Source organism: Podarcis vaucheri (assembly GCF_965113315.1).
Source record: "Podarcis vaucheri genome assembly, chromosome: 17".
In the NCBI taxonomy this organism is placed as follows: Eukaryota; Metazoa; Chordata; class Lepidosauria; order Squamata; family Lacertidae; genus Podarcis; species Podarcis vaucheri.
Genome location: NC_138755.1, coordinates 20,946,163 through 21,522,878, shown reverse-complemented (window position 1 = coordinate 21,522,878; position 576,716 = coordinate 20,946,163). Strand labels below are relative to the sequence as shown.

Sequence of the window (576,716 nt, the reverse complement as noted above, 5' to 3'; positions counted from 1 at the left end):
TTATTTGCATAACTATCTACAGTATCGCCCTGCTGGCCCAGGGTGAGAACTTCAGTACATAACAGATGACACCAGCAAGTTGGTCATCTCATTTGTATGCACTTTCTTCTATTATGATTTTAGAACGGGAGTTCTTTCGTAAGCAACGGAGTTGTCAGAGAAGATGGCTCCCATTTCCTTGCTTGCCTTCTTACTTCTCCCTGTTTCTCCCTGTTTCTCAAAAAAAAAAAAGGCGGGAGGACAAGGGATGGAGAAAAAACTAATGCAATCTTTTCTGCAGTCAGCCAAAAAAACTGTTTGAAGAACTGTGAACCAATCCATTCATCTCACTAATGGCCGTTGGCAGCCCGATTTCATAGTCATGGAAAGTGGGTCCTTTCCAGGATATTAAGAAATTTAGATTAATAACCTGGCCTATCTCCAAAACTTTACATTTTAAAAAAGGTTATAGTGAAAAAGATGTAGATCTTTGTCTCTAATATGCTTATAATCTTATTCAGCGTCTACATGAGGGGTGGATTGAGTGAATTTGAATTATCTTAGCAGAAACGGGGCATAGTGAATGAGGCCTACTTGAATCCTACAGCCTTTCTCAACCTTGGGTCCCCAGATGTTATTGGACTACAACTCCTATCATCCCTGACCACTGGTTCTGCTAGGCTGGGTTGATGAGAGCTGTAGTCTAACAACATCTGGGGACCCAAGGTTGAGAAAGGCTGCTTAGGAAGTGCTGAATCTGGTCTAGTTTGCAGGGAACCTGGTGTTCTAAATAAAATCTGGACTGGAAAGTATGCTAGAACTACTTTGAAAAATATTCTTATGAGTATGTGGGTGCCAGACCCCTCAAATCCCTGGATCTAGCAAGTGTTAAAATATAAACGGGGCTTCTAGTAGCCAGGCTAGCCCCCTGCTGAGGTGAAAGGAAAACAAAGAAAAGAGCTCTATGGGAGACAGCAAATTCAACTCGCAGGTAGTGAAAAGGACAAATGTAAGAGCTGAGAGTTGACAGTGATAAGACCTAGAAGCAAAGCAGTGGAGAAAGAGAGAGAGAGCCATGCCAGATCTCTGCTTGGATCCAAGGCTGTAGCTAAGGGAGAAATAAAACCTGCTCTTTAATGATAAATCGGAACAAACAGCAATGCGCAGAAAACTCTATTGCTGTTTGTTCAGATTAAAAAAAGCTGTGGGGCAATCGGAAATTATCCAAGGGCACGTTAAAATTATTATTATTATTATTATTATTTGCTTATATCCCACCAATCTGGCCGGGTCTCCCCAGCCACTCTGGGCGGCATCCAACAGAATATTAAAAACACAATAAAACATCAAACATTAAAAACTTCCCTAAACAGGGCTGCCCTCAGATGTCTTCTAAAAGTCAGATAGTTGTTTATTTCCTTGACATCTGATGGGAGGGTGGGCGCCACTACTGAGAAGGCCCTCTGCCTGGTTCCCTGTAACTTAGCTTCTCGCAGTGAGGGAACCACCAGAAGGCCCTCGACGCTGGACCTCAGTGTCCGGCAGAATGATGGGGGTGGAGATGCTCCTTCAGGTATACTGAGATATATTCAATTTAGGGTGTACAAAATTTCTAACCAGTACTCCACGCTGCATCATTTTAATTTATGGAATTTTTGATGTCAAACAGGTACGCCATTGTTTGTTTCTGTATCTCTCAAACATTATATTGTTATATGTAATATAGATGTAATAAAACATACCTATGTAATAAAATAAAATTTGGGGGGGTATTGCTGAATGCAAAGATATTAAGGCTAGAAAGAACTATTCTTTCGTTCACTTTGGATATATATATATCCAAAGAATGAGAGAGGGGGAGACTGGCATTTGTATAACTCTCCATTTGGCAAATAGACTCATGGCCTTTACATTCTCTTGTTATGGAAGTGATGTAATGAAATGGGGGTATATTGGAAATGGAAAGGTGTCAGAGTTATATTGTCTAGCGAAATGACCTTTGGGTTTATAACTCTCCATCAGGAGTAGTCGAAGAGCCAAACCCTGCTCTTTATGAATAAACCACAGTGAAAGAAAATATATGACCCTCTCAGTAGGACGCCATGCTTCAGTTCTGTTTTGGATCCAATGTGTGTAGGCTGGCCTCACACCTAGAAAATAGAAATTTGAAAACAACCCTGTCTGTAAAGCTGAAATAGTTCAAAAGAATCCTTTGGAGAATATTTATAGGGATGCACATATTTGAAGAACTGGTGTGACATGATTTGTTTTCCTGTCTCAATAATGAAAAACAAGGTGCAGAAAAGAGCAGCTAAATCAGAATTTCCCAAACTTGGGTCTTCAGCTGTTTTTGCACTATTGTCCCCACCATTCCTGACTAGCTAGGGATGATGGGAGTTGTGATCGAAATACAGCTGGAGACCCAAGTTTGAGAAACACTGAGCTAAAGTGACCAAGGGGTTGGAGCAACTCCCCTATGAGGAAAGCTTACAATATTTGGGTTTTCTTAATTTAGGAGAAAAGGCAAGGAGAGGCATGAGAGATGTGCATAGAGAGAAGTTTCTCTCACATAATAGTGGTACCTCAGTTTACGAACTTAATCCGTTCAGGAAGTCTGTTCTTAAACCAAGGTGCACTTTACCTAATGAGGCCTCCCACCACTCTTAGACAGAGATAAAGTTTGCAAACCGGGACACTACTTCCGGTTTTGCGGAGTTCGTAAACCGAATCGTTCGTAAACAGGGCTGTTCTTAAACCGAGGTACCACTGTACTAGAACCTTCAAAGAACCTGGATGTTGGACAGTTCGGGACAGACAAAAAGAAGTACTTATTCACACAGCTCATACTTAAACTATGGGATTTGCTCCCCGAAAAGGTAGTGGTTGTCCCAAACATGGGAGGGTTTAAAAGGGGATTAGCCAAATGATGGAGGAAGAAGCCACCAATGGCTAGCAGCAATGATGGCTGCGTCCTTTTTCCATTACTGAAGGTGGTATGCATCTGAGTACTAGTTCCTAGGAAGTACAAGTGGGGAGAATGCTGTTCTGCTCATGCCCTGTTTATAGGCTTCACACAGGTATCTTGGTCGCCACAGTGATAACAAGATATTGTACTAAATGGCTGGCACCCAGAAGGGCTGGGTGGAGAATATAGGGGTGCCATTTAAATATAGCTCTTCAACCCATCATCGCAGGTGCTTTATTTTCAAGCTATAATTACCAGCTATGATGATTTTATGAAGCACTAATAAACTTTAAGCACTCTGACAGGAAAGCAAAGCATACAAATATGTTACCTTTCAAAAACCATAATCCTAGCATGCCATTTCTGAGGGTGCAGCACTGTCAGGCAATGGAAGAGAAAAACACACCCCTAAAATCAGGGAGTGATGAGTGCACATACACAATATGTGATGTGTGAACGTACACAGTTGATTCCATTGCAGTTTGAGAATAAGATGAATTACCTAGGTATCTATTTCACATTCAAAAATTAAACTGTTAGTTCTGGATCAGTTACAAATGGGTTAGGAGCTTTCATGTGCCTGGTACCTTCATGTACGCAATGATCTGTTCAAGATATTAATAATGTGCAGTTTATAGTGACTGGAAGCATAAAAACTGACACCTTTTGGAAGAAATAATTGTCCAGGCCCATAAAAATAATATTCAAACTTTTACTGGCATAATTCTACAGAACAAAATGTAGGGATCAAAGATACAACAAAAAATATCCATACAATGTCATGTGCTGCCCGGCATAGGCTCAGCATCTTAGAAAATATCAAATAATCCTAACAGACCTAGAAGCAGAGGTCTGTCTCTCTCCACAGTCTGCTTTTCAGCTTCCATTGGCCTTAGGCTGTTTACTCTGCCTTCAGGAGAGCTTCATTTACATCCTTACTTCATGGAGTTTAGGAGACAAAAGACTAAAGCCAACTCCCTTTAAAAATGGAGATTTGCAACTCAATACCTTTATCGCATGATCAAAGTTTCACTCTCAGCACAGAATAGAAAACAGTCAGCAAGTAATCACTAACTACTATCCTTTATTAAGTTACAAACTTAACGGAGGTCCGTTCTTTTTTTTTCCAAATTCTTTTTATTTTTATTCCATACAGACCAAACACACACAGAAAATCAACGAAAAAACACACACATATAAAGAGAAAAACAAAAACAAGAAGTCTCAATCACAGCGAAAAAACACACAAAATTCTTATTTTCATAGTTTTTTTTCATAACATATTTCTTTCTTTTGGGACTTCCTTCAGCCTGGCCGCAAATCATACGAAGTAAATAAGTAGAGTCACACGTTTCATCCCTTATATTGTCATTATGTCCAATTTTGTTCTCTATTTTCCTTATACAATAACCTTAGTCTGTCACAGTACATCTCTAAAGCCCCTTAACGTTATTTGTCCATCACTGATGTTTTCCAGATAGTTTACATATTTTCCCCAGTCCCTGACGAACACTTGATCTTTTATATATCTGATCTTTCCCGTTAACTTGTCTAACTCTGCATATTCTGTTAATTTACATCTCCACTCCTCTACTGTTGGAGTTTCTTCCTGTTTCCATCTTTGAGCTATTAAGATCCTTGCTGCCGTAGCCGCATAGTATACCAATTTGCAATCCTCCTTTCTTATCTCTCGTTGTAATATTCCTAATAGAAAAGTTTCTGATTTTTTTGTAAACGTGTACTTCAAAATCTTTTTCAGTTCTGTATATACCTTTTCCCAGAACTGTTTTACTTTTCCACACTCCCACCACATATGGTAGAAGGTGCCCTCTACGTCTTTACATCTCCAACACTTATTATTCACTTTGTACATTTTTGAGAGTTTTACAGGTGTCAAATGCCACCTGTAAAACATCTTCATAACGTTTTCTTTTAACGCCGTACACGCTGTGAAATTCAATCCATCTCTCCATAATCTTTCCCAGTCCTCATATTGTATACTGTGGCCTACGTCTTTTGCCCAACGGATCATCACTGATTTCACCTCCTCGTCTCCCAGATTCCAGTCTAGTAGCATCCTATACGCTTTAGATATGTTTTTCTCCTTGTTGTTTATTATTTCCGTCTGGAATTTTGAGTCTTTGTCTACATACCCTCTTTCTTTAATATCTCTACTAAGCATCTGGTTAATCTGTTGGTGACTAAACCAATCGTACACATATTCTCTAATCATCTCGTAGGGTTTAATTCTCCATTTCCCATCCACTTTAGTTACTAGTTGGTTGTATGTTGCCCAGTTACTTTCCATGTTGATAGTTTTCCTGTTTATTATTTCGAGTGGTGCCAACCAGTGAGGTGTTTTTGGTTCCAATATATTTTTGTATTTTTCCCACACTTCTATTATCGGTCCTCTGAAGATGTGGTTGCTAAATCCCCTGTGTGCTTTCGTTTTATTTTTCCACAGGTAGGCATGCCAGCCGAAGTGGTTATCAAAACCCTCCAAATCAAGTAGCTCCGTGTTTTCTAATTTGACCCAGTCTTTTAGCCAACCTAAGCATGTCGCCTCATAATATAACATAAGATCTGGCAGCGCAAATCCCCCCCTTTCTTTTATATCTGTGAGTAATTTAAATTTGATTCTGGGTTTTTTGCCCTGCCATATGAACCTCGAAACTACCCTCTGCCATTCTTTTAGAGTCTTACTCCCTTTTATTATAGGTATAGACTGAAACAAAAACATCAATCTTGGTAAAACATTCATCTTTATCATGTTTATTCTTCCCCATAATGATAATTTTAATCGTCCCCATTTCTCTAAGTCTTTCCTTATTTCCCTCCATACTGGTTCATAATTATTTTTATAAAGGTCCATATTTTTAGATGTTATCCAGATACCAAGGTATTTAACTTTCTTTACCGTCCCTATCTGCCATTGCTGTTGGATTAATTCTATTGTCTTTGGGTCCACATTCTTATATATCATTTTTGTTTTTGTCCTGTTTAATTTAAATCCAGCCACCTTTCCAAATGATTCTATTTCTTTCATTATCTCTCCTATTGATGTTAATGGGTCTTCCGTCATCACCACTAAGTCATCGGCAAAAGCCTTGGTTTTATATATGTTTTGGCCTAAAGTCACACCTTTTATATTTCCATTTTTCCTTATAGTGTTTAGGAGGGTTTCTAGCACTGTTATAAATAGTAACGGGGAGAGTGGGCATCCTTGCCTTGTACCCTTCCTTATCTTAATCTCTTCCGTTACTGTGCCATTTACAATCAGCTTGGCCTTCTGATCCGTATATATTGCTTTCACCCCGTTATAAAAATCACTGCCTACTCCCATGTGCTCTAGGTTTGTTAACATAAAGTTCCATATCACATTATCGAACGCCTTTTCAACGGAGGTCCGTTCTTAACCCAAAACCATTCTTAACCTGAGGCGTGTTTTCGCTAATGGGGCTTCCCGCTGCCACTGGCACGTGATTTCCATTCTCATCCTGGAGCAAAGTTCGTATCCCAAGGTACTACTTCCGGGTTAGCGGAGTTTGTAACCCGAAACGTTTGTAACCCGTGGTACTGCTGTACTTGGTAAGAACTCTTCCTGCTTCTTGGCATCCCACCGTGGGAGGGTTAGGCTTTCCTGAAGCCTTGACATTCTGCCATCAACACCCACTCGTCTGTTGGAAAGGTTCCTGCGGGGCTTTTTTGGAGCACCTGCCCCATCCCTGTGCTTCCCTTTCCTGGGAACAGAGCTTTTCTTCGGAGCAAGGCCCTTGCAAGCAACTTTGCTAGAAATTCTGTTTAAAATGAGTTAAAAGGTTAACATGGCAATTTTAAAACAGAACTTCCAGCCACTGCAACAAAGTGGAGGCAGAGCCATCACTTTTTCAGGCCACCTCATCCGCAGTGACTCACTCTGAGGAAGGACCGCCATTGTCAGAGGAGGACCACTCCAGCGCCTGAGAAAGCATCACTGGTAGGAAGAAGCTTTAAGCTGCAGTTCTGACGTGCGGGGCAACTGCGCTCATAACCACAAGTTCCTGACAGTTGCAAACCATCTCTTAAAAAATTAAAACCAGAAGCTGAGAGAAACAAAGGGGGGAAAGATATCTAAAACCATGGGTAGGCAAACTAAGGCCTGGGGTCCGGATCCAGCCCAATCGCCTTCTAAATCTGGCCCACGGACGGTACAGGAATCAGCGTGTTTTTACCTGAGTAGAATGTGTTCTTTTATTTGAAATACATCTCTGGGTTATTTGTGGGGCATAGGAATTTGTTCATTTTATTATTATTTTTCAGAATATAGTCCAGCCCCCCACAAGGTCTGAGGGACAGTGGACTGGCCCTCTGCTGAAAAAGTTTGCTGTCCCCTGCCTAAAATGAAAGGTTGTTGTTTTTTATTAATCGTAATAAAAACCAGAACTAACAAGCAGCACCATTTATTTAGTATGCAGTTCTCTGTAAAATGCATTCTAATGAGTGCAAAGGTCTTCACATCCACTGACAACAGTGAAAATTATAAAACCATTTTGCATCGTTTTGGCTCCAACGCCACTCCCTCGTGGGCGAATTTTGCAAAGTACCGTTCTTCTGCTTTATAGCCGCATAAACCTCTGCCTTCTTTCCATCTTCTTTCTCATCCGTCACCTCTGATAAATAAGAGTGATGCGGGGCTGTGTTATCAGGTTATAGATGTGTTTGATTTCAAGCCTCCTCTTGGGAAAAGTAAAAGGTAAAGGTAAAGGTACCCCTGCCCAAACGGGCCAGTCTTGCCAGACTCTGGGGTTTGTGCGCCCATCTCACATTTAGTGGCCGGGGGCCAGCGCTGTCCGGAGACACTTCCGGGTCACGTGGCCAGCGTGACAACGCTGCTCTGGCGAGCCAGAGCCGCACACGGAACGCCGTTTACCTTCCCGCTGGTAAGCGGTACCTATTTATCTACTTGCCCCCGGGGGTGCTTTCGAACTGCTAGGTTGGCAGGCGCTGGGACCGAGCAGCGGGAGCGCACCCCGCCGCGGGGATTCGAACCGCCGACCTTTCGATCGGCAAGCCCTAGGCGCTGAGGCTTTAGCCCACAGCGCCACCCGCGTCCCTCTCTTGGGAAAAGTAGTTATAGCCAAGTTAACAAGCAGAATTTCATTAAGAACTGCAGGAAATGTGAGTGGGTGTGAGCCAATAGGAAAAGCAGAATGCCTAAAAGCGGAGGTACTTAAGGGCAGAGGTCACTGGGGAGCAACCTGTGCAATGGATCCATTTTCATGATCTTTGCCAGTTTTCTGAGAGTGTTCTTGTTATGTACTGAAGTTCTCACCCTGGGCCAGCAGGGGGATACTGTAGATAGTTTTCACTCAGGTCCATATATGCAAGTAAGGGATTGAAAGTGACGTTCAGTGATTGGATAGTTACAGAAAATGGTTACTGTTACGTTCTAGTGGAGCTCTATATAAGCAGGCTGGCTGAACCCTTCTGTTTAGTTCTGTTCTGGCCTGTGAATAAACAAGAGCTGTTTGAAGAATCGCTGTGTCATCTGATATGTTCACCCACAACTTAACAGTCCTGACTTCTTTTTAAGATGGAACTCAAACACTGTTGGATATTTTTAACTAGCAAAATGCACACCCTCATGACGCAGAAGGGAGTAGCTATGCTGGCACCACTTGGCCTTCACCCAACAGCTTTCAGCCATAGAAGTGATGGGCACCTGTGCTCACTTTGCAGAAAGTAAAAGCTTCGAAGGATGAAACCACAATTCTAGTGGTGACCAATAGGGATAAGGAAGAAATGGGATACAGTACATATTTAAAGGTGAACACACTTTCTGAAGCAGTACCTGGACTGAAGCACTGCCTTCTTTTAAAAATGTGTTTGGAAATGCAGATAAAGTGTGTATAAAAATGCGTATGTTATAGTGACAGTAACATACAAAAATACATTATATTAGGGTAACTAGAGACCTTCCCATGTGTTATGATGAACAAAGAGAGCCCTCCCTCACAGGTGTGGGTAGTGATGGCCCAGGAGATGGAAGCTGCTAAGTTGCTGAATTCCCTCTCCACACAGGTGTGTCTGGCTTTTTACCTATTTACCCTGGCCTTTGACACCTGGGACCTGCTGATAAATGGCAAGTAAGAAATTTGAAGATCATGGTAAATTGTTTTGCAAAAATGTGTATATTCGGCAAGGTTGCATATAAAACTGTGTATTGGGAGAAATTCACACTTAAATGCTGGTGAATTTTCACGAGGACCTTTCAAAAACCACTACTACAGACTGATATGGAAATGCGGGGAGCTGCGTTTAAGATTGGGAAAAAATGCAAAACTGAAATGGACAGATTCACACATTCCTAGAGGCCAACTAGCATTTCATCCCTGGTATCTGGTGAGTCTGATATCAGGATCAGTTAGGCATTTCCTCCACAATCCTAATCGTACAGTTGACACCAGCTATTTCTATTATGTATGGAAGTGAGAGCTGGACCATAAAGAAGGCTGATCGCCGAAGAATTGATGCTTTTGAATTATGGTGCTGGAGGAGACTCTTGAGAGTCCCGTGGACTGCAAGAAGATCAAACCTATCCATTCTTAAGGAAATCAGCCCTGAGTGCTCACTGGAAGGACAGATCCTGAAGCTGAGACTCCAATACTTTGGCCACCTTATGAGAAGAGAAGATTTGACTTCTCTTCTGATGTTGGGAAAGATGGAGGGCACAAGGAGAAGGGGACGACAGAGGACGAGATGGTTGGATAGTGTTCTCGAAGCTACCAGTATGAATTTGACTAAACTGCAGGAGGCAGTGGAAGACAGAAGTGCCTGGCGTGCTCTGGTCCATGGGATCAGGAAGAGTCGGACACGACTAAACAACAACAACATTTCTATTGTGCCATGAATGTAAATGATGACTTTTACAGAACAGGTGCGATATGTTTTTGGCAGAAAGCAACTTGCAGTTTGCATGCACAGGACATTGAGACAAATAAAACAAAGAACTAGATGATTCCTGGTAACTAGAATAATCAGATCTTGACCCAAAGATAGCACCTGTCCCTTGAGCATCTCCAAGGAACTGAACATGTATGCCTCTGCATCCCCATTGTTCGTCACCAAACCCTTTTGCTCACTTTCCTGTCCCACCTGTTTGCCACAGCAAGAAAAAGGTGAGTGTAAGTGCAGGCATAACGCTTCTATTGAAACAGACTGTGCTGGTCCCGTGGGTTACCTGAGAGGCGAGGTCCAAGTCCGGTCCGTGGTCAAAGGTGCAATGTGGAGGCAGTCCGTAGTAGCAGAAGCTGGGTGCAAGGCAGGGAGCCGGGTGAAGTCAGGAACAGGCTTGCAAACAGGGAGCCAGGGTGGGTCAGGAGCTCAGGCAGGAAAGCAGGACAGGGTGCAGGCGGGAACAGGCTACCAACAACATTGCTCCTGCAACCTGGGACTGGGGCTGGCTGGCTTTTATTTGGCCTGAGGCATAGGCCGGCCCTGGTCCTCTGGTCACCTGCCTCTCCTGACCTGGAGGCGAGCACTCCTCCTGCGAGAACTTAGTTCCCTCCGCCTCTCTGCCCTGAGCCTCTGCAGCTCAGGAGAGGCTGGAGGGTTACCGGACCCAGAGGCAACCTCAGCTTTCTCTGACGGGGCTGAGAGTGAAGCACCTGTAGGCAATGGGTCCTCTATCACCTCAGGAGCCAGAGCAGACTCAGCTGGTGCCTGCACCTGAGGATCCAGCACAGGTGAGGACCCTTCATGCTCAGGCCCCAGCCTCGGCTCAGCTGGTTCTGGAGGCGGGGGATCCTGTGCAGGCTGGGATTCCTCAGGTTCAGCCTCTGAATTGGATTCCCAGGCCATCACACAGACATAATATCTGGAAACACAAAACGTCCAGGTCTCTGCTGGGCAACTCAGGAGTTTTAGTTCAGTCAAGAGTTCTATATTTTCAAAAAAGTCTCAGAACAGAAATTAGTTTTGGATTCAGAGTGTTTTCTGTATTAACTGTGAATATCAGCTAACAGAGTACATATAAACAGAGTTAAGAAGCCTAAGAAGGTACAAATAATAAAATTATTATTATTAAGAAGGAATTGAAACCTACCCCAAATTGGTTTTTCACCTCCTACTGAAAGAGAGAAGAGAAACTTGCCAGTAGACCATTCAAACATTCTTTCCTCAATTTTAAGTCCTATGTTTTATTTTCTGGCATATAACGATCTTGGTAACAGTTGCATCCTTGCCAACTAATAAAGAAAACATAACTTCATAATACCCATGATAGCTACTGCAGGGGGATTTTACTGGGCCTGACTTGAAAAGTTGAAGAAGTCCAGCTGGAGGCAAATGGGCAAATACCAAAAATCAGGCAGGAATGGGAACCCATAAGTTTGCACAGCTGTGGCTTCTCTAGTAGCTTATAACATGTCTGCTAAATTTTAAGTTCCAACATATGGGCCTTATTTGAAAGTTTCAATTAGGACATGACACATGAAATGAATGGCTAAGGAACCAAAAGGGGGGGCACCCAGAGCTGCCCTGCTGAAATCCAAAATGTATCTTTTAGGTTTCTCTCAGACAATGCAACATCATTTAACCACTCCCCCCCCTCTCTCTCTCTCTCTCTCTGTGTGTGTGTGTGTGTGTGTGTGTGTGTGTGAGAGAGAGAGAGAGAGAGAGAGCATGGGGTTGCTATTATTGATGTTAATTTTGTGGAAATTTTTCAATTTGGTTCCCTAATTTTAAAGTTTTATTTATTGTTTTCGACTACATTGGTTATGTTTGTAATTATGTAATTTTTTCATGCTTAAAGCCACACTGGGCATGGTTTTGGCTATGGAAAGGTGGGATACTGACAAAAAAAAATTGTGTGTGTGTGTGTGTGTGTGTGTGTGTGTGTGTGTGTGTGTGTGTGTGGACACAGTGCTATGCACAGCTATAGACGTGGTACATTTGTTCCCCTTGAAATTCTGGGTTGCTATTTCTTTTTAGGTATCACACCAAGATCACCAGGAGTGTCAACAGAATTGGAACTAAGGAAACAAGAGGGAGGTACCAGGGTGCATGGGAGGTTTGCAGAAGTACAAAATATTTTTTACACAAAGACCCAAGGGAGCAGCCACTTCCCAGAAGACCCCATAAAGGCTGAACATCTCAGCAGCCACACAGTGTTGAGTGCTGGGCAGAGAAAACAGAAAACCGTTGGAGGAGAGGAACAACAAAAATGCACCACCCAGTGTCATTGTGATGTCAGGTGATTGGTACATGGGTGGCCCCACTCAGGGGTCACCCTTAGCCCATGAACTGTGTGGCGGAGATCGGGATCCATTTTTGAATCACTTTCTTTGCCCTTGAAGTAGGAGGGATGACAGCCTTTCAAAACAGAGGACTGTGTTATGAAGATGGCATGCAGCGCGAAGAAGGAAGGAAGGAAGGAAGGAAGGAAGGAAGGAAGGAAGGAAGGTGTGTCTCCTATATGCGGAAAGGTGGTAAATAGTTCTTTATAAAGAAAATAAAAAATAGCTTCAGCAATTTGTTGCAGCTATAAGTAATTGAGAATGATGACAGTACAGTTTCCTAAGGTTCCCCGGGGTTTTTCTCTTGTCCCTCCCCACTTTTTCTCCCTGTTCTCTTACGCCTCTTCGCCATGGGTTATTTGTAGCTTTGTTGGGAAAGGAACCTTTATTACAGCATGCAGGATGATTTTTCAAGATGTCTGTGCTCTCCCTTTGCTTTTCTCCCCTCTTCTACACACAGCAGCATCTCCTGAATGATAAATGTGCTTGCGTGCTGAGGTCCCCCAAAACCCCTACCCCAATAACTCACACATCACACATAATTTTTGTTTAAGGTTTTTGGCATACTTTTGGCCACAACTTTATTTTCATACAAATTGAGAGTGGTTGCTTAGGCATTGGTTATGACTATCTGTCCCCCCCGCCTTGGGGACAGCGCTGACTCCCGTGAGTCAGCGTGTGGAGGAACAAGACCAGGGACAGCTGGGACTGCGACACAGACCCTCAGCTATTCCCTGCTTGTTCCTTGGGAACTTACACGGCCCGCACCCTGCTCCAAGGGTTTGGACGAAGGGATGGTAAGCCCCAGAATTCCTTTAACGGAATACCCGTCAGCAGCAGCATTGGAGGGGCAGGCACAGCCAATCCATACCCCTCCACCAACCAATTTAACCAATGCCTAACCGCCAACCTTACAAGTTGTGACGATTTGCTAAGCAGTAGGCAAAACCCAAAAGGCACACACTAATCAGCCAATTGGAAAAATTCCTACTGGGCCCCCGCACCAAGGCGAACGACCCCATGACAGGCAGAGCAAGGTCAAGGCGCAAGCCCAAGCAAGGGTGGGCGGGCGGGAGATCCGATGTCCACAGCGAAAGAGAAAGAGAAAGCTGTGGACCTTGCTTAAATAACCACTGATCCCACCCCTAAATTGGCAACATCAAATTTACCCCAGGAACACCATCCTCCAATCTGCTCCAGGCCCCTTGAATCTAATACTGCCTGGCAACCAAGTGGAGTTTTGTTCGGCCCCATCCGCAACACGTGCTCTCTTTTAGTGAGAACACGCTTTGCGTGCTGAGGTCCCCCAAAACCCCTACCCCAATAACTCACACATCACACATAATTTTTGTTTAAGGTTTTTGGCATACTTTTGGCCACAACTTTATTTTCATACAAATTGAGAGTGGTTGCTTAGGCATTGGTTATGACTATCTGTCCCCCCCGCCTTGGGGACAGCGCTGACTCCCGTGAGTCAGCGTGTGGAGGAACAAGACCAGGGACAGCTGGGACTGCGACACAGACCCTCAGCTATTCCCTGCTTGTTCCTTGGGAACTTACACGGCCCGCACCCTGCTCCAAGGGTTTGGACGAAGGGATGGTAAGCCCCAGAATTCCTTTAACGGAATACCCGTCAGCAGCAGCATTGGAGGGGCAGGCACAGCCAATCCATACCCCTCCACCAACCAATTTAACCAATGCCTAACCGCCACAGAGCCTTAGCTCACCGCCAAACCACTCACAAATGCAACCCTTCCTTCAATCCCAAAGCAACCATAGCCAACCAGGTGTCGTTCCCTATAGGGGAAATATTCACCCTAAAGCTGGCAGCAGCCTTGAAGGTAATCACAGGGTGCAAAATCATGGAACCACCTGAAGCAAAGCCTATTTTACTTTATTATTTTTATTTTATTTTATTATTATTTTATTATTATTTTATTTTATTTTACACTTCCTTATTAACATGCTTCCCGGCCTCTTTGGTGGTAGTTTGTCTAGGCACTGGTTCCTGACTAGCTGCACCTGACCTCAGCAGGGCAGCACTGACGACTGGGCCCCACCATATCGTCAGTACCAGCAACATTGTGGGGGACAAATGAATCCCAAGGCAATTGCATCCCGCCAGGTGTCGTTCCCCATAGGGGAAAGATGCACCCCCCATCTGCCCCAAAGAGGGGAACAGTCTTGAAGAAAATAGCAGGGTGCAATATCACAGAACCACCTAAAGCAAGGACCTATTTTATTTTATTTGTTATTTTATTTTATATGTTATTTTATTTTATTTGATTTACTTTATTTATTTTATTTTCCACCGCCATATTAACATGCTTTCTGGCCTGCTCGGTGGTAGTTTGTCTAGGCATTGGTTCCCGACTAGCTGCACCTCACCTCAGCAGGGCAGCACTGACGACTGGGCCCCACCATATCGTCAGTACAAGTAAACAGCGTGGGGGAGCAATGAACCAGGATCAGACTCAAGCTCACCCCAAATGCTCCCAGGGACTCTTGCGTGGCCCTACCCCTCGAAAGGGGTTGACAAAGCATGGCAAATCCTTGGTTTCCTTTAATGGAATATCTTTGCGCATTGGAGGGGACAGGTGCTCCAACCCCCCCTCCAGACCACCTTGAACCAAATGCCTTAAATTATTTTGAGTCCAGGGAGAGCTGCCATCAACTCAATCCAAGCCCTCTTGCATGCAGGAATGCAGACTTATGCTGGAGGAAGACAGCAAACATTCTCGCCCAGCTGTACCACCAGCCCTGCGGGAGGACCTGCACAGGTCACACTCGACCGCACCAAAGGAAGGATCTCCTCCCAAAGCATTCCCCATCTGGACATCCAGTATATGTCCACATGGGCAGGAAGACTGAGATGGCGCCCCAGTCCAGACTTGTCAGCGCGCTTGCCAGCCCAGTGTACAATGCTGTGGCCCAAATGTGCACCACTGCTCCTATGAGAAAAGGAAATAACAGACAAGCATCAGCACAGACATCATTGTGACACTTCCTGATATAGCCCTTGTCAGTGTCAGACTTCCAATGACCCGTATTCACAATCCTGTCTACAGACAGGCCCCCAGTGTGCAGCCGTTGCAGCAGCCCTATTCGGAAGGAATGAGGCGTGTTCAGTGGTAGGCAAGCCGCAGGCCGTAATAACTGGTGCACGGCGTAAGCACATTAATGCCTGGCTAACGGGAACCCATTTTCATGCACTAGGAGTGGGCCAGCCCCCAGGGGAATGAAAAGCCAATTTTTTCTGGTATCCATAACCGTGCAAGGGCCCTCCTCATCTGTAATGGGAAGCCTGATTGTGGCACTCCTGCCCACTAAGTCTGTTTTAGAGTTCCCAACTCTAATGACAAGCTCCAAAGCAGATAAGGAAAAGTCCTGAAGCAATAAGCCTCCAGACTCTCAGCCCTGTGCTGGCTCCAACAACCATTTCCCCAACCCTCAGTGCCCAAAATGCAATGGAATACTGAAAGGAGTCTCGCCTTGATCTTTTACCAGCAGACAAGTTTTAACTTGTTGCAGATCCTGCCTAGGTAAAATTGACCGACTTCCTGCCCACTGTCCTATGAGGTTGGAGCCTATTCCAACCTTCCAAGGCCCTGCACATTACAAACTTTATGCAAGGGTCTCTGAAAAATAAAGCTTCAGTATAACAGACATTGCAGCGGACTGAATTCTTATAGTTATAGCCGCATGCCCAATCTGCGGCAGGTGGACCAAATACTGCAGGATCTGCTCAGAGGATGGGGGCCAGTTCATCTGAATGGCCGAGGACTGCCAGCTTAAGGCTAAGAAATCCATCCAGGCCTTCCCATAAGAGCTAAAAGCAGAAGGGGAAATGGAAGCTGCTGCTCTCTGTAATTACTAATTGTTGTCAAAATGCCACAGGTGGTCTGGAAAAGTCTGGCAATAGCTGAGTCTGGAGCCCAGGATCTGAAGCGCTCCATCTGAAAATGGGATAGAGTGTCAGAGACATCATTAGAGGATCCCGTAATCAGGAGAGCAGAAAGCACAATATTAAACCTTAAGCGGTGCAGCTCAAAAGCATGAGCGGAGGGGCGGAGACTCTGCTGGAGCGTGAGAACTGTTTAGCCAAGACGCTCACCACTACCTGGTTATCAGACCAAAAGCAGATCCGATGGTCACTGAACTCCTCGGGCCACATGTGAACGGCTACTACAATGGGGAAAACTCAAAAGTTAGGTCACATGATTGCCTCACCATACCGGGCTTGAGGCCATGGCTTTGCACACCAGCAGCCCCTGAAATAAAAAACCAAAGGGCAAAGATCCAGCAGCATCAGCATGAACCTGAAAAATCCCTGTGCAAGTATCCTGCCATGGCCAACTACTATTGCATACATATAGGAATTGCAACCATTGCATGAGATCCCATTGCATGAGAAAGGTAAGGGGACCTCAGGCCGCAGGCAGCCTGGCCTAGTGGGAAGGGAAGGGGCGGCCTGGGGCAACCACTCTGCATGCAAGATTAATTAAGTGACCCAGCAAGATCGGATCTGATGAAGCATCACTTGCTACAGAGGAAGTATTACAAAATAACTTCCTTCAAGGCAGACAGCTTCTCCATAGGCAAGTGGTATGTTTTAGCAACGATATCCAACTGGATCCCTAAATAAAATGGGAATATGGGCAAAAAGTATTGAGGTATTGCTTGCCAGCTTCCAGCCCTGCTTGGGCAGGGGGCATCTTGTGCTGCCATCATAATACGTAAATTTACAGGGCCGACGCTGGCCAGAACCGCTAAAAAAGTCCCGACAAAACTGCCGCCGTGCCAGCTTCCTTTTCAGACACACACTGTGCAATGCAAAAACACACTCCGTGCAGTGCTCACACAATCCATGCAATGCAACTATACTCCGTGCGATGCAGCTACACACTCCGTTCAATGCAACTACACACTCAGTGCAAAAAAGCACTCCGTGCAATGCAAAAACGCACTCCATGCAATGCAACTACCCTCCATGCAATGCAACTACCCACTCTGTGCAATGCAACTACACAGTCCATGCAATGCAACTACACACTTCATGCAATGCAACTACACACTCCGTGCAATGCAAAAACGCACTCCGTGCAATGCAACTACCCTCCATGCAATGCAACTACACACTCCGTGCACTGCACACACCCTCTGTTCAATGCAACTACACACTCCGTGCAATGCACTCTCTGTGCAATGCAAAAAAACAAAAAAAACAACAAAAACCAAACCACACACACTCTGTGCAAATGCCACTACACCCTCCGTGCAATGCACACACACTCTGTGCAATGCACACATACCCTCTGTGCAATGCACTCACACCCTCTGTGCAATGCACACAACATCTGTGCAATGCAAATGCAAATCTCTCACGCAATGCAATGCAAATGCAGCCCGTGCAGCGCTGTGTCCTGCAACGCACAGAGCAAACTGCAGTGCGGGCACACAAAGGTGCTTTCTCCCGCTTGCATATTGCAAACGTGGCGCCTGTTACATCCCTCGCAGTGAGGGAACCACCAAAAGGCCCTCGACACTGGACCTAAGTGTCCAGGTAGAGCAATGGGGGAGCATGCAGCTGTCCCATATAGGGACCAATCCTGCAACCTAGGCATTACCGGCACTATGCGCTGCCCAGCTGAGTTATCCAGGATGATCCCTAAAGACCCGGGACAGCCTCACCCTGACCCCTGTAGAGGTCCAAGGTGATGTCTGAATCATGATCCCTGCTCCTCTTTGCCCTCCTCCTGGATTGCAGCCTTCGAAGATGCTTCCTTCTGGAAGAAGACACCTGGGGCGTCCACAAGTCATCCCCTGCAGGAGAGGCAAGCTCTTGAGGCATTTGCAAAAGCCCAGTCATAGTCCGCAAAAACTAAACAATGTAAGGAACTGGTGAAGCCAATGCTTCATGGACCACATGGGGACACTATTCAGGCCGGAAACACTTCCAGGCCATCGAATTCTAGGGCAAAGCCCTAGGGTCACCTGCTAGGCCAGGTATAAATGTTTCCAGTGAAATAGCAGAGTTGAGGCAGCCCACAGCTTGTCCAGGTACCCCTGCTTGCCCTTTTAGAGGGAAGCACCCCTTCAAGAAACCCAAAGTTCTTTTATCACAAATGGGCCGAACTACCCAGCAACAGAATAGCCCAAAAGGAGCAGTTTGTTTTGTTTTGTTATAACAATGGCTAAGAGGGGGATATGAACCCTGTCTCCCAGGTCCTAGTCCTACACTTTAGCCACTAAACCACAATGGCTCGCCTCTAAAATGGCAGTCGCCACTATCAGGGCAAAACAAACTTAAAGAAAATAAACTTGTTCAGAAACAGCATAGTTCAAGAGCATATACAGAGTGCTCATAGTCATTGGAGGCACAGACAGCCTCTGCCGCCCTCCGTCTGCCTCAGATATACATTAGCAGCAACTGAGCCTGCAAGCAGGTACATTCTTATAGAGAGGTCAGAGACTTAACAATTAACTGCTACCTGTAGCATACTTAGGCTCGGAAGTTATGCACAGGCCGAATAGGGCTCCATGCCTCTGCTCTTGAGAATCTTAGTCTCATAGCGATATTAAAGGAACTCAAAATAGTGCTCCCGCCCAAGGCTAGATTAAAATTTGGCCAACAGCGCTGCACACACTCAAATAAAGCCAACCTTCGGGGGTGCTATAAACGAAAGTGATTCCAGCTAAGCTGGGAACAGCCCTAACTAGCCCCACAATTTACAACAGGAGAAATGGGGTAAACCTTTTTGCGAAAGAAAGGCAAGCCACAGATACAGGGAGAATCTTCCCACAGGGCAGGGTAAGGGGTGGGGTGGGAAATTGAACAGGAAAAAGGGGAATTAAATTATTTAAGGGACTAAAGAGGATTAAAAGAAGGGAGAAATAAAGAAATGTAACCAGACAATGAGAAGTTTGCATCACTGTCCTCCAGACAGTCCAAGTGCTCCATGTGATCCGATGTCCACAGCGAAAGAGAAAGAGAAAGCTGTGGACCTTGCTTAAATAACCACTGATCCCACCCCTAAATTGGCAACATCAAATTTACCCCAGGAACACCATCCTCCAATCTGCTCCAGGCCCCTTGAATCTAATACTGCCTGGCAACCAAGTGGAGTTTTGTTCGGCCCCATCCGCAACACGTGCTCTCTTTTAGTGAGAACACGCTTTGTGATCATCTTGGGCTAACTAGCAACGGCTTTGTCTTTATTGCAATATTTATGAAAGCTTTTAAAAACATGATTAAGTGAAAGCCTTCCAGTGGTTGTGGTCATTATTTCTTCAGCATCCAGATATTAAAAAGCTACCTAATATTTTGTCTACATAACTTGCCATTTCCTCTTTTTCTTTCCTTTTGCTGTGCTGAGTCTGATCCACTTAGTCCTAACTCTGGAAAAGCCACTGTTGCATTACTTCTTCTATCAATCGTCTCTTGAGTATGTTGCTCACTTCATGCGCACCAGACCAGCTGTACGTGTTAGAATTCCTGCTCCACGATTGCAGTCATGGGATTGTTGTCTATCACATGACGGTATATGTTTTGACTCCACAAAGTGGGAAGTGACAAAGACAGGATGTTTGTGTTACTGTGTTCCGGAAAATGGGACTATTGTCCTTTGTTCTTTTTCTCTTTGCTGTCTGATGCTAGAGAGAGACAGCGCCATGTTGCAGTGCTCTGTGTATGTTTATATGTAAATAAAGTAGGTTAGCCAAAATGCTGAGTTGCTGAGGTCTTTTATGCAAGATGTGCAACTCTTTGGATACCTAAGTATGCCAGTGTCGGTTGGCATCGGTCGCTGTGCTGTTCGAGCTGAAGAAAGTTTTTGAAGCTCCCGAACGATTGACCAGGAGGGAGAGAACATGCCAGTTGGGCTTGTGTCTCTACCAGGGTTCTACTCGAGTGTAGGCTGAGCTCCTGACAGTACATCCATTGAGTCTTCTTGTCCTCTGCTGTCGGTTCTGGATTGTGGAACCTCTTCACCAGGGATGTTTTGCTAGCTCTGGAGGCTTATGCAGGTCCTGCCACTGTTTCATAGAGGTCTTCTGCATCGATGTGGCCTGATGTCTCACTTCATGCCATGTGAATGCCACAGAAGTACCAGACCCGTGGCAGAATGAAAACATATCTCAATATGTTCCCATTCTACTCACACCAGAAGCATAGATTTGCCACCAAATTCACAAGCAACTCAGAATGGTGACTGCCAACCACAGATGAAACAATCTATCTTTTTGCCACAACCTTGGTGATGAATCCCTCATGAAAACATGAGAAGAAGAACTCTGCTGGATCAGGCCACAGATCCATCTAGGCCAGAATCAACCAGAAACCTGTGGGGTGTTCACAAGCTCTAGGATGCTTCTCCCAGCTTGAGACTCCCTGTAAGTGGAACACCAAACATTTTTACACATCACCTGGGAGGAGAGGCAAACTAATGCCAGTGCACTGGAAGAAGCAAAGATCACCAGTGTCGAAGCGATGATTTTTCAACATCAACTTCGTTGGACTGGTCATGTTGTGTGGATGCCTGATGATTGTCTTCCAAAGCAACTACTCTATTCCGAACTTCAAAATGGGAAATGTAATGCTGGTTGTCAACAAAAGAGGTTCAAAGACTCTCTCAAAGCAAATCTTTAAAAATGTAGTATAAACACCAACAACTGGGAAACATTGGCCTGAGAGCGCTACAGTTGGAGAACAGCCTTTACCAAAGGTGCCTTGAGTTCAGAGCCATAGCTATGTGATCTTGCGCCCCTGGCAGAACCGTCCAGATTGCACCGCCTAGCGACAAATTAGCTCTTCTTTCCACCTCTCCTCCAATCCCCCCGTTCAATTCACCCTCTATTTTTTAAAATAATTTTTTATTACATTTTACACTTTGATATTCAACACATTTATCATATATTAAAAAATAAGAAAAGAAAAAAACAACACAAACCCCAACTCAAGTTGACTTCCCTCAACTTCCACTTCTGGTTTTTTAATAATTTGGTACTTCTGCTTAATTTTTTATCTTACTTTTCATCTTTTCGCTAAATGCTCTTATATTCTTATCATTTTTATATCAGATTTTCTTCATATCACATCTTACATTTCATTAATTTCCATATTGTTATCTCTTAACCTTTACTCTTGTTTCCCTAGTTATAAGTGTTCCTTCAAACCCTGCTAGTGAGTCCATTTCTTTACAGTATTTCTGCAAATTCACCCTCTATTTAAAACCATTTCTTATGAGGCAATAATCAATATTTATATTTATGGACATGTTTTATTATCCGATTTTGCACCCTTCCCCCATCACCTATGTCCCTGGCGGGGGCCCACCTCACCACCCCCTAGCTATAGTCTTGCTTGGGTTTTGAAGATACTTGAGCTCAGGACAAAAGGGAGAAACGTGCTAAGAGGAAGGCATGCTTGGCAAACCCTCACCGTGATCAACTCCCGCCCGGAAACCAATGTCCCCACTGTGGAAGGACGTGTGGATCCAGAATTGGCCTCCACAGTCACTTATGGACACACTTTAAAAACCGAGTTTGTGGAAGACAATCTTACTCGGCTATGAGTGATCACCAAAGAAGAAGAAGAAGTGGAACACCTATAATGTTTGGCCAATACCTGAGGCTTATCCTATCTGCATTTGCCATTGCTTTCACCTCTATAAAAGAATTCCTAGCTGTAGGAAAAAGGGGCATAGGAGCTATGCTTGCTCTCTTTTTATGTGTTTTGCATTTGACTGTAAAAGATAAACAATCAGGCAAAGGAGCAGGGCCAAGAAACCTGAGTCACAACAATAATTATCATTTCCAGACTGCTGTTATGTGTTTCCCATTAAATCTGTATAGCAGTTATTAGGAGTGTTTTACAATGGCTGCGAGAATTGCTATTTGACCCTGTCTAATTGCCATTCTGACTCTTTTAAAAACTAGTTTGTAAACATTTTCAGTCATGAAAAATTGGTTTGTGGTTGCCGTAGGAGGACTGTTTTGAAAGGCTTTATTCTCTTGATAGAAAGTGGCCGTGGGAAATATGCCTTCTCATGGAGGGCGTGAGGAGGGACAGCAGGGGGTTGAAAAAATTACTGATACGGCAATAATGCCTATTTTAAAATAATGATTTAAATATATATTTTTAAAGTTAAATGGTTGAATTTCTGGTTAAATGTCAAGCGCTCTACAAAGGCTAGTTTAATAAATGCTCTCAGTACTAGGATGAAATTAATTGAGTCTCAGTCCTAATGCTGACTCTGATTGATCTCCTTTGGTGCTGGATTCACACATTCTGGAACAGCTGCAGAACATGCTCTGAAAGTTCACAATTAATATAATTTTAATTAAATTTTCTGTTTTACAATTTCAAATAAACATTTTACATGCTTAAGCTATCAATGACTTCCCTTCTTCCCTTTCCATGGTTTGTTTTACATATCCCTGCACATTTTACAAAAAAAAACCCTATATCAATCGGTTTTCCATTATTGCATCCATCAAAACTTATTTTCACTGTTAAATTTATCTTAAAACTGCCAGCGTTTTCAGCTGTAAACAATTATTTTCCATATATTCAGTAAACTTTTTCCAGTCTTCTTTAAACGTATGTTCTTCTTGTTCTCTTATTCCAGGCACAACCAACTCCCAAGAGACTGGGATCTACTCCCAGTATTAAAAAAGCAGGCAGTAATCTACCCACTGTCAGAGTTGTCGAGCTTTTCTTGGGGAGGATTGCCCAGAGTTGTTGAGCTTTATGGGGGGGGCTGGCAGAAGTAGTTGAGCTTGGGGTGGGGGATGGCAAGACTTGTTGAGTTTTTCTGGGGGAGGGTTGCCAAAAACCACACAAACATGAGTACACATGTACACAAATTTACCTAATAGTCAGATTTTGCAAGCAAATTCCCCACATATGATGTATTTTTGGATTTTGCTACTATATCCATTTTTGTGCAGGCCTTGGGTTGTGGAACCACATCGCACAATTCAGAGAAGTGTGAATTTTAAAGGATGGCTCTATTTTGTTTCACTTACCCATTTGGGAATTATGAATAAGGATAGGTTCTCATTAGAATGCAAAGTGAGCGAATTTCTCTCCCATCCCTGAATGTAGGTTCTCTGCTTGCATGCACAACACTGCAGCATGCTTGAAAATGGCAGGTAAGTAGTAGTAAAAAGTATGTTGTGGATTACGATGAAATAAAAAGATATGCAGTTGGAGAAGATGGATCTATTTTAATGCCCAATGAAATCATTGAAAATGCAAGTGATAATTCAAATATTATATTACTGATATGAGTAAAGAATGAGATAACTGGACTGCTGAAAAAGATAGCAACTAGCTCATATTCTGAGGATATTACAAAGCCGACCTTTCTCTCTCTCTCTCTCTCCCCCTCTCCCTCTTTCCCAAAGGGATGTAGAAAGTGAAACCAACCAACCAACTCATGAGGTTAAGAGCCTCAGAAAAGTAACTCAAATGGCCGTTCATAACATCTCCCTGGTGTGGTGATTAAAATGGCTTTGTTTCTCTTGGCAATAGACGTAGGGGATTTCTAAATGCAACCCTAACAGAGAACGGTAGAAATAGCTGTCGGCCGTTATCGATCACCCCTGATCAGGTACTTTAACCCTGTCATAAGGACCTGCCATTTTAAGGAAGGCTGTCTTAGCATCAAAGGCTACGCTGTAACTACAGCATCTCATCAGTCCCCTGAGTGTCCTTCCCATCCACAGTTCCCATCCACTTAATTAATATAAATAAAAGGCGGGAGGCAAGGTAAGTCTGAAAGAATCAAACACCTTGTTAGTAAAACAGCGATTTCCAGAACCAGTGGCTTCAGGCTGCTTGTTGAATTACATTACGTTGCGTTACAGCACACTGGAGCCCACTTAAGCAGCACCTGTTGAAGAAACAGTCCCAGTTAAAGAATTAATTTCTCCAATTCGCACCAAAGAGCAATGAAAACCACAGTCAGGCCTTTCCTTGTGACTGAATGGCTATCAAAGGAATAACCATGTTGAAAGAGCTGACGGTCAATGGATCAAAAGCTAAAAGCAAGAGAGGAAACCAAGTCGCTGAACGAGTGCACCTTTCCTTGTTGCCCAGACACCAGGCTGCATAATTCATCGCCAAAACACATCCAGTTCTGCTAAATATTTTATAGGGAAACATAATTGTTAGAACATGCTTTTTTAATGGGCATTAAGGTTAAGCATTTAACATTTGCGCATAATGCTGGAATGCAGAGCAAACGGCTTTGGTTCAGGTCATTGCACATGGAGTTCTACAGAAAAGACCAATAAAAGACAACAGAGGATATGGTTGCAATTATTGGAATTATGAGTAAGATTTAGACTCCAGGGCAATGAAGGTTGTTTGTCTCTAGCCTGATAGCAATGTTGGGAGATATTTTATATGTTGTATTATTTCTGCACTGAATTGCATCACTGGGCTACGAGAAAGAGACTCGTAACAGTTACCCTTTCTGTCCTGTCCTTCCATCATTGTACATGGGAGGTGTGAAGACATCACTGCCAGATGTGATTTCATAAGGCAGAAGAAACACGGCTCTTTCCCTCAGTAGACCCATCTCATCTGTGCAGGAACCTGGGCAATACGTGATTTATACATTATTTTGAATTTGCCTGTAAGCTACTTTGAATTTATTTTGGGGGAAAGTGTCAGGAGCTCACCCTACACTCAAGTAGGACCCTGGCAGAGACACATGCCCGACTGGCATGTTCTCTCCCTCCTGGTCTATCATTCGAAAACCTCAAAAGCTTTCTTCTGTCCAAACATCACAGCGACCGATGCCAACAGACATCAGCACACTTAGGGATCCGCAGAGTTTTCGCAGCTTGCGTAACAGACCTCAGCAAATCAGCATTTTGGCTAATCTACTTTATTTACATATAAACACACATGGAGCACTGCAACATGGCTCCCCCTCTCTCTAGCATCAGACAGCAAAGAGAAAGAACAAAGGACAATAGTCCCACTTCATGGAACACAGTAACATAAACATCCTGTCTCCGTCAATTCCCACTCTGTGGAGTCAAAACATACACCGTCATGTGATAGACAACAATCCCATGACTGCAATCATGGAGCAGGAATTCTAACATTATTTTTTGAAAATAAAACAAAAAGCAAAACACATGGCGCAAGCTTCCCTTGCAAGGATAGCTTTCTCCACTTAAATGCGTGCATCCCTTCCCATAACTAACACTGCCCTTCCCAGTCTGAAGTGAATGAGGAGATTCACTGATGAAGAAGCTCAGTATGCGCATCAGAGTGAACCCAGATCATTGTGTTGTAGCCCAGTAAGACAGCCATGTGCCTCTAAGTGCACATAAAGGCTGTTGGCATCCTTCTGTCTCAAGAGACAATGGCGTGCACCTCTGAGGGTGAAGTCCAACTGCTGCATTTAGTGGCATTAAAGTGGCCTTTCATGGTGAGCAAGTCTGGGCAGTGTGTATGGGGGTCCTGGGCTTCCCAGATAGCATGACTCCCCTGTTGACCTCACTGAGGTGGTCCAAAGGAAAGCAGAGCAAGACTTTTGGCACCACTTTTGCTGCAGGAGTTTCTGGATGTTAGTTGTTGTTTCTCACTGTGCAGCTGCTTGGAGTCACAGGACTGTGTTTACATTCCAGAGACAGTCCAGGCTATTGGAAGTCTCACGGGAGACAAGAGAAGGATGTGATGTTACTGGTTTCCTGTTTCCTTTGTTCCTTTGTTTCAGTTGCTCTGTTTTCATAGAGAGAGGATGTCTTTTCTGTTCTACGTAGTTTAGAAATAAAACTCTTTTACAATGTAGCTCATACGGTCTCATCCTTCCCTGTGCTGGGAACCCTGCTGGATAGAATGTGCTTGGAGCCTTATCAAAGGCTCAGGTCATTAAACACGTCGGAGGCGATTTCAAAGGCTCGGTCAAACAGAGCTCCCGATGCAGGGACACAAGGCACCACCCAACCGTCTTGGGGACTCCGGATTTGAGTAGGGTTTACTCCTTAATCTTTTCTTCTCCCAAAGATATCCCACAAGGCAGTGGAGGTTTAGGATCAGATGTTTCCTAGATGGGCTACCTTCCCAGGTTGGCGAGTCCCATCTGCCCCTACGGCACATGAAGAAATCACCTTCTTGACTGTTGGACCCACTCTCTGGTCTCATCTGCTCAACCTATATGATAAAGAAAACATGAAGAACTGAAGAAATGTTTTGGCTACAGCAGAAGGAAGAACATCTGAGCCTTTTTATCATCATAGTCCTTTTCTAAAAAAACAAAAACTAGCATTTTAGAATAAAATAGCATTATTCCAGTCAGAAATTGTAATGTTTAAATTATACTAGAGGCTAGTCATTTTAGGACAAACAGCTTTGATCATAATATGTACTTATTCATGGCCTGCCATGTTGTATTGATAAAGTAGGTTATTTTCCCCTTGTTAGGATGAAATTGTAGTTCAAAGATTGGGAGGGGGGATCTATTGTAGGAAAGTGGAAACACCCAGTGCGCAGTGCATTTCAGCATCTAGACAGTGATCCCTCTTTCATGTTCCAGAAGAGGAACGGTGTTATGAAAATGAATGCAAAATTGCTTGGAGTCTTGTAGAACATGCACAAATATCTGGGAGGAAACACATAACTGGGGACCAAATGAGAGTCTATGATTCTCACCCAATATCTCACAGCAATGGCACAGACTTGGCTCCTCACTCCTGTATCACATTACTGTAGAAGACTGTGGCCCTCCAGACATTGAAGGTGTATAATTCCCATCATCCATGAGGCTGATGGAGGTAAACAACAGTGGGAGGCCTGCATGTTTCCTCACCCCTGCTGTAAATAGTCAGTACCGAGTTTATCCAAAAGAATGAGACAACGTTGAGGCTCTGTTTCCAGGGCCAGCTCCAGCTTTGTGTAGAGGAGAGCTATGAAATCTTTTAAGGTACAGTATCCTTTCATACGGCAAGCTAGAGAGATGGTGCAAGTCCAACTGATAGTGTCTCATAGTGTCTGTGGTCTGAGCTGCCATGAAGGAAGGGGAGAGAATGAAGATTTCCCCACCCAATGCCCCACAGTTGTGAAGGATCCATTACAAGCTCGGGAAAGAATATGCTGTTATAGACTTGAGCTGTGCCAGGCACTTCTGATTTAGTCTGGAGCCTGGTTCAGTGCTCTTGATTTCTCACCTCCATCATTTCCTCCCCACCCCTCCTCCTACACTTTTAATCAGAGTTTTAAAACCTAATTAAATATGTGGTTGGCAATGGGAGAGGGAAGGAGGAGAAATGTAGGCAGAGACTCTTGCCTGCATCATCTTCTTTTCCCCTTATCCTGCTCACCCACCTGACTGCTCCCCATTTGACTGCTCCGGATTACCCCATGTGGGCCCTTTCACATGTCCTACTAGTGAGCCAGGTGTCACCCCATCTGATATCTGTGCATCTGGTTCTTCCTTCCTAAGTCCAGAACCTTTGTTAGCTTGGAACCAGTTATCCAATCTGTTAAGGTCATTCTGAATTCCATCTTCTGCAGCATCAGCTACCCTTCCCAGGTTGGTGTCATCTGCAAATTTGATGAGCATCCCCTCAATTCCTTCATCCAATTCATTTATAAAGACATATATACAGGTATGATCACCTGGTGCAGAATACCAAGAGAGGGAGTAGAAAAATGCCTAAGCGCAGCTGTTGTATATAGAGATAGCCAGTCCGGGTTGATGCTGTTGCTGTGCATTTGTTGCTGTTGATTTTTCCATCTGTCTTTTGTCCTGGAAGCACAACGCAGTCTTTTCCTACTCCAGCTCACAGCAGAGAAAGCTTTTTGAGAAGGTGAGTGGTACGCAGTGAAAACGTCCGTTGCAGTCCCTGACATCCACTGATAAACCTCATACAAATTATTTTGCTCCCAAAAAGAAAGTTCCCATGCTTGTTTTTACGAATAAAGGGAAGTTAAAACTCCTTCTTGGCCTACATAAAAGATGGATTGTGGATGTTTTATACAAAAGACTGCTGTATATTTTAAATGACCGCTTTCATCCAAAAGATCTAGAGAGAGCAATTGAGATTGTGCTAAGTGTTAAAATAGTAATGTCAGCTGCACATTCCAAAGAAAAGATCTCACCACCTACTGAAAATATGAATACTCTATTCTTAGACTGCCAAGCTCATAACACAACTTTTCCAGTTCACAAGACGTGGTCCCAACGTGAGCTCTGCTCCTTGGCCACATAGTTAATAGCCCATCCTTCTGCAACACACAGCGGATTTCAAGGACAATTGTCTTGTGCATGGAAATTGTCTTTCCACGCTTTCAGGTATTGCATGAAGGGGAACATGCACAAGTCTGCCACTCAGAGGTGTGTGGGTTTTGTATGATGTGGGTGTGCCTACAGGGAAGACACACAAGCAACTCATGTGCTTGATACCTGTAAATGTGGAACAAGGGTGCATGAGTCATGCACTCATCTGGTATGACTGCTTTTCCCCAAAGTGCAACGTGCTGTGGTTCTTCAGTTTCTCATAGCAGCCAGCAGGGCTGAACTTAGAAATAAGAGAAAACGAATCACTGGTTGTTACTGGCTTAGCTTCAAACCACATTTTCACCTGTACACCCGTAGCATCATGTGTTAATCATGTGCTGCTAGGGGGCCTGATATGTGCCAATGCACATGTGTGTGTTGGTAATGTAGACCACTGGGGGGGGAGAGACAGGTGCTCTTCCTTCCTACCAAGTGATGGATTGATTCCCTTTACTTATATGCCACTTTCCCACAATGAGCTTACAGCAAACACACAAAAATAAAAATAAAAAATAGAGAACATTGTAATTGCAAATGTACAAGATGCAGAGCATGTCAGTAAATTCAAAATGACCATAATCAACCATTTAGAAAAAACAGAATAAATTCAACATTTTAAAAAAAAACCAACCTGGGCTTAAGTGCATAAATGCGAAGCAAAAATGAAAGTTAACCAACAATAACATTACTGGCACTGGTCAGTGACCTTCTGGAGGAATGATGGGTAGTTCTTGCCAGAAATCTGAAGCAATTGCTTGCAGAGGGCTTTCCTCCATGCCCCCACATTGTCTTGCCAGAAAAAGACAAAAATGAACCTCGCCCCATTACACTGCAATCTCTGTAAAACAGGGAAAGGATTCTGAATGAATCACTTCCATTTCAGAAATAGGTCCAGGTAACTGAGAACTAGAACATTCAGAGGAGAATTTTCAGAAGAATCCATTCTCTCTCCCTCCCACCCAACAGACATATAATATTTTAGTCAAGTGTGCTACATGATTGATTGAAAACAGACTCACAGCCATGAAAGAGAAGCTCAGAAGAGATGAGCTATGCTGACATTTTATAGCAGGAGCTGAAGAGTGACTGTTAAACTGTCTCATATTCAAATCAAAATGAATCCCTTCACTCCAATGATGAAATGATGTTGGTATTGAAAATAGTAAAGTATCATTTCCTCCATACTTACCTTCATACATACCGGAAAAGGAAGAACTAAAACCAATTTGTAGAAGAAGATAAGCTATCAAGTGCCTAATTTGGAGTTATGAGTTTGCTTAATATTCAGACTGACTTAGGTCTTTCAGTTGCAAATGCAGAATCCGAACTGGGCAAACTGACATTTAATTTTTGGGGAGCGGGGACCTGTTTTTGTTGGGTGGATGCTGCATGTTTAGACCCAACCTTGAGTTTCACTAAGATCTCCAAATTAGGAAATCTCTTCAGACTTCCATTCCAAGCCTCTTTGGCCCTAATCCTAGGCATACCTAGCAGATATTCTGGGTTTGATTCCAGACCACCACAATAAAGTGAATAATTCAATAAAGCAAGTCAAACAATTCTTTTGGTTTACCGGTGCATATATAAGTAATGTTTACACTATTCCTTCCCCTGGAAGTGGCTGGGTTGCCTGCAGCGGTAAAGGTAAAGGGACCCCTGACCATTACATCCAGTTGCGGATGACTCTGGGGTTGCGGTGCTCATCTCGCTTTACTGACCAAGGGAGCCAGCGTACAGCTTCTGGGTCATGTGGCTAGCATGACTAAGCCACTTCTGGAAAGCACACAGAAATGCAGTTTACCTTCCCGCCGGAGCGGTACCTATTTATCTACTTGCACTTTGATGTGCTTTCGAACTGCTGGGTTGGCAGGAGCTGGGGCCGAGCAATGGGAGCTCACCCCGTCGCGGGGATTCAAACCCCGACCTTCTGATTGGCAAGCCCTAGGCTCTGTGGTTTAGACCACAGCTCCACCTGCGTCCATACCCATGTCCTATTAAGGAGCAGTATCTGTGAATCGCAAAAAAAAGAGGTATGCCTGTAGTTAGTTGGGTTTCCAACGCAATACCAATTGAGTTAATACTCCTGATTAACTTGTCAGCTTCGATGGGGCTTAGGCCAAAAATACATGTTAAGCACAGTTCCGTGATTCTTGCTAGGGCCCTTTAGATATCCCATTGCATTTTCACCAGCAAAGAGAGGCACACGTAACAGTGAGTATTCTGTCAGAAGCGAGCCAGCAGTAAATCACACTGAGCAAGTTGGAGTTAACTCTTTATCAGCAAAAAACATGATGGGCACAGCCTAATGAGCAGCAGCTCATCTCTGGTAGGTCTTGCCCCACATGAAGGCCTTGCTGAGACTGAAGGCCTCCCTCACAGCTGCCTAAGCCCCCTCCTCTCAGGGGCATTTTCTAAGCAATTGGAGACTCTATCTGTCTGTCTTTGCTCCTTCTGCTGGGTTGCCATACGTCCAGAATTTCCTGGACATAACCGTAAACAGTGTCTGTGCAGAAATCACTGAAATGTCTGTGGAGCTCATCAGAAGTGTAGTTTTTGTCACATTTCATAGCTAAAAACTCATTTATTTTGAGCTTTTGCAAAAAAAAAAAAAGCTCAATAACTTTGGAGGGGGAGACATCTGTGACAGTCCTTTCTTTTATCCTTTTATTGCATTAGCCGTGTGGCCATAGCATGATATACATTGAGATAACAACATAAAATAGGGGTGGGGAGGTAAAGGTAGATATCGTCCTGGGCGATTACTTAAACAAAGAAAAGAAAAAGAAAAAGAAACTGCTGAGGCTGGAGGAAGACCGTTAAAGGGTCCTTCATCTCCTCAGATATGTCCTAGCTCGATTGTCCTTGTACAATAAGGCTGCTTGGAACTTCGTTCTGTTGTGCGGCGTATCGACTGCAGCTGTGGTGTTAAAGAAGAAGTTGGTGCCGCTTTCCTCTTCATCACACTAAGCAGGACGTTTGCTGTCATCTCGGTAATCCAACAATCAGAATCCTGCAGAAAGAGGGACACTATCCAAGGCTGGATTGGGAGATGAAGCTTATTCACGAGGGGAGTTAAAAACCGAGATCTTTCATCTGTCCAGTTGGGACAGTCTTCAAGCCTGACTCATCTCTGCCTCTTGGCCTGTCTCCACCAACCCTCCTACTTCAGCCTCTGCCTCCGATTCTGGACTTCTCTCTGCTGCAGACTCTCCCAGCTCACTAAGCCCTGTTCTCCCTTCACCTTCTCCCTCTAGCCACTCATCATTGTCCCACCACCACTCCCCTTGCTCTGAGCCTTTTCCCCTTGGTGGTTCCCCTGCTGGTTCCTCCCACTGTTCCTCAACATCCAACCAGTCCAAGACACAGGACAGTGGATGTGTGACCTGGTGATCATGCCCAAGGTAGTTGTTTTGCCAGACTGTGCCTCTCTACAAATCTCACAGCCAAGACCTTCATTCTGATGGTTGCATCGCAATTCTATGTCCTATATAAGACATGTCACATCAGAGAGCTATGTTTGCTTCCTGGATTAGTATCATTATTCCCCAAGCGCTGGCAACTACAAATGCCACAGGAAGCACATAATATACAATTGTTTTAAAGGCAGGATACAGGTAGTCAGATATGCACATTAGTGTATCATAATGAGACCACCAAAAAGCAGATTTTAATTTTTGCTTTCAAGCACAGAAGCACACACAGAGAGAGATAGAGAGAGAGTTATGTATTTTTGTCACTAATTGCAAGGCAAGGAAATCAAAAGATGTTTGGAAGAAAGGAAGATAGCAGCTAATTCAAGGATCTGATCGGGATTGTTCTACAACAATCCCTCTTGTTTTTATCATAATAGAATGTATTATTCTCTCCATCTCCAGCCTGAACTACAACATGCCAGGAGATTCTGTCCCTCTCAGCCCTGCTTAGAGGTAAGAGTGCCACCTACAGTGTCCCTAGAACCATTCATCATTCTCTAGCGAAGCTTAGGGACACAGGGGAAATTTCCTTATGAAAGGTACCACAGACGGCAACATTTCTAGAAAAACAAAAATGGCTAAGTAAATAGAGGCAAAGAGGAACCCAAAATGCTCTCTGGCTTGGCAATAAACGGTTTGCTTTTGTAAAAGGTCAAACTCCCACGAAGAGCCAGCCCTGCAATTCAAACAGCATTTGTTTAAGACAAAATGAGAAATCAGTTCACTTAGAGTTCAGGATATGTGGAGGGTTTTTTTAACCCCCCCCTCCCCTGACCTGACCCATAAAGAGGTTTCTTTTCTTTCTTTCTTTCTCTCTTTTCCCCTCTCCCCTTTCCACCCATCATCTTGGCTGCCCATTAGACTAATTAAAGACTTCGCTGTGCCAGGGTGTGCTGGATGTCACCTTGGAACCACTTCAGACAGCGCGAAGGAATGTGAAAGCAAAATATAAGGCAGCCACATTATGGGGTCATATTACTGAGTGAACCAGCTTTTCAATTTTTGGCAGGGAAATTGCGACGACGGTGCATATTTTTATGAAACGCTGGAGTCTCTCAAAAGGAAAAAGAAACAAAAAAAGAGAGAGGAGCTGTTATAAAAAGTAATGATGCTTTCTCCCATTTTTATTACACTTGGGTAAAGAATGCGTTTCCCCCCTGTCATCCGAAGCAATGGCAACCTATTAGATGTAGGAAAATTCTTTTAGTACCAGCAGTATGATTGTTGATCTGCGGCATATACCATTTAATAATCTGAAGTCCAGCCCAGGATCTATAGCTCAACAACACATATTTGCTAGGCAAACAGTCATTTCCTGAAATGTGCAGTAAAAGAATTGGACAAGAGAATTATCCGACATTCCATCCTAGTGCATATAAACGATTTCCTCACCCCAGGGAATGAATGAGCTCGTGTCCCATTTTATATTGCTCTGTATTTGCTCTTCTGTTTTTTCCCCTCTTTTCTGAGCCACAACATTGTTTTATTTACAGTTGCCCCTCTCCGGTGATGATGTATGCTGCTTGAGCTAGTGCCCGTGCCAAAATCTGTCCTGCTATTTGCCTCCACAGCCGGAATGGAGACTCGAGAGACCAAGTCGGTATAGTGTTTATGTTTGCTAAATATAGCTTAAGTATCTGTGTCAATAGCACAACTTAACAAGTGTGTGCAGGCAGGTATGAGCAATACAGATGCAGTGTGGGGAAATCTCTTCCCCGCCGCCCAAGGGCAAAGCCTTCCTAGGTGTGTTCCATCATGCAAAATGGCATATTCAGGGCTGTCTTAAGCATATGCGGCACTGGGTGCAAAGAAATGCCTGGCAGCTCCCCCCTCCAGATTGCCCAGAGTTGTCAACCTTTCTTTAGGAGGGAACCCCAAAGTTGTCGACCTTTTTTAAGGAAAGGTTCCCTAGAGTTGTTGGGCGCCTGGTTGACAAAAAGAGGTGAAGCCGCTTTCTTTCTTTCTCTCTCTCTCTCAGGGAGCTGCCGCCGGGGAACTTTGAGTCCCAAAGTTGAACCGAAGTGGAGAAACGCGCAGGAAAGGCGAACAGTGGCAACTCTTTGGCCCACCTGTCCCTTCTGCCTGTTAGTTTCTGTTCTTATCACTGTGCAGCTGCTTGGAGTCACAGGACTGTGTTTACATTCCAGAGACAGTCCAGGCTATTGGAAGTCTCACAGGAGACTAGAGACGGATGTGACGTTACTGGTTTCCTGTTTCCTTTGTTCCTTTGTTCTGTTGCTCTCTGCTTCCATAGAGAGAGGATGTCTTTTCTGTTCTGCGTAGTTTAGAAATAAAACTCTTTTACAATGTAGCTCATACGGTCTCATCCTTCCCTGTGCTGGGAACTCTGCTATTGAAGAATGTGCCTTCAAGCCTTATCAAAGGCTCGGGGTCATTAAATACGTCGGAGGTGATTTCAAAGGCTTGGTCGAACGGAGCTCCCGACACCGCCACCCTGGGCAGCGTGAGGAGGGGCTGCTTGCCTGCTGGTGCTGCTGCTGCCGCTGCTGCTTCCACCATCAGAGGAGGAGCGAAGGGACACTGCCGAAGCCAAAGGAGAGGCGTGGAAGGTGCGCCGAGGAGGCAGCTTGCTTGTGGCCCTGCCGCGCTCTGAGAGGACGCCGCTAGCTGCCTTTTCTGCTTGCTGCTGTTGCCACCGCCTCTTGTCCTCCTCCCCCTCACTGGGCGCATGCCTGTCTGCCTGCCCACCCACTCGCTCGCTTGCTTTCTGGCTCCAGCGATTCCTTCCTTCCAAGGGGGGCACCGGTTGCTGCTCTTTGCCACTGCTGTGATCACTGGCACCCGAGGAGGGGGGCCTGGCAGCCTTCTCCGGGCTCAACGCTCAGGCCTTGAACTCTCAGCCTGGCGCCCCTGAGAGCCCGGCGCCCAGGTGCCCCGCACCCCTAGCGTTTATGGGTAAGACGGCCCTGGGAATAATTGAAAGTCAAGATTTCAATTTTCCCCTTCTGATGGATGCCTTCCAACCATGAGGTTTGAGGAAGAGGAGTTCCTACCTAACACAGAGATTACTCCTCTGCTCATCCCGCCCTTCCAAGCAGATTGGCTGAAGCAGATCGTATGAATTTCTCCCCTTGCCTTCAAAAGGGAGTACCTTGAAAATTCTTCCCTCATGAGATGAGGTACTTATCCCGTGTCAGAGTGCCAAACATGGCATTCTCAAACAATAGTAATAATAAATTCTCCCCTGTGAAAGAAGCTTCCACTTGTCTGCTCCAGTCTCTCATTTTTTTGAAATAATTTTTATTTGATGTTAAAAGTATAACATTACAACCATACAACCATATACATTAGGAGATTCCTCTGAATCTTTGGACTTCCCATCTTCCCCTCCGTAGGTCCTATTATTAAACCTTTTCTACTGCATCTTTTCCAATAGGCCATATTTTATATAAATCCATGGTCTCCATAGTACTTGCTACATTACAAGTGCTAGTGCAATCCTGTTAATATTTTCTCATATATATATATATATATATATATATATATATATATATAATTTTAAACATTTTTTTTCAATTCATTATATATCATTTCCCATAATGCTTTTATTACTTTACACATCCACCACATATGATAAAAGGTACCTTCTTTTTCTTTACATTTCCAGCAGATATTTGTACCTTTCTTATACATTTTTGCTAATTTATTGGGAGTCAAATACCACTGGTGCATCATTTTCATATAATTTTCTTTCAACGTACAGCATGCCGTGAAATTCAAATCGGTTTTCCATAACCTTTTCCAATCTGCTTCATTCTCAGAGCACTTCAGAATGTCTTTCTGAGCTTATTCTGAGGTGGCTGCAGCTGGTGTCCCCGTGTGTGTTTTCATCCCACTAAACATTTATTCAGTATTCTGCAGCCTCCCCAGTTGTCTATACTACCTGATCTAAACAGTCCCATGGAAGGACTTACCACATGATGTCTTCTCCTGGGCTTTAACCAAAGCACAGGAAGCCTGGAAGGCTGCAGAGGGCAGATGACAGGTGAGATGATTTTGGAAAATGAAGGAAAGCACACTTACAAACATCCCTCAGCCACATCATAAGTAAGGTAAGGGTTTTTTTAATAAAAATTTAAAAAATCATGCACATGCTTAAGAAAGTTTTTTTTTGTATTTCTCCCTCCCCTTTGATAATTTTGGGATGCGATTTCTAATCTCATTAATTGATGGAGAACAGGGGTTTTTTTAACGCAGTCAACATTTTTAATAATAGCGTTAATCTCAGTACATCCTGATGAAGTACGGAATCAGGATACACCACCAGGAGAAGCAGTCAAATTCTTGACTTCTCTTTTCAGGATCCCTCTCTCTGTGCGTTTATGGATAGTTAATAGTCTTTACAGCTGAAAAATAAACATGAAATCCAGCAAGCACTGTGGTAACTACACAATAAACAGATATTGGAGAGGAAAGCTTTCGAGGGAGCAGGAAGAGGCTGGGATAGTTGTACATCTAATTACTGCACCCAAATGACTGCAGCATTGATTTGATTGCTCTGCAGTAAGCAAGCGAAATATAATGGCTGTCGTGGAATTCCAAGCTTGAAATATCAGGATGGAGATGCACATTTTCTCTTACATCTAAAAGAGGGGGTGGGGAGGAATGCTTGTTTGTTTTCATTGAGTTAAAGCAGCTTAAGGCTTATGGTAATTGAAATCATGGGCCAGAATGTTTTAAACAGATATATACAAAGCACAAAAAGACAGTGTGTTGTAAGAAATGATTGTAAGGAGAGAGGGGGGAATGGGGGCGTTATATCGTTAGGGTTTTCAGACAGCTATTAATATACCCAAGTTTGTTATCTGCAGATTGTAAAGCTGGAATTTCTAAGATGACACAGATGTGCCAGCAGAATACCCAAATGCACAGACCCCATCCATCACCACCTTGCAGAAACCTTATACATTATCAGCAGAAAACCAGACTGGACACCCCAATGTTTGTGTTTGCTGTTGATTCTTTCAGTGAGGAACAAAGGGAAAAATCAGTGCCACTAATACTAATACTAGGGGACGCGGGTAGCACTGTGGGCAAAACCTCAGTGCCTAGGGCTTGCCGATCGTATGGTCGGCGGTTCAAATCCCCGTGGCGGGGTGAGCTCCCGTCATTCGGTCCCAGCTCCTGCCCACCTAGCAGTTCGAAAACACCCCTAAGCGCAAGTAGATAAATAGGTACCACTTTATAGCGGGAAGGTAACGGCGTTTCTGTGTGCTGCGCTGGTGCTGGCTCACCAGAGCAGCTTCGTCACGCTGGCCACGTGACCCGGAAGTGTCTTCGGACAACGCTGGCTCCCGGCCTCTTAAGCGAAATGAGCACGCAACCCCAGAGTCAGTCATGACTGGCCTGTACGGGCAGGGGTACCTTTACCTTTGTTGTTTAGTCGTTTAGTCGTGTCCGACTCTTCGTGACCCCATGGACCAGAGCACGCCAGGCACTCCTGTCCTCCACTGCCTCCCGCAGTTTGATCAAACTCATGCTGGTAGCTTCAAGAACACCATCCAACCATCTCATTCTCTGTCGTCCCCTTCTCCTTGTGCCCTCCATCTTTCCCAACATCAGGGTCTTTTCCAGGGAGTCTTCTCTTCTCATGAGGTGGCCAAAGTATTGGAGCCTCAGCTTCACGATCTGTCCTTCCAGTGAGCGCTCAGGGCTGATTTCCTTCAGAATGGAGAGGTTTGATCTCCTTGCAGTCCATGGGACTCTCAAGAGTCTCCTCCAGCACCATAATTCAAAAGCATCAATTCTTCGGCGATCAGCCTTCTTTATGGTCCAGCTCTCACTTCCCTTTACCTTTACTTTAATACTAATACTACTACTATTAGTACTTTGATGATGCAAACTTTCTGCTTCATCTGATTGTAAATTTAAAGCGAGCTCTGTCCCGGGTTAGCCCCTATTTCATCTCCCATCTATTATTACAGGCTGGGGACCACTTTGTCCATTGCAAGCATAAACAAACAAAAACAAACAAACAAATAAATATATAAGAATAAATGCTAGTGGGAGCCAGATCAAGTCTGTGGTGTCACTGGAATGACCGCTCCCCACATTAAATGGGGGGCGCCCTTTGCATGGTCGTGCGCAGCCCCCTTGACCCTATGTGGTGCCATTAGCACAGGCTTGGCTTTACCTCCCCCCAGGTGGGATACCTGGAGGTCTCCGCCTACCTCAGTCAGTTACCCAATCCTGCCTGGGGAGGCATTGCCAAGGTGATGAGGCCAGGTAGGTGGAGGGACTACCTGCCCACACAATAGAGGGAGGATCTTACTTGGGAATCGTCAGTTGGCTCCAGAGCTTCTCCCATCTTGCACTCCCTTAGTTAAGTCTTCTTTTGCAGGTTAACCTTTTCTCCACAGGTACGCGGGGCGCTGCTACATCAAAGTCGCTGTTGAAGGGCCGGAAAGGAATTCTCCTGCATTGGCAAGTTTGCCTTTCCTGTAGCAAAACATCAGAACTTTGGCAGTATCAGGCCTTGGGCGGAATCTTTTAGTCTGTCTTCCCTAAATGGGGGGGGCGTGCAGTGGTGGCCTACGCCCCCTCCTCTTTGTGGCAGTGATACCAGGGTTCCCTGTTAAAGGGGTTGTTTGAGGGGAGGTGTTGGCTGTATGCCTAGAGGTCGTCATTGCTCTCCCCTGCGACAGCAGCGTAACGGGGGCAGGCTCTCTCTGCTTGAACATATGTTCTCCAGAGCCAGCCCATTCTCCCCCCCCCACACACACACACACTGGATAACCGTGATGTTCCCCAGATCCCCGGCAGGAGACTGGGAGGGATAAACGCCCAATGCCTGAGCCAAGGTTTACCCACATCTGAAACATAATAAAGTTGTGGCCAATTTTAATCCCATAGCACGTTGTCTTGAGTCATTATTCCACACGGGGGCCGCCCAGGGTTTGGGGGACTCCACCTGTCCACTCAAATAACAGGTACGTATGCATTTATAGCTCCTTTCCTGCCATGCTACTGTCCTGATCTAACTCGAGGACACACGTGCACGAGGAATTTTTTAATTTTTAAACAGCTAGGGGAAATCATGCAACGAATGTCTCGTATAGTTTGGTCCTAAATTTCCTTAAAAAAACAGATGGAAAGTTTTGCAAGATGATGGGAAAGGAAATCCAGTCTATTCAACTTGTGTTGAACCAAAGCAAACACCGTGTATCCCAGCTTCCCAAGTGTTTGGTAACCCCTTCTGCTTTTGCAGTCACAGTGAAAAGAAAAACAAGGTGTGTCAGTGCGGAGCTGCCATAAGTGGCTGGTGGGATGCATGTGATTTGGTGCATCATAAGTTATGCAGGCCTGAAACAAATATTACCTAGATAGGAAATGGGTGAGGGGGTCACAAATGGGACCAAAAGACAGAAGTAAAAGGTGCAAATATATATAGAATAAATCATTTTAAATGCTGGTTTAGTATTGACAGTAAAATCATGGGGTTGTTGTTGTTTGTTTTTAAAAGGGGTTTTTTATTGTTTTCCTTACTGCTGCTGATGTTAGCAATGTCCTCATAGGCAAGGCCAGTCTCATGATGTTGCAAGTGTTGGTTCTGACTCTCTCTGTCACTATCAATTTCTACAATCATTAATAGCCCTTGTAAAGATGTAGAGGGATAGCCACAGCATCCATATCATTAGCCCCGTTCAGAGAGGAAATTGATTCTCCCAGTTCCTTCGAATATAGTATCTGAAGAGATGGAGAGAAGCGAAACCTACAATGGCACTGTTCAGGGGACATTTATTGCTGCTTCTTTACAAGGAAAAAAAAAAATAGTATTTGGTCCAGGCTGCAGGCATTCGTATAACAGTCTCCTCAGTGCATGGGGTAGCCAAGGCGATTCCTTCCAGATGTTGTTGGACTACAGCTCCCATCATCCTTGACCACTGGCCAAACTGACTGAGTCTGATGGGAGTTGTGGTTCACAACTTTTGAAAGGCACCTCATTGACTATCCCTGCTTTAGCCTACTGTCTTTCTGGAACCACTATCCTCATCCCAAGGCAGAGCTGAACTTTTCCCTTACAGAAATCCAGGGAAGCTTGGAAAGAAACAGAAGGGAGTCTAAGAGGGGCAATGCCAACTCCGCTTTACCTACCTGAATGACTATGACCAGGCTCCTTGCTGCCCCAGAGATTGGTGGAGCCCACACAGCACACACTTGGGGGCATCCTGGTCATCATCACCTTGTCTAGCCAGCTTCCTTCCAGCTCCAGAAGGAGCTGCTTCCAAGACCAGTGGAAGGGAAGTTTCAGCTGGGAAGAGGAAGTATGACCACAGAAGAGTCCCAAGATCCAAATGCAGCAGACCAGAAGTCTACATTTGTCCTGCAGACTGAAGGCTTCCCACTCCTGATTTAAGGGGACAGCTTATCACAAAACTGGGGAGGGAAGAGTGTGACAAATCGAAAGAGGGGCTGCTGTTCTAGGAATTGGCTGTAAAGAGCATGGCAGCAGAAATCTAAGTCCGGTAAGGGAGCAAATATGAATGCTTGTTACTGGATATTTGAGCACGGCTTTCCGGTTATCCAAAAGATTATGTTATGATAGCAGGCTTTGCAGGTTTTCTAACATAATGTCCTGTACAACCCCTATTGCCTGTCAATCAACATCATTACAGTGCGCTGAGGATTTGGACGGGAGAGCATTAATGGGGCCAGAATGACCGCCTATGCTCTTTGACAGTCTGTGGCAAAGTAGCAAGGTGCATTTCTTGTTAAGGAAACTACAGTCAATGTGTTTCCATGGGAACTAATTGCTATATGATCTTCCTTAACCCTTCTGAATAGGGCAACGGTTCTCACACCCAACTAAGGATGATGTCATTGAGGTGACTACGAAGGGAACGAAGGGAACAAATTCAGAGAAACTGAACTAAGGGTCTGTAAACTAACAGCTTTTGGGGGGCGCTGGCTGCCCCTTTTTGGAGCTCCAACATGGGAGCAATGAACTTTGGCTGTCCATTGGAATGGGCCTCCACCTAGTCTAAACCTGTATATTTGTAAATAAGCTCAGATATAACAAGATCTGGAGAAGCATCACACCCCTCCAGGACAGAGAAGCTGGTTGAGCTAAACAGGGCTTCTAATGGGACCATCATATCCTGTACACCTGGGATGTCCAACAGGCCTATTGCGATCTACCAGTTAATTGCTATATGATCTTCCTTAACTCTTCTGAATAGGGCAACGGTTCTCACACCCAACTAAGGATGATGTCATTGAGGTGACTACGAAGGGAACGAAGGGAACAAATTCAGAGAAACTGAACTAAGGGTCTGTAAACTAACAGCTTTTGGGGGGCGCTGGCTGCCCCTTTTTGGAGCTCCAACATGGGAGCAATGAACTTTGACTGTCCATTGGAATGGGCCTCCACCTAGTCTAAACCTGTATATTTGTAAATAAGCTCAGATATAACAAGATCTGGAGAAGCATCACACCCCTCCAGGACAGAGAAGCTGGTTGAGCTAAACAGGGCTTCTAATGGGACCATCATATCCTATACATCTGGGATGTCCAACAGGCCTATTGCGATCTACCAGTTGATCATGGGTCATCCCTGGTCAATCGTGTTATCTTTACCGATCGGCCAAAAGCAAAAAAAAAGCAAGCTCAACAACTCTGGGTCTCCCTTCCCCAAAAAAGCACAACTTGACGGCAATTATTAGAGGCCACTCAAATCAGAGAATAATTAGAGAGTGGGATGCAGTGAAGGAATACATGAAAAAATATGGTTCCAGAATTGAAACATTAATAGAGAATGTGTAAAACATGCAGGGGTAAGCAAGAAAGTAATAATAGAATCAATTGAATAATTATTAAATTATAACAACACCACAACAAGATGGAAGAAGTAAAATATTGAGATCGCACATGGGTGAAGGGGAGTGGGGGGTATATGTGAACCTATAATATCATTTATAATATAATTTGTTAATTGCATTGTATTTACATATAGCAAAGAGAAGCCTAGAGCAATAGATATATTTTAATTTAGGTAATATATGTAATAGACTTATGTTAGAAAATGAATATGGATTTTGAATTTGATCTTTGTTTTTTGAAATAAATAATATTTTTTTTTAAAAAAAAAAGCACAACTTTGGGTCTTCCTGCCCCCAAAAAGCTCAACAACTTTGGTCAATACGATGGGTAGATTTTTTTTTAGTGGGAGTAGATCGCATTCTCTTGGACATCCTTGCTGGACACCATGTAGCATAAGGATTGCTCTTTTTTCCAAAGGGAGAAGATCAGAGTTCCATACATGGTTAACAACTTGCTTTGAAATAAAATGCAGTTGGGTTAAGAAAATGAAAGGGGGGGTTGGCCTTGCTGGAGGTGACTGAGGACCAGCAGATGCTCCTCAAAATGTCCCCTACAGCTGAGCATCTGGCTTCAACATAGAGTCCTCTTCCAATAAACAAGCAAATGTTCCCAAATCTGAAGCATATGTTCAAGCAGACCTCAGGCTACTTCAAATTAAGCTGCCCTAATGTAACAAATACTATATGTAGCTGGAAGCTTTCCTTGTTTGGTGACCGAAAGTCGGCAGACCATCCATGAGTCTTGCACATCCATCTACTCATTTTATCTTACATGTTTATGCCCTTAGCAGTGACACGGGAAATACTAAGTTATGTTAAAACGACAGTCGGGAAGAATCTGATGTGCCACGAGATGAAGGCATCTTGTAGTAACAGTTACCTCTGAGCTCTCGTTCTCAGGTGTAGGGAGAACTTTTAGCATGTTTAATAACAGGACGAATCGATTGTACTGTGATGGCGGCAGCACTGTGTGTTTAAATATAGAACTAAGTCGATCACATAGAAAGAGGAGACTGGCAGTGAGTGAATTAAAGGGGGCAGCCCCTTAACTATTGTTTGAGAAGGTTAAGGGACAGCATGGTTTGGCATAAATGGGGGGATTAGAGGGACAGGCTTCTAGGCTTCGTCGCCAGCAGGATGAATGTCAGACTAATACTGGGAAACCCAGGTTCAAAAAACTCTGCTTAGCCACAAGACTCACTAGGTAACCTTGGCCCAGTCCTTCTCTCTCAGCCTGACCCACCACAGAAGGTTGCTGTGTAGATAAAACAGGAGGGGAAGACACTATATATGGTGTCCTGAGTTCCTTGGAGCAAAGGCAGACATTTATATCCTCAGAGAGGCTCCTTTGACCCCCATGTTGATGTGTTCCAGGCATCAGGCAAGTACATAAAAAAAAAATTTAAAAATCCCCAGGCTTCTAGGCTGCAACCCACTTACCTGGAACTAAGTCCTATTGGACTTAACGGGACTTATTTTTGAGCCAATGTGTCTAGGGTTGCATTATTAACCTCTGCTTTTGAGAAGATTAATGTCTGCCACGGTTGTTTCTAGCACTTCCTTTCGCAAGCTACTTCGATTGTGTGTGTGTGTTTATTAGCCATTGCAGAACTGCATTAAATAAATAAAATAAATATGAGGGGGTGTGGAGAGAGTTGCCTATTAATATAATTTCGAAAGCCCCAAGCCAACCTTTGTGTCAATGCTTTAGCCATTGGAAACTTGCCACTATCTTCAAAGTACCAGGGCAAGAGACCCTATTCTGAAAGCAATCCTGTGCCTTTTAGGCAGCCTTCTGTGGTTTGATTTCAAGCTCATTTTACTGGGAGAGAGAAAATACGGAGGGTGGTGGCAGAGAGAGAGAGAGAGAGAACATTTGAATGAGTTTGGTGACATTTGCTGCACACGCACATCGGAGCATTTCCAGCCACTGATTCAGTGCTCTAAATATCTGCCCAACCTTGTTAGCTCCCCTTTCCCTCGCTGCAGTATCCCTGATGCTCAGTAAAAACGACTGCCTTCCGTCGCTCACCTTGACAACTGAGCCCTATAAGCCGGCTGCCAGCGAAACTCAAGTTGAATCAAGGGGCTGCTTGAATAATTTATATGATTGTTACTTTTACAACTTCAACACATTTAGGTCTAAATACAAGACACGGGGAGCTGCTGCGCCAACCGTCGAGTCTCCGCAAATAGGACCCCCCAAAAGGAACCTTACACATTTCTGGGAGGATATTATATCCAGAAAGGGCAGCAATTCAATTACATTGGGGCTTGTTCTACAATACAGGCTGGAGTGCCTTGCAGGTGGGAAATAATAGAAAAGTCTTGTCAGTACAGCATAGGCTCTGCCTAAATCAAGGAGGTCATGTTCAAGCCTTCCTAGATTTGGAGATCTGGCTCTTAAAAAAAAGGAGCAGAGGCTGGCAAGGAGTAAAATTCCAGCCCCTGCTGCTCGCCCTAGACAATGCCCTTCCAGGCTCCACCCTTTACCAGCCCAGTCCAGTGCCCTCCAATTCTTTTGCCTGGGATACGACTTTCTGCTGTAATGATGATGATGTATTCAATGTCTATCTTGGCCTTCATCCGAGAATCACAGTGCAGTTTACAATACACGTAACTCCCCATTTGTGCTCATTCAAGGCGCATGTGACCGTGTGCATTGCTGTGAACCCAGAAGTGGCATGAAAAGGGGTGAAAATGGCCCTAAAAGAAAGTGTAAAGCATCAAAAAAAATGGCATGAAAACAGCGCCTAGGAATCCCACGAGCCTTTGCAAGTGCAATCCCAGGAGCCCTTGCACCGACCTTCGAAGCCTGTGGAGAGTTGGAGTTTGAGCAAAGAGGTTTGGAGGGAACGATTGTGGTGGAGTTTGGTCGATTTTTGGTTTTTTTAAAAAGAGCTTCTCAAGGGTTTCCGCAGGTTTAGAGGGCATTTGCAGGCTTTTCCATTGGCGTTCCCATTATATGCAATTTCACTTAAACACGTGGCGTCTCAGATTGCGACACCCACGTAAATTGAGAGTTGTCTGTATAAAAACACAAAATACGTAGCATAGTAACAAATAAAAAGAACAATTCGATCCCTCCCCCCACCATTTAAAAAGCCATAGATCATTTAAATAATAATAATAATAAATAAATAAATGGAACGTTTCCCTGTGTGTCGCAGCGCCTCTTGTTTCCCCGGCTGAAATCTAGTCTATTTGACAAACAATAAGAGGCACGTCTGTTGCTCCACCCACTTTTGTATTAGGCTCCACCCACCATTGGAATGTGGCCCCTGGAAAGTCTCCTAGAAAGCAATGTGGACCCCACTGCTGCTCTGCAAGGAAGGATTCCTGTTTGGAATTCAGCAGTTCACCATTTTCAAAACTGGGCCAGAAAGAGCCCCATAACTCTCATAACTCTCTCTCTAACATTTAAAGTTCTTAATATCCAAAATATAAGAAAAAATAGGAACGAGGGGTGCTCTTTTATTAGAACAGCCCTTGTCAGTCCTCCTCTTCCTTTTTTTTTTGCTGCTTCTTCTCCTCCCACCCCAAGCCAGCACCAACCCTGTTGGCGCACAGCTGCTGCCATCACAGCTCCCAAGAAAGCCTCCAGCTGCCCGCCGCTCCCTGCTGGAAACAAAAAGAAGAGCAAAATAAAATTTGAGAATCACAGATGCCCACACACGCAGCAGGAATCCTGGATTTTTTAGCAGGCAGTGCTGTGGGGTGGATGTGATCTATAGACTAGGAGCCTCCTACCCCAGATCTACCTTGAGCAGGAGTGGCTCTCCAAGCAGGTCCTATTCTTCATCATCATCATCATTTTTAATTTGTATACCGTCTTTCTATCTTACAATACTCAAGGCGGTTCACAAGCTGAAGAAACAAAAAATGTACACCTTATAACAATCTAACGCAATACAAAAATGTGATAATAAAACATAGCTTTAAAATAGGCAACCTACATCAAAAAGTAACATTCAACAATCATTAGTAAAGGTAAAGGGGCCCCTGACCATTAGGTCCAGTAGTGGCCGACTCTGGGGTTGCGGTGCTCATCTCGCTTTATTGGCCAAGGGAGCCGGTGTACAGCTTCCGGGTCATGTGGCCAGCATGACTAAGCCACTTCTGGCGAACCAGAGCAGCACACGAAAATGCTGTTTACCTTCCCGCCGGAGTGGTACCTATTTATCTAGTTGCACTTTGACATGCTTTCAAACTGCTAGGTTGGCAGGAGCAGGGACCAAGTAACGGGAGCTCACCCCGTCACAGGGATTTGAACCGCCGACCTTCTGATTGGCAAGTCCTAGGCTCTGCGGTTTAACCCACAGCGCCACCCGCGTCCCTTCAACAATCATTAGAATAGTATTAAATAATAATAACATATAAAAGTTAAACAGTTAAACAGAAATCCACTCAACAGTTACAATAAACAATTTCTAAACTATAATCAATAAAACAACGGCAAGCCACAGTACATAAAATAATACAATACAAATTGAGAAGCAGAGACTACAGGGTGAGGCAAGGTGGAAAGAGGCCTTGCATGATGAAGTCTCTTCCCTACGGGTGGAGACACAACAGATCTATGAGGATTCTGGTCTGTCTGAAAGGCTTTTCCCAGCCTCTAATGCATGGCAGCTCTCTGTGGTTATTTAGTAAGTGAAGAAAATGCACACAATACCTGTTCATTGGCACTTGCTTGATATACCTGAAGGACCATCTCCACCCCCATCATTCAGCCCGGACACTGAGGTCCAGCTCTGAGGGCCTTCTGGCAGTTTCCTCACTGCGAGAAGCGAGGTTACAGGGAACCAGGCAGAGGGCCTTCTCGGTAGTGGCATACGCCCTGTGGAACGCCCTCCCATCAGATGTCAAGGAGATAAACAACTATTTGACGTTTAGAAGACCTCTGAAGGCAGCCCTGTTTAGGGAAGTTTTTAATGTTTGATGTTTTATCTTGCTTTTAATATTCTGTTGGGAGCTGCCCAGAGTGGCTGGGCAGCAGAGGCGGAGCTAGCTGCTCTGGTACCTGAAGCAGTGCCCGTGCTGTGCACCCAGGGGTGGGGGCGGGGCGATCCATCCATGGGGTGGGGCGAGCATCCCCGGCGGTGCTGCAGCGAGCATCTCAGGGGGAAGGACACCCGGGGTGGACCGCACCCCCACATCCCCTTCCTAAGCCACTGTTGGGCGGAGTATAAATAATAAATTATTATAAATTATCATTATGTTGTAGGGTTGAGCCCTGCCATGGGCAAGCAGGGTGGGAATATGCCAGGACTTCACAGCATACAGAATGTCAAGCAACCGGATCCCAAATATCCTGCAAATTGTTATTCTCAGCAACCTGACTTACCTACTGTTGCCTGGAGCTGAATAAGAAATGAGAAGGGATGCTAACTTCCAATATTTCATCAAAATCCTGGCATTTCAGACGTGCCTTTCCACAGCTGCTGTCACACAGCAGGAAGAGGGAAGACTGTAACTTTCTGTAGTGCTTATGATAGATATGGATACCCGATTAGATGCAGGCAGGTCCATCTGAAGTCTTGCAATGGGCTAGAATACAAGGGCACGTTGAGAAGGAGGACAAGGAACTAGAAATATATAGAGATGATAAGAGTGAATAAACGCTCCAGCCTGTGTCAGCTTCCTTAAAGCGCTGAGACTCTGCGACAGTTATTTCGAAGGTTCCTAACATACAGGGACACAGCACATTAGACACAAATCTCGCGGTTGCTTTTATTTCTCTCCCGCTGCCCCTCAAACAGTTCCTCCGGCTAATTCTGCAACATGGTGGCCGAATAGCGAATTCTTCCCCCTAAATGATTCTATTCCCTACATAACCAACCTCATTTCTGTACTTGCTATTGTTCTTGTTCAATGGGAGGGAGACACCGCTATTCCGTAATGAGACCATTCAGCAAACACAGTAGCCTCTTTCTGTCGTAGCTGGTTGCATGCCAGCCATCCATCACCAGTCACGAGTTTCCATTGTGCACTCTCCGTTGCAGCGTTGTGGGAATAGAAGAGCAAAACAGTTTGGGGGCTAATGTGATACAATATTCATGGCTGTGTACCGAACAAGCAGCATTCTGGTTTATCACTTGGCTATAAAATGTCCGGCATTCAATTCTTCCACATGCATTCATTCCGCTTGAAAAGGTGCACTCTGTAGCATCACTCCAGAAAGGTGTGGAGCCTAAGAGTAGAGCAAGCCCTCTGCCACACAGCTAGGCAAAAGATTCCAAAGGGGAAAAGAAAAAACAAGCCAATCTGTGCTCCAGCACCCCAGAAGCATTGGTTTGTGCTCAGAATGGTTGAAGATACAATTGTTTAATAATAATAATAATAATAATAATAATAATAATAATAATAATAATAATAATAATAATAATAATAATAATATATTATACTCCACCCTCTGGCTGGGTTTTCCAGCCACTCTGGGTGGCTTCCAACCAAAGCAACACAGCATCAGATATTAAAAACTTCCCTAAACAGTAAAATATTTTAAAAGTAAAATAGTTGTTTATTTCCTTGACATCTGCTGGGAGGGCGTTCCATAGGGCAGGCGCCACTACCGAGAAGGCCCTCTGCCTAGTTCCCTGTAACCTCACTTCTAGCAGTGAGGAAACCACCAGAAGACCCTCAGCGCTGGACCTCAGTGTCCGGGCTGGATGATGGGGGTGGAGACGCTCCTTCAGATATACACGACCGAGCAGTACCATATTTTTCGCTCTATAACACGCACCCAACAAGAACACGCACGTAGTTTTTAGAGGAGGAAAATCCGTAGGTGTGCCACCCGTAGGCATTCCCTCCATAACACGCACAGACACTTCCCCTTACTTTTTAGGAGGAAAAAAGTGAGTGTTATGGTGCAAAAAATACAGTAAGTACTACTGTGCTTACGTGAATCTAATGCACCATCAAGTCTAATGCGCACCTCAATTTTCAAAACCTTGAAACCCAAAAAATATTTGCTATGCCAGCGGTGTTTTTCAGGCTTGCAATAGAATTGAATGCCCCATCGAATCTAATTTTTGCGACGTAATTTGGCTAAAAAAGGTGTGCATTACCTCTGAGTAAATACGGTACATATGTGAATTGAAAAACAGCAAGGCAGTTACCAATGTGCAAATGAGCAACATCTAGTAACCACTTACATTTAGAATTCCACTGTCCGCAAGCTATCATATCATGTTGGTATTTTAAAAGAAACGGCACCAAGTATTTTGCCTGGTCGATATATTACAAATCAGCATGCTATTGCAGATGGAGCGAGGGAACTATCCTTACCAAGGGCATCTCTGCACATTACCTATTTCTGCTGGAAACACTATTGTTTCTTCATTAGAAATGCAAAATGAGGGCTTTACGATTGTATGGACGACATCCTTTTACATCGGTATCTGGGGACACATGCCCAATCAGAAATCTTAATGTATAGAGTGAGCCTAACGTCTCATGAATCAAACAGTAATAAAAAATACCCATGGCATGCACTTTGGTAGTGTAAAAGTTAAAAAGGTAAAGGAGCCCTGGACAGTTAAGTCCAGTCAAAGGCGACTATGGGGTGTGGTGCTCATCTTGCTTTCAGGCTGAGGGAGCAGGCATTTGTCCACAGACTAGTCAAATGTTGTAGTGGAATAATACTGTATCCCCATTAAGGAAATAGAAGAAAAGTCCCACCCATTTGCCTCTATCGCAACAGAGCTCTCTGTTTAAGATGCTGATGATGGATACTTAGCTGAACAGCTAAGCAAAGGAACTGGTTTGATTAGTTCAGAGGATTTCCTCTTATAGTTTCTAACCAGAGGCAGATTTAAGGGAGCATAACTGGTTCAGTCACATTGTTGCATGAGCCTGAGGGTGTTATAGACTGGAAGGTGAGAGGTGAAGGGGAACAATGAATTTTGGTGTTGCACAGGACGCTGCATAAATTTGAGACCCCCGGAGGGGGGGGGCTACTGTTCTAACTTCACAGATGCAGGACCACAGGCATGGAAAAGACCCACGGGTATCATCTAGGGCAGGGATTGCCACCCTGGTCCCTACCACCCACTAGTGGTCATTTCAGGATTCTAGGTGGGCGGCTGGGGGTTCTACGGCACAAGATGAATCCTCCTTCCATCAAGCACTGGTGGGCGGTAAGGAAATTTTCCCATCAAGAAAGATGCATTAGTGGGCGGTAGGTATAAAAAAGGTGGACCACCCCTGATCTAGAGTGACCCCGCAAATCTATAGCAATACAAACTACTGGCTGGGTTTCCCTAGTCACTCAAAGGCAGTGAAATGTTGTAGCAGAATAATACTGTATCCCCATCAGGGAAAGGGAAGAAATTCAATTTGGTTCCGATTTAAAGGTGACTTTCACTTTCCAAAACAATATATGGACCAAAACGTAGTTATCCTTTGAAACCTGCACTTCTCTGAATATGGCAATGCAGTTAGTTCACCAGCCAAATAATGTGGACAAATACAAATGCACTAAGGGAAAAATATAAATATGGGGGGAGGGGGGAATATGCACCAAACATGTTTAATGGGGGGCGTTCAGAATACAATTCGAGGTATATTCTGAGCCCTCTATGAATCTACTTCAAAACATTCTTATAGCTCAGAACATGGTGACTAAATATGGATCTCGGGAGAGTGTTCGATCAAGCACTGAACAAGATGGCAGGTAGTTGGCTGAAGTCAAGCTAGATATTTCTGGAGCAAACAGCCATCATGCCCACGATTAGTGCTCAGTGATTTTACACATCAGAAAATTGGTCCTGCAGAAAACGTCCAGATGGACTGATTCCATTTGACCTTCTTAAATGATCATAGTTTCTTTTAAAGGCAAAGTGTGCATTTAGTCTAGCTGGCAGCACTCACTGGCATCAGGTGCAATTTGGCCAGTGTAGTATATATTTTACTATAATAGGTGTATGTCAATTCAACCTGGTCTTTTGCTTTCAGACATGCTTGCCAACCTGTTATCTGCTTGCGGCTGGCAGTAATTGGAAGTACACACTGACCTAGTTAGAGCTAGCTGGCATTAAAATTGTACCTGTGGATTGGCTGCAAGGCATCCTTCTATTCCCAGTGCCCCAGGGCTTCAGAGGTTTGTCTAAGGTAGAGAACAGATATTGCGAAATGGATGAGTCATTATCATGAGGGTGGCGAACTTGTGGCCCTTCCGATGTTTTATTTTCATTTCTTTATTAAAAAACAACAACTTGTCTACCGCAGTTTTCATAGAAAATAGCAAAGAGGTTCCCAGCAATTATACATATACAATAAAAACTAGAGAATTTTTTTATATATAAAAAATAGAACTAGTACAGATGTCTTCTTGATTTTCTGCATAAGCCTGGTGGCATAGAAACACTTTCAGCAAATGTTCAGATGTTAAAATAGAAGCCTGGAATCTCCATTGGAAGAGCACTCTATAAGACCAGTGGCGCTAATGGACCAATGGCGCTAAAGGCTTAGAATCACAGAATTGTAAAGTTGGAAGGGACCCCAAGGGCAGAGGCGGAGGAAGGGGGTACGGTGGGGGTGGACTGCCCCGGGTGTCACCACTAAGGGGGGTGACAAAATGCCGGGTGGCACTCACATCGGGGCCTGCAGCGCGCCCGAGCCACACATATCTCATGGGAGTGACGCAGTGGCTTGGGCGCCCGCAGGCTCCATACTGCCCCAAGCTGTCCACCCACTGCCTCCCCCTCGGCTGTAGGGCAGCTGAGTGGGAGGAGACAGGCAGACTCCTCGGAGGCCCATGCAGTGTCCTGCCCGAGCTCACCCCGCCCCACGGGCGGCTGGCCCCACCCCTGGGCATGGCTGTCTTAAGCATATGTGGCACTGGGGTGCAAAAATCTGCCCAGCGCCCCTAGATTGCCCAGAGTTGTCAGCCTTTTTTGGGGGGGACCCCAAAGAAGTTGTTGACCTTTTTTTAAGGAAATAGTTGTTTACCTTTAGAATGGTTACAGGATGCAGGGAATCACAGCGCCAGCCAACGGGGGTGCCAGCGCCCACACACAGGGGCGTACGAAGGTGGGTGCGGGTTCCATGCTGGGGAGGGACAAAATGTTGGGTGGCACAGGGTGCCAGCGCAGAATGATGCGTAATGCAAGCAGCAGCGAAGGAAACATCTCCAGACGGGATCTGCACGCTCCTATTCGTCAGGATTTGTTGCTGCCATTGGCGTACAGCGGATCCCATCCAGAGTTGTTTCCTCCGCTGCCACTTGCATTCCCCATCATTCTGCACTGGCACCCCACACTGGGTGGCACTGGGAGTGTTCGCCAACAGTGGGAAAACCAGCAAAGGAACCCGCAGCTCGGCACATGCAACAGGATGCATCGCGCAGCACCTACAACATTACACGGTGCTCCGGGCGTGGTTCCAAAACAGCCACCATGCAGCTGGGGTAAGAACCGACAGTCAAGTGGAGCAGAGCCCATCAGAGTGCTGCAGCTCTTCCCCAGACTCCAACACTCCCCCCGAACTCGCGCCGAGCTGCCCACAGCGCTCTGATGGGCACTGCTCCGCTTGGCTGTCAGCAGCTCTTCCCCGGACTCCAACGCTCAGCCCCAGACTCTTGGCCTGGCGCCCCTGAGAGCCCGGCGCCCGGGTGCCATGCACCCCTAGCGCCAACAGGGCGCGCGCGCCACCCCAGGCACCCAATCAGCTTGGTCCGCCACTGACAAGGATCTTTTAATCCAACCCCCTGCAATGTAAGAGTTTTAAAGCATTGTTAACAGATGGCCACCCAACCTTGAAACTTCTTAAAGATCAGACTTCACATACCTTTCCAGAGAGAAACTTGGACACTAAGGAGCTAAATGGCATGAGTCGGCTTTTCTGGCATATTGCTGGGCTTCAGTACCACCTGAGCCATCAGCAAGGCTGGCGGTACATATGCAGCAGTAGAGCATATGGGGATAGCAGATGTTCTTCCTTGAGCTGCAGCTGCGGAAACCATGGAGGTTGACAAGCAGCACGTCAGGTTTCAAAAGCCACAGCTGCACTTTAGCAGAGAAGGGGGCGCTTTCCTGTATTTAGATGTTTATGAGAGAGAGAAAGAAAGAAAGAGAATGGGTGAAGGAATGAATAAACAAATAACATAGAAAACATGGGAAAATAATAATAATAATAATAATAATAATAATAATAATAATAATAATAATAATTTTTATTTATATCCCGCCCTCCCCAGCCGAAGCTGGGCTCAGGGCGGCTAACAACACTAAAATAGTGCAACATTATAAAAACATCATAAGAATTAATTAAAATCAGAATTGATGGCAACCATAAACTAAAGTATTGTAAGGATTGCCAAAGGAGGGAGTCAGGCTGTGCCCCAACCAAAGGCCTGGTGGAACAGCTCTGTCTTGCAGGCCCTGCGGAAAGATGTCAAGTCCTGCAGGGCCCTTGTCTCTTGTGACAGAGCGTTCCACCAGGTTGGAGCCGCAGCCGAAAAAGCCCTGGCTCTAGTTGAGGCCAGCCTAACCTCTCTGAGGCCTGGGACCTTCAAGATGTTTTTATCTGAGGACCGTAAGTTCCTCTGTGGGGCATACCAGGAGAGGCGGTCCCGTAGATACGAGGGTCCTAGGCCGTATAGGGCTTTGAAGGTTAAAACCAGCACCTTAAACCTGATCCTGTACTCCACCGGGAGCCAGTGCAGCTGGTATAGCACCGGATGAATGTGATCTCGCAGCGAGGACCCCGTAAGGAGTCTCGCTGCGGCATTCTGCACCCGCTGGAGTTTCTGGGTCAGTCTCAAGGGCAGCCCCACGTAGAGCGAGTTACAATAATCCAGTCTGGAGGTGACCGTCGCATGGATCACAGTGGCTAGGTCAGGGCGAGAGAGGTAAGGGGCCAACTGCTTAGCTTGGCGGAAATGAAAAAATGCCGTTGTATAACCCTCATTTCTAAACAAACTAATGAGGTTTGGATCATGTCTATAACAAAAGAAGCACTGATCCTGAGTCTAGAATGCAGTGTTTCTCTTCTGTGCTGGGGGGGTAGGGAGTGGGGGAATCAAACAAGTCTGCATTGTTAAAAAGGCAACAAGATATCTGGGATTTTTTTTTTGGGGGGGGAGGCACTTCCTTTTTAATCCATAACAAAAAAATGTGAACTAGGAAGGCTGGATAGTAAACTTACTAGCTCTGTCGAGTGACTGGCACTCTCGTTCTAAATATGTACACAGCCAGATCTGTCTGGCATGGCAGCATAATGTAATGTTTAGAGATGTGCTGAAGCAGCAGGCAGGTGGTTGAAATGTTTATCTACTAGGATAGCACATCTGAAAATTAAGGTTGCCAGTATTTTTATTTTTATTTTTTATTGCCTGTCTTTAATTCCACCAGCTATTTTCCAAAGGCAGACCTATTCCCAAGAAGAGCCCAGAGGAATCTGCGTATTGCTTTTGCCTTCTTCTTTGTCTCACAGCATTTCAGTGGCCTGTCCCCTGAAGTCCTGACATCAACATCTTCATTTATGGGGACTTGGAGCGGGAGGAGTGTTTAGCCACCCTCTTCTCCCCAGATGTTCAGGCGTGACAGCCATGCTGATCTCAAAGCATGGGAGAGGCTGGCTGTGGTGTGGCCCATTGCGACACGCTTGCTGAGGCAAATTAAACAGACTTAGCTTTGTTACAGACATTTGTAGTATGAATTATCCGTAGGCATGACCTATGCAGCAGTTATTCAAATTACTCAAACATGAAATGTAATATCCCAGCTGGAGTTTTGTTTCTGTCTGAAGAAACCATTTGTTCGAAGACGTGGAAGGTGTTTGTTTTCTTTAGGAGGAATACACACACACACACACACACACACACACACACACACACACACATTTCTACTCTAGACATTTTGTATTATGTTCAAATTAACCAGACAACATGACCTAGCATGTCAGTAATTTGGGAGAAAATAAAATCTGCTCAATTGGACACCCGGTAGCAATTCAGAACGTACGGATCTCATCCAGATTTATTGCCATTGCCGTGTAAAAGAGCTGATGACTGAGCACAGTCAGGATACACCTAGGGCAGCGTTTTAATATGTGCCTGGGCAATTTAATTTGCCACTGCTTAAGAAAATACCGGTCTACAGGCAGAGATGTATTTGCACAAAGAAAGACATGGGCATTTTAAAAGCAATTAATTAAGTATGCAATTTATATGAAAACAATTTACCCTTGGACATTATCTCAGCACCCAAAATGCACACACAATTTTCCACGCCTTCCAATTTGTGGCCATAATTTATTTTGATTGTGCAATTAGAGAAGAAGTGTCTTATTAATTTCAATCTCCTAAAGAGAAGCAGGACGAATTCAGCCGCCAAATTGTCAAGCCAGTAGGAAAACAGAAGAATGGATCTTTCTGCATTGGAGGGGGGAAAAGCAACAGACAATGTTTACCTCAGGCTAACCATAAAAAATAAAGATTGTGAGCTAATCTAGCTAGCACTAAACCAGGAAATGCTGCTCAGAGCCTTCCTTAGTAGAGGAAAATACACAAAGTGACAAACACTTGGAGACTCAACAATGACACTTTGGGTTTCCTCTGTAAATTCCTCAGGTGTTTTGCCTGAGGAGAATCTTCCACATTTGCTCCCTAATCTACTGAAGAAAGATTCTCAGAATTCCCCATATACTTTCCTTATGGGGAAGAAAACTCTTAACATTCACTTCAAACTTTGTTTAAAGCAAAATTATGGAGGGCATGGCACCCAGTCCTATGAAAGCTGCGTTTTTTAGTCGTTTAGTCGTGTCTGACTCTTCGTGACCCCATGGACCAGAACACGCCAGGCCCTCCTGTCTTCCACTGCCTCCCGCAGTTTGGTCAGACTCATGTTTGTAGCTTCGAGAACACCGTCCAAAGCACCGTGAAAGCTGCGTAGATGGTGTGAAATTGGTGTTTCCTGCCTTCTAGCACAGCCCACATTTCAAGGCTTTGGGGATATCATGTGCTTTGGATGTGCTTTCATGGTGTGGCTCTGGCCAGAGTTTCTGGGAATAGCTTGCTGTGTGGAAGCCATTTTGCCCATATGGCCCATTCCTGAGAACTGGAAAGAAGGGTCCCTGGTTGCATGGAGCCTTTTACATGCGGTCAAGTGAATGTAGTTAAAAAGCCCACTTCAGAGCTTCCTCACTCAACATGGGGAGATCAGAAGCCTTGGGAGCAGAGCCATTATCTGCGATCTCATGCCTTCTGCATGGAAGATTTCCTATGGAGGGGTAAGAAGAGCTGCTTTTTAATATAACGTTAAAGCAGATTATTTCCTTTCAAGGGAAGATCTAATAGTGTTGCAACCCCAGTAATATAGTGGCAGTTCAATTGATTTCTGCTGACCCCCTTATTTAAAGCCAATAGTCGAGAGCCCAGCCCCTATATATTATTGATGTATATTACTCTACAGCAAGCATTCTATACTGTGCTTCAGGTTTCTCTCTGTGCATAAAGGGAAGCTGATTTCCATCCAGGTGCTGACCACCCTTTTAATTTCTATCCAATAGTTCAAAAAAAATAGCATAGTGGTTTTGATCATTTAATTGAATGACATTGGAAACGGTAACTCAAAATTCGAATGTCATTTATTAAGAAGAAAAAAGAAAAGTCTCTTTCACAGTTTTACTATGACTAAATGAATTTTTTTTCCCCAATTGTTGGGGGCCTTTTGAAATGAATGGCCTCTTAGAGGGGAGAAATCACATACTAAGAATAAAATTGCTCGCCTTGAGGCCACTGCATTTTGAATCAAAACACATTCCGGAGATAATGCAAAAGAGAAAATGTAATCTGGTAAGTGCCTGAGATGGAGAATCTTCTGACAAAAAAAGCAGCATTCCAATAGGCAGAACTGGGTGTGTTCTCCGATTCTGCAGAGCCGTGACAAAAGCCATCATTTGTATCAGGCACAATATTGAGGAGTCTGAGAATTCCAGCCTTTGTGTTTGAATGAAAGATGTGTTTCCATAAACCACAAGACTGCACAGATAGGCATGATAGGCGTGTGAGCAGTATCTTCTGAAATCTAAAGGCCAAAGCAGACACGAAAACAGGAGGTCCACAAATGGAACTGTCAACCTTTGTTGTTGAAGTGTTAATAGCAGTTTGGACGGGCATCATGGTGCTGGGACAACAATTAGCCCTTCCCCTTAACTATTTCCCCCAATTAAAATCACAACCCCCCAAGTTGATGTTTGTTCTGCAAAATTAACTTCGCCTCCCTCAGCACTGCATAGGAACTCTTACATATTCGGACCTCCAGCCTATCTAGGCTACTATTGTTCATGCAGACAGGCAGCAGCATTTTTCCAGGATTTGAAACAGGTGCTTCCTCTCAGCCCCACCTGGAGATGCTGGCAGTCGAACCTGACACTTCCTGCATGGAAAACCGGTGCTCTACCACTGACCTTGTGGGATGTAATCCACTGGGAGCAGTCAAGTACAACATTCCTTGTTTTCCTAGAGTGGACATGCAAGGGAATGTTTGGTCCAGCCAGTCGAAACTTCCTGCTCCTCGTGGCCTGGAGCATCCTTCCTTGCATGTGACTAGTGGGTGGGCGTGATCTTTCCAGACCTGGTAAAAGGACAAGGCACGCTGGTATTCTCCCTCTTTTTCCCATCTTCCTTTCATCTTGCAAACTTTCCGGACTGCTAACTGCAGTCACTAGGTCAGCCCACATGTGGGGTAAACCTGTTTGTAAATGCTTGTACAGTGGTACCTCTGGTTAAGAACTTAATTTTTTATGGAGCTCCATTCTTAACCTGAAACTGTTCTTAACCTGAGGTACCATTTTAGCTAATGGGGCCTCCCACTGCCACTGCGACGTCGCCGCGCAATTTCTGTTCTCATCCTGAAGCAAAGTTCTTAACCCGAGGTACTATTTCTGGGTTAGAGGAGTCTGTAACCTGAAACATCTGTAACCCAAGGTACCACTGTAACTTTAAGCCTGAAGCCTGGCTTCAGGGATTACACTGTGCTCTCTGCCTGATCATGAGTAAACTTTCTTTTTATTGCTTATTAATAAGACTGTGGTGTCTTTATTCTTTTAGGAGGGGTTTAAAAAGAGGATTTTACCAGGAACATACAATTCAATCTGAGGGAGAGTGAACATTCCCACAGACCTATGGTTGAACTCAAACTGGGGGGAGGGCACAACTGCCATTAAAAGCCACTAAAGGAGGCCCCTTGAACAGCTTCCCTACATCTCATCAAGGTTTGGGCCTCAGAAGCCAGGGGAAGGATTGAGCTTCATGGCTTTAAGCACTTAGGCGGCACACCCTTCTGCTCTTCCTGGCAGAAATTTTGTTGTTGTTTAGTCGTGTCCGACTCTTCGTGACCCCATGGACCAGAGCACGCCAGGCACTTCTGTCCTCCACTGCCTCCCGCAGTTTGATCAAACTCATGCTAGTGGCTTCAAGAACACCATCCAACCATCTCATTCCCTGTCGTCCCCTTCTCCTTGTGCCCTCCATCTTTCCCAACATCAGGGTCTTTTCCAGGGAGTCCTCTCTTCTCATGAGGTGGCCAAAGTATTGGAGCCTCAGCTTCACGATCTGTCCTTCCAGTGAGCACTCAGGGCTGATTTCCTTCAGAATGGAGAGGTTTGATCTTCTTGCAGTCCATGGGACTCTCAAGAGTCTCCTCCAGCACCATAATTCAAAAGCATCAATTCTTCGGCGATCAGCCTTCTTTATGGTCCAGCTCTCACTTCCATACATCACTACTGGGAAAACCATGGCTTTTACTATACGGACCTTTGTTGGCAAGGTGATGTCTCTGCTTTTTAAGATGTTGTCTAGGCTTGCCATCGCCTTTCTCCCAAGGAGCAGGCGTCTTTTAATTTCGTGACTGCTGTCACCATCTGCACTGATCATGGAGCCCAAGAAAGTAAAATCTCTCACTGCCTCCATTTCTTCCCCATCTATTTGCCAGGAGGTGATGGGCCCCGTGGCCATGATCTTCGTTTTTTTGATGTTGAGCTTCAGACCATATTTTGCGCTCTCCTCTTTCACCCTCATTAAAAGGTTCTTTAATTCCTCTTCACTTTCTGCCATCAAGGTTGTGTCATCTGCATATCTGAGGTTGTTGATATTTCTTCCGGCAATCTTAATTCCGGCTTGGGATTCATCCAGCCCAGCCTTTCGCATGATGAATTCTGCATATAAGTTAAATAAGCAGGGAGACAATATACAGCCTTGCCGTACTCCTTTCCCAATTTGGAACCAATCAGTTGTTCCGTATCCAGTTCTAACTGTAGCTTCTTGTCCCACATAGAGATTTCGCAGGAGACAGATGAGGTGATCAGGCACTCCCATTTCTTTAAGAACTTGCCATAGTTTGTTGTGGTCAACACAGTCAAAGGCTTTTGCATAGTCAATGAAGCAGAAGTAGATGTCTTTTTGGAACTCTCTAGCTTTCTCCATAATCCAGCGCATGTTTGCAATTTGGTCTCTGGTTCCTCTGCCTCTTCTAAATCCAGCTTGCACTTCTGGGAGTTCTCGGTCCACATACTGCTTGAGCCTTCCTTGTAGAATTTTAAGCATAACCTTGCTAGCATGTGAAATGAGTGAAATTGTGCGGTAGTTGGAGCATTCTTTGGCACTGCCTTTCTTTGGGATTGGAATGTAGACTGATCTTCTCCAGTCCTCTGGCCACTGCTGAGTTTTCCAAACTTGCTGGCATATTGAGTGTAGCACCTTAACAGCATCATCTTTTAAAATTTTAAACAGTTCAGCTGGAATACCATCACTTCCACTGGCCTTGTTATTTGCAGTGCTTCCTAAGGCCCATTTGACTTCACTCTCCAGGATGTCTGGCTCAAGGTCAGGAACCACACTACCTGGGTTGTACGAGACATCCATTTCTTTCTGGTATAATTCCTCTGTGTATTCTTGCCACCTCTTCTTGATGTCTTCTGCTTCTGTTAGATCTTTACCACTTTTGTCCTTTATTATGGTAATCTTTGTACGAAATGTTCCTTTCATATTTCCGATTTTCTTGAACAGATCTCTGGTTCTTCCCATTCTGTTGCTTTCCTCTATTTCTTTGCATTGCTCGTTTAAGAAGGCCTTCTTGTCTCTCCTTGCTGTTCTTTGGAAATCTGCATTCAATTTCCTGTATCTTTCACTATCTCCCTCGCATTTTGCTTGCCTTCTCTCCCCCGCTATTTGTAAGGCCTCGTTGGACAGCCACTTTGCTTTCTTGCATTTCTTTTTCATTGGGACGGTTTTAGTTGCTGCCTCCTGTATAATGTTGCGAGCCTCCATCCATAGTTCTTCAGGCACTCTGTCCAGCAAATCTAAATCCTTAAACCTGTTCCTCACTTCCACTGTGTATTCATAAGGGATTTGGTTTAGATTGTATCTTACCTGTCCAGTGGTTTTTCCTACTTTCTTCAGTTTAAGCTTGAATTTTGCTATAAGGAGCTGATGATCTGAGCCACAGTCAGCTCCAGGTCTTGTTTTTGCTGACTGTATAGAGCTTCTCCATCTTTGGCTGCAGAGAATATAATCAATCTGATTTCGATGTTGCCCATCTGGGGATGTCCATGTGTAGAGTCGTCTCTTGTGTTGTTGGAAAAGCGTGTTTGTGATGACCAGCTTGTTCTCTTGACAGAACTCTATTAGCCTTTGCCCTGCTTCGTTTTGATCTCCAAGGCCAAACTTGCCAGTTGTTCCTTTTATCTCTTGATTCCCTACTTTAGCATTCCAATCCCCTATAATGAGCAGAACATCCTTCTTTGGTGTCACTTCGATAAGGTTTTGTAAGTCTTCATAGAACTGGTCAATTTCAGTTTCTTCAGCACCAGTAGTTGGTGCATAAACTTGGATTACTGTGATGTTAAAAGGTCTGCCTTGGATTCGTATCGAGATCAGCTTTCGCCACTCTTTTGTTTTATCTCTTTTATTTCTGGCAGAAATAAGAGCATGTAATTCAGAACTACAAAATTCAGGAAGATATTCCTTTCAGGAGATCTGAAAGCAGCCCTAGATGTAAAATTTCATCCCTGGAAGACACATCTCATGTGCAAAGTAAATTTGAAACATGCAGGAAGATTTCAAAGCAGGCTATCTTTCCTGGGATGTTGGATGAAACATGATTCATGTTGTGCCTGCACATCTAGATTAAAAACCAGAACACTGGTCAACAACAAATTTGTTGTCTGCATTTTTTCAGTTAATTTAGGACGAATCTGATGCACTGAATCCAAAAATCTCATTGGTTTTGCTCAATCAGGTCAAGTTTTTGAGCTATGGCCACATGTCATTTTTTTACGTTTTTGTTCACATGTACGCTTGTGTGGAGCATTTTAGAAGAAGTTGGTGGGGGTAAAATGCCATGTCGAATAATTGTTTTGATTGGAAATTATTATTTTAATGACAAGAAGTATTCAGGTCCGATAGTTCTGGGTGATTATGTCGAAAAGGGATCAGTTTGAAGTCATAAAACCTTGAAATCTTCCATAAATTGGTGCGGCAAAGCATAAAGTTGGGGGATCAAAACTAAGTTAATCCTGATCTTCAATCAGCACGTCGTCCTGTAGCTCATTGTGATGAAATTCCAGTGCCTATCTTCAGAGAAGGGACGCGGGTGGCGCTGTGGGTAAAACCTCAGTGCCTAGGACTTGCTGATCGCAAGGTTGGCGGTTCGAATCCCCGCGGCGGGGTGAGCTCCCATCGTTCGGTCCCAGCTCTTGCCCACCTAGCAGTTCGAAAGCACTCTTAAGTGCAAGTAGATAAATAGGGACCGCTTTATAGCGGGAAGGTAAACGGCGTTTCCGTGTGCGGCGCTGGTGCTGGCTCGCCAGATGCCACTTAGTCACGCTGGCCACGTGACCCGGAAGTGTCTGTGGACAGCGCTGGCCCCCGGCCTCTTAAGCGAGATGGGCGCACAACCCCAGAATCGGACACGACTGGCCCATACGGGCAGGGGTACCTTTACCTTTACCTATCTTCGGAGAACTTCCTGACATTAGTGACGAAGATGCCTCCAGTGTTGAAGGCCATGAAGAAGAAGAAGTGGTTCTTGAAGATGATGCTCCACATCCATTTTCCCAAAAGGAATTGAATGGTCTAGTTCATGACCTCAGCTTGTCAAAGGACTCTGCCAAACTGTTGGCATCCAGATTGAAGGAAAAAAACCTCATCTCTGACAGTGCTCGCATCAGCTTTTTCCGCAACAGGCATCAAGAGTACCTCCGTTTTTTCTCGGAAGAGAAGGACTTGGTGTACTGTGCAGATATTGTGCAGCTTCTGCTCAAGCTTGGAGTGCCACAGTACGAACCCAAAGATTGGAGACTGTTCATTGACAGCAGCAAGCGATCACTGAAATGTGTTCTGCTACACAACGGCAACCAGTTTGCCTCTATACCCCTGGCTCACTCGACTACACTGAAGGAGAACTATGAAGCGGTGAAGTATGTGCTGGAGAAAATTGGTTATGATCAGCATAAGTGGTTTATTTGTGTTGACCTGAAAATGGTGAACTTTTTGTTGGGACAACAGTCTGGCTTCACCAAGTACCCATGTTTTCTGTGCATGTGGGATAGTAGGGACCGTGCTCAGCATTACACGAAGAAGGACTGGCCTGTGTGTGGGGAATTGGTGCCTTGTAAAGAAAGGAACGTCATCAACGACCCTCTGGTGGACAGAGACAGAATACTCTTCCCACCGCTGCACATCAAGCTCGGCTTAATCAAGCAGTTCACCAAGGCTCTGGACAAGGATGGTGACTGCTTCACTTACTTGTGCCAGGCTTTTCCAGGATTGACCATGGAGAAGTTGAAAGCTGGCATCTTTGACGGTCCTCAGATCCGTCAGCTCATCAGAGATCCAGAGTTCAGAAACTCAATGAACGAAGTGGAACTGGAAGCGTGGAAGGCATTTGTTCTGGTAGTGAAGAACTTTCTTGGCAACAATAAGGCCAGAAACCATGCAGAACTTGTCAACAACATGCTGACTGCTTTCAGAAACCTGGGCTGCAACATGAGCATCAAGATGCACTACCTATTTTCACATATGGACCGGTTTCCTGAGAACCTGGGTTCAATGAGTGACAAGCAGGGGGAGAGATTCCATCAGGACATGAAAGAGATGGAGACCAGGTATCAGGGTTGCTGGGACGCATTCATGATGGCTGACTACTGTTGGACTCTGAAGAGAGACCTCCCTGCCGCTGAGCATTCCAGGAGTTCCAAGAAACAAAAGTTCAAGCCCTGAAGTTTGAAAAATGGTGAAACCTAGAAACCTAGACAACATTCAAAAAGTATAAAATTGTTACACAGTGTATAATCTCCTGAAGTTTAGCCTTTTGTGATTATATCACTGGGACTTTCAGAGAATGATGTCATTTTTCTGCTCCCCACTATCGCAAGTAGTAGGCACTTCCATGGACATTTTCCTTGGGAGAGGAGAGCAATGAAGATGCAGAGTGCCTTTTTGTATTAAAATGTATAGGATGATCAGGTGCAGAACAAGCACTCACACCAAAGCAGCATCAGCTGAATGTTCCACAATCACAGGAAATCTCCAGGTAAGCTTTTCGTAAGCTTCTCGTAGTGAGCTCCAGACTGAGACTCTTTTTTTCCCCCCAAAAGATATTTATTAAAGTTTTTAAAATATAACAATGAAAATGAAAAATAAAAAGAAACAAAATACAAAATACAACATAAAAACAGTTAAAAAACAAATAATTTTCCATAACATATCTTCCTTACGCTTATTTCCCCAGACCTCCTCATACCTCCCTTCTTTGTATTCCACTTCACTTTGTTAGTTCAGCAAATCCTTACCATTAAGCTTTTACCCATTTGTAAACCTTTTTTTCGTATCTCCTAAAGCATTACAGCTGGAAACCCCTTAGTTTCTATCCAACATCCTTCTAACATTCATTAATTTTACAATATTTCTGTAAATAGTCTTTAAATTTCTTCCAGTCTTCTTTCACCAACTCTTCTCCCTGGTCTCGGATTCTGCCAGTCATTTCTGCCAATTCCATGTAGTCGATCACCTTCATCTGCCATTCTTCCAGAGTGGGTAAATCTTGTGTCTTCCAATACCAGACTGAGACACTCTTCCGCCCATAGTCACAGCGTGAAAATGGTTTCCTTCCATTCTCTTTGCCACATTGATCGCAGTTCAAGCCTGTTGTGCATTACAGAGCCTCCAAACATCAATGGACCATTAGTGCCCATTAAGTGTACTTCTTAAGACATACAGATGTCTAAAGCAGGGGTGAGGAATGTAGACTTCCAGATGTTGATGGACTGCAGCTCCGATCATCCCTGGCCATTGGGCATGCTGGCTGAGGCTGATGAGAGATGCAGCCCATCAACATCTGGAGGGCCACTGGTTCTCCATCCCTGGACCAAACACAACCATCTGCTCACTTTGTGGAACCAGCTCTTGCTCCACGGCTGTGCTTATGGAAGGAAGAGAAGGGAATCAATGCCTACAAATAATAGAATCCAATAGAGAACTTGTCTAAAGAGGAAAATTCCATTTTAGTGCATTAAAAAAAATGAAAAGTCTTTTACTGCAGCAGCGGAAAAAGAGGGAGGAGTGAAGGTGAATAAGCACAGGAAGCAGAAAACATGGCATAGCATAGCCATGAAATCAGTGCTGGAGGCAAAGATAGGAACAAAGAGGATCTGAAGAAGTGCTGATAAGAGTTGAGCAGAGGAGCTATAATAAAGTGGTGGGGGAGGAGGGGGCAAAGGAAATTGCACCAATGCAGGAATGAGAGGATAGAGAAACTGGGACAAGCCACTGAGCGGCATTTTGTAGCAGTGAGAAACGGTCAAATGTAGGGCGGGTTGCCTCATGTTCACGTATTAAAGTTTTCCGGATCCCAGGTGTAGAATGCAGCAATGGGGGGGTGAAAATCACACACCTGCATAACTAGGTAAAAGTTGTTGTTTAGTTGTTTAGCTGTGTCCGACTCTTCGTGACCCCATGGACCAGAGCACTCCAAGCACTCCTGTCTTCCACTGCCTCCCGCAGTTTTGTCAAACTCATGCTGGTAGCTTCGAGAACACTGTCCAACCATCTCGTCCTCTGTCGTCCCCTTCTCCTTGTGCCCTCAATCTTTCCCAACATCAGGGTCTTTTCCAGGGAGTCTTCTCTTCTCATGAGGTGGCCAAAGTATTGGAGTCCCAGCTTCAGGATCTGTCCTTCCAGTGAACACTCAGGGCTGATTTCCTGAAAACTCCATGGGCAAAAACAACAGATAAAAGTGTTGTTGTTTAGTTGTGTCCGACTCTTCGTGACCCCATGGACCAGAGCACGCCAGGCACTCCTGTCTTCCACTGCCTCCCAGAGTTTGGTCAAACTCATGCTGGTAGCTTCGAGAACACTGTCCAACCATCTTGTCCTCTGTCGTCCCCTTCTCCTTGTGCCCTCCATCTTTCCCAACATCAGGGTCTTTTTCAGGGAGTCCTCTCTTCTCGTGAGGTGGCCAAAGTATTGGAGCCTCAGCTTCAGGATCTTTCCTTCCAGTGAGCATTCAGGGCTGATTTCCTTAAGAATGGATAGGTTTGATCTTCTTGTAGTCCATGGGACTCTCAAGAGTCTCCTCCAGCACCATAATTCAAAGGCATCAATTCTTCAGCAATCAGCTTTCTTTATGGTCCAGCTCTCACTTCCATACACCACTACTGGGAAAACCATAGCTTTAACAGATAAAAGTAGCAAGCCCTAAAAACACTGTAGAGATGCAGGTTGTCAGGCAATTGGAATGTGCAGTGACAATTGAGATGCAAAACTGCAGTTTTTATTGCCATTCTCCCCTTTCGTGTAGATGAAGCCCTGGTGAAAATATGCCCAGAAAGGAATAGGTTGTAAATTATTTTGCCTTCTGTGCATTAGCCTGTTACCCTTAATATCATTTATGTTAAATGAGGAACAAAGGCTAGCCTAAGTGTGGAACAAAAAGTAATCAAGAATATTATTATGGCCTATTTTTCTCTGCAGAAAGAAATCAAAAGAAATTAAAGCCTTTGCATGAGCTAGGGCAGTCTCACTATACAAATGTTATATCCTAATATTTCTAATAATAGTAGTAGTCGGTTCACCTTTCTTGCTGAAGTAAAAAAATAAAAGACAGCCCCAAATAAGCTTCTTTTAGAAGGCTTGCAATACTCTAAAGACTTGCATGGAATTCTAGCTGGTAAATAATTTTGCCCTAAGGTAATGAGAATATGAGATGCATAAAATGCAGGATATCTTTTAATTTAGCCTGGATAGCTCCGCTGGAGGGTTGCGGGTTCGATTTCCGTACAGGAAAGCTGCATATTCCTGTATTGCAAGGGGTTTGACTAGATGCTGTATTGCTTTTAACACTCGATTGTGAGCCTCCCAGAGTGGCTGGGGAAACTCAGCCAGATGGGCAGGGTATAAATAAATTATTATTATTATTATTATTATTATTATTATTATTATTATTATTTCTCAGGGTCCCTTCCAACTCTATGATTCTCAAAATAAAATTCATTTTGGCTTATGCCCAGCTAAACTTGCTTAGATAAGGTTGCCATATCCCCAAAGGTGAAAATCTGGACAAAGTTGTTGAGCCTGAATCCTCCTCTGAATGTTTCAGAGCCAAAGACCCATTACTAAGCTCACAATAGCTTATTGCTCACTCTTTCTATAATGAACACCCTCTAAGTGTACCTATTTTCCAGGGATAGTCTCGAATTTACAGAGGCTGTCTCGGTTTCTGATTTGATCCCGCAATGTCCCACTTTCTCTTAAGATGTCCCTATTTTCATTGGATAAATGTTGGAGGGTATGGAGTTATGTGACCCTCGAGTCAAGAAGATAAGTGACTATACAACCATTAGAAGACATCTGAAGGCAGCCCTGTATAGGGAAGCTTTTTAAGGTTTAATTTTTTACATATGTTGGAAACCGCCCAGAGTGGCTGGTGCAAACCAATCAGATGGGTGAGGTATGATGGTGGTGATGGGAATAAGAATAAGAATAAGAATAAGAATACGGAATGTTGGAGTGTATGCATAATGGCTTGAAATCACAGGCAATAAACTTTTATTCCTACTTTTTTTCTCTCCCAGTTAGGTACCAATTCCAATCTGACCAGACCAGAATAAATGATAAAGACTGAAGATCTACTTTCTAACTGGATGAGGTGCTGAAGTGCAATTGTCTTCCAAACATCAAGGATTTATGAAATACTATGTTTCATTATTTCAAGGCTTAATGTTGACATCTGATCAGCCTTTTCCCTGCTGTGTATTGATCCCTCCCTCAGTTTTTATGTAATATATTTATTGTTCTGAAATCTTACAAAGAAAATAAATTATTTTGCCTAATCAATAGCCAGTTAATAGCTACAGTCTCATACTTAAGAAACTGATACTGTTGTCTGTAACTGATAATTGATGCTGCCTATAAGTAGGATACTGTGCACCCAGCATTTTAGGGTTTTCTCTTTTTACTTGTTCAATTATTTATCATACAAAATACAATATATTGTGCATGTCAATTAGAAACAATTTCAGCCGTTTGAGATGCTCTTAAACTGAACAGCTACAAATATCCCTATTGGAAAATGTAAATGCTGATGTACAAAGGCAACCATTTATGTAGTTCTCTGATAAATGCTTTTTTATATTTTCTTTTTGGGGCCTGCTATTCTGCTAAAGTAATCATAAGGATCCGTCTCCACAATACACCATAGTAATCTGGAGATCAGAGGAGCTGGCAACCTAGTTTTAATAAAGGACAAATTGTATAACATAATCAAATTTTACAGATGAGACACTGATGTACAACATCAGATTAAGGGACTTGCTGTAAACCAAGCAGAAGTCTTTTGCTAGCGCAGTAGAAAATTGTGATTTGGGGGTATGTGAAATTTAAGGTCAAACAGTTCCCCAAAACCTGGATATGGATTGACTGGTGTTCACATTGCTTTCACCAGGTTCTGGCTGAACCCTTGAAATTACTACCATGTGGGTTTCCTTGGGTACGTGATTTACAGGCCTTAGATACTTTTGTGCACGGACCACTTATAAACACCATCTCCAATTTCTTGAAAGATTCCATCAACAGTGTCTCCGAAAAATTTTACAATCACTTGGGAAGAGAGGCAAACTAATGTCAGTGTACTAGAAGAAGCAAAGATCACCAGTGTGAAAGCAATGATTCTTCAACATCAACTTCGTTGGACTGGTCATGTTGTGCGGATGCCTGTTTATCATCTTCCATAGCAACTACTCTATTCCCAACTTAAAAATGGAAAGCATAAAAGAGGTTTAAAGACTCTCTCAAGACAAATCTTTTAAAATGTACTATAAACACCAACAACTGGGAAACACTGGCCTGCGAGCACTCCAACTGGAGAACAGCCTTTGCCAAAGGTGTCATGGGCCTTGAAGACACTCAAACTCAGGACAAAAGGGAGAAACGTGCGAAGAGGAAGGCACGTTTGGCAAACCCTCACCTTCATCAACTCCCGCCCGGAAACCTATGTCCCCACTGTGGAAGGATGTGTAGATCCAGAATTGGCCTCCACAGTCACTTATGGACCCACTGTTAAAACCGTGTTTATGGAAGACAGTCTTACTCAGTTATGAGTGATTGTCAAAGAAGAAAAAGACTTTTGTCCATGTGCACTTTCCTCACTGTGACACTGCATCATGGGTTATGTAGTGTACAGCTGATTCATAAGAACAGTTTGTTCAGCAACTGCAGACTACAAGACATGATGCGGTACATGATGTTCTCATGCACACAAAAAATCTAAGACCTGTGCATTGCAATAATAAATGTAGACGGTATGTCACTGCAAAAGAGACCAGATGGAATCCAGCAGGCCAGATGGATTTTCTGCAGAAATATGTGCCACTGGCAAAAAGTGAGTGGACTTCAGAGCAGATGACTGCCTGGGGACGCTACACATCTCTATTTATTATGGCTACTCCATCTTTTCAGCATTTTTTGTCATTCATTATACCTCTTTCTGGATTAAGAATTCATGCACAGAGTTTTGACATCATATAAAACCAGTGTCATCATGCATTTTCTTTCAGGGATACGGGCCACTTAAGATCAGTTAGAATTCCTTTGTTTTTCCTTGTTATTATTTCGCCTTTGCACTCACAAATCTGTAACATTGTCACACGCTCACCTTATGGTCAATTAATCCCTGCTCTCTCTTTTTTTTAAAAAAAAAAAAATCTTGGTGAGGTGGCTAAGATCAATTATGTATAGAATATACCTATTTTGGGCAATGAGAGGCATTAAACCATTTCTAAACAACATGTAAAATTAAACTCCCAAAAGCGCATAGCCTGGTGAAGTCAAAACTAAATGTCACCAAATCACTTAAATGATGCTTTGCCAAATGTCATGTTCCAACCTCTTTCCACTTAGCTTGAAAAGCGTCTCAAAATGTTTTGCGATGAATTGTTTATGATGAAGCTGGCTGTTGTTTAGGCTTTCCGTTAATATACTGAAACACTTTCACTCACGTCTTTGAAATGAAAGCCGCATATAAGCCATGGACAAACGTGCATTTAAATTCAATATTTATTACTTGGAATACTATGCTAATGAGCAATTTCTTTCATATATACCTGTAGGCTTAACTACCTGTTTTAACTTACCACATTTGTTTCCACCTTACCCAGAGCTGCTGCTTTCTGTAGCGAGAAATTGAGATGCCCACCGTGCAGGAGGCCAGGACAACCATCCTGGGAAGTGAGGGGCAGTAACTGAGGGATGCAGGTGGCGCTGTGGTCTAAACCACAGAGCCTAGGGCTTGCCAATCGGAAGGTCGGCTGTTTGAATCCCCACGATGGGGTGAGCTCCCATTGCTCAGTCCCTGCTCCTGCCAACTTAGCAGTTCGAAAGCACGTCAAAGTGCAAGTAGATAAATAGGTACCGCTCCGGCGGGAAGGTAAATGGCATTTCTGTGCGCTGCTCTGGTTAGCCAGAAGCGGCTTAGTCATGCTGGCCACATGACCCAGAAACTGTACACCGGCTCCCTCGGCCAATAAAGCGAGATGAGCACCGTAACCCCAAAGTCGGCCACGACTGGACCTAATGGTCAGGGCTCCCTTTACCTTTTAACTGAGGGGCAGGGGTACCACCTAGGGGAGAGATGAGCTCTTTTGCCCACTTGCCCCCCCAATAATACTTTGGCCTGGGCAGAGCCCCCGTCCCCGCCAATGTTCAGGGGTCAAAGGCATCCAAACAGGAGCTGCAATTTCTGCAAGTGGCTTCTCTTCCTCCTGTAGCTGCTGGGAAAGAGGTCCTGGCCAGTGGCGGAGCTTCATGCTCCATCACTGGGGGAGGAGAGCAGGTGGGGGCATGGCTGGCATGCATCTCAGGGCGTGGCATGTATCTGGGTGTGTGGCATGCTGCCTGTAGGGGTGTGGTGCGTGTCCTGGGAGCGTGGCGCGCTGCCTGCAAGGGTGTGGCACCCAGCGCCGGGGGGGGGTCAGCCACGATGGCACCCCACCAGGATCATGGTGTGATGTGCTTCCTCCACCAGTGGTCCTGGCTGCTCTCAACATTGCACAAAGAAGACAGACATCTCTCCATTTGCTTCAGCATTGAGCGCATGTATGAAGATGTTTTTGCTGTAAACACAAGTATTTTACCTGCATTTATTTTTACTAATGTTGCTGCTAAGGATGAATGGCTTGACTGTGAGTAAACCATAAGTTTTCAGCTTACTTTTCAGTCTGTAGCCTGTCTTTTTGAAAACCAGGGTAGCAAAGGGGGAGATCAGCCTATTGGCTAATTCCCATGCTTAAGATGGGATTTTAACTCTGCTCATTCCCACACTTTTAAACACAAGCAGCAAGATGGTCCTTTTGTCCGTTAACCCTCAAAAATGGGTCTGTAGGGGGATAAAATATAGTCTATTATATTCCCTCGCCCACATAATAAAACCCATCCGAAAACAGGCACTCATAATGCATCAAATTCGCTTTAAACCATATGTACACAGCCCTGGAGGGGCACAGGATTTCCATTCCAGTGCTAGAACCATAAGCTGTTTCAGGTATCCACCTGAACATGCAAACTTTAATCCTTGCCTGAACACAGCTACAGTGAATACCAATAGTTCCTAAAAGCGGAAGGGGTGCCTTTATTGAAGGTTTCAAAGGGTTATTTTGAATCCCTAAGAGTGATTTGCTGAAAGCCAGGTGTTCTGTGCTTTAGGCACTTATGTGACCTGTTTTATTTTGAGACACTGGGAGTTGTCTGAATATCACGGCTGTTCGTTAAACGTCTCTTGACAGACAACAGTAGCTGAAGATAGATTTATTTATTTGTTTGAAAGTCTGTTTGCTATGTATAGCAAACTTTATCGCCAAATGAGCTATAAAAGATCTTCCTCAATTAAAATAATTAACATGGTCTCTGTTGCCTTTATGGGAGCTGTGTAATAAAGAACAGATTGCAAATGGGCATAAGCAGGCGTTTGGGACTGGGATATGAAATCTGAAATCTAGAAAGTTGGCCATCCTTAGTATACCAGTGGAAACTTCACATTGTAAGGCAGAAGAATGACTAGTGCTAATGCAGCCTTTTAGTTTCCATACCACATCAGCTGCAGTCAATTCTAAAGTAGAAAAAAGGAAGGATGAGCTATTTGCCTCTACAGACATGCAGTTTACATTCTTAGCCAATAAGAAGATAAGGAAAGAGCCATCAAATATTTATGTGCTGACTCACTTAGGTGGAAATAAGCAGGAATAAAGGAATTTCTCAATGGACCCATCAGGGTCAGTCAAGATCACTTGCTCAAGGAGGTAAATGCTACTCTACAGTACATTGAAAATTAGGTTTTGGTTTTTTTAGGTTCCTCCCTTTAACCCACCACTATTAGTAAGCGGTGACAGGCGAACTAATACCAGTATACAGGAAGAAGCAAAGATCACCAGTGTCAAAGCAATGATTCTTCAGCATCAACTTCGTTGGACTGGTCACATTGTGCAGATGCCCGATTATCCTCTTCCAAAGCAACTACTCTACTCCAAACTTAAAAATGGTAAGCATAATGCTGGTGATCGACAAAAGAGGGTCAAAGACTCTCTCAAGGCAAATCTTAAAAAAATGTAGTATAAACACCAACAACTGGGAAACACTGGCCTGCGAGCGCTCTGACTGGAGAACAGCCTTTGCCAAAGGTGCCATGGGCTTTGAAGACACTCGAACTCAGGATGCAAGGGAGAAACGTGCTAAGAGGAAGGCACACTTGGCAAATCCACACCGTGATCAACTTCTGCCCGGAAACCAATGTCCCGACTGTGAAAGGATGTGTGGATCCAGAATTGGCCTCCACAGTTACTTACAGACCAACTGTTAAAACCGTGCTTATGGAAGACAATCTTACTCGGCTATGAGTGATCACCAAAGAAGAAAGAAGAAGGTTAGTAAGGAGGAAGGCCAGAGTTTTTCCTGGACCATTGCCATGCAATGTGCATTCAGAACAAGAAAAGTGATAACATTCAATATCCATATCAATGCACTGAGAATGGGGTCCCAAGGGATCACCCAGTTTGATAGGCATGAATGCATTTCCAGGGGCTGCCAGACCAATTCATGTGGACAGGAAATGTAAGAAGTGAATCTACATTTTGCAACTGCAGTCAGCTCCCATTCACACCACATATTTCTAAACCCACTTGTGCTTTAAGAAGGGTAGGGTTGCCATATGTCCTCTTTTTCCAGGACACATCCTCTTTTTCATGGCTATACAAAATGATAGTTGTCATTGCGATACATAGTTAAAAGTAGAAGTCGGCAAATGTGTCCTCTTTTTTGCTCTTCAGAATATGGCAACCCTAGTTAAGGATTCTGAATTGATACTTCGGGAGAAGCCATGACCACAGGGTCATGAAGTAACCTTCAGGTGTTATTGGACTACAATACCTATCATCCCTGACTGTTGGTCTGAAGTTGATGAAGTTGGAGACAAACAATGTCTGAAGAAAACCCTGTTGGTTAGCCTTGCAGCATAGAAATATAAACTGGCCATCCAATAGTTCTTAAATTGTCGCTTTTTTTCTTTCTTTTAATGTGTGCTATACTGTGTAAATAAAAATAGAAAATAGGACAATGAACTCGTGCCCAGATGTATTTTCAAGACAGTCGGGTTTTTGTTTGAGGGGAAGGTTAAAGAAAAGCTTGATCACAACATTAAAACAGCCTCAGGCATTAGATCTATGCCTCTGGCTAAAAGGAAACCTCAACCTGCCTCTTGTGTTTGGCAACTTGCATTCAAAACTAGCCTCTCTCTTGGTCTTATTGTTCTGCACAAGTGTAACCCAATGCAGCTTGCGCAAGACAAAAGGATAGGTCTGCATGGGAATTTCACTTTGACAATGATAACAGAGGCGGCCATCACTAGTGGAGTGAAAGAGAGCAGCATTGCAAACCAGATGCAGTATTGTGTCGACTGAGAGCTTTCTACCTCAGAAATATGTTAATATGCTCTCGTATTAGGGCTGTAATGCTCAGTGTAATGTCATGCTCACCAGGCCGGATGTCAGATGTCTGCAAAAGTGACATGACAGCTGGCCACATCAACCCCGCCATGTGGGAATCCGTTGCAGATGACCGCAGTGCCTGGAGACAGACAAACAGGTCGTGCATCTATAGCAGTGACCAGAGGAGGAATGACTGCTGGGAGGAGCACAGAGAGAAGGAGCCCCATGGTACATCTGCAGCAGCACAACCGGACGCCTTCATTTGCCCTAGCTGCCACAAAACATGTCTCTCCCATATCAGTCTCTACAGCCACTGCAGGCGCTGTAACCTTCCAACAGTTTGACTTCATCCCCAAAGGCACATTCCTCCATTGTCTTCCGAGGCAGACAGATGCCAACCATATTTTTAATAAGTAGCTCGTTTGTTTGTTTTTAAAGGGGGGGGGGAGCTAATTTAGAATCAGGTATTGAAATGTCCTATATCAAAGTAAGGATTTTGTGACATTTTATGGTGCTTCATATTTATCCAGTTTACACCATCAACTGAATCAGGTGGTACATCTTTTCCTGGACTGACCCATGGCAAGGTGCCCCATTTCCTTATGGCAGTGGCTGCCAAGAATATCAGCATAAAGAGGTGAGGAGTAAACCTCAAGCACTGCAAACTGCAGAATGTCTGCTGTAATACCAGGAGAGGAAGGAGTGCATGCATAAAGAGAGAGAGAGAGAGAGAGAGAGAGAGAGAGAGAGAGAGAGAGAGAGAGAGTTGTATGGGGAAATTGTATTTACTGTTGCTACCTGTTTGTACTTACCACCAGTTAATAGTAGGGCTGTTAGAGAATTCTGTCAAAGCCAGAATTAGGGGTAGAAATTGCAGCTGTTCGCTTACTTGTCCCAGGTCTGTAATGGAAATCAATCCAGTGAATACAGTACAATTCATATCCTCGTTGTTATTGCTTTTGGTCTGCAAATGACACAAAATTTATGGCGTTTTCTTATTTCCATCACGTTTCCCTTGCTCTGAAATGAATGGGGTAGATTAATGTAATGACAATGTAGCATATGTGATTAACGTAATTTTGTCACAGTGGGCAGTGCAACAAATCGTGTAGGTTTTGGCAGAAGACAAACTGCAGCAGAGTGGAAACAGCGCTGCGTGCAACAGATATTGAGTAGAATGGGAGCGATCGTTGGTGTCTGAATGGTGCAACATGTTAAAGATATAAGTTTAATATGCATAAAATGTAACGTTTGTATGAACTGAAGTCTGCAAAACCAATGTAAAGGTTTGCATTTGCAAAGTAGAAAAGTTTGCATTTGGCTGGAGTTTTCACTTTGACAAATGTGACAGAAAAGGATGCGTGTTTCTGTTTAGGTTAATTAATGGCTCATCTCAAAAGCCTGAGCTGCAGGAGGAGATGAAACCTGAGAACTAAGCACTTTTATCTGTGATAAAGCCAGTACCAATAGCTGTAGATGCAAAGCTCTGCAACGATGAGTAAGCTTACTCTCTCTGGGATCAGAGAGAGGAAAGTTTATTAAACTGTATTAAGGACTAAAAAGAAGATGGGACTACATTAATCGCTTGTTAAAAAGCAATGTGTTATTTTGTATTTTTAAAGCATTTATTTGTATCTATTTTAAGACTGTTTGCAGTAAAGTTTTGAAATTCATTCTTGTGCTCTGCACAAGATCCAAATCAGGGATTCTGTTGCAGCGGCTCTAACACACCAAGTTTTTAAAAGTCTTGTTGACATATTACAAAGTATGCCTATGCATGTTTCAAGGGTTTGTGTGTGAAAGAGTGTACACTTATTTATTTTTACAGCTGAGCTATTGTGTACACAGGTACAGTATACAGATTGTACAACAGTGGGTTGTTACATGTGAACACCCTTAATGTGTCGGCCCTAGCAATGGAAGGGGCTATTTGGGCTCTGCTTTGGACAGCAAAAAGCCTTGGTCCCACACTGTCTAAAATAAGATTATATATGAATACCGTATTTTTTCATATATAAGACTAGGGTTTTTTCCAAAAAAATAATGTCAAAAATTGGGGGGTGTTTTATACACGGATACATCTCCCCCCATTTTCTTAAATTGGAATCCCCCAAAATAGGGGATGTCTTATACATCTTATGATGTCTTATGAACGGAAAAATACAGTGTGTGTGTGTGTGTGTGTGTGTGTGTGTCTGTGTGTGTACATGCAAACAAATTATATTCTTATAATTGAATAAGCTAAATATGTGGACTTTCCCATTCCTAATTTTTTTATTTAAAAAAATCCTCACATTTGGTCAATGGATGGTTTATTTCTCTCTTAGTTTGGATATGTTGCTTTGAGGTTTACAGGTAAAAATAATCACAAATTAATTAGAATGCCTTATTTGTTTGAGGTGATTAATAATACACAAGGAAATCGGGTTTTACATCATTCATCAATCTGACACAAGCCAGCACTCTCTAGTTCCACCAAATAGAAACCTAGTTATTTCATGACACTTGAAAAACAACCAGCATTCATCCACTGAATTCTTTGAAAAGTGGCCTCAGAGTCACACTAATTCGGTTTGCAATTTACTAGCCACGTTTCCAGGAGAAAAGAAGTAACAATCTAAACAAATATAGGCTTATAAATCATTAATTTAGAAGAGAGTCTCTGATGTGCCTAGCAATGAAATATGCATCAGCTCTAATATAATGGACTAGCTTGCAATGCATGCAATATGTTAAGTATATTATTCTTATTCTTATTCTTATTCTTATTCTTATTCCTATTCTTATTCTTATTCTTATTCTTATATAAATTCCACTTTTCTCCAGAAGTAACTAAAAAGCAGATTACAAGGTTTATTTACAGTGCAATCCTAATAGTGTCTACTTAGAAGCAAGTCCTGCTGAATTCAATGGGACTTGCTCTCAGGTACGTGGGCTTAGGATTCTAGCTTCAGTTATTCTGTTAACCACTCCTTTTTCAAAGGAGCCTAGTGCATGAGTTATCCCCAACCCCCAGCAAACTCACAACAATTGTTTTATTGTATTTTAATATAATATTACTATATGGCTGTAAAGGTAAAGGAGGGACGCGGGTGGTGTTGTGGTCTAAATCACAGAGCCTAGGGCTTGCCGATCGGAAGGTTGGTGGTTTGAATCCCCATGACGGAGTGAGCTCCTGTTGTTTAGTCCCAGCTCCTGCCCACCTAGCAGTTCGAAAGCACGTCAAAGTGCAAGTAGATAAATAGGTACCACTCCAGTGGGAAGGTAAACGGCATTTCCATGCGCTGCTCTGGTTTGCCAGAAGCGGCTTAGTCATGCTGGCCACATGACCCAGAAGCTGTCTGCAGACAAACGCCAGCTACCTCAGCTTACAGAGCAAGATGAGCGCTGCAACCCCAGAGTCGTCCGTGACTGGACCTAACAGTCATAGGTACCTTTACCTTTTACCTTAAAGGTAAAGGACCCCTGGATGGTTAAGTCCAGTCAAATTTGACTATGGGATTGCGGCACTCATCTCTGCTTTCAGGCTGAGGGATCTGGCATTTGTCTGCAGACAGTTTTCCAGGTCATGTGGTCAGCAGGACTAAACAGCTTCTGGTGCAATGGGACACTGTGATGGAAGCCAGAGCTCATGGAAATGCCATTTACCTTCCCGCCCCAGCAGTACCTATTTATCTACTTGCACTGGTGTGCTTTCAAACTGCTAGGTTGGCAGGAGCTGGGACAGAGCAACAGGAGCTGACTCTGTCATGGGGATTTGAACCGTCAACCTTCTGATTGGCAAGCCCAAGAGGCCCAGTGGTTTAGACTACAAGGCCACCCACGTGTTGTATGTTATATGGATGTAACTTGCACTGAGACCTTGTGAAAATGGGTGGGTGAGGAATTTCATGAATAAATAAATAAAACCTTTTTTAAATGATTTCTCTGAAATGTGTAGTTCACCACATACACACATAAATTGTTCCCCAGCAAATTTCTTAGGGGCATTTATTCTCACCAAATCTAGGGCTCTCTGTCTCCTGACCTTTGTTAGTTGTTTTGGCTTCTAGTAAAATGTTCTCAATTTGCTGCTGTTGTTTTGCCTATTCAGATCTTCCCGTAGCTGAATCCGCCAAAACCAAGCAAACTTGCAAACTCGCAATCTTTTGGCCAGTAATCAGTAGGGATTGTTGCTGTAGCAAAGCATAGTTTGTTTCTAGATTGCTTTTAATTCTAGTGCTTAGGTCTTTCACACAGAGCTTTTTCTAATTCCCCTATTGAATCCTAACTTCTGAAGGCAAGTTGTCAGTCTTCATTTAAGTCTTTACATAGCAAATGATCGATATTTGCCCTGAGGAAAACCTAAGGCAGTTCAGAGGCAGAGAGAGAGAGAGAGAGAGAGAGAGAGAGAGAGAGAGAGAGAGAGAACAGTAGCCGTTCTCATAAATCTCACATTTTCAGGAAAAACAAATGCTCAGTCGGGGCAGCTTCAGATGTTCAATTACCACACCTTAGTCTGTTGATTTGGTAGAGCTACAATTTGCAGAATCCCTTAGGAAAAGGTATTGTTTGATATATGATCAAACCAGTCTGGGCATTCTAGTTCTTTGAGGGAAATAGGGGTCTCCCAACAACTCTCAGCAACATTAACAAACTGTAGTTCCCAGGATTATTTTCAGGAAGCCACGTCTGTTTTAAGTGGTATAGTTTTCTTTAAATGTGTAGTACATTTAAATATCTAGTACATAAAATGTATAGTACTGTTATTCTCAATGCAGACTGCACACATTGGCCTCTGGACATTTGCAGTTTCTGTAACTCATATTCCAATCTCTTTCCTCAAACCCAGTCTTGGCTTTGTTTCTAAGCAGAACTGCTGCACACAGTATTTTGCAAAGAAAAGGAAAATAACAGGAAGGAGGTGGCTTGTATTCTTTTCCCCCTTGTTTTCAAGTGAACATGGGGGGGTCATTGAAGCCCTTTAACTGGGACCTTTAAAGCCCTATACGGCCTAGGACCCTCGTACCTACAGGACCACCTCTCCTGGTATGTCCCACGGAGGACATTATGGTCTTCAAACAAAAACATCTTGGAGGTCCCGGGCCACAGGAAGGTTAGGCTGGCCTCAACCAGAGCCAGGGCTTTTTCAACTGTGGCCCCGATCTGGTGGAACGCTCTGTCACAAGAAACTAGGGCGCTGTGGAACTTGACATCTTTCCGTAGGGCCTGCAAGACAGAGCTGTTCCACCAGGCCTTTGGCCAAGGTAATCCTCACAGAACTCTAGCCCAATGGTTGCCATTAATTTGATTTTGAATTGGTTTTAGAATGAATTGATTTTAGAACGCTGTGGTACTTTTATTGTTGTTAGCTGCTCTGAGCCTGGCTTCAGCTGGGGAGGGCGGAATATAAATAAAATATTATTATTATTATCAGAGCCTCCATTGGTACCTTCACTGGTCCCCTGCTCCTATGCAAATTTTCTGATGTTGCTGTCATATGAACGTAAAGGAGATCCTGCTGAATCAGGCCAGTGGTCCATTTTGTCCAGTATCTTGTTCTCACCGTGACCACCCAGTTGCCTATGGGAAACTCAGAAGTGGGATTTGAGAGCACAATAACACTTTCCTCTGTTCGTCTCCAAGAACTGGTATTCATAAGCACTACCGCCTCAACAAAGGATCTCTTGTGTGCAATCCAGACTCCATATTTTGTCCATTGTCAACCTTCCTAGCCATCGCCTTCTTCTCTTCTTTGGCTGGGCCAACCCTGTTAATCTACTCCCCATTTCTTTGCCATAACTGCTTGGAAGCCTTTCTTGAAATTGACCTCCCCAAGTTCACCCCATCCCATTCCTTGCTTGGAAAGATACTTGCAAACTCCATCACCTATCCAGCAGCCTGCTCAGCTGATACTTAGGGAAAGTGCTGGCCCCCTCCATAGAGTGCCGATGGATCCACCATCTTATGCCAACCTAGCTCATTTTATGTATTTCAAAGTTAATATAAATCGGGACTCAATTAAAGTTTTATGGTTCAGATTTCACTCCTCAGCTTCTTTCTTTGGTACAAGGATCCTGCTTCTGATATCCTAAAAATTCATGGGGTGTATTTTTTTTTTAAAGTTAAAAGACCACCCAGAGCAAAGGAACAGCCTGTTATAAAAATGCTTCAGTAACTTCATCTGACACTTACTAATAGCTTGCTTTCTTGCTCTCCCTTTTTGATCCAGCTCCTGCAGTATAGTTGCAGACTGTCTTGGAATACAGAGTGGGGAGCTCAGTTCTTTTCTTAGGTTAGAGTGGCAGAAACTACCTCTAATCCTCCATCATCCTCAAATTGACTCATGTCTGACACTGTCAGACTTGAGAACGAAAGGTACTTGCCAACACCACAAGCTGAAAACCATTTCATTCTAATCCTAAATAAATGTAACTGCAGCATTACACACACTGACTATCTTTTTTTTCTCCTTGCTAGGAAGTGGGGATGGGTGCAGGGGGGGAGAAAGAATGTTATCGGAAGATGTGTACATGATTGAAAATGGAAGAAGTTTGCAGACTTTATTGATGTGCTGTGCATTTTACAGCTTAACTTTCAGGCGCTGAGAAGGATTCCATTGACTCTGCAACAGTGTAGAGTTCACTCACTCCAGGAATTAGCAAAAATATATATATTCATTCACAGGTATGTCCAGTGGAACCGTAAGAGATTATTAATATTACAAGGGCCAGATTTAACCCCTGCCAGTTCTGGTGAAAGCATCCAAGCGAACAGTGGGGTCCTTTATGTGAGATCGTAGCGACTAATTGTCAAAGAAGGTTATAAAGGTAAAAAGGAAAAGGACCCCTGGATGGGTAAGTCCAGTCAAAGGTGACTATGGGGTTGCAGCGCTCATTTCGCTTCAGGCCGAGGGAGCTGGCGTTTGTCCACAGAAAGCTTTCCAGGTCATGTGGCCAGCAGGACTAAAGCAACGGAACACCGTAATGGAAGCCAGAGCGCACAGAAACATTGTTTACCTTCCCATCGCAGCAATACCTATTTATCTACTCAAGCTGGTGTGCTTTCAAACTGCTAGGTTGGCAGGAGCTGGGACAGGGGTGTGGCCTGAAGAGGACAGTAAGGGCCAGGTAGAGAGGTTTGAAGGGCCACATTCAGACACCAAGCCTGAGATTCCCCATTGGTGCCTTGGCATGTGAGCTCTTGCTAGACAGCTGCACGGCCCCACCTTCTTGTTTCAATGACAAGGTTTGAAATAAAGCCATGGGGCACTACACATGTTTGTTTTTAGAACGATGCGCAGTGTGCTGTGTATTGCCAAGGAGCTAGGGCACCTACTTGCATGTGACTTTTCTTTTTGCCTATGTCCAGTGGAAAGGTGAATGAGAAATAAGAAGAAATGCAGGTTAGAGTAGTTCAGTGTTGTACATAAATCACCTGGCACTACACTGACGTAACTTAAAATGGAATCCTAAAGTGAAGCAAGGAAAGAAAGTGCCACCACCCATCTTCAGCCTAACAGGTTTGTATGTGCAGCGCTCTGCTACTATAACAGAGCCTATAATCACAGCAATGCTTTCAGGAAGCTATGTCTTGAATCCAGCCTTTCCCAAATGGCCACACTCTTTAGTTTCTGTAGTTCGTCTCCTAGTTGCCTTTATATTTGGCCCTTTCGCATTTGAGGAGTTCGTCTTCCCACGCTTGAATTTTCTCCCCCTGCAGTTGTATAGGCTAATCCAGCTTTCATTTCCGAGCAGAAAACATCTCCAAATGCTTCTATTGCAATTTTGTCCAGGTCAAACTGTATTTTTCTAGACTGCTTCATTACAAAGGGACGGAGTAATGTTTTATGATTGTAGCAGCAGCTAGCTAAATGCCACTTATGCTATAATGGAATAAAACACTTTGACATCCTTGGAAGGAAGAGTCTCAATTTCTGTAACAGGTATTGAACTCACCCTTGAACCCAGCACTAAAATCACAATGAGACGGATTCAATATCAAATAAAACAATCTTACAAAACGGACAAAAATGCTTTAAAACTTTTTTTTTTAAAAAATCACACTTACATTTTATTCTAGGAAGCATTCTATCATTGCTTGAGCCGATAGGTTAAGGAAGGAAGGAAGTTTAAAGGCAGATAGGCACCAGGTTTGAATTTGACCTTGCATCTCTCTATACACACAAAAATACAGAGAGAGTGCTAGTCCACTTCCACTAAACATAAGACGTTAATACACACAGCAAGGCTTCTATGACTGCAGAAGATTAGCAGTGCTCCATTAGCTTAGATTTAAGAATGGCACCCTAAAGTCATTTTCAAAGCAGTGCAAAATTCTGGAGATGCCTAGAAAACGGGGGATGGGGGCCAGATCAGAGGCAGAGCAAGGTGGGTGCGGTGGGTGCAAAAAGCTGCATGATACAAAATAGCACTCCAATTACAATGTGTGGTAAGCCATAAAAATTAGAAAATATCAGTCTCATACTATATCTTACCTAATCATACAAAACGGTTTGCTCAGGATAAAGAAGGTTTTCACAGGCACAGCTAGTGTTCAGACTCATAACAAGCAGTTAAATACGATACAGGTATGTAGAATCACTGTCACCACATTAGATACGTTGTGTTTATATATTACACAAGATATCACAGCCAAAGCGATAAGAAAAAATGAATCATTCGTCATCTGGAGAGGTCACTTCCTGGTTCAGATGGAGAAACCGTTTTCAACAGACCCCGGCAATGGAAGAGTGCAGCTGTATTGAGGCAGCACCGCGTGAATTTTTGCACCCCCTAATAATTTTGCATCCCTGTGGTCCTCTCCACAATGCTACATGACTAAATGGCCTCTGGAGGCCCAGTATACCTGAAGGAATGTCTCCACCTCCACCATTCAGCCCAGACACAGAAGTCCAGCTATGAGGGCCTTCTGATGTTTGATGTTTTATCACTTTTTATTATTAATAATAATAATATTCTGTTGGAAGTTGCCCAGAGTGGCAGGTGCTGTGGGATGTAAACACAGGAGCAGTCAATGACAACATTCCTAGAGTGTACATGTTAGAACATGGGGAGGGATGTCAGTCCAGCAAGCAGGTAAACTTCCTGGGGACGGACTTCCTCCGCATGTGACCAGAGGTGGGTGTGGCCTCACCTGTGCAGGTAAATGATAAAAGCACAGGGCAGGCAGACATCTCTCTCTCTCTGCCATTTTCCTTTGATGAGGAAACATCTAAGGATGCCCTCTTGGCTCCCAGCCAAGAGAGGAGATAAGGACTATCTTGCTACAAGATAGTTTCTAAATGTATGTAACCTTTTTAAGCCTGTCTGCCTTCTGGGATCATATTGTGAACAGAACGTGAGTAAACTCTTTTATACTTTTATAAAGACTGTGTCGTGTCTTGTATTTTAAGAGGGAACAAAGGGGAAATTACCAGAGTAATTATTATAGAGGTTCTAGCGAACCTGTGCAAGCGTTACCATTGCGAACTTAAAGGGGAATGTCTATAAACTCTGCTGATATTTTGGGAACTTGTTAGCACAAGTTGGATAAGGATATAATCCCACAATATATCCTCTCCTGCACCCTAGAACATTCCCACAGGTGCTTCATCCTGCCTCATCTGTAGGGTGGGGCTCTGGCAACTGGAGTGAAAACTCTGAAAACATCTCTAGTTCCACATTCACTGCTCCTCTCTACCCACCACTCTAAGTCTGTAGCCTCATCCAGCAATTTTATATTCACTAGGAAGCACTGGGTCATCCTCTCTGAGGTCAGAGAGACAGCTCCGAACTTGGAGAGGGAGATCCTGTCAGAACCCCCTTCTCTTTGGCCACAGAAATCTCTGCAATCCTTGTCCTATGGTCATCAGGAAATGCCTGGCTGCCTTCACCTCCGTGGCACTCAGAAATGGCACGTTGGAACTGATCACAGAATGAAAACCAAAAAAAAAAAAAAAAGCATTGCAAAAATATGAAAAAAGAATAATACATGTGCTTGCAATGAAAGCCTTGAAAAAGAATCCACAATACTACAAATCCAGCCGGCCAGCATTGTTGTTTTCACAAGTGCAAGCAAGAACCGTCATTGAATACCTTGCTGCTTTGGTATTAATTCACACACTGGCTACACAGTATTCACATGCTAGCTGTTTCATATCTTTCTTTGCCTAGCAATTGCCCAGGGACTAGCCCCTCGGAAAATGCAGGTTTGTCGAGCATCTGAAGGTTACAAGCAGCCCGAGTAAGCCTTGAGTTTGCTCCCGGAGTCACATGAAATCAAGCTGTCCAAATGTTCACTAAGTAAACAGAAGAGATATTGTAGCCTGATAAGCAGTGTTTCTGCTCTAGTCCTTCCGTCAATATATCTGTACTTCACCGAAAGCCCATGGAGGCTTTTCATCGAGGATCAGCCAGCCCTTATTGATCAGCCAGGAAAAGCAATTAAGCAAGGGATGAGTTAGTTCCATAGCTCTCTCTCCCAAAAGCTTTTAACTGTTTGAAAGCTTCCAGGAACACCATTCCTACTTGTCTACACTACGGGCTTAAACCGGTTTAACAATTATCCCACTTCCCTGGAAACTAGGAGCTAGAAGATTCTCCACAGCCTCATGGAACTACAGTTCCTGGGATTGTTGTGGGAGGGAGGGGAGTTAAGAATGGCATATTATATGGCAACCTGCTGCCCACGGGCCACATTCTGCTTGCCAGTATGGTGCCCATGTAACTATCTCCTCAAAGATTCACAATGTACAAGGCTTTTTGCTCTTCTTGCTAAGATCCTGTTTGCTCTGGTAAGTATCTCTTACGCTGCCATTAAACATGCACATATTTCTCTGGATACCAGGATTAGATACCCATCCTGCCATCCATTCTGAGCAGAGGAGAGCTGCATGGACTGGTGACTGGTGTATTTATTTATTTATTTATACATACATACATACATACATACATACATACTGTATTTTTCGCCCTATAGGACGCACCGTCTCATAAGGAGCACCTAGTTTGGAGGGGGGGAATTAAGTGGGGGAATTTATTTTTTTCCTCAGGCATGGGGCTGGGGCGGGGGAAGCCCAAGCTTCCCCCGACCCCAGCCCCCAGAACAGGCAACTCTCCGCAAGCCGTGGGAGCCCGGCACCAGGCTCCCGCGCCTTGTGGAGAGTTGCGCGAAGCCTAGAGAGCGAGAGGGGTCGGTGCGCAGCGACTCCTCTCACTCTCCAGGCTTCAGCGAAAGCCTGCATTCGCCCCATAGGACGCACACACATTTCCCCTATAGTGCGTCCTATAGGGCGAAAAATACGGCACATAGGGACACGGGTGGCACTGTGGTCTAAACCACAGAGCCTAGGGCTTGCTGATCAGAAGGTTGGTGGTTCAAATCCCCACAACGGGGTGAGCTCCCATTGGTCGGTCCCTGCTCCTGCCAACCTAGCAGTTCGAAAGCATGTCAAAGTACAAGTAGATAAATCAGTACCGCTCCAGCGCTGGTTTCGCCAGAAGCAGCTTAGTCATGCTGGCCACATGACCCAGAAGCTGTACGCTGGCTCCCTCGGCCAGTAAAGCGAGATGAACACCGCAACCCCACAGTTGTTCGCAACTAGACCTAACAGTCAGGGGTCCCTTTACCTTTTACCTTTACATACATACATGCATGCATGCATGCATGCATACATACCCCGCCCATCTGGCTGGGTTTCCCCAGCCACTCTGGGCGGCTCCCAACAGAACATTAAAAACACTATAAAAGATCAAACATTAAAAACTTCCCTAAACAGGACTGCCTTCAGGTGTCTTCTAAAAGTCAGCTAGTTGTTTATTTCCTTGGCATCTGATGGGAGGGCATTCCACAGGGCAGGCGCCACTACCGAGAAGGCCCTCTGCCTGGTTCCCTGTAACCTTGCTTCTCGCAGTGAGGGAACCACCAGAAGGCCCTCGGAGCTGGTCCTCAGTGTCCGGGCTGAATGGTGGGGGTGGAAATGCTCCTTCAGGTATACTGGGCCTTTTAAAAGCCACCCCTTTATCTTCCCACCTCAAGATATTGTCATTCTCGGGCATTGTGGGAAATCCAAAGGGTGGCTTGCAACTCTTCCTCCACAGCCAGAGAAGCCCACTAGGGCCCAGTGACAGGAGAGGAGGAGAAGAAGAAGAGTTTGGATTTGATATCCCGATTTATCACTACCAGGAGGAGTCTCAAAGCAGCTAACATTCTCCTTTCCCTTCCTCCCCCACAACAAACACTCTGTGAGGTGAGTGGGGCTGAGAGACTTCAGAGAAGTGTGACTGGCCCAAGGTCACCCAGCAGCTGCATGTGGAGGAGATTACGAGTCCACCAGAATATGAGTCCACCACTCTTAACCACTATACCACATTGGCTCTCCAGCGGAGGCCCACCTGAGGACACACTTCCCAGCAAGTCCCCTTCAGGAAGTAAGAGCCGCTGAGATCTATGAAGCTTACTGTCAAGGAAGTGTCCATGGGATCATCAAGATCAAGAGAGCCCAAAGGCAGCTGATGATGGAGGGCTGTAGGTTTGGAATTTACCAGTCAGGTGTTGGCCTGCAGGCCTTTAGTAGGTTCATAGTCCAGATGTGGGTTTTCGTAGGCAACCTTGGATGCTTTCCAATATCTAGCAGCTGGTAAAACATTTCAGAAATCAATAGAATGTTATAGCTCCAGCTAACCCACCATGATTCTCACAACACATTTTCAGAGGAGAGCACAGAACAAGGACTTCTTGAACCAGCACCGCTGTTTGCAGAGGCACACTGCGGAGTAGAAAGAGGAAAATAACTTTTAAGAACAAATTGCCTCATAAAAATCTATAGTATTAGTATAGCGCCGTATGATTACAGTTGGAAGATTGGGAAAGATTGTGGAAAGGCGGGATAAATTTTACTGCATGGAGTTTTCTTAAAGAAAATGTAATGAAAATGATGTATGGATGGTATATAACACTAGTGAAACTAGCAAAAATGTATAGAATAATCAATGTTGGAAATGTAGAGAAAAATATGGTACCTTTTCTCATATGTGGTGGGTATGCAAGGAGGTGAATGCTTTTTGGGAAATGATATATAATGAACTTTTTAAAATGTTGAAATACACATTCATTAAAAAAAAACAGAAGCCTTCTTATTGGGTATTGTAGGTAGAGAAATACATAAGCAAGATAAAACATTCTTTTTATATACAATAACTGCAGAATATTATCAGCCCAAAGATGGAAACAAGAAGAAATACCAACGAAAGAAGAGTGGCAGATGAAACTATTGTACTATGCTGAATTGGCGAAATTGACGGGGGAAATTCGGAACCAGCAGGACCAGACATTCCTGAAAGATTAGAATAAATTCATGTTATATTTGAAAGATAACTGTAAACAATTGACATCGCTGGTAGGGTTTCAAGAAGTTTTGTAAGGTTAAGATGAATATTTATTATTTGATACAGTATTGATAAAAATTAGGATTTAATAGTAACAAAAATTTAAGAAAATGCAATATTTGAGATGAGGTTGGAAAACCATTAGCTGGGGAGGAGGGAAGCCTCAGGCCTCTGTAGCCAAATGTATATACAAAAATGATGTTATGTTTGACAATATTTGTAAAAACCAATAAAAATTATTGGGGGGATATAGGTATAGTGCCATATAAGATCCTGCACTGTAGGGTAGATGTAGCACTTCCATTCCAAGCACCACTTTTCAGACGCTCATTATTTCCTGGGGAGGCAATTACCATTTGAGCTGAAATTTCTGCATGAGTCCAACCCTCAAAACATATTCAGTTGCGTGAGTTTTCCTTTGGTTGATGAAGGGAAACCATCTGCGGTCAAATACAGTAAACACAGTGGTATATTTCAAAGCATGCCATGTAATAAAAGATTGTGGCTCAATTGCTACAACAAATACTTTCAGTATCCCGCTCACTTCCTGGGGTTCCTTGCTAATCCTGTCCCTTCTAAGCAGGATCCGATCCATCAAGGGGATCCGGTCATGAGCATTGTACAAGACAACTCTATCGGCATCATGTTTCTCATCCTTTGGAAGCCACACTTGTCTGAATTTTGCAATGCACTTCTCCACCCAAGCAATGCTTACAAAAATACAGATACTAAAGTGTGCATTGATTGGTGGAAAAATTAACATAGAAAAATGAATTATATTAGGGGGCATTGTTTCAAAACGAGATCGTTAATCAAATCTGCATACGAAAACATGTCTCTTGGGAGAATTTCACACTAAAATGGTGGATTTTCAGGAGGAACTTTTTGAAAATCAAAAATTGCTGCAAAAATGTAGAAAAATGAATTTAAGACTGGGGGGAAATAGAAATGGAGAGAACTGGAATTGACAGATTCCTCCATCCTTTCCTGGTCTCAAACCGTGCAGGGCACTGTCCACCAGTATTCTCACCTTAAAGTTGGCACAGGAGGTAATTTGCAGCCGGGGGGGTGTTATTGTTGGACAAAAAGCTCTTTTGGAGGGATGAGTTCCTCCCCTCTCTTCTTCTCCCTTGAAACAGAAATCTACTTCCACAGGGACGAAGTTTTCCCAAGAGTACAGCCATGATTTTCAAAGCCGTTCTCCTCAGCCAAGCGTGACTATAGAAATTAAGGATTGGTGTCTCAGAGATTCCCCTCCAGTTAACCAGAGTTGTACCTTTAGTCCCAAGTCTCTCTTTTATTCTTCCTACTGCTTTTATTGTAGAAGCTCACGGGCCTCCCTTTTCTTCTACGGCAATGTTTTCTAATTAGATCACTGAACTCCTATTGAGACACATGAAAATAAATTTTAAGAAGGCCTTTCACAGGTACGGCAAATCTGCCAAGGAAGAACAGACGGCCATAAACAATTGAATATACCTCATCGTGCCTTGGGTTGTATATGCCATCTTAGCCCAAATTGGGAGTATCAATGCTATTCTTTCTAAGTGCACATTTAGCACAATTGCATACCAATGTTGACTCTGCCTAAGATCATCTTAACAATTTGTCACCTTTTATTCAGAGCCAAAATGCAACCCTCTGCAGCACAGCCAATAATGGAGAAAGAAATAAGATTATCCTGGATGATTTAATCACCCTGTTTTGGGTTGGGGGTAGGGTGGGGGGGAGAGCGTAGTAACTGAACTCTTTATCCCCACCCCCCAAGGACCGCTCAGAATGTTTGTTTTCATTTTCTTGACATTTTGTCAGTGTAAAATAACTGAATGTGCTGCTCCGCTTGTTATTTTCCCCGATGAAAGTGACTGGCTCTGCTGAGGCATCTAAAGAAGCAATGAAAAGGCATTAGAGCAACCAAGTCAAATCGCACAATCTCTGCCAGAAAAACACAACATCACGTGCCCATTTACCATCAAAGTTGCCATCAAAGAGCGACTCCCATAATCAGAAAATGTGTGCAGTAGGAACTGCAATGCTTTTGATTCAATTCTCAAGGGATTTCCAGTATTTTATTCCTCACAGGGGCAGGAAATCAATTCCCATGGTTGTTAACTAATTTTCGCCTTATTTGTATTTTGCTTGAAAATATCTTTCTTTTCCAACATTAGGCATTTTGAAAGGGTCACTAATCAACAGGGCAGAGGCAGAACATGCAACGCGCTACATTGTACCAGCTCTGAGATACTGCCGACAGATTGATATATTCAAGGTCTGGACCTTACGTTGTCCAAAAATGAAAGCAGAACTACTGATTTAAGGAACAAGTGAAAAGAAGTTCTAGCTCCTCGGTTTAGACTCTCGAAAGTCCTACAGTCCAACTCTAGCCTCTAGTGGACATTCGTTCACATCGCAAAACTCCATCAGAGCCTATGCTCAAAGAAGAACTTCTCAGAGTAAGTAGCTGTACTGTAAAACCAGGCACCTCTTTGAGTAATTTAGCATGACATATTTGCATCCTACTTCAATTTCAGTATTACGTGAGAAAGCAAAATTATTTCAAGATCTGATGGACAAGTCCTAAACACAGGCGTTTTTTAGGTGGTCATACATACAGTCTATCCCTCAAAACCTCTGTATTATTAAAAACGAGCCAATAGTTTCTTTCCCCCTTAATAAATGCTTTGACTCCAGCTTTCCATGGGAAAGGTTCGACACAATGAATAATAAAATATATGCTTATATAAAATATGCAAAAATGAAATATATACAAAGGTTTTTTTAAAAATGGTAGAGAAAACAATCAAGATTGAAATGCCAGAATTAATGTTTTAAAATTTGCAGATGAGCAGATCAAATGCTTGCTATAAGAGAAAAGACCAAACTGCAGGAGGCAGTGGAAGACAGAAGTGCCTGGCGTGCTCTGGTCCATAGGGTCACGAAGAGCCAGACACAACTAAACAACAACAAGAGAAAAGACTGCACAGAGAAACAGAAGGCCATTGAAGAGTCAAGGCTCTGTAGGAAGAGAGTTCAACAGTCATGGCATGGTCACAGTAAAGGCCCTCTCCTGTATCCTGCTGTTGATGGAATGCAAAGAAGAACCTTTCCAAAACATCTTCATGAGCAAGCAGGTTCATAAGGTTCTTTAAGGCCCTAGAAGGTTTGGCAGTTAGATCTCCCAGAATAGTGCATGAAGGAAGAACGGGGGAATTCTTCCCTGCTCTTCCATCTGGCAAACTGAAATTATTTCACTGATGGAACGATTGCCATAGTGCTACGTTGAATTCCTCCCTTTGTCTTCAGCCTAAAAAGTCTCTTCTAGAAGTCCCGTACCACTTTTCATCTTGTTAGAGCTGTTGGAGGGGTAGGTGGAGCCCCACTGTACCAGAGGAAGTCTTTGCATGAGTTTCATTCATTCATTCATTCATTCATTCATTCATATGGAATGAATCCTGACCATATAGTGAAAAATGGGGTATATACCCCTTAAATAAATAAATGAACTAATCGGAAGAATGGGTCCTAGTATATCCCAACAATGCAGAATGTCCACACTAATGCAATGAACAGCTGCACAATGACATAAATGACAGAAACCTAATACATGTAGAAAAAGATATAGAAAAAGAAAAAGAAAAGGAGTTTTAAGTTTTGGGCAGAGGCAGGGTTCATGTATTCTGCAATCCAAAATGAAGCTACTCAGAAGAAATTTCCACTGAATTCAGTGGGTCTTTTTCCCAACTGTTTCTAGGACTGCAGTCCTAGATATATAAGAATTAGTATGGGACAATGAAAACAGATCGTTCTGGGTCATATTTTACGTAGAAAGGAAGTGTTTTCAACCGAGCTTTGCTGATCCAGGAACACAAAGAGTTCTGCTTCCAGAAAGGGAACAGAAGGCTGAGCTTTATTTAGAACTTTGCTCAGAAATGACACGACAATGGTGGAGAGTAACAGAAAGAAGCAGACATTCAACTTTCCTTGGGGATTTTCGAGAAGGGTACTAATAAAAGCAAACAATACTAGGGAGCTTTGTCATTTCAGGCAAATGGATCAATGAAGAATAAGTTAGCGCTAATGTCTGTCAGGTCATTTTGGAAGAAGTCTCTGTGTTGCGTAGACGTTATCATCAGCATTACCCTTGGGTCCTACAAACATTAAGGCTGCTGCAAAGAGGTATACATAGGAACAGGAACACAGAAAGAGAGTTAGTGGATTTAGGCAAGGGATTTAAGGCAGATATCCCCTAAGGTGCAATAGTAGGGATGGCACCATGTAAAGATTTAATTGTCCACAAGTTTTTAACTGATTAGTGTACTGCTTCAAAAAAAAAATATCAGGTTGCTAAAGGGTGTCTGAAATAACAATGCAATTTAAATTTGATTGTTATTCTTGGGAGGGGGAGTAAAATTTAATACTTTCCTGTTCACTCCCAATTCCACGTAATGCCAACATAGCAGTGGTGTAGCATGGGGGAGCCTTCAGGGGCGGCTGCGCCAAGCGTGAAATTGTTAGGGGCAAAAAAATTCAACACCCAGTGCTGCTGCACGTTTCCTTCACTGGGCTCCATTGATGATGGCTTTCCATGCAAACCAGGAAGTGACCTCTCCCAACAACGGAACGACTCTTTGTATCTTATCTGTGTGGCTGCGATCTCTTGGGCTACACGGACGCCATTAGGCAATTGAATGTGTATGTGTACTCCGTCCATTCCCCTCCCTCCCATCTCACCCCTCTGCATGGCCCCGGGCACTGGAAACCCTACGCTATGCCACTGCAACATAGAGAGACAGTGGGTTTGCATGTTTCCAGTGCCAGAATAAGGCTAGGGAGACTCAGATACTCCTGATTCGAGAAGCCAGCAACACCATGTATGGTGCTCGTAAATAAATTTGAAATATCTGCCCATGGAATAGGCTAGGGTGGAAGCAGACAGAGAGAATAAAATTTAAAATTCTATCCCTTGCTGAAGGCTCAGACTAATACTCTGGCAAATTTGAAGACTGCTGCTAAACTCTCCTTAACTGTTTGGCCAAAGTAGTGGTTTGGCCAGTGGCATACAAAGCAATTAGATATTATGATGTTGATTATTCCACGTCCATATAAATGTCTCCAGAAAAGGCAATTAAATGCTCCAGCTCAAAAATGATTACATTTCTGCCATCTACCCAGTAAAAGACAGAAACCTAGCAAAGCCCAAGCAAAGGAAAAACATGCTTGATTGTTTTGTATAATGAATGTCTTTAGTTTTGCTCAGTGCTTAAGAAAAACAGTTGTGTTAATGCATATAATCTATCTAGCCTGCTAACTAGTTTAATCTACTATGTGTGTGGTGATGGTGGAGGGGGCAATCTACTAGTGACAGAGGGAGGGTTATACCATAAAACAGAAACACACACAAAAGCCACACTTGATTGATGATCTGAACCATTCAGCTCCAGTATGGATGGAGTCTGTCTAAATTTATTTAGTGGCCAATCAAAGCAGAACAAATTAAGTAATTTGAAGTACTAAAGAGGATCTGAAGTGCTGCCCACAGTGATAAAAGCCGGAGAACATACTGCCTCCTTTCAGAGTATAAATCGAAAGTTTTGTTTTATACTGAAAATCAAACATTGATTTTAGACCACAGCATGAAGATGCAAAGAGCAGTAACCTTACTGAAGCAAGCTGGGGTCTTGTCAGTGCCTGAATGGAAGACTGGTCACTCCCATGTATGGTCTTCTGAGCTCCATTGAGGAAAAAAATGGTTGTGTTCAAGCTTTTTTAAAAATTAACATTTTTTTAATTAAAGATTTCTTAGTTTACAAAAATACATGTATTGTCTCTTTTTTTCAAGTTGTGTTTTCTTTCTTTCTTTCTTTCTTTCTTTCTCTCTTTCTGTTCTTTTTTATTTTATCAAAGTAATAATAATAAATAAATATAAATTAAAATGTGCACCCAACCCCCAAGACGATTCCATTGTAACTATCCAACCTCCCAGAATTCCAACACCTCTTGTGATGGTTTAACCTCTTCCCGTTTTAACAGTACAAATTCCATAAATGCCTTACATGTCTCCTCAAAATCATCTTTCCTGCATATTCCCCATCTTACCTTAATAGCACATTAATAGCTATGTCCCACACCTCTTTATACCAGTCTTCCATTTTATATTCACATTTGCCCCTTCCCCTTCCTAGCTATAATAACTCGTGCAGATAACAATAAATTTGTGAGCAAGTCCTTCATAGCCTCCAAACCTTCCACCCCAAAGCTACCTCTGGACCAGGGGTCGACAAAGTTTTTGTGGCTTGGGCTGGTTCACGGTCCCGCAGATGCCACAGTGGGCTGGAGTGCGCACACATGGGTGCACACGCATGCACAAATACTATTTCCAGAACTCCTTCCAATTCGGATGGGTGACGGGGGTCCATGGGCTGTTAAACGACCCCCATGGGCTGTTTGTGGCCCATGGGCCTTAGGTTGCTGACCCCTGCTCTGGACTTTCAGTCAGCTTTAACCCAGTGATTTCTGTCATCTCCTTTGCCCCCGAAAATTGCACATATTTACACTCCCACATGTGGACATAAGTCCCGGTTTCCTGGCATCCCTTCCAACATAACACCGAATATTCTTTGTTTATTTGATTTAGTCTTAGTGGTGTTAAATACCATCTCCATACTAATTTATAGTAATTTTCTTTTATCCTTATAGACAACATTTTTAAAGTGTGTTTCTCCCATATTTCCCCCAGCTTTAACTATTTATCTGCCCTGTTGTCTCCTTTTCCCACACCTCTTTTTAATTGATCTTGTTGATCCTCCATTTCTACTAATATTTTATAAATTTCACTGGTTTCCCCTTTTAAAGCTATATTTTATTCTTTATCTCCCTTTTTATGATCATTAGCACAATCATGTTCAAGTTTTTTATGGGAACAGAGCCAAAACACAACAAAAACACAGAAAATATGTCACTGTGTCAATATAATGAATCTTGTTTCTGTTGTAAGATACACACTTTTTGGATTTGCCAGTTTCATATTCCTTATCTATGCATTAACTTTCTGCATTTTCAGGACAGATCCCAATAGTATAGCATCTGGTGTATAAATCAGCTTTAGACAAATTCCCAGAAATTACAAAAGGACTCCTTTGCTCCAATGCCAGTAAACTATATCCAGAGATTCATAGCCAGTCAGATGCTAATTGACTTCGATAATAATGGCATATCGGGAATGCCCACTGCCCAAGAGCAAATGCCAAATTGCTGCACACAGATCAAGTAACGGAGAAGAATTTCATATCTGAAATGGGATATAAAAGCTATTATAGAATATAACCTAGTACAGTGGAATATAAGATTTGCCATGCTGGATTATATTGCTGATGTGTCAGAAATGATATTCTGCCTCAAGCGGTTCTTTCTGTCTGACAAACTTTCATCATGTAGCACCAATAATCATGAGTGGTGGGATGTGTGTTGCTGTTTCTCACTCGTCCCAAGGGGAAGCGTAACTCTTGGGTGTGTTATAGTCTAGAGAAGGCATTGGCATTTCATGGAATAGCTAGAAACTGGGTCCAAGGACTGGTCCACACAGCAAGCTCCCCTGTTCTCTTCTTCAGCCTCTCTCCTCTTTCTGAAGGACTTGTGTTGACGGCACACAACATATTAAGCATTTTTATGCTGGTCTTCAGTGCGCTTCCATTTAAAAGGCATCATATATCTTCATTTAGATGCTTCTGTTAAACTTTCTAATTAGAACATAATTAGGTGAGCTGACGTCTAATTGCTTTCTCTTATGGCTGTAAATCAAGAATGGCTTTGGAATGTGGTTGGCCTTCAAAACGAAAGCTTCCTCAAAAAGGACAGCTGCCTGCACACATCCGTATTTTGCTGAGGCTAATCCCTTTAAGGTAAAAACAAAACAAAACCAAGCAATTAAAATACACGTGTGGCATGCCTTGCACAGGTGATGCGAGATGCATGTGTTTTATAGCAGGCGTGGGGAACTTCTTCATGTCCAGATCCACATTGCCTTCTGGGAAACCTGGGTTATGTACTGAGCTGAATCCTAGAACAATAGGTTCCAGAATGCAGCGGTCTGATTGGTCCGCAGGAGCCACCCAATCCAGCTCCAGGTGGAAGTGAATCAGCGACCTGGTTGGCCTGCAGGAGCAGCCAATCAGGCTCCTGGATGAAGTGAATCAGCAACCTGATTGGTCTGCAGGAGCAGCCAATCAGGCTTCTGGAGGAGGTGAATCTGCATCCTGATTGGCCTGCAGGAGCAGCCCAGAATTAGCCAATCACGCGGGGCCCATTGTGTAAATAATGTCTATATAGCTAGACATTTTGGGGAAAGTTTCATTCATTGCTACTGTGAGCTGAATAAAGAGCATGAAATTCACACTCGACTCAGTATATTTCACTGGGAGACGTGTGCTTATGGGAGGGTGGGGTCAGAGGCAAAAGTAGAATCATAGAATCACAGAATTGTAGAGTTGGAAGGGACCCCAAGGGTCATCTAGTCCAACCTCCTGAAATGCAGGAATCTCAACTAAAGCCTCCATGGCAGATAGCCATCCCACCTCTGTTTAAAAACCTCCAAGTCCACAACCTCCAGAGGGAGACCATTCTGATGTTAAGCAGCTCTCACTGTCAGAAAGTTCTTCCTCAAATTTAGCTGGAATCTCCTTACTTGTAACTTTAAGTCATTGGTTCAAGTCCTACCCTCCAGAGCAGAAGAAAACAACCTTGTTTCCTCTTTCGTGTGACAGCCCTTGAGATATTTGAAGATGGCTATCATATCTCCTCTCAGTGTCCTCATCCCCAGACTAAACATACTGTCTCAAATGTTCCTCATAAGGCTCAGTTTCCAGACCCTTGATCATCTTGGCTGCTCTCCTCTGTACATGTTCCAGCTTGTCAACATCCTTCTTAAATTGTGCTGCCCGGAACTGGAGACAGTATTCCAGGTGTGGTCTGACCAAGGCAGAATAGACTGGTACTATTTCTTCCCTTAATCTGGAGACTGCAGCCTGGTGGAGCAAGGAATGTAAATGATGTGCTAGGCAAGTTTTAGACACACACACACACATGCCAAATCTGAGGACCCAAAGGAGCTTACAAAGGAATACAGAAAGAAATATATCCACTAAAAGCCAGCACAATAATACAAACACATTGTAAAAGCAATCTAAAAAAAAAAACAACCACCATACATGACCGCATAATCAAAACCTTCAGAAGCTCTGTTCAAGCCATCAGGGCCATAAACAAATGAAGCTGTCATTCCATTTCAAAAACTAACAGAAACGAATTTCTCCTAAAATTCTGGGCAATGTGCTCTGCTTTTATAAAGGAGATGCACACTATGCTGCACTTCAGGGTGATTTAATTTAGATCATATTTTCCGTTTTGTAATTTGAAGATCTCTGGAAGAAGCCTGCTTGCTAACTGGTGACTAAAACAAGTAAAACACATGGGACGGCAACTATACAGAGCCTTTATAACTATCTTGGGGCATATCTACGTACTTGTCATGCATGCCTTTTGCATTACAGAATTCTACTCTCCTTAAAGGGAAAGGGTCTCTCTCTCTCTCTCTCTCTCTCTCTCTCTCTCTCTCTCTCTCTCTCCATATGCAAGAAAAAGACCAGGGTTCAAAAAATGGGTGTGGTGAAGAGGATGAGCAGACTTGCGTGCTGAGGTCCCCCAAAACCCCTACCCCAATAACTCAGACATCACACGTAATTTTTGTTTAAGGTTTTTGGCATAATTTTGGCCACAACTTTATTTTTATACAAATTGAGAGTGGTTGCTTAGGCATTGGTTATGACTACCTGTCCCCCCCCCCGCCTTGGGGGGACAGCACTGACTCCGTAGCCAGTCCCGGAGGAAACATGGTCAGAGTCAGATGGAGCTGCGTCACAGACTCTCACTGCTCCGCGCATGTTCCTTGAAGCTTACACGGCCCGCACCCTGCCGTCAGGGTTTGGACGAGGGGGATGGTAAGCTTCAGAATTCCTTTAACGGAATACCCGTCTGCAGCAGCATTGGAGGGGCAGGCACAGCCAATCCATACCCCTCCACCAACCAATTTTAACCAATGCCTAACCGCCATTCGAGCCCTTACGCTCGCCGCTAACCACTCACAAATTAAGCCACACCCTCAGCCTGGACACCATAGCATCCAACCACACATCATTCCCAACTGGCGAGAGATGAACCCCGTCATCCCTATAAAATTCAATCGCCTTGAATGAAATCAGAGGGTGAGGGATCACAGACCCGCCCAGATTCACCACCAGCTTGCTTGCCGCAGAATTAATCCGCTTCCTTACACGTTCGGTGGCGGCTGGGCAAGGACTACCTCGCCAAATGTGGCGTTGCAATAGCTGTGACCAAATTAGCTTAGTTGACGGCACCAGTGCCGCCAGCTCTCCAAGGTCCTGTAATATGGCAGCACGCAGCCCATAGCAGGAAGAGGAAACCATATCGTTCTCCCCGAGCTGCACCATGATCGCCGAAGGAGGGCCAAACCGTAGGACACGCCGTTGCATGAGAGGTAAGAATTCCCTCCACAGCATCCCCCTTCTGGAGATCCAGGACACCTGTACGTGCTGCGGAAAGCCCAGGCCATCGCCCAGTCCAGACTGACGAGCTCTGTCCGCAGCCCAATGCACAATACTGTGCCCTACTATCCAGATACGGATAGCAGCCCGACCTGAAGAATTTTATTATTCTTTATTTTATTTTACTTTATTTTATTTATTTTATTTTATTATTTTACACTTCCTTATTAACATGCTTACCGGCCTCTTTGGTGGTAGTTTGTCTAGGCACTGGTTCCTGACTAGCTGCACCTGACCTCAGCAGGGCAGCACTGACGACTGGGCCCCACCATATCGTCAGTACCAGCAACATTGTGGGGGAGCAATGAATCCCAAGGCAATCGCATCCCGCCAGGTGTCGTTCCCCATAGGGGAAAGATGCACCCCCCATCTGCCCCAAAGAGGGGAACAGTCTTGAAGAAAATAGCAGGGTGCAATATCACAGAACCACCTAAAGCAAGGACCTATTTTATTTTATTTGTTATTTTATTTTATATGTTATTTTATTTAATTTAATTTACTTTATTTATTTTATTTTATTTTCCACCGCCATATTAACATGCTTTCTGGCCTGCTCGGTGGTAGTTTGTCTAGGCATTGGTTCCCGACTAGCTGCATCTGACCTCAGCAGAGCAGCACTGACGACTGGGCCCCACCATATCGTCAGAACAAGTAAACAGCGTGGGGGAGCAATGAACCAGGATCAGACTCAAGCTCACCCCAAATGCTCCCAGGGACTCTTGCGTGGCCCTACCCCTCGAAAGGGGGTTGCCAAAGCATGGCAAATCCTTGGTTTCCTTTAATGGAATATCTTTGCGCATTGGAGGGGACAGGTGCTCCAACCCCCCTTCCAGACCACCTTGAACCAAATGCCTTAAATTATTTTGAGTCCAGGGAGAGCTGCCATCAACTCAAACCAAGCACTCTTGCATGCAGGAATGCAAACTTATGCTGGAGGAAGACGGCAAATCATTCCCGCCTAGCTGTACCACCAGCACTGCGGGAGGACCTGCACAGGTCACACTCGACCGCACCAAAGGAAGGACGTCCTCCCAAAGCATTCCCCATCTGGAGATCCAGTATATGTCCACATGGGCAGGAAGACTGAGATGGCGCCCCAGTCCAGACTTGTCAGCGCGCTTGCCAGCCCAGTCTACAATGCTGTGGCCCAAATGTGCACAGCTGCTCCTATGAGAAAAGGAAATAACAGACAAGCATCAGCACAGACATCATTGTGACACTTCCTGATATAACCCTTGTCAGCGTCAGACTTCCAATGACCCGTATTCACAATCCTGTCTACAGACAGGCCCCCAGTGTGCAGCCGTTGCCGCAGCCCTATTCGGAAGGAATGAGGCGTGTCCAGTGGTAGGCAAGCCGCAGGCCGTAATAACTGGTGCACGACGTAAGCACATTAATGCCTGGCTAATGGGAACCCATTTTCATGCACTAGGAGTGGGCCAGCCCCCAGGGGAATGAAAAGCCAAATTTTTCTGGTATCCATAACCGTACAAGGGCCCTCCTCATCTGTAATGGGAAGCCTGATTGTGGCACTCCTGCCCACTAAGTCTGTTTTAGAGTTCCCAACTCTAATGACAAGCTCCAAAGCAGATAAGGAAAAGTCCTGAAGCAATAAGCCTTCAGACTCTCAGCCCTGTGCTGGCTCCAACAATCATTTCCCCAACCCTCAGTGCCCAAAATGCAATGGAATACTGAAAGGAGTCTCGCCTTGATCTTTTACCAGCAGACAAGTTTTAACTTGTTGCAGATCCTGCATAGGTAAAATTGACCGACTTCCTGCCCACTGTCCTATGAGGTTGGAGCCTATTCCAACCTTCCAAGGCCCTGCGCATTACAAACTTTATGCAAGGATCTCTGAAAAATAAAGCTTCTGTATAACAGACATTGCAGTGGACTGAATTCTTATAGTTATAACAGCACGCCCAATCTGCGGCAGGTGGACCAAATACTGCAGGATCTGCTCAGAGGATGGGGGCCAGTTCATCTGAATGGCCGAGGACTGCCAGCTTAAGGCTAAGAAATCCATCCAGGCCTTCCCATAAGAGCTAAAAGCAGAAGGGGAAATGGAAGCTGCTGCTCTCTGTAATTACTAATTGTTGTCAAAATGCCACAGGTGGTCTGGAAAAGTCTGGCAATAGCTGAGTGTCTGGAGCCCAGGATCTGAAGCGCTCAATCTGAAAATGGGATAGAGTGTCAGAGACATCATTAGAGGATCCCGTAATCAGGAGAGCAGAAAGCACAATATTAAACCTTAAGCGGTGCAGCTCAAAAGCGTGAGCAGAGGGGCGGAGACTCTGCTGGAGCGTGAGGACTGTTTAGCCAAGACGCTCACCACTACCTGGTTATCAGACCAAAAGCAGATCCGATGGTCACTGAAACTCCTCGGGCCACATGTGAACTGCTACTACAATGGGGAAAACTCAAAAGTTAGGTCACATGATTGCCTCACCATACCGGGCTTGAGGCCATAGCTTTGCACACCAGCAGCCCCTGAAATAAAAAACCAAAGGGCAAAGATCCAGCAGCATCAGCATGAACCTGAAAGATCCCTGTGCAAGTATCCTGCCATGGCCAACTACTATTGCATACATATAGGAATTGCAACCATTGCATGAGATCCCATTGCATGAGAAAGGTAAGGGGACCTCAACATTTAGGAATTGCAACCATTGCATGAGAAAGGTAAGGGGACCTCAGGCCGCAGGCAGCCTGGCCTAGTGGGAAGGGAAGGGGCGGCCTGGGGCAACCACTCTGCATGCAAGATTAATTAAGTGACCCAGCAAGATCGGATCTGATGAAGCATCACTTGCTACAGAGGAAGTATTACAAAATAACTTCCTTCAAGGCAGACAGCTTCTCCATAGGCAAGTGGTATGTTTTAGCAACGATATCCAACTGGATCCCTAAATAAAATGGGAATATGGGCAAAAAGTATTGAGGTATTGCTTGCCAGCTTCCAGCCCTGCTTGGGCAGGGGGCATCTTGTGCTGCCATCATAATACGTAAATTTACAGGGCCGACGCTGGCCAGAACCCCTAAAAAAGTCCCGACAAAACTGCCGCCGAGCCAGCTTCCTTTTCAGACACACACTGTGCAATGCAAAAAACACACTCCGTGCAGTGCACACACAAACCAAGCAATGCAACTATACTCCGTGCGATGCAGCTACACGCTCCGTTCAATGCAACTACACACTCAGTGCAATGCAAAAACACACTTCGTGCAATGCAAAAAACGCATTGCAACTCCATGCAATGCAACTACACACTCCATGCAATGCAACTACACACTTCATGCAATGCAAATACACACTCCGTGCAATGCAAAAACGCACTCCATGCAATGCAACTACACTCCATGCAATGCAACTACACACTCCGTTCAATGCAACTACACACTTCATGCAATGCAACTACACACTCCGTTCAATGCAACTACACACTCCGTTCAATGCAAAAACGCACTCTGTGCGATGCAACTACCCTCCATGCAATGCAACTACACACTCTGTGCAATGCACTCTCTGTGCAATGCAAAAAAAAACAACAACACAAAAACACACACACACTCTGTGCAATGCCACTACACCCTCCGTGCAATGCACACACACTCTGTGCAATACACACACATTCTGTGCAATGCACACACACCCTCTGTGCAATGCACACACACCCTCTGTGCAATGCACACAACCTCCGTGCAATGCAAATGCAAATCTCTCACGCAATGCAATGCAAATGCAGCCCGTGCAGCGCTGAGCCCTGCAACACACAGAGCAAACTGCAGTGCGGGCACACAAAGGTGCTTTCTCCCGCTTGCATATTGCAAACGTGGCGCCTGTTACATCCCTCGCAGTGAGGGAACCACCAAAAGGCCCTCGAGACTGGACCTAAGTGTCCAGGTAGAGCAATGGGGGAGCATGCAGCTGTCCCATATAGGGACCAATCCTGCAACCTAGGCTTTACCGGCACTATGCCTGAATAGGGCTCCATGCCTCTGCTCTTGAGAATCTTAGTCTCATAGCAATATTAAAGGAACTCAAAATAGTGCTCCCGCCCAAGGCTAGATTAAAATTTGGCCAACAGCGCTGCACACACTCAAATAAAGCCAACCTTCGGGGTGCTATAAACGAAAGTGATTCCAGCTAAGCTGGGAACAGCCCTGACTAGCCCCACAATTTACAACAGGAGAAATGGGGGAAACCATTTTGCGAAAGAAAGGCAAGCCACAGATACAGGGAGAATCTTCTCACAGGGCAGGGTAAGGGGTGGAGTGGGAAATTGAACAGGAAAATTATTTAAGGGACTAAAGAGGATTAAAAGAAGGGGGAAATAAAGAAATGTAACCAGACAATGAGAAGTTTGCATCACTGTCCTCCAGACAGTCCAAGTGCTCCATGTGATCCGATGTCCACAGCGAAAGAGAAAGAGAAAGCTGTGGACCCTGCTTATATAAGGGGTCTGACCCCACCCCTAAATTGGCAACATCAATTTTGCCCCAGTAACAACTTCTTCCAATCTGCTCCAGCCCATTGCCATCAATGGCCTGGTCACTAACTGGGGGTTTTGTTCGGCCCCATCCGCAACACGTGCTCTCTCTTTTATGAGAACACGCTTTGTCGCTCAAGCTTGTGTTCTCTCCTCCTTTGTGCACAAAGCAGGGAAACCTAAAAGTTTATAGTCACAGATCTGAACAAACCACATTTTTTTAGTTCTATCCAGCTATGTGAAACTAGTTTGTTCTAAACCCATTCAGTTCACAAACCAGAATATGAAATCACATTTGATCGTATATGTTTGACCAAACTGCTTAGATCAGACCATAGTTTCCCATATTATGATAAGAAGGGAAACTGTAGCTCCCCCCCCCCCACAAAGATGGGGTCATAGGCAACTGTATCCTTGTGCATGGAGACTGGAGTTCTGCTCATGCAGCCAGACTTGCTCCTACTTCCCTTTCTCTCCACCCCCCCAATCCCAACCCTTTCCCCAAAATTTCTTCTGGAAGGTTGGGGTGGGCAGATTTGGTGAGAGGGGAGGGGAGTGTGTTTGTGCAACATTGGATTCAATTCAATGTGTAGAGTTTCTTTGCTTGTTTGTTCATAGTTACTTCCAGCAGTGGTGTCATGAACACACCAGCTCCAAGTGTAATCTCGCAGCTGGCTGCAGAATGCAGTCAGGAACAGGGAGGCTGGGCTTTCACGCCAGCACAGGAGAGCCCACAGCTGCCAGCATCAACTTCTCCTGACCTTGGATGGCTGGCTGATAAGGGAGGAAGGGAGAGCAAGCTGGAACACAGCCAAAGCTCCCCAGAAACCCAAACAGGTACGGAAAGCCACAGAGACAGCTTTTTGGAACCGGAAGGGGCTGCAGCTGACCAAATAAGTCTAATTGGTAGCTAGTGCAATCAGACCAGGATTGGTGTAATATGTTCAAGCCATCTTGCTCCAGTGAGCAACCTGGCCGCTGAATTCTGCACTAGCTAAAGTTTCCGAACCGTCTTCAGAGGCAGCCCTACATATAATGCAAATGTGTTCACAGGCTCCATAACTACCCCTTGCCTAGGACAACTTCCTATGTTGCTTTCAAGGCTTTTGCTGCATTGGTTGATTTTGGAGACCACATATGCAGTTACTTCAAATTATCTCCTGACCTATTTATTTGAGGCAAGCCCTACTGAACTCAAGAGGACTTTCTTATGGGTAAAAAATAAACCAGATAAACATAATGCAGGTTGGTGTTTTTTTAAAAAAACAACCTTTGGCTGCCTCAAATTTAGAAGTGCAAAGCTTGTCCTTTCAGCAGTCTCTGAGATGCAGCGAAGCTTAGGGGAAGATTGGCAAGTCTGTTTAAAAGGAAAAAAAACCATCCCAATGCATTTCGGCATGGACCAACCAATCCATCTCTCCTTGACAGTTGCAGGATGCTTATGACTTTGGCTAGTTTTCCTTCCCACCTCACCATCCGCTCAAGTCTTGGGGCTTGGGGTTGCATGATAGTTACTGAGATCGTAAAAATATTCCCAGGACGCAGCTGCCCTGCACCTTCACATGCAAACATCATACAGTCAGAAAGAGGAGGGTGCAAATGAGCAATCACTGTTTGTTTCCCCTCTCACTCCTGCCTTTTGGCTTTTTAGTACAACGCCTCCTTTTAAAAAAGAATCAGGAAACTTTGGATGGCAACGGTAGTGTACAATAAGCATATAAAGGCAGGAAACAACAGTACTCTGCCCTCAGCGTGGGGCGAGTACTCGTTTCAGAATAGAACCTCCGAGTGCATTCTCCATGGTCGCTGCTGGAAGCTTCCTCCGTACAACAGGCAGGCAAAGTAATTGGAAAAACGTGGCTGCACACGACAGGCTTTTCGTTTTCATGGCAGATTTGCATCAGATTGCCTTTATCTGGGAGACCCTTGATCACCAGTTGGAAAAGCAGCTGGCGCACTCTGCTTGAGCTGAGCTTGGACACCGGGGAATGCCGCATCATCAATGCATTTTAAGTGCGCCCATCAGCGCTGACATAAACAGCCGCATCAGCCACACAAGGCAGCTTCCCTCCAGTTTACTGCACAGTTTCACCGCACAGTGTGAAAATGGAACCAAATACGAGGAATGGTTCTGGTTCATCCTTTTTCCTTTCCTCCCCCCCCCCTTTGCTTGCTTCCTTCCACTCCCTCCTCCCTCCCCCCTCCCCAGTTATATTGTTCAATTTAGTCCTGAGCATTATAGCCTGCCAGTGCCAGTCTTGGGATTTACAATGTTTAATATTCAACAGTCGGTTAAGCTGTGAAATTAGTTAAAACGCCTTTATGAGGTCCTAGGCCCTCTGGTTCCCTTTCTCTATTTTTCACGTGCAAGTCAAAATAAACAGAACATCCTTCTGGGTGGCTGGGGAGGGAAGATTGCGTGTGCTCAATGGGGTGATGAAATGAACTCGCCTGCCAGTGTTCTCGTGGTCTCTGTCGGATTGCAAGAGCTTTATGCAACGTGTTAGATTTTTTTTAAAAAAAAAATTCTTATTGACCAAAAGTTGCAGCCGAATCACAGCAGTGACCTTTCATTCAAAAGACAAAGCTTTCCCACCCCAACAGCTACTTCATCCCACATGCTGTATGCTAGCCACATACAACGTATTAACAGCTTTAATACCTTCCAAACACGTTTCCCCCCAGAATAGGTCTCCATTGCCTTCTCCATAATATCCAATTGTTTTATGACACCTTGACACGTTTGAGGTAAATAAACAATGTGCATCAGCCAACAGCTCACAGTGCAAAGGATTTGCAACGCATGAAAGGGTTCCTTCCAGATATCTAGTCTGTGTCACGTAGGCAGAGCAATCCTGTTTTTCATGTTACACAGGAGGAGAAGGGATGCTGCCACTGCCCTGGTGGAACAGCCACACAATCCACAGTGCGAAGAGGACAAAACACAGGTGACAAGCATGGCTGGAGCTGGTATTAATGATGCGGCATCCCTGGGGACATAGCCAGTGGCCACCAATCAGAGACTGTGCTGCCAATGAAGCTCACATGCCATCCACACACTGAGGGAGCCAGTGAACTCATCACTGTGGGAACATGCCGCCGCCACAACACACATGCCAGTATCTCCATACACAAAATGCGGTAAGGGTAAGGTAAAGACATGGGACGCGGGTGGCGCTGTGGTCTAAACTACTGGGCGTCTTGGGCTTGCTGATCAGAAGGTCGGCGGTTCGAATCCTCGCGACGGGGTGAGCTCCCATTGCTCTGTCCCAGCTCCTGCCAACCTAGCAATTCGAAAGCACACCAGTGCAAGTAGATAAATAGGTACCGCTGTGGCGGGAAGGTAAATGGCATTTCTGTGTGCTCTGGTTCTCGTCACAGTGTTCCGTTGCTCCAGAAGCGGTTTAGTCATGCTGACCACATGACATGGAAAGCTGTCTGTGGACAAACGCCGGGTCCCTCGGCCTGAAAGCGAGATGAGCACTGCAACCCCATAGTCACCTTTGACTGGACTTAACCATCCAGGGGTCCTTTACCTTGACACAAAATGCACAAGATGGCATGACAGCGCCACCACCTTGGCAGCCCCGGCACCACAGCTAATCCTCCTGGCAAGGATTTAAATTCTCTTCACAGTCAAGAATTTTGGAGCACAACACGCAACAGGGAGGAAGGAGCAGACGTACAACACAGCACAACATCTACTGGACATACTTTCCTGGGCAGGATCCCTGAATGGGGGACACATAACTCCTCCAGAGGCAAGATGTTTGAGACCCACCCTGGGAGAGAAAATAACTCTTTTGACAAGCAGCTAAGGGAAGAGGCCAGGAAATGGTGGAAGAGCCGTGTTGTGGGTGTTTGTGTGCACCTATATCTTGACAGCAGAGACCTGTGGGGACTCACGGCATTTGGCACAGGTTTGGGAAGCAAGAGGGAGGGCACTCCATGCAATGCAACTTAAAAACCAAGTACAGTGGTACCTCGGGTTACATATGCTTCAGGTTACATACACTTCATGTTACAGACTCCGCTAACCCAGAAATAGTACCTCAGATTAAGAACTTTGCTTCAGGATGAGAACAGAAATCGTGCTCTGGCAGTGCGGCAGCAGCAGGAGGCCCCATTAGCTAAAGTGGTGCTTCAGGTTAAGAACAGTTTCAGGTTAAGAACGGACCTCCGGAATGAATTAAGTACTTAACCTGAGGTACCACTGTATTAAGAACCAGGAAGAACAGCTGGAAATGCTCTGTCTGCAAAGTTGTTGTTCAACATGTGTGTCTTTAACCATGTTATAAACAGGCCGTTGCCATTCCAAGGGAACGAGGGAGGCGTTCATGGCAAGTTCCGGCACCTCTTTTTCTAGAGAAATAGCACTGGTTATAAACCGTATTTACCTGTACAGAGAGGATGATCATCCACACAGTGCAAAATGCTTAAGGATTAATTGTGCATGATACAAGTTTATATGCAGATTCTTTTTTTTTTTTAATCATATTTATTAAAATTTCCAATAATAACAGAATAGGAAAATAAGAAAGATAAAGGAAAGAAAGAAAAAGAGAAACTAACTTAGACCCTTCTTTTCATAACCTTCTTTCTGGGACTTCCTCCTTCCCCTCCCGATTGTATTCCCCTTTATCCAAGTTGGTTCCACAAGTTCTCATCCCCAATTAAACCTAATATATTATACTCATAAACCAATTTAAATTTACACCATCTTAGCATCACTCCTCGTCTTATAATAGAACAAAATTTTCCCCAAGATCCGCTCTCATTTCTTCCACGAGTTCCCCCTTTCTAAAAAAAAAAAGAAAAAACAGAAACGTAAAGTATCAAAGTTATAAAGAATATAAGATAGAAAGTATAGAGAAATTCAAAAAGTTGGTTACAAAGCCTTTGGATTCTAAGGTTCCCCCTCCCTTCCCCGGTTTTGATTCCCCATGTCCATTTGTCTGTATGTTGTCGGCCTGGAGATCTTAAGTCCACAGCCAAATTTATCTCAGTCCATCATGCTGTTTTCTTCGGATTTGATTGTCTTAATGATGTTTAACGTCGAAAATCCAATCTAATAGAGGCCTTTAATTTTCTTTAATCTTTTGTTGCTCCTCCCATTATTCTTTCCGTGTCGTATTCAGTCATCTACTCTTTTATTTCTTGGTTTCTCAGGTTTCTGTCTTGTTCAGCTGTCAAAACATTCTTGTTCCAAAATTTAACGTCTCTACAGAGGTTTGTTATTCAGGGACACAGACTTACGTCCAGTTCCTTTCTTGCTTCAATGGAAGATTCTATTGTGTTATAGTCACCTCTGTAGACAAAATAATATTTCAGTTCTGCAGCTTTCCCAGGAGATAAGACCTTTACACATCCCAGAGTAGTTTTCCACATACGACACTTGTAATGTCCCGAATCCCCTCTAGAGGGATTACAATAACTTTGTATCCTCTAATCCAAAAGTCAATTTGTTGTTTCTTTTTCCCGACAGTTTATATCCATATTTATATCAAATTGTAACAAAATTAACCAGCAAAGAACTTGTAGCAAAGTCCTCTTTATAATTTCCAGTTTTGACAGCTCCTTTGACAGCTGTCAAAATCTCCATCTCTCTTCGCCAGGCTGTCCGAATCGCCCCGGTTCCCAGGGGGGGGGTTGCTTTTTCCTCACCCTCGACTCCTCTCCTCCAGCACAGTTCTTATAATTCACATCGTGGAGTTGGTAATTTTTATCATCAATAAGCTTCTGAATAGATCTTGGTTTCTCAGTCCTTGTTTTAGCATGTTTACAATCAGGGAGGGGACTGACTTCCTTTTTTGGATCCCCTCCCGCTCGTGCCAAATCCGGAAAAAATTTTCTTTTTTCCTCCTTTTAAACCCGGTTGCCCAATTACTCACGGGTTGTTGATCAATTGTCCGAATTTCCTTTGGAAGAAGCCAGCGCTCTCCGCCGAATGGCATGCGGCTGCGCCCGGCAGGGGAAGCGGAGGACTCAAAGCACCACGCTACTCCCCGGCGCCCGATCCGTAGCCTTTAAAAAGGCTCTTTCACAAGCCGGGAGAGCGATAACGGTGCCAGCCGAGTCACCATGTCCACGGGATCCGTTCCCGTGGTTTCTAAGGGTCCCCGCGTCGCCGGCGCGGTAGGACCCAGCCCCTGCCGAGCAGACTCCCTCCGGAGCTCGGAGGGAGTCCGCCATTCGGCGATGGCGCCAACCCGGAAGTCTCCTATATGCAGATTCTTAATCCTGTCTGCATAGCAACCACACAGGTCTCTTGTGCCACAAGCAGAATTTTGCAGTGGAGGAGCTGGCTAGAGAAAGAACTCTCCTTTTTGCTAGAGAATGCAGCTGAGATTGAACAAATCTGTAATCTGCATTGGAATTAGAAAGTGACAGTGTCTCAAAATGAGAAAAAATGTGTGGCAGCTCAAGTTACCCCCCCCTCCCCTTTTCCCCTTCTTTGGGAAAAAAATGATAATTATATGGCAGTGTTTCTTTGCCTTAATCTGTTTACAGAAATATTGAGAATGCATTACACAAACTGAATAACTCCCCCATATCTTTGTACTCCAAAATTTGCAGTTAATTAAACTAATTTGTCTGTTTTTGTGGGTTGGAAACTCTTGCTGTCATCCTTTCCAATCACTACTTATTTAAATTTCATCCTTGGCCAGTTTCATGATAATGTTTATCTGCTCCAGAGGATTTGAAATGAGAGCAATACACTGCCTTCCCATTTAATTTCTTTCTTAAAGCTGAGAAACCCAAGCATCAACTGGCCAGTTAGATAACACAATTTCGCTTGTAGGTTATTTGCTTAAGATAGCTGTGGGCTAATTTAATTCCTGAGTTACTTATTTACTGGTTCTGTTAGGGATTCCCTGCAGTTAAGAATGAACTGTGCACAGACTTTTGTAGAAAAAGGGGGGGAAAGAACACAATCTGGAAGTTTTGTCCTAGAGGATCCGGTAAAACAAAAAGAGAAAAGAAAGAGAGGCAAAGAGACAGTTTTGAGGGGAATAAATTGCTTATTTTCCTATTTAGCATGCATCTAAACTTCTTCCACTTACCTGAACAGAAAATTAATTCTGAATTGCTTTGCATATTTAGTGTTTGGAAATATGTACTTTGCATAATGGAGACATAAAGAAAAGGGCACTTTTATGCCAAAGTGATACCTCAGAAAAATAAGGATTCCAGACTAATGCTTTTCTGCTTTCAAACTGCATATTTTCCTCTCCTTCTAGCCAGAAACATTTACAGATAAGAGAAACAGGAAACCAAGGTATGTGCTGTTCTGGATTTTGTTTATTTTGGGAAGCTTTATAGATGGTGATAAATTAATTTTCATTTTGTTACATTAATCTGCAAGGTGGGTTATTAACCCCAACTGTTGTACAAAAACAATGGAACGGGGCCCAGATATTGATTTGTGCCATATTTGATTGTTAGCGGCACAGTAAATAAATAGCAGCAATATCTGGCACACAAAAAAGTCAAGAAAGCCGGGCTGATCCATAGCAGTGGGGAATCAAAATCACTCAGATCATACCTTCATTCAGTACCCCATGCCGGCATTTTTTACTCCTCCAACCCTCTGGTTTGGATAACATCTGGGTCAATGATGGTGAATTTTATGAACCCAAAAGCTTGTGAACTATTTTTAGTTGGTCCTAATAAAGAGATTGCCTGCCTGTGGGTTTTGAAACAACACCGAGCAAGTGTGGCGCATTCAAGCCACCTCACAAAATACAAACAAGCTGAGTACTTTCATTCCATACACGCCATCATTTCCCATGTTATACGAATTCTGAGGTATTATATATATAAAATAAATATTCATAAATGTATAAGACAAACACATAAGTATATAAACCAAATGTCTGAAATGTTAGAATTCCTGCTCCATGATTTCAGTCATGGGATTTTTGTCTATCACATGATGGTATATGTTTTGACTCCACAGAGTGGGAAGTGACAGAGACAGGATGTTTGTGTTACGGTGTTCCGTGAAGTATGACTATTGTCCTTTGTTCTTTTTCTTTGCTGTCTGATGCTAGAGAGAGAGGGAGCCATGTTGCAGTGCTCTGTGTGTGTTTATATGTAAATAAAGTAGATTAGCCAAAATGCTGAGTTGCTGAGGTCTGTTACACAAACTGCAAAGACTTTGCGGATCCCTAAGTGTGCCAATGTCTGTTGGTATTGGTCGCTGTGATATTTGGGCAGAAGAAAGCTTTTGAAGCTCCCGAACAAACGACCAGGAGGGAGAGAACATGCCATTCGGGCATGTGTCTCTGCCAGGGTCCTATTTGAGTGTAGGACAAGCTCCTGACATGAAATAGTACAGGAGAACAATCCTGAAGCCATTTTGACTCTCCCAATTTGACCTTGAATATTTCTCTGCGAGGAGGAAGGAAATGGGAGAAGCTTTCCAATTGTCTTTGGACTGTAGGGGCCTACACCTCCCCTTTTCAAATACAGTCAGGCAAGTATCTGTTAAGCTGAGCACATGATCAATATGCGCAAGAGATTCAGGAAGTATTTACCATCTCAAAGAAATGGCCAGGCTACCCAGAAAAGGCAATCAAATAAGGCATTATCAGGTATCCTGGCAGACAGGAGAGAAGCAACACACTCAAATTTCTGCTGGGGACCACCTCTTTCTGTGATGTATGTATGTTTCAGGGGGGGCGGTCTTGAGCTACAGGGCAGGCAATTTCAAAAGTCTATATAAGAGCTTGCACACCAATCTCCTGGGTTCCTCTCCTCCCTCTCTGTGTGGGGGGAGTGGGGGACCCTGTTGCAACAGTTTAAAAAAGATCAGGCTTACTAGTCGCTTTGCTTCTCAATATTCTCTGGTTGGCCTCTGTTATTTTCTCCTCCAATAGAAGACCTACATAAGGACTCTATACAGTACAGGCTCTTGGATACACATAAGGAATAAAGGAGCAGTTTTTTCTTATAACACCTGACACAAAATCGGGACAAACCCCCCACTTATACCATCCCGCCACTTGCCCACTCGCGACTGTGGGGTTGTGGCGCTCATCTCACTTTCTGGCCAGGGGAGCTGGTGTTTGCCCACAGACAGCTTTCCAGGTCATCTGGTGCAATGGGACACCGTGACAGAAACCAGAGCACATGGAAACGCTGTTTACCTTCCCACTGCAGCGGTACCTATTTATCTACTTGTGCTGGCTTGCTTTTGAACTGCTAGGTTGGCAGGAGCTGGGACAGAGCAATGGGAGCTCGCCCCATCACAGGGATTCAGATCACCAACCTTCCAATCGGCAAGCCCAAGAAGCTCAGTGGTTTAGACCACAGCGCCACCCGCGTCCCCACCAGACTCAGTATTTTGTGGGCCCTTCAGTCTCATACCAGCAAATTTAGGATTCCACAAACACTCTGGTGATCTGACACAACAAGAAGTTTTTGGAGATAAGAAAATGATTGGAGAATTAGAGAGTGTGAAACAGAAATCACATAACAGGCAGCTGAGTAACCTACACACAAACAAATCAGGATGAATGCTCAATAAACAGTGGATATCATCTAACCTCCAGGCAAGCACCTTATGCTCAATGAACAGCAAGTTTCATATAACTTCCATGCAAGCTTTGTGCAAACAGGTTAGGATGAATTCTCAATAAACAGGTCAATTGGAGGCACTCCTGACAGAGGCAAATTGGGGGTTTCCCAGTCTACTGTGGAAAGTGTACCAGCTTTCCATACACAGTAAATCATCAACGCAACACAGTGCTTGTTTGGTAAGGGAGATAGGATGCCTAATGTGAAATGATTGCATTCATTGACTACTTGAGCCAGAGGGTGCTAGCCCCTTTCAGAGGGTGCTAGCCCCTGCTCAATGCAAATAATCTGTCAACTGTCATTCCTTGAGGCTGGGAGGCTGTTTTTTCGAAACACAAAGGGGCTTTTAAAGTGATGGCGTTTGTCTCAAACTGACCAAGATATCTCAAATAATAATTGCTACCATGACTGAGGTGAGAAGTCTGGAAATCCTGTCCTGAGAGGATTCTGCTGTTTCTCAGATTAAGGGATCTGGATAAACTGTATAAACAGCCCTTACTGTTTGGGGTATCTTTCCACAGAGCTTTGATACAAATGCCCCCAAACCTGGGAATGCATGAAATCTGAAAAGCGATTTTGTGGCTTTGATGTACCTACTTTAAACCTTTTGTACTGGGTGCCTTTTGGTATTCAGGATATGCAGCGGAAACTGGTTCTCCTCAAATACTAACATATGCTATAGGCCAAGATTACCTAAAGTCACCAGTGATTTTAAGAATACTAATAAATCATAGAGTCTTCTCCCAACCATAGCTCTCAAAGAACTGGTTCTTACACGTCTAATCTGAGATGGCTCAGTCAGTAGAGCATGAGACTTTTCATGTCATGACTGTGGGTCTGAGCCCCATGTCGGGTGAAAGATTCCTGCATTGAAGGGGGTTGGACTAGATCAGGGTTTTTCCCCAACTTGGGTCTCCAGCTATCATTGGACTATAACTCCCATCACCCCTAACTAGCGGGACCAGTGGTCAGGGATGATGGGAACTGCTGTCCAAAAACAGCTGGAGACTCAAGTTTGGGAAACACCAGACTAGGTAGTCCTCACAGTCCCTTCCAACTCTACAATTCTATGATTCTATTAATACTTCCAATTTACCTATGCAAATTGTAATGGCATAATTGTTCTGTGAACTCGTAGCTATTTTAGCTTAAGTCAGTAATGGTGTTGCTACATAGGCGCTGCCTTGGGCCAAAGATTGGGGGGCCAGAGGTGCACCTGTGACGTCACATGTGCAACGTAAGACACATCGTCAGGTGCGTCATTGTTGGAAAATGCCCTGGGGTCGCCTGCAAATCCCAGGAACTCCGAGCGTCCTCCGGTGTGTGCAGCACTAGAAAAAGCATCTCCCTTCTTCTCCAGGGTGCTCAGTGACATATAAAGGTAAAGGTACCCCTGCCCGAACGGGCCAGTCTTGACAGACTCTGGGGTTTGTGCGCCCATCTCACTCAAGAGGCCGGGGGCCAGCGCTGTCTGGAGACACTTCCGGGTCAGCTTGATATATGCACACTAATCTTCTGGCATAACACAGGAAGAAGAGCGAGACATCATAGATCTAAGTTACTATTTAATTACACACTATATACAGACTACAGCATAATGGTGACCGTTCTCTTCAGCTCCAAGAGAACAACCAAAGTGAAAGTACTTTACAAAATACATACAGCGGAAGAGAGATAAGGCTGTCTTCCATTCCCACAGTCTTCTCAGACAGGCGTGTGATTTATAACAATCTCATCTGCAGCATCGGACTGCATGAAATACTAACAACCTTGCCCAGCTCTGTTAGATGTTACTGAACCACAGTCAAAGTCTCTTGCCCAGGAGCAGCCAATGTGGTGAGCTCCAAAAGTTTCGGACCACAACTCCATTGTCTTTACTGATTGGAGTTGATGGATCAAGGATGCTGAAGTTGTAGTCCAAAATTTCTTAAAGGCACCCCATCACCGCCTAAAGGGGCAGATGTAAGACTCTTAAACTACCTTCCTACACCATTGGGTAGGTCAACACCATTTGTGGCCCACCCAAATGAGGGAATAATACATCGTGTGACCTGACTCTGCAGTATAGTGGTGAGAATTGGTCAGGATTTCTGCTAACCGAAGTTCTAATTGACATCTCCAAGTATTTCTTCACGTACAATTAAGGCAGGTCACTGTGGTGATGCCAAGGGAAATAATCCCAAGGGGGAAATAATCAAATGGGATTGGGGAAATCCATAAATTGTACTCAGCCAATTGAATTATGTGAGATAGCTTGGATAGCCCTAAAACCAATGCATCTTCTGCCCTTTTAAGAACTTCTTAAGATCCAGTATTGTGGACACACCTTGGTGCATATTTTTCCTTTTAACACAGTAATGGGAGAAACTGCACTTGAAAGACCTCTGTCTTCCTCAGATTTCTTAATGGGGGCTGAAGGAACAAAATCCAGAGAGCAAATGGACAGGCAGGCAGTAGTGACCCTCTAACATTTCTCTGATGAAAATAGGGACGGTTCTAAGCTGCCACACACAATCAATGCCAGACAAGGGCCGTGCCTGACCTAGAACCCTTGGTTTATGGTTGTACCAGACCAGAGGTAGTAACATGGGAACAGCTGGCTTGCTGGTGGCTCACCGCAGATCAAAAGCTTCTCTGGTTCTAGCTCTGGCAAATTCCCATGCTTCAGAGCTCTGAAAAAGAAAGCTAATACTTTCAGTGTTTTGGGGGGGGGGGTTTAAATAGTGGCATCCACTCTATCGAACGTTGTGCCCAGAGTGGCCAGTCAAGAAGCACTCTTCTTCTGCCAAGAGGTAGGACAACCACTCTTGCCAACAACCCAACCTTCTGCTCCAACCTTTATACTGTTTGGCTGATTTATACAGCTCTTGCTATCTACCGGTTTGGCTTCTGTGTATGGTGTTTTCCAAATCCGCTGTTGCTTGCTGTATCTTTTAATTAAAACAAGTTTGCCTTGACTGTGGGTTGTCTCCCCACTCCAACCCCAGCTAACAGACGTGAATAAATTCTATAAACAATCCTCACATGGTCATGCAGCTGCTGTCACCAAGAGCCAAGACTGAACTTGGGATCTGTAGAGTCTGTCCACAGACTCTTCACGCAGTGTCTGCATCATATTCTCCATCCCTTTGGCTGCTGCTACATTCCCCAGCAATCCTCACATAGCGAGGTGTGGTAGGCACCAGATAGCCTGCTCGGCTTTGCAGCCTCCTTTTGTGCTCATAGCTGTCAACTATTCCCTTTTATTGCGAGGAATTCTATTCGGAATAAGGGAATTTCCCTTTTAAAAAAAGGAAACGTTGACACCTTTGAAGGTGACCCGGAAACTACAACTAATCCAGAACACAGCAGCCAGACTGGGGACTGGGAGCGGCCACCAAGACCATTTAACACCGGTCTTGAAAGACCCACATTGGCTCCCAGTACGTTTCAGAGCACAATTCAAAGTGTTGGTGCTGACCTTTAAAGCCCTAAACGGCCTCGGTCCAGTATATCTGAAGGAGCGTCTCCACCCCCATTGTTGTACCCGGACACTGAGATCCAGCTCTGAGGGCCTTCTGGCGGTTCCCTCGCTGTGAGAAGCCAAGTTACAGGGAACCAGGCAGAGGCCCTTCTCTGTAGTGGCACCTGTCCTGTGGTATAAATTATTTATTTATTATTATTATTATTATTATTATTATTATTATTGCTATGTTTGTGCTGCTCTGACTGCCATGCACTCCAGATTCCTTCATTCCCAATATACACAATTTTGCCTTACACCAGGCATGTCCAATAGGTAGACAGTGATCTACTTCTACTAGTAGATCACGGGGTGTTCCAGGTAGATCCTGGTTGATCTCTGGCCCCTCAGCAATCTCCTTACAAAAAAGAAAGGGGAAAAAAACACCAACTTTGGCTTCCTAAAAAAAAGCTCCATAACTTTGGGTAGATCACTGCCAGTCTTTTTACGACAAAGGGCATAGATCACTGCCATTTTTTTTTATACTGTGAGTAGATCGCAGACTGTTGGGAGTTCGATGTCCCTGCCTTACACTGTTCTCTGCTGGCTTTTCTTGGCTTGGTCCATGCTGATTGCAAACCCTCCAAGTGTCCCTATTTTCCAAGGACGTCCCTGATTTAGAGAAGCCGCCTCAGTTTCTGATTTGATCCCAGAATTTCCTGCTTTTCCTTAGGATGTCCCTGTTTTCGTTGGAGAAATGTTGGATGGTGTGGAGTTATCCAACCCCTGAGCCACCTGAAGGCAATCCTGTATAGGGAATTTTTATTTTAATGTTTTATTGTGTTTTTATATATGTTGGAAGCTGCCCAGAGTGGCTGGGGCAACCCAGTAAGATGCGTGGGGTATAAATAGTAAAATTATCGTTAAGGAATGGGACGTCCCCAATTTTCATCGGAGAATTGTTGGAGGGTATGTGATTGCATGACGATGCCCTGCTCTTTTGGAAGATATAAACCACCCTAAAATCTACTTTAAAAAAGAAAAAAATGCTACATGGCTCAGGAGATTTGTTACACAGCATTAAAACAGCCCTTTCGAATGAGTTTCCTTAAGTTGTTTTGACATCACCCTCCTATATAGAGTTGGCTGCGAGAAGAGCACCCAAGGACACAGCTTCTCTGACATGTGGCTTTCAGAGCCCCAGGTAGTCTTTATTCACCTCCCATATGTATGCTGCAAAGCAATCTGTCCCATGGACAGCCAGGGGGAATCTATGAACTCCATGTCCTCCTCCTTTTTTAAAAAAAATAATAACACATTTATTTCCATTTATCCCCACCCTCTACTAACAAGCATATTGATGTACTACCGCCAGAGGCAATGGATTCTTAGGAGGTAACCCAAAGTAGAACAGGGATGGCTTTCAAATGCAGAATTTCTCATCAGTTTAACCTCGATATGTGGAGCATCTCCTACTGTAGGAGGAAGTTCAGAGAGTCCGACATGGAATGCATGTACAGTGGTACCTCAGGTTACATACGCTGCAGGTTACAGACTCCGCTAACCCAGAAATAGTACCTCGGGTTAAGAACTTTGCTTCAGGATGAGAACAGAAATCGTGCCACAGCAGCGCTGGGGCAGTGGGAGGCCCCATTAGCTAAAGTGGTTCTTCAAGTTAAGAACAGTTTCAGGTTAAGAATGGACCTCCAGAATGAATTAAGTTCTTAACCCGAGGTACCACTGTATTCTTTCCTACAGCCCAGGGCAAATGTTCGTCATTCAGGAGCCGCTCCAGATTGGTATTTTATTGCGGGTACAGTGGCACCTCAGGTTAAGAACTTAATTTGTTTTGGAGGTCCGTTCTTAACCTGAAACTGTTCTTAACCTGAAGCACCACTTTAGCTAATGGGGCCTCCTGCTGCCGCCAACACGCAATTTCTGTTCTCATCCTGAAACAAAGTTCTTAACCTGAGGTACTATTTCTGGATTAGCAGAGTCTGTAACCTGAAGCGTCTGTAACCCGAGGTACCACTGTGTCTTCTGTAACCTGTTCTTGACACAGTAACAGTGTAATATTCTTAAGTGGGTACCTTGTGCATCTCACAGTTGCAAACCTTCCTGTTAGAAGCAGTGCTTTTTTCTGGGGGGGACGCAGGGGGACGCATACCCCTAAACATTTTGTGAATCTAAGTTTGGCCTCATTGAGGGGCAGTATTTCAATATGAATAGGAAAATGAGATTATCCCTAAACATTTTTTTTAGGAAAAAAAGCACTGGTTAGAACCATCACTGCCACCCACAGAGTCATAGGAGTAACCATGGTTGCAGACTATTCTAACCCTTTACGCACTGGGTGCCACAAACCGTGTTGATTTATTTTGCTTCCGTGTGTTCTGCGACGCTTCTCCAGTGCTACTAAATTATCCCTATCTAAAAGGGGACACAGCACAACGAAAGCAGGACACAAATAAACCAGGGCTGGATCTAGACACGCCAAAGAAGAGGTTCAGTTAAACACGTCATAAAGTCATACAGGGAAATCCGGTAGAGAGAGAGAGAGGACTCCAAATCGCCATCTGGTGGCACAGTTTTATATTGCATATACAACACACATAAAAGGCTTTTTCTTTACCAATCTAGCTGAGTCCCAGGACATTTCTTCATCTAAAAAGTTACAAGATGTCAGCAGGAAGATTGGGGATATGCACTGACTGGAAATGAAGCGATAGCAATGAGATAAAAAAAAACAGTAACAGTTCGCAATACTTGTAGGCTCGAGGTGAAAATGATCAGAGCTGGAAAACCTTTTAGGGCACCCAAAACCACCAGCAGATGCCTCTATATGAAAAATGAATGCTAGACTTTGAGGGAAGCATAAGGCTTGAGAAATGGTACAGGGGGGGTGTTGTTTGGGAGGGGGGGAAACACCAGCCAGCTGTGCACTTTCGCTCTTTTTCTGAGTTAACCAAGTTATTGCGTAAAAAAAAGGTAAAGGACCCCTGACAGTTAAGTCCAGTCGCGAATGACTTTGGGGTTGCGGCGCTCATCTCGCTTTACAGGCCGAGGGAGCTGGCGTTTGTCCACAGACAGTTTTTCCGGGTTATGTGGCCAGCAGGACTAAGCCGCTTCTGGCAAAACCAGAGCAGCGCATGGAAACACTATTCACCTTCCCGCCGGAGCGGTACCTATTTATCTACTTGCACTTTGACGTGCTTTCAAACTGCTAGGTTAGCAGGAGTTGGGACTGACCAACGGGAGCTCACCCCGTCGCAGGGATTCGAACCGCTGACCTTCTGATCAGCAAGTCCTAGGCTCTGTGGTTTAACACACAGCGCCACCCGCATCCAGTTATTGCATAGCTACCTTAAAAATCCAGCCCCCTGACTTTGCCTTATTTACTTCACTTTTGCTGCTTTAAGGCACAGTTTCTCTGTTCCTTCCCCAATGGAGGTTTTGTTTACCCTTGACGCTTGTGGGATTATTGATAATTGAACTCTTTTTTTAGGCAATTGTGTTGTGATAAGTTCCCAGGTGAGCAGTCTCGGGATGACTCAGGCAGGCTCCCCATCCGATGGCACCATGGCGTTTTCACCTGCCTGATTACACGGCACATCAGAGAAAGGCGTTGATGCTACCTAATTGGCAGGATTTATGGCACCTTTGCCCTTTGAAGATTGTAGCCCTCGCAGACATCGATTGAAGTGGAATCTTAAAAAAGAAAGCAGGAGAACAACCCAACATCTTATCCTAATTTTAGGATCCAGAAGCACAACGTGTGTTCCTGGTGGATTAGCCAGGAGCTTCTTCCAGCAGTTTCACTGGCTTATTAAGAGAGAAAACTCGATACACCATTCTCTGGCCTCTGCCACTCACCCAACATTTGGTATCTGTAGGTACAACTCTAGCTACACACTTAAAAGTGTTTCACTTGGACTGCACTTTATAATTTAGTTGAACAACTTTTCCAGGCCAGTTTTGCTCACAATTTTTTCAATAATTTTTATTAAATTTTCTGTTTTACATTTTTACATTTTAGAATGTTCATTTAAACAACCTTAAAATATCAGTGACTTCCCTTCTTCTCTTTCCATGGTTCTTTTTGCATAACATAAATCCCTGCATATCTTATATAAACTAAACCATTCAGTATTCCATTATTACATCCATCAAAACTTATTTACACTGTTGAATTTATCTTAACGCTGCCCACGTTTTCACATATACACAATTTTCCCCCATATATTCAATAAACATTCCCCAATCTTCTTTAAATGTATGTTCTTCTTGTTCTCTTCTTCTATATGTTAGGTCTGCAAGCTGCTCATATTCCATCAGTTTAAGTTGCCATTCTTTAAGTTGGGAACTTCACTTGTTTTCCAATTTGGGGCTAACAAAACGGGCCACAGCACTGGCGTACATAAATAACCTTTTTTTGACACTGGGTAATTTCCATCTGAATTATCCCCAACCAAAAGGACTCTGGGGTGGTTTTTTTTGGGGGGGGAGGTACTTTTAAACATTTTTTTCAATTCATTATGAATTATTTCCCAATACTCTTTTGCCATTTTACAGGTCCGCCACATATGATAGAATGTACCCACAGCCTCATTGAGACACTTTTGCTCACTAATCTGGTAGATAAAAACAGGGCGTGACAGTTATATATGGATATATTTAACACATTCCCATCCTGCATTTCCTCCAAGGTGGAACACATGTCTTTGCCCCTCTGAGGTAGGTTAGACTGAGAGGTGGTGACTGGCCCAAGGTTACCCACTGAGACCCATGGCTGAGTGAGGATTTGAACCCAGCTCTCCCAGGTCCTAATCTGACACTCTAACCACTATGCCACCCTGGCTCTCTTCACACAGGCTCTTCAACAAAGCTAGAAATGAAAACAGAATGAATAAATCAAAACTCCATTTGTATTGTTTGACTTATCTACCATCCCATCCCTCAGGACAGCCTTGGAATTTTCCCTAGCATTAACCCAGAATTCAGTAGAGACTTAAAGAGGAGGGAGCAGAAAGAATAAAGAAAGACAAGAACTAATCTAATGGCCCGGGAGAAAATAATAATAATTCAATATTCTTCGCCAGTCCCACCATCCCTGGAAAGGACAATGCTGGTGTAAATGTAGTTGCTGGTGTGTTGGAGGTTAAATAAAATGTCAGTATATGAAAACTCGTATGTCTCAGAAAGAAAACACATAAATGGCAAGGGGGTAACCATATGCACACTTATGCTGGAGTAAGCTCCACTCAACTCTTTTTTATGAGTTTATGAACTTTATGAGTAAATATAAAAGGTAAAAAGGTAAAGGACCCCTGGACGGTTAAGTCCAGTCAAAGGCAACTATGGGGTGCGGCACTCATCTCGTTTGTCCACAGACAGTTTCCAGATCATGTGGCCAGCATGGCTAAACTGCTTCTAGCACAATGGAACACTGTGACAGAAACCAGAGCACACGGAAACGCCGTTTACCTTCCCGCCACAGCAGTACCTATTTATCTACTTGCACTGGTGTGCTTTCAAACTGCTAGGTTGGCAGGAGCTGGGACAGAGCAAAGGGAGCTCACCCCGTCGCAGGGATTCAAACCACTGACCTTCTGAATGGCAAGTCCAAGAGGCCCAGTGGTTTAGACCACAACACCACACCAACAAGTCTAGCCTTTTAATTGTTCATACTGAGCACAAAACAGCATGAAAGCAATGGTGCCAGTTATTTAGGGACTATCACACAGGATTACTACTGTTTCACAAAGCACACACACCACCTGCGCGCGCGCACACACACACACACACACACACAGCACTAGAGGTGTCACATTCTCCATTCATATCCCAGTGATTGCTCAGAAGCCCAAAACATCTCACAGAAACAGTCATTTTACAGGGAGGAAGGCAGTAAACACATTCTACTTGTCACCAAAGATGCAGATTTATTCTTCTTTTGACACGTAACCTCCAGGATCAATGCTTTGCTTTCCCCCCAGGTAAATAAACAACATGCCAGTGTACTCCTTCCTGAAACTACGAATGATCAATGTCCACTCAGTGTTGTGTTGACCCACTGCTGCTAAATTGACCTAAACAACCGGCTATTGAGCAGAAACATCTTTTCCAGACCTGGCCAAATGGTCTGATTAAGAATCCATTGAGTCGCTTCCTTTCTTTATACACCCTACTACGAAAAGAAAAACCACTTTAAAATTACCTTTGTCAAGCGGGAGATCTAGCTGGAATCGCCACTTTGTTAGTTCCTGATTGAGCTTAATGCTCCTAGAGGCAGGGTTGTCCTTCAACTTAGCCAAGTTCCTTTTTTTTTTTTTGTCTTGTAAGGAAGACACATCCTGAACCCTGAGGAATCTTAGCAGGGAGATGCTCCTAACATCTGCTTAGCGGGCAAGCTTCGTTCCATATAGCCAGAAGGATCCATATCTGTTTGCATAATGGCGGGCTAGGATGGTCGTTTGCTTTAGCAAGAAATGTGTAATCCTGTTTTGTACAAGAGCTGTTGATAGTACGAACTGCAGTAAGCTATAAGAGCACACTTACTACTAATGATAGTTATAATAATAATTCCAGTTTGTTGGAAACTAATTGCATAAATATCTGCACAGATATACAGCAGTAAAATAACTAGTTCTGAGCCACAAGAACAAGTCATATGCAAAGCATCAAAAAACATCAAGATACATAAAAATGCAACCTAATTAGAGTATAGAATCATAAAAATCTCACAAAAATATTGCAGCATGCACACAGTTGCCAAAGTCGTTTTCCTACACATTCAAACTACACAAAACTAATCAAAACTCACAATCTCCAAAACATGCTATGTAGTACCGGCACCTCTTTCTGTTGTGAAAAAGTGTGGCACTTACCGTAACAACTATATGGTGAGTTTCTAGGAAAAAAGCACCCTGCAAGTAACTAATAATCAACCAAAATGTATGTACTGTATATACTCGAGTATAAGCCAACCCGGATATAAGCCGAGGGACCTAATTTTGCCCCAAAAAACTGGGAAATCTTATTGACTCGAGTATAAGCCGGTTCACCACACCACAAACCTCCTGGTGGGCCAGAGTGTATGTGCATGCGCATGCGCACACGGCAGAGGGGGCTTCTCTCTCCCCCCCATCCCCTCCCATCCCCCTGCCTACCTAGGGTGCTGCCGAGAGGCAGCGGCTGGTAGCGGCAGCAGCGGAGGAAGAACAAGCAGCCCAAAGGGGCTGCTTTCGGGCTGCTCGTTCCTCTGCCACCGCCAGCTTCTGCTGCTCGCAAGGGCAGGCACAGGAGCTGCGCTTGGCAGAGCGGCAGCGACATGAGCGGCAGCAGCAAACAGCTTGCTCCGACGAGGAGCTGCTGGAAATGAACTTGAGTGGGACCCTCACTCAAGTATAAGTCGAGGGGGGCTTTTTCAGCATTAAAAAATGTGCTGAAAAAGTCTGCTTATACACGAGTATATACAGTACATAAAAAACAAGTCAATAAAGACCAGTCAATAACAAGGCATAGGATTTGACTGCAAATATCTATAGCTGGCAGCTTGATCTGAACAAATCGGACAACAGAGCAAGTTTAGGAGTTGCCATCTCTTGTAACTGTGTAAATAAGTTCTTATTCACACATATCAGGGAGACTAAACCGTGGTCCTCCAGATGTTCTGGGACTTCAACTCCCTTCAGCTGCTGCCAGCATGGTAATGGTCAGGGATGAAGAGAGTTACAGTCCAGCAGTCCAACTTTAAGCTTTGTTTCCCTCTGTTTTTTAAAAAAGCAGCTAGCCTCAGCTTAAATAGTCACAGAATCCATAGTATGCGCAAGTCCACCTCTTCTCAATCTGGTTCCTTCATTGCTGTTCTGAAGACACAGTAGAGAGAGTGTCTACACTAGCTGGCAGTGGCTCTCAGGGGTTTCAGACTGAGGTCTCTCCCAGCCCTTCTTGGAGATGCTGGGAATTGGACCAAGGGCCTTCTGAATGCAAAGCAGATGGTCTATCAATGAGCTACGACCCTTGGACTACTGCAATGCCCTCTACGCGGGGCTACCTTTGAAGGTGACCCAGAAACTACAACTAATCCAGAATGTGGCAACTAGACTGGTGACTAGGAGTGGCCGCCGAGACCATGTAACACCTGTCCTGAAAGACCTACGTTGGCACCCAGTGCGTTTCTGAGCACAATTCAAAGTGTTGGCGCTGACCTTTAAGGCCCTAAACAGCCTCGGCCCAGTAGACCTGAAGGAACATCTCCACCCCCATCGTTCCCTCACTGCGAGAAGCCAAGTTACAGGGGCCAGGCAGAGGGCCTTCTTGGTAGTGACACCTGCCCTGTGGAACGCCCTCCCACCAGATGTCAAAGAGATAAACAACTACCAGACATTTAGAAGACATCTGAAGGCAGCCCTGTTCAGGGAAGTTTTTAACGTGTGACATTTTAATGTATTTTTAATCTTTGTTGGAAGCCTCCCAGAATGGCTAGGGAAATTATTTATATATTATTATTATTATTATTATTATTATTATTATTATTATTATTATTATTATTATTATTCAATACAAGAAAACAGTTACAATTTGTTGTTGACAAAGGACAGCTGGACATATAAAGGGCCCCATTACCTTCAGTAGCTTAGGGCCTAATCAAACCTAAATCCGGACCTGGTAAAGAGAATATGTTTCAGAACAGGATCCTACAGGCATTGATTTTTTTGTCTCAGTTCAGCTGTCGTCTTCAAGTTTCTTCAGAGTTTGCCCGCTGTTTATACTAATTAAATGGAATCAATGTGCTTATAAGGGAATGAGGCAAGTCCTGTAATTCAGCAGGTTATAGGCCGTAGTGAACTGTGATGTGGACTTCATTTTCAAGACACACACATGATGGAAAACTGGGAAATATCGATGAACATGTCGTGAACCCAAGCAATGTTGACGTCCTGCATCAAAGGGATCCCACGGAAGAAACAGTTTGAACTGCAGTATTCACGACGAAGACAGTTTTTGGGAAGCAGAATTGCACAGCCGTTGGAAGATAACTAGTCGCTATTGTAGAAACCAAGGCAGTAAATCCATTTTCCATTTCCTTTCTGGACCTACTAAAGCCGTCACTGACTTATCAGGTCACCAGGCTGGTCAAAAAAGGCATAACAGGTGCAGGAAGGCAGACATAAGTCAAGGTCTCTGGTAGCAGCATCACATAAGACCCTGACAGTCAGAGATTTGACAGAGCCCATCAACTTGTACTGGAAATTAGTGCAGTTCCAATATAACCCCCAATTCAGCTACAAAAAGTTTGCCTTTTCCCAAAGCCAGGCTAAAAAACGTAACTGCAGTGTTCCAAGTATGTGGTTCTGACAAACACTTCCTTGATTTCAAGAACTTTGAGGACTGGCCTGCCAAATATCTCTCCTTTCTTTTTTTGGGAGGTGTCTGTTTTTTTCTCCTCCTTTAGAAAACACTGAAGACGCAATACGCGAAATGAGGAGCCCAGAAGAAAAGACTGACTTCATCCTGGCGAAAACCTCACATGAATATGTACTGCCCGAGCCGTCGAGTTCAGCACTAATGTTAAGATAAAAGGGAGAAAGAAAGAAGAAGCCATTTACCTGTCATTTAGACTGCTACATTTCCAGATCCTGTTAAACACAATAATTACACTGCAAATTGGCATTGAGCAACAAATGTAGCAAAATTGCAGAGCCCGACTTTTTATGGTCCTTCTCTTTTTTCCCCCCGCAGATTTTGTCTTCCTTACAATCGGTTTCCAGGATAATTGTGCCTCCCTTTGTTGAAAATGATGACTGTACTTACGTAGTGCCCTCAAGAAGGCGAAACTGCATGCCTCAGTGAATTCTATCATCATTTCACCCCCTAATGAGAGAGATTGTTTGCAGGCAGATGAAATTAAATTGTAAGCTCTATTGACTTCAACAACAGGTGCCATTTGTGAAGACCCAAAGGGAACTATTGAATTGTCAAAAAAGATTTAACTCTTCCCAGCACAGAGGCATCAGATAATATTTCCTTGGTGTTTGCACATCACAAGGCATTAGCTCACGTAAACATCCACCACTAATAGTGGAGGCAATCGCATCACTGGGAAAATGGCCAAAAAGGATTGAACCAACCGGGAACAGATTGTCTTCAGTTTCCTGATTTTCAAGTTGCAGCCATCAAGGAAGAACAGAATGAAACCGGGGAAGAAGCAAGCTTAAAGATTTTAACTTACTTAGGTCTAAGCCCCACTGAATTCAGCAGGACTTACTTCTGAGTAGGTCTGGTTAGGACTGTGCTGCAATTCATTCTTTCCAACTGTTTGGAAAGAAAACAGAAACTTAACTGTTGCTTTGGGCTGAGGAGGAGAGAAGGGGAAGGGATTTTCATTCAGGAAGAAAATGTAAGGAAATTCTTTTAAAAAGTTGACTCCAGGTATTGCCCATGTCGGATTTTTTTCTTGAAGAGAAGTTAAAGAGCATTGAAGGCACTGTACAATCTCACCAATTGGTCAGGGACACTGAGAATTGTAGTCTAGCGACTTCTTGACAGCCACAGGCTCCCCATCTCTGACCTAGATAAGCACTTCCAACCCACCATGCTTGAGATCATCCCATGAGATCTATATGTTCTCAATTTGAGTTCCTGACAAAGTTTTTCCTCAACAGTCATTGACATATCAACATTCCAACTATGATTTTCTAAAGTGTTCTTGGACTGTATCATTCTTCAAAACTAATCAAACATGTACAGTACACACTCTTGCTTTCTTCACCCAACCCAAAGTCCAAGAAGAAACAAACTAGTCCTCTGAATGTTTTTCACTTCTTGTTAATTCCTGCCCTTGTCAGAGCATTGCAATCTTCCTGGAGAATCCTCCCCATTTTGGACATAATTTGATATTTAAGTGATGTGAAGAACAATTAAATACTTATGCATTACGTAACATCAAACGTCTCCTTGGAGATAAAGTATATGCAAATGATAATGTCTTATGGTCATGGTTAAAATTATTTAATTTCAACTTGAAAGTGGAGAGATTTTGCAACAGCATGATATATTTGATCCAATGAAATAATCAAACCAGTCTTGTATCACATTAGCGGCAATTTATCTCTGCTGCCAGAAGGGGAAAATATATTCCAGCTGCAATAAATGGATTTATGTCTCCCATAACTATGTGAAATATTCCACATTCATTTATTTATGGAAAGTATTTTTACCCTGCTCTTAAGCCGAAAGGGCTTCCACAGTTGCTTAGGTATGATCAATAAAGACAAGACAGTCCTTGCCCATAGGCATGCCATCTAAAATACATGACACAAAAGAAAGAGGGGATGGCAAGGGGAGAAGAAAAAAGAAAACTCACACACCAATCCTTTAAAAATATTTCTTCTAATGACCATCTTGAAATACAGAGATGGTAGCTCTAAACATCAAACAGAAAGTGACAGCTGTAGCATCTCTGTGGGAGATGATTGTAGGGAATGTTTTCCTGTTCAAGTGTGACAACTCAAACTTTGGCTCCTCCTTCCCTCCCTCCCCCAATTTTACTCATTAGTAATTATTACAGGCAAAATAGCTCACCTGCCTGCAGCTGAAGCTGGAAGAAAGCTCTTGAAGGAGCCATGATCACATGTCACATAGGACTCCTGAGACATATATCCAAAGATGTATGCCCGCAATACAAAAGCAGAGTCCAAGCAGAAGCTAGGCATTGGAGGTGTGGGTTTCTAAGCTACTTTATTATATACAAAACAGAACAAAAGAAAACATGGCTCCTCTCTCCTTCTTCATCTCCGAGAGAGCAGAAAAGCAATAGTACAACATAATGGAACAATGTAGCTCATGGGTAGGCAAACTAAGGCCCAGGGGCCGGGGCCGGCCCAATCGCCTTCAAAATCTGGCCCGCGGACGGTCCAGGAATCAGCATGTTTTTACATGAGTATAATGTGTGCATTTATTTAAAAAGCATCTCTGGGTTATTTGTGGGGCATAGGAATTCGTTCATTTCCCCGCCCACACACAATATAGTCCGCCGCCCCCCCGCAAGGTCTGAGGGACAGTGGACCGGACCCCTGCTGAAAAAGTTTGCTGACCCCTAGTGTAACTGAACTTCCTTTCTCATGACTCCAACAGTATGGAATGTCAACACAGACATGTGATGAAAACAATCACACATCCTGCAACGGAGAGGAATGAAACCCCAACACTTTTTATGGTGCATTCATGATTACTTCTGCTCATGATACTGTCATGACATACCCAATCCCCTTTCAAAACAGTTTGTGCCTCCAAAAGTTTTGGGCTTTGTTTCCAATTAGTGCACATCCCGCAACTGCCTACTCAAATCCTATAGCTTTTCTATCACAAATGTTCTGGCTTGTTGTTTTTCCTCTGGTCCAGCTTTAATTCCGATATAGCCCCTCCAGAAAGCAAGAATGTGCTAGCACTGGGGAAGGACCACAGAACAATTAATAAAGCCACACACCCTGAGGTTAACTCAGGATTGCCTCAAAGGCTTGCCTTCGAAAAGGCACCAGCTACCAATAGAAGAGCAGAGTGTTTTCACTCTTTGAGTAGATGTGGACAAGGGCACCCTAAACAGAAGGAACTCCTGCATACACTGTTATAGAACATATTTTCTTTGCTGCCTAACAAAGCTTTGTTTTCTTTCACCGCTGTTCATTCTCAGAGCCATTTCACACACAGAAGGGCAGCCTGTCACATTACCTGGTGCAGAACAGGACTGGAAACCTGCCAAATCTGGAGCATGTGAGCAGGGGTGTAGAAATGCATGCAGTGCTATTTTTCTATAAAAAGAGGTGCCAGAACTCACCATGAGCACCTCCCTTGTTCTCTTATAAGAAGAAGAAGAAGAATTTGTTTTTGATATCCCGCTTTATCACTACCAGGAGGAGTCTCAAAGCGGCTAACATTCTCCTTTCCCTTCCTCCCCCACAACAAACACTCTGTGAGGTGAGTGGGGCTGAGAGACTTCAGAGAAGTGTGACTGGCCCAAGGTCACCCAGCAGCTGCATGTGGAGGAGCAGGGAATCAAACCCAGTTCACCAGATTACAAGTCTACTGCTCTTAACCACTACACCACACTGGCAACGGCACCCACCTGAGAGGTATCAGAACTGAGTTCCCATAAGTTCCAGGTGGGGGGGGGAAATCCATGGGCATAGTACAATTCCCCTGGTACATGTGATCTCTGTCCATGAATAATTGGTTTAGAACCGATTTGTTATCCCACTTCAAAATCAAGGAAGTGATGCAAGATACATCCACGCTATAGATTTTGTTGGCTTCTCTGTGTCTCGGGAGACAATGGAGGAATGCTCCTTTAAAGGTGAAGTCAAACTGTTGGAAGGTTACAGCGCCTGCTGTGGCGGGAAATACCGATACAGGAGAGACATGTTTTGTTGCAGCTAGGGCAGATAAAGGCATCCAGTTTCGCTGTTACAGATGCATCATGCTGTTTCTTCTCTCTGTGCTCCTCGTCCTCTGGTCACTGCTGTGGATACACAAACTGATTGTCTGTATCCAGGCACTGTGTTCAGGGTTCAGGCAAGGGATTCCCACACGGTGGGGTTAATAATAATAATAATAATAATAATAATAATAATAATTTATTACTTATACCCCGCCCATCTGGCTGGGTTTCTCCAGCCACTCTACAGAATATTAAAAACACAATAAAACATCAAACATTAAAAACTTCCCTAAACAGGGCTGCCTTCAGATGTCTTCTAAAAGTAAGATAGTTGTTTATTTCCTTGACATCTGATGGGAGGGCGTTCCACAGGATGGGCGCTGCCACCGAGAAGGCCCTCTGCCTGGTTCCCTGTAACCTCACTTCTTGCAGTGAGAGAACCGCCAGAAGTCCCTTGGAGTTGGACCTTAGTGTCTGAGCTGAATGATGGGGGTGGAGACGCTCCTTCAGGTCTACTGGGCCAAGGTCAACTGAGTTGATGTTGCCAGCCTTCATGTCATGCTTGCAGACATCTTTGTCAATGAGAGCCAGTGTGGTGTAGTGGTTAAGAGCGATAGACTCGCAATCTGGTGAACCGGGTTTGCGTCCCCGCTCCTCCACATGCAGCTGCTGGGCGACCTTGGGCCAGTCACACTTCTCTGAAGTCTCTCAGCCCCACTCACCTCACAGAGTGTTTGTTGTGGGGGAGGAAGGGAAAGGAGATTGTTAGCCGCTTTGAGACTCCTTCGGGTAGTGATAAAGCGGGATATCAAATCCAAACTTCTCCTCCTCCTCCTCCTCCTCCTCCTCCTCCTCCTCCTCCTCCTCCTATGGGCCTAGTGCCTGAAGCCAGCTCCCCATAGGGTAATGGCACCTTCCATTCTGTCAACATGACCAAACCAGGGGAGACCTTGCTGAGACAGGAGCGCAAACATGCTGGGAAATGTGGGCTTGGGAGAGTCCATCTGTGTTTGAGCCTCCGTCCTGCCATGTGATGCCCAAAATCTTCCTGGCAAAGTGCATGCGGAAGGCACTGAGGCATTGCTCACACTGGAAGCTCATGCTTTCCCCCCAAGAATCCCAGGAACTGCAGTTTACCCTTCATGGAGCTATACTTCCTAGCACCCTTAAACTATAGTTCCCAGGGTTCTTTGAGGGGGGGAGCCATTTGTTTTACATGTGCTTAAGGTGTACTGTTTGGGTGAGGGCATGGTGTGTGCTGCCAAATACAGTGGTACCTCAGGTTACATACGCTTCAGGTTACATACTCTTCAGGTTACAGACTCTGTTAACCCAGAAATAGTGCTGCAGGTTAAGCACTTTGCTTCAGGATGAGAACAGAAATCGTGCTCCGACGGTGCAGCAACAGCAGGAGGCCCCATTAGCTAAAGTGGTGCTTCAGGTTAAGAACAGTTTCAGGTTAAGAACGGACCTCCGGAACGAATTAAGTACTTAGCCTGAGGTAACACTGTACAGCAGTTCTTTCCAAGGATATCAGGACAAAAGGAATGAGGAGGTGGAAGGGGAACCAAAACGGTTTTAATAACAAATAAACAGCAGGCATGCAAAGCATTAAATAAAACACACCCGACAGGGGCTACCCAATCTCCCCTTCAGCTGCCCGGAGCCCCAGGTAGAGCAGCAGGAGAAAGACCCCAACCGTCGGTCTCCCAGTATCAGGTGCTTTGATCTGGGTAGAAGCTCTTCAGCCCCCCCCCCCCACACACACCTATGGCTTTTATAGCCTGCCTTGATGTAATCAAGTGCACCTGGCATTGCTCATGATTAGCCCAGGGCCCTGAGATGGAACTAATACAGAGTGGCTGAGAGTCTCCCACTACCTGCAGCCGGGCATCCAGCCAGCACTTGCAAGACAGAAGAACCCAAGAAACTCCCGACAGGTGTGTGAAACACAAGAATCCAGCAGACCTCAAACTGGGGATGTTAAAGGGAAAGGGACATGCCACCTAACTCCTCAAAATACAATTGTCTTCCGCATTTCCACGACATGGTGTGGTTCAACTTAGGCCCCTTATCATTTTTTCTGCCAAGCAACTGGGAAAGACCAGTTTCTTTCCACCCAGGCCCAGGCAGCTGGCCAAGTATAACTCACTCCTGGAAAGTAGCAAAAAGCTTTGTGCTTGCTAGTAACTAACAAAAGCTCTTTCTCCAGTAGCTGATCCTCAGATTCACTCCATTATTCACTGGCAGAAGGGTAGGGGGGATAGAATGGGGGGAAATTTATGGCCTGCATTTGCACAAAAATCATGGCTTCCTAATGCAGGTTTAAATAGACAACCAGCGGGTTTTCTGCATAACAAGTATATATTTTTTGCCATTTTTGTGTAGCAATGGTTGAGTATGTATGAGCGCACACAGGAAGACAGAGCCTGGAGAAGCATGCGGGCATAACTATTACAGGCATTGTCTCCTGCCTCCTGGGGACAGCCCAACCACCAAGTCACGCTCCTCTCAAATAGCAAGCGGGTTGCGTGCTACCTGGTGAGATAATACCTGTTTCATTCGGGTAAGAAGGAGGAAAATGTGTTAATAACATCTCTGACATTTAATGATGTTTCTTTCATTTTTTAACACATCATTGCACAGATATTGAATCCATTCATTTCGGTAATGGACTCGACTTCTGCAAAGCGTTCCTCCCCTTAAAATAAATAAATAAATAGATGCAAACAACAAGGGGAGGGGGAGCGGGTGCGAATTGCAACACAGGGCTCTTCTCTTGCCCTTCCACCCCACTGTACGTGGCATTTGGCATTTGGCAAGCTGGGCTCTATTCCATTTGGTTCCCTCCGTCTCAGTGAAATATTGATTTCGCACCCCCCATATTGCTATCGTCCGGTTTTCAAATGAAACGGCATGTATGTCAGACCCTTTCAGTTCAAAAGAAACTATTTTCAATTGTACTGATGTATCTGAAGTCCAGGAAAGAGAAAGAGGGAGGGAGGGAGGGAGGGAGGGAGGGAGAGAGGGAGAGATGAATCTTCAACGTGACACTTTTGCCACCCCCAGGCAAAATATAAGGCAATGCAGGAACATAGGAAGCTGCCTTATAATGAGCCAGACCATAATGAACCAGTTCATCTGGCTCCATGTTATTGTTATAAGAATTCTAAGGTCCCAAATATAAAATAAACGTTCATAAATGTACAAGGCAAACACAAACATAAGTATATACAGTGGTACCTCGCAAGACGAACGCCTCGCAAGACGGAAAACCCGCTAGACGAAAGGGTTTTCCGTTTTGGAGGCGCTTCGCAAGACGAATTTCCCTATGGGCTTGCTTCGCAAGACGACAGCCCATAGGGAAATATCCGGGACAGCGGGGAAGCGCAGCGCGTCTTCCCCACTGTCCTCAGACCTCCTCCGAATCCCGGCAGTGGGGCGGGAACGCCTCCTCCCGCCGCCGCCGGGCTTCGGAACGCTGCTCCGAAGCCGGGCGGCGGGGCGGCAACACCTTCTGAAGGCAGGCGGGGGGGCGAAAGCCTTTGTCCACCCCTGCCTGCCTTCCCAGGGGCTTTTAAATCGCCCCGGACAGCGGAGAAGTCCTCCGCTGTCCCGGGGTTTTTTAAAATGCTGGGGGTGGGAAGAAAAGCCCTTGTCCCCCCCCCAGCCTTCAGAAGAGGTCCGGGGACAGACTGTCCCCGGACCTGGTCTGAAGGCGGTTTCCCTAGGAACGCATTAATTGATTTTCAATGCATTCCTATGGGAAACCGTGCATCGCAAGACGAAAAACTCGCAAGACGAAGAGACTTGCGGAACGAATTAATTTCGTCTTGCGAGGCACCACTGTAAACCACGTGTCTGAAAACTTACAGGAGAGCAACCCTGAAGCCATGTTGACTCTCCCAAACCATTTTGACTCCCCCAAATTGACCTCAAATATTTCTCTGCAAGGAGGAAGGAAATGGGAAAGCCTCTCCATTGTCTTTTGCTTACCTGTCTTAAGAGCGTATTTGTGTATGAATAGGCTGAGCTTGTGACCTGGAATCAGGAACTCAAGTATTTACCATCACAAAAGAATGGCCAAGCTGCCCAGGTAATCAGTGACCATTAACAGATATCCTGGCAAACGGGATTTTGGCTGCAGACCACCTCCTGTGATGTAGGCTGCCCCCTTCTGCGATGTATATATGATGTTTTGGGGGGGTCTTGGGCTACGGGGTGGGCAATTTCAAAAGTCTATATAGGGGCTGAAGACAGGAGTGCCTGGAGTGCTCTGGTTCATGGGGTCAGGAAGAGTCAGACACGACTAAACGACTAAACAACAACAATATAGGGGCTTGCGCACCATTGCTCTAGGTTCCTCCTCCCTCCTGCATATGGTGAGTGAGGACCCTGTTGCAACAGTTTAATAAAGATCAGGCTTACCAGATGCTTTGCTTCTCAATATTCTCTGGCTGACCTATGTTATTTTCTTCTACCAATAGGCAACCCACTTAAGGACTCTATATGGGCTCTTGGATACCCAATAAGGGAAAAGGAGCAGGTTTTTTCTATAACATTATCTACACTGACTAGTGTCTGCCTAGTGTCAGAGGGCAATCCCAGTCCTGGAGATGCCAAAAATTCAACCTTCTACATGCAAAAAAGATGCTTCACCTCACCCACAACTGTTTTGTTTTGTTTGCAAAATCCTTTTTCCACCCTTGCATGTATTGCAGATATTAACATTGTGCAGGTTGAAGTGACTGGGAGCGTAAAAAATCATTGTCTGGATCCATAAAAGTATTATTCAAACTGTTACCTACAGAACCCTTCAAAAACAGAACATAAGTATCAAAGACGCATCCAAAATATCCATACAATGTCTTGTGCTGTCCAGCACAGGTGCAGCATCTTAGAAATAAAAGATAACTCCCCCCCCCCCAAAAAAAAAAAACACCGTGGGTGGCACTGTGGGTTAGAGCCTAGGACTTGCCGATCAAAAGGTCAGCAGTTCGAATCCCCACGACGGGGTGAGCTCCCGTTGCTCGGTCCCTGCTCCTGCCAACCTAGCAGTTCAAAAGCATGTCAAAGTGCAGTTTGAAAGCACGTCAACGTGCAAGTAGATAAATAGGTACCGCTCCGGCGGGAAGGTAAACGGCATTTCCATGCGCTGCTCTGGTTTGCTAGACCCTTAAGCTGTACGCTGGCTCCCTTGGCCAATAAAGCGAGATGAGCGCCACAACCCCAGAGTCAGCCACGACTGGACCTAATGGTCAGGGGTCCCTTTACCTTTACCGTCCCCTAATCCAGGCTGCCTTAGTCTCCCCGAGGCTATGCAGCTTCTTGGACAGCTTTCCCTTTCAATATGGCAAATTTGCAACTCAGTACCTTTGTCACCTGATCTAAGGTTACAACGCTCACATGTTAGCTAGTAGAAAACAATTGTTAGTTAATTTTCAACTCAGCAAGAGCTCAGAGTCCACTTAGAAAACCACTGTGGGGAAACCTAAATGTTAGCAATACATATTTAGCCATTTTCTATTTTAAACCTTCATTAATACACACACATTTTCCATTTCTATGTCAATGAAACCAATTATACTTAGCACCGTGAGTACAGCTTCACAGTCTGTATGACACAAGGAACTGGTCTCCATTGTGAAGTCATGGTGCCATGTGCTTCCTCCATTGGCACCAAGGAGTTAAACACTGGAGCATTGTCTCTCTCCATGTTCTATGAGCTCAGAGATGTGTTTTATTAAGAAACAAGCTAACCAAAAACCTCTAAGGGGGGGCGTTAGCCTGCAGTTCTTACCTGACCTTTAAGATTTTAAGTAAGCAATCATCTCTGGGAATGCTGATGTAATCCATATTTTATCTGCACATTAATCCTTGATTATACCTTATCAGATATCATAGAATCATAGAATCATAGAGTTGGAATAGACCACAAGGGCCATCGAGTCCAACCCCCTGCCAAGCAGGAAACACCATCAGAGCACTCCTGACATATGGTTGTCAAGCCTCTGCTTAAAGACCTCCAAAGTAGGAGACTCCACCACACTCCTTGGCAGCAAATTCCACTGTCGAACAGCTCTTACTGTCAGGAAGTTCTTCCTAATGGTTAGGTGGAATCTTCTTTCTTGTAGTTTGGATCCATTGCTCTGTGTCCGCTTCTCTGGAGCAGCAGAAAACAACCTTTCTCCCTCCTCTATGTGACATCCTTTTATATATTTGAACATGGCTATCATATCACCCCTTAACCTCCTCTTCTCCAGGCTAAACATGCCCAGCTCCCTTAGCCGTTCCTCATAAGGCATCGTTTCCAGGCCTTTGACCATTTTGGTTGCCCTCCTCTGGACACGTTCCAGTTTGTCAGTGTCCTTCTTGAACTGTGGTGCCCAGAACTGGACACAGTACTCCAGGTGAGGTCTGACCAGAGCAGAATACAGTGGCACTATTACTTCCCTTGATCTAGATGCTATACTCCTATTGATGCAGCCCCGAATTGCATTGGCTTTTTTAGCTGCCGTGTCACACTGTTGGCTCATGTCAAGTTTGTGGTCAACCAAGACTCCTAGATCCTTTTTACATGTACTGCTCTCAAGCCAAGTGTCACCCATCTTGTATTTGTGCCTCTCATTTTTTTTGCCCAAGTGCAATACTTTACATTTCTCCCTGTTAAAATTCATCTTGTTTGTTTTTGCCCAGTTCTGTAATCTGTCAAGATCGTTTTGAAGTGTGATCCTGTCCTCTGGGGTGTTACCCACCCCTCCCAGTTTGGTGTCATCTGCAAATTTGATCAGGATGCCCTTGAGTCCATTATCCAAGTCGTTGATAAAGATGTTGAATAAGACCGGGCCCAAGACAGAACCCTGTGGCACCCCACTAGTCACTCTTCTCCAGGATGAAGAGGAACCATTGATGAGCACCCTTTGGGTTCGGTCAGTCAGCCAGTTACAAATCCACTGAATGGTAGCATAGTCAAGACCGCATTTTACCAGCTTCTTTACAAGAATATCATGGGGCACCTTGTCAAATGCCTTGCTGAAATCAAGGTAGGCTACATCCACTGCTTTCCCTTCATCTACCAGGCTTGTAATTCTGTCAAAAAATGAGATCAGGTTAGCCAGTTTAGGTCTTACACCTTTTCCTTCACATTCCTCCTCTCATTGTTGACAGCCTCCAACCCAGGCAATAGAGCAGATGTTATCTTCAACAGTGGTAAGCATGCTGAGGACCTTCAAGTGAGCAAATAGGAAATATGAGAGAGTTCTGATCATATGGCACAAGGTCCCATCCATTGTGCCTGAACATGTTCAGTATAGTTCTAGCACATTTTGTCAGATGCTGAGAGGTTTGCGCCAGAATACCTAGCCCTCCTTGCTACCAGTTGGTCCCAAATTCAGGTAGGTAGCCGTGTTGGTCTGAAGCAGTCAAAATAAAAGAAGCTTATACCTAGAACAAACTTAGTTGGTCTCTAAGGTGCTACTGGACTACTTTTTAAATTTTTTATTTCGAGTTGGTGGCCAAAGGCGGCATAATTTTGGAGAAAATTTGGCCAGTGTAGAGCATCCAGATATAAGGAATAAATAGAACTAATTGATACAAAGGACGTACAAACAGAAGTAATAGCTGGAACTGATAGTGTTCTGACAGAAGTAAAACATACCCAGAAGTGGCATATTTGGGGCACAATTTGACCAATTAATTATAATAAAAGACATTAAGACAGAAGTGATAGATCTGATCATAGGAAATGCAAGAAAACCTTTCCATTTGAGTGAAAATGGTAATGTGATCTTATATTCAATGGCTAACTGACAAAAAATATATATTGAAAGGGATCGGTGGTGCTTATTTCCCTTTGCTGACGCACCCCCCAAAAAGGGCGCTTAATCACATTTTGAAACGAAAACGAAAACCCCACACCAAATATTTTGCATTTCCATCAGTGCAAGATTTGCCACCTATAAACTAGCTAGGAAATATATCCCAGCAATTCTGGCCAGATTCTGGTCCCTAAGATGATCACGCCAGCTGCCTTCAGAAGAATCCGACAATGAATATTGGCAGGTTGGGGAAGGAATGGTCTGTGGAATTTAAAAGCAATCTAATTTGGTCTAATGGTGAAAGCATCACCGATCTTATTTTAAAAGCCTGGATATAATGTGATGGGAGTGGGATTCCCAGAACCACTCCCTGTACAGTCTCCATGTAAACTAGAATAAAGATTAAAACTAACCATTTGGAGTGGGGTTGTGGAAATGAACCTGTATTCCCTGTTGCATCTATGAAACATCTGCATACTCACTGAAGAGAACAGGGAAGACTGTGTGCATATGGAACACCATATGTTCATCAGAGGCAGCTGACCACAGCCTTGAATAATATTGCAAATCCCACAATCACCCCAACCCAGCAAAGTACACCTGGGTACCAATGAAGCACCTCATCTATATCACAATGTGCATCAGACCCTGCTGAACATTTTGCTTGCACCTTTTAATTAGGGTTGCTTGTGGTCTAAACCACTGAGCCTAGGGCTTGTTGATCGGAAGGTCGGTGGTTCAAATCCCTGCGACGGGGTGAGCTCCCGTTGCTCGATCCCAGCTCCTGCCAACCTAGCAGTTCAAAAGCATGTCAAAGTGCAAGTAGATAAATAGGTGCCACTCTGGCGGGAAGGTAAACAGCGTTTCCATGCGCTGCTCTGGTTTTGCCAGAAGCGGCTTAGTCATGCTGGACACATGACCTGGAAAAACTGTCTGCGGACAAACATTGGCTCCCTCAGCCAGTAAAGCGAGATAAGTGCCACAACCCCAGAGTTGTCCACAACTGGACTTAACTGTCAGGGCTCTTTTGCCTTTTTATACATCTGGGAATTCCCAGACATGTCCTCTTTTGGGGGTCCTACATGCCCATGGGGGGGGATTTTAAAGCAAATATACTGCATTTTGAGGTTTTGTTTTCTAAAAAAAAAGTGTGTAAACAAAGCTCAACAACTTGTTGTGTCTGGATTTTTACCTTTTAAAATATGGCAACCCTATTGTCAGGGGCTGGACTGAGGAGGAATGGTGGGGGCTGCCTCCCTTCTCCTGAACCAAATGGAGTCCGATCCTAGACCGCACGGCACAGGTGTCTAGCCACTTCCAGTTCCTCAGAATTTGCCGCCTGAGGCAGCTGCCTGACTCTGCTTCATGGAAGGGTCAATCCTGCAGTTCGCATTACAGGCTGCGGAACGAGCCTGTATTGGAGTAACCAGCTCACGGTCTTCATGGACCAAATATCCCTGACAACGGAAGCATAAACCAAGCTAAGAAAAGTGACAACTAAATGTATGCACCAGAAATAACATTGCCACTATTGGTGAAGTGATAAAGGGAGGGTTTGTTTGTTTTTGTTTTTTTGGTATTAAGGCATAGCTGGAGAGTAGCTATTTTGCTACCCTGGCTGGTGAGTTTTGTGCACTCCTAGAGCTCAAGTCTTCTAAATGGCACATCCCTGTTCCACCCTCCCATTCATCTCAGAGGGAGAGGTGCTTCTCAGCACTTGCCCTCAATTTGGTTTTATCATCCTCATGCTGTCATCTTTGCACTATCAATAATTGATCTTACAGTATCAGATCATTTAGTGATTGCATTTTAACTTAGATTGCTAATCCAAAATACCTCCAAGCATTTAATTAAATTTTTCCCTTTTAAAGCAGTTGCTACATGGTGAGTTTTAATGATAGGCTCCTGCTCCTGATGAATACATATTACTCTGGTTAGTGTTAATGAGGGTTGCCTGTACGGAACAAGAAAAAGCTATTCCCATTGGATGTTGCAGTTAAATAAACAATACTCAGGATATTTTCTCCTCAACTGTGCCTCGTCGGCTGGTTTTTCATTTCTGCTACCCATCCAGACATTCTCAGGGGAGGAAGAAGTGTTGAAGGTGACGACACTTTGCTTACATGACATCTGGGGGGAAATGACATCTGGGGGTCAGAGGTTCGAATCCCCGCGACAGAGTGAGCTCCCCTTGTTCGGTCCCAGCTCCTGCCAACCTAGCAGTTCAAAAGCATGAAGTGCAAGTAGATAAATAGGTACCATTCCGGTGGGAAGTTAAACGTCGTTTCCGTGCGCTGCTCTGGTTCGCCAGAAGCGGCTTAGTCATGCTGGCCACATGACCTGGAAGCTGTTCGCGGACAAACGCCAGCTCCCTTGGCCAATAAAGTGAGATGAGCGTCGCAACCCCAGAGTCGGTCACGACTGGACCTAATGGTCAGGGGTCCCTTTACCTTTACCTACCTCTCCCAAAGCTTTAACAATACCATGGTGAACATCCCAATGCATTTCCATTTACTGTTTTCTTCTATTTAGTCACACAGTAAAAATGAGTCCACCTTGTATAGAGAACACAAGACACCCATGGCTCCTTGCTCTTTGAACACAGATCCTCCTGCTGACATGAACTTTGAAAATGCACCTGTCCTGTACAAGTAAAAGTGAAGCAAGCCCCTACCCTCCGCAAAATCTATAACAATACACTGCATCTCTCTCAAACAGTACACACCCACCTTTTGTTTCTATGATCTTCCCCTGTGACTAAATTCCAGGGAACAATCAGAAAGCAGAGATTGAGACTTGGGACTCAGCTATATTAGTCAAAAAGACAGCATTTTGAATGTGTTATAAATATGCTACACCGATGGCGCTGTAGAGCAGAAAACCTTTCCATGCAATTTTACATAGTTTTTTCTTTTGTTATAACGATTAAATTTCTGACATTTATAGCATCATATCCCCCCCCCCCCGTGTGTAGATCCACCCTTAGGTGTGTCTGACTCTGAGGGCTTATCCACACTGTGCTTTCTAGGCAGAAGTCTGCATTTTTCCAGTCACACACACACACACACACACACACACACACACACACACACACATGTTTACATTAAACCATAGTCCATATCAATATGTTTATGGGGCTCCCTGAACCACCGGACTTCCCCCCACTCCTCCTTTGGCTTCCAAATTTTATCTTCCTTTTTTAACTGCATGTAATAGCATTTATCAAAATTATTGTACTTCATTTTTATCCTTTGTTATTTTAAATTACAAGCGCTATGACAATCCTGCTAACGTTTTTAGATTTTTACAGTGTTCTGTATATATTCTATAAAGTTATGTCATTCTCTATTAAATTTGTTACCTGATCTTGGTGCCTGATCTTCCCGGTCAGTCTTGCCATCTCCGCATAGTCCATCATCGTCCATTATCCATTCTTCTTTCGATGGGGCTCTTCTTTCCATCGCATACATAAACAGTACTTTCTTATCCTTCAATAATTCTTTTCCTATTATACCTAATAAAAAGGCCTCAGGTTTTTTTAACAAAAGTTATTCAAAACATTTTTTTCAGTTCATTATAAATCATTTCCCAGAAGGCCTTAGCTATTTTACAGGTCCACCACATGATGAAATGTACCCTCTTTAACTTTACACTTCCAACATATGTTGGTCATGTTCCTATTGCATTTTTCCAGTCCATGTCCCAGCATTTCCTTCTCCCAGAAAAACCTATTTATCACTGGCCCAGCAGATTGTCATTTGCTCTGATTCAACAGTAAAGCATACATTTTTGTGGACAACAGGAGGGCAGGAAGTACTCAGGCACAGAATGTCACAGTCCGGTTCATGGGCAATCGAAGTCCCAGCTGGGGATGTCAGGACCGGGACCAAGATGGCGGGGTGGGAGCAGGAACGGGGGTCCAGAAGCCAGGAAGCCAAGAGTCCGAGGGTCAGAGAGCCAGGAGTCAAGATGTCAAGGGTCCGAGGGTCAAGAAGCAAGGAGTCACGAAGCCAGGGGTCCGAGGATCAAGAAGCAAGGACTCAAGAAGCCGAGGTTCAAAGTTCAGGAAGAAAGAAGCCAAACACAGCAAGGCAGGAAGCATGTTGCTGTAGCAAAGAGCTGAAGGGAAATGCTGACCTTATATCCCTTCCCAGCTCTTGCCACAGGTGCCGTGAGTTACCAATCGGCCTCACCTGTGTGGCCACACCTTGTCTCTTCAGAACAAACTTAGGAAGGCCCCAGTCCTGCAAAGTCCTGTTGGTCATAGGGCCTGGCTTCTACATGCACACCTGACACGGAAAGCCTGAACCTGTTACTTGAAATGCAGAGCAATGGCTAAGTGTGGATGAGCTGAAACACATTCAAAGGTCATTTTGTTGCTCAAAGAATTAAGGGCACTGAAGTTTGTGGAGGGTTTCTGGGAATTGGATGTCTGTGGAGGGCAAACTACAATGCCCAGAACTCTTGGAGGGGGGAGATGCACTTTGAATGTGCTTTAGGCAGTGGCGTAGCTATCCGCTTGCGTGCCCGGGGCGGTGCATGCATCCTGCAGCTGGGGGTGGGACAAGCCACCCATGGGGGCGGGGGGCGCTGCATGGAGCCTCTCCGCTGCCTCCCCCTCAGCTGTAGGGCCGCTGAGGGAGAGACAGTGGGCAGACGCAAGCCCCACACTGGCATTTCAGGCAATGTGGAGCCTGCAGGCGCCCGAGCCACCACATCACTCCCAGGAGAGACGTGTGGTTCAGGTGTGCTGCAGGCCCTGTGGTAAGTGCCGGCCCCTGCAGTATGGCACCCAGTGCCAGCCACATTTCATTACATTTGTTGACTGAACTAAAAAGTTCCGTGAGCCCCATATTTTTTTAACTCATATTTTTGTCATTTTCTCACCCTCCTCAGTGATCACACCTGGGCCGCATCGCCCACCCCCGCACCTCCTTTCCTCTACCACTGGCTTTAGGTACAGCATGTGCACAGCTTAAGGCGGAAGAGAAGAGGGTGGTGAGAGAGAGGAGCAAGGAAAAGAAAGGAGCTTAGAGGGAATTGCTTTTTTAAAATTCATCCTTAGTTCAGGGGTTATTGTAGAGCCAGAACACTGAACCTAGAGCCCTTCAGATGTTGCTAGCCTCCCATTCTCATCCACCCTGGTCACTGGCTATTCTGGCTTGGACAGGCAGGAGTTGGGGAGGGGGACAACATCTAGACAGCATCATGTTGGCCACAGGATTGCACATTCCACTGTATGGTAGAAGTGAGAGAGCAGAGGAAGAGCTTGACAGTTTTCTTGCAGATTTCTGCTGCAGCAAGAAAGCTCTATCGCAGACACCTCCCCCGATTCCTCTACATTTTAATGTGCATGAAGATCATTTGGAGGCATGAGTTCTGCTCTGCCTCCATCCATAATGGCCTGTCGCTGCCTTCAGAATGCTAACTGTGATGATTGGACGCAAGAGGTGGGCGATTGAAAGGTTTGAGCGGGGGAATATGCAGGAAATGTTGTATGTCAGAGATTGTATTAAGAAAGCCTGAGTTTTTTAAGGACAGGCAAAAGATGAACGGGTTGTGGAAGCTTCCTGGTTATGTGCTTTCCTGGAAAAGAAGCCAAAGTATACAAGTAAAGCACATTTAAAGAGCACACACACCCTTCACGAACCTTGGGAACTGTAGTTGTTAAAGGTGCTGGGAACTGTAGGTCTCTGAGCAGTAAGACTATAGCTTCCAGGATATTGTGGGGCATAGCTGTCAACCATCCCTTATTTGGCGGGAAAGTCCCTTATCCCAGCGCTGTGTCCTGCTGCTGTCCCTTATTGATGATGTCCCTTAAATTTCCCAGGTTTCAAAGGAAGCAGCTCCTCAACTTCCCTCCCTGCTGGCCAGGGAGGAGGAAGGCTCCAACTGTGTTGCTTGGCTGCGTTGCTCACCCTATAAGGAGTCTAAGAACGACTGGGGGGTGGAGCTTGCATGCCTTGTGCTGATCAAATCGGCTGTGTTGCCTTTGCTCAGCACTTCCCAGCGGAGAGGTGACGGTGGTTTTCCTTGCTGCATCCCCTTTGCCGGGTTTCTGCGCTGTGGGAACCACCACTTGAGGCTTCGTTTGGCTGCTGGCTGGGCTTTCTGCCTTTGGCTCGGAGGGGCTCAGAAGTTGAACATACCTGTGTTCAGAAAATCCCTTATTTTGGCAGCTGATCCCTTATTTTTGAGGCTGCTGGTCCCATATTTTCAAATCTGTAAGTTGACAGCTATGTTGTGGGGATGGGGTGTGCTTTAACTGTATGGGTTGCTGGGGATTATGAGCTTGGTGTGCTTCAGAGTGGGCCACAGTAGTGAGAGGATGGCAGCATCTCTAGCTGTTTTGAATCATAGAATCACAGAATCGTAGAGTTGGAAGGGACCCTGAGGATCATCTAGTCCAACCCCCTGCAATGGAGGAATATGCAGCTGTCCCATGTGGGCATCGAACTTGCAACCTTGCTGTTATCAACACCATGCTGTAAACAATTGAGCTATCCTTCAGGGAGAGACTAGGGCAGGGGTTCTCAAACTTTTTCAGCAGGGGGCCGGTCCACTGTCCCTTAGACCTTGTGGGGGGGCCGGAATATATTTGGGGGGGAAATGAATGAATTCCTATGCCCCACAAATAACCCAGAGATGTATTTTAAATAAAAGCACACATTCTACTCATGTAAAAACACGCCAATTCCCGGACCGTCTGCGGGCCGGATTGAGAAGGCGATTGGGCCGAATCCAGCCCCTGGGCCTTAGTTTGCATACCCATGGACTAGGGCATGGGTGGCTTTCCAGATGTTGCTGAACTCTCATCAGCCCCAGCCAGCATGACCAATGGTCAGGGAATAGAGAAGGTGGAGTCCAGTTACCTCTGGAGACCTACAGGCTCCCTAGTCCTGGGTTAGTACAAAAGAAACACATCCTGTTTTGCATCTAGAGAGGAACCTTGGCAAAATCCCCCCTGGGCAGATCACCACCCTGTCCCCCTGGGCACCAATCGCTACACCAATTGCCCCCTGGATGCACAATGAGGGAACCACCAGAAGGCCCTCGGCGCTGGACCTCAGTGTCCGGGCAAAACCATGGGGGTGGAGACACTTCTTCAGGTATACAGGTATATTATGTTATTAATCACATTTGTCCATCACCTCCTAAGAAGAGTTCTCTAGGTGACCGTTGTCCAAGTATGAAGTCCTCTTATCACAAAGCGCAAGGTTAAATCATAGAATTTGCTACTTACTGCAAGATGTGACAGCCGCCAACTCTGATGGCTTTAAAAGAGTACAGTGGTACCTCACAAGACGAATGCCTCGCAAGACGAAAAACTCGCAAGATGAAAGAGTTTTTCGTTTTTTGAGTTGCTTCACAAGACGAATTTCCCTATGGGCTTGCTTCGCAAGACGAAAAGTCTTGCAAGTTTGCTTCCTTTTTCTTAAAACCATTTCCTATGGGAAACCGTGCTTCGCAAGACGAAAAAACTCACAGAACGAATTAATTTCGTCTTGCGAGGCACCACTGTATTGGGTAAATTCCTGAGGATGAGGCTATTGGAGACTCACCATTATCTTGGGTATGTGCTACCTTCAGCTTTCAAGGCAGCGTGGGTTGCTGAGCAGCACAGTCGAGGACCAATGTTCTCAGGTCCTGCTTGTGGTCTTCCCAGAGGCATCTAGTTGGTCCCTTATCTGGGAATTAAAGCCCTGGCTATTATTTGTTTTCACTCAGTTATTGTGCAAGGCTCTGCAGCCAACTGAGAACCTAAGGAGATACCAGCCAGATGAGGCCAAAATGCCTACCTATGATGAGGTTTAATTAGAGGAGAGGAGGATGCGAGCTCAAGCCCTCCTCTCTTTCCCCCTCCCGCTGCCCATATACCTCATGCATTTAATTGAAGGATTCACTCAAAAGGTTTTCATTTTATTTCTAAAGTGGAGTAATTCATCACAGCTACTCACGCTCCTCCCTTCTGGTGACAGAAGATGGTTTTGTTAGAAAAGAAAATAACCCTGGAAGGCTTGGTGTGGAAACTAAATTCCTCATGCAAGTCCCGGACAAATAAGTTCAGTGAATCAAACATACCCCAAGTTTTGGAAATATTGGCCAATTTTTGCTGCAGAGAAGCCCACAGGAGCCAAATCAATGCATGTCTGATCTGCATTGAGTTTGTACAAGTGGCACCTGCAACAAAATACTGCAGCATGGAATGCTATTGTTCGGGGTTCATGTGCTCTTCCAGAATGGTCCATTCTTTTTTTGCATAGCTCCTCCTCCAACGGGGCACTCAGCATACTGTGCCCATTGAGCATGCGGGTGGTGCTGTGGTCTAAACCACCGAGCCTCTTGGGCTTGCCAATCGCAAGGTTGGCCATTGAAACCCACACCACGGGATGAGCTCCTGTTGCTCAGTCCCTGCTCCTGCCAACCTAGCAGTTTGAAAGCATGTCAAAGTGCAAGTAGATAAATAGGTACCACTGGGGCAGGAAAGTAAATGGTGTTTCCACACACTCTGGTTTCCATCATGGTGTTCCAATGCATCAGAAGTGGTTTAGTCCTGCTGGCCACATGACCTAGAAAGCTGTCTGTGGACCAACACCAACTCCCTTGATCTGAAAGAGAGATGAGTGCTGCAACCCCATAGTTGCCTTTGACTGGACTCAACCATCCAGGGGTCCTTTACCTTTGCCTGCTCAGGCTTCAATGGGCTTTGAGTGCTGTATCTTGCTCCTTTTTTGTACGGTATTGTATTGTTGTATTGTTTTTCTTTGGTTTTTTGTAGTGTTGTGTTTAAATTGTTGAAAATTAATAAATATTATTTTTTTTAAAAAAAACCATATATATGTTATTCATGTATATAAAAAATAGAGGGCTGGTCTTCCAACTCAAGGGTTCCATAAATGTCAGACTTCCTCTACCTAGGGCCCTCTGGATATTAAGGCTATCCCATCAGCCCCAGCCAGCACAACCCTGCTGTCAGAAGACAATGAGTCCCCCGTAGAACCTTTGGCACCCGTGCTCATCCTGCCCTGGTCATTTAGGACTTCAAGGGAAGGAAAGAATTGTTATTGGACTGATGCGGACAGTCAGACATGGAGATTATTGTGCGCATTTTCCTGGGTGTGATGCTAGTGCATCTGTCCTGGTTTCTAATGTATCAGTTACACCGCATTACCTGTTGTGTTATGGAACTGTGGATTTTTGATGGATCTACTCAGGGCTATTTTTTTAAAAAAAACAAAACTTTTTTTAATTCAAAATTAAAACAACACATATTATCCAGAAACACGTCATACTTATTTTTTCCCCATTTTTCCTCCCTCCCTCCACCCTACCACACAAAACTCACCCACCCACCCACCCACCGGACCTCAGTTGCTGCACCTCTCAGGTAGGTGCTATTGCCACTATCAGAGAACAAGGGAGGTGTCAGGGAACTGACATCAGAGCGAGAGGCGAAGGAGAGGCTCCCAGATTCTGCAGGGGAAGGTACCAGCACCAGGGGGAGACGCAGCTTGGTAGAGGAAGAAGGAAATCGGCGTAACACCAGGGATCAAGGGGGGCAAATGGGGGAAGCGGAGGGAGAGCTCCGGGATTCTTCCGTGGACATCAGTGAGGAAAGCACTAGTCCTCCACTATCCACACCCTCCCTGCGCAGAAGACTCCCGCGCAGTGAGAGGCGGAGACGACTGGGAGTCAGACAGCTTTTATGCTGGAAAAGGTTTAAGAAACGCCCACAGACAGATTCTGCTAGCGACTGAGGCAGCCACGCTGAGATGGGCTGTGCAGTCAGGATGGTTTAACCAAGGCAATTAAGCCCCCTAACGGGGACAGTTTACACACGAGTAACTCAAACCCATTACAGGAGGCATTCATGGGGAGTTCTGGCGCCTTTCTCTAGAAAAATAGCACTGTGCTAAATTTCATTTACACCAGTGGCCATGGTGTGGCCTATTGGTAGTTTATATTCTGTTTGGGGGCATGTTTGGGACCTCAGAAGGTTTGGATCCCAACCTTCCATTGGTCCACCCTTGGCACACACCCTTTTCAGCCCTGCCAACACCAGAACTCTGACATCATCATCAGGGCAAGCATCACAGATGTTTTGGTGGCAATGGGAGGGAGGATCTGGCACCAGTTTTCCCTCTGCCCTTGAAGATGAAGGTTTGAGGCTTCCTATGACTTCCAAAGGCTCAAAGCTTGCAGGGCCTCACTTTTGTTTATCAGTAGACTGCCAGTAAAAAATAAAAATAAAAATTTAAGCAAACGATGCTTTTGCTACTTTTCTTCCCAATACCGTAAGTCATTTCCTCCCTGTAAAATGCAAGATGACAGAGAAGGTTTGCTCCCTTGCTCATTATGGGAGAGGATTAGGGATAAGGCAACAATGAGCATCCTACGTAAATGGAAACATTTGATCAGTAGGCTGCCCTCTAAGGATCTGTTCCAAAGAGCTGCTGGGCTATTTGTAGATTCCTTTTGAGATAGAAAAAAAGACTTGGGTTTTTTCCCCTCAATCTAACTGAGCCACAAGACAGTCTATTAGAGGATTTCAAGTTACAAAGCTGGCATAAACATCTGCAGGCATGGATGTGAATTGTACTGCAAATCTCTCTCCCCCCCTCTCTCTCTCCCCCTCCCTCCTCTTCCTCTCCTATTGCTAGGATCATGTCTCATGGTGGTGACGGTGCCTAACGATGTCCAAAAACCTGGTTCTCTCATCGCTTTCTGCATCACCTTCAAGTTCCCCAGGCCTTCCTACTACTTGAAACTGCTTTGTCCTAATCCCACATTTGCTTTTCTCTTTCATCTTCTGGTCAGGGTAACAGCAACATGCTTCTTCTTCTTCTTTGGAGATCACTCGTAGCTGAGTAAGATTGTCTTCCATAAACATGGTTTTAACAATGAGTCCGTAAGTGACTGTGGAGGCCAATTCTGGATCCACACGTCCTTCCACAGTGGGGAGACTGGTTTCCGGGCGGGAGTTGATCACGGTGTGGATTTGCCAAGCGTGCCTTCCTCTTAGCACGTTTCTCCCTTGCGTCCTGAGTTTGAGTCCTGAGTTTGAGTGTCTTCAAAGCCCATGACACCTTTGGTAAAGGCTATTCTCCAACTGGGACACTTGGAGGGTCCATGGCTGCTTTTAAGTCTTTCTAACATCTGAATTAAAAGAATTGAGATTGTGACGGAAGGGTCACAACTTAGTGGTAGAGCATCTGTTTTGCATGCAGAAAATCCTAGGTTCAATTGTCAGAATCTCCAGGTATGACTAGGAGAGATTCCCAAACGGGACCCCAGAAAGACTATGCCAGTCAGTGTAAAGGTAAAGGTAAAGGACCCCTGGGCGGTTAGGTCCTGTGCTGGTCCCGGGTGTAAGGTACCGTGAGTGTAGCAGAGTCCACACGAAGAGGGGCGAGGTCCGATGCAGAGAGCCGGGCGGGGAACAGGAACGCTGGAACAGAAGGCTGAGTAGGTAGCAGGAACACCGGCTGGACGGGAACAGGAGGCCGAGCAGGGAACAGGAGTACTGGATAGTCAGGAACAGGAGGCCGAGCAGAGATCAAGAACACAGGAAGGTCCGAAGCCAACAACGACGTTGCTCCCGCAACCTGGGGCCGGCCTGACTGGGCTTTTATCCTCTTCTAAGGTCAGGGGCGGTCCCGACCCCCAGGAGCCCCGCCTCCTCTGGCCTTAAGGCGAGCACTCCTCCTGGGGGCAACCAGCTCCCTTCGCCTCTCTGCCCTAAGCCTCCGCAGATCAGGAGAGGCCGAAGGGTTACTGGGCCCTGGAGGAGGCTCACCTGTGGCCACTGAGTCATCCAGCACCTCTGGGGCCAGAATGGTTTCACCTGGTGCCTGCTCTTGAGTTTCCTCAGCATCTAGGCCTTGCCCCAGTTCAGCCGGCCCTGGAGGCGGGGACTCCTGTGCCGGCTGGGATTCCTCCGGATCGCTCTCAGACTCGGAATCCCAGGCCATCACAGGTCCAGTCAACGGCGACTATGGGGTGTGGTGCTCATCTCGCTTTTCAGGCCGAGGGAGCTGGCGTTTGTCCACAGACAGCTTTCTGGGTCATGTGGCCAGCATGACTAAACTGCTTCTGGCACAACGGAACACCGTGACGGAAACCAGAGCGCATGGAAACACCATTTCCCTTCCCACTGCAGTGGTGCCTGTTTATCTACTTGCACTGGTGTGCTTTTGAACTGCTAGGTTGGCAGGAGCTGGGACAGAGCAACGGGAGCTCACCCCGTTGTGGGGATTAGAACCACCAACCTTCCGATCAGCAAGCTCAAGAGGCTCAGTGGTTTAGAACACAGCGCCACCCACGTACCTCTACCTTCACCAGTCAGTGTAGATGATTCTGAGCAAGACAGACTAATGGTCTGACTTGGTGTAAGGCAGATTCCTAGCTGTAGGGAGGGCACTGTAGATCACAACCGTGCAAAACTCCTTGCAAGATGAGCATTGCTCTTTCTCTCAATTCTGTCCTAGGTAGTGTTCCATTTGATGCATTTACCAGAGAACAGAAGACATTGGAGCATATTAATTAATGCCCATCCTTTGCTCACACCCCCTCAGGGCCATAATGACATTGCAATGATGCAGCAAAGCAAACAACATAATTTTTTAGCACACCAGCAACTGATTTGACTTCCTGAAAAATTAAATTGGGAAAACAGCAACTTTCTGGTGGGTAACCACAACCCTCTGGCCTCTTGCATCCTCCTACGAAGCATCAGCAAAGAAAGCTAATGATGTGTGCTCTTGGTCTTGGGAACAACTGAAGGAAACATCTGATAAACCCTTTAGCTTCCAGCAAATACTATATCAAAAGCACGGTCTAATTGAGATACAGAGGAGACAGTTACAGTATGTATATGCTATTGCTTCTGCTCAGGCCCTGTTCATACAGTTCCCCTGGAGTGATGTTGTGCTTTTAGTCATCTCTCCCATCTTCCATTAGGGTTACCATTTAAGCACCATAAAAAGGGACAAAATTTTAAAAGTCAAAAAGCGCTAGCTTATACGTACTGTTGCGTGCACCCCAATCTATGAGCAGCAAGAAGTTCCGGGGGTGATTTCACAGGGTTCAGTTTCCCTAGAATGAAGGTCAACAAGGACTGTATTCTGTGATTTATAGTTTTATTTACACATATATACAACCTGCGCATAGCACCAACTCTCCAACATGTCTTGTCCCCTCATTAGATGCCCAAGGGAGATCTCCAAGTCATAGCCTGGGGTCCAGCACAGAGCAAGACAAGCCCCTGTGACCTCAGTTTCCAGCATCAACCAAACTCACATGCACACAACGCTCACATACACAGTCTTGCCCCATGGCCTGTTGTTCTTCATCCTAGGATGACATGGCCACCAGCCAGCTGAGGTGGGAAAAGCCCCCCTCATTTATCTCTGTGGTAACTTCTTTGGACCTATAAATGCAGGGCTTTTTTTTTTTTCAGCTGGAGCTCACTAGAGCTCAGCTCCAGCACTTCTCATTCTAAGAGAACGGGGAGAAGTTCATGGTGAGTTCCAGCACCTCTTTGTCTAGAAAAATGGCACTGGGTAATTGGCAGTACTGTGGTGTAGTGGTTAAGAGCGATAGTCTTGTAATCTGGGGAACCGGGTTCGCGTCTCCGCTCCTCCACTTGCAGCTGCTGGGTGACCTTGGGCTAGTCACACTTCTTTGAAGTCTCTCAGCCCCACTCACCTCACAGAGTGTTTGTTGTGGGGGAGGAAGGGAAAGGAGAATGTTAGCCACTTTGAGACTCCTGAAGGGGAGTGAAAGGCGGGATATCAAATCCAAACTGCTCTTCTTCTTCTTCTTCTTGTAGGCTAAGGCAACAACCTTAGCAAAGGAACGGGTTTGACTGGATTGCAGCAGCAGCAGCAACAACAACAACAACAACAACTTATTTGTACCACACCCATCTGACTGGGTTGCCCCAGCCACTCTGGGCAACTTCCAACATAAACAACAACAAAACGAGAATGGGCCTTCTCTGCAGTGGCAAATGATGTTCAAATGATGGGCTGATGGGAATGAGATACATCTATCCAGCTAGGATGGCCTGGTGAGGGGCCAATTGCAGAGAAGGTTGTCTGTAGTATGTAGTGAAGATGCCCTTAAGCGGTAATTCAGGTGTGTCTGTGGCTACAGCAATTCCCTGCCCTCCGCCCATCTGGAAAGAGAAAGTAGTAATGGATATTCTAGCTATGGATTGATCAAGTCATCTGCAATTACGACGACTTTCATTTTCTAACCCACTTAAGTAAGACCCTAATAGCACAAAACAATTAATTTTGTTCTTCAGCGCTCAATTAAATTCCTCAGAAATCTAGGATAATAGCATTGTTGTAGTAGAGCCTTACAAAAGATGAAATATAATCTCTTCCAGCTCCTCATATTCCCCCCTCCCTTTCAATAGAAATGAGGTTTTGTCTCCAACAAGCTGAGACACAAAGCATCTTTTAGAACAGGGCAACAAAGGTTGCAGATTTATCAACAGCAGGAGGAGTTCTGTTGTAGTTGCTGTCACAGAGTATTCTAAATAGATGCTTTCTTTGTTGGCCAAAGAAAAGAGCTTCACAATGAATTCTCTGCATTAGAGAAAATAGCTTCCTAATCATATCACAGTGGCATTTTTCACAGATGGGTAACAGGAGGAGGTGGAGAGACTTATTCCAGCTTTCATTTCAACAGATATAATTTTTGTTGGAAAGCGGTCTGGCAGAACTGCTCTTTCAAGAGCAGGAAATGTCCACTTGTCTTCTCTTGTTGGTCCATTTCTCCAGCCACTTTAGGCCTAGAAAACAGACATATAAGGCTTGAGGAGGCGAGAGAGTGGTGTATAAAATTATGCATGGTGTGGGAGAGAGCAAACTCACTCTCTCTCTCTCATATATATATAATACTACCCTACAGTCATCCATCCAATGAAAATGGATGTTCAAAGATCCAGAACAGACAAAAGAAGCGCTTCTTCACACAGTGCATGTTATGTACTGAGTTGAATAGGATCCAAAATGCAGCAGTCTGATTGGTCCTAGAACAATAGGATCCAGAATGCAGCTGTCTGATTGGTCCATAGGAGCCACCCAATCCAGCTCCAAGTGGAAGTGAATCTGCAACCTGATTGGCCTACAGGAGAATCCCGGAATTAGCCAATCACGTGGGGCCCATTGTGTAAATAATATATATAAAGCAGACATTCTGGGGGAACTTCCATTCCTCCTCACCACTATGAGCTGAATAAAGAGCATGAAATCCACTCTCGACTCCGAGTATATTTCAGTGCATAATAATTAAACTGTGGAATTGGCTGCTACAGGAAAGCTTCCACCCAAATGGAAATCTTCAACAACTTTCACCTCGCAGCTAAGCTGAGGTGTGTCCATTTGAGACAGGCATTGCATCTGTCCAGAGGACATTGTGTGCAGATAGGAGAGCATCATGAACATTATTTGGGGGGGCAGGTGCAGCAAAACCAACCAGGTGTTGCACACGAGGGGAAGACTCTTCTCTGTCTCTGGTGTATACAGCAATTGCAACTTGAAGCGCAGCATGGGGCCTGGGGACACACAAGCTCACTATGTTTTAAGCTGGTAATGTGTACATGGAGTGTAAGTAACAACATGATTTCAGCATGGATAAGAGGAAACAAGAAACAGCCAGAAAGGTGGGCTCATGTATTTAGCTATCTCCACTTTTGGCTAATCCTTCGGAAACAAGCCCAAACAGCCAGGTAGCCTACATTGTCAATGGCCCATCTTTTCGACGACTCAGAAGTCCTCTTGAATTCACTGATGCTGACTCCCCGGTAAGTAGGATTGGGGCTGCAGCCTTAGTCACCTTTAAGCAGGGGCAGAGTGGAAGGGTGAGTTTATTTAGAGGCATTTTTTGTACCGTATCCACGGATCTCTCCCCCCCCCCTTTTGCCTTTCCATTTCTGCTGGCATTAGCACTCTCTAGAGCATCAGCTTCTAGGAAATGTCCCATTAACTAAAATGCATTCTGTGTTCTGATTTTCCTATTATATTCAGTCATTTCCACAGCAGTCAGTGTCTTATTATATAAGGCTCTTGCACGCATGCTAGCTGAGTTAGACTTTCAGGCATTGCATCTATTTAAAAAAAAAAAACCACCAGCAGCAGCACACCCAACAATATCCTGAGCCTCTGAACAGGACGCAGCTAGAGGAAATGTGGGTGACGTTATAGAAAATTCATTATTGTAAAATGTGACTCCAGAGTCACAGATCAAACTTTTAAAGGTAATTTGCCATATTTCATGCTTGAAACTATATAAAAAATGGAGAAAATGGGAAATTAGAGCAGAATTACTGCCCATATTTTTCAAGAAGAGAGAGTGTTTTAGGCTAAATGAAGCTCATTACCCTGAAGGAATCCGCTGACTACTACTAAAAAAAACCACCACCCCCACAAATGGAATATATTGGCCGTCCTTGGGAAAGTTGGAAGGGGAGCTCAGGTGTTTGACTTGCTTGCATTCTCAATTCAGCAAGAATTGTAAATAGCCCAGCAGGTAACTAGGTTCCTGGTCAGCAGCAAAATTTGGAGCCGTGCCACACCCCAAGCCTAAATTGGAACTGGGAGATGCTATCGCTCCCCTCTCTGGAATGGTTGGGGTGATGTTGGGGAGGAGAATGAAATCAGAGAGACACCAAGAAGAGGAAATGCTGCAGTAACTGGTGGGTTGTACTACCTTCACAAAGGCTGTGTCTAAACTAACTTTCTCCAGAAGGGAGTCTGAGGGACTGAGGCAAATAGCAGTGGTACAAGATGAAGTTCTGGGTCTTGTTGACAAATTAAAAATGAACAATTTAACACCTTGTTTTAAAGGGGGTGGTTGTTCCAGGAGGACCTCAGAAGTTATAGACTGGTTAGCTTCTGTTCCATGAAAAGTGGTGGTAAATATTAAATTACCAAACATATAGAATCATAGAATTGTAGAGTTGGAAGGGACCCCAAGGGTCATCTAGACCAACCCCCTACAATGCAGGAATCTCAGCTAAAGCATCCATGACAGGTGGTTATCCAGCCTCAGCTTAAAACCTCCAAGGAAGGAGAGCCCACAATCTCTGGAGGGAGACCGTTTGGCTGCCAAACAGCTCTTACTGTCAGAACGTTCTTCCTGATGTTTAGTCTTAATCTCCTTTCTTGTAGCTGGAAGCCATTGGATTGAGTCTTACCCACCAGAGTAAAAGAAAGCAAGCTTGTTCCATCTTCCATGTGACAGCCCTTGAGATATTTGAAGATGGCTATCATATCTTCTCTCAGTCTCCTTTTTCCAGGCTAAACATACCCAGCTCCTTCAATCGTTCCTCATAAGGCCCTTGATCATCTTGGTTGCCTTCCTCTGCACACGTTCCAGCTTGCCAACATCCTTCTTAAATTGTGGTGCCCAGTTCTGGCACAGTATTCCAGGTGTGGTCTGACCAAGGCAGAATAGAGTGATACTATTTCTTCCCTTAGTCAAAATAAAAAAATTCCTTCCAGTAGCACCTTAAAGACCAACTAAGTTAGTTCTTGGTATGAGCTTTCGTGTGCATGCACACTTCTTCAGATACACTGAAACAGAAGTTGCCAGATCCTTCTATATAGTGAGAAGGTGGGGAGGGGTATTACTCAGAAGGGTGGTGGGAATGGGAGATTGGCAGATAGCTGAGATGAGCCTGTTGACGACTCTTAACGACTGTAATAGGTCTTACAGGAAAAGGCACGGGGTGAAAAGGTGAGAAATGGCTTAGTTATGTATAATGGATCCATTTCTTCCCCTTCTATTTGCCAGGAGGTGATGGGACCAGTGGCCATGATCTTCGTTTTTTTGATGTTGAGCTTCAGACCATATTTTGCGCTCTCTTTCACCCTCATTAAAAGGTTCTTTAATTCCTCCTCACTTTCTGCCATCAAGGTTGTGTCATCTGCATATCTGAGGTTGTTGATATTTCTTCCGGCGATTCATCCAGCCCAGCCTTTCGCATGATGAATTCTGCATATAAGTTAAATAACCAGGGAGACAGTATACAGCCTTGCCGTACTCCTTTCCCAATTTTGAACCAATCAGTTGTTCCATATCCAGTTCTAACTGTAGCTTCTTGTCCCACATAGAGATTTCTCAGGAGACAGATGAGGTGATCAGGCACTCCCATTTCTTTAAGAACTTGCCATAGTTTGCTGTGGTCAACACAGTCAAAGGCTTTTGTATAGTCAATGAAGCAGATGTCTTTCTGGAACGCTCTAGCTTTCTCCATAATCCAGCACATGTTTGCAATTTGGTCTCTGGTTCCTCTGCCCCTTCGAAATCCAGCTTGCACTTCTGGGAGTTCTTGATCCACATACTGCTTAAGCCTGCCTTGTAGAATTTTAAGCATAACCTTGCTAGCGTGTGAAATGAGTGCAATTGTGCGGTAGTTGGAGCATTCTTTGGCACTGCCCTTCTTTGGGATAGGGATGTAGACTGATCTTCTTCAATCCTCTGGCCACTGCTGAGTTTTCCAAATTTGCTGGCATATTGAGTGTAGCACCTTGACAGCATCATCGTTTAAAATTTTAAATAGTTCAGCTGGAATATCATCACTTCCAGTGGCCTTGTTATTAGCAGTGCTTTCTAAGGCCCATTTGACTTCACTCTCCAGGATGTCTGGCTCAAGGTCAGGAACCACACTACCTGGGTTGTACGAGACATCCATTTCTTTCTGGTATAATTCCTCTGTGTATTCTTGCCACCTCTTCTTGATGTCTTCTGCTTCTGTTAGGTCCTTTCCCCTTTTGTCCTTTATTATGGGAATCTTTGTACGAAATGTTCCTTTCATATCTCCAATTTTCTTGAACAGATCTCTGGTTTTTCCCATTCTATTGTTTTCCTCTATTTCTTTGCATTGCTCGTTTAAGAAGGCCTTCTTGTCTCTCCTTGCTATTTTTTGGAAATCTGCATTCAATTTCCTGTAATAATAATAATAATAAATTTTATTTATATCCCGCCCTCCCCAGCCGAAGCCGGGCTCAGGGCGGCTAACAACAATAAAACAGTACAAAAGTGCAGCATAAACAACACTCTAAAATCATTCATTATAAAATTAATTAATTCAAGCCACTGGCAACCATTGGGCCAGAGCTCCGCAAAGATTGCTGAGGGAGGCAGCCAGGCTGTGCCCTGGCCAAAGGCCTGGTGGAACAGCTCTGTCTTGCAGGCCCTGCGGAAAGATGTCAAGTCCCGCAGGGCCCTGGTCTCTTGTGACAGAGTGTTCCACCAGATCGGAGCCACAGCCGAAAAAGCCCTGGCTCTAGTTGAGGCCAGCCTAACTTCTATGTGGCCTGGGACCTTCAAGATGTTTTTATTTGAAGACCGTAAATTTCTCTGTGGGGCATACCAGGAGAGGCGGTCCCATAGGTACGAGGTTCCTAGGCCTGTATCTTTCACTATCTCCCTCACATTTTGCTTGCCTTCTCTCTCCCGCTATTTGTAAGGCCTCGTTGGACAGCCAATTTGCTTTCTTGCATTTCCTTTTCATTGGGATGGTTTTAGTTGCTGCCTCCTGTATAATGTTATGAGCCTCCACCCATAGTTCTTCAGGCACTCTGTCCAGCAAATCTAAATCCTTAAACCTGTTCCTCACTTCCACTGTGTATTCATAAGGGATTTGGTTTAGATTGTATCTTACCGGCCCAGTGGTTTTTCGTACTTTCTTCAGTCTAAGCTTGAATTTTGCTATAAGAAGCTGATGATCTGAGCCACAGTCAGCTCCAGGTCTTGTTTTTGCTGACTGTATAGAGCTTCTCCATCTTTGGCTGCAGAGAATATAATCAATCTGATTTCGATGCTGCCCATCTAGTTATGTCCATGTGTAGAGTCGTCTCTTGTGTTGTTGGAAAAGCGTGTTTGTGATGACCAGCTTGTTCTCTTTACAGAACTCTATTAGCCTTTGCCCTGCTTCATTTTGATCTCCAAGGCCAAACTTGCCAGTTGTTCCTTTTATCTCTTGATTCCCTACTTTAGCATTCCAAACCCCTATAATGAGAAGAACATCCTTCTTTGGTGTCATTTCTATAAGGTGTTGTAAGTCTTCATAGAATTGGTCAATTTCATTTTCTTCAGCACCAGTAGTTGGTGCATAGACTTGGATTACTGTGATGCTAAAAGGTCTGCCTTGGATTCGTATCGAGATCATTCTATCATTTTTGAGATTGCATCCCAGTACAGCTTTTGCCACTCTTTTGTTGACTATGAGGGCCACTCCATTTCTTTTATGGGATTCTTGCCCACAGTAGTAGATATGATGGTCATCCGAAATGAATTCGCCCATTCCCGTCCATTTTAGTTCACTGATGCCCAGGATGTCAATATTTATTCTTGCCATCTCATTTTTGACCACATCCAACTTACCAAGGTTCATGGTTCTTACATTCCAGGTTCCTATGCAATATTTTTCTTTACAGCATTGGACTTTCTTTTCACTTCCAGGCATATCCGCAACTGAGCGTCCTTTCGGCTTTGGCCCAGCCACTCCATCAGCTCTGAATCTACTTGTACTTGTCCTCCACTCTTCCTCAGTAGCATGTTGGACGCCTTCCGACCTGAGGGGCCCATCTTCCAGCGTCATAACTTGTATATGCCTGTTGCCTTTGTCCATGGAGTTTTCTTGGCAGGGATACTGGAGTGGCTTGCCGGTTCCTGCTCCAGGTGGATCACGTTTGGTCAAAACTCTCCACTATGACCTGTCCATCTTGGGTGGCCCTGCACGGCATAGCTCATAGCTTCTGAATTATTCAAGCCTCTTCGCCACGGCAAGGCAAGTGATCCATGAAGGGGTCTATTCATCCATAAGAGATGAATAGGGACACTGAATATACCATCTTCGTTTATTGCTGGCTACATCTCTGGCTTTATGAGAGCAAATTGTAGTCCTCAAATAGCAATGTCAATGTCACCTACTCCATCGTAAGAACCACAAATAAGCCAGTTCCTGGTTCTTTTCTTTACATACATACATACATACATACGCTACGTTTTTGGAAGAAAAGACCCCAGCCTGCACATGCAGAAAGGGGACGGCAGCCATCTAGTTAAAAAGGCATTTTAGTCCACGGTGGAGCAAATTTTTGATCAAAGCTGTAACTTTCAATGGGTGGTGGATTAATCAACTACCAGCAGCACCCTAGTCGTGTCTACTTAGAAGTACACCCCCATTGTTTTCAATGAGGCTTACTCCCTGGAAAGTGTTACGTGCTTACAACCTAATTCATCACTGGATTCATCAGTGGAAGCCAAATACTATACATATCTATTTAGAAGTGAAGTTCAGTGGTGCTTACTCCTAGGTAATTGGGTATAGGATTGAAGCCTTAATCATTGAGGGCAAATTTTAAATCTGTAAGGATGTGAATTACAGGTATCTGGAACTATCTTGGTTCTAGTGTTTGTAACAGTAAATGTCTCAAAGTTAGAGTTTGAATGATAGAAGGTAGGGGATTTTCCCCCCTAATAAATGCTAGTGTTTGTACATTACATGCTTAAATTAAGCCACACCCTCTTAATATATCAAAAAGGTACAAGACTGAATTTGTTTGCTTTTTGTAATGCGGAGAATTATTTAATACATGCATTGAAGGGCAGACAATCAACTAAAATGTCTAATCAATGGAGAGCCCTAGATATTGCTAATTTAAAAGTAGTCTGGATCTTGTTCATAAGTGACAATCAGTAATCAGGTCTGCATTTACTCTCCCCCACCGCCACCACTTTGTAGTGGAGCATCAGCCTAAAAACCAGACAGACTACTTCATTTTCCAATTTAAATAAAATAAAATAAAATAAATAAGAATGCCTGTGTAGATGACATATGATCAATCACAGAAGAAACCCATGGGCTTTTGGGTTTCTAATCTTCTCCTGGGGGCTACTAGGCCCATTCCCTTAACATTCATGAAGAAGTTAATAGCTCATTTAGCTAATAATTACCCTTCTGTAGTTCCTCTCAATTGCTTTCTGCGGAGATTTTTTTTTTTTTAAACTTTAATAATAGCCATCAATTCCTTTCTACAGGAGGTGATCCATTCTTTTCACCATTTCAACAACAAAAACCACCTATTTGGAGAGAGAAAATTGACTCCCCAGTGGTTTACATCTATTTTCCAGAGAATGTTGATTGGTAAAGCATTTTCCAGAAACGTCACAGAACCTATCTGCTTAGTATTAGTTCACGTGCCCTGGGTGTACATTGCCTTCAGTTAGAAGTCAGTTATTCAATTACATCAGTTGTAAAAATAACAGCCAAAAAGCCAGCTCTCTTGATTCATAATCTTCACAGTGTATGCCTGCACTTTCATTTTGGTGATTTCCAAAGTGGAAGGAAGTGGGGATGTCTCTGTGGCCCCTTGTAAGCTAGCGATAATGTAAAGTGAGATGACCGAGTGTATTATCATTCCCCCTATTCTCCAGAGAGTAATGATGCTATTGGACAGTGTATTGAAGATGGAGGACCGCCTGGGTTCTGGTTTGTTAATGGATCAGAAGATCATTAAGATGTGGGTAACTGTAGTTGCTGTGGAAACAGATGTGGGCCACCAAAGCAACCTTTATCATTGTGAATGCTCTTGGAGATGTGGCCAAGTCAATCTGAATTGATGATATTGACCAATGGCTGGTACTTCCTGAAGGTCTATAGACATCATGAAGTAACTGAGATGGAGAGAATGCCTGATGGAGGTGAGAGACTCCATGCCGCAAATTGAGAAGCATCCAGCTGTAAATGATGCTGCTCAGGAGATCTTAAGCAGGCGAGAGTGTGCAGGATCCTGTTCTGGATTTGTAAGGAGATCCTACATGAGAAGAGAGGGCTGCTGCTTTTTGGACACACTTGAGAGCAAAATATAGGTGCCTATCAGTGGTATATTTTAACTGTGCATCTCCATCCTTTGGTAACAAATATTTTGATGGAAGAGAATAAACTGGTTTGTCCACTGTTGAGGTCTTAAGGTGGTCCACAAATTCTGTATCCAGCATGTTAATATTTATTAGAAAGAGCCCTGCATTCTACTTTGGTCACTTTCTTGATAACTGCAGGGGTGGGTACAATTTTGGGAGATGACAGGGCATAGGCCACAGGAAGATGTTGTGTGGTGCCTGCAGGTTGTTCTGTTGATTTGGGAGACAATCCCAGAGTGGCATGGGCATGGCATGACATAGCAAAGGCATCCTGTCCGATGGGGGTTCTTCAGTTACTGATCCTTCACTCCATTTATCATCATCTGATTCTGTCAAAAGAAATGAAACCCCAAAAACTGGGAGGTTTGAGAGTGAATGGAACCATCCCCGTGTAGACGGGTGGGAAAAAGGATTAGGTGAGGATGGAGCTGGAGGTTCTCTAGATGATGTGTGATACAAGCTGCAATTCTGACATTGTTGAGGATTAGCAGCTCAAGTTGCAGAGGCTGGTGCAGATTTTGGCTGCAAAGGCTGCTGCTGCTGCTCTGGAAGGATAATACCCATTTCCTTTGATAATGCTTCCTTAATTTGCCTTAAAACACCCTCAGATAATTGGAAGGATTGTGGTGGGGAGAGGGAGATCCCTGGACCTGAGGTAGAGGATGAATTCATGATCCTCAAAAGCCAGGAATTTGTCTTTCTCAGAGGATGGCAGGGAATGAAAGCCCTGTGCTACGGCCAGCCCTGGGCTAGCTTCTTCTGGGGCATTGGGCTGGGCAGGCAGTAGCCAGGAAATAGCAGGGAGAACAAGGTAGCTGGTCTTCCCTTGTCTCTAGATTGATGGACCCGCTTATCCTACCTAAAGTGTGGCTTCACTGCACTGGCAAGTAGGTCCCTGGTCTTACCCAAGGCCTTTCAGGGCTGCTGATCCTCAACAACACTCATTGGGGCTCGTTGTGGGGCTATCTCACCCTATAAAGATGAACAGAGAATATGAGGGAATTAAGGGTTGCCACACACAATGGTTGTGAGGAAGTGGTGGACCCCAAGGCCTGGTCTGCTCATGTGCCTTGGGCCTATCTGGGCCTTGGAAGAATCTCATCTATTGTGGATTGGAGTAGGGGGAAGCCCTGTATGGAACCCCCATCACCAAGAAATGGCGCCTGTAGCCACTGCTGTAAAATAAATCATCATCATCACCATCACCATCACCATCATCATCATCATGCTCCAATTCCTGGGCAGGGGGTGATGGTTAAAGGAAATGTGACTGCTTTGTAGAGGCAGGAGCAAAACAGTAAAAGTAAAAGCAACTCCTGCTTTCATACACTAGAAACACAAGTAAGCCCAATGCAGTGATGCAAACATTCCTACTACAGTGGTACCTCGGGTTAAGTACTTAATTCGTTCCAGAGGTCCGTTCTTAACCTGAAACTGTTCTTAACTTGAAGCACCACTTTAGCTAATGGGGCCTCCTGCTGCCGCCGCACCGCCGGAGCACAATTTATGTTCTTATCCTGAAGCACCATTTCTGGGTTAGCGGAGTTTGTAACCTGAAGCGTATGTAACCCGAGGTACTACTGTACTGTTCATTCTAACCCACCTCACAGGGTTGTTTCATGAAAGAAAAATATGACGGGCAGGATATAAATTTAATCAATCGAATAACTTAATATTTATTCAGTAATAAAGTAAATAAAGTAACTTAACATTTAAGATTCCTTGAGGACTCTGCTGGTTTTGTTGCTCATCTGGAATTCATACAATACTGAATTCGGAGAGTTTTATCCCTGTTGCAGCTGGCTGGAGATCTGTTGCTGGACTGACACCCATGGAAAAGATAATGTTCTGCAAAAGCTAAAGCTCGTTTAGGCTTTTTGCAATCCCAAAGCATATCTTGCAACAAGACTGCGAAAACACACAAGCACATTCTGCTGTCTCTTGTGCAACCTAACAAGATTAACGCCGTAAGGCAAAGGAAAAATGAAAGGAAGGTCGTGCTTCGGTTATTAGTAATGACTATGTGTGAACTAAAGTCTGATCTAAATGCTATGCTGGGTGTGCTAAAAATTAAAAGTCTTACTGGTGTGGAGTTCCGCACAGCCAAATCATGTTTAAACTGGCTCACTAGATGACTATGTGGCAGAGTTATGCACTGCACTGATGTGCTAATTGTACGCACAGATGTGTACAACTGGTTTCTTATCTTATAAATAAAAAAAACCATTTATAGAAGGCACCAGCCACTTGCAATCCTCACTAGTAAGGTGTTTATGTTTAAACTATGCCTTATTTTGAACAAAGATGTATACTGACCAAGGCGTGTGTGTGGCTGTGTGTGTGTGTGTGTGTGTGTGTGTGTGTGTGTGTGTGATCCCTACAGATTACATTGCCGCAACCCAACATTAGTAGACAAAGGGACATCATTTTTTTTTATTTCCAACACTATTACATTTGCAGACTATTATTTAAAAAGGGAAGACCATATTATATTACTATATTACATTAGTTCAAACCTAGCCTGCCAAGCGAAGATATGTAAACTCTAATTTTACAAACACAATAAAAGACGTTTCATTGTACAAATTGCTGGCGTCCCCACAGAGTATCGTGGGGGGAAAACCCTTTAAAAATAGATGCCAAAAATCTCTCTCTTTAAATATACACCCACAATTCATTTCCTGAAGGTCTGCCTCTTCAGAAGCACCTTTCTCTTCTCTAGTAATACCTCCCCACCATCACATTTAAACAACTGAGTCCTGGCCAGAGAGCACTGAAAGCACAGGAGGCATAAACAGTGTGGGAAGCGCTGTACAAAATTATGACAGTACAGCAGTATTTGTAGATCTCAGTGCTGTTTATACTTTTTTTTTTTTTTTTAGAAAAGCTTTGAATATATATATATATATGGTTGAACTCCCTTTTCCTTTTGTGGACAATGTAGATTGCAAATCTTGAACTTTGGAGGCTGAAGAAAGTTCCTCACCTAGATTGGCATATAACTTCTCTTGTAACTGTCAGTGCAAGGCAAGACTAAAAGTTCTCCAATCGGTGGTACTCTGGGTTCTTAGGCATGTTCTTGGACAGGGGCAATGTGACATGGATCAATCCTTGATGTGAATCAGACAGTCCTTGTTTAGCATATTAGCCCACACATCACAGCCCTTCAGTTAAGAAACACTGTCTGTGCCCGAGATATTTTTAGATCAAACTCTCAATATGTGTTTGAACCACAAGCTACATGTCAGACAAAAAGATGATTACCTGTCCTTTTTAAAAACCCCACATTTAGTAACTGCATCCCCTCCGCACACAAAGGAAAAGAGAGCAGGTGAGCAGAAGTCCACTTCTTCTTCTTTTATAGTCCCTTCTGGCACTTCTTCTGGAACGAGGTTTTCAGGAAACTGCGGTATCCAGGGTCATCCACATACTCGTTCTTAAATCTGGAGCTCAATACCCTCTGCCTCTTCTTTTCTCCTTGTATAATATCGGCTCCATAGAATGTGTCTTCAAACCTCATATCAGAAGCTGTAGACTAAAAAGAGACATTCACTATAGGGTATATTTCATACATAACGAAACACCACATAAATAGTTTTCCTACTCCGTTATATTCTCTTCAAATAAACATAAATATCAACAACCTCTTCAAGAGCATGAAAGTCTTTCTACTTAATGGTCACAGACCATCATCAGTTCAAGTTATATACATTCATAAATCAATGCAGGCACTGAGTGGAGATTAATCTTCAAAGTTAGTCAAGAGAAAGCATGTAAATTTCTAACGTGGATCAGCTTCCTGGTGTGTTTAAAAACCATGGATGGGATGGACTTTCCAAGGGGCTGGATGTTTGAAAACAGATTGAATCATATGGGCTGGTTAACCATAATTTGATAGATCGGCAAGGGCAGAGGGAGAAACACCCATGGTGAGAAAGGTATGAATAAACCAAAATGAATGAGCTCAGATTGTATTGGCCTCTGCCAGAGAAGACATTGTTATTCAAACAGTGATTGGCCTTCTCCTTTCATCTGCCTGGCTCTCTTCACTTGTCTTGTTTGCAAGTAAGCCTTTACTCATGTACAGTCGTACCTTGGTTCGCAAACATAATCCATTCCGGAAGTCTGTTCAACTTCTGAAACGTTCAAAAACCAAGGCGCGGCTTCCGATTGGTGCAGGCGCCCCAGAAACAATAGCCAACAGCCACGTCAGACGTTAGGGCTTCCAAAAAACATTCGAAAACTGGAACACTTACTTCCAGGTTTTCGGCATTCGGGAGCCGATTTGTTCGTCAACTAAGCCATTCGAGAACCAAGGTTCCACTGTATAGGCTTCTTTCATCATGGTCAGTCGAGCTGGTATAATTTTAGGAGGAGGTAACTTTGATGTTGCCATTCTTAAACAATCCAAGCCAATCTACTTCCAAGTGCAGCTGCCATCACGCTGCACGTACTTTATAGTCTTGTGATAGCAGTGATGGTGGAAACGTCCATCTTGCTGGCGTACTCAAGATCCAGGGTTTCAGTCCCTTGCTCTGAGTACAGTCAGGAAACAGATCTCCAGAGTAGCATACGTTGCTAGGCTGAGCTAGAAGAGAGTCTTACTGACTTCTCGTCAAAAGATTTTCATGATGAATGGGGCATTACCAAAGCCAGATGCAAAGAGATTTCTGGATGCTAGGGTATTCCCGGATTTCAGGGAACATTATAACAATATCATTAACTCCCCTGGAAAGTTAACATTATTACAGACAGAAGTAAAAATGATCTATAAAACTATCATGATTTCTAATAAATGGCAGAAATCTACTATATCTGCAGTGCTATTCTAAGTTAAATGCAACAATAAAACAGATTTATGGAACATCTAGTTAATTATAAAGCCCATTATGAATACTCTATAAAACAATAAGTAATAATGGGTCATTTTCCTCAACATAATTTTTGCTTTTTTTAACAAATAATCAATCCGCTGTTCTTACCAATTAAGTTATTTATTGTACTATTCAAGAACCATCTTTCCCATGTATGCTGCTAGGTACGTGTTGGAGCTACAAACTCTGTTTCATGATTCTGAAACTTGTAGACTAGAAATATCTCAAGTTAATGCATGATAGAGACCTTTCTGGTCTGCCAGGGCATCTTCCAAAGTGCCCACAGGTGGACAATATGTTTGGGAAGTCTTAGAGCTCATTGATTGGAAAGAAGCAAGCCACGACCCTGGGCTCAGATGTAACTCTAAGCCAGACCATGGCTTTTTTCCAGGGATCAGCAGTGAAGGAGCGAAGCATGATGCATCAGCATGCTGCATATTCACATTTAAACCAAAACGTAGTTTTAACAATAGTTTAAAGTGACATGACAAGTCAATGAAAAGAAGGCAGCTTGCAGTTTGAATGTAGACAAAGAGAGAGAGAGAGATGAGAATTTAGCTGTGATTTTGGGGTGGAACCGTAGAGAGGTTACAACAGCTATAGTCTGGGAATCTGACTCAGGGGTAAGGAAATTTGCGGCTGCCTGATACAGAGTGCTTTCACTCATTTAACTCCGAGTAGGCTTAAAACTGAATCAGATAAGTGCTGGAGATGCAATGAGGCTGAGGGTACATTCTTTCATATGTGGTGGACCTGTAAAGGGGTAAAAGAGTATTGGGAAATAATTAATAATGAATTGAAAAAAATGTTTAAAAGTACTTTTTCTAAAAAACACAATAGGGTCCTTTTTGTTGAGGGATAATTTTGTTGGGGATAATTTAGATGGAAATTCCCAGGTGTCAAAGAAAAGGTTATTTATGTATGCCACTACTGTGGCCCGTGTTTTGTTAGCCCCAAAATGGAAAACAAGTGAAGTCCCAACTACAGAAGAATGGCAACTTAAACTAATGGAATATGCACAGCTTGCAGACCTAACATATAGAATAAGAAAACAAGAAGAACGTACATTTAAAGAAGATTGGAAGATTGAAAATGTTGGCAGCATTAAGATAAACTCAACAGTGTAAACAAGCCATTTTTCTGGATCCCTCCTCCTCTCCTGCGGGTGAGGGGAGCACCCTGTTGCAACAGTTCAATAAAGATCAAGCTTACTAGCTGCTTTGCTTCTCAATATTCTCTGGTTGGCCTCTGTTATTCTCTCCTACCAATAGGGAACCTATGTAAGGGACTCCATATGGGCTCTTGGATACCCCATAAGGGAAAAGGGCAATTTTTATCTACAACACACATAATAGCATCCAGGGATCTAGAGAAATGCTGTTTGCAGGCTGGATAAGGCTTGATCTGACACGACACCATTGGGCAATTGTAAAAGAAACTCATAAGCACTGAATCTTTATCAAAGCGGTGAGGATGATACAGAAATTCAATCATCAACTTGTGGCATTTTGCCCCAATTCCAACGTGTTTGTCAGTACTTACAAATCGAGCCCGCACTCTTTTGGGCAGTTCTTCATCCAGAGTGTAGATTTCTTCCCTTTTCGTTGCTATCTGAGAACCATCTTCAAACTCCACCTATTTATATATATATATAAAATACGGAAATTCTTCAGATTACAATTATCTGCATTATTTGAGATTCTGTTACTGGTATGGGATAGCACAGGCAACAAAATATTTTAGCTGTTCAATGCTCATCTGCATGAAATTCATACACAGCCACTCCCTCAATAAAATGACTTACTTTACAAGGTCGCCCAAGGACTGACTTCTAACCTTCTTCTTCTTTCTTTAGTTAACAGCTGCTCAGAGCAGCTGCTGCTGCACTTTAAAGCTTACCCCTGATTTCCTTAAAGAGTTAATAGCTCCTGGTAAGTGTGACTGCTTCTGCTCACATTGGAAAGTGGGGCTACAAATGCCCTTGGGTCATACAATGGGGCTGATGATGTGCCTTGCCTTTTTTATAAAAAAAAATCTGGATAATGCCACACTGTGCTTTTTCTACACTACTCTGTACTATTTTTATACACTTTCTTTTTAATGTAGAGTGGTTTACAAATTTGGAGATAAATAAATGCAAGGCAGCCAGTCATCCCTCCCATCACATGACCCAGGGCCCAACGTCCCCAAATGGTTAATCTAATTCCCCAAGTGATAAGAATTAATCTTTCTGTTTTCAAGGTTGTGGAAGACTTATGTCAAAAGAAGGAAGGTATGAGTGATACTAAAGGAAATGCCAGTTAGCAGAATTATATTGAATCTGATGGAACTTCTTTTAAAATAGTCTGTTCAGAAGATGAAAAGCTTTATCATGCTTAGGTTTAGATCTAATCCAGTATGAACCCCTTTAGCAGAAAATGAGAAAGGGAATGCAGCAAGGTGTGGGGAATGCTAAACGACTCGGCTGCTGCAGTCAGTTGTGCCTTTCAGAAGATCCAAGTTACTTTTTTTGACACCACTTTTCCAATTCCAAGACATGGACGTCTAGTACTTCTATAGCTTTGTTCTTTGTGCTCTTGACCAAATGTGGTTGTTTATTTTTAAAGTTCAAAGTGCCCATTGAAACAAATACATTATTAATGATAATAAAGATAATAATAAATTCAGAGATAAAAAACTGCATATGTACAGTAGGGATCCATACACCTTACTCAAATATGTCTAAAGCCTTCCTGACAGTATTAAAAGATTTTTGTTAGCCCAAACATTTTCAGGGTAGTGATATTAGTTCGATACATGTGTATATATATAACCACCCACTGCCTGACAGTCAGAGATGAGATGAATTGTAGTCTAACATCAGTGTGTGTATAGGCTCCCCATAACTGATAATCTCCTCTAAATCTAGGCATAATATGCCACACAAAAGCAGCCAATGTTGTCCAGATAAAACTACCATACTATGCGGTTTCAGCTCTTCCAGAAGATTCGGCCGTGTGTCTGCCGTACCAGTTAATTAGAAACCAAATTCTATTCTGTGCTGGGAAAATATTTCCAAATTGTAGAGATCTAATGACAAGTAATGGCTCCTTTAAGTTATTAAATAGGGGTTTATGGCAGAGAGTGTCAATAGATCATCTCTAATGAGTCCAAATCTGAACTAGGCTTGAGTTGGCATAATGTAGACCACTCAGTTTGTCAATCACTGTCCATATTAATTTATATCAGCCCCAAGAGACAGACACACATAATAATAAAAACCACTACTGCAATAATATGTCAGTAACATTTGCTACTTAGTTCTCTCTATGTGCTTTTCTTGCATCAGGACATCATAAATTAGCAGTTTAATTGGAATTGCTGGAAAGCATTTGATTAGGTACATGGGTAATTTAGTCATCTTCATAAGCTCACACATGCATATTAAAAAGGGGCACACAAGCAAAATCGTAAGACAATGTTTAAGGCTCAGGTTTCCACTTAAAAAATCTTGGACTTTTTATTATTACAGATCTTCACAGATTTGCAACACTAAAACAGTGAGCATGTTTTGATTTCCCATCACACTTCAGCGTCTGTAAAAAGTGACATGGAAGTGCCGCCTAAACTCAACTAGTTCAGACCGAAGCTCTATGCATGATTAAAATGAGCAGGAAGCAACACTGTGCCGAACAGCTCTTCTCCCTAGTGCCATTGATAGAATGCACACGTCTGAAAGGTTGAGATTTTGTGCAATCACGGTTCTGTACAATCTGGAACCCCAACTGTTCAGGGAAGCCGAGACGTGCAAAGGCTCCTTCCTTCAGACCTTTGCATTCTGTGTGCAGACACCAGGGGAAGGGGTTATTTAGTATGGAGCCACGTCCTGCTCATAAAGGTAAAGGTACCCCTGACCGTTAGGTCCAGTCATGGACGACTCTGGGGTTGTGTGCACGTCTCGCTCCATAGGCCAAGGGAGCTGGCGTTTGTCCACAGACAGCTTCCAGGTCATGTGGCCAGCATGACTAAGCCACTTCTGGCGGACCAGAGCAGTGCATGGAAATGCCGTTTACCTTCCCGCCGGAGCGGTACCTATTTATCTACTTGCACTCTGATGTGCTTTCGAACTGCTAGGTGGGCAAGAGCAGGGACCGAACAATGGGAGCTCACCCAATCGTGGGGATTCGAACCGCCAACCTTCTGATCGGCAAGCCCTAGGCTCTGTGGTTTAGACCACAGCGCCACCCACTCGTATGTTGGTGTTAATCACTAAGTAGTGTAATAGATCTGTGGTGCTAAATGTTTAGGTTTAGTACATATTAAGATTTAAACCTGTATGTTATTCTGGGACGTGTTATAAGACAGTATCTAAGTGTCTTAGAAAGGGGTTTGTGGTGTTAAATTAGTCTTCATGTATAAAGACTATGTGTTAGACTTTGAGAATGTAATCAAGATCCATGTGCATTGAAATGTGTGTACCTACTTCTGAACATCAGCAATTAGCACGTGAAGAGTTAATTAACCTATGTAAATGGTCTAAGTGTGTACGTCTTTAATCCTAGTCAATTAACAAGTGTTGATGAAGTCTGGGGAACTCCTTTGTTGATTAGCCATTAGTATTTCAAAGCACCAAAAGAACTGACCATTAGAATGAGGAGGCTCAGTTTTTTCCAGAACAGCAGAATGAGGAGAGATGCCTAGGCTTAGACTCAAGTGCGGCACTGCTGTGAGGAACAAATCCCTCTTGAGGTGATCATGCCGTCTCTCACAAAAGCAGGCCTGGAACACTGGTGGGGTAAAAGCAGCTGACGGCAAGCTTCACACAGAACACATCTGGCAGGGAAAGGGTTGAGCACTTTCTTTACTGCTGCCAAAGAAAATGGCATTAGGCCTGAAGGACATAAGTATTTTCTGGCATGGGAACCATAATGCATGAAGGTGTCCTAAGCAACATAAAGATTTCCCCCACTCTTTCATTTCTCCTTTTCTCGTCCTCCATACAGAAATGTCTCCACAACCCTACAAGAATGTTATGGTTTCTTAATTGAAACTGCTTTGTTTTAAAATGTCACCTGTCATATCATCTTTCTGCTTTTTCCAGCACTTCTTTTTTGCCTGATCTTATTGTTAGAAAATAGGACACATGGTCCCAAGAAATGGGCAATTAGGGCTCTCATGTGACCTTGGAAAGGGCACTTAAATCCGACTAACAGGAAATAATTCTACTTCTAATAAGGCACATGTGCTTACCCTGAGTAACTGTTTTTAATGGCCACAGTTGTCAAGAACAATGGTTCATCTTACATCATCTAATTTTATGTATCTTAAAATGACTCTGCACCAACATTTCAAGTTATTTTCATTTCCCATCTGTTGAGGTATTCATACTAGTGCTTCATAGCATTTCTAATACAAGGTATCTGAAGTACACAATTCAGGAGTTCTTGACACAGCCTACTGCAAGGCTGCCAATACCACTGTGAGGAATTCACCCCACCTGCTGCAGTTATGACTCGGCCTGGGGGTCAGCTGTAAGATGCCAGGCACCACAAAAGTCGAGGATAGGCGGCTTAAGTTTCAAATGTCATGATGCTCTTCTGAGCCTTGATTAATCCACAGCTGTTGAACATGGCCATTAAACTGACCCACGGGCCTAGAGGTTTGAAACGAGGTGCTCTTATTGTGAGATGTAACTAAACGATGATCCTGACAAGGTTTCACTGGAGATCTGAGTTCACTTTTACAAACATAGAATTGGGTTGAAACAAGTGATTCAGGCTTATTGACCTTAGACATTTTCTGTATGACTAAGTCATCCCTCCCACCCTCCGACCACTGTAAGCAAGGCTGCCAGTTGTCCAAGCAGAGGTGAAGCTAGGGAACACTCTCATCTGGAGAGACACAAATTGAACCACAGGTACTGGGCCAAAACATCTTGCAGACTGTCAGTTGGCTATCCCTGTTAAATAAGTTTTCATCTAGCACAACCAACATAATACTGGCCATATAACGAGCACCGGAATCCGACAACCGAATGAAGGTTTTCAATTTACAGATCACTAAATGCAACTTACATTATGCATGTAAGCTACATTGGTTCCTAGATATTTTGCACCATAAAGTTTTCCATCTGGCCATTTCACTTGAACGACTTCTCCCTCTGCAGGTGGGCCCAGCTTCAGGCAATCTCGGCTCTGGATCAAAACAAAAAAAAAGAGATATCCGGTTATTAAACAGGGAGGTAGAAAGGCTAAGTATGAGTATGGCTCAGTCATGAAGGGAGTCTTCTTGCTATCCTGTTAGCACACACACAAAACACGCTCCTCCTCTATGAACCAAAGAGTGTTCCAAGCTCCCACTCATAACAACACACAAGAGAAATGTCAATATAACACGTGATTCGAATGGCACAAGCAGATTCTGGTGATGGTATGAAAAATGTATCCCAAAGAAAAGCCTTGCGATATTTACCAACACTCTCCCATCACTGCAGAGAGCTCAAAAGGTTAATGTTGTTAAGATAAAATATTTTTCTATTTGCTCACTACCCAGAAGTCTATGTAGAAGAGTTTGAAAAAGAGTTTGGATTTGATATCCTATTTTATCACTACCCAGAGGAGTCTCAAAGCGGCTATCATTCTCCTTTCCCTTCCTCCCCCACAACAAACACTCTGTGAGGTGAGTGGGGCTGAGAGACTTCCGAGAAGTGTGACTAGCCCAAGGTCACCCAGCAGCTGCATGTGGAGGAGCGGGGAAGCGAACCCGGTTCACCAGATTACGAGTCTACCGCTCTTAACTACTACACCACACTGGCTCTCAGTGTAGCACTCACTAAGCTCTACAAAGGTGGTGGATGGGGGGAATAATAATAATAATAATAATAATAATAATAATAATAATAATAATAATTATACCCCACCCATCTGGCTGAGTCTCCCAGATGGGTGGGGTATTCTCTACTCTTATCTTTGCACGATACTCAACTGTCAGAATCCGAAGGCAGAATCCTAGCCTTGTTGGTAAATGAATGCAGCTATTAAATGCAGAAATACAGCATGAGATAAACACTTAGCATAGCCGCTTTCGTGTGTGGAAATCAAAGCAAATATAAGCCAATACCACCCCCACCCCACGAAAAAAACCCTTAAAAATTATTTAAGTATTAGAAGGCAATAATAGCACAGATGTTCAGTTTGTTGGCAATCGGTGTAGAATTGAGAATGCCTTTCCCAATTAAAACATTGGAAGACCATGGTCACTAACCCATTGTTTTCCATAACAATGGCACATTTTATTTTGCATTCTTCTAATACAAAGCGAAGACTCACACTTGCAAGAGGGCAATGAAACAGGAGAGGAGCGAAATTATTTACATTTAAGTGCTTCAGGATGATATACAAGTGTTGCCAGAAAATGATCTCAATCTCGATGGGAAAAATGCCACCCCTAGCTTTATTCAAACTGCCGGAGAACAGCTTTTACAGAAAAAAAGCATTTGTTAATGGCTCTTAAAGCTTTTGTAATCAGCGAGCATTCTTTCTCTTTGTGTGTGTTAAGTGTTGTAAACTCAGCTCCCTCTGGTGGTAGATTCAAGCAAGGCTAAAATGAGTGCATGACTTATTTGGGCAATAAGGATCCTAGATGCCAACGACAACATTGCCTTGTATATGGACGCAGCCACAGGTTTCCCAGCCTAATAATCTTGCCTGAACAGCTGTACTTTCCATCCCACTGATACTATTGCATGTGCATGCTGTGAAGCTCCTTATATCAAGATGAAGAAAATCAATTCCCATCTTGATAAGATTAGAACTCTTTTCTGCAGATGATTGCTAAGCTCATTTCTACAAGCTGCTCTGCTACAGTGGGGCTTTGAAATAGATGGGAAGGTTGACATGTTACTTTGCAAGAGAGCTACCTAGGGTTTGTCATTCCAGTGGGGCTGAACTACCAGCATGTCGATTAGCAAGGAAATTGTGTGTGTGTGTGTGTGTGTGTGTGTGTGTGTGTGTGTACTGAGGACCGGAACCGACACACACACACACACACACACACACACACAGGTAACTACTGCTGTAAATATAACAAGTGTTTTTCCTGCTGATTCTGAGAGGGAGAATGAGCATTTCTGCCATTGATATGATAAAATATATCATTTGAGGCACTAGACAAACATTTTGCATTATGTTTCAGTTCACAACCCTGTATCCCGTCCTTTCAACATGAACAGGATATCTTCCCAGTAAATGAGGTGTGGATTTCAGGCTGAGTGTTTAATTTGGCACTGCATGATGCACCCCATGGCTGTAGACTTCCTCTGATGCTCCCTCCAGCTGCCAGAATCCTACTGCAGAAACAAGTGATCTCAGAACTGCTTTTTCACTCCAGGGCCATGCAGAACTTGCTATTGGTAGTGACCCAGTGTTTGGCCAGGGTGAGGAAATTGGTACAGATGATGCAACGTAAAAAAAAAATCTAAGGTAATGATGTAGTAAGACCCTGTGGCTGAAAATGCAAGGAGGATAGGAATGCACACAGCAGCTTTCCCTGGTCTCTCACGTTTGGATGCCCAGGTTGAGGAAGTGATGCTTATTTTCATTTTGCAAGAAGACTGCAATCTTCTCTGTTTTGACTGTGCCTAATAACCACCAGCCGTTTCTCCATTATTCAAAGCAAAATGGCTCATGCATTCTATGTTGAAGTCTTATTGATAAAGACTTTCTGGAAACTTCCTTGGCTGCAAAACACACAGTGGTCAACTCCTGACAAACCAAGAAATGAAGGGGGGGATTACACCAATTTTGCCAGTCTCCACTGGTTTCTTATGATAGTCAGGGCACAAGAATAAGTGTTGTTGTTGTTTTTACTTATTAAGCCCCAGATAGTAAAGGAACACAGAATACCTTCTCCTTAATATGCTACATTGATCTTTAAGTTCAACCTGCAGGATTTTCTTGATTACCAATGTGCCAGTTTCACAGCTAGAGATACTAAGAAGGCTTCTCAGTGGCTTCCCCAGTTGTAGATTTTCCTTCCAATGGTGGAGGGGTGGGAAGCCTGTGGCCCGCCGTTTGTTGTTGGACTTCAGCTCTCATCAACCCCAGACAACAGGGCTCCATGCTCAGGGATGATAGAAGCGACTTCTGAAGGGCCACGGGTTCCTCAACCCTGCCTTAGTGGTTTACCAAACATTGGATACAAAGTCTTTTCTAGAAATGCTGTTTAAACATATTTACAGGGCAAAGAAAAAATCTTAATGTGGAATAATGGCTCTGTAAGGGAAACTGGTATTAACACTCTCCAGAGTTGAGAAGATATGTGAAGTGGGCCCAAGGAACCTCAACAGATATACACCGAGGATGGTTAAAAACAAGTCTAAGCAGATTCAGTCTGCAGCAATGAACGTAGGGATTCCCCTGTAAAGAACGGTCCTAAGTGAGTGTGGGTTGTATGAACATAGAGAGGAAATACAGATCAGTGAAAAGAATGTAGAGATGGTGAGTTTTGCCTTTAGAAAGATTTTGGAGTGTTAGCTGCAATTTAGAGTGTCCACTGACGACAATATTTCCATTCTAATAATGTCATGGCCTTTATAATCAGTCTCTCTTACTCTTATAATCGAATCTCTGGATGGCTAATTACATTAGTAAATCACGTAAGCATGATAGTTATCTATTCAACATTATATTTATGCTTTTATTATTTATCATCATTATATGAATCTCCTAACTGGCAACTGGGTGAAGGCAATACCGGCCTGCCTTCAATCATGGTGAGCATATGACCCACCTCTGCTTTGGATTTCAATCCCATCCAGAGAAGAACCCCTGCTCTCTTGAATGTCTGCCCTGCTCTGCTCATCTGTGGTCTGGCAACAACAGCAGTGGCAACGAATCTTTCTAGGCATAACATGCAAGCTGCCAGCCCGATATGCATAGCTGCTTTATTTTAATGTACACCTGGCTCTCCAATTGTCTTTGGTCAAATGTTTCTAAGATATACCACTTTTTCTACATTTTGATAAAAAAAGTAGGTGCATGAAGAAATCAAAGCTCCTACCAACTTTATAATGGGCTATTCACTGTAGTAATAGAAAATTTAATGATTGTTTCAGCAAGGGTTTAGAGTGGCAATATATATTTAAAAAGATTGCAAGAGAAGGAGTACGGGAACTGTCACAAAGAGTGAGCGCACACTGTTTAAAATCTAGGGGGAAAAGAAGGGTTCCTGTAGCAAAGTTGTAAAGGTGACTGAATTGGGGTTCCCTGAGATGGGAAGCGTATCCCTCAGGACTGAACTGAAATGTCAACAAGCCCATTCAGTTAATACAGTAAATGCAAGCTGTCCATTCTGCTTAAGCCATTTCTGTGTGCATTAGCTTGAAATTTGGGTGTGAGTGATTAAGCTTTCACAGTTGTGCTTACAAAGTGATAGTTTTCATAAAGAACATGACCACTGTAATTAGTATTAACAGCTCAGCAATAGACAAGCCTATCATAGAAATATATATGATGACAGAGATGAAAGCAACTAATAAAATTTATCTACTCAAGCTATTAAAACTAATGGAAAGAAGAACTCTGAAAATTTGTTGCAAGCATCTCAAAAGCCTCTTTGACCATATCTAGCTTGGGAGAACTGTACATGCATGACTGTATGTGCTAGTTCAAACTGTTTGAGTGAAAGAGCCTGTTTTCTGAAATGTGTAATTGTCAGAATTCTGCAGGGATCTAAGATGGAGCCTTGTTTTCCAATCTACTGTGGGACCCCAAACAGATTCACCAGCCCTCTTCATTGCCCGCCCGCCCCCAAAGCTTTGTCTTCCTTGATAAATGCACAACAAAAAGTACTCCTCCCACAATGAAGCTCAGAGGCTTCCCCCCCCCTCCACCGCCTTCCCCCGCTTTCCAAGTATTGTGCTCTATCTCTATATATCTGCAGTGGTACCTTGGAAGTCGAACGGAATCTGTTCTGGAAGTCTGTTCAACTTCCAAAACGTTCGTGAACCAAGGTGCGGCTTCCGATTGGCTGCAGGAAACTCCTGCAGCCAATTGGGAGCCGTGGAAGCCACGTTGGACATTTGGGTTCCAAAGAACGTTCGCAAACTAGAACACTCACTTCTGGATTTGCAGGGTTCAGGAGCCAAAACGTTCGACTCGCAAGGCGTTCAGGATCCAAGGTATGACTGTACATATATGCACAAAAATGCTGGAGCAATAAGAAAACATTTAGTCCATCAAGAATGTTTAAACTGCCCCTAATGAGAGCCTGAGAAGCAACAATAATTCTGTGGGATATTTTATTCTTATAGAAAGAGCAGACTGCATCCTTTTCTTTGAGCTGATGGAAGCAAAATGGAATTAGGTGTTGTAGTGTTAGATGGAACCTAATGAAACCTATACAAACCCTGCTCTCACAATGCACTTCAGCTTATTCACAGTTGGGTAACACGTGCTTTAATTTTGCAAATACTTCCCTTATCAGGTTATCCATGGATTGGGGGGGGTGGATTGGAGGTGGGTAGTAAAGGCTGCCACTCAGATGAGAGCATCATGTGGATGCGGCAAAAAAACGGGGAGGTGGGTAAGACTGAAGCCGCTTCCAATCCACTTTAAACTCTTGTGTGGATGAGCTCAAAAACTGGAAGCAGACAGAGAGCTGAGTTGCTCTCTGGAAGAATCTGAGGGTACTAGTTGCACTTTGGGGTGTTTGTGGAGTGTTAAGCGGTGAATCTCCACCTATGCTCAACCGATATAACTGTAAAGAAATGCAAATGTTACAAAATGCCACGAGCCTCCTGCAGCTTCCTTCTAAAGGAAGCTGAATCTTGGGAGTACATAATAGGAATGATATACAGCACAGCCTAATCAGCAGATTACACGAGTTAACCTCTCTTAATAATTGCTGGCATGTTTCTGTTGGCATGACATCAATCGTTGCTGAAGGGAAAGCCGCGGCATAACGTTATGAGATAGAAAATGCCATTCTAAAATCACATTTCCTTACCAGTTCAAATGCAGGATCGGTAACTTATTTATTTGTTTTAAAGAGAAGGAATAAAGTAAACACTGAAAGTAACAAAGCTACTTGATTCACACCCTTCCCTATTGTTCTAATGTGGGTTTTCCTGGCTGAATCTAGACACATCAAAAAAGCGTTTCAAGAAAACACGCCTTAAACCTCCAAGTGGGAAATCACATTGGCGGAAGGCGTAACTCCACATCGCCATCTGGTGTCACAGTGTTATAATGCATATAACATGCTTTTTCTTAGTAATGTAGCTGAGTCTCCAGTTTTCTGGCAGCAGAAGCATACTTGGTTTCTGAATTAAATTTTGAGGCATGCCTCACTCTTATATCGGAAAAGTTTACCTTTCATGCCAGGCCAGAGGGACTATGGCTTATGCAGAGACTCAGTGGATAGCTCCCTCTGCGTGTTGGTACACTGGAATTACAAGGGTCTTTGTTTCATTAATTTATTTCTCGTAGCACACTGATGGGATGCGGGTGGCGCTGTAGGTTAAACCACAGAGCCTAGGGCTTGCCGATCAGATGGTCGGCGGTTCGAATCCCTGCGACGGGGTGAGCTCCCGTTGCTCGGTCCCTGCTCCTGCCAACCTAGCAGTTTGAAAGCACATCAAAGTGCAAGTAGATAAATAGGTATCGATCCGGCGGGAAGGTAAACGGCGTTTCCGTGCGCTGCTCTGGTTTGCCAGAAGCGGCTTAGTCAGCCAATAAAGCGAGATGAGCGCTGCAACCCCAGAGTTGGCCATGACTGGACCTAATGGTCAGGGGTCCCTTTACCTTTACCTGGCACACTGACAGCTCTCTTGTGGGACATTAATTGGCTATAACGTACAGCCATTGGGCGCTCATGCACATGTTTAGTTATGGAAATCTGTGGCTAAGACATCCATGTGGGTGGAAGAACTCTTATTTTTAAATAGCATTCCATTTGTCATGTTATTATGCTGACGTTTTTGTTCAAATGCATGATCACGAAAATGTGCCCAATTCCATTACAAAGGAAGCCAAAGATGGTAATTTGATGTTTTGTGAAATTTAGGTGTATTTGGAAATGCAGAAGTAGTCTTTAGAAAATTTCTGTGATGTACTTTTGCTGTCACATTTCTAAATGGCTCTCTTCCTTTTTTCATAGCTGGAGATGAATTTGAAGCACAGACTGATGGGGCTTAATCGTCACCATTCTCATCTCAGTGAAGGCTCTCTCGGGTCTTCTGTTTGAAAGGATGCAGTTACATTAGTGTCAGCATAATTCTGTTAAGGGCTCCGTGTATCAATGTTGGCTTTTTTTAAAAAAATGAGGAAAAATCCTCAAATTTCTATTCATGTTTGTCTCTTTCGGGTGAGGAAACATCAATTTTGGAAAAGACTGGTAGACCAATAATAATAATAATCTGTAAATTGTGTCACATTTACTTGGATTGACAGCCTCAGTCATGTAGTAATATGTCTTTTATTACTGTTTTTGACTGCTGTGACTTGCAGGCTGAGTTTAACTGCACAGTGCTATATACTCCACAGAACACACATATTTGGGCATTTTTAAGACTGCACAGAACAAGAACACATGGGCATTTGGAATACCCCCTGAGAGTCTTGAAAATGCAGCACAGTCCAAAGACTGAGATACATTTCAGCATTAGTGTTTTATAAACTGAAATGGAATATCTTCTTTTCTTTCTCTCTGATGGCTTTAGATTCCAGTTCTATAAACATGTATGTTTCTAACATACATGTCGCTTAAGGGTCCCGAGAAACCTGGATACAAACCATACCTGGACTATGAATGCAATGGAGTGTCCATGGCCAGGCCACTAGCTCCTAGCCGCAATTTTCTCACTAAGGGTTTAGATTCCAGTTCTAAACACACTCAAATGACCAACAATGTAGATCAGTGAACAGTGCTACAGTGTGGACTTTGGAAAGTGGGACTCAAATGTCACTTTTGACTATGAAAGCACTGTGGTTGATATCAACCCAAAGACATTTTCTCAATATGAGTTAAAATAAGGGTCATGGTATAAACCATTGTTTCCCAAACTAGCATCTCCAGCTGTTTTTGGACTACAGTTCCCATCATCCCCGACCCCTGGTCCTGCTAGCCAAGGATGATGGGAGTTGTAGTCCGAAAATAGCTGGAGACCCAAGTTCAGGAAACTAGGGTTGCCATACGCCCGGAATTTCCCAAACATCTCTGGAATATTTCACTTTTTGTAATATGGCAACCCAACTATTATTAGCTTGTAAACTATTATTAGCTTCCTGAATATTTATTTGGTGCTTATATGCTAAATACACAAAGCAGCCTCCTGTGGGGAAAAATAGGTACCGTATTTTTCGCTCTATAGGGCGCACCGGACCATAGGGCACACCTAGATTTTAGGGGGGGAAATAAAGGGGGGGAATATTTTTTCCCCCAGCCCCAAGGAGCAAAGAAGCCAAGACAGCAAGCGGGATGGATCCCACTAGCTGTCTTGGCTTTGTTCTTAGCCGCGGGGCTGGGGCGGGGGAAGCCCAAGCTTCCCCTGACCCCAGCCCCCAGAACGGATCCGGGAGCGGAGGTGAGGTTGCGTCCGGAAGCGAAGGCGAGGTTGCGCTTCCCGGGCTTCAGGCTGCAAGCTGCTATCCACAAGCCTTCGGAGCCCGGCGGGAACTCCCACCACGCTCTGAAGGCTTGCGGCTAGCTGCCTGAAGCCTGGAGAGCGAGAGGGGTCGGTGCGCACCTTCAGAATACTGCCAGGAGCTGTGTTCAGTCCTGGCATGGAAAAAACCACAGAGTGTCTGGAGGAAGTGGGTCAGGCAGCATTCTGAAGCAGGCAACCAGAGCAGATGACTGGCAAGCAGGGGCAGTATTTACTCAGAGATTAGGAGTTAGGACTTAGCCAACGTTGTCAGAGACATGTCCTAGGGAAGAGACTACATGTTGCAACAGGCAATGAGTTCAAACTGAGCCCCTTTATAGCTACTGGGCCTACCTCTCCTAGGTCCTTTCCTTTTGATGAACAATGGAGATTCTTAAAGTAGCAGCCCTCAAGTTCAACACTCCTTGATATTTCATTATTTCTGGCTCTTGGAATAGGGGGTATTGGTTCTATGGGGTGGGGGAGGGATCTGGCTCAGGAGATGCAATCTCTGGGAGTCCAGGTTGGGGGTCCCACATTCAGACAGCTCCAGGCTGCTCAACTCAGGCTGTGTCAGGGCTGGTACTATTGGCACAGCTGACCCCTCTCTCTGTGTGTGTCAGTGTCCAAGCCACTGGGTAATGACAGGCATGTGAGGACAGACTACAGGATAAAGTTATTGCTACATGTTTCTCTTCCAAAAATATTAGGGAGTAATGTTCAGAACTGTATGTACAGAATTCAGGATCTAATCTACAATGGCAAACTATTCTGGTCTTAGATATAGTGGCTGAGAACTAGAGGAATTCTCACACACGATCCACATCTGATTTTTTTTTGGTCAAGTTTCTTTCTCTCCAGGGATGACTGGAAAACCACCAAAACGCTCTTCATACTTCCTCAAGTTAAAAATAACTTAGGATAAGCTGGAGACGCATTCATGAATCATTCTCATTGATTTGAATAGGTATGCTTAACAAAGTTGGACTGTTGGATTTAGTAAACGTTGCTGTAAACTTCAAAACATGCAGTAGAAACAAAGACTGTGTCTTCCTTGACCTGTATGAACCAAGTAACTGAAAATTTGGGAGGGAAGGCTGCAGTTTCCCCCAAACCCCTATTTCTCCTTGCAAGCAATCTTACCAAAGGCTGTACAGACACGAAATGGTGGCTTGTCTTCCATAAATGCAATTGTGAACTGAACGGAAATTGTGCAGTGGCTTGAACACGTAAAGCAGAAAGCTTTTGCTATCTTTGTGAGCTAGCTGAACAGGGAAACAGATTAGAGAAATAGCTTCTTCAATAGGCAGCAACATTGCCGTCGCACAAAATTTGATGAATAAGTCCTCCCAGTGGCACTAACACCTGATATGCACATTGCACGGATTAGGAAGGCAGGTTTTTTTGGGGGGGAGGAATCCTTCCTGTTACTGATGCTACAGGTATATTATCTAATGAAAACACACAAAGATTTCTCTACGGAATCTGAAAGTTCTTTGGCATTTGCTTCAAACAATTATATGTTGTTCCTCTACTATCTGAGAAGCACTGAGGCATATCCAGGCCTGATTACATTTCCTCTTAGCACCAAATCAAACCACCCCACTTGGGTGGTAAGCAGTTTTCCTCTCTCCCACAGCTCAAGCTTTGATGCAGGTGGAAAGAAAACGGTGGCTTCCACTAAGGAACACAGCCTCATATGTGTAATATCTCAATGTTCCTTAAATCAAGGCATCCTCAATCATTAATGATGCTTTTTATAATATTCCAAACAAAGAAGTAGCTTTTCAAAGGGCCGTAGCAGGAATTTAGCTGCACGGCTTCCTTTATCACCAGTGAAAGGTGAACAGCTAAATCCATCACACACTGCTTTGAAACTGCCCCACTTTGAGCGTTATACTTCCAAAAAAGGTATTAGACCTTTTTATAAGTAAGGATTTAGCAAGGAAAACAGTATAATCTCTGCTAATAATGTTTGAAGGGCAGCTTTGCTTCCTGAAATCAACTGTAAGACAACAGCAGAGATCAGCATGCATACCTACAGGTGAGAGAAGACGGACATTTGTGATAGCAGGTTTGCAGCATACTGACCTAGCCTGAAGTTCGTAACACCTTGGCCAATTTCATTGTGCTCTATCCAGTGACAGTACAGGGAACAAAATGTGTTGTGATTCTCCCTGCCCACAGCATAGAATCAAAGTATCATAGAGCTGGAAGGGAACCTGAGGATTATCTAGTCCAACCCCCTGCAATACAGGAATATTCAGCTGTCCCTTATGGGGACTGAACCTGCAACTTTGGCATTATCAGCACCGTGCTCTAACCAACTGAGCTATCCAGCTCCAGCTATCCATGTTCTATGCTTTATATTTGCAATTAGCAAAGGAAAATACATGACCAATGCTTTTTTTTTTAATCCCACAGTACTATCAGTCTGCCAAATTAGGACAGTGGAGCCTAACTAAGACTTTCATTCTTCGTTGTGTCTCATCAATCTTCCTGCCTCCAATAGTTAATTCTCTTTATAGTTCTTCAATGTCAATAGCACTCATTTTTCCTACAGTTGTTATCTACAAACTGAACGCCACATGTGAAGTTCTTTGCTGTCAATCCCACCATGTGAGCACAATTCTGCAGCCTTTTTCATTTATTAGGGAGGCACTAGACTCACAACTCAAATCCCAAGTTGACCATATAAAACCTGTGCAATCCTTATTCATTGTAGTTGGAGCTCATAGGCCTCTTACACAAGGATGTGTACAAACATCTGACAGAAGTTCCTGTTTATCTAGAAGATATCTACCGTATTTTTCGCTCTATAAGACACACCAGACCACAAGACGCCCCTAGTTTTTGGAGGAGGAATACAATAAAAAAAATATTCTGAATCTCAGATGCCAGAACAGCAAGAGGGATCGCTGCACAGTGAAAGCAGTGATCCCTTTTGCTGTTCTGGTGTCTGGGATAGCTGCGCAGCCTGCATTCACTCCATAAGACGCAGACACATTTCCCCTTACTTCTTAGGAGGGAAAAAGTGAGTCTTATAGAGCAAAAAATACGGTATTTAAATGCAGTAGGAGAGATTCCCAGGATACTATGACACATGGACATGGAGATTAGCAAAACAGGACTGGTCTGCAAGAGAGGAAGACATCTTTACTGGCTAGTCTTCTAACACCTCATGAAGACTTCACAAGCAAACCAAAATGTGAGCCTGAAATCACAGCAGATATTTGAAAAAAGCATTGTTTATATACAAATCCACCCAAAAGACCCCAACTGTCAGATAATGTACAAGATTCAAGATGATGACTCCTCAACCATGCATATCTCAAAAACAACGTCCCAAAATCACATACTCTGCACTGGCTAAAGAGTTCAACAGTTGGCTCTCAGGACTGTTATACCTTAGGAGTTTGAAGTCCACTCTTTAATAATAATAATTATTGTTGTTTGTTTGTTTGTTTGTTTGTTTGTTTATACCCCACCCATCTGGCTGGGTTTCCCCAGCCACTCTGGGAGGCTTCCAACAAAAGATTAAAATACAGTAATCCATCAAATATTAAAAGCTTCCCTAAACAGGGCTGCCTTCAGGTGTCTTCTAAAAGTCTGGTAGTTGTTTATTTCTTTGACATCTGGTTGGAGGGCATTCCACAAGGTGGGTGCCTCTACCGAGAAGGCTTTCTGCTTGGTTCCCTGTAATTTCACTTCTCGCAATAAGGGAACCGTCAGAAGGCCCTCAGTGCTGGACCTCAGTGTTCGGGCTGAATGATGGGGGTGGAGACGCCCCTTCAGGTATACTGGACCGAGGCCGTTTAGGGCTTTAAAGGTCAGCACCAACATTTTGAATTGTGCTCAGAAACCCTTTCAGTATTTTAAACATCTAAAACCAGATGCTAAGCCAGCTTTGCAACTTTTTTTGCTTTTCCGAAGCACAAGGGACAGAAAGGGAGAGGGCCTGCCTGAGGAATAAATGTATTGCTGCCATATCCTGGCAACGTCTGACTGATGTAATGGAGCCTGAAGAATTTTGACAGGAGGCCAGACAGGAGCCCAAGATGCAGCACTCCCAGGATGAGAAAAGTGCAAAGGGACCAACCACAATACCAGAGTGCATGCAAGTTGTGTTACATGCAAGGCAAGGCAGAATCACCCTGAATTTACTGCACCATATAAGAACATGAAGCGCTGATTAATTGCTATAATAAAATGTTGGTTTAAACATGCACTGAAATGCATGTTGTGAAATGTTGCAAACAATGCCATTTCCCTTCTGATTTAGTATCATTAGGCAATGGAATCTTACAGACACATCCAAGATGTAAACAAGTCATCATACTAGATTCATGAGAACCATTCTGCCTATTACATATTTGAACATGGGCTTTTTCTCAATTCATCAAGGAATTTTGTAATATTATCTCTCAGAGACACATTACAATATGTGGAATTCCCACTCTAATATATTTTATTAAAAACATACTTCTTATTTAATTAAAAGACTTTGGAAGATTAGTTTTGATTCATTTGACGAAATGGTGGATACTAATTAGAACAAACAAGGTTGGGAAGCCCCTGAGAAAGTAATAATTCTCTGCAGCAAGAAATAACAAACACGAGCAGAATATTAAGTTAATTATCCCTGTTGAAAGGTCAGAAGAAATTGTTCAATTTTCCTTATTTAACTTTCAAAAATAAAAATAAAAATCAGTTTCTTAAAATAAATACTTACCACAATGTCTTCAGGGAAGGTGTCCCGGCTGAAGGAACCGTCATCAAACATGACTTCGTAGAAAACTTGAGATGTAACTTCTTTTACTCTGCAGCTATAGTACCGTGTGTTCCTGTGTTTCGCTATGACAGTTTGGCCGGCTGAGACCGTTTTCTCGAAGGCTTTGGTTTTCTAGAAAGCAAGAATTAAACACACATTGTTATACCAGCCACAAAATTTGTCTCACTCGTTTCAATCCACTGGGTCCTGTACATCTAAGGATTCTTTGTGTCTGATGACCAGGACTCATGAAAGACCTGTGCAGAAGAGATCGGAACTGATTGCCGATTTGCTATCAGACCTAGTTTGAGGTGTTACTATTGATATATAAATCCCTTAAAAAATTGAGACCAGCTTACAACTATGAGATCACCTTACCCTACATGTGACCACATGACCACTTCAATTGGCACTGCTGTAGGTGCCACGCAACACCCGTTCCACATTTATGAAATCGTTCAGTATGGCAGCACTTACAACTTCGGAACTCCCTGCCTATTGAGATCAAGCACCTTCACTGTACTCTTTTTGGTGCCTGCTAAAAACATTTCTGTTTAGACAAGCCTACCCAGGTGCTTAGAAAGTTGAAGTAATATTAATCTCTTTTAGTATTTTAACTTTTTTATACGGGTTACATACACTTCAGGTTACACAGTCCGCTAACCCAGAAATAGTGCTTCAGGTTAAGAACTTTGCTTCAGGATAAGAACAGAAATCGGGCTCCAGTGGCGTGGCGGCAGCAGAAGTCCCCATTAGCTAAAGTGGTACCTCAGGTTAAGAACGGACCTCCGGAACGAATTAAGTACTTAACCTGAGGTACCACTGTACTTTAAAGTAGGGTTGCAATTTTTTCTTGATTTTGCTGTTTTATCTTTTCTAAACTGCTTTGAGGGTTGTTGTTTTTTAACAAGCAAGTGGTGTATAAATTTTATGAAAGAAACAGATGAATGAAGGCCTTCTTTGCCACAGCCACAACTGTCAGAAAGCAACTGTTTAGAAACATCTCCCTTAGCCCAAGCCGCTCGCTTCTAGAGTCAAGAACTTGAACAGAAAACGTGGTGCATTGTAGGTGAGCTTTTAACTGAAATTGATAAAATATAATTTGTCTTGTTTCAAGTGTTTTATTGAGGGCTAGTAAACAGACGATCAATTCAGCAGGTCTCATATGAAATGTACATGGGGTGAGAGAGAGTTGTGGCTTTGCTATTCCATCTTGCTTGTTTTTCACTCTCTTCCCACTTCCTAATAATCTGCAGCTGCTTCCAGGTCTGTGCAGAGGTTGCAGCGACTTCTGAAGCCTGGGCCGGGAGTCTTGTTAGAATAAAGTTATAAACTCAAACAAAAAAAGCAGCTGGTCCCTGGCTTAGCCCCACCGAGGCCCGGGGCAAATGTGCCCACCTTCCCCCCACCCCTCTGCATGGGCCTGGCTGCTTCCCTTCTCTTGCCAAATCCCAGCTACCACCCCACTGCTTTCCTCCACATCTACCTAGCATCCATTCCATCTGGCTGTCAATGCCACCTTCATGGCTGAAAGGAGACAATACAGCATTGACAATGCAAGAGGCTTTGCTTGGCGAGTCCTTCTTACCAGTCACACATTCAGCAATGCCTCTTGCATTCCCTAAAGAGCTCCTGAGAACAGTATTGCCGACGCCTTTACCACCAACACTAAATAGAGAAATGGTTGCAGCAGCAGCAGCAGCAGCATCCTATTGAAGTGACAGACTGTCAAAATGCTACAGTCATTCTGCTTAAGGTGTCTCTGAAAGCCACATACAACTCCAAAGATCTTTTTACTGAAGCTAAAATCCTATGAGGATGCATGCTGGTACCTGCTTTGCTTGCAGTTTGAGAAGCATGGAATCATTAGCATGTGTCACACTGCCACACAGGCTTCTGCAATCGCCACTTGCAATCAAAATGAGTGTATCAGCTTCCAGTAGATAAAGCGTAGATTAAAGAAAGCTCGTATCTATTACAAAAATGTCCAAAGGCTCATCACATTTTCAAACCAGTTGCTACATTTGGGTAGGGCCTTATGATATATACGGTGAGAAAGAACAGCTTTAGGATTGCTTCATTCTCCGTTGCTCTGGGGCACAGGTTAGCAGTGTGCTAGGCCAAGGAGATCTCTGTCTCATGCATTCTCATGAGCCACTGGTTTCCATCACCCAGAAGGCTGCTAATCGGTGCATGGAATGTCTGAGAAAGGAGATAAATGGAGAGAGTGTCTTCCCTCTCTCTCTGCTGCTGCTTGCACTGCAGCACTTATAACCTGTTGAAAGGTAAGACGAAGAAGGGGGTATGTGTTTCAGGTAACTACAAATCAACCCAGTCACCAATCAGTACCACACGCTGCATGTAGCACATTTCACTTTGTGTATATGCCAAACTTAATAAAGTCTATGGCTATAGCCAGATAATAAAATGTAGAGAAAACAGGAAATGTTCAAATGTATAACTGATTTAGAGAGGAAGATGTTTCAAAATTAGAAATCTACTTAGCTGAAAAAAAATGTGACATATGCAGACTGATTACCTGCCCTTTATTACCTAATGATTGTAACCTTTGAGAGCAGCAAACTATTCAATACATTCGGAGAACTAAATCGCGAGTACCTACAAGATGAATATATCAAAATACTTTGAAACACTGCAGCAAACGATTTGGATTAAACCATGTCTCGTTGCTTTAACACAGCAATACATAGTGGATTTGATTTTTAAAAGATGGGCCTTTATCAATATTCAATTGTTGATTGTGGAATTATGGTTGTATATATAGGTGTGTCCTTGAAGAAATTCATATTACCTACACCTTGCCCTGTACTACTTAAATGCAAAGACCCCATTCTCTTCCTGCCAGCATGAAACCGTGGTAGCTAGGCATTGTATCTGCAGTGGTTAACCAGGGGTCACACCTAACCAGGTTTGGAACCAGAATGGCTCTTGCTGTATGGGTGAAAAATGGAGCAAGCAGTCCAAGAAGAGTCCAGGGCCCCTGATGTCCACAGATCCCGAGTTCCCCTCTCACTTCTCAGCCCTGTGCATTGAAAGGGGTAAGTCATAATGAACTATATATCAGGAAATAAGAGCAGAAGTGGTGCAGAATTCAGCAGTGGTCAGTAGCACTTGTAGCCAGGGCATCCTTGGGCAGCTGTTAGGGCTTCAACACAAATGTAGATACTCTGCCCTGCCCCACCCCATCTTGGCATTCTCAGTAGCCCCAGCCAACTGGTTCTAGCCACCATTACATTTCCGCAATGTCCCTAGCATAGCATTGCTCTGTGACATGGTGTGAAATTAAAACTAAAGCTAGACCCAGCTGCCCACTGCTGTTTGGAACACTACCACCACTAGGTAAGCCTGACAAGGCCCAAGGATGAAGGAGAGGGACCCCCAAAGGATGCTTTGCCAAGGGACTCCTCAAACCTGAATCTAATATGTTTCAATGTTGAATGTGTAAGTTTATGTCTAGAGTCCACGGATAAAGCAAACACCATTAGATGTAAGTGTTTAATGGTTCTTGTATTTGTATAAAAACTAATAAAAATGTGAGTGTGTTTTAATAACCTAAATCTAGAACTTCTCATGGGTGAAATGTTCACTTGCTCCAATTCATCATAAATATAATTTGATTGTTTTGGTATGAGCCACTCCCTATGCTGAGCTGCCTTCAGCCTCACTGCAGCTTTCGCAAACCTGGTGCCCTTCCACTGTGCTGGCTGGAAGCTGTAGTCCAGAAAAAGCTGAAAGGTACCAGGTTAGCAACTGTCCCTTCTATACATCTGCCTGCACACTTGACTCTTGGTGAGTCATTTAAGGATTTGTGGATCTGCTCCCATTTTTCCTGGACCTATGTTTGCCCTGGAAAGTCAGTGCTGCCCACCACTGGTGGACACAGATGCTGTGTGCAGTCCTCTGCTGGTGGATTGTGTTTGGGGTTTTTAAAAAAATGTCATTAAAAGTTCAGAAAACAGTAATTTACCCCAACGTGGAAAGTGCGTTAAGCGTTTTCGATTTCCCATTCCTGGAAAAATGTATCTCACAGAAAGTGTTATTGATAAACATGTTCCAAAAAAGATTTTCTACCACAGAAGCCTAAGAATTTATAGATGCAAAGAATGCAATTTTTGATCAGAGGGACAGCTGTTATGCAAAGAACTGAATTAGATTAGATAAACATCTGTGGCATTTTCTGGATTACTGTGCAAGCTGCGGTTTGGACAGCGCGATTTCTTTTGTGTAACGTGAGCGATGAATGAACTAAGGTAGTCATATAAAAATATGAGCCACAGCAAATCACAATGAAGAAGAAAGGTAATCTTGGCCTTCTGTGTGGAAATGAAATACTATGAATAAGTATTATAAAGTTTTATCTTGCCTCCTATGTATGAGGACAGAAAGCTAACCTTTTCTGTTATTTTTATAGTGATTATATAGGTCCTGGAAGACCTATGATAAATAACACATGTTATGGCACTTCAGCCCTTGGAAAGAAGGTCAACTTCACAATCCTTAGAAAAACTGGCTTTGAAATAGTTCCCTTTTGACATAATAAAGTCTCGTCAAACCCACTGACTTTTATCCCTTGCTGCTGAAACATGTGGGAACAAGTAACAATGGCAGGCATGGCACTAAACCTACTGCACATCGCTATGAGACTCTGAGTAGAAAGGTGAAGGACACTGGGACACAGGTGGTGTTTTCATCACTCCTTCCTTGTTGAAGGTCATGGCCTCAGAAGAGACAGAAGTACAGTGCTAGTGAATGACTGGCTACACAGATGGTGTCATCAGCAAGTCTATGATTTGTATATATCAGGCATGTCCAACTCTCAAGAGACTGTGATCTACTACTCCCACTATAAAAAAAATGGCAGTGATCTACCCACTGGATTGACCAAAGTTTTTGAGTTTTTTGGGGGGAAGGATTGTTCAGAGTTGCTGAGCTTTTTTGGGGGGGGGCTCCATCAGGATCACGCAATTGACCAGGGATGCCCCACGGTCAACAAGTAGACCGCAATCGACCAGTTGGACATGCCTGGTATATATGAAGTGATCAATGGGGGGCTGCCGAGTTCTGGTCTGTGCCCAGTCTTGTTTAACTTCTTTATAAATGACTTGGCAGAAAGTGGGGGGGGGGGTGCTCATCAAATCTGCAGATGACACCAAACTGGATGGGGTAGGTAATACCTGCAAACACAGAAACCAGATTCAAAAATAATTTTGAGAGGATGGAGAATGGGGCGCTAACAACATGAATTTCAACAAAGATAAATGTGAAGTTCTGCATTTAGGCAGGAAGAATCAGATGAGACTACAATATGGGAGAGACTAGACTTGAAGGCAGTACATGTAAAAAGGGATCTAGGGGGTTTAGCAGACCACAGGCTATGAATGTGGTTCTACACTGTATGTAGTGTCCAGATCACAAGGAGGAACGGTAGAATCCTACGGCTTAATTTTATCCTACCTCAGAGGAAGACTGCGTTCATCAGTTTAAAGTGATATAGTGTGGATTTAATTTGAGCCAAGCCTTTCTCAGACTCAGGACTTGCTTTGAATGCCAGAGCTCAGCTCCGGATAATGAGATATGAAACAATGAAGAGAGTTTCTCAAGCCTCATGCATTTGCTTAGCACCGAGCAAAAAGCCCTGACTTGTCTGGGCTTAGCATTTAAAACAGTAGCTCTCCTTCTATGAAATTAATTTACCACTGCACACAGCTATCATTCATTGCCTTTCAAACCCAGTCCATACAGTCTTGGCATTTTCTCATTGTTCTGTGACAGCCAGGAATTAGCAAGTTTTTTTTATCCTGGTTCAGCCTAGTAGCAGTGTTCTTGTTTTTGAAAACACAGAAACAACAACATGGAATAAAATGGGGGAAAATAATACGGGAATTAAATTATGCAAATCCTTACCACATTTTGACTGATTTTGTGCCTGAAACATGTGATATAGACAACATAAGGCCAGTCATCTGGTTCCATCAGCACTCCTGCGGCATGAGCACATGTAACATGGAAAGAAGCTGGGCAACGTCCGTAGGAACACTGGATGCAGGCGCCAGATATTTTCTTAATTCTTTGTCGGCAGAAGATACATTTCTGTAGGCACAAAAGGAGAATTTCCAATTAACTTCATTTTAGCTGCCAAGCAGGTACTTCTGTTTAATCAGCTATGCCTAAATTCACACATCTGTGTTCTTAAGACTGCACACATCTCTCACACACATTTTTTTTTTTAAAAAAAAAAAATTTATTGGGTTTTCACATTTTATATAGACAAAAACAAAAACACAAAAAACAAGTAAACACATAAACAAAGAAAAAAAAAAGAAAACAACAACAAACATATATACTTTCCCGAAAATGTTATTTCCTAACCCTGGTCATTGACTTCCCCCTACCCCCTCTCTTGCATCCCCATTTCCAAATTTATGTCAGCAAATTGGCATTTCCCTGTCTTAATATTAGTCCTTTTATAAAAGCAAACAAAATTAATTTTTTCTAAGTTGGACCTCAATTCCCTTCCATCGATTTCCCATTTTGTCTTGAATAATGATCTTTTTAACCAAATCCCATAATCATGAGTGTTGTTAGAACTTAATTTTTCCCTCCCTCCCATCCCCGGTTTGCGTCCCTTCCCAAAGCATGTCCAAAATAACAGTTATTAGCCCGGGTTCCTCACGTCCGAGGCCCTCCAGTCTCTTTCAGTCCCTCTCCGCCGGTCTTGTTGGTAATCCTTTATGCCAGTCGTCACATCTCGAAAGAGTTCTTTCACCATCAATCCAAAGTCTCTTCCCATATTTGCAAACAGCTGCTGAAGAGTTTCCACAAGGCATGAATCTTGAAGGTAATCAAAGTCAGAGTCTATGTGGAGGCCCCGATTATATTTCTTTATTTTAAATTCCTTAATTTCATAGACTCCCAGGGCCTCCACTTTCGTCTTCTGCATCTTTCGTGGATTTATAGTAGATTTACTCCAATAATCTCCTTGTTTGTATTCCACAGGCGTCAGCTTCTGCTCAGTATTTTCCCACATCACTTCTTCTCTTTCTTGTTTTGTCTTCTCCTCTTCTTTTATTATCATTTCTGGTTCAGCTGTGGATTCTTTCTCATTGAGGTCCTCGTTACATTCAGCAGGACTACTTGTTTCAGAAGTCAAGGTCATCAATTGTTCACTCATAGCCGTAGTCTGCTCTTGTAAGATTCCAACCAAATAAAACATCCTTTCGATTTCTCCCAGTATCTTTCCATCCACAGCCATTGTAGTTCCACAGAATTCCCTCTAGAGGGAATCTGGTTACTTAGTATTCTTTTCCCCAACAGTCCTCTGTCTTGTTATTGTTTCTTTATTTCCAACAATTTTAGATCAATTGTAACTCTTTTTAATCCAGAGGTAACTTAGGTAGCAATTTTCCACTATTAACAGTCCGTTTGACAGCTTTGACAGCTGTCAAACTCTGCACTTCTTAAACCAGCTCCAAAGCAGGACGCTCCCGGGCCCGGGAGGGGGGGTTGTTTACAACAGAGCATAAAACATCCAACACTCCTCTCTCCTGCTCAAAATTTCCAAATCTTGGAAGTCACTGTCTTTTTTAAAACTCACCCTTTACAGGGTAGGCACTCCAGCTTAGTTCTTTTTTCGTTGCTCTAGATCGTCTGCAAGGTAGGGGGTGCGGACTTCCTTTTAGCACATCCCCCGATCGTCTCAAATTCAGTGGATAAATTTCTTAAAAGCCAAGTCCAAATTACTCACGGGTTGTTTTTTCAGCCGAATTTCAAGGAAGGAAGTCAGCGCTCTCCGGTCATGGCTCGCGGCTTCGCTCAGCAGAGGTAGCGATGGACTCTCAGTGCCGCGCCACCCCCGTATCCCCTCCGCAGCCTTTAAAAAGGCTCTTCGCGAATCAGGGGGGGCGCTTAAGGCACCCGCCGAGTCTTCAGTCCGCAGGCACCGCGCCTGTGGTTTTAAGGGTCCCCGTGTCGCCGGCACGGCAAGACCCGTCCCCTGCTGAGCCGATTCCCTCCGGAGCTCGGAGGGAATCCGCCATTCCCAGATCGCGTCAACCCCGGAAGTCTCTCACACACATTTTTTGATGCCTTTCCAAAGGAAGTTAAGCTTGGATGTGCTCTAAGACGTCATGTATATTGAATCAGCTGTGTGAATTAGTACACAGTTAAATGCTTATGTTCAGTGGCAATTTTATCTATGTAGACTGAACTCATCATAAACAGAGAAGAGACATTAATGCAGCAGTGGGGCCTGGTATTTTAATTAACATTTTCAAATTAGTGCTTACATTATAAATATTGCTATTGATACCATTTTTAAAAAAAAAAAAAAACTGTATGTAAACCATCTTATGAGGGCAGTGTGTTTTATCTCCCCCCACTAAACATAAGTAAACATAAATAGGATTGCACTGTTATTCTGGCACTTAGAAGACAGCAAGGTAGATACAAAGTGGTTATGTTTCAGGTATGTATTCTGTCCTAAACTTTGAGGACAAAAGACATGGAGCTGGTATCTCAAAACAAATGGGTAGAAGAAGGTAGTTATATGGTAGAAGGCAGTTGTGCTCCGAGCCCCAAAACCCATCCCTCATGGAAATAAAGACACAGTGGAGACAGAATTTAGTTTAAATGTTAATGGGCAAATTATGGCCACAACTTTATTGAATACACAAATGTGACTGGTATTGACTTAGGCATTGGTATCAAAACTATATCTGGCTCCTGCCCCACCCTGCTGGAAGCCTGTAAGGGTAAACAACCAGCAGGGGGAGCTCCGTCAGTGTATATTGACAGGTGCTCACCCCTGGGGTCCCGGGGGTCCTGGCATGGCCCTAGCCCCTCTCTGGGCTTCGGATGAGATCCAGACGCCCAGATTCCTTTAACAGAATACCCTATTCATTGGAGGGGCAAGTGATAGCCGCACCTCCCCTCCCCACATTCCTCTAAACCAATGCCTAACCACCAAACCTTACAAACTTGTGACGTTTGCTAAGTGGCAGGCAAAAAACCAAGTGGCCACAGCCAATCTGCCACATTGGGAAAAATTCCTACCCGGTCCCTGTTCCAAAACAGGCAACCAACCGAAGTCCAAAGCAAGGCCAAACACGACCTAATTAATGGGTGTGTGAGCGAGTGTTCGGCAGCGCGAAGCAAAAGGAGGCCCCTACGTCGCGCTGCCAAATAGATACCCCCAACCTTTGCCACGATGCCAATTGGCTAAAGAGTTTCAGGGGCCGAGCGCAACATGGACCCTCTGTTAGCAGGATCCAACTTCTCAAGATAATCTATACTGTAAAGCCCCTGTTAGTATTTCACGCCTCCGATGATGCAGATGAGATTGGTGTAAATCACATGCCTGTCTGGGAAGAGTGTGGGAACAGAAGACAGCCTTATCTCTTCCGCTGTATGTACTTATTATACTGTACTTTTGCTTTTGCTTGTGACCTGTTCTTCTCTCAGAGCTGGAGAGAGAAGACACTATGCTTCCTTTGTCTGTACATAGTGTGTAAATAAATACGTAGATTGGCTCTACGATGTCTCCCACTTCTTGCTGTGTTATGCTAGAAGATTAGTGGGCATATATCATTTGATACATGTCACTGACGCGCACTGGAGAAGAAGGGAAATGCCTTTTCCAGAGCTGCGCATACCGGAGGATGCTTGGAGTTCGGGGGCTGAAGGGGTACCCCAGGGCATTTTCCAACAGCTCCAAGTGGTCTGCTAACAGAGTAACTCAAGAAATTCGAATTGTGTTTGGAAACAAACTGGGAGTCGGTTATTGTCTTTACTCATTGGCAAAATTTATTTCGGATGGCAGATTCCAGTTAGCAGCCTGGCCATCACATTCTGAACCAGTTGCTTTTTCAGAAGCAACCCCACATATAACATGCCACTATAATCTAACCCAGGTGTCAGGGTCAGCCACGTGAGGCAACTGTCTCAGGCAGCAGGGTCCCTGGGGGCAGCAGATCCCTATGTTACTCTTTCTCCCCTGCCTTGTTCCTAAATTCAATCTTCACTCGCCCTGTCCTCCCTGGTGAGAAGGAGGTGTGCCCAATTTTGGGGTTCTCCGATGCCAAAATGTCTTGGACTGGTCATGCCAGATGTTATCAGGGAATGGATCACTCTGGAAAGATTGTTTTTGGAGAAGAGACTGCAGACTTGTGCACCAATCACACTGCTCTGAACCACGGACTCCGCTTCAGTATCCCTGTAGTGCCAGGTCTAATAACACCCGCAAGCTGCAAACCTATTTCTTAAGGACTGCAATCCCAACCAGAACAAACTAGATACAGTGGTACCTCGCAAGACGAATGCCTCGCAATACAAAAAACTCGCTAGACGAAAGGTTTTTCTGTTTTCGATTTGCCTCGCAAGACGAATTTCACCTATGGGCTTGCTTCGCAAGACAAAAACGTCTCGCGACTTTGTTTCCTTTGTCTAAAAACAAAGACATGTTTTGTTTATAAAGTTAATTTATTTTCCCTTCAATTTTGGAACTGCTCTTTACAGTATGTGTGACTTTAAAGAGCAGTTAATAAACTGTTGTTGTACCAAATTTGGCTTTGTTTGGACTTTTTTTGACCATAGGAACGCATTAATTGATTTTCAATGCATTCCTATGGGATTTCGTGATTCGCAAGACGAAAAATTCGTTAGACGACAAAACTTGCGGAACGAATTAATTTCGTCTTGCGGGGCACCACTGTACCACCACTTTCATCATTGTCAACTGAGCCATCTACTGGAAGTAACTCTGTCTTGTCTTAATTAAGTTTCAAATCAATTGTGTTTCAACTTATTATCCTCATTTTTGGGCTCCTCAGTAGAAAAGTAAAAATAGACCAAGCAACAAACAAATCTACCAATATACTAAATTATATTTTCTAACATTAAGGAATGAGGGAGGTTGAGGGATTTTGCAAACTGTAAATGCAGAAATTGCATTTGTTTTGCCATACTGCCACAGAAAAAAATGAAATGTAATAGCATTCTGTAATTATATACTTAAATTAAACCTATTTAAACCATTCTTAGGGGAAATGCAGTTAGCATGTCAAATTGATATGGATTTACAATTGATTCTATAAACTTTACATTTCCTGTTTGACACAAAAGGCAAAATGTTTCTTACTACAATGTATTCTTGCTGACTTCATACGCCTTTGAAAGCTGCAGTATCTCTGTAGCCTGCTGTTACTTTAAAAGGTAAGTGAATTTCTTCATGTCAGAGAATTAAAATACAGCATCCAATATGTTATGTTATTTAATGTTTTCTAGATTATTTATTCACAGCAAACAATCACTCACCAGAATTCCTTAAAATAAATTACCACCAATTAAAGGCAGGCTCCACTGTCCCCTTAGCCCAGTAATAGAGAACCTGTAGCCCACCAGGTGTTATAGGACTCCAATTCCCATCAGCCCCAGCAAGCATAGCCAATGGTCAGGAATGATGAGAGTTGTAGTCTAACTACATATGGAGGGTTGCAGGTTCCCCATCCCTGCCTTAATCACAATCATCATATATTTATCCAGGGCTTTTTTTAAGCTGAAATTCTCCAGAACTCAGTTACGGCACCTCTTAGGTGGGTGCCATAGTCATTATAAGAGAACAAGGGATGCGTTCATGATGAGTTACGGCACTTCTTTTACTAGAAAAATATCACTGCATTTATATCCTGCCTTTTTCCCTGAGAGGGGCTCAATGCAGCTTACAAATTAAATAAGAAAAGCTAAAAACATTTTGTAAATCATTAAAAAACTGTTAAAGATCAATAGAATTAAAAACTTTTAAGATCCAGTAAAAAGCTACACAAAATTACAATAAAAAGAGCACAGCACCTTTCATTAAAAGCAGTCAGTTCCCAAAGTCTGTTGGAATAAGTCCTCATTTCTTTATTAAATAATTTGCTAGTTTCTTTTTTAATAGGATCTATAAGTTGCACCTGGCCTGCAGAGAGGCCCATGAGTAGAGAAACACTTTCTGCCGTGGTTGTTACATGACTGAAGTCATGGCATGTTAGTCGAGTTCCTTTGCAGATCCATTGGTTTACTCAAATCAGCACCCACAAGGCAGTGGCTCCTGCTCTCATCCTGTATAACTGCTTCCTAGTAACCAGGTTAGGTGTGTAAGTAGCCACTTCCTCCCACCAGCGTATTTCAACATACATGTATTCATTTCTTTTTTGCTTAAAACTTTTAATATGAATATTCACTGGTCTACAAAAATACTATAATGTGACAAACTATTCAAAATACTGGAATCAACTCTCCTGTTACATGGCTGTAGAAAAACAAAAGCCAAAAGCCAAACTTGGTTATGAAACCGTGAAATGTACATACATCACACGCCACTGTCTACTCCGACCAAAAGGCATCTCCTGCTGGCCTCCCTGGGTTGCAGGCTACTCTTGATGATGCACTAGCACAAACAAGTCCAGTAGAAAGAGGACAATGTACTTAAATTTAAGGATGGTCACTATTCCAATGCATGGCACAAATCCTCTTGCTCGTCCTACTACATCTTTCTTCTCCAGCCAGTGGTGACCTTGCATGTACAAGCCTTGGTCATCAACAGCGTTATTGCCACCCTTTGTCAAGAACTTGATGTCTCTGTTTTGTTTTTCATGAATTTTCAAAACCCAATGCTCTCTTGGGATTCCCCTTCTTTCAATCCTAAAGACCACGATTTCGCCCACTCTCATTGGCTCCTTGATGTGATTGGTTAAGAATAGAAGACATCCTTTGTGATATGCAGGCTTCATACTGCACTAAGCACGGCCACGATGAGGATTTCACTGCCCGTTGGACGGTAGCATAAATGTATTCTGAACTCACAGGAACAGGTTGACAGTGTCAGAATTTCTGCTCCATGATTGCAGTCATAGGATTTTTGTCTATCACATGACAGTGTATGTTTTGACTCCACAAAGTGGGAAGTGACAGAGACAGGATGTTTGTCTTACTGTGTTCCGTGAAGTGAGACTATTGTCCTTTGTTCTCATTCTTTGCTGTCTGATGCTAGAGAGAGAGGGAGCCATGTTGCAGTGCTCCATGTGTGTTTATATGTAAATAAAGTAGATTAGCCAAAATGCTGAGTTGCTGAGGACTGTTACACAAGCTGCAAAGACTCACAATAGCATAGTTTTAATAGTGTGGGGACATGGAATTTTTATACTATTAAGCTGAAAACTCCACCCTTGAGATGCTACCATGGACCTTTTACCAGCTGCAATTTTCATTGAATAGAACCAGCAACTGGCATGAAAAAATAATATTCTGAACAGCAATCTAATGTGAGGAAGCACGAAGCTGGTCCACTCATGCATGCTATGATGAGTTCTGGATCGATAGTCAGGTGGCCCAGTGATATGAAAATGCATAGCAAACACCCCCAAAAGTAGCAAGATAATTATGATTCCTATCTATCCATCCCATTTCTGGTATGCTCCTTCAAATATATAAAATTTACTCAGGACCACAAATGTGTCTGTGTAGAAGTGAGCCTATTTAGAAGGGACAGAGATCCTGCACACAGTTCTGGGCTGTTTCCCAGGAAGTTTCTTTATGGAATTCAGTTTCATCTCTGTATTTAACATACATGTGTATACATACACAACATTAACTATTTAATAGCAGACAGCACTTTAAAACAGATTTACTGAGATGCAGCTCTGAAAGGATTAAGTTCTGTGCAATATCCTACAAGCAATTTACTTTGCTGAGGAAAAATGCAAAGAATTCCTTTATCACAAACTGGGTGCCTGCATCTCTTAACCAATAAACCTTCCATCCTTCTGAGACTAGCTAGCTTGCCTGCTGATATCAATAAGCTAAAAGATAAATATTTTCTTTCCCCCTACAAACCTCAAAAGAGATAATTTAAATTAAAAACACACACACTCCTCCCCACCAAGAGAGATGGAAAGAGTCTTGAGACAGCCAGTCACATTTAAGACTTGCATGGTCAAATATTTAGAAACAGGAATCTTGTCAAACTCAAGACAGGGAACTCTGATGATGATACAAATATTCATATCAAAATTTCATCTACCTTGAGGCTGGCCTAGTGGCATTTCAACTATGTGCTTCAATGTGTCTTAAAGATCTGAAATAGGAACTGGCCAGAGTCCCTATGCTTTGGGCAGGAGGAGGCCATGGCAAATTATATAGGTGAATGCTCTCTGCTGCTGGGTAGGATAATGTTAAATTTCTGAAGCACACGGGTAATGGCAGGGGACACTGCCATTTGTCTTATCTGCTGAAGTGGAGCACATTGTAGATGTAAATATCTTATGAGTAATGTGGACAATGTGGTTTAAGAAGCCTGTGCCACTAGGCAGCCTTTCTACATAATTCTCTAGTGAACCACAAAAGTCACCTGTATGTTAGGCTTAAAGAAAGATGCCTTTATGAATTGCTAGAGGTGAACAATTCATGGATCATCAACTATTTTCACAAGAACGAGACATAGTCCAGAAAGGGAGCCTGTCAGATAGCAGCTTCCTTACTTCCCCGTGATGCTCCCTAGGGAGCAATCATAAATGGGCTTTGGTTGTCCTTTCATACCCAGTTCCCCCCTGCCCATGAAGAGAAGCTAGTGCATTATTTGAAGTGAGCTTAATCTTCCAGTTCATAGGAGACCCCACATTCAGATAACCATGTTATCTCCCGATCTGATCATACTCTATGATCAAAACAGCAAGGAAGGGTGAAAAGTCTCATTGACTAAGATCTAAATGTAAAGTCAAATAATAATAAAAAATACTAGTGGATCCCCTTCTAAAAAGGTATGTGGCAATGCTGTTTGGAATTTTAAAGTATGCAAGCCTCACTTCCTGATTTACTCATATTTCTCTCCACACACGTAAGAAGTCACATTTGAAGTGAATTTGCACTTGTACATGGACCATAAAGAAGGCTGATCGCTGAAGAATTGATGCTTTTGAATTATGGTGCTGGAGGAGACTCTTGAGAGTCCCATGGACTGCAAGAAGATCAAACCTATCCATTCTTAAGGAAATCAGCCCTGAGTGGTCACTGGAAGGACAGATCCTGAAGCTGAGGCTCCAATACTTTGGCCACCTCATGAGAAGACTCCCTGGAAAAGACCCTGATGTTGGGAAAGATTGAGGGCACAAGGAGAAGGGGACGACAGAGGATGAGATGGCTGGACAGTGTTCTTGAAGCTACTAGCATGAGTTTGACCAAGCTGCGGGAGGCAATGGAAGACAGGAGTGATTGGCGTGCTCTGGTCCATGGGGTCACGAAGAGTCGGACACGACTAAACGACTAAACAACAACATAGTTAACCCGACAGTATTCATCTCCTCTATTAGTCTCCCTTCTGGGGCCTACTGCAACCGAAGAAATGAATGGAATCCCTTGCAGCCATATACCTAATCTGTCTTCACATTACCCTATTGGAGAACAACTGTGTTTATGAACCTAACAATCCATAGTAATCAAGAATCTTAGTATTATTTAGATCACAGTTCAACGTTTTTATTTTTATTTTTTTAAAAAAACTCCAAGATAGCTAGGAAACAAGCATATAATGATTTTTGTTATCTGTGCAGCATCTTGCCTTTTGGAGAGTATATGGGATGTTAAGAGAGAGGTAGTACTTCTGGCAGGGGACACATCATGCTCCTTCTGGCATAATTTGTCCACCCTTCGTCCCCATCTTGCACTCAGCTCTCACCTGTGGCTGCTAGAAGCTGTCAGCTTGCGACATCGGCCATACCTCAGGAACAGCTTCAACAGGCTGCTAAAACCAGGTGAGGGTAGCCGATGGGTCTCAAACCCTCATTGAGTTTGGGCTAATCTGGCTTCTGTTTTCTTACAACTTAGCTAGGGCTGCCATATGTTCTGGTTTTCCCCAGACATATCTGGGATTCATTTGTCGGAAATAGCGTCCAGGAGGAATTTCCGAAAATCAGTAAATGTCTGGGGAAATCTAGACGTATGGCAACCCAAGTGTTGATTTTTGGGTGAATTTCCTTTAAAATTGCTCAAAAACTTCAACACAAAAACAAAACTCAACAACCTTTGTGTCCAGATTTTCACTTTTTTGAAATATGGATCAATGGTGAAGGAAGAGGCAGTTAAGAGGCAGGACCAAGGAAATGTAGAGGACATGTCTACTGCAGTAACATACTGGTGCACAATTGCGTCAAGTAAAGATTTGAATAGTTCCACGAATATAATTGTAAGATATGTATTCACATAGACGTGGGTACAGACACATGAACAGATCTGGTAAAAGTTCTGAGGTTACCATGGAAGCAATATTCTTATTTTTATATATTTTAAAATACAGTTTGCTTGCTGCGGACTTCTAGCATGAGCTCACTGACAGCTTGGGGAGTAGACAGATGAGGCATGGGAAATATTCTGAATTTGTTCATTTATCTTATTGAGACATGGGAAGAAGCAACAAATGGCCTGTATTTATAAAGGGGTGGGGAATAGGATGGGAAAACAAAGAAACTGAGCGGAAGAAAATTGGTTTTTAAATAATAGCTGTTATATTATAGTTACTTTGAATATTTAGTCTACTACATGAATTGCAGTTGATTTTATAGTGCATTCCTGTACATGTCCACTGGGTTCCGAGGGCCTTACTAACAGGTGTGTGTAAAATTTAATCATTACTCACAGTAAACACATCATTTAATATGAAAAACTACCAATAGCTTTTGCTTTGGTTTTGTTACTTTTGATATGTTGTTATTTCAATGTCACTTTTATATGGAGGTGATGGGTACATAGGCTCCATTAATTAATTCAGATGGTTTATTGAAATTAGAAGGCCTCAAATAACCAGGATAGTGAAATTCTTGAATGATCTCCTGGCAGTATCATCACACAAACAACCTCATTCATTGTCACTGGATTATTATTATTCTTTTTAAAAAAAAACAGGATGGAAAGTTTTAATGCAGTTAATGGAAATTTGGGAACAGACTCCACAACTGGAAATGGCATACTGGACAGAATGGATTGGTTACATTCTAAAAAGGTTTCTGTTGGATGGCTTGATAGAATATATTTATTACAGATCACAAAATGTAGTGATGAAACAGAAACATTCTACAGATTAATACTGGCTAGTGACACTGGTGTCTTTTCCATTTTCCTGAAGCAATATGACATGGGTTATTTGCTTCAGCTATCTGTTTTTTATTGAACTGTTTCTTATCCCATATATCTTGTACATATCTTACATCCATCATGTTTTTGCTCTTAGATTTTAGGATGCAGTATCCTAGTTGAACAGACTGTGTTCTTTCAATAAGGAGGTGGAGGAAGAAGAGGAGAAATAATATCAGTAGTAATTATTATAATGACTTTTTCCTGTTCTTCCAAAGGAGCCCAGGGCAGCTGGAAGAGGCTAATTACAACTGTTCAGGCTTAGAAAAATGGTTGCCACCAGTTTCACCTAAAAAGAAAATCAAGAGGAAATGCTGAAGATTCCTGCTCAGTTGACACCTCTATGGAACACTGAAGGAAGACTTTAGATAAGACTAGTAACATTTCTTAAGGGGTTCCTCACATCCCTAAATTTGCTTCAATGTGAGGAGATAACTGACCTCTCGGTCCTCCGAATTTTTCAATATATAATAAAATATTGGCTATAAATATAAAAGTGGGCAAAATTATATGCATGATGATGTAAGCAGCACAGTAAAATAGTCTTCTAATTGCAAAGCTATGCCTAGCTTTTATATAAACAGATGTTGAAGTATCCTAGTTAACAGATATTCACTATCAGGTGAGGCTCTGTATGATAAAGTGAGACACCTGCAACTAACCAGAACTGAAAGTGTAACACATAGTGGCACAGTGTGAGGAACCACGTACGCTGTGGTTTTTTTGGCTGCTTTAAGAACAAAAGCAGAAATGTCCAAACAATATAGCTAGTAGGCTATTGGGAGAAATAGAAGCCCCTTCTTTTGGAGAAGAAGTAGACTTAGAAGTTGAGTCTTATTGGGGGGGGGTTATAAATTTTCCTCAGCACAAGAAGAAATAGATATTTGAAAGCAACCCTAAGTAAAGGATGCAAGCAACTTCAGAACCATTATGATCTTTCAGGGTAGTCAATTAATTTATGCTTCTTGATATATTTTCCAGCCTGTTATTTAGTGTTCTTTCGTCACCCAGCAGCCCACTTCTTTTCTGGGTGTTATTTAATTGACAGATAGAAAAACCTGGGTGTTATTTAATTGACAGATAGAAAAACCCCAGGAGGGTTCATGCTAATTTCCAGCCTTAATCATAGTTAAAAGGAGGTTTGAAGACCTGAAACCCTAATTCAAGGGTGATTATGAAGTGTGTGGACTGGTGGCTTTTCCTTGCTTTCGACACCTCCCCACTCCCAAAGGCTTCTGTACCATGGTTTGATGAATGTCAATTTCTGAGCTTCTGGGGCTTTACCCCTCCCCCCCTCTCATTCAGAAGGGAGTTTGGCAATCAAGATTTATGTATTGATTACCTCTTGTCACTGCATAATTATCTCTGCTGGCAGGAGTGCTAGCAGCAGATATCTAGTCTGCCATGATTCCTCCCCGGAAGTCAGTAGGATCAATAAAGAAATTTCAACAGTGCCAATTTTCGGGTTAATGGTCCCAGGATGTGTCAAAGTCAGTGTTGTACAGGACACCAGTTAACTTGCTTGCATTTTCTCAGATTTACTGGATGTATGTGACAAGCCCCTCCTATACACTGTTTGTATGCCCCTCTTGCTGTCCACTTAAAGCATATTCAATACTACAAATGGAGTATGGGTTAATCTGTTAGAAATATTCTGTTCCTGATAAGATGGTTTGTATATCCTGGATGGAAGGAGAGAATTGTGTAGTTCCCTCACGTTTGAGATACTTGGGAACCTCGTGTGGGGAAATTCTGAAATGCACAACTTCCATTTTCTATTTCAATGCTTCTGTGTAATGTGCAAAGCCTGTAGAGGAGGGTTCATACAAAGTAACTTTACTTATTGTAAATATATATTTGCCCTCTATGTTTATATAGATGAAAATGCTTCAAGGATAAACAAAATGTTCAGCGTTGGGGATATGTTCAGCTATTTCTGACTACAGGAATTTTGGCACTTGATTCAGTGTAGCTCAGTCCTCATTCTTTTTAAAGCAACAACAGTGACTTTAGATTTGTTGGCTGTGTGGTCTGCTGCAAGTGTTTGACAGAGTTGCCAGCTTTAAGACTATTCCCTAAAGGTTCTCCTGCCCTGGAGGTATTTGGAACTAAAGCTTTGAGTAATCTGGAGCTAAGAATGACAACTGAATAATGAGCTGAGCTGTAAGTAATCAGGCAAATGTCTGCATTGGATGTGGCTTTTTACTTACAAATCTTTCAGCGACCCCAGAAGGTGTATTCTGGAATCATTTTAATGAACCAGATGCAAGGCACCGAAGGAAAGAGACTTGCAAGCTATACGTGACTTTTTAAATTTTATTTTTTAATCCATCCTCTCGACTCCTGCTGCCGTCAGTGCCATTTTTAGTGTCAAGAGCTATGATTGACTGGACTGCAGCAAGAGATATTTAAGGACTATTTCAATTTGATTAGCTATGTTTGCTTCTCCCCATGATGGAAAGAATAAATAGGCACTTCTGGAGATTGTCAATGACCAGAATATACAGCCTGTGATACATCTAGGCTCCATTGAGATAGAGTAAGCAACAGTAACTGTTTGCATTATTGATTTTCACTTTAAGATTCCGGTTGGTATCATATCTTGCTTTGGTGTGGGTCTGTTCCTCACAATCCCTTTTGCAATGAGGTAAAGATATATGAGAAGGACACGAAAGGCACAAACATTTCCTCCTCCTTGTATAAAAGAAGGAAATCATAAACTAATCTTACTCTAATTAATCTTTCTTTCATCAACCTTCTCCCTGCTCTCGCCGCCAGATAGTATGGTTCCACATTATGCTTTCATATGAAAATCTGATGTATGTACATACATACACACACACACATAAACAAACACACTCTTGTACTACTATATCCAAAACACTGCAATTCCCACCCCCTTTCCAATTGTCCCTCCTCTTCATTGATAGCACACAAGCCGGCCTGCAACATCTACAATGAGAATGCTGCCCAAAGCCATGAGCCAATATATCTGCATGTTAGGATTTGGCTCTGATCACGATAAGAAAACTATCTCAGTCTCTGGTACATTTCCCACCAAATAGGCAAAGCTATAAAGCTGTTATGTATGCACATTCACAAATTTATTGAAAATCTACTTATCTTTACAATTCGTATGTTGTGCATTTTGATATGAGAAGGGGGGGGGATTATTTTACAGAGCAATTAAAGCTATTGTGATATCTACATTTACCGACAAATTATAATTACTCACAAGGACAAAAGTTGCCCCAAGGCACTAAAGTTGGCTTCTGATAGATCTCTAAGTAGGCTGCCTTTGATCTTCCAACCTCATACTAAAGAAGCTTATAATCAAAATCTTTGAGGGCTGTCGGGAACAACAAAATCTCAGGATCTCACATAGTATTTGGACTGGGAAACCAAATGCTTAACTACTTGAAGGCAATAGTCTTGTATATTACGCCATCTTTGAAGTCCTCTTTAATGTGCTTAAATACAATTGTAGCAACTTAATCATAGAAATAGTGGTTTATAATTATTATTTTGCTTTGAGTCTCTCTTTTCTATAACATTAACTTTCTTTTGAGTCTAAATCTGAGAGCCAGAGTGGTTTAAGAGTCTTGGACTGAGATCCGGGAGACCGGGGTTCTAGTCTCTACTCAGCCATGAAACTCACTGAGTGAGCTTGCACCAATCACTATCTCTCAGCCTAACCTACGTCATGGGGCTGTTGTGAGGATAAACCAGGGACATAAAGAACCATGTACACCACCTTGAGCGCCTTATGGAAAGGTGGGGTATAAATGTAATAAATGAGAGAGAGAGAGGGAGAGAGAGAGGGAGGGAGGGAGACAAAGGGATTTAAAAACCTTTGGCCAACTGGAAGTCAAGATTTGTCATGAGCTCTAGCTATCAGAACAATCATAGTTGTCCAAAAACAGCCTTGCTATTTATTTTCTAATGAAAAAGATGCATATCACAAATATATTTTACCAATGGGACAAAAATACTTTGACATTCCAAATTATTTCCAAAAAAACCCTCATCTGTGTTTATCCAGCTCAAGGAATTATGAACTCACCCAAGCTGTCTCAACTCCCCATGTTTAAAATGCAGTTTATGTCCTATATTTTAATAGGCTTTTTGTAGAGTTTTGCTGTCCCCAGGGTACAGCAATAAGTTCACAATCTTTTTCTGATTTGCTCTGCACTTCCTTCTCACTCAGGTATCCTGTTAGACAACCTTGACCAGGGTTTTCCCCATGCAGACTCTTCAGCAGGGGTAGATCTTGAACAGCTGCTTTGCCTAACAGTGTTGATTTGACCTTTGGTCAGCTGGATGCCTAGGGATGCAATTTCATTTCAGCATCTTCCCATGGGAAGTGCTGTTCATAGGAAGGCCTGCTCACCCCCATCTTATGCTTTGAGCCCAGTTCATCATCACCCACCTGGAACCAATTAGAAAGCCTGGCTGGTCATCTTCTAGCTCACTGTTTCCACCCCAAGGACAGGCTCATCCCATCATGCTACAATTCTAATAACTGTAAATACTCTACAGTATTTCAGGTATTTGAAAAGGTCAGAAGGGACTACCGTAATTGCCTAATGATTCTAATTTCCTGCACAACACAAATGATTTCCTGCAGTAATTTTTGCAGTAGGACAGAGCCCTTCCCTGTTTTGCATGTACTACACAAATGCATTTTGAGCATTTGAATACTCATTCCGTAAAATTTATATGCATCTAGTACTTAATATAAACAAACTATGGGGACAGCCACTGTGCTACTTCATATTCCACACATTCTATAATTCTTTCTGTTTTCCAACAGAAAGTACAGTCTCATCTCCCACCTCCGGAATCCTAGGGACCATTCCAACCGCCTTTGCTGAGGGCATTCAAAAGCTGAAGCCAATCACTGCCACTTAATGAGGGTGCCTGTAGGATCCACATGTTTGCCACTGTGTTTGTTGTACCCATGCTTCATATTTCTAGGCAAAAAAAGTCTTATGACCAGCTATACAACTAAACATGCCATGTGGTCCCGAGGTGACTTCTGTTCAAATATATGTCTTTAAATATTAGAAATTGCTACTATTACATAAAGGATGTGAAGATCTTGCTAAGGTGGTGTTTTTACGCACTGTGTTTTACTGCATTCCTAAGTAGGATAGTGATGATCAGTAAGAGCCCCCACACTAAAAGTAAATAAAAGTAAGCCATAATCTTTATATGTAATGCTTTTTCAAAGGCTGTTAGATTTGATGGCCTGAAAACTAGCGCCCATTTAGGGTTGTTGTTGTTTTTCAAATTGCCCAAGTCATCCAACAAAGAGTTTGGGCTTGTCATAATAAACTAGACCTCTCAGCACCAACTACTTTTTAATGACAACTCAGTGATATCACTTGGCAACAGCAGCAAAATGGGAATTACTGTGCCCTAAGTGCATCACACCAGTGTTTCAAAATGCAGAACTCTTGTATATTTCAGTAAAGTGCAGCAGTTGTATCAATACAAAAAGAACAAAATGGACAGGTATGGATAAGAAGGTAAGATAAGCAAATATGAGGATGGAAGCCTAACATAGAAGACAACATAGATAAGAAAGTGGAGAAAACATAAATAGAAATAAAGTACTGGTAGTGATAAGAATTTAAATAATTAACCATAGCATCTTCACAAGTAGGATAATTCTGGATTCTTGTCTCAACCGTTTCATTTTTATCTCCAAAATGGCAATATTCACACATTTATAGCCCAGGGTTTTGAAATGCTATCCTAAGCACATTGGGGGATGGGCAGGCAACCACATTTTCATACACTGGCAGAGAGACCTTCTTAATTTTGAGTCTTTCATCTTGCAACTCATGGAAGTTTATTTTCTGAACGAAATGCATGACAGGTGTCATCACACAACCTTAAAAAGCTGTCATTTTTTTAAGGCACATAGCTGCTGACCTGTTTAGTGCTAATCACAAGATAAATGTTTCAAATCAGTTTAGGCCAGGCTTCCTCAAACTCGGCCCTCCAGATGTTTTGAGACTACAATTCCCATCATTCCTGACCACTGGTCCTGCTAGCTAGGGATCATGGGAGTTGTTGGCCAAAAACATCTGGAGGGCCGAGTTTGAGGAAGCCTGGTTTAGGGTAATGTAAGAACGGCAAGAGTGAATTATGAAGTTATGACTTTAAAAGACAAATAATTTTCGAACTATGATAAAAAGCAAATCATAAATGTAAGGAGTACCCTTCCTAAGCTCCCAATCTTCCCAATCACTCATAACCACCTTCAAAGTGCACAGTGATATATCTAGGATTGGAGTGCAAGAGTTTTTTTGCTATGAAGATGGTTGAAAAATAATTTCTAAGGTTGCTTGGCTTCATCAGAGAGCAAACCTATGAGATTGTACGGCAGAGCAAAACCTACGTCCAAAGCTCTGTCAGATAGCTATAGCAGGGGTGGAAAGTGAAGTAGCTTTCTCTCTCTTTTTCCTTCCCTTTTAAACAAAATCCTTCCCGTTGACTTCAATGGGAGAAAGGTTTGGGGCTCTTTGAAGGTGCTGTGAGAGGCCTTAGGCTCCTGCAAAATGGCCTTCCCCGTTTCCTTCCCACCAGGAGCAGGAAAACTCCACAGCTGCACAAGGAGAACCTCGGAGGTACCTAAGTTGGTTAGAGCGTGGGTGCACCAAGGCTGCAGGTTTGATCCTTGTATAGGACAGCTGCATATTCCTGATCCTCAGGGTCCCTTCCAACTCGCTGATTCTATGGTATGAGTGCCACACCAGTTTTTAGATGATCTTATGATTGCTTTGCCGGCATTGCATCAGGATTGGATCATATGTGTTACCAAAAGCCAAAGCCAAAACAGTATAAAGATGCTTTTTGATTAATTAGAATCTTCATGCAGAAGAAAGTTCCTCTGAGTTCAGTTGGACTTCAGCCATCCTTCTCGGGATTGCAGTGTGGTATTTTGCTAACAATTAAATACATATATATATTTAATAAAGACAAGGGTGACCTTTGAAAGATATATAAAATCAGCCGAGACAATATCTGCCTGATGGAAAGCTGTGATATAAGCGTAACTTTCCAAGAGGAAGGCAACTTACAAAGATATGTGGTTTGTTGATTTTCATAAAGATATCAGGGCTGATTTATTACATTTCAGAACACTTAAGAGTTTTGAGCATTAAATATGGGTCAAGAATCTCTAAACATGTCAAGAACCGACATTCATTAAAATAAATCACGCAAAATGACACTTGTATTATAAGTTATGACACTACCATGGCTCTAATAAATAAAGAATGAGAAACTTTCACAGGAAAAATATCTCCCTGTACTATGCCGCATATTTTGACATCGTCAATTCATCATTGTAGAAGTCAGGCAGAGCACAGTCTGCTGTAGTCAGGAAGCTCATTACCTCATTAAAAATTATAGCAGGTCTAGGACTCTACTTTTTGGTTTGGTTACTTATTTTTGTTGAAATAAGAGAACAGAATAACAATTGTTTTGCTTCTCTGTACCATCTGAACATGACTATTAGGCTGCAGTTGAAGAGCAGATGGATAGGTTTTATAGCTGATCTAAAGTGAAGTATATATACTTCTATAACTAATATGACAGGTGGTACATAGATCTACCTTATGACTGCGTGGAAACTTGAGATCAATTCAATCAATAGCATCCACCCCCCATACACTAAATTATCATAATGGGAGGCAGAGAATGGAGAGAAGCCTGTTGTTCCACGCCATCCTGCATGTCCTTGTTACTGTCCCTGCAGCCTCCCACACATTGGGAGCTGAACTTCTGCCTGTTGAACTCAAGCTGAACCCACACAATTTAGAAACCTGGTCATCTGTAGTTCCAAATCACACAGGAGCCTATTTGCGCAGAAAAGGCTGAAGTGCTACTGAAATTCCCTAAATATATACCCAGCATCAGTTCCTATATCGTACATGGCTTCTGCAAAAGTGGTAGTCAATTGCATTCATACTGTTCATTTCATTTGTCGCAACAATGCAAATTGAATTTTTCAACATGAGATGTTTCCAGTGTATATATTTAGAAACAAATTTCAGAAGCCTGGGGAAATAGTGCTGCTTTTAGAGATACTGTGGCAAGCCATACAGTACAGCTGTAAGTCTAGAGCACCTTTCAAATGCCTAAGAATGCTCTTGCCATGTGCAAACTGACTTTGACAAACGACTAATGTTCTACCTTTTTCTGAAGCCTTTCATGCTCTGCCTCCCCTCTGTCCTTATACATTGTCCTTGCACCTGTTCATATCTTCTCCACTACTGTGCATTTTTACTCTGAAGCTTTATTATTTTGCTTACCAGGAAACTATATAGTTCCTGCAATGCAAATTGTCTTCTGGTTAGCATCTGTGCATGGTAAACCCTTATTCAATTGCTTTTGTGTAATTCTCCAACCTTAAAACACACATCCATAATGGTTCGCATAATTTACATAGCTGGGGCTTGTGGAAGAATAATTCTCCTTTACATTCTTGTTGCTATTGGTGAATTATTCTAAAATGTTTGTTCAGTCTCTCTCTCTCTCTGTGTAAAACACATCATTTTGTAGAATGAGTATTACATTTCTGACTAATTTTACGAGATGTGTACAGTATTTTAAACGAAATCCATTTGAGGAAAGGTGGGCAAGTGTAACCTAACTGTTCGGGAGTATTTATTTAGTACATATTTGTTATGGAAAGGAACTTCAAAACAGCATAAAACGGTATTTGTAAAAATGTGCAGTCAGCAGCAGCTTCTGCTGCTATCTGATAATATGTTAGTCACAGTTTTCCAGCAACAAAGGTGTGGAACCAATCTGTTAGCAAACTAATTCACTCTGGATATCACTCAGCAATATTATCTGTAGCAAGTGGGGGCAATATAGGCAACGCTGTGATGAGAGGAGCACTTGGCTATTCCGACTGAGCTGAGCTGGAACTGGATTTAAGAAATTAAGACTATTTTTGCTGCATTACGTTATAATGCTGAATTATTGTAAGTTTATTAAGTAAGTCATGTAATAAACAGCAGGTAACTATTGATGACTGAAACATTAGCCATGTTGTTCCAACGGTAACTTCACTTTATTCTGATTTTGAAATAAACGGTCAAATAAATCCTCCTCTAGCTTTCCAACAGCTGTGCATTTGCTGCACAATCCTTTGCCTAATTCCTTGTAAATAAGTCCCATCACATTGAATGGGCCAACCACCAGCAATGAGTGCAAAGAATTGCAGCCTTAGGCTGTGATACTAACCCTAATTTCCTGGAAGTAAACACCACTGAATTCAATAGGACTTCGTTCTAAATTGGCATAGTAAGGATTGCGCCGTTTACCTTCTTTATGGAAAATGATTGTAAGCTTCTGATAAATTAATTGTTTAATAATAATCAGAATGAATGATACACATTGATTAAGTACTCACATCGATTGATTCTTTTTATTACAAATGACCTATATATTTTAAGTGACCTTAACACCAGCCAGACAAAGTATCCATGCCTATGAACAAAGCTGGGATTTAACTCTGAGCAAGCAGCTCATTAGAAACTAATCATACAAAACTGAGTGACACAGAAAGCGGGCGGGGGGGGACTTTAGTTATTCTGTGTAGACTCCTTAATTAATATAAGTTTATTTGATCTACATTAGATATACATAGTTAGATGGGGCTCCATACACCAGAACACTGAAAAAGCAAAGTGATGAAATTTGTTTTGAACTGGTATTTTCTGTACCTTTATTTCATTCTTTTGATTGTTTGAAACCTAGAATAGGTTTAATGGAATACACGAAAGGTCATACCAATACAGTAACAAACTTAGTTGGTCTCTAGGGATGCGGGTGGTGCTGTGGGTTAAACCAATGAGCCTAGGACTTGCTGATCAGAAGGTCGGCGGTTCGAATCCCCGTGACGGGGTGAGCTCCCGTTGCTCAGTCCCTGCTCCTGCCAACCTAGCAGTTCAAAAGCACGTCATGTGCAAGTAGATAAACAGGGACCGCTCCGGCGGGAAGGTAAATGGCGTTTCCGTGTGCTGCTCTGGTTTACCAGAAGCAGCTTAGACATGCTGGCCACATGACCCGGAAGCTGTCTGCGGACAAAGGCCGGCTCCCTCGGCCTATAGAGCAAGATGAGCGCGCAACCCCCAGAGTCGGTCACGACTGGACCTAATGGTCAGGGTTCCCTTTACCCTTTACCTTTAAGGTGTTACTGGAAGGAATTTTTTTATTTTGTTTTGATTATGACAGACCAACACGGCTACCTACCTGTAACTAATTCTTTTGCATTTACTTTTACAGATTCAGTTTGCAAAAGGTATTTATAGTTAGTAGGGAATTAATCCACAGGTCCCAGTTTGGACATGCTAAGCCACAGTGCAATAGTAAAAAGGACTGGGGGGGGAGCAAAGAGTGTCGGTAAGACATAGTTTGGCTCACCATGTTGTACAAATCAGATAATTCAGTAGATATAGCCTGCAATGCACATAATTTAGACAACCACTTATTACAATCCTATAGAGATAGTAGTATAAGCACAGAAAATTGGGAAACACTGGCCTGCAAGCACTCCAATTGGAGAACAGCCTCTACCAAAGGTGTCTTGGACTTTGAAAAAGCACGAACTCAGGACGAAACTCAGGATAAGCGAGCCAATAGGAAAGCATATTTGGCAAATCCTCACCATGATCAACTCCTGCCCAGAAACCTATGTCCCCACTGTGGAAGGATGTGTGGATCCAAAACTGGCCTTCACAATCACTTATGGACACACTGTTGAGACTGCCTTCATGGAAGACAATCTTACTCGGCTACGAGTGATCACCAGAAAGATAGGGATAGTGGCAAAAGGCTGTATGGTAATGTCAGGGAACTGCCATCAGTGCCGGAGGGAGAGAGCAAAAGCCAGAGGGATTCCAGAGAGCGTCCAGGGATTGGGAGAAGCAGCCCATCTTCTGGGGAAGAGAATCAGCGTAGCACCAGTGGAGAAGGGGGGCAGATGGGGGAAGCGGCGAGGCGGTCCCATGACTCCTTGCCTGGGACCAGCGGGGAGAGTAGGGGTCCTCCGTTGCCCACGCCTTCCTTGCGCAGAAGGCTTTCGCGCAGAGAGAGTAGGAGGAGACTGGGCGTCAAAGAGCTTCTTTGCTGGAAGAAGTTTAAGAAACGCCCACTGACGGATTCTGCCAGCGATTGAGTCAGCCACGGGTGAGTGGCTGTCCGGACAGAAAAGGTTCACTCAGGCAACCCAGCCAGGTGTTTGCACCGGCTTACGCACGAGTAACCCCTAGAACCATTACAGGTAACATATATTTTGTGTGGTTTAACGGATCCATATATATTTAACTGACATAATAAATAGTGGTGGGTTAGTCAGCAATAGGATCTTCTGTATTTTAGCAAATCTCTAATTGAAAAAAAGAAGAAGAGTTTATTTTTCATCAAACTATTTTAATATAATTTTAAAAACATTTTAGAAATATGGTTAAACACGCCTGAGTGCTCTCCCCTAAAACAGAAAATGTGTGAAAGTCAGCTAGTTAATGTGTAAGTTAATGTTCGGTATAATGACTTTCCTTGATTTTACCGCCTGCAGCAATATTTTTTAAAATTGCTGAAAGTTAATCAATACTTGCTTATATTTCAAGAATTGCATGACAACAGTGGTATGCATCACTGTCAAGCATTTTTCTACAACTAGAAACAAGGGTCTCTATAAACCTTCTAATGTTTATACAAAATTAGATCAAAGAGAATGGGCAAGATTTTAGTTTTACTTTAAATAATAGTAATATTTAAAATATTTCAGAAGATAAAATGGCTGTGCTTTTAAGTCATATTTGTCCAGTGTGAAGATTCCATTCTTTATACAGGCATGCCACCGTGAAATCTCTATTTTTTTAACTGATTTCCCCTTTCAAGGGTCAAGACTATAATCTTTGGCTTTCAAGCTTACTGTTATCTGCCTTCAGGTGTGAATTTTCAAGCAAATACGTTTCTACATATAACACTTTAGCCTTAGCCAGATACTGAAAGGCTTGTAGATCAGTCATCATCACTGTGTAATTCTATTTTCAAAATAATATTTCTCACTCAGAATATACTCATGCTTGTATTGGATTCACTTCTCAAATACAAATTTGAGGTAATCAAAAGCCCAAGGGCAACTTCAGTCTTTCTAAAACTCATTTTCTACCTCTGTTTGAAGAAATAGATCTGAAATGTAAAAATAATAGGAAACTATATGGCGGGGGGGCCACCATTGGTCAAGGTACAGACAGATGTACAAATTCCTGTGCCATTTACTCTGCTGAAAACCAAGAGGAATTTAAAAACAGAAATAAAACAATACTGACATAATGACAGCAGTGCTGACATAATGGCAGAATCAGACCTAGAGGTTTGTATCAAATTATTGTTGTAGCCACAGCTATCAGACCTATTCATACATATACACATATACTTTTCAACATTCTGTGGAGCGCTGAGTTACATTTTATAATAGACATCAATCCAGTACGATCTCACAATCGTGGTGGCCTGTGCTAAGCAACCATAAAATTGGAGAAGTAATGTGCAAATTCTCACAAGGTTGCGGAGAAAGTTAGATTGCTCAACAGAGCTTTTATAGACATTTGGTCTGTACATGATTTAGTGTGTAAAACGGCGATCACTGTCCTTTCAGTATGGATGAACTGTAAACTGTAGTGTAACAAAATGCTAATGCATGTCATCATGTTACAGGAACAAAATAATAATAATATGTGAATGAATAATTTTAAAATGATACATATATATAGCAGGTCCTTTCCTCTGCCCCTCTCCTCCTTCAGTTTCTCACCTGGAATTCCTTCCAGGGGTGACTCCTTCTCTATAATCTGTCTCTTCTTGTCCCCAAACTCAACTGATAACTATTGCCTGTACCACCCAGAAGCCAAAGGATTAAAAAGGAATAATGTTGAAGAATGGCAGAGACAATCAACTATCCCTGACCTAACCTCCCAATGCCTATCATAGTTCATTCACACAAAACTGAAGAAATTTAGAAACATGATAAAGATACTGGGTTGTATCCAACTAAGTTCAGCTCCGACAAGACCCAACATGGAAATACAACCCTATGGAACTTTACATCAACCAGATTCAAAGCAGGAGCATACTAAGCATAAATCATACGATATTCTGTTTTACCACTATTTGACAAACATATTCTAATTCATAGCTGAGTGCAACGTAATTTGTTAAGAGACAATCATGTGTTAAGTTTCTTGCCCTTTCTTGCTAATTGTATATTAGAGAGGAATGTTACCTGACACTTTGCAGGCGCATGAAAATGGAAACGTTCACAATTACATTTTGCAGAATTATTTTTTGTTCCAGACACTTGGGGGGAAAAGAGTTCAATGGAAGGGGAACCCGTGCTAAACTGGCACCACTAAATTATAGTTTAGTAGTATTTTGTTATTATTTTACATGTGCTTTTTCCATCTTTTTCACATGCCTATCAAAGCTTCACTCACCTGGGATTTTAAAGGTTTATGAGGATGGTTGCTGGCAATGTAAGAGAGTCTGAAGCATATGAAATCTGGAAGGTTGTATTCCTTCATACAAACCTGCCCAGGTTTTGAGATATTCAGGAGATATTCTTCTCTCAGTCCCACCACCCTCACAGGAACGCTTGGTGGGGATGCGGGAGACTCAGTGGCTGCTCCCCGACTTTGGTACTCCCTCCCTATAGAAGCTGCCTCCTTGTTGCGCTTCTGCCAGCAGGTTGTAGACCTTCTTCTTCCAATAGATTTTTGGGAACTGACAACTTTAAATAAAAGGGCTGATGCCCTGCTGTTTTTATTGTTATTATCTGTATTGTTTTAAGAGATTTTTAAACTCTTTATTCATACCATATAACATGTTACATTTGTTAAAACAACAACAGCAATAATTCTAATACATGATGGCTCAGATTCAACTACTTTAGGCATGTCAATGTTTGGTGGTACCAAGCAACATCTTTTCCTTTTTCTGTTTGATCAGATGCCATGTTACAAAATCCTTCTGAATCTCCCTGCAGTTTCAAAATATGTTTGCCATATACACAGGGTGGATTTAAAATCCATTTAAATCACAATATAAATTTACAGTGGACCCTTGGGTTATGTTACCTTTGGGTAACGTAACTTTCGGGTTGCGAATGCAGCAAACCCAGAAGTGTATGCTTCCAAGTTTTGCCGCATGCGCATACGCAGAAGGGCACCTCCGGTTACGAAGATTTCGGTATACGGCCAGGCCTCCGGAACGGATCCCGTTCACAACCAGAGGTACCATTGTACTTCTAACAGTGTTTAATTGTTTTAATTATTTTAACTTCTCCGGCTACTGCGGAGCAATCTCCAGAATGTCTTTCATTCATAAACAGTAACAGCAGCCTGTCCTCACGTGGCTAGGATTAACAAACAGGGATTCCAGGGAACATGGCGTGTATTTTTTTTTAAGAAAAGGAAATCACTGCCTAAAACTGATCAGCAGTGACAAGGGAAGCTAAATTGTGATGTCATAAACCTGCCAGCCAATGGAAGGTGTTTTCAGTCTCTGCTATTTCTAGGAAAATCTTAGATTATGTTTTCTTAAAGACTATTGTGGTAATGAGGGTTTTGTTCCACTAGTTCAGGTGAGGGGGACCTAAGGCCCTCCAGATGGTACTACCCTAAAATCCCAATCATCCCTGGCCGTGCTTGCTGGGAATGATGGGAGTTGTAGTTCAGCAGCTCCTGGAGGGCCCAAAGTTCCCCACAGCTGTTCCCCACAGCTACTGAGTATACAACTGAATGCAATTTTGAACAGGAAGTACAAAATAGTAGTTTTCACACATTTTGACAGGCGTTTTAAAACAGAAATTGAGCACTCTGTGACAATTGTACAATATGACCATCATCAGTGAGGTTTACTACACATTCTTAGAAGCATAAAATATATGTCAGAATAAAAATTTGGATCATTACTGCTCACCAGTTTTAACCTCTGCAAAGGTATCCTGCTTGTGTCTATTGGTGTCCTCTCTATGACATTCACAAATCTCACTTCGGGAATAGCAATTGCACACATGACATGAGCCCACCTGTAAATAACAACAATACAAAAAAGAAAGATATGCAAACATTTTAAAGTATATACATATATAGAGAGAGAAATAGATTTCCCCACTGCATTTCTCAAATTTTATTCTTTGTATAATGGTATTTTTTTCACAAGGAATGCCATGAGAAACCATGATTTCCTCCCCAAATTGATAAACTTACACAGTATTCATACCATATAACGTGTTACATTTGTTAAAACGACAACAGTAATAATAATGGCTCAGATCCAACTACTTTAGGCATGTCAATGTTTGGTGGTACCCAGCAACATCTTTTCCTTTTTCTGTTTGATCAGATGCCACGTCACAAAATCCTTCTGAATCTTCCCGCAATTTCAAAATATGTTTGCCATATACAACTGGGCTGCTGTTTTTAAAGAAACGTAGGTCAAAGGCTCCCTTGGCATGTAAAATCAGACAAACATTTCTTTTGATTCCATCCTCATTCATACATGCCCAGTAATTTCGAAAAAGTTTGTTGAAAATATTCTAGTCCATTACTGGAAAAACTTGTTACATATTGGCTGAGCTCTAAAGAACCACATACAGAGCACTGTGCGAGCAGGGGTCCCCAACCCTTTTGGCTCTGGAAGCACTGGTGGAAATCTAAGAAACCACAGAAGATCCATCTTAGCAATGAAAAGAATGGTGTTGCTAAGACAACCACTACCCCAACAGATAAAGCACAAAACAGAAATGCAAACAATAGCCTCCGCATCCAAAAATAAAAAGCATCCCCACAACTAAACAACCCTGCAAATGTCAGGAAAGTGCCAAGGGAAGCACCTGAGGGTGTTGGGACCCCAAGAAGGAATACTGAGGACCTCATTTCCAGAGCAAGATTCACAATAGAAAGAGGGCTTTCCCTTGTGAGCTGTTATTTTTTCTCCCTTAACTTCCCTATCCTTGTTAAGTTTATATATATATATATATATTAAAAACCTTAATGAAAGCACAATAAATAAATATAAACACACATATAATGGTGTGAGATGCAGCTAAACAGAAACTGACACACACAGAATGGAAGTTGGAAACACTTTTTGTCCACACATAGGAGGATTGGATCTCGGTCACTGGTGAGAAATAAATACCATAAATATTTATTCTGAGGTCCTTTACAAGTATTGTTTGAAAATAGTTCCAGTTCTATTAGAAAACGCAGTATGAAGAGTCTTGGGGCTGCGTTCCTCGTGGCATTGAGATAATCATGCATACTGAAGAAACAGCAGAAGCTGCTTAATCCTGACGACAAGTATAACTTGCCTAGCTCCCTGATGGTTGTGTTTGATGTACCCAGCTGGCCAGCCAAGGTGTGCAGGGGGAAAACAGACTCTTGTTTAGTGGTGTAGCGTTATCCTTATGTGCAGGCACTTTTCATTATATCCTGCATAGCCTGGATATAAAAGAAAAATGAATTTTGGCCAGTGCAATGAAGCCAGCATTTTTCTCAGCCCTCTTACCACCTTATATAACAATCAAGCTTACGAAGACTTCAGAGTAACTCAAAAGTTTCCTCACTTATATTGTGACATTTTTGTTGATTTATAATAAAGGGGCTTAAACAGAAGCCAAAATAAAAATGCAGTTTATACCTTAACCTTGCAGGCTAATGCAATCTTTCTCATCGCAGCTTAGTGTGGATTTGGTGGGTTTCTCTGGTGACAAAAACCTGGCATGCAACCCAGGAGAATGGAAAATAGGACCCCAGGACATCATTGTACCAGCTGTGAAAAGAGTGGGTGGTCCTTTGTCCCTGTCTCACTACACCACGGCTCTTGTGTATTAAGAGCCTCTACCCAGGGTTGTGATTCTGTATCTGCGAATGTCTAGAACAGGGTTTTATGGGAATGGTCCAGTGACTTTGGAAATCCATTTTTTCTGGAAACTCTCTGACCATCCTTCACTGCCCACTATGTTTTCCTGTTTCTCTACATTCTGAAAAAAAGTCTTTATAAATAACTTAATATGGATTGGTAGATATTACTCATAGGAAATGTATTAAAAGAGGAAACCAGTGAGGTGATTATAGGAAATTACAGACTCCTGTGGAAAGCGATGATTTTACTATTTAAAACTGCCAGTCGAGTCAAAACACAAAAATAGTAAAACATAGTGTTGTGAAAAGAGACGAAACACGTGTGAAACATGTGTGGAAGTAGGATTCCTCTATAAACAGAAACCACTCCCACATTTTTCATTCATGATTTTTCTTTTAAGATACAATACGCACAGAAAAGATTTTGATTTTCATACATGCCCTTTGTGGGCTCTCATCGGTAGATATCAAAGAAAAATGTTGCATTCAATTTAGCTGACATTTCCTTGATCTATATTTTGAAATCTGTTTATTTCCGTCAGCACTCTGTTATGAGATACTTGATGCTTAATTAACATTTAGCTAAAAAGCTGACTGCAAAGAGATTATAATAACTATTTGCAGCTAATTTAAAATACTGGGCAGATGTATTATAAATTTATCTGTATGGCAATACCGCATTTGAGAAATAAAGACATCGATCAATATTAAGCTAGAATCCCTTGGTTCAGACATAACTGCCGCAAAGATTCCATTTGTATTAAAGCCAGAAGATAAGGTGTGTGGTACCAGGGCCCAACACTCATGCCCAACTTCATAAACCACAGTTTTTGAAGCCCAGAATGACCATCTAAACCAAGCCATGAAACATTTACACATGCCATATGACCACCTATAGAACGCTGCTCAAAAATGTTTTACCAGTTCCGCTAGTGCACTAGTGCACACATTCACATACAGATACATCTTACATGCGTACTCGCGTAATTTGAGGGAATTAGCAATCTTACTCTCAAGATCTTTACATAGACAGGATGGCATTGGCTCTGATAACTTTGCTTAGTTTGGGGACTTTAGCTTAGTGTGCTTGCTCCAGACAGAAAGCAATAAACACACTGCAGCTGTGTTTATTCATTTATAAATCAATAGAAAGTTAAAGGTGATAACAAGACAATATAAGACAATTTAAGAGCAAGGGAAGTAGTATTGTGGCTTGAAACACCATTACAGAAAAAATAAAGGAAAGAGTGGGCTAATAATGGATACATAGACTAGACCACCCTGTCCTTGCCTAGACCATCCACTTTTGTAACCAGAGATAGAGAGAAAAGACTAAAGTAGGAGAATTGCCTAATAGGGAACTCTGAAGGTGAGTCTTCAAAAAACCTCGTTTTCTTTTGGAGAAGAGGAAAGAACAGGAAGGGGGAAATGTTATATGTTAAGTAGTAGTTTACCAGCGGGAAGGTAAACGGCGTTCCGTGTGCGGCTCTGGCTCGCCAGAGCAGCGATGTCACGCTGGCCACGTGACCCGGAAGTGTCTCCGGACAGCGCTGGCCCCCGGCCAATAAATGTGAGATGGGCGCACAAACCCCACAGTCTGTCAAGACTGGCCCGTTCGGGCAGGGGTACCTTTACCTTTACCTAAGTAGTAGTTTAAAGTAGTTATCTATGATTATTTTAGTTTTGCAAGTTTTATCAGTTTTTTAAATTGATGATGATCTTATACTTGTTTTTTGAACAGTTTGGTGGATTTTTGCTTTATTTTATAATGTTAATGATTCTTATGCTCTATCAATCTTTCTAAATAAAATAAATAAAAATTAAAGGCCTTTTCCTGGCTTTCAAGAGCCAGATACAGCAAGAACAGAACAATACAGGAGACCTAAGAAATTAGAAAACTTGGAGTGTGACTATTTCCTGTCCAAATGGGGAAGGAATAGGATGGTGTTGTCAGTTTAAAACTTTCAGAGCCATCGCTGTGGCAAGCAGGGATTCTGTCAGAGAAGCGGAGCCAAAAAAACCCTCACTGGATAGAAATAATGAATTTCAAGTGGGATTCCTTTGCATGCACTTTGTGAGGGATACTTCCTATCCCTGCTAAGGCTCCAGCAGCGGCAGAGTGGCCAATTATGCTGCCGTTGAGCCCAGGTCCAGTCAGTCCCATCCTCTTGGTTTCTCTGAACTCTTCTCAGTTAAGTTCAAAGCTAGAAGTATCTCTCCCCTTCAGAATATTCCAGCTGGTATTTCTGCAAAGGGTCCTAACTAGCCCTGAAAACAAAATCACAAACACAGCTTTAAGGCAAGGAAACAAAGGAATGGTGGAAGCAAGGAAGGGGTGCAAGTTACAGCGTAAGCAAATTGAAAGAAAGAAAAAATAGTAAAGATCAGTCTCCTTGCAACTTTCCGAAGTTATGAATCAGAACTGTGTGAAGTAGTCCTGCTGACTATAATTGAACCAGAGAGGTGTGGAACAACCTTCTGGATAGAAGGCTGAACCAAGTGGGGGCGTCCTGTCGATAATAATAATAATAATATATTTATATCCCACTCATCTGGCTGGGTTTCCCCAGCCACTCTGGGCAGCGTCCAACAAAAGATTAAAGTAAAGGTACCCCTGCCCGTACGGGCCAGTCTTGACAGACTCTAGGGTTGTGCGCTCATCTCACTCTAGAGGCCGGGAGCCAGCGCTGTCCACAGACACTTCCGGGTCACGTGGCCAGCGTGACAAGCTGCATCTGGCGAGCCAGCACAGCACATGGAACGCCATTTACCTTCCCGCTGGTAAGCGGTCCCTATTTATCTACTTGCACCCGGGGGTGCTTTCGAACTGCTAGGTTGGCAGGCGCTGGGACCGAACGACGGGAGCGCACCCCGCCGCGGGGATTCGAACCGCCGACCATGCAATCGGCAAGTCCTAGGCACTGAGGTTTTACCCACAGCGCCACCCGCGTCCCTTTAACAAAAGATTAAAAGTACATTAAAACACCAGTCATTAAAAACGTCCCTAAACAGGGCTGCCTTCAGATGTCTTCTAAATGCCATATAGTTATTTTATCCCCTTGACGTCTGATGGGACGGTGTTCCACAGGGCGGGCGCCACTACCAAGAAGGCCCTCTGCCTGGTTCCCTGTAACTTCGCTTCTCGCAATGAGAGAACCGCCAGAAGGCCCTCAGAGCTGGACCTCAGTATCCAGGTAGAACAATGGGGGGTGGAGACGCTCCTGTCCACCCAGTCATGGGGAAAGTTATTGTTTAACCTCGCTCTTAATCTGAACTGCTGCCCCTTTCATAAAGATCCAAGCATCTACCTGATTGATGTTTCAAAACAAAAGGCAAGGGTGGGAAGTTCCTGGAATATCCAGAGCATAAATTGTTAAGTGTTATTCAACAGGGTGAAAGTCAACCAAGAGGAGGTTTCTGCCCATTCAGACTGTCTTTAACACTGCTAATAATGAAAGGGCTTGAATTAGAGAGCTTTTAAATGGAAGTCTTTTTGGAAATACACACTTTTCCTGGAGGAAATGACTGAAGAATGCCACAAAAATAGCACTGAATTAGTGGTACAGATTTTTCTACAACTGAACAAAAAGGTTCAGGGATCACCAGCCTTTGGGAACCATGGCCACATTTGCAAACCGGTGAAAACTTTTGTGGGGATCACAAACAACAACAATAGCTGGTTACAAACAAATGCTTCTTTTGAGTCTAATTTCAAAAAGGGGAGGAAAGACCTGTGGTTACCTGGGAAAGTCTGTGCAGGTACCATGTTGGTAAAGCTTCCTTTAGTTCCATCATTTGCTAAACTAAAACATTGCTCTATTTGACTACAGAATATTGGTCTTACAAAGAGTATGGTGTCAACTGCAGAGCTATTTTCTGAGTCTATTGTAAGTAATAGTAAGAAAACCAACCAGCTTGAGTTCCAGAGTTATTGTAAATTGATTCAGATTGATTATTTTGTTAATAAATGCTCATTTCTATCAAAAGTTTAGTGATACCACATTAACTACCATAATCACAGAATTCCAGAGCTAAAGAAAAATAAGTTGAACATGAGATAAAACTGTAAGACTTGCCCATGCAAACAATGACAAATGAGCTTTCATTTCCTTCCTTTATATTGTCATCAACAAAAGCTGAGTGTGGAATATTTAAGCATGAGAGGATGATAAAAACAAAACTTGCACATTAGCTGACAAAATGCATTTAAAAAGCAGCAGCAACCTAACTTAGCAACTTAATTGGAAGCTACCTGTACCTTTCAGTTGGAGAAGAGAGGTCCATATGTTAGCTCATTTTTGTAGAGATAAAAGAATACTGTACGTAAATTACATTTTGAAGCTGTCTTTGTCTAAGCCTGCTAACTGAAATTTAAAACCCAGAACTAAAAGTGGAGTTTGCAAGGAAAGGTAAGTAACACAGCAGTGATCTTTTCTTTAAGTTTCCACAGCCATTTCTAAAACCCAGTTAAAACCCACTTCTCTTTGACAGAAAGGCTAATCAAAATAATACAAAATTGCACCAACAGGTTTTTGGGAAAAATGTGTTACAACCATTCTTCAGAGGTGCCAAACCGTACACAAATGATGGTGGCAACAAAATTATGAGATTTTTTTTTAAAAAAAAATTAGGGTGGGTGCACATGTAGCTGATACATGACAACCACATATTGATATTGAAGCAGAGAAAGGACAAGAGTTCCCTGAGTTCCCATCTGGGAGCTTCAAAATACAGCTGATCCGTGCAAAAAGTTGGGCACTGCAGCACTGACTGAAAGCCATAGTTTCATCTGAGAATTTTCTTTGCAGCCGGGCTGCAAAGGAAGAACAACCAGGAAGGCATTTAAGAGTGTGCCCCCCCTTCTTTAATTTGAAGATGGGTCACCTGACATCATGGTGACATCAGGTAATCGAGAGGAGTCATCCACCTGTCAAAATGGTCCACCAGGATGGGGAAACACAAAATTTGGTTCCCAAGCCCAATCCTGCTCCACCCCCCGTGCTTTGCTGTAGAATTCACTTACTTTCTGTTGGTAGTCTGCTTGAGCGCTCCACCTCTCAAATTACACAGACAGCATTCCTACAAAAGAAATTTTAAAAAAGAGAGAATTAATCTAAATTAGCTAAAAACTATTGTTACACACCTGGATGTAAGGTATAAAAAATTAGGAGTGTAATTGACTGATTCTTGGGGGGGGGGGCTGAATTTTGTCATATTAAGCTCCCTGGTACTGAGGTACCCAAAATGTTTTAAAATAAGGTCCCTGCAGAAAGATGGTGAGTGTTGTTGTTTTTTGTTTTGTTTTTGAGAATTTAGCAAGCCAGGGGCATTCTTCTAAAGGCTGAAAACCGCATATAGTAAATGAAAGGTATAGTAAATGAAAGGTAAAGCCTACGTGAAGCCAAAGCTTACAAGGGAGGATACTAGTCAATTTCCAGAGAAATCTATACAGAATCGTTTTCCAGAGAAATCTATACAGAAGAAGAGATCACTATAGTGCATCTCTTGTACTATGCTACAAAGGAAGGGAGAAATGATATAGGTTGGGAGGGTAGGTAGAAGATTAAGTTACTTAGCAGGTTTGGATGGAGAGTGGTGATTTTTATTTAATTTATGCAGGGAGAGAAAGAATGGGTGACACAAGCACTGAATAAGGGGCAGGCAAAAGGTTATGGAAGAGAAGTGAAATATGGACACACGTCTAAGGGCTTTGATCTGTTTCACAATGAATGAGCAAAAAAGTTTGGTAATGTGGCATATTAGACACAAAGCAAATGATTAGGATCTCTCATGATTTTTTTTTTAAAAAACAACATAGGCACCAGAGGTTGAAAGGTCAAATCAAGACAATGTCATTTTGGGAAGGATATTTACCGTATTTTTCGCACCATAGGGCGCACTGGACCATAGGGCGCACCCAGTTTTTAGGGGGGGGGAAATCAAGGGGAAAAAATATTTTCCCCCCCCCCGATCCCAAAGAGCAGCGTACAGGCTGCGCACAACCTCTCCCTGCCGGAGGGGTTGCGCGCGGCTATGGAGCAAGCCAAGGCAGGGGGCGGGATGGATCCCGCTCGCTGTTTTGGTTTCCCCTTTAGCCCCGTGCAGCCTCTCCTTGCCAGGAGACGCTGCGCAGGGCTTTCCTGGCTTTACTGGGAGGTGGGGGGATTCTCTCGCAAAAGCCCGCAGAAGCCGCGCAACCCCTTTAAAGAGATCGCGGCTTCTCCTGGCTTTTCTGGGAGGTGGGAGAAGGGACTGATGCGGCCAGTCTGTCCCTTCTCCCTCCTGTGGAAAAGCCCGCAAGAGCGCACGGAGCTTGTGTGCAGCTCTTGGGGGCTTTTCCCGCCTGCCTCCCCCCTGCATTCGCTCCATAGGACACACACACATTTTCCCTTGCTTTTTAGGAGGGAAAAAGTGCATCCTATGGTGCGAAAAATACGGTATTCTACCCCATGTTCTTCTGATAATACTCCCCCTGCAGTAGTTACCTGGATTTTCCCCTCCCTGGCAGTTTTTTTGGATTTAACGTCTCCCCTTCCACTAGTTCCACATACTCATTCTGATTTATCTGCCAGGAAGTGCTATTAATGTTTGAGGAAATAGCAGGCAATCCTTATCAGAGATTTCTTACATCACATCTAGTTCTATCAAATGGCTATGGAATGAAGTTTTTCCATGTTGGCCAACCATATAGGTGCAATATTTACATCTTCCTTAGAGCTGGCAGACCTAAAGGAGTTTAAGGGTTCTATTAACAGAGCCAGAGTTGCACATCGATAAGCACAGCTGATTTCTCTTTTTTGAGTATTAATTCTTAAGTGGTTGGTGCTTTTCCTTATGGGTGCCAGCTGCAGGAGCAGGAGATTTATTCCACTTGTGTTTTCTAGAGTATCACATTCTTACAGCCTACCTCTTAATTTTATCCAGTTGGGTGCCATTACCTCCTTACCTAAATTTTGCTTTGGGCTTCAGCCTTGTCTTATACACTTGGCCACAGGGAAAGCAGCAGTAGTAACTAAGCCTAAAAGAACTGATCTAATGAGAGGGATTTCTCCAAATTGTATGTGAAAATAGGAAATTCAGTTTTCATGCAGCCTTGTGCACCCAATAGCCCTTTGCTATATCTAAAAACAAACAAACCAACAACCTGTATACAAATGAAACATATAAAAACTGCAATCCTATACCCACTTTCTTGGAAATAAGATCCATTAAACTCAGTGGGATTTATTTTCAAATAGGGTTGTGCTGTAAGTGTAGATACATTGCTCAGCAGAGGAAAAAGAGCTGGATTTTCTTCTCACTACCTGTAACTTCTAAGAGATACTGAAAACCATATAAGGCATTAACGAACCTGTGACTTGAACCAATACTATCATTCCATGTTTAAGCCACATGGTAAACATAATTATTCTAGATTATGCTTTTCATGTTGCTAACTTTAAAACACCAATTCTTGTTACGTTGCTTCAGCCGCTGTAAGTCATCCCGCATTCCTCTGTTAGTCCCTCTCAAATATTTGCAGGTTCTTATCACATTCTCTTGTTATCTCCTTTCCTCCAAGCTGTATGCAGTTAAACTCCCCTAGCTATCCATGAACAGAGCCATTTTTAATCCTTCCTTAATATTTGTTGCCCTTCTATGTATTCTCTCTCTTCTATCTAAGTCGTTATCATAATGAGGTGCTGTAATCCATATACAGGTGTAAGCTCTAGTGTAGCCATACTGAAACTCTGCTGAGAAGCATTATGCTTTATCACTGCTGCATCAGCATTACGATTCATACACTAGTGGAGAAGCTTCTGAGCAAGACAACAGGAAAGAAGCTAGTTTCTCAACTAGTTGTCTGTTACAGGCATTATTAAAGATGTGCAATTCTCAGGGTTAGTTGAGATGCTTGAAATCCCACTATGCAAAAGTCACCAAATGAAAGAATATTATTTTTGCAGTTACAGGCGCCGCTTCCCTGTGCCAATACATGTCATAACAATCTACATTCTGCCCTCTACACTCCTTTGAAATTGCTCTCACTAAAATAATAATAATAATAATAATTTTTTATTTATACCCCGCCCTCCCCAGCCAAGGCCGGGCTCAGAGCGGCTTACAAGCAATAATAAAAACAAGATGAGTGAATTACAACTTAAAAACAAAAATAAAATACAACATTAAAATATTAAAATGAAGCCTCATTGCAGGAGAAGGAAAAGAAAAAAGGGGGGGAGGGAATCAAATTGGCTCCAATCCAAAGGCCAGGCGGAACAACTCTGTCTTACAGGCCCTGCGGAAAGAAATCAGATCCTGCAGGGCCCTGGTCTCATGAGACAGAGCGTTCCACCAAGTTGGGGCCAGTGCTGAAAAGGCCCTGGCTCTGGTTGAAGCCAATCTAACTTCCTTAGGGCCTGGGACCACTAGGGTGTTGTTATTTATGGACCTTGAGGCTCTCCGTGGGGCATACCAGGCGAGGCACATAGATCTCCTCACCACTAAACCACGAGGTCTTTACCACATCCGCCAGACCCTCAAAGTGTCCCTATTTTCCGAGGGACATCCCTGATTCAGAGAAGCCATCCCAGTTTCTGATTTGACCCTGAAACGTCCCTTAGGATGTTCCTTAGTAAAGGTAAAGGGACCCCTGACCATTAGGTCCAGTCATGACCGACTCTGGGGTTGCGGCGCTCATCTCACTTTACTGGCCGAGGGAGCCAGCATTTGTTTCTCAGCAGACAGTTCTTCCAGGTCATGTGGCCAGCATGACTAAGCCACTTCTGGCGAACCAGAGCAGCGCACGGCAACGCCATTTACCTTTCTGCCAGAGTGGTACCTATTTATCTACTTGCACTTTGACATGCTTTTGAACTGCTAGGTTGGCAGGAGCAGGGGCTGGGCAACGGGAGCTCACCCCATCACAGGGATTCGAACCGCCAACCTTCTGATCGGCAAGTCCTAGGCTCTGTGGTTTAACCCACAGCGCCACCTACGTCCCTTTAAGATGTTCCTTAGAATGTCCCTATTTTCACTGGAGAAATGTTGGATGGTGTGGATTTATCCAACTCCTGAGCTGTCTGGAAGCAATCCTGTATAGGGAAGGTTTTTAAATGTTTAATGTTTTATTATGTTTTTATATATGTTGGAAGCCGCCCAGAGTGGCTGGGGCACTGTGTGTGTGTCGGGCAAATGTATTTTGTATGCTTGGAAGACTAGAAGTGACAGATTACGTATCCAGTTAATTGTGTATTAAGGCAACCTACCTCTGCCACCCATGACAAAAAGCCCTGACCTTCGTAATTGATATCAGTGTCAGATAAGTGCTCCTAAAAGGTGCATCCTTTTCAAGTGCTGCAGAATAGATTCAGTTTTCTCTACAAGTCTATCTTATCAGATCAGGTCAGAAGGTCATCTCCTCATCAAGCACATGCTATAGTGATTATATCTGAGCATAATCTTCAACTTAAATAGCCTCATTAAAAGCTATGAAGTTTATGGAGTGTAAATGTGCAGAGAGTCTATTAAAATGAGCACACACAAAAAAAACAAGTAAGCATGATTCTCACAGCAAATTGATTTTTTTATATTTTTTTTGTCAATTGTTTTTCTGGCAGCTGCACGAGAAGAAAAATTCAGAAACCATCCTAGTGATGAAATATTTTCTGTGTCTTACTATATTCTATTAAATAAATAAGCAGTCTTTGGGGTTTTCTTTGAGGGGGGCCCTCCAACAGCCTACCAATTGTGTGTATTTGCCTACAGCATGGAATGAAATTTTATGGATCTGTTATCACTTTCTGTAAACAGGTTTGCAGTGGAAAAGCTGACATAACCTTAAATATAGTAGACAGAAGGACGTTTTCACAAGGTTGTCCCCACTGACTTCATTCTGCTAGAAATGGTGGTAATTCCACTGGTATTTTCAGAAGGGTGTGTGTGTGTGTGTGTGTTTAAGAAAGATTACATAAAAATTGTCTTAAACTCTTTGTTTAAAATGTACAATTTCTTGTTTTAACCCATATTCTATGTGGGCTGAAAGTCAGTCTCATCTTCTGCAAGTGAAGAAAGAAACAGAGTAGTTTCAAACAGTCAGTCCTGACACATGTCAATTGGGTCCCTTTAATAGCATAATTATTATGCCTTTCAAAAAAAAATCAATACATTTGAAGCATTTCTGTTAGAATAAGCAGGAAGTAATGCCATACTAGAGAAAGGTAGCATATGATCTGTTCTTAACAATATATGGCCATCTGTCTAAAAATTTAACTCGATACCATTCTCATAGCTTAGAATTCTTTAGGAGATTTGTTGTACATCAGTGTTTCTTTGACGACAACACTGTATGTCCTTATCAGAAACTTACATTTTAGCAGTAAAGTAAAAAACAAAAAAAACCCTCTTCCTCCAAATTATGTTCATTTATACATTATCAACATTTCTGATGCTGAAAATACAGTCAAAAGGAGAGCGGGATTGCATGGGTAACCAGTTTGGAAAGCATTCTGTATGTGTTTTCCTCGGATTCTCACTGCATCTGCATCATACCACAATTCTGAGAATTCTTATTAATTACATTTCTACTCTGCCCTTCATCCAAAGATCACAGGGTGGTTTAAAACATAAAAACACAAAATGCATAATGAATGAGAATAATATCCCACACGCATTTAAAAGGCTACTGATTGTTTGACAGCCAAGGCCTGGTTGAAGAGAAATGCTTTCACCTGGCACCTTAAGATACGTCATGGTGGTGCCGGGTGAGCCACCCTGGGGAGAGCATTCCACAAAGGGGAAGCCACTGCAGAAAAGGCCCATTCTTGTGTTGCCCTGAGCTGCTTTACTAGGGGTCAGCAAACTTTTTCATCAGGGGCCGGTCCACCGTCCCTCAGACCTTGTGGGGGGCTGGACTATATTCTGAAAAATATAAATACCCTGCAAGCCGGTCCCACAGCTGTCTCCAGACCTGGAGGAGGAACGCACTCTGCACGCGCCCAGGAGCGTGTCTCGGCGCCAGCGTCGCCACCTGCCCAGAGCTGTCTGTGGCTTCAGATTGGCTGCAGGAGCTTCCTGCAGCCAATCCGAAGTTGCGCCAGTGTCGCTACCCGCCCAGAAGCCGTGCCAGCGTCGCAGAAGTCAGTCCCCGCACGGCGAGGAGTCTTCAGCGCGCGGGGACTCACCGAGCGGGTAGCAGAGACTGGGGCCAGATTTATGAGCCTGGGGGGGGGCATCCCGCCCCTGGGCCTTGGTTTGCCACCCCTGTGCTTGACTGTCCTAACTGGGATTCATGCCAGTTTACCTATTTTCCCTTCCCACACGGAGTAAAAGCCAAGATTCTTTTTCTTTAGTCAGTGGAAAAGGTGAGACTCTTCTGTATGAAAAGCCATTTTTGCAAAAATTTCTTCTGTCCCTCCATCGTACTGCTAAAAAGCTAGTTGATGCATACAGTTGTTTGCCCCAGTACCAAATTAGGAGCCATCTGAGGATCTTTTGAGAATGACTGGAAGCTGATAGGCTGAAGTCTTTTTTAATACTCTTCTCAAAATTAGAATGGGGATTTTATTTTTAGAATTCTGTTTTATTATAGGCATTGTTCCCTTACTATTTTAAGGAGCTGAAGATGTTTTGCTTATATTCACCATTTCGTACCTTCTGCTCGGTATCTTGAAGAGCAAATGATTTTTTTTTTATTTTTTGAAAAGAGCTAAGGACATTAAAGGTAGTGGTTCTTTACTTTAACCATGTGGCTGATTTTCAGTCACTTGGTTATATTTAGCATAATTAGCTTCTTATATTTTTACTTTCCTCTAAGCATTTTAGCTTTGTGAAATAAAACTAAGGCGCTCGCTGTTTGAGCAGTGTGCCAGAAGGACACTTTCAATCCTACATGTTGTACAGTATGCAACATTCCCTCAAATGTCAGTCATTATTCTTCCTGACTTTACTAGCAGTTTCTGCTCAAAATGTTTTAAGATTAATGAGGCATTTATTCTCAATCAAGAAGCTATGTGAGGATATAGTTTCGCATTCAAGTGCAAGACAGATGAATTATTAAACCTCTTTGGGTCTTTTCATTTCTTGGGATGATGCATCCACCTTTTCTGTTGTTGTTTAAGCGGCGCCATAACAAAGATGGATTCAATGTCACTCTTCTTCTGTCTCAACTATTATTATTAGTCACACAGCAAATAGTGCAGAGTTAACATAAAAATGTGCATAATCTTATGAGTGGGTGTGACACATCCTGAATGATGCAGGAGTTGAAATGAGGTGTTGCAAGCTTTGCCGAAGGGAATGCCTGGGGTGATGGCTATAGGAAGTCAAAGTACTCAATCATAGGTAACTTTGGCATTCTGCTTATCTGCAGCTGTCACTTCTAAAATGAACACGAACAGGAAGAGGAGTAAGGGTTAGAAAGCAATGCTTCTGTAATTGTATTTGATCCTACATATCACGAGTGGTGCTACACACTTGTCTACTGTGATCTCAAGATTTACCTCCTGCCTTTCCAGTCTGCATCTGTGCGATGCAAATTCAAAACTGGCTAGCACTCATTGAGCTAATTATAGCCTCTAATCAAGTCATTGTTCTTTGTCCAACAGAAGGATAAATATTTCCTTGAAAGCAGGAGCTGATTGCACCAATTCAGATCTCCCTGTTCTTCCTGATGCTACGTTTGCTGGAGGAAAAATTTCGAATGCAATATAAATCTACAGATTTATGTGATTCCAAGGACTGAGTTTAAATCTCTTGAAGTTCATGATGTCAGCCCTTTCGAATTGTGTAGTAGAGTTTTAGACTATAAAAGCAGGTCTTAAAATGACTTTGGTATCTTCGCTGGCAAAACTGAGTATTTTGACTGACCAGAAGGTCATTGATCTGCATGCGTTGCTAGTGTGATCAGAAAGCTTTGCTATAGCTTGAACTAATAAGTCTGTTTATAAAACTGGATTGCATGTGCTACCAACAGCAAGGGGGGGAAATAGTTGTTTGCTTCTAGGGCCGAGGAAACATTTTTTTCTACCTGTTTCCAACATCTGTGCTTTTTGTTGCTGTTAGTTTGTGGATTTTTTACTTCCTTGTTCTTCCCCTTAAATATGTCTCGGCTACAAATATTAAGGGACGCGGGTGGCGCTGTGGGTTAAATCACAGAGCCTAGGACTTGCCGATCAGAAGGGCGGTGGTTCAAATCCCCACGATAGGGTGAGCTCCCGTTGTTCGGTCCCTGCTCCTGCCAACCTAGCAGTTCAAAAGCACATCAAAGTGCAAGTAGATAAATAGGTACCACTCTGGTGGGAAGGTAAACGGCGTTTCCGTGTGCTGCTGTGGTCCACCAGAAGCGGCTTAGTCATGCTGGCCACATGACCTGAAAGCTGTACGCCGGCTCCCTCAGCCAATAAAGTGAGATGAGCGCCGCAATCCCAGAGTCGGCCACGACTGGACCTAATAGCCAGGGGTCCCTTTACCTTTACAAATATTAAGGTTACTCTTTATTCACAATGGTGATTCATATGTGTAATGCCTGAAATAACCTGTGCCATTGTGGTATTATAAACTAAAGAGATACAGGGTCACAGTACTTGGACAACTTTCTTTTGTTAAACAGATGACTAGCTAGTGGGAAAGGATGAGCGACTGATGTTTTCTCAATGGCAGGTTATCCTTTGGAGATAACTGGAGATCTTTCAAATCTGAACATTGAGGGTTTTGAGACACCTCACCTAAGAGAGGAGTGTATGAACGTAGATAGGTGCATTGTGTGTGTGTGAGAGAGAGAGAGAGAAAGAGAGGGAGAGGGAGAGAGAGAAGCAACAGGAGCTCTTTTGACACTGTAAGAGAGAGGCACAATATTTGCTGAAAGCACCTTGGAGCATATGATGTCTCTCTCTCTAGGGATCTGATGAGAGGTGGTAGGCCTGGTAGGAACATTGTGCTGCTTGCCTCAACCTATGCTCCACCTATATTTGTGTTAGTTTTATATATATATATATATATATATATATATATATATATATATATATATATATATATATATATATATATGCTTTCGTAGATTTTCACGGGTATAGGAATGCAGGTTTTGGTGTCTTCGGGTGTCTTCCCGTGTAAGAGTCGGGGTGTCTGTGCGACGTTTCGACGAGGTCTCACTCGTCATCTTCAGGCTGGTGCTTTCGGCTTCTTGTTACTGGAACAGAGCAGAGTCTGGTGTTTGAGTTCCTATAAATACTGTTGAGGGGTGTGGTGTATAGCCTCCAACGTTCTGGGTAGAGAGGAAGTTCCTAGATTAGAGTGCCTTTTCTTCTTTTGTTCCTTAATTACTTGAGGGATATCTTGGGTGATTTCATGAGTGATATTCTGAATATCACTGGGTGGGTCATTAATTACTTGAGGGATATCTTGGGTGATTTCATGAGTGATATTCTGAATATCACTGGGTGGGTCATTAAGTGTAGATTAGTTGCTAAAGCTCTCGTGTCTTGACCTCTTGAGCTTGTGAAGAGTTTTTCTGAGAAGATGGCTGTGCTGCATTTAGTTGTGCTCTGGCTTGGCTTCGTGTATAGGGGCGAGCTATGGTTTTGTGCCTTGTGCCAGCCAGATCTGTGTAGGGATTGCAGGGGGGTGCAGCATCCGGAGGTGCCACTATAGTTTGGTTGCTGGATGGAGTCTGTAAGATATCCCTCAAGTAATTAATGACCCACCCAGTGATATTCAGAATATCACTCATGAAATCACCCAAGATATCCCTCAAGTAATTAAGGAACAAAAGAAGAAAAGGCACACTAATCTAGGAACTTCCTCTCTACCCAGAACGTTGGAGGCTATACACCACACCCCTCAACAGTATTTATAGGAACTCAAACACCAGACTCTGCTCTGTTCCAGTAACAAGAAGCCGAAAGCACCAGCCTGAAGATGACGAGTGAGACCTCGTCGAAACGTCGCACAGACACCCCGACTCTTACACGGGAAGACACCCGAAGACACCAAAACCTGCATATATATATATATATATATATATATATATATATATATATATATATATATTTCAAATAGCAAATTTAACTAAGAAGAAAAACATGTATTCTTTCTTTTGCTAAATTTACACGTGTACCGCATATTTATATATTAACAAACAATGGAGCACAAGGTACGTTTCCAATTATCTCTCTCTCCAAAGGAAGCCACACACTGGTACTGCTGCCCTCCAGAACTTCTCACTGCTTGGACATGGAGTGGAAGAAGCATGAAACAATGGCTTCCACAAATAAGCTGGAGAGGGTAGGCAACCATGCACTAATGAGAAAGGGTCCCCATGTTTATTGGTTCCGGATCCAGTCTAACAAACAATAGATAGTAGCATAAATCATCCTTGAATTTGAGGTTCCAGCATTAAAACAAGTGACCCTAAGGCCATATTAAGTATACAACATCTCTCCAGGGCTGCGTACTAATTTGAGAAGGCAAAAACCTTGTTAGTCAAGACAGATCTGGGTTCATGACAGCCCTTACCACGCTGAACATATTCAGACTGCCCACACAATGAAACTCATTTTAATTGTCGTTGCTAATGCTGAGGCGCCACACCTGTCCCTTCACTGAAAGAAAACCGGCAAACTTGTTGCTAAAGCAGCCGTGCTGTCTAACTCTGTTCACTGAACTGAACTGATAATTACGTTCTGACTTAAAAGACACCCTGTCAGTTCCCAGGATTGACTTTTGCCATTCCCCCTCCCCTTTACACCCACCCGCAACTCTGCAGGAGCTGCAACAAAAGCAGTTTTATAAGTCCTGGAACTTCTGATTGCCTGATAAGGAACCTTTCACAATTTTCTCTGGTGGCCAGCAAGAGAGGAAAAATTCAATTTTGCCTGGAAAGAATGCCTACCCTGCTAAAATGAAAACATATTACAGATACAGAAATTGACTCTGGGCACATTTTAATAGCAATTCACCAAGCAAACACTGAACTACCTATATATGTGAATCACTATTTTTGTAATAATCTGTTCCAAATTGGTATTTGCCATTTTATTTCCCTGCCTTGGTTAATATGCACACCATATCTGCTACCTGCTGTTTTGTTCTTTACCAACAGCTACAAGGAATCTAAAAAAATAGGGGGAGAAACCTGCTTACATTATCTACTCCTCCAACCTGTTCTCTTTTATTTTTCATAAAATAGTAAGAAATTACACTGGTGTGAGAAGTAACAATATATTCTACTATGGTGAGGCTGATGGGAGGTGAGAGGAAGTCAAAATGTATGTATTTTGAAAAACTTCTCTATAGTCTTTCTTGCTGATGTTTGGCAATGTTCCCAGTTCAAGTAGGAGACAGGATGGCCATCAAAAAGTCTTAGAGAGTTTGGGGTGGGGAGTGCTGGTTAAGGAAAGCCATGGGAACACAAGATTATTATTACAAAATAGGAAATGCTAGAACTGGAAAAAGAGCAAACCCTTTAATTTCTGGGCTGTCATCAGGAATTGCCCATATCTTTTCATTACTCTTGGGGCTAGGAATTTGTTTGTTACAAGCTGAATGAAAGCTGAATTCAGTGCCCATCTTGCAAAGAATCTCTGAAAATTGTACATACACAGACTTGCACATGATTGATTCTCTTATAATTTATCAAGTTAAGAAAAAAATTCACTCAACATATACACAAGGGAGAGTTTTGTGCCACCAACCCCTCGGGGAATAGGGAGATGTCTCATTTAGGCTGGAGATAGATTAGAGTGTCTATCTCCCCCGAGAGCAGAAAGTGGTATGGTAGAAGTAATGTTGACTGCAGTGTGCACACTCATCCTATTTATGTATACAGTCAAGTGGTTTTACAGAGTTTTGTGGTAGTTGGACCACCTGTTCATTCATGCATTGTCATGCACCAGAGTCTGAATAAGACTTACAATATAAATAGGCAACATACTTCAATCAATTAAATAAAAAAAAATATGAAACAGATAATCAGCTGTACCAAGGCTCATAATCAGCTGTATTCCAAAACTCATCATCAGATGATGGGAAGTTTTGCTTCCGCACATTTGCTTCTGTACATGAGTCTGGCAAACTGCTCTGAGCTGAAACATTCTTTCCTAGAATGTTCAGTTCACATTGAGTTCATGAAACATACCCTGACCTGTTCTTAAAGCATGGTTGACCACATCTTTGGAATACAATAGTTATGCCCTGTTAAGTTTTGCTATATCAATCACTAGTTATAGTTTAAGTCTTGCTATATCAATCATTAGTAATTGTTTAATTACGAGGTCTTCATGCCTGTCCAACTCTGTGTTCCTTTTCCCAACCTTTAATCTATTGATGATTAATGTCTTATATGCAACCCTTGCAATGTATTTGTGTTAACCAATCAGCAACAAGCACATACGTGGCAATGCTGTAATATTCAATAAAAGGGACTCCCCGAGACATGCTCGGGAGATGCCTCCCATATGACACTTGTCACTCGTCTGTCGTTTATTTCAACCCAACAATCATATAAAGATTTTTTAAAAAACAAAACAAATTCTTCTTGACTTCCCATCCCTCCTTGCTTTTTGTTGCTCCTTTTTATTAGCTGCTTTAGAACACATTTTTATTATCTAAGCCCTGATCTCATTAGCGCCCACTCTGTGGAACACCCTCTCTTCAGATGTGAAGGAAATAAGTAGCTATCCTATTTTTAAAAGACATCTGAAGGCAGCCCTGTTCACGGAAGTTTTTAATATTTAACGCTGTATTGTTTTTAATACTTGATTGGGAGCCACCCAGAGTGGCTGGGGAAACTCAGCCAGATGGGCAGGGTATAAATAATAAATTATTATTATTATTATTATTATTATTATTATTATTATTATTATTATTATTATTAATTTCAGCACTCCACTGCTTATATTTCAATTCCTGCCTGCGACTGCATGTATGGATGTATGGATGATAGTTTGATAGTTTGATAGTTTGATAGTTTGATAGATAATCTATCAATGGTATATGATGTATGTAATAATATACGTCCTGTTTATTATTTATGCTCCGCCCATCTGGCTGGGTTTCCCCAGCCACTCCAGGCAGCTTCCAGCAAAATATTAAAATACAATAATTCATAAAATATTGAAAGTTTCCCTAAACAGGGCTGCCTTCAGATATCTTCTAAAAGTCAGATAGTTGTTTATTCGTTGGCATCTGGTGGGAGGGCGTTCCACAGGGCGGGTGCCACTATTGAGAAGGCCCTCTGCCTGGCTCCCTGTCACTTGGCTTCTCGCAGTAAGGGAACCGCCAGAAGGCCCTCGGAGCTGGACCTCAGTGTCCGGGCAGAACAATGGGGGTGGAGATGCTCCTTCAGGTATACTGGGCCGAGGCCATTTAGGGCTTTAAAGGTCAGCACCAACACTTTGAATTGTGCTTGGAAACGTACTGGGAGCCAATGTAGGTCTTTCAAGACCGGTGTTATGTGGTCTCAGCGGCCACTCCCAGGCATCATGTATATGATGCATATTTTGCTCTAGGAGGCTTAGTTTGGTCAAAATTGAATATAGGCTTCCAGAGTTAATGTTAAATACATTACTTCTGGTAAATGAGCCACTATAGCCACTGGAGGGGCTGTGAAAATATGTGCCCCAGGCTTTGTAGACTCGTCTACCCATGTACTATCTGAAACCATTGGCTGCTAGATGTGAAATCTTTTTCAACTCTCTTACCCCACAACTAGAAAGTAAGTTTAGGATTGAAACCTCAGTTGCTGCAGAGTCCATTTCTGTTCCTGTGACAGGAAGGTTTCAATTAGCGGTTTCACAACATTTTTTAAAACAATAGCAGATGGGCACTCATTTCCATTAAAAAATAAAAGAAAAAAAGGTGATGAAATCAGCAAGTATTAAAGCTTTCCCATTCGCTGCAGGAAGAGAAACTGAGGTTGAAAACATGGTTCACTCTATATCCAGTCTGCTCCCACCACTGGTTTGGGAAGTAGTGTACACATGATAACCACATTCCACATCTGTCCTGTAATTTCTTATGAAATATCGCATTTCTCCCAGCTTCCATCCAAATTGAGAAAACAAATGACCTGGCTGCATTTTAAACTGTTAATATCTGCACAGCCTGACACCGTGACAATTAGAAAAGGCTGTTTAAGGGACAATTAAGAAGCTATTCATTGAAAGCTTCTATTAAGAAGCCATTTCCTCAGCATGCATGTATTTGATCAGCCCTCTGCTGCCGACAATATCTGTCTGTATGGCACACTGTGGTCAGAACAGGGCGAGATGATGTCTAGGAAGTTTGTTGGATGAATGGCCCTGCAAGAGTAGATTACCTGCAGCGTTAACACAGCAATAGTTTTTAGTCTGGTACTCTGGTATCTGTACATTTGGCATCCACTCTGATCAAGTACATGCATGCTGATTGTCCCTAAAATTTCAATCAACCCCCGTAGAGACAAGGGCAGATATTATCAGTAGTCCCACTTTTCAGGGTGACATGCCTCTGCAGTATTGAAAGAAGTTGTGCAGTGTTCAGCAATTAAACAATGATGTCCCATGCCAAGGCAGATGAGAAGTACCAGGAAGTTCTGCACCTTCTTTGTCCGTCTGGCAGTGGCAGCATTACAGCTGATAGAAAAGCCTGAAGGGGCAAATGATTCGTTTCTGATTTTTTCTCTCCAGATAAGAGATTAATTGTCGGTTGTTTTCTCTGTTGACATTATACCACATATCTTATTTACCACGTACTAGTATGCAATCAGAAATTCAATTTAAACCATAACAAGATAGTTAAAACAGAAATAAGAATTTTTCTCTCAGCTATGGTTGGCAGAATGCGCTTTTATGTCCCTTTCACATACGATCAGGAGGTTTAGTTGGGTCTTCACTGTGAACAACAACTAAATAAAATGCATAACTTACTGCTGTCCAGGCTCCTCTTTTGCATCGAGAACATAGCCATCTATCATTGATTTCATGGGAAGGAACACCATAGCAACCTATAATAAGAGAGAGCTAGGATGATAAACAGATTCTGTACTTCATTATCTTTCTAGCTAAACAGACAAGCTAGCTATTAAAAAAAGATACTACATTTGCATAGTGTGTGATTAAAAAAAGTAAAGAACGAGCATTTCTCCAACAGTAAGCTTAGCAGTTATACTGGCTGCTGGAAGGTCACCTATGCTACCAACAGTTCTCATTCCTAAAACCAGCACTGTTATCTTTAACAATCTTTTCACTATGCTAGACTGGCAGCTTTGAAATCCCAATTACTTTTCCAGGTGGTAAAATACAATCTGAACACTGCAGCAATAACTCTCCATAACAGAGAGCTGGTGTAGCATGGTGATTAACACTGCAGTCTATATACCCTTATTTGTGAAAGTAGCTTAGGAGTTTGATTGTGTAGGTGCCCTATATCAAAAAACCAGGAAAGGGGTTGCTATCATTTTGGGGTCAGTGGGCATATTTGGAATTTTGGGGAAGTACTGTGGGCACCAGTCATCAGAGGCTCCCTTGTGCCCTTGGTAAGGACCCCGCATCCCTTGCACCCTTCTAATCGGTGCCCGCTGCCAACCAACTAGGGAGGGTCCTCCCCCTGCAGGGCAGGTGGGATTTTTGCACCGCCCTGGGTCTGCACCCTTGGTGGGGGTCAACCTAACCAACCCCTGCCAGGCATATAATAGCAGTCATGGGAAAACACAAAATGGCTGCTGTGGGCGAGTGGTATAATGCCTGTCCCATCTAAAAAAAAGAGAGAGATGACCACAAATTGGTGCAGACATGCCCCCATCAGCCACTACATCAAAGGCACCGGAACAGCTGCCATGCTTGCTCACAGAGATCTGAGTTCAAAACAGATGGGAGGGTTGGCACCTAATAAAATGTGGACATGTTGAAGGAGAGGCTGAGTCAGTGCAAACAGAGCTATCTCTTATGCATTGGATTTTTAAGGCAATATCTCCTGAGACCTTTCGCAGGTGCTATTGGTCACAGTGGCGCCCATGGGTACCACATTGGTGGCCCCTATGCACAACTGAGGAGGTCCTCCTCAGTTTCTTTGAGCAGACTTGGAGCGTGTTGCACAGCCTACCATGAACTGGCTGCCCATCCCAATGCTGCTTGCATAGGGCGCATGACTGCCTCCATGCTTCTCCAGCTGCATGAGGCTGTCTGTCATTCCAGTAGGAGAAGCACCAGTCCCAGCTGACCAACAGCCTCATGTGCATGAGGTTGTCTGTCAGCCAGACACAGGGTGTGAGGCAAGCAGTCACAACCTGTGAGAGCAGCACTGAGGTAGGTAGCCAGCTCGAGGTGGGTTGTGCAACTCGCCCCAGTTGTACTCAGAAACTGAGCAGGGCTACAGTGGTACCTCGGGTTAAGAACTTAATTCGTTCTGGAGGTCCGTTCTTAACCTGAAACTGTTCTTAACCTGAGGTACCACTTTAGCTAATGGGGCCTCCTGCTGCCACCGCGCCGCCACCACGCGATAACTGTTCTCATCCTGAAGCAAAGTTCTTAACCCGAGGTACTATTTCTGGGTTTGCAGAGTCTGTAACCTGAAGCGTCTGTAACCTGAAGTGTCTGTAACCCGAGGTACCACTGTATTTGCTTGTGAGCAGAGCCATCTTTCCCACTGGGCTTACTGGCGCATTGCGCCAGGACACTGGCCTCTCAGGGGCGCCCCAGCGAGTGGGGCAGCTGCGCGGCTTTGCTGGCGGCCTCCCCTTTCCCTACACACATGCCAGCTGTGCCCCGTCAACCATATGGCTGGCGGGCATGCAGATTGCCTCCCAAGCCTCCGCGGGAGGAGAGTGATCCCCACAGAGGCTTAGGATGGAAGCTGCGCCCCGCCAACCATATGGCTGGCAGGCTGCAGCTTCCTTCCCAAGCCTCTGTGGGAGGAGAGTGATCCCTGCAGAGGATATGCTTAAGATGGCCCTGCTTGTGAGAGCACTCATTCAATATTTGAAGTCAAGAAATTATATTTACTTGCATGGACCTGTACACAACACTTCGCACACGAAATCAGCAGACTTGTTCCATCTTCTTCAAGAAAGCCATTGGACGGATAGTTTTCAGTGTTCTCCTCACTATAAATAAAACATATCTCTGGAATAAGTGGTTTTGTCTTTTCTCTGGCCACAAAAGCTTCTCTTTGTTTTGTTGCTGAGCAACTATAGTGTTCTTCATTAGGGTTGTCAGCCTGAAAAACATATTTGAAAAAGAAGAAATTTGCTCTTTTTCTTTTACTTGGTAAGTTTCTTTAAATAATAATAAAACCAAGTCGCATTGCTTCTAAAATATCCGTCCCGTGTTTCAGATATTTCAGTATTTTGACAGTTGTAAAATTAAGTGTCAAGCTTAAGCAGCCTAAATTTATTGCTCATTTAAATCTTTCGTTGCATTCATTTCTTATTACTAAATTTTACAGTTTTACAGACCTTACACACACCTACTGGCCTGGTCCGCATGTCACATTAAACCATAGTCTAATGGCTTAATATGATGAGGAAACCATTCCACTCACAGCAGCTCCAGAAACTGGGAAACTCATCTTTGGAGATGCAACTACTGCTGCCACTTAAGGAGGAATTGCTCCTCAGTGTACTCTGCAACAGCAAACGGTATCTGCTCTTGTCAGAACTTAGTTAGGAGAAAGTATTGGACCTTTGCCTCATCACATTGCACAACAAGCTCTTGATGCATGGTTTCCCCCCTCTCCTGCTAATCATGGATTAAGGTAAGAAGCACTTCACATCAGGTTACTGGACGGTGTGTTACACCTGTCTGCTTAGCAACTATCTAGGGATGGGAGACTACACCTCCAGTATTGTTGAGATGTTGTGGTAGGATTGGAGGAAAGCAGGGGGAAAGACAGTTTGAGCATTCTGCAACATCTACCAGCTGGGCAGGGACTTCAGTTCCATAAAGGGAGTTTTCTATTGGGCACCTATAAGGAATTGAGCGTGGCAAGAGTGTAATTGTGCAAGATTTGGAAAAAGATTTTAGAGGGGCAAAAATGTCACCACTACCAGCCTGATCTAGTACAGCATTTTTCTCATTTTTTTAGCATGAATCTTGGGAGAGGGGATAGCCATTTATATGTGCTTATCTATCACTAGTATATGGCATGCCAAAAGTGCAGTGAAATGCAGTGGCAAACACTCTACAGCCAAGCCATAGGAAAATGGCAATTTAAGCGGTAGAAGTAAAGAAAATGCAAAATTAATCATTCCAGCCCTTCATAGTGAGCAGGAGAGCCCTTGGATATAAAATGAGGTAGCAAAATGAAGAGACATTGCCCCATGAAAACTGTACTTAAATCAATGCAATTATTCAATGAGGGGACCTTTATGAAATAAATTGTACTCTTCAAAAATAAATATAGTGCAATTTAACCACTTCTCTGCATGCTTGCATAGGAAGGGACTGTGATACGGGAACCAGCTTTGCATGAACTCCACAGGGTGAGTCCAGAGGAGCCGAATCATACCCTCAAATATGTATAATGAATTTGTACGTCTCAAATATCTGAGTTAATGGAAATCTCCATTCCCTTGCTATCTTTGTTGTGCTTATCCAGTGTGTGTTTATCCAATGCTAAAGCTACCAAGCCTACCACAGAGAGCAGAAATTGCTCCGTTTCCATTTCCTTGCTTTTTGGCAGTTGGACTCTACCCCTTGGAATCACGGTATCTATTTTGACAAGCTAAGTGATGGACCGTTTACCATTCAATCCTTTACTTGCTTAAAAAAAAAAAGGATAGAGGATAAAGAGAAAATCGGCAGTTTTGTCACAAAGCAGCACTCTACAAATATTTGGGTTTCTTTTGTTTATAAATACCTCTCAAACTGTGAAAAGCTTCCTTACCTTGTAGTAAGGCTTGAGGAGCGTGCATATGGCGCAGCAGGGTTCCAAATTGGCAACAGCTGCATTGTATTCCTTTTCAGCAGTGAAATTTGGTGCTCTGTTCTGCCAAAGGTAGACAAGAGGCTTGGCCCAGGACTCTGTTTCTTGTATGTCTTCTTCAGTTAAGAGAGACTCGGGCAGTTCTTAAATGAAAATGACATTTGAAAAGGCTGTGTTCTGAGAGCGACAATGGCAAACAACAATTTAAGCAGCATATAAAAGGGAAGTGGATGGCAAGTCCACATATGAAAACAAGCCCACGAGAACAGACACATTCAGACTGAAGAGGAAGCTTGCACTGCAAAAGTACAAAAGGAGAATCCGCCCTCCCCACGTTTGTTACAGACGCCCGTTCCTGCTAAAAACAATACATAACACCATGTCAACATGGTTGTGGTTCGAGGACCCGATCCCCGCAATGCGGAATGAATACACAAGGACACGTGATATAAGGTTAATGGGCAAGAAAAGGCCACAACTTTATTGATTACAGCAAGTGAAAAGGTATTGGCTTAGGCATTGGATTACATCAGCTGACTCCATCCCCTCAGAAGGGGTGAGTCTAAAACAAGGGGGGGTTATTCACCAGTAGGTGGAGCCTGTTGATGCTAATCCAACTATAGGCTCTCCCCTGATGTCACCGAGGGTCGTGCCATGGTCTCCCGCCAAGCAGGCATCGGACAGAGTACACGACCGCCAGATTCCTTTAACGGAATACCCAAAAATTGAAGGCATAGGCGACGGCCACACCTAGCCCTTTCACACACCACAACACATTATTCCAATGCCTAACCACCACCTGAGCCCAAAAAGGCTCGCCGCCAATACCCTCACAGCTGTAACCAATCCCTAATGCTGCTGATAACGCTGTCTAACCAAATGTCATTCTCCTGGTCTGAGAGAAGAACCCCGTCATTCCGATACAAGGCCTGGGCGCCAATCCGGATACAGTCATGAGAAATGACTCGGCCATTCATAAAGCGCACCCAACAGGCTATTGCCAGATTTAAGAGTTTCCTGGTTTTTTCAATGGCCATACAGTTCTGCGCACCGCGCAAAACAATTCTCTTCAGGAAGGAGGACCAGAACACCGTTCTTCCAGGACACAAGGCAGCAATCTCATCCAAATCTCTTTTTATGTTCCACAACAAGTCCGCACTTCTTCTGTCAACAAGGTCATTCTCCCCTAATTGAATGAGAAGGATGTCGGGAGGGCCGAACGTGGCTACTCACGACGGGACGACGAAGAGTGAGGCCGGGGGGGCTGGCGCCGCAGCATTTAGGCTGCTGTACACGCCCCCTCGGAGACACCTGGTTGGGTGCCTGCCCGTGGGCGTGGGCGCTAGCCAGGTGAGTGGGAGGCAGGGGGATAACGCCCCCTGCTAGAGGCGGAGCTCGGGCTCCCGCCCACAACCACTCCCCTCTCTTCCAGGAGGAGAGTCTTTGCCACCAATGATCAAAACTGTATCCTGATTGGGGAATAACAGCTCTCACGATCATTTGTTGCTGTGGGATATATTTTAAAAGGGGAAAGAGTACTTATGATTTACTTATTTCTGATTAACACCTCCATTATACAGAAGAATTTGATGCTGGTAAAAACGCTGAAGCATCAGATTCCTTCAGACCGTGACGACATGCATCTAAGTTGACAAAATACTTTTATAGATCGTTAATGATGAGTTATCTTTAATTCCTGCAGAAAAGCAGTAAGCCAATTATAAAATGGCATGTTTCTTTAGTTTAAGAAAACGTTGCATAGACAAGTTTTCAAAAAGGTTTCTCCCTCATTTGCTTACTGAACAGTTTCTCCATAATGATGCAGTACTTCCCTGCAGCTACCCTTCTTTATTCCTCCATGTCTTTGTGAAAACAGGGAAAGTCTCACAGGATACAGAGTCTGAAGACATCTGCAGAATAGGGGCAGGGGGTGGAACACTGTGCTGAATGGCTTTGAAGCCTCAGCCACTACAAAGAATTTTTGTAATCTTTGTGTTGGCTATCCGTACTGTACGTATCACTTAACAATTTTTCCAAACTTCTAAGCACTAAGAGGCCCACATTTCATGCATGTGCCCATGCAAGGATTTGGAAATTGTAGACCAAATAAGCTTGACTCCTGCATTCCCCTTCTGAGCTTCGTGTTCAGTAGAGTATAAAATAAGCAATCCCGAAGACAAGACAACATGCTATCTTTATCTGTGAGCTCTGCATGGGGTTTAGATAATTAAATTTTTCTTACCAGCACAAATTATTTTATATTTAAACTGAACTTCATCAATGCTTTCACAGCCATTTAATGTGATGCTTTATTTTAAGATACAGATCGAGAAACAGGCAAAAAGAAGCCAAAACAAACACATTTCAGTAGGAAAATGTTGACACAATATTGTGTCCAATTATGGAGCCATGGTAATGCTAAATCTCTATGTAAACCATATAAGTGTGTGTATAATTACTTATCAATGCAAGCAGCCACTATTCTTGCATATGCAAGAATATGCTCTGTTATCCTTTTCTCTCCCTGAGATCTGGCCATTGGTTGTTGTTGTTTTCCTTACAGCATTTATCAACTTGATCTGCTTTAGAAAGTTCATTGCATAGGAAAGTTTAATGAAATACTCTTTTTCTCAGAAAGCCTGTGATGAGTAACAAGTATATATATAGATATTACTGGGTCAGGAGAAGAAGAAAAACCATTCACCCACACCCTGTCGAAGCAGATACTGTGGATTAGTAACTTTGGGAGAAGTGAGCTTGTACACCTAGAGTGGACCCCTGTATGCGATTACTCAGAAGTAAGTCCCATTAAGCTTTAAAATGCTTAGCCCAAAGTAAGGGGGATAGGATTATAGTTCAAGGCTGTAATCCTAGCCCCATTTATCTGGGAGTAAGCCCCCACTTAATTCAAGAGGATGTACATCTGAGTAGATATGGTTAGGATCAGGGGTCAACAACCTTTTTCAGCCGTGGGCCGGTTCACTGTCCCTCGGACCACTTGGTAGGTCGGACTATATTTTGGGGGTGAAATGAACGAATTCCTATGCCCCACAAATAACCCAGAGATGCATTTTAAATAAAAGCACACATTCTACTCATGTAAAAACACACTGATTCCCGGACCATCCGCAGGCCGGATTGAGAAGGCGATTGGGCCACATCTGGCCCACAGGTCTTAGGTTGCCTACCCCTAGTTAGGATTGTACTGTTAGTCTTCTAAGGTAGAGAGAAATTCATTGTTTTCTATACTACAAGGCAGTCCAAGAATGATATTGAATTGGGATGTCTATTTTTAAAGTTCTACACAGGGTGAGAATCTAAAACAGAATCACAGAGTTGAAAAGCTGGAAGGGTCCACAATGGTCAGCCAGTCCAAAAAGGCTTAAGAGGCAAATGAGGATGCTGCTCTGTGATACACTCCCCTGCTAACATCAGAATTGTAGAACTGCCATTGCCAACCCATGGGTATGTCAAATGTGCACACCTGGGCTTCACCAGAAAATGAGTATAGCTACCACCCTCAAGTTGGATTGAGGCTGGCTTGGACTAAATTGCATGAAACTCCAGGATTTCCATCGGTTAAAGAAGGGTTAACTGGGTTGGGTAACGATCACGCGCTATGACAAAGGCAGGATTTTACAGACTTGTAACATGTATCCTAATACAGTTCCATTCAACTAAACTATAGTACTGCATTTCACAAGAAATTGCAAGACAGTTCTAGATTGTCTCTAAGGTCACGTGCACAGGGCTTCAAAATCCAGTGGTGGATTTTTGCACTAGAGCCGGAGTGAACAGTAATGTGGGACATAGGTGTTCAACTGAGTGAACTTTGATATATCCAGTGACTTTCAAGCTAGGAAAATTTCACCCAAATGTAGCAGAAGTGCATCAAGAATGTATAGACCTTAAGGAAATCTTCTGAAAAAACTAACACAATTTTGCAGGATGTCAGCATTTGAATTCTTAGTTTGTTTCTTCTTGCATACAGAATGTGCTTAAAATTACCCAAAGCTATGTAGAACTCTTCACCTGTTTTCTGGTGCCAGATCAAAATGATGAAAAACCTACTAATTTCAGTTTTGCAAATTATCTCATCAATATAAATGAATTCTATTTTAAGCCTTGTCTGTCTGTATGCCTGTGTCTCATTTTCCTGAAAAGAATGCACAAGCATGCAAAGCAAAATATGACTCAAAATGCAAATTAAGATCGTCTAATCAAACAACAGTGCCTACGCACAACTTTTTATCTACAGCGTGGTCGCAAGGATCCATCCTTAATTTAAAAATAAAAATAAAAATTGACAAACAGGGATCAGCCACAAAAGAAACCTAAAAGGGACAAGAATACTCACAAAGGATTTCTATAAACAAAACATCCAATTGTTGATAAGAATAGCACTGAAATAAGTATGAGCCCTATACAGAGGTTATACCAGTACTTAGCAGGGCCTCTGATCTTGCACACTGGCTAGTCCCACTCCCAAGCATTCACTGCGGAGTGTGTGGCTAGTCGGAGAGTTTGATGCCAAGGGTGTGGCAAAGGGTTTCGCTTTTATCAGGCTACAGCACAGGTTCCAATGCTAAGGTATGTTGGATTCTCTATAAAATAATGCATAATTATTTCTCCTATCACTATGAAATTTGGTATAATTTTGAGTGAGGGATACACAGCCCAAGCCATTTTGCCACCTGAGGCAGGAACCCTTGATGCCGCCACCCTCAGCTGCCACTCACTGCATGCAGCGAAGAAGACACCCAAAGTTTTGCAAGGCATCACCAAAATCTTCCACACTCTTGCTAAGCCTGTGGCAGGCTAAGGCTTAGGGAGGCCTGTATTAAGGCCCCTCTCCACTTTGTTTGGCCTGTGGGCAAGTCCTACCCAGTCTGGTGTCCTACGTGCCACTTGGCCTAGCCTGCTGATGGTTTGGTGGCTGGTGCGCTCCATGTAGGCAGCTACCGACAATGGGAGTTTGAGAAGCACAGCCGCACCGTCGCCACTGGAGCCGATGAGAGTGTGCTTCTTCTAGAAGGAGCACTTCCTCACTAAGCTTGGCAACAGTCTCCTTTCCCTGCCTAACTCCTCCCTGAGGGCCAGCACATCTAATTTCACTGCTGCTTTGTGAAAAGAGGAAAATTTAAAAGTGACTTTTTTGAAACAGTGGGTCCAGGGCGGCACCAAGTCCTTTGCCTCCCCCACCACCCCGATCCTTGGCATGGTGGCGGCGATCAAGCAGGAAAACGTGCTAGCGGACATGCTCTCTGGCGTTGGGACGCCCAAGAAGGCAGCCCAGGAAGGCTGCGCGCCACCTTTCACCAGGAAGCAGGAGGAGGACAACGACTGGGAGCAGGGCCGTCTTTAGCAGATGCAGAGGCTTGGGAGGGAAGCTGCGTGCCTCTGCGGGGATTGCTCTCCTCCTGCAGAGGCTTGGGAAGGAAACGGCATGCCCGCCAGCCATATAGTTGGTGGGGTGCAGCTGGCGGGCGTGCAGGGAAAGGGGAGCTGCAGCAAAGCCGCCCAGCTCCCCACTCACTAGGGCACCCCTGAAAGGCCGGCGCCCTGGCGCAACGAACCACTAACACCAATGGGAAAGAAGGCTCTGACAGGGAATTTATTACCTAAAGCCGAACTAGTGCAACATGTTCTACCTGCAGGGAGAAAATAAATCTATCTAGTACTGTAGTTCAAAAAGTTTACGAATAATTGCATTACTATGAAGAGATGCGTTCTAAAAATTCCTATCACTCCAGTACCTCTCACCTGGCAATATTCTAACAAGAATGACTCACAATGAGCTGGGTAATCATAATTTTCAAACATTTTATTTTAGCTATAACCAAGGTTAACAGCCATCCCTAGTCACAAAACTGTATAATCTCTAATTAAAAATGCAGCAATTTCACTTAACCCTTCCATATTTAAATCTTTTAATTACTTTACCAGATGGATTCTAATGTTAATGTAGCCTTTTTTGTGTAAATTACTGGAACATTCTGAAATCCACTCAATCTTGTCCCCTCAAGACATGCAAATATTACATAGATATAGATCATGGCTCAAAGCTGTCTCTAATTTAAGGCGAGATGCTTAACAGCTAATTGAAGTACTGTAGCTGGTGAATTTGTGGGCCAACCCCCCCCCCCCCGCAAAAAAAGAAAGAACCACAAACTCAACTATGGATCTATTCAATTATTCACATAGCTGAAAATAGGGGGAAATAGGGAACTTCCCTGACTGGGAAATATAAGTTTTGTGCAATAAGTGACCAAACCTTCAGCAGGTTAGTTTTTTGTTGGTTTTTAAATAGCTAACACTATAAATGTAACATAGTTCGGCTCAGAAACTCAACTGGGTGCTGTTTGGAATTTACTACTCCAAAATGCAGCTGTGACAGGGAGCCATTACACATTATCCTATGGGATTTGGGACTCTTAACCATTACAGTAGGCTAGTGCAATTATATGTCAACTTCCAGTATTAACATGGGGTAGTTTGCATGGTTAGCTGAGCAGAGCCAAGCAGAGGCAAATTACTGCTTCAGATAAAGGAGCTTCAATAGAACCAAAGCTTTAAAAAAGGGAATATGTAGAACTTTTGTTTAAAAGGGGATGGCTGAAAAAGCCAATTACCAATACTGCAATAAAATACAAGAGTAAATTTAGATATACTCTGCAGGAGAGATAATTTAAAAGCTTGTTGCCATTTTACTGATATATATTCTCTGTGGAGAAACTCAGATATGTTTCAACAGCTCTCCAGCAAGAAATGGTCTCTTCCTAAACTCTGAACTGCTCAAATACATTTTTGAATATACACTTAATCAAATACATTGGAGGGTTTTATGTGTATCTGCTTCCAAGAAACACTAAGAGGATTTAAAGGGTGGAATTCAACTAAGTTTTATTCAGAGCAGATCGACTGAATTATATGAATATGACTATGTTAAGTCCATTCATTTCAATAGGTCTACTCGGATTAAAATTTTGAATACCACACATTGTGAGTCTGGGCAGACGTTTGCTCATCTATGTCTTCTAAAAAGAATTGGGTAAGCAGCCTTTGGAGTTGAAACATGCAAGATTTCAGCTGACTAGGCTGGAAGCATGGCAAAGCAAGGTATAATACAGACCGCCAAAAAGTCAAAGTTTTCTGTGGACTTGAAAAAAGGGCTAAGCCAGTCATAGGCAAGTTCGGCCCGCCAGATGTTTCGGGACTACAACTCCCAGGATCCCTAGCTAACAGGACCAGTAGTCAGGGATGGTGGGAATTGTAGTCCCAAAACATCTGGAGGGCCGAGTTTGTCCATGCCTGGGCTAAACTATTTTAGATTTGGTTTCAACTATAGTGCAGTTCTATGCACATCTACTCAGAAGTCAGTCCCATTATGTTCAAAGGTGCTTATTCCCAGGCAAGTACAGGATTGCAGCATAAAACTGGTATAGAATGCAAAAATGGAAGATGAGATAAGGTGATAATGAAGTTACAGATTCTGAGATGTCATGAAGTGGAAAGAAGAAAACAGCAAAATTAAGGTACTGGATTTTAGAGAAGCATTTTCTTTTAGAAATATGGCAACCCTACAAGAATAGAAAACAAAGCATCATGCTACTGATATGCGGACTAGAGTCAGATAAAGGAACCCATGACCCTATGAGGACCTTCCACAACTTTACTACTTAACATTCACAGAATCCTATAATATGAAAAAGACTTACTAAAACTTTTTTTTGGGGGGTGAGGATTGGTATCAGTACAATCAGCACTTGGGATGAACTAGTTCAGCTGAACAAAAATATCAGAACTACACCCGAAAGTAGTTTCCATAAATGCTGATTTAACTAACAAGAATTAAGTTCTTTTGGGGTATAAATCTGATTGATTTCTAGTTTACCTTCAGGTTTTATTCCCTCCTCCACTCCCCAGCAGTAGGACCAGAGTCCTCCTTTTTGTTAAACTACTTCAATCAGACATCTATAGAAATAGAAAGCAAAATGTGGAAGCAACATTCTAAGGCTTATTAGGCAGATACAGAGGCACTGCTGTTGCTACGGATGTTTGTCACTTAATCACTGTTGCTAAAAACCAGGAGGAAGAAATGTAAGTTATTTCTTGCATATTCCCTGGTGAAGAGATCTGCTCTATTCCAACAGGTGCAGCTTGCAGCAAGAAGAACAGGTACAAGAACAAAGTGAATGATGTCTTGTGCCTTTAACAGCTTTATGGCTGGCACAAATTAAACAGGGTAAGCCTTTTCAAGTAGGGAAGTAGAAGTATGGGGGAAAGCTTCACCAACTGACATTCTATTCTGTCTGTCAAGATATCTCATTTTTTGAGTATGGCCCTTGATCTACTTTTAGACCCGATACTTCAGCACAGCAGCTTGTCAGATTCTGAATGCTGTAAAAAAATAATGCTGATTAACCTTTTAGTTCATGCTGGAACTGAACACAAACCAAACTATGGCTTAGCACGAACAAATAAGTGTGTGGGCTATCAGAAAGGAGATCTGCTACTGGGCTGGGCTGAGGTAAGCCATGGTTTGGCTTAGCATATTATCTGAACAGGAACTCATGGTTTAGCTCTTTTGGAACAAACCACAAACAATAACCAGGGCTTATGGAAGAAACTATTATTGGCAGAGACCATCAACAGAACTATTCTAGAATTGAAAAAGAGTAAATGGTTTTTCTTTTAGAAAAAAAAGGCAAGGGGAGCTTTTATTGGTAAAGCTATCATTTGTTGTGCTATGTAACAGAAATGCATGACCACACTGGCCTAATGATCTAGAAAGCTGCTATATAGATTTTACAAACATGTTTACATTTCCATCCTGAAAATAAATTCAGGAAGCACTACCATACTTTAATAATGTATTCCAATTGAATTGATATAACACATATGATTATGTTATACAATGGAATGGCAAAATTTGCGGTAACCAAATAAATTTGCAGTAGACATGTTTTTGACAATATGAAAACACCATGCTTATTTTCATCCGTTTAAGCTTTAATGTAATTGTCATAGATTGTAGTTTTTGCATTTCGTTTCAATCTGACCTCACTGGTTATAAGATCAGACTTCTCCATATGTACGTTTATATAGACCTGTCAGCATTTCTAATGCATTGAGGCTTTTCTCAACAACTCTGGGGAGGGGGGAGCAATACTTCTCTCTTCTTTTACATTACTGAACTTGCAACACGGAATTCAAAGATTAAAGGATGCTAGTAACCCTTCTGACATTGTTCAGAAGAAAAACAGTGGGATAGATGCAAAACCTCATGTGCCAGTGTGGAACAACCAAAGTGAAACAAAATGCAAGTATGCTATTCCACTGAGCTTACATAACCTCTGGCACAATCAGAACCATGAGACACAAGTACAGAATCTATCTACTATAGAGAACACTTGCACAGCCTCTTTTGCAAATCTTTGTGAAAGAGCACTGGCAGCTACTTTCCTACTTCTCCTGTTTCCTTGCATCCAACACAGTGTATCTTTCATGAGCCTGGGCGATAAACAAAATCTACCAGAGAATCAGATTATTTTCGAGATCCAGCTAGATATTTATAAAAGAGAACAAAACAGCAAATTTGTTCTCTGTTGGTTCCAAAGATCTAGAAGTGTCGTGTTTAGCTCTGCTTGCCTTCATACAATAAAGTGTAATGTTCTGTGCCAAAGCTAATTGCTGAGAAATCCAACAAAGACTATCTGGTTGCCGAATGAGCTTTTATCATCCATGTAGTATTTAAGCGACTTCATACTGTTCTGAGCTTCTTACAAGTCCCTTCTAATGCGTTTAGAAGGATTTAAGAGAAAGGAAGGGTGGGAAAGTACAAAAAAACGACATCATGTATTCAGGAAGCATGCTGAAAGCTTTTAATGCAGATCATTCTGCAGCAGTTGAGTTTCTGGCACACGGTCAAATATCCTTTCGTCTTCAGTACTGTGCAACAGTAAGTGTATGCAGATGCATTTATATTGTCTGAAAGATATATTATTAGAGGGGATTTTAAAAAGCATGCTCACCTTCATCGCTTACTGCCTGCTGTTTAACCAGCGTCATAGGAGATCTGGCGGGGGGTTTACTTAGCGGATGACGCCAACTTTTAGATGTTTTTGTTCTCTCTCCTTCAGTTACCTGAAAGAGAGAACATACATTTTTTTTCATTTAAGGCAGACCAAAAATATCCTAAAGGGATGGAAGAAAGAAAACATATATTAACTAAAGGTCACATTCACACTATACATTTAAAGCACATTTAAAGGACATGGGTTTTCTGGGGGAACCCATGTCCCAGGATTCTTGGGGGGAACCCATGTCCTTTAAATGTGCTTTTGCTGGTACAGTGGTGCCTCGCAAGACAAAATTAATTCGTTCCGCAAGTTTTGTCGTCTTGCGATTTTTTTCGTCTTGCAAAGCACGGTGTCGGAAAAGTTTTGGAAAAGCTTCAAAAATCACCAAAGTCTTCAAAAACCTCAAAAAAGGCTACCACACCGCGTGCTATGAGTTGCTCCTCGAAGTCAAGTCGCAACTGTATTAACGGTGTTAAGAAAAAGGAAACAAACTTGCATGACGTTTCCGAGCCCATAGGGAAAATCGTCTTGCAAAGCAGCTCAAAAAAACAAAAAACCCTTTCGTTTTGCGAGTTTTCCGTCTTGCGAGGCATTCGTCTTGTGAGGTACCACTGTATTAAAGCATTTTGGGTAGATTTTAGATGGTGTTTTAAGGGGGCAGTAGTAAGATAACAGGCAAAAAATAAATGCTTGCAGTTCAATGCAACTAGGTAGTTGGAAAAAAGTAGAAATGGTAGCAGCATTGTTGTTTTTAAACTAAAAGTCCCCTTTTGCCTATTAGTGTTGAAACTGCATGTCCACATTTTGTTTTCTCAATAGAAAAATCAGGATTTCAAATTTAATGGGGGTTTTTCCTTTGAGATATATATTTTCCCATCACAAAAGGAGTGGAAAATAAATGTCCCTTTTGCAGTCTTTGATAAAAATAATTCAAATCCCGTGGGATAGCTTCGCAGCCTCTCCTTTGAGGGTATACTTTCTCCCAAAGCTTGGAAATTAGACATTTTCAAGAAGCTGGGACTTCAGCTTCATTGGTAACTGAAATGCCTGTACCTACAAAACATCATTTATCGTAATGTTTCCTAAACTCTGGCTTTAAGTTTCAAGAGATGCTTCCGCAGATCTGTGTGAAGATGCCGGCCTCTGCAACTGCCCTCGCATAATGGGTTGGAGTAGCAGCCTGAGATCAAGGCAATTCCACTCTACTACGTCCAGGAAGTAGCAGCCTGCTCTGTCAAGATTAAAAGTTAGAGAAGCAATGGGTTGTATCCAATTTTAGTCAGAGTAGACCCTTTAAAATTAATGAGTCTGTTGATTTTAATGGCTCTCCTCTGAGTAGAGCCTGGCTGAATACAATTTGGGGGCTTTTCTCCAAAGTTGTATCTTCAAGATGGCAGTCTCATTACTGAGGGTCAAAGCTACAGTTCTTCTGTTAAGTAAGTGCTGAGACTTTAATGGTTGTCGCAAATGTCTTCACCAACATTCAGTTTACTAGGATCTTGCAAGACTATCCAAACTCTGTTATACAGAGCTATATAAAGAGCTCTATATATATATATGTAAAACAGCTATCCTCAAGGTGGTGCCATCCAGTCGTTCATTTCCCAACAGCCCCAGATAGCACAGCCACTGATGAGGGATGATGGTGGGTACAGCCCAAAACATCTGGAAAGAACCAGGTTGGGAAAGGATGCTACAGAAGGTGGTTGAACACCAACGAATATTAGGTAGCAATTCAACTATTCTATTCCAGCTACAAGGTTACTCATAAAATTTGGAAATTCAAGAGGCTGGCAGTGCTTGGTGGGAAATGGAAGGCTCAATTAGTACCCTGCAGCTGTCATACAGAGCCCTCGGCAGCCTGGTCCGGCCACTCAAGGAAACAGGACACTGACCTGGAAGGATCATTAGCCTAATGCAGTACAGCTGCTCTTATGATTAAAGAACGTGGCAGATTCATTAAACAAAGCAAGGTAGCTGTGCAGAAAGGCTAAGAGACAGCTTTTTCAGCAGCAACCCTATAAAATGTTTGTGTGCCACTACAAGATGGACACAGCATGCAAACATATTGGAAAATACTTGAAACCCCACTAAGGAATAGCTAAAAAGTACCCAACCAAATGAATTAAACATGAGCTGTAATGCAGAATCTCACCACTGAGAAGATGTTTATTAGCACTTTATATTAAAACAGAAGGACTGGCTTTGGGACTGCTAAATCTCATTCTGTAAAACAATGATGAGCTTGCTATTTATGTCGGTAAAAGGGCAAGTGCTGTTTTATTCTTAGCTCTAAAGTGTCTTTTCCACTCTCTTAGGAACATCTGGCAATTCAAAAAGGGCTGCTCTCTGCAGGTGCCAGAAGCAGATCTAGCCTCCAAGTTAGTTAATGCAGCTCTGCTATTATCTCATTGGAGTCTCATTCACATGGACATTTGCTACCAATCAAAATGGGATGTGGTAAGATATGAACAACAACCTTGTCTAGTACAGTGAGTTGCACCAGTTCAAAATTTCACCTCAACCACTAGGTAGATTTTTGGGCATTCCACTACACGTTCAGCCTCACACATACCACATAACTGCAGTACAGGGATTATAAAACTGATCCACCTTTCAGGGCTGTGGCAAAGATCATTGAGATAATTTATAATAAATGAACTGTCAAATGTTAAGTATTATTATTATTAGCTACTGGTAATTTCATTCCTACTGTAGATAATATGGGATCTCACCACAATGTATGGGGAGGTATTATCTACACCAGGGTTTTCCAAACTTTGGGTCTCTAACTATTTTGGACTACAGTTCCCATCAACTCTGACCACCGGTCATGCTAGCTAGGGATGATGTGAGTTGTAGTCCAACAACAGCTAGAAACCCAAGTTTGGGAAACCCTGATCTACACCATAACACCATAACACTGGGAAGATTTTATTAAATAGTCAATAGTTGTTTTTTCTTGTATTAGCTTGCAAAATATGAGGCTTTCCTCTCAGTCGTATCCAAAACCACAAATAATCCAAGACAGAGGCTTGTTGAAAAGCTGGAATGAGATGAAGGTATAAAGCACATTACACATACAACTGTTAAGCCAGAGGATAAAATATTTATAGATAATAGTGAAATGATCTCAGAACTCTAATACCGTGCCAAACACTTGAGAAATCCAGGACTCATTTCAAGCAATTCTGAATTTATCAAATATGCTCAAATTGTTTTAACCGTAACACCCTTTCTTACCAGTGGTGATATTTCTCCAGGCTCCAAACCATTTTCACTGCTTTCAATATCGCTGATATCATCCTCTTCTGTAGACAAACTGCTAGTTTCTTCTTTTTCCAGGCTCTCAGCTTCGGAAGAAGCATACTCAAGAGCCTGCCTTGAAGTAGTTGAAATTTTCAAATTGTCTTCCCGGTTACAGCTAGCAGATGAAAGTAAGTCCAGTGCCGATTCCTCAGAACAAAAATACACAGAGCCAGAGTCTCCTTTCTCTTCCGCTTCAGAGTGTGTGTTTTTGATTAGAGGACCATGGCTATGAGGAGAGTTATGACCTAGGGACAAAATTTCAGCATGAAGGCAATACAGTTTGTTTGTTTGTTTGGTTGGTTGGTTGGTTGGTTGGTTGGTTGGTTTTAACAACAGCAGCATTTTGATCACAATGTAAAAAAATAATCTTGGCAGACAATTAAACATGTTAACTGCTCAATTTTTTTGCAGAAGCAGGGGAAATGTGGCTCACTTTTCATCAAGATTAATGAATGAGATGGAGATTACAATAAAAAATCTGTGCTGGTAAGACCAACGTTGATAACTTCAAAAAATGTCTATACTACACATGGAAATCATGTGTTTGCGCCAGTAGTCATTGGCTACTCAAATCCTCAAACTACCAAGTCAATCAGTTTCAGCCTGGATGTTGTACAGTAGATCATTTCTATTATTTGTTTTGTTAAGAGTGCTATCTCTGCACAGCTATGTTTATCTCGGTACATGTCAACTATTTTTGTACAGAAATGTTAACATTAGCTGGAACTTGTCTCATTAAATGGGGGGGGGGAATTATGATATTGCCCTTTATATTAAAAATCTGATAATTATTCTTGGCTAAAAATCCAGATGCATAGCCATCTTATTCTTCTGCAGCAAAAATAACAGCTATCTTATTTAGGATGCCACTAGACTCAGCGCCTAGGGCTTGCCGATCGAAAGGTCGGCGGTTCGAATCCCCGCGGCGGGGTGCACTCCCGCTGCTCGGTCCCAGCGCCTGCCAACCTAGCAGTTCGAAAGCACCCCCGGGGGCAAGTAGATAAATAGGTACCGCTTACCAGCGGGAAGGTAAACGGCGTTCCGTGTGCGGCTCTGGCTCGCCAGAGCAGCGTTGTCACGCTGGCCACGTGACCCGGAAGTGTCTCCGGACAGCGCTGGCTCCCGGCCAATAAATGTGAGATGGGCGCACAAACCCCAGAGTCTGTCAAGACTGGCCCGTTCGGGCAGGGGTACCTTTACCTTTACCTAGACTCTGTTTTAGTTTGGTGCAACAATCCAGCCCTAAATCACTGTTATGGAAAGAGCAAGAGTGGAACATTGCTGGAATAGTAGTAATATCCTATTATAAGTGAGGAGGAGCCTGCTACTTGTAGAAGTCACTATGAGGGCTACATGCTTCAATACAGGTGTAAAGCTTGTATAGGGTAAGGTGGTGTTGAGGGGGCTGTAGCTGTGAAAGAATGACTAGTGTGATATCTGTAGCTTTTTTGTATGGCTCTTTAGAGGTTGACTAAAGGTGCTTTATATTTCAGTACTTCATTGTTTGTTTAGTACACTGTTACGCACCCTGAGCCTTTAGGAAAACATAAGATAAAAATCTAAATCCCAAAGTAAATAGATACATGCTTAGGAAAGGAGCTTGCCAACAGTTATGCCTTCACCATTATACCTGTCCTGGAATAATGCTGCAGCTATGCTATGGAGAAATATTAGGAGACAGCTAGTCCTGCCCCAATCTGCTTTGCAATAGAAGATGCTCTAAATGTCCATGGCTGTGAAAGCAGCATTGTGCAGACTAAGATTTGTCATTTTGCAACACAGAGCATAGCAACGTACGGCTTCTCACCTGCAGATTTATGGGATCACAATATCAACTGCCTAGAATTCTATGGGGAATAAACACCATTCGTCTCACCTGAGACCTTTTTGTTATCCAATAAATTGTGATCCATCTGCATCCTGCTTGCATCTTGTTCTTCCCCAGAAGGCACCCCTGTGTTTATTGCCTTTAGTTTTTCTGGTGGCTCTTCTTTGACCTTGAAGCTCTCTGGAGCTGCTCCAACGACGGTGATTTCTGTACCAACCACTATGGTTGATACCTTCTTGTCCTCTGGAGTTTTCAGCTTTTTTGATCGTGATCGGTTGTGCTGGGAGCTGTTATAAGAGATATTGCTGTCAAAACAGAATGTCTGGCTAGGATAAGATAAAACATTTACCAATATAAATATCCCTTTCACCTGCTTTTAGGAATACAAAAAGGACTAAGCAAAACCCCACCCTGACAATTTTTCATATCTGTGTGTAAGGGTAGATAAGCAATAGATTAACAGGTTAATTTAAATCAGTTGTTAATGTTGTTATAGCTCTTTAAAGTTACTTATTAAATGAAATAATCTCAGGTAATGCTGAAGCTAGTTCTAAAACCAGTTACTTGGTGAAGCATTCTGTAGAACATGACAAAGACTAACTTAAGTTAATTACAGCAATCTCCCAGATACATTAAACTTTGACAATGATGCTCAAATCCCAAAATGTATAAGACATTTTGACTGATTATTCTTTTGTAATCTCATTTACAAAAATAAAAAAAATAAATCATCAATTTAAACCACTTGCAAATGCAGCTTTAGCAATAGCTACCAGAATCTGAATTCGGAAAAATTCAAGAAGTTCCAATTACCATGGGTAGCAATGTTTCTGGAAATAATACAGGGTGATTCATAACAAAGTATACCAATGGAAACTGTATACTTCATTATTATGAATCGCCCTGTATTTAATACCTAAATATCAAAATGTAAACATCATGTGCCCTGCTCAGACCATGACAACAAGGTTCTTCCTTGAAAGTAAGGCACAGTGCTCAGCAACAGGCAATGAGCCCAGCACCTTTTATGCTCAACCTATGCCTCAGCGCCTAGGGCTTGCCGATCGAAAGGTCGGCGGTTCGAATCCCCGCGGCGGGGTGCGCTCCCGCTGCTCGGTCCCAGCGCCTGCCCACCTAGCAGTTCGAAAGCACCCCCGGGGGCAAGTAGATAAATAGGTACCGCTTACTAGCGGGAAGGTAAACGGCGTTCCGTGTGCGGCTCTGGCTCGCCAGAGCAGCGTTGTCACGCTGGCCACGTGACCCGGAAGTGTCTTCGGACAGCGCTGGCCCCCGGCCAATAGATGTGAGATGGGCGCACAAACCCCAGAGTCTGTCAAGACTGGCCCGTTCGGGCAGGGGTACCTTTACCTTTACCTTTATGCGACAGGAAAAGTGAGAGTAGCAGGTCAAGCTCACAGACTCCAATATTTAGACAAGGAGTTCCAAACTGCACAGGAACAACGGGTTGGCATGCCCACCCACTAAGCTGTTAAGAATGGAGCAACGTAAGCTTCTCTCACACCTTGCGGGACTGCTGAGTGTGCAGGCGATTGCTGTGTCAGTGAGATGCTAGGACTTGTGCACACATGAAATGTCAAGTACCTCTGTTCTCGGTACCAGCTGCTTTGTGATCTGGCTGTGCCAACCATCTATCTGGTAGTAGCACATACAAAGATATTTTTAAAATTGTGATTTCCTGCTGTGATTTCTGTGTCGGTACAAGTTTCTCATACCACGGCAGCCCTGGCACAACCTGTCGCCCAGAACACAAACATTATCACCTCACTATTTTCCTCAAGTTGCTGTTCCTATACTTATGGGACCCTATTTGGAAGGCATATTATTCCCAGAATCAGAATTATCATATTTTTTTTCCTTGACATATTACAGCAGAGGTGAAACTGAACAAACATTTTATCTTCATTTGGGGGACGTGCATCTCCTGCTGTGTTTGCACTTGTGCCAAGTCTACTAATTAAATAGCACAGAAATGCATCCACAAGCTTAGCACAGTGAATAAATTCAGCACATGCACTCATCTGATAAAACTTTCAACATAATTACTATAATGTCTCCACTTTTAATTTTAACTTTTAAATTGGCTATCCAGATAAATAAGGGTTGTACTGACAAGGAAATAATTTCTCTGCCAAGAGCAAATGGCAGTTGTATAATAAAGTTGCCAGTTCTCTGCAGCAATACAAGAGCATCATTGTACAACTATATGACACACACATTAAAGCCCACAGGTTCTCAACATGTAAATGTAAGGCTATATGTGGGTTGATGATTAAACAGTGCACATTTGTTAAAAACATAACATTCTTACGGTGCCTGGTTTTTTGGGGGTGATGGTGGTTCATAGAATCATAGAATCAGAATCAGAATGACAAAGGTCAGGAAGGATAACTGATAATGTCCAGATTACTTTGTATCAAGATCATTAAGAGTGTGTGTGTGTGTGTGTGTGTGTGTGTGAGAGAGAGAGAGAGAGAGAGAGAGAAATAGAACTAATGCAAAATGAAAACAAATTCTAAGAGAGACCTATCATTCTATGTTGCTATCAGTATTTACAAAGCATTTTTATATTATAAGGTTAGGAGACTCTGATTCGACAGAAGAATACATCACGGAGCGCAATGCAAAATTACAAAAAGAATATTTGGGGGGGGGGACTGCCAATAAGAAAATTCAAACTATTGAGCTGTAGCATAAATAACCAGGTATTGGCAATACCTTTTGATCATTCTGCCAACTATGTATCTGCCTCTGGATAGGACTCTTACCAGAGGCTACAGCAAACTCGAGGATACATAAATAAGTAAAGATTTTGTTTGGAAATTTTCATTGCAATATCTAAACGATTGTGTTTCACTCAGTTCTCCTCAATAATGCTTTTCTGGACTGGGATTCAGCAAAAACAAAATGCATATTTTCATACAGAACAAATACTATATTAATGCTCAGAGCTCCACATATATAAATTTCAGTAATGCATTCTCATTAAACTTTTAAAAATGAATATATTTCTTCAATGAGTATTATCATTGTGAAATATGACTCTTTTGCCCTCAAGCTCACTGCTAGGTTTTAAGGAGACACAAATTAACTGTGACTAAAATAAATGAACAACTTAAAAGGAAATGGCAGAGAGAAGTGGAAGAGAGGGGGAGAGAAGCACCGAAAAAGAACAGAAATTATATCATATTTAAACTTCAACTATATGGAGTGCAAAACATTCATTACCACCTGGAAGATCTCTTTGTTTTCCTTCTTCTTTGCAACCAGGCCTTTACCTCGGGTGTCATTTCAGGGGTGGGCTTTGTATGATCAATGGTGTATAAATCTTTCCCTTGTTTCCACAGCTGGTATCTGTCTGGCTGAAACTTCCTCACAAAGATATCCATTGATATTGTCACCATGTCTTTCCTGCAGGTACACTGGGAAGAAGAAAAAATTAGATATTTTTAAGAAGTTCATATGCAAAGAGGGCAATCCAAAAATGAAACCATTAAAGAAATCCACCCAATTGTCATTGTTAGTAGTACATGGATTTTTTTTTTCTTATGGAGGAACTCCAGCAAATTTATAACCAATGGAACTATCACAGTAACAAGTCTGCATAAACAATAGAAAATAGTCCCCTCATGTTAACATATGTGTTAGAATGTCAGTATTCTAATTAGCCTTGAAGTTATTACAGTTAAATTTATGCTGTAATTTGGGATCAATTTATATGCCACAACTACATGGACTACTGTAAGACTGTAGTCATTCACTTTTTGTTCTTACATGAAGCCTCTACAGAAGAGACAAAGGGCTATTTCAAATAAATATTGTAATTCAGGGTCTTTTACCCAGTAATTTACTGCTGAAGGAGCAAACTGCCTCTACTGAAGTTAGATGATATGAAAACTTTGTGGGATTTGGTCTGTGCTGGCTAAGACATCCTTGAGATTGCCTTCACCGAATAATGCATGTTTGAATTGTTTGCAGGAGATACATGGTGCACATTTTTCAAGGATCTCAACTATTTTTCATGGCAGTATAAGAAAGAGTGAGAAAGCTATTGGCACAGAAATGGAAGCAAGAAGAATTACCGACGATGAAATTAATGGACTATGCAGAATTAGATAAAATGACAGGAAGAATTCGAAACTGGCGGGATCAGAGGTTCTTAGAAGATTGGAGTAAATATATGAACTATTTGAAAATCAACTGTAATCAATTGAATACACTAGTAGGACTGCAAGAAGTTTTGTAAGGAGGACTATATGAAATATTGCAGGTAAAATTTATGAAAAGGACTATTAGTTATGGATTTTTAAAAGTAATAGTGAAAATAATGAAATGCAAGACGAAGTGATGAAGAATGAAAATCATTAGGCGCAGCTGATGGAAGTCCTAAAAATATTGTATAAGATATGTTATGTGGTATTTGGAAAATGTATTTGCAAAAACTAATTAAGAGAGAGAGCGCGAGTGCGCCTTAGAGGCTAACTGAAAATGACAAAATATTACTAACATTTCTAGATCCATTTCAATCAGGGTTTAGGCCCGGTTTTGGCACAGAAACTGCTTTGGTCGTCCTGTATCATGACTGCTGTCAGGAGAGAGACAGGGGAAATGTGTCCCTGTTAATTCTCCTTGACCTCTCAGCAGCTTTCGATTGACAATGATATCCTTCTGGAGCAGATGTCTAGAGTTGGGGGGGGAGTGGTACTGCTTTGCAGTGGTTCCGATCCTACTTGGATGGTCGTTCCCAGAGGGTTTGCTTGGGGAGTGTTTTTTCAGCCCTGTAGAGCCTTCAATGTGCGGTTCTGCAGGGTTCATGCCCATCCCCTATGCTGTTCAACATCTACATGAAAACACTGGGGTAATCTGGAGGTTTGGTGTACGTTGTCAGCAATATGCTGGTGACACTCAGCTCTACTTCTCCTTTACATCTGCAGATGAGGCAGTGGACGTACTGGACCAGTGTCTTGCCTCGATAATGGACTGGATGAGAGCCAACAAATAAACTCAATCCAGATGAGACTGAGGCACTGTTAGTTGGTGATTCCTTAGACTAGATGGCTGGGAGGTTGCCTGCTCTTGATGGAGTTACACTTCCTCTGAAGGTACTGGCATGTAGTTTAGGAGAACTGGATACTTTGCTGTCACTTAAGACTTGGGTGGCCTCAGTGGCACTGAGTGCCTTCTATCAGCTTTGGTTGGTGGCCCAGCTGTGCCCGTATCTGGACAGGGATAGGCTACAGTCTATGCTCTGGTAACATCAAGGTTAGATACATGCATTCTACATAGGGTTGCCTCTGAAAACGGTTTGGAAACTTCAGCTAGTGCAGAATTCAGCGGCTAGGATGCTCACCAGGGTTTGAGCATATTATACCAATCCTAGTCCAACTGCACTGGCTACTAGTTAGTTTCCAGGCCCAATTCAAAGTGTTGGTTTTGACCTATAAAGCCTTAAACAACTCAGGACTGCAATACCTCTAAGGCTGCCTCTTTCTATATGAACCTAACCTGACCCTGAGATCATCTTCTGAGGTCGTTCTTTGTGGGCCTCTTCTATGAGAGGTCTGGAAGGTGGCAACATAAGAACGGGCCCCTTTTGGGTTTTATTATAAATTTTGTGATTTTATACTGTGATTTCATGTTGTAACCACCCTGAGACCTGAGAGTATAGGGATGTATACAAATTAAGTAAGTAAGTAAGTTTCAGAGTTAAAATATATTCTGCAAATAAGAACAGTTTTCACTAGCATTTCCACTTCTGCAACAAGTTATTTAAAAGGTATCTCTGTCCTTGCTCTTTTTAAAAGTAAGCTTTCAGTGCAATCCTCTTATGTTTACTCAAAAGCAAATCCTGCTGACTTGGAACTTACTCCCAGTTATGTATGTATCTAATGTATTAAACAGTGCATTTTCTCAATGAGAATACAGTACTTCTCCATCACAATACACCTAATTCATGCTTCAGACTTATGCATTTTGCTTACTTACAAGAGAACATCAGAAATAAAACTTCAAATGTCATAACAACCATCAATTAGAATCAAATGATGGATTGAAGAGTCATTGTAATAATTGCTGCTATATGATTAAATTGATATATTTCAGAACTAATCATATTATTTTTATACCTCTTTTTACCTGACCAGGTTAAGCACTCTCATTCGTTTTAAAAAAAGATGATACTCATTGCTATTAGACCAGCACACTTGTTTTGTCTCCTATTGACATCAGTGATGGGGGTTCACAAAGGAAGAATTGCACTGAATTCCCCCCCCATGCAATCAAATTCTCTCTAAATTCAAGGTACAATGAACGTCAAACATGAAAAACAATTGCATAAAAGATAGCTTATGAGATTACAGCATTTGCTGTGAGACTTCACATCTTCCTGCAGTTTGAGAAGGGATTAATATATAAGCCACTGTTAATTTATTGATGAAATACATCCCTCGTGGAATAACATTCAGATGTGAAACAATTCTTTTAAAAAAAAACTTTCCCTCAAAATTACAACTATTCACAATATTTTTTACAAGAATATTTTCTGATGTGACAACATTGTAGAACACTAAGAAGGGTTGCAGTTTAAAATGTAAAGCCTGAAAATGTAATAAATATATACCGTATATATATATATATATATATATATATATATATATATATATATATATATATATATATATATATCGTTTTTCAGAAGACAGTGATCCCTATTTCAAACACCATGTTTTAAGACTATTCAGAGATTTTCATATACACCAATTGAAAACATCACTTGTTGAAAAATACATATTTGAGCTTCTATTCACTGGAGACTGGAAATATAAAAGCTGCACATCAGACAATGAAAACAGAGGCATTTTGTAGAACTTTTTCTTTTTCATTTTCCATTTATTCCCCCCACTCCAAATGTGCAAAAAATGAAATATGCTGCATCCATAAGCAATTCAAAGGGGGATTTTAATAGATGTGTGTTCCCAGTCAAATTCAGAGTTATTCAAATTTTAAGGGTGGTTGTATGGGAATAAGGCATATTGATGGGGACATATTGATGTTTCATAGATCATTAATCCGTTGAAGCAGAGTGAAATCCAGATGAGGCCAGGCCCATCAGTCATGTGAGAAAGTACTGTGAACTCATCCTACAAGTAGAACGCATATGTAATCAACAAGGTCAGACCATAGATACTAGAGGTGCAATTGATATGCCTGTGCATGCCACCCCAGTCCAGGCCTTGAATCAAATCATAGACTAGCTCTAACATCTAATTAGGGTTCTAAATGCTAATTATACATGAAGTCTGGAAGAGGGCAGGGGGAGAAGGAAGCACTATGTTAAGCCCTGCTGAGTACTGCTTCGCCAGTGTGTTCCCTGCAGAAGCTGTTTGCCTCTTCTTCGAGTTGCAGTGGGCAGATCAGCGCTGATGGATAGCTGATGAAGGACCCTGTTTGAGAGGCAGGGAAAGGAAGATCTTTCAGGATGGGAGGTTAGGAGAAGAAAGGGAAGCTCCTGGGTGAGAGCTGGGGAGGGTTCAGCTTTCTCTGTGTGGATCAAGTTAAGATTTACTTGTGAAAAAGGACTTAGTGTGCTTTTTTTGGTTTGGTTTGGTTTGGTTTGGTTTTGGTTTAGATTATATTGGTTTTTTTATTGTGACGGATTAATAAAATCTTATAAATAATAGTAATTTAAAAACAACAGGCAACTAAAAGAGTTCTTAGATATGTTCTTCCCAATCAACTAATGAATCCAAGCTTTCACTACCATAGATTACTAGGTCGGATTCAGAAATGGCATTCAATAATTGCTAAACCTGCAGGGCCGAACTGTTAAAGACTACTTTCACTTAGAGTCACTAGTTTTCAGAATTAAAGCAAAAGCAAGATACACCCTGATGAAGCTTGTTACAGGGGCAGTAACGGAGATGATTACACTTCCCATATAACCTACAGAACAAACATTTGTCAGGCACCACTTAGATGTGAAAAGGATTTAGAGCATGTTGCAACAATAGCCATTCTTCCCTAGCAGAATCAGAGTGATATATTTTTACACTGACCTTCCAGCAACTTGTAGGCAGTGCCGCAGAAACCTTTGGTATCAGCTATCATTTGTTCAGGCTTCAATAAAACAAGTGTTCTCTTGGTAAAAAGCCTTGAAAAGTACACTATGTTCACGAGTCACACACAAAAATAAATAAAAATGCTAGGCTTCCCACTTATTTCCAGGGTTTTTTCCTCCCAAATTTTAAACTCAGGGTGGGGGGAAAACCTAATATCCTAGGGACAATTTAAAAATAGCTTCTCGGTGTGAACCACAAAATGACTTATGCAACCAATAAGATGGTTCTCTCTACAGTACTCGCATTGTATCTTGGGGTAAAATTCAATGCGGTTATCGATGCATGGAATGAACTCTGTTCATGCAACAGAGACTTTGTTTTCTTCGCACTGCATGCCTCTCAGCCTGCACTGGGGTTTTCCCTAACCCTCCCAAACAGATTTAGAGGGTACAGGGGGTGCTGGACGTGTAGTGGGGAAATCCCATTGCATGAGTGGTCCTTGTTCTTTGCACAAAGCAGCTTAGTTGAATCACGGTGGATATTGGCTACAACCAATGCTACTCTTACTTAGAGTAGACCCACTGAAATTAATAGTCATGACAAACATGAGACTAATGTGACCGGCACTGGAAACAAGCCAAAATGTTTCTTCCCCCATCCTTTTCTGCTTGTCTCTCTAAGAAGGGGAGAGATAAGTCAAGAAAAGGAACAAAGGACAACAGAGGGGGAAAACAAGGAAATATAAATGCCCATCCAACATCCTCCTTCTTGCTGCCTCCACGCTCCTTGGCTTGTGAGTGAACCTCTGTTAATATCTGATTATTGAAACCTCTGGGGCTGCTGTGTGCCTTCCTCTTCAATTGCCTCTTTCGACCAGCCAGTCAACCAACCAGTCATTCCCCATCTCCCTGGTCTTCTTTTCCAAATGACTCAACTCCTGTTTAGGGTTCCAGCCAGCCAGTCCTGTCCTTTCTCAGACTACTCCATGACTTACCTCACAGTTTTTGGTTCCCCACAGCATTCTGTGCCCACTGAACATGTTCAGTCTTCATTGTGTGTTTTGGTTCCTTCCCCCCCCCCATCCCAGGCCCTAAAGTTATTTTGTATTTTTGCAAGCCTTTGGTTGCCCCAAGTTTGCCAATACCTGCCTCTTGTCTATAGATGCACCATTTGGAGTGCAGAAGGACCTACAGTCAGGGAATGAATGCCTCGTTAAGATAAAGGATAGATGGTGAAAGCGTTTAAAGTGACACATTGCAAAATGAGATGGCAGCAGGAATCTCTGCTTAAACATGTTAACAAGAGTTTCCACTACTGTACTCTCATCACCACTTCCCAGGTGGATAAAATTTGAAAGACTTATGACAACTGTTTGCCAAAATGAAGTGATTTTGTAAAAACAATTGTAGAAAGATCTGCACTGCGTGTCAATTTCAGCGTTTATTGGAGTCAAAATGTGCCCAAATCAGGCCTCATGTGGTTGCTTAAATAAATAGCATTTCAGCTTAGAAACATGAAATATTGTATTTAATGATAGATGATAGATAGATAGATAGATAGATAGATAGATAGATAGATAGATAGATGGGTAGCTGGACAGATGGATAGCTAAACTGTCTGAAAAAACAACTCTGTATGGAATCATTGATCTAGAATCACAACCATTAACTTCTCTTTAGGCTTCCATTGGTATTCACAGGTAAAAAAATCTGGTGATAATTTAATATTGAAGGGTGGGGATCAGCCTTATTAAGTAGCAGAACTAGAATACAACAGCTTCCAATAATAAAAAAACCTGAGAATTCAAATTTTATAGTTCTAAATGGAAAAGAGAGGAAACATTCCCTCCATTTCTGAAGTTCAGATTCAAGTACTGTAGTTTATGTAGAGAAAGCAGCACCATCCACACATAACCGTGCATGTGTGCTATCAGCAGTAGTACACACACAAATCTTTAGCGGAAATCTAAAGGGGGCAATCCCAAAAATAGCCAGTGAGGACTGAGCGTGCTCGGTGGCCACAGAAACCTAGATGCCTGGTATGGGGTGTGGGGAATGGAAAACGGAGTGGGAGAGAAAATAGAAAACACAAAATATCCTGGAAGACAGCGTAGCTGACTGACTAGAGCAGTGACTAGTAGCACTACACACAGCAGCATTATTTGCCTCCGCCAAGGTAGATTCTACAGATTGATAAGCTTCCTATGATAAGCTTCCCACTTGAATAATAGCTTTTATTCTTGGTTACAACTTGCACTTAAAAACTGGACTGACTTCTTTTAGCCATTTCCTTGAAAAATCCTTTGTCTCGATACACACTAGGAAGCGAACATGCTCACTGCAAAGCAACAGAGAGAATACATGTATCCTGACAACTTGTGCTTATAGTTTTATCACATTAAATAGGAAGCTTAAAGTTGCAAGGGGGTTTAAAGAGTGCAGATGATTTATTGGGATACGTATCTGGCTCCCACTCATACCGATGAACAGGGCCGTCTTAAGCATATGCGGCGCCAGGGTGCAAAGATCCACCCGGCACACACACACACACACAGGTTGCCCAGAGTTGTCAACCTTTTTTTAGGGGGGACCCCAAAGTTGTTGGCCTTGGCCGGCCGCCTCAGCAACAACAGAGGAGCCAGAGGTGGTGGCAGCAGCAGCAGAGCAAGGCCGGGGCCGGGTGCCTGGGGGCGGGGGGCGCAAGCAGAGCCCAGCGCAACAATAGTTTAGCCCGAGGCTCGTGTGAGCAGTGTGAGCTGGGCCTCTCGACCGACCGCCAATCCCAGGCATGCAGGAGGACGGAGCCAGCTGGCTGCCTCAGCGCCTCGCTCACCCACAGTAGAAGAGCTGCTACGCTCCGACAGGCTCTGCTCCGCTCAGCAGCGGCTGTTGGCTCTTCCCAATCCCCGGACTCTTGGCCTGGCCGGGTGCCCCACACCCCTAGCGCCTATGGGTAAGACGGTCCTGCTGATGAACTATGGAACAATCTCTGGGATTCAAACATCTAGCAGGGAGTGAAATACATGTGCTACTCCTTTATATAATATGTTTGCGTGTTTCTACAGACATTGATGAAGCTACCAGCATGAGTTTGACCAAACTGCGGGAGGCAGTGGAAGACAGGAGTGCCTGGCGTGCTCTGGTCCATGGGGTCATGAAGAGTCGGACATGACTAAACGACTAATCAACAAACAACAACAACAGACATTGATTGGAGTAATTTGTGGGTGTTCTTTTGTGCCTTTCAGAGGTAGTATGGAAGAACACTGACCAATGCATGAGTCCAGAGAATAAGAAGGAACTAAAATTCTCTTACTTTTACAGAGAAGGCTTTGCTGTGTTGATGTAGGAGGAAATTTTAAGATAACTTTACTATTATCATCTGATTTCTATGGTGAGGGCTATCACTGTGGGTTTGCCTTCGAAGTTGATTAGAATACGGCGGGTAGTCATCCTGATTCTTTTCCTACACATCTACCTCTTTTCTCTCCAGATGGACATATATCTAGTTTAAACACCCTGCTTCCTTTTTTTTCTCCCACTTCTGGTGCTGCTGTCTTGAAGCAGTGCTGGATCAGAGACTAGGGTTTGAATAAAAGTGTGTTATGGGCCAGAGAGAAGCCATTTTTTCTAAGAATAAACCATCCTGACTCTAACGTCCTCAATTTTAAATTAGAAGCCAGTCCAAGTAGATATCTAATGACTTGTTTAAGGAACAATGGCTTCCTTATGGATTTGCTTTGTATTGCTAACAATAGCTAAAAATAAAAGTCTCAAATAGCATGTACACATTCTCATATATAAGTTAAAGGGAAAATGTAAATACAGTTTCTGAACATTGTGAAAAAACTTATCTAGGGACTGATCAAACATTAAATATTGTTTTGCTATGCTATGCATCCGCTTTTCAATAAAGGCAGGTATGAATACTGCATTTTTAAGAAGTGAAAGGTATTTTTCCTTACACACTTCGACAAGCTTCAACAATTAAAACAATTTTGAATCATAACTGTTGCAACTGGATGTTGTCTTATTAACTCAAACCCTTGCCATTTGAAATTCTCTGAACAACGTTACCCAAACACAAAACAAGCTACAGATTTCATTAAAGTTAACTATATATAAATGCCTTCAGGTAGAAAAGTATAATTTATTACACGGCTTCTTGTTGTTTGGCATATGGAATTCTGAATGCAAAAACTAAATAATAAAAAGAATATTAATGAAACAAACAATAAGTCTATTGCAACACATAGCCCTCCCTGCCCCCCCCAACACTTCCCTTCAAATTCTAACATGGTTCAGCAGAGAACCACAGCTGTACACATTACTGTTTACTCTGGCTCTGGCACACTGCTTGTGTTTGAAGCTGTGTACACATGGCATTAGCCACAATCCATATCTATCCTGTAGTTTCTTGAGAAATACTGCTGTCTAGTGTGTCTTCCTTCAAACCAGCTTCCATCTGATCTGAAAACACAAGCCACATCCACTTTGCAGTTAAGCTGAGTTGTGGAGATCTGAGACAGCCATTGTGCATCAGATGACAGTACATACACAATGACAATTTCATGAACAGGAGTTCAGGGGAAGCACTGCAGGCATGGGGAAATCAAACAGATAATGCACAAGAAGTGAAGATACCCCCGCCCACCCTCAGTACAGTGGTACCTCTGGATGCGAACGGGATCCGTTCCAGAGCCCTGTTCGCATCATGAGCAGAACGAAACCTGTGTCTGCGCATGTGCGGGTTGCAATTCGCTGCGTCTGCGCATGCACGAGCGGCAGAACCCAGAAGTAACCCATTCCGTTACTTCCAGGTCGTCGCAGGACGCAACCTGAAAAGATTCAACCTGAAGCAAACGTAACAAGAGGTATGACTGTAATGTGCAAGTGTGACTTGAAACACTTAAACACAAACACACAAAAACAAAAAACCACCCTCTTTTTGCTATGATCTACCCAAAAAAATCACCCTGTTTAACAAAATAATTTGCACATAGTTGTTTTCCCGAGAAAAAAATCAGTTAGAAGGCTTTTTCTCTATTATCACATCTACAATAAAACTCTTCTTAGCAAAGGTTTTCTAAAGTCCTGCATTAATTTATTCATCACATTGTTCACAGAACTTGGATATGTATACACAAAAACCGTGAGAGTTGTTATAACTGCATTTTTCTATCTACAAAATATGCGATGCTCCATCCTTGCAGAAACTAGATAAATTCAACTTATACCGAATTCAAGATAATATGCAAGTTCACTATAAAATTATGTCTCTGTCTCAATGCCAGCTTTCAGTGTCTCACTGTATATCTAGGATGAAGGTAACTGATAAGATTGGGCAAAATGTTTTGTACAGCATGCAAGCTGTTTTTTAGTCTTTAAATGCCCATTAATCACCCCTTTCTTTTTAAAAAGTGTTCTTTTAAAATGGCAGTTCCACAATACACATCCTTTTTCAACTATACTGTATAATCATCTCTCAGGCTCACAGATTTCCAAGGGAATATTTTAGAACATATTGCTGTTATCCGGAAATCAAGCATAAATAAAACAGCTGATATCAGTTCAGTACTTTGGCAGGCAGTAAAGACCATTCTAAGACAATTCTACCTCTCTATGTCCAATTGGATTTCTTGTGCCAGAATAGACATCTGTACACCCTATACAGTAACGATAAGAAAGTAAGGCTATTAATATAAATGTGTAAAAAGGAAATCACGACACGACAACGCTTTTATGAGTGTCGGGGAAAGTGGCTGCCTATTGTGGTCTATTCACTGTCAAGAAAGGAAAGTGCAGAAATATATTCTACGTTCAGAATATGAATTGTGAACAAGTATCCATTAGAAAATGTGCAAGTCATTCTCTTGGCCATTTGACAGATTAAATTAGAGTGCAAAACTTAGTTTGGAAGTAGAGAGCAAAAATCAATATGAAACAGACTTTTCCGCTGTAATTCTGAATAAAATAGATTTGGCATAAAGTCAGTGTTGGAAGGTAAGACATTGTAAGCCTTAGCGGCTCCTACCTCTACTTTCCAACTCCTGATTTCAAAAGAAATAATAAAATATCTTCCCTATGCCACCAGTATATAGGCACCCCCATCCCCAATTTCCCCAACATGCTACCATTTCTATTGTGACAACAGAAGACCTTTTCATATGTATTTCCAAATGCAAACAAAAATCCAGTGACTATTATTTTCCAGAAGCTGCTCATGCACATTTATTCAATACCACAGGACTGGGGGTACAGTTTGGATGGGAGGAAGGGCTCAAAGCAAGATACCAGTAGTGGGTTCTTCAAAGCAAATCTTACTTCTCTCTCTCTTTTGAGGGCAACAGTACTTGCACCCCTTCTGCAGAAGACTTTGAAGAATCCAGTGGCAGTAGAAGTGTTTGGTTTCCCCTTCTAATAACCCAACCAAGCACACAGCACACACTACTTAGAAACTATATCCAGCAGGAAAGAGGGGTCCTTCTATACCACTCTGCTTGTTCAAGAAGATGGAAAAACGAGATCCTATGAGCTCCTTGTGTCCTTTGATCCTTGCTAGGCTGGTAGCTGCAGCTTCCCTCTCTGGCCATCTGGAGTGCTGGCACTTCAGTGCAGCTCAGTCAGGGGTTCTTGCTGCCTAAAAGCTAGCACAGTGGAATAGGGTCTAAATCAGGCATAGGCAAACTCCGCCCTCCAGATGTTTTGGGACTACAACTCCCATGACCCCTAGCTGACAAGACCAGTGGTGAGGGATGGTGGGAATTGTAGTCCCAAAACATCTGGAGGGCCGAGTTTGCCTGTGCCTGGTCTAAATAGTTTGATCTAACTTTAAAAAACCATTTCATAATCAATCTTCTTTTGCTGCTGCTTCTACAGGTGCTGGTTTGGCCAGAAAGAAAAGAGGGTGCAAAACCTGGATGATCTATTAATTCTAATTCTTGTAAAGGTAAGTTTCTTGATATCATCCTACAGCACAAGAGCGTTTTTAAAACCCACATTTACGAGTTATTCCACATTTGAGCTTTATTTTGCTGTTAATCCACATTTCCCCTATTCAAATTATGCTGGACTTATTTGAACATGTCTATGAGAAGCAACTTCAGTCTTTCTTGTTCATACCATCAGACATACCCTTTTTCGTTTGCCCTGCCTTCTAACTTGTTGATTCCATTATATTCGTACCAACAGGGTATGCATGCAGTGTGGAAGCCTTGTTTTTTGGGGGGGTTTTAAGTCGCCACACAAGAGGTGTGCAAAAGCACACAATTAGGCAATTGTAAATTTGCTTGTGCAGTTTTCGGGATCCTTCAAGCAAAAGTGCACCAGAAATACCTACAAGCACAGGCAGAAAATAAATGAAAGCATTAAGAAAATAGTGAGCCTGGAAATGGGAGTAGCAGAAAGTGACAACTGATCCAACCACACCAAAGCACCAAAGCAAATTTTCTGCAACTCCGAGTAGATTGGTTTAGAGCCTGTTTCCCCACCAATTTATCAGATTATTCTTGAATTTACAGGGGGGAAGCATCAAGACAGGTGGTGTTTAGAGGATAGCATCGTATGGAAATACGCAAATTAAATGGAAACACAAACAACTACAAACACACAGTAACTCCAGTGTGGAGAAGCCCTTAGATACATATGTTGATACTTTTAATGTATTCATAACACATTCAATTTAAAATCAAATCAGATTTTACTTTATTGGCCAATATTTCCCATCAGTATGTGAAAAGGGAGGAATGTTGATTTGCTCACAGAGGAATCCTAAGAGAGTGTAAGAAATCTAAAATGTAATAAATATCAGTCTATCTAATGGTGTCTACCAATAAGCAGAATGCACTTCCACTTTTGCAACAAGACATCCTCTTCCTTTCCTCCCCTTTTCAGTTCCTCACATGCCCCCCCCCATCTGCTTTGAAGACCTGGGGAATTCTCAGGACTACATGGGGGTGGGCACAGGACTTCAGAGAGTGATGGAGAGGATGGGAAATTACCGGTATGTTTGTGCAATGCTTCTTTGTGGAAATTTCTCTCCAAATGAAGAATCCTCTAACTGAGAAGTCCCTTTGGAAGTTCATTCTCCATTCTCATTTCTCAATCGTAATTTCAAGGGACACCCAAATAAATATATAAAATCCTGTGTGTTTGCTGAAATCTGTATGGTAGGAAGCAGCGATGCAACTCCGACCTACAAGCATGTTGCAGGATTAATCAAAGATAATACTCATTTTGTGTGAGAAATGTTCTTCTGCAAACAAAGAAGAAAATGATCTAAGCATGTTTCAGAGGTTTCTCCCCACCGCCCTTTTCAACATTGTTTTGGTGTTTAAATACCATTTTGAAGTACAGTACTTAAAAGATTGCGTGGCAAGAATTTTGAATAGTTAATAGGGTTATTTTTTATTTACACTACACATGATATGGCTAAATTAGATCATTAAATTTTAACATTCCACAGAGGAATGATAACAGCTTTCTGATGATGTCAAAACAGTGGGAATAAAACTTTTGCATTCACTGTTCCAGTGTAATCAGCACGTTATTTTATGCGCAGATGCTACTTCACCAAATTATTACCACATTGTTCCATCTTTAAATAGACAATTCAGCAGCATATGCTTAGTTAGGAATTAAGTTTTTTTGCACTAGGGTATAATGTACTGTTATTTCTACTAAAATATATTTAAAAGGAATAATGCTTGATATAAAAGATGGTGCGAATAATGAATGAGCTCTCTCCTGGAACAGTAGCTTATCTTTAACATGGAGGGGGCTATCTGTCACGGATGCTTTAGCTGAGATTCCTGCATTGCAGGGGGTTGGACTAGATGACCTTTGGGTCCCTTCCAACCCTATGATTTTATGATTCCATGATCTATGTATTTAATGTACTGAGCTACACACAGAATCTGACTAAACTGCGGGAGGCAATGGAAGACAGAAGTGCTCTGGCATGCTCTGGTCTATGGGGTCACGAAGAGTCGGACACGACTAAATGACTAAACAACAACAACACACACACACAGAATCAAAAACACTAATGAAAGCAACATCTTAAAACTATAAGGGAAAGGAGAAATATGTGAGTAGAGAACAGGAACTTCGAATAATGTTTGTTTTATGTTTTTAGATATGCTGTAAGCCGCCCAGAGTGGCTGGGGAAACCCAGCCAGATGGGCGGGGTATAAATAATAAAATTATTATAATTGTTATTATTACTTCGTGATAGAAGTTACACCGAACCTTTCTGAAAATTGACTCCCAAGATGAACTGAGATTCAGATTGGGAAGTTTAATAATACAACCACACATACTTTGTTCCTAATTGCTTGCTTGTTTTAATAATCACATATTTCCTCAGAGCAATGGATTTTACATATATAATAGTTATTAGAAAGTAGGTACATTTTGTTCAGCTTAATCTCAAAGCCTCTAATTAGAAGCTTTGGAAAGGTTCTCAGTTTTACAGGCCTCAAACCAGTGAACCTTGTATTCAACCAAATATTATAACTGCAGTGGAAGCCAAGGATCGAGAGTGCAAGGCATGCAAGATCTAACCACAAGAAAGTTTCTAGTGCCACTTACGCAATAACTCTTCCATTACTCAGCTGTTGGTTTTAGGGCTGTTGGTGGTATAATGCCTTGGGACCCTCCTACTGCTCAGCAGCTTTTTGCTTAAAAAATAAATGAGAAACTGCCCAAGCTAAACATTTGACCTACAAGTGATTTTCGGCAATGCTTTCCAGCTGAGCTACAGTGTTTGCAATCACAATTACAATGGTCTCGTTTTCAAAGAATAAACATGGTCACAGAGCATAAGGCTGTCTCCTGAGGTAGACATTCAGCCACTATCCAGCCAGATCCCATCTAAAATCGACTCTAATTACCCTACTGTGTGGCAATGCTAGGTCTTGCTCTCTGCACTGGGGACATTGCATATTTTCTGTAGAGAAAATAAGAGGCACATTTAAAAGACTGAGAGAAAATTCCTCCTCAGTGATCCCATTATCAATTGCTGGTATGTACCATTTGTGAATGTAGGTTGGGAATCAACTGTCTGACAGCCTCCCTTTTAAAAAATACATTTCAAAAAGCCATTTCAAAATCCCATGCCATTGCTGTACATTCAATATTAGCACGTAAGGAAAATATTAGGCTAGTATCTTATCAATGTGCATAAGTTTTGCATTGATATAGAGCTTATCAAAATATCAAAGTTACCTTTGTTTGTATTCAGGTGAACTAAATTTTACTATAAATATGCATAAAGGGTACAATCTAGCCAACATTAGCCATTAGTTAAGTTGCACTGATTTAATATAGAACATGCTTAATTTTGCCATTGATATTTGTGGATCTTAGAAGTAATAAACTTTGGCTGGATAGGCTCTATGTACAGTACATAAATATTTATATATCTATATATTAAATATTAGTGATTTAATTGAATGGATCTCAAGATACCTAATAGCATATGTTTCAAGGCAAGATAGCATGGTTGCAAGTTACAGCTTCACATTTAGCTAGACATGTACATAAGCCAAAACAATAAATAGAGCAACTTTCATCAAATTCATAACAGCCATTTTACATTCAGTCCTGTTTTTTTAAGAGCAATGGGAGAAATTCAATGCGCCATTCACCAGATTGCTCAATTAATGCAAGTATTTTTGCTTTCCTGATGGAACTATCTCCCATCTCTTTCCTTGGCATGCTGTTCCAGGGGTCTCCAAATACTTCCCTGAATCAGTTGGGGGTGTGGGGGCATGAAAAGCGAGGAGAAGGGCAAAGCCCCATTGCACTAGCAAAAGTTATTGCGCTGGCTTCTGGGCGGGGGGGACTACTTAATTGAATCTGGCCCAATATATTGTAGCTTTCCCTCTACTACTTCTTTTTTTAAAAGTGCATTTTTAAGGAAAATAGTGTTTTCTGCAAAAACCACCAGTTCAAATGCTACTTAGTTGTTGTTTTTAATCCTACCATAATCTAGAAAATAATGCTTGTAAAACAAAACTGAATACAAATGAAATACCAAATAAAACAGAGATTTGTTTACAGATTTGTTTACCTATCCACTGAATACTGAACCTAGAAAAGAAGGTCTGGGAATTACCATACTTTTCTGTCTATAAGACGCCCCCATGTGTAAGACACCCCCTATTTGGGGGGACTCAGATTTAAGAAAATGGGGAGAGATGTATCCGTGTATAAGTCGCCCCCTAATTTTTGACATTATTTTTTGGGGGGGGAGGGAGCTAGTCTTATACATGGAAAAATACGGTATATTAGACCTCAGGAATGAGGGTAACAGTCAAGGTTGACTGCAGTTGTGAACTTAGATCTCCATTAGTCCATTGCTGTTACACAGCAAGTCATCTTCTCCACTAGTCATCTTCTCCACTACATTTAAGTTTTGGTATTCCGTTGCAAAAAACATAAAAAGGAATAAAGTCCATATTCCATTTAGAAAATTCTGGCATTGCCTTAATAGAAGTATGAGTAAAATATTATTCTACCTCATCAAAAATGTGCAATGTTCCACATCAGAGAACAACATTATTGACAAAAAGTCTTATATATATAATGAAGCCTCATTTGAGGTATGTTAAGAAAGTCTAGATAACTGAGTGGAGTGCACCATGCTGTAACAACAATCCACTGAGCAATGAGAAAAGGTTTAATTTTCCATATTATTGATATTCATAATTTCTAAAGCTGACATTGTTACTTGGAATAGTTCTGATACACAAAAGTGGCACCAACCACCATGCATTACCCAACAATTGTGCTACTTCTGTGTACTAGAGTCATTCCTAGGTGTTAGGCCAAGGTCCAGCGCTGGTTGTAGGGAGTCACAAACAATTCTTCAGGCCATAAGCCCTAAGACTCTTAAAACACTAGTGGCAGAGACTGGATTAGGTTTGTTTAACCTCATGCCATAATTCTTACTAGAGCATTGTTTTCTGCAATAACTTTACATTTCAATAATAATTCTCAACCTATTAACCCCTGTCTAAATCACTACATGTTCATTGGACTTATCACCACAATCAATATAACACCCAGAACCTCCACAGCGACTTCGTCTTGTATCTTCCATGTCAATATGCAATTCAAACCAGCTTCTTTCCCCTCGTCCTTCTCCTGTCAGTGTGAGCCAGTGTGGTGTAGTGGTTAAGAGCGGTAGTCACGTAATCTGGGTAACCGGGTTCGCGTCTCCGCTCCTCCACATGCAGCTGCTGGGTGACCTTGGGCCAGTCACACTTCTTTGAAGTCTCTCAGCCCCACTCACCTCACAGAGTGTTTGTTGTGGGGGAGGAAGGGAAAGGAGATTGTTAGCCGCTTTGAGACTCCTGAAGGGGAGTGAAAGGCGGGATATCAAATCCAAACTCTTCTTCTTCTTCTTCTTCTGTCAACATAACCACAGCCACTAGGAATGCATGGAGAAGGTAGACTCTCCAAGGTGAGTGAGCACTGCAGTTTCAAAAAGGAGAGCTGGCCAATCATAGTCAGCCATCTAACAGATGGCTCAATCTACTCTTCTTCCTCTATCCAGACAGAAAGCACAAGCATTTGTTTGGCACTCTAACGGCTTTTCATAGAGGCAGTGGGAACTGCATCTGTATCTTTGAACTCATGCACTAGAATCAGATCTACCCTAGCAGCCTTGAATTCAATTGATTTAACTGTGCTTTTCCTTTTAGCCAGCAGGGGCACCTACAAATTGTCACTATTTTGAGGATATGATTCGAGCACATTCTGCAACTTTAGGTTTGCACAATTAAAGTGGATTAACATGCTCCATCACCTTAGCACAACATTTCTTTAAAAAACAACAACAACAACAACACCTCAGACTGTTTGCAGTTAGGAAAGTGAAGGGGAAACACATGGAAAAGTGAAGGATGAATGATCAATTGGAATCTGTGTAAGCACCATGCAAGCAAATAGGGATGAATGTTAAAATGCCAAAAGAGGAAAAAACAGAGCAAATGACTCTATGAGAAACACTGTATCTCAGAGCTGGAAGGGACCCAAGGTCATCTAGTCCAACCCCCTGAAATGCAGGAATCTCAGCTGAAGCATCCATGACAGATGGCTATCCAATCGCTGCTTAAAAAGCTCCAAGGAAAACCTCCAATAAGATTGGTCTCAAATAAAATCATCCTCTTTGTAACACCTGGAAAGAAAAACTAAACAGGGAGAAAAAGGGCACTAGAGGATATGCATAGCATAAAAAGGAACAAATGATCTACATGTATAGGAAATTAGTAAGTACATTTGCTGGACATTTGTCTTGCAATGACCTGTGAACACTGACTTTCAGAGAACCTTTCTTATATGTGTCTGGAGGGAGAGGGGCTATTGTTTCTTTTGTTTTTGTTTTATTATGTATTTTGTGTTTTCATTTTGCATTTTTATGTTGTAAACAGCCCTGTGCTCTTCAGCTGAAGGGTGATACAGTACAGTATACATATTTAATAAATAACATAAAAAGTACTTTATTATCATTAACCTCCTCCAGGAGGATGACTATGGGCATTAATGCCAATGCTGGGGGGGAGGTTCAAAATTCCTTCCAGTATGAGCTTTCGTGTGCATGCACACTTCTTCAGTGTGTATCTGAAGAAGTGTGCATGCACACGACAGCTCATACCAATAACAAACTTAGTTGATCTCTATGGTGCTACTGGAAGGAATTTTCTTATTTTGTTTTGACTAAGGCAGACCAACACGGCTACCTACCTGTAACTAATGCTAGGAAAAACCTAGAGCCTCAAAACTATATGGTGCCCAAGTGAAGCAGCAAGAAGCTGTGGTGACTTTACACTGCAATTCCTACTAAATGAACTGGCACAGATAGTTGTAGAACTCTGTTTTAACTATCTGCATTATGACGCTATGGCCTCATTCACATGTAATGGAAAGCCATGGTGAGAAAGCAGTATGACTGTAAAATGTGCTCAGCCACACTATGTCCACCTGCCTCTGGGAGAAACAGATCACATGGCTTGGCTTAGCATTATGTGTGAACTAGTGCTCCTGGTTTGTTTCTTCCAAACAAACCATAAGCAGTAAGCCAGGAACAACCCCTGGCTTCTCCTGCTCATTATTTGTTTGAAAAGAAACAAGCCATGAGAAACTGGTTCACATATAATGCTAAGCCAAACCTCATGGTTGCAGATTTGGTGAGTCTATAGCAGAATTTGCAAACAACAGATTCCTCAAGCATTCCCAAATTGGCTGCATCTAATTTGTTCCACTTTCAGGCTACTTGGATAATGAGTAATACTTGGGTAGCTTTCATTGAAGCAATAATTGGTCCCGTATACTTTCGCAGATACATTTAATCATTAATATAACAAGAAACGACAGCATTAGAAAGAGTAGAAGCACTAGTAAGAGTAGAAGGTCATCTCTTTATGACAATAAACAAAATGCTTCAGACACTTTCAGCTATGCAACTTGGAATTGAGAAAAATACAACACCACCACTTGTCAGGCTTGACATACATTTCTAATCTCACAAAAACTGTGGAGAGAAATGAATAGAGATATTTAGCCATATGGACATTTTGTTGTTGTTGTTGTGCTTGCTACCCAGAAAGATGTGAGAAAGGTGTTAAGGTGTAGCAGAATATTTAAATTAACCCCTCCATTCCAAAAAGGCTAGCTCTCTTAAACTGCACTGGAGATTGCTCCTGAAACAAATAGGAGTATCTGCCTAAAATCACTACTATGACAGCAGCAACAACTAGTACTTTTTAAGCTCTGCTATATGCACAGTTCTTACATACGTACATCTGAATTAAAGACACCTAATAAGAACTAACCGGAAAGGGGCCACTATCTTAAACAGACTTTTAAATGTCACTATAATAGCTGTTCAGTTCCCAGCAGTGGAAGCTGCTGTGGCTAAAAAAAAGAAACTACTTTAGAAAAAAAATATCCAGCTACGCATGACTCGTGCCTGTGTGTGTGTGTGTGTGTGTGTGTGTACAAGCACATAAGATACATCTGCTCTGTTTAGATGTTGACTCCACCTAATCATTATAGTCAAATAAGCAAAATGTTCATTATGCAAAATTATGATGGAGAGAATTGCAATATATATCTGCACACATAATCACTTTTTTTCATGCTGTGATATCATTCATGTCCTGGACTACCATGTCAAATCACTGTAAGCAGTAAAGACACCGAAGGGAGACACATCCATAAATGTTGGATTGATATACATGACAGAAACTAGTATTTATCCTATAATAAATACCCACAAGTATTTTACTTTGCATTGTACCTCTCTTGGTAGGCTGTTCCATATCTTGGGTGCTTATGTGGATAACTCTGGTTTTAATATGGGACTGGGGTTGGGACAAAATGCACCTAAACTCCTAATGCAATAATATTTATTCTGAAGTATGAAGTAGGCTTAACCTAATAAGTATCAGGTACTTCCAAGTTTTGTGAAACAGATACAACATGGAGAAACATCTCATGCAACAAATTTGCAAATTATTAGGTCACTGTAAGATGATTCATCAGATAATGCTGTTTAACAAAAATTTATAAGAACCTATTTTTAAAAAAACAGTATCTGGTATCTCTTTCATAATGGATATTCAGCAATCTCTTAGCAGTTCTATTGAAGTAAGATGGCAATCAAAGGCACAGAATGCAAATAGTGGTGCTGAGTCTAAGACACTTATACTAAATGGTCCTCCCAAAATGAAAACTAGTCAATCAGAAATATTACTTAATTTGTTTGCCCTTTAAATACCATTAAATACTGTGATACTTCATTTACAGTCTATTTATTCCACTGCCAGAACATGCTTTTTATCTACATTAAACTGAAGGTGTCTTTTAAAACAAAAACAGAACATACTACAAGAAACTATGATTTCAGGTGTGTCAGGGTTTCAACACATTTTTATTCTACAACAGACTAAAACTTGAAAGAAGGGGGTTCGAATTTTGGTCTCTATACATTCTTGTAACAGAAGGCTGTCCATTTTCTTCCAACGATCTGCTTCCTCAGTGAGGGCAATGGTTTGATTCAAATATGTCAAGGAACCCAGCAGAGTTGAGATTACTTCCATTAAGACAGCAAAAGAAGGGGGGAAAGGAATGACATCTGACTATAGCCTCAGAGAACATTATCAAATAATATTTCCTTAACATGCTCTAATAGATTTGGGAAGAGAAAAGAATTTGAATTGCAAATTAATTCTTTATCAGTTGTCACAAATTCCCCACGTCTTTAAAATTAAGAACCATGATATAAACGACACAACCTTTTCTAAATCCTTTCTATATAGACTTCAATAAGAAATAAGAAATAATAATAAATATTTAAATAACATAGAGATAAAGTTTTTATAAAGCCTGTTATATTATTACAAGAGTCATAAACCAGGATAAGTATAAATCAGGATAAATACAATACCATCACCTATATTTCTCACTGATTTACACAATAAAGGAGAAGGGGGTGGATGCCTCTACAGACTATGTTGCAATGTACTTTTAAAAGTCTGGTTATCATTGGATTGTCCTGCAGGCATCTCAGGCCTGTAAGGTGCTGGGAGACTTAAATCGAAGACTTTGGCAAAAGGGCTTTGGTTCTTTACACTAAGGCAATTTGCTGGCCTAATCTCTGTTGTTCAGTAGGGCCGCTGTGCTAGAAATTTGTTGCCAAGGAAGCACACTCCTCTTCTCATTTTAAGTATGCCACTAGTTTTCAAAGGATGGTTCCTCCTCCTATGCAAGTGGGGTGAGACCTCCCAGAACATGCAGGTGCCTTTCTCCATGCTCTGCTTCTAATGTAATCAAGTCATTTGGACAAACCTGTTGATTGGCAACCTGGATCCCTGGAGAGGGATAGCTCTGCGCCTGGGGCCCTACAGAAGTGTTTCCCAACCACTGTTCCGCAGCATGCGAGATGTTGCCTGGTGTGCCGCGGGAAAAATTAAAAAATTCGAAAGATTTTTTTTTTAAGTCAAATTTTTGATTGGGGCGCTGTCACTAGATGACCCCTGGGGTTCCCTCCCTCCCTCCCGCTCTTCCTGGCTCTCGGCCAAGACTTGGCGGCTGCCACTCACTCACTCGCTCGCCCACCCGTCCCTCCATCCCTGCACCCAGCCTCTCCCCCTCCGTCCCCGGCGCGGGGGCTGCCGGGATCCGTAGTCCCCTCGCCCTTGGGCTCCACGCCCGCGCGGGGTGCATGAACTACGTTTCCCAGCGTGGCCTGGCGGGCCGGGCGTTTTGTTTGAAGCGCTCTTCTCCCAGCCATGGAATGAGCGCGGCGGCGGCGGTCGGGCGGACAGGGGCTCTTCCGCGCAGACCCCGCGCAGCCTGCCTGCGCCCCCGCAGAGATCGGGCGGCAGGATGGAGCCCGGGGATCCCCGCGGAGGCGGAGCGGCGGAGGCGGAGGCTGCCCCCCAGGTAGGGCTGCGTCGGGGGGGTTTTATTTTTGCAATGCTGCATCCGCGCCGGAGGGGACGCATCGGACCGCGGGGAGACCCCTTGGTGGGCGTGCAAGGCAATGCATGCGTGCAGGCGTTGCATGGAGTGCAGTGCAATGCAATGGCAACGCAGCGCCCTGCATGCATGCATGCAACTTCCACCGGCGCTCCGGACTTGGCAGGTGAGGGGGGTCCCCAGTGGGCGGCAGAGAGAGCTGGGAGGGCGAAGGGGAGCCGGGGGGGAGCAGCGCTGCTCCCCAAGCCGAGCCCGGTGGGAAACTTCGGCGTCGTTGCGCCGGGTGTTGGAAGCGGAGGCTGGCGGGGGCTCCTCACCTGCAAAACCTGGTCGCCTCTCATATATTTCGTGCATTGCATTCATCGCCCGCTTTCTCCTCCAAGGAGCTCCCGGGGGCGCACGTGGTTCTCCCCGTGTTATCCTCGCAACAACAGCCCTGCGAGGTGGGTCAGGCGAGTGGCTCAAGGGAGCACCCAGGGATTGTCCTGGCCAGGTGGGGTGATTTGAACCCTGCTCTCTGCCCGGTCTTCGTCCTCATGTGCATGACTGTGCATGACTGAGGTTTTCCCCCCTCGTCTTGGCTATGGTGTGAGTCTGTCCTGTTAATTAATGGGGTTCTGCCTTCAGAGAAGATGAGCCAGCCCTCAAGGAGGTGATTATGTAATTTGCTAGCAATTCATGTCCCTCCCGGCGTGACGCTGTGCGCTGACGTCACGGGGCTGTAATGGTGGTGTGCCTCGAGATTTTTTTCATGAAACACGTGTGCCTTTGCCCAAAAAAGGTTGGGAAACACTGCCCTACAGAACCCACTGTTAAACATATTAGCACCCATAGAAGTTTGTAATGTCTATTATAGTGCAAACAGGGGAAATCTACTAAGGATCCAAATACCCTTCTAAGTATGCAGGAAAACCCCACCCTGGCATAACGATGTACAGTGGTACCTCGGGTTACATACACTTCAGGTTACATAGGCTTCAGGTTACAGACTCCGCTAACCCAGAAATAGTGCTTCAGGTTAAGAACTTTGCTTCAGGATGAGAACAGAAATCGTGCTCCGGTGGCGTGGCAGCAGCAGGAGGCCCCATTAGCTAAAGTGGTGTTTCAGGTTAAGAATGGACCTCCGGAACGAATTAAATACTTAACCCAAGGTACCACTGTATTTAAGTCTAGGAGTTTGATTCAGTCTTGCTCAGCTTTGCATGCAACCTTGCCCCTGTACCACTACAGTTTCTTCCTCTCCCCATTTTAACCATCCCCACGTCAATTTTTATAGTTCATTTGTTAGGGCTCCATGACAGCCTCCATCCCCTCTTCATAGCCTTTCCCCTAAGGCTTTTCCATACCACATGGGGCTTAAGGAAAACTATAGGGGCTTAAACCCCTGGTCCCCTTCCATCACAACATTTTCCCTGGATGTTCAAAGAAAAGAAAATAATGGGAGAGAACAAGTTCTCAAAGTGCCACAATGTTTTATCTTGGCCAACATGCTTCAAGATTCATTCGTGTGTGGCAACACATCTTACCAGCCTATTTGCTTTCTGTACCTTTCTCCTTTGCCAAATCCTCAAAAACAAATGAGGAACAAACCTAAGCAACCGCAGTGTTCTGGTGCCAAGGGAATCCTCCTGATTTAAGCAGAATCCTGAAAAGTCTTCTACTATCCCCCTTTGCATTTAAAAAAGTAGGATCTGCACTCAGGGTTCCCCCTGCCCTCTAGTTCGGTCTCTTTTCTTGCTTCTCTAATTTAGAATCATAGAATCATAGAGTTGGAAGAGACCACAAGGGCCATCGAGTCCAACCCCCTGCCAAGAAGGAAACACCATCAGAGCACTCCTGGCATATGGTTGTCAAGCCTCTGCTTAAAGACCTCCAAAGAAGGAGACTCCACCACACTCCTTGGCAGCAAATTCCACTTGGCAGCAACTTCTCTCTTGGCCACACAATGCCAAGTTGTAAGCATGACTGACGGGTGGGGTGAACAAGAACCCAAACCACAGGCTTCTTCTGTTGTCCAGTGGCCCTGTTTTAGACATGACTAGGACAGACACATTATTATTGGTAATTAGTGAAGATAATCACTATACATTTAACATGATCTGCTAATCCAGGCCTTCGTGCATGAGCATCTGCAAGTTAAACTGAACTGCACAGAAAGAATCAGAACATGCTAGGAATGAAACTGACATTTTAGCAGTTTGCAGGAAATGAATGAATGAATGAAAGAATGAATGAAAATACTGAAATATTTAAACTCATTTTATTGGCTTTATTTTGAGTATGGGATAAAGGAAATGACTGTGATAAGCTAAGAGAAGAGCTGGAATCTGAATATTGGATTTTCAAATAAACACAGATGTTAAGAATCCATTGCCAACCATGCTTTGGTATAGCCTCTGGACAAATGCCAATTCAATCAGCTTTCACTCTAAAGAGACTGAACAAACCCTTTGTGAAATATAAAATTCTGTCTAAACTTGAATATCGCAGATAAGAACACTGATAATTATCTTTGTCCCACCAGACTGAAAAAACAGAATAGGCAAAATGACACTTTTAAAAACAGTCAGTTTAAAATAGTGAAAATAACCTTTCAAACTACACCCCTGCCCAATTAAATATTGCGCTTTGAAATACTGCAGACAAATTTTCAAATGACTAGTTTTTCCAATTAAAGGCTGTGGGCTGGATCCAAAGACCCCTGTGGAGAAGAAACCCAATCCCCCACAAACATACAGCATTTCCCACGTGCCACATAATGAGCCTCTGAAGGACCACCACCCCCTGCCATTTTTAAAAGAGGCTTTTCAGGAGTATGGGGACTCCAAGAGAAAGAGGACCCATAACAACCCCAGAGTGCACAGCCCACTGGGATCTGAGCTGTTTCCTTTTCACTATGCTTTTTATGGGATAAACACAGCAACAACAAAAATTGTACAGCAACTTCTAACTGAAAATGGACAAACTGTACACAGTTTGTAACACACTTCCATAATCAATCTGAAATGAATTTTAAACTATAACTAAAGTCAGAGGAGCTACTTTTCTGCGTACCCAGAAAGATGGCATTCTCTTTCAACAACAATACATGCATGTTATTATTTCCTTCACCAACAGAAAATCTATTTTTTATGATTCAGGCAGACTTGAATACTGCACATCCCATATACTATTTGGTGGAAATGCAATAGCTGACAGCAGCTATATAAAAGTGGCATCCAGCGTTAATCATAATCATAGGTAAGTATTTCTCGCCTCACTTTCTAGAGCCATTTCCAGGTCATCTAAAACAAGGAACAAAGGGAAAGGATGAAACCATTTTGTATGCCACATAGGCTCTCCGGTAAAATGTATAAAGGATCTATGTTACAGTAAAAACAGATATCTTGTCACCCTGCACAATTTGCAAGAATTTATAGAAGCACTCCTATCTGACAACCAGACACCTCTTCCCTACCTCAATGGCATATAGAAAGAAAGAACTAGAGATGGAGTTTGACCAGGAGAAAATGAAATTCTGCTGGAAAGTTTGCATGATTGTGTGAAACTGCATATTGCTGTCATTTCTGATTAATTCCAATAGCTAACCAAGTTCCGCACTGTGTCCAATTGCTGTATTTCTTCTATCTTATATTCCTCCTTGGATCCAAACACAAATGGACCTTCATTTGAGATTTTTTAAAAAATGGGCAAAAGAAATCCTGCTCTATTTTGTAGATAACAAAACTAAATGGAACCACGTGCATCTTTAGAAATAAGAACCACTATCCCAAGGAGATTCCAATGCTTTTTCAGCAAAGGAATGGCAAGCATGGGGAGCTACTTCACTTGTACCCCTCTGGATGTTTTTCTGCTCAAAATGCAGCCCCCAGATGTTTTCTGCCCCATGTGGGGACTGGAAAATATTGATAAGGCATGGGGAAGTCCAACTCCCATGCAACCCCAGCCTGCATGGCCAATGGTTGGGAATGATGGGCATTGTAGTCCAGCAGGATCTGGCAACCCACACATTCCCCAGGCCTGATATAAATGCTCATGTTTTGTCCCCCATGGGACAAAAAGCAGCTTGAAGGGTTAATTCTGACAGGCAAATGGATGGGAGAGAAAAGGTTAATCACCTCCCTCCTCCAAGCCAGTCCTCAAATACTGAATTGGGTCTCCCATGCTGGCTTTTCATTAGAACAAAACAAACATGTTGAGAGGATTTTTAAACTGCCTGTAATTGAACGTATTTCACCACAAACTAATGATGCAGACTAACCCTGGGACAGCACTGCACAGTTAACTTGGGAAGGAAATTGAAATAATCTCTCCCAAAAATCAAAATTTTGCAAAAGAAAAAGCATGTAAGGAAGAAAAGATTGACAATGGCTTGCAATGCAAGCAGCTAAATAAGCATAGGCCAATTCTGCAGACTGACTATGCCAATTCTGAAGCATGAGTCTCTCTCTCTCTCTATAGTGTGTGTGTGTGTGTGTGTGTGTGTGTGTGTGTGTGTGTGTTAACACTACAATCCCAGAGGAGTTAACTACAACATAACAAATACTCCAACAGCATCTGACTGTATGATTAACATAAAAATAATGTAAAATACATGGAAGAGTTTGTTGCAACTTTCAGCAAATAAATTGTGATAAAGTTCTTTCTTTATAGCATTAAAATCTGGACTGGTCACCAGTTTCTCACTGAACTTAAGGCACCACTCCTACAGATAACAACTTCATAAAGCTTCATTGTGCTGTTAAGGAGTAGTAATTATGTTCACCTGAATGCTCACTGCTTTTTCATCATCAGGTTTGTACACAATATTCTGTTCTTATTTTTACGCAATATCCTTATAGCATAAGGTGTGCCCAATATTAGAGAAAACAAATTAAAGTGATTGCCTGCAAATGCATGAAGTTCTATTGCCCTCTGCTGATGAATGGGTAAAACTGGATATGAAAGCAGAGCATAGACACTAATAGACATGTTCTGAATATCTCTCCTCATAAATGGCATTGTAAGAAAATTCGAGTATCATAATTCTAGTGATATCCAAGTGTCAGCTCTGTTTTATAAGGGATTATCACAAAATACAATACTACAAAGGAGATATGAATAAAGAGTAAATATGCAATTTTAGATTTTTCTGCTCTGTGGGTTAGAAAATATACTGATCAAATTTAATTCTAAACCAAAATGTAGCTGCTCTGCATAACCTGCATAACCTTTGACATAACAAAAAACTGTTGAGCTATTACAGCAGGATTTCCCCCTTTAAGCTTTATTTTCACACACCCCTAAAGGGGTGGGGGGGTCAGTTGAAAGATATGAGATAGCAAAATATGATATTTAAATTGTGGGCTTGGAAAAGATTTAGGACAAGTTAGGAAGATATTCAGTAAACTGCACAATTTCTTACAATGCAGAACACAACTTTAGCAGCTCTCTAGCTCTCTCTCTCTCACTCTCTCTCTCTCGCTCTCTCTCTCTCTCTCTCTCTCTCACACACACACACACGAGAATCTCCAGCCTTATTTTGATTGTTTAAATAATATTCAGCCCCTTTTTCGTATGGGGTTTTTCTGCTCATTTACAGTTTTGTATAATAAATGCAAACTCGGTTCTCATTTACAGTGGTACCTCGGGTTACATACGCTTCAGATTACAGACTCCGCTAACCCAGAAATAGTACCTCAGGTTGAGAACTTTGCTTCAGGATGAGAACAGAAATCGTGCTCCGGCGGCGCAGGAGGCCCCATTAGCTAAAGTGGTGCTTCAGGTTAAGAACAGTTTCAGGTTAAGTATGGACCTCCGGAACGAATTAAGTACTTAACCCGAGGTACCACTGTATAGTGCATAAGCCACATGTCATCTTTCATTGATACTATGTTTTCCCAAGACTCAAATGTTTGTTTTTCGAATGGGACAAACCTACTTTTCTTCTGATAGTGTATCCATTGTAATTACTGTGAGAGATATTGTTATCAGGTATTGCTACTATTACTGCTACTAACTTACAATAACTCCCACTATAGCAAGTGCCGTTTTGTGCCATTTCAAACACAGTTGAAGCTCTTTGAATCCTGTGTGATCTCCACTGTAAAGTACCCAGCACATTAGTGCTTGGCTACGACCTTATTTTGAGGATGCAAACATCAGCAAGTGAATTCCTTCTCCCACTCATCACATGAAACAATGTCTTGCCTGGAGAAGGTAGGCTTGCTCCACCTACAGCAGGCATGTCCAAAGTCCAGCCCGGGAGCCTGATTCTAAAACAAGGTCAACAACTTAAATCTCAAACAAAGCTCAACAACTTAAATCCTAAAAAAAAAAGTCAACAACTTTGGTCGGCCCTCATGCATGTTCACATCATCAGGTCTGGCCCTCTTTGAAAAAAGTTTGGACACCCCTGAATTACAGCAACAGCTTTTAGTGATCAAGATTGTAAGGCAAGTGGTTATTGCTTTGTCACTTTTATAGGAATTTCCCTTATAATAAAGAAGAGGAAATGTTTAAGCACAAGAAAAGATTGTAGCTAAGTATTATTACTTGTCAGGTAAGAGGACCCCCATAAATACACGTTTTGTCCACATAAGCATTCCTGACCTCCCTCATGTGGACATTCATAATGTGTGAACTGGAAATCAAGGATGCAAACAGCAGCAGCTCCAATGATTGTATGTTTTGTTCCAATGGTAAGATGCTGAGACAGGCTATAAGGGTGGATGTCAGGGAACTGATGTTGTCTATGTTAACGGAAAAATCTGAGGGCTCTCTTGGACAAAAAGTAAAGACACCAACCAGGATAACTTGGAGCAAAACAGCAGCCTGTAGGCTTGGCCTTTATTGAACTGTTGCAACAGGGTTCCCTTCCCTTGCAAGAGAGAGGAAAGACCCAGAACAATGGGCTGCAAGACCTTATAAAAACTTTTGAAATTCCCCTCCTCTAGGTCAAGCCCACCCCCAGAAACATCATGCATACATTACAGAAAGGAGGGGTTGACATCATGCATACATTACAGAAGGGGTTGACATCATGCATACATTACAGAAAGGAGGGGTTGAGGGAGGAGTTGTGGTGGTAACCTGAGTGTCCAGTCACCCAGCTGGTTCCTCCTTTCCCCCTCCCCATGAGTACTTTCCAGGTGACAATGGGGAGTTTCCAGTTTCCTGCCCCCAGAGGGAAGATCTGATCATTGTCCTTTGTTTCAGCCTGTGGTGAATCCACTGTTCTTTGTGATTTTGATTGTCTTCTGTCTGGGATTATTAGGGTTGACATAGCAACTGGGCAGGGCTCCTGTGGATGTGCTGGGATGGTGAAGGGATTATGGCTGACCAGAAACCAAGCACCCCCCTTTGATAGTCCTTGTCACATGGAGTAAAAAATGGAACAGTGCAAATCCGATGTATGGTTGATTTTCTATGAATTTATAACAGAAATGTGGCGTATGTAGTGTGTGAGTGTGAGTGTGTGTGAAGTTTGTGGAAACAGAATGATTGGGGTGGGGGGGTTCCTGCTACAGTTCCCCCCTTCGGAGATAAGATTGCAAAGGTGGCTACTTTGCAATCTTTTTCTCCGCACAATTTAAGGTGGTAAATAATAACCTGGTATTCTCCGTCCCAGATGTGTGTCCATGTGAACCTGAAAGGGACTTGGATATCATGCTACTTTAAGGATATTTGCATGGAAATATAATGGTGTAACAGTGCACTGCTCAGTTACTTGTGGTATTCTAGCACCTTGGAAGAAATATTTTCTCAATAGTGATCTATGCTTTGCATTTAGGCAGGAAGGTCCACTAATGACTGAAAAGTGCAGTTTGCTTCCCCCCCCCCCGCCATTTGTGTGTTCTCAGGTGTCAAGGTAGCTCTTCTGTGGTCTCACATTGGCACGGTGTCGCAGTAGTGGCAATCCCTGGTGAATCCACTTAGGGCTTTCATGTAGCCTGGCACCCACCACAGCTGGCACAGGTTTCGGACACGTCCTGAGAGAAATGTCTTCGCCTTGGCCAAAATCCATGGGATTTATTATTATTATTACAGGCTCTGGTCTTGTAGTCCTGGGAAGTTGATCACTTGCACTTTAAGGACCAAAAAGCTAATTGCAACCTGGATACACTTGCCCAATTCAAACTGAGTCCAATTTGAATTTATGTGCCCATGGTTCTCAACCTTTCAAACCAGTCTGTTAAAGGAAAACCGTTCTTAAAAGGGCATTTTGTCCAAATAAGTCAATTTAACTCTATAAGGGATCATTCCTGCTAAACCAAAGCATGTGCACCTTTATGTATCTTATAAGCTTCTCCTTGGTAAAGCAAGTTTTAGCACATTTTAAAATGGATAGGGAAAGTTGGCAGAGTGCCAGGTGGGACAATGAAATGTGGTTATCTAAACATTGGACTACACAATAGTGTGAGTTATCAGAAAGTATAAAATGCATGAGAATTGGTGTGCAAGCAATAAGACATTAAACATAAAAATTACACACAAAAATACCCCCCTTGTGGAAATAACACACTGTCAGACACATTTCAACATTCCTACATAATAACACTTAATACAAAACAAACTAATTAAATATCAGTTGCATATCTTGACACAATTGTGATCTTTTACGCATGTATCTTTTGAATCCTGGAGCACAGAGGCTTGAGGTTCAAGTGAAAAGATGTCCTTGCAAGTCAACTCCACCCCCCTTTGTCAGGCCCACTCCCCTGGCAGTCTATATCCTTTGAAAGAGATAGCTGTGGGCACTTGAAAACTCTGGTGTCTTGTGATGACGGAAGAACTGAGTTGAGGGGTTGTTGCTGCTTTTCATCATTGCACATCTGTATAGGTGATATCCTGTAAGGGGCAGGGTTTTGGGGCTTAAAGACAGTTAGAAAAGGGAGGGGGCAAAAGGCAAAAAGGATGTCCTTCGGTTTCTGTTGGAAGCTGCAAATAATAAAAATCTTAGCGAATTAAGCGTTTCATTCATTCCAATATTATTATCACATTTTCCTATAACTACTGTTATTATCTGCCAAGTTCGTTTTGCTTTCCTTCACTTTGGAGAGAAAGAGAACTGTAAAAAATACAAAGGTTAAGAAATACAAAAGAAAGCAAAAAATTAGATTACCAGTCAGATGAAAACAAACTTGACACAAAGACATCAGATTTAGAAAAGAATTATTATTATATATTATCAAAACCACGCAGATTACTACTAGACTGAAAAAAATGGGAAAACCATGGGGGAAAAACTTGAAATTCACCATGTGCTATTTGATAAAAGAACTTCATGAAACTGACTTTCAACATGTGATGAACATGTCCCCAAAGTAAAACACACACACAAAATGACCTATGAGGAACCAAATAAATAAATGCTAAAACACACAATTAATAAGTAACCTGAAGTAATCTGTTTTGGCATTCTAACATCCCAAATGAAAATAAAATAGTGTTTCTTGATGTGACAACATCAACTGTAATGTTAATACGGGAAATGAGTTAATACCAAGAAAAATGAATGGCAATTTAAAGTTGTGCAGGTACCTTGCACTAGCCAAAATGACAGAATTAATAAGAAATGCTCAGGCAAAAAGGTAAACAAATACCATTCCACAAACAATGTTTGGTTGTGCTTCGATTAACTTCATAGACATCATGGGGAAACAGATTAAATAAATGAAAACAGATTATTTGTAACTTTAAAAAAAGTGTCAAAGCCACAAAGAGATAGAAGTCACTAATATAGCAGGGATTCAGACTTGTTTCACAGAACAGAAAGAAAGTTGCTGTGGGAGGAAAAAGGGACAAACACTTTGTTATCGGGGTTCACATATCCTGTTAAAGGGGAAAATTATTTCATGTGAGAAGCCTGTCAGGAAATGCTGTTCCTAAAATTCCCATTGAGGGGGGAATGCTTTGATATTTACCTGTGAAAAGAATTTGGCATGTTAAGATTTGGAACTTGGAAAGCTCTTGACTTTTGATGGGCTAGTTGTTGCTTTGTTTTGTTTTGTTTTGTTTTTTAGCCTTTTGTCTTAAGTAGCCCCTGGAGCAAAGACAGATTAAGGGTGATTTCCCTCAATGGTTCCTCAATGGTTCCAAGTTTTCTTTTACATTTGAAAGAAACCTCCTCTCCCCCCTTACAGTTCCCCCCTTCCTCTCTCTCTCTTCTTTAGCTGATCTAGCCTCTGTGCATGTGCAGAGTTCATGTCTCAGCAAACCTTTTATACTATTGAAAATGTTGCATCCTTTGGCTAAATTACCATTTGAATAAGGGAAGGGAAGGGTAAGGAGTAGATTTGAAAACAGGGTTTGATTTTAAACAAAAAAAAGAAACTCAGCAATTTAAGTATTCACCAAAGCTAGCAATTTCCAGAGGGTCAGAATTCATAGGATTTATTTATTTATTTATTTATTTATTTTTAAACATTCTCAGCCATTTCAGCCTTACCATTTGCAGACAAAAAATATTATTATTAATATTATTATTTACTGCCCTTTATTTACAGGAATGGTCAAGGCTAATTCTACTTGATTATTCATTTGTATGTGCTTAAACTTTGAGTAGACTTTTAAATCTAATTTTTAAATAGTAGACAAAATGATAAACACTGTAATCACTCAAATGCTTGATATTACCAGTTGGGCTTCACCTCTCACCTTTTAAAACTAAAGAGCAAAGCTAGGCTGAATTTCAACTCCATTACCACACCAGAATTTAAGAATTACCCTCCAATGCTTGCAGACACATGGTCTTCCACACAGCCACAAATTGGGAGAGTTGAAAGGGACCCTGGGGTCATCTAGTCCAACCCTCCAAAATATAGGGTTCACAGCAAGATTTCGCAGCAAGATTTGTACTACCAAAGAGGCATACACATTTAAGTACAGATTTACAGCTGGGAAAGGAAACATCTATACTCCTGAGAGGATCTCTTATAAAGCACAGTTAAAGCAGCCCTAGATTTGATTTTTTTTTTTTTAGGGAATACACAAGTGTTGCCCCCTCCCCTCTTTGCAGTTTCCTTTAAAGGAAGCTTACTCGGGAGTAAATTTACCTGGCACAGAAGTAAGAAGGGAGAAAACAACTGAAAGAGGCAGAGTGAAACAAGGGGGAGGGGGGGCATTTTCTAACAAAAGAGGCCATGAAGTCTTATAGAGACTGATATCAGGAGCCTTACAATAACTCTTCTGTCCAACCAAATCAAAGTTAAAACTGGACTCAAATGTTTTTTCTTAGAATGAACACCATACTTTTATAGGCATACGCTTAATGAAATACATACACTGCATTTTAGCTTGAGAGAGCAGTTGTGCTCAACTAGGCTTTTGCAGCAGAAACATTAGGTTAACTTCTCCTTCCAAAATAGACTGGAGCAAACTCAAAAGTTACAACACAACATCATTTACCATTACACTTAAAATCGCCCTCCTCACTTAAACTAGAGGAAGGAGTGGGGTAATCCCCCTTTCAGAACACAAGTAGCACGTATACAGGATTTCACCACTTGGGAGGGAAACTCTCTTTTAGAGCCTCTCTCAAATAACAAACATTTGCACACTCCATTCTCCATTTTGTTTTGTTTTAAGATCGATAGGCGCAACATGGCTTCCTTAGATTTAAAATTTTGAAGCAAGCTTGCAATTTAAAACTATGTGCATTTAAGAACAGTCTGTGGATGCCAAGGCCAATGTAAATACAAACCCTTGAAATATTTCTAAATCTTTGAGTACATCTCTTATTCATTTATTTATTTTTTTGCCTCTGAGCACCATTAAGTTTACAGTTTCATGTTCTAGCTTTAGGTTATAGTTTAACAACACAAATTTGATGTGTTCAGCTCTCCCTAAGAGTTCACACCCTGATTTTGTTGAAGGATCCCTGAGGTGGCCACTGTGCCCTGGGTTCTAGGTGGTGGGCCTAAGCCACCCACTAAAAGTTACAGCGGTCTCGTACTTTGTACTTGGAAAGACCATTTTGCCCCTTTATTTTATTTCTATTTTTTCTCTAATTGGAGATGACAAGCTGGAGGGGCATATTAGAGTCCTCTCTGGGGCAAAAGGCTTCATGGAAGCTTTGTTGCCAGGAGGAGTCCAGCTAGGGTGTTTAGTGAGCTCCCATTCTCTCATATGTTATTATTGGGGGGTTTTTTTGTTTTTTGTTTTGTTAACGAAGTACGCTAAAGACATAAAGAGTGGAAACACACACACAAGGGAGGAGGGGCAATGGGAAAGAAAGGGGTAGAAGAAAGATTCTTTCAGTATTTGGAATATCCTTGACTTAGCGCAATCCCTACTTGTTTCTTAACCACGAGCTATTTGCTAAAAACCTCAAGCCTGAACGGAAGCCTAAACCACGGGTCGCTGCCCGGAAACCTAAACCACGGGTCGCTGCCCGGAAACCTAAACCACAGGTCGCTGCCCGGAAACCTAAACCACGGGTCGCTGCCCGGAAACCTAAACCACGGGTCTCTGCCCGGAAACCTAAACCACGGGTCGCTGCCCGGAAACCTAAACCACGGGTCTCTGCCCGGAAACCTAAACCACGGGTCTCTGCCCGGAAACCTAAACCACGGGTCGCTGCCCGGAAACCTAAACCACAGTACTGTTTCAAGACTAACCCTAGTGTGGGGCCCCAATTGTGAACCTCCCCTCTACCTTCCACAACAGCCTCCTGCCTAGCCTTCGGACTAAGTTCGGATTCCTTACTAAACGCCTGCACAGTGCAGTGCCAGATCAGGACCCGAGAAAACAAAGTTTTGAAAGGAAGCAAATGACCTTGCGTTCTCACGTACCCGGGTCATCCCTAACAAAGGTCACCAGGCAGGAGGGGCAGCTTCATTTGCAGAGTTAGGGTAGGTGGAGAGTAAGAGAATACTTGAAAGACTCCTCTGGACGACTCCGAGAGAGGGATGTCAGAGAAACAGTAAAAGAGCCACGCTTTCCCGGACTCAATTCCAAGACGGAAAACGGGGGAGAAAAGAGATAGAGAGATTAAGACGTTCCTGGACGACCCCGGGGGAAACGTCGGAAAACAGCAAAAGGTACCACAATTTCCCCGGCCAAGCACCACGTAAGAATTTGTGGGGAGAGAAAGGGAAAGGTTTTGACGTTCCTAGACGACCCCGAGAGATAACGTCAGACAGAAAAGTTCCGCGATTTCCCTGGCCACCCTCCGAGGGGGAGAATCGGGGGAGAAAAGGAGAGAGAGAGAACGTACCCGGCCGACTCCGAAGGGTAACGTCAGAAATGAAAGAAGGAAAGTCTGGCTGTCGTGGGGACGTTACTTTTCCACCCCCCTCCCAATGTATTTACTTCAAACCATACTCACGTTCGAAGATGTCCCCTGCGGATCTCAGGATCCTTTCCCCTTAGCCGGCTTGACCTCGCCTTTGCTCCCCTGGTTGAGCTTTTGGTGACGATTGATTACCGCCCGCAAAGAGGAGGCAGGGAGAGGAAGAAGGATCTCTGGGCTAAGGTTGCCCAGTGGCGCCCGATCCCTTCTATCTCCCCTCTCACCTTTACAGGAGAACCAAGTGTCCCTGAGTCTGGGTCGCCAACTGTTAACGGAAAAATCTGAGGGCTCTCTTGGACAAAAAGTAAAGACACCAACCAGGATAACTTGGAGCAAAACAGCAGCCTGTAGGCTTGGCCTTTATTGAACTGTTGCAACAGGGTTCCCTTCCCTTGCAAGAGAGAGGAAAGACCCAGAACAATGGGCTGCAAGACCTTATAAAAACTTTTGAAATTCCCCTCCTCTAGGTCAAGCCCACCCCCAGAAACATCATGCATACATTACAGAAAGGAGGGGTTGACATCATGCATACATTACAGAAGGGGTTGACATCATGCATACATTACAGAAAGGAGGGGTTGAGGGAGGAGTTGTGGTGGTAACCTGAGTGTCCAGTCACCCAGCTGGTTCCTCCTTTCCCCCTCCCCATGAGTACTTTCCAGGTGACAATGGGGAGTTTCCAGTTTCCTGCCCCCAGAGGGAAGATCTGATCATTGTCCTTTGTTTCAGCCTGTGGTGAATCCACTGTTCTTTGTGATTTTGATTGTCTTCTGTCTGGGATTATCAGGGTTGACATAGCAACTGGGCAGGGCTCCTGTGGATGTGCTGGGATGGTGAAGGGATTATGGCTGACCAGAAACCAAGCACCCCCCTTTGATAGTCCTTGTCACATGGAGTAAAAAATGGAACAGTGCAAATCCGATGTATGGTTGATTTTCTATGAATTTATAACAGAAATGTGGCGTATGTAGTGTGTGAGTGTGAGTGTGTGTGAAGTTTGTGGAAACAGAATGATTGGGGTGGGGGGGTTCCTGCTACATCTAGCAGCAGAAAGCAGGTTCTGTGATCTTCGGGACATGGGAGAACTCTCAAGAGAGCTCTGATGTACAAAACAGTTATATCCATAATGACTGGAGTAAAAGGTAAAGGGGACCCCTGACCATTAGGTCCAGTCGTGACCGACTCTGGGGTTCCAGCACTCATCTCGCTTTATTGGCCGAGGGAGCTGGCGTACGGCTTCCGGGTCATGTGGCCAGCATGACTAAGCCGCTTCTGGAGAACCAGAGCAGCACACGGAAATGCCCTTTACCTTCCTCCCGGAGCGGTACCTATTTATCTACTTCCACTTTGATATGCTTTCGAACTGCTAAGTTGGCAGGAGCAGGGACCGAGCAACAGGCGCTCACCCCGTCGCGGGGATTCGAACTGCCGACCTTCTGATCGGCAAGTCCTAGGCTCTGTGGTTTAACCCACAGTGCCACCCACGTCCCTAATGACTAGAGTACAGATCTTTGAATTAGTGGTGCTGGTCTGTTAACTATTCAACATCATGAACACCACCACATGAATTAGAAGAGGCTAAGCCATAGCTTGAAGCATCACCTCTGATGTCACTTGGAGGGTTTCCCAGAGCACTCTCTGTATTTGCAGTCAGGAGCATTCAGAGGAGGGGGAGACCTGGGCAGTTGGCAAGGTGGCAGAGCTTTCAAAATCTGTTTCCTTGCATACGTATTATAAGTTTCCACTTTCAGGCAGGCATGAAGACCTCTGTCTGAGAGTGCTTAGTAGAATGTAGAGTCCCTGGGGTAAATTCCTGCTGTTCTGTATCTGTTTTAGTCCCACTTCCAGAACCACTAATTGAGCTTTCCTTGGATTGAGAAATCATAGATGCTTTTTTTTAATTAAATGTTGGGGTTCTGAACTACATTGTCTTGCTTGCAGAATTATTATTATTATTATTATTATTATTATTATTATTATTATTACTTCTTTAAGGAGCCTTTATATATTGTAGGGCTGGAGAATTGCCAGCCTGTGGGCCAATTTTAGCATATTTTAGCACAATTAGTATGTTATGTTCATTGCACTAGGTCACAGAAATAAAAGACAGGTCAAATATTTGTAGTCCTGCTTTCTTCAGTATCCGCCACCCACCCACATTATTAAAAACTCAGTTTTAAAAATCTGATTAAAATACGCAAACAGTATTTGGCAGATAATCTACAAGGCAATCTGTATTATGTGGAATATAATCTAGAAGGAATAAGTATACTGGGGGGGGGGGAGCCCACAGATGTAATAATCATGTGCTTCACTGAGACCAAACATTGATGTTGGTGAAGAAATAAAATAAGACTATTTGCCAAAAATAGTGTGTTTCTAAGAGACAAATTGGAACAGTGAGCATTGTCACATAGCGGCAGTGAATATAAATGAAGAGTGACAATTAAATCTTACAATGATTAATTCTATTGTTAGGTCTCTTAGCACATACCGGAGATGCAATTAAATAATTTAATAATTTATAAGCCACCTTTGTCTATTTTATCTAGCACAGGATGAAGTAACTGCACAGATTTAAATGCATTTTTCAACATTCTCCCCCTTGCCACCCAAAATGGTCTACAGATTTCATTTCCAAGGAAATTTCACATCATAACGGTTATCACCATTCTAGCCAGGTGAAGGTCCAAAACAAGCTGTTCAAAGTGGGGGTGGGGAACCTTCAGCTCTCTAGACATGCAGTCACCATCAGCGCCAGCTGGCAAGGCCAATGTTCAGAGGTGGTTGGAGCTGGAGTTCAGCAACAAGCTTAAAAGTAAGCCCCACTTAAAACAGTGAAACTTACTTAGGAATAATTATGCATATGTTTGCACTATAAAATGCTATACCTGTGTACGTAGGTCCATAGGTTTGGTTAAGTACATTTATCTAGGGATAGAGGTCCCAGAGAAAGGTTGCAACAAACCACAGTCTGGATACGGAGAGACATGCCCAATGGAACTCTTTTTTTCTTTTTCCTTTAAGTGTCAGAACTTCATCAACCACATCACAAACTACTTCTACCTCTCAGTTTCAACTGACCAATCTCATCATGCAGCATGAGGGAGGCTGGTAATTGAGAAATAACTCTGAAGGGTCCTTGGAAATACAGCGGTACCTCGGGTTAAGTACTTAATTCGTTCCAGAGGTCCGTTCTTAACCTGAAACTGTTCTTAACCTGAAGCACCACTTTAGCTAATAGGGCCTCCTGCTGCTGCCACGCCGCCGGAGCCCGATTTCTGTTCTCATCCTGAAGCAAAGTTCTTAACCTGAAGCACTATTTCTGGGTTAGCGGAGTCTGTAACCTGAAGCGTATGTAACCCAAAGCGTATGTAACCTGAGGTACCACTGTATGTATCTAGTTGTATGTACAGTGGTACCCCGCAAGACGAATGCCTCGCAAGACTGAAAACCCGCAAGACGAAAGGGTTTTCTGTTTTGGAGGCGCTTCGCAAGACGAATTTCCCTATGGGCTTGCTTCGCAAGACGAAAGCCCATAGGGAAATCTCCGGGGACCTGTTTTAAATTGCTGGCGGTCGGGAGCAAAGACTTTCGCCCACAGCCGGCCTTCAGAAGAGGTCCTGGACCTCTTCTGAAGGCCGGCGGGGGGCAAAAGTCTTTGCTCCCCCCGCCTGCCTTCCCGGGACAGCGGAGACTTCTCTGCTGTCCCGGGGAGATTTTAAAATGCTGGGGGTCGGCAGCGAAGCGTTCGCTCCCGACCCCCAGCATTTTAAAATCTCCCCGGGACAGCAGAGAAGCAGCCCCCTGCGACCCTGTCCCACCTGGAGAGGTGACGTGCGCCTATGGTAGGAGCCTCCATAGGCGCGCGTCACCTCTCCAGCTGGGAGAGCGCGCGCGGGGCTAAAGCAGCCCCCTGCGACCCTCCCCCGCCTGGAGAGGTGACGCGCGCCTATGGCAGGAGCCTCCATAGGCGCGGGTCACTTCTCCAGCTGGGAGAGCGCGCGGGGGGCTAAAGCAGCCCCCTGCGACCCTCTCCTGGCTGGAGAGGTGACGCGCGCCTATGGCAGGAGCCTCCATAGGCGCGCGTCACCTCTCCAGCTGGGAGAGGGCGCGCGGGGCTAAAGCAGCCCCCTGCGACCCTCTCCTGGCTAGAGAGGTGACGCGCGCCTATGGCAGGAGCCCGCCAGCATTTTAAAATCTCCCCGGGACAGCAGAGACTTCGCTCCCGCCCGCCAGCATTTTAAAATCGCCCCGGGACAGCAGGGGCTTTTAAAATGCTGGCGGTCGGCAGCAAAGCCCTCCTGTCCCCGGAGCTTGCGGGGCGGGAGGTGGGAAGAAGGGCTTTTCTTCCCACCACCAGCCTTCAGAACAGCCTTCTGAAGGCTGGGGGTGGGAAGAAAAGCCCTTGTTTCCCCCCCCCCAGCCTTCAGAAGAGGTCGGGGGACAGACTGTCCCCGGACCTGGTCTGAAGGCGGTTTCCCTAGGAACGCATTAATTGATTTTCAATGCATTCCTATGGGAAACCGTGCTTCGCAAGACGAAAAACTCGCAAGAAGAAAAAACTTGCGGAACGAATTAATTTCATCTTGCGAGGCACCACTGTATCTTTGAATCCAGGCCCATGAAAGTTAAGTGCACAAGGGTGTATCAAAGCGGCAGTGTACCCACCGTATAAACTCAGTACACAGAAAGCACAACTGATGTTAAAAGTCTGTTTTGTACCATGAAAAGTTCATTACTGCAGTTACAGAAACGGCACGCAAGACCAAGAAAAAACTCAACAAAAGTACAAGCCTGAACAAGAGGATTCACACAAAGCACAGGAGGGTTGAAAGAGAGTTCCACATTGATGAAGACAGGTTGAAAACCTAAGTCCAGTGGTGGTGGTGGTGATGCAAAAAAGGATTGAGGAGTAATTTGCCTTCATCTACAAAGTGGAGCCTAAGTTCCCAACCTGTGGTCACTGATATATTATTATTAATTAATTAATTAATTAATTAATTAATTATTATTATTATTATTAAAATTAAATTTGTATACCGCCCTATATTGTGTAGATTTCAAAGCAGTTCACAAGACAAAATCACAGTATAAAAATACATAAGAAAAACAACCCAATAATCCACAGAGAATGCAGGTTCTCCAAGTCTAATAAAAGAAGATTATGGGGATTCACATTTTAAATGTCACACATTCTAAATTCTGAGAATCACAGTTTCTCATTTCACATTCCAAGAAAAGAGTTGCAAACTATGAATACAAACATGTCTATGGATCCATCTGGCGAGTCTACAATAATTCCAAACTTGTTTGTCTGTCTGGAAATTAAGCTAAATGGCAGACTGAACAAAATATGCACTTAAAATTACAGTATATTACAGGAGAGGGAGAAATGATAAATCCCAAATGTGTATATTTCTGCAAGAGATTCTGTTTATATTCTTGCTTAATAATAATAATGGAAATAGACAGAAGGCTACCAAACCACATTTTGGATACTGTACAAAAAATATAGTTCTCAAAGGCAAATAGTAATGGCTCCCTACCACGTTAGTGAGTTAGAGAGCTATTGTAATTTCAGTATGACTACTTAACATTTAGCATTACAAGAGATCCAAATTTGTAAGAATGCTTCAAATCACAAAAGATATGAAAATATGTTACCTTTTTATTTATTTATTTATTTATTTATTTTATTGAGACCAGATTGAGAAGTAGCACTCTAGCTTTCTTCTAAAAGTATCAGTTACATGTCCTTCCAGCTGAAAATTGTGCAGATTTGGCTCTTTACTGCAACATATGGTTGTAGTGTTGTGGTATCTTTCTTTGCAGAACTCAACTATTACAGGATATATTGACAGATAAGAAACAACTGTTTGGATTTCTCCTTTTCAGCAATCTGGCCAAACGAAATTGCTGAATGCACTGAACTGACTTCTCTCTTTTCTATTCTTAATGTCCCTCTTCGTGTTGGCATTAAGGATGAATGGATGTTAGGGATTAAGGGAAATATGTAAAGCAATCCATCTGCCTATTCTGCTGTGAGCACCGTTAAAAAAAAAACCCTTTTGCAGTTACAAGCTGTTTCTGCCAGAAAGTTGCACGTGAAGGTAGAAGCATTACTACTTCTCCCCAAAGGGTTTTTTTAAAGTACATCTGGTGTGAGGATATTCATGTTATCATACGTAAAACTGGCTTGTCTTTGACCAAATTGCTACCATGTGATTTGCAGCTATATGTTTGCAGGCAGCATTTAAGTATACGACACACAGAATGAAAGTTTTCTTTCGCATTATACTAGTGTCATATTCCATCTGCCACTTTACACGTCATACTTGATAAAAAGTACAGGCACAAACATTACAGGATTTGACCTGCTTTCAATAGGCGCTTATCACCAGGAGCACATTTATGCAGGGTTATTGTTGATGAATTAGCAACCACCTCATTCCTTCCTGCCTGGCAGCCCCACTCCTAATGATTATTACAATCATGCATGGTGTTTAATTTTCATTAAACAAACGAGTGAAGTCTCTGGTGATAAGTGACAAACAAGATCCTGAAGGATTGGCACTATGAAAACAAGATCCTGAAGGATTGCCACTAGAGACTAACATCATTTTTTCTTGAGGAGATAGAATTAAAAATATTCATTATGTTACATAAAATAAAAATGCAAGGGGGAACTTTAAAATTATTATCAGCCAAACCTTTGTTTGTATTTATAAATACACACATGCCACATATTCTTGTTCATTATTAGAATTAAGAAAAACATAGTCATGTGGCAAGGTGAACACAACACCCAATGACAGCCTTAGGCAATAATGCTTTCTTTGTTTTATTTTCAAGAAAAATATAAACATGAACATCGTCATTATCAATACAATAGCTCCCCCCCCTTTCCCTCTGTCCCCAAACTGAAGACCAATGCATCAAATTTTCCCATAAATCTATATGCATAGTTGGTGGGTGCTAGTCATTAGGACATTCACTCTGATATTTTGCAAAGGGGTGAATATTTCAACAAAAAATTCTATATTGGATATGTAATTCAGGGTGCATTACTCTCTTAAGTTAGTTTATCTGAAAAGGTGATTGTCCGTACATTCTGTTTACATTGTGCGAAGTGTAGGTAATCAAGTCCTTTCCAATTTTTTTGCTATAAGTAATTGTGCCACAACCCAAAGAAAAGTGATAAGTTCCTTGTGTAATAATTTGGGTATCTCTAAAGATCGTTAATAAACCTAGGCATGAATTACGCTGTATATCCTGGTTTGTGATTTTGCTTACTTCTTTAAATGCCCTTTCCCCAAATGGCTACACTAATTCACATGTCCACCACATATGAAAAGTCATGTCAAGTATCTTGCACCCTCTCCAACATGCTGAACACGATGCTTTATCTATATAGCTGAGTTTTACAGGTGTCATATATTAACTTAAAATAATTTTCTTTTAGTGGATACATGCTAGTTGATGTTGATTTTAGAGAGTTTTTTGTCCATAGGTTCTTCTAATCTGCTTCCTCATTTTTTATGCCTAGGTGCTTTTCCCAATTTTGTTTAATAGCTGAGCATTGTCCAATGGCGAGATCAGTGAGTATTTTACATAAAATAGATAATTTTGGTTGGATGTTCAGTCATGTTCATAATCAACCTTTCTAGTGGTGTCAGTAGTCTAATCGCTTGAGATTTAACTGTTGGATTTGAGATAAAGTGTATCACCAGATAAATTAATAGCCAGTTCACCCCACATCCCTCCATTCTTCCCATGACTTGCCCTGTTGTGAGAGAAATGTCATTTTCATATCTGTACAAACCTTTTTCTTTCTATTCCATATTAATCAGTTTTCCATCTGGTGTGCAAAAGGAAGAGTGCAACATGAAGGCAATCAGTGGTGTTAATTTCAATATCCAGGACCACCAGATCTTTAATTCTGCTTTTGCAAATGCATTTGTTTTCATATCTAAGAGATGGAAGTATAACTATTCCTGTTCTGCAGCTGTGCAACCGACTGGCTCTTACAGAGTTTTCATTAATTGCTCAGAAGAAAGAAGTGAATGAATAGAGTTTTCTTTGTAGTGCAACCGTATGTGGTCAATTCACAAGGTTGTGAAAGTGGTAACTATGCAATACTGGGAATCTATGAAGGCCAAACCTAACTGTTGATTCAAAACACAAACAAGCAAGCTCTGTGCTTGTGATTAGCACCAGTCTTATGCATATTTTTTCATTACCAAAGCAGATAATTTATCTAGGCTACCCTGGAAGAGAGCACATAAGCAGATTTGCTGGGAGCGATCATGAAAAAGCAATGAAGGATGATAGACCTCTCCTATGGGTTGCAACCATGTAGATGGCATAGACATGCACATAGGATTTTCTGTCTGTATGCTAATAAGCAGATTGTGGCATGCACATTGAGGACTGGCCATGAGGGAAAGGGGAGAAATGCTGATTTCTGCCTGCACAGGGAAGGGTCGTGTCCCATGCAATCATAAAGCACGTTTTCAGTGTTCAACGCACTTGACATACATTATTTAGAGAGAGCTTTCACAAACAGGCAGCATTAGAGATTTGAATTCGAAAGGCATAATATCAGACCAGATGCAATCACTATGGAAGCCAAGAAACATTTAGAAATCTATACCATTTCAAAGATTTATTACAAAGATATTTTTAACTCACGTTGCCTATATATTTATCACTACTATAGTTAGAATTGCAACAAGACAACCAAATAACTGGAATGCACAAATGACAAAAGACATCAGTGCTGCAGTATTTTTTCCCTATCACTTTCCCTAATATTACCTAATGTACAGCACCCAGAAGACATTAGATTGGCTCTTGTAGACTTTCAACAGTAAGGTTTTAGGATTGTAGCTTATTTCAGGTATGTATCTGTTTAATTGAGCATCAAAGATTAGAATGCTATTGTGTATCAAATAAAACTTATATTTAATTAAACAATTTATTGCTATAAAAATCAGCAGCAGCTTGAACATTTGTTGCTGCTAGTATCACTCCTTTTAGTCTGCCAAATTTTCAGGCACAGCTATTCGTTTTATCTATTCAAATGTTAATGTAGATGGTACTACAAATATCATCTTTTCTGTGGATAACATAGGCAAGATGTGTTCTTTTTAAAACCTCAAGACAACATATTCTTTTTAAAGTCGGAGAAATTAGCATAGCAAATAATTTTCTTCCCTTTAGAGATAGTCCTAGGTGCTTGAGGCTGCAGTAGCAACAGAAAATATCTTCACAAATGTCTCCAAACAGTCAAGCTGAAAATCTAAGCCAAAGTTTCATTTAACAGTCTGTCAGTTTTTTGATGTGAAGCTAATGAATGCAGTGGCAAACAAATCCATCAAACCTAACATCAAAACAACTGCACTTCATCACACTAAAGGGGGGGAAATGAAATACAACCTGCAGGCCAGCACTTTGATCTAACCTACCCACACAACAAAGGTCTCTAAGCAGCTCCTGCTGCAAAATATGCATGAGTGATTATGGACTACATCTCACAAAAGAAGCTAATCATTTTTAGTTACCGTGATTTCAGAAGAAAAGACTGCCAAACATCTTGCTTTAGGTACTAGTCAGTTCAATATGGGATCATCATGAGAGGGAAGGTGGGGGGGACTTTTGAGGTACCCTCAAAACCTGCTATAATCTATACCAATGTTTATGGACTCCTCCCTTTGGAATATATAAACATAATCAAAAGACAAGGATATGAGATTTGGGGGGAAAGCACAGGATTTTTAAATTCTCTAATTTGCAATGAACTACAAACACCAACGATGCAGTCCTGTAAACGGGTATCTGCATTTCTACCCAACTGCAATATGTGATTAATTATGTGCACATAACTGCAACCCATATGAATTGTCTCCTTTTAGATACGTTAAAATGATTGTAACAGATGTGACATATATTGTTCTCTGTTTCGGTCCTTTCCATTAAAGGTCACCACCTTTTGGTTCACTCAGTTCATCCGTATATGTTGCATAATCTATAGTTAACATAGATTTATGGCTAGAGACCAGAGCAAGTATTCCTCACACAGTGCAGAGAAATAGGGGCAACCCAGCCAGATGGGCGGGGTATAAATAATAAAATTACTATTATTTGCATTAATGTTAAGACTGGATCAGCACCACATCATCACCATGCAGCTTACAGCGCCGAGGGCCTTCTGGCGGTTCCCTCACTGCAAGAAATGAGGTTACAGGGAACCAGGCAGAGGGCCTTCTCGGTAGTGGCGCCCGCCCTGTGGAACACCCTCCCATCAGATATCAAGGAAATAAGCAACTATCCTACTTTAAAAGACATCTGAACGCAGCCCTGTTTAGGGAAGTTTTTACTGTTTAATGCTGTATTTTGTTTTTAATAATTGGCTGGGAGCCGCCCAGAGCAGCTGGGGAAACCCAGCCTGATGGGCGGGATATAAAGAATAAATTATTTTTATTTTTATTACTACTACTACTACTACTACTACTACTCTGTGCCTTGCTCTACACCTAAAAAAATTTGAACATCCATTTCTTTCTGTGGTTTTTAATTTCTCGTCGTTTTTCATGCTGCTTGCCAATGGCTAAGACAGGAAATGGACTCACAAGAACTGGAAGAGATGATGCTATCCCCAACTTTGTCACAATTCCTGTATTCGAACACTAGGTGGCAGTGTTAACCATTCTGAAGGACAGGTGCCCATGGAAATCTGCTGCCTCAAAAAGTGAAAGCAAAGCTCCTGCTGTGCACATGGCTCTCTCTTCCCTTCTTTGATGCCCAGGTTATTTTGGGCACTGAACTGTTCAGTGGGCACTGTTGTACATCTTCTGCTGGCGTGTTGTGCAGTAAAAAAAACAAGTGAAAGTAATTTAGGTTTGCCTCTTTTTCCAGGACACGCCCTATTTTTCAGGGGTTAAATTTCTATCCGGGTGGATTTTTCAAATCTGCCAAAATGTCTTTGGCTATACAGCACTTTCTGGATGAGACAAAAGACATATAACTGGTGGGTGAAGACTTGCTTTCCTCTTCTCCTCCCCCCCCCCAGCAATGTATCACAGCTTTGATAGCCTACATGGTGCCAGTGTGGTGTAGTGGTTAAGAGCGGTAGTCACGTAATCTGGTGAACCGGGTTCGCGTCTCCGCTCCTCCACATGCAGCTGCTGGGTGACCTTGGGCCAGTCACACTTCTGTGAAGTCTCTCAGCCCCACTCACCTCACAGAGTGTTTGTTGTGGGGGAGGAAGGGAAAGGAGAATGTTAGCCGCTTTGAGACTCCTGAAGGGGAGTGAAAGGCGGGATATCAAATCCAAACTCTTCTTCTTCTTCTACATATAGTGGGGGTATTTAAAATGAGAGTCCTCGTACCATCCTCTTTTTTTGCTCTACAAAATATGGCCACCCTAATGACTAATTCCAAGTATATTCTGATGCTTGCATAAGAGCTTGTGCAATATTCTACCTATTACAGTGAATTTTTGCAGAAGCCTTTGGGGAACAGTGCTATTTTTCCTTTTGTTCCCGGTTCTTTAGGTCATTTTACTGCACAAAGACAAAAAGCCATCCTGTTACAAAGGACAATTTTGATATTAGGAAGTACCATACAACAACAGCAGCAGCAGCAGCAACAACAACAACTTATCAGTTGTGCATCCCAATTTTTATTTTATTTGCCTTTCTTAAAATATGTAATGAAATTGAGATGGGGGTTATTACTTTGTGGGATTTGTGTTCTTGTTTTTATTAGGTCTTTTTGTGTTCTTGTCTTGTATTTTTATGTTGTGAACTGCTCTGAAATCTACAGATGAAGGGCAGTATACAAAGGTAATAAATTATTGTTCTTGTTGTTGTTGCTGCTGCTGCTGTTATTTTAGAACACCTTGCTAAAATGTCCCCAATATACTATGGGATTATTGTAGTATCAAAAATTAAAAATATTACACTTCTTCTTGAAAAGGAAAATCAGGTGCACTGGAAGACTACCATGTGTTCACTGTATGTAATAGTGTAGAAGAATTCAATTGCAAGGTAAGGAGTTTAAGTTTGCAACCATCTGATAATTCCGTCTTGAAAATAAGATCTACATGGTGCATCTCTTAGGACAGAATTTGTATTTTTGCCCTAAAGTATATCAACTCCTCCCTCCACAAATGTTTCTACTGGCTTCAGCCAAAATTGACCAGGAGGAGAAATTCTATTTTATTGTACTTTATTTATTCCTTCTGGGACTGGCACGGGCTAAGATTTATCTTAATATTTAGCAATTATAAGAAAAATATTTCGGGGGGGGAGTCCTGATGTTCTATCACACACTTTCTGACCCCAATTATTGGCATTTGGGAGGAAGGCGAATCATGATTCATTATCAAGCTTCTAAGCATATCACCTATTGACCTTTCAATTGCAATAGGAAATGGATCATTCACTTCTCTAGAAAGGATTTAAATATATTTCATGAGAGTGTATTCACACAATGCTAAGAATTATATCCTCCTCCTCCTTCTTTTGCCCTGCAAATCAACAGCACTTGAGAAATTCTACTTTTTAATTAATTAGCTAATAAATAATGAAGATTGCAGGAATGGCAACAGTATAGCTTACATTATAAAATCTTTCAGTGACCTTATCTGCAACATTTGAAGCGCCTAATAATCTCAAGTGAAACAGACAAAGTAGTTTAAAGAGTGGGATAAACTGGGCAGTGGGCTAAAAAGCCTCATCCTCAGGAAACAATGATCACAGGGGAAGGGAAGAAGAGCCTAATGACTACCTTACATAAGGCCTAGGGGCAAGAAGGATTCTGTACTTGGCAGAAAGGAAGCAGAGAATACAGTTTTGAAGGCTGGGAGCTATGGGTCAGGAAACTTATGGGGCACAGGATGTAGGAAGCAGCCAATTAGTCCATCTATCCTGGGCTGATAGCAGCTCTCCAGGGTCTTAGGCAAATGTTTTTCCTATCACTTTTCACCTATGTATTTCCTATTGTAGGTGGCAGGGAATTAATCCGCATGCACTTGTCACTGAGCTTTGTTCCCTCTCTGGAAAGGCTGTGGGGTTGCTAGGTATAGTTAAAGACCATGAAAGGTCTGCCTTACCTTTGACAGTTCACAGAAGGGAGATTCTGCTGGTTGTGGCTTCCCATTCTTACAGAACTGTGACTTGCTAACCCTAAGGAAGCAGGATTTGCCAAGAAGCAATAAGGAATGGGGGCTGGATTCTATGCATTGGTTTGAGTTAGCCAGCCAGTTCCTCAGTCACACTTCTTTTGCTGATACTATATTCCTCAATAGGGTAAGAATTGAACCAAATGAGATGTTGTTGTTGTTGTTGTTAAAATTTCTGTACTAAACTTCATCCGAGGATCACAGGGCAGTTTACAATAAAGAAACAACAAAAATGCACAACATAATGACTAACAAAAACAATGTCCCCACCCAGCAGTTTAGAAGGCTATAGATTGTTTAACTGGTCAAAGGCCGGGGAGAAGAGGAATGTTTTTGCCCGGTGCCTAAAGATATATAACAAAGGTGCCAGGCGAGCCTCCCTGGGGAAAGCATCCCACAAGTGGGGAGCCACCACAGAAAAGGCCCATTCTCGTGATGCTACCCTCCGGACCACTTGTGGAGAGGGCACACAAAGAAGGGCCTCACATGATGATTGCAGGGTCTAGGTCAGTTTAATCATGGCTAGGGCAGGGCGATGTATCATCCAAACCCACTCTGAAGTCCATATTGTGATGTAGGTTTCATACTTTTTGACCTGGCAATATATTGCAAATAACGGTGTGTGTGTGTGTGTGTGTGTGTGCGTGTGTGCGTGTGTGCGTGCGTGCGTGCATGCGCGCACTCTGGAAAAATCAATGTGGGGAAAACTGTGAAGCCACCCAATGCCTCTACATAGCTCCACTCCTATTTCAGACATTGTGATATTACAATAATAAGAATAAGAATAGTAAACTTTTAGTTATATCCTGCCCTCCCCGGCCAAAGTCGGGCTCAGGGCGGCTAAGATCAGATATATAACATTGGTATAAAATCAAACAATAATTAAATTACCTCCTAAAAACAGGTCAAAATCAAATTAAAACCTAATTAGATGGCTGTCAGGGAACTGCCATCAGCTCAAAGCCGAGAGGTGGAAGGGCAGTTGGTTACAGGGAGCCTCCGAAGATTGTGCAAAGCAGCTCTTCCTCCAGCGAGGAGGGAAGCTAGTGGGGAAGGGATGCAGGGCTCGGAAGATGCTAGAGAGAGCCGCAACACTGGGCCTGAGCAAAGCGGGGGGGACCGCTCACTCCCAGATTCTGCTAGCGACTGAACAGACATAGACTTGAGACGCTCTGTATTGTAAATGTTTTTGGACAGATAATAAAGCCTGGAAAAGACCGGTGGGAGTCTTGCCTGTTCGCTCTCGAGCAACCACGACAGCACATAACAATGGCCTTCTGCAGAGTTAGGATTGGGAACAGTAAGTGCTCATCGGCCCAACTGTTTACACTGATCTTATATGGGCCTGTGTAAATGCTGGGAGGCCTCTTTTATATTAGTTCTTATAAAAAAAAAGAAAAGGGGAGTCAGGCTGAGCCCTGACCAAAGGCCTGGCGGAACAATTCTGTCTTGCAGGCCCTGCCGAAAGATGTCAAATCCTGATCTCTTGTGGCAGAGGGTTCCATCCCGCTGGGGCCAAGGCTGAAAAGGCCCTGGCCCTGGTTGAGGCCAGACTAATCTCTCTGAGGCCCGGGATCTCCAAGGTGTTATTATTTGCAGACCGTAAGGTCCTCCATGGGGCGTACCAGGAGAGGCGGTCCCGTAGGTACGAGGGTCCTAGGCCGTATAGGGCTTTAAAGGTTAAAACCAGCACCTTAAACCTGACCCTGTACTTCACACGGAGCCAGTGCAGCTAGTATCGCACTGGATGAATGTGATCCCACGGTGAAGACCCCATAAGGAGTCCTGCTGCGGCATTCTGCACCCACTGGAGTTTCAGGGTCAGTTTCAAGGGCAGCAATATCGTGATGTTTAGCTGGGGATATATCGCGATGTTGAAAACCATATATCGCCCAGACCTAATCAATGTTAGAGTTGAGAAAAGAACTAGTTCTGACACAGGCAGGCGATTGTAGTAGAAACATACAGATTCTCAAACTAGACCACTGACATTCTCAAACTCCTGAGTACAGAAGTTGGTATAAATGCTCAGCAAACGGATAAACAAAATATTGTATGAACTTCCAGGCTGAGATTCTACCGAATGGCTCTTCGAAGAGCAGAAACAGATGCTTTGCCAGGGATCTCCCCATGCTCCTTAGCTGCTCATACTCAACTGTCAAAGGCAAACAGAATCAGGAAGCCAAAAGGTGCCTGAAAGAAAAGCTCCACCAAAGTCACTGAACAGCCCTTTGCCTGACTCTCAGTTTGCCTGGGAATAAGTCAGTGGGTAGTGCCAATTTTGCTGGCATTCTAATGCTTGAATAATTCAGGTGGCCCATGTTAAAATCCAGTTGCTGACCGTGGATATACATCAAGCAAACAGATGACAGCTTAAAGTTGTGAATGGGTTTTACAACACTGAATACCCAGAATGTTTCTTTTTCTACTGATGCAGTAGGGAATCTTGCCCAGGGAGAAACATACAAGCTTACTTCCAGCTTAAAGTAATGCTTTTTAATGGAATCACTTCTAAAGAAATCTTTATTTTCTAAGAACGGGGCGGGGGTAATCAAAGCAGTATGTAAACATTTATGTTCAGCAGTTTTAATGTCTGCATATAGCTCCTAGTTCAGCACAAATATTGCAGGCTCAGCACAAATTAAAAGAGACCCCAGCAAAACACATAAAGTAATTGTCACTGGTTCATCTGTTTTACCAACATTCACAAAATGCACTCGAGTAAAATGACTCCAAAATGTTGTCCACGGAAAGACACAACTCTAGCCAACCAAGATGGATATAAGCTCCATTAGGTAAATAATAAAATCCACAGAAGTCTGAGAAAATGTTCCATCTGCCCTTCTTTCACATCTTAAAATGTGATCTCATCAGTATGTTTATTGGCCTCTAACATAAAGCTCAGAAACAGAAGCTTTGTAACATGGATTCGTGGTGCAGACTGGAGTAGGATGAGTTAGTGGCACAGAGCAAATGATAGAATCATGGAGTTGGAAGGGACAACAAGGATCATCTAGTCCACCTCCCTGCAATGCAGGAATCTCAGCTAAAGCATCCAGGACAGACAGCCACAGGTCAGCTATACCTCAGCACTGCCAAATGTGCAACTGCAGGCGGATGGGTGTGAATGGGGGAAAGTAAACAGAAGAGATGCCCACCTTCCATTTTCAAAGCTTTCAAATCTATAATAGGGGACAAGCTTCCTTGAAAGAAAGGTTACATACCGCTGCTGCTCTTTGCTGCAATGCAAGGCTCCAGGGAAACAGAGGGGGTTGTCTAGCATTCATTATCTGCTTATGGGAGGCAATGGGTAGCCCCATCGACACCCTGCCTGAAGCAAGTAGAATACTTCTCGAGTATAGGTGACTGAAATTATCAGGCATTTATACAAGTGCCGAAACCTCTTGGTCTCACATAGCAACATGGTTTCATTCTCTTTCAATGTCTTATGAATTTCCTTTTTAAAAAAAAAATCTGTTTACAGTGGTACCTTGGTTCTCAAATGCCTTGGTACTCAAACGCCCTGGTTCCCAAACTCCGAAAACATGTTCCGGTTTGCAGCTGTCGGCTATTGTTTCCGGGGCGCCTGCACCAATCAGAAGCTGCGCCATGGTTTTTGAACATTTCAAAGTGACTTCCAGAACGCATTATGTTTGGTTCTTGTGGTTTTGCTATTTATTTTGAATTTTTGTTTTTGAGGATTTTTTGGTTAATTTGTTTTTGTGACCGTGTGGAACCCAGTTCAGCTACTGATTGAGTGAGTGAGTGAGTGAGTGACTGTGGAAATGGATAAAAGCCCCCCATCCAAACAATGACTATCAGTTCAGGTAAGAAAAAAACATAATTTTAATTTTTATCATCTACAATACTGTCTTATTTATTTTATAGTACAGTACATTGATTATTGCTTTCATTTTATGGATCAGCGGTCTTGTTAGTAAAATTCATGTTAAATTGCTGTTTTAGGGGTTGTTTTTAAAAGTCTGGAACGGATTAATCTGTTTTGCATTATTTTCTATGGGAAAGCGTGCCTTGGTTTTGGAATGCTTTGGTTTTGGAACAGACTTCAGATCAGATTAAGTCTGCGAACCAAGGTATCACTGTACTTTCAAGTGTAATACAGGAAAAAAGCAGTAGTAAACATTTACTTGAAAACAAAGCAAAACAACACATCTTACACTGTCTGGTAGATGACAGCCACACAAAACACTGCACCAGAGCAATAAAAGAGGAATGGCAAATAAGGAATGGAATACTCAAGGATATGCAGTCATCAAAGCTGTGACATGCAATTTCCTTGCACCTCCATATCAGGTCCCACCAGAATGCTAAGTGCAACCCACCCACCCCGGGTCTAATGTGCCACTCTGCTCTGTTCACATATGTAAGGAACAGCCACCACATATGTCAACAAGTTGGGTTATTATCACAGCTCTCAGCAGCACATACCCAGTAAGTGTTGCTTTGTTTCATTGCATTATTTTTGGTTTTTACAAGTAGCAAATCTAGCATGGGAGGAGAGCAAAGGTAGTTCATAACCTGTTGCTATTGCTGTTTAGAAACATGCTAACGTATCAGCCACCAATTACTCTAATTCAATGTTAAGGTAATGCTCCTGACAGAATAGATTAAGGGTGTGGAAATATCCAAGATACAGAGTATACCTCTGTGCTCTATGTAGATAACAGGATATTGACATTAATGAAACAGAATAATCATGTAAACAAAACTTCCACAATCACACACACCCCAAGTAGGCCACCAGATTTTATTACGGGGCTGACTGACCAGGACCCAGTAGCGAGACATCCCGTGAGGGATGGCAGTGATGAAGAAAAGCAGCAATCGAAACCAAGTTTAAATCAAACAGGAGTATAGACTAGGTGCCTGCAAGAGTCCTGGGCAACTACATAGCAAGTAAGGAGAAGGAAAATGTATGGGCTTCAATGCAAGGAATGCAGACCAAACCTCCAACTAGCTTTAAGCTAGTTGCAAGAACTTTAAACCAAAGCCACTTCTGGGAACAGTACCTATTAAAAGTTTCTGTACGGAGACTAAATTCCTGGCTCAAGCACTAGGTGGCACTAATCCTACCTGGGTCTAGCAGGCCAGCATGGAAGATGTGATGTTCTCACAACCGGGAAATTTAGTATACCAAAGCATAAAGAAAAGAATGACAAAGAGAAAAACCAAAGTACCTGACTATCATTTGTTCACAGTCGGTGGTAATGAAACCATGCATTTTGTGATCACAAAGTCTTCGTAAGAGCGTAACATGCTGGTATTTATAATTCACAAGTCCATTTTTAAAAAACACATTCTAATGCATAGCTTTGGTATTAATAATGTAATCTGACTTACCAACTTAGCTACTTTTCCATAGTCAATCCACCTGATCGTTGCAAAGTTCGTTGACTCAGCACAGTTGAAACCATGATTAAATCCTGCGTGGTATCCATATGGGAAAGTGATCATAAACTCTCCTGCCTCCTGTGTTATCTAAAAAAATGAAAAGACAATGAATAAAAATTGTCCAGGTGTTTCTTCCCCTAGATTTTCCATTTCACCTGTGGTCTTGGATGACCACATCTGCATGGGCCACATGGACTGATTATGTCAACTCAATGTTTCCTTTAAAAAAACAACCCGCCAGCCTCTACCCAAAGGTTTCCATGAGAGCTTTTGGGTTCACAGGGAAGAAATTGGCCATTTTCACTTGTCCCGAAGAAGTACATACTCATACTCTGCATAAATGAACAAAATTGACACAAATAAGTAACAGTGGGAAATTGGGGGGGGGGGGCATCAATAGCAGACAGGGTGGCCATGTATCCTACTTCATGGAGATCAGCTCTCTACTTGAGGGTTGTTCATAGGACAACTGGAAGAAAACATAGAATTCTGCAGCATTGATGGAAGTTGGTAACGTTTTCCATCCAAGATTTCCTTGGCCCCCTGTACCAAGAAACATCCGGCAATTTTTTCCCCTGCCACACCTTGTGTTCTAAAGACTGTCAAGTTTGCTATCAGGTAGTAAGATGCTACTGTTATAGAAAGCCATTAACCATTTGGTGTTTCCTGAAGAGGACAACTAATAAAAGGCTGTGAGATGTTTTACTGACCTTCTTAAAGACAGCACCATTATAAGTATAAATAAAACTAACATGGTGAGAACTGATTAAATATCTCCCTCCCTGAGCAAGAACCAGGAATCAGGGAGAAAACGGTATTGCAGCAATGCATAGCGACATAAAAAGTCAGTAAGTACAGGGTGGAACTACATCAACCATCAAATAAGATAGAATGAGCCATGGTGAAATTCACAGAGGCGTCAGGTAGCCCCCAAGATTGAGGTGACGTCACACAAGCACATGGCTGGCTCAAGATTGAGGGGGCCTGGTCCCCTTAAGACAAATATTGAGGGGGCTGGTGTACCTTTGGCCCCTGAAAGCTGGTGCTCCTGCGTTAGCACACATTTAAGCAGCAGGCAAATTTCTCAACATTTGTCCATTTGTATTCACATGTCAGTGCAAGCTGGATTTCGAAGGGGCAGAGGAACGAGAGACCAAATTGCAAACATGCACTGGATTATGGAGAAAGCTAGAGAGTTCCAGAAAGACATCTACTTCTGCTTCATTGACTATGCAAAAGCCTTTGACTATGTCAACCACAGCAAACTATGGAAAATCCTTAAAGAAATGGGAGCGCCTGATCACCTCATCTGTCTCCTGAGAAATCTCTATGTGGGACAAGAAGCTACAGTTAGAACTGGATATGGAACAACTGATTGGTTCAAAATTGGGAAAGGAGTATGACAAGGCTGTATATTGTCTCCCTGCTTATTTAATTTATATGCATTTATATGCAGAATTCATCATGCCAAAGGCTGGGCTGGATGAATCCCAAGCCGGAATTAAGATTGCCGGAAGAAATATCAACAACCCCAGATATGCAGATGACACAACCTTGATGGCAGATAGTGAGGAGAAATTAAAGAACCTTTTAATGAGGGTGAAAGAGGAGAGCGCAAAATATGGTCTGAAGCTCAACATCAAAAAAACGAAGATCATGGCCACTGGGCCCATCACCTCCTGGCAAATAGAAGGGGAAGAAATGGAGACAGTGAGAGATTTTACTTTCTTGGGCTCCATGATCACTGCAGATGGTGACAGCAGTCACAAAATTGAAAGACGCCTGCTTCTTGGGAGAAAAGCAATGACAAACCTAGACAGCATCTTAAAAAGCAGAGACATCACCTTCCCAACAAAGGTCCGTATAGTTAAAGCCGTGGTTTTCCCAGTAGTGATGTATGGAAGTGAGAGCTGGACCATAAAGAAGGCTGATCGCCAAAGAATTGATGCTTTTGAATTATGGTGCTGGAGGAGACTCTTGAGAGTCCCATGGACTGCAAGAAGATCAAACCTATCCATTTTGAAGGAAATCAGCCCTGAGTGGAAGGACAGATCCTGAAGCTGAGGCTCCAATACTTTGGCCACCTCATGAGAAGAGAAGACTCCCTGGAAAAGACCCTAATGTTGGGAAAGATGGAGGACACAAGGAGAAGGGGACAACAGAGGATGAGATAGTTGGACAGTGTTCTCGAAGCTACCAGCATGAGTTTGACCAAACTGCGGGAGGCAGTGGAAGACAGGAGTTCCTGGTGTGCTCTGGTCCATGGGGTCACGAAGAGTTGGACACAACTAAACGACTAAACAACAACAACAAATTCATCTGTCATCTCTCATGTTTGTCTGACTTCTTTTCTCCTTCCATTCCCCTCTCAAGCAACTTTTGCTTATGACTTTTCCATCCTCCCCCTGCCTGAGTTCATCACCTGCAGCACCTCAAGGAGATCTTACTATAGCAAGCCAATTTTGCACTGCATTATGGCTCTCTGATAAGTTTTCTGCCTGGTTTCCTAAAAAAAACAACCCAGTAGGTCCTGAGGAACCGTTTCTGAGCTCCAGGCTTAACCAATAAAGCACAGTCCATCTGAGCTGTCTAGACAATATTCTTCGAGGACAAATACTTAGGCACTCTTATAGTAAAACCGTCTTAAGAATTAACTTTTGCATTTACCAGTATTACCATTGCAAAACATGCTTTTGCCTGAAGGCATCTATTTGAGACCCTACTAATGATATAACTGCCATGCCAGTGGCTGAAATTAGAAACTACAAAAGAATCATTTCACAGCATTGTAGCTCCAAACAAAAGTATGTTATAGTTTCAGAAATGTTTTATTTAAAGGAAGACTTAACTTTTTCTAAAGGAGTACAATTTTTGCAGTCAGCAGAAGGGTACAAGGAGTGGAAGTGCAAGATATGGAGAATGTGGGACTTTATGTAATGAATTCTTGCTCACCACTGCATTGAAATTCCTTTTACTTTGATATATTTTTTTGTTACAAGGCAATGGAAAGACACAGAAGTTGGAAGAATTAACAGGAGATCACCTAGGCACTCAAACTATGGAGTTTTTCAACAAAGCACATAGCACAGTAAAAAAAGGAAAAGGCTGTAGGACAACTCAGGCACTGCTCCAAATACTAAATACAAGTTCTTGGAGAGACACAATTTCATTGACATAATACCATTTGTGTTGGAAGGAAGCAAATGCCCCTTGGGGGCAGCTGTCTGAAAGGCCAAGATTCCATAAAATACCCATAAGCTAAACTGATTTAATCTCATGAAGTGTCCAGAGGAAAGAAAAAGATTTAGCAACTTCATTTCAGCAGCTCCTCTTATACTCAGGAACTATTTGTTCTCTCGATATCCAGTCCAGATCTGCTTTGCCACAGCTTGAAGCCACTGCTTCTTCCCCCAATTTCTCCATAGTAACTTTTTCTTCAAAACCAAGCAGTTCAGTTTTCATTGCTTTTTCCTGGGTGGGGGCAGGGGTGACATACTGAGCTGGATTGAAATAGGCCATTACTTACCGTATTTTTCGCCCCATAGGATGCACCGGCCCATAGGACGCACCAAGTTTTTTTGGGGGGGGGGAAATAAAGGGGGGGAAATTATTTTTCCCCCCAGGCGCTTGTGGGGCCGGCAGCAGGGAGAAGCGCTCTTCTTCCCGCCGCCCGCCTGCAGACCAGGTCCGGGGACAGCGGGAAGACGCGCTGCGCCTCCCAGCTGTCCCCGGAGCTTGTGGGGCCGGCAGCGGGGAGAAGCGCTCTTCTCCCCGCCGCCTGCCTGCAGACCAGGCCCGGAGACAGCGGGAAGACACGCTGCACCTCCCTCTTGTCCCCGGAGCTGGCAGGGCTGGTGGCGGGGAGAAGCACGCGTCTCCCCGCCGTCAGCCTCCAAACCACATCGGGAGACAGCGGGATGGCAGCGTTCCGCTGTCCCCTGACCTTGTGGGGCTGGCGCTGCGGCTCTCCTGAAGCCTGGAGAGCGAGAGCCTGCATTCGCCCCATAGGACGCACACACATTTCCCCTTCATTTTTTTGGGGGGGGGGAGTGCGTCCTATAGGGTGAAAAATACGGTAATTGCTTACCTAGAGCTTGCAAGAATTTGGTGTAAATAGACAATGCTGCTTCTAGCGGAGGAACCCAACTCAGTCTACCTGTACCTGCTGGGTAAACTGAAATGGTTAAGTGGTCTAAGGCAGCTGATAGCACAAGCTGTTTATGCTGCCTCTAGCCACCATCCTGAAGGTGCATCTGGTAACCAGCCCCCATAGCTTGTGTGGCTGAATCCTCAATAAAATAGGTCCCCTATGTAGCCCAGTCACTTACCTCCTTCAAGTTATGTCCTTTGCCCAATTCCTAAGCACCAACTTTCACATTATACATAACAAAACAACACAGTCACTTGAAAAACAACAACAACAACTGCTATATAGATTAGAAAATCACTTTGCTAAGATAAAATTCATGCTCCCCATTTGTTAATCTTGAGATCTGGTGCAATTACGTCCTAACTCCTTGAACCAGCAACCAACCACAGTCCTCAGCAAATTCTAAAAGCTTTTATTATAGAAGTGTTAAATTTATTTACAGAGTTACCATTAACCTGCAATAGCATAGTTCATATTAAAATGTACGTCATCATGCCATAAACATTACGTTTTTGTTAGCTCATGAGAGACTGGAGAGGCAAAAAAAAAATCAGCAAGTTTCTGAACTTGCAGATTATGTACATAAGATGCGATATTTGTGAATGCTTAGATATAATCAGAGAGGAAGTACTATAATTCTAGGTTTGTACTCTATGTGATGCATTTGTGTGCGCGCACAAAAATATGGGCACAAGGCAATTAAATAGCCTATTACTCTACCATTACGAATTGGTAGCAATTGTGTACTGTATCGAAGCATAAGCACATAAATATGGGAGTATGCACACAGGTGCACATGCTGAGATTGTGATTGGAGTTTTTTAAGAGTCTGGTGTGAGTGCATATAAGTATGAACATTTTCTGTGCCAGCAATTCCCAAATTTATCTTGTCACTCACCACCACTGATGACAGTTTAGCAGGTGTGCTATTGCAACAACCAGCAGTTCAGCTGTCACCTGGTAGGCGTAGGCTGGCTTATCAGTGTTTAGCACGTTTCCAGTTCTATCACTCCAAGCCACAAGAGATCACAGCCTGATTCTCTCTATTCACATTCTCACAGAAGCCTATTAATTAGAACTACAGTAGGGTATAGACTGCTCTCTGGTGGTACAAGGTGACATAATATTTAGCTATCCAAAATGTTTAAATGGAAACTGAAAAGTTCCTAGCCCTAGGATACAGCTGTATGAAGGACAATATACAAATGCCTTAAGCGCATAAAAGTAGAAGCGGAATGAAACTTTGTGTGCTGAAAACCCATTGTCTTCTACAAAAATGAGTCTGAAGAGGTTAAACAGAAATCCTCCTGCCTACACTACTTGACAGCCTTGCTGTATTCCCATGCTAGAAGATGCCCTGCTCTGACTTTGTGAAATACAAAATGACAGCTATAAACTGCAGGATTTTATTTCGTATGTGCAGTATGGAGAAATTTAGTAGTTGACACATATAATACAAATAATGCAACTGTCTCTTCCTAAGCTGAGATGCCATTACAAAGAATAAAAGGATGTGCACATTTATACTTTAGTCACTTTCCTTGGCTATGTGCATAATGTGCTAGACGTAGCATAACCAAGGATCCTTTCTGACCACTCCCATTTGTCAATTAAAGTCCTTCATGAAATAAATGGGGTGGTTTAAGAATGTCTTTGTCTCCATTTATCCTGAACATTGCTGCCTGTGTACTTCAGCTTGCGGAAGACTCCCACATAACTTATTCACATAGAGGATTCTGTTATTTCTGTGAAGCTGTTCTTTCTGCAATTGCTTATTTAGAAAGTATATCTGTGCAGTTAGACAGGCATCACTGTTTAACTTGAATCATTCTAGCTTCCTTCGACTTGAATTAGAAGCCTAGAGTTGAGCAATGAACTTCACTTGAAGAGGATGTTACTCACAGGCTTAGGTCCTCAAGCTATGTGGTTTTTTGAAGATATCCTACTTTGAGGTCTAACCCGCTCAGGAATATTGCAGATCTGGATTCCTTGTTCCAGAAGATGCCACCACATGTCCAATGGGATGATGTGGTCGTTGCAGCCATTGATCACTTAAGAGGCAAACACCTCTCAGCCTGTTCTATCTCTTAAGAAAGCTGGAGCAAGTGGTCCTTTGCTACACATACTATAGCCTTTAAAATCCAGTGAGAGTTCACCCATACTCCTTTCCATATCTGAAATGTTCATTGCCCATATTAAGAATGTACTATAATAAGTTTAGAGGCAAGAAAAATATTACACAATCAGAACACCATCATCCTTTTTCATTTTTTAACACTACTGAACAACATTGGAACCGTTTTTGTAGACGAGACACAGTCTTCCTCCTACCCTCTCACATCAACCACCAAGTAGGGAAAACTTAAAGTGGATATTTTAGAAATGTGGGGGAGAGATCTGGAGAAGGCATTAATTCTTTAGAGATTCCAGATCTCTGCATAGCACACAGATACTCCACATAAGGTGGAGTTGAGCAAAATCTGTCCCAAGCTAAAATTTCAGCCAACTTGCTGAAAGCTTTCTTGGCGTATCATGATCCTACTGCGAAAAGGCTGCAGCTCTCTAGCGACGACAACAGCTTATCAAGTGGGCAGCAAAACATCAAGAGAACAGAAACATTTGACTTAGCTTTTGGAAGCAGCTACATATTTAATCCTCCTCATGACTTTTTTTTTTGAAAAAAAGATCAAAAGTCATCTCCCTCTTTTCACCTATTTTATATTGAGATGGAATTCGTCTTCTGAGAGCCCACTACAGTTTGAATACTCAGCAAGAGATGAAATCTGGATAGCAAAGTTTGTGGCAGTGGTCTGCCACAGCCAAGGCAACAGTCAAGCAGGCCATTTGGAGAGAATTCTTTGGAGAGAATGCAAGAAATAAACGTAAGAATTGCAATGAAATATAAAATGTGGAATTCTCACTAAACACTCAGAAGCATGTATAGCCATCCATGGAGGAATACAGCGATGAAGGGACACATCCCTTCTTTTTTCCATGCTTCTCTCATCTCACTCAATACTTCTCTGTCATGGTTTCTGCAGTAAGACTTAACTTTCTTAACTTGTGCACCTTAGCTGAAGTTTATGTCCAAATAAATTACCTATGTATAACTATTCCAACTTTGATGCAATAGCTTAAAGACCCCAAGGTTAAAAAAAAACTCACTTTGTTAAATGGAATTCCATATTTTTTCAGTATTGATGGAGAAATTAACGTCATCTTATGGCGCAAGAAAGCATCACATCCTTGAGAGCTGCTTGGAAAGAATCCTAGAAAAGCACAAATAAAGAGAGAATTGTACCAATCACAGTGATAACATTTTAATTACTTGCTGTATTCACCATATATAGTTCAATTCCACTGTCGCCAAGTTCTGTGTTTCCCTGCCCCACCTTCCCTACAGTTAAAAAGACAGAACAGCAAGTTAGATAATATGGCGACATTCTGACACAGGTTAAGTGATGCTACAGTTTACAGGGGTGAAGAGGAGAACTGAACATGGGGATTCCATTTTCAGAAGCATCCCTGGGCTCATATAATACATAATTCTTCCCTGAACTAGACCTAGCATTTAAATAGTAAGTCAAACATGCTGAATGACCAAGCCCTTTTGTCCATCTGAGAAACAGCTATACTTTAACAGACCAAACTCTGGCCCAGGAGCCTTGCAGTGCATTGGCTTCTCTGACAGGAGTCTGCAGTACAATGAAGGGCCTTGCGCAGTTGGTGAGGTAGCAGAGCTAAGGATTCTGGTCCTCCATAAAAGGAATCTGAATCCCAAGTTTCAGGCATCAAGTCCTCTTTCCTCTGTCATTGTTTCCCAGTGGAAGGAACTTGTGAACAGCTTTGTGTCTGCAGGATCCCTGAGGCAGAATCTTGCAAACTGGGGAACAGCTAGCCACGACAACTGGGGACTAGGACATGACAGATGCAGGACACTCCACCAGACAGTCTTTTACATTCATAACACTGATCCATATGCAGACTGACTTATCTGCATCAGGGCATTCAGTTGGGCAATCCTATGCCCGATCAGTGCTTTTATCCAGAATGTTCTCCAAGGTGGCACTTACTGTAACAACTTCACGGTGAATACTGGCACCTATTTTTCTAGAAAAAGAGTACTGTGCCCAATTATTGTCTTTTCAGCTGAACTGTGAAGGTTCTAGATGTGTAAATGGGTGCCGGGTTGTAATCTTATAATACAAGCATTTAAGACAGCCAAACCATTGCTTTGTTTGCCTAGTAGTCTCCTGTATAGTGCTACTTGTTTTAGGAAACAATACCATTAAAAATTGTATCTTTAAATGCAGGAATGTGAAAGCGATCCCTTAGCAATATACGTCAGATGAACCCATCACACTTTTTAAAAAAATCTGTACATTTGTGCTGCATTAAATAAATTAAATTTTAAATTAAAATCAATGAAGAAAGAAGAGTCTATTTAAATCTCCTTCTATATGGATTTGTAATCAGGGCCTGAACAAATGTGGTGACTGGTCATAAGTTAATTTAAATTGGAAACCCACTGGAGTAAGGTAATGCACAGTATATTAAGCCCAGCATATCAGTTTAGAATGTATATTTACAATGACCCTGGAAAATTATGCTCTATATCATCTCAGCAGGAGGGGGGCAGGAACACGCACACACAATGAAAGAGACATGCTTTGAAAGCCAATCTTCTATGAATATGTTAAACAGGTTTTACTATTAAATCCAATACTATTTTTGCACAAAATCCATACCCCCAACGTTTAACAGATGAACATAAGAATATGCTTGTGCATCAATAACTGGGTGGGCAGGTCCAGAGATGGGCAATAGCAGGCAGAAGGCACACTCAGAGAAGGTATTCAAGACCAGAGGAAGGTGGAATCAACCATTAAACACCTTGACAAGATAAATAGTGTAATTATTCCACATTAAAGTGATCTCAGCTACATAGCCTATGGTTGCAGCCTCTGCCTGATCCTCCAAAAGCTGGGCTATCCTATTAAAGGGATCTGAGGGGAGTTGCCTATGTCCTTATGCCCGGATGAGAGCCAGGGCTGATGGGACGCCCCCAGACAGTGATCCCTGCAAGGGACACCCTATCTGATATAAGTCTTAGGAACCCATGCTTATGGACTGACCTATGGCATCACTTCCAGCAGGTGGGCTGGAAGAATTTGATTGCCCCGTGCCCAACCCTAACCTCTGTCATCTGTAATCAATAAAGTTGTGGCCTGTTTCAATCCAAATCAGTCTACATTGTCCTTCCATTCTTTTGAGGGTTGGAGACAGAGGTGCATGATGCCTGGGCCAGCAACCTGTATTTCAGATTATTCAATATTTCAGTTCATCGCAGATTTCAGTCTTGCAGGATCCATGATAAGAAAAATAAAGCTTTGTTATAAGCTTATATTCTTAGAACCACTCTCATTGCTCCAATTCACTGTTCAGAGCTAGGAACAAATGCTTTGTTAAAAAGGAACATCAGAATTACGAATTATAATGGTATTGATAAGGACTGCCTGATTCCTTATGCTCCAACCCGATCGCCGAGATCTTCAGGAGTTCAGGCTTTAACAGGGGCCAAGGCTTTAGCTTGCCATGCCTTACCCAGTTAAAAGAAGTCCAGGAGTCCTGCTTTATTGTAGACATCTTTGGGACAGGCCTTTGGAAACTGATTTTTCTTTTACCAAACCGTTTTATCAACATGTTACTGATTCTCCTACCAATGCTACTGTTGCTATATTATGTTTTTATGTTGTATGCTATCTTGTTATATGTCCTATGAGAGTGTGGCTTCAGTTATGCCCTTAAATCTTAAAGGAGGGTTTAAAATGGCTCAGGGAGGCCACTGTTCTATACAAGGAAAAAGAAATCAATTGCCTGTACAAAAAGGACTCTCTGAACCATAAGTAGTTCTGTGCGTGCACGCATCCAATTCAATCTGTCCCCAAGATCAATACAGGAAGCAGAGGGTTAACTGCCATGGGAGGTGGGGGACCTGGCTCGAATCTTCTCCTGCTTTCCATGTCCCACCCCTACAAATTTCAGTTCAAACACTACAGCTAACAGCTTGTTTTCTTTCGTTCTGATGCTTTTCGCTCTGGCCTCCCTTATAGAGAAGGGCAGGAAACAAATGTTCACCTGCACTGGCCTAAGGAATGAAAGGAGAGAATGCACCCAGTTCAAATCTTACCTCTTCCACTGGCTGCATTCACAAGTTCAAATCCTGATTTATTAGTTAGGATATGCATGAGCTTAATGCATTTGCATGCAGCCCCTTCCCAGCTCTACTCCCCAATTCACACAGATTGAAACAAATCAGAAAGCCACAGTGCTATTATATCCTAGTATGCTGTTTTGCACATATTGAGCCTTTAATTTCAAAATGGGTGGGGGGGCTCATATTCACCCTTTACAGGACCTGAGGAGCACAGAAGCATTATTTAGCACATATGAACTAGGCATATATTGTAACCAACTCTACAGCCTCAGCACTGAAATATTTCGGAGAAAATGGTGGGTTGAGATAACAAGAGAGATGTCATCACAACAATGATGAGAGAACAATGAAGTCTGATCGAATTCTCTGGAGCCTGTGAGGACTAATTATTGTGTCAAATTTTATTAAAATTCAGAGCTAATTAATTTTCCACACACTTCTTTAATCTTCAGAATCATCAAATCAAAAGGTCCTCTTTAAAAATAATCAAAAGCAGCTCCCCAAATGCAGAGTTTTGTTTCTCAACTGCTGGAGAAACTGTTGGTGCACAATTTAGATAAATAATCATCGGCCTCAGGACATATATTTCATTTCTCCCAGTAGTATCATTACAACATAATAAAAATCGCCATCATGATTTATAAAGCCTCAATTCCTCTTGCTATATATACCTTATTAAGTCATTTAAAGTGTATAAAACATGTTTTCCGAAAGAGGCAATTTAAGAGACAGAAATAAATTAGTACTAGGAACAAACTGAAACCTCTTTAGCGTAAATCAGTATAGATTTAAAGAAGAAATAAATTGGCACATAAGAAATTTGATTTCTTGGATGAGTCAGTTCAGCACCCAGACCCACTATAGCAAAGTCAGAACATTTCAATCCACGTAATGGGAAGCAATGGGCAGCGACTGCACACAAAAAGCCCCAAAGCATGGAGATCATAGCCTGAAGATGTTGAAAAATTATTCTGTCACTTCATAGGCAGCTAAAGCCAAGAAGTAAATTTACTGCTGTACTCCCAAAGAGCTTGGCATATTATAAAACATCTATGCATTTTCAAATATATACAATAAAATTCTGCATCCACCCTAACTTTACCCCAAATATTCTGATGCAGCTTTTAATATCCATTCTGAAGCTTGAAAAAGTGACTCACAAAGCAAGTTCTGTTGTTCAAAGATATAACAGAGACCACAATAAGCAAATTTAATTTTCACTGAAATAAATAGGCCATCTTTACATTTTAATCTGCCAGCACCTTACCTCTACCACAGCATCTTATTCTTCACAAACTGAGCAAATCTATATGGCCATTCCAGGGAAAACCACTGTCCTGAGTAGGGATTATTTTTAAATCACATTTACATTTTTTGGCATTTTAGTGCTGATCTCTCCAAATATACATTTTGTATGCAAATATAACTAATATATACATTTTTGAGGTGCCGTTTCCCTCAGTATACAGGATTTTTTTAATTTTCACCAAAGTATGCATTTTATGTACACTTTACCCCAGTATATGCATTTTTATGTACATGCCTTGGCTCAAGAACTCTCTTGCAAAATATGAAGAAGTATGAATTTTGAATGAAGATTGTGTCTCAGTTCAGGTATTATTGAAATGCATATTTAAATATGTTCTATTTTATTTTAAATGCTGTCTGAATCAAATTTCTCCCCTGTCTCTAATCCCAGCCCCTTTCTACTAACTAGGACAATTATGTATGGTTGTGCTGGATTTCCTAAACTTACCTCAGCAGATAGATTTTGGCTTCACTTTCTTCCAGCCTAAATGTGCACAGTGCAATATGTGGATTGCACTGACCTTAAGAGCTAAGCCACATCCACAGGTCATGAAATTAATACCTATCATAATTTCCCCCCAAAAGTACATCAAGTAACTATATAGACACACACACACACACACACACACACACACACACACAAACACTGGTACCTAGACTTATGAGTGGGCAACCTATAGCCCTTGGCTAATTTCATGCAGGTGACAAAAGGAGGAGACAAAAATAAAAAGGAGGTGGCAGAAAGAAAGGAAAGGTAGCGCATCCCTGATTTGTGGACCCCAACACGTTACCCCCGAAAGAATGTGTCCCTCAACAGACAAAAGGTTGCCCCTACCTTAATACAAACACAATCGTATGGCATAAATTGGCAGATCTACAGATTGGAGTTCCATTTCTCAACTATCATTCACTGACTATATATCATAGCATGTATAATAGGAACTTTGTTTCAGTTTCAACTCTGTTGGACCTAACTGAACAACATAAACAAATGCCTCTCATAAAGACATGAATGAGATTACAGGATACAGTATATGAATCTAGATTCAGATAGATAGCCTTGTTGGTCTGAAGCAGTCGAAGTATATAAAAAAATACAATTGTCCAGTAGCACCTTAGAAACCAACTAAGTTTGTTCTGGGTATAAGTTTTTGTGTGCATGCACACTTCTTCAGATACACTGAAACAGAAGTCACCAGACCCTTATATATAGTGGGAGGGTGGGGTAGGGTTTTTCTCAGGAGGGTAGTAGGAGATGGGTGATTGATATGAATGCAAGTCATTTACAATTTGTTGCTGTTACTTTTATTTTCCTCTCTATTTTCAAGCCAACATTGTCAAATACCTTAAGAATTCTGTGATGTTATAGAACAACATAACTAGTTTCAAAATTGCAATAACAGCTCACTTGAGATTTTTATTACATTTGTGTCTGCGTAAAATTGAAAGAACTACATAAATGAGAAAGCACCTGAAGGGCAAAATCAAACTGCTGCCTTTATTAGATGCAAGTCTAATGTCTTTCAGATAAAATATTTGTAGGTGCCATAGTCAATCAAGTTTTCAATGGATTCCAAAGATGAAAGCATTCATGCATAAAAGGCAATGTGATAATTATGATAGGCAGACAAGATAATGGAAAAAATCCTAGCCTTCCTTTAATTTTATGTATCAAGTACAGACTTGACCTAGATAACCTGCAATGCTTCACCACATTTACTGCATTATTTTAGCATTTTAATTATTTAGGAAAATTCAATTAATTCAGTAGGCATCTGGTAAGCAGGACCAACCTTCCTGCATCTCACAGCTTTTTTTAGATGCTGCAATTCTGCACAACACTTTTAATATAAATATGTAATTAAGCCTGAAATCTATTCACTCTGCAAGTTTATTAACCTTTGCTGATTATGCAAATTGTAGCTGTGAGGCTGTCGTGACATTTTCATCATTTTAAAACAGCTTGTTTTAAAAATTCCATTGTAATCTTTATGGACAGTGAGTACAGTATGAAGATCACATACTCCTCATCCCCAAATCATGGTAGTGACAAAACAAACTTGCCAAAAAAGATAAATAAATGAAAGAAAGATGAAATGAACAATACAGCTGGAAGAACATTATGGTTTTTGCTTATGCACTAGTAAAACCACCTTCTGTGTTTTAATTCACTGTTCAAGCCTAGGAACACACAACCTATTCAAAAAAGAACATCAAAATTATACTATTTGTTAAGATGACCGGCATTTTTACAAACACACTGGCAGGGGCATGGAGAACGGCACACAGCAGACTTTGGATAGGGAGCACAGCTACTCCAATGCTTTAATAAGCATGGCATTTTGAAATCTCAAGGGAGGCTTAACAATGGCTCACGGGACTACTGTTCTGTACAAGAAAAATAATCAATTGTGCATGTATAAAAGGGGCTTTCTGAACCAAAGCCCCAATAATCAAAGATGCATGTTGGAGTCACAAGTTTACCCCTAAATTTTAAGCGTCCCTCTCATTAGGCAATAGCGCATATCACATGGGAAGACTTCTATATATGCAATGAAACTTCCCCTTTCCCACCCCAAAACTGCTCTGGGGGGGGTCCTCAAACATTTGGGGGGAGTCACACAGAGGAGAGGACAAGAAAAGAAAGTCTGATTGCACAAATGGAAGCCAATTCCACCCACTGGCAGATATCACTGGATGTCACCCATCAGTCAAGGTTGTGAAGCTGAGAATTTGTGCTGTAATGGTTTGGTGTTACTCATTTTAATAAATTAGATATATTTTTATGATATATGAATTCATATACAATATGTTCATGTATGTTCTTTCTTCACAAGAGGCCTGTAGGTCTCCAGTAAAGCTTCTCATAATAACCTCAATTTCTTTTCTTTAAAAGCACCTTTATATTTCTACAATACTGCACTGTCCTCAAATGTATACTAGTGATTGCCCCCACTGTAATGGCTGTTCAGTAGTGGAAGGAATGATCGTTTAGCTTAGAAAAGAACAGGCAGTGATAAATTTATTACTGTGTGAAGGTGCATGGATAAGAGCTCTTTGATTTTCTATATTTAATTAACATGGTGTTCTTACCTTTCCCCCATAATACTGTCTCGCTAGTTTTTTGGGACTGGACTTTACGCTAACAGTAGCCATATTTATTGCTTAACTTTCAGGAAATGAATGTATAAAGTTATTTCTGCTGTATATGTCTCCTCTAATGCTCTTCAACTTTTTGTATTTTTATGCTATAGCGGTATATAACTGTTTAAATGGACAAATAAGAATTACTTCTCCTATCACCATTTCCATACTAAGTTGAGCAGCCGGGAGGGGCAGTTTCTAGGGGATATTACTTGTAGCAGAAGAGCATAGGACTTTATTTCCTCCACCACCAGCCCTGTCCGGTCTCCAGTGCAAAATACTCCCTTTACCCAAAAGCGATTGCAGCAAAAAGGGGACACTGACACTTTATTGTGTAATGTCATGTATAAGGTATTTCTTTGCCCCAAAACTTCAGTCGTGGTATTATTTCCAGCTAAGTATTCTACTGACAAGCATAATATAGATACAATAAGAATTGCAAAGCAGTATACATCCAATTTTAAACTGCTCTAAACTTTATATTAAATATGAATTTAGACAGAAATGACAATATACTGCAAACATAAGGATATAAACATGACTTCTTCAAAATCGTATGATTTCCAAAGACAACAGTCTTTATTTTAAAAAGGAATTAAAGTGGCAACCACAATTATTAGATGCCTTTCTAAAAAGAAGGGACTTTTGAACGGAATGTCTTTGATATATGTATCTTACCTTGAGCTAATCGTTCAAGTCGTTTTCCATGTTCTGGAGGGATAGCATACCTAAAATTTACATAAAAAGAAAATAGAGAAGAGTTCATAATCACTGTCTACCTGCAAGAGAAATCTGCATAGCTAACATAGCACACACAGAACATTCATTTTATGTATTTTTAAAAACCACCTTTTTTTTTTACAAAATAGAATTCGAAACAGCTAACATCAAGTTTTTTTAAAAAAACTAACAAAAAAGTTCCCTGGGTGGCCTACAATAAGTAAAAAAAAAAACCCTGAAAGACAAAGACAAAATCATTAGGAAGTGAGGAAACCCACAATAATCAACTCAAACAGAATTCAGTGCATTCCCCAAAACTAAAAACAGTTGTTGTTTTTTACAAAAAGCTTACTCAACACAAGTTGTTTGAAACACCTGGTACCAAAAGGACCCGATAAGACTCAATTGGAAGGTCTTTCTGTAACCAGGGTGCTACTACTGAAAAGACCTGGTCCCAGGGTTACCCCCACAGCCCTCTGGGAAACATGCTTCTCCTGACTATTAATGTGGGCTTGAAATATAGGGGCTTCTTTTTACTTTTTCTGAGAATTGTTAAAAACTACATATTTCCATTGACAGGCTAGATGCCACATGTCAGTTTATAGGCAATGCATAATGAGTACTAAAATATCACCAGTGAAAATGTCATTCTTTTCTTGCTTGATATTATTTGAGCTGCTTTTAGTTTCAAATGTTAAGTACCTGCTGAGTGCTAAGCACATCAATAATAACGTTGACACTTAAGATATTTTGCTGTCAGTGGATACCCTTTCAGTGTGGATACACTTTTAGTGGATACACTTCGGATTTATGCTCCCCCCCCCCCCAATTCTAAATTTTGATATTTAGTTACCAGAACCTGACTTTCTTTATTATTATTATTAAAACTTTAGTTTGAGAAACCAACCCCGGATAGGCAAGTGAGAGGTGATTCATGTTATCAAAAACTTCTCAACAAAGGTTTTTCCATCAAATCTATGGAATCCATTATTTTATAGTGGAAGAATATGAATCAAACTCACGGGCAAGATAAATTCACTTGGTCTCTGTTAATTATGCTAAAAATGCAAGAATTTCCAGTGGGGTAGTTGCCTTTCTTGAAGCAAAAACAGTAAGAGATTTGTGGCACCATAAAGACTAACAACTGTATTATGGCACAACTTTACAGTCAGTTCCATCAAATTCATGCTAGAAATGTAGTTTCAATTGTACAGCATAGCTGTTGAAACTGTGTACATGTCTATTAAAACTGTAATATAAAGTATTTTTTAAAAAAGAGAACGAAGGGGAAAACCATTACCCAAGGATTATTTAAATAACTCAAATAAGAGGGTGTAGTTATTGGTCCTTATATAAATAACACTGAATACAACCTATTCAAGCACCCAATTTCCTCAATACTTTTCAATTTCCCCCCTTTCAAAGTGCAATTTCCGTACAGAAAACATGGGCCATTAAGATTTAAGTTCACTTATTTGCATATATTATGTACTGTTTGAATATTAAAAGTTTCACTCATTTTAACTGAATTGGATTGCACCCAGAAATGATTATGTAAGGAAACCACTGTTCCAGATGATTGGAAGCATTGATTGCCTGTATGTGTATGTGTCTACTCCAGAACATTGTTCACCCTAAATTAATGGTAAGGTAATTTACAGAATATAGAATATACATCCAAATGGCTCTTAAAAACATTTCTCTTTTTGAACAATATTTTTCATCAAACTTACTTTGCGACTAATGGAACCCATACTTGACCATTAGCTGAAGTAGCAACTCTCACTGGGTGACAAACAGATTGAACGTCTTGTCCTTCATAAGTAACTAATGGACTTTTAGAAAAGCTCAACCAAAAAAACAAAACAAAAACCTCTTCCAGCTTTAGTACAATATATGAGTTTTCAGATGAAGCATGAAGTCCCAAAGAACATTTCTGTATGTGTGTTCATAAACTGCTTGAGCAAATAATTTGGCTCTTTGGGGTGTTGTTGTGGGGGTATATCTTGCATACTATGATTTCTGTAATTTTGTGAACTATTGTGACATAATTTTACAAAGTTCATTTTGTCTCTGCTCTGCTACAGCTGGGTATAAAGTTTGTTGAAAGTAAGCTCATTTCAGTAAACATGTACAGTGGTACCTTGGGTTAAGTACTTAATTCGTTCCAGAGGTCCGTTCTTAACCTGAAACTGTACTTAACCTGAAGCACCACTTTAGCTAATGGGGCCTCCTGCTGCCACCGCACCGCCAGAGCACGATTTCTGTTCTCATCCTGAAGCAAAATTCTTAACGCAAGGTAATATTTCTGGGTTAGTGGAGTCTGTAACCTGAAACGAATGTAACCTGAAGCGTATGTAACCCGAGGTACCACTGTATCTGAATTTGAGGTGTCACTACCATTTATTAAAAGGACCCATGTATCTCTGAGAATAAAAGTGAGTCAACACCAAAATTAAATGCGGCAGTCAGTGAGGCAAGCTGAACTTCTGTTCCAACTGATATCAAGAAGCCAATGCAACAGGGATGCCTAGGGAGAATGGTATAAAGCACAATCATAACCATGTCTAATCAGAAATCAGCCCCATTGAATTCAATGGGACTTACTCCAAGGTAAGTAAAGTCAGAATTGCAGTCTTAATATTTTTTATTATATGATCAAAGCAATCAGGTTCTAGAAGAAAAGGGGGTATAAATAAAAGGAGGCTACTTCCTGTTTTCATGTGCTTTAAGGCTACTCCAGCTTTTCAAAATGGGTTTCCAAGATCTCTGGTAGGAAAAGGTGCCTTAGAATGTCTGGTGTGTATTTATAGGAGTCCTCCGGGTATGTTTAGCCTCCAATTTTTATTGCTGCAAAACTATGGGAAATAAACAACCCCTCGGATCACTAAGTGACCTCTAGGACTATTCAAGCATAGTATTTCTTTATCAAATACTCAGGATTGTAATCCTATACCATTTAGGCACTTTTCAAATGTTATAGTACAACTGCAGGGATAAATCCACAGCAAAGTGTTTCCCACGTTTCCAACGTAACATTTAAACTGCATTTTTATTCTTAGATATTAGTTTAATGCACAGGAATAAAATAAATCTGAAATCCGTTTTAGCAACATGATAATAAAACATATCGTTTCCACATTAAATTATATGAATATTGTATTTATTGTATCATATTTTGACTATCGTTGAATAAACTTGATGTTTAAATTTGAGCTACCTACTTTTAAAATGTTCAGCTGCATTATCTGAAAAGGGTGCTTTTCTTTACTGGAGTTACAATACAATTCAGTTTATAAAAATCAATCATTTCAAATCAATGCATACAATTAAAAATGAAAACCCCAAACATATTTTACACCAATGATGTGAACCTAGAGTGCTGTACATCATTACTGTCAGGAAAATAATAGCTTTTTTGCCCATTTAAATGAAAGCAATTAGCCTTGAAATAGAAACTGGTCAACACACTAGTAGTTCTGCAAGGAAGAAGTGCTACATATTTGTTTAGTGCTTGGTGCTTCATTCTCATCTAAATGCAACTGAAAGGGAATCATTGATAGAGCAAGGTCACACAACTTTGGCACTGATACAATTTCAAAAAAGAATCTAAAGCACGATGCCATTAATATCAATACCACTGCATTACAATATTCAGCTTCCTTTACACAGAATGCAGAAACTATTTTTATTCCCAGATTCAAATATTTGACCTTGGAAATAAATCCCATGCTTTTGACTGTAACTTACTTCCCAGAAAGCTTACTGTGGTGCCTTTAGCGACACTAGATATATACTTAAATTAAAACGTACAGGGTGCTATTGAAGTAAGTTTTATGCAGACCTAACTTAGCCATGTTTACTAATTTTAGTGGGGCTGCATGGAGTAAGACAGTGGAATATCATCTGCAGCTCTCTGAGTTTCACTGGAGAAACATGGCCAAACATGTGTAACCATGTTGCGTACTTGTAATGTCTCATGCGTTCATTTATATGGGCTCTCTAGCACACACAGCCTCACAGCTGATTACTGTTGTGATACTGCAGCTTCCTAATTTATCTGTATCTCCTTCTACCATCTGATTGCCCATTATGTCCCTAGACCTTTGTTACCAACAACTTAATGCCTTGGCAGAAGCTAAGCATTCTGTGATATCACAGGAACCAGCCAATGACAGCAGGGGGAGCAGCTTTTAAAAAAAATTTTTAAAATATCTGTAAGACTTATAGCCTGCATTCAGGCCTTTTAATTTGCATATCACTGATCTATTGGATTCTGCCTTTAAAAAGAAGTTTTTCTGACGTTTAAGGGAAGGATTGGAAGCCATTGGGGAAGAGCTGCAGTTCAGTGGTAGAGCATCTGCTTTGCGTGCAGAAAGTCCCAGGTTCAATCATCAATATCTCCAGGTAGAGTTAAGAGAGACTCCCACCTGAAACCCTGAGAGGCACTGCCAGATGACCTAATAGTATAAGGCAGCTCACTATGTTACTATAGCTCTGCAGACATTACTACAGTGGTACCTCAGGTTAAGTACTTTGCAATGAACTACAAACACCAACGATGCAGTCCTGTAAACAGGTATCTGCATTTCTACCCAACTGCAATATGTGATTAATTATGTGCACATAACTGCAACCCATATGAATTGTCTCCTTTTAGATACGTTAAAATGATTGTAACAGATGTGACATATATTGTTCTCTGTTTCGGTCCTTTCCATTAAAGGTCACCACCTTTTGGTTCACTCAGTTCATCAGTATATGTTGTATAATCTATAGTTAACATAGATTTATGGCTAGAGACCAGAGCAAGTATTCCTCACACACTGCACAGACACAGGGGCAACCCAGCCAGATGGGCGGGGTATAAATAATAAAATTACTATTATTTGCATTAATGTTAAGACTGGACCAGCACCACATTATCACCATGCAGCTTTATCTGTAAGCTACTGCTTACAGCGCTGAGGGCCTTCTGGCGGTTCCCTCACTGCAAGATGTAAGGTTACAGGGAACCAGGCAGAGGGCCTTCTCGGTAGTGGCGCCTGCCCTGTGGAACGCCCTCCCATCAGATATTCAGGAAATACAGTGGTACCTTGGGTTAAGTACTTAATTCGTTCCGGAGGTCCGTACTTAACCTGAAACTGTTCTTAACCTGAAGCACCACTTTAGCTAATGGGGGCCCCTGCTGCCTCTGTGCCGCCGGAGCATGATTTCTGTTCTCATCCTGAAGCAAAGTTCTTAACCTGAAGCACTATTTCTGGGTTAGCGGAGTCTGTAACCTGAAGCGTATGTAACCTGAGGTACCACTGTAGTCTGAAATTCCCATCATCCCTGACTACTGACCATGCTGGCTAGGACTGATGGGAGGTGGAGTCCAACAACATCTGAAGGGCCACAACTTGCCCAGCTCTACTTTAATGTACTGGGCTGGATCCTTCTGTTATTCACATACAGTGCCCTGAAACAAATGCCTGCTTTTCTCCTTTAACCTTCAGAAACCAATAAACATTTAGGAAAATTGATTTTCCTAAAGAGTTAACTTGCCATGATTTCGGTTCCCCAAAGTGGAGGTAATTAATGCTGTAGAGATCCATATCTTCAGTATGCCATGCAAATGTTGTCTTCCACATGCCAAAATACAGATATGGGGTGTTGACTCCCTCAATTGAGATTCCGCAGTCTTCTTCTACGACATCCAGTATAGTATTAAGATGAGCGATATTCCATTCGTTAACATTCTGAAAGGAATATATGGGGACACAACTGATCAATGTCAAAAGAGATAAAAAAGGGGGGGGAAGATATGAACAAAAGCAAACTTGCACCATCAGCTTTTCACTGAGAGGGCAAAATTCAAGACAAAAGAGAGCTGTCCCACAGGACTTGAGGATGACTATTTGTATATAGGACAAAGGATGGCTTCAGATACATATTAAAAACAAAATCAGTCTCTTAGCAGCAGTTACTATTTCAACATTAGTAGGAACTACTCTTTGCTCAAGCACTGTCATTTCAGTATTGTATCTCTTGAACTAGGTATAATTTTAAACAAAAAACATAACAGGAATAGGAGTTAAGTACTGTACTGTAGTGGCCAATTATGAAATAAGGTGCAAATGCAATAGCTCCTTAAACTTTCTACCTTTTTTGTAACAGAAAACACACACAAATCTGTTGCACTAGACTAGACAAAACCTAAGAAAAATATGTCTGTTATTAAGAACTCCATAGTTCAGCTTTCTTTGTAGAACTCCACAATTTGTTCTAAATGACAGCTACTACCTTAGGATATTTCCAAGTGTACAGAAGAAGACTTCATCAGTAAACAAAACAGACAGTTATATCCATGAAATACAATGCTATCAGTGTTTTCAAGAAGTGCAGTTATTACCACAGTAAATCATGAAAGAAAGGTTTGCTTTGATTTTGCAGCTTTCTAGAAATAAAAGCATGAGTTTATACCCTATCTTTAATCCTCTGTTTAAGATTTTACTACTACACTTTTCCCCATTCCTCACTCACCCCCGTAAAATACTAGATAACTATTGATAAACCTATTTTCTATAAATATATTAACTCTGATATCAAAATATCACTAAATTTAGGGGTCGTATACCAGACACCGAAGGCAATTACTGGGACGGACAATCTTCATCATGCCCTGTGAACTACCTTGGTGGTTGTTGAGGAGCTTAATAATAATAATAATTCAGGAGGCACACTTTTAGCTTTGCTCTGCAGGTAACTTGCAACAATTACATGCTCTTTGTAAGCAGTACAGAGGAAGCAAGACTTAGCATAGACTGGTTGCAGTCATTGGGTTGTACCCAGTGCCAGTCATACTCAGAGTGGCCACAATGAAATGAATGGAACTATGATCCATTAATTTCAGTGGGTCTATTCAGAGAATAACTTAATTGGACACATGCCACTGAGACATCTTACTTCATGGGACTGAGAAGTGCAAAACTACACATGTATTCTAAATGAAACTTTAAATGAAAGCACAGTTTGATTTACCTGGGCAAACAAAAATTGCCTTCCGACTTGCACTCCCTCCACCCTCATTTCTCATATGAGGCACCTCTGAAACTCAAGTCCAAAACAGTATGAACTTAGAATCCCTTAACTTGATTGGCACACGAGATTCACGGTTGCCCCAAGACTGTCCACGTAAAACTGTTGCAGGAAACTTGGGAATATTGCAACCTGTTAGTTAGCATGCTACCTGTTCTGAAGCTTCTTCCCCCCCCCTCCCTGCCCTCAGTTATTTGTCTCACATGCCTGTCCCCTGAAGCAAAGTCCACCTCCCCACCCACCTTGAGACCATGTTGTTCAATCTCTCTCCAACAGGCTGTTCCACAGTTCAGTCTCTGTGATTCTCCTCAAAGGCCTGCTAACATTTGTTCAGTCTTGTGGTACATCCATATGAGTAGACTGCTGCAGCCCATCTAGACCCTAAGCCTTGCTTCCTCTACGCTGTTTCTTTGCCTCCTTTCAATCTTTGTTATTTTATTCAGGTGAGTTAGGAACCTTGAGTTCCCTTAAATGAAATAATCAATTTTTGGACCTATATTGAGAGGGCTCTAAGGAATCAAATTTGCTTGCTTCAACAACCCATGACAATCATAGTATTTTCCCTGCAGCGAGGAGCAGCAACCCAAAATCCATTCCCCGTTGAGCTGGGAACTTTGGTCTAATGACAACTGCACACCCTCAGGTCACGGTGAAAGTTAGGAATCCTGTGCCCAACCTTCTCCTCTGGTTAGAACAGGCTATTATTGGCATTTCAATATCTCCACTTCTCCCTAACTCCTCCATTTATTAAATCTCATTATCCTTCTGCCCTTGCATGGCTCAAATATATCTAATTTCATTCAAGCATTCCCCTGGAGCATCTAGCCCTACAGTTCTGCCTTCCGGATCGCTAGTGCCAGTCCCTGCTCTTTATACAGCAACAATTAGACCCTCTGCTTTCACCTACCTTTGTTTCCATGATATTAACAAGTGTGAACTATTTACCCAAACATGAGTTTGGGTAGCCTAGGTACAATCATGCTCTAACCAACCATTTTACTTTTCAGTCATTCAAGCCACAAAGCTATTTTACTCTTAAATGCCATTTTAGTGCTGAAATTAACCAAACTTTTTTTTCCTCTTTGGAGCCAAAATTGGGACTCAGTGGTTCTTCCTAATTCCTCCAATGAATTAAAGTGACTAATGATGCAGTGCAATGGGTGTGCAACGACTCTGGATAAAAGATCCCAAAATATCAAGCCTCCAAGGTTGCACATGTAGACATGGATGTTCATGTACAGCGTGCGGTTTAGAAACATGTGACGCCTTAGTTACAGTGCACTGTTGAAACTGAGTACTAGAAAAGACAGATCTTTTCTATACAAACGTTCAAACTAGGAAATGGTATATGTTTCCTGGACACTAGTGGCTAACAACTGGTGCAAGCTTCCATAAATCCAAGTGGGCTTTGAAGTTGTGTTACTCCAACAGCAGTTTCCTATGACACCTGGGAAACCATTTTAAAAAGCAGAATCCTGTATTATATATGGCACAGGGCTCGGCTCTCCAAAGCAAAATGTAAAAAAATCCTCTGGATGATTCCAAATAGCTCCTTGACTCACTGACTTTATTAACAGAGGGGTTGTTTTCTACAGATTTTGCACTGATTTTAATGCCACTCAAGTTTAAAGAATTCAGACATTTTTATCATGCATAATATGCAGCATCACAATGGAATGACTGGTTGGAATTTTGGAATATTCTGGTTGGATTTTTTTTAAAGGAAGCATTATGGAATAAAAGGCATAATATAATGTTGAAACTACATTGCTTCCATTAGGTCTTCTGCATTGCTTTTACTTTTGATAACACAATTCAAATGTTTCACTTATCACATATGGCTTCTCATGAGGAAATAATTACACCAAGCACTTTTGCTCCTTCCATTGCCTCATTTCTAGACAGATTGTATTTTATCCATCCTTATTGAATACATGAAAATCCCTAATTTGAATAAATATGAGAGATTTAGATTCTAAATTGAGAGATTTCACTAACAGCACAACACACATGAAAATGTTTTCCTGTGCAAGGCCGCCACCTGGTGGCTGAAGAAAATATACGTACTGTATATCAATTGTTCCCTCCTAAAGATGCATAAATATCAAGACTTCTCTAACAACTTTTCCCTTTGCATTCCTTTGCATGTTAGAAATGTACCTAACCTCCATTTAACCCAGCACCACTTCTGTGTTTTATTTTTATACCCTTCCAAACGTTTCCTTCAACTTCTTTGTTTTCTATCACCATTTTCCCTGCCTAAGTTTTCATTACGTACAGTCATACTTCATGTTATGTTTGCTTCAAGTTGAGCGTTTTCAGGTTGTGTACCGCGGCGACTCGAAAGTACCAGAATAGGTTTTGCCGCTTGCGCATGTACAGACATGCAAAATAATGTCGCGTGCATGCGCAGAAGCGGCGAATTGCGACCCGCGCACGCGCAGACGCAGGTTGCATTCTTTTCAGCTTGTGAATGGGCCTCCGGAATGGATCCCGTTTACAACCAGAGGTAAAGGTAAAGGTAAAGGTACCCCTGCCCGAACGGGCCAGTCTTGACAGACTCTGGGGTTTGTGCGCCCATCTCACATCTATTGGCCGGGGGCCAGCGCTGTCCGGAGACACTTCCGGGTCACGTGGCCAGCGTGACAACGCTGCTCTGGCGAGCCAGAGCCGCACACGGAACGCCGTTTACCTTCCCGCTGGTAAGCGGTACCTATTTATCTACTTGCCCCCGGGGGTGCTTTCGAACTGCTAGGTTGGCAGGCGCTGGGACCGAGCAGCGGGAGCGCACCCCGCCGCGGGGATTCGAACCGCCGACCTTTCGATCGGCAAGCCCTAGGCGCTGAGGCTTTAGCCCACAGCGCCACCCGCGTCCCTACAACCAGAGGTACCACTGTATTATTCTTGGGGGTGTCTCATGCTTCCTTTGAAACATGTTATATTGATGCTTATTAAGAGTGGAAACAGGAAATAAATTATGTAGCTCCTTCAGAGATGCAGAAGAGGAGACATAAAGATAATTGTACTCCACTAAATTCCCAAAGGCTTTACAACTTTATAGTATCAGCGGTTGCCAAATCAATATACCTCTATTAAAAGCTTTTCTCCACCATTTGGGATAGCTGGCCCAATTGCATTATTGGCCTTCTTGCATTAAAATGCCCAAATGCAGGGCACAGGACAAGAGTTCAAATACTGCCTTTCCCTTCCCTCTGGCTGTGAGTTGTATCACAGGTGTCTTCTTTCTAAGCCACCAGAAGAGGAAGAGAGCTTGGTACTCAAACAACTTGTAACCCAAACACTGCAAAACCCAGAAGTAAGTGTTCTGATCTGCGAACTTTTTTCAGAAGCCAAATGTGCTCCGTTTTGAGTGTTAAGCTTCCAATTTGAGTGCTACACTTCTGTTTTGAGTGTTACACTGAGGTCTGTCTGCTCTTGCTATTTATTTTTTGTTTTTTTGACTGTGTGGAACCCAGTTCAGCTACTGATCGATTGGTTGTGTGACTGCAGTACATTGTTTATTGCTTTCATTTTATGGATCAATGGTCTCGTTAGATAGTAAAATTCATGTTAAATTGCTGTTTTAGGGGTTGTTCTTAAAAGTCTGGAACGGGTTAATCCGTTTGCATTACTTTCTATGGGAAATCACACCTTGGTTTTGGAACCGATTTCTGGAATGGATTAGGTTTGAGAACCAAGGTACAACTCTAAACTACTATTGGGACAATTCTATGTACTCATACATAGAAAAAAGCTCTAATTTATTTTTACTTATTAAATTTGCATGCTGCCCGTCATCTCAAGATCTCAGGGCAGTTTCACAACATAAAAATATCGTGTTCAGTGGGCCATACTCTCAGGTGGTGTGTAGACTGCAGCCTTTGCATGTCACACCCACCTTCATCAAACATTCATAAGAATGGGGAAACTGCAAACTCATCATACAATGGGCACATGCACTGAAATAAATGGAAATCAGATAATAGTCAAACTATGGGTCTTTTTTTAACGATGCAACTTCAGATAAATTTTAAGGATGACTGAACAGAGAGCCTACTTCATTATATATGCTTCCGTTAATATCAGCTCCATAGATCGGTGCCACAAAAGTTAGATTTTTCCAGTATTTGCGCTCCAAGTCTTCATAGTCTAAATGTCTTGGGGTACAATATCTGTAAAGGCAGGAGAAGAAAGTAATTAGTTACAAAAGGTCAGCAGTTATAAATTCGTTGTGTGTCTTGTAAAACTTGTGCGATTATTATTATCGGGGTGACATGTTATCACACCTGAAGTGAACAAGGAACTTTAGATATTATTTATGGGGAGGGGAGTCTTCCTGCAAAGTTTATCTATTGTACTGAAAGTCCCAAGAATCTGGCGCTATTACCAACTAATATCAACAACTGGCTGAACTCTCCAAGCCAACGAATTGTGCTAGGTGACTTGGTGTTTTCCTACTATCCCTCAACTGCACTATGCCAACGCAGATAGATAATTTTGAAGCACCTCTAGCTAAAGTACATAAATAAAAACCAGAGTGCAACAAATAGCATAGAAATGGTTCGTATGCATTCATCTATTTGTCTCATTCCATTTACATTGTGTTGTACCATAGGCATTTTGAGCAAATTCATTTTTCCAAGCCTATCTCAAATGCATATGCCATTTCCTATAATCTATGCAGTCTCGTTTAATACCATAGTTCTTCTCTGACTGTTTTTAGTGGGCTTATCTTGCATATCACGAATGTAGAAAACCAAATACAAGAGTTAGATATGAGATACTATATATGAACCATAACCAAATATTGGAATTTTTGGAATAAAAGTAATTCTTGCAACACTCTTAAAAGTAACATTAAGATAATTCATATTTCACTTGACTTAACTAGAGTTGCTAGCTTTGCTTTGCCGAAAGGTCTTTTGTCTGGCAACTCAACAGTCCTCCAGCAAATGCAGTAGGTTTTTCCTTTCCTTCTGCAACCCGCTGCATCCCTCCACCTGCTCGAAAAGATTTCCCCAACCATCCAGGCCAGATTTTGGGGAAACACCAGGCACTGTAAGTAGGAGGAGAGGAAGTCCAATTGTGCAAGCAGGCTGACAACATTCACTGCTTCTAAATTGAAATCAAAATACTGCTATCAGCTTATTTTCTAATAGTTTTAGGCAGCCTCCTACCAAAGAACCAATAATATAAAAGGTATATCAATATAGTTTCTAAAGTGAAACTTTCCCTATCTCCAAAAGCTGTGTGACCTTGAGAATAGAAACTGTCTGCAGAACAGCCTGTGTGGAGGGTTTGCAGAAAAAGTGGAAGGGTAAAAATTAGAGGAATGTGTTTTTATTAGCCCTTAGAAGCCATGTATTAAGGAATTTTATTGAATTCTATTGGGGGGAAATGCACACATGAGCATAAGTGTGCATTTGCATGCATTCTTAAACTATAGCTTTTATTTAGAAACCATAAATTGCAATCTATAGATTACCTACAGTATACATGACTTAATTACTCTAAAATAAAACTGTAACTTAAGCGTGCAGCCACATAATCTCCACCTTGTGGTGGCACTGAATGACTATACCTACTTGTCACTGTTGGCAAGTTGCCGAAACTCCTTCACAGTCATTGGCTTTTTCTGAATGTTGTACTGAGTGAAGAGCCCTGATTGCCCGGTAACCATCTGTTGAATTGGAGCTGGTATAATCAGAGAATCAATGTCATCATAGCATTTTCTTGGCTTCCACTCCTTGGGGGGAATCACCTAGAAATTTAGAGCAACAGTATATTAACAGGAGCCAGTGTAACTTAAAAGAAGGTTTAAAAGGATGAAAACAAAGAGTTGCATTTAATGAAAGTCTATATAAGGAAAGCCAGCAGTATTATCTGGAAAACTCAACATTCATGTAAAGCCAGTAGATTTGGTGGCCTAATGGCAGATATTGGTTGCCAGAATGCTGCTTACCAGTGGAATTTTCTATTTGTTTTCTTTGAACAGCAGCCCCCTGCTCTATAGTATCAGTGTCAAAGCTTCTTGCTATATCTCAAGGGGGAGTCAAAAGCTTTGATAAATGTGCATTATTTGGTCCATAATAAGGGCAGATAACCTCTTCCAAATATTGCTGGACTATAACTTCCGGGATCTCTGACTACTGGCCATGGGATTGATGGGAGTTGGGAGTCCAACAAGATATGGAGGGGCACAGATTAGATACCCCTGGTGTGCAGCCATAGTGCCCAATGTTTTAACAGAGAGAATATTTGATCCTGGATTTTAATTTCTGAAAAATGTGTTACATTGTGTTAAATATTATCTTATGCATGATAGAAAAAGAAGGTGAAAATAACAGTGGCATAATAGCCACAGGCTAATATTTGTGTTAGGGACGCGGGTGGCGCTGTGGGCTAAAGCCTCAGCGCCTAGGGCTTGCCGATCGAAAGGTCGGCGGTTCGAATCCCCGCGGCGGGGTGCGCTCCCGCTGCTCGGTCCCAGCGCCTGCCCACCTAGCAGTTCGAAAGCACCCCCGGGGGCAAGTAGATAAATAGGTACCGCTTACCAGCGGTAAGCAACGGCTTACCAAAGGAAACGGGTTACCAACGGCGTTCCGTGTGCGGCTCTGGCTCGCCAGATGCAGCTTTGTCACGCTGGCCACGTGACCCGGAAGTGTCTTCGGACAGCGCTGGCCCCCGGCCAATAGATGTGAGATGGGCGCACAAACCCCAGAGTCTGTCAAGACTGGCCCGTTCGGGCAGGGGTACCTTTACCTTTACCTTTAATATTTGTGTTAACTCCGAATTATGAATAAAGGCCAACCTATGCTAACTCTGAAGGGTTGCGGGTGGCGCTGTGGGTTAAACTACAGAGCCTAGGACTTGCCAATCAGAAGGTCAGCGGTTCAAATCCCCGCGACGGGGTGAGCTCCCGTTGCTCAGTCCCTGCTCCTGCCAACCTAGCAGTTCAAAAGCATGTCAAAGTTGCAAGTAGATAAATAGGTACCACTCCGGCAGGAAGGTAAACAGCATTTCTGTGCGCTGCTCTGGTTCGCCAGAAGCGGCTTAGTCATGCTGGCCACATGACCCGGAAGCTGTACCTTCCTCGGCCAATAAAGCGAGATGAGCTCCGCAATCCCAGAGTCAGTCACGACTGGACCTAATGATCAGGGGTCCCTTTACCTTTATGCTAACTGTTTTATAAAAGAACTGTCAGGCATTCTATATTGCATTTTGTTTGTGGCAGTGAATATTAAACTAATTGGCTAAGATGCCATAATGGCACAAAACATTCACAAGTGTTCCAAGTACTCTGGGGACAAAAGAACTTGGAACACTTGCAGATCAATTTCTGTAAAGGAAGGAAAAGTTGTCAGTTTGCAAGGAATTAAAAACCCCACATGGGGCTCTTGGGACAAGAATAGCTTTTCTGACAGCCAGAGGATTGGAAAGAGATCCTAGGACAAATTAAAGGGCAGGAATTCAGAGACGAGGTAAAGGAGGTGTGAGAATATTTTTAGATAAAGAACTGCATTACTTAAGTGAAAAGCTGCCAGGGACTACTTTCTAGTAGTGGACAGGGCCAGACCCACACACAATCACAATTCAAGTGAACTGTATTGTCTTTTACATGAGTTTTGAATTATCTTCCATGTATCAGCTAATTGTCATTTGGACTAGAAGCTGTTGGCCCAGTGCTTCCCTTCACCAAAACAAGTGATTTAGCAGAACAATTTATGGCTTAATTCTTTAATAATATGTTGCCTTTTACTTTTTGTCTGGTTTAATTTATCTGCCTTGCTTTCATACATGGTTGTAGTGAGCACAGGGATTTGTATTTTAATTGTAACTTGCTCAGGAATATTTTAAAGAAATCAACGGTGTGTTTTATACATGTGACTTAACTTTGCAAATTACAACGGCTCTCAACTAGTGGAACTTTAATTTCTTCTTGCGACACAACTGTAGTCTGGATTGTGTAAGGATTGTGTTTGTTGGCCTAGGTTCATGGACAGATACACTGCTTGATAGAAGGATACTTGTAAGCATGTGGACAAATTGTATACTTTAACAGTATTTTTCCCCCTGCTAGCCCAACCCTCCACGTGCACAGGCCTGCAGTCTTGGAAGTTTGTGCCCTGTGCCAAGTGAGTCCTGACTCTTGACATGCTGAAGATCACTGGTCTACAAAATTTAGATAAGGTTTTCCATATTCTGGGGCTCTGGACCAAGACCAAAGTAGTCTACACCACGGAACTAAGTTTGAACACACTTGAACAGTGCCTTGAGGGATGCTGGCATATGGTCACAAGTTTTCTTTTGTTGACAAAAAGCCTGAATTTCTTCAGGGGTGGACTTTGGTAATATGGTGCCCTGAGCAAAGGCAAAATATGGTGCCCCTGCCCAAGTATTTCTTATTTTCACAATAATTCCTTTAGGTACAGTTTACCCATATTTTTACCTGTACATTATCTCTACAATAAAAAAATTCCTTCCAGTAGCACCTTAAAGACCAACGAAGTTAGTTCTTGGTATGAGCTTTCGTGTGCATGCACACTTCTTCAGATACACAGATTATCTCTACAAATAAAGGTATGATGATGCACCCCCTTGGCTCAGCACCTTGGGGGGGAGGGACTGCTCGCACCACCCTAAATCTATCATTGATTTGTTTTCTAGATAGACATTTATACACTGAAGGTCTTTTTAAAGTGCTTTCAGACTGGATTGTCTTTACATTAAACTGCACAAAATACATAACAAAATTAATTTCAGCAAAAGATGTTGCCCGTTAAAAGAAATTGTGAAAATGTAGGCAAGTAAAATCCTGAAATTAGTACATGTCTCTTCATTTATGTACATCAGGTAAAAACATATGACAGAAGCTTTAGCCATGTAAGGACTTCAGTAAGATGCTCTGCACAAGTATTTATTCCACAAATTTTCAGAAAATGTATGCACACTTGAAAAGGAACTAAATATTGCTTAGGGAGGTAGAGAAACCGTGCATTTAAGATGTATGCATAAAAATCAAATATGTGCATAGCAATTCTCATTTTCATGACTATTAAGCATGCACTTGTGATTTGGGCTACACAGTGTGAATATTCTAAGAACATTTGCATGCTTTTCTTTAACTCAAGGTCAATGATGATTTTTTTAAGGCCACAAAGCTCAAATTATTTTAATTCTCACAGTATCTTCTCTTGGAACCAACATGAATAAATTTCTGAGAATTTATATTTAACAACATACCACTGTACACTACTACCTATGAAAACATATTGAGTCAGTTTCCATTCCAAAGAATTTCAGCATTATGAATCATACATTATATAGTAAAAAAAAACCTGGTTCTGAATGGAAAAACAACACAGAGATAAGTAGTCCAAGGTCACCAAGCAGCTGGCTTCAACAAAAACAGCACCAGAAGCCCAGGGAGAAGCAGTTGAGCAAGCCCGAAGACATGGAGATAGAAGCATCCCCACTTCCACACTCTCCAGCTCCTCAGCCCACCCCTACCTCTCATCTTCCATTCTCCCAGCTGATGCCCTGTGATTCATGCCTTCCATGGGTAGCAGCCTGGACGCAAAGAATCAGGTGTAGCTTCAAGTCAACAGCTGTAAGCCACCAGGATCCTGCTAAGGCTCTCTAAGCATCTTTATCATGGCATCTCCCTACCGCTTGGTGGATTCAGCTAGCTGCCCCATTCCCTCCCTCTACCGGCAACCTCATCTTCTGCTACCATATAGGCCAAGATTCAGCTGAAGAAGCTGGAGATGCAGCTGGCAGATGAACCATAATGCAACGAGAGCATCCCGAGCATGGAGGCACTGCTGGACCTCCTTGTCAGGAGTGCGTGCAGGAGTCAGGCCCTGTGACCGGTAGGGCTTTGCAGAACTGAGGCTTTCCTAAGTTTGTTCTCAAGAGGCAAGGTGCGGCCGCACAGGTGAGGCCGATTAGTAACTCACAGCACCTGATGGCAAGAGCCAGGAAGGGATATGAGGTCAGCATTTCCCTTTGGCTCTTTGCCACAGCAACACGCTTCCTGCCTTGCTATGTTTGGCTTCTTGAGTCCTTGCTTCCTGATCCTCGGACCCTTGACTCCTGGTTTCCTGACCCTTGGACCCTGAGAGCCAGTGTGGTGTAGTGGTTAAGAGCGGTAGTCTCGTTATCTGGGGAACCGGGTCCGCGTCTCCGCTCCTCCACATGCAGCTGCTGGGTGACCTTGGGCCAGTCACACTTCTCTGAAGTCTCTCAGCCCCACTCACCTCACAGAGTGTTTGTTGTGGGGGAGGAAGGGAAAGGAGAATGTTAGCCGCTTTGAGACTCCTTAAAGGGAGTGAAAGGCGGGATATCAAATCCAAACTCTTCTTCTTCTTCTTGGCTTCTTGACTCCTGGCACTCTGACCCTCGGACCCTCGGCTTCCTGGCTCCTGGCTTCCAGACTCCCGTTCCTCCTCCCATCCTGCTGTCTTGCCCCCAGTCGCAACGTCCTCTGCCAGGACTTTGACCACCCGTAAACCAGACCATGACACTCCTGGTCAACATCTACACAGAGTGCAGTCACGACTCGCCACTCCAGAAGGACAGGGTTGAGTGGGGATGGATCTCCTGATTATTGAGAGGGGTGTGTGCAAGCTCCTCATCAATGGCACCTGGGCAGGCTACCCGGAGTCAACCTTACCATTGGCGGTAAGCCCAACAGCCCCTTCATCTCCACCATGGCCCACTTCCTGAGGATACCAGCCACTGCAGCATCTGGCTGCCCTGGCTTAACAACAAGAACTATGTTTGGATTTGATATCCTGCCTTTCACTCCCTTTAAGGAGTCTCAAAGCGGCTAACATTCTCCTTTCCCTTCCTCCCCCACAACAAACACTCTGTGAGGTGAGTGGGGCTGAGAGACTTCAAAGAAGTGTGACTAGCCCAAGGTCACCCAGCAGCTGCATGTGGAGGAGCGGAGATGCGAACCCGGTTCCCCAGATTATTCCCCACTATATGTATTTTATGTATGTTTTAATGAAATGAAAAGAGTCATGGGGGGGGGTGTAGAGCGTGTGTCTGAACTTAACTGTGTTTAGCTTTTTTTTAAGTTGCTATCTTGTTAATGTTAGTATTTTATAGATTATGAAAGCTGTATTGTAATATGTAATTCGATTTTTGTTGTAATTATTTTTAGTTGCTTTTCGGCTAAGTGTTTTCTAGATCATAATTGTTTTATTGAGGATTTGTTAATTATCTCATATGATTTATGTTGTATTTGTGATGTTCTATTATGCTTTATCATGTTATTGTGTTTATTGTTTGTAAGCTGCTATGAGACTCATTTGAATGAAAAGTGGCACAAATACAATAAATCAAATCAAAATGTTGATTGCACAACACAGGTGGCCACTTAATCTGCTTGATAAGTAGATGACCCTCTGCAGGTTATCGTTTAAAATTATGTTGTATGCTTGAAATTCTACTCTATACTGCTGATAATATTTCACCGTCAACGTTAAGAGGCCCCTAGGACGAAAAAGCATGTATCCTTACTTCATCAACTTCGGATCACAAAAGTGCACCTTTATTTGTTTCAGTATTCTTGTAGTACTTGATTAATCATTGTTCTCTGCTTTTTAACATGACTGCTGGACTCTTGCCTACTTTTATTGTCCTTCTATTGTTCAGTATTATGTACCTTATTTTACTGTTTTGCTGCATTTGTAAGTCACTTTCTGAATATTTTGATAAAAAATACTTGATATAATTTAAAACCATAATATTAATAGACTCAGCCTCTAACAATGCAATCTAATGCCTCTCTACAGAGAAGTGATTCCTGTTTAACTCAATGGGACTTTCTCCCATGTAAATGTATATAGGATTGCAGCATAAAGTGTGACTTTCAAGATCCTTTCTCTGTGAATTATGGACTAGGGTTTCCAGAAGAATACAGTCATTACTAAAAATGCACACTATATTAAAAAACTAACACCATATGCAGCCTTTTAACAAAGTCACTTCTCACTGATGAGATGCAGACCAGATAAATAGGACATTTAAAAAAAAAAAAACCCACCCATCCCTATTATTACAACATACCCTGACCAAAGATCCTAACTGTTGTATTATAATGGCAGAATCCAAACACATCCATTACTAATTCCAATACAGTGGTACCTCTGGTTACAAACTTAATTCATTCCGGAGGTCTGTTCTTAAGCCGAAACCATTCTTATCCTGAGGTGCGCTTTCACTAATGGGGCCTCCCGCTGTGCGCACGCCTCCAGTATGCAATTTCCAGTCGCATCCTGGGGCAAAGTTCGCAACCAGGAGCAGCTACTTCTGGGTTAGCGGAGTTCGTAACCCGAAGCGTTCATAACCAGAGGTAGTACTGTATAATAATGGACAAAAGATGGATATTACCACAATGAAGGAAATCAAGGTTATTCTTTGTTTTGGTGTCATGTTTCTTGGCTTTGGACATTTTAGTGCAACAAGAAAAGAGAGAGAGTTTGTTTGTTTGTGTATATCAAATAATGTATAGTCAGTCCATTGATTTCATTTAGCTGCCACAGAAAAGCCAAGGTGAATATTACATCTGCAGTCTCTTACTATTATAATAAAATTAAATGCCATAATCACTGAAGACGTACTACATGATTTTTAGGTTGCAACTATGAAGCAATACAATCTCAGGAGGCCAGTTTTGTTTGGTTCCTTCTCTAGCTTTAGTCAAGATCTCATTAGCAGTATTGTGTTGCACCCCGCCAAAAAACACCTGCATACTTCACGACACAGGTCTCCAGTGTGCAAAACAATAACCCAAGAGAGTTGTTCCTTTATATTTATCTAATGCATAACATTATATATGAAACCAAGGTATCGAACAAGGTATTAATATTTCACTTTGTAGAAAATCTCCCCTGAGAAGATGCACGTGAAACGCTCTGTACGCCGAGATCTGTCTTTTCTACAGAAGAGAATGGAGAACCCTTGCTAGCAAGGGATGTTCCATGTGTACTTCTGAGGCCCCAGAATGTAACAGGGAATGTAACAGAATGTAAATATGTAAGAACAAGTGAAAACAAATACATTTTAATTTGTTTCTTGTAGAAAGAGACAATACTAAAAGAAACAAAACTGAAAAAGCACTGGGCTTTGAAGGAAAATTACCATCAGATAAAACCGTCTTGGGAAAATTTGTAAATAAATTAAAAAACAAAAAACAATAGCTATTCATTCATTATTCTTTTACTGCAGGATATATCACTGAGTAGCTTATAAATTGTAGTAATAGAATATGAGTGCCTACTTTGTACCCAACAAATACAGAACTTTATATACATTGTTGTGTAACCTTTTCAGGCAGTCATTGGTAAAGCCAAACTCATGCAACATTTTTCTGATATTTGGCAGTATTTTCCCCCCAGCTATACTTCATTCGCATTGTGACATTTGATATTTTGTTTAAGTCATTTGTGTATTAGTATTATCTAGCTATCTGATAGATCTTTATAACGATATGTATAATCTTTATGAGAACTTTATACGGAGTGTACGTATTAAAATTGGTGGTTCTTTGCTCTACACAGAATTTTAAAGGATTTACCTTTGCCAGTCCAGCACGATGAGCACCTTTTGATTCCATGTAAGCCAAGTACTTATTAAAGTCCCTGAACTCATCCATTGTAGGCCGAAAAGTCATGATTTTACAGCTGGGGTTTGGAGGAGGGTCCAAGGATTGAGCAGCCATGGCTGCTCAGATTTACGCCTGGTAAAACACAAACACTGTTAGTCATGCAGCAGTGTATTTGAGTAAAAAAAAAATATTGTAAATGCTTTATACATTATATCAATGCAACTGCATCCAACTGCTGATCATGTTGTGCCTCTTTTCTTCTGCGTTGATTGTTTGTGCATAATACAAATATGTGGTTATGAAGACAAGGTTAGGAACAAAAATGGACAGGAAACAATGTTGGGAACACAACTCAAGTTGAAGACACATCCCAAGGAGAAGTTTATAAAAGAAGTTATTCATTGTTTCAATCAAGACCCTCAAAGACTCTAGCTTTTGTTTAAAGGATGATCCACTTTGCCTTATATGTGTCTTTGTTATCGACTGATAAGTGTTAGCAAAACAGTCTGGCTGCTTTCAGTGTTTATGTCTGTCATTTATCATAGCCCAGGCAGTTTCTGTGTAAAAGGTAAGGAGGTCAGCCTTAGGGGTTTTTAATTTGGTTTAGAGTCCTGCAGTATTGTTAACTGCACAAAGTGAAGCTGTACGTCTTTCAAGTGCCTTATCCATTATTGCAAAATGCACAAATAAAGCAGAATTTAGTTCTGAAATGCATAATTCCATACATCATCATCAGCCGCAGCCCATTATTGTTTTTCATTGAAGAAGAAAAGGAGTTTGGATTTGATATCCCGCTTTATCACTACCCGAAGGAGTCTCAAAGCGGCTAACAAACTCCTTTCCCTTCCTCCCCCACAACAAACACTCTGTGAGGTTAGTGGGGCTGAGAGACTTCAAAGAAGTGTGACTGGCCCAAGGTCACCCAGCATCTGCATGTGGAGGAGCGGAGACGTGAACCCGGTTCCCCCAGATTACAAGCCTATCGCTCTTAACCACTACACCACACTGGCTCTTGTTGCTTTCCTTTGGCACCATGTAATGATGCATGCGGTTCAGTCATAGGAAGACAATAAATATTCAAATAAATATCCTGTAGTTACAAGTAGCAGACCTCCCTCCTCCTCAAAATAATAAATTATTCCCACAGACACCCATAGGCTGGCCCTGTCTTCAGTGTACAGGCATTTAGCAAACCAGGCCATTATGTGGAATGCAAATTCCTCTGTGCAACTTCATGCCCAATTCAGCCCTTCACTGAATGAAGGAATGCAACTTCTGAAAATGCACAAGACTCCAATTCCCTGGCATGTTTCTGCCCATGTGCTGGGGATAGGGATTTATGTAGATCCCACCATATGTAGGCAACTTCCTCATTTTTTTAAAAAAAGCATTAGAAGTAATATCATTCATTGCTCACATAGGATGACCTTCTGCTTTATGAAATACCGCTAAGTAATTTAGGATTTAGCAGAGCACAAGAGTCCAACAATAAATATGCAGCCTTTTATGTATTTGCTGTTCAAAAGTGAAAAGCTTAGGAGAAAATAAATTACCGTATTTTTCGCCCTATAGGACGCACTTTTCCCCCTCCAAAAATGAAGGGGAAATGTGTGTGCGTCCTATGGGGCGAATGCAGGCTTTCGATGAAGCCTGGCGAGCGAGAGGGGTCGGTGCGCACCAACCCCTCTCGCTCTCCAGGCTTCAGGAGAGCCCCACCGCCAGCCCCACAAGCTCGGGGGGCAGCGGGGAGGCGCAGTGCGCCTTTCCCGCTGTCCCTGACTTGGTTAGAAGGCTGGCGGGGGGGAGAAGCCTGCTCCTTCCCATCGCCAGCCCCGCAAACTCGGGGGACAGCGGGAGGCACAGCATTCCTCCAGCCCCGCAAGATCCCAAGCACGCAGCTTCGGCATCGCTCTGGGTCCCGTTCTGGGGGCTGGCGTCGGGGAAAGCCTGAGCTTCCCCCGCCCAAGGCCCACACCTGGGGGGCGGGGAAATAATTTTTTTCCCTTTATCCCCCCCCCCCAAATCTAGGTGCGTCCTATGGGCCGGTGCGTCCTATAGGGCGAAGAATACGGTACTTGGCATTCTAACAAAATCCTAATAAGCGTATGAGGCTGTGAACAGATTAAACATTGTTTTTACCTCCTGATTTGACACCTGTCTTCTACATCAACCGGAACAAACAGGTCACTGTCCACTTATGTACCAGGAGACTGCAGGAGAGAGATAATTTGTATTAATGCAAGTGTATAAATAATAAACTTTTATGTATTTGCAAACATAGCAATACATTTTTATCAATTTAATAAAATATGCAATCTAAGTTTATAACTTTTTTATACTGAAAGTTTTTAGCAAACAGAATATAACTGACAGATGAAACATGCAGCTCCAGACAAATATCTAATGCAAACTGGTGTTAAGAGCTCAGTAGTGTTTGTAAAAAGATGCTGTAATATGAAAACAAATTAAACTTATTCCAACAGACATCATGCAGCTGAAACCTGACAGAAGTTTCACTGTTACAATATTGGGGGGAAGCTCCTGATTAGAACAAATTTATTTTGACTTTTAATGTGCAGGTAGCAAAAGTCTTCCTGGTTCTATATTTCTCAACAGAAAACTGTAGCAAAGGGCAGAAGCGTCATCCGCCAAAGCTGCTCTGGAAGACTGTTAGAGGACTGAAATGGCACTGTTTGCAAAAACGTGTAATGTTTATGTTATCTGTATCTCTGTCTTTTGATAGTAAAGTCATTATTATTAAATCCAAAATCATCATAGGGATGGAGAGGCTTCTGCAGCCTTATTCCATACAACCCCATTGTTGCATCAGCAAAATTAAGTTCCTAAAGAAGGAAGAAGTACATTTGAACTTCTGTTCTTATAACCAAGCATCTGCTCATGAATTTAATGTATTTTTTCCTTGCCAGAGCATAGTCATTTCAAGCCTTCCTTTTATGTTCTTGCTAACATGCCAAAATACATAGATACAGGGTGGGTTTTATTTAAATCAAATCAATTTAAATCACTACTAAGTAAGACTTGATTTAAAAAAATTACATAAAGACTCATTCTTGATGGTATGATCTTAATATTTACAACCAGAGAAAGGTTTCATTTTTGGAATAATAAATTTTCAGAGTAGTTTGTACATTTACAGTATATAAAAAATTACCGATTTGGTTATGCTATCAGAAATACATAGAAAGATAATTAGGAAATTACTGTGAGGTTTAATAAGTTAACTGTTTATATTTGGACACCTTTTCTGCTGTACTTTATTGGAAGGAGAAAAATCATCATTTCCTTAATAACAATTTATTTAACTAAAGCAGTAACATTATAGCATATGTATCCATGTTTGTTAACTGATGTGGTTAAACTTTTTTTATTAAAAAAAAATAGCACACATGAAAAACTTAAAACAAATCCTTATTTCCTGATTAATAGCCTTTGGACTATAATGTAACTTAAATAGAAAACTATCTTTAGAAAGAACTTTTCCTCCAAATGCATTTTATTTTAAAAATCTGATTAAAATTAAAAAATCCTAATTTTTTAAATTTATTTTTAAATCTTTGATTTTTATCCACCCTGCATAGATACGGCAGAACAATCAGCTCTACCCACCAAATATGCAAACATATATTTATAGGTAGTTATCACCCCAGTTCAAACTCAGACTTAAAAAATGGGAGGAAGTTACCTGTTGCCCATCTCAGGGTTAGATGCAATGATTTCCCAATTTGCAGGAGATTGAACTGGTGGCAAAGGCTAGCTGTACCAAACTTAAAATAACTTGTCAGAAAGAATAGCAAGCCACACGCCCTCCAGTATAAATGCCTGGCTAGATAAATATAATAGCCACTTAGGTTTAACAAACCAAAAAGCATATGCCATACACTATGTTTAATTACATGCTCTAGTTTCAATCTAGGCAAAGCAGAATATAATGTTACATACTACTTCTCCATCTCATAACAAAGAAAAATGGGCTCCAACTCAGCTACATTTAGTGAAATCTCACGTGTCCAAATTAGATTATGCCAGCTGTGACTTTCTTTTGAACAAGGGAAGGCAAGAGCATCACCTTTTGTTGAGCACAAACCTTTGCAACAAAGCTGTCAAGTTATAAACTACCACAAGCTAACTTTCATTTTCATAGCACACAAAAAATGAGACAAAAACTTAAGTTTCACTGATTTGACAGCAGATTGACAGTTGCCTGAACATATATTGCATAATGCATTTAGCATACTGTAATATGCACTGGCACATTGCAGCCTAACAGAATGAACAAAAATGTTTTGACAAGTGAAAAATGTCCTCTATTTGTGAAAAACATATTCTAAATATTAGGATCACTGAGCTGTACTGCCAATGGAATAAATTAAACTGTGGGAAATAAAGCAAGTATTAACCTTATCCATGGTGCTAAATGCTTTAGTTACATCTTGATTGGAACACTGCAACATGCTGTAGGTGGGCCTGTCCCTGAAAACCACTCGGAAATTAAAATCACTGAAGAATGCTGCCAGTAAAATCTTGACTGGGCCGAGTGTTAGGACCATGAAACCATTTTAGTCTAACAGCTGCATTGGCTGCTGGTTTCTTTCCAAGTATAATTCAAGGTGCTGATTATTATCTTTTAAGGTCTAAACTACTTGGAATCGGCCACTTCAAGGCCCATCTCCTGCAGTGGGCTTGTTATGTGGCAATGCCCCATATGTGAAATTCCCTGCTCCAAGAGACTAAATCAACTCCTTCTTTATCAAGATGCTGCTGGCATCTGAAAACTTTTCTTTTTAAACAAGTCTCTGATTCTGATGCTGTTTAAACTAATCAACTGCAAGCTCTAGCTCTCCGGGTTCCCCCTTTTTACATACAGTTTTTGGTAAAAGACTTGATATTTAGCTGTTTTAGTATGGGGCTGTTGTTATTTTTGTGTTTGCTTCTATATTTTGTTAGCTACTTTGAGCACCTCCTTTCGAAGGTGAAAAAGGAAGATTTTTTTTAATAAATAAATATTGGATTGGATAAAAGTCCAGTGTATAAAGAATTTAAAGCACATATAGAACAGGCATAGGCAAACTTAGCCCTCCAGATGTTTTGGGACCAAAACTCCCATAAACCCCAGCTAACAGGACCAGTGGTCAGGGATGATGGGAAGTGTAGTCCCAAAACATCTGGAACTCCGAGTTTGCCTATGGCAGGTATAGGGGAACTCTCGATCTCCAGATAGTGGACTACAGCTTCTATTAATGTGGATTCACTGGCCATGCTGGCTGGTGCTGATGGAAGGTGGAGTCAAACAATAGCAGGAAGGCCTACAGTTCCCTACCCATGACTTAAAGCATTTGATCTACAGGTTTGCACATCAAGCTTTGCATTTTTCAGCAGGAAAGATGACAGAAGCAGAAGCTGCTTATAAACTGAGACAGTGCAATCAATCCCATATGACTGAATTTGTACAGATGCAAGTAAAAAAAGAAAAACTGAATTAGATCTAGAGTACACACACACAAAAATGAACACATATATGCATAACATGCTGTACACAGACAAGCAATATTCCACTGGTGCAAGAAGAGATCATTGGTTCTGATGACAGAGAGGGCTTGGACATGTGATTGTATCCAACCAAGTTATAGTCAGAGTAGTCCCACTAAGTTAATAATGTATATTACTTTCAATAGGTCTGTTAGAATATGACCAACACTGCATAGAATCCATGTAGTTTGCATGGTAATGGAGGCCAGCCCACCACCACAGAGCAATATGTCCCATTTGGGACTAAGCTGCAGAGGTTGCAAAGAAGTCTTTGAGAAGAATTCAGATTATAAGCCTGAAAATTGCACCATGGTGCAGGTCATCTTGGGTTGGGGCATAGTTGGGGTTTGTTGCTGTTATTGATATTAATTTTGGTATCTTTATTTTTAGATCTTATTATCATTTATGTGGAAATTGTTAAATTTGGCTGTGTACTTCTTGATGTGTTATTTATTGTTTACAACTACTTTTGTTATATTTGTAACTATGTATTTTTTCATGTTGCAAGGTGCCTTGAGCATGGTTTTAAATAAAGAAAGGCTGCATACAAATAAAATGATGTATGTATCTCCAACTACTTGTTTATAATTATTGTGCTCAGAGAAGGCATTTCAACTTCAGCAACAAATGTATCTCCACTTCAATAATACAAAGTTTATTTGCTACCTTTTTATAAATAGTAGCTGCTTTGAAAGCTCTTTTGTTGCCTTTATTTCTCATGAATGAGAGGCTAGGACACTTCATTCATTCCCAATATAACTAATGTCCCTGAGGTACTCTATAAGCATTTCTTTATTTACATCAGCAGTTTGTAAAATACAAGTGTAAAATGCATCCTGATTATTCCTACCAGGTGCCTCACTGGCATGCCAGAAAAGCAAAACACAGAAAAGTGAAAATTCTAAGAAAAGTGTTGTGATTATTACTTATTAGAAATAACAACACATTTAAAATAGAATTTTAAGTATCTCAGGCTAATTTATTACAATTCTACCAGGGTCAGACTTTAGTCTTTCAAATATCAGAGGTGCTCTGTGAGAGGCAAAAATCCCCACCACCACCACCTTTTGGCTTCTCTTTAGCTCAATTCACTACGTCAAAGTTGTAAAACCCTGTGGTGCCCCCTAGGCTTGGCACCCAGTGCAGCAGAACCAGTCACCCTGCCCAAAATCCACCTGTTTCTACAATGCACTTATTAAGACACATGTGCATCATCACACAGCTCAGACAAAGAACCGAAACCTGTATATGTATATGACATTTTAGAAATAATGCTAAAAATACATCTGAGTGCAAACTCTCACACACAAGTTCCCATATGGGAATTCATAAATGGGGCTCCCTGTTTAGTAAATCCTCAGTCAAGACGTGAGAAATTTTGACCTCCAATTCCAGCTCCAAATTTCAAGTTTATACAACAGTCCCTTGGGTAACTCAAAAAGATTTTAAAGTTTGATTTTTACAATTTTACTGACCACATTCCTTTAAAAAGTTAGTGCTCTGGTTTGATCAAATATTCAAAATTTAAAAATTCAAACCCAGTGCTTTAAAAGCATTAGCAACTCTCACAATAATAGACACCATTACTACATTGATTAGATAAAGGATGATAAAGAACCCACTTAAAGAGAAATCAGCTTGGAATTTGTTGTGCATTTCAGACACTGCTTTGTTACATTTGACAATTTCTGCAATTCTTTCCCTTGCAAATGTGCCCCATGCTTCTAAAATAATACTATTTTCTAAAACATTTAGGTAACAGAATGATAATAGAGACATTGACTGGCATAACTGTGACTTCATATGCAAGGTTTCAGATCTACATGACCCACATAAAGCAAGCAAAGAAAGAGCATTTCACCACTCCCAGGGGCCCACCGGTGGATGGATTAGCAAAAGGAAAACACATTGCCTTCGTCCTTGTAAAAAGCAATACACCAAAACCCTAGCCCTGAAGAAAGAGAGTGATGCTCAATTCACACCAGCTCGATTTTCATAAATAAGTAGAAACACTGTTTCTGACTGAGCTTGTACATTATCTGAAGGGTTGAACCTGGATTTTATCAGGGCTGACCCATGCCTGAGGCAGAAGATCCAAACAACACTCCCAAGCACACTCATGAACATACGGTACTGCTGCACAGCTTTCTCCATTTCATCAAGACTTGTAGAGTGAATTGTGCCTGAAGAACAGATCTGTCTCCCTCTCATTCTGCCACCCTTAATGGCACCAAAAATAAGCTACCTAAGGTGACTGCCTCAGCCTTCTTAATGATAAAACTGCATCTAGATTTCATTCTTGGCACCTGCCAGTCGCATGATAGCATGATACAATACACGGGAACTAGACTTGCAGAGGAAGAGAAAAATGTAGCAGTTAGCTCACAATTTTCTTTAAAATTTGAGTTTAGCATTTTATTTTATTTTGAAAATGCAAGCTCCAAAGAACCATATAAATATATATATCTATATTAACGGAAGTTGTTTTTTTAAAAAAAAACTTTTGCTGGAGTTTTTGACTTTTGTTGGTTTTATATGCACTCCACTGTTTGAGTGGGAGAGTTCTCAGACTATTAAATTGCAGTCCAGGAATGGGTGGAATAGGGGTGGAGCTACACAATTCTGCAGAAGCAAAGTACTGCATCTTGAGAACTAAGAATACACCTGGACAAGGGATTATTTGCATCAGTCAGGTGACAACGTGTATAAAGAAAGTTTGGAAATGTCCTAACAAACAAGTCTCGTGACACTTTTAAGTTTAATAGATTGTGGCATCAAATATTGTGGATTATAATGTACAAAACCTTGTACATTCACAAACTAAAGTCTCCCTGAAAGTTCAATGGTTACCCATTATGCGGTTTATGTTGATTATGCCATGACTGCTGTTTCAATAATATACCAACAGACCAGATTCTGGTTACAAAACATGAGCTTCAGCTACTGTTGGGGGACATCACTAGATAACAATCGATTATCATTCTCTGATAGGGCTACACAGGAGATGCCTTGCTACTAGTTCAGCGTATGATAACTTTCAAGCAAGGAGTGGGGAACAAAAGGTGGGGTGTTTTTTTTAGTTTTTTTACATCTCTCAGTTTCTGAGAATTACAGTACGAGATTTTACAACAAACATTTCAAAACCAATAAGGAACCCGCAAACATTTCGCATGAGAGACACATCTGGAAACTTCTTGCAAAGTCAAGTGTAACAACAGCTGTGGTCACCCAGTTCTGGCAGCTTACACATGACCCTTGGAGGAAGCCTATAGATGACTCAGTACTTTCATTATTCCAGGAATGCAATCTAAAAGTAAACACCGTGATATGTTTCTTTTTGTTGTTGTTTTTCTTTTAAACTGAAACCCAGGGCGAAAGAGCCAGCTGCACCTCAAAAGGGTTGGCTTTCCTGTGTGTGGCGGCCAGAGACTCTCAAGTCCCAAGGATCTGGAAACGAAACCTGCTGTTTGCTGCTGTCCCTTCCTACCCAAGCGGGCATTTCCAAGCATTTTGTTCGGGGTGTTTATTCTTATTTTTCCTCCCCCATCCACAGGGACACCAAGCGCCTCTACCCTGCCAGAGCCAACTTTGGCCATGGAAGAAGGGCCCGTCGTCGCCCTCTTGGCCAGCCATTCGCCCCACTGCCTGGAGCAGCACCTTTCCCTCAGAGGCCCCCCCCGGGTGTGGGGGGCTCAGGCCGGCCCACCCTCCTGCCAGGTCCCACGGCGACTTCCACCCAAGCCCCAAATATGCCCCCCTCACAACACCGGCCCTCGACGCTGCGCTGCCCACCTTTCCCTGCCCCTCAAGGCGCTCAGCTGCCACAGCAAAGCCTCCTTCCCTCAGGGCCGCCGGAGCCACCTTCTTCCTCCCAGGGCCCCACCCCCGGCAGCCCATCCTCCGGAGACCCCCCGCCCTCCACCTGTTACTCCCCTCACGAGACGCACGGCAAACCCACCCCCCACCCCCGCCGGTCCCTCCTATCCACCACCACCACCCGCCATGCCCGGATATATACCTTTTCCCTCCGCCTCAGGCGCCGACGCCGCCTCGCCGAGCCGCTCCGCCTTGGTTGCCGGGCACGAGGGGGTTAACAGCGCGGGAGAGGGAAGGGAGGGGGGTTGGAAGCGAGGAGCCCTCCTCCCGCTGCTAAGACCTCACCGCACTTCCTCGGAAAGCTTCCGACCGCGGCGGCAACTCTTTGCGCGCGCGCGCTGGCTCGCGCTCGCTCGCTCCCCACTCTCCTCCCCTTTTTCCTCGTTTTGGTGGGGACTTGTTGTTCTAATGTACGCGGAATGACAGCTACGGGCCGCGCACGCGCACCTCTGTCGGCGAAGGGCTTCCTCCTCCTCCTCCCACACCTTCCCACCCACTTTTTTCCCCCCCTTCTTCTTCTCTCTCAGTCCGCCGCGAGCAAACGCTGTGGCGTCACGTGACGCCAGAACGCGGCGGCGGCGGCGGGGTTTCCTGCCTCGGAGGCCACGTGACCGAAGGAGGCTCGCGACTTGAGGAGGATGAGGCGGGGAATTAGGCGGGGGTGGGAAGGGGGTGGAGTGCGGAAGAGAAAGCCAGTGGTGGTGGTGGTGGACGTCGTGGGCTCGCCACGTGGGGTGGGTGTGTTTCCCCCACAACAAGAGTTGGCGGCTCTTTGCTGGGCGCACGTCGTCGTCGTCGTCGTTGTTGTTTCCCTCTCCCACCTCAGAGATTCCCCCCCCCCCGCGATGGTTTCCTCCTCCTCCCCTCAGCCCGCCCTCCTCCTCCTCATTCCCCCGCAGCCGCGAGAGGGTTAACAGCGCGGCAGACCTTCAAAAGACTCCGAGGCAAGGGAGCGCGAGCTCCTGTTTGGCAGCCAGAGGCTGTGCGCATGCGTGCGGGATTCGTGAGGTGCCGCTGTAGCCGCCAGTTCGGTTTGGCTGAACCGGCGTGAGGCGCAGCGCGCGGCAGCTGAGGCGGCCGGTGGCGGGGAGAAGAAGGGGGCCCTCGCCCGGTTAGCTGGAGGTGAGAGGCCGGGCAGAGCTGTAGGGGAGGCTATAGGGGAGGCAGGTAAGAAAGGAGCACGAAACTCACCTGGCCCAGTCGCTCTGGGCCGCCTTCCAACACACACACACGATATATACGATACATATACGATATCTTTATTGTCATTGTCCCATGCAGAACAATGAAACTGAAAAACTACATAAAACATTCAAAATATTATACACACATATTATATACAGGGTGAGTCATAATAAAGTATACAGTTTCCATTCGCTATAAATGGAAACTGTATACTTCATTATGAATCACCTTGTATATAAACCACTCAGTAAATAAATAATCCGCAGGGCAGAATTGGAGGTAAACCATATTCCCACGTGCTTTGAAGAAAGTTGAAACTGTTACTCCTGCCCTGTCAATGTTGTCATTACTATGGGGACATAACATTCGCTGCTTTCCGCCCCAGGCATGCAACAGACCCTAAGCAGATCTGATGACAGCTGCTTAAAATGTCTAATAGAAGGGACAGGGAGCCAGAGATTCCCTTAAAAGTGGCCACATTCTGTGCTGCCGCTATAAAACTAAGGAGACAAGCTCCGAATGACTCTAATGGCCAATGTCTTAACACACATATTTTGAATTAGCGGTTAAGGTTGTCAGTTGCATATTTTAATTGTTTCGTATCTGTGTTATTTACCGGGCTCTAGCTCTGATAAAACTTATAGAGCTTATGATTTTAACCTATGTATATTTACATGTTCTCTATTGCTGTATATCTCCATATTTCTAGTCTGTGACTCAAATAAATAAATTTATTCATTCATTCAACACCAAACATTAAAAGCTTCCTGATACAGGTGTTTCCTAAAAGTTGTATAGCTATTTATCTCCTTGACATATGATGGGAGGGTGCCACCACAGAGAAGGCCCTCTGCCTGGTTCCCTGTAACTTCTGGCACTGGGAACTGCCAGAAGGCCTTCGGAGCTAAACAGCAGTGGGTGACCCTTAATTGCGATTAATCCGCCCTCCTTGGACAGCCTCCACACTTCTTAAACTGCCATACCAGGCTGTTCCTGAGGTACGTAAAACAGGGTTTTCTCCAGGAAGTTAGCAATACATTTTAATTAGGGTTTCCTAATTCATTGTTATTAGCGCCAGAACATGTGAGGAAATAAGAGAAATTGTTGTGCTTTTAAGCATACGCTGAATGATTAACCATAATGATCCTCTCCCCCCCATATATTGGGAATCTAGCTTCTAGGCAACAGGGTGCCATTTTGGGGGGAAATGAATTCATAAAAAATTATACACGTTGTTTTTTTACAAAGCGGTTTACAAAGTGTTACAGTTGCAGGTTGTTTTATTCCCTGGAGATTCCAGGCATCGCCCTCCACATGCATACACCCCCCCCCCGTAAACTAAGGTTTACTGTTATTTGTTACTATTTAACAGAATTGTATCTCACTTGATTGTAAAAACCTCTAAGCAGTTTACATAAAATATGCATTGTAATTATGAATAAAAGTAAGTTTTTTTAAAAAAAGGTGGCCTAAACAAGTCACAGTATCAATAATATCAGTAGTTTAAAATATAATTATAAAATAGGAATACATATTAAAATACCCATCAACTTTACATTTCTGGGTAGGCTTAGGTAAACGAAAAAGTTTTTAACAAAAATCCAAAACAGTACAGCTAAGAACAGAGCACTGCTGGTAACAGCGACTGCACCTTACAGGGCTGTTGCTTACCACCCTCATCCCTCCTGCTAGCAAGTGAGTGTGAGTGATTAAGGTGGCTGCAGGGAGCAACTATTGCCTGCACTTACTCCCAGTGTTCTGCTTGGGCAATACAGTGGTAACTTAAGAATGCTCTCTGTCAGCACTCTGCCCACACTCTTTCTTTTGGTGGCACAACACAAAGAAAATGCATGAAAAATTCTAAATACATTGCATTCCAATGTGGCATGATTTCTAATTATGTTCGTTATTTCTAGCTTCTCAGCTGAATATGTCGTTAAGCTCAAAATATCTTACTTGCTACTCTTATATAAAAAAATTAAAATGCTGAGCTGTGACATGATGTTAATGCCAAAAAGCAGCCAAGTGTTTAGAAATCACATTTTTTTGATGGTAATAATCCTACCTAACCTTGAATTTCTGTGCCATAACTCCTTTTACAGGTTAGTTTGCAATTGGCACATAGTAAAATTTAGTAGTTCTTCGGGAATACCTTTGAAACTACAGTGGTACCTCGGGTTACATACGCCTCAGGTTACATACGCTTCAGGTTACAGACTTGGCTATCCCATAAATAGTACCTCAGGTTAAGAATTTTGCTTCAGGATGAGAAAAGAAATTGTGCTCCGGTGGCGCGGCAGCAGCAGGAGGTCCCATTAGCTAAAGTGGTGCTTCAGGTTAAGAACGGACCTCCAGAACGAATTAAGTATTTAACCCGAGGTACCACTGTAGTTCTTTTAAACATAGAATTTTATGAAGTCTGCTAGCCTGTAATTGAGACAAAAGTGTTTGCCAAATGATGGGTGCATTTGAAAGTGTTACTCTGCAAAAGAAAACTTTCATACTATAAAGTTGCCATTCTCCCTTCCCCCAAATAATATGTGCCCTTAACAGTTAGTTGCACAAGATGCCTATAATAAACTTTTGCTATCCAGCCTGGAAAGAGTACACCTGTTGACTTTCTACCTGTCATGCAGTTATTAAAGGCACATATCTAAAGGCCTTGCCTGCTATATCCCTGCTATGGCAACTACGCTCCTCAGATGGGGCATTGTTGTGGGTACCATATGCCTGAGAGGTATGCCTAACCTGTACCAGAACCTAGTGTGGCAGCTCCATCTCAAAGTCAGCCTGGCATGGTGATGTTTAGGTACCTCCCAAAAACATTTTTATTTAAGAAGGCTTTCCCTGAATTGTAGCAGTTATTTATGGAAGGTCAATTTTATATTTGCTGAAATTGTTTTGTTGTTTTGAGAGTTTGTATGGGTAGTTTTATTGTTCTTGGAGTTGTGTTTTTGTGTCTCATTCTGTTTTTACCCCGTACTTCTTTGATAGCTTTATGCGGTCTATAAATTTGTTTAAGAAATAATAAATAAAATTGTGTTTCTGGGGAAATTGGTATACCTTGAGTTTGTAGGAATTAGCCTTTTATCACATCCCACATTTTTTAGTTTGGACATATTATGATGAGCACAAAAGGGTCAGCAATCAATGAAATAACAATCTCAACATTTTTTATGTTTTTGATAACTTACTTCATCTATGGATTACTTGATATGTTCTCTTTTGACTTTGGGGGTCAGTTCTGCTACATGAACTATTGAATTTTTTGCTTATAAATTATTTACATACATTACCAGTAAATCATAACATTGCTCCCTCTACCATTTTTTCAACCTATTCCAGTTTTATGAGCTTGCCATGATCAGACTCTCTGAACTATAGGATAGTAGAACATGTTCCAGCTAATGTAAAGCCCAATGCAGTGTGATATTTAAGCCTCTTTACGTCTTACATGACTGGGACTTAGTTATGAAAAAAATAGTTGTTGTTTATTCAATTTATATCCTGCCCTTCCTCCCAAAGAAGCCCAGGGTGTCACTGCTAACGTTGCTGTTAACAGGGTGTGTGTTTTTCTGTCTTGTGTGCTAACACAAGATGGCAGTGATGAGACAACAATGACTACTCTATGCAGAAATCGTGTTTTAACTCTTAACAGAAAGTAGTTAGTGCCAAGTCATATTCTTACCTTGATTTAAACATGTTAAAAAAATGATTTGTAAATTATATCATATATGCAAGCATATTAATTCTCCGCTCCAGACATGATTATTATGGATAGTTGCTGAAACTGAACAAAACCTGGTAAGGTTCCAGTCTAATGTCAACTGCTAATTAATGGGCATTAACATTACATATATAAAGTTATAGCTGATGTATAGACCACTTTTCTCTTCTAACTCAGTGCCTCCAAAACTGGGATATGTTATATCTCAAATCATTGGTAACAACTTCTGCCTACTGCATAAAAATCAGTAATTAGTTTCAAACAATTTTTTTTTAAAAAAACCAAAGCATGATTTTGAACCTCTTTTCTGTTGAATAATTAGCTTAGCACAATAATATTCATCTTAATCCCTGAGCTGGGCTAACAGAAATGAACTTTTAATTAAAAAATTCAAGTTAATCGATATTGGAAGTAGCAGTGCATCCGAACTAAGTTTGCTGCTAATTTATGCTATCAACTGTAATTTTATGGATTGGGCTTAGGCAGTATTGCATTGCAATTAAATTTGACCTTTAGATCTGAAGTTTTGTTAGAAATAGGTGTCTGATTATAGCTTGGAGTATACATAAATATGCAGGGCACTCTTTGAATAGTGTGTTAGCTAATACCAGCATAGAGCTGTGCCCTTAGCTCTTAAATAGTTTTCCTGAATGTAATTTGCTGGAACTTCGTGTGTGGCTGAATAGGCAGAACACTTTGTCCATACTCAGAGATGTATCATTGCCATCATCTTCAGAGGCAAAGTGTTGCCTTCATCTTCAAGTGACTATTCAAAAATGATGCACACCAACAATCGTGTAAAGAGTAAAGAATTTGCCTACTACAAGTGTCTCTCGTGCTGTGACTGCATTGAGTCTGCATAATTTTACCTGCGTATAATTTCCATGGACTTGACAGGTGCCAAGACATGTTTAGTAGAACTGTACTTTTTTCAGTGGGATGTATGGGTAATAGGGAAGAGCTAGTAGCTCTGATGGGGGACACATTGTGCTCCTTTTGTGGTAGTTTGTCTGCCTTTGATCCCTACCCTGCACTCAGCTCTCACCTGTGGCTGCTAGAAGCTGTCAGTATGCAACAGCAGGCCCACCCCAGGAAACTGCTTCGACTGGCTGGCTAAACCAGTTGAGGGTAGTCAACAGGTCTCTTCCCTCAGCGATTTAAGGTCTTCCCCTGCCTGTGTTTTTAAAAATTCTCTTGATTATAGTGGTAGCATGGAACTTGGCAGTGCCTATAATAGGCTTTTTTTCAGTGATTGCTCTTATGCTGGTCATAAGGAAAAGCTTATGAAGAAAGGATAAATTCGTAACACTTTATTGAACCAAGTATTCCTGATGAAAAAGTGCAATCTTTCAAACTTCTGGTTTTGTTTAAAGCTGTGGCTTGTGAATGTCTACAAACAGCTTGCTTGCTGAATGTCCTGCACAAATGATTGCACAAAAACTAAATACCCTTTCAGTCATAGCTTCCTCTTCTGTAAAAACTGTGAATACCCTTTCAGTCAGTTAGTGTTACGCCTTTCCTTTTATAAATGATGAGAGCTTCCACTCCTACAAATGTTACATCCAGATCCAAAATATAGAAGTAATTGTGTTTAGAGTTGAAATTTCTTTTAAAGTTCAGTAATATTTCTATTTTCCACCCTGATAAATGGACTATTTTAATTTTGCAGAGCCTGACTGTGAGAAAACTTGTTTCTTAAATGTTTGGCAATTAGAGATTCCCAATTAGGCTTTTGTTAATCAGTGAAAGAGGACATATACAATGTTGTGGTGTAAAGGAATTGGTTATCTAGGTTTCTTCTGCACCACAGTTTTTCAGTGCTGCTGAGGCATTGCATTTTCAAAATTAAGTAGAATCTGAGCTAAACTGGAGCTCTTAATATAGCACAAAATAACTGTATTATGTAGCAACGCTCTTCTTCATGACAAAGATCTCATAATGTAAGTTATTAACAGTTCTCAGTTAGGTTCATTAACTTTGTAGGTTCAGTTTATTGTTTCTATAAAAGTAGTGATGGATAGCCTCTTTGACTGCAATCATATTACACACCTAGGAGCAAATCCCATTCAACTCACTGGGGAGTTTGTCCAAGTAGACACTTAATTGCCTCAATGTCGGTTTATGTTCTCATGAAGGGGCATGCTTTAATTACTTGTTTCTCTAATTACAATTATTATTGCTTTGCTTCTTTTCTGTCTCTGCTCTACACTAATTCACCGTTCTGCTAAGATCAAATTCAGGAGAACAAGTGAAAAGAAAGTGATTCCTAGCCTTTGTATATAAATCTTCCAACTACTACTACTACTTCCAACTACGACAACTACTACTACTACTACTTATTATTATTATTATTAAATTTATATTTTGCCCTTTTCCCCAAATGGGCAAACACACAGATGGTAAAACATCTAAAAACATTTCCAATGCAGATGCAGACTAAGCAATAGCTCTACCTGAAAGGGTTGTTGGAAGTAGAAAACTTTCGGTAAGCACCAAAAGACAACAGAACTAGTTCCTAATATTTAATGGGAAGGAATTGCAGAAGGAAGGTGCCACAACACTAAAGGCTCTATTCTTATAAAATGGTACCTACGGGAGGTCCCCACCGGTAGTGTGTAATTATTGAAAGGGATGAGATTATTTATATGTTTACTCACATCTAAGATATTGAAACTTTCTGTGCTAGTCATCATTAGCAGTTCTACTAGCACTGTGGTCTAGACTCTAAACCACTGAGTCTCCTGGGCTTGCTGATCGTAAGGTCGACATTTCGAATCTGCATGATGGGGTGAGCTCCCATTGTTTTGTCCCATCTCCTGCCAACGTAGCATCAAAAGCATACCAGTGCAGGTAGATAAATGGGTACTCCTGTGACGGAAAGGTAAATGGCATTTCTGTGCACTCCATCACTTGTCACAGTGTCCTGTCCACATGCTGTCCACATGACCCAGAAAGCTGTCTGGACAAACGTCGGCTCCCTCACCCTGAAAACGAGATGAGCACCACATCCCATAGTCACCTTTGACTGGACTTAACCGTCTAGGGGTCATTTTTTTCTACTAGTTGTGGTATAAAATACAAAGGATACCCAATAAAACCTGTTGTTTGACTGCTTCTAGCCATATGATGATTCATAACATGGTGCAAAAAAATTTTCCCCTTCCTCTTTTCTCTCTTGCAGCCCCACCCCTACTTAAAATCTGCTCCAGATGGTTCCCCAACCCTCCCAAGGAGATTTGGTGGATGTGCAAGAGGTGGCAGGGAGGAGGAGAGGAACCTGAAGTCCTGTTATGCAAGTAGAAGTTCATTCTGGGCACAATTGCATATCTTCATTTTTATATAGGTTTGCATCTCCAGCAAATATGTAAAAATCTAGTATTATTTTATAACATGTCAAACATTTCCATAGGTTGTACTATACATCTGATAAATTCATGGCAGAGTGTAGTATCATTATGCAAACATATATATATATATATATATATGCAGGTTTTGGTGTCTTCGGGTGTCTTCCCGTGTAAGAGTCGGGGTGTCTGGGCGACGTTTCGACGAGGTCTCACTCGTCATCTTCAGGCTGGTGCTTTCGGCTTCTTGTTACTGGAACAGAGCAGAATCTGGTGTTTGAGTTCCTATAAATACTGTTGAGGGGTGTGGTGTATAGCCTCCAACGTTCTGGGCAGAGAGGAAGTTCCTAGATTAGTGTGCCTTTTCTTCTTTTGTTCCTTAATTACTTGAGGGATATCTTGAGTGATTTCATGAGTGATATTCTGAATACCACTGGGTGGGTCATTAAGTGTAGATTAGTTGCTAAAGCTTTCGTGTCTTGACCTCTTGAGCTTGTGAAGAGTTTTTCTGAGAAGATGGCTGTGCTGCATCTAGTTGTGCTCTGGCTTGGCTTCGTGTATAGGGGCGAGCTGTGATTTTGTGCCTTGTGCCCGCCAGATCTGTGTAGGGATTGCAGGGGGGTGCAGCATCCGGAGGTGCCACTATAGTTTGGTTACTGGATGGAGTCTGTAATATGTCTGTGGAGAGGGTCTGGGTTTGGGTCTGGTGTGGTTGATTGGTGACGGTGTTCTGTGTGCCTCTGGTTCTGGTGTCGGTTTTTGTGGGGAGGGCTAATTTCCAGATGTCTGGCAGGCGGGACGTGTCGTCACGCTTGTTCATGTTGTGAGGGTGTTTCTCTATCTCGAGAAACAGACATCTCTGACCCAAACCCAGACCCTCTCCACAGACATATTACAGACTCCATCCAGTAACCAAACTATAGTGGCACCTCCGGATGCTGCACCCCCCTGCAATCCCTACACAGATCTGGCGGGCACAAGGCACAAAATCACAGCTCGCCCCTATACACGAAGCCAAGCCAGAGCACAACTAAATGCAGCACAGCCATCTTCTCAGAAAAACTCTTCACAAGCTCAAGAGGTCAAGACACGAAAGCTTTAGCAACTAATCTACACTTAATGACCCACCCAGTGGTATTCAGAATATCACTCATGAAATCACTCAAGATATCCCTCAAGTAATTAAGGAACAAAAGAAGAAAAGGCACACTAATCTAGGAACTTCCTCTCTGCCCAGAACGTTGGAGGCTATACACCACACCCCTCAACAGTATTTATAGGAACTCAAACACCAGATTCTGCTCTGTTCCAGTAACAAGAAGCCGAAAGCACCAGCCTGAAGATGACGAGTGAGACCTCGTCGAAACGTCGCCCAGACACCCCGACTCTTACACGGGAAGACACCCGAAGACACCAAAACCTGCATTCCTGTACCCGTGAAAATCTACGAAAGCAAATATATATATATATATATATATATATATATATATATATATATATATATATATATATATGCAGGTTTTGGTGTCTTCGGGTGTCTTCCCGTGTAAGAGTCGGGGTGTCTGTGCGACGTTTCGACGAGGTCGAAACGTCGCACAGACACCCCGACTCTTACACGGGAAGACACCCAAAGACACCAAAACCTGCATTCCTGTACCCGTGAAAATCTACGAAAGCATATATATATATATATATATATATATATATATATATATATAAAATGTATATATTGCTTCTTGCTTTAAGAACTTGTGATTGAGCTTGCTTTTCTGTAAACCACTTTGATAGCCTTTTTGGCTAAAGGAAGGAGTATAAATGCCCAATGTATTCATTCATGCATATATTAATAAAATTCAACAAAATTGTGGAGCTTATCTGCAGCCATAATCATATCTGAACAAGTGTATATTCTCTGTACACCAAAATTTGTCTTAATTGGATTACAACATGCTTTAAAATATGTTTCCTCGTTTTACCAAAGCTCTAGCCCAACTTCCGCTTCAAAGCCATTTGCATTTTAATTGTTTGTACTATTAAGCTGTTATATCTTATCTAGAGATTGAACTTTACCTCAACTTCCAGCGGAGACCGTAGCATGGCAAAATCACATTCTTCACCTTTTACATTAAAAGGTAACTCTAGTTTAAATATGTTCAGAGGACTGTTACAGATGTAATTCTAAACAAAAAAGTGAGTCTTGAGACTTCACTTAAGGCTAGTGGGTATCACCAATTGGTGGTTGAGATGTATGGAATTTAGGTTCAGATCCCTTTCTGGGCATGAAGTTCATTGAATGCCCTTGAGGATGTCCCTGTCTCAGAGTCCTGTCCAGCAGTGGCTGATTTCTTAAAGCTGGGGAAATTGTGGGTTTTGATGGTTGGGTCTCACTGAGCTGGTCATTGTCCTTTGCCCTAGCCCCAGGCTCTAAAGCCAAGACAGTACCCCTCCCAGATGGTCCAGGAAGTGAATGTTCAGTTCCTTATGCATATTAGACTTGGTGCTTGATTTAGAAGAGTACACACTAAGACTCTTTTTCCCTCGTGGAAAGCAGAGCACACAGCTTACAACTCAGCATATTATGGACTCAGGACCGTTGGAGCAATTGTAAGGTTACTGCGATAAGAGCAAAGGTGAACAACTGAAATTTGAGTATGGAGAATGAAATGACTTGTAAGCAAAAGCTATGAATCTGCATTGGTGGATTTTGGGGTCTCAAATTTCATTGGCACCCTGTGTGACTCCAAAATCTGGCACACGCACACACACCCTTGCCTTTCATTCTACATCATAGCTGTGGCACCTCCCAGGCTCTGCACCCAGTATAGGTGTGGAATCTGTGTCATTTTGTTCACATCTCTTTTTCTTAGACTTTTAATAAGCGGGACCAGCAACAAAACAATGCAATGTGGAGATCTCCTTTTCAGGGTTCCTGGCCGTCAGACTCCTTTTAGTACTTTACTCCATTTACCACCACCACCTCCCCATTTTTCTGTTTTCGCTCCTCCACTAGTCACTCAGCATTCTGTGGCCACTGAGCATGCTCAGTTCTCCTTGTGCTATTTTGTTCCCTTGTAGATCCCACCCCCAAGATTATTTGCATTTCTGAAAACCTTGCTGTTTCCCCAGACTTGCTGACCCTTCCCTCTTTTGTGTGAATGGCACTTGGAGAGCTGTGTTCACTATTAGGATATATAATGATGATTTTAACAAATGCCCCTTCTCAAAAAGTTGCTTAAATGCTAAGGAAATGCTTTCCCCAATGTATTTTTTCAGTGAACATTTTTAAAACAAAAATAAGTAGATATATTTTACCTCTGGGTAAGAAAAGCAGAACTACAGATCTGCACATTGAGTTTTTCAACCTTCTACTGGCACAAAGCTAGAAATAACTAAATCTGGCCAAAAGCCCCATTTTATTTCCCAGTAATTCAGGATTGGGCAAGGGGAGTCCTTGTACTTATTGCATAATTGCCTGCAGTAGATAACAAAATTGATAGTAGGCACTGTTAATAGGCAGTGGGTTTTTTTTATCAGGTGAGCATATTCCTAGCCCATATTTAGCATTACAAGGTGAGTGCTATTTAATTAGATAACACTAAGCACAGAGTATCCATAATGCTTTAATTTAGTGTTATACTGTGTGATCTTTTGCCCTAAGTAGAAGAGAAGGAGATTAGAAAACTCCCTAATTTCACTCCCATCTCATCATTTCTGATTTTCTTAAATTCTCATCTTGCAATACTTGTTGAGAAAGGCTATCATTTTTAGAGATTCTTAAGAGATGTTCAAGTAACGAAGGCAACTCTATAAAGATAATGGTGAAGCCAGAAAAGCTATGTATTTTGTAATAGATAAGGCAGAAATTCTGTCATCGTAGGCAGGACAGGCTGAGGTCATGGCGAGTACAATCCAATAAATTAATAGACTTTTGGATAAAGAAGGCCAACTTCTAACTTTACTTGTATACATAAGAACAAATTTTGCCTCCCACTTCTTTTCTGGACATGAAAGGCAAATACACTGCCAATGGATATCCCTGTCAGCATAGCAAGTGCAGATGTCATTATATGATGTAATTCCGTTAGCTTTTTTGCAATTCTTTATCAGCTCGCTATTGCGTAGGCAACCCTAAGTACATGTCATCAGCTTGTCCGGATATACGGGCTCATGCTCACTTAAGCATTTGTTTGAATAATATTTTTCAGTGTATAAAATGTTTTACAATTATTTTCCAAACCTTATGGTACAATTCTACTCCCTTGTAAAACAGGGGTTGAAAGTGACCTGTCCAGCATAATTCAGTTAGCTTCATGGCTATAGGCATTTTAGCGTGACATCTTCCATTCTTTCAAGACTTGGATTCAAAATATCTGCTAAAACCTATCTTGACTCCCTTGGAATAGGATCCCTCGCAAGTATTGAGGCTGCTACTGCTGTTCAGTAATTTGTTTCCAAAGAAAGAGAGAGATAAGTCAAAATAGAAGGGGAATGGTTTCTGAAAACATAAAACTCATATGTAGAGGAGATGAGCGCAGACAGATGCACGACAGACTTACACTAAAGCTCAGTGGAACTTGGGAAGTCAAAGAAAGTGTTGGTAAATTATGACAACTTGTAGTACGTAATAAAAAGGATGAAAGTAAATGAGGAAGTTGTTATATAGCAATAATAGCCAAAATAGTGCAACAGGATCATACACTTCTTTTGAGTATCATGCAATGTGTGAACCCCTTCTTAAGTATTTTTATTGATTTACTTGCTCTGGTGGGGGCAGCTGCGCCCCCCCTTGGCTACACCCAGGGTACCCAGACAATCCTGTTGGCACCCCATAGCCCACAGTAAGCCATAGTAGGTAAGAGCCAGAGTTTGCTGCAGTTCACTCTTTTCTGAAAGTCAACCTGGTAACTATTCCTATGAATTAGCATATACAAATTTGTGTTACGGGTCTGTACCCCAAGCTCCACCCCAGAGCTGTAGCTACTGGGGGAACGGCTAGCTGGATTCTTTGCTCTGGGGCCAGGTGACGCCTTCAGAAGAGCTCCACTGAGGCTCCCGGCCCAGTGATGCTCATGCAGGAGTGCCAAACTGGGTCTTTGACCCAGTTGCAATAAAGCCTAGTTTCACCCCTGCCCACCCTTGCACAGCAGTTCTAGTAAGAGGAAAAAGTAGGCAAGTGCTTCTTTAAACACAAAACGCTGCCACTCTTCCCAGGTGCTGCTTTCCCCATTTTTTATCTGACTTAAGGGACCGCTTGGTGTTTGCAATAAGAGATAATGCCGCACAACAGATAAGGCCGGCAGCAGTCAGGTGGGATTCCAGCAGGAGGGAAAACTGCTGAAATTGAAGTTAAACTTCACGTAGGGGAAGGAGGTGAAAAGGGGATTGCAGCTAAGAATTCGGAAAGTAAAGAAGGTCGGGCCATTTAACCGCAGGCCATCCAGTTTTATTACAGTAGGGGGAGGGCAGGGGAACCCTAGGGGCCATGGCTGTCAACTTTTCCCTTTGCGAGGAATCCTATTCGGAATAAGGGAATTTCCCTTAAAAAAAGCAAAACGCTGACAGCTATGCTAGGGGCAGGCACTGAAAACACTGCCTGATGACAAAAGCCCGAGAGCAGCAAAGGCTGATGAGAGAAAAAGGGGGACCCCCGGGGTGGTGCGTCGCCAGTGAAACCCGTGAGCACAGCAGCGGCACTTTGTCCTCCTGCAGCAGCGGAAAATACGGATGATGCGCTGCTGGGCGAGAACGTGGCTGCAAGCCAGCACCTCGGGTCACTTGTTCTCTGCGCGCTGCTCGGTTCAGGCCATCCTGGGGTGGGTGGGTGAGCGGGAGGGAGTGCTGGCTGGCTCTCGCAGGCGGGGGGGGGGACCAGCCCTCTCAGCAGGTGGCTTCTGCGGGGCGGGGCGAGCGAGCCCCTCCTCCTCCTCGCCTCGCCATTGGCTATAAGGAGGGCTGGGGGGGCGCCTGGCCGCCAGAAAGTGAGTCGCAGGTGGTGCCGTCGGGGGAAGCAGCAGCAGCAGCAGGCGCGCAGTGCGAGGGCGCGGCAAGCGAGCGAGGTCACCAATGCAGTCTTGCGTCCAGTGGTGGGGGCGGCTGGTGGGCCGGGGGGCCAGCCTGCACGGACCCCACGGCGGAGCCTTGGGGGGCAAGAAGGCGCCCGGCCGATGGGGAGGACGCCGGGAGCAGCAGAGGCTGGCTGGCGTGAGGAGGAGCAGCAGCGCCGTCGGGGAAAGCGCCGCCGCCGCCGCTGCTGCCGCCTCTCCAAACACCTCGAGGCGCATCGAGAGACTCCTGCCCAGGCACGATGACTTCTCCGAGAGGCACATCGGCCCGGGGGACAAAGAGAAGCGAGAGATGCTGCAGACGGTGGGGCTGTCGGTGAGCCAAATCCAGGGGGCTCCCTCCTCTCCCTCTCCCCGCTGATGCGCTTTGCGCCCCCGTCCCGTACCCCAACCTGACCCTCGCCTCCCCTCTTTCTGTGCGCTCCGGGCAGCGCTCGCTTTGTCTGCCCGCTCTCCTTTCTCCTTCGCATCGCCCCACATCAATATCTTTCCCACCATGTCACGCCATCTGGCCTCATTTCACTTCAGAGTAAAGAGCTTTTCGAAAGTGGGGGAGGAGAGATCTAAATCGCGTTTCATAAAACCTCGGCTGCATGAGCCCGAGCTCTTCAGCAAAGATTCCTCGTGAGTTTTTCCTCCTTTCATCCGTTCCTCTTGTTTGGACCCTTTGTCTGAATAATGCCTCCTTTTTGGTGCGCGGCTTAGGTGTTGCAGAACTTCAAACTTGCCGTCGGTTCATGTGATGCTTTTCACCTTATCCCTTGCCTTTTTAGAGTATTGACGAGTTGATCGATAAAACCATTCCAGGCAATATCCGCTTGCAACGGCCTCTGAAGATGGATGACCACATTTGTAAGTGTCCCTTTCAGCCTAGGGGCAAATAAAAAAGCCTCATATGAAATCTTCCCCTCTCTGCTTTTCATTGCTTCTGATTTAATTAGTATAGCTGGGTAGGAGAATTTCATTCTCCCTATCAGCAATAGATTTAGTTGTGGGATAGCGAGTTATCTTAAAAGGCTTGGTGCAAAAACTAGATGACTATTGTGAAGAGCAGAATACAGTCTGCATAAACATACAGGGGACACGACACCCATGTTAGTATTTACCCATAATTTCTCAAAATCATCTTTAAAATATACCATGCGAATGAATAAGCTAGTCTAATATACATGTTGTTTTTAAAAAGTTGTTTGCTGCCTTATTTGTATTTATTTCGCTAATTTTATTTAGTTAATTTTTATTTACTTACTCTTAGGATAGATCTTTTTTTAAAAAATAGAAATAAAATGTCCAATGTGATCTATATGGTCATATGCATAAATGTTGTTCAAAATGTCTCTGAAGCACCTATCAAGAATGCTTATCATGCTGCTTAACAATCTAAAATATTTAACATTTTCCTGCCGTTATGAAGCATATGCAGCTTTAGATAACATTACATTACATTGCCATGCCTCTAGTGGGTTTCATTATTCAAGAAATAGTTTAGGAGATCAGATTCTAACACCTTCATCCACACTGTTTCTTCTAGGTATGTCAGTTTGCAATGCCAATCAAATGTTACGTGTGATGATGTCACATTGTGTAGATGCTGATTCACAAGTACAAAAAAGGATTTTAAAATAAGTTTCCTTTTGTACTTTGTCACCAAATTGCCCCTTTGTGCAAAATTTCAATACTCATAATTTTCCTTGTTTAGAGGTTCTTGGAGAAACTTCCAGGGTTTGGGAGGCGGAAGGTACATCTTTAAAACAAAATAAAACAAATTATATCTAGCAGCATCAAGATTTCCTTAAGTGCTTAACATAAAAGTGCTCTCTAAACAAAACCAGGAAAATGTGCTAGTGACATATAGATGGTTTAATCAAACTTTGTTAAACAGTTGCACTATTATAATCTTTTAGCTTCCTTCCCTTAGGGATAATCTCTTCTTTTTCATCTGTGAGAGCATTTAAAGATCTAGAACACACTGAATTGTCTTGCTCTCATTTTGGTGTTGTTCATCAGCCAGCTGCAGTTTGAGTGTAAACTTTAGGCCCAGCAGCCCTTTGTAAGGTTCTGGCCAGTTCAATCTGGTTACTTTGTGATGACATCACAGAACAGAAGCAGCAGGCGGAATGAAAAACCCCGAGGAACAATAGTCTGCAAAGATAGATTCTTAGAGGTAATAGAAAATGATGGAAAACTTACTAGTCTGTTTTTTCAGCTTTTATATTTTTATAGCTTAGCTTCTTTAATTAACTGTCTTCTCCCAGTTTGTGGTTGAAAACTGTTTTTTTAAAAAAAAATAATCTGGATTATATTAATCCCTATTTGATATAATATTTGTGACTTGTAATTTTTGGAATGTTGCCAATATTAATCATACTTAGAGGAGACCCATTGAAATTAATGGACATAATTAACTTAGAGTCATTCATTTCAATAGCTGTGCTCTCGGTCAAATTTAGTTGGATACAACCCTTCCCTAATAAGATAACTCAAGAGTTACTATTGAAGGGGTGGTGGTTTCTTACAGCCAATTTATAATGGTTTGGTGTTTTTTTGGGGGGGGGGTTAACCTATATATAATGTTTCAGTATAAAAGAAAGCATTGTGTGTCAGATGTGAAATGGTATACAGTACATGCATATTTTGCTTGTTCTTTTAAAATGTACATTTTGCATTTGATGGGCAACATTATATCAGTGTCATAACCAAACAAGCCACGTGACGTGTCTCTTAGTTGTTGGAAGTCAACCACCCTGAGACCTCCAGGTATAGGGTGGTATATATAATTCAATAAATGCTCCATCCTCATAATTAACATTTTTAGGGGAAATTGCATTTTCCGAAGACTCAGAATATAGACTGAAATTGGCAATGTTCATGTGCCACTTGAAACGATAATTAACCATAACACAGTGGGGTTAGTGCACAGAAGAAAATTACAGTAGCTGCTTTTCTCCTCCTTCATTCTGAATAGGAGCTGAGCAATAGTTTGGCTAAGCATGGCCTCCCAATCTGGGTTTATGATCTGTGTTCCAGAGGCAAACAGTGGGCAGTAAGCCAAGAACAAACCTTGATTACAGCTCATGGTTTGTCTAAAGAGAGACAAATCACAAGCTGAGGTTTGGGCATAATGCTAAGCCAAACCATTGTTTAGCTTTTAGCAGTACAACGGAAAAACAGGGGAGGGGGAAAGTGGCCATAATTTTAATCCTATACACCAACATGCTATATGTTCACCTTTAAACTGTAGAGGAGATGTGGTTTCCCTACTGACTTCGGCTAATGCTTTCATTTTAGTACTTAGAACAGTGTAGCATGCAGTTGTCTAGGTATCATAGGAACCTCTTAAATTATACTTATGACATCTAGGCTCCTTATCAATCAAAACTTTATTAGCAAAGCCAACAGGCCACAGCTATACAAGAATTAAAAATAAAATAAGATAAACATAAAGAGGGGATAAAAACAAACAAAAGGAGGTCCGTCAGGTGAACACGTCTGTCACTCAGATGGTGGCCCTTAATTTCACAGCTCTCTCGATGTACCTTGCGACCTTCTCTGTTGTCTGACTGTCCGTATCAGATAGGAGAAAGAACAGTATAATGTCTTGAGGACGGCCGGGGTTGGGGAGAATGAGTGGAGTAATAATCTCATTCCTTAGGTCTTTATAAAGGGGGCAGGATAGAAGGACGTGGGACACTGTTTCCGTGTTACCATCTCTGCATGGGCAGAGTCGTTTTTCAAATGGAGTCTTTTGGTAACGATCTTCGAGTACGGCAGAGGGAAGAACATCCCATCTAGCCAATGTAAAGGCGCGTCTGTATTTTGGGATGGTTAAATTAGACAAATATGAAGCTGGGAAGTCAAAGTGGGCAGGGGGAGAGTAAGTATACCATGGACACATTTTCTTTAGAATAGTCAGGTTGTTTTGCCGTTCAATGTCTTTCAGGCGCTGGCCTATTAGGCTCTTTGCTTTACTAAGGCCCATTGATAGTAGGGATTGCGAATGCAGACCGCATGTAAGGAGTTTTTGATGCACAACCAACCTAGGCTCCTTAGATGCTGTATTGTTTTTAATACTCGATTGGGAGCTGCCCAGAGTGGCTGGGGAAACTCAGCCAGATGGGTGGGGTATAAATAATAAATTAATAATAACAATAACTCAAAATATTCACAGACATCTTGCTACTTTAAAACTGAATATACTACAGGAACATAGTATATTGGCAATCATCTGTCAATTTCTTTCCCTTTAAGTAAAAACAGTGAACTATGCTCTCATTCTGCAGCTTTTCTTTACGTTTTATGTTCAGAACGTGTACATTCACCTCAACTGAGCGGAAATGCAGTCTGATTTTTAATACAGTGGTACCTCGGTTTAAGTATTTAATTCGTTCCAGAGGTCTGTTCTTAACCTGAAGTACCACTTTACCTAATGGGGCCTCCTGCTGCCGCTGCGCCACCAGAGCCCGATTTCTGTTCTTATCCTGAAGCAAAGTTCTTAACCTGAAGCACTATTTCTGGGTTAGCGGAGTGTGTAACCTGAAGCGTCTGTAACCCAAGGTACCACTGTAATGATGATGGTGAGCTCTTCCTTCCCGCTCTTCAGCCAAGATCTCTTCTCCCTGCAGCAAGATTTCATACCCAGTCCATTATTTATGGACCTATATATAGCAGGATAATTAAGCAAGGGCCAAAATGCAGTTGGGACCTGACCAAACTTTATTTAAGGTTTTGCAGAATGGCAACAATAAAACTCCTGCAGCAAAAGCGAAGGAGTTGAGTTAGTAATACTAAACTCTTCATAATATAGTATTTTGTGTAGTGAACATGACACTAATTTCAGCTTATACTTAATGCAATATTGCTCTTTTTGTGCTTGAGTGCTTCCTTGCTGACTTTTAAATAAATGAGCGTTATTTGGGTCCACTGGTCCCTTAGTATGTCTTAGTAACATTCTGTAACATGCTGCCATCTACTTGGTATTCTCTGATAACATAATAATAGTAGTTGGCTGCATTTCTGTTCATGAGTACAGCAAGCTCCTTTGACAGTGAGTCTACTGAAGCCTGTTACAGAACGCTGCAGCTCAAAGTTAAACATACCCTAGGGGTTGGTGACAACTAGGTGCCTCAAAACATTGGCATGTAAACTGGATTATTCCAGTATTCCAAAAGGCTGAGGGAGAAATACAACATTGCACAATCTGGTTGGTAACTTGTGCCATATTCTAATTTGGTGGCAACTACATATGATAAATTCATGTCAACAAGTTTATAACACAAAAAGTCCCTTACTGGATCTTGTTTTTGAACACTTTGTACTTGTGCCCCCTGATGAGTCTATAACTGATGAGAGGTAACAGCAACATAGGCGAGCTTGAGGCAAACAAGTATATACTCTGGCCATTTATGGCCAAAGGGCAGTGATACACAAATGAAAGTGAATGTACAAAGGTTTTCCCATATTTATTTCCCACCCTTACTGCCCACAGTTTAAAACAACTATGCAAGCACCGTTTGCACATTTTAAGTATTTACTGATATTTATTTATGCAATATACTTTTATACCATCATCATTTTTTAAAATCCATGTTGGTCTACAACAGAGAACAATAAAACAGCCCATTAAAATCCAACAAATCTAGAAATAATAGCAACTACAGTAGCTGGACAATGACCAGCAAAGGCCTGGGTGAACAAATGTTTTCAGTAGGCATCAAAACCTCAAGAATAGGCAACTACCCTGTTGGAAACAATGGAGATAGTCTGGGCTCATGGGTGCAATAGCCAGGGCCGGGCAGATTAATAATAATAATAATAATAATAATAATAATAATAATAATAATAGTAACAACAACAATAATAAATAACAATAATTTTATTTCTTGAACTAGGAATAACGCCACTCAGCTGTTGGGCACCTTGTTTCTGAATTATAAAAGCTAAGATGGAGCCGTATGTGCTTTGTTCCCCTTCCCCCATTCTGAGATAACGGTGCCAAAAGATCAATGAACTCGATGCTTGGTACATTAAGATCATTGCCTCCGATAATGTTATGCAATGCTCCCAGTGGGAGAAATAAACAAGGTCAGCAGCAGGTGTTTATTCAGCAAAAAGAATTGCCAGCTAAAGTTCTTGAAGGATTACTCAACTATTTTCAGTGTAGTGGGTCTGGTGTAATGCATTTCATCTTTGCTACTGCCCTAGAAAACTGGAAGCAGTAGGCTGACTAGAATGGCTGATTTCCAAGTGTTTCTTAATGGGTGTTTACCGTCCTCTCGTATTTCCAGCTCCCCCTTCATTGAGTCCTTTGCTTTATAGCTTTTTCATTGCACAATGAGGAGGGGACAGCCTCGAATTAGCCAAGTAGATTCATAATCAGAGGCCAATGTCTGTATTCTATAAAGATAAATACTCCATACAAAAGTGTTGGACCTGTTTTGTACCTTTGGACTAGGCTAACTATCAGGTAGAGGAAAATAGTGCAGTGGAGTAAAAAAAATGTTGAGTTGTCCTTGTTTTTTTTAAAGGCATCTCCTAAATGTTTCCTGAAGTTAAAGCACATCATTAAAAAACTTATATCCGTTTTTGCTGTATCAGTATTATGTTTCTGGACTTTAAACTTTTTATGGTTCATTTTCTGTTGAGTACGAAAAGGAGAGGAAGGAAACTGAAAATGAGACAGGAGTAACTTTATTAGTGTCCTGATCATTAGGCACACAACTGAGTAGAACGGAGCAGACGAAGTATCATAGCAATATGGCAAACATGATTCTCATAGTGCAGGACAACAGGAAAGATTTCCATGCAGATATGCAAGACAGATGTTTAGAACATTTAGAATCATATGCACAAATCGCTTAAAGATAATGCAGATTAAGTGAACTCTGCTTAACGAGGTCCATACTGAGATCACTTGTTCCTGGACAGTGTTCACATAATGGATTGTATCTTCCATCTATATGTACCTATTAGTCAGGGCAATATATTAATATATCGCCCAGGACCGGTATGAGGAGCAGACCACAATATCAGCTTCAGTCAGCGGTATGTCACTGGTGAAACCGCCACCATTCCTGAGTCCCTCTGCTAGCGACCTCCTCCAGCGAGAGTTGCTAGCAGAGGGACTCAGGAATGGTGGCGGTTTCACCAGCGATATATTGCCGAGTAAAATCAGCATCCAGCTCTGCCCTCGTACTGCGCAGAGGGTGAAAAAAGCTGCATTGGCAAGGCACCGCTACAGCCAATGGTGTAGCGTGGGTTGTCAGCACCCGGGGCAAGGCAAGTAATTTGCGCCCCCTAACCAGTGGATTTGCGCCCCCTAACCCTAACCCCCAGATGTTGCGCCCGGTGCGGCCGGCCCCCCCTGCACCCCCACGCTACGCCACTGGCTACAGCTTGTTCCTCCCTCTGCATCTTTTAACTGCTCACCTGAGGAGTGTGCAGTTGCCGCTCCCCTCGGCCACAGGGGCGTAGGAAGCAGGGGCGGTCCACCCTGGGTGTCATCCATGAGGGGGGGTGACAAAAAGGCACGCCGCAGTGGCCTTGCTCTGACGCCACCGCACACGGCAAATCACACACACCCCGCACAGCTCGCCGCCGCCGCCGCCCCCCCCCCCGGGTGCACGGCATGGTCGCTGTTCCAGGCACCCATGAAGCTAACTCCGTCACTGCTCAGCCGAGCAGTTAAAGGATCCCCCAGCTGGTGCTGGCTCCCGCTCAAGTGGATGGCTCTGCTGCGGATGGGAAGCCCTTAGTGATATACCTCAGGTTACATACGCTTCAGGTTACATACGCTTCAAGTTACAGACTCAGCTAACCAAGAAATAGTGCTTCAGGTTAAGAACTTTGCTTCAGGATGAGAACAGAAATCGTGCTTTGGCGGCTCGGCAGCAGCAGGAGGCCCCATTAGCTAAAGTGGTGCTTCAGGTTAAGAACAGTTTCAGGTTAAGAACGCACCTCCGGAACAAATTAAGCACTTAAAGCGAGGTACCACTGTACCGCTGAATGAAGCAGACATCGCAGTCTGCTCCTCATACCGGTCCTGGGCAATATATGATGTATCGCCCAGGTCTAGTTTGCATTATTATTTTCTTTTCAGGACATAGTACTATAAAGGTAGATAAAGTGCTTAAATGACTAGTGTTCAGGTTTCAAATACTCATGATTGCCTGTGGGATGAATTCACCATTTTTTATTTGATTTATTTATTGCTCTCAGGTGCCAGTTTTCACTATTAAGTGCTATTTTCAAGTGTAGGTTCCTTGACACTGTATATCCCCTTTCAGCAAAAGGTATATAAAGGCTGTTCAATTGACACCAGCAGGTTGTCAGTCAGAAACCTTTGGTGAACTTACGTAACTCTTGCTGCGTAATTTAGGAAAAGTTGTCCTGCACCGCAGGATATAAACATTTTCTCCATTGCCCCATAGCCACCAAAGGTGGTCTGAGTCTTGCTAAACTCATTATGATATCATAGCATAGGCCATATTGGAGCAGCTGAATCATGACCCTTCAGGCATTGGCTAGTTTACATGAGTTTAAAAGTCCTGGTCTGATGCTGCAGAGTTGTACGGGTCTCTGGCGAAATTAACAATCTGGTCGTTTTAGGTAAGAGTGGTTACTGATGGGTGGCAACTCCAATCAGTCCCTGCAACTTGGTGAATGTTCAGGGCTCCTGGGGACTGCATCTTAGCATCATCTGGAGGGACACCCCTGGCTTAAGAAAACTCACTTGGCATTCAAAAGAATGCAAAGAAGGAAATACCATTCCTTTTGCAACTGATTTGTACCTTAAATAGGTTTCAAGCTATTAAAAACCCGCTGAGTAGACACAATACGCTGCTAATCAGTAAGGACTAAATATCATCACTCAAAAGTGGGCAGTTGGAATGTAGTAATTGTGAGTGATGGTAGCAAATCTTTATTTGCCTCACTTTTGTGATTTTCAGCACTAAAGATGAGCAGGCCAATGAAATTGGGAAGTAGAAGGGGAGATGAATTTGAGATGCTAGCAGACCTGCACTAGATTATAAGGAGGAGGAGCTTCCAAATGTACCACATTAATCAATCCTTTTACAAGACTTCTACAATAACATTTTTTTTAATTAGGTGAGAATGAAATTCTTGAAACTTTACACAGTATTGCCAGCAAGAACAAGATCTGGAGATCGTATATTGGCATGGGTTATTACAACTGTTCAGTCCCTCAGGCCATTGTGAGGAATATGCTGGAGAATGCAGGATGGTAATGTACCATATTTTATCATTAAACACACACCTGTATTGTATATTTCATATTGTTCATGTTGTTAATGTGTCAGGGATTCAAAACTCTGATGAAAGAAAAAATGCTCAGAATTATCTGAGGAACAGAACGAACAGTCATTAGCAAATTTATCAATAAAGCAGAAATGTTTATTCTAATACATAAATGTGGCTGTAGGTGCAGATTGCGTCCATCATTTGTAATTTCTTTTTAAGATCAATTCCCATTCCCCACAAGGAGCCAGACAACTGACAAACCTGAGCTACATAATGGATAAAAACATGCACAAATAATAGATCTGTTACCAGTTAATGATGCCTTGGGCTGTAATCCTAACCTCACCTTCTTGAGAGTAAGCCCCATTGACTTCAATAGGAATTACTTCTAATCAAAATGGTTAGGATTGCACTGCTGCTAGTCAATTAATTGCATGAGATTTAGTTGACTTCATTCATTTCAGCACAATCCTGTGCAAGTCTACTGAGAAGTAAGACCCATTAGGTTCAATAAGGCCATTTCTTCCAGGTAAGTGGGTGTAGAATTGCAGCCCTACTGCATTTGTATACGTTTACCTAGTTTTAATGCAAAAAGCATACTTTCCCAAAAGCAGATGTTAGAAGAGGTCACCCTACATCTAAAAATATACTGACAGATTAATTGGTGGCACTTTCTACTCAATAAAAAAGTTTCTAACAAATTAATTTGTTGTTGCCCTAATAAGTGGCCTATAAATTATAGAAAAGAATTTTTCGAAATTAACCATCAAATATAGTTCCTATAATTAAGTTGACCAACTGAGTTAGTTATAAATAAATTTGTGAAGCTTCTGATTTTTTTCTGGTGAAACATCAAAGTTCTGAATTTACAAGATGGTTGTTTTTTTCAGCTTCTACTGTCAGTTTACGCAAAAGTCCTATGAGGCTATGCATACAGCAAAATATTCAAAATGGTTCAAGGGCATGCTACTAACTGCTATTAAGTTTTAAAAGATATACTTCAACTATTGAAATATATCAAAGCCTTAGAAGAGGGTAGAATGCAAATACCCCAATGTATATTCCTGTAACCGTTAAATATGGAAAACTTGTACGGGTGTGTAAAATTAGTCCTTGAAGAAGATGAGAACTGAAAGATGGGAGATACGAATAGAAAGGCCCGGAGGTTGTTTTTGTGTGTTATTGTTTTTAATATTATAAAAGACTAACAGGAAAGCACAGCGTGAGGCAAATACCATTCACTGACAGATTTGGCAAGCAAACATTTGAATTCTTCTAGCAAGAATGCAACTCAGTAGGAGTCTTTTTGTAAACAATTCCTGCTACTCTGCACAGATAGTTGCATACAATTGCTCAGTTTATTTGATAGTTGCATACAATTGCTCAGTTTATTTGTAGGTAATACTGTGCATAAAAAATACAGTGGGCTTTTTCTCTCTTAAGGCCAAGTCTAGCTATTTAGCCCAGGTAAATACTGGCTGCAATCCATCTGCCCTATTATAGTATGAAGGAATTCTTTGCCTGACCAGACGTTTCCCCACATTTCTGCGCAGAAATTACGCTTTGTAAAATTCTTCCTACGCAAAGAGGGTCATAGGCAATTGCTTCAAATCCCCCAGTTCTGGCAATGGTCCTTAGCTCTCGTTATCATGGGTAAGCAGTGCTCAAACATTATTTCTCTAGGCTCAGTACAGACATACAACATCCTCACATGCTCTGCAGCTTGTAGATCTTATCTGCACCTCTGGCTTTCACCACAACCCCTGGGATCTCACTATCCCTCCTTATTATGGTGCTGATCCCTCCGTCCTACTACTGATCAGCTGCCACACCCTGTTCCTCCTGCCTATGCACAGGAAATATTGTCCAGGGAGTAAGGAACTCTGGGACTTGTACTTTAGAGAAACAAATTCACATCTCTGTTTGACTCATCCTCAAGCATTTGGCTTCATTTCCCACTCCCCCCCCCCTTTCCTGGTAATATGCTTGCAGTGTAGATCAGACCTCTCTAGACAATTGGGACATGGTAAAGTGTACCAGGATTCCTTAGATTGTGTGGCATTTCTAGTTTCCTTAATCAAAGTACTGAGAATAGGATGCGTTTAAATAAATAAAGAGTGTGGCTCACTAACCCACAATCGGCTGTTAGCAGTGTAATGTTGTGGGACAATGTTAAGCTGCACACATTTTTGTGCTGATTCTTCCGGACTGTCTTCATGCTATCTGTCCGCTGTGGTGTTGCCCTGGAAACAGAACTAATTAATTCCAGTAACGTGACATGAACATAAATGAACGGACAAAGAATAGAAAGTATGTTTGGCTTCTTGGTTGAGTTGACAATAAGTCTAGACTTAACCCTAGAAATCCACTTTATTTTCGTAATGACTGCCTGACTAATTTGTACTTTATTTATTTTCATACTGATGACAGTATTCTGAGATACTTAGAAAATGTGTGCAATTTCTTGTACTTTGGTTCAATGTCTGGCAAGATGTGAATGATGCCAGAACGGGAGACTAGCAATAACGGCCAACTATCATGGTAATGAATAGATAATCCTGAAGAGTGATTTGTGTGTGTTCAATAAGCGTACGCAATTAAAACAATGCAAATTCTGGGGATGGGAGAGGGACCAATTTGCATGGCCAGTAATTACTAATGTGTAGGATTGCTACTGTATTATGTGCAGCATCATGTGCAGAAATGCTACTTGCATGTTAGGGGGTTGAATTTTAAAAGTTTGTATAAATATAGCCTGAACAATATACAGTGATCAGTTTTCATGATGTTGAATAGGAGTGTTTTGTCTACCTGTTTTCATACTTTACTTGTGAGTAATACTATGCTGTTGTTATAGAAAGGTAGTATGTTAGTCAGGATCCAAAGTGCTGCGCAACTAACTCTATGGAGGCTTGTTCCTTGAGGAACCAGTTGCCTTGGTGCATGGTAAATTATCTGTGAAACTTAAGGGATTTTCCATAGTCACATATCGGTCTACCATTCAAAGGTTTCTCAAAGGTAGCTGAGGCTTTGGGGTTTTTTAGATGTTTAATCAAGGTTTGCAAACATATCCATTTATAGCTTCGGTCCAGGCTACCTGAAAGATCATATCTCCCTATATGAAACTGCCCAGGTATTGAGATTCTCAGGTCCCATCAACACCAGAAGCTCAGCTGGTGGCGACATGAGACAGAGCCTTTTCTGTGGCTGCTCGCATAGGGTGAAATCCCTTCCCAAGAGAGTTAGATTGGCTCCCTCTTGGTTATGGTTCTGCCAGTAGGCTAAGACCTTCCTCTTCAGACCAGCCTTTGAAAACTAAGATGCAGACAATGCTGACTGCTGGGCTGCTGTTAGGGAAAACGGTGTTTTAATGGCTGCCTCTAACTGTGCTTTATATATTTAAATCATTGCTTTTAACTAGTTTGTTTTTATTACTTCATATTTTATAATGTTATTTTTAAATGCTGTACGCCACCTTGAATCCGAGCTTGAGAGAGAGATGGGATATAAAGGCATATAGTGATGTTAATTCTATTAAATGAATAACTAAATAAATAAAACAGCTAGCACAAAAAAAGCTTCATGGCACACCTGTCTGCACATCCCTGTGATCGTCCTTTGTGGCTTAATGAGGAACAAACCGCCACCCTGCCTCGTTGCATGCAGGAGATTCTAACTCACTACAAGTGCCTTGGTGAATTGTTTAACCGTAGTTTAGATAATATAAGTTTTCATTTGGCTTAGTAAAGGTAAAGGTACCCCTGCCCGAACGGGCCAGTCTTGACAGACTCTGGGGTTTGTGCGCCCATCTCACTCAAGAGGCCGGGGGCCAGCGCTGTCCGGAGACACTTCCGGGTCACGTGGCCAGCGTGACAAAGCTGCATCTGGCGAGCCAGCGCAGCACACGGAACGCCGTTTACCTTCCCGCTGGTAAGCGGTACCTATTTATCTACTTGCACCCGGGGGTGCTTTCGAACTGCTAGGTTGGCAGGCGCTGGGACCGAGCAGCGGGAGCGCACCCCGCCGCGGGGATTCTAACCGCCGACCTTTCGATCGGCAAGCCCTGGCGCTGAGGCTTTTACCCACAGCGCCACCCGCGTCCCTTCATTTGGCTTACTCATGCCTTAAAATGAATTCAGAAGCTTATCCACATACTGGACTGAATGGGAACAGCTTCAGAGCCTGTAAATTTCTCACGGATCTTTGACTTTTCTTATTTGAAGTCGAAACTTCACTGTGTACTTGTCAGAGGCTGAGCAGAGTCAAAACAAAAGAAAAACTGCCCCCCAAAAGTTGTTATATAACTTATCAAAGCTAAAAACAAACACTCCTCCTTGCTGGAAAAATAAGAATCTGTAGCAGGGCTAGCCAAGGTCATGCTCTCTAGATGTTGTTGGACTTGTACTATAAGCATCCTTGACCATTGGCGATGCTGGCAGGCACTGAAGGGAGTGCCATCAATATTCTTTTCTTCCTGTTGCTTCTTAGCAAACTGGAGGGCAGCATGTTGGCTATTCCTTATCTTTGAACTACATTTAGCCTTTCATAGCTAAAGTCACTGCTTCATAAGTCACTCCTTTTGGGTTATAACCTGGCCTTTGACTTGACAACAGTGTTCTCTACGATTCAAGTTAGGTTCCCTGCTTTGCTTTAAACACAACCATTTTTCTTTCTATATGGACTCAGCTACATTAGGCAAAAAACAATGCTTTGAATGCATTATAAACACACAACAGCAGATGGTGGCAGAGAGCAAAATAAATTTTCTATGAAATTTTAACATAGTTTTCTTCCTTTTATTATAACAATTTAATTTCTGACTTATTTATAGCGTGTTTTTTCCTGTGTGTAGATCCACCCTTTATCACTTGCAAGAATTATTTTACTTCATACGTTTTAGCACAGGAGTGGGGAACCTTTTTGGCTCCATGGGCCAGACCTTTATCAGGATCAAACTTGACTGGTGGGCAGGGCCACTTCCCTGTCAATTAAATGATGTCATTATGACATCACTAGATCAATAGGTGGCTTGTCCCACCCATCAGTCAAAATTCCTAGTGCTGGATTCCCAGGCCCCAACAGCCAGTGGGCTGGCTGGTTTTTGGGGACCATAGCACAAGCAAAGTTGTTGGCCTTGGAAGTGGGGGGGGCAGTGGCATAGTGTGGGGGGTGCAGGGGGGGCCGGCCGCACCGGGCGCAACATCTGGGGGTTAGGGGGCGCAAATCCACGGGTTAGGGGGCGCAAATTACTTGCCTTGCCCCAGGTGCTGACAACCCACGCTACACCACTGGTGGGGGGAGAACAAAACTGGCCTATAAAAGGTTTTCTTTTATTGTGTGTGCCTGTTCTCTACATCCCAAGCAGGGCTTAATTTCTAAATTAAGTTCTCAGCAGGAAACAGGCATACACAGTCAAAAGCAGGTTTCTTTGTCTCTGTCTCTGTTCTCCCCCCCCCCCGCCCTGCAAGAACCGCATCTAAAGTTTAGCATGTAATTAAACATGCAAAATGAAGATTTTACTCAGTGTTACAGTAGCACATAGCAACACCAGCTGTGATCATTCATTCTGTATCATGGTTTCTGAAACCAGAATCTTTTACAATGCTCAGTATTTTAGTATCGGCTGATCAGTTAGTGAAGAGTAACTGAAGTTACAGCATAATCAAGTTAACAGATTAAGTGCAGCTTGACTCTGAATTTTGATACCTATAGACTAGCATATTTGGGGTGGTAGATAACTGTTTGATAATTGACGAGAATGCTTTCTATTCAGCAGCAAATAGTCACATTCTAAAAGTTAAGCCCAATTTATTTGTTTTTCTTATGGTGCATTCTCTGTTTGCAACATAAATATCAGCCAGATTCAAATGGTATTAAAATAGACAGTTAAAATATGTTGGAGATTATGACCTTTTTGGAAACATGGTTCTGAAGGGTCAGAAGCTTGATATCTGAAATATTTTGTTTTTAATAGGGTTACCCAGTACACCCCTTACCAGCCAGAGGTATCTCAAGGAAGGCTGGAGAGTTTATTAAATTATCAAACAATGGTGTGTGACCTCACAGGAATGGACGTGTCGAATGCATCCTTGCTAGATGAAGGAACTGCTGCAGCCGAAGCTATGCAGTTGTGCCACAGGTAACAGACGGAAACAAAAATAATTGCAACAGCATTTTTGTTTTATAAAGGGCCCTGCAGTTAGGTTCAATACAGTAGTTATATTAAACAGAATGAACACTGCCCCCTGGCCTGTAATCGGAAATGTTAACCATGAAGAAAGGAAAAGGGATACTAAAAGAGAAAATACATACCAAACTTGAATAAATCACAATTGGGTGATTAGGAGGGTACTTCAAGATGAGGCCAAGGGACCATAAAGTCAGTGATCCTGTTTTCACAATGACCAACCAAGGGGGTTTAGGAAAACCCACAAAGAGGGTGAGAGCCAGTGTGGTGTAGTGGTTAAGAGCGGTAGTCACGTAATCTGGGTAACCGGGTTCGCGTCTCCGCTGCTCCACATGCAGCTGCTGGGTGACCTTGGGCCAGTCACACTTCTTTGAAGTCTCTCAGCCCCACTCACCTCACAGAGTGTTTGTTGTGGGGGAGAAAGGGAAAGGAGATTGTTAGCCGCTTTGAGACTCCTGAAGGGGAGTGAAAGGCGGGATATCAAATCCAAACTCTTCTTCTTCTTCAAATCTTCCATTGCTTTTCCACTCAAGCAACTGACAAAAAATGGGAAGCAATATTTAGTTATCAGGGCTCGTGGCTCTCTGTGAATGTACCTAATAATCTTCTAACAATAACCGAGTGTTTTGCCTCACAATTTTCTTATGTGGATCTTGGTAACTAAGTGGCAGGCTTGAGTTTGTATTGGTTTCGTGATTGATGGATACTTCCTGCCAGCCCTTCCTGAACTATTGGCCAGATACCCAAGCCAATCAGGAGTAATGATGTAGGCTGTAGAAACTTGTTGGCCTGCAATAAAAATGGTATGAAACATATTTGAAATGCTTACATTGTGTGTTTGTGTGTCTCCCCCCCCCCCCAAACAGGCATAATAAGCGGAGGAAGTTTTATGTCGACATCCGATGCCATCCTCAGACGATAGCAGTGGTGCAAACCAGAGCAAAGTAATGTTTACTTCTGTTGCATTATTTCTTTCAAATCAATTTGTAGGTATCTTGTTGGATCCAGACTTTGCTCCCAGCGGGAACATCCCTTGAATCGAGTTACATTCTTCCTGTGCAGGAGAGGGAGAGGAGATTTGCCAATTTCTGCTCCCACCTTAGCTCCCAGCACCTCCTCTCATCCTGTTCCAGGGCATTGACCATCGTGGGAAGTATTGCTGGGTTCTGCAGGGGGAGCAAGGACTCAGCAAAAGTCAGCCCCCCCTTCACCAGCAGGATCCCTCCACTGGATTAAAACCTTTCTGTGGATAGGAGCCTTCCCATTTGTGGAAGGGTAAAGTCTGGATCCAATCCGTAAATGATGTTGAAAACCCATTTACAAGCAGGAAATGGCTTACTCTTTTCCTGTATATTTCTCTTGCTTTGCAGTTACACTGGCATTATTGTTGAGTTGAAGTTGCCTCATGAAATGGACTTCAGTGGCAAAGATGTCAGTGGCGTTTTGTTCCAGTACCCAGATACTGAGGGGAAGGTGGAAGATTTCACTGCGTTTGTTGATCAAGCCCATCAGAACGGGGTAAAACGAAGCAGTCATAACCTTTTCCTGACATATTTTGTATATTTAAGCATTTAGATCTATTATAACTTAAGTTGTAGAACACTCTTTGGAAATGAACCTCTCTGTGCAGATGTAGGTCTCCCTTGCCTTATTTGACTTCAATAGATGCCAAAGATCTGCATGCAGAGTTTGTAGGAGTAAATCTACTTCTCTCAACAAATAAATGGTTGAGCTGTTTCAGAATGAACCAATGATCTGATTCTTCCTAATGCTGCATATAGCGGTTAAACTTACATCACGATACCCTTTATTGTAGATGAGGTACCGGGAACAGGTAATTTATATACCCCAGCACAGTTGCATTAAACATGAAATTAAGGCATTACTGGTTCTTTCATTGTTGTTTTCTTTGAGACGTACTAGAATCACTTTGAATAAACATTAGTTAATTGTCACTGGTATTACATAACATAGACCATGGTTCATTTGTTCTGACAACGATGCTGATCTCTTTCCTTGTTTCAGACTCTAGTCTGCTGTGCTACTGACCTGCTAGCTCTGTGCATCTTGAGACCTCCAGGAGAGTTTGGTGTTGATGTCGCTCTGGGCAACTCCCAGAGGTTTGGGGTGCCTCTTTGTTATGGGGGGCCACACGCAGCCTTTTTTGCTGTTAAAGAGAACCTGGTGCGAATGATGCCTGGAAGAATGGTAGGAGTTACAAGGTAGGCTAACTTAAAGCCGAAAGCTTCAATCCTAGTCATGGGACTTGTGATGAAGACATCTCGGGCTATTGTGCAAAACTCCATCCTTCTGATAACACATTTCCCTTGCCGTGAAGTGATTTGAGCTTTTTGTTGAATATTAAACACACATCTTCTTGGCTAGAATATAATATATTTATTTATTTTACTTAAGTATGCACTAATATATAAACATAATTTCCTCCCCTCAAATCACTTTCCACACTTACTGCGTCTAGAGCTCCACTGTCCACATGGAGCTTCCATGCTTTCAAAGGATTCCTTATTAAATTTTCTGTATACATCCCTTTACATATGCAAAGATGCCATCTCTGTTCACCTGGAACTTTACTTCCACAATTGTGTGTCCCCACTGGAACACCTTCAAAAGCCTAAATTGGAGGTGTGTGTCCAAGAAACTAGAATATAAGGTTTAGGTCAAGGGCACACACTGTAGATTTCATAGATTGTATCAGTCAAGCTTGTGGTTCCCCTTGCTCACAGTCTGTCAGGCTTTGTGAAACTGGTCCTTACATCTTGTTTCACGGAATTGTCATTTGCACTATTGGGCTTTGCTCTCAATTGTTCCATGTGATTTCAAGTGAATAGAGGGTGCCTTGACCGACAGATTGGTTCAGGAACCGTTTGGCATTTTTAAATGCCTTTTTAATTATTTTGCTCAAGCATCCTAGTCTTGCATTACCTTCTTGAGTATACTGGTCACCTTTTATTAAGAAAAGCAGAGCTGTTCTTTGTTGAGAGAGTAACCACTTTTCTTTTTATGGCTCAAGGGATGCTAATGGAAAAGAAGTGTATCGACTTGCATTGCAAACCAGAGAACAGCATATAAGAAGGGATAAAGCTACAAGCAACATATGCACTGCGCAGGTGAGTTTTTCTTCAGTCGTTCGGTCATTTAAAAAAAGTAGTAGATTTATAAACTTTTTAAATTTTGTGTTCACGCTATTTGAATATGGGGATAGTAAAATATGTGGGTATTTTGGGGCAGTATCCAGCTCTTCTGCTGGCAAACGTGTGAATGAACGGAAGGGGAAGGAAATCATTTTTTTTGTAAACACTGCACCTGCTTTCCTCTGAAACCCCTTGTGCCATACCCACAAACTTTCCAAAGGATACCGGAATCCTTTGGAGCACATTTGGAGATGCACAAGGAGAAGTGACAGATACCACCTCTCCTCTCCCTTTTGCAGAAACCTCATTGAGATCAAATAACTTTTCCAGTGAAGAGGAACACAGTTAGATACAACTTTCTCTTCAATGTGGCCTTTCTTGCAAATTTACATTCAAGAGATCTGAATGATTATTTGATTGTTTTAAAATGTCAGGAATGTAATTGTAACTTTTCATTGTGTGGGTTGATTTGAACTCAATTACAAATAGAATGTTTTAAATGTTAAAAGTAAAGGGACCCCTGACCATTAGGTCCAGTCGTGACCAACTCTGGGGTTGCGGCGCTCATTTCGCTTTATTGGCCGAGGGAGCTGGCGTACAGCTTCCGGGTCATGTGGCCAGCATGACTAAGCTGCTTCTGGCGAACCAGAGCAGTGCACGGAAACGCCGTTTACCTTCCCACCGGAGCGGTACCTATTTATGTACTTGCACTTTGACATGCTTTTGAACTGCTAGGTTGGCAGGAGCAGGGACTGAGCAACGGGAGCTCACCCTGTTGTGGGGATTTGAACCACCAACCTTCTCATCAGCAAGTCCTAGGCTCTGTGGTTTATCCCACAGCGCCACCCGCGTCCCTCCATTTTAAATATTAGTGGGTTGTTTTTTCCTAAATATACTCCAAGACACACACCCCCCAAAACACCTTACACTAACCTGCTAGTGAACTGACTTATTTCCCCCCACTTTTGTGCCTTTTAGGCACTTCTGGCTAATATGGCTGCTATGTTCGGAGTCTACCATGGCGCTAACGGACTAAAGCACATTGCTAGGAGGGTGCATAATGCCACTCTCATCTTAGCTGAAGGTGAGTTAAAATTAATCTAATGGCTGCATGATGGAGACTCTTCAAAGATTTCAATATTCTGTGCAACAACTGAAATCTGTTTTATGTACTGATTTGTATACTGGTCTTCATAAAACATTTTATGTAATAAAACTTGTATAATAAAACTTGATTATTAACCAGAAAAAATGTAGACATCATAAGGGAGACCCTTTCACTTTGAAACAGCTCTGTGGTAAATATCTGATAAAATAGGCACTCGAGGAAGAGCTTTAGCAGAAGAAACTGAAACACTGAACTAGGATTAAGATAAATTGGAAGACTGCATACCTGAGGAACCAGGCGAGGTGGGGAAATAGGCAACAGTGCAGTTTATAGTGATTCCTAAGACAGATTTGGCTACCCCCATCTACCAACTCTTAGGCAAGTCTGTTATAACACCAGTAGAAATCCATAATCCCAGCATATTGTTGTTGAAAACCGTATCAACCAAAATACTGCATATTATATGCAGAACATTATAGAAATGTGAGCAGCCAGTGGAGCGAAGAGTTCACATGTTATTTCTGCTAGGTCTGAAGAGAGCTGGTCATAAACTGCAACATGACCTATTTTTTGATACCTTGAAAATCCAGTGTGGATGTGGCGTCCAAGAAGTCTTGCTCCGAGCAGCCCAGAGGCAGATAAACCTCCGGATTTACAATGATGGTACAGTAAGTGATGGCTAAATTTATTCTTGCGTGGTGTTCCTTTCAATGTCACATTGGGGCTGGTTGTCTGAAAACTTTCCTATGATATCATTAAGCACTAGTGTGATGGAGAAAAATCGAGGCTGCACTTCGGTGGTATCTAACTTCGCATAGACTGAGTAAAACATACAATCAGATATGCATTGTTGGATATGTAAAAGATCAAAGGCAGATTTGATGCAAATCTTCTGGGATTGCATAAAAATGAAAACAGTTTTGAGCATGGTACATGAAAGGACTGGCTGTGCTTTACCCAGGAAGCCCCAAACAATCCTGTGTACGTTGTGTGTCACTCTGAAGTTGGTCTTGATCTTACTGCCAAAGTGAAACTTTGCATAGCTCATCTCTGGAAAACAAGAACCCTCTGATAGTCACAGAAGAACTGGGGAAAATTGGGAGCCTGCCTAGGTTAGAAAGTCAACATACAATAGTAACAGTATACAGTGGAACCACAGGTTGTGGACGTAATCCGTGACGGAGGCACGTCTGCAACCCACAGTGTTTGCATCCTAAAGCGCCGTGTCTGCGCAGGCGCCAGCGCGATTTGGTCTTCTGCGCATGCGCGAGCGGCGCAACCCGGAAGTAACCCATTCCAGTACTTCCAGATTTCCCACGATCCGCAACCCAAAAACACGTAACCTGAATCTTCTGTAACATGATGTATTAGAATTATCCAGACAGATTTATTGAGAGATAAATCAATTGTAAAGAGAGGGAGTGTTGCACACCCTTTCCTTTTGGGATCTGAATTTTTAAATTCTGCTTCACATTTTCTGAGTTCACTTTCATTAGAGGGAAAAAATGTAAGGGGCAGATTCCATTTACCGGTCCCACTAGCAGAAGCCTATGCAAGGACTTCCACTAACACGGGGATTTTCTTCCTTCCCTCCCCCATCCTCCAAATTGCCTTGGGGAGGTCAGGATAACTCCATAGTACATGGGTGGAGGAGAAGGTCAATCATTCCACTAGGCAAGCAGAAATGCTAATACTGATAACACCATCTCCTTAGCACTACATTGAATTCCTCCCCTAAATTTTAAATAACTGAGCAGATACATAGTGGAAGGTTGCTGAAATTGCTAAGCACAGTTTTGTAAAACATGATGCGCTTCTATAGTTAAGGCTAGAAGAATTGCAGTATACAGTATTAAACCTATGGAGCTACTGAAAATGCAAAAAGATTATTGTAAGCTTCTACGGGTATCATTTGAACCTGATGAGAAAATTAGTTACTTTTTCCCTTCTGTTGTAGTAATCGGGATCTTCACATCACGTTGGTGAAATGTCAACAGTTGTTACACTACTTTAATGTTTTGTTTTGTGCTCTTTGAAAGTATACTGTTTTTTCAGTACTAAACTTTCCTTCCTCCCTTCCAACTGTCAATAGCTTGGAGTATCTCTAGATGAAACTGTAACTGAGAAAGATCTGGATGACTTGTTATGGATCTTTGGTTGTGAATCTTCCGCTGTAAGTAGATCGCAGATCAGAGTGCTTAACGTTTAATTGGTAGACTTTGTCATGTATTCTACTCAATGTTGATCCAGATCAAAACTCCAGCATATAGTTAGCAGAGTAAAGACTTAAGCACGTTGCAGGATTCCTAAATAATAGACCAGAGGCAATTGTGTTTCATCCAGCAGAGCTTTACTGCTACTGAAGGCAAATGAGTATAATGGTCACAAATCCAATACATTCAGGATTGGCCCTGTCCATAAGAAATCCAGTTGCAGCAGACTTAACTTAAACTTACAATAATTTTTAATAAGATTAAACCTTAACACTAAGCATACTATGTACAGAACACCACACCAGAGGGAAGAGAAAGTGAGACTCAGGCTCCTCCTGGCCTTACTATTATAGTCAGCATGACCTTGGCAGATGCAAAATGCCAGCATTAAATTTTGAGTCCTTAAATGGACAGCTGCCTTGGTGATTTAATTCTCCACTTCCACCTCTTGCTAAGGAGGTTTGAGTATTGTTTTGCAAGATGAGGGATCTGAGTTCAATTTAAACAACTTGTACAGCACAAAATTCTGCATTACACAATATATGGTAGGAAATCTTAGCTTTCAGCAATGAGAAGGGTGGGCCAGTAAAGAAAAATCTTCTACCTTCCCCAATTTATTTATTTAAAAAAACTCCTCTAATGACTTTGATTTATGGGAACTAAATGTTATTTCCACCTTCTGAAAGACTAGAAGTGTATACCCAGATATTTCTAATTCTTATGTCATGTACATACTTCAGATTAAGAGAAAACTTTTAAAGAAAATATCCTTGCAGACAAAATGCTCATGGCAGTCTTCTTTTAAGAGCAATTTGCCTTGCTTTTGAATTAGGCATAACAGGGTTTCCCTGTATCCAGGGAGCTGGAGAAAGATTTGCCTTTACAATAAATACCTAGAAAGCAGAAGTGCTGAAACAAGGACAGTTTTTCCCCTACTACCTGACAGAATAAATTCTTTTTGAGGGATAACAAATAACGTCTTAAGAGCCCCCCTGTCTGTCTTGTTTTGAAAGGAACTAGTTGCTGAGAGCATGGACGGAGAAACGAGAGGTATTTTTGGCACTGCGTTTAAGAGAACATCGAAATTCCTAACACATCAGGTATTCAACAGGTTTGTGAAATTAATTAATTTCCCCTTGAGATCATCTCAGAAAAGAAGTTTACGGGATTATAATTGTGAGAGAGAAATTTGGTTTAGTATTTCAAAACATTGCTGTGATGCAAGCCATGGGGCAGTGGCGGCAGCTTGTCCCCGCAACCGCGGATGCCTAGGACTGCCACCGTCACAAGGGGGCACTGTACGTCATCATGCCCCCCCCCCAGCAGGCTGAGATCACTCGCACACATAGTGGGGTTTGGTGACTTAGAGTGTTCACGCTGGGGGGGTGGGATGTTGACGTAGAGACTTGTGGGATCCAGGACCCTGGGGATTTGACGCTTACGACACGGGGCAAGTTAAGGATTGAGTTACCTAGCTTACGTTTTTATCATTCATATTTACAATGCAACCTAAATAACTGTGGGCAGAAATGCCTCAATCTAGCAATCCCATATCTATCTGTGGTTGCTCGAGAGCAATCAGGCAAGGTGCTTCACTGGTCTGTTCTAAAGCTTTATTATCGATGCTAAAAACCTTTACAATGCAGAGCGCCTCTGTTCCACGTCTTGCTCATTCACTAGCAGAATCTGAGAGTGGGCGGTCCTTAAATTTTCCCCAGCAGAGTAGTTTCTTGACCCCCAGCCTACGCTTCCCCTCTCTGCGCGAAAGCCTTCTGCGCAAGGAAGGCATGAGTAAAGGGGGACCTCCCTCCTCCCCACTTTGCTCAGGCAAGGTGTCCTGGCACCGCCTTGCATCCTCCGAGCCCTGCACCTCCTCCCCACTAGAGGCGTGGCTTCCTTCCTCCGCTGAGGAGGTGCTGCTTCCCACAATCTTTGGGGGTTCTCTGTAATCCATCCACCTTTCCCCCCCTCGCCCCTGAGCCAATGGCAGTTCCCTGATACTATCACTTGATAGCATGGGCATACTGATCATGGGACGGTCATGATCTTACTAAGTAGCACACCATGACCTGGTTTGCACTTCAGTGTAAGTCCAAGTTTGGTTTACTGTTACCGTGTGAACAGGCTGGCTCCCATTTTGCATCCACTTGGGTTTCTCCAGGCTAAACCAAGGTTTGGTTTAATATATCCAAATCCAGGATCAATGTGGAAGTCTCTCCTGCTTAACCAAAATATACAGCCATAGGGCAAACCTTAGCTATAGACCATGATTAAGAAGGAGAGACCTTAACCACAATTCTGGATTTGGACAACACACTAAACCAAACCTTTTAACCAATTAGTGCTTATTATATTTGCACTGTTTGCATTATGTAGAAAAAGTAAATTTAACTTCAGTTTTTGAGATAAATAGGAAAGCTGAAGAGGGGGTAGGAAAGGTCCAGTGGTTTTCATTGTTTTATGTATTTCATGGCTTGCGCGGTTAACTGGTTTGCTAATGTAAGTTTTTGTGTCTCCAGCTATCACTCTGAAACAAATATTGTCCGGTATATGAAGAGATTAGAAAACAAAGATATTTCCTTAGTTCACAGCATGATTCCTTTGGTAGGTATTAATTTAAAAAGAAAAAAAATGGCAGATGTTGGTGTCCAACAACTGGTATATTTCAATTGGTTGAAATATACTGACTATGTTTTCTTTTCTTCTGCATGATTCTTGTTTTTGTTTTAATGTTTTTACTTACTGACTACATTTTCTGCTCCTCAGGGATCCTGTACAATGAAGTTGAATAGTTCATCAGAACTTACAGTAAGCTTTTTAATTTTTATTTTCTGAGAGATGTGTAGCTAATCAAGCAATAATAGCCCTTCACCCAGAATTCCTTATGAACATTAAGTAAAATTAAAGATTGGGGGTTTCTTCTCCTAGGAGTATTTTGTGTCTTGGTGAGATTCTTGTGGAAGTGCTCTTGTGAATGGCCCCAGCAACCTTGGGCATATGGTAGTTTTCGAAATAAAAATTGAAATCACAGGACCCCCTTGCTATGATGTGCCCACTATGCATCATTGTAGATAAACAAGAAAGTTGTGGAATCCACTTTAAGATAACGTGGACACAGAATCCTATTTAAATTCAAAAGGGTGGAGACGTATTTGATAATATTTGCCTTAAATATTTGCTCTATTTTAGGCTTCCTCAACCTCGGCCCTCCGGATGTTTTTGGCCTACAACTCCCATAATCCCTAGCTAGCAGGACCAGTGGTCAGGGATGATGGGAATTGTAGTCTCAAAACATCTGGAGGGCCTAGGTTGAGGAAGCCTTCTCTATTTCATACAACTTTCTAGATTATTTATATTCAGAACTGTTCAGCTAAATGAATCGGTTCTGTAATGCAGAGAAGAAATAGTATACTGATGACTTTTAATGACATTTGATTTGTATTTTTAAAAAATGTGGGGGGTTTTCTAGTTCATAATCATGTTTTCTAGCTGGTAATAATGTTCAACCTCTTCTTACGGTGTGGAAACCTAAGAGTCATATATCATAAGTATCCTATATAATTGGTGTACAAAAATTCTTCAACCCAAAAGTATTCACTTTCCTTTCCGTGTTTGTGTTTTTCTTTTCTGCAGCCTATTACGTGGAAAGAATTTGCCAATATCCACCCCTTTGTACCTCTAGATCAGGCTCAAGGATACCAGCAGCTTTTCAGGGAGCTTGAAAAGGATCTGTGTGAGATAACAGGCTATGACAGAATTTCTTTTCAACCGAACAGGTAGGAACAATCTTGCTTGAACTAGTGTTTTTTCAGGCACACTTGCCGTACTTCCTACTTTTCCTAAGGGCTGTTTCACACATCCATTTCCCTACCCAGATATTCCTCCTAGCACACCTACTGCATGTTGCACCATCACATGTGACAAATGGCATGTGTGCATGTGGTACAATAGACAGCTCAAGAATGAAAGGTTTGAGCTGATGTAAAGGTTTGAAAACGACTACATTTTGGATGTCTACAAGGATAGGCAGAGCTTTTGGTTCCAGTAGCAATTATCTGATTTCTGAAGTTGCATGTGATTTGGATAACGTCTGTGAAATGACAGCAGTTTGGTCACTTCCCCTCAATGACAGAGTTTTCCCCACTGCAGAAGCCCTGAGACAGAAGAAGCCCTACTGGCAAATTTGCTCACTGTTGTTAAATATGTTAAAGGCCAGGTCAGGAATGGCCATGAATGTAATGAACAGCATTACTACAATATGCTGGTTAACTGAATATCCCTTTTTATCTCTGTTTGTTTTATTTTTTTAACTTTTTAAATTCTAAGTTAAAACAAAACATATTATCCAGAAACATATCATCCTTATTTTTCCCCCCATTTTTCCTCCCTCCGCCCACCCCCACCCCCAGGTTTCCCTCGGTTCCAGTCTTTGATTTCTCTAAAAATGTTGTTTTCTGCATGTTACACAGTTGTATAGATCCTCAAACTATTTAGCTGATTATTATCAATAAAAAGTTTTTGAATGTTTATTCAAAACCAGCCAAGGAGTCCAGTTCGCTTTGTTGCGTCTTCAAATACTTTGTAAAGGGTTCCCATTCATCTTTAAAGTCAGTTATCCTTGTCCCATAGCTTATATGTCAGTTTTGCCAGTTCTGCATAATCCATCAATTTTTTTTGCCGTTATTCTTTAGTTGGGGCTTCTTCAGTCTTCCATCCTTGTGCTATTAGAACTCTCGCGGCCATTGTCGTATACATGAAGATGTTTTTCAGCTTTTTTGGCAGATCTTTCCCTACAATCCCTAGCAAAAATGCTTCAGGTTTTTAAACAAATGTTAAATATGTTAAAGGCCAGGTCAGGAATAGCCAACTGTAATGAACAGCATTGCTACAATATGCTGGTTAACTGAATATCCTGACGCCTTTCCCTTTTCTTGACTTCTTCAGGGAAGCAAAAAGGCTATACTGTAGCATGAACCGCTTAGAGATGAGAATCTGTTCATCTCGAATGACTTAAATTGTGTCATGCACCAATAAGAGATTATATTTCACATCTATTTTCTGTGTATATATTTCAGCTAGACAGGATATGGGTGCACAGCCCAAATTGTAGACATGAACGATACTTGTTCCTGGTGAATGATTAAACTGACTTGATTAACTAAATTTTCAAAAACTGGATGCTGAGACGAGCTGCTCAGACACATATATTCTAATAAACTTTGTGGTCTTGCAGTGGAGCTCAAGGCGAATATGCTGGACTTGCTGCAATCAAGTCTTATTTAAATTCAAAAGGAGAATGGCACAGAAGTGTAAGTGAAAAAGATGAACTTTGTTTAACTCCTGAACTGACAATCCTGCATGCTACGATTCATGCTTAGGGGTGGCACTTGTTTATCAATGCATGGCTGTACTGAATGTATGATTTGGGGCCTGTTTGCATGGGCAAGAGCTCCTCTGTTTACCTTTGCATCCACTCTCCTTTTTATTGAGAGACTAACTACACTGCAAACGTCTTTCCCTTTCGTGCACAAGTAGCCATTCTGTCAGGATTCCATAAATACCACGGGTAAGTGCCACAGATCACTGTTGAATCAGTAGTTCTATTATGCAGAACTGCATAATAAATGGTAAACTTGCCGTTTTCACTTTACAAGGGAACAGATAGAGGGAAGGGACCGGAATAAACCATATTTTGTGTTCCACGTTGAAGCAGTTCCGTAAACACGTGGGATACCTAAAGCCCTTATTGTTAGAGTAGAGACATTACTTACCAGGTGTCCATAAATGTTCTGGTCAGTTGTGAGTGGGTATCTTATTTTAGGAAGAAGGTTTGTGGTGCCTGCAGTTTATTATTTATTTAATAAAATTTATGCATTGCTTGATTGAAAAAAAGGAAAAACCCTCAAAGTGGCTTATAAAAAGATAAAACAAGAAAAAACACAACCCTACTTTAAAGCCTACAAATGTTAAAATACTAAAACAATAAAATTACCTCGACTTCCTAAGCATCTGGGTTTAGGGACCTTTCTGCCCCCAGCTCACTATGACTATAGGAACTATTTTCTCCTTGCTGGGACAGGAACAGGGGATCAGTATAGCAATACTTCTAGGCTTCAGAATCCTCTCTGTTTCTGAAGTTCGGTCCTGCGCCAAAGCCAGCCAAAATTCATGTACCCCAACCAACAGCTTGCAGTATAGCAGCAAAGAGTGAAACATAATCCATACCAAAGCATTGCACAGGTTTATTGAAAGTGGTTGCTGGTCTGTTTTTGTTCCTGAGTTATCTACCCATCAATGAAAGTTGTTGCTGAAGTATAGTATATTCTGTTGTATCTGGAGTGCAGCTAGGCACACATTGTGCCGTTTTGCTGCAGAAATCCAGGAGCTAGCTCATTAGTGGCATGAAAGCAGAGTTGAGATTAGAAAAAAGGGCATGCCAGGGGCTGGCTCTGGGTACTGAGATTTTTCAAAACCTCACTGGGGCAGCCAGAAGGCTTTTGTGTTGGGATTAGAGCAGTGTTGTTAATTGAAATTCATAGCTAGGATACTTTGAACATGCAGAGGTATTAGCATCAATATTCTTGCTTTTCAACAAACAATCTATTATTAGGGCTTCATTTAAAAATTCCGCCTCTTGCTTCCCTGCCCAAACCAATGCACCCAATTTAAAAAACTAAATAGCAGATAAACATTGGCTGTTTACTCTGTATGCTTGACTCAGAACCATGAAGCAAGGAATAAATTTTAAACATTAAAAAAATTCCAGTAGCACCTTAGAGTCCAACTTAGTTTTGGGTATAAGCTTTCATGTGCATTCACACTTCTTCAACTTATACCCAGAACTAACTTAGTTGGTCTCTTAGGTGCTACTGGACAACTTTTAAATTTTTTTAATTTGTTTTGTCTGTGTCAGACCAACACGGCTACCTGCCTGAATCTATGAAGCAAGGAGACGTCTGTTTTCTTCTTCCCACAGTCAATGAATTAGTGACATACTATTTGATTCAGCTTTTGCTGCAGAATAGGCATCTTTTTAGATCTGATGACTCCCCCATTCAGAAATATTTATCTTCCATAATTTATTGCAGTTTCTTTTCCTCTTACTTTCTGTGGGGTTGCGAAGCACCACTGTCTAAAGTGCCACCGTTTTTCATTTACTAACTTGCACATACTAATAAAGCAGCTCCCGCCAGACTAACTCAGATGGCATTTCCTGGGGGGTGCCCCTGGCACGCACAGCTTCGTGGAGAGGCAGAATTCTCCCACATTCAGAATTCTCCCTCTTTTCCATTCATGTGATCAAACTGAACATCTGAAGAGAGTTCAGAGGGCTGCAAAATGTACCTTTAGTTGGCTTTTTGCAAGGTTGACGCTCTCTTAACTTTCCCCCCTGTTAAGGTTTGTCTCATTCCTAAATCTGCCCATGGCACTAACCCAGCCAGTGCTCAGATGGCAGGGATGAAGATTCAGCCAGTAGAAGTGGATAAAAATGGAAGCATCGATATCGTTCATCTTAAGGCTATGGTGAGTCTGTCACCCTTCTTTTGAATGCATTACGGTATTATAAGCTTTGGCTAAAAACGTTTTAATTTTCAATGGGCATATTGTGATTCAAGGACCCCCCCCCCTTGCTTGGGGATAAGAAAGACGCAAGGACACAGTATGTAAGGTTAATGGGCTAGAAAAGGCCACAGCTTTATTGATTACAGCATGTGAGAGGTATTGGCTTAGGCATTGGATAAACAGCAGAGCTTGACTCCACCCCCTCAGGGAGGGGTGAGTCTAACAAGGGTTAACCACCAGTAGGGGGAGCCTGTTGATGCAAATACAACTGTAAGCTCTCCCCTGATGTCACCGGGGGTCGTGCCATGGCCCCCAACCACCAGCAAGGCATAGGACAGGATCCACGACTGCCGGATTCCTTTAACGGTATACCCATAAAGTGAAGGGGTAGGCGATGGCCACACCCTGCCCTTGCATACACCAACAACATATTCCAATGCCTAACCGCCAATACCAGAAAGTTGTGACGATTTGCTACGAGGTAGGCGAAAACCCAAGTGGCCGGTGCCAATTTGCCAATTGGGTAAAAACTCCTACCAGGCCCCTTGGGCAACCAAGGCGACCAACCAGAGGTCCCTAGCAAGGTCAAGCACAAAGCGATGAACTAAAGGGAAGGGTGGGTGGGTGGGTGACACGATGAAACCTGGCAGCACAATGAGGGGAAAGAGCTGCCGCGGCCACATTTGAGCGGCTAAACCCCGCCCCGGAGCTTCCCTACAATTGGAAGACTAACTGGGGAGCGTGGCGTGGCAGCAATGACTGCAAGCAGGGGCCGGAACGGCTCCAGATCACAAGCCCTCTCCTCTGGGAGGAGGAGAGGCTTAAAATTACATAGAAGAGGAAGCTGTGCCTGTCTCTCTCTTTTTTGGCATAATATTATTATGCAAAACTTAAATGTGTAGCTTCAGTTGTTAACATGTACGATAGCCTATTTTATTTTGAGAGTCAGTTCTGTAATGTATCCGTTTTTCATAGTTATTTTCCCTCTTATTTGCTACAATTTGAGTGGAAACCAGATAACATGAAAGAGCTGATGATAAGCAACTGTAGCAATGAAGTGTTTGCTGCAATAGAGCATCCTCTCAAAGGAAGACTGTAAATCGAGGTCACCAACCTGTTCCTTCCGGTGGTAGCCCAGGTTCTGTGTTCTCATTTTTCAATGAAAGTGAGTCTCTGGCCTGCTTGCCTGCATAGAAATAAAGATATGGAACAAAATGTCCAAATACCTTCTAAGCAATTTCTGTGGCTACCCCTACTATAAATGCTCTGATTTCCTTGATCTCTCCCTGACAATTTTTTTGTCTATTTTTCCTCCTTTCTGAAGGTGGATAAACACAAGGAAAACCTGGCAGCTATCATGATCACATACCCATCGACCAATGGTGTCTTTGAAGAGGATATCAGTGATGTCTGTGACTTGATTCACAAACATGGAGCCCAGGTTTACCTGGATGGAGCAAACATGAATGCTCAGGTGGGAAACCGGTTTATAGGCCCTTTCTGTTAATGCAGACCCCTGACTGAATTTGCGAATCGTGCTTAAAAATAAATGTTAAAAGTGAAATTTTGTACCACTTTAATAATGAATAATAATTGACTGGACATAATTAACCACACTATGAATCTTGTTATTTTTAAAAAATCAAGAATCTTGTCTCTGACCTTTCCGTAAAATCTAAAACTACATTTTACAAGTTTTGTTTTAGGTAAAAAAAATACTGAAATTTAGTTACAGCTTTACATATACTTAAATATAAGGTAGAGCTATATGTTAATCTTCGTTTTGTTGATTTTTTTTTAGCAGCAGCAAACTTCTATTTTTAAAAGAATCTTAATTCTTTTCATCAGCAGACTTGATTCTGAAAAACGAAATAATCTCATTTGTTTATCCCTCTAATCCCTTCTCTTTCGCTTTTGAAACTTTGTGCTCTCCTTCCTTTGATAGGTTGGTCTGTGCCGTCCTGGAGACTATGGGTCAGATGTCTCTCATTTAAATCTCCACAAAACCTTCTGCATTCCTCATGGGGGAGGAGGACCTGGAATGGGACCGATTGGAGTGTATGTATCTGGCTCTCATAGCAAGAGAATTCCCCCCACTACTTTATATTAGTCCAGTGCTATAGATATGGAATGTGGCAGTACACAGCCTCACTAATGATGACTGTCTATGGATAGAAAGATGGAAAGCTTGATTCCTTATGAGCCTTTGATGTTTTATATAAGGATTATTTTGTTCATTTAAAGAACCTTTATTTTACGTTGGAAGTAATGGTGGGATTACATTAAGTGGAACATTGCCACTGTATATTGGACTAACGTTAAGATGCCTTCATAAAAGTCTTAAGCTAGTTTTAACACGATAGCGATGGTGCAGTGGGAGAGAGTTTTATTTCTAAATTCTTTCTTCTTCTTCTTTTTGGTTCCATTTTAGGAAGAAGCATTTGGCTCCTTTCCTGCCTAGCCACCCTGTCATTGCATTGCAGCACGATAAGGATTCCAGCCCACTGGGAACCATCAGTGCTGCTCCTTGGGGGTCCAGTGCTATATTGCCTATTTCCTGGGCTTATATCAAGGTATAACTGGGACGCGGGTGGCGCTGTGGTCTAAACCACTGAGTCTCTCGGACTTGCCGATGAGAAGGTCGGCAGCTTGAGTCCCCACGACGGGGTGAGCTCCTGTTGCTCTGTCCCAGCTCCTGCCAACCTAGCAGTTAGAAAGCACACCAGTGGAAGTAGATAAATAGGTACCACTGCATTGAACGGTGTTTCCATGAGCTCTGGTTTCCATCACGGTGTCCTGTTGCACCAGAAGCGGTTTAGTCCTGCTGGCCACATGACCCGGAAAACTGTCTGTGGACAAACGCCGGCTCCCTCGGCCTGAAAAGCGAGATGAGCACCGCAACCCCATGGTCGCCTTTGACTGGACTTACCTGTCCAGGGGTCCTTTACCTTTTTTACCTATAAAGGTATACATTGAAACACGAGTAGTCTAGGGACTATCCATGGTGCTGAAAATAAAGACCTGGGGATCTGGATGACTCCGCAGATTAGCTAAATTCTCTAAGAAGAGATTAGTGGAAGTGTTGGCCAAGTGGAAGGGCCCTTTCACACCCACTCTGTTCCCCACTGCAGCTCCCTGTGAAGTCTCTCCGGGGTTGCTGCTCCCTTGACTCCATGATACAGAACATGGTGCAAGGACAGGATCAGAGAGGGGAGGATCAGGGGCGCATTATGCACACGGAGCAGCCCTCATGCAAGGTGCTCTACCTGATTTTCATTGGTCTTCTTGTTCCATTGCAGCTCCCTGCACCACCCCCTCATGCTGTTCTGGAAGGTTTCCTGCTTCTCCAGAGTGGTGTTTGGGGGCTATGGGAGGCGATATTTAAGAGGATAGGTTGGGAAAGGTCCATTGCATAAGCAACCTCCCATTTGTGAGACTCTAGATTCAGGCCAATGCATTTATTTCCCCAGCTCATCGGATTCTGGAAACTTGACAGTGGGAATGAGGATGTGCTAAGCATGTTTGGCTAGCTACAGTTTCAGAGTTGCCCATTTATGTTCATTCTGGAAATAACCTGTGCTAGGAGAGGAGCCCAAGTTAAAGGATAGAGCAAATGCTTTGATGCAGAAGGTCCCAGAAAGAGTACCTTGCATTTCCAACTGGAAGAATCAGGTGATGGGAAAGAGAGCTGCAGGAGAGTTGCTGCAGGTCAGGCTAGACAATCTTAGGCTAGAGGGACCCATGGCCTGCACTGGGAGAAGGTAGCTTCATATGCCTTTTCAGAACTGATTGGGATAGTTTATGAACCAATTGGATTAGCTCCGTTGGTTAGAGCATGGTGCTGATAATGCCAAGGTTGCAGGTTTGATCCCCATAAGGGACAGCAGCATATTCCTGCATTGCAGGGAGTTGGACTTGGTGATCCTTAGGGTCCCTTCTATGAAACCATTTTATCCCGATGGTACTTAGCACTGCCAGGCATCAGTACCACACTGCTGACACGGGCAAACAGTTTTTGTCAAGATTGATTCATTCCCGTATATCTTTCATATATAGCTGTATGGATGGCAGAGGCACCCTTTATTTTTCTAGAATCTGATACATCTGAGGAAGTGTGCATAGCAGGCTCAGTGAATAATTGCTTAACCTACATGTTCTTATTGTTGGCTCTTTGTCCCTTCAGATGATGGGAGGAAAAGGTCTCAAGCATGCATCAGAGATTGCAATATTAAATGCTAACTACATGGCAAAGAGACTAGAGAAGCACTACAAAGTCCTTTTTAAGGGAGCCAGAGGCAAGTATTTCAGCCTAACATGAAGTTGTCCATAGTCCCAGGAGACAGTGATGCACACCAAAAATGAGGAGTGGAGGGTTATTGGTTTGCTTTGTTTTTGTTTTCATTATGTATTTTGTTTTTTTATTTGTATTTTTATGCCCTGAGATCTTTGGATGAATGGCGGCATACAAAATAAATTTAAACCACAGTTTGACCAGGAGGCAAAATAAATAGTGTTGCAAAAGTAACTTTTCTCTTTGGGAAAATCCATCCATACAAATCAGGTGCACAATCCCAGTGTGCAGACTAATTAATCCGTAACACAGAAAGTGCAATAAAAATAGGAAACCCCGAAAGCAGGTGCATAAGCAAGCCAATATATGAATAAATGGCGTAGTCAAAATAGGACGTTTGTTAACCAATGCATTTCAGACCCTGCTGGTCTTTCAAATAAATGTAAAAATAATAATAAATAAAAATATGGACTGGTCTATCGAATATAAATCTCAAAATAAACAAGGCGTACAAAGCTATTAGACTTAAAAAAGAGAGTTGATAATTGATTGTATTTCTCTGAAGAAGGATCAGTTGGGTCCAAAATGTGTTGGATTAGCAAGCATCCTTTTTTTTGCTACTCTGATGGGTCTTTGCTCCTGCTTTCAGACTGATCCATGGCAACAGTGGAGAACATCCCCTCCCTCCAGTTGAAAGAATTGCATAATTCTGTCCCTTCATTTCAGGAAAGATCCGTCCAGCAGGGTAGCTGATCATATTGGCGCTTACACAACCTTGTGCTGTACTAAGCTTTTGTGTTACTGCCTCTCCGTCCTTTCCATTGTCACTGGCCTTGTTTGAAGGTCATGATGAACTGTTTTATCATTATGTAGAGAGCCTGGACAAGTCTCAGGCTCATGTACTCCTTCCCTACTCCCTTCCTGCAGAGTGACCACAAGGAATTTGGAAGCAAAATCATCTGATCTCCTTCAGCACACATGGAGGTGGGGGCGGGCAGGAAGCTCAATACGCTAAAAGCTTGTGAATATAACTACAAACAAATGTTTATTTGGGGAGGTTGCTGGATTAGTCTGTTGCAACAAGAACAACCAAGTCTTATGGTGCCTTAAAGGCTGACAATTATGGGATGAAATAAAAAAATTCCTTCCAGTAGCACCTTAAAGACCAACTAAGTTAGTTCTTGGTATGAGCTTTCGTGTGCATGCACACTTCTTCAGATACACTGAAACAGAAGTTGCCAGATCCTTCTATATAGTGAGAAGGTGGGGAGGGGTATTACTCAGAAGGGTGGTGGGAATGGGAGATTGGCAGATAGCTGAGATGAGCCTGTTGACGACTCTTAACGACTGCAATAGGTCTTACAGGAAAAGGCAAGGGGTGAGAAGGTGAAACATGGCTTAGTCATGTATAATGAGATAAGAATCCAATGTCTCTGTTCAGACCAGGTCTCTCCATGGTTTTGAGTTTGGTAATGAGTTGGAATTCAGCAGCTTCTCTTTCCAGTCTATTTCTGAAATTCCTTTGTAGTAAAACAGCTACTTTGAAATCTTGTATAGAATGTCCTGGGAGATTGAAGTGTTCTCCTACTGGTTTCTCTGTTTTGTGATTCTCTATTTTAGCCATCATTGCATCTAGGCCAGGCTGGGGAGTCATCCTGTTGCACCCACCATCCCAGCCTCCTGAAAGAGAGTATTGGCCCACTAGCAATCTAAATAATATGGGCTGAAAGGCGTTTGTGGATGAATTCATCCTCCTAAGAGGATATTCTCCAAAGCTGTAGGAGCAGCTGTGGACTTGTCTGCTTCTCCTCAATAATATATGTCCGTGCCGTCCCCCCCCCACCAATTGTTTGAGCTGTGTCGTGTTCTCTCTCTCTCTCTCACTGCACTGTGCTTTAATCAGGGGTGCTTTTTCCCTGTCAAGGATCAAATTTAGTCAGGGTAATCTGTTGGAGAGGGCACATGCCAGCAGTGGGTGTAGCTAAAAATGACGTGTTCTGGATTAACTACCGTATTTTTCACTCTATAAGACGCACCAGACCACAAGACCCACCTAGTTTTTGGAGGAGAAAAACAAGAAAAAATATATTCTGAATCTCAGAAGCCAGAACAGCAAGAGGGATCGCTGCGCAGTGAAAGCAGCAATCCCTCTTGCTGTTCTGGCTTCTGGGATAGTTGCGCAGCCTGCATTCGCTCCGTAAGACGCACACACATTTTCCCTTACTTTTTAGGAGGGAAAAAGTGAGTCTTATAGAGCAAAAAATACGGTAATTCAGAATTTTTAAAACCCCCACTCTGCTTCAGTTTTCAGTTCAGAATTCCCAGTCTTATGCTTAAAGGTAACCCCCACTGGGTACTCTCAATCAGACAGCATTTATTTTCTGGGGTGCCACAGAGCACTATTTGATATCCAGCACTACTAAGCGTCTGTAGGAAGCTGTGGGGGGTGGTCATTATGGGATGTGGAGCAAACTGTCATCAGTATGCTGGTGACACACAGTGGTTCCTTCAAAAGAAACTTATTTTAAACCCTGGCAAGACAAAGAGCTTGGAAGTTGATGCACAGGAATAACACACCTGAGTTATGGATACTGAAAGCTACTTTGTGGTCACATTTTATTTTTCTACAAATATAAATCTTAGAATAAAATTTTCATACGCAGGTTATGTAGCTCATGAATTTATTTTGGACACCCGACCTTTCAAGAAGACAGCAAATATTGACGCTGTGGATGTCGCTAAACGGCTTCAGGATTATGGTGAGTTGTCAAATGGGCAACGTTCCCTCCCTTCTTTTATCACAATTAAAATGTAGGATCGAATCCTGTGGTGGTAAGAATTATGGAAGCTGTTTAACCAGCTCATCCAGCACCATGTGGGCTCCTGCCATCAGGCAAAATTGAGAGCCACTTGTTTTTTACCATTTACCCTGCCATTGGACATGTCTGAATTCTCTCCTGGTTTGGTGGGGAGTCAGGCGATCGGGAGAACATGATTATGGATGTCCACAAATTTGACATTTGGGTCTATGCAACTGCTACAAGCTGAGAATACATAAGGAGATGACTGCTTCAAATAACTGGTCCCCCCCCCCCAGTTGGTCAGTAACTGGGCTTTGTAAATGGCCTTGCTCTATGTAGCGATGAAGAATTTGCAGTACCAAAGAGTGTTCCTTGAACTCTGAAAACATGTTGTTTAGACTTTGCTTAGGGTCCTGGAAAGGTAGTACAATAAAAGAATGTTGTGTTTGCTAGGATTCCACGCTCCAACAATGTCCTGGCCAGTGGCAGGTACTCTGATGATTGAACCAACAGAGTCTGAAGACAAGGCAGAGCTAGACAGATTTTGTGATGCAATGATCAACATCCGACAAGAAATTGCTGATATAGAGGAAGGAAGAATGGATTCTCGAGTTAACCCATTAAAGGTGAGAGCAGGGTGGGTTTAATTATTTGTAGCAGTTGCTCTTCAACAAGATTGTTTTGAAGTAAATTGTCTACGATTGATGCTTTGGTCCCCAGGACTCTGCTGTTTAGCACAGAAAAAGGCAAAAAGCCAGGATTTATTCCATTTCTAGCTGTTGTATTTCTTGGTATAGGCCCTGTACTCCTCCTATTGCAATATATTATAGGCATGTGGCTCCGCTTGATTTTTAACAGCATCTACTAGAAAACCTCAGATTCACTGTTCCCCTTTCAGAGCGCTAGTCTTGGTCACACCTTATTGAAACCAATAGGACTCAGATTTGTTGGTTTTTGTTGGTTATTGATTTCAGTGGAACTTAGCAGATCTTTCTCTTAGCTGAGGCCATTGCTACTGTTTGAGTATTTATATTATTACTCAATTGAATTATATTATTTTGTATATTTTAACTTACATTTATTGACTTAGATGTCACCACATACCTTGACCTGCATTGCTGCTCCTAACTGGGACCGTCCTTACTCCAGAGAAGTAGCTGTTTTTCCGTTGGTAAGTAACGAGTTAACATGGGAAGCTTTCCTCATTCTCATTTGAGCAGCCAGTTTTATTAGACAGCATTACTACTGGAAAACATTAGGAACCTTGCAAGCCAACCTTAAAAAGAAAGGTACATCAGATTTGCCAAAAAGAGATGGCATTAAGGCAAGTATTAAGCTGCCTCTTCCTGCTATAGCCTTTGTAATGATCAGCCGTCTTAGCTGATGCTGCTTTGAAAGAAGTCCTGTAAGTTACAGTATTTTTTGCTCTATAAGACGCACCAGACCACAAGACGCACCTAGTTTTTGGAGGAAAACAAGAAAAAAAAATATTCTGAATCTCAGAAGCCACAACAGCAAGAGGGATAGCTGCACAGTGAAAGCAGCAATCCCTCTTGCTGTTCTGGCTTCTGTGATAGCTGCATAGCCTGCATTTGCTCCATAAGACGCGCACACATTTCCCCTTACTTTTTAGGAGGGAAAAAGTGAGTCTTATAGAGCAAAAAATACGGTAAATGCAAAGGCAGCTTGGAGCCAGAAACGTTATTGCCTAACTGGAATTTGGTGGGGATAAAATAAGTAAGTTAAAACAGAGTGGCTCATAACATTCTGACAAAAAAAACCCCATACAAAGACAAGATAAAGCGTAAAGACCTTGAACAATTGGTTGTTTATGGCTCATGTTATGATGGAACCCTGAACTTACGTGGCAGTTAGTGGATAACCACTTCACATTTTATAATGCTTAAATTATTCTGAGGGATCTTTCCATTGGTCCCAGAAAGAAATCATTCCTTACAGCAGGCAGCAGAACCCTGATCCTAAACACATTAGTTATGTTGAATTCACAAAGTGTATCCTTTGTCACTTCTGCCATTTGGCAAACTCCTTTTGAAACTTGGGGGCATCAAAACAGTTTGAGATTCTCCACGGGGCTAAAATTAGCAACTGACTCACAATTCCTTTCATGAGCCGAAACTAATTTCACCCGACTTCTAAAACTTTAGGCTTTGAAGGGTAAACCTGTGCACTACAACTCCTATACAGTGGTACCTCTGGTTAAGAACTTAATTTGTTCTGGAGGTCCATTCTTAACCTGAAACTGTTCTTAACCTGAAGCACCACTTTAGCTAATGGGGCCTTCCGATGCCGCCGGAGCACGATTTCTCTTCTCATCCTCAAGCAAAGTTCTTAACCCGAGGTACTACTTCCGGGTTAGCAGAGTCTGTAAGCTGAAGTGTTTGTAACCCGAAGCATTTGTAATCAATCTGAGGTACCACTGTAGTACCTAATGAAGCTGGCTATTGTCTCTTGTACATGCTGCAGTATGCCCGTTACTCTTTAATATACCATAGAATACTGTCTGCTTAATTGTCGGTAATTTAAAAATTACCTACTAGATATGTTTCTCCCACTTTAGCCATTTGTAAGACCTGAAAATAAATTCTGGCCCACAATTGCTCGAATCGACGACATCTATGGAGATCAACATCTGGTTTGTACCTGCCCACCGATGGAAGTCTACGAGTCTCCTTTTGCTGAACAGAAGAGAGCATCATCTTAGGGTCAGTCTCCCCTCGCCTTACCCTGTTCCTTTTTAGGTGACCAGGCTCGACCTCCCTTGCTACACTTCAGGAAGGATGGGCTCTTCTGCCCAGTGAACCATTTTTTTTATACGGTGTATATTTTTGTAATCTCCATTCTGTTGATTAAATTTCTGTGCAGCTATGTAAATATACTTTAGGTGGAAACAAACTGACTTGATGCAGTGCCTCAGTTTCCACAGCAGTTCATGCTGAAGTGGCCTTGATTTAACACTCTTTGATCAATTCAGGACCAAGGCTGCTTTCCTGTGTTGAGGAGCACTAAACATAGAACGGTATGTGTAAAAATAGAACCCTTGTTTTTGTTAAACTGGGCCCTGATAATACTTCTGTGATAGAGAGCAATCCCAGTTTATTTTGAATAACGCCTATACTGTGGGATTTGGGGGGGGCTCAGGCTGTTTGGTGGCTAAAATTATAGTCGTCATTCACTTTGTATGAACTGAAAGACAGAGACCACAGTATGCTGAAACAAAGGAAAGTAAGCTCCTCTGTACCTCACTTTGTATTAGATTGTGGCTATACTTTTGTAGTTTGTATTAATTAAATTTATATATTGCTTCTAGTGTTGATAATGTCATTTAAGGAACTCGTTTTTTCTTTTTTTTAAACTCCCTGTGGTAGCATTCCAATAAAATCTAGAAGTTGTAATAGCTTTTGAAACCTGATTTCAAAGTCTGATTAAAAACAAGATTTTCTGAAGGTGTGTGGTATTTTGTTATGTGCTTTTGTGAACTATTTATAGTGTATTCTATGCTTGCATGAACTGGAAGAGGTGCTTCTATAAGGCATTGTGTTCTGCCCAAGATACCAGGTAAGGCTTGAGATGGCTTTGTGCCAACAAACAAAAAAATGCAGAAGGCCAATTTCTCCACAAAACTATGGTCTTTTAAAAATGTTTTGTATAATATAGCTTTCTAATGCAAATTGCCCAAAGATATTAAACCTGAGACCAAACGCCTTATCAAACGTTTTCAAATATACATTCAGCCATCTTCCAGGAAACACTGTCTTATGGCTGCAAAATACAAACTAACACTTTATGAATCATAAAATATTTAATAAGGTATATTGGGGAAGAGGAATATACTGTATATAAAATTTCAGATCACAATATGAAGCGATTTGAGCCCTCTCCAAGCTAGCACTGCTCTCAATGCTGTGTAAGATGTATTGCCACTGATACAAGACCTACTAAAAGCATACAGTTTTACCTAATACAAAAGTGGCTTGTTTCATATGAAATAGTTTTTACACAACTAGAGTGTTTTGAATACCCTCTTTAAGTGCAAAAAACACAAATCACTTTACATTAACAGCAACAATGCATTCATATTGTTCTCAGTCATTAGTAGTCAACTTGCATAAGATACAAGAGCACAATGACGCTCACAAAAATAGACTAAAAGCCTGTTCTTGCAAAAGAAATTAAGAAAAACAGCATAATGGCAGAAAATGCACACGCACAAAAAGATTATGCACACCACAGAATTTGATGTTCTGTAATCAAAAACTGGCTTAAGTGCTGTTTTCTTGTTGAAAAATCAAACTGCATGGACCAGGCAAACTAATATTCAGGAGGCAGTGTGTAGCTGAACTTCATCTGACACGCTCTTAAAATTCCCCACAATTTGTTTTCCTCCATCTGAGGTAGTTACAAAAAACAATCTGAAGCATCCGCTGTTGTGGCCAGTCAGAGCCAAGGCTTGTATTCCCCCCCCCCTTGTTGTCATCTGTCCAAAACTACCTTCAGTGTTGAAAGTCAGCTGAGAATGTGAAGTTCTCGCTACACAAAAAAGATTGCAAAATGGGAAAGAAGGTTGAGTTAGCCGCTCCACAATGTGACAGTCGTATGAACTGCGCTCAAGCCAGCTGGTCCACTTTTTAATTTTCCTCATTTCTTCTCTTTGTACAGTCTGTAAGTCATTAAGAGAAGTATACTGAGAACTGAACTCGTATCATCGTCCTTTGCTGTAACCAGGGAAGAACTGGTCAAGTAGTGTCTGCAGTATTTTGTTGGGAACCATGGTGTAGCCCTTTCCAAGGTCGTGTCGGCAAGCAGGGCAGGTGAAGACTTCAGCTCTAAAGGAGCGCTGTAAACAGCTCTATGTTACAGAACGATAAGGAATATGTTTAGGACACAAATTAAAATATGGTTCACAAGAAAATGAAATATCAGCTAAATGCCAAAAGTAGACCTCTGGGCTTTCTGTGTTTACAGAAAGCCTTTTCCTGAGATTACATTACATAAATTGACAAAAACAACAGGGCTACAGGAATATGCTAAATAAATATACCAGTTATGTTATGAGGGATTGGTACTGTGCTATTTTTCTGCATAAAGGTAGTCCATTATTTTTCTAGCAGTAGTCTGTCATATGTTATAAATGAATTCTGTTTAAACATTTGCAAAGTCAGTAGCACTACTGTATGTTGAGCCCTAATTTGTTGTGCAGCCTGGTCCAGACAGAATAGTCGATCACAGTTTTATGCAACCAAGGAGAGTATCGGAAGTATTCACATGGAAGTTTTTAAACTAACCATAGTTCCCTGTGCCGTCATACACAAAAGTGTGTTGTGCAAAGAACGGTCTAGATCACAACCTTCAGTAAAACTAAACTAACTTGTACACAAATGCTGGTGAATGGCTCTACAGTTGTTACAGGCAAAACTATGTTCTCTCATGATTTTTTAAAAAGACAACAAGTACTTTCTAAACAGCCAGGAGCTATGGCACATGGAATAATATTCGCAGGTGCCCTATCCTTGGCAGATAAAAATCTTGGCTACTACAAGCACTCAAATACCAGGTGCTCAGTAGTAGTCTTTTTGCAAATGTTTAACAATGAAAGCTAGGTTAGTGAGTGAGGTCAGGATGTGGAATTGTGTGGTCTCCCCGCCTTCCCATAATGTGTGAAAATTCTCTTTCACCTGCTTTGGGGCTTAGTGTTTGCTGCATTCATCCTTTACCAGTCCTGCTTAAAATGAATCCCAGTACTCTCCTAAACTCACTTTGGCAGCCCTAATTAACAATGGAGTTTTAACATTAGTTTAGGCCAGGCATAGGCAAACTCAGCCCTCCAGATGTTTTGGGACTACAACTCCCATCATCCCTGACCACTGGTCCTATTAGCTAGGGATGATGGGAGTTGTAGTCCCAAAACATCTGGAGGGCTGAGTTTGCCTCTGCCTGGTTTAGGCACACACCTGCATGAGAAGGAGAACTAGTGCATCAGGAGACAGGGAACAGATACTGGGAGTACATTTCCCTTACGCACTGGTTCATTGGGAAGTGTGATCTGGACCTGTTTACATATACAATTGTTTTATATTTGTTTTCATTATATTGTGAAATCACTTTGAGAAGTGAAATTGGAAGTAATTCATAAATGATGTTGGTGGTTTTGTCATCTTCCCATAGAGCTCAAAGATGAGGGAAATGTACCCTCTGTTGGATCAAAAAGGCACTTCTCTTTGTTCCTTCTAGCATTCTATAGTTTAAACGGATTTTGTGAATGTGACCCCTACCAACATTTAAGAGTTGTTTATATGCTCCCAAAAAAACCAAGTCAAAATTATGAACATTAGGACAAATATTACAAGGCACAATTCTGCCAAAGTTATCTTGATTTCAATGGAAGAGATAAGAATGTGCTTAGATCTCTGCCCATGGGGACTCTGAAATAGAGCCAGCCTATGTACGGGAAAAGTAACCGATATCCTTTACATACTTCGTTCAGTCAAAATGAAAAATAACTCATCTCGTTTTTAGTTGCAATGTAAAACTCTGCCAGCTCAGGGGTGGGCAGACTTCAGACTTGTGTGGTCTACTTTGCCCTCCTTTCTCCAAGCTACAACTTTTCAGGGCTGCAGCTGGTGAACTTGGAAATTCTAAGTATCTTAGTCCAGGAATTTGTTTTCTGTATCCCAACCCCCAATATTACTTCAGTAGCCAATATGCAGAAAAAAGTTGCTGCTACTGTTAAAGAGCCGGGAGTCAGAAGTCATTGATGATCTAATGCTAATTACTCAAGGATCTACCAGTACACCCCAATCTACTTTCTGCCAACCCCTGGCCTTGTACCTCTTTCAAGGAAGGAACAGAGTGAGTTCAAAATGCTGGTGACTTGCTTTCCAATAGGACCAATGGTTCCAAGATCAAGAGGAAACATCACTACGGTACTACTTACTTTACAGACATTGTGGAGGCACTCTGTGGTCACCGGTTGGTATACCAGCTCCTGGCAGCAGACACACATAAAAGATTGTTCCAGTTTCTTCAAAAAGTTCTATAGCAAGATAAGAGAAAAATAAGTTACACTGACAATGAAATTCTAGGCTGCATGCATCAAGCAAATCCTTCATCTTAGTTGTTTAAAATAAATCACCTCTTCATAAAAAGTAACTCCCACATTCTACAAAGAGCAGAATGTTATGTGGTTAAACTAAGCACAAACATACCTTCTACTTCAATAAATGTGTTATACATATTGATCCCTTCTTGTCACTGCAAGAAAGGTTAAAATGCAGAATGTGAGTTACTCTAAGAAAACATACTGGTCCTTCCTTAAGAGAAGCGAGAACTTCATCCCACAGCTTCTGGTTCGGTGAATCTTCCTGAATCAACCACTGCTGTTGCTGAGTGAGCTGGAAAGCTTCTCCTTTGCCGCCGTCTCCTTTCCCTCCATCTCCCATCCTCATGACTTTGGCCGCGTTTGTAGGTTCCTCAATTCCTTCTGAAAAATAATGAAAAAGCATTATAATCCTGGGGTGTCTTAGTGAGGAAATGATTAAAAATTCTTCCCACTCAGCTATATTCTGGAAAACAAACACACACACACACACACACACTCTCTCTCTATATATATATTTAAAGCAAACTAGAAACATTTTAGACTGTACAATGTTCACTTTATTCTTTCTTCAGCTTCATATTTGGCACCTACATTCTGGCAAAATATCTACCCTATTATTTTTCCTACAATGTACTTTTTCTTGGGCCAACCTCAAGCAGGTCCCATTAAGACAAATTTTGGCTGCTATGAACCATTGTGTTAGGCAGTGAACACCGGCTGTGTCCCAATTTGAAGTCAATGTGTCTGAAAGATGGGGCTGTAGCAAGCAGCTTTTCTTTCAGAGGCTGTGTGGTTTCATGTGGGACTGCTTTCAGGTGCACCACATAAAAACCAAAGCGAGACTACAGTACTCCCTGTCACACAAACATAGATCATAGGCCCATAGGAACCCAGGTGTGTAACCTTATGATGCCAAAATGGTACCATCCACACAAAAGACGGAGGCACCTGCAGGTTTGGGGGAGCCCCAGGTTCTATAGGGGGGAAATCTTCAGAAAAAACTCTGCATGCCTACATAGTCCAACAAGGAATGGGTCTTCTCAGAGGGAACAGAATGCTGACTGATTATTTGAAGGCAGTGGGGAGAAAGACAGAAAACCAGCTGGAGTATTATGGAGAGGGAGTGGCTGTCTGGGAAACTAACAGTAGAATACTACAACATTTTTTCCAGCTTCTAGCTTTTATTATTATTAATTAGATTTATACACCGCCCTTCATATCTCAGGGTGGTTCAGACTAAAATACAATAAAAAAACACAAGTAAATAATTAAAACAAAACAGCAAAACAATAACACACACACACACACACCCTTGCCACAGACACATTTAAAAGGCCTGACGGAAGAGGAACGTTTTTCCTGGCACCTAAAAATATATAATGAAGGTGGCAAGCAAACCTCCCCTGGGGAGAGCATTCCACAAATGGGGAGCCACCACAGAGAAGGCCCTTTCTCATGTTGCAACCCTCTGGATCCTTTTCTGGCAAATTTATGTTAAGTTGACCTGGTGTTCCATCTAGTGTTAACTTGCAGCATGAGATGTTCAGACTGCTGACATGACCATTCCTAAATGCCTTCTTTCTCAGAACAGAGCTCAACCACCTCCTTGGCTCACCAATAAATTGATGCCAATGAAGTAGATGGGGGAACAAGCAATGATGCCTGGCCACTAAGCCCTTACTCCTTTGAAAACAGAGAGCCTAGTAAGTTAATTCCCCTTCCTCCTGCTACCATACCATCATCAATCAGTCTTTTCTGATTTCCGTTGCTCTGTTCTGTTGGCTCCTGTTTCGTAGGTTGCTTTTTTACTTTATCCTTCTTTTCTTTACTCGCCATAGCTTCCAAATAGCCTTCCGGGTACTGCAAAAGAAGAGCATCAGGTCTGAAAAGTATCTTAAACAGCATTCACATTAAAACAACAATGTCCAGAATGACATCATTTTTAAAACCAAACTAACTTAAAATTAGGGCACAGAACATAAGGAGCAGGCACCTGCGCAAATGACTCACAAAAAAAGATCTGTCACAAGGGCATAAGCTGGACCTTGCTCTTTGATTCCTACCCTGGGACAAAAAACAGATTGATAGACCTCTGGGCTGTAGCTAACTCTTTTGCTTTTGACTCTCATTATGGGAATGGCAGCTGTTTACCATTTCTTAAATTTTATCAACCTGTCTAGGAATCCAAATGTGAACAAATGATATGAACATGACTACACACTTGGTCACATGCAATATGAAATAAGGTATGTGCCTATTTTAGGCTTCTAAAACCTGTTCAATAAAGATTAGAGAGGAAAGTATAAATCATCTTGTTTTAACTAGCTGCCTTAACATCTTCAAAGATGATCTTAATCAAGCTTGGCTCCCGGAGATTTTCAGCAGAGTTTGGAGCTTCTCTGACATAGATGTTGGAACAGTTATGTTTCAATAAAAACTTTTTAGAACTACGGTAACTTGACGTTCTAACCTGTAAACTCAAGCCCAATTTCTTTGACCTTTCCATTCCTTCTGAAGTCCATGGGGCAGGTTCAGCATCATCTCTTCTCAGAAGATAGCGCCAAACTAAGAATCCACATTTTCCAATTTCAGGCCAGTATTTCACCACCTAAATGATAAACGTTCCTATCACTGTTATGTTTTATCTTCCACAGTCTGAAGGCCTGTCCAATTAAATCCCTCCACTCCCCCCATTTATTATAATGAGTTTAATAAATTTCACCTCTATGTACTCATCAGTTTTAAGATAAAATGGTGCTTTCTGAAAATGCAAGTTGATGCATAGTCTGCACTATCCTGTATGAGACTTCCTGAGACAGCAATGGAGTTGTAAAGATAAAACATGCCTAATGTGCAAAAACAGCTTAACTGCTGTATGTGCTGTGAGCCAATAAGAGGACAAATTTTTCAGGAAGATTTCCTGACTCCCTAGAGAGGCTTTCCAGGGAATACAAGGAGGTGCAGAAGTAGAGGCAGGGGGAAGAGACAGGAAAGCCAGTTGTGCAACCCAAGATTTGTTGATGTTTATTCGTCTTAGTTGTGTTCAACTCTCCATGACCCCGTCAACCAGAGCATAGCTTGGAAACTCCCACTTTCTTCTCAAAGCTTCTCCTTTTTTATGTCCATGGAGTTTTCTTGGCAAAATACTGGAGTGGTTTGCCAGTTCCTTCTCCAGGTGGATCACATTTAGTCTAAAGTCTCAGCTATGACCTGTCCGGTGGCCCTGCACAGCATAGTTCATAGCTTCTTGGGGTTATTCAAGCCCCTTCACCACGACAGTTACAACATAAAGCACGCAACAGGCTGAATGGTAATGTTTGCAACAAATTTCTTTACTGGTTACTTCCTAATATACGAATCAAGTCCCGGATGTACACCATATACAATCCTTAAGCAAGGTAGTGTTCTATGAAGGAGCAACCCAATATAATTTCCCCTAAAACACAAAATGCTTTGCTCTTTTTAAATGCAAGAAACGTTACATTAGGAAAATACGCACTTTATAAATGCCATCGTATCTGTTGCCTTCTTCAGGGGCATATTTGCTGATCCTTCGGCCCTTTGAGCTACGAACCACTCGGACTGGCTTGCCAGCTCTCCAGTTTTTAGACTCGGCTCCATTTTTATCATCCAGGGGGGCATCACAATTTAGTGCCAGTGCCCTGAAAATAAAAACAAAACAAAAAAAGAGATAATGCTTCCTCAAATATTAAGAGCACAAGCAAATAACTTACTCAGCTATTTGAATTTAATTTTCCATGGTAGGCAGAAGATAAAGCGTTTTATTCAACCTGAAGTTAAGAATTATTGATATAATGCCGACACAACAGGATTTCCCCCTGCATGCACCTGGGGGGTTTGGGGTGTGTGCAAAATAGATATAAGGGACACCCCAGGGTGAGGAGAACATTCCATTGCACAAGAAAAAAAATCATTGTGCTGATGGAACTGCTTAATGCTACACTGAATATAATCCAAAAGCACATACAAGTAACATACACAGATTAAGTTAAATTACCCTCTAAGGCAGGGGTTGTCAACCTGGTCCCTACCGCCCACTAGTGGGTGTTTCAGGATTCTAGGTGGGCGGCTGGGGGTTCTACGGCACAGGTAGACTCCTCCTTCCATCGCGCACTGGTGGGCGGTAAGGAAATTTTACCATCAAGAAAGATGCATTAGTGGGCAGTAGGTATAAAAAGGTTGACTACCCCTGCTCTAAGGCATAACAAAACATTCCCATGCAAACCAAATACTTTCCCATGTAAATTTCATTATTATTAGTCAATGAACATTTAAATAAAATTTAGAATCTGCTTGCTCCCAAGTAAATATGCTTAGGATTTGATTTTGATTTGTTTTAGTATTTATACACCACTTTGTCAACAATAAAGCTGAGCTCATAGTGGCTCACAAATGTAACTAAGAATTAAAAAGTAACATTTAAACCAACAAAGCCATATTAAAATAGCATACAGGAGGTGAGCATTTTGTGCATGCACAATTGACGCACGACCATGGGTCCTTTTTGGACCCGGAAGAGGGCAAAATGGGGGTGGAACAGAATGGGGCATAACAGGGTGGCTTTATGAGTGCTCAGTTGATGCAAACGAGGGCCAGAAACGCAACCCCTGCACCAAATTGGGAGTTGCCTGTATTAGTAAAGAAAAATAAAGAAGCAATTAATGCAATCCAATTTAAAAAAGATGGAGGCATCTGTCTGTCTCAAAAAACAACGGAGTGCATTTCTGGGGGTGAAGTCAAACCACTGGAGAATCACAGAATATCTAGATTAATAATAATCAAATTTCAGCAAATAAACAGGTTCACTGGAGTGTTTATTCTAGAGAAAAAAAATTTGTATGAATAGTTCATGACAACATTCAGAGCATAGTTGCGGTAGAGTCAGATTATTTTCTCCTTTTAATGTAAGAATGTGGCACAGCTTACCTGTTCATGTGTGTCAAAGTTTGATCAAATGAATGTTCTCCAATCCTTTTATTGCCGGACAGATCTCTTCCACCGCTCCCAGTGTAAGTAAATTCATCACCTCGATCCTATATGAGATTAATTACTCTTTAAAATGTCAGGACTGCGAAAACTCAAATATACTAGTAGAAAATTAATTGTGTTAACAAAGTTAACAATTGCCTCGCATATAAAAACAGGTCAGCGCTTGATCTGCTGATGCCACCGATTTTTAGGTCATATCTTTATCAGTATATGAGTATGGGAAGTATACATATATATTACAACACATAAGAATACTGGCTGCTATAAACAACTTTTTAGTAGCACAGATTTAAGTTTGTTTGTCTGGAAAAGAGGTTGATGAGGTACACAGATGAGGAGATTGTTCTCCATAAAGTGTTTTCCCCAACCCAAAGTTAGAGTCTGTCAATGATTCTATTGTTCTAAAAAGGATTCTTCAATTATGGTGCATTGTAAGACAGTTTAGCACATTCATCTGTCTTCGCCAACCTGGCTCTTGCTGGGCTTGATGGGAATTGTAGCGCAATACATCTGGAGGGAACTAAGTTGGCAAATGCTGCCTTCTATCATCTCCTCTCCAAAACAGAAATCAACAGATCACAAGGGTCTGTTGGACTCACTCTGAATGATGATGTCTGACATACCCTGTTCAACTACAGTCGTACCTTGGAAGCCAAACACCTTGGCACTCATACGTTTTGGCTCCCGAACGCCGCTAACCCGGAAGTGAGTATTCTGGTTTACCAATGTTCTTTGGAACCCAAACGTCTGGCGCGGCGTCCACAGCTCCCGATTGGCTGCAGGAGCTTCCTGCAGCCAATTGGAAGAGCTGCGTCATTGTTTCCAAACGTTTTGGAAGTGGAACAGACTTGTACTCCCTCAATGGTTTGCTACCTTTCCTCAGACATTTTAAGGAATCTGTAACCACATAAGGTAATAATATCCCATTGGTGTTTCTCCGCTGGGGAGGAAGGCAATTTTCAGACATTCTTTCCCTGCCCCCATAGCTCTCCAATCTGCTCTCAAGGGTCGCTCAACCCTCCAGATCAGATTTTGGAGAAGGGGGAATTACTGAAAATAGTCTCCTTCCCCATTCCACTGAAGGATGCCTATCAGTGGAAGACCCCCTAATGGATACCACACATAAACTTGGGGGGGGGGGGGAATCTAAGCACAAGACAAATTCGTTCAGCAACTGGGATGAATACAGCAGTTTGCTAAGTATTAATGAGCTAAACAAAGTTGCTATCAATTGTTCAGGAAAAAATGTAATTTTTCATGTATAAAGAGCATTCCCACATTCTCCTGGTAAAAGCATACACTAACAAAATACTAAGGTTTTCTCTCACCACAATACAATAACTGCAAATGAACTGGAACAAACCTACTGCAACAGAATTTCAAGTATACTCTATTAACATCACAAAAATTTTGGAAACTGAAAAGCAAAGCAAGGGAGGAGGATCTATCTTTTCCTTTTCTCTTGAGTTGTCAAGAATGTGAGCATGCAAAACAGACTATAAAAATTATTAAAGAAAGGTTGAAATGTGTTGGCTAATACAATTTTAAAATGCAGTCAGCAGCAAGAAAGTAAGTCAGGCTGTGAGTGGACCTCCTGACACTTTTGTGCCCCCCAAATTGGGCTGATTTGCCCTGTGCCACCCTGGAAGCAACACATCCACCCCAAAGCAATTCCTATGTGGATATAAAGTTAGAACAGGGTTTTTAAAAGGTCAGGGGATAAGTGCACAGGATCGCATCTTTAAGGGGACAGAACTGGAAGGAGAGGCCTGCCGGTGACAGGAAAAACGAGACCTGGCAAGGGCACCCCTGCCATATACCTTCTCTAGCAAAGATGCCTCCTTTTCACAGTGCTATGGCCTCCTTCTTGTTGATGCCTGTCTCTCCTTCCTCCCTGACCCTCTACCCCTCAACCTGACCTATAGAGATCAGGAGCTGAATCCATTGCAGCAACCTACATCTTTAGTTCACATCTTATGAACTAAAAAATGATTAATGAATTATGAAGCATACATGAATGATTTATAATGTTTTATAAGCAATCAATAAGAGCATTAAGGGCTATTAATTATTATTATGCTACTAGATACAATTTAATCCACCTCATAATGAAGATGAAGTGAAACGATAACAGATCACTAGAGAAAGGTGAGAAACTTAGCTGAGGAAGGGATTTTTTCAAGTGCAATCTTAGGCTTGTCTACTCAGAAGAAAGTCATCTTGAGTTCAAGGGGACTGAGTTTCATCTTTAATATTTGTTGCATATTCATTTGTCTGTGCCACATTCATTCATCCATTTATTCATCCATTCATTCACATATGGTATTTGTTTGTGGGTGTGTTACAGTATTCACAGCAGACCCAGCAAATTCAAGGTACTTAAGTTACCCCAGTTGACTTCATAATTTTTAACAGACCTATTCTAAGTATGGAAGACAGGAGTGCCTGGTGTGCTCTGGTCCATGGGGTCACGAAGAGTTGGACACGACTAAACAACATTCTAAGTATGACATAGCTGATCATCACCCATATAGGTTTGGTCTTCTAAGGCTACTTTACTTATCTAAGAGTAAGTCCTACTGAACTCAACAGGACTTTTTCTGAGTAGAAATACGAAGAACACTACAAAACCCATTTATCATATTATCATAAGATAAAGTCTGTAAGTTTAACAAATTTCCAAGTACTTACAAATTCCTATAACAGGCCATAGTAAAGTAAGGGGGAAAGAGAGAGGATAGAAATAATATTTAAGACCAATATAGATGCAATGCTAGCATGGCCATGTACTTGTGCTTAAGGGTGGAGATGAAACCACAGAATTGACCAAGCAGCCCCTTCTCTCACATGCAAATTCCCTTTGATCTCTCTTTCCTTGGTTTGGGATTATGGGTGTTGCCTGGCTAATGTTAACCTATCTGTGCTTGGAATCTAACTTCAGAACCTACTGCAGGGAAGGAGAACTTGTGAAGTAGGAGAAGAGGATTCCGAGAAAGGGGATTTCAACCTCTTAAACTTAGTTAATAGTGCTGGTTCTACTATGCACTACTATAAGTCCAAGTGAAAAAGATTATTCCACAATTAATCATCTTTAGGTTTCTACCATCTTTTCCTGAGGCACTGCCAAGATCTACTGTTCACTCAACCAAATCAGGTCACTTGTCAGATACAGAAACGATACGGGACTGCAACTCTGGCACAGAAGTTTTTGGATCACAAATATGTATTTGGCAAACCTGACTTATAGGCAGTGTAGTGAAAAGGGAGGCTTAAACACTTCTATAATAAAATCTAACTGTACGATAAAAATATCAGTGCACAAAAGTGTACATAATTTGAGTGGTACTTTAGCCCATTGAGCTTCTCAAACACATCACTTGCTAACCCATCATCATCATCACCAAGAAAAAAGAAAAGAAAAGAAAAGAAAAGAAAAGTCAACAGACTCAGAAGTCATGGTATGCTACCAAGCTATGCTTATGCAGCTAGCTTTGTTAGGATATTAGGACCACATGCATTGACCTTCGTAGTTCTTTCCAGTGATGATAATTTATCAGCACCAAGTAAGCTCTCATGGGATTTCTTCAACCAAACGCCCTTGATATCTTATATATCACAGCAGTAAAAAGAACTGAATAAGTGTTTGGCAAAGAATACATAATATTATGATGCTACTGAGAAGGTTCATTTCATTTTCTTTACTAATGGCTCTTAAAAACAACTCTTAACACATTGCTTACTGCTTTATCGTTCACCTGAAGCATGCTTCAGAATTCCTCCTGATGGTACAGAGCTGAAGAAGAGGGTGTAAACATTACTCTGATTGTAGAAAACAGCTTATGCCTAAACAAACCATAGCTAGATTCATGAAATCAAAGAGAGACAAATATTGTTTTATCACACAGAACAGCTTGCAGCTTAATTTCCCAATATCTGCTTCCAGGGGCTAGACACTGGCCTGGTTGCGGGGAACAGTAAACCATAGTTAAAAACAAACTATGGTTTAATGTGAATGGGTCCCCATGGCGTTCCACCCCTTTACTATGGTGCGGCAGACAGAATAAGCCAGTCTGGCTTGTTGTATCATCTGAAGGCAGGCTTGTGATTTGTTGGTGGCAGAAGTGGAAGAACACTGCTAATTCACATAAAATAGTTTGTTTTAAGAGATACTATGCCACAAATATCTTACTCTTTACAGGTAAATATTGCTATTTATGTTTTGTAATCTGCAGCCTCCTAAACCTAATTCTCACTGAGGCGTCAATCTGTGTCTTGTTTGAAACATTTTATGTTTCTCTGTACAAAAAACTATCCACATGTAGATGGGTACCATATCAGGTAGAAGTGATTTCTCGGATGCACTAGTTTTCTACATGTTTTCTACAGGTTTTTGTTTTTGTACAGAGCAACTTTAAATCATGTGAAACTCATCTTGGAGTCTGAAGTGGTATGAACCAGGCATAGGTTATCATCTCTGTCAGATTAGGCCTAAAAGGAATACTCTCCTGGATCACAGAATATTGGCAGGATGCAGTCAGCTTGCTGAAGCCAAGCAAGTCTGGTTCTGGACAATACCTGAATGGCAGACTGCCTCAGAACCCCATGTACAAGCACCACCTTGATTTCCATCTTGGAAGTAAGGCACAATATAGATGTAATAAATCAAACAATGCTGGGGGAAACCCGGATTGCCACCACAGGAAAAATGTAATATAATAAAAACATGGATATAAATGTCAGTAACCTTCATCTGAAACAGAATACACTCCACATGCAACCTTTTTCCTAAGTGCATGTGTCATTTGTGTTACCAGATGCAACTGAGACAAAATCACAATTTTCTATGGCTGAAGTTTTGTAAAAAATAAATCCCAACATTGTGAATAGCTAAACACTATATGGTAGCAAACATTAAATCAAAGTGTATGTTGTTGTGGGAGATGAGGGTCAACAATTTCAATGGAGTTTGAGTCTAACTATCTGTGCTTGGAATCTGCTAGTGAAATACTAAAATAATTCTAAAGCAAAGAGACCCTCATTCTGAAGATTCTAAAGAACAGCATCTGTATTTTTGGCCTGAGCATTATGGAAAGAAACCTGAGCTGAGCCAGTATTTGCAGCTTTGATCTTCACATGTGTAGGCTCAGGAAGACATCAATGGACATTGCTTCCCAGTAGATTCTGAAGTTTTACTATTAGGAGGAGACCCTCTGGGAAACTAAACGAATCTGCTGGACCTAGACCTGAGTGTGGATAGCACAGTTGAAATGGAACCTAGCTGTGGGCAGCCTAAGGAAGCCACCATTCACCTTTGGTTGGTCTGCTCTGGACATAAAAAGCAAACCTAGAGTGAGAGAATAGGATCCACTGTTTCCAGGATCTCTTCTCACTGTTAGAAGTTTGTGAGTGAGCTGTGTTTTTTTGCACCCTGGGTGAGAACCCCGAGGCTGGGAGGGAAACTGTATCCAAAGGAAAATAAACTGATATTGAGATAGATTAGTAACTATGCATTAATGTAATAAATTTTATATGTATGTAACTGTGTATTTTGGTAATATTTTGTTTTAAGTTGTCTGTTGTTGCTTCGGGTTTTTTGTACTCTGCTTAGAGAATTTTTTTAATAAATTAAGCAATATAGTAATTAAAAAATCAGATCAAAACAAAAAAATACACAAATAATTAAAACACACAATTAATGGCGGAGTTTGGATATGAATTCTGTGAGTTGTTTATGGCTGCAGCTCATATGCTAGTTGGTAAACTGTGGAAGAAATGGAATGTGACCTTGTACCATCCAGATAAACACTGCAAAGAACTGAATAATGGAAGATAGTAATGAACTCTCCCAGCACACCAGGTCTGGAACAACAATGTACATGAAGGACTACACCCGTGAAATGGATTACTTAATGAAGGTGCTGTTTGTATGGTGGAAAAATGGCCAGCTGGAAGAATGGTTTAACGGCAAGTGAGGGACGTCAACTGGGCTTTAAAAAAGAAATGATGCGCCTATGCGAGGATGATGGTCTTATGTTCGGAACCAGAGCGGGAAACTTTATTTTAAGAAACTGTATTAAATTAATTTGGTTTGATTTGTAATAATTTGGAAAATTAATAAAAAAATAATTGGGGGGGGACTTTCATTTCTGATGAGGTCCCAAAAATAGGTAGCTTTAGAAGTAAAACCCTCTATTTTGAAAACATGTTTATTTATTTTTTCAATTTACATCCCACTCTTTGTTGCAAGACGCAATGGCAGATTGTATCAAACATATGATGTTGAATTATCAGTGAATTTGCACTATACAAATCATTATGACTATTTTACTAAAGAAGACTGAACAAAAAGGCTGTTTTTCAGCTGCTACGAGAAGCTATACACTGTTGGCATCAGTCTAAGTAACCCACATGTTTATTTTCCATTTGGAACCACCAGCATGGCCTTTCCAGCAGATCATCTTGGGCAGAGGCATTTCCGTACATAAACAAGTCCCAAACTGTTTAGGGCTTTTATAGGTAAAAAATGATACACTTAATCTGACTTGCTGGCAAATAGCCTTGAAATCAAGGCTGCCTATTTGATGCAAGTATAGACCTGCTCCTACAGAAACCTGTAGGGGAGAAGGTGGGGTGAATTTTAGATGTCGAGAAAGGGAAACAAAGGAATGAAGCAAGTCATTTGAGCACATAATTCCTAAATAACTGTTGCCAATGACTGCTTTGAGCCCTTCTTCTGTCCCCCAAGACTAGGTTACGGGTGGGGGAGAGAGAGAAGGATTTGAGTGTTTCTCCTTTCATCCCCCCATCCAACCAATTAGGCTTCCAAGATGCTCACAAACTGGGTCTCTACTAACACATATATAAATGATAGACAAGTAGGTACATACACAACCAGAAATACACCTATTTTAAAATGTTTGTTGCAATATTACAAGTGCCGTTAAATATTGTCAAGGTTTCTCTAGATATGGTATTTAATAAAGAAATTAAATCAACTCTCAGTGCACATAAACAAATCTGGATATAAAACTTACTACTTCATCTTCAAATCCTCCAGCCAGCACAAGGGAATAAGCTCCATCATTACTCCGTCCATGAATTCCACCAACATGAGGTCTATGAACACCTGCTTCACTCACCTTGGTGATAAAAACAGTGAAAGTAGTTTGAAACAAGTTCTTACAGTGATGGAACAATGTAGTTTGCATTCACCTTTGAACTGTGGCTTTCCATAACAGATAAGCCGCTTTTGTAAATACAGTGGTGCCTCGCAAGACGAAATTAATCCGTTCCGCGAGTCTCTTCGTCTTGCGGTTTTTTCGTCTTGTGAAGCACGGCTATTAGCGGCTTAGCGGCTATTTACGGCTTAGCAGCTATTAACGGCTTAGCGGCTTTAAGAAAAAGGAAACAAACTCGCAAGAACTCGCAAGACGTTTCGTCTTGCGAAGCAAGCCCATAGGGAAATTCGTCTTGCGGAACGACTCAAAAAACGGAAAACTCTTTCGGCTTGCACGTTTTTCGTCTTGCGAGGCATTCGTCTTGCGAGGTACCACTGTAGTTTCAAAATTCTTAGGTTGAAATTTGGAAACTGCCTCCAATACAGTGTGAACCACCACTGGCTTATAGCAGACTCTTTAGATAATGGCTGATGGCATCACAAACTGTTTTAAGTATTGAAAATGCAATTGGGATGAAGTTGTATAATTTGCTTACTAGTGCAGATGACACAAGGAAAGAAGAAAGCTTAAGGTTACAAAAGTAAGAGCATGTAAGCTACACCAGGAAAAGACAAAAGGTAGACTGAGACTTACTGGTAGGTTTTTGGATGCTTTCTAGAAAGAGTCTTGACTCCCAATTATTTAACAATGGTAATGATAAGTCTTTTCCCACCCCTTACAGTTATTCTTAACATCTTTTTTCAGAAGTAGCCTGTTCCATGGTTCCAGTTGGCCGTCCTCAGGTATTTATTAAAAGAACAAAATAAACTGCACAAGCCTGATCTGCCCATCCCTGATTTATTTAATACCTGAACTCTGAACTTCCAGGTTGCTCCAACAGGAACTCCAGGTATGGGTCCATAGTGGTTAGAAGGAACAATAGTGCATTCCTTAGTACGACCAACACAAGCCATACCCTACAAACACAAGAGACAAGAAGGTGATGTATTCCAGTCTGTATATGTATTGCAATTGAAATTGCTTTTACATACAGAATGTTTTTTAAGTGTGTGTGTTTTTATAAAATTACTTCAATATATTTTACAGGAAGCAATTTAAAAAATGCAACCAACCAACCAAATAAATAAATAAATAAATAAATAAGTGATTTAGCAAAGTGATTGTGGAGCTTTCTGATGAGATGCCCATTTTAGCTGTGTTCAACCCTAGCCTATCACTTGAATCCAAAAGGACAATGGTGTGCTTACATTATTCTGGTGTGAACAAAACCTACGTCAGTGCATTATCACTTTGAAATGGGGGAAGGGGCATATTTGAAAGGTCTCATGGTTATGATCTTATAGTCAGATTCACAAGGGAATAGACAATCCTTCAGGTATCACATTTCCAAGTCATATAGGATGATTTACAGGTCAACTGATTTATGTCCCAATACAGACTTAAAGAGGTGGCTTGACAAACTGACATTTTCTGTTGTTTTCCCTGTTCCGTGGAATGCCTTACACTCTGCCATACGTGAAGCAGCATTCATTGGTTGATTCAGATGTCTTTTGAAGACTTATATTTTTGCACACATTTTCCCAGAACCATAAGACTGGATCCTGTTTCGCATGTTGAAGTTCTCTGAATTTTTCTTTTATTGGCTTTTATGTGTTTTTATACTGCTGATTTCTTGGTTTTAGGTTGCTTTGTTGTTGTTTCTTAATGATATACTGCTTTTTAGTCTGCATACTGTTTTAGAGATTTCTGAAATATTACGTGATTTATAAATTATTTTAAATAAATAAACGCAACTGTTTCTAAATACGCTTTACCTTGCCCCAATCTCGCTGGCTGTCTGTGTAGGCAGATGGCATCTTTGCCTTCTTTTTACTCTGCTTAAGCTTTTCCCCAGCTTTTACAACTTCATTAGAATCATTTTTACAGGAAGGACAGTACCTAAAAATAATGGAATGGTTTAAAATTAACACCACTGCCTGAAAAATAAACCAAAGGTATTTGTTTTTTGTATTACAACCAGCATATTAAAATGATGAGTGGACTAAAAAACCCCCACATCTTCATCATTGCCCCTTGTTTTGTTGCTACTCCTTTGTTCTAATGCTGCTGCCTTTTTGAGTATTTTAAGTATGGATATAGGCTGCAATTATTCAAAAAGTACAGAAATAACCACAATTGTATATTCCCCAATATTTTGTCATACCTAGGCCAAGTCACTCTCACATGAGGTTCCTGGGCTCACCACTCTAAAGCACAGCACGAAGTTAGGGACAAACCTACACTCTTATAAAACGGAAATTCTATTCTTCATACAATCCCACATACTGAACATTTAAAAATGAAATAGTGTTGCATTATTTACCAGTCTTCATCTTCTGGTATCTTGCTTAAAGGTGGGTTCAGGCAGTATATATGGTAGGCCATATTGCACTCATCACAAAGAAGTTGCATGTGGGCATCCTGTTTCCCTCCACACAAATAACAAGAGCAAAATCGGCATTCTTTATCAGGGTCCGCTCTGCAATGCTTGCATTCTGGACCACTCTTTCCTGCAATGAAAAATGGCATAAAACGAGCTTTCCTTTCAGTGAGGGGCCTAAAAGTATATTCCACAGAAAACTGATTAAAACAACAAGCTATACTTATGATCAAGTGAGTGGTGACTATAGATAGCAGTTGGGGACTGAGTTATGAACAAGTTAAACAAGAGCAACGCTGCAGGAAGTGTTGAACTTCTTATGGCAGATGCATCCTCAGGCAGGTAAAAGTGGGGAAGCCATTAGCCCAAGAAGCCTCTAGGTCTGGACAGCTGGGTGGTCAGGTTTGATTGCCCTGCAGAAAACCAATCTGATAAGGATTTGAGCTCTGCCACAAGACATATAAGCATGATTGTCTACAAAGTGGAGAGTACAGAGGAACTTGAGGCACCACATTAGTAAGAAGATTTCACCACGTTAACAGTGTCCCAAAGTGTTGTGGAGGCAAAAAATAAATGCAACTTGGGTTGGCTAATTGTGATTGTCTACTCACCATATCCCCATATGACATCTATGTATGGGAAGACAGAAATCCTCCACTGACAAAACTGTGCAATAATGACAGCCATACCTTCTATGAATTCTCTGGAGACTGTGGCTAACTCAAATGGGGCAATTCTGAAGCAGAATAGGAAATGGTGATGCTTGGGCTTGGTAGTTGGGTGAAAGTAAACTTAAGTTACTCCTGTGCATTCATTTCAATGGCTCTGTTCCAAATAGAACCAACACTGAATGCAAGCCTTGGTCTTTAACTGTTTTAAGGGACTCTAGAATATATATTTGATTACTTTTGCTTTTACTGGGTCATACTATAAATAAATAACCTTGCACTTAATCAGATGAATCAAAGTTTCAGCTCAAGAACTACTTGCAAAATGGCAATTTTTATTTGCTACTTGTATCCCTTTTAACTATGGATGTAGATTCGGCATAGAGAGGCTCCAGTAAAAGGGAACTGGCTAACAGTTGATTCGTTAGTAAAGGAAGTTGGCTGATTAGTCAGGGTTGAATGATACTCCTGAACTGAATAAAAGCTATTTCCTCTCAATTTGATTTCAAGGTTAGCTAGGTGTGGGCATTCATCCAATAACTGAGACAGGTGTTTTTGTCTAATAAACAACAACAACAACAACAAAGATAACCACAACATAAATCTATTTCCATGAACTGACACAGTCTGCATATCTACCCACATAACGATTCTGGAAACAAAGTGTTATTACTTCCACAATTTGAAAAAGCTCTTTGACCACTTTTATAAGTGACAATTTTGAAAATACTGTATAAAGAACATAAAATTGTATAAATAATAGAATATGCCTACTTTTGAACTCTCCATCTGCAAATGTCAGTGGATACGCTCCTGGCTTTTCAATCTTGTATATTTCCTCTATAAAAAGGAGTTTGCAATCATTTATGACATCTTCTGGACCGCTGAAAATTAAAGCATAAAAGTTTTGAGCTCAGTTTCTCCAATTCCAATTATAGCATTGGCCAACTGAAAACAGATAAAGACTCTCCTCCCTGAAAGGGAGGGGAGGGGTTGTGGTCGGGGCCCGAGCTCCGGCTAGCAGGGGGCGTGGCCCCCTGCTGCCCGCTCACCTGGCTGGCGCTCACCGGGTCGGGTCCTCGAACCACAACTGCTACTTCAAACCACCCATGTCAGTTGAAATTTTATAAATACACTGAGTTTTACTATCATTTATCATGATCTTCTATTTAGCACTATTTTCATTTGAATCACCATTTATTAAATGCTATTTATTAGAGCTTTGGCTTTATGGAGACAACTACCAGGAAAAAAAGAAAATCTCTCACTGAAGACTGTTGGAAGAACTTGAGAAGACTAAGCACTTCTTTATTATACTGAGGGTTATGTTCCGGGGATAGCGCCGAAAGCTGAAATTGCATGTAGTCAAAACACATTGGGTTCAATGGCAGGTGAAACTGCCAAAGTCTTTTCCTCTGGATGCCCACCCCCTTTTTATTTTTAATTGCCAAGCTGAATGCACACAAGTTAAATGTGCCCACATTGTGGGCTTGTTATATTCAAAAAGATGCTCAGCTTGTCTATTAATGCACAAATGGAAAGAGAGTGCTTAAAGACTACTGCTTTTCAGTGTTGTCAGTTTTTGTGCTTGTTCTCACTCCTCCTTCTGGTAATAGGGCAGGCTCCTTGATTTTCAGTTTACTGGCATTTGTTTAAGTTTCCCCTGCCACCATTGTGAGGATAGAAAATCTGCCAAAATGTTTCATACCACAGGCTTATTGAGCACTGCTGCAATAAGCAGAATGGGAGGGGAAGAAAAACCAAAGAAGCAATGATTTGCCTTGGCTCTGGAAACAGTCTTGTTACAGGGGGAAAGAACTGTTCAATCGTCAAGGAGAAAAGGAGGAGGGGCATCTATGCTGGCAGCCATCCACACTGAACAGAACACTGCCGTGTTTCAAAATCCAGCAAATTCTTGTGCGATGGGGCACTTTCTCTTTCTTGGCTGCAATTTTGTCTTGCTCATTTCAGAAGCCAAGCCTGCTTCACGCTTCGGGAAGGCAGACATACTAAACAAAAAGAAAATGGCTTACATTTGAGAGGGAAACGGACAAGAGTGAAAAAGTCCTTCTGCGCACTTTCTTTGTATCCTTGTAGAGCAAGGCTGGCAATTTGAAAGCGCAACCCAGCAGACATTTTACTTGTGGTTAACTATGCTTGAAGCACAGAAAACAGACTTGAGACCGTCTAATACAACCACCCTTTATTTCTTACATCTTTGTATTACCTCCTCATCTCAACATTTTTGAAAAAATAAAAATCTGAAATAAACTTTATTCTACACACAGATGTGCTCAAAATTAAACTACCAAATCAAGGAACAGGTGGTAAATACCATTAAACCTATCAAATAAAGATGACAAGTATTCTAAACAGAAGTCAGAAATAATAAAAATACTGAATCTAAGACAGTCAAGAGAATTATGAGTTTTTAATCCTCTGGCAGCAGATCCATATTTAGACCAATTCTCACTACAAGAAACTAATTAATTTGGCAGTTGCCATAGTTACTGTGAAAGAGCCTTTTCAAGGTCAGCAAAAAAAACCATCAGAGGCCAGAAGGTTGAAGATTTAAGGGCAGAAAGTTGAAATACAGGGAATGTAAGATCAGTCCCTCTTGAAAGAATATTTCTGTCAGTATTATGACAGATATGAAATTAATTTCAGTTATATTTAACTTTACAGTAAAAGGAAACACCCTGTTAAGTAAAATAGACTATCTTCACACCAAAATTATGTAGGTGGGTGCTGGTATTCGGCAAAATATGATTGAATAATAGGAACAGTCTAACATTCTAGTTATTTTATCCCTATTGTTCCTGATTTCTTCCTTATTTACTAAATATTCATTATCACAGTTCTTTGATTTAACACAGAATTAACTAGAAATGGACCAAAAGCACTTAAGTGCTAATTCTAACTTCTGGGGGTACTCAAGCGTACGCAGTACTGGCACCTTTTCTTTCTAGAAAAAAAGCAGTGGTTAAAAGTGTGACACTTACTGCAACAACTTCATGGTCAGTACAACACCTTTTTTCTAGGAAAAAAGCACTTTTCAGAACTAAAGTGTATTCTGTTGAGTTCTCTGAAATTAGTTGTTCATTGAGAGGCAGGTTACACAAAGTCCCAACCAACCCATTTTTATACACAAGGTAGAAGATGCAAGCAAGAAGATATACACCAAGCAACATTATTAAGTAAATCTGAAAAAATAAAATGCTGTGACTGGAATGGCACCTTCCAGATCACTTTATTAGAAGTGTGTTATTTTGAAATACAGTTATGCAAATATAACTGCAACCTGCAAATAAAATATTGTATTTCATCATAATAATTTCATGTGGCAAATTTTAATTTTCAAAAGATCACTGCTGAAATATATGAAACATACAAATTTTCAGTATGTCTAAGATGAATCTCCATTAAAAAGGTTCCTCAAAGACAAAATTAACCAATAAAATCTTACCCCAGCAAAATTTTGGCATAAACTTCTTTGTTAGTCCTTGAAATCTCTCTCAGAGAGGTTATTTCTGCATCAAACCAGAATCCCCTCTCTTCCGGACTCTCTACATTGTAGTTAACCATCACCAAATCACCCACACATAATTCATTCCACTTCAAAATAGTTCTTGCTCGTGGTCGTAGATTACGGACGGACATTTCTACGATGCCACTCTCTGGATACCTTAAAGAAATAAACAAACCAAAAGTTAGGAGAGAATCAGCCACATCACAGATTAAAGGAAATACACCAGCTACAGTTGAAGTTGGATCTACCGTATTTTTCGCTCTATAACACGCACCTGACCATAACACGCACGTAGTTTTTAGAGGAGGAAAACAAGAAAAAAATATTCTAAAAAAAACAGTGGATGTGTGATTTTTGTGGTTCATGCTGTGGCCACAGACATGTGATCTGACGGTGGGTTTGGGGTAGCCCAATGCAAAAATCCTGGGGATCCATGTGGATCCATGCTTTGTAACCACGTTTTTGCGCCATTGCGGCCCCATGAAACAGTGAGTGCATGTGTTTTTTGGTGCAGGCTGTAGCCATGGACATGCTATGTGATCTGATGGTGAATTTGGGGTGACCCAGTGCAAAAATCCTGAGGATCCATGTGGATCCGTGCTTTGAAACCACGTTTTAAGTGGGGAGGGAAGGAAAAGCACTCAAGGGACAAGGAGCACACGTGGGGGGTGTGGAGAAGGATGCTGCTAATAATGCAGAAGATGCTCCTCTCCGGCTTTGCTCCTTTAGAACAAGCAGGCTCTGCGTCTCTCCCTCCTCCCCAGCAAGGAAACTACGATAGTAACCACTCTGAGACAAATCAAGAAAAATTGCGACCAACACTCTCCCCCAACAAGCGCAGTGAGGTCAACACACACACACACACAGAGAGAGAACTGGCCCTAAAGTCGCAGGGCGCTGGAAGTCGCAGGGTCGCTGGGAGAGTGAACGGGAAGCAAGAGAAGGAGAAGGAGCCCTCACACACAGAGAGACACACAGAGTGTCAATTCTAAAGTCGCAGGGGCGCAGGGAGAGTGAACGGGAAGCAAGAGGAGAAGGAGCCCTCACACACACACAGACACACAGAGTGTCAATTCTAAAGTCGCAGGGGCGCAGGGAGAGTGAACGGGAAGCAAGGGGAGGAGGAGCCCTCACACACACACAGACACACAGAGTGTCAATTCTAAAGTCGCAGGGGTGCAGGGAGAGCGCAGGGGCGCAGGGAGAGTGAACGGGAAGCAAGGGGAGAAGGAGCCCTCTCACACACACAGACACACAGAGTGTGGATTCTAAAGTCGCAGGGGCGCAGGGAGAGTGAAGGGGAAGCAGCAGGAGGAGAACGATAGCTCAAGCACACACACACACACAGCCCCTACAGTGCCTAATCCAAAATCGGACAGCAAAAAACTGCAGGCAGGGACAGAGAGCAGGGGTTGTTTTAAAGCAGCCAACTCCCGCTCTGCTTCTCTCCCTCCTCCCCGGCTCCACTAGCTGACAGGAGCCGCTTACACCCACTTTGCTGTTTCAAAGTGAGCCACGGACTGCTCCCGACTGCAGCAGATTCCCCCGCCATCTGTAGGCATTCGCTCCATAACACGCACAGACATTTCCCCTTACTTTCTAGGAGGAAAAATCTGCGTGTTATGGAGCGAAATTTACGGTAATTGTGCCATTTCATTTGCTGAAAGGTTTTAGACCCAGCAGATACCTCTGCCAATGGAAGAGGAGGCGATTCCCACTTCAAGTTTCTATGTCATCTTCAGTACTGTTCTGGAGGTACTCCCAACCCACCAGAGGAAATGGAGGGGTGGGTGCAGGCCTGGCATGGGTCCCAATTTGGCCTACCAGGCATTTACCCCAAACCATACCCATTCACCCCATACCTAACACCTCAGGAGAGGTGTGGATGGAGACATGGCTGCTAATACACAATCGGGAGCCTTCAAGTGTATTCCCAGTAGTGCACTGACAAGGCAAGAATGCTCTTGCCACCAATCAGCTAGGACCGGCTGCACTACCAAGGGGACTCCCCTTGGGAAATGCTTTGAGTTGCCTTGGGGAAATCCATGGCCAGCCAACCAATGCAGAAAGCAGAGCTTGAAGTAAGTGTTTATCAGCTGATAGGAACTCACTTCAAGCGCCCTAGAATTGGCTGCACTACTGAATTCCCCAGGGGAAACTCTGAAGCCAGTCAATCCTCGAAGGGACTTGCCAAGAGTCCTGCTTAGCGCTTTGAAGCACTAACAATCAACTGATTGGTGGCACTTCAAAGCACTGTGCAGGGCTCTTTGCAAGCCTAGTGCACCGACCATTTTCAGGACTTCAAAGCACCCCATCACCTGATGTCATTGTGATGCCCACTTGACAAATGTGCTGTGTGAAAGTTACAGAAGATAAAGATCTGGCCCACCAAGCAGACTCAGTTCCACACCCCTAGTACAAAAGATGTGTCTCCAAAAAAAAAAAAACACTGTATCACATTTCAAGTGGTTAAAGTAGAAGTTATTTAAAATGTAAACTAGCCTCATTTTCTTAGTATTGCAGTTAGACAGAAAGACAAGATCCAGCAATCGGAAGTGCAAAATTATATGAGGAGCACCAAGCTCTTATGGCAATTTAAGAAACTGTAGCAGTAGTAATGTAAGACCAAAAGGCAGGATCAAACCCAAAAAAATCACCTTCCCCCACCAACCCAGCAGTGAGATTCAGCAAGGGCTTCTTGCAAAGCCTCAGTGTGGGGAGGGGAGACCTCGCCCATTACTCTCACTTGAGAGGAAGCCCTTGCAGAGCCTCAAGACTCCTATCCTATTGCAGGGGTGGCAGTGCATTTTGCCTCAGGTGCCAAAACATCTAGGGCTGCCCCATGACACTGGCAATGAAGTTCACCATAAAAATCACAAACGTAAAATAGAAAGAAAAAAAAGAGTTCATTAGTTCTGCAAAGAATAATTTCACTTTTTCCTTTCCTACTAGCATGGTGAAAAGGTATGCAACACATCATTTACACAGTCATATCTTAAAAGTACAGTATGCCCACAACTTATGCACATGGCCAAAAAATAATAAAATAATTAAAAGGGGGCATAATTTTTTTTGGGGGGGTGAAGACATGCAGTCCCACCTGCCATTGAACCCAATGCATTTCAACATGATTTTGGCTTTAGGCATGATCCCAAGTATGAAACTCCCCATGTTGCAGGTTTACTATACAAATTATTATTTGTAAAGAATCCACAAAAATGCTTGTTTTAAAAACTCAAAGATGTGCTACACAGTTGATCAGCATCTACAGCCACACAATAAATGAAACTAATTTACAGAGGGGGGAAATTATGTAAACTTGGTTTGACATATACCCCAAATCTCAAGGTGAGGTAGTGGGAGGATAGTACAAATGTAAACATTTTCAATAGTCTGAAGCCTTATTTGAAGTTAAAAACAAGCAATATTTTTTTGTGCACCTTCCTAACCACTCCACCCACACACACTTAGGTTAATGAGTAATAGCTTGGGTTTTGGTAAACCATTATTTTTTGCCATTAGAGTCAATTCCACAAACTATTTTTGAACCATAGAATCATGGAATTGTAGAGTTGGAAGGAACCCCAAGGATTATAGAGTCCAAATGCCTGCAATACAGGAATCATTTGTCCCTCCAAACCAGGACTGGAAAACAAACATCAAAACACAAGTCTGTGATCTTGTTTTGTAGGGCACACACAAACCATAGTTTTTGGTATGCCTGTAACATACCCAAGCCAGGAATTTATTCATGAAGCCAACAGTGCTAGGAAAAGGAGCACACAAGCACAGAACTCATTTTCAATCCATGGTTTGAAGAATGAAAAATGGTACATTTTAACCAAGCCAGGAAGTTATGAAACTTCCAGGAATTGAGACTGTAGTAATTGGAGAGAATAGTATATTCATTGGAGTCTTCAGTCTGAGAAATGAAGATTCAAAAATGGGAAAGCTTGAGTAATTGTACTATAGAAGACATAGCTGGTGTGAGAGCTAGGGATTCATGAGTGTGTGTACTAGGACACAAGTAGCTAGGTTATGTTGGCACTAGAGTTGATAAGTGTGGTATGAAGTTGGAAGGTTAATGGAAGCTGGGTGAAAGATGTGATGGCTGGTATATAAGAGAACTGAAGTGATCTGAAGAGGAAAGGACCGCCAGGGAGAGAGGCAAGAGTAGGAACCAGTTATCAGGTCTGTGAAGTGCCACCACTACTGTTTTTATGCCTGTTTTGTAGACATGATACTCTTGCTTTACTTTAACAGAGAAGACATCTGACTATGAGAGTGAATCTAAGCTTTCTCTGACCATCAAACACTGGTTTGTGAGCAAGGCTACAAATCAGAAGGCAGACTCATGACGCAAACATTCTGTTTGTCTACTCAGCAGTAAGCCCTATTAGCAATGAGTCTTACTCTCAAGTAAGGCTTAGGCTGAAATCCTATACATACCCCAATTCCATTGAACTCAACAGGGCATACTATTGAGCAGACATGCATATGACTGGGCTGCAAAATTCTTGTGGTGGTTAAAAAAAGGCGGCTTATAATAGAGGAACTGTCATTCTATGTTTAAAGTGTATTATTATCAAAAGAAATTATGTAAGAGGGGATACATTTACCATTCAACCTAATTCAAGAACAAATATGGGGTTTTGTACAATTTGAAAATTTTAATCAGGGGAAAGAGATACAGAGATTTGCACAGCAAAAGACATAAGAGAGCTAAGGAAACAGCGACTGTGGCCAGGAGCAAAAAAACATGGTGCCCCCCAGATTTTGTTGGACTCCCAGCCCCACTCAGCTGCAGTCAGCATGGCCAATGGTCAGGTACAACAGAAGCTGTGGTCCAGTAACATCTGGCAGGGGTCACATTTGTGACCCCTCCTATAGCTATGGGGAAGGACACGGAGTTGTGCAGATTACAGACCTCTAGACACCCTAGCTTCAGCCATATTCTCTCTGGTTTCTAAGAGGAATAATCTCCTATATCACTCCTCTATTGTTCCAATTCTCTACAGCTCTGAAGATAGGAAATTCATTTCTTTGTCTGTTAGAGATTCAGAAAATAAAAAGCCACCTGTACACCTTCATTGCAAACAGTATTACACATTCAGTTTCAAATATTTCCAGAACATCTGCCTATAAACAATGGGTGATATCCAACTAAGTCACCCTCAGAGTGGACCCACTAAAGTCAAATCCCTTTATTTCAATAGGTTTACTAATCCACCACTAAATGGAGCATTTTAACTATAGCAGAGCAGTGCAGCATTCACAGCTATATGATTTAAACTGTAGCAGTATAATACAGCACTGCAGTACACGAAATAGAGCAAAATCAGACAAAGAAACAAAAGGAGATTCTCATTTCATTTTCACCAAAGATGAAGCAATTTTGTTAAAAACAGAGAGCCAAAAATGAAGCAAGCCCATTATTTTCTAATCAGTATATTGCCCTTATATAGTTTAATCGTTACAATCTTAGCATAATCTTAAACTAACAATGCACTTTTCAGTTACATATATATTGTAGACCTATACATATACTAGCTTTGCAATGTTAACTTAATAGCTGCAATTCACAATCTATTGAAAATAATAGGGTCTTTTTCATTTATTTTGATAGACTGTGAGTGCACCTGATGCATTTGAAATAATAACTCGTGTCTTTAATAACTTTAGTTTCTACAAGAATCAAGATTTTACTATGTAAGTATCTCTAATAAAATATTAATATTGGGGGGGGGGGAATCCAACAAATGTAAGAGCAAGTCTTTAAAAAATAAAATGCTCAGTAGATGATTGACTCTGTGAAAGCTTAACCCTACCAAACCTGCTTCTAATTTTAAATATTAATGCTAGCATAGCAGAACTCTCACGTGATCTTCCATCTCTATGGAAACCTTTCTTAGCAATTGGTTGCCCATGAAGAAAGACTCCCAGTTTTCCTTGACCACAGGCTGTATTTATACATCCCTAGAATGTGGCTCAGATAAAAGTATTAACCCTATGTGAACATACAACAAATCTATCCTAAATTTAAGGTCTATTATAAAATCATTTCATCCTTTCCTGACTCCCTTCTAATTTACACCTAAAACAAGTCCATTTAATTGATTCATGGAATCCACAACTGACTCATATCTGTTCACAGTTCACTTTATTGCCCTTCCCTCAAGCTAGACTGATCATTTTGGACCAAAATATTAAACAAGGACAGTCTTATCAAGCAAGCACAATCTGACAAGGGAAGTTTGTGCTTTGAAACAGGCTTGCATGTTCAAGCTTCCCCTCTGGAAGTGCTCCTACATAGGCAATGGTGTTATTCAAAAGGGGAGGGGGGGGAGATAAATACCACCTTTAACACACAGGTTGTTGTTAAGTCCCATTGAAAAGATGGTGGGTGTTGTCAGTTTTAACAATGAAGTTCATGTGTCAGAGAAGGGGATGTCCTAATTCACAGCACACACAAATACAGTTGATTAGCAGTGTCAAAGCTGAAAGTGCAAACCATCTGCCTTGTGCACCATTTCATTCAGGAAGCCCACTGCTGCGCATAAGGATCTTTCCCAAGATGGCAATGCCTCCAAATGCAAACTCTTACCAGAACACAACAATTTAAAGATGAATAATATTTCTGCATATCTTAAAATTTGAATAGCATCTAACAGATAATAAAACTTTATATCTATATTCACACACACACACAATATAGGTTACTATCACAACCACTGCTTATTAAAAGCAAATAACTAGAAAAAAAACTATTCCATGAAAGAAAATATGGCCTACCATATATACTGCCTGAACCCACATTTACGCAAGATACCAGAAGAAGCTCCTTTGATTTCTCTTACCACCTGACCTTCTAGGGGTGAGAGCTATATCTTTCAAGCAGGTACAGTGGTGCCTCGCAAGACAAAATTAATTCGTTCCACGATTTTTTTCGTCTTGCGAAGCACAGTGTCGGGAAAGTTTTGGAAAAGCTTCAAAAATCACCAAAGTCTTTAAAAACCTCAAAAAAGGCTACCACACCGCATGCTATGAGTTGTTCCTCGAAGTCAAGTCGCAACTGTATTAACAGTGTTAAGAAAAAGGAAACAAACTTGCAAGACGTTTCCGTCTTGCGAAGCAAGCCCATAGGGAAAATCATCTTGCGAAGCAGCTCAAAAAAACAAAAAACCCTTTCGTCTAGCGAGTTTTTTTGTCTTGCACGGCATTCGTCTTGCGTGGCTGAAGGAGGTTTGTGTTGTATTGTGTTGTGATGTTCTGTATGCCCTGAGCTATGTGCTATAAGAAAGGCAAAAGGACAGAGCTAGCAGAACATCACTGGCAGAGGAAGCCTTCCCCCCCCCCCTCCACAATGATGGACTCATTTCTGAGGGTGAGGGGCTATAGCTCCCTTTGGGATGACACTGCTTGCAGGAAGGCACAAGGGCACCTCCTTAACATTTGCTGAACAGGAGGCTGCAGGGTTTACTTTGTCATCTTTCTAACATCAGGAAAATACAGTTTTATTCTCTTGGGCATTGAATGATCGGGCCTTTGGTGGCTGTAGATGTTCACTGTGTGTTCAGGGAGCGAGTGTTTTCTGTGGTTTCAGTGATTTTTTTTCTTCTTCTTTCAGGTGAACACTTTTCGCATTGTTTTACTGACTTTATTTTGTATACTATATTATCATTATTTAAAATCACATAAGTGATTTATTATATCTGCCTTAAACCACTGAATCTGAAATTTCACTGTAGATTCTTTGAGTAATCACCACGTATATTTACACTAATGCCTCTAAGTACAACGGCAGCCTTCATGAATGTAAAAAAAGTGATTTGATATGAATGATACCTTTCTCCCTATGTTAACAAAATGACTATGGGATGTAGTTCCTCATTGTTGCACAGTTTCCTACTGGAAGCCAGTTGCTTGCAGAAATCAAGACCATAATCCACAATCACAGTAAGCTACAATGAGGGTGATAAATTAGGATATACCCTTGATTTGGTGGGAAAGCTGAAAGCTAAAACTCAATATTGAAAAGGAACCGGTCTGTTTGCAAACTGGAGGTGTGTTGCCGTTCAACGGAAATACAGAAATTTAGATCTATACACGAAATCCAAACTATCTGTGAGGCAGGGAAGAATATATGCAAAGATGGATCATCTGGAATTTCTTGGGACTTTCTTATAAAGAAGTTGACATCACAAAATTCAAGGTTCTGTCAAAGTCTTCTGTTCTTCTCTGGCATGTTAAAGTATAGAAAGTAGAGTTTAGATGACTCTGAGATACTTGAACCTTAATTGCTCCACTTTCCTCTGTATCAACTTCTTCCTAAAGAGGGAGGATACAGGGAGAGTACAGACAATCTCTATTGGGGGTTTACTGAAGGCTGAATAAGATGGTGAGGTGAAGAGAAACAGCAGCCAAAGGGTTCATTTATATAGTCATCCAATTGTCCTTGTACTAGCTGAAAACTCTGGTTGAGAGCACCAATAATTCCGATGCAGTGCATCAGTGCAGAATTTCCGGGATGCATATTCTCCAGTCGAAGATATAGAAGATGATAGTTTCCAGAGAGCAATGGCATGAATGGTATTAGATGAATAGGTAGACTGGGGTGAGATTTCAAGAAACCAAGCTGTAATTCTGGCCCCCTTGAGTCCTTCTAAGCTACCATCCTTCTAGATACTAAAACAAACTTCACTAAGAGACAGGTGCTCTGCGCTGGCCATACTCTATGGAAGCAGTGAAGTAGAGTAAGACTTGGCTTATTGGCAAACAGCAATAGTACTCACCACATCCTTTGAATCCCAATCATCATTGTAACATGTAGTGTTTGTTCCTTAGTAAAGTGAAGTGCATCAGCCTGAAACACATGAGCCAGATTTTTCTTGTCATCTGGAGTGTGATCAAGATAAAGCATGGGGTTGTCCCATTGAAAGCATTGGTACCTAGCCTTCACAAAGATAAGAAAATTGCAAACTATAAATTTCTATCCAGAAAACCTAGCTTCCCTCCATGTTGGTATGCCTCAGCAAGTGAGTCAATAGGTTAAAATGAAAGAAGCAGCCCCTTCACTAAAACTGCTTTCCAAGTACTATAAAATGAACAAGAGCTTGTTTCAGGAATTTTTAGCTATTAAAAGAATAGCTAGTAACATTCACCTGAGGAAGTGCATATTTCAATCCCAGATATTGGGCCATTCTCTGCACTTATTTCATATGAAAGTGATCTTCATACAAAGAGGTAAGATTGGGACCCCCTACAACATGCTCCACTAAAGGCTCCAAGGTTCAGTCTGACAATGTTGAGTATGAGTTATCAAGATGCTAGTATGACCAAGAGTTGTGGCTCATGAAAGTGAGCATGTCTGTGCCCAGAAAGATCATGGAAATATGGCCAGAAAGAGATTATCAAGGATCCTTCAACAGAGATAAGGATAGCTGTAACTATCAGCATTGCATCACAGGAACCAAAACAGCTTCTTAGTCCAGTCTCTCTGTCATTCTTATGAGAAATATGGCTCTGCTTAACAATTACAGTCGCTGCTGAAGAAATGCAACCTGTGCCGTTAATGATGATTGTGCAACCCGTACAACACATAGGCAACAATTATTCACACAATTAATATTCTTGTCCAAAAACAATTTTTCACCATTTATCAGATTTTTGAGAATAAGACAACTACTTACAAAGTGCGATGAAAACTTAGAAGCTATCTAAAATAAAGTGAACTTGCAGTGTCAGATTTTACTAAGTTCTTACAACTTCTTGACTCACTTTTTCTTTTTCCTTGTTTTTTAGGTAAGTTCAAGAAGACGGTAGGTAAGCAATTACAGTTGAGCTGTGTTTATTCTGGCTTTTGACACTGCTAATGGAAAGCTGCGTATTGTCCAACCCAATCCACCCTGTCTAATAGATTCTGCTAGTAACAGCACACATGCAATCACATACAAAACTTAAACCAACACTGAAGCCAGTTAAGAAGCACTTAGCACAGGAATGCTAGAAACCAAGGCTTGATCCCTAATCATTAGGTAAAGACAATGAATCAGCATGGTGCTACTTCCTTTTCTTGGAGGCATGGGGGATCAGAGGCTGGCAAAACCTAATAGTGTTTTCAATTCCCTTTTCCGAACAACTTGGAAGCCACTTATGAGGAACACTTCAAAACTCAACCCTTCAAAATAGTGCAAAACACAGTGCAATGGAGGAGTCTGATCTGTGTCCGTGGTTCCTAGCATGGAAATAGGGACCACTCTTGGTCCACAGATTCATAGGGGTATCAGCAAAAGTAGGTGCCAGCACTACCCCCCCATACCCAAAGCCCTAATGAAGTACAAGCAAGACAAGCATCCCCTCAGTGCTCCTCAAAGAGGCAAATCAAGCAATATGCCAAACCAGTACAAGGACTTTCACTCTACAAGTGTGGCATTTTAAATAAGACATATGTTAGGTTATAGGCTCAGTGAAAACTGAAGCAAAAGAGCCCCAAGCAACAAAAATAAGATACTCACCTACACTATGCTTGCATCTACACATCAAGCCAAATCACAGTTTACGGCACTATGCATGAGCAGGAATGAGCTGCAGTCTGAATTTGATTAGGTCCCCTCCTTCCACCCAGCCAAGATTTCACTTCCACTTTTGATTAAGAACAACTTATTACATCATCCAGTTGCATAACCAAGATTAATCTTAACAATGATGGGTTAAAACAAGCCATCAGGGAGACAGGAACTTCTTCCTGTATGAGCAGATTTTACTAAACTAAGGTTTGATATGATGTGCAAAAGCAGCCCATTCAGTCTAAGCAAAATGTACCATCTGAAGATGAACTTCACGGGCAAGACCTGAAAAAACAGTTTCTTAACCAGCTTAAGAAAGTGGCACCTGAATAGACCTTTTATCCACACAAAGGGTTTATTCCGATGCTACCTCCTTAATCAATTAAGAAATATGATTAGACTCAAGTTACACACATACATCTTGGCCTACTCCTTTACAAAACAAAAAGTACTGTACTAAAGCTGATGTTCATTATCAAATGAACCAGTATTTCATTTTCAATTATGAACGTACAAATAGCTGATATTCTTAGGTACCCTATAACATCTGTATTAGGTTAACTGCAGAAAGATAACACTGGCCATATAAGATTAAAAACAACAGAACTGAGATCTCAGCACAGGCAGGAGGTCCCCTACCTACTGCTAATACTAGCATATCTAGCAACCGTAACACATTGTAATTTTATGTTGTGAACCACCCTGAGATCTACGGATAAAGGGCAGTATTCAAACTTTAATAATAACAACAATAATATATTAAATATTTCTTTCTCCCTCCTGACAACAGAAAACATGCCTTCATGCAAAATACGTAAAAGAAACAAATTAGTCATCTCACAACAATATCCCTTTATCTACAGGAGTCAGATCCTGCTCAGGCTGAAGATGTGCATTGGATTTTGACAGAAGCATGACCAAGGCCACACAGTTACTGAGTCATTTTGAATCAGGATAACCAGGGATCAAGGAGTGCAAGCAAAATATCCCCACCTCTCTCTCCCTGTCAGTTTCTCTCTCACACATACACACACAGAGTACCAATTAAAACACATACTTCCAGTTGGCCAAAGGTTTCTGTGTGTATATTTAGTGACAGTTGTGGCTAAGGGATTTGGTGTTTGTCCTACTCTGGAAGATGGGTTGAGACCCCATTACTATGCTCTTCACATCAATAAGCAGTTAACAGTGAGCTCATCTGTCTCTCCAAAATACTTCCTACAGGAAAAGCTAACAGGGTTTAAGTAAATAATGTACTGCCAAAACTGTATTCCTATATATTTCTTCACTTATTAATAGTAAACCCATTCAGTTTTGCTTAGCAATTCCAGATAATTTTTAAAGAGTTATGCTCTGATTGTATATATGTCAGGGAACTGACATCGGAGCCAGAGGCGGAGGCAAGGCTCTCAAACAACGCTGGAGAAGGGCCCAGCAGGGGGAGAGGCGGCTCACCAGCTGGGGAAGGAAATCAGCGTAACACCAGGGATAAAGGGGGGCAGATGGGGGAATTGGCAAGGGGGCTCCAGGACTCTTCGCGAGGATCAGCGAGGAGAGCATGGGTCCTCCACTACCCACGCTCTCCCTGCGCAGAAGACTTCCGCGCAGGGAGAGTAGGAGGAGACTTGGAGTCAAACAACTTTTATGCTGGAAAAGGTTTAAGAAACGCCCACTGACGGATTCTGCCAGCGACTGAACAGCCACGAAGTGTAGGGCTGTCCAGACAGAAAAGGTTTAACAAGGCAAACTAGCCAGGAGTGGCACCAACTTGCGCACGAGTAACCCCTACAGTTATTACAATATACAAAGTACTATAAAACACTATTGCAAGGCTAATTTATGGATCCACATCCTGCGAAAGTCTGCATTTCTCAAAGGAACTACAATTAGTATTTCAGCCAAGCTCTCAAAATAAATCGTGCTGCTCCCAGGAAATGCATTATATCAAACAGAAATGTTTTATGGTTTGTAAAATCCTGTTTCTTTTGAACTTGGAATGTGAACTTGTTTTCTTAAGGATTTCAATTTCTTGTGAAAATTCTTAGCTTATACCAACCATATAAACGCACATGGTGTCCTCATAATAATATCAGCAGCACTTACTCATCATACTTGATATGATAAACAGTATCTTCTTCAGTGTCCATATAATCTGAGTAAGATGTAGAAGGTGCATTGTCCAAACTAGTTTCTCTAGAGTGATCTTGGTTTAAGTTTCCATTAGTCCTTTTGTAATTACTGCCACTCTTTCCTTGTGCTTTTCCATTTTTATGTCCTTTTGTTGCTTGAGTTACATTTTGTATATGAGCTTCAAACCAGGATCCAATAGTAACATCTCGGGCATCCACAAGTTCATTTATCTAAAAATAAATTTGACATTTAGTGAATGATATGCCGAAAAAGTACAGAATTAATAATGCTGTGGATCCCCAACTACAATGCAACTGCATTCGTTAAATTCACTCTACCTTTACATTCTTAAAATTAAACAGAATATTCTACATTTTGTCAGAAAATCATTTCAACACAAATAAACTACAGATGTAAACAGAGCAGCTCTTGCTTTAAATTACTATTCTCTCCTTCACATAACTATTCACTAAGGTTACAGAAGCTTTCAAACCTTTGGTTATTCCTGCTTTTTGCCTGATTTTCCTGTATTTTACTGCTTCTTTTTCTCTAGACATTTCCTTCTCCACAATAATAATGAAATCCTTTAACTCTGAAAACTGTTCTTTGCTCATCCGTTTACAAACCATCTTCCAATGAAATAATTCAGCTTTGCCAATGAAAAGGTGATTTTGTGCATATTATTTTTGCATATACTCCCACTAACACTACACAACTTAACCTTTCCAAATTATCTCTTATGACACAATAAATGCAGCTACTCATTTGTTGTGCAGAATTCAAATGTATTGTTCCTAGGAAGCACTTCTGTGTTGGCTCTTGGAAATGTGTTTTTTCCTCCAAACTAGCACTTTTACTACAACACTTTGGGCATTGGGTTAGCAATGGTTGCAAGAAAAAGGCCACAGAAATTATCAACCAGTAACTCTGTGGCCACTGCTGATGCATAAAACAGCTCCCTCCATGCCTATGCTATTTTGTGATTTATTTGTTTTTTAAATGCTTAATGTAATGCACCTACAATTCTTTAGGGCTGCATTTCCCACTAACATGCTTTTTAAAGCTACCACCATCCCCCCCGCCCCTAACAACAAAATCCAGCACTTTATGGACTATTTCACTTCTTCCTTTTTTCACTAAAAACAAAAGCCCAACATACTTTCCTTGATGGCCAAGAACTTCTCCTCTCTCCAATGAAAAAGAACACATCACCTACATTCTTTAAGATACATTTTATTTCATCTGCTAAAACACCTAAACTTTTCCTAATGATGTCAATGCTCACAACCCACTGCGCATTTGCATGTATTTATATCTAAATGCTTATTTACATATTTATATCCAATTATATTTATATAAAATTCAGCAAACAGAACTGAATATAGAATAGTGCCCAGCGTCACCTTAGTGCAACCAATAGGAAGTCAAAAAGCACTCTCCCAGTGCTACTCTCTGGACTCTGTCCCGTAGGTAGAGCTGTAACCACTATAGAACTGTAAGCACAGGAATACAATGCCCCCAATTCCCAATTGGTTCAGGAGGACACCATGGAGAAGTGCAGATGGCGGCTTGCCTCTGCCTTGCATAAGGGAACCTGCCAAAATCAGGAGTAGCCAACATGGCATCCTTTCAGATGTTTTGGAATACAACTACCTAGCCAGTATGCTCAACGGTCAGGGATGATGGGAGCACTTACCCCTTGACTAAAGTATATTTAGTTTTCTCTCTGCTTTGGCAAATAAAATCTACTGCAACTACAGACTGGCCAATTATAATACATCTTGTAGCACACAGTAGCATTATTTTTTTCATATTAACTGGAATGTTACATTTAGCTGTGCACATCAAACAGACTATAACTACAGTTTAAACGGCCAACCCATATCTATTTATATGATCCTTCACTACACTGAAAGCCACCAACGCTGGTGACAGTTTTGCTTCACTATTCTAAAGAGGAAAATAGGTAAGTCATTTTGAATATTGAGTAGTCTAAACCTTCAGTCCCCATCTTGATGCTCACAGGTACCACGGCACCCTCAGACAATCCTCTTGGTGCCCAGCAAGACTCCTTTCTTTTGGAAGCAAGGAACAACAGCAACACTTTTTATTGTTTGGTTGGGGCAACCAGGGCAGAGGGTTGATTGCTTTTTTGTCTGATTTGTTTTGGGTGTCTGCACATCACTAGTTTTTCTTCTATGAAATGGGTTCTTTTGGTGCCCACAAAGCTTTATTAGTTTTCCAAATGAGCCTATGGGCCCATAAAGTACCCATGATTTAAGCTTAGTCTCACTTCAACAAAAGGCCTACAGAAAAAACCAGTGAGGAACAAAGTTGATGAAAGGAGAGGATTGGAGGAAAACTTGAGGGAGGCAGTACTACTAGAAAGGAGGAAGCTGAAAGACAGGATATCTGAACTATTGATCCATGAGGAGAGAAGGCATCAAGACCATGAAAGGTCTTAATGACTCAAACCCAGCAGAATAATACTTAACTACACATAGCTAAACTATGTTTTCTTTAGCAGTCTTGTGGCTTCCTGTTAAAGCCACACTACCACCAAGATCAGAATCTCCATGTCTGTATGCTCCTGTACCATGTTCCTTCTGAGTATGGTTACAGCTGTGCCAGTGTCCAGTTTCCTTAACCCCACTGTGGCAGGGACAGAAAAACAGGTAAGTGAGCGAGTTGGGGTCTTAAGGGGTGGCTCTAGCCCACAAGCCAGAAACTAGATCACTGAACCTCAAATTAAAGGAGAAAACAAGGCTATTTTGGCATAGCTCTCAGTATATTTATGGCCTTAGGTGAGCCATTATGTTCAACGTGTGAGCCCTGGTAACAGGCGCCCAGGAACTGAACGAGTAACAAAGCCTGAATTCCAGCTGCAGCAGTATGTAGTTCAGTATCAGCAAATTTCTATGGTAACTGAATATTAAATGAGGCATGTGAAAAGGCTTGTACATTTTCAGCCCAATCAAACCAGTACATAGGCTCACTTGCAGTACAGTCTGTAAAATTGTGTAAGAAAACTCAATTTGCATGCTTCTGAAACAGAAGAGAAATGATATAACATTATCAAAAATAAGGTGCAGTCATAATATAAAAAGAATGTTACACTATAAAGCACCTTTTTTGTGTTCCACATTGCTTCCAGGAGAAACAAGAAAACAAAATAAATGCTAAATATGCTAATCCCAGGTATTTTGGACACTTAAAAACATGTAATGTATACAACTAATGCTGTTCAGCATTAAAAAAAGAAAAAGAAAATTATTTAAAATGGACAGAATCTGAACCCAGACCAGGAACATAGTCACAAATGACTGGCAAAACTTTTCACCCAAAAATAAGACTCTATGATTCTGTCAGTAAAGTTCACTAAATTATCACAAAAAAATCAATCAAAAATGTTAAAGAGGGGTAATTAGCCTGTCAGAATAACACAGAAGTCCATGATATATATGAAGAAACAGAAACTGATATTGGTAACTCAGAAAATAAGGCTGATTAAATTTCATGCAGTATTCATTGAGTCTTGGTTTACTCACCCCTTTTTCACAGCTTGCTTATGAAAATACCATATTTTTTTCGTCTATAATATGCCCCCATGTATAAGACGCCCCCTATTTTGGGGGTCTCAGATTTAAGAAAATGAGGGAAGATGGCCCAGAGTATAAGACGCCCCCTAATTTTTGACATTATTTTTTAGAAAAAAACCCTAATCTTATATATGGAAAAATACAGTAAGTACTTTATATCTACTTGACACTTTGGGATCACTTAAGGAGACATAGGGTACCATTCAAGAGTCATCCTGCACAGAGTAGCCCCACTGATATTAATACATATGAATAACTTAGATTCATTAATGTCAATGAGTCTGCCCTGAGTGCTGAACACAACTCAGGATAATTTTCAGAATACACAGTAATTTTCTTAGTATAATGTTGGTGGTTTCTCCTGTTTTTATTGTTCTCTGCCTGCTCCTCATATACTGGAAAAATGAAAGAGATGCTAAATTCCTTACAGTTCAGTAGCTTACAGCTTCATTTGTAATAAAACATTTAAAAAGTAGATATTCAATTTGGAATTGACTGAATAAACACTATTTTAAGGTATCAAACATGATAATTTAACGACAAACCAAGATATACATAATACGTTTTATGTTTCTAAAAATGAAAGGAGGACTAAAAAAGGTACTGCATGTTTTTCCGTTTTCCCAAAAATTCATTTTGGGTAAAAAAAAACCTAGAAAAACAAACATTTTCCATGGCTTGAAAATTCCTAGATACCAGCTTCTTCATGACATTAAGGGAAGAGGGCTCTTCCAAGTTTTATCTCATCAAATAACTTGAAAATACATTTTAGATTCAATGAATCCATTGAGTTTTAGGCTTTATTACATTTGAAATTTCCTAAAACCATTACAGTGCATTTGCGCCTACAGCAGAGGAGTTTCATGTAGATAGACCAGTGGCAGGAAAGCTATGGTGCACATCAGACTCATGAAGCCATCTGAACTGTCAAACCAGCCCCTGGGAATTGGAGATAAAGGGTTCAACTCCAAAAGTGGGGAGGAAATCTTATTCCTCCAGCAAGGATGCTGTTGCTCCTATAGTCCCAGGGGCAGTGTTATCCCACCGCCAGCTATTTTCAGGGCTACAGTCTCTTTTTCACTCTCACCATTAACTTGTATGGAGTAGAGCAGTGATGTACAAACTTGGCCCTCCAGCTGTTTTGGGACTACAATTGCCATCATCCCTGACCACTGGTCCTGTTAGCTAGGGACGATGGGAGTTGTAGTCCCAAAACAGCTGGAGGGCCAAGTTTGGCCATCACTGGAGTAGAGGATGATTCCTTCAAATGGCTTGGGGGTGGGTGGGAATTTATCCCCCTGGAAAGAGGGGAAACTAAATTTAGACAGAAATCCAATATACAAACCTCAAACTTTACTTAACATTTTTTTACTTCACAACAGTCATCAGAGTAAAATTTATATGTGCAATTATACAGTCCAAAATTTACAAAAATACAAATACCTTGTATCGTCCGATGCCAGGATCAATAAGAAACGAACGTGCTGATGTAGATGGCTGATTAGATGATCCACTGTTTGCTCCTTGCTTGGATTTGTTCTTACAGTTCACAACTCCACAGGAACTGGGCTTTCCATCTTCATTTGTTGATGGAGAAGCAGGAGCATCAGAATCTGAGCGTATCAAAAGCTGAACTATATCATTCAGTCCAACATTATAATCAAATAAGGTGTGTCCATCTTCAAGCTATCCAAAACAAAACCCAGGGAGAAAAGCAATCAGCAGATGTTAGTTCAAAAGTTTGTATCTTAAAATATAAAGAATTGCATCAATATATAACCTGGAGATAGATATAGATTGATATAAAATAAATGTAAATAAATAAATACTTCACACTAGCTAAATCAAACTATACTGATAATTGGAACAGGACCAGTTGATATTGAAAAGTTACAGATTGAAGCCATACTATTCATTTGGTCTTTAGAGCAGTATTATTACTAACTTATGAAAAGCTTAACTACTTTGAACAAAAAGCTATACATGTAAATATGTCAAAATCTGCTACCTTCTGTTTAAATATATGTGTCATGACAAATCAATGTTGTGCAATAAAAAGAATACGTTAAGAACAGAAACTCATTATACACCCCTACATCTACAACCAGAATAATATATTAAAAGTGCTTTCATTGTTTAGTTTTATCATTTACATTTCCTAATGTCATTGTAGTTTTTAAATCTAAAAAAGCAATGTTTTTCAAATTTAAACTTGATGGTTTGTATTCAACTCTATATTTTCTTCCTACAGTCCCTACGCTTTAGAGTACAATCCTGCAGATACAGATATATTTAAGTGCAGTTAAGTCTTGTTCATGGTGTAAATACCAGGTCCACTAATTCTGGCCATCACAATTGTTGGTTTGGAGGAATACACAGATAATTCCTAGAGAACATGTAACTAATTTATATGAAAAATAAAACCAGAAGTGTGACAATGTATCGCTACTGGAAGGGTTTCCCTACACAAAGACATAGGCCAGGATTCAAAGCACTTTCTGTACAAGTATAGTTCCCTTTGCCCATCTTCTTTTGCTCACCCAAACTTAGTCTCAAGTCTTTCAACACCTTTTACAACTGTAGCTCAGAGTCTGTGGACCACCAACACATTTATTTATAAAGGTACGTATATACTGCTTTCTCAAAAAAATAACAGGGTGATTTACAGCAATATAAAAGCATTAGAAACATTAAAAGTGGCCCAAAACAATCATTAAAATAATGGGTTACTCAAGAAAATTGTAAACAATAGAATAGGCGTGTTGCCATAAAAAAGTATTCAAGAGATGCCTATTATATGCACTTCCTCTTCTCTACCAAAATACCAGTTGGACCAGACTCTTAAATGTAACAAGAAGTTTTATTTTGTTTTTTATTTTACTGGAGGAAAGAAGTGACTAAACAAAGCAAAAATATTTTCCATAGGGATCAATTAACATTAAAACAAATCAGGTTAAGAGATCTCTGAGGTTTAGGAATTTCTGCTAATCTGGCTTTTCTAGAAATTTACTAAATTAGGACACTAGGAATAGAGGCTCTACTACAATTAGGAATCACTTTATTTTAGTTTCTCTTTTAAAGTTCTTTACTGCAATGGAGCACCATGAAGGAAAGAAACAACAATAATTCGCATCTCTCAAAAAATGTTGAAGCAACTTGTTTCCTGGGCAATAAAAGAATGTTTTCAATTAGAAAAATGGGGGGGGGAGTGTTTAAAAATGAAGAGACAATCAAAAATGTTACTGCAAAACATTCTAAAATAGTAAAAATCTAACTGACTATAAAAGTTACATGATCTAAAATTCAGGCCCATGAGCTCTTTCAGGTGGTCAATTGTGGGGGGGGGGAGGAGAGAGAGGGAGAGGGAAGGCAATAAGTGGTTTTCATTATTGTGATATATCACCAGCTAAACATCACAGTATTTCAATATATGACAGTATCTGCTTGCCTGCTGATGAAACTGAGTGCGCGATGATTGGCAATATTGTCATTTATCTATTTTAGATCCCTAAGTAGTAGCAGTTGCCAGAACATTGTCCTGTTTGCCTCCGTATAGTTCCATCCTTATTTCCAACAATGTGGTATATTGCAATGTTTAGCTGGTAATAACATTGTTTAGGTGGTGATATTGTGAGGTTTAGCTGCTGATAACATTGTAGCGTTCAGCTGGTGAATTGTCATGATGTTAAAAAGCAGATATTGCCTAGCCTTGCACACATTGTGATTTGTGATATATTGCCGTGTGTGATTTGTGATATATTGCCGATATATTGCATGGGAATCTGAATCCTGGGATAAGAAACATTGAATACATTAGAACTTACTTCCAAGTAGACATAGGAATGTAATGCACAAATTACTAGCTTGCCCAAGACTACCCAGGTACCTGTGGGTTCTTAGTCTCTTGTACACTGTCACCCATCATTGTGAATATGAAGCTTTGGATTGCCTACAAACTATCCAAAGTTTCATATTCACAATGATGGGTGACACTGTACAAGACACTAAGAACCCACAGGCACATGTGCAGAGGACTATGTTTTTTGAACACATAGTACAATCTGGTATACTACAATATCTAGTAATATTGGTGAAACAAAATAAAAACTTATGATCAGTATTAATTTTAGGCATTTGTTTCAGGAATGAGGAGGCATAACATATGTGAAGTGGGGGGAGGAGAAGTGGAAATAGTACAATGATTATTAGGTACAATCCTAGGGAAATTACTTGCCAAGGATTTTGCAAACATAATATTTAGTTATTGTCAGCAGTCGGAAAAATCCTAGTTAGTGGGAAGCCAGCAAAAGACCAAGATGCTTTAAGGGATTCATCTAGATTTCTGTAAATGCACCCTCCTCTTGCCTGGAAGGCTGCACACCCACAGGTCAAGATCCATGCTGCATCAAAGAAGCCCAAATAGGCAGATGAGGAGGCAGGGATGAGGGGGAGGCATCCCGTCCCTAGCAAAGTCTGACCTATATCTTCACTACCACCAGGGAGACAAATAAAAAAGAGGTAAGAGTGTAAGTCTGGTGAACTGAGACATATGTTGCCTCCCATCTGCTGGGCTTGTGCTTCTAGAATGCCACATGTTCTAAGGTGGACTGCACCTGAACCTGAGAATTATCCAGTAAGAGAAAATAGTGTCTATACTGACTAGATAAACCCCTGCTGAGTCTGACATACTAGGGCACGGATGGGTAAATTGTGGCCCTCCATATGCTGTAGGCATTCAATGGCCAGGGATGATCTGAGTTGGGAGTCCAACAACACCTGGAGGGCCACAGGTTTCTTACCCCTGGATGAGGAAATGGAAAGGGTTAGAGAGGTCCAGTCCTTCCTTTAACCCCACCTCCACTTCCACAATTTAAGCTGCTGCTATGGGCACACCAAGGGAAATGCCGAACTTATGTTGCCAAACCTTTATTCAACTCAGCTGAGCAAAAAAAGTGTGTAACAAAAGCAGCTCTACCATCTTGGTTCAGGCACTATAACTGGTGTTTGAAATTCGCCAGACACACCAGGCACATTTTGCACTTAGTTATCGACCACTTGCAACCAGTATGGTGCCTGACACCGCCACCATCAGGAGGTGCATGCCTGAGGATCCTTGGGTCGTGACTGTTTTCACACACTAATACCAGATCCTGTGGAATTCTATCAGTTATATTTTATCTGCACAATCGGAATGAATTCTGTAACCAAAATTCTTTTCCTGTGCAACCTGAGCAGGAGCAGTCACCATTACGAAAAAGAGGCTGGACTAGGCCCATATATAAGTGGACTGTCCGTAGATCAAATGACTTTTCTTCTTTAAGTTCTCAAAGTCCATAGCCTAGCTCAAGATTGTCATCTGAACTAGCCAGATGTTTAACTGAGAATCAGGCAGTCTATCATTTGAAAAATAAGACTTTAGAGCCATCTTACCCCAAAATGGCAACAAGACTTTCCATTTTGGTGACTGTAATCTCAGTTTAAGGAGCCATTTGGCATCCACCTTAGATATCTGAGTTTCTGACACAGAGGCATATTGTTTTGTTGTTTTTGTTTTAATTGTTTACTTTTATTTTGTATTTTTTTCTGTGAACCTCCCTAAGATTTTGTGAAGAAGGGCAGTATATAAATGTAATAAATAAATAAAGGCTTGAACCTGCACAGCAGCCTCTACAAGGCTACTGAAGTCCTGGGGTCCTCCCAAAATACCCCAGACCAACTTGGCCGGCTTGATCAGGAATGCTGATGGGCCACAGGGTGGTCAACAGACCAGCAGCATCTCCAATCTATCTCTCTGACCCAACTCCAATTGCAGACTCTTTAAAGCCCATCCAAAAACCAATATGTTTTCTGGTAAAGGACGACAATAGCAGTTTTACTGGTGTAGTTAATAGCACCCTGACCCACATGCAGCAGGTTCAAATACATTATGTACCAGATTCTATACATAATGCACCAGAATTTATACTCTCGTGCAGTATATATATATATATTCAATGGCAATTCCTGGTTCTAGGTTCCTATACGACTCACATCCTTGTTTCATTCATACTTCACATTTTTTATGTGTATATCTAAACATTGTTTCAATTTTGACAACAACCACACCATTTGAGTAACACTTGAGTAACTCATGAGTCACATCCTGGTATTCCATGTAAAAAAGTAATGGTTCTCTTCCACACTAGTCCTCATTTTAACAGCAGTGGGAACCAAGTACACAAAACAGCATATGCTCATATTCAGCCCTTGTACTCGTTCCAAAAGTCTAAGTTGTAATTACCTTGGGGCACACAGTATTTTATCCTCTAAAACACCATGCAACCCCTTCCCCCTTTTTAGCGCAGTGCTGGAATTCGTTATGGTTTTGTTTCAAGCACTGTGCTACAGAAAAATACCTGAAGCTCAATCATGGCTTCATATCAAAATTTCAGGAAATCATCTTTTCATCCCCTAAATAACATGTTGGCCCTTTAAAGAGAACCCTCTCAACACCTCTCAGCATGCTAGATGTAGAAAGATACCCCTGCAGATTCAGTCTAGAAGAAGCAAATGATCTCTCACCCAATGTGTGTACAGAGGAAAGACTAAGTAAGAATGGTCCTCTGAAATAGTATATATTCAAGATTACCAGGAACCAGTTCAATTAGAAGAATGAGAGGACAGAAAGGAAGATAATTCATAACAAACAGCAGCATGCCTCCCCTTCACTGACAAGTCTAATCTTTCTGAATAGTGCAGAAAAGAAACAAGTATGTTAAACAAGAGAGAAATGTGCAGCCACACAGCTATGGGAGCACAAAGATTTCCTGATCACTACAGATCAGGGGCAGCTTACAAATAAGATGGACCTATTATTATGGAGAATACAGCAGATATTCACTGGGCCCGACCTACTTTGTAGAAATTTTTGTAGCAAAAAATTGGGGAAGCATGCTTCCTTTCCTCAACATTCCTGAGAGGATAGAAATCCATTCACTTTCCATCAGTTGATCCTTAGACAAGGGTGGGAAGAAAAATCTCCCTCTCCCAACAGTACCTTGTTTATTTAAGAAAGGCTTGCATTTCAATTAACCAGCAATGGATTCATCACACATATGTGGAACCCTATGCAAACTAGTAATGTGCAGTTTTTTTTCACTACTCAAGTGATCTCCTAGAGCAGGGATGGGAAACCAGCAGCCCGAAAACCACATTTGGCCTTCCAACCTCAATATTGCCTACCTGCTCACTGATGCAGTCTCACCCCCTCCTACTATTGCCTGCCACTGCTTGTTTGCCAGCGCTCAACACAACATATGACCACATTTGTGCATTCCAGAGAGAACTCATGTTCCTCTTCAGTCATCTGTGGAGTCTGGAAGCACTGGGGGTGTACTACAGCACTCAAATTCCAGTGAGAAGCAGAGGGATAATAAGATGAACTATGTGAACAGGGAGGTTGCAGGTGCTACAGAGTCAAAATGCTTACAGTAAGGGGTGGCCTAGAGCAGGGGTAGGCAACCTAAGGCCCGGGGGCCGGATGCAGCCCAATCACCTTCTCAATCCAGCCCACAGACCGTCTGGGAATCAGCATGTTTTTAAATGAGTAGGGTGTGTCCTTTTATTTACAATGCATCTCTGGGTTATTTGTGGGGCATAGGAATTCATTCATACTTTTTTCCAAAATACAGTCCGGCCCACCACATGGTCTGAGGGATGGTGGACTGGCTCATGGCTGAAAAAAGTTGCTGACCCCTGGTCTAGAGAGACAGCGAGCATGGTGAGTGGGGGGAATCCTAATTTTTTACAGTAGCATGCTCCCAGATGCAAGTGACTTAAGTCAGTGTGTCTTATCCTTGTGCACACTGCAAGCTTTAGCTACGAAGTGGTTTATAAATCTGTTGTTGTTATTAACATGTGTTTAACCCACCACCAGCATGCAACTCCAAAAGATGTACCAGTAAGAATGTAGCTCATAGGTTAAGAGTTTGCCCATGTCTTATGAAAATATATTGAACTAAGAAAGAAAAACACTTTCCGTCACCTAGAAATTCCTCCTTCCCTACATGATTTTAAGCTTTAGGATCAGTAGCACAGTCATTTGGCATATTGACTGAGCAAGCATGCTAAAAAGCTCCAAGTTTCAAATGTGATCTTTCACACATTTCTCAAAAATCATGTTATGGCAAACCTGCAAATACCAATTTTAAGGCTCTCCAATGCCACTTGAAAGACAATTTACTTATTTTTACTTCAGCAGTGCTATATCACTACATGCTATATGCATCCAAGTTATTTCCAGACCAGTATCAGCAGCATTCTATAGTATCCTGCATTAGTTTTGTTATGAGGCATCCAATGTGCTCCTACATTTCTTATTCATTGTTATCTGTTTGTTTTGAATCCTCTGCTGCATCTTGCACAACACTCTTTGAATCTCTGATCTCATTGGTCCTTTGAGGTCCGTTAGATCGGCCATAACATGTTCTAAAACAGAGAGGCAATTACACTCTTGCTTTACAGAATTTATGACAAACCAAATCCCAGCACAATATATTCACAGAAACACAGAGCTACCTAGCCATAACTAGAAAACATTAAAGGTACAATGGCTAGAAAGCACAGTAACTGTAGTCTGAAAGGGCTATGGGAAAAGAAAAACATGCAGTTATAAGAATGAATTACAACAATAAATGGCACCGTAAACACGAACCCATTTATCACAGCAAAAGCTTTTCTGGACCACTGGCCATGAAAGTTTATGCCATAACAAAAAGGTGCCAAAAAACTAACGTAACAACTTCTCTAGAAGAGGGAGTGAAGTTGTATGACCTGATTGCATACTCAATCTCTGTTATGCAGATGAGCTATGCTTCACAGCATTTATCCACACTGGATCCAACGAGGTAAAACGATGTATACAGTATTCCAGAATGTGTATCAACCACTTTTGCATTTCCCATCATGGTAGCCCAGGCTTGTCTACCTTTGTTAATTTGCTGTATATTTAAAGAGAGCCAGCTTCCAATGAAAGCCTTAAGTGCCTAGAGAGTACAAGGAACTCAAGCACTTCCTCAGAACTCTCTGTCCCTACACTGACAAAAACAAACTCCCAAAACAAAGGAAATGTATCTCTCTAAGGATGCAGCCTGTGCCTACTTAACCGAAACAAGTCCCACTGAACTCGATGGGGCTTCCTTCCGATTAGATGATGCCTATGGAACTGAATCTCGTTAACAGTTGGCACATCGGTTCCATACTCGTGGCTTTCGACTAAAGGGGGGTGTAGCTAGTGCCCCTATGCAAAAAAGGATGGGAAGGAGGGTGTGGGGAGAAGAGGAAGTGGAAAGGGGGGGAGGGAGAAGAGATGGCACCGAGAATAACTTTCCTCGACCAGGTGCCACTTCCCTGGGCATACTGGCGGGGCGGAGCGGGAGCCAACGAGCGTTTCTGGAGGCTGTTGAAGCGCCGGAAGTCGTGCAGCAGAGACAACCGGCCTCATCCTTCCCCTTCCCCCGTGGCATCCCGGGCCCCCTGCGCGCACCCCTTGAGAGCAGAGACTCCGCTAGCGAAGCAGAGAGAGAGAGGCGGAGCCTGGCGAGCAGCGCCGTTGGAAACCGAGAGCGAGGAGGAGGAGGGGATGGTGGATGAAATTGCCGCCGCCCTTCGCACAAAGGCATCCTCGGGCTGCTTCCTGCATTTACCCCCTCAGGTGTGAGGAAGATGGTAAACAATAAGCCCAGAGGAGAGGATGCAACAGCTGCTGGGGTTCATAATAATAATAATGCGAAGCACCACCCATCGCGCCTCCGAGAAGCCAGGGGAGGGGGGAGTGTCCCGCCCGGGCGCCTCACCTGCTTGCCCCGGTAGAAGAGGCGCTGCCTGTCCGGGCTCACGCGGAAGCTCTCCTCGATCTTCTCGCGCAGGCTCTCGATCTTGGTGAGGCGACTGAGGTCGTCGATGGTCTGGGTCTGCGCACCGTCGATGGTGCGCACCTGGATCCACATGGCGCGCACCCAGAGGAGGACGAAAGAGGGGCGGGAGGCGCTTTTCCCGCCGGCTCGGAGCACCGGAGAGAGAAACGGGGGGCGGCAGCGGGGGTGGGAAGCTCCTTCCCTCAGACCCCGAGGACCACCGCCAGCCTCCTCAGCTGCCGGCCTTCCTCGCTGCCTCCTTCCTCGCCCCGCCAGCAGCCCTCGCGGCCCCTTCCTTTCTCCCTTTCCGCAGCCGCACTCGGAATGGCGGCAAAAGCCCCTGTCAGGAGCTGCCCTGAGGGGACCAGCAAAGGAAGGCTTCCCCCACCGTCTGGAACTAACGGGCGCCGGCGGCGGGAGCCATGTCCTAACCCCGAGGACTGTTTACCAGGCGCCGCTGCTCTCACATGGAGGTCACGGCGCGCCAACGCGGATCTCGCGAGACGAGCGCGCGCGGACCACCAGCAACCGCCGCTTTCCAACCGCCCGCCCTCATACACACACAAAACAACCCCCCCTCCTCCTCCCGGCCTTAAAGAGACAACAACGGCAGCAGCGGAGAGGCGGGGCTTGAGACGCGCTCCGTCCGTGTTCGCGCCACTCCGAGGGCTCGCGAGGCGAGGCCACGCCCCCTTTCCGCCTTCACCTCAGGGCGCTGAGGGGCGCGACGGTTTGGGGTCGCCTTCGCAAGCGGCGCTCGAGATTTTCCTCCTTTTGCCGTCTTTTTTTTTGGATTTGGGTGGGGGAAACGGCAGCCGCGTCCGTGTTTTTGTTTGGAAGCGGGTCCCGCCGAACTGCTGGGTTCGGTCAGGGCTGGTTCCCAAAGCAGAGGGAGCGGCCTCTTCTTGCCGCCCTAGGTAGACGGAACCCGGCATCCTCCTCGTTTCTGTCGAAAACGGATCGTGGTGAATCTGCATGTTGCTGTTTTGCAGAATCAGTCTCACGCAGTGCCGGATTTGTTGTTGTTTAGTCGTGTCCGAGTCTAAACAAGCTGCATCTTAGGGTCCCACTTTCTTGAGGCCCCCAAAAACCGTTAAAAGCAGGAAAAAACCAGAATATACATTTCCAAAATATAAGATAAAAAGCAAATAAAATAAAACCTACATATAGCAACAGTGGCAAATGGCTTTAGATACCTATTAGGTCCATAAATTACCGTATAGCATATATTCAACACAAAAAACAGCGACAATTTGTTGTTGACAAAGGACAGCTGGACATATAAAGGGCCCCATTACCTTCAGTAAGCTTTGGGCCTCATCAAACCTAAATCCGGCCCTGGTCTCGTGTGCCCATAGGCTGCACAGTTTAAAAATAAGAATAATTCACGCCTCTGGTACTTAACGTTTCTGCTGTCATGGCGCACAGAAAATGGATCTTGCAGATCTTGACACCGCATGGCACACCAAAACCACCACCAAATCGCCTCAGTGCCCTCAAGTCTGCATCAGAATAATCACGAACCCAGCGCTTCGTGCCTATAGAGCAAAAACATACCTCTGGATTTTTCAATAGAACCCACTGGCACATCATGTTCATGATTTGAACTATAAAAACTATTTTATTTTTTTACTCAGTTGGGGTCACCCATGTTCCCTCAAAACCGAGCAATCCACAGCTTGAATGCATCTACACAGACAGCCTCATCCGTATAAAATACATGGTTGGGGGAGAAATTGATCCTTTGAATTTTCACATGGATCCGCAGAATCCATGTTGCACGACCTCTCTGCACAGTTTGCACTACAAACATCACTTTCTAAGGTGCAGCGACAGGCTCCAAGGAACACATCTCCAGGGATCCTTTTCATTTTTAAATAGGGTTACTCCCAAGCCTTGGATGTCAATGCAATGAATAGGTAATACATTTATAAGATTTTTAATAATTCATCCCACCTACATATTAATTACATGAACCCAAGGGCGTAGCCAAATCAAGTAAATCAATAAAATACTTAACTAGCTGAGGTTCTGCCCTCTCCCACCAACATAAATCCTGGCTATGCCCATGCATGCACCTTGTGCTTGCCAATTCATAGATCTGTCAGTTTTTCACATTGCACCATTAATATGCCTACTAGTATAACACAAAATGAATGCAAATTAACCAAAGCAATTGCTATAAGTCCATTCTAGCAGCCCAGGGTTGCCAAACTGGTGCATGGATCACCAGTAGTCTGCAAGTTTCATTCAGGTGGCCTGTGGGTTTGCTGAAGATGGGAAATGGTTCCTCCAACACATTAAATACTTGCATTGATTTTTATTTTTATTGCTTCATTTATTTCTAATACTGTATTTTTATATTTCAATTCAAGTAGTAATAAATATGTATACAAATACAATACAATATATACACAATAAAATACAAGGTATACTAAAATAAACTACAATATATAAATTAAATGCAATATACAAAATACCATATGCAATATATAGTCAGTTGTGAGATGCAATATACTGTAGATACAGTACTCTTGTTCAGCCTCTTGCCCCAGGATAGAAACTGAGCTATTCTCACCCCTGCCATGATAGTGTTGCTCAGCCCACTAGTAAGCATATATTTTCCCCCTTTTTAGGAAGTTTAGGAGGATCAGGGATGGGAAATAACTTATGTAAAGCTAAAATGTGTTGTGAATCAAATCCTTCATTAGTTTTACTGGAACATTTCCACCAAATCCTAAATTAAGTCGAAGGTGATAGTAATCTTCCATTAGTCTCAGCTGAGAATTAGTATTACATCTGTATCAAGATTTGTTGGGAAAGCTCATTTAAAATCAGTGGAGCATTTTCAAAGCATCCGACTTGACTAGGGATTTGATATATTTTTGAAAAACTTATTTAGAAGCAGCAGAGCATTTCCTCTCAATCCTGAGTTCCAGCAAATCTACAGGTCATCTTCTTTCCCTTCCATGGTTGGTTTTTTTTACTCTAGAGTCTTGCAGCTAGTTTCATTATTTATCAAGTCTATAACTTTTTCCTTTTACATTTTAAGATTGAATAACACAACTTATTGTTTATTACAGACTATACTCTTATCCAGTGTGAAGCAAGGTTCAGCTTCACTAGAGCTAATAAGCTTGAAGAAAGTCAATATTCAGGAGGAAGATTGTTTTATAATTTCCCCGTTTATGGCAACCTGCCCAGCACAAGCAAGGTCTGCCTAAGTAATGTTACACATCTAGAAAAAGTTTTCTTGAACTGGTCTTTGACCGTAATAAATTATTATTATTATTATTATTATTATTATTATTATTATTATTATTATTATTAATTCCGTGAGTATTTGTTAGGAACCCTAACAGGGTTGCTGCAAGGATAAAATGTATGGCAAAAAAGCCCATCACCACCTTGAGCTCCTTGGAAGGCAAGGCAGGATAGAACTGTAATAAAAAATATTTTGTGGATCTTTATGCTATACAGTGGTACCTCGGGTTAAGTACTTAATTTGTTCCGGAGGTCCGTTCTTAACCTGAAACTGTTCTTCACCTGAAGCACCACTATAGCTAATGGGGCCTCTAGCTGCTGCCGCGCCGCTGGAGCACAATTTCTGTTCTCATCCTGAAGCAAAGTTCTTAACCCGAGGTACTATTTCTGGGTTAGTGGAGTCTGTAACCTGAAGCGTATGTAACCCGGGGTACCACTGTACTGCTTTCCATATTCACACAGATACACAAAACCAGTTACTCAAAAAGGAGACACATTCCCCAGACCATCAAGCCTACACAGTATATAGTATATAGGATAATATGAATGTTTTGGTCTAGAAAACATTACTACTGCTTAGGCATTTCCATCTTTTTTGTTTCCTGGTAGAGCAACTCCATGCATGGCAGACATTCTGCAAGCAAAGTCCAAACAATACAAGAAAACAGATGTTGCTACCCTGTAATATGATATTTCTTTCCCCCAATTACCCAGCCATCCACAAAAGGTGGCAAAATGAGCCTCCGGTAAAAGTTAGTAGCAATGCACTTCAATCTGAAACCATGGGAAGAGGTCATCTGGATGGAGAGCTGGTCTGAGGTTTCCCACTACGCAAATGATGCCAAGCAGATGCAGGTAGGGCTGCAATGTTCTAAATCAGTGAGGTGCAGAAACAGGCTACATGAGGGTGAATAAACTCAGTCCAGATGTCATGCTGTGGTGAGTGCTCTCAGTACCTAGAGTAATGCCTCCAGCTTGCCTTGATGGGGAGATGCGTGTGTGTCCATACATATGTAGATACCTTTGACTTTTGTGTCACACTACTTGCCATAATCTTTGGCCCTGTGTACCATGGCATGCCGCCCTTGGAAGGTACCCCATAAGGGACTGAAAAAGGTTCCCCACCTCTGAACAAAGGAGAGAGCTCTTGCCCAGCGGTTGTGCTTCCATTACGAAACAGGCTAGAGATGCTCACATACTGTAACACCATCCCTATATTTATTTATTTTTGGCACAAGGTGAAGACCAAATGTTTTGAACAACTTTTTCTTTTTGCATATCTGACAGAAGAAAAACGTTTCAGTGCTGCTTGTATTGTTTAGCATTGTGTTTTTAATACTGTATTTTATTCTTACAGTTTTTGTGAGTTGCCCAGAAAACAGGTGACTGGGTGGCCATGCAGATGTATTAATTCATTAATAAAGAAAGAAATCACTTTTAAGGATCATTGTAGTTCTGCAGCTACTGTAACCAGAACTATCCTACTATAATGCTTCTCCCTTTAGAAAACCAACCTGATTCCATTAATTAGTTCATTTGCTCATGTGACCCAGTAGAGTAGAAGTGCATGGGGGTGGGTGGGATTGAACCAAAGTAGCAGTTCCTTCTATTTATGAATGCTTCAGCTTTTATGCCTGAACATATTTGATGTGCCTAAATCCAAATTCAGTGGTATGCTACTTCTTACCTAGGAGGTGTAGTATGCAGCTGTAATAACTTCTTGTTGTTTAGTCATTTAGTCGTGTCCGACTCTTTGTGACCCCATGGACCAGAGCACGCCAGGCACTCCTGTCTTCCACTGCCTCCCCCAGCTTGGTCAAACTCATGCTGGTAGCTTTGAGAACACTGTCCAACCATCTCGTCCTCTGTCGTCCCCTTCTCCTTGTGCCCTTTCCCTTGTGATCTTTCCCAACATCAGGGTCTTTTCCAGGGAGTCTTCTCATGAGGTGGCCAAAGTATTGGAGCCTCAGCTTCAGGATCTGTCCTTCCAGTGAGCACTCAGGGCTGATTTCCTTAAGAATGGAGAGGTTTGATCTTCTTGCAGTCCATGGGACTCTCAAGAGTCTCCTCCAGCACCAGAATTCAAAAGTATCAACTCTTCAGTGATCAGCCTTCTTTATGGTAATAACAAGTGGTCATTTAATTTGCCAAATGATTTAAAGCTATCTAAGTTTGTTCCAAGGTTCCATAGTTTAACTAAGAGTTGTTTGAAGTACTTCTGTTTGTCTGTCCTGAATCTCAGCTTCATTCGCTGCCCCAGGTTTTAATATTCTGAGGGCAGGAGGCAAACTTCTCTCTAACTTCTTCACACCATTTTCAATGTTATACACCTCTATCATGTCCCCCTCTTACTTGGCTTCATTCTAAATGAAATATCACCAAATGTTCTAACCTTTTTTTCCATCGACAGGGATATTTCTCCAGCCCTCTGATAATTTCGATTGTCTTTTTTGTATCTTTTCCATTTCTATTATTATTATTATTATTATTATTATTATTATTATTCTGCAATATACCTTTTGAGGTGCAGCAAACAAAACTTAATACAGTATTCCAAATGCGGTCTACCATAGAGTTGTGTTTACACATTTCTGTACTGGGAGTTTTGTTTTTGATCCCTTTCCTAATGATCCCGAACATGAAAATTCCCCTTTTTTTGCAGAAAGAGAAGTTGGCAGTGAAGATATAAATTGGTGGGTTTTGAACCTGTGTTGTTCCACAGGTCTGTGCTCAGAGATCTCTGAAGAGGCTCCATTTTATTTTTATTTTTATTTTGTTGCCTGCTCCATGACGGCCCTTGCAGTACAGAGTGCTGTGTTATCTTTGTAGCTGGCAGGCTGTGTGCTGTGAATGTTCTGCGACAGGGTGAAGAATCTCCATTGCTGTAGGTGCAGTAGCTCAGACCATGTGTGGCTAACACAGGACCGTTGTCAGAATGCTGCTCCATGATGGATACGCGTGCCGGTGGTATTGCCACTGATGCTGGGGAAGTGGCTGGCAGTGTTGCTGCATTCTCTGTTCTTTGTCCTATTGTGATTTTCTCCTCAACAGGCTCTATCCATGCCGAGCTGATGTGGGGGAATTGGTGTGCTGTTCTTCGATTGGCGGGAGTTGGCAGTGTTGCCATGGATGCTGGTGGAATGGCTAGTAGGATTGATGTATTCCCTGGTGTTTGTACTACAGTTGTCGTCGTCCGTCTCTCTCCCCCCCCCCCCGCTTTTCTGCTGGGAGGGAATAGAACTTTGACTAAGCTATGCTGATATTACACAAGCATAAGCCGATTGCTGGCATGGCAGGGCTATAGGATTATGCAGCAAGTGAACCTTTGGCATAATGTAACTTCGCTTAATGAAAATTCTAAAGACATGCTTGTGTGCACACCATGTGATTAAAGCAACCCCTGGGAACTGTAGTTTACCCTTTACAGAGCTACAGTTCCCAGCACCCTTAACAGTTTGCAGGATTCTTTGTGGGGAGGGTGCTTTAAATGTATGGTGTGCATGCAGCCATATACACAGACGGTGGATTTTCATTGATGTACCTTTTTAATCTTTTGAAATGAATGTAGAAACAACACACGCATGTAGTTCACAAATGCAGGATAATAATAGCAATTCTTCAAATTCCTGTAGAAGAAAAGCAATTCAGGGTTTGGAAGGCATTGGGATTCTTAGGATGTAACATATATAAAATGAAAGTTACACAGTGTGCAAATACTGCTCACAACACTCTGGCAACTAACAGTTGTCAACTCACCAAAATATTTTGTGATATCCAGGTGTTGGTGGCACATCCACCCATTATCATCCAGTTTATAAAAAGCTTCCCTACCATCCCTACCTGCTTGTCTGGCGGCAGTTCTTTCCGTTGTAGGTGTGTAGGCTAGAGACTATTGACAAGTCAGTGGAAAATTTATTCTGGCACATTTTTCATAGAGAAAACTCACACAGGGAAGGATTGTTTTCTGTTCATTCATTTGTGGTGCTATTCTTGCCCAAACCAAGTCACTTTGTATGTTGCATGGAACAGAAGAACAACAGATTGTCTTTCATTAGCCGTTAACATGTGTGAAGAAGTCCCATATGTCAGCTACTTGACATAAATCTGTTATTCTGTGATAGCAAAGTTGTCTGTGTGGAATATCTATAACTAAACTGTATTAATTTTTATCTTGATGTCAAAAAGTAAAACAATTGAAGCTAACTTCATTTCCAGTTTTGAAATACAGCATTTCTAACAAGTTTTACAGTATCAGCTTCATTACATTTCTTCAGACAGTTCCTTTAAAACATGTTTAAATGTTTTAGGGGTATTTGTGTCCTAACTGGAAATGCGAAGCTAAATTCTTTCCTTTGACATTTTCTCTCGTGTGTGTATCAAATATGACACAATTCCTACATGGCAAATGTGAGATATTCAGGAGGAGTTTTCCAGCCCATGAGCAGGGAACAAAAGATGTGTGTCTGATCACATGTGATAACCTACATATGGGTTGCTTACTATTCCCTATATTTAAGTTCACTCTGTTAGAAATACCGTGGGCTGGGCTGTATATAAGAACTGCATATACTACTTAAATATATATATACTATGCTTATATGTGAGGAGCTCGGCATACATGGCTCCCCACCCTCTCTCTTTTTAATCCTCAACAACCCTGGTTAGCCTAAGAGGTAGCCACTGCCCCAAGGTCACCCACTGAGCTTCATGGTCAAGTGGGATTTTGAACCAAACTCTCCCAGGCCTTTGTTCAACCCTCTGACCACTACAGCAAACAGTTAGATCAGGTCAGATCAGGTCAGTCTTATGAAGGTGTCAAGTGGCCCATCTGGTCCTAAACTGGTGGATAAGGTAAAGGTAAAGGTACCCCTGCCCGAACGGGCCAGTCTTGACAGACTCTGGGGTTTGTGCGCCCATCTCACATCTATAGGCCGGGGGCCAGCGCTGTCCGGAGACACTTCCGGGTCACGTGGCCAGCGTGACAAAGCTGCATCTGGCGAGCCAGCGCAGCACACGGAACGCCGTTTACCTTCCCGCTGGTAAGCGGTACCTATTTATCTACTTGCACCCGGGGGTGCTTTCGAACTGCTAGGTTGGCAGGCGCTGGGACCGAACGACGGGAGCGCACCCCGCCGCGGGGATTCGAACTGCCGACCTTTCGATCGGCAAGCCCTAGGCGCTGAGGCTTTAACCCACAGCGCCACACTTCAGTAATTAGGCCTGAGGATGACAAGGGACTTGGACAAGTGCAGCCCACCTTCATTCTCAACCACTTAGTCTCCTGTCTTATTTTATTGAGAAAGGAAGGACTGATCAGTTCAGGAACTGATAAATTCAGGACTTCCTGGGGTGTGGTGATGGACTGGATGAGAAGGACTAAGGCAGCTGTGTATTGTCCAGGGATTTATCCTACATAGGAACATTGTGAAGGCTGCTACATGATGTCTTCCTGCTGATCTCTATGAGAACAAATGATACTACCAGCTCTGAAGTGATACTAAAGAAATACGATCATAGAACCATGAAAACACAGAATCACAGAGTTGGAAGTGACTCCAAGTGTCATCTAGTCCAATTCCCTGCAATGCCATCCAACTTCTGCTTTAAAACCTCCAAGGAAGGAGAGTCCACCACCTCCCAAGAGAGATCATTCCACTGTTGAACAGCTCTTACTGCCAGAAAGCTCTTCCTTTCTTGTAACTTGAAGCCATTGAATTGAGTCCTACCCTCCAGAGTAGAAGAAAACAAGCTTGTTCCATCTTCCATGTGACAGCCCTTGAGATATTTGAAGATGGCTATCATATCTCCTCTCAGTCTTCTCTTATCCAGGCTAAACAGACCCAGCTCCTTCAACTGTTCCTCCTAAGGCTTGGTTTCCAGACTTTTGATCATCTTGATGATTGGGAAATATTCTGATATCATAGTTCATGCTTCTATGATAAAGGACTTCTGGTGGTAGATGGGTTGTGCCTCACAGAGACTAGAAATAATGTGTTTGACGTGAGTCTCACAAACCTGATCTGGCAGACTTTAAAATAAATTTTGCAGTACAGATGATGAAATTCTAGGTAGCATGATGTCTTTTGAAAATTATTGGAGAACAGGTGAACACTGTGAGCCTAGAGATGGGCAAATGTCCCTGCTTCAACAGGGAGAAAGAGGACCCCAGATACTTCTCAACCAATCAACCTATCATTGATAGCTGAAAATTTATAGAACAAGTCATTAAGTATCCAGTCTACTTTTGACAAGGCTTTTGACTCTTTTAACCAGAGTGGTAATCAGTGATTCATTATCAATGTGGAGAGATTAGATAATATTGTGTCATACTTACAACCCATAAACTACTATTGAAGACCATTCTGGGTGAAAAATAGTCTAGACTAGGATTTAATCCTGGGGCTAACTGGTTAGCAACTTGCTAAACTGAATCTGTGACTTCTCCACCAACATTTGATCACCACAAAAACCTACCATACCTATAGAAGGGATTCTTTGTTCACAGCAGCTATGACTAAAAGTGGATTATTATTTTTTTTGAAAAGAGCAATTTATACGAGGCACATTTTAAGACATTACATTTATTTCTGTTCTTGTGCCTCTTCTTCACATCTTCGCACTAATATATCCCATTTGGTTGTTAATTTTGATTTTACAGTATGCCCCTTTTCCATGACCTCATGTTCCCAATTTCTATTTAAATAGATGTTTTTTTGTTCTCTCCTCTCATTCTTTTACTTATTCATTTTTTGTGCGTGTCACTTTCTTACTGTTTTAGGTATTTGCAAAGGCAAACTATGTCTATTCTCAGAGCTTGCAGAATCAGTAACCAGCATTCTAATATGTTTTCCTCTGCCGTTATTCACTGATTTTACTGAAATTGCTTTGAGAACAGAATTTGTTTCAAGGCACACAAATTAACTGAATCTGATTAGGACACTGAAATGCTTAGATCTTTCACTTTGTAGTTATGGCTGTTGCTTGTGGGCTGAAGTATAGAATAATAATAAAGCAATTTAATAGACTACGACTCTAGAATAGGTTATGAATCTGACTTTTAAAGGACATGATCCAGCCAAGTTACGTATTTTTATATCCAACTACTTTCAGTGAAAAAGGAAATGACGTGTTTTTATCTCCGCCACTGAAGTCAGTGCGACTAAAAAGTGCTTAACTTTGGCTAGCTTGTGTTCTTAAAATCATTATTGTAAAAGGTCCCATTCTGAATGGTGAAGAAATGATATTGTGTTCTCCATTGACTTGGAAGTGTCATGGGTTCAGAGGAAGCTTCACTATTTTCTAAAATCATGACTCCCTGCCCTGCACCCAGCTTCAGCTTCTATGGACTGCCTTCACGTTGCACCTTTGACCATGGACCAGACTTGGACCTCGCCTCTCAGGTAACCCACAGGACCAGCACACAGACGCTTTCTGTTGAGTCTGTCAGCTGTTTAGTCCCGAGTACACACACAATATAGAAGTGATATTTGGAGCTTTAATTTTGCTATTTTTGCCTTTTTGTTTGTGTGGCTTTTTCATTTTTTTGATTGTGACTTGTTCTTTATTTTATGGGACTGACTTGTGACTGTGGCTTGTGACTTTGTTTTTGTGACTTGTTTTTGTGACTGGATGGAACCTAGTTCAGCTACTGGTTGATTGTGTGACTGCAGAAATGGATAACCCGCCCCCCCCATCCAAACAATGACTATCATCGGAACATGTAAGAAAAAAAATAATTTTAATTTTTATAATCTATAATACTGTCTTATTTATTTTATAGTACAGTACAATGGTACCTCGGTTTCTGAACTTAATCCGTTCCGGAAGTCCATTCTTAAACCAAAACCATTCTTACACTGAGGCGTGCTTTCCCTAATGAGGCCTCCTACTGCCAGTGCCCTTCCACTGTTCAGATTCTGTTCTTAGACCGAGGTAAAGTTCTCAAACCGGAACACTATTTCGGTTTTGCAGAGTTTGTAAACCAAATCATTCTTAAACCGGACTGTTCTTAAACAGAGGTACCACTGTACATTGATTATTGCCTTCATGTTGTGGTCTCATTAGATAGTAAAATTCATGTTAAATTGCTGTTTTAGGGGTTGTTTTTCACCGACTGGAACAGATCCGTTTTCCTTTACTTTCTATGGTTTAAGAGCAGACTTCCGGAATGGTTTAAGTTCATAAACCAAGGTACCACTGTATTTGTTCTTTTCAAACAAAAAACACCTATCCTGAAGCCTCACATGAATTCAGATACCAGTAGTCTACCTTGATCCTTCTGATGTTTGCAGCACAATCCCCATGCAAGTTTCCCACTCTTTAATGAGACATACTGTCAGATCAATGTCTATAAAGCTGCAGCTTTAGCATTTTTTAAGTTTTTTAGCTGGGGCCTCCTAATTCTAAAGGGAAAAGTAATGCACTTGATAGCATTTCCCTACATTGATCCTTTCTTTGTCCACTAGATGGCAAAAAAGAACATAATTAGCACACCAACAAACAAGGGAGAATGTCATGGTGAGCTTCAGCACCTCTTTTTCTAGAAAAATAGCACTGAAACAGAGTATTTTAATATCCAACCCTGAAATGAATGTGTAAGGGTGGACTTCCAGCCCAGTGTTTTGATTTGACCTGGACTTCACAAAAAGTTATTAAACTGGAGCACCAATGGTTGTGTGCCTCTCCTCCCCACTTGTAATATTGATTGGCAGTACTGGGTGAACCCTGGAGCTTCTAGTTATAGCTCTCCCATATTGAAAGATTTGGGTGGTTTAACATATTAAAAAGAAGCAGCAAAATATCACATTTAAATTCAACTAAACTTAGTGTTTATATCACCCAGTCTTCTGCCACTTTAACACTGGCTCCCAAGAACCACTACAAAAAGTGAAGGGGTTCAATCTCAGACTTGTTCAGCATTGGGTGATGTCCAACTGAGCAGTAGACCCATTGAAATCTGTTATGTACTGAAGTTCTCACCCTGGGTCAGCAGGGGGATACTGTAGATAGTTATGCAAATAAGGGATCGAAAGTGACGTTCAGTGATTGGATAGTTTTAGAAAATTGTTACAGTTACGTTGTACTGGAGCTCTATATAAGCAGGCTGACTGAACCCTTCAGTGCAGTTCTGGCCTCTGAATAAACAAGAGCTGTTGAAGAATCGCTGTGTTGTCTTATATGTTCACCCACAACTTAACAAAATCAACAGACTTTTCACTTAACCACATTGCTTTAAACGGACCTACTCTGAATACAAGTAACACTATATATTACACGCTGAGTGTTCTTTTCCATAGAGTTATGGACTCGGAGTGTTGAGAAATAACTGACAATAAACATTGCTTTAAGATACTTTTATTGAAAATATGTACATTCAACCTTTCCATTAAGAGATCTACAACTACAATACAGGTTGTATAAAAATATAAAAAGAAAAACAGTTAAATTTAAGAAGGCAAAAAAAAAAAAAAAATCAGTAGCCAGCAAAAATTAAGACAAATCTTTCATCAAATTTTATGCAGCTTTCAAATAGCATTTAGAGAAAGTTAGTGTTGCAGTCATTTCAGAGGGCCATAATGGAAGAGCTCTTTCTGATCTCCTTAGGGAGGTTGTTACAAAGCCTTGGGGCCATTACAAAGGCTCCTAGCTGTTACCAGATTCTATCTTGCACAGCAAAGGAAAACAATAAGAGGATCTTAATCAGCATAAAAAGATAAGATATACTAATCCCAGTTCTTTAAATGTATTAGAAAGTAATTAAGTGCACAGAATGACAATACAACAAATTGTCATTCTACATCAAATTGAATAAATACTATACTTGGTTATTTCAAACACAGAGTTGCAAAAACAGGCCGTGTAATGTAGGATCTTTCCTTCGCTTACTTGAACATATGCAGTTGCAAACTTTCATGGCTGGACAGCTTTTCTGAGCTGTTGAAATACAGAAAGAGTCATAAATACAGGTTCTGTGCATGAAGACTACTACGATACCAAATTTGAATTTTTTACATAAATAGGGAAAACACTGGAACTTACTTCTGAGTAACCATAGCGGGAACTGGATAGCAAATTGAATAACAACAATGAGCTTACCATATAAAATGCAACTATGAATTATGCATCTAGCATGCAGTGACACCCCCCCCCCAAAAAAAAATAAAACCAACTTCTGGTGCCCTAGTTTAATCCCACCCTCCTCCAATACACTATACCAACATCTATCTCTTACGTTCTGCAACGGCAGTAAGCCATTCACTTGAAGCCAAGGACTTCATTATCCTCACCCTTAGAGAACCTATCTAGCAGTCTGCTCTTGCCTTCTTATTTCACCTGTGAGTTTACTGCATACAGAGACTTGACGGAAGGGGTCGGTGCTAGAGTCTCTTAAGGCAGCCTTCAACTAGGTCCCCATCTACTCCAGCCAGCATGGCTAATTGTCAGGGATGTTGGAAGTTATCATCTAAAATATCACAGTGCACAAGTGACAGCAGTAGGAGTGTATGAATGGAAGCAGTATAGTTGGAGTGGGGAGAATTAAACTAGAGCATTTTACGTACAGGATTTGAGCCATCGGCTTCCATCATCTAGATCAAAGGCAGGGAACTAGATCTGTTATGCTATGTTACTGTTTATTCATATGCTGTGTTTCAGTCAAAAGAATGAAGGTAAGGATCTGATAGGTGAAACAGACCATTATCTTCCCTACTCCTTGCTGGGAAAATTCGACCAGTACGAAGGGCCACTCACCTGTCAAATCCCTGACAACAGATGATGGGATGCTTTGAAGTGCCCATGAGTGCTTGAGACTTCAAAGCACCACACAGGAGCTAGAGGACCTGGTCTGGGGAAAACTGCATTATGGCAAAAGTGGAACCCATGCCAGGCCAGATTAGGTCCATGGAGGTTGCCTATCCCAGACATAAAGTGACAGACTATGTCCCCTCTATGACATCAGATAGCCAGGTTGTTTCTAGAAAAAGTCAATACTGAGGAATTAACCTTTAAAATGTTTACACAAAGGAAAGAAGCTGGAAGTCACCAGCTGAACGGAAAACTAAGAAACAAGGATACTCCCAGATGCAGAGAGAGTGGGGGCACACATACACACAATTTCATCTGCAGCGCTCCTGGCCTTCCTCAAAAAGCACAAATGTGCATACTTCTCCAAAGGATGCACACAAGCAAGATTCTCTTCTAAACTGCTTTCCTGGGATTAATATTGTTTGTATTAATATTATTTATTCCTCAAACAGATAAAATAACAGGGAGCTAGGGGTGCAAAATTCACCCAGTCCTGGCTTTGTTGCAATCCGCACTATTTCTGATCTGCTACAGTTCAGATTCCACCAAAACCTACATTCCTACGCTATCTGCTATAGCTAAAATTTGCACAACTGGTTTCAATGGAAGGTAAACATGCTTTCAGACAAAAAGAACAGAATACTGGTCATATTTGCTCGTGTGACTTCCGTTCCTGACCTCTAACAAACATGCAGATTGTGGGGATTTCTGCTCCCTTTTCTGTTTCCGATGGAATTCTCCAGCATCCGTACAGGAAGCCCATTTGATGCTTTAGCTGGGATTCCTGCATTGCAGGGAGTTGAACTAGATGACGCTTGGTCCCTTCCAACTCTAAGATTCTCTGATTCTATGGCACTTGGCTAAGAGGTTGCACAGACATTCCAGAATCAGCACCCAATGAACTATGGCAACTTTGCTGCTTGGGTGTAACTGGGCAAGAGCAGTTGGCCCATCCCAATGTTTGCACACAGTATCAGTGGGCACAGTTTATGCTGTGGGTGTGGTAAGGAAGACTGATAGCAGTGCAGGATATCAATACAGGATATTTGCATAACTTTGCTCACATGCTCCCTCAGTTTTGGCCCATTTCTCGGCCTCGGTGTCACTGCTGACATCCTTACAGTGTTGTTGCGCTTTTATTTTTATGTTGCCCCCCATGGCCCTAGCCAGGCTTCATGTGGTGGTGGGGGGCAGAACCTCAGTTATTTAAGTATTTTTATTGTTTGGGGGGAAGCTGCCCCTCCCCCAGCTATGCCCATGGTTGCCCTAATGCAGGGGTCTGCAACCTTTAAGACAAAAAGAGCCACTTGGACCCATTTCCGAAGGAAAAAAAAAACCTGGGAGCCGCAAAACCATTGTGACATTTAAAGCATGCGCACCGCTGTCCTCTGACCTGACAGCGGGCGGGAAGGTGACGTCGGGATGGTGCGTGACTAACGCATGCACCGCCCCCATGCGACATCACAGCCAGTACAGCGCCCGCCACAGTGGGGAGTGTCGGGGCGCACAATGCGCCTCCTCCCCTCGCTAGTATCCGCCCCGGAGCCGCGGCAAAGGTGTAAAAGAGCCGCATGCGGCTCCGGAGCCGCGGGTTGCAGATCCCTGCCCTAATGCTATTGCTCCCTCAATCCTCAGCTTTCAAAGACAGGGAGATCTGATGCCACCCCACATCATAAGCTGCCAATTATGGGGAAAGATTTGGAAATAAACTAAGATAAAGGTAAAGACGAGAAGGACGAGATGGTTGGACAGTGTTCTCGAAGCTACCAGCATGAGTTTGACCAAACTGCGGGAGGCAGTGGAAGACAGAAGTGCCTGGCGTGCTCTGGTCCATGGAGTCACGAAGAGTCAGACACAACTAAACGACTAAACAACAACAAAGGTAAAGTTGAGGAACCCTGGACAGTTCCGTCCAGTCAAATTTGACTATGGGGTGCGGCAATCATCTCTGCTTTCGAGCCAGTGTTTGTCCGCAGGCAGCTTTTCCGGGGTCATGTGGCCAGCATGACTAAACCACTTCTGGTGCAACGGGTGGTACCTATTTATCTACTCACACTGGTATGCTTTTTAACTGCTAGGTTAGCAGGAGCTGGGACAGAGCAGCAGGAGCTCAGCCCGCCATGCAAATTCGAACCGCTGACCTTATATCAGCAAACCCAAGAAGCTCAGTGGTATAGACCACAGCGCCGCCCATGTCCCTGTCAGTCAGCACAGGTTAGTGGCTCTAGATATTATGGATGGGAGGGGGAGATCTAACTTATACTTCTGGTCTGTCATTGCTAAGCCCTAAAAGAAGGGTGGCAAAGAATTGCCAACCATTGCAACATATGACGCTACCTTGCACCAAGGCAGACACTTGGTACATCTACAATGGCTAGTAGCAGCTCTTCAAGGTGTGGGTCTTTTCCAGCCCTACCTGGCAATGCTGGGGATTGAACCTGGAACCTTCAGCATGCAAAGCAGATGTTCTGTCACTAAGCCACAACCCCTCCCCATGGCTTCTGCCTTTCTGCTACACTTGCATGTCAAAACAGTGCAAGATCTTGGGAGTGCCTTTATCAGTTTCTCACCCTGAAGCGGAATATTGATCCATCCGTCACATCTGTGTCTCTGTACTTTAGAAACAGTGTCTGACTCGCATGAATATAGTGTGTTGTATCTTCAGGGCACTTAAGCTGTACCACTTCTCCATTTTTTTCTTTATCCATGAAGAAAAGATGACATTTTAGATCATCTGCACTTAGCTATGGAAATACCAAAATATAGATTATTAAAGAAAAGAAAAGGACAAATATTAGCAGGGTACCGTTATATGTTCAACTAAAATGAGTTTTTTAAAAACACAATGTCCTGGGGAATTTTCTCAAGTATCACTTTCAATGGAACTGCAATTCTTTCCTTATACCAAAGTAAGAAGGTTCCTTGTCTCCCTTGCACTTTAGATATGCATTTTGTTGCATGTGCACTCTGGAAAAACATACGCCACTGGCCAATCTGTTGCCTCTGGAATTTTTTTTATGAAAGCGCATACATTTCTCAGCACCACTCCAACTTCCCATACAAATTGGTGATTACTGACCACTCTTTAACCAGTTTCCTAGCTTTTTGTTCACCTAGGGCTTCACTTGAGGGTCTGTACACTTCTAGAGCCTGAGAGTACACAGTTCTGCCATTTTATCCTCACAACAGCCCTGTGAGGTACGTTCGGTTGAAAGACTGACTGGTGCAAGGTCACCTACCAAACTTTATGGCCAAATAGGGATTTGGACCCAAGTCTCCCCGGTCAACTGTTTTATATCTAAGACTTCCACACACACTAAATAGCACTTTAGCCGAATAGTTAATCCTTTCTCATGTTGACAACCCATGAGTCTTCACTCCCAAGCCTCCTGTGCTTCTTCCAAGCAAGACTAAAGCTGCAATCCCAAGCCTGCTTATATCGAAGTAAGCCCCATTGAAGTCAATAGGGCTTACTTCTGAGTAATCATGGGTGCTTTCTACCCTGTACATTTAAAGCACTCTCGTGCCACCTTCTGGCGGTTCCCTCATTGCAAGAAATGAAGTTACAGGGAACCAAGCAGAGGCACCCAACCTGTGGAACACCTTCCTATCAAATGTCAAGGCAATAAACAGTTATCTGACTAGAAAACATCTGAAGACAGCCCGGTATAGGGAAGCTTTTAATGTTAGAGGTTTTATTGTGTTTTTTATATATTTTCCTGGAAGCCGCCCAGAGTGGCTGGGGGAACCCAGTCAGATGGGTGGAATAATAATAATAATAATAATAATAATAATAATAATAATAATAATAATGATGATGATGATGATGATGAAGAAGAAGAAAAGGGACTATGAGGAGCATGAAACAGTATAGCATATAGCAAGCCTGTACCACTTCTGATTATAAAACCGAATGCAGCTTTTGAGCCATGTAAAGTATGTACCTAGTAGGTAGATATTGATAGTGAATTGTGCTCAGTTTGGTGGGTCACAAATTGTACAGACCTGGCATAAAGCATTTCTAAGTGTTCATGTTCTTCAGAAAAAAATATTGGTTGATCTCGTACCTTAGTGATATCAAACCTTTTGCCCTTAGTATGTGGCTTATTCGGCATATCGCATGAAAACACCTGCAAAGAAAATACCTCTTAGTTTCAGAATGCTTTGGGAAAATATGGGATACCAAAATAATGACTAGATTGGACATAGTGTAGAAGAACAAGTAACAAACAAACCAACAGATTTTTAAAATGACGGTCGTTATCAACTACATATTTTGAAAATGTTGTTTGCTATGGATTAGGACACCTCCAAAGGAATCATAATCAAATTTTGTATGATCAGGAGATCAAGGAGCAGGTTTCCATCTATGTTTGGATACAATTCAACACCATTTAGTATCAAGATGCCAGATTTAACCTTTCAAATTTGCACTGGGTTTTTGGCTTCTTAGAATTCTTGAGCAACGACAGGTACTAGGCTGCTAGTTTTACTACATATGGGAATGATAAATTCATATAGCTCTTTATAATCTTTATAATCTTTTTGTACTATAATAATGCTGTTTCATGCACTGCATCATATAGATATAGATAGATTTGTGCTTTGAAAAATATAAATAAATAAATCTGTTAGTCTTAAATTAGTGCCGCAAGACTGTCATTTTTGCTGCAAGATTGTAATGGGATACCTCTTTGGAAATGGCTCCATGTAGTTAGTTCTACTGAGACTTTCAGTGAAAATAGGCCCTCATCATATTACCTTTCCATTTGTTGAAGTGTTGGGGCATCACTCTTTTCTCAAAGGATTTAAGCAATCCACCATCTTACTGGGCACAACTCTAAGGCTTCCTCACTAATTTGGGGGCCCTTAAATTCATGTAAATTGGCCAAACATTAATAATGTCAAAGAAGCCTCATCTGTAACTTGCTGTAGAGATAGAAGATGAATTTTCTGGCATCTTCTTGGAAATAAAGGCAGGTGAGAAATCTATCTGAGCCAGCAATGGAAGTTTTTCATCCAATGTAAATAGCAGGTGCAGGAGGACTGCAACAGGGAGCAAAAGGCTGGTGCCTCTGTACACCTGCGACAAGGTTCAAAGGTGGATTGGCACATCTGCTACTTACTTCTTAAAATCTATTCACACAGTTAACTATTTTTATGAATAGTGCCATATTTAGTTTGGTCCTAAATCAACATCATCTGGATTTTTCAGGTTTGGCCAGTGTCAGTGACCAGAAAAAGGGTGCAGCTGAAATGGCAAAAGTGTGATTGTCAGGAAACTGCCATCAGCTCAGAGGTGAGAGGCCGAAGGGCAGTTGGGTTACAGGGAGCCTCCAAAGATCGTGAGAAGCAGCACTTCCTCCGCGGAGGAGGGAAGCCGCGCCTATAGTGGGGAAGGGATGCAGGGCTCAGAGGATGCAAGAGAGACACCGTGAATGGCCAAAGGGGGGGGAGACAGGTCCCCCTTTACCCACGCCCTCTCTGCGCAGTAGGTTTACATGCAGAGAGGGGAGGCGTCGGATGGGGGTCCAGAGACTACTCTGCTGGGGAAAGTTTAAGGACCGCCCACACTCAGATTCTGCTAGTGACTGAGCAAGACATGGAATCGAGACGTTCTGCACTGTATATGTTTTTGCACCAATAATAAAGCCTTTGAAAAGACCAGTGGGGATCTTGCCTGTTCGCTCTTGAGCAACCACGCTGGTAGGCATAACAGTGATCAATAAAGAATCACACAGCTACCAGTTAAGGCCCATGTTGGGCAAAAGTATTTCAAGTTAAATGCATATTTTAATCAGAATGTGCAGATTACTTTCTACCTTCTGCCTGCATTTCTGTGATGCTCAGTCCCCATCCCATCTCAGACATAAACAGACTTGGGTTACCTTCAGTTGCTTGTGGTCAATGTCTTTGGTCAGCACCAGCAATTTGTTTTGTTCATCGGACACTTGGCTAAAAGTAACTAGAAACCTGCCACGACCTGGGCCTAAAAAAAGAGGGGCATAAGAAGGAATTGCCGTGCAACGTAATAGATATAACAGGATTTATGTATAAATTTATAATAGAATTTAAAATACTGGAGCTAAGGTAATTATCCATTGGAATATTTATATATTCTGTGGTGACACAAGTGAAACAACGTAAGTTCAATGTTCCAAAAATGGTTGGGAGCACAAAGACTGATGCTAAAGCAATGGCAGCAAAGTCCACAGATAATGTGGTGCAGTGGTTAGAGTGTTGGACCAGGGGCTAGGATGCTCGGTGACCTGGGGTCAGTGAATGCTTCTCAGCCTAGCCTACTTCAAGGTGCTATTGTGGGGATTAAATGAGGAGGGGGAGAACCATATATGCCACTGGGAGCTCCTTGAAGAAAAAATTGGGGCATAAGTACAATAAATAAATAAAAATAATATTCAAAAAAGGTAGCTTGGGACTAGGTTCTGGTGTATCACTATGTTTGGGACAAATAAAGGACTTTCCTCCAGATCAAACTGGCAATGACACCGAGAGGGTTGGTTTGTTTTTATTTTGTCCCACCATATATACAGTGTATGGTTAGCTCATTGGTTTTAATTGTCCCAAGCCAATTGTTTTGTTTCCCCAAACTTTCTTTTTTCTTGTTGTATATCTGGTGTCTGTTTCTGGCCTAGATTGCATGGCTTGATCTGCTGCGTTCGATGGATGTCACACAGTGCAAGGGACTTCTCATTTGATAGGCCACAGTACAAGCCTGCCAGACTAATCTTTACAGATTATTTATCCGGAAATGTCTCAGTCTTCAGAGCTGTGAGGCAACCTGCAATATACTTTTATGGCACAATTACTGCTTTGGACATTTAATGTACTGACTAGGAGCATGGATTGGATAATGGATGTTACTCTTAAAGTTAAGATGATACCTCACTTCTCAAGTGTTGCGGCTGCTTGCATCTTGCTCCCTTATTTCACTGCTTAGAAAATGGACATTTTGCTCTTAAGCCTCTATCACACATTCCTGGTATAAGAGGGGTAAATTGGCTTCACTGTAGGGGATAATTAAGGACTCATGTGGGAGGCAGCCCCGCTTTCAAAGAGTCATGGTGTACATTTTTTAATTGACCTTTAATTCAAAAACAGAATTAAACAAAAAAAAACCTGGATCACTGCCACCCAATTCTTACCTTGAACACGGAAGTAATGGACCCAGGTAGTCATCCATCTGATATCTAAATATAATACACATCAAAGTGTTAACCGTCTAACTTGTCATCTATCATTCCACTATAATATAGCAATGAGTGGTAATATTCTCATGTCCCATCCCTCCATTGATACTTAGCAATGAAGTAGTAAACCTCTGGGCTCTACCATTTCAGAAAGCATGTAAAAGTTCCTATGACTAAAAGCCCCTCCTTCTGTATGGTGGTCAGGGAAGTCATGCTTAGTCATAACAAGGAAATGGTGTGGTCCTTATAGATTAACTCAAAGGACAGATCTTTCCTTTTGTATTCTTTCTCTCATAATAACTGCATTTGCTTCCTGTAATAAAATGTTCAGGATGTACTGTCGTCATGATTTGCTTGTTTGTTAAAAGGGTTGCTTTGCTAAACTTGTATCCAGCCTTTACATCAAATGGTCTAATGGTGGCCAGCAAGAAGAATACGACATCATAGCAATAATATATTTAAAAACATAAAAACGAGGCAACTGTTTAGAGAATTGCATTTGCTATTGATATTAACCATAACTAGTTTGACCCTTAGCATTTAATGTTAAGGGTTTGTTTTCAATAGTGTTCTAGGCTTAACCAGAAGAAAGTAGGGAGAGAACTCTCTGGTTTCAGGGGTGGAGAAGGCAAACCCACCCCTTTCGCTCCTGAAAGTTCTTTTGTTTGATATGGGGGGGGGCAGCCACAATGGCACCCCACCGGGATCGTGGTGCCGGGGGCAGTGCGCTCTCCCCGCCCGCCTCTTCCTCCGCCAGTGCCTCCATTAAGAATAGAGGGTGCCTGCCTGTTGTCTATCATTGCTTTCCAAGTGCAAGAGTGAATCTGCCTCTTATTTATGAAATAAAGAAGTGTATAAGCAAATATTGCAAAACAGAAAAAAATATACCAACTTGTCTCATTCTGCATCAATTTTGCGTTGCTGAAATGCTTGATATTTTCAGAGGTTCATGTGCTTTTAAATTATATTCCTCTAGTAGGGGAACTAACATTGAAGCAACAAAAGTGGACTTTGCAAGTGCTTGCACTTTGAGCCTTGTACACAGTGATTGGAGGACCTCACAGTCGTGGCTAAATTTGTGCATATTTACCGTAATACAAACGTCAATTTTGTGTGGATATCAGTCTGAACATTTGGAGGGCTTATATTAACTTAGATGTTAATATTAACTTAGATGTTTAACTTCAGGTGTCTGTACTGATTGTTATAGCATTCAGATTGTGAACTGATGTTGTTATTCGTATTACGCATGTACTATTTTTTATTTTATTGTCTTTCATCCCCTCCCCCTTTTCTGTTCAACTTGCAAATAATAAAAAAAGACTGCATAGAAACAACATACCATTTTTTTGCTGGAGTCTAGAGAGAGAGATTCCATTCACATCAAACTTCACTACTTCATTGCCCTCTGTTAAGAATAAACATTCTTCTCGGCAGAGAAACTTATACTTTGTTGCTGCCTGAGAAAAACAGAAAAAACCTGCCATGAAATATGTACATGTTTTCTGTCATATTACCCAGATAGTAATAGCTGTCTCCTTACAAAGCAGTGTAACCATAAAAGCTAGAGGGACACATTCCACAAACAGAGGCAATGTGAGGGGCTCCTTGAGTCATTTTTATGTGTAGAGACATGTTCCGCATACCACAAATCTGCTGAAGTGTGGGAGATATTTTTTTTTAATGCATAATGCAAGTTGAATGTATGAGCTAGGAGCTGAATTTATAGGAACTTTTCTGCATTATCTAATAAATCTAACTCCTACAATGGTTTGCCTTAGAACGTTATTCCTACAAGTCTTCTTTCAAAACAAAGTGATGTTTTGCTTTATTATCCCCATGTAATGGATGAAGACCCAATCTTCCTATTGGAGGATTGCATTTCCTTCTTAAAAAAAACCAAACAGCTAGTTATGTATGCCAGTGCTGGAAAGGAAGGAATATAGTTTGTAAATAACCAGATCTCTATCTATCTATATGCATAGATGCATATACACAGAGGCATTTGCCTATATCACAAACGGATTTTGCTGCAGGGAGAAAGAAGAGCCCTGTGAGATCTGCTTAAAAAGGATTGCATATACACTCCTGTATTTGATGCTTTGATAATGATAAATAAGGATTGACAGCACTGATGTGTGAATGTCAGTGTTAAACAAATTTTGAATATTCACTGTAACATATGCATATCTTGCTTTATAGTGTAGTGCTACTGTTTTTTTCTGTCAAGATATGCATTTCCTAAGAAGGTATGGCTGCATAATGGTCACTTTAAAAACACTACCAAATGCATGACAGGCAGCTACAAATCTTGCCAAAACAGAAATGTTTTCATTATTACTAAGCTATTTGCGGGATGCTACATGATAACCTAGTAAATATTTAGTGCCATATTTGTGCTGTGCAGAAGTGACAATTCATTCTCATTCTTACCTTCTTTCTATATCTGCAGCTTTCTTCCACTTGCTGTTCCTAAAATAAAGGAAAACAAATAAGTAGTTCAGAAAAAAAAAAACCAGAATCACAAAATTATCAGAAAACTTTGTGGTCCAGAGAAGTGAGAATTTATTCTTGTATTTACGTTACTTATCGTTCTTCGGCATCGTTTCCTCAGTTCCATCCTTGTGCCGGGCTAAAAGAAATCAAGTAACATTTATTTGCATGCATTCGTTGCAAAAGCTTTACAATTTCCGTGCTGTACTAAAGTGAGAATTCATTCTCCTACTTACGCTATCTGTAGGTCTCTGCCTTTGCTTTCTGCTTCTCATCTTGGTGCTGGCTGACATCGTTGTGTGGCTTACTGGAGCAGCACAACGAATTTATTCACTTGAAATGTGACTCAGAAACACCGTGGCTCAGGGCCAGTGGAATTGTGCAAGCAAGGCATGCTGATGCCTGCTGTCTACATAAAATGTCCAGGAAAAAGAATAGCCACAAATAAATTTCCGGAATTCACTTTCCAATAGCCTTTTCTCCCTCTCTGCACCGGCCACATGGTATAGGTGGCCTGCCAGGAGGATGTGGGAACTCTCCGGGAATTGACAAAGGGGCTACCATGGTGCTGAATGATCCTGGAAAAAACATCCCGGGGGGGGGGGAATGCTTACCTGCAGCAGCCAAGAGCAAATCAGCAACTGAGAGTGTTATGTACTGATGTTCTCACCCTGGGCCAGCAGGGGGATACTGTAGATAGTTCAGGTCCACATATGCAAATAAGGGATTGAAAGTGATGTTCAGTGATTGGATAGTTACAGAAAATGGTTACTGTTGCATTCTAGTGGAGCTCTATATAAGCAGGCTGGCTGAACCCTTCAGTTCAGTTCTGCTCTGGCCTGTGAATAAACAGGAGCTGTTTGAAGAATTGCCGTGTCGTCTGATATGTTCACCCACAACCTAACAGAGAGCAAGAGCATCACACCTTCGAATAGCAAACTTGAGAGGTGGGAGTGAGTGCTGACAGAATTGTAGCCAAAGGAGGCACAGTAGAATAGCTGTCAACCTTCCCTTTTTTGGTGGGAAATTCCCTTATTCCAGCGCCGTTTCCCACTGCTATCCCGGATTGTTAGATATCCCGTAGACTGTCCCCAGGAAAGGTGAGGCTGCTGATCCCTTATTTTCGAGGTTGCTGATCCCGTTTTTTCAAATCTGAAAGTTGACAGCTGTGAGTGGAATAGAATAGTGGTACCTCGGGTTACATACGCTTCAGGTTACAGACTCCGCTAACCCAGAAATAGTACCTCGAGTTAAGAACTTTGCTTCAGGGTGAGAACAGAAATCATGCTCCTGCAGCGCGAGGCCCCATTAGCTAAAGTGGTGCTTCAGGTTAAGAACAGTTTCAGGTTAAGAACGGACCTCCAGAACGAATTAAGTACGTAACCAGAGGTACCACTGTAGAATAGAATTTATTATTTATACCCCGCCCATCTGGCTGGGTTTCCCCAGCCACTCTAGGCGGCTTCCAACAGAGTATTAAAATACAGTGGTCGGTTAAACATTAAAAGCTTCCCTAAAGAGGGCTGCCTTCAGATGTCTTCTAAAACTCTGGTAGTTGTTCTTCTCATTGACATCTGGTGGGAGGGCGTTCCACAGGGCGGGTGCCACTACCGAAAAGTGAGAAACAAGAGGGAGGAGGCTGTTAGAGCAGTGTTTCCCAACCTTTTTTGGGCAAAGGCACACTTGTTTCATGAAAAAAATCTCGAGGCACACCACCATTACAGCCCCGTGACATCAGCGCGCAGCGTCACGCCGGGAGGGACATGAATTGCTAGCAAATTACATAATCACCTCCTTGAGGGCTGGCTCATCTTCTCCGAAGGCAGAACCCCATTAATTAACAGCACAGACTCACACCATAGCCAAGAGGAGGGAGGGAAAACCTCAGTCATGCACAGTCATGCACATGTGGGGGCTAAATGAGGACGAAGACCGGGCAGAGAGCAGGGTTCAAATCACCCCACCTGGCCAGGACAATCCCTGGGTGCTCGCCTGACCCACCTTGCAGGGCTGTTGTTGCGAGGATAACACGGGGAGAACCACGCGCGCCCCCGGGAGCTCCTTGGAGGAGAAAGCGGGCGATGAATGCAATGCACGAAATATATGAGAGGCGACCAGGTTTTGCAGGTGAGGGGCCCCCGCCAGCCTCCGCTTCCAACACCCGGCGCAACGACGCCGAAGTTTCCCCCCGGGCTCGGCTCGGGGAGCAGCGCTGCTCCCCCCCGGCTCTCTCTGCCGCCCACTGGGGACCCCCCTCACCTGCCAAGTCCGGAGCGGCGGTGGAAGTTGCATGCATGCATGCAGGGCGCCGCGTTGCCATTGCATTGCACTGCACTCCATGCAACGCCTGCACGCATGCATTGCCTTGCACGCCCGCCAAGGGGTCTCCCCGCGGTCCGATGCGTCCCCTCCGGCACGGATGCAGCATTGCAAAAATAAAAAACCCCGACGCAGCCCTACCTGGGGGGCAGCCTCCGCCTCCGCCGCTCTGCCTCCGCGGGGATCCCCGGGCTCCATCCTGCCACCCGATCTCCGCGGGGGCGCAGGCAGGCTGCACGGGGTCTGCGCGGAAGAGCCCCTGCCCGCCCGGCCACCGCCGCTGCGCTCATTCCATGGCCGGGAGAAGAGCGCTTCAAACAAAACGCCCGGCCCGCCAGGCCACGCTGGGAAACGTAGTTTGCGCACCCCGCGCGGGCGCGGAGCCCAAGGGCGAGGGGACTACGGATCCCGGCAGCCCCCGCGCTGGGGACGGAGGGGGAGAGGCCGGGTGCAGGGATGGAGGGACGGGTGGGCGAGCGAGTGAGTGAGTGGCAGCCGCCAAGCCTTGGCCGAGAGCCAGGAAGAGCGGGAGGGAGGGAGGGAACCCCAGGGGTCATCTAGTGACGGCGCCCCAATCGAAAATTTGACTTTAAAAAAAAATCTTTCAAATTTTTTAATTTTTCCCGCGGCACACCAGGCAACATCTCGTGGCACACTAGTGTGCCGCGGAACAGTGGTTGGGAAACACTGTGTTAGAGAAGCCCTTAGATTTGCAGAATCTGTTAGAGAAGCCCTTAGATTTGCAGAATTTGCAAATTTTAGAGAAGCCCTTAGATTTGCAGAATTCCAAACAATCTTTTTATTTTTAAAGAGCCTAAGGGGGCATTCTCCCCATTCCCCCCCCCAAAAAAAAGAAATGCACACAGTTTAATGAAGACTGAGCATGCTCAGCAACTAAGGAAGATTGATTGGCAGTTGCAAATTAAAATAAAATGCCTCCAACTACTGAATTCAGAGAAGTAGGCTCCTGCAATATTATTGAAGGGGGAATACTTGTAGCAAGTACAGTAGCCTCATCCACTACCCCACCAGCTTCCAAACAATGCCCATTCAATACGTCTAGAGAGTCAACACCATAGCTGTCAACTTTCAGATTTGAAAATAAGGGAACAGCAGCCTCATCTGTCCCGGGGACAGTCTACTGGATATCTTAACAATCTGGGAAGCTGCGGCAAACAGCACTGGAATAAGGGAATTTCCCGCAAAAAAGGGAAGGTTGACAGCTATGGTCAACACCCACTCTTAGTACTATAATAATAACATTATTATAATTTATAATTTCTACCTCACCGATCTGGCTGGGTTTCCCCAGCCACTCTGGGTGGCTCCCAACAGAATATGAAAAACACCATAAAACATCAAACATTAAAGACTTTCCTAAACATGGTTACCTTCAGATGTCTTCTAAAAGTCAGGTGGTTGTTTATTTCCTTGACATCTGATGGGAGGGTGTTCCACAGGGTGGGCGCCACTGCCGAAAAGGCCCTCTGCCTGGTTCCCTGTAACTTCACTTCTCGCGGTGAGGGAACCGCCAGAAGGCCCTCGGCGCTGGATCTCAGTGTCTGGACTGAACAATGTGGGTAGAGATGCTCCTTCAGGTATATTGGGCCGAGGCCATTTAGGTAAGGTTACCAGATCTTTACCAATGAATCAGGGGACACTTTTCAACTTCCTACTAAATACATGGATTTTGTCAGGGGACTGATTTGTAAATCTGGGGACTGTCCCCGGGAAACGGGGACGTCTGGTAACCTTATGTTTAAGGCTTTAAAGGTCAGCACCAATACTTTGAATTGTGCTTGGAAACTAGCTTGCTAAGAGGCCCAAAGTAGGGATCTGGGGTGAAATACTGTAGGCTATTCAAAATCGGACTGAATTTGTGTGTATCTTTTCCCCAAAACATTAAATTTGCTACCTCCCCCACAGAGAAATGACTTGGGAAACACCCACTGAGAGGGGAGAGGTGAAGGAGGGGTATATTTTGTTTTTCACACACAGGTCCAGCTTTCAATCACCGTGACTTATCTTCCCAAGGTCACTTAACTCACAATGATTTAGGAGAGAATCATTGATGTAAATAAACAGTAGGCTATTGTTCTTCATGTGGGTCATCATTCTCTGAATTTTGGCTGGGAAGTTGGGCAGAAGTGGCAAAACTAGAATGTTGCGGTTGCTGCCTCCTTTCCCATTATTTTTCCTAAGGAACAAATCATAGCTCTTTCCCTCCCCCCCCCCTTAATTGGGGATGTAGTAGTTCCTGGAAGAGGGGGTGTTCCGAGAAAAAACTAACTTTAGCATTAAAAAGAAGAAGAATGTAAAACCACCTAGCAAAATAGGGCTTGGACCTATTCACCAGATCCTTGGCAGGTTTTTAACCCAGGGGCACCTCTCTCGTTTCTCCAGTTTTGAAATTGATTGCCTATAAAACTCTAGGGACAAGTTTTCTGTTTTCCCACCCTAAAACAGCAAAGCCTACTCTTGTGGGAGAAATGCAGCACTTACCTTTCTGAAATTTGTCAGGCTTCGTCCCCTCAAAAGGGGTAACCAAGCCTTCAATTTGCTTTCAATTCTGGCAGACAATAAACCCTATTTTTATTGAAAGAACAGAAACCACCTGGATGGATCTGCCTGAAATTTGATGTGTTTAACTCACTCTCTAGGGGCTCTTTTATGCTCAAATCTTATGCATTTGTGTGAAACAGAAAAATATTTTGTAGTCATTTTCAGATTTCCCACGATAGTCAATGGGGTGACGCAAGATTTGGATATGAATAATGATTTGATCTGGAATGAAATGGGGTGCTTCCAAACACTACAGATACCAGGTGAACCTTGTGGTTTCTTTGCAGCCCTAGTAAATGATTCATTTTTGGCAGCAATTGTATCTGGAATCCAGAGTCTCTTTCACTACACAGGCAGCTGAACAGCATAGACAGGACTTGGCTGAACATTTACACGTCCTTGCCTGCAAATCTAAGGAAGTGACCTGATCTGCTTCAGGATATTGGGCAAACAAATGGGAAATATTTATTTGTGAATTGACACATGCTATGCGCATCACGTTACACTGGTCATGGGTCATATGCCTGGTGAATGTAGGCAAGTTTTAACTAAATATTACTTTATTTAATTTAGCCTCTCCCAGATGCAACAATGGAGCTCAGAATATAAAGCTGAAGAGCTATGAATAACATAAATACAAGGATGAATTCTCATGTACCACAACATTTTCTGATAATTTTCTGGGGTGGTTTTCCCCTCTGAACTATTTACCATACTTTTCCGTGTATAAGACGAGGGTTGTTGTTTTTTTACTGTAAAAGAATGTTTAAAAACGGGGCTTGTCTTATACACGGATAATGCATTGGGAGGGACGGGTGATTGGTTGCAGCCCTGAGCAGGAGCTTGTCAGTGGCGATTTGGTGGTTGATTGGTGCCTGCTGCAAGGGCTGCTTTGGATTGGCTGCTGCTGCGTTAATTGGGTGGGTGATTGGTTGCTGCGGAAAGGGCTGCCATGGATTGGCTGCCGCTGCGGCAAATGGGCTTGCAATTGTGGGCTGCTGTTGAATTTTAAGCAATGCTAGCAATTTCAAGCATTTTCAGTCTGGTTAGTGATTTTCGGAATTCTCCCTCCCCCTAAAAAAGCTCAACATCCCAGGGAAATTCTCTCCCAAAAAAGCTCAACAGCTCTGAGCCATCTCCCCCCATTTTCTTAAATTTGAGTTCCCCAAAATAGGGGTCATCCTATACAGGGGGCGGCGGGGCGTGTTAAAACGGAAAAATACGGTACTTGTTTTACTTCATTTTAGGAACAGCAAGTGGAAGAAAGCAGATATGCAAATAAAATAAGAATGGGAATAAATTCTCAAATTCTGCACAGCACAAATGTGGAACTAAAAATTTACAAGGTTATTATGTAGCATTCTATACATAATTTAGTAAGAATGAAAACATTTCTGTTTGGGCAAAAAGAATTGTAGCTGTTTGTCATGCATTTGGTAGTGTTTTTAAAGTGACCATTACGCAATACTGAATTTAAAAATGTGGGAACAACACAGCCATACCTTATCCGATAATATTTATATCTAAACAGAAACAACAGCAACACTACTGTTATGTACTGATGTTCTCACCCTGGGCCAGCAGGGGGATACTGTAGATAGTTTAGGTCCACATATGTAAATAAGGGATCGAAAGTGACGTTCAGTGATTGGATAGTTACAGAAAATGGTTACTGTTGCATTCTAGTGGAGCTCTATATAAGCAGGCTGGCTGAACCCTTCAGTTCAGTTCTGTCCTGGCCTGTGAATAAACAAGAGCTGTTTGAAGAAACGCTGTGTCGTCTGATATGTTCACCCACAACTTAACAATTACCCTATAAAGCAAGATATGTGTATGTTACAGTGAATGTTCAAAATCTGTTTAACAATGACATTCATACATCATTGGTGGCAATCCTTAGTTTTCAAAGCAATCAAATACAGAAGTGCTTATGCAGTCTTTTCTAAACACACTTCAAGGGGCTCTCCTTTCTCCCTGCAGCATTTTGTGATATACATGTATACATCTATGTACATCTGCATGTGTGTGTATACATGTGTATGTACCATATTGGCCTGAATTTAAGCCACACTTTTTTTCCAAATTCTGACCGTGAAAAGTTAAAGTGCGGCTTAAATTCGCAACCTTACAAAAATTGGCTTTTACGATATTGCTGTTGAAGCAGACATATGGGGAAACGGAATGGGTGTGAGTGCCTGCGGAATTTTAAGGGAGCAGCTTATATTCGGGTATTGCCTCTTATCCCCCCCCTTGAATTTTAAAGGTGTGGCTTATATTCGGGCCAATACGGTATTTGCCTTCCTCTCCAGCACCTGCGCATACTAGCAAAGAAGCAAATGCAGACCTCCAAAACAAATATAGCCCTGCACCTCAGTGTCTCCATCCATTATATCAACAAAAACAAAACGAGCAGCATTATAAGAAAATTAACTGTTAAGAAAAAGTTGGAAGAGGTGGGAAATCAGTATAGAGTACTAATCTGTGTCTGCGGTTTTCAGGAGGAGGTGAAAAATGAAGTTCTTACAGACTTTATAGTAAAATGGTTCCCTGGCACCCTCTCTATGCTGCAGCTCACAACGGATGATCTTGAACGAGGCATTGTGCTGTGGGAAGCAAACAGCAGGAAGGAGTTCCCCCACAGGATTTGGCAAAGGTCCGTATAGTAAAAGCTATGGTTTTCCCAGTAGTGATGTATGGAAGTGAAAGCTGGACCATAAAGAAGGCTGATCGCCGAAGAATTGATGCTTTTGAATTATGGTGCTGGAGGAGACTCTTGAGAGTCCTGTGGACTGCAAGAAGATCAAACCTCTCCATTCTTAGGGAAATCAGCCCTGAGTGCTCACTGGAAGGACAGATCATGAAGCTGAGGCTCCAATACTTTGGCCACCTCATGAGAAGAGACGACTCCCTGGAAAAGACCCTGATGTTGGGAAAGATGGAGGGCAGAAGGAGAAGGGGACGACAGAGGACGAGATGGTTGGATAGTGTTCTCGAAGCTACCAGCATGAGTTTGACCAAACTGTGGGAGGCAGTGGAAGACAGGAGTGCCTGGCGTGCTTTGGTCCATGGGGTCACGAAGAGTCGGACACGACTAAATGACTAAACAACAACAAGTTGAGCAAAATATATTGCATGAAAAGCAGCTACTTGTGGTGCTGTAAGACCTGTTTATTGGAACACAAACAAAAATAAGAGACTTCTAGCCCTATACTTTGGGAGGCAAGAATTATATATTGACTTTGGGACCAATTGTCATGCAAGGCATGACACAACTGATAGAGGTGGTCACCCGAGATGTGGTAGATCTTTTGATGGCATTAAATTACTCAAACTTCCACCAGAAGTAGCTCAACCTGGGATGGCTGAAGGCGGTGAGGAAGGGGCTAGAGACTTATCAGATAATGGCTGGGACTATATCTTCCCCAATCTACTTTCTTGGAAGAGACGCATGAACAGCCATGGAAGCCAACCACTTACACCTGGATATTTTCTCTGACCCAAATCATCCAAGTTTCATTGAGAGAATGTTTACATTCCAGAGACATTCCAGACTGTTGGAAGTCTCATGGAAGACAATAGTAGGGAGCACACGAAAGAAAAAATAATTGCTTTGGCAATAACATCATCTTCCCTGAGATTATTCTTCCAAGAAACATGAGTGAATTTGTTTTCCAAGTTCTGTTAAATTCTTTACATGTGCCTCTCATTAAAGGGTCACAGTTCAAGTCAATGTGCTTAGTTAACTTCCTCAGAATGTGAATTCCTAAGAATTTTACTGCCTGGGGCATATTTTGATATTAGATATTTGTGCTGTGGTGCTCTGCATGTCAGGGCCAATGTTAGAAAACTTAGACTCTGATCTGTGATAATGAATTGTAAAACCCTAGTATTGTAAAACCCTAGCTTTGTTATTGACGTGACTTCAAGTAGGTGTGAGATAGCGTAAGGGCTACATTATCAGAAATGAGGGTCAGTACAAAACAGACACACACAAATCTTCATAAGAATATCCTCTGAGGTCTTCTGTTTCTCTCAGCATTTGCAGTAATGGTTCCAATGAGAGAACAAAGGCAGCTGACAGTCGACATGCCTGCCTTGACTGCTGTAAGGCTATGGTTCTGGGACTGTTGGAAAACATGCCCCCTCGGGAGAGGCTGGCAACTCTCCCAGGCTCCCAGGGCTTGTTTACCACTGATCTGCCCTGGCTGCAATGCCCGCAGTCCAGGAGATCTAGATAGGTGACATTTCCCAGTGTGGAAAATGCACACCCCCTTCCCTCTTATTTTAAACTTTTTCCCTTTAAAGGTAAAATATAGGCCTTGGGGGAATTCCCACCTAAAAATGGTTCTGTTTCCTCTTAATAGGGGCACTAAATCTCCGTAGTTGGACCTGAGATCCAAGAGATGTTTAGGGATGTCCCTAAATACCGTATTTTTCACTCTAAAGGACACACTTTTCCCCCTTCAAAAATGAAGGGGAAATGTGTGTGCGTCCTATGGAGCGAAGAAGCCATAGCCCCGTGACCCTCTCCCGGCTGGAGAGGTGGCGCGCGGCTATGGCAGGAGCCTCTTTAGCCGCACACCACTTCTCCAGCCAGGAGAGGGTCGCGGGGGGCTTCTTTAGCTAAACAAGCCCCCCCGAGACCCTCTCCCGGCTGGAGAGGTGACACGCGACTACGACAGGAGCCTCTATAGCTGCGTGTCACCTCTCCAGCCAGGAGAGCGCGCACACGGCTAAACAAGCCCCCCGGGACCCTCTCCCGGCTGGAAAGGTGACGCGTGACTATGGCAGGAGCCTCTTTAGCCGCGCACCACCTCTCCAGCCGGGAGAGCGCGCACGGCTAAAGCAGCCCCCCGCGACCCTCTCCCAGCTGGAGAGGTGACGCGCGACTACAGCAGGAGCCTCTATAGCTGCGTGTCACCTCTCCAGCCGGGAGAGCGCGCGGGGGGCTATGGCAGGAGCTTCTCCGCTGCGCGCCTTTCCCCGCTCCCCGACCTGCTCTTTGGGGCTGGTGGTGGGCTTCCCCCTTCCAGCCCCAAAGAGCAGGTCGAAAGGAACCTGAAGCCTGGAGAGCGAGAGGGGTCGGTGGCCACCGACCCCTTTCGCTCTCCAGGCTTCCAAGGTAGCCGCCTGAAGGCGACTGAACGCACCTTAAACGGCACCTTGTTTTAGAGGGGGAAAACAAGAGGGAGGAAATTCTCCCCCTCTCTGCGCAGCGCCTCCTGCCGCTTCGCTGAAGGGGTGCTGGGCAGAGAGGGGAGAATTTTTTTTTCTTGTTCCCCCCCCTCTAAAACAAGGTGTGTCCTATTGTCCGGTGCGTCCTATAGAGCGAAAAATACGGTGTCTCCACTCTTGATTCACTTATTTCCAAGGTCTTCTGGAAATGCAGACTTAATATTCTGTCTCTCTCCTCTCTTGATCGGAGGGTAATCAAACAGTCTCTCACCCTGTTCTTTCTCCCCCCTCTTCCAAGTCTAAAAGCACTTACTATCTTAAAATCTAACTTGTCTGAGTCTAAGTTCCAAAAGTCTGCAAATTCCTGCGTAAGAAAGTCAATCAGGCTATCTTTCTCAAGTTCAGGTACAGCCCTGATCTGCAGCAGTGTAGATCGATTCTGTGTTTAATCTTGTATTTTATTCGGATGTTTTATGCCTGTTTCCTTGTCCTCATTTGCCCATCTGGAGGAAGTCTGATCTAAAGCATTCAATATGGCAAGTATATCGTTGGGCAGTCCACTGACTGCTGGCATGCTTCAACAAGGTTGACAAGATAAGGAATGAAAGTGAACCAGAGATGAGTGAAATGGAAAGTGGAATCAAAGAGGACACAGAGTCTTTGGAGAAGAGTATAGATAAAGAATTGGCAGAACAGGAGGCTGAAAATTGGGACACAACAGGGCCAAGAACAGGGTCTTGAGAATCTCCACGAAAGTCTTCCCTCCAGGTTGATGCAGAGCTTTTAACAAGCACACACCGAGTGTGGCTGTTCAAACAGCTGTGGATACACTTAAAAGAATATACTGTTATTTACTTGGGGGGACCCTCCCTAACCCTAGAAATTAATAAATGGCAGGATTTTGATTAATTGGGTTATGGATGAAATACAAGCTGCAGAACTGTGCCAGACAAGGAATCCCTGGGCTGGCTTATGCAAACCAGTCTGGCTGGCCTAGTGAAGAGCAAATCTGTACACATGACAAAAGGGGCTGATGGACCATCTGAGGAATCCTTTGGCCTGGGGAAGACAGATGTTGCCAAGGCGAGGGTGGGTGTGTTTGAGGTGACAGGAAAAGAGAGTTTTTAGCAAGGTGTTCTGGGAAGAAGATGGAAGAAAGACAGACTGGGATCCATCTTGGTCAGGTTGGCTGAAGGCTGGCTGGGAGAGATGACTTGGACTCCTTGGCTGCATTGCTGTGAGGGACCAGTCCCTCTTGAAATGACCATGCAGGGAGCATGTAGACTGAAGGTGTAAACAGGCGAATAAACCATATTTCTTAAAGCTACTACAGTCTCCAACGTGTCTCAGTTCTCCAAAGGAACACAGGCCCTGGAACCCCATGGACTCTTGCTACCAATTGGCAGAGAGTGGGAGGAAACACTCAATTTTTGTAACAATAATTTACTTTCTGATGAATAAGGAAAGCATGGGAGACTTTATCAAATGCTTTGCTGAAATCAACATGCACAATGTCCATAGCATACTCACGCTCTACCAAACTAGCATTTTTTTAACAGGAGGGAAGGTTGCTCTTGCAACGCTCTCTCACAAAAGACCAGGGCCCTGCGAGATTTGACATCAAGATGGAGCTGTTCCTCCAGGCCAGCCTTTCTCAACCTGTGGGTCCCCAGATGTTGTTGAACTACAACTCCCATCACCCCTAGCTAGCAAGGCCAGAGCTCAGGGATGATGGGAGTTGTAGTCCAACAACATCAGGGGACCCACAGGTTGAGAACCACTGCTCCAGGCCTTTGGCCAGGGTTCAGTCTGACTCATTTTCTTTTTGTTTAAGAACAAGCATGAAGGAGGTTTCCCAGTCCACTCACAGGTCCTTATATCATCAGTGGAAACAGTTGGTCCTGGAGAGAATTAGCTGCTTTCAGTTTAACCTGAGGACTGCCATTTGTTTAGTTTAATTTTAATTTATTTGAATTAATTCTGGGATGCATTTTAATTGATTGCTTGTTTTTATGTATATTGCGTTATTAATATGATGTTAGCCGCTCTGAGCCCAGCTCCAGCAGGGGAGGGGAGGATACAAATAAAATTTTATTATTATTATTACTTATTCCTGATAAACCCTAAGGAGGTTAACCTGGCACCTTCATTACACACCTTTAGGCACCAGGCATAAACGTTCCTCTTTAACCAGGCCTTTGGCTGATTGACATCCAGTGCCCTTTTAAAATGTGTGTAGGGCGGTTATTGGGTTGTTTTTATTTTTTATTATGTATTTTGTGTTTTTATATTGTAACCACCTTGAAACCAGCAGGCATAGTGGCGGTATACAAATTTTAAAAATAAAATGAATAAACTCATGCTGGCTCACACTACTCAATGCATCATTTTCTAAATGCTCACAAGCATTTAGAAGCCATGTTTAATAACCTTTTCTATAATTTTGCCCAATACTGAGGTCAGGCAGGCTGATTTATGGTTCGTCGGAATCTTTGGGTTTTGGCTATATGCAAGACAGCAGTCAGTTCATTTAGTTTTTGTTTATTCAATTTGTAAACCATCTTTCATCACATGGATTATCACAGTTACATTTATCCAAACTAGCAAAAACCACCAAAATAACTTGGCGGCGACAAAAACGCATATAAATAAATTCAAATGCTGGTAAGTGACCCAGGCAACGTACAAAAACAAAAAAGCACTAAAACCAAGTATAACAAACAACCAATAAAGAAACTAAAAGAGAATAGACAGGTCTTACAGATCCTGTAAGATCCACTAGAGAAGGCCACAAATACCTGAAACCCTTCAAATCAAGGGAGATGACAATTGTAGTCTTCGGGGGTTGCTATGGAGAGGCTGATGAGATGGTTGGACAGTGTTCTCGAAGCTACAAACATGAGTCTGACCAAACTGCGGGAGGCAGTGGAAGACAGGAGTGCCTGGCGTGCTCTGGTCCATGGGGTCACGAAGAGTCGGACACGACTAAACGACTAAACAACAACAAATGGAGAGCCTGTTCTTGAGGTTCTAAGCTGCTTAAGGCTTCATAGGTCAAAACCAGAACTTTGAATTGATCCCAGAAACTAACTGGTAGTTCGTGGAGCCCAGCTGGCCTCTCACTGCTGGCCAGCTGTGGAAAAAGGCCAGCTTCTTTGGAAGCAAAGAGTGCAGGCGGCTATGGAACAGGCTGGGTAGACAGCTCCCTTTCTCTAGTGATAGCCTCCGCTTGCTTCAGCCTCAGAGAGATTTTAACCATGAACATGCAGAATTAAAAGCTAAAGAATTCCAAAGCAATTAAATGTTGTTTACCTAGGCCAAGAATTCTGAAGCCCTTTTTGAAAAATACCTACCTGTTCACCAAATGCACAAGAGAAGGGGAGGGATTGTGCCAGCTTGCCAGACCTATTGAGATTAATGACTAAATTTGTTGTCCTCATTAATGTCAATGAGTCTGCTCCGAGAAAACGTTAGTGGATACCACCCAAGATATGAATGGAGCTACTGAGTAACATTATAGGGATGGAGAAAAAACATACGGACAGGTAGTGCTATTTCAGACATCCCCAAATCCTGAAAACAGCTCTGCCATGCCCCCAAACAGTTGTCCTGGCATATACTGTGAAACTGGGGTGGGGGAGGAGAACCCAGTTGACCCAAACCTTGGCAGCAATCCCAGATTCTAAATACTTGGACAAGCCCACTAGAATGTCCATTGTTTCCTGTCAAATAGCCAAGTCATGCAAAGTCTAGAACAGGCTTCCTCAAACTCGGCCCTCCAGGTGTTTTTGGCCTACAACTCCCATGATCCCTAGCTAGCAGGACCAGTGGTCAGGGATGATGGGAATTGTAGTCTCAAAACATCTGGAGGGCCAAGTTTGAGGACGCCTGGTCTAGAAAGAGGGCCATTTCTCAGTTTGTGCGACAGAATAGCAAGGATCTCACAAATATAATGAAAAAATAAACTGAAAAAATGTAACCAAAATTCTCCAAAACTCTGATATTGTAATCCACTTCTTATTATGCAGCATCCTACGAAAATATCAATCTACAGGAAAGACCTGATCTTTGCTTGCTATTCAGAAGAGTATCCTCTGGCTGAAGTTTCTACACATGAGCTTTTAGTAATATAGTTACTGACTCACACTTGCGAGAAAAGGTCAACCTAAGCTCAAGTTGCCTTGGGCTCTCAGCAGGCTTTCAGCAGCCTCTGCCCCCACCCTTTTTGGGGCTTTCTAGAACAAGCAAAAAGTCATGGGGCCATGGCTTCCTGCAAGTGAGCTGAATCTCTCGAAAAGGAATCTCTTTGCTAATCCAAAGATTGCAAGATCCTTCTTGTAAGGAAACCAAGTTCTTTTTCTTTTTATGTCACTTGGAACCTTTCTTCTTTGATTTACTACCAGTGGATGGATACTTGTTTGCTGTAACTTCTGGAAATTTTGTAAGGAAAATATTCACCTATTTGCCAAGCTAAGTGTGATTTATTCTAGCCTAAGTATTTTTGTGGGGATTTTTTTTTTAAGTGGGATGAGGGCAGGTATACTTGGAGTAATTGCCATTGTGTTTAACTTTGCTACAAGAAAGTAAGACTCTCTCTTCCGAACCCCTCTCTAACGGACCTTTCAACATAACCAGCATCCTGTGAGTCAAGGGAAAGCATGGCTATGTGTTTTGGAATGAGGAAATTGAGTGGGTTGGGGAGACATTAGATCACACATTTGTATTTTTGCAATGTCAAACATAAGAGCAACTTCAAGTCAACCTTTTGGATTTGATTATATAGGAGCTGTATTGTTAGGACTATTCAAATTCCATACATTTAGATCAAGAATCTCCAGCCTGCAGGTAAAATTATGCCCACCTTGTGCCCTAACTTGGCTTATGAGGTTGTTTTCCCAAAAACACCCACCTATTTCAAAGTGCATGTTAATTGCTGTTATGCTTGTCCTTCTTCAGCCTTGGTCTTCTGTCCTCGTTTATTTTGCTTCTCTTCAAAAGTTATCTTCTGGAGAACAGATGGGAAGCGTGTGTATATTCTGGCAGAAGCATGAATTTCTTGCAAAACTACAGAATCACACAGTGTGTCCATTTCAATCTTCTGGAACAGTGATGTAATTTTTTTGGGAAATAGCATGATTATGCCCATGAGATAGTATCTTGTGATTAAGAGCCCTATGCAAACAGTGTGACACAAGCAGAGTTTAATCACAGATTTAAGCAGGTTCAGTGCTCACAGTTTGGCTTGCTCGAGTTCTCTGGGCAATTTTCCTTCAACTGTAATTAATCCCACATTTAAAGTCAGCTTTTATTACTTAGATCCTAGCTCAAAGAGTGTCTTCAACTTAAAGGGTGTCATTAACTTTGTATAGAGCTGTGTGTGTGTGTGTGTGTGTGTGCAATATAAGAGAGTGTGTCCTCCAGTAAGAGTGCAACCTCACCCAGAACAAATGATAAATCACTTCCTGGATCTGACAACCACTTGCCAACAGGGTCTCTTCCTGGAATTGAGTTCAAGTTTTTTGGGCCTTATCTAGCCTCCCATTGTAATCTGAAACTGGTCTAGGACCCTCATGACCATACTTGATTCAGATGTAACAGATAAATAGAACTGAGCATCATCAATATAATGACACCATGCTCCGAGTCTCCCAGTGACTGCCCCAATGGCTTTATATTAGCACACAACTTGTCTTTTGCAAAGACCAACAAAGTGAGAAAGATCACCCACTTCTCCAAGTACTCTAGCACAGTGTTCCCCAACCTTGGGCCTCCAGCTGTTTTTTGGACTACAATTCCCATCATCCTTGACCACTGGTCTTGCTAGCGAGGGATGATGGGAGTTGTAGTCCAAAAACAGCTGGAGGCCCAAGGTTGGGGAACACTGCTCTAGCACATGGGGAAGACTTAAAGAGTGGTAGGTTCAAGGGCAACCATAAATACTGGCAGACCAGAATGTCAAACGTAGGATATTCTAGGTGTATAGGAAACTGTTATGGATTCCCCTTTATGGGTGCACCCAAGCCTTCAGATATAGCTGATGACAACCATTATGAGATTTTGCTTTCAACTAAAGAACCCCCCCTTTTTTTTACAGGCACCTTTAGTTTGTTATTCTGTCAGGCTTTAATTGTGCTGCTCTTGATTCTTACCCAATTTTAATAAGGGTTTTTTTTTATGCCAAGCTTACTTGTGAGCATATTTGAACATTCATAATGTTGTTGAAAACTGTGTCGTCCCCTTTTTTGGTGTTTACCATTCTCCACTTCCTTTGGGAGGAGGGGCAGGGTAGACAATTTTAAAAATAAATATTGATTTGAGGTTTTACTGAAAGTGGGCAAGAATTCGGATAAACAAATCAAAGTTGTGGAGCAGTTAACATACAATATTATGTATTGTTACATGTAGCAAAGCTAGGGTGGAGTGTGTGCTGATACACTTATATGAAGGGAGTTTAAGTTTTATGATTCTTTGCAGCCTATTACCCAGGGCATTTCTTCAGCAGGAGCTCACTGGAACTCAGTTCCGGCACCTCTCAGGTGGGCAACACTGCCATTCTAAGTGAACGAGGGAGGTGTTCATGGTGAGTACTGGCACCTCCTTTTCTAGAAAAACAGCTGCTAATCGAACCTAGCAGTTCGAAAGCAAGTCAAAGTGCAAGTAGATAAATAGGTACCGCTCTGGCGGGAAGGTAAACGCCATTTCCATGTGCTGCTCTGGTTTCGCCAGATGCGGCTTAGTCATGCTGGCCACATGACCTGGAAAAACTTTTGTCTGTGGACAAACGTCGGCTCCCTCAGCCAGTAAAGTGTGATGAGCACTGCAACCCCAGAGTTGTTCGCGACTGGACTTAATGGTTAGGGGTCCTTTACCTTTTTAAAGGGACCCCTGACCATTAGGTCGAGTCATGACCAACTCTGGGGTTGAGGCGCACATCTTGCTTTATTGGCCAAGGGAGCCGGCGTACAGCTTCCGGGTCATGTGGCCAGCATGACTAAACCGCTTCTGGCGAACCAGAGCAGCACATGGAAACTCCATTTACCTTCCCGCTGGCGCGGTATCTATTTATCTACTTGCACTTTGACGTGCTTTTGAACTGCTAGGTTGGCAGGAGCAGGGACCGAGCAATGGGAGCTCACCCCGTCGTGGAGATTCGAACCGCAACCTTCTGATCGGCAAGTCCTAGGTTCTGTGGTTTAACCCACACCTTTTTACCTCTAAATAAACAAACATATTCAGCTAAACACTAAATATGATATGGACTACACTGATACATCTTTCAGTTCCCGGCATAAATAACTCTTCCACTGCCACCACAATCCTAATAGCGTCTACTCTGAAGACATCCTACCGATATCAATCGGGTTTTCTACCAAGAAAGTCTTGAAACATGAGTGAATAATCTGCTGCTGCGTGGCAAAGCTGCACAAAGCTGCGACCACCACCTACTGGACAAGGAGCTAATCGCGCTCCCAAAAACGACACACTTCTGCACATTCCTCAAAACCTTCCCGCAAACGCAACGTGACTCTGCCCCCCATTTCTCCCCATCGCAAGACTGCAATGGGTGCAAAAAAACCCCAAGATCCCAAGTCGACGGACTTTGATGACAAGTACCCTTCCCTCCCAATCCAACTATTGAAGACGGCACGGAACAACCACCTCCGAAATTGCAGAGAGCCTATTGGAACTCAAACCCAAAAACAACCAGCCGCATGCAACCCCTGTCGAAGAGATCTCTGTTGCATTTTCCACGTGAATCTTAATACACGTACGACGAGCCCAGCCGCTTCTCCGTGAGCTCCCATTAAATGACCCAGAGCGGACATGCGCAGTGCTACTCTACCGCCTGCCTGCCTGCCCGCCCCCTCCTTCCCCTCCGTCGCTCCTTGATGACGAAGCACCGCAGCTGGCGTCCAAAACAAAACGCGCAGCCTGGATCCGCCACGCATGCGCAGTTTCCTCAAGAGGCCACTCTTTTTCCCTTTCCCCCACCCTTTCTGCCTCTTGTCTGTGGCGGGGGGGAGGGGACAGCTCAGGTCTGGCAGCCGCAGCAGCAGCCGCCCCCCCCTCCCCGCTCCCGCTTAACTGACAGCGCGACCGGCTTCGGCCGCGTCCCTCAGCGAACGCCGCGCGCGCTCGAGCGCCGTGAGGGGAAGCAGCAGGCCTCGCCTCCGCCGGCTTCCAGCGGAAGGGGGCAGCCCGGCAGCAGGTCCCACACGCCGGGCAAGAGGGGGGCGGTGTCGGCGGCGGCGGCGGCGGCTTCCCCGGCCGCCTTCCTTCTCCTCCTCCTCCTCTCCGGGGTCCGAGGCCGGGGAGCGCGGCTGCTGCTGCCGCCACCTGCCGCCACAGGTGGGCAGCCCTGTATATACCCCGCCGTGAGGGGCTTCATGCCGGGCACAGAGTAGCGGCGGCGGCGGCCGGCCTAAGCGAGGAGAAGCGGGGAGTCCGTCGGATGCCCGTCGCCGGCAGCCTCGGCGTCAGGGCCGGCGGCGGCGGGGCATGAACCTGGCGCAGCCCGAGGGCCAAGAGGAGGAGGAGGAGGAAGGCGGCGGCGAGGAGGAAGAAGAAGAGGAAGGCGGCATGGAGCCTCCGGAGGACGCGGCTGCAGCGGACCCGGCGCCGGTTGGGTGCCCGCTCCAAGAAGCGGCCGGAGGAGAAGGGGCCGGCGGCTGGGAGCAGAGCCTGAGCCCGGAGCTGCAGCAGGCGCGCCGGATCCTGAGCGAGTTCCTGCTGGAAAAGCACCGGCCCCTGACAGCTCCTTTCCTGAGACCTTTCGGAGGAAGCCAGCAGGAGGCTGAAGGGGGGCTGCAAAGTGGATCGGCCGGCTCCTCCTCCTCCTCCTCTTCTTCTTCCCAGGATCCGTCCAGCCAAGATCCTCCGCCGCCGCCGCTCTCTGGGATGTGGTTGCTGAAGATGGAAGAGAAGTTTTCCTCCGGCCAGTACAAAGGGATCGCGGATTTCGTGGCCGATTTCCGGCTGATGCTAGAGACGTGCTACCGGCTGCACGGGGTGGATCACTGGCTCTCCAAGCAGGCCCAGAAGTTGGAGATGATGCTGGAGCAGAAGCTGGCGCTGCTGTCTCGGTAAGGGGTGATGGTGATGGGCAGAGCTTCTTCCTGTCTGGGTTGTTGTCATCAGCTTCACTCCTTAGGAGCTCAACCTTCTCCCCATTTTATCCTCACAACAACTCCGTGAGGTAGGCTAGTGTTGGGAGTACTTTAGCCATTGAGGGAGGGTTTGAACCCAGGTCTCTCAAGTGCTAGCCCAGCGCTCTAACCACTGACTGTATACCACGCTGACTCTTAAGGAACACCGAAAAGGAAAACGTAGAGTTGTCCTTCTTGTGAAATGTTATGTATTGCCACAATTCACGTAGAAATCTATTCTTTAATATATTACCTATATTTCTGTGGCTACAGTCCTAAGGACGTTTAGTAGGAAGTAAGTACCATTGTACATGGTGGGCTTCCTTAGCAGTAAACATGTTTAAGATGGTGCTGCAAATCTTTGGCACAAACTCATTCGAGGTGATAATCCACTTGTAGTGCAGACTTGTGGATGAATGCTTAGTAGTAACTTCTATTGAATTCAGTGAGATTGCTCCAGGGCTAGTATGTATAGGATCATGCCTAACATGTGCACAGTTACCTGGAAGTAAGTTCCATTGGAATAAAAAGAAACTTCTTAGTAAACATGTATGTGTTTGGTTGTTAACATGTGGTATTGAAAGCATTTGTTTTCATTTTTAGCAGCATGTTACCTTTTTTGTAGCATGTGTACTTAGAGTAAATGACAATAATACTTCCAAAGAGACAATATCTGTTAATTGTTTTCATTTCTAAAAAGGGAGGTTATAGGATTTAGGTTTCTTTAAACCCGATTTCCTGAGTCTGTATGTGGGGGACCTGTTGTCCTGACATTGAAAACTGGATTTAGGGTCTGAATTTAATCATTAAAATGAAATCCTAGTCCTGATGAGGTAATGCCTTGGGTTTTGTGGATGTTAGCATTAGGCTGAAGACATAATGCACACTTATCTCAGAGTACGTCCCACTGAAAACAATGACACATGCTTCTGAGGAAACATGCTTAGGATGTAGCGAAAATTTGTTTATGTAGCTTTAAAAATATAGCAACAGACTATGAATGAATTGAGAATGTTCATCGGCTTAGGAATGTAGAACAAGAGCTCAGAAACTACACCTGAGTAAAAGGGTATGATTGATTGTGTGTGTGGTGGGGTCATAATGGAAGACAAAATGTTCTTGAAGTTCATTACAAGGTTTAACTACTAAAATTTTAATTTGCTTCCTCTTATGTTAAGAAATCATTTTTTTATTATTAACTCCTTCCCTTTAAAATTAGCTTGTTGCTATAAGAAGGGTGGGGGTGATGCTTGTTGCTGACAAAAGTGAAATCTCTGAAGGTAAAATATGCAGTGATGCAAATAATTAGGAGATTGTGGCCTGGCTTGCACATAACGCTAAACCATGGTTTGTTTAATCTGTATTGATTTACAAAGCTCTAAATAACATAGGTTTAGGGTACCTTAGGGATCGCATGAACCCTTATACCCCAGCTTAACTCTAAGGTGAGGCACATTGAGCAGCAACAAGAAATCGAGCTTTTAGTGCCATTGGCATAGTTCTGTGGAATATCCTGCCAATACAGCTTCAGCAGGTGTATTCTGTTTCAACCTTTAATCCCCTTCTGAAAACTTTTGTTTTCCACCAGGCTTATGCAGGCAACTCTGAAGACATCTTTCCATAATAGTTATGGGATGGTCTCTGATTTCATTTTTTAAATGTGGCTTTTATTGTATCATTTTATATATGGCAACTGTAAACTATTTTATGGATATTGGTATATACAAATATTCTTTATAAATAAATAAATAAATAAACAATCAATCAATCAATCAATCAATCCAGGAGTTGCCCCTCAGACAATCAAATAATGTCCTGTTTCTCCATAGTTTGTTTTGCTTTCTAGTTGCTCTTGCCTTGTGGGTTTTTTTAGCCTTGTGTGGATCTGGAGTGGAGTGATCAAATAAACCATGGTTAAGGAAGGATGCTGGATCCACATGTAGCACCAAACAAACTATGATTCATTAGCAGATGGCAAACTACAGCTTCAGATTGTGGTTTGATGGCAGTAAACAAACTACAGTTTATCTGCTGGGCAGTTTCACACCTAACACTAAGTTTTGTATTGATAAACCATAGTTTAATAAACTATGGCTTAGTGTTAGGGGCAAACTATGCCAGTGTAGGAGAAGAGGTAACTACAACTGAAAAAATTAACATTGTTCAGGTGTAAATATTTGGGATATGTTAGTTTATAATTGCACATAGTTTTGTGTGTAGGACAGTATCCATTGTAGGTTTCTCTTGCAATCCTTATATGATTCCCCTGCACACCTCCAGCTACTCTGCAACTCTCCATACCTGAGTAGAAATAGCCTGCTAACCCCCACATTGGCTCAATTTTCTATGGGAAGAGCCTCTTTCCTCTGTATCAAACTTGATAACTGTGACCAAAGGGCCAAAGGTTTGCTCTTGCATCCACAACCTGCCTGTCTTGATGTTGCTGAGAAGGGTTGGCTCTAATAAATTCTTCTCATAATTGTGCTCTTTTTTCCTTCTGAAACTTTGGGAAACTGCATCATGAATGTGTCTTTAAATAAGCACACACACCCTCTTAAAATTATTGGGCGTAGACCAGGCATAGGCAAACTTGGCCCTCCAGATGTTTTGGGACTACAATTCCCATCATCTCTGAGCAGTGGTCCTGTTAGTTAGGGTTCATGGGAGTTGTAGTCCCAAAACATCTGGAGGGCCGAGTTTGCCTATGCCTGGTGTAGACCTCCAGCACAGAACTGGTGAAGTTGGAGAAAGTTGAACTGACAGTATTTTATAGGATAGCTGGACGTTGGGCAGTTTGGCTCTTTGGAATCGTGGTGGCTGCTTGAAATTGCTATGCATGTTTGATTACTTGTTGAGTTGTTTGGATGGAGGTATCACAACACACACTATATTTCTAGCATGATCCCACTAACCCACATTTACAGTACTGCAGGAGTATTTGTTCACCATATCCAGTCTGGAGGCCACAGGTATCAAATAATGCCGCTTTCATTCTGGACAGATTTGAGCACACCAATTGCGCTTGTTTAGAGACCACCTGTTTCACATAGATTGCACAAATACATAATTCTGCTCTTATTAACTCTGGGTTCTACAGTCAAGCAATATATAAATTATGTTAAATAAAATAAAATTTGTTACAATAGTGAATAGGCCTCCCTTTGATCCTAGCAGGGCTTCTGGTGTATTAGTATAGTGCTAGAATTTGCTTTAAAAATCTTTCTGGGGTTCTTTTAGTGAAGCTATATTATCTTCACCCCAGTTCTGCCAGTGCAAAAAGCTAGGTATATACATTTAGGCTGTGAGTGTTTCCCTTGCCACGACAAGAATAGTGCTGCCCTCAGGGAACCGCAATAGCGATCAGCATTTCTCCCACCTTTGAAGCTACTGAAGATGGGGTGGGGGACTGCGACCCCCAACTCTGCATAACCACTGTTTCCTTCTCCAATGGGGATTCATTCACCACTGCTGGGTGGTAGTGCTCTGAGTGCTGCCATTCAGTATCAGCCAAACTGGTGCACACTCCACTTGTTTTCCCTGCAGAAATTTTGCGTGTGTGATGTGGTAGTGGGGCTTCAGTTGCTGGGAAGTGGAAATCCCTTGTAAAAAACCAGAATCTACTTCAAATCAGTGTTTTTGCACAATGAGAGAATCGGCAAGCACCAGTTCTCTTATTTTTACTGTGTAAGCTATGGAGGCTAATACAAGCTTTAATTTTTGGATGATTGTTGGGAGGGAAGCCATGTAAAAATCATGCTAATTCAAGAGGGTCCATTTTAATTATGTGGGATCCTAATTACCAAAACCCAGGATATGGAGAAGCAAAATTTGCTTTCAGCTTCCCTGTGCTTTGGTGGCAGGAAGTGTGTGCTTTCTGTGTTTTGGGGTGTGTGTGTATTTTGTCTCTTTTATCAAAGAGGTGTTTTTGTTTGTTTTTGTTTTGCAATTCTTGGAGGTCTAAGAGGTACCTCTCTTAACCAAACAGTTTTTAATTGCAACCCAGGATTTCCCCTTCCTTGCTGTTGCAGCCTCACACAGGACCCAAAAAACCAACCCTCAAAGAAATGAGGATGGGGAGAGGCAGTACTAGTGGGTGGATGAATTTGGGAAGATAAGAAAGAATTTACAGAACCACAACCCACATCTAGCCTGTTCCCAACCCCTGATTGGTTACAGAGCACAGTTTAGCTTGTGTTCATGCTGCAGCTGGTGCTGCTTCGTGGAGTTGGGCAGTGGGATAGCAGCAGTAAGTTAAAAGGACCCCTGGACAGCTAAGTCAAAGGCAACTATGGGGTTGCAACGCTCATCTCGCTTTTCAGGCCAAGGGAGCCAGCGTTTGTCTGCAGACAGCTTTCCGGGTCATGTGGCCAGCATGACTAAACCGTTTATGGCGCAACGGACACTGTGATGGAAGCCAAAGTGCACGGAAACGCCGTTTACACTCCCGCCTCAGCAGTACCTATTTATCTGCTTTTGAACTGCTAGGTTGGCAAGAGCGGGGACAGAGCAATGGGAGCTCACCCTGTCATGGGGATTCAAACCACCGACCTTCTGATCGGCAAGCCCAAGAGGCTGAGTAGTTTAGACCACAGTGCCACCTTCGTCCCTAGCAAGCAGTTACCCCAAGGCAGGACTGCTTACAACCTGCCATCCGGCAGACTTATGAGGAAAAGGATGATAACCATTTCTTGTATGCTTGAGGGAAACCTGGACTGTGGAGAGCAGAGTACTATACAATCTAAATCAATTCACTTTAGACCTTTGGCTACAGTTTTAATAATTCTAAACTTTGATGTCATGATGTCAAGTTAAACACCAATAATAATCCTGTGTGAATTTTTCCGTTCTTCCAGTCCTCAAATTGAGATGGTTTCCATATATCATCGCCTTCATAGATAACAGCGCTCTTTCCATCATTAATTACAGAACTGTCGTTCTTAAGTCCCACTGAGGAGTTTCATCCACAATATAAAAACAGCTCTATTTCTCTATTTCTCCTCTCAGACTTAAGTCCTCCGACAGAACTTCCCAATATGGCGACGGTATTTTTAATTGCGTCATTCCAAAGCCCTTATACATTTCACGCTCTTCTTAAAACATGCTCTGGTTCAAAAGTTTATCTCCACACAGCCTTAAATCCACAGCTTAAGTCCTTAAAACGACATTTCTGACTTGTGGGTGGGGGGGATTCTTGTTTAATCACATAAGGAAAGAAAGGAAAGTTTTTTCCTCCTCCCTCATCAGTCCCTTTACCATACCGAGTCCTGGCGTATCTTCTCATAATCTATACTTGTTCCTCCGACGCGTCTTGTTTTATCAGCGATCTCTTCTGTTAGCAGTCTTTACTCCCCCTCCTTCCTTGAAATATGTGCATTCGCTTCATCCAAATTGTTTCTTTTGAAGTTATTGCAGCTAGTGGCGCGGATCAGAGACGGCGTCCAGGAGCACCGAAATCCCACAGGAGGGCTTTGTGCCTAGTGCCCCCATCCCCACAAATTCGGGGGTGGTATAAGGCACAGCATGCAAGGGCAGTCCCCCCCACCATCCTGGGGGGGGGTAGGGAGGCTAATTACTCCCATCATAGCCTCCAAATTACCTCGTGTGGGTCGGAGAGATGTTATTGTCAGCCATCTTCTGATGCGCCCCCTAGTGGGGCCCCTGAACAGTCACTTATGGGTTTGCGGTGTTTGGGAGCCAAAACGTTTGAGAACTAAGCTGTTTGAAAACCAAGGTACGACTGTCCTTTGATTGTGGTAAAATGCATAATTTAACAAACAAAGGAAAGACACTTCCCTGGGTCCCTTAATGATCAAGCATACCATGCTTGATACCATCACACTTTTGCCAAAGGGATGGCTCGTATCCTGGCTCAGAACTGAAATTGATTCAAGCAGACAACTCCTTCAAAGTTGGGCCCTGCCAAGCATCCATAACTCAGATTGTGCATTGGAGCATATTGTGTCTCACCTCTGCATCCCTCTTCTACAACTGCAGTGATGTTGCTGATGAATATACATGTTATTCAGCATACAAGCTTGTTCAAATTGAAGGGCTCAGAATGTAAAGCAAGAATCTGTACAGGATGCACAGAATTTCTAGTTAAAGTTTATTTTTTTGCTCAAGTCCAAGACACTAATCACTGTTGATCAAAACCTCACTAAATATGATTTTAAGGCTTTAGGGAACTGTGGGCAAAGAGCTTCTGAAATTATGAAATACAGTGGTACTTTGGTTTATGAACTTAATACGTTCCGGAAGTCCGTTCTTAAACCGAAACTGTTCTTAAACCGAGGTGCGCTTTCCCTAATGAGGCCTCCCGCCACCAGTACCCTTCCACCGTTAGAATTCCATTCTTAGACCGAGGTAAAGTTCTCAAACTGGGACACTACTTCCGGTTTTGCGGAGTTCGTAAACCAAATCGTTTGTAAACAGGACTGTTCTTAAACTGAGGTACCACTGTAAATAACAGCTCCATCCTTGAGGTTGTCTGACTTGGCACAGAGAAGCTTCTTCACTAGAATAATTTACAGATTTAGGCAAAAGCTCTTTATATACTGTAACTGAGCTCTCCCAGGCTCCATTCTCTTAACTTTGTTTTTACCTTATTGTGATTCCAAAAAGTTTGCTCCATGCAAAGGGCACATTGCTAAATACAAATTAAACGTATCTGATTTGCATTTTAACACAAGGTTTGGGTGGGAAAACAAGCAATTGCATTTAAAATTAGCTGTATGCCCATTTCTTTGTTTATACTACAGTCCAATACAGTAAAAAAAAAAAAAAAACCAATTTGCATTTAACACTATTTTTAACAATCAGGCAGCAAAGTCGAGAGAATTTAATACCTAGTGAGAAAGAAATTAATTTCCCCCTTGTCCAGTTTTAATTTTAATTTGTTTGAATTAATTGTGGGATGTATCTCAATTTATTGATCGCTTGTTTTTATGCATTGTATTACTTGTATGATGTTAGCTGCTCTCAGCCTGGCTTTGGCTGGGGAGGGCGGGATATAAATAAAATATTATTATTATTATTATTCCTGGATGCTTTGCTCAAAATATGATAGATTTATTTTACATATAAAACAATGGAGCGAAAAGTTTCCCTTTTGCCTTTCTCTACTGAGGATGGTTAAAGTTTCATGATAAATGCTAACACAAGTTTGACGTGCCAGAAGGCAGATTAAAAAACAACATCATAAGAAGAGCCCTGCTGGATTAGACTAAAATTCTCATCTAGTCCAGCATTTTCTTCCCATAGTAGTCAGCCACATGCCTTTGTGAAGCCAATAAGGATGACCTGAGTTCAACAGCACTCTTCCTACTTGTGATTCCCAGCAAATGGTATACGGAGACATACTGCCTCTGACAGTGGAAATAGAACGTAAAACAAATTCATGGAGGACAAGGCTATCAAGAGCTAACTAGCCAAATGGCTAATTCTCTCTTTAAAAGCCAACAAGTTGGTTTCCGTCACTATATCTTGTGGGAAAGCCATAGTGACGTAATGAATAGTTAGTTCTCTGAAAATAGTTATAAGCACCATAACAGATTGCTTGGTATAGGGGGTGTAGAAATATAAACTATGAATGTAAACTCAATAATAAGGTTCAGTCCCAACCATGTTTTCTCAGAAACAGCTTCATTCAATTTAAATGTGCTTAGGATTGTAGCCTGGTTTATCTCTTTAATGAGTACCCCAAATATAATGTTTTCATTATAGTGTTGTTAAAAGAGAGAAGTGGGAATTAACCTTACATTTGTTTGCAGTAAATTATCTTGTGCAAACTGTAAAAATGTGTAATATGCTATCCTCAGTTTGCATATCTCCTTTTTTATACTGTACAGATAACAATGTTCTGTAACGATATTTTGATATATGTGTGTAAAACATTACATGAAAATATTTATAACTTCAGTTAATGTTTAATAATATCCAAATCAGACACTCATAAGATTCTTGGGGGAGGGTATTAAAGCTTGAAAAAAAGACAAAGGAAAAACAATATACAGAGGTCAACATCAAATATCAAGCATTTTTTAACATGAAAACTAAAAGAAAGAAAAAAGAAGAAAGGAAAAGAAACTTCCAACTCTCTGCCTCTCAGCTTTAAAAACATTTGCAAAACTCCTGCTCCCTAATAACATCCAATTCTTCTATCTTCCATAAACCAACTTTATTTTCATTCTTCAAACCCAGATATCATGAGCTCATTATCTTTTTGGCTCAAAAAAATCCATAAGGGGTTTCCAATCATTAATAAATGTCAACAAAGATTTTGCTCTAATTAAACACATCAACTTTTCCAGCTCAGCCAAATCCATTAATTTCAATAACAATTATTCTATAGTAGCTAATAATGTGCTTATAACAATCTCCGCTGTGATCATATACTGTATTGCAATAATCTTCTATATTCATTTTCTAGTTGTATATATTGTACATTAGTCCCAGCAGGAAGAGCTTTGGAGGTGCAGATTTTGCCAACAATAAGTTACCCATACTTTGGATATAAGAGTCATTTTTTCTTTAAAAAGCAAACAAACAGAGTAATAGTGTCCCCCAAAAGAGATACAGTATAATGGTCTGTGGTCATAACAAGTTAAACCTGAACAGGCAAGCAATAAATAAATCAGAGAGAGTTTTTCCTGTGTTACTGAATAAGAAAAAGAAAAAGAGATAAATCACAAGGGGGATTGGGACAGAGAAGATAAGAGAATCTCCCACCTTGGGGGGGATTAAAATCTAGGAAGAAGGGGTTGTATTCAACATTAGGCATACCCAGAGCTGACCCATTTAAATTAAGGGATGTGACTGACATGTCTATTTATTTCAATTGATCTAATCCAATTAAAATTTAGTTTGGATACACCCCTAAATTCAAAACTAAAGGAAGATAAAATGTTATAAAGCTTCATTAAAGTCTGCAATCCCATGCACGCTTGCAACTTGCTAAGACTAAAACGGCTAATAAACCATATAGTGTCAGGTCTAAGGGTGACTAGATAAATAAGGGGAAAATTGTTCTTCTTTTTATTCATCCTTGCCACACAACTGTAGTATTCTGGAAATCCCTAAGATAAGCTTTCTAATATGACTGTCTACCTATTTTGTATTTCCTCTTCTGTATTTCTACAGATGACTGATAAAGATTTCAAGTTTTCAGATGACTTGTATGTCCCCTTATTTGTGCCAGGAAGTAAGCCACCCTGAACAGAAGTGGACTTTGTCTGAGTAGACAGTCATAAGATGGTCGTATAAGTGAGCGTTATTTTAATATGTTGGGCACTATTTGATCAGTGCCCTCTTTGATGGCAGATTCCATGCATTCCATGAAAAGCAGAAAGAGATGGTGGTGAGAGTTTATTCACAGGGTGGGTGGAATCCAGGTTTGTGGAATGGAAACTTCTGATTTTTAAGCATCAAGGCTTTAAACTCTTAGTGGTGTTATCTTGGCTTATCACACTGCTACCAGAAACAAACTAATAAAATGGACTACACACTGCCTGCGGCAATTGGGTGGACACCTCACCCTACCTCTGTTCTGCTTCAGAAGAGACGTTGCAGCAGGGTCCAGCAGACAATGCTGGACGAGCACGTCTTTGTGCATGTAAACACACCCATGTACACACAGGGAAAATTGGAGGACCAGATACATGCATTTACAAGATGGTGCTTCATAGAGGTGGCAGTGGAGGAAGTATGTGCATTGCAGATCTTCATGCTCTAACTTAGATTATATGCAGTAGCCTTGGTCCTTTTTACGTATTGCTGACCGACACATACATCCACCAAACCCGGCCGCAAAGCATTGTAGCTCTGCCCACACCTCGGAGGTGTCCCTATCTATCTTATGCACTTTTCTAAAGTGTTTCACTTCAAATCCTCTTCCAGGAGCATCTGGTTTACCAGAATTTTACTGGATGTATGGATGATGTCAGGGGGGTGGCGCTGTGGGTTAAACCACAGAGCCTAGGACTTGCCGATCAGAAGGTCAGCGGTTCAAATCCCCGCAATGGGGTGAGCTCCCGTTGCTCGGTCCCTGCTCTGCCAACCTAGCAGTTCGAAAGCACGTCAAAGTGCAAGTAGATAAATAGGTACTGCTCCGTCGGGAAGGTAAACAGCGTTTCCGTGCGCTGCTCTGGTTTGCCAGAAGCGGCTTAGTCATGCTGGCCACATGACCCAGAAGCTGTACGCCGGCTCCCTTGGCCAATAAAGCGAGATGAGCACCGCAACCCCAGAGTCGGCCACGACTGGACTTAATGGTCAGGGGTCCCTTTACCCTTTACCTATGGATGATGTCACCTCAGAAAGAGAGAGTAATAGCTGTCTCATAAGAAAAAGAATACCACTCCAGGCTAACAGGATAAGAGAAGGACACCCCACTTTCTAACCTACTTTCAGTGACATGACAAAACTATAAATAGCTTCCATATAGGAAAGAACTCCATCACTCATTATTTCTGAAAAAATGTACAAAATGTTCATTAGTTTTAGAGGAAATAATAACACTTTGCTAAACTCTACGCAAGTGGCAACCATTGCATTAATACATAAGAAAGGAACCATATTCACCTAAGGACAATTTGGATTCATATAGCACAATATCCATTTTCAACTTAGTTGTTGTAACAACAAAATTTTATTCTTTATGAAATCTGGCTGGGTTATCCCAGCCACTCTGTGTGCGGCTTCCATCACACACAAAAACACAAAACATCAAATATTAAAAACAATACAAAAGTTCTGGCATTGAAAATAGGAATGGTATTTATTTATGGGGTTCGTGTTCTATGCCTAATTAAAATTAATATATCATTATCAAAGAGGCCATAATAAAGGAAGGCATTTTGCAGGCAGAAGCCTGATGTCACAGCCAAACCATGACTTGGCCAGTGTGAGAGCCAGTGTGGTGTTGTGGTTAAGAGAGGTAGACTCGTAATCTGGTGAACCGGGTTCGCGTCTCCGCTCCTCCACATGCAGCTGCTGGGTGACCTTGGGCCAGTCACACTTCTTTGAAGTCTCTCAGCCCCACTCACCTCACAGGGTGTTTGTTGTGGGGGAGGAAGGGAAAGGAGAATGTTAGCCGCTTTGAGACTCCTTCGGGTAGTGATAAAGCGGGATATCAAATCCAAACCCCTCCTCCTCTTCTTGGCTATCATGAATGAAATTTGGATTTGTTTTCTTTCTGCTCCCTTCATGTACTTAACAATTCCATACCTCCCTATAGATTTGGATGTTATGATGAACTATGCTGTATTGTAACATCCAGATCGTAAGGACTACAGTTACAGCAAACCAAAGTTTGCTTCCAAACGTGTGAACCAGAAACCATGGTTTGAAGTAGCAGTATTACGATGGATGAACAAATGGTCTGACTTGAATGAAGTTTCTTTAAATCATTCTGATTGGTGTATAAACTTGAACAAAAAAGAATGTGCTGTTGTGTTGTGTAAACCAGGATGTTAAGTTGAATGGTAAGCAAATGTGGGTTCCCAGGGAGAGCTCACAGCTGTTTTGCTCCTCTGTCGTTCTTTTCACTCTCATGCTGTTCTAAACGTGCTTTGGCCTAGCATGTCAACTGAACCTGTGCTACTAAAATATGGAAAACATTATCTTAGCAGGATTGCATTGTGTTTCAGAGTATTTTGTGTATTTTTTTGTATACACTTGTCCAAAAAGGATGAATGGAAACTGATTTGAGAAAATCTGATTACTTCCTCAGAAGAACATTGTTTTATTGTAAAGAGAGAATCTACTTTCAAATTCCAAATGATGGCACTAAATCCAGATTCTTCTTCTTCTTTTTAAGTAACAAGCATCTTCTACCATGAAGAAAACGTGCAGCCATACTACTTGAAGAGTATTTATTTTACTTGGCCCTTTTCTATAAGTTTTAAAAGTGTAGCTGCTGGATTACTGGTGGTCAGGAAAAATATTCTTGTGCATTGATTTGATTTTTCTTTCAAGGCATTTGAGAGAGAAGACAGCAATAGGAGTAACATCTAAAGGGTTCTGTGGGCTGGAAGATGAGAAGGGAACAGCTTGTACTTCAACAAGGCGGCGTTCAACACCACGCAGTTTAGCAGGCTTGACCACAGGCGTGTTTGAATCCGTAATGGTTCAGGTTCTGAGACAGGAAGAGCAACTGAGAGCAAAAGAAGAAAAGAGGTAAAAGGCAAAAGTGGATTGTTTTTAGCTGTTCTTTCCTCCCCAACCTCAACCCCCCCTCCCCAATTTTGCTACTTTGGGAGATCAAACATACCACTCACTTCCCCATCATTTCTGCCTCGAAATTGACTTCTCAGCCTAGGAGTTCTATGTAACTGAACATCACATTTAGGCAGTCAAGCATTTGAAAATGTGTCCTGTGAATTAAGTATATTGACAGTCTAGAATAAGAAGAATCACATGGTTCTGTTCTTTATTCTATGTCTTCTCCTTCATATGCTACCTTGCATTTCATTATCACATTTCTGTTGTTTTGTAATGTATTTGTCATTTTGTGTCTATTAAAACTATATTTTATAGCAAAGCACTTCATATTGCAGGGAGAGTATTTACCTTCTCAGTTTCATTAGAATTTTATCATTATTTATCCAGGTATCAGAACACAATCAAACAATACTTAATTTGCTTTTCTTAATATGGTGAATTGATATCCATGGATAATATTGGTATGTGGGGGAAATTGTATATATTTTGGGAAGGTGGAGAAGGAAAGAGAGACTGAAACATAGGCGAAGTTACTGATTAGACCGACTGTCTTGCTTTGCTTCCGCAATTAAATAACGTCAATTATTATGAAGGCCTCTTCTCCTACTTCCACTTCTTTCAGAAGATGGGCTTCACTGCCCTGCTACAGTTCTCATTTGTTCTAATTCTTCATAGTTGGAAAATGCTGTGACTTAATGGCAAATGTTTACTCCTTTCTCAGAAATCGTTTTTTAAAATACAAATTTCATTTGAATTTGTATATAATAATACTAAAACATCCTGCCACGTGATTGGCATGCAGAAGGGGAAGCAGGAGAAAGGTTTTTAGCAAGGTAAATGTGATAGTGGCCTGGCTGTAACACCAGTTTTCTGTGTTGTCACTGAATCATGCATCACGTGTGGAAATGGCAGTCTGACAACACTGTATCCCAGAACTACACACCTGACTAAAAAAGACACTTCTGACACATTTTCTCCATGTCATGGTAACTCCACCTCAACATCCAGAAAGCTGTGTATGTGCATTAGCTTGAAACTAAATGGTGTTAGATTTTTTAACAAAACTATGTCTTGATTTTTATTGTTCGTCATGGAATAGTACAAAGACACACACAGAGAGAAAAGTACATAATGCAGACATTAATTCTGTCAACACAAATCATCCCCCCCCCCCCCCAATATATACAGATTGACATTTTTGCTGAAACCCAACTGGTCAAATACTGAGATTAAATTAAATATTCTGCTTTGCTTAGATTATTGATCTTGACAGTTTGGTGGTGATGCATGCTTTGGGTGCTTGGATGTGGTACAAGCAATTATTCATTGTGTGGACTTACCTATGTTTGTAGTAAGAATTGTAAATGTGGTGGTGATTGGACTGTTGTTGCACTGAAGCAGGTGGATCCCTACTGCAATTTTTGAGGCCTGTGATTCTTGGCTGGAATTGCAGCCATATATGGAGAATTCAGGTTTTACAAGGGAGGCACATTTCACAAGGCATTATCATGTCAGGACAGAACTTGTCAAATGCATTTGCACATTGCTTTAGTTCTCAAACACTCATTCCCTCCCCACACATAAAAATGTATTTTAACATCTCAGCAATAATTATTTTACAGTAAAGTTGAGTATGGTATGCCAAAAGGAGTACCTGGGAAAGTGTGCTATGTTGTCTTTAGTGCTATGTGGAAGAGCAACAAATAATTTCTAAGGGGTGGCTTGTTAGACTTCTGTTTTGTTTTATTGAATATTAAAGGTGTCTATCTAATCTTTAGCATGTCGTGGGGGAACAAGTGGCCATGTGTCAACTAACCATTTGAACTGCTAAAAGACTTAATATTTTGTTTAAACATCCCATAAATATTAGTATGTGAAATTAAGATTCAAACTTGAGAAAAGTCTATATGCATCAGCTTTGTTCTACCTTGCATTTTAGTTTCTGTGCTATCAATAAGTCCCCTTATCTGTATTATAATGGTAAGAATTCAGGCACATCAGTCGCATGCCATGAGGCCTAAGCTTTCTCTTCTTGCTGATGGGTGGGTATGTGTTTGGCAGTGATGTTCTTGCAGTATTTTAGAGGGTTACAAGATGGATTCAATTTTTGCTATAAATGGTTTATATATATATATATATTTGTAAGTTAATTTGGTTCTTTTAGTGACTTGTTGAAGGGAAATATCGTCACTGCATTCAGTTGGCCGCATTGTCGGTGTAGTTCTGATGTTTGCGGTAATACCTTAGTATTAGTCTTTCTGTTTCTTGCTACATGTTCAACTGTGGACAGTTCACATGATCATCCTTTGGCTGCTGGCACAGAAGGCTCTATGTGTGAAAGGATTCACTGGGGGCACACAGAAGTGGAACATCAACTTTCAAAAGACATTTGGAATTCACTCTTCAGGCATGAAAGAGCAAACTCTTGTGTAGCAGTGTGTGAATGGGTCATGTGATGCCAAATTAGGATGAAAAGTAGGCTGAGGTCCAAAGGACTCTTGAAACACACACAAACTTTACCACTCTAAATTTCCATGTTACCTGACAAGTTGCTCACAAAACATTTCGCAGAAACCTCTGACGCAACAGAAAGAGCTGCAGTCGGGGTGGGGAGGCAGTGCAGACATGTATCTGACCTATTCTAAGTGAATTTGTTTAGCAACAGAGTATCAATCTTTTTAAAAAAGTAAATAAAAAGTATTTCAAAATTGCTTTTTGCCCTTCAACGCTGTGATTTATTTGGGCATGGTTGGGCTTTTTTTGTAGTGTTTTCTAACATGGAAAGTTTTCCATGTTCTGATTTTACATGCTCCACTTGCACTTAGTAAGTATACATAGTTAACCATAGTTTAATGTTCTAGCATTATGGGAATGAGTCTGTTTGAATCTCAGGTTTGGGCTCCCTTTCCCTCCTGGCATATAGGGTATGAGATTGGAAGCATTTAAACTTCAGTTTCATCATTTTAAAACTATTTGCTCTTGACACCTTTCACTAAAACATAGATTAAACGAACCACAGTTTGGCATTAGCCACATTTAGATCTTAGCAAGCCTTTTGGTTGTGCATGTGGCTTCTTCATGTGAGTGAATAAGCCAGGAAGTTTTCAGTAAGAATAGTTTCAAGTTTTGTACAAACTGGGAAACTGTGGTTACCAGCCTTGGAGCAGGCAAGAATATTAAGCATACTTCATAGTATGGCTTCATGTCCTGACTTAGTTTCCCTGCTTGACCTTAACAGAGTATCGTTAATTAAAGAGTTCTAGTTTGTTTACTGCCCCTGCAAAAGAGGAAGACGAGAGGCTGTATTTGTGCCCACAAGGCTTGCTCATATCTTGGCTTATAATGATAATCAGAACTAGGCCACTGTCTGACATAAAAACAAGCTCCAGTTTGTTATACCTGGAAGCATCCACTTACCATTGACCTCAGTGGAACTCACTTCTGAGTAGGCATGTATAGAATTGTGCTGTTAATTTGGTTCAAACACTCTGTTTAAACAAATTCAAAGTTGTATTTCCTTGAAATACCTGTAACCCTTTGAAAAAAATGACAATAGCATGTGATCCGCTTATTTAAATCTTAACAAATAGAGAAGCCAGTGAGAATTTTACATATTAATTCCAGCACATCAAAAGAGCTTTGAAAGAGATATATGTATGCTTCCTAGAGATAGTCATTTGAAGAAGTTAATTACAGCATTGAAAGTGATGAATTAGACTGGTACAATAGCTGTTTGTTATATTACATATATCTATCTATCTATCATCTCAGGAATTTTTCTGTAGAAGTTGTGATGCAGTTCTAAGCCAGGATGAAATTTCCCTAAATTTTCTGGCTGCAGAAGAAAAATAAGAACAAGAAGGAGCACCAAACCCATGGTTAGCCTTTAGGTCAAATTATACTTGCACCAGCCCTTAGGATCCTTTGTCAACATGCCTGGTTTCACAATACAAATAATGCCAGTCGGTCATATTAAGAAACTGATTAGACACTAGGTTGGAATCCGATCTATTAAAGCTGTTTTTATTTGTTTGCTTTAACATGTTTCACAGCTGTGAAAGCAGCTTAATTTTCCTATAACATACTCAACCAGCTATTTAGATAGTGCCCCGAAGGAGGAAATGTTTATGTTCCATTTACTGAAAATAGTAAATGTTTATAGTGTAATATCTGGTTACAAATGAAATTAAAAACAAATTTGAAATATATAAGTGAATACAGTTATGGGGAAAGCGAATGAACATTAAAGTTTTATAATCATAAAAAAGGATGTATTTTGAGTTTAAGATGTGACCAAGTCAGAGTTAAAGCACTATTACTTTCTATTATTTGTAGTTGGAGACTCTTAAGAATGCTGTATTCAGCCTAGCTTATTGATCTGGATATTTTTCTAAATGAGAGCAAAGTAAGATACTGAAATCCAAGTCGTCATGAAATTCTACCTTTAATCAAGATTCAATTGTACATCATAAAATGAAATAAAAAACTTTTTTTAAAAAAATCAAGCTGAAATTGGCAAAACGTAACTCTGGTTGCAAAGCACGGCTTTCCTATTCTTTTCCTCATTGCAGCCTGCTGAAAAGCTGCTCCTGATAGTCAAGGGCCCCTTTGGAATGGCATGCAGTGTGACACCAGTGGTTGTAGCAGGAAGAGAGAGGTGGGGAGAGAACACCTTGGATTAGTGGAAGTGCTTTCCTATTGCGCAAAGCATCATTAGCTACAAGCATGTCTTTCTAGTTTATAGCATGGTGTGTGTGTGTAGGAACAGTCATGCACACTCTTACTTGGAAGCAAGTCGTATCAACTTGAGTGGGAGTTGCTCCTGAGCACGCGAGGCAATTAACAATGCTGTGTGTTCTAACAATTAATATTTCTTTATTGAACAGCAAGAATTGACTTGCCGTATAAGCACTTTTCTCTCTTTGTCTCTACCCGCAGGCTAATGGCCCCATGGCTCCTGCCTGTAGATATTGTGGAGTATAATTTAGGATCATAGACAGCTGCTTTATGCCAGACCAGACTTATTGTCGGTCTAGCCCACTATTATCTACCCTGAGTGGCAGCAGCTCTCCAGGGTCTCAGCCAGAGGTCTTTCCCTCACTCTTACCCCAATACTTTCACCTAGAGGGGCCAGGGATTGAACCGAATACCTTTTGTTTGCAAAGGACGTGCTCTATCACTGATCTATAATGATAACTCCCCCAATTTCACGCTGGTAATTGTCCAAATTATAGACAGCTGAACATGAATGACTGTTATAAAGGCTTGGTTTCAGCACACAGGATAATTGGACAAGTGCTAGAGCCCAGAAAGGCCCACTCTTGCCAGGCTACTGCCAGTCTCTGCCCTGGGCTGCTGCTTAATGATGCTAATAAGTGGCTGCTGTTGTGAACAGACTGCATGCCTGCTCAGGGGGCATAAACATGGGGACAGTGGCCTGAAGGTGATGCTCAGCAGTGCTCTGGGCCTTTGAGCTTGAACTCATCTGCACCATCATGTGAATTATGTTGGCTCCACCCCATTGTGTGCATGTTGTGGCCAGTGGCGGATTGAAATGGCGGCTCTGGCAAGTCCAGGTTTCAGACCTGGCAATCCATTCAGTGCCACTATGGCAGCCAGGCACAGCACTTCACTTCCTGTGGAAGTAGACTGCCAATCAGAATTTAGCAAGTGCGCTGTGCACAAGTTATAGCCCCCATTTCCTTTCCTTCTCCTAGGCTGATGAGGCAGAGTTAAATGCAGTATAGATTTGAAGAGAAATAGCCATTTTCTATAACATCGTGCTCTATAAACTTTTTGGCATAATTCTCTCTAATGGCAAACTGTGATGGTGAGCACTGCCAAACTTGTAACTATGGCAGGGACACTGAGGAATAATCTGCCTGATCAGAGGAGCTCTGATGTTAGCAGAAGTACAAAAAAGCTCTTTAAAAAAAGAACCAGGGGCACAGTTGTTGGCATCCATATGTCTCAGGAGACAATAGAGGAGTGTGCCTTTGGGGGTGAAGTCAACTCTACAGCTGTAGAGACCAATACAGGAGAGACATGTTTTGTTGCAAGGGGGCAGATGAAGATGTCTGGCTGTGCTGCTGTAGATGCAGCATGGTATTTCTTCTCTGTGTGCTCCTTCCAGCCGTCATTACTCGTCTGGTCACTGCTATGGATGCACAACCTGGTTGCCGGTCTCCAGACACTGCAGTCATCTGCAAAGGATTCCCACACAGTGGAGTTGATTTGCCAGCCTTCATGTCATGTTTGCAGACATCTTTGTAATGCAGAGCTGGTATGCCAACGTGCCTGGTGCCTGAAGGCAGCTCCTCATAGAGTACATCTTTGGGATCCTGCTATCGTCTATTCTGTGGACATGACCAAGCCAGTGTAGACGTCGCTTGAGACAGGCATGAAAGCATGCAGGGATTGTGGGCTTGGGAGAGCACATACTTGTTTGAGACTCTGCTCTGCCATGTGATGCCCAAAATCTTCCTGATGCAGTGCATGTAGAAGGCTTTGAAGCATCGTTCCTGGTGGTTGTAAGTTGCCCATGACTCCCTTCCATAAAACAGCATGCTCAACACGCAAGCCTGGTAGACCTCCATCTTGGTATTGGATGTTAGCATCACATTCTCCCATACCCTTTAGGAGAGGTGAGCCATAGACACATCCAAATATCCCAACAAGAATTGAGCATACTTAATAGCCATGGAGTGCTGTGTCAGTTGTAAAACAGAAAATACAGGAAGAGGTGAGGCTGAATGGTGTTCTTGAAGGGAAAGATTGACTGAAACCCTGAGCATCAGCACTACTGTTAGAAGGAGGAATACACCACAACATTTTGTTGTAGGTTCCACCACTTCTTTCTTATTGGTTAATGGTGTGCATGTGGAAGAACTGAAAGGGTAAAAGTCTTCTGCTGCATTTCCATTTTCTGTAGAACTATGTATGACATGTAGAACTTATATAACAAATATATGAAATGGAGAATAGAATATCAAAACAGTTGAATCTGATTAGGATTTTAAACATGTTAATTGATGAATAGCTACCATGACCAGTAGCAACAGGGCCACATAAGTGCCAGTCTCTACCATTTCAGTAGCACCTGGATTTATATATTTCAGCTCTGTGGTGTTACCCAAAGTCAGTAAAAATCTTTATTTCTCCAAGTATGCTTTCTTTATTGCTTTTAGATAGACATTTTATTTTTATTTTTTTCTTGCTGCCTTTAATACTAAACCTGACTTGTTTTCCTTTCTTAGGCTTCGAGAGCAAGAAAGAAAAGAGGCAGAAGAAGCTAGCCAAAAAGAAATTGAAGAATGGGAGAAGTCTCTTCTGTCCCAAGCATCACCTACTCGGATGGAAAACATGTGGGAAATCCCAGCTATTGGTCATTTCCTTTGTTTAGCACAGCATATTTTAAATTTGCCTGAAATAGTCTTTTATGAGCTAGAACGCTGCCTTCTGATGCCTCAGTGTAGCGCTTTTTTGTCTAAAATAATGACTTCTTTGTTAAGTCCTCCTCATCGGAGATCTACCTTGCATCGAAGGCCAACTCTTCCTTACAGGACTTGGGAAGCAGCACTTAAGCAGAAAGTACAGCAGTGGTATACAGCTGTGGGGCAAACAGACAATCCTGACAGCTGCGCAGAGAAACTTGGTCTTTGTCCTCAGTTTTTTAAAGTCCTTGGGGAAATTAATCCTTTGGAGGAAAAACCATTTCATGAGCTCCTGTTTTGTCAAAAGGTATGGCTGCTGAAAGGCCTCTGTGACTTTGTGTACGAGACCCAGAAAGATGTGCAAGATGCAGTACTCGGGCAGCCTATCCACGAGTGCAGGGAGGTGATACTGGGCTATGATTACTTAGAGCATGCCTATGTTCACTTCCCACAGTTCTGTGGTGCAGATGTACGGATTTACAAGCAGAAACCTTTTCATGCCCCTGAGTTTCCAGCTCCTCCCATTAAGGTGAGAAGAGTACCGCGGATTAAACTGGAGAAAGTGAAATGTGAATATGTCTCCAAAAGCAACGGCGAAGTTAGACTTAGCGCTAAAGAAGAGCTGCCTTGCACAAGGGCAGAATCTGGAAACAATATCGGCTTAGCAAAGATGCACTTGGACTGTTTGGATGTGGCCCCAGAAAATGACACAAATTCCAACTGTGAAGAGAAAATTCGTAGGGACTGTGACTTTACAATAGATTGCTATAAAGAAAATCGAGATAAAGCCATTGTTCCAGGAGATGTTGTTAACTTTGGGGGGCCCCTCAGCCCGGGAGAAATCAGGGTTGTGGAAAATGGGGAGAAATGTGGTGAATCTTCTGTAGTGAAAACCGAGACTACCCCGTTAAAGGAGAACACTCTTAAAACTTGCCAGATGCATGTGAATGGGAATCACAGCGACAATCCAGACATGAATTGCCACAAAGTTGCAAAAGAAGCTACATCAGAGAATTCTGTAGAAAACAAAACACTACAGTTTACTAAAGTGCGAGCAAAGAAAAAGAAAAAGAAGAAAAAGAAATTGAAAGATATTTTGAATGAAAGCCTTCAGAGAAAGCGTGAGATTCACCTCCACTCATTGAAATCGTATAAACCTGAGATCCAGAATAAGTTGCTCATGATGAAGAAGAAAGCCAAACACAAGAAGCACAAATCGGGTAAGGTGATTTGAGCAAATACCTTTATTTCGGTCCTTTGCATGCACAGCTGTGAAAAAATTTTAAGTGTCTTTGTACTTAAAACATTTGATTTGGGCTCGTTTAAAAAAACGATTCTGATACTTAGGAATTTACATTGCTTTTCCCAGCCCTGTTTTAGTAAGGTTAAGGTAAAGGTACCCCTGCCCGAACGGGCCAGTCTTGACAGACTCTGGGGTTTGTGCGCCCATCTCACATCTATAGGCCGGGGGCCAGCGCTGTCCGGAGACACTTCCGGGTCACGTGGCCAGCGTGACAAAGCTGCATCTGGCGAGCCAGCGCAGCACACGGAACGCCGTTTACCTTCCCGCTGGTAAGCGGTACCTATTTATCTACTTGCACCCGGGGGTGCTTTCGAACTGCTAGGTTGGCAGGCGCTGGGACCGAGCAGCGGGAGCGCACCCCGCCGCGGGGATTCGAACCGCCGACCTTTCGATCGGCAAGCCCTAGGCGCTGAGGCTTTAACCCACCCGCCACCGCGTCCCTGTTTTAGTAGCCTGTGGTAAAAAATACCTGACTGCTCACAGAAGATGGAATGAAAATTCCAGATTACAAAGGAAATATTACAGGTGCTTCAACTGGCAGTCAGTCATTGGGGAGTTCTTTAGCATGAAGCTACATAGGTATCAATATAGTTTTCCTCATAGGGCAAATACTAGCGCAGTTTACATTGGTAAATTGAATTGGGTTGGGGAGTGAGAAGGAGTTATGTGTCTTTCATTGATCTAGTTTGCCACCCCACCCTGTGGCTTTAAATTGAAAAAAATGGGGGACTATGGGAGCCACAATCCAGTTACAAAGTAACCTTTATTAAGACCAAACAAAATGTCACAAAATTGTGGAAAGTTTTCAGGTTCTGTTATTCAGGCAAGATCCACAATGTGTGTGGGTGTGGGAGGAGCAGGAAAAGTCACCACTCATTATCCACCCTGGATAATGAGCAGTTAATTTGGGTGTGGACAGTGGGAGAAGGAGCAATGAATAAGGTTTTAAAAAGAGCCTTTTAGTGTGTGAGAGAGAGAAGGGGAGAGGAGAAGGGACAGAGCAGCAGAAATAATTTGCAACAATTTTCATATGCAGACATTGTAATAAAAGGTTGTTAAAAATATAAGTAATGTTTAGAAAGTGTGTTCTCCCCACCCCCACAAACACCAGAACATCAGGATCATCCACCCAGTGCAATTGGCAGTAGGTTGAAAACAGAAATACTATACTGTTTTTTTTTCGTACAATGCATAATCACAATTAAGGTATGCATTACCATATAATGGGGTGATGGTTGCTAACTTACATGGCTTTGAAAAATAATTAGACAAATGAGTAGATGTTAGACGTATCTTACGTTGATTAGCCATGATGCTAAATCGTTCCCAAATATTAAGAGACAATAGATCTCTGAAAAATCAAGTGCTATTGATAAAAACAGGTTATGATTGTTGCCCTTACACTCTGCTCCTTTGTTTTCCTGGAACCATTCGGCTAGTCACTGCTATTTACAAAATTCTTCTTTCAGTAATTCTTCTATTTTTCTATGATCCCTGGGGAGTTGAAGTTAGCATCCCTTCTCTCTGGAGTTGTCCCAAGAGAGAGACAATTCTGTACACCTATCTTTTGTCAGGTGGAACAATAAATAGGTAACAATGGGAGTGATATTGCCTATCATAGGGATTATTGAACGTCTCTTACAATAGATGCATGCTTGTTGGTATCATTAACATGAAGCCCAAACTCTATGTTGCTACCCTGTTGTACACAACTCCAGAGGGGAGATCCTTCATGAATATAAAGTATTTTGTTAAATAGGAGGGTGTATCCTCTGTTTTTAGTGGTCCCTATACAGCTGTATGGCTGATTGACTTCCTTCAATACTTATTTGCTGTATGCAAAGCACATTGATGACTCAAAGTAAGTGATTGGCTTTAGGGCTAAGAAGGATTTCTGCTCTTATCAGTTGTGCAAATGCGGAGGACTGTGGATGTTTGTCTTTTTGAAAGCTTTAGGCGTTGACTCCTGGCAAGTGAGCTGACAAGCTTTTTGCAGGTAGAGAGCAGTATAGGTTGTTAAGGTGCAAATGTAATGTATGTATAAGATTTTTGGAAATTTTGTTTTTTAAGCGTGTTTTCAGAGTCAACAGACTCAACGGTCAGGCCTATGTATATATAGTTCTCTTGGGAATATGAATATAGAGAGCCTATTGTAAGAGGCAGGTATAGTTTTCATATGGGAGGAGGAGTCACAATATGGAATTTGAGCAGAAGGATTACTAAAAAGTATTAAAATAACTTCCTGTATGTCTAATTTTATGCAAAGGTTACTACTCAAATGCACCTTCCTGAAGAGAGACTTATCACAGTTTGTTGGTTGTTACACAGTCTTTGTTACCATTTAATTTTCAAGACTTTATGTAATTTGAATATATGGATCTTGATATCGACAAATTCAATCTTTTTCTCTCCCTTTAAGGAAAGAAATCAATATCTAAAAAAGCAGTTACAAAGAAGAGGAAATCTGTTACGAAGCCTGCTGTTCCAGAATTTCAGGTAAGTGGTTCTTGTTTTTTTAATTATTTTTGCACTGTTTTAATTCTTGTACTTCATGTAGTAGAAGGCAGAAAGCCAAGAAAAAGCATTTTGTTTTTCTCTACTGGGACAGATGAACTGAATTAAGCTGACTTAATACATATTCAGTTATGTATATTTTAGTTGATACTGATAGTAAAACATACTAGGATTTGTACTAGAATTACAACAGCTAGAATCCAAAAGGGCTGTGTGCAGTTTCATGCAAAATAACTAGGGCTTTTATGGGGTGTCTTCCAACCAGATCTATTCATCCCATGAAAAGCCACACATGAAAAGTCAGGGTTGCCTGACCTTCAGAACAGTAGGCAATGCAACATGTAGTGCTGCTTTTTGGATTCAGGGGGAGTGGGGAATGTGTTGTTTATGGATCATAGATGAATAGACAAATAACTTAGAAGGGAATAAATTCACTTGTGATGAAAAAGCACTAATATCTAAAGTAAAAATATATTTTCCCAATTGTTTTTTGGGAAATGCCAATTGATACTGACAGTCACTATAAATGTTAGGATTTTTAAAAAGAAAATTATGCCAGTGTTTTCAGTTTTAACAACTCGTGGAACCAATAGATTGGACAATTCCCTCTTGTGTGTGGCGCTGTTTTAGCTACATAGGATCCACACTGGGAGAATGAATTCACTGTTGTTCTATGGGAAATTCCTCTCCTATGTTGACAAAATTACTAGATTATGAGTCCCATCAGTGGAGCCCTGCACAAGAGCTTCCACTTGTGCAGCAGGGCTTTCCCCCTCTCCTTCCACACCAGGTCCCCCATACTCCCCAGAACTGGCTCTGTGCAGGTTGGGAGTTTGCAGAGGAAAGAGAGGGGATTATTCTATCTGGCAAATATAAATGCTTGCCTTTATGGAATGATCACCGTAGTGTGATATTTGTATCCTATTAGGTTTAGTCAAAAAGGGTGGGAGCCAGAAAAAGTTGTCAACTTTTTTTTTGGTAACCTGGCTCCTAGGTCTTTAATGGGGTTGCCAACATTTACTGGCTACTGCTGTTTTCCTGCCTGCAACAACCAGTTCACATTAGCTATGTTGGTACCCATGCCCTAAATTCACCATGGTTTATTTCTGCAGGTTGCATGGTTGTTAAAGGTGCAGGAACAGGCCTAACTAAGATTCTTTTGGCCACATGGCAGTCCTAGTCTTCAAAAGTTGCAACAGAAAAATATAAATTCAGCAGATAAAGCATGCACAGTTGCTCCTGAATCTCTCCCTTGTTTTTTCTCCCTGAATGTTACAAACTATTAAAGGCTAAAGCCTGACCTTTGAGTACTTTCATCTCTACCTTTCATCTCCTTTCCCACCCCAAGTCCTTTTCTGTCCCTCACACAGCCACATTCTGTAATTTTCCAACAGACCCTCCATGCCGGTCATTCACTCTCAACTCCACACTGCATTCCATTCTCACAGCATGTTTATACTGAGCATATGCGCTGGACACACTTATTAAATTCAGTTTATTAACATTGGCTATCAAAATGCCTTTTTAATAAAAACTACAAGTCAAGATGTTCCCCTTAACCTAACACAACAAACCATTTCCCAAAAGACGCAATACAGATGGGAAAATATTTCTCCCAAAACCACAACAGCAAAGTTTATGGAAGAAAGATGAACTAGCCAAAGTCTCTCGTTAAAACTCATTCTCCCAAATTTGGCATCCTCAAACCTATGTCTCCTACACTTGCAAGTTTCAAATCAACCCATTGACTATTTTCTAACTTCGGATGCCATAGAACTGACTGTCCCCCGTTGCTCATTTTAATAGTGGAATGTGATTTGGTAGAACACCCTTAACATAGGGCCAAATACATACATCATTATATTTGTATGCCATATTTTCTTAGTTCAAACCTTGCTCAAGGTGGCTTATAACATGAAAAAATACATAATTCAACACATAACAAAAGTAGCCATAAACAATAAATAAAATATCAAAAAATATACAGCCAGATTGAACAAATTCCATATAAATCATAATAAAGATAAAAAATTAATATCAATAACAGCAACAGCTCCCATAAGCAATACCCCAGCCCAAGAATCTCTTTAGCAGCCTCAGCTTTTGTAGCTACAGTTAGTCAAGGCTCCCTCCCAGGCCAGGTGGGAAAAGACCTGCAAAGCAGGAAGCCGGTCAGACCCATTGACTTCTGAATAAATATGTATCAAATTTTACTGAACGTATTACATATTTTAAAACTCCCTGCTTGATTATGTTATCTTTCCCCCCCCCCTCTTATTTCAGCTTATTTGCACTAATCTCGATGAACTCAGGGAATTAATTAGAAAAATTGAGAATGAACTCAAAGATGTGGAGAATGTTAAAAAGAAATCGGTATGTCTACTTTTTTCTTTTTTTAAAATGCAACATGTTTGGATGGATTACCACTTACAGGTGTTTTTAATTTGTGCCTTCTCCAGGTGAATCATGGAAAACTTTTTAAAAGTTTCCACTGTGGCCTCTTACCAGCTATTAGGAAGAACAATAGTGTTTGAGCAATACTCTAGGGCTTTTAAAGTCAAATAAAAGTTGGCTTGTGGCTAGCTCTGTAGACCAGTGGTTCCCGAATAGCCAAGTATTGCAGACCCCCTGTTTTTCAAAAGCCAAGCCATGAACTCCCTACTTTTGAAAAAAAATTGATATCTCTATGGTAGCTTTTGTTGTGTGAATGGTACCATGGACACCCCCCCCCACACACCCCCATCGGTCATTGAGAACCACTGCTGTAGACAAAGGGCTGTATCCATTCGTGCAAGGACTTCTGCTTGCACAATGGAACTTTCCCTCTTTCTCGGTGCCCCAGATAGAAGTTCCTGCACAAACAGGACAACTTCATTGGATATAACCAATAAGGTGTTCCTCTTCTTTACTCTCACTGCTGTTTTGTGAAGTGCTGCCCTTTATCTAATCAGTTGAATTTAGGTTGTTACCTTGCTGGCCGTATCACGTTCATATGGTGCCTAGCACACTGTTCCAGTTTTGTTTCCCACCCTGAATCTAAGAGAAAACCATGTGTGAGCCTATATGTCATCTCATATTGTATTAGAGTGAAAGTAAACTTAGTCATGCTCCATGGCTCTAGCGATATGTGGATATAACTTGTATTCTGCTCAGTGAATACTGAGATAACCAACTGAGATATCATCCAACTGAATTACAAGAGTTTTGAAAGAATTGTTAGAATGATAAGATGTCGAAAGGTTGATTCCAAAGGTATACAACTATTCATGGTTGTAAATGGCTTTTAGAATTGCAAATCATGCAGTCAGGCTCCTGCATCTTTTTCAGTAGTTACAGGTTCAGGGAAATGTTCCTGCTACTACTTTACTGTTAAGTGGAAGAGATCTGTTGAATGGGGCAAAGGTGTGTATTTGTGGCAAAACTGCTGCCCCAACCTGCTTGTTTCATAGATATTAACTTGTTCCTGTGTACTGTATATGTGTATTTGTATATGTGTCATGGAGTTGCATGGGATGGAACTTGAAGAATAAATAATTTAACTGCACAGTGGAACTTACTCTACTGAAGAGTAGTTGATACATCTTTCTGTACTTTTGTTTTGTGGTAGAATGTAGATTAACAGGTTAATCATATGCATGTTTACTCAAAAATATGACTTCATTGAGTTTTATGGTACTTGCTTCTAAGTAAGTGTGCCTAGAATAGCATTTCAGGTGTAAAGTCCAGCAGTCTTTTTCCTAAGCACTTTAGAATCCATATGTACAACTTCTGCCTGCTTTGTGTTTACAATATGATAGAAATTGCAGGCAAGCTCACTCTAGTTAAATATTAATCTACAATAGTTCTATATTGTATTTGTTTTCCATCCCTAATCTTTCATCCAAGCTGCAATCTATGTTTTTCTTACCTTGCATTGCTGACATCTCAGTTCACGATACTTTTTCTCTAAACACTGCTTTAAAACACACATACATACACACACACACACACATCTTTCAGTTCAGTTAAGTCACCATTAGGTATTTGCAGGAGCAAGTTGATATTCAGAACTTAAAAGCAGGACAGTTTCATTTGGACTCAAATCCTGTATCTGTTGAACCAAATGGATTTAAGATTGTGCTGTTAAACACACATGAGCATTTAAACCTAAATTTAGGGTCCTATCATGTGCCATTGCCACACCAGGTCTGTGTTGATTTGTTTTTATTAATAAATTTGCTTCAAAATATTTGCCCTTTCGGAGGCTTCATATGCAGTATTAAATTCCATATTCCATCTGCTTTTTAAATCTATTATCATTAGGGCTGGGTGATATCATCCTATGCCCTTTTAAAATGTGGGGGTTTGGGGGGGTTGGGTTGCTTTTATTTTGATTATATATTTTGTGGTTTTATATTTTGATTTTGTTCTGTGATCTGAGACCTCCGGGTACAGGGTGGTATATAAATTCAAATAATAATAATAGTAGTAATAGTAGTAGTAATGATGATAATAATAATAATAATAATAATAATAATAATAATAATAATAATAGTCAGCTTTTCAGCATCGCAATGTATATCACCAGTGATACATCACAGTGTTGAAAAGTGGAGGGAGGACCAAGCTGCATCAGCCCCGCAAGGCACCAGGGTGAAACTGCCTCAGCTTCCTTGGCAGTTTCACCCTGGCTGTTCGCGGGGCCAATGCAGCTTGTTCCTCCCTCCGAGCACCAGGTGCTGGCAGCAGAGGGAGTCAGGTGGAGGCAAACTCCACCCTCAATATACTGCCAATTGAAGGCACCATCAAACCAGTCCTGGGCAATGTATCAATACATCATCCAGGCCTAAGTTCCATATTCTTATGTTCACCTTCAGATTTTCTAGACCATTCACTTAGATTTCACTGCATACTCCAAAAGGAATTCAAAGGGCTCCCTGTAACTGCTGATTGGCAGTTAAAGCGACCTCTTTTGAACTTTTGACAAGTGTCAATGGCCTGCCATAACTAGGCGAAGAATTGGGAATCTGCTAAGAAAGAGGTATGGAAAACAGCAGAGATAGGTCACAGATATGTTGAGCATATAATTCATTTAAATGTCAACATATCTGCTTCGTTCAAATTTGTAAGGGAGCTTACTTGGCCCAGTGGGTCAGTTCACTACCAAGCAACAAGATTGCTAACAAGTAGTGGCGGCAGGTCAGTTGACATTTCAGTTCAACATCTGAAATTAGTCTTGAGCTGTAATCAAACTGCAATCCGCTGTAATCTGAAGTACTTTCAGAATAATGGCACAGTCCTGCGCATGGCAACCCAGACGTATACAGTAGTGCCTCGCAAGACAAAAAGAATCCGTTCTGTGATTCTCTTCGTCTAGCGGTTTTTTCGTCTTGCGAAGCAAGCCCATTGACGGTTTAGTGGATTAGCGCTATTAGCGGCTTTTAGCGGCTTATCGGATCAGCTGATAAGCGGCTTAGTGGCTTAGAAAAAGGGGGGGCCCACAGGAACTCACAAGACATTTTCGTCTTGCGAAGCAAGCCCATAGGAGATTCGTTTTGCGAAGCACCTCCAAAACGGAAAACTCTTTCGTCTTGCGAGGCATTCGTCTTGCGGGGCACCACTGTTCTCCATTCATCTTCTTTTGTATAGAATTACAGCCTAAATCATCAGACCTGTAGGTAACTTTGTCCTAGGAATGAGCGGCTGTTTAAAGTTTCAGGAAAAAATGGGCATTTCTTAGTTGATTTCTTCGCAATCTAAATAAATAGGTTTTCACCTCAGCTTTCTATTCATGACATTTTGAAATATGTATTTTTGCTTAAAAGGACATATCTGCTAGCTCCTGCAGTTTTACACTTCCAAATATGTTTTTGGGAGTAGTCCAGTGCCACTCAATGGAAAGGTTATTTTGGGGGGGCATAAAATTTCACAGTAATTTACCTATGGGTTACTTTTCTCCTGTTGTGGTTTTCAGTGGGAGCCGTTTTTTATTTAAGTCTTTATTTGTATATCCTCTCAATGCTGGTCACATCATAAAACAGATTAAAAGAATAAAACAGAAACCTCTGGTCTTACCATTGTGAAAATAAATTGGAGGAAAGTCTGTTGACATATTGTTGTACTATGAAAAGATTGTACTGTGTATCTTTATCACATCCAAACGCACTACAATAATGTCCTATTTTTATGTATACAGGGAAGGTGGTATCACCGAAAGCAAGCTGTAAAAGAACTACACTGTACTCTGCTGCGACTGCTCAATGAATTGCTACCATGGGAACCAAAACTAATGAAGGCTTTTCAAAGAAACAGGTAATTAGCTGTTTTAAATAATGTGAAATGTAAGGACTCTGCACCGGTTATCTTGTTTTGCGATTGCTCTCGTAGTAGACAAAAGAAGTCTGACATTTTAAGGTACTTCCCACCTTAGACAGTGATGGGTCTAGGTAATTATGTCACCAGATCTGTGTCTCTAGCCAGAATTATCCAGTTTGTTTCCCCCCCAATGATTTTGTTATTGCAAATTCATTAAAGAAAAAAGAAAAAGAGAGACTGAGAGAAAACAAAGAAGGGAAGAAGCACAAGAAGAAAACCCCATCAGCTCACATGAATGATACATTTAAACATCAATAAACATCTTAATTTACACATATAGATCAATGTGCCGTCCAAGTATTTATCCAAGCAAAGTATGCTCAAATGTAGCAGTGACATTAGGGTCATCAGACCATTATGTAATAAATGGTGGGTATTTATCTTTCCAGGCTTGAAGTAACTCTCTTAGTGACCATTTAGGCTGTGTAAGATCCTTTATTGTCCCGCTATCACCATACAGCAGGAATATTATGTCAAAGTCGTTCTTTCTTGTGCTGTTTTGCTGAAGGTCTCGGTTAAAAAAGGATTATGATGACTTCAAAAAGCAGCCAGATCATGATAAATTTACAAGAGAACAGTGGACTAGTGAGGATGGTGAAGTAAATACTGGCATGGAGGTTTCCACTAAAGCAACGAGTGAGTCCCCTGAGCACAACGAACTTCTGAAAAGGGATTATACAGATACAGGTAAGTCCTTTGCTAGTCATTGTGAGTGCCTAGTCCATGCATATGGTTCTTATTTTAGTCAGCTAGAGAGTTTGAGTGGTACAAGACAGGGGACTTCAGCCCAGTTCCCACCATGAAATTTGTGGGGTGCTTATTTATTGGGGGGGGGGAACTCAGCAATTTATCTCAGTGTTTCCCAACCTTTTTTGGGCAAAGGCACACTTGTTTCATGAAAAAAATCTCGAGGCACACCACCATTACAGCCCCGTGACGTCAGCGCGCAGCGTCACGCCGGGAGGGACATGAATTGCTAGCAAATTACATAATCACCTCCTTGAGGGCTGGCTCATCTTCTCCGAAGGCAGAACCCCATTAATTAACAGCACAGACTAACACCATAGCCAAGACGAGGGGGGAAAACCTCAGTCATGCACAGTCATGCACATGTGGGGGCTAAATGAGGACGAAGACGAAGAGAGCAGGGTTCAAATCACCCCACCTGGCCAGGACAATCCCTGGGTGCTCCCTTGGGCCACTCGCCTGACCCACCTCGCAGGGCTGTTGTGGCGAGGATAACACGGGGAGAACCACGTGCGCCCCCGGGAGCTCCTTGGAGGAGAAAGCGGGCGATGAATGCAATGCACGAAATATATGAGAGGCGACCAGGTTTTGCAGGTGAGGGGCCCCCGCCAGCCTCCGCTTCCAACACCCGGCGCAACGACGCCGAAGTTTCCCCCCGGGCCCGGCTCGGGGAGCAGTGCTGCTCCCCCCCCCGGCTCCCCTTCGCCCTCCTGGCTCTCTCTGCCGCCCACTGGGGACCCCCCTCACCTGCCAAGTCCGGAGCACCGGTGGAAGTTGCATGCATGCATGCAGGGCGCCGCGTTGCCATTGCATTGCACTGCACTCCATGCAACGCCTGCACGCATGCATTGCCTTGCACGCCCGCCAAGGGGTCTCCCCGCGGTCCGATGCGTCCCCTCCGGCGCGGATGCAGCATTGCAAAAATAACCCCCCCGACGCAGCCCTACCAGGGGGGCAGCCTCCGCCTCCGCCGCTCCACCTCCGCGGGGATCCCCGGGCTCCATCCTGCCGCCCGATCTCCGCGGGGGCGCAGGCAAGCTGTGCGGGGTCTGCGCGGAAGAGCCCCTGCCCGCCCGGCCGCCGCCGCCGCGCTCATTCCATGGCCGGGAGAAGAGCGCTTCAAACAAAACGCCCGGCCCGCCAGGCCACGCTGGGAAACGTAGTTTGCGCACCCCGCGCGGGAGAGGCTGGGTGCAGGGATGGAGGGACGGGTGGGCGAGCGAGCGAGTGAGTGGCAGCCATCAAGCCTTGGCCGAGAGCCAGGAAGGGCCTCCCCGGAGGAGGAGGAGGAGGGAGGCGCAGAGCGGGAGGGAGGGAGGGAACCCCAGGGGTCATCTAGTGACGGCGCCCCAATCGAAAATTTGACTTAAAAAAAAAAAAACTTTCAAATTTTTTAATTTTTCCCGCGGCACACCAGGCAACATCTCGCGGCACACTAGTGTGCCGCGGAACAGTGGTTGGGAAACACTGATTTATCTAGCTTTAGGGTCTCATAAGGATTTGAGTAGGACTGATCACAGCTCAGTGCACAGGGTGATTGAAGCTATGCTCACTCATTCCTGTGAACAGTTGCTGCCTCCTTTTCCCTGAAACCCAAGAACTTACATTTGGGGAAGAAGAAAACAGAGAAGATAATCCCTGTAGAAGAAGCCATGGCCCTGGGAACAACTGCTGTCTGTCCTTTTCCTTCCTCCAAAGGTGTGTTCTTTGGTTTGGGGAAAAGGGAAATTACCAGAGGCAGAGGTCTTTTGAGTACCGTATTTTTCGCTCTATAGGACACACTTTTTCCCCTCCAGAAATGAAGGGGAAATGTGTGTGCATCCTATGGAGCGAATGCAGGCTTTCGCTGAAGCCTGGAGAGCGAGAGGGGTCAGTGCGCACCGACCCCTCTCGCTCCCCAGGCTTCAGGCAGCTATCCGCAAGCCTTCGGAGCACGGCGGGAGTTCCCGCCGGGCTCCGAAGGCTTGTGGATAGCAGACTCTTCTGGGGGCTGGGGTCGGGGGAAGCTTGGGCTTCCCCAGCCCCACAAGCTCCAGGAGCGGCAGCGAGGTTGCGCGCAATCTTGCCGCCGCTCCTGGACCTGTTTTGGGGGCTGGGGTCGGGGGAAGCTCGGGCTTCCCCTGCCCCAGCCCCGCAGCTAAAAACGAAGCCAAGACAGCGAGCGGGATCCATCCCGCTCGCTGTCTTGGCTTCTTTGCTTTTTGGGGCTGGGGGGGTAATTCCCCCCCTTTATTTCCCCTCCTAAAAACTAGGTGCGCCCTATGGGCCAGTGCGCCCTATGGAGCGAAAAATACGGCACCTTTTAAACCTTTTGCAAGTGTCCAATGGGCACACTTGCAAAAGCTCAGTCTATTTCAGGGTAAATGGTGGGATGTTCATGAGTCGCCACTATTTTTGATTAAAAGACTTTCCAACTTAAGCAGTGTGGTCTTTTACTAAAGAAGCTTTTCTGTCAGTTAAAACGTAGGTCTCTGAATTTAACACCTTGGAAAACCTCCACAATTTTAATTTGAAATGACATACACACACACACACACACACACACACACACATCCTGCGAAACTGCTTCCAGCACATATACAAACATAATAAAACATCAACCATTAATAGTAACAATGTGATCCAATCTAAAAAGTCACAATAACTTTATAATAAACAACTTGTATTAAATAAAGCAATATCCAAAAATCCATTAAAACCTAATAGTAAACAGTAAAAATAATATCAACAAATAGTAATTAAACAGTATTGACTTCCTAATGAGGTCTTATGCCGGTACAGAAAATGTTAGAAAATTAAATTGGATATAGATTAAGTTACTGTCTTCTGAAACTGTGTAATTAGCAAGTTCTTGATGAAATAAATAAATAAATTAAGAATATTCTCAGAACTTCCTCCTATTAGTCAGAAGGGTGGTGTAAATATATTTTACATTGATAGAGGCCTCCACCAACAATAAAGTTCATAGAAACATTTTAATTTAGCTTTTTAAAACTTGCCTTTCTTTTGCTTTCTTCTCTCTCTAGAGGACATGAAACTGTCAGAAATGGAACTTGCTGCAGGGAAATCCAGACTGTTAAGGAAAGAACTGGCTTGCAAAGAAATACAGAAGATGGTGCCTAAATCTTTTAAACGCCAGTCCAAGCAGAACAGTTACCTAGATGATAGCACAAGAGAGTTTTCACTAAGGAAAAAGCTGAAATTAAGCACAGGTGATACCACAGTCTATGGTATGGAAAATGACTTGTCAATTGATGGTGGCTTGAATAAACCTAAACAAACAGAATCCTCATCTTCAGAATCATTGGACACGACAGACTCGCCACCATCAATATCAAGCTTAATAAAAGGGACCAAGCCCATCCAGGCCTTGCTTGCTAAGAATATTGGGAACAAAGTGACCTTAACAAGTCAGCTTCCACCTGCTCAAGGTAGAAGCATTTCTACGTCTGAAAAACTGATTATGTCAACTATAGGTTCTTCCCCAGTCAAACCAGTGTTGCCCTGCCAGGCCAGTTCCAAGAGCCCATTACAAGTGTTATACAAAATACCCGATGGCCACTGCATGCCAATAGACTTGCATAACAATTCACTGAAAATTCAGGTGCAGCCTGTGGCCGATTGTAAACCAGGAGAGAAAACCACAGGAGAGAAACTCATGCAGCAGGTCCTTATTTTGCCTAAAAATTTCCTTATCCAGCACAGAGAGGGTAAAAGTGTCGCAAAAGAAGTTCCGCCGTTGCAGCAGAAGACTAACGAGCAGCACCGTCTCTCTCTTCCGCAGTCAACAGCTGTCAACACTACTTTAGCTCCTGCCTTTCCAGCTTCGGTTATAAATGCTGCTACTGCGTTTCTCCCCGGCACAAATTTTAAAAAGAATACTATACATTTGCCGCAAGGAGCTAATGCAGCAAAGGGTCTGTCGGCGTTGCCCTCTGTATCAGCCACAGGCAACGTGTTGGCGTCAGTGGTGAAAATGAGCCAAAGTGAGACTACTAAAACTAAGACTATTGTTTCAGGTACCTCATTCCCTGTCACTTCATCTACAGTTCAGGCGCTGACAACAACACTACCACAAAGTGTTTCTTCTTGCACCAGCGGTTCCTCCCCAAGACTAGCATCCCCGCAGAAAAGTGACGCCGACGAACCTAAACAGGAGCTGAAAACAGTCTGCATCAGAGATTCGCAATCCATCCTTGTTAGGACGCGAGGTGGGAACACAGGAATCGTAAAGGTGCAGACAAATTCAGACCAGATTTCCCCTAGTAACTTATCTCCGGGTTCCGTTTTCACATACGCACCTCAGCTCCAGGCATTTTTAGTGCCAAAATCCACACAATTGTCAACCTCTACCTTTTCGGCTGCGACAACAGTCGTATCTAATATCCCAGCACTCATCCAGTCCTCTCCCACAACTTCAGTTTCCATTCCAGCTGTTCCCAGTGGTGTAAATCAGGGAATAGGGAAAAACATGATGTTTGCGTTTGGGCAACCAACGAACAGTGCTACGGTGGGTCATGGAATGCAAAAAACTGTACATGTGTCCTCTCCCACTTTCTTATCTCCAATGTCATCATCTAATATCGCCATGCCGGCACATCCTAACAGCTCTGGTAATGCAAATAGCATTTCGCCAGGTAATAGTGGGCAGAATGCCATATGCACTACCCAGGCTTCTTTTATTAATCAGCAAACTGATGTAAATAGTATGAACTCTCCTGTTACACAGCCTGAGGCCACACCTATAAGCAGTGGAAGTGTTGTGAGTGGCACTCAAATTCAAAAACTTATGCTGGTCACAAATCCCCCCCTTCTTCCCGCTTGCAGAACTGCAGGAGTCAACCTCGTCCCTCCTCCAACATCCACTGGCATTACCGCCCAGAAACTGGTTTTCATTAATAGACCACTTGCCAATATTCAGTCAAATACCGGTTTGACCGCAGAGCCCTTTAAACAGACCTTCTCTCCTTCGATGGGAAAAGCATTTGTTAAAAGCACAGAGCAGCCTCAGTTAGTCCTGATTCCATCTACCGTGGGAGCATCACTTAAAGTTAATACATCGCCAACGGTTTCTCAAATAAAAGATGTGAAAATAGGACTTAATATTGGTCAGGCCATCATAAATAGCACAGCTAATGCACCGAGTATTCCACCAATTAACATTATACAATCAGCAGCTCCCAAAGATGCGGAAGAAAAAAGTAGCCAGGGTGTAATTTTGCCATTGTCAAATGATGGTTTGGTTCCTCTGTGTTCAAGCTTGGCAAAGAGTGTTACACCAGTCGAAGAGTCTCTGAGTCTTACAACAAGAGCAATTTCTACAGTAACAACAACAACATGTTTGGATGCTGCTTCTGTGGCATTGAGTGGAACCACTTCTGGAGCATGGTCTACTGCCTTGGCTGGTGGAACAGATACTTCAACAAAAGTCACACCCGTTTTAACTACTCGACTGCGTACCTCTAATGTTGGAAATACTGTAGCTATATCAACTGTGAAAACGGGACACCTTGCTTCATCAGTACTAATTTCAACGACTCCACCAGCTCATCCAAGCTTGTCATCTACTTTTCAATTGCCAGGTACAGTTGCCTTGCCCAGACCTGTGAATAGTGCCCCCCAAATGATACCAACAGCTCCTCAATTGCCAGCAGTTTCCCCTGTTGTACAGTGTATGCCCCTTTCGAAAGCTCAACAATCCACACTCGTTCAGTTTCAGTCACCCAGAATTCCAGCTGCAGTGCCAACAAATGGAAGTGCTCCCAAACCTCAAACTGTATTGGCCCCCAATCCACCAAATACAAGTAAAATTGTTAGCTTTTCTAACTTAGTTTCCCTACCTTGTCAGCCGCTGCCTCCTAATTTTGTAAAGCCCGCCCCTGCTTTGACCTCTGCTCCTACTGCCGCCACCACTCAGACTGTTCCAGCTTCACCATCTATAGCCGGCAATGTAGGAGGACAGCTGAACGAGTCTTGCGTTCAACAGAAAATAATTATTAACACGTGTACACCTTTGGCACCTGGAACTCAGATAATGATCAGTGGCACTCGGTTCATTGTTCCACCTCAGGGTCTCGGAGCCGGCAGCCACGTCCTTCTCATCTCTACAAATCCAAAACTTGGCCCTCTTTTAACTGTTAATAATGGCCATGGGCTTCAAGGTGTATCGCATCCTTCTCCTTCTCCCCAGAAGACTACACAAGTGTTGAGCAATGCATTAAGCTGGCAGCCGTCAAAACAGCCTTTGAAAAGCTCTACCAAAATCGTGAACGCTCTTGGGACTGCGAACCCCCTGCCAATTGTACATGCAGCGCCACAAGTTGCAAACAGCGTCACAAAACCAAGCGCCCCATCTTTTGCAGCAACATTGTCTGCGCCTTTGGTAACCACCCGGCCCGGCGGTCTGGCTAAAACGTCTTTGGTTTGTGCCACTCACACTGCTAACTCACAGTTGCAAAGCAGTACACCTGTATTACATCTAGACACATCTATAAAAAAACTGATGGTCAGCCCAGAAGGAGCCATTCTGAATGCTATAAAGACTCCAACATCAAAATCTTCCTCTCTACCATCGTCCTTCTCTCCTGACATAGTTTCCACAACCAGGAGCCCTGCTGTTGTCTTCCCTAATTTTCTGAAACCCAACATAGGCGTGCCTAACACAGCTGCATCTTAAATGTAAAGTAAACGAGCCCTTAAAATGTTGGGGCATTCTTTTGTGTATGAAGTTAATTTATAATTGTTTAAGAAATTCTTCTGATATTTGAAACATACCAGACATGAGACTTATGTACATGAACCCATGGCATGTGATGGCTACATTTGAGCACATGGAAGCTGCCAGGCAAAGAACTGAGCTGTTGTGCATGTTCTTGGGAACTCACAGGCTGAATAGATTCAGATTCTTCACATCAGATGTATCGGCTGCTAGTTTGCCATTAAATTGGGAGCTGCCAGATGCTCAAATTTTAAAACGCCTACCATCTACCCAAGGGTTTATGGCCATAGTTGATTTTCTAAAAATTACTTCATATTAGATTGCAGCTGCTTACAATTTTATTTTTAAATGGTGAGGAAGCTCATCATTAAAATACTTTTCAGACTTATACTTTCAAAGGGTTTTTATTAAAGTGGTCAGAAAAGGCTGTCTGTTAAGGTGTGTTGTAGAAAGCAACGTTTAATTTTTGGTTAGCACATTTACAGGGATATGTTTCTTCTTCAAATTTAGACTTTTCCATCTTAATTATAAACACAGTACACTTTTTAAAAAAAAATTACTTGGTTCTCTCTCTTTTTTTAAAGCATATTTATGCATTGTAAAAATGCAATCTATGGTGTAAAATTGTACATATCCCTGACTCCCTAACAGTATGTACTAAACTATGTGTAAAAAGAACTACTCTGTCTTATTTATGTTTTGTTTACATAATGTATAGTTTTTTAAGTATTTTAGTAATTTTGGACAAGTGTACTGTTTAGCAATAATGCAGAAAAATCTGCATGTAATAAACAAAGTTGCCGTATTTCTTGGATAATGTATCAGTTTCATCTGGAGAAGAAATACTTGATAGCACAGGGTTATGGCATGTATGGGCATTAAGAAATTATTACGTTGGGATTAACAGAAAGGTTATGGTCCTAAACTCAGATACTTAGACCTAAATTCCATTAAAACTAATGGGATTTTTTGCCAAGTAAATGTGCCCAAGTTTGTGGTTCCCCAGCTTTTGATTTCTTTCTCTTGCTCTTTTGTGCATCATTTGAACCTCCCCACCCCCCAGCCTATACAGTTATGGACATTTGAGCTTGTTTTATTTTCACCATTGCAACAGGGAGTGAAAATATTCCTTTTTCCATTATCAGGAAGAAAAAAAGAAAGATTGCCAGATTTGATTGCAGATCTGTTCATTATGTCAAAGGCATCGAGGGGTTAAATATTAATGAATACTTCAGCTTTTATATAAGTGACTACAAAGAGAAACTAAGAAAAGGTTTTCTAGCAAATATGGTGGATGGGGTGGGCTACAGATGCTGCAAGCTGGAAGAATTGGGGAATTGAATCTTATGTGAGAAATTGCTGAAATTCTGAATGCTCCTTCCTGGTAACAGATAAGCCTGGGACAAGGGCTGCACTTGTTAGAAGGACGGAAGATGAATAAAGAACTGGATTGCCTGTTTTAAGAAACTGAACTTAAAGTTGAATTAAGCAGCAAGCTCGGGAACTGTTTTCTACATAAAACAGTTTGAAATGTGACCTTTCGAAACTGAACCTATCGGAAGGATAGAAATCTAAGTCATGCTTATTCACACTTTGCTTAATTTAGTTGGGCAGGATTTTATATTTGCAGGGCTAGGCTGTCTTTAGCCAAGTCTAACTGGGAGTATCAGCCAGAACTGGCCTAAACAGTGTCCTTATTTTACCTCGAACTTTACAGTAGGCAATGAGCAATAGCCAGGTTTTCCTCTTTTTTTTTGTCTAGTGATAGCACTAGAGTTATCATAGTGATTCATGTTGTGGTAGGTGACTGTCACTAAACAAATGTTTTTTGTTGAACAAAATTAAAGATTACGAATTGTAGAGAATGTTTAGGATTTGATAATGTTTTGTCTCCGTAACGATTTCTGTAATATAGCTCTTTGAAAATGCTAACATTTAGAGCCCGTCTCCCCTTCACTCAAACCACTAGGACTTCCAAGCCATTTGTAGAAGAGTCTCTTAGATGTACATCAAACTCTGCTTTGGGCTACATCTAACATACCTTGAGGAGGGGGTGTGTTGGGGGTGTGTGCGGGTATATTCTGCAACAATTACTGACACAATAATAGTTCCACTTTTTTGCTCTGTGATGCTTGCCCAATGTTACCAAATCATTGCTGTCTACTGCTGGCTCCAGCGCAACAAAAGTGTGTATGTGGGGAGGGGGTGGGGACAACCACTGCAGAACATTTATGAGATTTCAGCATATGGTTACCAGACGTCCCCGTTTCCTGGGGACAGTCGCCGGATTTTCAAATCTGTCCCCGGACAAAATCCATCCCTGGAATGTCCTTGGATTTCATTTAATGTCCCTGGATTTATATTTTAAGTGTTGCAGATTTATTAGAAGGGAACGAATGTTGTGTGATTGGTTCAACGGCACAAGACACATCATATGGGGACTTCTGGCGAGGTAAAATGGTGGGCGCCATGGCAGCGAGCAGCTCCTGAAGCCAGCCAGAGCCAACTGCGCTATCAGGCTGACTCTGGGCTGCCACCACTGCTTAGGGGGAACCGGGGACACCCAGCACATCAACAGGGGGAACCGCTGACTCCCCCACGATCCAAATCAAGCTGGGGGCAAGAGCCCCCAGCCACCCAGTTGACTGCCCAGCGGCACTCTGGGGCCAGGGAAACCCCAGAGCCGACGCAGGGAGAAGGAGGAGAGGAGAAGAAGGAAGAGAGAGAAAGAGGAAGGAGAAAAAAGAGGGGAGCCCTGACCTTGCCACACAGCTGCCGCCACCGCTGAGGAGGAGAGGTAGGAGAGCACCAGGAGGGCAAGGACACGTGGCCGAGCCCAGGCCCGACCCGATCCTACTCCACAGCGGCTAGTGCTCCAAGAGAGCATGCTGGGGCCCAGAGGAAGGCCACGCGACAGAAGAGACCACAGAAGAGAAGACACTCCTTTTTTTAAAAAAAAAAATAACTTTTTAATAACTTTTTTTTCTCTTTTCAAAAAAAAGTGTCCCCAGATTCTTGGGGGGGGGGGAATGGTAACCTTATTTTAGCAGGAAGTTACAGGATGTGCACTGAATGGAACTGAAGCAATATGACTGCCCAAAATGTTGCGGGCACGAACAGTATTAAAAGCAGGATTGTCCACAACTTCCACAATAGCATAATCGGCACAAATAATGAATGCACAATGGAAAGATTCGTTATTGCTTGATATGGAGGGGCATGGTTGTTGAAATTATTGGAGGCAAAGTTGTTTGATTAGAGAAAAGCCATTGCTGACATCATGTAATAATAATAGAGAACCCCTTTTGGACTTTTTGTGTGAAAATGAGAATGAATGAATTTGAGACACTTGGGTCTGAAGAATGGAAAAAATTTTTACTTAACAGAAAGTAGAATGGTTGGGTGTCAATTTAGAGTGAATGTTTTGAATAATTTATTTTACTGTATCTACTAACAGACGGAAAATCGGAAGTCCTTTTTATTTGTCTTTCTTTTCTTCTTTTCTTTCCTTCTCTCTCCCCCCATTTTTTTCTCTTTCTTTTTTCCCTTTGGTGTCCTTTGATCTGGTCCATTATTGAAGGTGATAGATGGTTGGTGGAAGGACCCTGAGTGAGAGGCAGGGAAGGGAAGACCTCCCAGGACGAGAGACAGGGGGGAAGAAAGGAAAGCTCCCAGGTGGGACCTGGGAAGGCCCACCACTTTCTGTGGGTGACAAGGATTAAGAGCTATCTTTGAGAGTCGACTCCACATTTTCTTTTTCCTTGCTCTTTGTTTTTATTGAGATTAGTTTATTTTATCTTATTATGAAAAATGAAATCTCATGAGGAAAAGTGAATGCACAATTAATGGCATTCAATTAAATTTAACTCAGAATAGATGCATTGAAACTAGGAACATGGCTAAATTTGGTTCATTAATTTGAATAGATCTACTCCTGAGTAAAACTGAGTTGAATGTCACCTATAAAAATTAGGTCTGTAAGTGCCCTTGCTGTCAGCTCTCAACTCACCACTCCTTGGTTCTTGGAAGTGCCTCTTACTTTGCCTTGATCTTTTGAGTACCTTCATGGTATGGAATTGATGCTTTTGAATTATGGTGCTGGAGGAGACTCTTGAGAGTCCCATGGACTGCAAGAAGATCAAACCTCTCCATTCTGAAGGAAATCAGCCCTGAGTGCTCACTGGAAGGACAGATCCTGAAGCTGAGGCTCCAATACTCCCTGGAAAAGACCCTGATGTTGGGATAGCTTGAGGGCACAAGGAGAAGGGGACGACAGGGGACGAGATGGTTGGACAGTGTTCTCGAAGCTACGAACATGAATTTGACCAAGCTGTGGGAGGCAGTGGAAGACAGGAGTGCCTGGCGTGCTCTGGTCCATGGGGTCACGAAGAGTCTGACACGACTAAACGACTAAACAACAACAATGGTATGGAAGGGAGGTTGGGTAAGAGGGGTACTGCAGTTGTACACAGACATATTCATGGATATTCGTACCTTCCCTGAAAGTCAATACTGTCCCCTAGCTGCAAAACTAGAGGTCCACAACCAGAGAAATGTGCTGCACCAAAGTATGTTGGTGCTCCATTCTTTCCACGAGCTGCTGTTTGGTCAGTTACATACACTTCAGGTTACATACGCTTCAGGTTACAGACTCTGCTAACCCAGAAATAGTACCTCGGGTTAAGAACTTTGCTTCAGGATGAGAACAGAAATTGTGCTCTGGTGGCGCGGGGGCAGCAGGAGGCCCCATTAGCTAAAGTGGTCTTCAGGTTAAGAACAGTTTCAGGTTAAGTACGGACCTCCAGAACGAATGAAGTACTTAATCCGAGGTACCACTGTATTGGGAAAAACCCTTACCTTTCACATCCTGGTTTACAGTCCTTGTTCTTGTCTGCTACTTTGGCTATCTTCACTCTTTGTTTGCAATGAAACAGAATGTTATAGTAGACATGGTAACTTCCTGATGCCACACAGTAATGATGCTGAGGGCAAACAAAGCCTTTCCATTTCCCCACCAGCATTTCCAACATTAGAGGTACACAGTTGGTTTACTGCCAAGAAAGTTAGGCTGACACTGTCAAAGGGTGGATTGGGTTTTGCTGCGGTCAAAATGTTCACAGAGCACATTATCTTTCACCCCATTTAAGTGCAACACCAGTATTAACTGTGCATTAGCTCCCCTTAGCTGCTCCTGGTAATGGCTGAGACCAATTACCACTATTAATTTTATCATGTATGTGCTACAATTTGCTTGATTAATGTCTTCTACCTGATTGTACATTTAGTATCATCTCTGTTGGGCTAGACAGTTCTTTTACAAAAAAGCCAAAGCAAATGTGGACTGTTCAAACGGAGTCCAGTATCTGCAAAGATTTCCTGCTGCGTTGATAATAATAAATACAATATAATTCACTCACAAATGTAACTTGATGACCAATAATTCTCATGTTTCAGTTACAATCAGATTAATTGAATTCGTAAAAATTGTTTTGGACCCTTTCCCCTTTGCTGGTACTTATCCCAAACAACCGTGTTGGCATGCTCAACAGTTGCAAAAATCAAATTGGGAAAATGTATTCGGAATTAACAAGTTCAACAGTTGCAAAGATCAAATTGAGAAAATGTATTCGGAATTAATAAGTTTGGTTTATTTGTATACAAAGCTGAAGAGAAATCCAGCTCCAGGAAGTGCATTGGCCACTGGAGGTACATTTAGAGGTCTAAGGCAGGCATGGCCAAACTTGGCCCTCCAGCTGTTTGGGGACTACAGTTCCCATCATCCCTGACCACTGGTCCTGTTAGCTAGGGATGATGGGAGTTGTAGTCCCAAAACAGCTGGAGGGCCAAGTTTGGCCATACCTGGTCTGAGGAACTGCCCTGGGTGTTAGAAACTCAATTTCACTCACCCCACCAAAAAAGCAGACAAAACACCTACACCCAAAAAGCAGTGGGTGCTGAGATAAGTCACCCAGGGTGCCATGAACACCATGCAGAACCCAGGCACAGTCTATATGCCCAGTGCCTACACTAGAATGGGCTTGGTACTGGAAGCATATGCTGAAACAATTGTATAGGATAAGTCTTATTTGGACAGCAACCGCAGTGCTGTGGGATAGGTAGTTTAACACGTTTTCCCATGCACAGTTTCCTTGGTGTAAGCCTCTCCAAGCAGCTATTGGCTTTGGAGCAATGCAGGCGCACAGATACAACACAGGCAAGTCCAGTGCTTTCTTTTGTATTAAAAATGTTTAGGGGTACTCTTATTATTATTATTATTATTATTATTATTATTTGGAGCAATGCAGGCGCACAGATACAACACAGGCAAGTCCAGTGCTTTCTTTTGTATTAAAAATGTTTAGGGGTACTCTTATTATTATTATTATTATTATTATTATTTGGAGCAATGCAGGCGCACAGATACAACACAGGCAAGTCCAGTGCTTTCTTTTGTATTAAAAATGTTTAGGGGTACTCTTATTATTATTATTATTATTATTATTATTATTATTTGGAGCAATGCAGGCGCACAGATACAACACAGGCAAGTCCAGTGCTTTCTTTTGTATTAAAAATGTTTAGGGGTACTCTTATTATTATTATTATTATTATTATTTGGAGCAATGCAGGCGCACAGATACAACACAGGCAAGTCCAGTGCTTTCTTTTGTATTAAAAATGTTTAGGGGTACTCTTATTATTATTATTATTATTATTATTATTTGGAGCAATGCAGGCGCACAGATACAACACAGGCAAGTCCAGTGCTTTCTTTTGTATTAAAAATGTTTAGGGGTACTCTTATTATTATTATTATTATTATTATTATTATTATTATTATTTATTAATACCCCGCCCATATGGCTGGGTTTTACCAGCCACTCTGGGCAGCTTCCAACAGAATATTAAAATACAATAGTCTATTAAACATTAAAAGCTTCCCTAAACAGGGCTGCCTTCAGGTGTCTTCTAAAAGTCTGGTAGTTTTCTCTTTGACATTCGGTGGGAGGGCATTCCACGGGGCGGGTGCCACTACCGAGAAGGCCCTCTGCCTGGTTCCTTGTAACTTGGCTTCTCGCAGTGAGGGAACTGCCAGAAGGCCCTTGGTACTGGACCTCAGTGTCCAAAGCAGAATGATGGGGGTGGAGACACTCCTTCAGGTATACTGGACCGAGGCCGTTTAGGGCTTTAAAGGTCAGCATCAACACTTTGAATTGTGCTCGGAAACGTACTGGGAGCCAATGTAGGTCTTTCAAAACTGGTGTTATGTGGTCTTGGCGGCTGCTCCCAGTCACCAGTCTAGCTGCTGCATTCTGGATTAGTTGTAGTTTCCGGGTCACCATCAAAGGTAGCCCCACATAGAGTGCATTGCAGTAGTCCAAGTGAGTGATAACCAGAGCATGCACCACTCTGGTGAGGCAGTCTGCGGGTAGGTAGGGTCTCAGCCTGCGTACCAGATGGAGCTGGTAAACAGCTGCTCTGGACACAGAATTGACCTGTGCCTCCATGGACAGCTGCAAGTCCAAAATGACTCCCAGGCTGCGCACCTGGTCCTTCAGTAGCACAGTTACCCCATTCAGGACCAAGGAGTCCTACTCGTATTGAAATACTGCCCCTCAATGATGCCAAACTTAGATTCACAACATGTTTAGGGGTATGCATACCCCTGCGTACCCCCCAGAAGAAAAAGCACTGGGAACGTCCATTCTCCCGCAGGTGATTGCTTCCTGGAGAGTCTGAAATTGCAGAAATGGGAAAAACAGTTAACCTGGTCCCAGAGTAAGGGCCCCAATCCATAACCTCCTTGGGTAACTATAAAGAAAATAAAGATGTAGGTAAAACTTGCCATGGAATCTTCCATATCACAAGGAGGCTATGTACACGTGAAATGCAGCAAGGTCATTGCTGTTCACCCCAGAGAGGAAACAGGGCTGTCTTCACCCACATGCATTGCTTGCTAGAATTTCCTGCCCCTGCAAACCATCCCCTGAATGTGTAAATATTCCCTTAAGTTACTCCATCCAGGATTTCCCCCTGAAATGGCTTGACACCAGCTTTTCTTTCTCCCCATAGAGTCCCGATGTACAGTGGTACCTCGGGTTACATACGCTTCAGGTTACAGATTCCGCTAACCCAGAAATAGTGCTTCAGGTTAAGAACTTTGCTTCAGGGTGAGAACAGAAATCATGCTCCAGCGACGTGGCAGCAGCAGGAGGCTCCATTAGCTAAAGTGGTGCTTCAGGTTAAGGACAGTTTCAGGTTAAGTACGGACCTCCGGAATGAATTAAGTACTTAACCCGAGGTACCACTGTAAATCTTTAGCGGGAGAGAAAACAAGAAGAGAGAAACTGGCATCAAAATGCAAAGGTGGGTTTCAGGACCCATCAGAATCTCCCCTTCCCCACCACACGCTAGAAATCATTGTGTTGTTATTTGAATTAAGTGGGATCTCAGATGGGCTATTCCACCTTCACGTCTAGTTTGCCTTGTAGAGAAATAGCTCCTGAGACGATGGAGGAGGCTCCTGAGAGGCCAACTTGTTCACTGAGAGCTGAGCAAATGAAGCACAAGAAGCTAAAAGCGGCTTTATTTATTGGCAAGCTACATAATGAGAAGCATTTAAGAGATAAAATCATTTATTCTTTTAGTAAATCTCAAAAAGAACAAAAGAGTAATAGAATCCATGTGTGAGGGTTATTATCAGTGCTTTTTTCTGGGGATACCCATACCCATAAATATTTTGTGAATTTTTGTACTTTTGTCCATTTACTGTATTTATTCTTCCCGATTTGAACTATAAAACAGTGATTTTCTTGAGTCAAAATGAAAGTATCCCTAAACTACTACTTTTTTTTTTTTTAAGCACTGGTTCAGGAAGGCTGGTTCTTGCTCTTCAGTATTTATTATGCTTGGTATAGCTCCTGGAATAAAATATATCACAGCATCTCTTACACTGAATGACTCCAGGCAACTGGAATGAAGGTACAAAGGCATGAGCATTCCAGGTATCTCATACAATTGGGAACAGCTGCATTTTCTTAAGCAATAATGGCTTCTAGAAACATTTGCAACAGCATGCATTATTTTTCAAGAGGTGTAGCTAAAAATCAAAGATGGTGCGTGTAATCGTTCAAGCACTGGATTTAATGGTTCCTGCTTCATGGTGCATATGGCGGTGGCAAAAGGGTGGCAGATATTTTGTCATAGGCTGGTGGAGCATCAGGCACCTGTGAAAATGGAAGTCAGGAAAAGGAAAATAATAATAATAATAATATAATATTTTATTATTTATACCCCACCCATCTGGCTGGGTCTCCCCAGCCACTCTGGGCGGCTTCCAACAGGAGATTAAAAATACATGAAAATATCAGTCATTAAAAAACATCCCTAAACAGGGCTGCCTTCAGATGTCTTCTAAATGTCAGATCGTTGTTTATTCCTTTGACATCTGATGGGAGGGCATTCCACAGAGCAGGAGCCACTACTGAGAAGGCCCTCTGCCTGGTTCCCTGTAACTTCACTTCTCTCAGTGAGGGAACCGCCAGAAGGCCCTCGGCACTGGACCTCAGTGTCCAAGCCGAACGATGGGGGTGGAGATGCTCCTTCAGGTATACTGGGCCGAGGCCGTTTAGGGCTTTAAAGGTCAGCACCAACACTTTGAATTGTGCTCGGAAACGTACTGTTATTCATATGCTAAGTTGTAAATACTAAGGTGCTTTATAGCTTCCTTAAGCTAATATTGCGTTTCTTAATGCACTTCCCATCATCATCACATTCAAACATCATTATGTCAACATTGCTGGTGAGGAGATTTCACCCCTCCCATACCCAAGAATCTCCTGATCATCTCCTGATGGTCTCTGCTGACTCTCCACAGAGGAGGAGGCGTGTCCTGCCTATCTACTTATTCTGCCCAGCAACATATCAGTGTGTGTGAGAGAGAGTCAGTCAGTCAGTGTATCGGAGAAAGTGAGAGTGTTAGAGATCCTAGAGAGTGTTAGAGATCCTAGAGATAAGATTGCTGCTAAGAGCAGCTGCAGACTCTCAGTGTAGCATTGATTTATGCTTAGAATATTCAGCTCTGTATATAGTCTTGTATCATAGTTGTAGTTATAGAATAAAAGGAAGATATTCTACAGAGCTGCTCTCCGAGTGGTTTATACTCTGCAAGACTCTGCAAAACTCTGCTGCGCAACGACTGTATTATTGAGACAGTGAATCCGGTGCTCTCAGCTCTAAGCTGTGAGTCCACAGCACTGTGACCGTTTCCTGTGAGAAAGGAGGTCTCTGGCGGTGCTACCCAGCTCGCCTAGCCCAGTCGGGGTTGAGGTGCATGAGTCCAGTTGGCGCACTGGCTCTAGGGCGATGCTGACAGCTGGCATCTGTCTGTCTCGAGAGACAATGGAGCATGCCTCCGGGAGTGAAGCTGAACCACGGTGTTAGCATCAACGAAGTGACCTGTGCCCTGGGCTGCCCAGACAACAAGACCCCCTTTCAGCCTTGCTGATGTGGTCCAAAGGAAAGCAGAGCAATACGTTTGGCACCAGCTTGGTCGCAGGAGCTGCCAGAAGGAGACTTACTAGACACCATCCAACCATCTTAGCAACTCCACTCCGTATTTGTGTAGGGTTTAATCCTTAGCCTTTTCTTCTCCCGAAGATATCCGACAAGGCAGCTTTAGAATCAGAGTTTTCCTCCTCCTAGACGGACTACCTTCTCAGGCTGATGAGTCCCATCTCTCCCTCACTTCCCTTTACACCACTATTGGTCTTGTTTGCTGAATCTGCTGGAGCCTGTCTTCACATAGAGGGGAAGTCTGTTACTTGCTGAGGGTTTGAGACCCATTGGCTACCTTCACTTGGCTTGGCCAGCCAGTCCAAGCCGCATGGAAAAGCACATGAACTTGACTTTTGAAGAATTTGTAAGTAAACCATTTTCTATGCTAAGGGAAGAGGGAAGTTTTGGAGCTCATAAGGGAATAATTTAAAGGTCTAACAGACTACATTTCCACACTTTATTTCGCTGTATTTTTTATTTATTTTAAATCTCTGCTGCAGTTCACTCACCGAAGAGTAATCGTCCGAAACCTGGACCTCAGCATGCATGAATTCTTTTCCTATACCTATTCCCCCTCCCCTTGCCAACCAACACTATTGAGAAGTAGTTCCACAGGGCACTAAAGCCCATGGGCTCCACCACCAACCACCCCATCAGAAGATCTCAGGAAGGAAAATTCATTTAAAAAAATAATAATTCAGCCCCTATGACTCTGTACCAGTGTGATGTTGATTCTTCAGCAATAGTTACCATATTTTTCGCCCTATAGGGCGAAACGGCCCATAGGGCACACCTAGTTTTCAGGGGGGGGGGATCAAGGGAAAAAATATGATTCTCTCCCCCCCCCTGCAGATCTGGGAGCAGCGGACAGGCCGCACGCAGCCTGTGCGCTACCCCAAAACCTTCTCTCTGCTTTTGCGGGAGGTGGCGGAATTCCCCCACCTCCCGCAAAAGCCCACAGGAGTCGTGCGCGACTCCTGTGGGCTTTTCGGCCAGGAGGGAGAAGGGACTGAAACGGCCAGTCAGTCCCTTGTCCGTCCTCGGGGAAAAGCCCCCAAGAGCTGCGCACACTTTAAAGGGTGCGCGGCTCCTGTGGGCTTTTGCGGTAGGTGGGGGAATCTCCCGCAAAAGCCCACAGGAGGGAGAAAGGACTGACTCGGCCAGTCAGTCCCTTCTCCCTCCTTGGTGAAAAGCCCCCAAGAGCGACGCGCTCTTTAAAGGCTGCGTGGCTCCTGCGGGCTTTTCGACCCAGCTTGTGGGGCTGGCGGTGGGGGGAAGCGCTGCTTTCTCCCACCGCCAGCCTCCAAACCAGGTCGGAGAGTAGCGCGAAGGCATCGCCCGCCTTCCCACTGCCCCCCGATCCTCTGGGGCTGGCGATGGGGGGACTCTCCTGGCTTCAGCGAAAGCAACGCGAAACCTCCGGAGCTCAGGCTTCGCGTTGCTATCGCTGAAGCCAAGGAGCCTGCATTCGCCCCATAGGATGCACACACATTTCCCCTTCATTTTTGTGAAAAATACGGTATATATTTGTTCATTTTATGTCCCACTTGTCCTCTAAGAAGCTCAAAGGACACCCCTATTTTAACCTCAGAACCACCCTGTGAGGTAGGTTGGGCTAAGATGCAATGACTGGTCCAAGGTCACCCCATGAGCAACGTAGCTGAGTGGGTATTTGAACCCCAGTCTCTCTGGTCCTAGTCTAAAGCTCTAACCACTCCACTCCACTGGCCCTCTCACTGCACTCTCTGGTGGTCACAGAAAGGGTTTCCAAATGTTAAGAGAAAGGATAATCTTACCACATGGCTTCTGTTGCTGTTGTATTCCTGCAAGGGCAATTTGGAGCCCAACAAACCACTTTTGCCTTCCGAGATCCTTCCAGTGGCCCCTCCAAAATTCTTACTCTGTGGCACACAGGGAGAAAAGGGCAGAGAAACGAGACATTTGAGTGCAAGGAAAATTAGAAGGTCCATAAAAAACAACAACAACAACCAGTAATGAGAATTAAGTCTAAGAGTGTTTTGCACATGAGGCCTAAATCTCTTTGTGGCTTACATCACCTGTCTGTAATGTCAATGTGCTTTCTTTTTTATCCACATTTAACATTCACATGTGGTCTCGCACAAAATTTGCTCTTTAAGTCACTGAAAGTGGGGTCCTACTTGCTCTCACCCTACAATGCATGTGTGATTCTTAACAAGCTATAGTCTTGCAATACATGCCTCCTGCATCAACCTTTGGCAACCCTCTGTGGGCTGCGTCTGATGGGGGGGGGTCTCACCAAACATCTGGAGGGCAACCACTCTGGCAAAAGCTGTCATAGGCTATTGTGCACATTGAGTACACCCAAGGCTTAACTTACGACAGGGCTAGTACCTGCTCCCTATGTTTAGGTTTAGCTCTAGATCATAGGAAGTACAGTACCATACAAATGTACCTCTGAGCAGGGGCAGAGTGTATTTGCCTCACCAGTACTGAGTAACCATGAAGTGTATTTGCACATCAGAGTTTAGGGGGAAAGACTACTGGACTATGGATCCCGGGCAGAACTGAGATGCAGCATTTTTTAATTTTAACTTTTATCCTTACCAGAAGGCTTCTATAACCATTGCGCTTTTTGTAATACCAACAGCCAATAATCAGCAAAGCTGTAAGAATCACAACAAGAATTCCAATGCCTGCAGCCCTGTTTGGAAAAGAAGACGACACCGTTACAAAACACATATGGGAACAAGGAAGATTTTACTATATCCTGTGCGAAGCACAGTTTTAACACAGGGCTAGGCAAACCAGGAGACGCAACAACTGGCTTTGCTTTTGTAGCTTTGTAGGGAATGTGATAAGCATGTTGAATCAACTCTATGAAACTCTGCATATTCAGTACAGAATTTGTGCAAAAAGATACACAGGCAGCTAGGAACAAAGAAATAAACTGGGCTTTTGATTATGGGCTGCAATACAACTGGCATGCTGCATGATGAGGCTTCCATCTGAATAGATTTTGATATGGAATTATCTCCTTGTTACGACACTGACACAATAGGATTTAGAGGGGATGAAAGGGCTGAGTTCAAAAATATTTCAGTACCAGCTGCATGCTGCAGGTGGAAATGGCATGCACATAACTACATCTCACCCAAGAGACAACCTCTCACACAGCGGAGGGGACAGGTGCGTCCCCCTGAGGGTGATGGGACGTAAAAGTGAATGCGCAAATGATTACAGTGGTGCCCCGCAAGACGAATGCCTCGCAAGACGGAAAACTAGCTAGACGAAAGAGTTTTCCATTTTGGAGGTGCTTCGCAAAACGAATCTCCTATGGGCTTGCTTCGCAAGACGAAAATGTCTTGCGAGTTCCTGCGGGGTTTTTTTCCTCCCCCCCTTTTTCTAAGCCGCTAAGCCGCTTATCCGCTAAGCCGCTAAAAGCCGCTAAAAGCGCTAATCCGCTAATCCGTCAATGGGCTTGCTTCGCAAGACGAAAAAACCGCTAGACGAAGAGACTCACAGAACGGATTCTTTTCGTCTTGCGAGGCACCACTGTATTTGTTTATTTGTGGTGTTTATAGTCCACCTCTCACCTGAAAGTCCCAGGGTGGAAAATACATAAATATGCTGAAATTGAACAATGACAATAAAATGGGAACAATGAAAATAAGAAATAAGGCAGAAGCGGCAGTGAAAACAAACTTATCAGAACTCAATGCGCCTCTACCAAAGGTTTGGGCGAAGAGGAGCCTCTTCACCTGCCATAAAAAGTAAGCAGAACTGAAGCAAGATGCCCCTCAGAGAAGTCATTCCAAAGGCACCATGCTACTGCAAAGAAAGGTAAGGTAAAGGACTCCTGGATAGTTAAGTCCAGTCAAAGGTGACTATGGGGTTGCGGCGCTCATCTCACTTTCAGGCCAAGGGAGCCGGCGTTTGTCCACAGACAGCTTTCCAGGTCGTGTGGCGAGGTTGACTAAACCGCTTCTGGTGCAGCGGAACACCAAGACGGAAACCAGAGCACATGGAAACACCGTTTACCTTCCTGCTGGAGCGGTACCTATTTATCTACTTGCACTTTGATGCAAATAAAAACCTCCCATGGACACCCTCAACGTAAACCTCACTGGGTTCTCAACAAGATGACATCTTTATGTCGAAAGTCCGATCAAGCTTGGGATATTCAACTTAGGAATGTAGGAAGGTGCTTTAAATTGAGTCAGACCCTTGCTCCATCTGGCTAGATATTGTCTACCCAGACTAGCAGAGGCTTCAAGCAGGATTCTTTCCCAGGCCTCCCTAGAAATGCCAGGGATTGAATCGGGGAACTACTGCATGCAAAACGGATACTCAACCACTAAGCTACCACTCTTCCCAATTGCATATATTCCCCAAAGCATATCTGCAGAGCAAACTAAGCCGATTCCATTTCCAACGGGATTATTGTCAGGTGTGCGTGCAGGAGCCAGGCCCTGTGACCAATAGGACTCTGCAGGACTGGGGCCTTCCTAAATTTGTTCTGAAGAGGCAAGGCACGGCCACACAGGTGAGGCCGATTGGTAACTCACAGCACCTGGTGGCAAGAGCGGGAAGGGCAGCATTTCCCCTTTGGCTCTTTGCCACAGCAAAACCTTCCCTGCCTTGCTGCGTTTGACTCCTTGCTTCTTGATCCTTGGACCTTTGACTTCGTGACTCCTTGCTTCTTGATTTTAATTGTTTTAATGTTGTATTTTAATCTTGTTTTTAAGTTGTATTCATTCAACTCATTTTTATTATTGGTTGTTAGCCGCCCTGAGCCCAGCCTTGGCTGGGGAAGGCGGGGTATAAATAAATTTTATTATTATTATTACTACCGGTATTATTGATCCTCGGACCCCTGACCTCATGACTCCTTGCTTCCTGACCATTGGACCCTCGGCTTCTTGACTCCTGGCTCTCTGACCCTTGGACTCTTGGCTTTCTGACTCTTGGCTTCTGGACTCCCATTCCTGCTCCCACCCCGCCATCTTGCCCCCGGTCCCAACATCCCCAGTCAAGACTTCAATCACCCGTGAACCGGACCATGACAATTATTTTCACAGCTATTGCATGTGGTGTTGTGGATGCCCCCTTCATATGTGAGCACAACCGCTTTGTGTGTAAGCCCAACCCCATCGTCTCATTTCCAGCACTCCTATGAACTCAAGTTCCTGGTGACACCTGAAAAACCATTACAGTATAGCGTAAAGTAGCAGAGAGTGGGAGTGTAAATAAGCAAAGTATGTTTTCTTTCTTTCTTGAATAAGGCTGAAGAGAAAGGGCGATGAGAGTCTCTGTGCTGCAAGTGAAGCAACGAGAGCTGAAGAAATCAATAAGATATCATAGAATCATCAACTTGTAGAGTTGGAATGGGGGTCATCTGGTCCAAGCCCCTGCAGTGCAGGAATCTTTTGCCCAGCGTGGGGCTCGAACCCACAACCCTAAGATTCAGCATCCCATGGTCTACCAACTGAGCTATGCCAGCCTCTCAAATCAACCTTGGGCAACCCTCGGTGGGCTGGGTCTGATGGGTCTGACTCCAACCAGAACGAAAGACACAGAGGAAGATACCAGAGGCCTCAGAGGAATGTGGGAAACGGTCTACTTGTGCAGAGATGTGTTTGCTAGCACAGACATCTGAGTCACAGGAAATCCCAGAACACAGACTGTTAACTTTGGGTCCAGCAGATAACAAGGCAACAGCGTTCCGATCAAAGCTCTGTAGAGCATCACCTACGACTCCCCGCTAACCCAAATCGGCTACATTGGACCTGACCCCCTCAATCAAGTGATTGTGTAAGTACGAATGTAATGCAATTAGAATTATGAGTATAATTAGTGTTGTCAACCTGTTACTGAGAATTTCAGTAAAAGGTGACTTAATTACTGTGTTGTCTTATCAACTCCCATCTCTCTAAGATTCTTGCTCTGTTGACCAGGGCCTTGACCGTCTGCTAGCAGGAGGTATTTTAAGAGATAATGTTGCCATCACTGGCCTCTTTAAAGGTAAAGGTACCCCTGACCATTAGGTCCGGTCGCGGACGACTCTGGGGTTGCGGCACTCATCTTGCTTTACTGGCCAAGGAAGCTGGCGTTTGTCCACAGAAAGCTTCCGGGTCATGTGGCCAGCATGATTAAGCTGCTTCTGTGAACCAGAGCAGCACACGGAAACTCCGTTTACCTTCCCTCTGGAGCGGTACCTATTTATCTACTTGCACTTTGATGTGCTTTCGAACTGCTAGGTGGGCAGGAGCTGGGACCGAACAACGGGAGCTCACCCTGTCGCGGGGATTCAAACCGCCAACCTTCTGATCGGCAAGTCCTAGGCTCTGTGGTTTAACCCACAGCGCCACCCACGTCCCTGAGACTGGCTTCTTTAGGTCTACATATTCATATGTAGGTCCTGGCTTTTGCAATGCTTACTGGCCCTCAGTCCTCACAGTTTTGTGACAGTCTATTTAACTACTGTTGTTAGAAGGGTGGGGTACGATTTGGCTTAAATTACTGGGGAAAGTCAGGTTTTGGTTTTCATTAGAAGCCCCCAAGCTCCCCCCCCCCCAGTAATTTGAGCCCTGGGCCAGGCTGCTATTGCCTCTTATGGTGTAGTTTAGACTGTGCCATTCTCAAGTTACCCCTGGTCTACTGCATAAACTGTGAAGAACTGAAGTCAGGGTGGACAATCTTCAAAAGCCTGGAGAAATTAGCGATTGGATGCAGCGAGCCACCACATCAGAAACCTAACAAGAACAACACATTCATGCAGAAACACCCTTAGGACAACCACAGTTGGGGATAGTGGTTATAAATATTCTCCATTCATTCCACAAAGTATTAAAGTGTACATTAAAAGCAAAAGGGGGAAAAGGCACTTTACATTGGCAAGTCGACTCCCATCTCCCTCCCACCCTGAAATTTGTTCCCCCCTGGCTCCGTTTTCAGTCTTGTTTGTGGCCAGTTTCCCCTCCGACAGCAGTAGGGCTGTGGCTGCAGCAGCTCAGCTCTTGCAAAGCTGATCCTGGGTGGAAATGAGGTTCTGCAAGGTGGAAGTCCCTGTTTTGTAGTTTAAATTAAAACCCAGCAGCTGCTCTCTGCAAGTTGGGGGGGGGGGAGGCAAGGGTGGAAAGCAAGCCTGCCCCACCCAGAGAGAGAGGGGGAGCAGGGCGAGGGGTGACCCAGTGCCCACTGAGGGGCCATGTTAAATCTGCTCAGGGTCAAATCCAGGCAGCCTCTGGCAAGGGGGGGGCAGCAACAGAGCCTGTGCCATTTGGGGTGGGGGACGTGAGAGAGGCCCACCCCCAACGGCAGAATCTCGTATCCCTGTGTGGAATCAAGTGTCCATGAGTTCCAACGTCATTCTTTGTTCTTTTTCAAATAAAACCACTACCCTAGAAATGTTAATCTGAAAGCCCAGAGGAAGCATCCAGGGATGCCTCTCCGAATAGGACTTGTTCAGGTCCTGCCCACAGAGAAGGGCTTTCTCCTTCCCCCCGCCAAGAGACTGGCCAACACCCAATAGCACAGGGCCAAGAAGAAGGAAGCTTCGTACATGGGCAGAGGCTCAGCATACAGGGTGGGAGGGGGAGTAAAACAGGCACCCCCCCCCCAGGAAAGGGGTTATAAATGGATGAGCTGAGAGCTTGACCCTAGACTCAGATGGAGAAAACCACTCTCCCTTTTGCGACTAAAATTGCGTATTTGGAATGGCATTGAAATAGTTCGTCCATAAGTCCGATAGCTCTGCTTACTCTTCCGCTGAAAGAGAGGTGGATCCCTTTCCTCGAGCAAAGTTGCCATCTAGGTAGTGCTGTCCCCTGGGCATCTTGTTTGGTTCAGATCACACCTACAAAATGGACAAAGGGGTGACCATTTTCATTGTATCCTTGATAATCTTGGCAGAAACACAGCCTCACTTGTTGACTGGACAGTTTCTTAAGAAAGGAAACAGCTCCCTGGCAATGTTTCCCAAATATGCATAGCTACTCAGCTGAAATCTTGGTTGGGGAACCATCTAGGTCAGGCATAGTCAAACTTGGCCCTCCAGATGTTTTGGGACTACAACTCCTACGATCCCTAGCTAACAGGACCAGTGGTCAGGGATGATGGGAACTGTAGTCCCAAAACATCTGGAGGGCCGAGTTTGACTATGCCTGACCTAGATGGTTCAGAAAGGTTTTAGTTTTTACGTTTTTTAATTTTTATTTTTTTTGGTCTTTTCTAGTTTACTTTAGATATCGTCTCAATCCTTCGAAAGAGAAAAAAGGATGCTAGGAAAATGATTATACATTGATCCATTAAAGGCAAATGTTTGCACTGACCACTAAAAGGAAATCTCAGTGACTGAATGAGCCGGTTGCTTATTAAAGTATTTTAATAAAGTTCTGCATGTGAAAAATCTAAGTGAAATAAATAGTCTCATCAACATTTCCCCACCCATTCACTTCTTTGCTTCCATGCCTTCTGGGCGGGGGGGGGGGGCATTTCAGACTATTGTAATCTGCAGAATATCTATACAGTGGTACCTCGGGTTACAGATGCTTCAGATTACAGACTCCGCTAACCCATAAATAGTACCTCGGGTTAAGAACTTAGCTTCTGGATGAGAACAGAAATCGCGCGGTGGCAGCGGGAGGCCCCGCTAGCTAAAGTGGTGCTTCAGGTTAAGAACAATTTCAGGTTAAGAACGGACCTCCAGAATGAATTAAGTTCTTAACCCAAGGTACTACTGTATACATAGCAGGTTAAGAGCACATGCATTTTAGACTGTATGGTAGGCGAAAGGCTTTGCATTCAGAATCATCCTATATTTAGTCTCTTGCATCCCCAGTTAAAAGGCAGAACAGAGAACAAGTTATGTGAAATATGCTGTCTGAGCCCCTGAAGACCTGCTGTCAATCAGAACAGACAGTTCAGGGCTAGCTGGTCAAACATTCTGGTAATGGAGCAAAGAGACAGAAAGTGGACTGCAGGGCAGGACTGACTTTGAAATTGTACCCTTGAACCTATCAAATTTAAACATGGTGTGCTAAAAACAAAACCCACACTTTTAATTCATAAAAGAAAGTGGGAAACGTTTTAAATAATAAAAAGTGGGCAGAGTGTTCTTACAGCTAGATATCATCGATTATTTAATGGCGCCTGATCACTGATTGCAGGAGGGAGCTGGGTCAGTTATTACACCAAAACGTAATAAACCTATTTTAAAAAATGAAATAAACTTCCAGTCCCTGAACCACTGTTTGAAGAACAGAGAGAGATTCCAGGATTTAGAATTCGGTGACCCTTGATTTTGAAAAAGACACACTGGAGCATTGTGTAACTTTAAAAAATCAAAAACTTAATAGGTTTTGCTATTAGGATGTGAATGAACACAACTCTGCAAAGGCAGTAGACCAACATTGTCTTAAGTTTATATTGCCCCGTGCTTTTCCTAATGTCACAATCTGATGGATTTATCTGCTTGTCATTTGTGTAAATACCCAAGGAAAATTAACCAGCCATATCAAATCAAACTGAATGGCTTCATCCAGAAAAGCACACAGATAAACATTTTGGCCCACAGCTATGCTACTTAAATCTCATTAAATGAAAGGAGATTGAAACAGCCTATCAAGTGTAGGATCGCAATCTTTGATTTCAGCAGTGCACAGAATAGAAAACTGTGCTGTGAACTAAAATTACAGAGCTACCACAGTCAGGTAAGGGGGGGACCCATGCTAAAGGTCCCACAATTTAAGAAACTTATTTATTAATCAAATACATTTTTCCCCAAGAGATAAGAAAACTGGTCAAACTGAAATTAAATACAACATGAAAATCTTGTGGAAGAAATAAACAAGGCTTACCTTTCTTACAGACTCTGGCTGAGTGCTAAGGCATAACCAGATTTCCTTCCTCCTCTTTCTCTTTTTTCCTTTTTTAAATTTCCTCCTTAGGACTACTGAGCTCTCATGACCATCACGAGTCTGAATTCCTGGCGGTGCAGCTTTTTGATCGCTTTAATTAGCGTGAAAGGCTAAGACCAAAGAAATGGTTTCTGTTCTTTCCATTTCTTCCCAAACCCCTCCCAGAGGGAAGTCACATTCAGTTCAGTGGGACTCAGTGGCGTAGCGTGGGTTGTCAGCACCTGGGGCAAGGCAAGTAATTTGCGCCCCCTAACCTGTGGATTTGCGCCCCCTAACCCTAACCCCCAGATGTTGCGCCCGGTGCGCCCGGCCCCCCCTGCACCCCCCACGCTACGCCACTGATGGGACTTGCTCCCTAGCTAAGTGTGTCTAGGATTGCTTATGCAAACAATAAAGAGTAGCTGTTCAAATTATTGTGTGCAGCAATCCAGACCTCTTTTCTTGAAGCCCTGTAGAGGGGCAGAAGCAAATGCTTAATACAAGTACAGTGGACGCTCGGGTTGCGAACGTGATCTGTGCGGGATGCATGTTCGCAACCCGCAGCGGTGCATCTGCGCACGTCCGGGTTGCGATTCGGTGCTTCTGCACATGCACAAAGCGCGATATAGTGCTTCTGCACATGTGCGACCCCCGAAACCTAGAAGTGACCCGTTCCGGTACTTCTGGGTTTCGGCAGTCCGTAACCTGAAAAAACACAACCTGAAGCGTCTGTAACCTGAGGTATGACTGTACAGTGGTACCTCGGGCTAAGAACTTAATGCGTTCTGGAGGTCCGTTCTTAACCTGAAGCTGTTCTTAACCTGAGGTACCACTTTAGCTAATGGGGCCTTCTGCCGCCGCCACCTGATTTCTGTTCGCATAACTAAAGCAAAGTTCTTAACCCGAGGTACTATTTCTAGGTTAGTGGAGGCTGTAACCTGAAGCGCCTCTAACCTGAGGTACCATTGTACAAAGAACAGCTGCAGGTATGATCATTTCAGCTCAAACTGCACCTGAATTCTAATAACCGGCCTGATGGGCCTCAAAAATTGTGGGGATGCCATTGAGACAGTCCTATATAAGCTCCATCATTTTTGACATCAAAGAGGGTGCTTGCAGCAAGGCCTCTGCTCTTTAAAATATGGTGAGATTAATATGGAAAGAGACATCCCTGCAAGCTGGTTAAGGGCTCAGCCTGCAGCCTTGTAAAACAAATGCACAGATTTTTTTAAAAAATAAAGTTTAACACAAAAGCTACCTATAGAAATATAGAACCAATAAGAAGGTGGAGGGGACTAGATGGGTTCATCTGAATTAACTGCCCATACAGCGGTAGTGATGTATGGAAGTGAGAGCTGGACCATAAAGAAGGCTGATCGCCGAAGAATTGATGCTTTTGAATTATGGTGCTGGAGGAGACTCTTGAGAGTCCCGTGGACTGCAAGAAGATCAAACCTATCCATTCTGAAGGAAATCTGCCCTGAGTGCTCACTGGAAGGACAGATCGTGAAGCTGATGCCACCTCATGAGAAGAGAAGACTCCCTGGAAAAGACCCTGATGTTGGGAAAGATTGAGGGCACAAGGAGAAGGGGACAACAGAGGACGAGATGGTTGGACAGTGTTCTCGAAGCTACCAGCATGAGTTTGACCAAACTGCAGGAGGCAGTGGAAGACAGGAGTGGCTGGCATGCTCTGGTCCAGGGGGTCACGAAGAGTCGGACATGACTAAATGACTAAACAACAACAACAGCATTGAACTTGAACTGGTAGCAGGAGATAAAAAAGGGGATGTGTATAGATGCTAGGGGGACGTGGGTCTAAACCACAGAGCCTAGGGCTTGCCGATCAGAAGGTCAGCGTTTCAAATCCCTGCGATGGGGTGAGCTCCCGTTGCTCAGTCCCTGCTCCTGCCAACCTAGCAGTTCGAAAGCCCATCAAAGTGCAAGTAGATAAATAGGTACCAGTGGGAACGTAAGCAGTGTTTCTGTGTGCTGCTCTGGTTCGCCAGAAGCGGCTTAGTCATGCTGGCCACAAGACCCGGAAGCTGTCTGCGGACAAAGGCCGGCTCCCTTGGCCTGTAAAGCGAGATGAGCACCGCAACCCCAGAGTCATCTGCGACTGGACTTAACGGTCAGGGGTCCCTTTACCTTTATAGATGCTAGGAGAGGATAAATTTATTGATTAATATCCTTCCTTCCTCAGGTCTGTGAGTTCAGCAGAGTGCATCTCTTAAAATGGTCTCTGAGCAATGGACCTAGCTACTAGGGCACTGATTTTCTGCCTGTATTTTTCACTGTCCTGTCCAGCTTTAATAAATTCAGTGGGGGTGGGGCACAATACTTGCGTAAAAGAGTATAATACTCACCACCTGGTTTTCTATAAATGTTTCCAGCATGTGCCTTTTTTTTGTAAGCATGTAAATATTTGCTTCAGGCCACCACAACAGTTGCATGTAGTACCACCAAAATCAGCACCTTTTCCACGCTACTTTATCCTACATTGCACAAATGGAAAATAGCCCATGGAAGCAGGGTAGAAAGAGCCATGAGGTGTGGGGTGGGGAGCAGGGGGGGAATAGCATGAGACCCAAAGTCAATGAGAGGCTTTCTTGTACTCCTTATGGCTAAAAACAAACCAGGTATACTTTCTTCCCTCCCGGAGAAGAATTCATCAATAACTGCTTGCAGAGAGCGGGCATCACATAAAGGGGCTCTTTGTCATTGCTAGCAGCCGGGCAGTCACAAATCACCCATGTGATGATAATGCCAGTGCATTTGTGCTTCGCCATGGGCTGATCTTGCATTCAGATGACTCAAGATTCCAGATGTCAAAGGTCTATTATTCTCGAGAGCGATGAAGAGATCCCTGTTCGTGTTAGCGAATGCCTTCGGAGCAGGCAGTTGCAGAAAAAGTAATATTAATAACCAAGCAGTTTGTAAGGTGAAAACATGGACTTGATCCTGGTCTTGGTTTTGCTGGGGGGGGGAGTATCCTTAGTAGTCTGCTTGTATAAATTCCAAATTTGCTATACTAACTGCCCCCTCCCTGTTTTAACTCCTATGCAGCTGGCAGCAGACCTCTGTTTACAGATCTATTTCTTTTTTAAAATCCATTTTTGTTGTTGTCTGGTTCTGGTAACACCCACCAGAAGTCTTTCTACCAGTACCATGCTACTCCTAACTGCTGAGCAAGGTCAGTCATTATGTTGACCTGGAAAGGTGAGCTGGTTTGGAAGCCCTGCTTGAGGCAAATGATGGCCAAGGTGACCCTGGAAGCAGCTGTAGCATGGAGCTCATCTGCATTTCACATTACTGGATGTAGCCCCAGGCATAACTAAAGGGGGAGGTGATGGTTAATACCAGCCACCTGTGTTCCCAGGTGATGTAGCCTAAAGGTAAATGTAAAGGGACCCCTGACCATTAGGTCCAGTCGTGACCGACTCTGGTGGCGCTCATCTCGCTTTATTGGCCGAGGGAGCCGGCGTACAGCTTCCGGGTCATGTGGCCAGCATGACTAAGCCGCTTCTAGTGAACCAGAGCAGCGCACGGAAACACCGTTTACCTTCCCGCCGGAGCGGTACCTATTTATCTATTGCACTTTGATGTGCTTTCGAACTGCTAGGTGGGCAGGAGCAGGGACCAAGCAACAGGAGCTCACCCCGTTGCGGGAATTCAAACCGCGGCATTCTGATTGGCAAGTCCTAGGCTCTGTGGTTTAACCCACAGCACCACCCGCGTCCCTCTAGCCTACCTGGGTCTATAAAGGTTGTGTGTATCTTCATTGGGGTGCATTTGGGTGCATCTTCTTGCTACAGAATATTTTCCACCGAATGCTGTGAGCTGGGGCGAGGAGGGAGCCTTTGGACCTCTGCTGTAAGTTTGTACCTTTAAAAAAAAAAAAGTTAGACCTGATCTCCCATCTGTCTCTGGAATCTCTGTGTATCTGAACTCTTGCGAGTCCACTACTCGCTCAGTCAGCTCCAGTGCCGGATTTATGTATAAGCTAAACAAACTATAGCTTAGCCCCCCCCCCAAAAAAAAAAATTAAAAGAAAAATACCTGGATGTACATTTCCAAAATATAAGATAAAAAACAAATAAAATAAAACCTACACACAGCAACAGTGTTTTGTGTTGTGTAGGCTCCTATGATGTAGGTAATAGGCCCTGCCATTATCACTGGTTTGCTATTATTATTTCATGTTATAGCAAGTTTCTAAAGACTAGATTATGCGTCTTTGTAAATTGTGTTTCTAAAGGGACTTTTGTTATTGCCAAATGCCAATGTGTTTGCATTATTAAGTTTGTTATGAATAAAAAATCATTTTAAGTTAGAGCTGAATAATTATTTCACTATTAATATACTTCTTAATTGTATTTCACTATTAATATACTTCTTAATTGTATTTGAGTTCAACAATTACTTTGATAAAATACATATTTGCTATGTGCAAATGGCTTTAGATACCTATTAGGTCCATAAATTACCGTATAGCATATATTCAACACAAAAAACAGGGACAATTTGTTGTTGACAAAGGACAGCTGGACATATAAAGGGCCCCATTACCTTCAGTAGCTGAGGGCCTCATCAAACCTAAATCCTGCCCTGGTCAGCTCCTGTTCATGAAATAGGAGAGGGTTCATTTTGTCCTTTCTATACAGCTTTATATTTTTAAGGAAAAGAAAAATCTCAAAAACAGTTTACAACACGTTAAAATGTCGAATGAAACAATCTGGAATAAAACGTTACTGAAGAAAGTCAACTATAAACTAAAATACCTTAAAGTAGGGTTGCCAAATGTCCAGATTTTCAGGGGGGAATTTGAGGAAATCGCCAAAATGTCCAGATTTTCAGGGGGGAATTTGAGGAAATCGCCAAAATGTCCAGGTTTTTGAAACTCCCCACCCACCCCCCGCAAAGGTCAACTTTTACTTCTTTAAATATGGCAACCCTATCTTAAAGATGACAAATAACGCATTACAAAGGAGGTCAACTACAAAATGCACATTTAACGGAGCAAAGTTAACAACAAAATGAACTTAAACATTTCAAAGGAAAACATTACTAAAGGAAGTAGAATATGAAATGCACATTTAAAGCAGCATTTATTCCCTTTCCTTTCAAATAGTTCTTCCCTTTCCTTATATTTTATTGTGAGCCTTCAGTTGTTTGTAGTATGGTTAGTTTTCAGATGAAACAAAACATGTTATTTTTTTAATTTTCCTCTCTAGAGGGAGCTCCTGTAACATGTCAACTTATAAAGGGTTAGAAAGCTTTCCAACTGCGTCACTACACAATTGCCAGGTGTGCAAGATTTGTACAGATGCCTCAGGATGTCTATGGAGTGCATCTCCCAGCTCATTCCATTTCTTAATGTCATAAGTACCCCCCTCTGGAAACCAGGGGCACAGTCTAGCAATCTCTAACAACAATTTTTCTACTAGGGGTGCTAAATGCTTATCATGCCCTGCCTGAGCTAGCAAAAATAACAAATTATTCCTATGCTTTTCCTGCCCATGTGAAAGCTTGCTTCCCATGATCTCACAAGACGCGTAATAGACGCGCGTCTTTGGGGCTCGTTCCGAGCGAATGAGATCCTAAGTCCGGGAATCGTTTTGCAGGAGATGATCCACCACGACTGAGGGATAGCAGGTTGCTAGCTCCGAGGGGAATCCAATCCTGGGGGTTTCCTTTTGTTGAGGTTTCCTTTTAGCTTTGCCTCACACACTGAGGTTTTTTTACAAGCCTCACACAGTTTCTTTTTTAAGTTTGCCTCACACGGGGCACCACTTGAGGCATTCTCAAAGTAAAGGAAGGATTGAACTCTGATTAATAAGAATACACACAGAGGCTTGAACCAGGAAGACTCTGGGAAGGGTGCGTATAATTGTCTCTCTCTCTGCCTCTACCCCTTGGCCCAGGTCGTTTTATTCACAAAAGAACTTTTTACAGAGTGTTCATAAGAACCAATCAGATTTCTTCTGAGCATTTCCACAAACCCCAAGTGGGAACAAAGTTAAACTACCAAAACTAATTAAGCGCACATATTTCTGGAGTAAACAAAGAACAGAACTACAAAGGAGAGCATTTGGCAACCCCAGAGGTGAAAAACAAGTGATATACATGATAAGAAGGATAGCCAGGAGGACAGCGATCATTATCACCTTTATGTGAAACCTGTTTCCTAGCACTAAGATTAACAGCCTAAGATTAACATATCAGAAAAGCTACATCAAAAGAAGCTGCCCACTATCTTTGATGACCCAGGATGCCTGCTGTGTATGTGACTTGTGAAGAAAGAGAAATGGAACAGGGATGCAGAGGTATGGATTGATCAAGAATCATATCAAAATAGTTTAAACCCAGTCAATGCAATGCTTTCATTGCTGACACAGATGGCTTACTCTATATTTATTATAATTCCTCATAGCAATCCCACCTGATCACTACATGTGTCACCCAGGAGATCGCAGCCACAGAGATAAGAAAAAGTTGTTTTGTCGTCTGGAGAGGTCACTTCCTGGTTTGCTGCAACAAGGCAACTGGGTGTTGGAATTTTGGGCCCCTAACAATTTTGTGCCCGGGGCAACCCACGCTATGCTACTGAAACAGGTTGAAGATTTCACCAGAACCTGCCACGGTGCAACGTAGGTAAGTGATGCTTTCGTAGGGGCAGCAGCTGGATAAGAAGGGTTTCAGAACTTACAGGGTTAAGAGTTCTGAATGACGTCTCACATCTTGAGGCGTGGCTACGCTACACATACGGGAGTGGTTTTCTCTGTGTGTGTTCATTCTCGTACACTCTGCGAGAGGAAAGATGTGCGAGCTTTCGCCGGGTGAAATTTACGATGTTATGCTACACGATTAAAGGCTGAAGAAGATAAGAGAACGCCTTGTGTGTGTTCTGATTTATTACCCACACACTGCAATCGCTTCTGACCGCTGTATTCGCTCTGCTAAACCGGCCAAAGAGGCAGGAGGACGTTTCCGTGATCGGCACAGGGAGCTTGCGTGCGTAGCGAAAGCGTGCCGGGCTCCATTTCGGCCCTCTTGGCTGCCATAGGTTATGGGCAATTAGCCAAAGCTTTGAAGCTGTTGCAGGAGAGACGTCCCATGTGTGGGGGAAGCCAGCTGTGAAGACGCTGGAGCCAGCTAGAGCTTTGCTTTCTTTGAGGCTGAAAGGAGCTCACTGGGAGGAGAAGCTGATCTGCCGGGAGCCGGAAGGAGCTACTGCTGTTGTTCGTGAGTATGCTCAGCCCCAGGGGAGGAGATGGCAGACAGTCATGAATCATATTCCGTCCCCTTCGAAAAATTAAACGGACGAAACTGGCAAGAATGGAGCCGGAAGCTGAAGGCCTGGCTGGTAGCCAAGGGGCTGTGGGAGGCGACCCAGGGGCCCCCTCTACAGGCTGCAGCAGGCGCATCGGCGGCAGATGTAGCAGCTGCTCATGCTTCACAAAGGCGCAACCAGAAAGCCCTGGGAGCTATAGTGCTCAGTTTGGAGGGTTCACAGCTGCCTTTGGTCGAGGATCTTGACACTGCTCAGGAAGCTTATGAGGCTCTAGAGAGAGTGCACCACAGGACCACGGCTGGTGCAAAGATCCACACGACTAGACGCTTGTTTGAGATGAAGTTGCGTCCAGGTGGCAACATCAGACAGCGTGTTACTGAGATGCTCTCTGTTTTCAATGAGTTGAGGCTGTTGCAAGTCAACTTTTCAGAGGAGCTGAAGGTTTATATTGTGCTCAGCTCTTTGGACAAAAGTTATGACAATTTGTGTCTAACTTTGGAGTCGATGAGTCCCGCAGATCTTACTCTGCAGTACGTGACAGGACGCTTGGCTGACGAACAGGAACGCCGTGTCAGAGAGGCCAGAGCTGGCACAGGGAGCCTGTCCAGTTGCAAGCCAGCTGAAAGCTCTGTTCAGGCTTTTTCCACTCGTCGGTGTTATGTCTGCAATTCCACCAGTCATCTCAAAAGGTCCTGTCCACAGAGGAGCAGAGAGGCCGGGCAGGATGTATCCAAGGTCGTTTCCCATGGGAACCAGTCCAGGAGAGGAGGCCAGCGTGGGAACGCGAAGGAAGGACGTGACTCAGAGAGGGGAGACTGTTCTTATCATCTCACTGCTTCCATGGCAACCCTAAAGAACAACTCCAGCAAGGACACGGTGGTGCGCTGGATAGTCGATACAGGAGCGAGTCATCACCTGATTGGAGAGACACCTGCTGTCGGGATGCGGAACTGCAGGGCTGTTTCAGCTGGGAAAACTGTTGTATTTGCTGATGGGTCACAAAGGCCATTGTCTAACGTTGCAAATGTTTATGTTTCCTTTTTACAGGCGGAGCTGGAAGTCTACGTTGTGCCAGAGATGCATTGTTGTCTATTATCTGTACCTGCTCTTGTAAAGGAAGGGTACAAGGTTTGCTTTGAAAATGATGTCTGTTCCATTTCCAGAGGGGGGAAACAGCTTGTCAACGTGGAATGCAAGAACAATCTCTTGCATCTCTTGTTCTGGAGACACCTCTGGAGGGTGGGGGGAATGCCGAAAGAGCACAGGCGCAGTGTGCTAGTGTTCCCAGTCATGATTCTTGTGTTCACTTGTGGCACAGGAGAATGTTGCACAGCTGTTTGGAAGATGTTCAGAAGTTGCCCAGCTGCACTAAGGGTTGCAAACTCAAAGCATGTGGGAAATCCCTAGAGTGCAGGGCATGCAGAAAAGTAAAGGTACAAAGGTGCAGTTATCCCAGGGTGGAGAGGGTAACCACAAAACCTTTTGAGCTTGTACACACAGACCTGTTTGGACCCATGGAGTGTCCGAGTCTGGGTGGAGCCAGGTTTGTGCTGACGCTGACAGACGATTTTAGTCAGAACGGTTGGTCTTTCTCGCTGAAGACGCAAGGCGAGGCGGCGCAACTGATCAAAGATTGGGTTGCGGAGGTGGAACTGAGGTTCTCCACCAAAGTACAAGGGTTCAAGAGCGACCGTGGGTCACAGTTTACTGGGTCTGCTCTGAAGGAGTTTTTCAAGCAAAAGGGAATACGTCACCAGGTGACGGGTGCTAAGTCTCCTCAAGAGAGAGGTGTGGCAGAGCACAGGAGCAAAACACTGGCTGAAGCTGTCAGGGTTCTACTGTGTGACTCTGGGTTGCCTCAGAGCTTTTGGAGTGAAGCTTGGAAAGCTGCCAGCTTTACATTTAACAGGTCCTATAACCAAGTTATAGGTGACACACCGTTTTTTCTGTTGCACCGGAAAAAGCCACAGGTGCATTTCTTCCGTGTGTTTGGTTCAAGGGCTTGGGTGCCTATACCAACGGCTCAACGGAAGGAAGGTGGTCCGAGGTACCAGAAAATGATCTTCTGTGGGTATGAACCTGCGACAAATGGGTGGAAGTTTGCATACCCAGCAGGTGATCAGACCAAGCTTCTGGTCAGTAAGCATGCTGAGTTCTGTGAGCAGGATGGTTGGTCAAGACTCAATAATGGTCCTGATGTTCTCTCAGAATGTCTGTCTGATTCTGAGGAGGAAGGAGAGGCAGAGGCTGAGCCTGTTGCTGAGGACCAGGTCTCTGATGAGGGTCAAGCACAGGGTTGGGTGTCTCCACAGGCTGTTAAGAGAGAACCCAAGAGTGAGCCTTTGTCTCCTGTTAGCAAAGTCCAGAAGGCCCAAAGACGCAGCAAGTCAGAGGGGGAGTCTTCTGAGGTAGGGGACACGCTTGCTGACCCCAGTGGGTCGAGGAGCACCTGAGTTTGTGCTCAGACGGTCAACACGCACCACAAAGGGGATTCCACCTGAGAGGTTTGAGGTCACCAGTGCGTGGGTTGGTTTCGCACAGTGCGATTCTGGGAGTGTTGAAGGGGTTCAACAGTTGCCTGGGACAGATGCCAGAGGAAGGCAAAAGGCAATGGGAGGTGAGTTGAACTCAAAGGTCTGTAAATGGGTGTTCACAGTTTCCCTCAAGATGCAAGACGAGAGGGGGTGTTAAGGGTTTCAGAACTTACAGGGTTAAGAGTTCTGAATGACGTCTCACATCTTGAGGCGTGGCTACGCTACACATGCGGGAGTGGTTTTCTCTGTGTGTGTTCATTCTCGTACGCTCTGCGAGAGGAAAGATGTGCGAGCTTTCGCCGGGTGAAATTTATGATGTTATGCTACACGATTAAAGGCTGAAGAAGATAAGAGAACGCCTTGTGTGTGTTCTGATTTATTACCCACACACTGCAATTGCTTCTGACCGCTGTATTCGCTCTGCTAAACCGGCCAAAGAGGCAGGAGGACGTTTCTGTGATCGGCACAGGGAGCTGCGTGCGTAGCGAAAGTGTGCCGGGCTCCATTTTGGCCCTCTTGGCCGCCATATAATTGTCTCTCTCTCTGCCTCTACCCCTCGGCCCAGGTCATTTTATTCACAAAAGAACTTTTTACAGAGTGTTCGTAAGAACCAATCAGATTTCTTCTGAGCATTTCCACAAACCCCAAGTGGGAACAAAGTTAAACTACCAAAACTAATTAAGCACACATATTTCTGGAGTAAACAAAGAACAGAACTACAAAGGAGAGCATTTGGCAACCCCGGAGGTGAAAAACAAGCGATATACATGATAAGAAGGATGGATCAGGAGGACAGCGATCATTATCACCTTTATGTGAAACCTGTTTCCTCGCACTAAGATTAACAGCCTAAGATTAACATATCAGAAAGCTACATCAAAAGAAGCTGCCCACTATCTTTGATGACCCAGGATGCCTGCTGTGTATGTGACTTGTGAAGAAAGAGAAATGGAACAGGGATGCAGAGGTATGGATTGATCAAGAATCATATCAAAATAGTTTAAACCCAGTCAATGCAATGCTTTCATTGCTGACACAGATGGCTTACTCTATATTTATTATAATTCCTCATAGCAATCCCACCTGATCACTACATGTGTCACCCAGGAGATCGCAGCCACAGAGATAAGAAAAAGTTGTTTTGTTGTCTGGAGAGGAGAGGTCCCTTCCTGGTTTGCTGCAACAAGGCAACTGGTTGTTGGAATTTTGGGCCCCTAACAATTTCGCGCCCGGGGCAACCCACGCTATGCTACTGAAACAGGTTGAAGATTTCACCAGAACCTGCCACGGTGCAACGTAGGTAAGTGATGCTTTGGTAGGGGCAGCAGCTGGAGGGCACTTCCTGTACCCTCCACAACCCGGGATGTACCACCACTGGTTATATAGCCTCAGGAGCAGGGCTAAAAGCAGTCTCCCTGTACCCGTGTTGGTTCTCCCCCCCCCCTTTTACAGTTTGAATAGAGCAAATAGTGCATCATGCCAAATCCTTATAAATTTTATAATATTGTGTCATATAAGTGGGGAAGATTTAAAGCACAGTCTGGTTGTCACGGTCTGGTTCACGGGCGATCAGAGTCCCGGCAGGGGACGTCAGGACCGGGGACAAGATGACCGGGTGGAACAGGAGGGGGGGTCCAGAAGCCAGGAAGCCAAGGGTCCAAGGGTCAGAAAGCAAGGAGTCAAGGGTCCAGGATGAAGAAGCAAGGAGTCAAGAAGTCAGGGGTCCGAGGATCAAGAAGCAAGGAGTCGACAAGCCGAGATTCAAGGATCAGGAAGCAAGAAGCCAAAGGCAGGAAGGGTGTTGCTGTGGCAAAGAGCCGAAGGGAAATGCTGACCTTATATCCCTTCCCGGCTTTTGCCACCAGGTGCTGTGAGTTACCAATCGGCCTCACCTGTGTGGCCGCACCTTGCCTCTTCAGAACAAACTTAGGAAGACCCCAGTCCTGCAAAGTCCTATTGGTCACAGGGCCTGGCTCCTGCACGCACACTTGACACTGGTGGATGGAAAACTGGAGATGTGATTTCCCTCTGCTCATGGTTTTCTCTTGAAAACTACTTCTAACCAGCCAGCTTACTTCTACACATGCAGCCCCGACAGGAGAAAAATGACTAGAATGTAGAGATTCTAAGGCACAGCAAGCAGAAGACCCTCCAGCCACACTTCATCCTCCCTGCTGACCATCGCCCTGCAATTTAGGGGGCATCCATGTTGACCCAATTCTGCCCCATGAAGCAAGAGTTTTGAAATTTGCAACTGGTGGTGCAATATGAGAAGGGCTACACTATTAAACAACATGCTGTGCACCCATGGGTGGGAAGAGCTGCCCATGGGGGTAGGGCAAGTGTCTCAGGGTGTGTGTGTGTGGTGATGTCACCCCCCTCAGGGATAATACCCAGGGTGGACCACACCCACCGCATTCCCTTCCTCCGCCAGTGGAGCCTCTGTAACATATTCTCCTGGCAAGATTGGCTGTAGGCCTACTCTTCTTAGAATAATAATAGTTGCTTGGATAAGCCTACCTGCAGTTTCTCTGATCTTAAAAATGTTGCGAAGGGAAGGATTTCATAACACGTCATGTTGCAGGCGGCTTTTAGTTTGACCTCCTCGTCCTTCCCACTGCTTTGGCAGAGCTCAGATAAAATATTAGAAGAATGAGCACAATTATTTCTCCTCAGAAATACATGTGTGCCTCATTTCTCAGAACTTTGTGGTGCAGAAATGTGGAAAATGCTTCCTTTCAAACAGTGAGGATTGGGTCTGTTACATCTACCTCCCTGAAGCTCTGACTCCCTGACTAACACTTGGTTGCTAATTATTTTAACTGTTTAGAATGGAGCAATTGTTGCTGTTGTTTAGTCGTGTCCGACTCTTCGTGACTCCATGGACCAGAGCACGCCAGGCACTTCTGTCTTCCACTGCCTCCCGTAGTTTAGTCAAACTCATGCTGGTAGCTTCAAGAACACTGTCCAACCATCTCGTCCTCTGTTGTCCTCTTCTCCTTGTGCCCTCCATCTTTCCCAGCATCAGGGTCTTTTCCAGAGAGTCTTCTCTTCTCATGAGGTGGCCAAAGTCTTGGCGCCTCAGCTTCAGGATCTGTCCTTCCAGTGAGCACTCAGGGCAGATTTCCTTAAGAATGGATAGGTTTGATCTTCTTGCAGTCCACGGGACTCTCAAGAGACTCCTCCAGCACCATAATTCAAGCCCCTTTCATGGATCACTGCCTTGCTGTGGCGAAGGGGCTTGAATAACTCAGAGAAGCTATGAACTATGCCAAGCAGGGCACCCAAGATGAACAGGTCATAGTGGAGAGTTTTGACCAAATGTGATCCACCTGGAGGAGGAACCGGCAAGCCACTCCAGTATCCCTGCCAAGAAAACTCCATGGACAAAGACAACAGGCAATGGAGCAATTAAAATTAGTTTAATTCATTCTCCTGTTCGTTTTAGGAATTTATATGCTGCCCTTTGATTATATTTTTTTCAGGGCAGCTTGCAAATAAAATAGTGTCACACACCGCTCCAATCTCTGAGCAGTCTGAGAATCCAGGGGTTCCATACCTAAGGTCCATGGAAAAGAGGCACTGCGGAGACTGTGGTGT

At 42.6% G+C, this 576,716-nt stretch overlaps 6 protein-coding genes and 6 long non-coding RNA genes across 22 annotated transcripts; 5 read left to right on the top strand and 7 right to left on the bottom strand.

Annotated features, from left to right (window-relative positions):
• Window positions 1-123,598: 123,598 nt before the first annotated feature.
• Window positions 123,599-125,144, bottom strand: LOC309522176. The gene is made up of 2 exons (XR_014214948.1): window positions 125,037-125,144; window positions 123,599-124,369 (listed from the first exon to the last, which is right to left on the bottom strand). It is a non-coding gene; the product is annotated as an uncharacterized lncRNA (long non-coding RNA).
• Window positions 125,145-161,406: 36,262 nt separating this feature from the next.
• Window positions 161,407-359,874, bottom strand: KDM4C (lysine demethylase 4C). 4 transcript variants are annotated; one of them, XM_082204636.1, is made up of 23 exons: window positions 359,742-359,874; window positions 352,316-352,386; window positions 350,147-350,308; window positions 342,144-342,319; window positions 340,616-340,730; window positions 335,026-335,219; window positions 329,437-329,486; window positions 321,255-321,358; window positions 313,889-314,026; window positions 259,751-259,941; window positions 256,550-256,788; window positions 254,608-254,918; window positions 251,317-251,428; window positions 241,244-241,425; window positions 239,362-239,575; window positions 237,289-237,365; window positions 222,429-222,484; window positions 215,457-215,565; window positions 189,195-189,380; window positions 183,231-183,401; window positions 169,929-170,048; window positions 165,418-165,510; window positions 161,407-162,536 (listed from the first exon to the last, which is right to left on the bottom strand). In XM_082204636.1, the coding sequence occupies exons 3-23, from the start codon at window positions 350,288-350,290 to the stop codon at window positions 162,360-162,362; spliced, it is 3,159 nt and encodes a 1,052-aa protein (XP_082060762.1). In that variant the 5' UTR covers window positions 350,291-350,308; window positions 352,316-352,386; window positions 359,742-359,874; the 3' UTR covers window positions 161,407-162,359. The 4 variants fall into 4 exon arrangements, with proteins under 4 accessions (XP_082060762.1, XP_082060764.1, XP_082060763.1 ...); XM_082204638.1 differs by lacking the exon at window positions 359,742-359,874 and adding an exon at window positions 359,516-359,537; XM_082204637.1 differs by lacking the exon at window positions 359,742-359,874 and adding an exon at window positions 353,880-355,098.
• Window positions 359,875-360,201: 327 nt separating this feature from the next.
• On the top strand, window positions 360,202-371,008 carry LOC309522109. Of its 6 annotated transcripts, XR_014214839.1 has the most exons (4): window positions 360,202-360,721; window positions 367,693-367,854; window positions 369,912-369,987; window positions 370,404-371,008. It is a non-coding gene; the product is annotated as an uncharacterized lncRNA (long non-coding RNA). The 6 variants fall into 6 exon arrangements; XR_014214838.1 differs by having other exon boundaries at window positions 369,938-371,008; XR_014214840.1 differs by having other exon boundaries at window positions 369,912-371,008.
• Window positions 371,009-373,711: 2,703 nt separating this feature from the next.
• GLDC (glycine decarboxylase) lies at window positions 373,712-413,954 on the top strand. Its single transcript, XM_082204641.1, has 25 exons — window positions 373,712-374,233; window positions 374,691-374,769; window positions 383,023-383,158; window positions 389,150-389,314; window positions 390,229-390,306; window positions 390,733-390,880; window positions 391,388-391,584; window positions 392,394-392,490; window positions 393,493-393,598; window positions 394,151-394,290; window positions 395,715-395,795; window positions 396,849-396,946; window positions 398,355-398,439; window positions 398,602-398,643; window positions 399,469-399,611; window positions 401,069-401,144; window positions 403,234-403,359; window positions 404,723-404,872; window positions 405,344-405,456; window positions 405,830-405,971; window positions 407,582-407,693; window positions 410,353-410,448; window positions 410,944-411,116; window positions 411,581-411,661; window positions 413,069-413,954. The coding sequence occupies exons 1-25, from the start codon at window positions 373,919-373,921 to the stop codon at window positions 413,210-413,212; spliced, it is 3,123 nt and encodes a 1,040-aa protein (XP_082060767.1). The 5' UTR covers window positions 373,712-373,918; the 3' UTR covers window positions 413,213-413,954.
• On the bottom strand, window positions 376,477-380,952 carry LOC309522410. The gene is made up of 2 exons (XR_014215092.1): window positions 377,955-380,952; window positions 376,477-377,273 (listed from the first exon to the last, which is right to left on the bottom strand). It is a non-coding gene; the product is annotated as an uncharacterized lncRNA (long non-coding RNA).
• Window positions 413,642-463,031, bottom strand: UHRF2 (ubiquitin like with PHD and ring finger domains 2). Its single transcript, XM_082204752.1, has 16 exons — window positions 462,539-463,031; window positions 454,149-454,391; window positions 449,080-449,336; window positions 436,349-436,567; window positions 433,657-433,766; window positions 432,158-432,344; window positions 431,610-431,733; window positions 430,644-430,751; window positions 429,652-429,756; window positions 422,555-422,661; window positions 421,107-421,269; window positions 420,078-420,215; window positions 419,344-419,467; window positions 417,810-417,988; window positions 417,443-417,541; window positions 413,642-415,357 (listed from the first exon to the last, which is right to left on the bottom strand). Exons 1-16 carry the CDS (start codon window positions 462,689-462,691, stop codon window positions 415,211-415,213), a joined length of 2,463 nt encoding a protein of 820 aa, XP_082060878.1. The 5' UTR covers window positions 462,692-463,031; the 3' UTR covers window positions 413,642-415,210.
• Window positions 463,032-463,220: 189 nt separating this feature from the next.
• On the top strand, window positions 463,221-474,748 carry LOC309522122. Of its 2 annotated transcripts, XR_014214867.1 has the most exons (4): window positions 463,221-463,563; window positions 465,682-465,812; window positions 466,472-470,719; window positions 471,074-474,748. It is a non-coding gene; the product is annotated as an uncharacterized lncRNA (long non-coding RNA). The 2 variants fall into 2 exon arrangements; XR_014214868.1 differs by having other exon boundaries at window positions 465,682-470,719.
• Window positions 474,749-475,200: 452 nt separating this feature from the next.
• LOC309522036 (uncharacterized protein) lies at window positions 475,201-486,978 on the bottom strand. The gene is made up of 9 exons (XM_082205244.1): window positions 486,603-486,978; window positions 486,455-486,505; window positions 486,307-486,345; window positions 485,216-485,333; window positions 483,829-483,873; window positions 482,554-482,654; window positions 480,733-480,795; window positions 479,236-479,409; window positions 475,201-475,795 (listed from the first exon to the last, which is right to left on the bottom strand). Exons 1-9 carry the CDS (start codon window positions 486,657-486,659, stop codon window positions 475,772-475,774), a joined length of 672 nt encoding a protein of 223 aa, XP_082061370.1. The 5' UTR covers window positions 486,660-486,978; the 3' UTR covers window positions 475,201-475,771.
• Window positions 486,979-498,947: 11,969 nt separating this feature from the next.
• LOC309522472 lies at window positions 498,948-504,252 on the bottom strand. Its single transcript, XR_014215110.1, has 2 exons — window positions 504,195-504,252; window positions 498,948-501,427 (listed from the first exon to the last, which is right to left on the bottom strand). It is a non-coding gene; the product is annotated as an uncharacterized lncRNA (long non-coding RNA).
• A 149-nt stretch (window positions 504,253-504,401) lies between these two features.
• Window positions 504,402-543,658, top strand: BRD10 (bromodomain containing 10). 2 transcript variants are annotated; one of them, XM_082204488.1, is made up of 8 exons: window positions 504,402-505,505; window positions 517,539-517,739; window positions 525,041-526,437; window positions 528,940-529,016; window positions 531,318-531,407; window positions 535,210-535,325; window positions 535,897-536,075; window positions 539,162-543,658. In XM_082204488.1, the coding sequence occupies exons 1-8, from the start codon at window positions 504,922-504,924 to the stop codon at window positions 542,809-542,811; spliced, it is 6,294 nt and encodes a 2,097-aa protein (XP_082060614.1). In that variant the 5' UTR covers window positions 504,402-504,921; the 3' UTR covers window positions 542,812-543,658. The 2 variants fall into 2 exon arrangements, with proteins under 2 accessions (XP_082060614.1, XP_082060615.1); XM_082204489.1 differs by lacking the exon at window positions 517,539-517,739.
• Window positions 517,748-520,495, top strand: LOC309522191. Its single transcript, XR_014214963.1, has 2 exons — window positions 517,748-520,259; window positions 520,408-520,495. It is a non-coding gene; the product is annotated as an uncharacterized lncRNA (long non-coding RNA).
• Window positions 543,659-551,428: 7,770 nt separating the features above from the next.
• Window positions 551,429-563,408, bottom strand: MLANA (melan-A). Its single transcript, XM_082205301.1, has 5 exons — window positions 563,250-563,408; window positions 561,153-561,247; window positions 555,997-556,093; window positions 555,207-555,311; window positions 551,429-552,080 (listed from the first exon to the last, which is right to left on the bottom strand). The coding sequence occupies exons 2-5, from the start codon at window positions 561,224-561,226 to the stop codon at window positions 552,012-552,014; spliced, it is 345 nt and encodes a 114-aa protein (XP_082061427.1). The 5' UTR covers window positions 561,227-561,247; window positions 563,250-563,408; the 3' UTR covers window positions 551,429-552,011.
• Window positions 563,409-576,716: the final 13,308 nt, after the last annotated feature.

Excerpts from the sequence above, each read along its gene's own strand:
- UHRF2 (XM_082204752.1), bottom strand. The coding sequence starts at position 462,691 with ATGTGGATCCAGGTGCGCACCATCGACGGTGCGCAGACCCAGACCATC. Across the intron at positions 449,337-454,148 it reads CTGGCATCGGACGATACAAG|ATAAATGAACTTGTGGATGC; the intron begins GTATTTGTATTT and ends ATTTATTTTTAG. Across the intron at positions 420,216-421,106 it reads GATACGATGGCATTTATAAA|GTGGTGAAATACTGGCCTGA; the intron begins GTGCGTATTTTC and ends TTTATCATTTAG.
- LOC309522036 (XM_082205244.1), bottom strand. The coding sequence starts at position 486,659 with ATGTCAGCCAGCACCAAGATGAGAAGCAGAAAGCAAAGGCAGAGACCT. Across the intron at positions 486,346-486,454 it reads GCCGAAGAACGATAAGTAAC|GAACAGCAAGTGGAAGAAAG; the intron begins GTAAATACAAGA and ends CCTTTATTTTAG. Across the intron at positions 485,334-486,306 it reads GCTGCAGATATAGAAAGAAG|GCAGCAACAAAGTATAAGTT; the intron begins GTAAGAATGAGA and ends TGTTTTTCTCAG.
- MLANA (XM_082205301.1), bottom strand. The coding sequence starts at position 561,226 with ATGCCCAGGGGACAGCACTACCTAGATGGCAACTTTGCTCGAGGAAAG. Across the intron at positions 555,312-555,996 it reads ATGGTTATAGAAGCCTTCTG|AGTAAGAATTTTGGAGGGGC; the intron begins GTAAGGATAAAA and ends TGTGTGCCACAG. Across the intron at positions 552,081-555,206 it reads ACAGCAACAGAAGCCATGTG|GTGCCTGATGCTCCACCAGC; the intron begins GTAAGATTATCC and ends CCATTTTCACAG.
- GLDC (XM_082204641.1), top strand. The coding sequence starts at position 373,919 with ATGCAGTCTTGCGTCCAGTGGTGGGGGCGGCTGGTGGGCCGGGGGGCC. Across the intron at positions 389,315-390,228 it reads GCTATGCAGTTGTGCCACAG|GCATAATAAGCGGAGGAAGT; the intron begins GTAACAGACGGA and ends CCCCCCAAACAG. Across the intron at positions 405,457-405,829 it reads GGAATGGGACCGATTGGAGT|GAAGAAGCATTTGGCTCCTT; the intron begins GTATGTATCTGG and ends GTTCCATTTTAG.
- KDM4C (XM_082204636.1), bottom strand. The coding sequence starts at position 350,290 with ATGGCTGCTCAATCCTTGGACCCTCCTCCAAACCCCAGCTGTAAAATC. Across the intron at positions 256,789-259,750 it reads AAAACAAAGAGATCTTCCAG|CTCCCAGCACAACCGATCAC; the intron begins GTGGTAATGAAT and ends CTCTTATAACAG. Across the intron at positions 251,429-254,607 it reads CTGGAGAAATATCACCACTG|GTAACTGAAGGAGAGAGAAC; the intron begins GTAAGAAAGGGT and ends TCTCTCTTTCAG.
- BRD10 (XM_082204488.1), top strand. The coding sequence starts at position 504,922 with ATGAACCTGGCGCAGCCCGAGGGCCAAGAGGAGGAGGAGGAGGAAGGC. Across the intron at positions 517,740-525,040 it reads AGAGCAAAAGAAGAAAAGAG|GCTTCGAGAGCAAGAAAGAA; the intron begins GTAAAAGGCAAA and ends TTCCTTTCTTAG. Across the intron at positions 529,017-531,317 it reads CTGCTGTTCCAGAATTTCAG|CTTATTTGCACTAATCTCGA; the intron begins GTAAGTGGTTCT and ends CTCTTATTTCAG.